At 40.1% G+C, this 576,716-nt stretch overlaps 4 protein-coding genes across 4 annotated transcripts; 1 reads left to right on the forward strand and 3 right to left on the reverse strand.

The window, feature by feature from the left end:
- Positions 1-747: 747 nt before the first annotated feature.
- LOC309589364 (solute carrier organic anion transporter family member 1C1-like) lies at positions 748-20,993 on the forward strand (the record flags this gene model as incomplete). The annotated part of the gene is made up of 14 exons (XM_082309446.1): positions 748-858; positions 1,478-1,619; positions 1,726-1,858; positions 3,311-3,441; positions 3,660-3,806; positions 8,369-8,467; positions 9,267-9,500; positions 10,642-10,806; positions 12,159-12,354; positions 15,263-15,428; positions 17,006-17,187; positions 18,630-18,694; positions 19,877-19,994; positions 20,771-20,993. 14 exons carry the CDS (start codon positions 748-750, stop codon positions 20,991-20,993), a joined length of 2,112 nt encoding a protein of 703 aa, XP_082165572.1.
- A 12,679-nt stretch (positions 20,994-33,672) lies between these two features.
- On the reverse strand, positions 33,673-51,577 carry LOC309589071 (solute carrier organic anion transporter family member 1C1-like; the record flags this gene model as incomplete). Its single annotated transcript, XM_082308924.1, has 14 exons — positions 33,673-33,889; positions 34,793-34,910; positions 36,874-36,938; positions 38,799-38,983; positions 41,005-41,167; positions 42,001-42,196; positions 42,711-42,875; positions 43,751-43,996; positions 45,370-45,468; positions 45,585-45,731; positions 46,567-46,682; positions 48,824-48,956; positions 49,045-49,186; positions 51,446-51,577. 14 exons carry the CDS (start codon positions 51,575-51,577, stop codon positions 33,673-33,675), a joined length of 2,124 nt encoding a protein of 707 aa, XP_082165050.1.
- A 15,311-nt stretch (positions 51,578-66,888) lies between these two features.
- Positions 66,889-93,366, reverse strand: LOC309589906 (solute carrier organic anion transporter family member 1C1-like; the record flags this gene model as incomplete). Its single annotated transcript, XM_082310620.1, has 15 exons — positions 66,889-67,111; positions 68,188-68,305; positions 69,551-69,615; positions 73,825-74,009; positions 74,451-74,616; positions 75,685-75,880; positions 79,238-79,402; positions 80,253-80,498; positions 81,262-81,360; positions 82,457-82,603; positions 83,541-83,662; positions 84,291-84,423; positions 85,246-85,387; positions 88,702-88,847; positions 93,282-93,366. The coding sequence occupies 15 exons, from the start codon at positions 93,364-93,366 to the stop codon at positions 66,889-66,891; spliced, it is 2,238 nt and encodes a 745-aa protein (XP_082166746.1).
- A 15,965-nt stretch (positions 93,367-109,331) lies between these two features.
- Positions 109,332-366,685, reverse strand: PDE3A (phosphodiesterase 3A; the record flags this gene model as incomplete). The annotated part of the gene is made up of 16 exons (XM_082311380.1): positions 109,332-109,696; positions 113,204-113,444; positions 117,356-117,511; positions 120,911-121,114; positions 123,341-123,540; positions 125,012-125,125; positions 128,553-128,664; positions 133,551-133,688; positions 135,024-135,193; positions 135,633-135,718; positions 139,662-139,881; positions 143,670-143,785; positions 148,383-148,537; positions 151,405-151,665; positions 202,578-202,628; positions 365,828-366,685. The coding sequence occupies 16 exons, from the start codon at positions 366,683-366,685 to the stop codon at positions 109,449-109,451; spliced, it is 3,330 nt and encodes a 1,109-aa protein (XP_082167506.1). The 3' UTR covers positions 109,332-109,448.
- Positions 366,686-576,716: the final 210,031 nt, after the last annotated feature.

The raw sequence follows: 576,716 nt of genomic DNA on the forward strand, positions 1-576,716 counted from the left end.
TTGCAGGACCTTGTGGAGACTTGTGGACATAAAGATAATCATTATTAGTTTCTTTTAATCAGTGCCCTCTTCTTCCCTAATACATCTTTACCTACCATATCTCTCTACCTTATTTTCTCCTCAGTCATCATTTGTGGTCTGATTCTACAAACAATTATTCAATAAATAACGTTACTGTTGACAGACGTGAATGTTGACAGAATGGTCCAGAGTAGTGTTCAGTATTTCTACAAATTCATAGATTACGCAGTTAGAGAAAATCCTCATAAATATAATATCAGGAGCCTACTGGATCATACCAAAGGTCCATTCAGCCTGGAACAGTGATCAATAGTGGATATCTGAAAGAGAATATAAGAATTGGTTCAAGCATGGTGAAGATGTTTCTCTGACATACTCTCCTAGCCTCCAGTTGCCTAGGGACTTTCCTTCTCTACAAAGATTTCTAAAAACCGTCAGCAAGTTGCCTCGGAATTTTCCATCTATCCAAGAAGATCCTGAAGTCTTTTAGAAAGCAGATTTCACAAATCAGGTGCACCAATCCTTAAATCATTACAATGACACTTTGAACACTCTTTAACATCCTTCCTGAGAAAAGTTGTCAGTGTGTAGACATCTCAAGTAGTGTCTTACCATCTAGTATGTCTGAAAAACATTGGAACCTTTATTCTTATGCAAATAATAGTTAATCATAGTGATATTTTCCAAACAGGAAGACCTACATATCCGATCTGGAGGAGGAAAACCATGGACAGACCAATAGCTGCTGGCGAACTTAAAGACAAGTCACTTTTCCAGGACAGCAATGGCAGCGCAGTTCCTGCCAAGAGCGTGTACCATAATTGTTCAAAGCTAAAGGTATGGAGAGGAGCCCTTAACACATATTTTCTCTGGAATACTGAAAATGACAATTTTAATTTCTATCAAAATTGACTTCGTTCTGTATGACACTTTGACACTACATGTGTTGGAAACAATGCTCTAGGTTGTGATTCCAAGCACATAGAAGTCAATAAATGTGTTCAGCAGTTAAAAAAGAGGCCATATTTTACTAAAAAGTCATTTAGAGGTGTGCTATAGTCACAGTGGTAGTTGCAGCTATACCTTTTTATCCATGTTTTTTAGAACAGGAGAAGCAGGAGTAATAAGACATGCCATAATAATAGTACCAGTAATGAACAACTGCTGCAAGTTTTCCCTAAGGAAGGAAACAGCTAAACCAGTATGTGGTAGAAAGGTAGAAGGTGCACACAGTCAGTGTCAACTTTCTTTTTCTTTGCAGTAGAAGAGGCTTTGGAGGCCATCCTGAAAGAGAAAGGAAAATCTTCTGTTTTAATGAAAACAATAGGAAGAATCTCTTCACAGAGAATTAGAAAGCAAAGCATTTGATTTTTGTGTTTCTTGAGCAGGTTGCTCAGACATCCAGCCATGAAGAAAAAATTGTTTGTTTGCCAACTCAATTATTTTCTCTCTTCAGATATTTCTTGGAGCTCTAGCTTTTTCCTTTTTTGCCAAAGGATTTTCTGGAAGCTACATGAAGAGCATGTCCACTCAAATTGAAAGGAGGTTTGAAATCTCATCATCAATTGTTGGCATTATTGATGGCAGCTTTGAGATAGGTATGTGTACTTTCTTTGAAAGTGGATAAATACTGCTTCTTAATACATTTTCCCCCTAAAAAAGATCTTTCTGCGATCTTACTGGTTCTCTCTCCTGTTGATGCAGGTAACTTAATGGTAATGGTGTTGGTGAGCTACCTTGGACCAAGAGTTCATCGACCAAAAGTAATTGCTATTGGATGTCTCATCATGTCCTTAGGAGCATTTTTGTCAGTGATGCCTCAGTTCCTAATGGGACGGTAAATATGGAGAATTTTCACATTGTGCACTATTTGAACTTGACCATATGAAGTGATTTTTAATCACACACTTGAGTTAAAAGCTTGACAAGAGTAGTTTCTTCCAGATAACAGGAAGGTTTTAACAGGTGGATTTTTTAATATTGACTTTCTGATTTCCTCTCTGAAAACTTACCTCTTTCTACAGGTAAGTAAGAGAGAAACCTCAGGTTTCTACAGAACTTATACATAACTAAGGATAAAGTGGGTTGAATTTTTCACCTGGGATGGATATATATAGATACGTATTTTTTTTCTACCTGTTCTTTTATTTTATACTTAAATGAACTGTAATGAGATCTTGATGGAAGAGGTTTCTTTCTTCATGGTGGCTATTCATGTTAAACTCTTTAAAATTATGAAGATTTCTATCTATCTCCACTGAACTCAGGGAGAGTTAAATATCTAAATACCCCTTCACATCTAAGCTTTAGTGCTTACATAGTTGTCAGAAGCAGTTCATACCTCTCCAATCCTTCGGCATCCTTACCGAATTGTAGTTGAAAATAAACCCCCTCTGTCCCTCAAAAATTAAAATTTATTTGTGCATCTTCCTTAGTTTCAAGACAAATACCTTTGATGAGGAGGGTATGGAAAAAATTATGTCTGGGGACCATGGTATGGAAAGTGGCCACTGTCACTACTCTGCTTGAGAACCTGCACTGCAGGGGACAGCACAGGCCAGAAGCAGAGCTATGGAAATCCCTGATTTAACCCAAACTCACAGCCAAATTCTGAAGATCACCCATTCTCCACAACATTGAGCAAAAGCCATTGGCCATGGGGACCTCACTGTCATCCATCAGACTATTAAAGGTTGCCACTCGATTGCACAGTCAGAGGGAATATCTGTTCTCCATTTATCCCAATGTGGCATAAATGTACTCAAGCTGGCTTCAATTTACTTAGCAGATTTGCTGTAGTAGCTGGCTGCCTAAATACAAACTGGCACGTGTTTTGCAGCCTGTGTTAATCTCTTTACAGACACAGACAGGTTACTACTAGATCCTTAGCTAGCTAATTTTAAACTAGCACAGAAATCTCGATGTTACACATCTGTCACATAGGTAAGAAACTGGTGCCAGCGTGGAAAAACATCAGCAATGTTGTATGTAGATAGATGTGGATGGACTCTGCCTCTGTCCTTCAGTCTAAAGAATGGTCTCTTAAGCCCTGGAAGCAGCTTTTTTGCTCTTTAGCCTAAGAAAATATTGGGGTTAGAATGGTCAGAGCATTTCGAAAAAGGTATGAAGATACCTATCTTTTTTTAAGTGAGAGCACTGGAGATGGGTTGCCCCTCCGCTTTGCCTCCATGTAACAGGAATGAGCATGTATGAACACAAGGCTCATACACACTTCCTGCAAAGCAGTCTCTTTCATGTGTCAGTTGTATTTTACATAGTTGTTTTCCAGTTATAATTATGAAAAGATAACTGTTACTGTGGACAACTCCTCTACGAGTGTATCAGCTTGCTCCCCAGCATCCACTGAGGGCCATCCAGTCACAGATGCTACAGAAACACCCAGTACAATGAAAAATTTCGGTAAGCAAAAGCTCTGATGCTGGATTCCTTTCTTCTGCTTGTCCCCATTTTATACACCCTCTTTTACTGGAAAGGAGTAAAACCACTGTTAGAAACTATGATATGTACAGACCCACCCTATAATGATTGTAAAAAAACATATTTTATGTTATTTTTCTGTTGCAATAAAGTATTGTCAGAATTATGTTCACAGAAATGTAAACATTTATGACCTGCAGGATGTGAGAAAACAACAAATTCCTATCTGTGGCTCTTTGTGTTGATGGGGAACCTTTTACGTGGAATTGGGGAAGCACCAGTTATGCCACTGGGGGTTTCATATATTGATGATTTTTCTAAAGAAGAAAACTCAGCATTTTACATAGGTAATATACAAATGAGTGATTTTTATGCTAAACATTCTTTTATTTAACATTTCTGTAGCCAAGCAAATACTCATCAAAAAAATCTATCTGCTCTATTCTGTATAATTTTGAGTTGTACAGAGACAAAAAAGCAATGCAAAAGAGATTTCATGTTTATTTTCAAAGAATATTTCCCAGATGGTCCTTTTGCTTTCCCCAAGTGGCTTCTGCTGTATGTGACAGTTTTCTCTGTGATGAAGAGAAGCATAATCAAATACTTGTTTTTCCAAAATGGGAAGTCATATCTGTCTTGTCTGGCATACCATCTTCAGTACCACAGCTTCAGAGGATAAAATTCTTCTTAATCACTGTTTCACAGAGAAGAGAATGACCCTTAATGTAAGGATCAGTAATGTAATGACAGTAATGTGAACGTGTTTCAGAACCTTTTACCTGACTTTTTGAATTTTATAGGCAGCACACTTCCTGATGAAAGCTTTTTAAAGTCACTAGTTACCAAAGGAAAAACCAAACCCTTACCAGGGTGTTGTAACAAATCCCTTCTAATTGGGTTTTGTTGTTGTTGATGTTGTTGTTGTTTTGATGTAAGGTAGCCTATTGCCAAGACTTACACCCAAGCTAATTAATTTATTGCCAAACTGATTTAGTAGCATGGAGTGTTTGTGTGGCTGAGGGAGGTCACAATTGCTGCCTCAAGTAAACTTGGTGAAGTCAAACTGCTCATAAAGATGGTAAGACAGTTTCAGGAAGAGCTCAATATGTAATGCTACAGGGTAAAGCCATTGCCAATGTCTTCATTTGGGGATGAGGAAATCTGCAGGTTGAAGAAAAGGGAAGTATTGTGAAGGCAGCTGAGAAAAACAAAAGTTCCACTCAGCAGTTATCCAAAATATTTGTAATCACCTCTGAGCTTCTAATTAAAGGTATTTTGAAAAGTTCAGCTGAAATTTTTTCTTGTCAGAACTTGATCTGGGAGAGATTGTGACAGGTTGGGGACTACTGGGGAACTGAGATTAAAAATATAAAGTAAACACAGAGAATAGCGCAGATTCAACCAATATGAAAATTTGTTTGGGTCATGCAAGTGAAATAAAGTATTTCATTTACAGAGTATTAAAATATTTCATTTTAACATTCTGACTAGCAATTTTCAGTCTCTTATTCCATTTTGATGGACTGACCCAATTTCCAAAAATAGTTAATGTTGAAATAGTCTTTTCCATGGAGCTGAAATTCCTTTTCTTGACCAACTTTAATTCTTTTCTGTATCTGATCAGCTGACTGAATCAGTTTATCATCAGTGTTTTTGTAAAATACAAAAAAAAATTGTCCTACAATAAAAAAGTCAGTCAAGCCTTGCTGATGAATTTTGACTATTGATCTCATTATTTGACCCTGTGCAAGAAGTTTCACCTTCCTGTCTATCCCTTTTCTCCTGCCCTTAGATGTTTTGTTGAGTAAGAACGTAAGTTATTTTGAGGCAGAGACAGCTTTTTATTGATTTTGAATAGAATACATTATTAAGTGTCAATAGAATGCATTAAAAACTTTTTGGCAGAGTTGTAGTGCAAATGATAATTGACAGCAATACAACCAGAGTTGTCATAGGAAGGAACAGAAAAGGAAAAAAATAGCATTTTTGTTAAGCTGTCTTACAGAGTTTAGTAGAGAATGGTAGCTTTTCTGTAGAACTCTGAGAGACAGGAAATTGATTTTTTTTTTTTTTTTTTTTGGTCAGGAAATTCTATAGTTTTCAGACTGAGTTTTACAGAACCTTTTTAATTTATGTAGTTCTACCAGGCCAACAACGTGGTCGCGAGGTGGTACAATGCACTGTACACTACATACAGCCCTGAAAAGCTCTTCTGCATAGGGTCACTACTCAGTATGACTGTAAGGTATAATGATCTGACCCTCTGTGTCTATGTGCAATTGGCATTTGTCAAGAGACAGGAATATCGGGATCTCAGTGGTTTGCTTTGTCCTGAGAGGGACCTTTGGTGGAGTGACCTTTGAGGCCAATCGCTCTGACTGAGAGGTTATTTCATAAATAATCCCTCATGCTAAGCACCTAATTTATTCAGGTATTTCATGGTCTTCAGATGGTTCACTTCCGTTTAGGTGCCTACAGAAAAGTTGCCAATATACCTATGAGGATTTCATCTATACTAATAACCTTTCAGTAGCCAATTTTTAAAATGAATTTCTGATTTTATTTGAAACTCAATGTTGACATGGTTAATTAATGGCAGTAGCCATCCACTTATCATGTAAGAGGAGTAATAGACAATTAAAGATATTTAATGAGGAGTACTTCACTTCCATGGATTTCTTACCAAAGCAGAGTCTTTGAACGAATGAAATTTCATCACTGAGTTGAGCACTAGCATATAATCCTGTATCTATTGGCTTCAGTAGAAACATATCTGATGCTAATGTATGCTGTAAATTTTAATACCTGTTACATGCTAAATTATTCATCAATACTGAACTATGTCAATATGCAGCATCTGATTAACTGATAAATCTGCATGATTTACTGTTTGTGGTTTAACCTCATTAATTACAAAGAATAAGTATTACAAAGGAAAAATATGCTAAGAAAATATCACAGTGAACTTATTTGGTTTTGTTTTTTCACAATACAAGCATATTATCCTAGTGAAGTTATCTTGAATTTAAAGGATGTGCAAGTGTGAAATTTAATTAAAAAACTATACATATACAAAATTATTGCACATATGCTTCTTAGCTTATCTGATAGCTTATGGTATCTTAAAGAAATATACTGCATACAATATATAAAGCCATTGGTATGGGCATGCTGTTTTTTATCTGTTTATTTTAGAAATTTGCCACTGAGTATTTGAACTTTGGAGATGAACTTGCATAGTTCTGATAGTAAGTTCTGCTTAAGACTCAGTGATAAATAAACAGAAAGAGCTGATTCCTGGCTTCTAGTGTCAAAATCCTGACTGCAGAAATCAGTCATTTTGGAAGCATCAGAATTCAGTCTAAGTGCCAGATCTTCCAATGAAGTAAAATGAGAGAACTAAATGAAACCAATATTCAATTGGAGCAATGAAGCAAAGATGAAAAATCATATGGTTAAATTATGCTGTAAGAATTTATTACAGAAGTCCTTTATCATAAGCTGAGCAATCACTATATTCAGAAGAGAGTTTGCGAAACCAACAGAAGAAAAATCTCTGCAGTGGAACAACACAGTAGGATTTACAGAGCATAGTGCCAAATGTGGGCAAGAACTGACAGGCACTTGGTCAAGAATTCCTTTTTTTCTAATAGAATTAAGCCTTCTGCAACTTCAAACAGCTCCCAGGTGAAAGTTCCATGCTAGAATTTAGAAATCTGAATCACTGAACTTTTTTGGAAACTGTTACCCCCTCACAACTAAACTTCAACAGATCAACACAAGTTACAAGGGAATGTGAGAACCTATGCTTGAATTATTTTGAGGATATTTTTATTTTATGTTGATTGCCAGCAGTGGTCACTAAAAGCAAGTTGCGCTGTATTTACATAGCCGGTCAGCAAAATGCATTCTTAGCTTCCTAGGTTTCTGCTAGCCTTCATAGCTTATTCATTTGCTCCTAGGGGCATCCCCCCTTCTGATCCCATGTTATCTGCTTTGTAAGCAGTGACAGAGTGGGAAATGGAAGCCCCAGTGAGGCCAGTGGCAAAACTGAAAGCTGCTTCTAAAGAGGTCATTACTTGATCCCCAGATTTGATTTTTTTTTTACAGCTGCATAAGTACGTATTAACACAGTTAGCTGATTTTCTCATACTGGTGCTGAATGAATCAACAAAGACTGTCTAATGAACTTTGAACACACGCACAGGGACACTTATATCTCCTTGTTGCCTACTGAAAATATTCTCAGGGTCCTGTACCTAATTCCATGTCCACGCACTCTTATTGTCCCTGCCATTCTAATGTGACTCCAAACTGCAAAGATGTGCCTTCTTGTATGCACGTCATCAGATCAACTACTCTTACTCAAAATTAAACTAGGGACCTGAACACATAGTACAGGGAAAAGTCCTGATTTCTACAATCACAGAACATCAAGCAAGCTGTCAATAGAGTTGCAGGTACACTTATGATACCTCCAATGGGCCTAGAGTTTTATGTTCGTTAGTTAACCACCACAAGCTGAACAACACAACTACAAAAATCTGAGGAGAGAATTAGGGAGGAGGAGGGATAAAAATCATTGCAATGTTATTCTCTTTCTTCTTATTCCTTCCAAGACACCAATCTAGCTAATGAAATGCATGCAGGGGTCCACGTGAGACTGCCCTTGTTTCGGCAAAGCCCTGTGTGGGTGAAAGAGCTTGCTTCCACATCGCAGCTAGTGCGTTGGCAGCTTATGGCTTATTTTCTTGCTGCTCAGAAGCTTCCCGTTAGACAGCCCCTAACGGCCTGTGCCCCTCTTTTTTTCTCCTCCTTCCTCTCTCTTTTCCTTGCCCTCAGAGAAGAAGGCGTGCTTGTCCACACAGTGTTTTGCTCACTTTCCTGTGCCGCTTCCCTTCTCTTACAGGTCTGGTGAGATCCTCAGGCATGTTTGGGCCAACCCTGGGCTTCCTGCTTGGATCTTTCTGTGCCAGCCTCTGGGTTGACATCGGCATTGTGGATATCGGTAACAGACCATGGGGTGGTGCATTAACTGAGAAGATGGCTTTATATAGGAACGTGCATGCCAAGAAGCAGCTTCCCAGCTTACTACTCCAAAAAGGGGGGCTATCTAGAGAGTTTTTCCAATTCAAAAGCTGGTGTTAATTACATTTTAATATCTGCAGTGTTGTAGCGTGACTGGAATAGCCCTTGATGCAAGACCCCTACCCCCACTGCAGAAAAATTTTGCACCTCTTTTTATACTTGCGCACGCACTTGTTACGCCCTTGCTGCGCAGCTGAGAACAAATGAGCAATTGAAAGGCCATTCCCACATTGAGGGAGCAGTGAAAGGCCTTTGGTCATGGACCCTTTCAACACTTGGCAAAAATTATGTTTTCTTAAAAAGCATGCAGCAAAGACTGATATGAAAACCCATTTAATTGTTCAAATAACTTTCAAGCCTCTAATCTCAGGAAAAATTTGAGGAACTTCAAGGAAAAACTGTTGAGTTTGGGGATGGAAGAAGGAGAGGACGGTGGGTAACTGAGAAAGGGAAGTTGTTTTTGGGTGGTGGTGGGCCCTCTCGCTGTCACTGAGAAAGCGTTGGAAGATTGTGGCAAGGAAATGCCACCATGGGGCCAAACGGAGACATGTATTTTTGACTGCATGGGACTGATTTGATACAAGCTGCATTTCAATTCTTCATGTGAAACATAAATCACCTCTGTTCTGGTTTAAATAATATATATAAGGATACTTATAGTAAGTTTAATTGCTCTGCATGGTATTTAGTCTCTTTTCCTGTTTTTCTGTATTTTATAGATGCCATCAGCATAAATCCTAAGGATACCCGTTGGGTTGGTGCCTGGTGGCTTGGATTGCTTATCTGTGGAGCAGTCAACTTCATTGCTTCATTGCCTTTCTGGTTTCTGCCTTACTCCTTGCCAAAAGAAGGAGAGAATGAAAATCTGAAGATTAGTCATTTGCCTGTTCAAGATCACTGTAAAATAGATCCCCCAGCTCAGCCACAGTTAAAATTCTCACAGGCAGTAAAAGGTGAAAGATTATTGCCCAAATGTTTGCATGTGAATTCTCTCTCATGGGTTCATTCTGAGCTGAGCACGGATTTGCACAACCCTCAGCAAAATGCACGTTTCTGCAGTGCAAAGGATGGACAAAAATGCTCTCTTTAGTTTCAAGCATTATAATTACACGCAAGGGTGTGTTTCAGTCCTCTCCTGTCAGACAGTTGGAAAAAGCTCATGCTGTTGCTTTGGGCATGAGGGATTCTCAGTTCAACACGATAGTTGTCATATGATGTATTTACAGCTATAATCCTATGATTATGAAGGAAGAGAGGGGAAAACATCCCATCCCTCATTAATGACCAATCCACAGCTGGCAGGTTACTGGTTCAGAGGCCAACATATGGGAGGGAAACATGGGGCTAAGTACTCCATGAGCTCTTGGAGGGATTTTACTGGATTCGCAGCTCCTGTGTATGAGCTCAGCGATGCTAAGTTAACCTCATATAGGCAATATCAGACCCAACCACCCATTGCTGGACTCCCTCAAGGGTTTTATTTGTATGTACGTATGCATGTGCACCTCTTAGTGGCTATGGCAGATGTGTTTTGAACTCTCATCTTTTAGGCAAGTGCGCCAACAGCCAGACTACAGGCTAAATGCAGGTTTTTGTCTTCACTTTAGTTTCATGGACTTAGATACTCTAATCAAGGGTCTCAGGAAAGGTTCCAGCCTTTTGCTGGGTCAGGTGCTCCCTTTCTTTGAATATCAGCCTCATGTGGGGCTCTTGTGTCGTTTGTGAAGGCTCCTGCTTTAGGCACCAAACTTTTCACTTGGTACATTATGGAGAGTCTTAATGGTCCTCTAGGGACACTCTCCTGCACAGGCATTGAAAATCAGTGTTAATAATCCTGTGTCACACACAAGATAATGTAGGATTTCTTATTCCCAGTTCAACATCCACTGTGCCATTCAGCCTTGCTGCTCCTATAACGCATGTGTTGGCAATAACGAAAACTCTCACTTGAGCAAGCATGTGTTTTGATAGGCAAAGAATTCTAACCTGCAATATAGCCAGTAATTAAATCAAAGTTAGTTTTATTATATAAAGGATGTCAAAACAACTCTTCTCTGTTTATCAGGATGTACAGCATATACCTCTCCATTGCAGAGTTCTTCCCAGCTCTGAAGAAGCTGTTTGGAAATCCAATTTTCCTGGTGTACATCTTCCTCACTATTCTGCAGTACAATTCTCTTGTTGGGTTGATAACCTATGAGACAAAGTTTATGGAGCAGCAATTTAATGTATCAGTGGCAAGAGCCATCTTTCTAATCGGTAGGTACCTGTTCTTCTTTTAAATTCCAGTGTCAAATAGGAAGCTTTTCTTTGTTATTTTGCCTTCATTTTTAGGAGGAGATTCTGTGAACTTTTTTGGTTAAAAAAAAAAGTATATAGTGATTTAATAATTTTCCTACCATATTTTGAAAATGGATGTTAATTTTAGTGTTAATTTTCCTGGTGTTCCTAATTTAGTGAGCTAGAGGATTATTAGAACCGGGTGGATTTTTTTTCCTGAAGTTTTCTTCAGAGTGAGATTTGGGTTATGAATATGTCTGTTTTCATGAAAAAAAAATACGCATAAACTGCAACTAAGTAACAACAAAAAGAAAAAACATTTAATTTAGAAAATGTGTAACGAAATGTGTGATCTTCCTTTTCAGAATAACATCTCTGTATAAATATTCTTCCATTTTGATTACAAACACAAATTTTATAAGCAATAAGAAACAAAAATGTAAACTTTTGAGTAATTTCATTCAGCTCAAAGCTCTTTTTCTATTTGCCAGTTCCCTCAAAAATAAGTTCTTTGTAGTGTTCTAAAAAAAACAATGCTGAAATTATATTCATCTTACAGTGATTAATATGGACTCATAACCTGACAAGAAAACCAGGGTATTTGAGGTCATTGCAGAATTGATATTTCATTACTTTAATCTGAAGGCACCCTGCTTTGCTGCGGGTCAGGTACAAATGTGGGAAGAACTTTCTTTTGCCTATCTTTTTTTTGATGCAGGGAAAGTTTTACAAAAACAACATGACCAAAAAGACCAACCAAACAAAAAAACACACAGAGAAAGGCAAACCCCTCACAATATCTCTATTTAGCATGTAAATATTAGGGCTGGAGTTTGTGAAATGCTGAACGGATTAAATCTAAATGCAAATCTTTCCATGATTCACTCTCAGAGCAGAATGGAATCCAATGCAAAACCAGACGCTGCTTCCTTTCATGTTCTGTTTTTTCTGTTCTTCCTTACAAGTCTTTTTTTGTAATTTTCAGAAAGTTTAATGTTTTCTTTTAGATGAAGAAGTGCCCATGAGCTAAGACATTTGTCTCATTTACTCCAGTTTCTAACAGGAACCTGTGTAGATTTTATTATATCAGTATACATACAAACCGCAGTATAGTAAAAAGGTAGGGAATATCGAGGAACTAAGCTTTTTAAAGTTATGACATGACTTGAAAGAAAATGAGGAAGAAAGCAAAATTACTTAAAGGTAATAAAAAGTCTTAGAACCTTGAAGGATCAGTCCAAAAATAGGTCAGGATCTGATATTTTGGAAACTACTAAATAGGGTCAATGCAAGTGACAGCAATTAACTTTTTTGTTACCTTCTATTTGCAGGTGTGATACTTTTACCTGTCACAATCCTGGGGATGTTTCTAGGAGGCTTTCTGATCAAGAAATTCAAACTTCACATAACTGAAATGGCGAAGTTCGCATGCATCACCTTTATAGTAGCATATTTGTTAAACCTCTTGTACTTTACGTGCAGTTGTGAGGTGCTCCAGGTGGCCGGTTTGACAGTGTCCTACTCTGGGTTTGTATCCCCTTGGGTTTGTGTTGGTTGTGTCATTTGCCCCTGTACTTGGCACTGGTGAGGCCGCACCTCGAGTTGTGTGTTCAGTTTTGGGCCCCTCACTACAAGAAGGACATCGAGGTACTGGAGCGTGTCCAGAGGAGGGCAACAAAGTCGGTGAAGGGTCTAGAGCACAAGTCTTATGAAGAGCGGCTGAGGGAGCTGGGGTTGTTTAGCCTGGAGAAGAGGAGGCTGAGGGGAGACCTTATCACTCTCTACAACTGCCTGAAAGGAGGTTGTAGCGAGGTGGGGGTCGGTCTCTTCTCCCTAGTAACGAGTGATAGGATGAGAGGAAACGGCCTCAAGTTACGCCAGGGGGAGGTTTAGGTTAGATATTAGGAAAAACTTCTTCACCGAAAGGGTGGTCAAGCATTGGAACAGGCTGCCCAGGGAAGTGCTTGAGTCTCCATCCCTGGAGGTATTTAAAGAACGGATAGATACGGTGCTCGAAGACATGGTATAGATGGACTTGGCAGTGCTAGGTTAACGGTTGGACTCAATGATCTCAAGGGTCTTTTCCAACCTTGACGATTCTATGGTTCTATGATTCTATGATTTGTCATGGTTGCTTCCTGCCCCATGCAGAACATGGTGCATGCACCTCTGTTCCTCTACTCTCACAAACTAATCTGGGTTTGTAATCTCATCTGGGCTACGAACCTTCTACTGTAGAAAACATTTTGATTTGAATTTGGATGAGTTCTGAAACGTGGCTCCCCTGCCTGTAGCATAATGCTATATCCTTTTGCATAAAAGAAAATAATATATGTGTCTGTTTAAAGACAATAAATTTTTGTTGAACTTGACCTGTATTAGGTCATCTGCTAGTGTCAATCAGTGGGGTTTCAGCTAGAGTGGAGCTACTGTGATTATATCATTTTACCGCTCCCTTGGTGGTGATACACTTGAGAAAATCCTAGGTTTTGAGATAGACTAGTCAGGCGGAAATGATACCTAGTGTTGGGGATGGGCAGAATATCCTGGTTTTGTTTTTCAAATTTCTTTTTAATGGGACATTTCTTTTTCTAAATTGTTCATTGCTGGATATTGACAATATACCTCTATATTCTGGCAAATTGCTATTTAAGATAAAATTTATCACAGGCAAATTAAATTTTTATATTCTGTATCAAAGCTTTAATTTAAAGTCGGTCTCTTCCTACCATGTAGGGAGTGGGATGTTAAAACAAGTGTTAAAAGTGGCTTCCCCATAGTCTCCCAATGGCTTTGCCTCTAGAAGGGACAATCCTCTAAACCAGTAGTTATCAACCTGCGTGGGGAGTTACCAGCCTCCCTTGGTACCTGAAGCTGGTGACCTGCCTGCAGCCATTTTCTCAGCTGGGAGGTAGAAATTGGCTACGTCAGGAGTGTGTGCTGCCCAAACAGACGTTCCCCCTCCCTTACCAGGACCATGGTCATGTTTTCTTGAGAACATTTTGCTGACTCTAGCAGCCTGCCACAATTGCCTACTGTTTAAATTTAGCTCAGTCTGGTCCAACAAATTTCAAGGGATTTTAAAGGATTAAACTGAATCCTGCAGGGCTTGCTAGATTTTCAATTCAGACAGAAACAGCCCTGTGTTTTTTGAAACTGAGCCTATATTCAAGGAAATATCTAAGTTGTCTTGGCAAACTTGACAGATCAACTTTGAGGTTAGTTACATAAAAGATGTCAGAGATTTGTGCAGTGGAGATAACTCTGGTTGAGTGCAACATCTGATACTGCAGAGTGAATTAAAAATAAGCAGAAACATCAAGACAGCAAATACTGAAAGAGCAATTACAATTTCTCCAGGAGAACTGAGACTGGAGAATTTAGCACGTGCTAGGATTGTTCTGGTTAAGTGTCTCACATACTGTTTTACCTGTCTAACAATTTGTAGTTTGAAGACCGGCAACAGCCTTAACAAGGGCTCAATCCCCCCAGTTATTTTCCCTTCTAAAACACTTAGGAGAAATGCAGGCCCCTTGAGGTGTGTTCCGCATTGAGGTGTAAGGAGGAAGAAAAGGCAAATTTTGAGCACTTTTTCCTTTATATTGTGAGTGACTTTAAAGCAGGGGTGATTTGTACGTGGTGGACTCCTAACACTTTCTGAAAATTGAGCCCTGCTACCATGCCCTCAGAGTCACTTTTAAAATTCTCAATTCTAGCTGTCATCTGCTTAGTTTAACTTCTTGGGGCCTGATTTTGATGTTTCTTACAGAAACGTTGGTAAAAGTGGAAGCTATGAAAGTCCATGATAATATACAACAAGAAATGAGATCTGGTAAGAAATGGGGCTCAAGCCAGTCCCAGGTGCAGGACTGCTGCTGCCGAATACAGTCAGAGCTGAGACAGAAGCAGCACTTCTCACTCAGACTCATGCAACTTTCATTGCTACTAACCGGCTCTGATCCAGTGAAAAAAATGTCAAGGACATCTTACTGCTGTAGTTTTTTGTAGTTTAATATCACCACTTCTAGCACCCAGGTATGGCATGATAACTACTGCTAAGGAAAATCATGGCCAGTCTACAGGTGATAAGAGATTCTAGGTATGGTTTTCTTTTTCTTGGGTTGAGCTTTCAAATGAAAAAGTAATACGAAATATTCCCTCCCAGCCAAGAAGACCTAGTTTGCAAGTTCTGTGCCTTTTCAGCAACAATCCATAAAAATGTTAATGCTTGATGAAAAATCTCAAGAGAGCTTTGGTTTAGCTGAAATGAGTTTAGTCTCCATATGACAACTTCACAGTCAGTTGGATGGTAGCAGATACCTGTCCATGTTGATTGCTTCACTTTCTCCACATTTTTCCTGCCTACTCCCTGATATTTTGTTTGACTATGTAATTCAACTAAATAATTCTTTTATTTCTTTCTGTTTTCCTCCAGATCAAAGTATCTTTCCTCCCCCAAAAACAGCTTCATGGCCAGTTGCAATGCTGACTGCAGCTGCAAGCTGGATCAGTGGGACCCTGTATGTGGGGATAATGGGATCACTTACATGACAGCCTGCTTTGCGGGATGTAAATCATCAACCGGGACGGGAAAGAATATGGTAAATATATAGGTGGATAGATGATTATTTAGTAAGGCCTGTTGCAACAGGTCAAGGGGTAATGATTTTAAACTAAAAGAGGGTAGATTTAGACTAGATATAAGGAAGACATCTTTTACAATGAGGGTGATGAAACACTGGAACAGGTTGCCCAGAGAGGTGGTAGATGCCCCATCCTTGGAAACAGTCAAAGTCAGGTTGGACGGGGCTCTGAGTAACCTGATCTTGTTGAAGATGTCCCTGCTCATTGCACGGAGGTTGGGCTAGATGACTTTTAAAGGTCTCTTCCAGCCCAAACTATTTTATGATTGTATGATGATAGATATAGCTAGATTTCTTCATCTATTAATTTTTTGGCTTTGTGATTAAGAAATCCTGTAGACACAAATGTCCATTCTGTACAGTTTAACCTTGTAGTAGAAACTGAGTGAGTGCAAAGTTGCAGGGAGTGTTTTTAAAACAGTTGGGGTGAGGTAAGTAAGCTATTCAGGAAAGACATGAAAACCTCAGACTCTTGACTTACATTTCTTGAATGCTTTTATTTCAGTTATTTTGTGATTTATTTTCTTCTCAGCAAGATGACCATAAATTTGACATTAAGTTCCTCAGTATATCTCTTCCTGCATAGGTACAACACAGCTAAGAGGGGTTTGCTTTAGAAGACCTTTACTAGTCTGGTTGTTATACTACCAAAATTCCATGGTGTCAACTCATGTGCAGTAGAGTTGTATAAAATTGTAAGCGCTGGTTTCACAAACTGCTACAGACCATGCTGGAACTGCCTGCTTTCCTGAGCTGCCATAGCTCAGGAAAGGAAGTCATAACTCTAAGTTATACAGGCAAGAGGTCCTGTAAATGTACATCTGGCCATTTTGTTCAGTGTATCAGCAGCAAAGCCATTTCCAGGACTTCAAACAATCCTGCCTGCGCAAGACCATTAAAAACAGTAGGTTTGCAGAAGTGTGTGCAAATGGTCATGTCCTCTGGCAGAAGCAGAATTATCTTCATGTAACAATACTGAAAGAGACAGGCAACATTTTCAGGCTTATATCCATATATCCCAGCAATATTCTCTTGCTTCAGTTCAGGGGAATTGGCTTTCAAACCCATGTTTCCTGCTAACTTCAAAAGCTGCGAAACAGCCCTCTCTCAATTCAGCACCAAATGCTGGTTTAGATATATAACGATAGATAAGCATGATTGCATTGTTGGGTCCACATCTATATTTTTATTGTTACTCATCTACTTCATAGGATACCTGAGCAGAATGACTGGATAACAGTTCACATCTGAATTTTATAGCTTTGACCCATTTTAAGCATACACAGAGCACTTTCTGTCCTAGCAACGGCATGGCTGAAACTAGAGTCACAGTTGCTTTGTGTCTCTGGAGCAGCTCAGAGTGGCTGGAGCATACCAATGAACTTGGCCATCAGTCTGCAAAGATGATTAGGGAGGTTCTTTCAGTGTAAACAACAGCCTGCCTGTTATGGGGAGTGAAAAATCTAGCTACTGAAATAGTTTTGTGCCACTGAATTCTGATTAAATAAATTCTTCTTCTCATCTTCTCCTTTCAGGTGTTTCACAATTGCAGCTGTGTCGAAGGACAAGTGCATGGACTTGGCAATTCCTCTGCAGTTCTGGGACAATGCCAAAGAGAAAGCTGTACCAAAGCATTTCCCTATTTTTTAGCATTACAGACTGCATGTGCATTTATTTTAGCCTTAGGAGGCACTCCTACATACATGATTATGTTTAGGTGAAATACTTTACCTTACCTTGACCATAAAGTTTGGGGAAAGAGAAACAGAAGTATCTACTATTTCAGTCCTATTGTGAGGAATGGCATGCTGATGAAATTGGGGCCCTGAGTCTTTGCCTGTACTCTGAAACCCAGCTCTGTTCAGAGGCACAGCAAAATGCCTGTCCACCACTTTAATTCCAATTTAAGGCTGAGTAGATACTTAGGTGATGAAATGGGTCGGCCTTATGCTGATCCTGAACATTAGTTTTCACTTCCAATGACAGGGATGTTTTTAACAGAGCAATGAACTTGAAATAAGATGCGGTGCTAAGCCATATCCAAGGTGACTATGCTCTTCACATTACTCAGGAGAAAAACATTCACCTTTGTTAAGCCTTGTTGCCTCAGAATGTTATCTGTGTTGTGAGAAGTCTGATACTCCCATTTTTTGTCAAGCTGGTATAAACAGAACTATGTCAGCAGCAATATTTTTTTTAATTTTTATACCTTCATTTGTAAAGCAGCACTGCTATTTTATACTCGGAAGAAAAGACAATGTTCTGTGCCTCTCACATGGAAGTTTCTTTCCACTCATCCTCACGGGTGAATTGCAATCTTCAGTAGTTAGTGTGCATGACTAGATAACTCTCTTTGCTAAGCTGCTGATTCTTCTGCAATATTTCTAAGTGCAGCCATTCTTACCGCATGGCTGGACTATGGACAAAGCTAACTTTGCTGGGCAAAGTTTTCAGAATACTAATGTGTATAATGAGAAGCCTTTCATGTTAATGCTGAAAAAATGATATACTGATGTATAAACTCAGTTCAGGAAACGGGCTGGCCATAGCAAGTCTCCCTCCTGCCCCTGTGCCAGCTCAGTACTCCCCTCTTCTTTTTGTGAATTCTTCCAGTTCATCTGATGGACACAAGCTGTTTCTCCACTGGTAGGAATGAGGTACTTTTGTAGCCAGGTAACTCAGGTTTGCTGTCTCTCTCTAAAATGCTAGAAGCAGAGGTGGGTTTTACCTGCACGTATCTAGCAAGGACTGCACACCCTTGTTCCCTCTGTTCACCACTGCACAGTTACAGCCCTTTCTAAAGCAAGGCAGCTTCTTGGAGCTTAACTTATGGACATGAAGTGCCTACTTTTAGTTGGTTCACTTTAATTTTCCCATGCATCCTCTCCCAAAAGTCTTTCCAATCTGTTCTCCTTGGGTTCAAGATCAGTTTCTGTAGATTCTCCCATTCATTTCAATGAGAGTTCACCCACTGAAGTCAACGGAAGGAGGCTCTACATCTGGACTTTAATTTTGGTGAATGTTTTCAGTTAGGGATTGAGTGAGATATGCTAGGTAAGCCACAATACTCTTGCAATGGGGCACGTGCAGATGTTCACAGGATAGCTATAGCGACATTATTGTTCCCCAAAACAATGTACTATTTTTTTTCCTTTTTAGATCTGTTTCACCAGACCTGAAATCCTTTGCTGTTGGAATTGAAACTTTAGGTGGTAGAGTACTAGGTAAAACTTCATTTCTTTGTGGGATTCAAGTAGATAGTCAAAGAGACAGACCAGAGCTAGCCAGTGCAATGTCCTTGCTCCCTTGCTCCAGATGAGAACAGAAGAAATTTTCCAAAATTTTTCTTCGAAGCAGACTATGCATTTCAAAATTTTTGGAGGAGCTCGCTACATGTTTCCTGCTATGCAATTACATATTATGATTATTTCTTCAGAATGTTTTCTATGCAGCAAAGGAATCAGGCAAAGGAAGGAAACCACATTGTACTTTTCTTTTTTTTTTTTTTAATTGTGGACACAGCTACCTGAGCTTGATCAGTCTGGATATCCTTAACACCTATGCTCCCCTTTGCAGACTGTTTTTCACTTAGAGCTACCATGTACTTTGCCTATTATTTTCTTTCGTTTATCTGCAATAAATAATCATGCCAGTCTTCAAACATGTATTCTGCCCTGCCTCTAACAAACCTTGCCTTATCTTTACTTTCTTGCTGATTTTTGAGATCTTCCCCACAGACAAGCCCAAGTAGTCATTTGAATCTCTCTCCTAATCTCCGTATTTTAGCTGAATGCTGCAGAGAATCAATCTTGTTCTTTTACAAAATGGTTTTCTTCACAAAGGTACACATCATCCCTGAAACAGCTTACTGATTATATTAAAGCATTATGACTGCCTAAAAGGAATTCTTTCAGTAATACATAAGTGATACACTTATTACCTGGTTGGTTTTGAGCAAGTGCTTAATTTCAGCCCTTTGCACTCAGCTAACCATTTTTAATGGCAAACTGTTGTGTAATACCTGAATAGATACATTAGTATACATAAATATTAATATTTCATGGTACGCAATTCCACACCAGGGACTGAAAAAGAAATGTTGGTTATATTATTTCTTTAAACAACAGAAGTTATAATTCTAATAAAAATGCCATTAAAGTAGAATTACTAACATTTCCTTCGCTGAATATAAAAATGCTATAACCTTCCATCCTTTCAACTCCGTTTAGGTGCTTGCTTAAATATTGTCACAAATCTTGGAATGTCAAAGCTGGAGCTGGATGTTTAGTCCCATTTTATGCAGCCGTAATTCAGAAACCCTGAGATTCCTGTCCTCATTTCTTTACCATGACATTAAACATTGAGATCTTCATTCTGAGATCATGTAATAAGAATTTTCTTTGCAGGAGGACTCCCAGCCCCTATTTATTTCGGTGCCTTGATAGATGAGACCTGCTTGAAATGGGGGACAAAAACCTGTGGGGGATCTGGATCTTGTCGGGTATATGACACGAAAGCATTCAGGTAAGCTGAAATCTTTGGTAAGGGATTGGGAATTTGGCTTCCGAGGCAACTTTGGGCACCAAGGACCAAAGTATACTTTGCCCATGACAATTGTCAATAGACTGATTAGGATACTAAAAGCACCAGAACTCCTTATTTTGACTAGGCCTTAATAGATCAAATAAGCCAAATAATTTGGTTCAATCTGACATGTGACATTGCAGTACACTGTCTTACATCACCAGAATTAGTTCCTTTATTGAAGCCTTAGTGCACTGAATAACTCTGCATCACTTTGGCTTTGTGGGAGACTGAACAACCATGAAGTAAGTGTAGTACTGAAAACACTCTTCCTCATCCCTCATTTCTCTCCTTCCTAATGTATAAGACAGCTCACAAAATCCACTTGGAGAGGGGACCCAAATGACTGCTGGTGTATGGAGAGCTGCGGCCAGGAGCAGTGAGTGCTGCCAGTGAGGGCTGGGGGGAGGCTGGGACAACAGGCAAAGCCCCAGCTGGTGCAGCTCCTCCAGTCCCAGTCCTAAAATATCGTCTGCTGAACAGGGGCACTCTTCAGACAGGAGACATTTCTGCTAGGACTATAGGACCTGGTTAGAACCTGCCTGGGGCTAAAAACCATTAAATTGTTTGCTTTCTGTTTGTTATTTCTCAAAATGTGGAGCAATACCTGGCTGAGAATAGATGGTTTTGCCAAAGTGTATTTGATATCTTACTTGGTTCTGCTCAGAAGTGGCAAGCTTTATTAATATAAACATATTTTGTCACCTTTTTTCTAGAAATGTCTATCTTGGCCTCATTGCAGCACTACGGGCAGGATGCTGTCTCTTATACATAGTGCTCTCTGTTTTAATAATGAAACGCTTTAAACCAGATGGCAAAGAGATGACAAATATTAAAAATACAGAAATATCGACCAGCAAAGAACCAGCTACTGTCAACAAAAAAGAAATTCTTCCTGGTGCAAGAACCTCAGAGGAGAGTGAGGAAACTTGTATGTAAAAAAAAGAAACAAGGCCTTTTTCTAACTCTGCCTATGCTTCAGTTTTTCTAAGCACAACAAGGGTCTAATTACTGACTTCAACAGCTAGTTTACATTTTAGGGGTTCAAAAACATATCTTTGAAACATCATTGACTTTTAATTTGTTTTACCCTATCATCTTTCTCTCCTCATCTGAAACAATAACGGGAAAACGTTTTCAAAATTTGGGGGAACTCTCCCATCCTTTTGCTCTCTCAGTCCCTTTCTAGACCGACAGTAAGACTAGCCAAAATTCTTCGAGTGTCGTACATTCAATTATGATTGAAAAATTAAAAAAGAAGAAATCCACAATAAGCTGCTTTTCCATTTTTCACCTACTTTATTTCAAGTCCTGCAGCTCTTAAATGGCTAACTGAGTAACACTTGCCCAGTTGCTTTGCCAGCCTTTGCTGCATGGTTCATGACCAGAGCTCTTTGTTCTAGACTGGGTCCCACGGCCCATGCCCACGTGAGAGCCCCAGGGCCGTCAGTGAGCACTCTCTGAATAAGAACTGCACAATAATTCTGGGGTTTGGCTTGAATACAATAAGTAATCAAAATGGATTGCAAACAAAAGAAAGTGGTGTATTAATTTTGCAGCACATCTCAGTATTGTGTCTGAGTAAAATTACTCTGAACGGATGCAATAAAGTGATACGTGTTTAAGTTTCTTTGATTTTTTTTTTTGTGAGCGAGTGTGGGCATTTTTATCCTAATGACCACTGCATTTATACCTCATCTATACAGATTTCCTTCCTTGTTTAAGGAACCTCCAGTAAGCCTTGAAATACAGTACTGAAAACTTGCAAATTTAGAGCTTTCCACAGACAGCCTAGTTCAGAGAGAAACTTTAATAAAGGATGTTTCTAACAGTCATTACCGGGAAAAAAAGTCTCTAAAAATACTTGAAGTGTGATATTTCATTGGCAGCCCTCATGACGTACCTTCACAATGGGAGCAAACATGCCTAGTAAGATCACTGTAGGTTTTGTCTCCATCATCACAGCCATTTTGCTTTCTTTTCTGAAGTGTATCTCTGCTCCCTGTGGTCCTGTACACAAGCCTAAAACTAGGAAACAAGCTTTCTTTCCAAATCTTAAACTTCCTCAGGACATGGAAGAGAGCACTGCACTAATATAAAGAAAATCTACCACCTTTTATCTGAGAAAGCAGCAGAGCAGAGGGCTAAAGAGAGGGACTCTCCATATTAAATGATCTGACTTTTCTTCTACCATCTCCCCTGCGTAAGTGCAAGAACAGGAATGGGAAAAGGATTGATGTGGTACTCACTGAATGCAAGTTCATATCCTGCCCTTGGGGACGGAGTTGTTTGCATTTTCTTGCTTAAAGAGAATGACTGGCACATTTAGATGTTTTCTTTTACAATCACAGCTCTGATTATAAACTCCCAGCAGATATGGGGAAACTGTGTGTTATAAGGGAACAGGAATGAAAGCTTCTCTAGTGCAGATGATATCAATATTTCATCTAGGTCTGGAAATACTTAAAGAAAAATCCAAGTTCCAGAAACCCCAGGAATTTTACACAGAGAAAATCATTGGGTGTCTTTCTTCTTCTGCAAACAGTGTTTTAACATTGAATAAATATATTGGCAGTTCTAGAAAGGCTCCTGATTTGCGCTAGACACAGAGACTCAGGTGACTCATACTAACATCATTTCCTGTTTACCTCTGTTGTTTGGGTATTTATTTCTGTACATTTTTTTTTATATTACAGGTTTTTTGATGAGGGCATCTTTTGATTTTCCCGGGAGGTAATGTTTTATCAAAGGTGTGTTGATAATTGATGTCAGACTAGAAATTAGATTCTGGTCAGATCTGATGATTCATGTCCAGACATTTACCCCAGATGCAACTTGGCAAAGCGATCCTTTTCAAACAAATAAGACTTAACATCATTCTTTGTAACAGTCCCAAATCGCTAATAGCATAAGTACTGCCGCAGGTGCTATTAAATGAGCCTCTGGCTCAGTATACTCCCAACTCCAAGGCTATATCATTTGCCTACATTTTCAACATGCACTGTTTCTTGTGTGCAAGTCTAAGCACTCTCCTGCGAACAGCAGGTAGAAGTTTCTTCAAGGGAATAATTTGTTCTTCAACATGCAAATAGCACAGAATATACAAAAAATTATATAGGTGGTCAACTGAGTGGCATTTTCCAAAAGTTTTTTATCCCCTTGCCTCTCACAATAGAGAAAAAATAAGGACATTGTCCCTTTTAATTTCTCCTGCTCCAAAGGCAAGGTTTCACCAAACAGAGAGGCAGAGAGGCCCCTGGGACTCCGGTTTGATTGCAAAGCCACATTACTGATTCTAGGATCAAAACTGGTGTCTTTGTCCTGTGTGATAGCTGTGTCAGCATGCTCAGGCCTAGCTCTGTCACCTCTGAGCTCCATCACTGGGAAGATCCTCCAGGAAGGAAGAGAAACTTATTATATTGTAAGGTGGTAAGAGAAATTGTTTACCAGGAAAGGTATTTTGGAGGCAAATTTGCAACTACACCAAGTCAGTCATGCTTTTGAATAAAGATGACAAACCAGGTAGTTTAGGAATCATTACAGACAATTTGGTGGACCATAAATCATGGTAATTCCACTGAAACCAATGAAGAGAAAGCCAAACCAGTGAATTTTTATCAGACTGTGGGATGTTTAAGGGCATGGGCCTTGTATTTACTCAACTCTTGTTTGAGGCTATCAAAAAGCCCTTTAATGGCATTATCAAAGTCCTTCTGTCAGAATAACTATGGAAGACAGAGCCTTATCCCAGAAGACAGTGCAGTTATTTGGCATTTCTTTACTTTTAGATATCTAATCAAGCAGACATAATGACCTATGACTACCTTTTTTTATGACATTTTCTAGTTGTTTATCAAAGAGGAGAAAACCCCAGCAGCCCTAAATCCACAGTTTTCTGTACGCATTAGGATCATGTACCCTACAAAAACCAAGACCTCCTATGGGTTTTTTGTCCTCATTATCAACAAGTCCTGTCTATCCTGGCACAAAAATAAATTAGGAATAGAGTACTGCTGTTGCAGAATAAACAGAAAATACTTCAGGCTGTCAAATTAAATTTAAAGCATTTCAAATATTTTAACAATATAGCAGAAAGGTAACATTAGATTTAGTCTACCAATTTTTCACTGTTGAATATATTGTCATTTTGCCTTACCTCTAGTTTTGAATATGGTCAAAGTTCTTTCTAGCTAAAACTATTAATATAGGTCTGAATCATATGTTATTTTCTCCAGTGTTACTTATATATATCTTTCTTACTTTCTAATTAATTCATATTTTTCTTCTAAGCTACTAACGCATAACTTAATCACAGCTCAAGTCAACCAAGAAGAAAATACAAAAAAAATCCTGCTACAAGTGCACCTGAATTTTGAGGCCAAGCAGGTTCCTTCATGAGACCCCTCTGCACTAATATTAAAGTGGTCTGTAAGGGCAGAGACTGCTTTTTAGAGAAGGTAAATTACTTGTTTGTGTATGGCCATGGATGTGGAGGGTGGAGAGTGATCACGGGAAACACGTAAGCATGCTGTATGTGTCCTAAGGTGTTTGTCCATCTCTTTGGCCAGATCTGCATTATGGACAGGGTGGACTCTTGAGACCAAGCCCTGCCTAATGCAACCATTAGCTTAGGTCTGAAAACCCTGTGTTGCAGTCTCAGGTTACGAAAGTCAGGACAGTTTCTCCCTCATGCAGTCAGGACTCTTTCAAGCATCAGACTAAACCTAGGCATGGCATCCATGGCACAACCAAGTGCTTGAGGCAGGGGTTGATTTCCACTGGTGCGGGAGGAACGAAGGAGCCACCCAGAAAGACTGGAATGCCCAAGAGGCTGAAGCTGATGGTTAAGCAAGAACTTCCTATGTAGCTGCCCACCCATGCCCCGTGCTGGGAGAGTTCCTGCCTGGCCCACCCGTTGGACTCAGACTGCTTTTTGGCTGTCTGTGGTACATAGCCTAGTGGTTGTGCTGTGGGACTGTAAGCAGAAAGCCTAGGAGTGTTTTCCAATGGGACAGAAGCACTGGTTTTTTTCCTTAGGTCTTCTAAAGGTGCTGTATGGCAATTACCACATTTAGTGAAAAAAAAAGTAATAAGTCCTGAGTGATCAAGACTATCAGGAAGCAACAGACCAGCAGATTTCGGCAGGTCAGTGGAACAAACTTACAAGAGAGGCTATACAGAAATTGTTATAAGGGAAATACAGGTGGAGACAAAGTATTCTTATGGAATCCTTGAGATTTGGTTAGAATAAGACTTATATGATGCAGGGAAAAAAATCTGAGAAGTACTTCTAAAATTATTATAACAGATCTGCATCTTAAACTAGAGATAGTCTGAGTCAGTGACTGTCATACCTAAATAATTCATCTCCTCAGCTGTGTTACACTATAAGGCATTTATATAAAAATGCAGCATTTTCTTCTCCTCTAAAATCACCAGGTAAGAAATCATCAGAAGAGTTTCATGTTTCTCAGTAGGACATATTGCTGTATAAACAAATGAGTGCTCTTCCTGTTATCTGCAAAAATAGTAAATGACTTAATCTCATTTGAATGTATATTTATTTTATTATCATCTCATCGATGGAACACTGATGCTATGTACTAGCTCATATCTCTAAAATTAGTATTATGTTAGATCTCAGACTTGGATTTTTATACATCTACTAAGTTCTGCCACTTACCTACCACACAGGACGGGTGTTAATGCCCTTTCAGATGAGGCCAGAAGGCATCCTCCAAGAATACCCTGCTTTTAGGTGGCTCAATATACCTTCAGCCATGGTTGGTGAGCTTCCCTGAAGAGGGTCCATATTGCAGCCCTGTGGGAGAGAGCTATGGCTTGACCCCTGCAGCTGCTCGTGGCCCTACTAACTGCATCCCCCAGGATGTGTCTCCCTGATAACAAAGTGGGTTGCTAGTCTGGCTCGCTTACACAGGGACATTGGAGCCTGACGTCCCACTGTGAAGTGGCCCTACATGGGGTGCTGATTCATAATGAATAGTGGGAGAGCACAGCTCTGCCTGAACAAGCCGGTCCTCTTCCCTGCATCCCATGGGCTGCTCCTGCATCACAGCAGCCTCCCTGCCACAGCTGTGAGTTATGGCTTGAGTTGGTTGTATCTGCATGGCCTTTCAGAGCATAGCTTCACAGTGAGCTGACTCCATCTCTGCTGGAGTTTCCTTCACCAGAAAGCCAGACACTCTTGGTCTCTCCTTAGACTAGAGCAAGGGCCAATGTATGTTAGCAATATGTATAATCATAGAGTTTGTGCTTGAGTTCTGACTTCTTAACCTGAAACCAATGAACGAAACCTGAAATATTACTCCAGTACTAATAACAGGTTATTGTAATAACAATGATGATGTGACCTGAAATATCTAAGAGGACCTGCTGGGTTTTATGTGTTGATTGCTTCAACCTTTTTTAAAGGTGCAGGCGCAAGGGTGGGAAAATCACCTCCTAAACATAATAGATAGATAGATTTCTATATAGAATTTTATTCTTCATAGCCAGCAGAAGGTATGAATCATACAAGATTATCATGGTCAATTATAATATTATATCAGTTGGAGAATGGCTCTTTAGGATACCTGGTTTGGAAAGAGGAACACATCGGCACATGAATAAAATTGCAAGCACAGAGAAGGATTAATTAAATACGACTTTAGGATCCTGTGAAGAAGTGTTCTATCAGTGCTTAAAAGTAATGATCTGTGTATTCAAAAGATGATAATGAGTTTAGAGGAAGAGTTCCATTTCTGGTGCCTATTTTAAATAGTTCGGGTAACAATTTTGAGTTTAAAAGCATTAGCACTCAGCATTCTCCAAAAATCTAGTACTGGGCATGCTGAATAATGCATTTCTTAAAAAAAAAAATAAAATCAGGACATCTCAAAAACATTTGAACTTATAATTTTTAGGAATATTTTAAGTGTCATTTCAGAGCCAGCACACAAACAGGTTCAACCCCTCTGAAGATAATGGGTGTTTACCAATCCCTGACTGGCTTTAGCCTGCAAATACGTGACCTTATTTTGATGAGTAAAATGGCTAGGTCATAAAGTTAAAAACCAGCAATATATAAAAAAGGAGTAGATTTACACTCCAGTCAAAGGTATGATCACAGCTGAGTGAACTTAACCTGCTGAATCCAGCTGCCACCCATTACAGTGGTGAAGAAGACACCTTTGCATGGGCTTTACAAACCCACTACAGTTTCTGGGAAAGTGTTTGGACTGAAAGCCAAAAACCTGTGCTGAAACCTGGAAGGCTAAGATGTGTTCATCACTACTGTCATTCAAGGCTAAAAGAATGAAAGCTGAACTCCCGGTGGCAGAGCTGTTACCTCCAGGCAAAAATTACTCTTGGGTCAAGAAATGAAAGGTTGGGGACTTCAGATAAAATCATGTTTACAAAAGAGTTATAAGCTACAATATATTTTCCAGACTTGGAAAACTCATCGAGAATGAGGAAGCAACTCAATAACTATTAACAAAACCCATAACATTCTAGGTTTTGGGGCTATATCTTTTTAGAACATGAAATATCTCCTGAAGCACTGCCTTTCTTTTATGCTTACTGTGGTCAAAGTCATTCAAATGGAATTTTTCAAAGCACTTATACGGTCCTCAGTTTCATTATTGAACGTGAGTTAAGCTTTTTGGAGCTTGCATCCATTGGGATGCCGCTATAAAGTAATCTGAAAGACAAAATTTTGACTTAGAGGTTTGACTTATAAATTTGTCTTATAAGTGCTTTGGAAAATGCTATGATTCCCAAGCTGGCGTTTCTTGACCAAGGAAATAAGACTGTAACAGAGCAAGGAACTGAATGCAGACATCCTAAACCCCAAGGCGGTCTGTTCAGCTTCAATGTGTGAAAAAATGGCTACCTTGAGTTCATGTGTGAGGGTAACAGATCCTCTACTGAAGTTTTGGAAGATAAAGAACACTCCTCATATCAGACCATTCCAGTCTTTATGTGCAATATAATAGTTAGTTATTTCCAGCTCAGTTTTCCTCCATTCTCCTCTGACTAGATAGAGCTGATGGAGACTGATCTGAGATCTGAAGATATTAATGAAAACTGTAGTGGAAATACCATGATTTCCGTTTGTTTCTCTAGATCCCAGAAGACACCATCTGAGAGAAAAACTGAAGAGCAGGAAAGGAACAAAAATAGCTAATGCTGGTCATTGAGTTCTCACTGTACAAGATATGTTACAGTAACTTGGAAAGAGATGATTTCAAGTAGGAGAGTAACTCCTTAACACATGATTTTCTCCTTCAACTTGAAATTGCACAGTGCAGCGTTTCACTCCTGCATCAACACAAACAATCGTAGCTCTGCATGCAGTCCCTACCCAGAAGTTACCTTTTTGGATCAACTGGGCTGGATTATTCGCAGACTTTCTTTGTTAATGCCAGAAATTGGACCAGACAATTTAGTCTGGTTACTGTAATCAATCCTGTTCCCTGTATTCCCATGTCTTTTCTCTTTTCCCTCTTAATTCAGCTTTCAAAATAACACTTAAGAGCTGCTGTCTTGCAAAGACTTCCTATATGTACTCTCTGACTGTATTATGATAACTGTTTTCACCAAAGCAGCTGTTTTAGGAGATAAAATAATTTACATAGTACATTGATTTGATACATTTTTATTCTGAATTTGAATGTTTGCCCATCCATCCTTCTGTAAGTACCTGCTGCTAAGGCAGTTTTGTTCTGCAGTCTTGCACTTGTTGAAAACTTCAGTCCTCTTGAAGCTTTTTAGGAACAACAGGAAACTACTTGTTCAATGCATTGTCTGCTGTTGCTTTCCAATGAATGCCTATGAATGCCAATGTTGGCATTTATTGCAAATCAGAATTGACTGCAAGCTAACAAAGTGCATCCCTTGTTGAGTAGTGTCATTAATGTAGAGATAATGACAGCTCACCCAATGGCAGGTCTTCTAGACCTGCTAATGTTTGGATGACCTTAAGAACTAGCTGTTGAATTTCTCATAGCCCAGAAGGATTTGTCTAACAGGTCTGGAATAAGGGCAGTTATGGGAGCAAAAACATTTCTTACGCTCCATAATGCTTCTTTTCAACCAACTCAGTGCATTCCTAAAGTCAATGAAAACAACAAACAACTTTTTAAATCCCATGTATTAAAATGAGGATTAAAAAAAAGACTAGTGGGCTGAAATTAATGATGATTCAGATATGAGTCAGATATTGAGCTCTCTTTCAAAATCTGTTTTCAAGAAGAAAAAAAAAAGAATAGTATGAATAATTGGAAACTAAGGAGTTTTTGCAAGTAAATACTTGCAGGTACTTAGTGTGTGTGGAAGTAAGGAATTCCAGAAAGCATGCATGAGAAGGTGCACGAAGAAAACTAACTAGTGCTATTACTGACCACTAGCAAGTATCTTTTAAAAATAATGACTAACTGCTAAGATTCCAGATGAATTTTTGGAAGGATTTGAGAGATCTGACTGCCTGAGAGACATCTACCCTTGAAGAACACATCAGTGTTCCATCCCCGGTCAGGTCTGCGACCATAATCCAACAGGGCACACACTGTGGGCTTGCACAGTCCTGTAGAGTGTCCCTTGTGTTTTGACGTTACTCCAGAGTATTTCACACTGGTACCTTGAAATAATGGTATTTTTTAAATTCCAAGAGTTTTATTAGAAAAGAAAATTGATATGTTTAAAACTAAAGTCACAATCTGATATTATGCTGCTGTGGATAAAATGCATGACAGATGGCCATTTTACCAAGAAATCCATTTTACAAATTCTGAAATAAAAAAGCCAATCTTTAACACTGTTTCTGTTGAGCACTAATGAGGCAACTTGCCAGCTTGGACAGGTAAGTGAAGTTATTTACGGTGAATGGATTTGCACCAGCAGGTAACCTGTCACCAAAATAGAGCTAACAGATTAAGGTATTGTCTTTGCATTGTGTCATATGTCTGTCATCTATTTTATTGCATGTAGATCCTGCTTCAAAATAAAACTAGGGTAACATCCATGGGGTAGTATATACTACGTAAAAGCCAAATGAGCCTTTCTCATGCTTTGCATTGACCCAGACATAAAGCTCATGGCACCACACACAGCCTTGGAAAAATTGCTTATTTTTTATGTTTCAGCTTTGTCTTGATATGTAGACACTCATCTAAAAGCACCTTAAGCAAAGCATGCTTAGCTCCAAAAGTATTTCTATATTGGTTTTGGGCATCAGGTACTTTTTAATAAGTGGGAAAGATTCAATACAGATACTTCTCTGTGCACTAACAGAAAAGACAAAAATAATTCCCTGGTCTGCTTTAGGCACAGAAAGTAGCAAATAAGGAAAAGGTTTTTCTTCTTCTTGTGCTTTTTTTCTCTCACCCATGGTGCACAGCACTGGACACAGTAAATTTATGTTGCAGTTCATAGCATGTCAGCTTTGCTGTGGTTTTTTTTTTGGGGGGGGGAAGGTAATTTCTTAAACTTTTAATCAAATTTTTGATTTGCTCCTGCTCTCCCAGAGCTCATCATGCAAATGCTTTCAGCTTTTCTTTTTCTTTGTTTGCATCTATTCTACTCTGAAAGAGCACTATTTATAATTTTCCTCCCTTTTCATGCTCTTTTATGAAGCTCAGAGCTTAATGTTTGCAAGAAACTTACGTTGCTGGTAAGCTCTCAGTTCTGGAAACACAGGGAGGTGTCTGTTCAACAGGTATTTGTACTGCTGCTGAGGCCATCTCTGCAGGGGTCTCACCTGGCCTGGCTTTGGCCAAATCAGCAATACAAAGAGGGGTCAGACTTAGGCATTTTAAATGTGAAAGATAAAACCTTTTTTCTGACACTGTTTCCCAAGAAGCCCCACCTATCCAGGAAAAAAAACCAAAACCAAAACCAAAAACACAAAGAAAACTACTACCCACACACCCCTCCACCAAATTGCTGCAATGGCTTCCAGCTTTGCCAGTTGTAAACTCTGCCTCTCTGGGTTTAGAGGCATCGCTCCTAATGTTCAAAACCTCAGTACCTAAAGGGAGGCACCGGATTAAAACTGGCCTGCCTTTCCAAAGAGTTGAGCAAAGGGAGCTATGGGTGTTTTTACAGCAGTGGATAAAAGCATAGATGTAGGCATTTAATTTTACTTACTCAGCGTGTAAAAATTGAGGCTGCAGTGACAGATCACTGCTGAAACACATTCATGTACATCTCTCCACCGAGTAATTGTTCTCCCCTCAAAAACAACAACGAAAAAAGTGTCTAGGCTTTCCTCCCAGAACTGTAAAGATGCTCAAAATTAGCTCTCTAGTTTTCTTCCAATCTCTCCTGAACATGCTTAGCAGCTGTCATCATTATTTCTTGCTGATTTCCTGCTTGGCAATATACAGCTTGCCCTACCTCAAATGCATGCATCTTGCAGGTGAGATTGCCATTTTGTGCATGTGCATGCACATGTACATGTGTGTGCACACGTGTGCACGGTGTTTCTTATTCAGCAAGGGCTCTTGGGAAACAACAGTAGCACAAACATTAGTTGCAGAATTGCACTGTGAGATAAAATAACTTGTTCTGTTTGCTCTGCTTCCACCATAGATCCATGACCTACAGTTGCAGCTTTTTAATGATGGAGGGAAGGCCACAATTTTTTCAAGGCTGGCAACCAATCAAAGTGTTGTGCTCTCTCTCTGTCTCTCTTGTGCTGAGCTGCTGTGGCATCCAAAGGCAGCTGGGCTTTGCACCCTGACTCTGGCTGGAACCATTTTTTCCACAAGAAAGGGGAAAAAAAACTCAATAAGCAGGTTATGACCTTCTTGTGCCAGCCTCCCTCTCTGTATTCAAAGAGGCTGCCTCCTTGACCTCATGAGCCTGGAGTAATAGCTGCCTAAATCTGCTGCAGGCCATAACACTTTCTTTTGACATCATTGATTCCTCATGCATAATTCTCATAATCTGTTATCTGGAATTAGCTCTTGTTTTCAGTTAAAACTGGTATATTTTATCACATAAAATATGTTTTCAAAGGTTACAGATTTTTGATTAAAAATATCTCACCCAAACCCCTGGCTTTAGAGACGCAGTAAGAAATTGTATATGCACCAAGATGTGTTGAAAAAATATTATCTGGCCAAAGCAGCTGCAAGAGAAGCAGAACTAGACAGTTGCAACTAGTTTCCCTGCCAAAACTCACTCCCAAGTTCAATAGTTAGGTAAGGTGGTTTGTTTCCTTAGGTCCCACAGGTCATTACTATGGCTATATCTGGATATATCAATACATTTGCAAATGCAATTGTAAGAGAAGACCAAGCAGAGCCAAATCAGTTTTGCTAGATGGAGCATCTCCGCCTCCAGTAAATATCACTTCATTTGGAAAAAAAAGTCCTTTTCCTTCAGCTGCTGCAATCGCTACTAAGTGACTGTCAGGACAGACAATACTTATTTCAGAACAACCCAGCATTTTGCTCAATGTACTTTATCTCACATGTCTATTAACATATCCCACTGAGCCTTGAGCATCTATTTTAAAGTATCAACCAGAGAATTCAATCACTGTTGTGAAACGGTATACAAGTACACATCTTTTTATTTAAAGTAACAACAGTTGTCAAGCTCTGAGTGATGCATATATAATGAACACAAACCAACAAATACACAAAAGCAGCTTTGAATATATGAACCAAAGGCTTGAGCTGAGAAAGTTTTAAGGTGCATGAAAACACAGGTAAGTGTTTTGCCTGCCTGATGATGAACTTCTCCCAGAACAATAAAGACTGAACATGACAAATGTATCGAATATTTGCAGTAGTCATAGGGGTAATGTTATTGTTTGAGTGTCCTCTGCTGGACAGCACATGGCATAGCAATAAAGCCACCAGCATATGTTGGATGGACTTTGCTTAGAAAACAACATCACTACAAAATTCAGATTATTTCTTATGTTTCATAGGAACTTAACTAAAAAAATTAGTTTTTAATAAATGCTACAACTTTGAGATTTTTAAAGACCATTATTTCCTTTATGGCAACCTATTTTTAGTTTTAAGTAGGCATAAAATTTTCAACTGAGCTAAGATAAAATACTTCTTGGAAAAATACTTCTCTTGTCAATTTTGCGATGGAAAATTGTTGCAATGAGTCGTTTAGATAAGGTGGAAATGTTTTGGTTTTATTGTGAATTCTGACTGGATTTGATGAAACCAGAACACTGCTGTTGGCCTTGAGCTTGTCATTCCTGTGGCAGTCGTCTACTGCATAGATCTGCGTACAGGATCAGCGTCACATTTTGTGGGCCTTTGGCATGTGGCTATTCTGCCAGCAGTCATCTCTGACCCCATTAAAAATTGCAGACTGGCTCTATAGGAAATGTCAAGGGAGGTTTTCCTTTATCTGTTGATGATTTGGTTCAGTTCCTGTAACTTGTTCTGTCTGTTATTGGTAAGCAGATACAAATAAGGCAGTTTCATACTTGTATATTAGTTTTTCTTGTTGTTGATCGCAGGTTTGCTATTAGTTTTGCTTTCTGAATGGTGTTATTATTTATTTTTTAGTTATTCATAACATTGTGAAAGTTGTTTCTAAAAGAAGCTGTCCTGATTCACGTGATGCTAGTCTAAATGGCTTTCTAAATACATGATTCATTCTCTGCATCAGAAGAACCTGCCAAACGTTCTTTGATCTTGCAATTATCTTCTGTATTCATAGGAGCATCTTCTCTTCCTCCATTCTCTATAGGCCTGCAGTTCTTATTTTGAAAGTTTTTCTTTATCAATATATATAACAAGATCGCAAACGAGTAGGAAGAACCTCTTAACACCGCTGCTAAACCAAGGTAGACATACCTGTGGGATAGAGCATAGAAGATAGTGCCAGGCATTGAAGTTTTCAAGGACACTGAAGAAAATCACTGTGATGGCTTTTAAGGATCACATATATACCAAAACTGCATAGCAGCTTAGGGAAAAACACTAAAAATCGTTCTTTGTGAATGGTACCACAAACTGGACATTTTTGCTTGCAAAAACATCTGTTAAAGAATTGAAAATATTCTTTTTGCTTATGAAGATAGTTGCAAAGTGAAACTTCCATCATCTTCCCTTTGTTTCTAAAGATTTTCAGATCACTTTAAGACCTTAGACTTTTTAAGGCTAGAAATATATTGAGATTGCCAGAGTGGACTATTTTATGTAAAAATAAAAAACACATCAGAAGTGCCCAAGATTCAGGTGAAAAAGAAAATTCTCTGGAATATTCCTCCTGGAGACCAATATTGTTTGTGTTTAACCAATACATTACCAGCTGCTCAGTATGATTTTCTTTCGTTTATTTTTCTCTTAAATGTGGCCAATGCACAAAGTTAAACAGTCTTGCCAGTATGAAGAAACTATCTGCAAATAAGGTAAATTTCAATACCTTTCCTCTTGATGGTAAATCATACAATCCTAGGTCTCTTAAATTGACTCAAAGGATATTAAAAATACATATTTCATTCCAGAAAGTCTCTGTCATTGACATTAAATGATTTTTGCACAACATAAAAACTGAATGAAAAACTAAGAGTTTAAGATGTGATCTTAAGAGTTGTCAGTTTCAGGAATTCTGGACTGACCTACATCTGAGTCCAGAGATAGTATCTGATGATAGTTTTTGATCAGTGGCCTCACACGCTACCATATAACAGAACAAAGCATGTCTATCTGTAGAGAAGAAATGCATGAGGCTTTTTATGCCCTAATTTACCTTACCTGTATGCATTGGAGTCGTATAGCCTGCAAGCCCCTCGCTGCCCACAGCTTGTGCTTCCCCATTTCAAGCATGTCTTGTCAATCAGTGCACCAAAATAAACTGGTGCTGGAATCCCAGCTGCAAGGAAATGAGCAAAAATGTCACAAGATATCATGGGAAAAGACATCTTCTTAGAAATCAGCTTTATATTTTCTTAGTGACAAGTTACATGCTGCAATAGTGGCAATAGGTGGGTTGGACTGTGGGGAGTTTTTCCTTTCCTTTATCAGAGTAAGTGCAAGCCAGGACACCCTCTCTGTGCTGTGGGGACCGTCAGTCCCCAGGAAATGTGATCTGAGGGGTTTTGCCAGGCTCGTCATCATGCACATTGGTTTCTCAAGCATGGTTCTGAGAGCCACGGCTGGCTTCCAGTGCATGCTAAGCTCCAGCGAGGGAGAGCTGGACTGGTTGTGTATTTGGAGCACTGAAGTGATGCGTGGTTCCTTCTTCTATGCATAGCCTAAAATTATCCACACTGACTTCATATCTATCTGATAGCAGCTGATAGTCCCTTCTGCCTGAAGGGACAGCACCAAGTATACATGATTAGAGAAACTGAATGTGCTTTTCAAAAATGTCTGTGAGGGTAGAGCATCTTCAGTTGCATCCTTAGTGTCACTTGGCCAGATATACGAGCTTATGCTTTACTGCAAAACATGGCAGACGTGGGACAAATTCCTAGCCTTGCTGAAGTAAAGGCGAGTATTAACTTCAGACGAATCCAGGTTTCAGCATGTACAGGACCACGTTTCACATAACCTTTGTTCCTACAGGGGCATCCTGCATTCTTACATAGGAAATAATTTATTTTGTAAAAACAGGTATACTCTCAGCCTGTTCTACCCTAGGGCTCTTGTGAGAGTCTGAACTCAGTAACCTATCTATAAAGGCCTGTGTATTACGATCATCAGTGCTGTGGTCAGGATATGATGGGACAAACGCTCATTTTGGATAACATCAGACTTGATCTCCAAGTCACTGAAGAGAAATGCCAGCTTTTGTGAATCAGTGACAGTGGCTCTACTCTTTCTTGCAACAGAAGGAGCATGCTGGCTCAATGTGCTGAAGCAGAAGCCTATAGGAAGAGGCAGTTCTTTTTTTCATAATGCTTTTTTTATTTCCCATGGCTGAAAGAGCTCCAAGAATCCCATTGGCATTGCTTGTCCTGAGAGCTGGGGCAGAAGTTCTGCCCCTCCAGTGTATGATTAGAAAAGTAGAAGAGGACAAAGTGTGGATACACCTTCTTATCTCAAAATGTCCCACCACAATCCTGAGTAGAGACTACAGCCTTAACCTAGCTCTGATCGTAGACATTTGTAAGCTGCTGTTGATTTTTTAGGCTTCATAGCAAACCCGTGTGGCTTGACTTTTCACAGACATTTCTCTACATTTCTGAAATGCAGGTAGGTATTCTTATTCCATTGACCAAGAGAACAAAAGGAAACAGAGGTGCGTTTTCTTGCCTGCCTAGGCTTCTTAATCAACCATGTCATTAGCAACTCTCAAATAAAAAAGGAAAAAAAAGAGCATTGCAGCATGCTTAAAGGGAATTGAAATCTAAGCTGTTGTCTACCAGGAAAGTTAGATTTCAACATGGAGAAAACATTCTGTTATGATCAGAGTTGTATTAATGTTGAATGAAGTCCTACTAGAGCACGTCTTTTTGATCTTACTTGCAACATTGTGTTTCAGTGAGCCATTAGTTGAATCATAAGTTTGAGACCCTATAATGTTGTTTAGAAATTCAAGATAATACTTTAACTTTTTTTAGAAACTCTTCCCATTTTGGAACACCAGGCTCTCAAACTGCAACACCATTTAATAAGCAGGTCAAAGATTTTCAAAATTGTGTTAGCTGGTTTCCCAATGAACTCTTGACTGAATATTGGACCTTCAGGAAAAAAAACCCAGGATCTTCAGGAACAGCGCAGGATCTAACAGCTGTTTCAAGGATACATCTGGTTTACAAATTGTCGTTGCATTGGTGTCATTTAAAGCCATGCGAGCAAGCATCTTAGTTATTCAGAATGATTTCTCTTACCTAGCACTCTCATAATGAGTGTGTATAGACCAACCGCAAGAGATTTCACCTCTGGCTGAACGCATCTGAAAGGAAGAGGGATAAATATGAAGTATTTGCCTATCTAGTGCTTAGACATGCCTATTAAACTGCCATTAATTACCCTGAATTTAATACTCTTAATGACAGAAAGCCAAGCTTTGGAAGGAGAGTGCTTTCTACATCTGCTGAAAATATGTTAAGTGGTATGAAAAAGGTGAATTAATCTATTGTTTTCCATCACATATCTCCTGGGAAGTCCATTCACTAAGCAATAATTAAAGAAGTGAAATTTTAAAGTCATAATCACAGTCAATCCTAGTCTTATTGAAATGGGCTCTCCAACTGCCTTAACCCCCCCGCACACATTTTCCTCACTTGATGGGAAATATCTTACTCACTCGATGGGAAATAGCACAGTGCCCTAAGACAAAAAAGTTGCAAGAAGCTGCATGAGTGCAGCATCTTTCTATTCTCGAATGACATTCCTCTGTACAACACCACATCTTGAACTACGCAAAGCCATCTGGCAATATGCCCATCTGTTTCATGGGGAACCACACTCTAAGTGTCAGAAACAGGCTCTGAGTTTGAATCCATTATATATCCAGCCTCTGCCATCTCCTTGCAAATATTAACATGGTCTGCACTCAGAAAGATGTCTCACAAAGACAAGGAAGGGAGGGAGTTCGCATTCTGTTTTCCATGCTCATTTAGGATGACTTAATGCTCTTAGGACTACCATTAAATTTGCCGCTAATGCATTTTTCTATAGATAGAGCTTTCTTTTCAGGTTACTGAAAAGTATATGCTAATTTGCATACATGGTTCCAAATCACATCCTGGTACACTTGCACCTGTGTACCTCAACAGACATGAGCATAAGAGCCTCAGACTGAGCCCTCAGGTGTCCTGAATTTCCAGACATCTGATAAGCGCAATCTATTGGGGCAACCCCACATCCAGAAATCCTGACAAATGCATGGCATTTTCAAAATCCATACAGCCAAAATATCCAAGCAGAGAAAGAGGACATGTTCTGGAAAACCTGGGCATATAACAGGCATAAGAGAAACCATTATGCAGCAGTTGGAAGCAACACACTGGAACCGACTTACTTACAGACAGCAGCAAAGTAAGGTTTGATGCGAACAGCTACAAACAAATAGGAAATGACAAAACTCATTAAAGAAAGCATGTTATACTCTGCTGGTTTTGGCTGGGATAGAGTTAATTTTCTTCATAGTAGCTAGTATGGGGCTATGTTTTGGATTTGTGCTGAAAACAGTGTTGGCAATATAGAGATGTTTTCGTTATTGCTGAGCAGTGCTTACACAGAGTCAAGGCCTTTTCTGCTTCTCACCCCACCCCACCAGCGAGCAGGCTGGGGGTGCACAAGAAATTGGGAGGGGACACAGCCAGGACAGCTGACCCCAACTGACCAAAGGGATATCCCGTACCATATGACATCATGCTCAGCATATAACATTGGGGGAAGAAGAAGGAAGGGAGGGACATTCAGAGTTATGGCATTTGTCTTCGCAAGTAACCACTACACGTGATGGAGCCCTGCTTTCCTGAAGATGGCTGAACACCTGCCTGATGATGGGAAGTAGTGAATGAATTCCTTATTTTGCTTTGCTTGCATGCATGGCTTTTGCTTTACCTATTAAACTGTCTTTATCTCAACCCATGAGTTTTCTCACTTCTACTCTTCTGATTCTCTCTCCCATCCCACCGAGGGGAAGTGAATGAGCAGCTGTGTGGCGTTTAGTTGCCATCTGGTGTTAAACCATGGCATACTGCAAGAGAGTCTTTTCTCCTAAGGGAAAGAGAGAAACCTAAACACAACTTTGATCCCCTCATTGGAAAGCCTCAACCATTGGTACACAGTTAGTTTTACTTACCTAAACATAATCATGTATCCTGGGGTGCCTCCCAATGCATAACAAAAGCCACTTATGACTTGTATTACTGTATAATAAATAAACTTCATTGAACAATCCTCACTTTTTGGACATTGTCCCAAGGTGGCAGAGTTATTTCCTGTCCATGAACTGCTGGCTTCAAGACAGCTGCAGTTATGGAAGACCTGGAAGACACAAAGCAGATTTAGAATCACAGAATCATAGAACAGTTTGGGTTGGAAGGGACCTTTAAAGGTCATCTAGTCCAACCCCCTTGCAATGAGCAGGGACATCTTCAACTAGATCAGGTTGCTCAGAGCCCCGTCCAACCTGACCTTGAATGTTTCCACGCATGGCGCATCTACCACCTCTCCGGGCAACCTGTTCCAGTGTTTCACCACCCTCATTGCAAAAAGTGTCTTCCTTATGTCTAGTCTAAATCTACCCTCTTTTAGTTTAAAACCATTACGCCCTGTCCTATCGCTACAGGGACTGCTAAAAAGTCTGTCCGCATCTTTCGTACAAACCCGCTAAGTATTGAAAGGCTGCTGTAAGGTCTTCCAGGAGCCTTCTGTTCTCCAGACTGAACAACCCCAATTCTCTCAGCCTTTCCTCATAGGAGAGGTGTTCCATCCCTCTGATCATTTATGTGGCCCTCCTCTGGACCCACTCCAACAGGTCCATGTCTTTCCTGTGCTGAAGACTCCAGAGGTGAGGTCTCACGAGAGTGGAGTAGAGAGGCAGAATCACCTCTTGTGACCTGCTGGCCATGCTTGGCAGGACATTGCTCATGCAATGGGGAATCCTGCCTTCACACACAGATATAGCCCAAAGCCTTCCTAAGCATCCTGTTCCTATCTTATTTGCGTTTCTTGAGGCAATGGGCAGCATTTTCTTCTTTTCTTTCCTTCAAACAGTGCTCAGAGTCAGAAGGGATGTTCTATGCCAGCCTGTTTTTATCAGTGAACACAGCACCTCTTTTTGGAAGATGTTTGGAGCACCCATAGGATCTCTGAGGCTGGCCTCAGCTTTGTGTCCCTGGAGGGCAGTCGAAGGGGAAAAGCGAGGCTCAAGGAGCTGTGCCTTTTGCTGCTAAGTGACACCACCTGTTAGCTGACTTGTCTCTGTGAAAAGCACCCGGATCACAAGTCCCTCTCTCCTAACACTGATCCACCAGAGGTACCTCACAGCTGTAAGCAGCATCTATCTGTCAAGATACAGCTCATGCAGAGCCCTGAGATCAGCAGTAGGGGTACTGATAGCTTAGGAGCAATGGCTTTTAGCCAGGGCTTGAGGGGCTTGAGGGGCTTGAGGATGTGCTGAGGTAAGTGGAACTGTGAGCCACAAATTTTAACCCTCTACAGAGACAGGCTTGTGTGGAAGGCAGTAGTCCCACTGTCATGGATGCTGTTGAGCCCTTCTCCCCTGACTCCTACCTTAAGATTTTAGGAAAGAATGTCTTTTGGAGAAGATGACTGTAGACATGAGAGAGAAACCAGCCACACACAAAAAAATCCCCAAACTGTTGGAGAGAAAATTATGTCGGAATGCAAGAGACAGCTCCAGATTATGTATCTATCTTCTGGAGTGATCATCTGGCATCAGAAAACAGGGGAATGACACAGTCCAATGAAGGCTTATATCCATGGACTGGAACAACTTCTCTGGGACTCCGTGCATTATCCCCAGCACTCTGTGCTGAGCAGAAGTCAGTCAGCCAGAAAAATAAGTGGTATACTGTCATCCCAGAATCTCACACAGAGAAAACAAGCTGCCTCCCCTCAAGTCATTCTTCATACTTACACATTAATGATCAGTATCAGGGAAGATACTACATTATCTTAGAGTACTTCAGTTGTTGGCTGAAAACCTCAGGGCAGCCAGAGTGAGGTTTATGAAAGGCAAGCCATGGACAACCTTCAGACAACGTGTGACCACTTTGAATTGTTTGTTTCCCCCTCTTGTTCAATCTACAAAAAATGAAAGCTAGGATCTATAACAAGGAGCTAGGGTTTTTTTCTTAGTGTGCAGTAACTCAGAGAAATCTCTATGTCTTCTCTGCCATTTGTAGCCAGAAATCATAAATACTTTACTGACTGGTCCCCAGTAACTTTGGTTTCCCTTAAATGCGTTATACTACTAAATCCCTGGTGTTACATGGAAAACAAGCTAGTAAAAAACCTCAGAAACTGAAGCAGGGTCTTACTGTGTTCTTTCCATGTCCCACCGAAGTTGTGCACCCAGCTAGACATGCCGAAACATACGTGAGTCCGTTGTCTCCACACACAGGATCCCATACATTGGAGTCACATTTGCAGTCAGAGTTGCACTCAGAAAATATGGCATTTTCATGGTACGGAATGGTTTTGCTTGGAAGTTAAGTTCAGAGAGGTGTAAGAACTTTTAATTCAGTGCTTATGGCAATGTAGTCCCTTCTGCGTGACAGTGTTGCTGTCCTGAAACCCACCTCATATGCCCAGGACATATGTTTTCATAGCTGAGTCTCTACTGTATTGATCTCTTTGCTTGAGATTCCATCCTACTTGCACTGATACTAAAGCCTTCAGGGAGGTGCAAACACTAGCCATGAGGTACTCTAAGAAGGCTGGACATGAGGCAGTGACAACCCATATGCCAGTGTGTCACTGGGCTCCTTGGACAGCCATATCCTAGCATGCATCCCCTGTACTGGTAGCTTTACTCACTCCAAGAAAAAATAACAGCCTGTAACTTTTAAACCCTGGTTCTCTCTTGAGAGGAAAGAGTATCTTCAGTAGGCATAAAAGCTTCATTTTGGTTTACAGTAGGCTGAGAGTCTAGCATGTTGCAGTCTTTCCATCTCTGTGCAGGATATGCTACCAATGCTCTCTGTTACATATGCTTCACCCTGCTACTGAATATTCTTTGCTGGTGTAGAGATAGCACTGTGTGAAACAGCAATACCACCCTACACAGCCAACCATCTACATTGGTAATGATGCAATTTTGTTAATGTATTTCTAATTAAATTTTAAGCATTGTTGTGCTTTGCCAGGCTGACACTCTGCTGACCAATAAAACTATCACAATGACAAGTGGTAGTGTTCACTTTCTCTTAAGCATTGCAAAAGCATGGTTCTCTTTTAGCCTTGATGTCATAGTACATTTTTTGAACCATTGCTGCCATGGAGAAAAAACATACTCATCTTCATTTTATACTCACCCTTCATAGGACACTGTCATTCCTGCTACCACATGGTTCTCACAGCCAACAAAAAAGTGCAAGAGACTGATGACGTAGGCCAAAAATGACATGGTAAATGCAAACTTGCTTGCTCCAACGATGCTCATTTTGTACTTTTTCATTATGAGCCCTCCTAGGAAAATCCCAATACCTACAGGAGGTAAGGATGTCAATCCTGAAAGAGATTATAGAAGGGGAATGTTAAAATAAAAGAGTCACACTGGATTTAAGAACCAAACTCTGTCCTCAGCTTGATATCCCTGGCAGCTTTATGTTGTATTTTCATGACTTTAGGTGACTTTGTGATCAGCCTAATCCCTGGGTTGTGTATGCTATTTTTGAAGTGCCTAACCCTCAAAACCCACTTCCATTGCAAGGCATTAGTCAGATGTTGCAGCATTTAAAACTCCCACACCACATTCATTTCATATTTGGGGTGCCCTTGCTATAATATAATTAATGTAGTATAATATAACATGAATAATACAATATAATATAGTATAACAATTTATTCTGGTCCCATAGACACCAAAACTGTAGTTTGTATGCTGCCTCTATATAATTCAAGTTCAGGAGAGACCACCATTTACATCAGCCTGTTCTGCAAGGAATTCAGTCCCAGAAAAAGCATGTCAGAACTCCCCATGCGCTGCTTATAGCATAAGCGGTCATTGCACAGTGTAACTCACCTATTAGAAAGTTAGATTTAGATGTAGATTGCCCATACTGCTGTTCCATGTACTTTGGTTTGTAAGTCAAGAAACCGGTAAAGCTACTGAACTGTAACAGTGCGCAACACACAAATGTAAAGTACATTCGATTACCCAATACTTTTTTCAGGGAGGTATAGAAATCTGAAAGAAAGGGATATATGAGTTGGCTTTGAAAGATGCATGGCATAATTACTGGTGAGTAATCTACAAAACTTAGGGCAAAATCCTTCTCTCAGCTGTCCAAGTGCAAGTTGTACTGATCTTCATTTGCATGTGAGTATCTGAAAGCAAAATGAGGTTCTTGAAAAACACCAGAGGTTGAGATATAGCAAGAGAATCCTAAAAGAAGAAGTATGGGTTAAGGCCTGGGTGCTCTAGTGGATCTGCACATGAAGACTGAAGGGCTCCATGCAGCAAAGACTTCTTTCAGCTTACACGAATATCATCACAGTTCAAGGCTAAGTGAGAGGTGGCTTTGTGAAGTTGCCCAATGGCTTCCACTGGGATCTGAACAAATACAGGAGAATTTGACTAACGATGCAAAGCCATCTCTTCCCTACACCTTTCCACCCCTTTCTTAGCCTAACGACTGCACAACCAGAGCTGATATTCAAGCCTGCTGTATTTTCATCAGGCAGCAATGTGCTTCAGTCTCCATGAGCTCTGTGGTCATCAGATAAATAATTTGGCTTTCCATATTGAGAAAGGAACCTTCTTTCTCTTTAGGTCCTGATACAGAAACAATTTTTCCACTGTTCACATTTCTTCTAGCACAAAATTTTAGAGGTAGGTGCCACTCAGGTGATGATGCATTGCAGGAGATGCATGCAGAACCTCAAGTCTTGAAGAAGCTCTTCGACTTCTAACAATCTTTAGCAGACTCCTCTGTTCCTGGGGATAGCTAACTGGTTTAGACTGAAGTGCAGGGGAGGCAAAATATTCTGTAGAACTATTACATTCCCGCAGTACATTGTGCCTGTTTCTTTTCACATTTATACAACTTGAAAAACACTTGCCTTTCAGTATTACTGACCACTTCCTTGGCTTAGATTTTGCAGGAGGAAGTGTCTTTCTCGTGGTGCCCATGTTTTCCAAGAGACCATATGAAGTTTTGTCATTATGGGCTTCCTCTGGCTTTTTCAGACTCTTCGGCAGAAAGAAAAATGGAATAGCAGCTAGGAAACTGGTTACACCACCTATTAAAAAACCAAGCCACCATGCACCCACCCAGCGGGAATCCTGTGGGGTGATGGTGATGCTTCCTAGAATTGAGGGAAACAAATACAAGTTACCTAAATGAAGAAGTTGAACCTTCCCACCCTTACCTGCTAAAATAGCTGCATTTTACGATGTCTGACTTTCAGTGGTAACAGTAATCGTCTAACGAGAGACTGTTCATGCAGTGAAGGCATCAGGAATCATACCCTGAATGGTGTTATGTTTCATCTGCCTTTCCACATGATATGCTGACTGCCATTTTGTGGCATACACAGCAACACAGAGGTCCTTATCCAACACATAGGAAACCAAAACGGCTGGCAGCCAGGTCTCAAGCATGGGGTCTTTTTAGGCCTAATACATTTCTGCTGACACCATTCTCTGCAAAACCAAATTGTTTTGATTACTATTAAGCATATAGGCATTTGCTGTGGCATCAGTGAGATTAGCCACGACTTCAAACTTTGTGTTGCAAGGAAGATGAGAGTAGTTGGTTGTATTTTTATGATTGTTACATGTTGGCATGTTTGGCAGTGGACCAACACTATAAGGCTTTTCACTGTGTGACCAGAATTGGCTCACTGTCCTTATGCTTAAGCAAAATCAAACATTGGCTTAACAAAGAGCAAAGACAAAATAGTTCATCTGTCTAACTACAGGATCCTGAAGATCTGAAAACTTCTCTGTCTTGCTAGTAAAACAGGATCACCCACTGCTGCTGCTACACTAGGCCTTTTTCTGAAAAAGCCATCACCTGTCTGCACTGCCTGACTTCCCATCAGGCTGGTTTGGTGGGTGGGGAGGTGGGCTGGCCAGGCAAAACCACCTCAGAGATGGCTCCTGACTCTTCCACTGAAAGGGAACAGGATGCAGGGGCATGGCCACCACTTAGGGGGATTGCTCTGCTTCCTCTGGCATTTTGCAGATGTGATTACATATACATGTTTTCTTTTCATCTGAATAAGCAAGGGCTGCCAAAAAGTGTATAATGTATTGCAAACACTACATGAATTGTAAATAACGTAAAATGCTCAACTGAAAAGGCAGATAATCCACCAAAACTGTAAAACTGCTATGCTAGCAGAATCCTTTCATTAAGATCCCAGTTTAGTAAAATATCTTGGGTCTGTGAGAGTTCTTGGTAAAAATTTTTTAAGAAGTTAAACATATATTTTAATCCTTTAATCCCAAAACACAATTCTAAAATATGTTCCTTGTCTAATTCTGCCTTTGCCTAAAAGCTTCCAGTAATTTAATAAAATTGTAATAAAGTATATAATAAAATAAATGAAAGCAATATAAATTAAAGATAAATTATATTAATATAATTAATATAATAAAAACTTATCCAAATGTGTAGAGGAACCTGTTACCAACAGGTATTAGCTTAGTTTCATTTTACCTCCATTTTACTTACCTAAATCCACAAATCCAATATCCACGTACAGTTTTGCACAGAAAGATCCCAACAGGAAACCAGCCATTGGACCCAACATGGCTATTGTGTGCAAACATGCTGAAAATATAATGAAGCAGATGCTAGTACATTTTAATGGCTGAGTGTTTTCTTCTGCAGAAGATGATCAATATCTTACACTACAAATCTCTCAGTTTACTTCATGTTGAGATTACCTACATACACAGGAACATCCTCTTCTTTAGCAAAATCATCAAGATAAGAGATGCCCAATGGTGTTATTGGTGTCTCACCAATTCCACGTAACATGTTTCCCAGTAAGATATATATCCACATATATGATGATGGTTCCTTCTCACAGCCTGCAGATAATGAGAGTTTACATCTTTGTAATAGAATAGTTGAATGGGAAACACTGACAAATCACAGGAAATTCAGCACATGAAGTGATTACGGTTTAGTATTTAAGGTATTAACAGCATTATCCTCATGGAATATTAATGAAAGGCCATCAACCTCATTATACCTTTTAATAATTTTTTAATAACACTTTCCTCCACCTCCATTGTATTTGGTTTCTAGAAACACAGATAAGTATCACCCATCAGAAAAGAAGCCTGTGTAAAAAAAATGGCAGATTGGTATTGTCATAAATATATTATCTGACATATAACTTATATCTTTAACTTGAGAAGTTCGAGATGGTTTCTGGGGTACAACTTGGCTCTTTCTCTACCTATGTCACATGCCAAGCAACATGTAAAACAGCTGTATTCCATGTAGTAAGCAAAATCACAGAAATGCCCATTTATTTCCAGTTAACTCTGCAGCTTCACGTCCTTTCACAGTATCTCTTCCACCTCCCCAGCTCCAGGTCCTGGGTAACTGAATCCCTTCAGGAATTTCTTTGCACTGTCTCAGCATCCCCTTTATTGTTAGGGTGATTTTACTGTAATTTGGAAGTGTGAACATAGGAAACTGAGGATCTGGATCCTAGTAATTTGTGTTTGATGGATATTTCTTCTCCAAATGAAATGCACAAAGTACATTTAAGTGTTGGTAATGTTCCCAGACAGGTAAAGACTGAAGTTAGAAATCTAAGTGAGCATCTTTCATGAGGCAGTGATTTACTCCACTTACTTACAACCAAAGATAAAACTAGTTCCTCTATTTGTACTTACACTTACAGTTCCTTACCTGATTGGGAGACTTCCAACAGTGTTTCATTTGCATCTTGATGTAGGGAACAGGGATTTATGCTTGAAGTTAAGTTGTCTGAAGAAGCTGTATGTGATGCTGTCTCAATCTTATAACTGAAAACACACAATAGTAGGTTTAGAAGCAGTGTTCACTAGGGAAATACTAGCGTAGTAGGGCAGGTATCACTTGACTGCTATTTCCCTAAAGAGAAAGGTATCTTTGTTTAAATACCAATCCAAAGATCAAATCCTACTAAAGGAGAAAAAAAGAAGATTATTTAAGCATATTTTGGAAAATGAAAACACTAAAATTAAGAACAAATAAAAGTTAGAATCGTCTGTCTAGAAGACATAACATTTTAAGCTGTAAAATTTAAAAGGACTTTTGAAAATAATTCAGGTAGGATTGAACTGTCAGTATCAAAATTTAGGGTCAGGTCCAAGTGAGCTCCCTGTGCTGACCCCCACAGTCAAGGAGAAAAAGAAGAATTTCTTGAGTGTGAGTGTGAGTCCCCCTTTTCATCATAGATACGTATTTTGGTGTTGGGGGAGGAGTGAGGAAGGAGGAAGTCATCCTCAGGAGGTACCTGTTTGCCTGATAATTGGCATTGGCTTTAGAAAGAGATGTTGTATAGCAGCAGGTGAATAAAGTTAGTGGCTAAAAGACACTCTTTAGCTGTATTTATGTGGAGCAGAGCAATGCTGCGGGGCGGCAGCTGAGCAGCTCAGGTGTTGGAAGCTGTTCGGCTGCTTTAGCATGATCCTTTTCCCAGATATGAGCCCTGCTGAGGTGCAAAGTACAATTAAGCAGGACAACATGGTAAAGCATACATTCTGCTTCTAGGAACTGGGCTGGCTCTGTTAGACCAGACAGGCTTATTTTTCAGGTTCAAACAAAGAGCATTCATCAGAAGAGACAGTGTAGAACAGTTTCACCATAACAATTCAGACACAGGTACATGAGAAACTGTATGAGATTCCCAGTGTAGATGAGCAAGATACATAGTTTGGCTTAAGGAGCGGAAAATACAAGTCTGATGCTAGTGCAAGATACACTGTCATGATAAAAAAAGTATTCCTTAGTTTTCTGTTTATAGTGTTATACCTAAAATTATTCTAATACATTTAAGAGAGCAATAGAAATATGTCTTAGTCTATGCTATCACTGTATCAAAGCTATGGCTAGAAACATTATTACATATAAACAACATGCAGTAAATCTCTGAGCCTCGAGAAGATGAATAAAAATTAGCTTAACCAGCCATGGAACATCAGTTTAACCATCCATGTGCATTTGAAACTGGAAAAACTCTGGTACCAGTTCTACCAGCACTGATCCATCTGCAGGTTCTGCGTGAAGCTGAGCGGCTGCTTTGTGTAAGGAACAGCCGTTTGCCACAGGGGAGCAAAATACACCATCTTACACAGCAAGGCTCTGGTTTCCTCTTTCAAGGAGTGGGATTTCTTCTAATGAGCACCTTTGTAGGTTGGTTTCTTCAACGACTGAGCTCTGAATCCCTGATTTTACATGAGCGTTACCTGTTACTATAAATAAAGTCATATTTCAGGTAGAGATGTTACTCCATATGAAGTTACCTGCCCAGAGCTTTGAGGTTCTGTTCAAAACAGCACAAACTTATTCTAGAAGTCATATAGGTGGATTCTATATCCCTCATCATTTTACTGTGGTTCATAATGGTTTGACTTTCTTGCCTAAATGATCCTGACATCTCTACTAGCAACTGATGATGTCACATTTTTAGGTTAGCACTGATTTTCCCCATAAGGTGTTCTTACAGTTAGCTGTTCAGGAAGAGTATATAATTCATTAAAGCAATAGCACCAGCATAGTAGCATGGTTGAAGATTTTCAAAGAACAATATATTTTGTTTGAAACTTGAATTTTCATAAGATTTTCATAGGTAAGTGTTTTCTCCTGAAAAAAAAAATCTAATGATTTTGTAAAATCATTTCCTTCTCTGCCTCTTTTCTGAAGAAGTCTGACTGAAATCTAAAGTATTTTGATTTTCCTATTTTTTTTGAGAAGCTGAACTTTTACTTCAGAAGAACTATAATTTTTCAACTAGATAAAATGAACAATGATGTGTGTGTCAAATGTGATTCATTGCACATCGAGGTGAAGCTCTATAGGCCTTTGGGAATCTAAAACTTAATATACACCAAGTTTCATTCAAAAACCAGAAAGCAGTATCCAATTCCAATGTTAGACTACCCAAATTAATCTTGGTACTTACTATCCCATGAAGAAATGAGGCATTGCTGTTAAAAGACTTCCCAGAGCCATAGTAAAGCATCCAACAGCTATTACTTTGGGCCTATGAAGTTTAGCTCCAAAGTAGCTTACAAATGCAATCACCAGCAAGTTACCTGGAAGGTAATGAGCCAAAATTAATGCCAGATGCTGTGCCTTGTATTTCTCTGAACAGTTTTCTGCATGTTACAGAATATCAATTACCCATCTCGAAGCTCCCATCGATAAAACCAACAGTAGAGGACGTCAGGTCAAACCTTCGTTCAATCTGAGTGATGGAGCTTTTCATAATCGTACCAGACAATGTTTTACTAAAGTAGCTGAATGATAAAGCAGCAAGAAATGCCTGAGGAAACATTAAGACAGAAAACGGGAGGTAGAGGCAGGGAAACTGGTCACAGAGGAATCAAATACATTTAAAACTGTGTGGAGTAATCATCATCATGGCATACGTTTGGTACTCAAATTGCAGTGACAACGTTGTGTGTGAATTTTCACGTACCCTAATGCTATGTAGTGCCAGGATGGTCTCTCAGCAATGTCTGCTCCAGCTCTGGTTTTCCCTGCTGGAGAGGGCTGGTGCTAGGTGTTGCACTGAGAGCAGCTGCTTGCTTTAGGGTTCAGGTTTGCAATAGCCATCTTAATGACCAGAAAGCCTGATCTTCCCTGCATTGCTGGCCGGAGGTTTTCCAAAGCAGAAATCCTATGGACTGAGGAACTTAAATTTGGCAAACAACTCACTGGCGACTGCTTACCTTACTGACATCCTGAGGTTAAATTTATCAAAAAGCCGAGGCCCAGTGTTGGGTAGCCAAAATGGTTGGATTTCTAAATTTCTAGATGTTGCAGAAATGTAAAATTTGCCAGAGGTAAAATACCTCATCAAGATAGTTTTACAGACACTAGTCCAACCTAAAATTAATCTTAATCCCAATTATTTTCTGCTTGGGCCACATGTCACTTATTTTAGGCCAGTTCATAACTGGTTCTAACTCAAACATATAGATAGCCATGGCATCAAAATACAGGCTTTACGCAAGTTTTTGTGATATCCCGGTATGTGGAAAGTGGTACAGACTGATTGAGTTCATCTCTGTCTCAAATGATATATTTTGAAATGTGTGGATTATGGCTATGTCTCCTGTATACTATATACCTCACAAGGGAAAGCTTAATATTCTTTATAATTTTATAGTTGCTTCCACCAACACATATTGTGGCTTTTGCAAATAAAGGTGTATTTGATGAAAAGTTAAACTAAATTTGTTTAAATATTATCCAACTATTTCAACATAGTCTCAAAAACAAATAGACTTATTGCTCACTGGGTAAAAGTCCCAATACAACACAATGTTGGGTAAGTAAACAAAAGTAAATATAGGTTTAGCCTTTGCAATACTATCTACTGTAAGAAATGAAGCCAAACCTGGAAGTAAAAGCTTGACAATAGATATATTTACACTCTTTTTGTCCGGAAGGAAGAGAAAAATCTCACAAGTGCAGGCTTTATCCTGACATGTTTTATTTTTCCTGAGCATGAAAACACAAACAAAAATGACTTGGGTATTTGGGAAAATACAATCCCCAGGTAAACCACAAAACATTTCATGGGAAGGTGAGGGAGAATAACAATTTGTCTTTTATTTCCTCCAAAATATTGTGTCTATTAAACACTAATTGCCACAAAGTTAGACATAGATCCACAATCATGCAGCATTGCCTGCATACATGATGGCAAAGTTAGTCCTGTGAGTATCCCAGAGAGATCAGATTCTGTTTTTGCAGGTGTATATGGGTAGTGAATGTGAGTCAGATAAAATAATAAATATAACAACCTTTGCCTGATACTTGAGCCAAATTATTTTGGATGGTTGGAAAGTTTGCAATTACCTATCTTTTTCCATTAATCTTTCATTTTACAGGTCTTTTTATAGAAAGAAATGTGTCCCTGATTGCAACTCCACTGAGCCTATGGAATTTAATCTGAGATGAAGCTAGCTGAAGTAGTCATCAAAACATAAACCCAAACACATCACTGTCAACAAGAAATGTTGCCTTTGTAGTATTTGTAGCTCAGCTGGAAGCAATAAATACTAAAGCTTTAACATGAAAGCAAAATTCTCATTAGTTTACTTGCTTTGTTCCGTCAGTTCTTCTTGTGTGCTCCTGAAAGCTTGGATGCTTGTGGGAATCAGTGGACTGTTTGACCTACAGCTGTGGATTAGATAAAAGTCCTGGAATACGATTTGCCTCACCCTATTTTGGCCCTACAAGAATGGGTAGTGATAGCAGCCTCAGACAACAGTATATCATAGCCACCTTTTTTAGGATGTTTCAAGTCTTCCACTGGAGGTTGCTGTCTCTCTTCAATGACCAAAAAGGGGATCTACCTATGAGTAACTTGAGAGTAAATATGTTAAATCAGGAATTTTTATTTTTTTGAAGACAAAGACAAGATCCAACCCTTCGTTGTACCTCCAGTGTGTATCCAGTTCCAGAAAAGATAGGGGGAACAGGAATGAAGTATTCTGTCATTCATGTCTTGAAAAACATTTTTTAACATATGACAACAGTAATTTGTGGTGATATTGATAAGGCACCAAACCTTCAAGCCAGTGCAACAGGAAGTCTTCTTTTCGACTGGTAGATTTTTGTTTCCTTCATCATCCAAAAGCTGGGCAGGTTCTGCTTCCTGATTTGAGTCATCGACATTGCTGGATTCAGTTTCCACTGTCATGGTTGATTTCTTTACTGAGTGATCTGAATGCAAGAGAAAAACAATAATAAATACAAAAGCACATATGCCAAAATAGAGTTGCTTAAGGACCTTTCTGATGAAACAGTAGTTACAGCACAATGCTGAGATGTTGAAACTGAACCTTTTCATTGGAAAGGATTTGGCTCAATGACTTGAGTGTTTCAAAGTGTATATTTGTTTAAATACCAAAGTGTCTTGTGTTGACATCTTTCTTTTCAAGTGAAACGGTCTTCACTCTCCCCACTCCCCCCCTCCCCCTTTTTTTTCAGTCTAGAATGACTTTTAATGCTAAAAAGACAATTTCTACAAAAGAGTGAGAGACAAAATCTCCATCCAAAAACAAACTACAAGAGTCAACAAAGCATCAGTGCTGAAGCACAGGGAGTCCTAGTGAAGCTCTGAATTTGCAGGCCATGCAGCTCAGGACTCAATCATTGTTTTGGTAAGAGCTCTGTAAGCCAAGCCATCTGTAACCTCTGTAACATCTGTAGGCTCTGTAACCAAGCCATCCAACTTATTACGTATTCCTTCACAGGGGCCTGTTGGAAACAAGTCTTAATGACAAAAGAATTGATTATTTTAGCTACTTGACCTCCTATAAGGTGATTATATGTTTTTATTTCGTGCAATAGTCTACAGGGTATGCCTAATCCCCTTCTGTTTGCAGAGTGCTGTCTATATCCCCTGATGCGTGAAATCATCTGCAAGTCAGCAGTTCAGCAGAACTGCTCCAGTTCCCCTGGGAAGACCACACTCTGTAGCCATAGAGGACAAATCTTTACCCTCCTTTGATATAAATAATTTTTTGTTCTTGTTGAAAGCCTTGCTTCATGATTAAGTTGAATTTGGTTTTATTGCAATGAATAGTACAACACTTCACTTTTTCTTTTCTCATTTTTTTAAAACTCTATATCTGAGAGATGGGTAAGCAATTAAAAAGAATACTTCAGTGAAAAGCTGTAAGGGAAGTCTATATATCTATTTGCAAAGTTTACTTAAAGAATGAAAACACTTGCCCGTTTGTGCAACTCCAACTACAAACAGAACAGATTTCTGAAGGAAGATCCAGACGCCACTGCAGAGCCCCTCGGAAAAAATGGGTCACTTGAAACAAACCCTCTTCAGATCTGCCGATCTTGACAGACAGGCAAGATATAGTATTGTAACTAATGACCCCAAGTCAGAACTCGGAAATCATAGCTCACAGGAACTGATTTATTTCACCTTTTGCAGTAGTCTCCTCATTTGAGAAAAGGGTGAAGAAGGGTGGGGAGCAGGAAAGCACACAAAGAGAGGTTTTCCATGCTTGAATGGAGCTGAAAAAAGTTGGATGAACTTTTCAAATGCTGGAAAAAGTCCATCTGCAATTGCAAATTGCTCTGCTACAGGACATATGGCAGAGTAACACTTTTCAGAGCATTTAAAGGGTAGGCATTGCTCTAATGCACGATGGTGAAGAATTTTTTTCTTCACTCAGGTGGAAGAGGGTTAATACCTAAGAATGTTTAAGACAAATATACAAACAGAGATTTAAACAATTTAGGAGTTTCTTGGGCTTAAGTTCATGAGCATGTCCTTAGGTACTAATGCTGGCATGAAAAACTCCTTTCCTTTCCCACTGGCTCATAGCTGTTTCCCAAATTCTTGATTCATGTGAGCACCACTGCTTCTGTGGTTGTGCTGTAAGTCTGGGTCAGAACATATATCTGGACAAAAAAAATAGCTTTTCCTTCCACTTGGCTCTTCGGACAGATAGGAACAAGAAGTAGAGGAAAGGATTTTCTCAAGTCTGCACAACTACCAACAGAAATGCTTGTGAACTGAGATTCTTAGTGCTCAGGAAAAGTTAGTACACACATACTTTTGAGCATCTGGTCCTCTGAAATTTATCTGTCCCTGTGTAATCTGAAGATACTAGCTTCTCCCTGTTGCCATGAGAGATTAAGGACTACAATAAGATGCTGGGGTCATTGCAGGTCACAGGACTAAAGAAGTGGTTTTTTTGAGAGTTTGAAGGTATGACATGACTTAGAATCTCAATATAAGGAGAGAAGGAGTGAAAGCAGAGAAACATGAAGATGGAAATAAGAGGCAAAGCAGAGAAAAGAGAAAGGGAGTCAGGTATCCATACATGTAACTGAAGAAATTTAGGTATTAACAGGCTATCCCACTAAATGTTTCAGAGAAAGACGGTGAAGGTACAAAAAAGGAGGACAGTAAGATTGAAAGTGCGAGCAGTAAATATCAAGGAGCAGGTTAAGCAGTTAGAGGCAAATAGTGAAAAAGGCATCCAGAGGAAGAGGTTAGGGTACCAGGCAAGATAAAGGATAAAAAAAGAGAAGAAAAATAAAGTAAAATACATCTTCATGGGGCAAAAGCTGCTTGATGCACACAGAAAAGTGTGAAGCCAGCTAGAAGGTGGAAGTTAGTTGGCTCAGCACTGTCAGTGCTCAGCTCCTCCAGCCATCCAGGGAAAGCACTCTCAGGCAAGAACAGGAGTGAGTAGCTCCTATCAGTGGTGAATGACACATGTCTTATCATTGTTTTGCAAAGATGGTACTGGAGATGGTTCTGCTTTTGCTGGGGAAGGCTAGGATGGGTGGAAAGAAGCAAAACCACGATGCAACTGTGCTGGAGAAATGTTGGAGTGAGCTACGTGCAAGGATCAACAGTTGGAGCTGCTGGCAGCATCTCCTCCCATCCTCCGTTGACCCTGACCTACACAGAAATATGCTAGAGATAGAAGAGATCAAGGCTGGGGAAATGCCATGCCACAAGAAGATTAGAAAAAAAGATAAAAGGTCGATTCAGAATTGGTGTCAACATACTTTAGCTGTTGAGCCTGGCAATTTCAAGTATTGATAAAGTTGCTATTTTAGATTTATTTCACTAGTGTTTTTTCCATGTTTAATAAACCAAGGATCTGGCTACAAGCAAAGGAAAAGTATGAAGCTTTCAGCACCAAATGTATCCTTTCACTAATATGACTTCTCTAAAACTATTATGCTTTGCCTGCACAAGCCATTCTGCTGTAGTGAGCTGAGGTAGTTGCATTTGCAGAAAGATGAGATCGGTTAAACAATATATTGGCATTGTTTAGGTAGTCAATCAACCTAAACAAAAATCACCCTGACTTCCTTCTTGAGGGAAGAAAACAATCCTCTCCCAAAAGCAAGCATAAAGAAAAAAAACAACCAAAAAACCTCAAGCCATACTGTGAGAACGAAAGTTGACGCTCTTCCAGTTCACTTTTGCATCATACCTAGGGAACATTTGACAAACTCATTTGGTCTTGTGGTCAGTACAGTCTCTTCTGAGAAACACTTTGGGTGAAGGAAGATCAAGGGTCTTAACTAATAATCAGTGTGGATAATTTGTGCTAGTGGGAACTGAGAGCTTTCACAGCATCATGGGAAGCATACGGCACCTTGCGAGATCATTCCAGAATACAGCAGCCAGCCTTACAAAGGACAGCTGCAGACTTCTTCAATGCTTCATGGCTATATGACCTTACAGGGGCCATGGCCTAACTCTGTGTCTGTTAGGTAGATCTATTCCTTAGTGAATATGAAAAAAATCAAGCTTGGTTTTCTACCTGCTAGTTATATGCAAATTATAATGAGTAAGAGCACCAATTTAAACACCTTAGCATGAATAACAGGTAATTAGTTTACAAAGATCAAGGTAATAGTTTGCTACAGGTTTTGTAGATTCTTATGAAAGAAAAATACAATGATGTTTAAGGAATTTTCAGAATCCAGCAAAGACACTGTAAGTCCTTGGGCTGTTTCTCACTCCAGTTGCACTCTCAGGAGCTATGCTACCATCAAGTAGACTAACAAATCACAAATCGAGAACCATATTTCATCCAGTAGTTTATAGAACTGTATTGATTTACACTAGCTGCAGTGCTAATCCAATTGTCTTATTGATTTTTAAATACATTAAGGAATCATAATAAGACCTTTTAAGTTAACCTAATATGAAAAATAAACATCACAGTGCTGTGCAGGCCTCCATGCTGCTTGCATTGTTCAAGATATACTACGCTTACTGTTCAGAGACACACATACAAATGTACGATGCCATCATTAAAGCATTGACATTTACAACAAGAAATGCAACTCATACTACACAGGTAATGTTCATTAGGTGCAAACACTAAATGGTAACATTTTAAGGTTAAGACAAACAAAAAGAATATTAAAGAGGTTCCTACCTAGGTTCTGTATCCACAACAACGGCAGTTATACTACCACACAAATGCTCAAAAGTCAGAGTATTCTATCCTTAAGCAAGGCTGTGCTGGTACTTGGTAGAAGAATCATTAACTTCTAACACAAACTATGGTTTAGGCAATTTTAATCTTGTCTCCTCCCAGTTCTGCCCTCTGTTAAAGGTCCCAAAATACATGTTTATCCACAGTGGTCAAAAATTAATTAGCTAGAAAATGTGCAAGTGTATTCCTTTTGTACTCTTTTATGAAACACCTTTTTTCCTGAGCTTGTCAAGATTATAATAGTTCATACCTTCCTGGCATTTAAAAATGGGCTGTCCCAACTTTAGAAGTGTTCCTGGTTACTGATAGCTAAAAGTATTTTAGTATGAAGTTTTGTTTTCATGGTCTATGGCTAAAGTCCATTCAGCTAAGACCCGCTAGAGACAGCGAAGGACTTGCAGGAAGAGAAAATATAATGCCTTGGGTATATTGAACAAACTGGGTGTTCAAGAAACACTCATGCTTAGAAGACTGTTCAGATTCATAGTTCAGTGCTATTAACAGCACAGGCAAACCCAATGTGGAAGTATATTGGGGCTATGTGTACTTTGCAGCAGCCCTTCACCTACTTACAGCTCTAGTTCAAGGAAACCTGAACTGGTTTCCTGAGAAGTATTTTATTTGATTGCACCCTTGCTGTGCCTTATGCCTGATTTCTGAGAGTGATTGTAGTTAAAAGAGAAGTCATTCTTAAAGCATGTGAACTATGACTACTGTCTGCCTGGATGTTACACCAGAATGTGCCATTCCTTGTAGCTCGTGCGCCCTTCCCTGCCACCACTGTCACTCTCTGTTCTTTTACTTGCTATGAACAATTACAGCCTGTTTCATAATGCTGACCTTTGGATAATCTTAATTAAATTTTGCCTTCAATATTGTTATTGGCGATACGTTGCACTGCTCGTGGCTTTTCCAACTCTCAACCAGACAGCTTCCTAGAACAACAGACATCATCATCAAGAAAATGGTAGTCACTCCAAAGCTGTATGTCAGGGCAATTCAACTGCAAGTATTAGTAAAATTATAAAATAAGAATGCAGGAGGAATCCAGATCACAAATCCAGTCTGCAAACTCAAAAGCACCTTTTGTGAAAAGGCCAAGCCCTGCTTTGAGAACAATAAGAATTACATTCCCTCTCACTTCTAAGGCTACTGCAAAAGATCGGTCTTCTGATGCATAGGAACCTTATTTTAATTTCCAGTCATGATCAAATCATATTCTGGTTTGAACTAACAGGGTCCTTTAGCTTTAAAAACTCTTCCTCTCAATCTCATACTTGGGACTCAACCTTGATCATAAATGAACAGAGCACAGTTTTTCAATCTGTTTTACTAGGTAAACAAGATAATCATGCTTAATAATTTCTTGAAAAATATACTCTCTTGATTCGGCAGCACATCCTTGGAGCCCTCAGCTACAGTGCCTTCTATCTGAATCCATATTTCATCAATGCACATGGCTAAAAATGTATACAATATTCCAGGTGTAATCTCACCAGTGCCACATCTTGAAATATTAACTATTCCTTATCTCTAGCCTTGTCTGCTATGTTCTAAGATCACGTATAGCATTTTTAGAAAAGCATCTTTTTAAGGATGGTTCCTAGTTATCTCCAATTAACAGGTATGCTCAGGGTCTTCTCAAAAATTTTCAGCTAAGGAGCTCCTACCCTGCAGCAGAAATTCCATTTATTGACCATCAATGGTGCAACTTCCTATTTAACTTTGTATTCCACTCCTATTTTGCCATTCTCATGTTCATTCTTCTTTTTTCCCTCTATGATATCTGTTTAGCCATTCTATCCAATTTTGTGCCTTTACTGTTATTTCAAAAAGTGAAGCTGGAATGTCACGCATAATATATTTAGAAATCTAGTAACAGCAAAGCAAACTAAAGACACAGACTGGTGCCTAGCTGAGAAACCTAAAATAGATGGGTCTTAACTGTTGGCTTCATGAAAGTTTGGGATGCCTTCCAAAAGAAAGTGATCTTGAAAAAAATTTCAAGTCTTAGAATCACAGTATAATTTAGACTGGAAGGAAACTCTGGAGATCATCTGGTCCAATCCTCTGCATTAAAAGCAGGACTAACTTCAAAGTTTTTTGATGTTGCTCAGGTCTCATCAAGTTGAACTTTGGATGGAAATCTCCAAGGAAGGAGGTTCCACAGCCTCTCTTGGCACCTGATCCAGTGTCTGAGCACTCTGACAGTAAATAACTTGTATACATAGATGTATATGTATGTATAATTAGAATCTCCTTTGCTGCAACCTGTGTCTATTACCTCTCATCTTTTTGCTGTGCATCACCTGTGCACAGGGGAGAGTCTGATGCTGTCTTCTATATAAGCACCCATTAGGTAGCTGAAGAAAGCAACAAGATCCATCATTCACTCAACTTGATTCAGTTTATCAATGTCTGTCTTGTTCTGGAGAGCCTCAAACTGCACAACATTCCAAATGCAGCCTGACAGGTACTGAACAGAGGGAAAGAAACACTTTTCCAGATCTTCTTGTCTTTAATAACTGTAGCCTAGTATGCAGTTAGCCTTGTAGGTTCAAAGGTGCACTACCAGCTCATGTTTAACTCACTGTCCACCAGGACCCAAAGGTCCTTTTGTGCAAAGCTGTTTTCTGTCTAGCTCACTCCCTTGACATATTCTGTGGATAGATACATTCTGTCGCAGGTGCAGGGCTTTGCATTTTCCTTTGCTGAACTTCATGAGTTCCTGTCAGCCCGTTTCTCCATCCTCATCAAACATCCTCTGCCATTCTGCCCTCCAGCACATGAACTGCTCCTTTCCTCAATTTGAGGAAATCCTCATACATGAGCTTGCTGAGAGCACTTTCAGTCCTATTCTCCAAACCATTAATGAAGTTGTTGACCATTATCAGCCCCAGTAGTGACTGCTGAGGAACATCGCTAGCAACTGGCCACCAGCTGCTAGGCTTTGAACTGCTGATTACAATTTCAGATCTTCTAGTTTTCTACCCACCCTATAGTGGGTAGACTATATCTCACCTGTTTGGCTACCAGGATAATAAGGGAGCTTGTGCTAAAGGTCTTATTAAAGTCCCAGTAAACAACATGTACTGCTCTGACTTTGTCCACCAGACCAGTCACCCCATCATAGAGGGCAACCAGCTTGGTCAGGCCTTGATTTGCCCTTGATAAATCCATGCTGGCTGTTCCCAATCACCAGTCCATTGTGTGCCTAACAATGGATTCAAGAATAACTTGTTCCACAATCTTCTATAAACTTCTCTTGGTATTTTATTGATTCCTATTATTTGTAACTTTTTATGCAGAACTATTTTTAGTTTTCCACGACTAAGTGATAAAGAACATGGTCAAGGGGGACTTCATTCATTGTTGCAGGGAAAAAACATTGTGTTACATTATGATTGCATCCATCAGATTTAGGTCTGGATAAAAAAAAAAAACAAACAAAACAACACTGCTGCCCCCTAAAAGAGTCAAGCATATCCTCAGTCAGATTATCATGTACTTAGCATTAATAACATGCAAGAGGTTGAAATTCATGGTTCTACAACAGATGTGGGCCTCTTCTCTGAGGTGGGGTTTCTTCATGTTTTGTTGTGGCACAAAGCATCAACCATCCACTTCCAGCAGGTTTCTTATGCCATGATTGACATTTTCTAGTCACAAGATAGGCATCTTGGTCCTTGTCTGTTGCTCTTTATTACAGGATGGCATACTGTACTTCTGCTAATCTGTGTGGTTACTGATGTTCCACCAAGAGCACATATGCACAAACACCTGTGCTCTTGTCCTTCTTCAAAGGTGTGTCACAAGCTCCACTATTATGCTCTGACAATGTCAAGATAAGTATTCCCTCTTGTTATACAGTGTTTTTCAATGGCGCCTTGTGTTCCCAAGGATTTATTTTCAGGTTGTCTTCAGACGTATTAGCAGACCTACCCAAGGGGTTTTTTTGCCTTTTGATCCTAAAAATATGAAAAGGCATGGAGCTAAATGTACTCTGTAATCTGGAAGTAGTAGAACCTGTAGAAAAAGTGCCACTTTCTTTTTCATGTAATAAAAGGGGAAACAGTATTCCTTTGATTCCCTCATTCTAACATATGAATACACAGCAATTTTGCCCCATTTTTTTAAATCCTGTATATACCATTAATTTATAATTTTTCAGGGATTAAAATATCTTTTATACTTTGCTTTCCGTATGGCTGAGAAGAAATTTTTTATATTCAGACTGCTGTTGTCCAAGCTGTCTGTGGAAGCATTCACAAAGTTGACTTCTTGAACCAAGAACTGTTGACCAAAAGTACCAGAATGGGAAATGGGAAACTACAGAAGTCAAATCAAAGACTACGGTCTCACACTTGAAAAAAGACATATCTCATCCTTTTTTTTCATCCAAGCCCTCCCATATGACTGTAACTTACACTCATGGGAAAAAAATGGATTATGATAGTAAAAATCCCCTTAATAAGAATACTGAGATATCAGTAATTGCTGATTACTCCTGAGAATAAAAACAATCCTTACAAAAGTCACACTAAGAATCATCTTTACCACAGGAGCTGGTTGCAGACTCCTCCAGGCAGAGGGTAGCAGCAGACTCCCACCAGAAGTGGCTGCCAAGGCACCAATTTGCAAGGGGTGAGCCAGCAGTAGCACAGAGCCATCAGCCAAGCAGAGGCCAACTGCAGTAGGCAGCTTTGATTAGAGCCCTTTTTATTCTCGGGACACTAATCCCTAAATAAAGAAAATCACGGTATTTTAAAATTTAACTCTTAATGAACTAAGTAAAAGGGATGGTGTACAGCTAAGTAAATGTTAAGCTACTACAGGAATCCTGAGAACGTGAAAAACCTTTACAATAGTGGAAAAGGTTTCTTGGTGATCCTGTTTCGGTGCATCTAGTTTCAGCTTGTTGCTGTAGAGCTAACGAGTAAGAAAAGCATGCTGACAAACTGATTTGATGTCGCCATCTTAGCTAGTGTCTGGGACTTGTTCCTTCCAGTGCTCAGTGGAGCTTTTGTCTTTCATAAAAACTCACTGATAATTTTGTCATTGATTTGCATCATGTATCCATCTGGGGAAAAGTAGACCAGGATGTGCTGTTTTAATGGTATTTATTATTTTTCTATTTAAAATACAAAGGGTAGTCTTTAATGCTGATTGTACAGCTTCTCTTTGGATTCAGTTTTAATCAGCAGGTTGGTTTGGAGTTGTTATTACAGACACAGAATTGAAGGTGTGTGAGTCATTGGCAGGTGAGGGTACTTAGACCTTTGTAGGAGCTAGTCCAAATGTGTGCTGCATCATAGCATAACGACAATGAAAAACATGCATACTTAGGTGAAATCCCCAGGGCGAAACCCCCATCACCTTTGCATGGTCTGGGATATTACCTGACATATAAGGCCTGAAAAAAATTTTATGATTCAAGTAACTGAATACCTAGCATTATATACCACACAATTTCAGTAAGCTGTTCATCTGTCTTGTTACACTAGAGCAGATCTTTTACAAGAATGGTCAAGTCTTAATTTAAAGACTACACATGACAGAAAAATCTATAAGATCCCAAAGACAGTTGTTCTAGTGAAAAAAAAAAAATCTTATTTTTAATGCAGTTTTTTCCTGTTTGATTTCCAGGCACTGGAACATAGTTTACCTTTGTTTGCAGAATTAAATAAACAGATTTTTGCTGACTCCATCTCATTTTTGCAGGGTTTTTTTCTAAACCAATCCCCATTTCTCAGCATCTTCTTTTAGAAGTGTCAACATCATGGGATCGAGGAGAGGGTTCTGGTTACCACCATGTGCAACAGTCTTTCAAAGTTACCTTGCTCAACAGCCGTGAGAGAAAGTTTCCTGACCTGGTCACCATCAAGATGTGAGAATGGTTTCTGCTTGCTCTCCACTAAATCCTTTCTTTATTTACTCTCTTCAAAATTCAATGAACTGTATTAATCTGTGATGAGCTGTTGATTAACCAACCTCCTGATGCTATTAACCACATGTTGCTTAAGTAAGGTCATTTTAATGAGCACTATAAATCACCATTAAAGGGCCCCACCTTTAAATTGCTCTCATAATTTTTACGGCAACTATGGACTTTCTTTCTTCCAGAGATTGATTAGCACTGGATGAAGATCTACCTCATGCAGCACTTGCTTAGTGATGCTCCAGGGTACAAGAGGAGACAACCAGCCTGAGTCAGACCTATGATCCCTCTAGCCCAAAGGCTCTTGCTGACAGGGGCTGTTCTAAAAGGGGGGACAAGTTCGTAGCTGAGGGCCAACCCAGTGCAGGCAGTATACCCAACACCTGATCAGGGGCAGCAGAGCCAAGGCAGCAACAGCCACTGGTCCCAGTCTCAGGCCAGTGACCATCAGTCAAAGGCAAGTTAAGAAGTCAGGCCCTAGGACAATCCTGGAAACCCAGACAATAATTCATGAAGAGCAAGGGAGAGGGCTCAGCACATGCAAACCTCCAAAATGGCTCAGATAAGGACTGCATGCACAGGCTGAAGCTGAAATGGGTCTCTGGGGCCCATGGGCAGAGGTGGAGGTAGTTCCCAGGGGGGGCAGGTCAGGACCATCGGTGCCCTCAAAGCCCTGACAGGCAGTAGCCAAAGGAGGATGCTTAGGGAAAGCGAGAGTCAGCAATACGTATGATATGCCTCTCCCAGTAACCAATTAGTTTCAAAATACAAGAGAAGTCTTGAGCAGAACCAGGAAGCAAAGGCAGGTACCTAATGACCCACACGGCGTTTTCTATAACTACCCTTTCTCCCTTTGAACCTATGTATACAAAATTTCTTTGTGAGGATTTCTCAGTTCTCACTTCTGCTGTGTGAAAAGCCAACTCCTTTGCTTTGAACATCCCCTCTACTATCACGGTTTGGTGTTCCCTAGTACTTCTAATGGAAGAGATGGTGAGTAGCTGATCCCTAGCAATGTTTCCAATGCCACCCACAGTTCTCCTTTTTGTTAACTTTTTTCCACACTAACCAGCCCTAATCTCTCTTGTTATTGGTCATCCTTGTAGTCTTATACATAACCATGCTTTTTCATATGCTCTTTCACTCTCCAGGGACTTTTTTTCTTTTTTTTTTTTGGCCTGGAACTTTCTGAGGTGGTCTTTATGCTTTAAAGAGCCTTCAATATATTTTTTCCTCTTCACCTAGTCACTATTTAAGTCTGTGTAAACTTCTATCCCCATAATTCTATTGGTGAGATGAAACATTACCTCTGTTCATTTATGCTGCACTTGCTAGTTTTCAGTATCCTCCTGTGCTCTTCTTCTGTTAAAAACACATGTGCTCATTTTCTTAATATTTCTCACAATTATCAATAATGGTTCTTTAGTTACAAACACCTTTAAAATACCTCTGTAACTTAGCTCCTTGTGAGTCTATGTGCTATATGTCCTTCATAGCTTCTAGGGAGGAGTAACTTTTTTCTTTCTATGTTATGCAGAATTAAGTTGCATGTTTCAAACAATTAAACTGTGTTGTGCTATCAACAGTCAAACCAGCCAAAGTGGTAATGCCAATGTTTTCTCTCCGATGAGACTAATCATGCTGCTACTTAAAAATATTACAATAGTTGTTTCATACATCAGTTTTACTCATTATTTTGAGCACATCAAGGAGCCAACCTATCATTATTCAGCCTATGTATTTTTTGACATATTCACACCATTTGTTCTCTGTCTTTTGGCAATTCCTTCAGAGTACAGGATCATATATAGCAATTTAATAGTGGCACAGGGATGGGGCAGCTGTACTACTGTCTGTGACCTGAAGATACTTCATCCTATACTAATGTTTCTTTCCTCTCAGATGCTGGGAGGGCATGAGCTATAGATCAAATGCATTGTTCCCAAGGTCTACTGACCTCATCTTTTTCCTTCTTCATTTGTTAGACTTCCTTGATGTTTCCCTCCTGACATGATTAGAAATGATGTGCCTAAAAGTAAGGCGTATTATGTCATTTGAGAGTTGTGTTTTTTGCTGGGAGGTAGAAGAGAAAATGTGCACTGGCTCACGTGCTCCAGGCCTGGTTGCACATCCCATCATGTGACATGGCCTGGTACCCTTGCCTTCTCCCGTATGTGCCAGTTAGGGTCTTTGCTATAAGATGAAAATGTATGAATACCATTTTTACATGGTATATAGCCCATGGGTACTTCTTAAGAAGGTCGTGAGTCCCACTCTGGCCTCAAAGGCTGATATGAATGGTTGGGAAATCTCCTCAGCCAATTCTTTTAACAGTCTCACCTTTGAAAATGAAAGGAGTTTGCTTTGAAGTCTCTCAATTGTGGCTTAATATCTTTAATTCTAAAAAGAAAATTAAAAAATCCAAATTTGTTGGCCTTTGTGAGACATTATCAGTTGCAAATTTAGTTTAAGACAAAGAATTATGGTAGGAAGAACCTGACAGGTCCAAATCCCTTAGTGTTGAGACCGTTTGTTCATCTATTATAACAAATCCAGAATATGTATCTCTAGTCAGACACTCATACATGCATCCATGTTACTACTTGAAGTATTAAAATAAAGTAGCAGACTTGAAAATATTTCGAAGTGGGAATGGAGTATATCTGCTTGGTAACTTACAGTATTATCATTGCTGAAGGGTGAGAGGAAAAGAGTGCTCGTTTTTAAACCAGAATGAAAATAAGACTTAGTGAAACAGATTCTTTTATAGTATTCCTCTTCCTTTCATGTGTAAAGAAAATGGGGTATCGAAGGAAAGCCCATGCTGTAAAAGAATTATTCACTAAGTACAGGCTTACATACATAAGCTTAGGTGATAACCCAGCAAGTTGAGGTTTTTTTTCCTGTTTCTTTCTGAATTAGAGTAGGGTATGTTTATTTCTCTTAATTTCTTTCTTTGTCCTGTAAGCCAGTGAATTTTCCTGGCCATCTTGCTGCCAGGCATGTGCAGCCTCTGTGACAGCTTCAGCACTGCTGAACAGCAGTGTCCCTGCCATAAACCCTTTTGGGACTGATTCGCAAATTAGGAATCATCCCTATTTTATTTGACTCACATACAACATCAAGCATTGAGTGAAATGCAGATATGCCTCCTTTTTTTTTCCAGTGTGTACTTAAGTTGGGTTGCCCCATTCTCTCACTGGATCTGACAGCTCATTGCTATGAAGAGTGCCCTCCCAAGGAGGCTATGGAAGGCTCCAAGCATCTCTCTTACTCCTGGATGCTGATGAGGTTTGGCATTTTTTGCTGTTTTTATGATGATGTAGCATGAATGAGACCTGAGACTGGAATGCCAATCTTTCTTTGTGATTCGCCCTAGCCATAATGCTTCAGTTAGTCCCATATTCACTGACCTTCTAATTATTTTAATTTCGTTTGTTTAGTTCAATATCCAGTTATACAAGGCAAAGTGAACAGCCACAGCTCTCCAGTACCCCACTGCCTGTAACCTCCGACACTCACCTGGGAGGACAGAGAGCTGGGGCAGGGGACTGGGTCAGATTCCAGGCCACTGTCTAAACACTCACCCATGTGGTAAATGGTGAGTGGCATTGGTCCTTCCTCTGACAACTGCATTTTCTCAAGTGATGGTTTTAAATCCTTACCTTCTGCAGATATTTGGTGCTTAAGCAACATCCTTCTTCTTGGTATTCCTATAGAACGGAGTAGGTAGTTCCCTAATGACACACTGTGAACAGTTATCATTGATAAAGCTCAGTAAATCCCATTCTTATATATCTGCCCCTCCTCATGCATCCCACAGGGGAGGCTCCACATCTGCCTCTGACCTGCAAGCTCAGCTAAGCAACAGGGTACTTACAGTCACTGCTGAGATGCAAGTGATGTGATATGAGATTGTTTTGCCAATATTATGATGAAGGGTGAAGCCTACTTTTCATCATGTGCTCTAAAATTCTAGTTGCTTTAAAGGACATCATTTGTAGTGGTGCTGTCACTATCTTTTCCAGTGCAAGCATTCTTGAGATTTTGTTCCATGTTAAACAACTGTCCATTGTACTCCTCACCCCAAATTTATTTAATACCAAATATTGTCAAACTGCAGAAATGATATATAAAGGGATACTATGATACATGTCTCAGTTTCAGCTAGCAAATAAATACAATAAATTAAAAGCAAAAGCCCCAAATCACCTGGTCTTTGAATTCATTTTATTGTTCCCAAGCTGTCTTGTCATAACTTTTTAAAAAATAAATCATATGTATCTTGTATCATGGTGTTATTACTTTGCATAAAATGCATGGAATTATTCAGTCCACTGAGTACTAGCAAGTAGCAAGAAACTGCTGGAAACCTAAAAAAGCTCTATTTTTATTCCAGTTTCCTTTGGACTCTTTGCAATGACAACTTTTATTGCTGTTATTGTTTTGCTGTAACAGAGCTACTTGAAAAAGAATCCCTAACCACAACATTTGGTGTCCTAAGTGTTATGGGTTGAATTAATGAGATGCCCAGAGCCTGTAGCTGATTTGTCCTTCCAGCAAACCACCTTCCTCGTGCTGCACTGCTTGCAAGGGTGAGCTATGTGCAGAATATCCCTGCACCTTCCAGACTGCCGAGTCGGGTTTTGTGTGCCTGCTCCTCTCGGGCTGGTACTGTGGCGGAGGGAGCTGCATTGCATTGCAACCTCCCCACTAACCCTCACACACAGAAGGAAGCCAAGGGGCAGCAGCGGCTGTTGCAGCTTGACAAGGACGGATGGAGCTGAGGGGCAGCCGTAAAACTAGCTTCTTGGCAAGGGAGCAAGATGCACCTCCCCAGCCATAACAAATCCCCCGACTTGAGTGGCACTGACTCAGCAGGACAAATGGTGAGCAGTGTTTTCAGAGCTGTACATGTGCTAAAATGGTTGTCCTTGCTTTTGGCGTTTACAGTGAAAATTACATGAAGGTGAACATTTTCAGGGTGCATACTAAGATATCGCTTCACTGATGATGAATTTTTGCCTGGAACGCCACTCACTTGGTAAAGTCACGGTGGAGATCTCAGTCTTCCTAAAGTCTAGTCTCCTTTTCTGGCCAGTAAGTTGTCTGAATTAAATGGTCACTATTGACAAAATTATCTTTCCTGTTCTTTGTCCCACAGGTGCCTCTCTCCCCGTTGGCTGAGAGGGTCTCATCTTGTGGAGAAGACCTTTTCCGGAGAACCCAAAGGACAGCAACACTGAAGAAAATGGACACCGTGCCCAACACCAAAGTCAGCCCCAGGTACACGTACCTGAGAGAGAAATGGTTGATCAGAGCCTATTTCAAAGGCAACATACGACTAGAAGGTATCAAGGACACATTCATATTTTCATGTGGTGAGGCTAAGTAAGAAAGCTCTTTAAGCACGGTGATGACCCTGGAGATGAGAGTTTGCCAGCTCACCCAGGTCAGGTATTGTGTGGTCTGTGGCCAAGAAAGCATCTCAGGCATTGACTGACCTCCTCCACCCCAACGTGCTCCAGTGAGAATAATACTAATATTCTAGGGCAATTAATTTATGTTTTGGTTGCCTCATAGACAGTACCAGTATACCAAGACCATTTGATGGTATTTTTGCTTTACAGGCATAATAACAGTAACAACAACAGCAGCAACAATAACATCATTATGCTTTATTAGTAATGAGTCCCAAATGAGCTTTCATTCTTTTCTTCAAATTTTCAAAACAAGATGCGCCGTCCCCTCAAGTTTTTTCTGGGAGTGGGGGGAAGGGAAACCTGTTCTCTCATTTTCCTTTCACCATTGTTATTCTGTTTTCCATTTCTGGTAATGCCTTTCATGAATGCAGTTCAGATAATTACTCTTCTCTAGCAATAAATTGATAAAGACAACACTGCGCTTAAGCCTCTAGATAATCCAAGCGTGCTTTGTGGCACTCTTCCCTTCCTTTTTGTGGTCCAGCTCCAACATGGAGCAATGATGAGGCTTAAGAGCCCTTTTACTTATTTACTTACTTATTTACTTACACAAACACACGATCTCACAGCAGAGTTGTTAAAAAATGGGGGAAGCTTTAGCATAAAATCGAGGTTTTAACTGAATATTTTTTGGGTGAAAAATCAAGTGGCTCAAATATTTCCAGCTGATACTGAAATAGGATGACCGCCCCCGCCCCCCCTCCTGCAAGAGACTAAACCAAAAGAGAATGCTAAAACCTGAGCATTACTGTTAATATTGCTAGTTAGGCTCTTTCATTTGGCATCAAATCTTTCACTCAAATTTTCTGACAGAAATTCTTCTACCAGTGCCAGGTGTAGATGTACTTAAAGAATAGAAGTTAAAGAATGAATGGAGAAGAGCTGTTACCTGAGAGCGCTGGAGTCATAGAGTCTGCATGCTCCTCTTCCCCCACATCTTTTGCTTCCCCATTTCAGGCAAGTGGTATCTATGGCCACTCCAAAATACACTGGCGCTGGAATTCCCGCTGGGTGTATTTAACAAATAAATAGAGGCAAGAAGGTTACTTTCCAGGGTGATCAGTTCTGATCTAGAGACATGTTCATGTAGAACATTAAATAATACATTCAAACAGCGGTGACACTTCTGCACTGTTTGCTGGTTCAAGAAGTCATGCCTTGTACTGCCCAGGCACACACCGCCCTTTCTTCTCTGTGGGGAATCGGGGTGGGGAGGAAACGCAGCTGAACATCAAAAAGCCCATGGAAGTCAGCAGAAGGAGTGCTGGCTATGGTTTGGTTTCCTGGCCCTGCAGGACCCCTCTGTGAAAAAAATAAAAAGAGATACTTCTCCTTTCTTGAGAACAATGGAGCCTGTTCAGCTTGGGGGTGGAGGGTGTCCTGTGTGTTGGTTGGGGAGGTGAGAAGGCAAGAGACAGCAGGGCTGGGAGCCTGCAGTGGGGCTACAAGTATCCTCCAAGTATCCTGAGATCCTACTGTGGCAGGGGCAAACCTACTGCAGTGCTTGTGGGTGATGGAAAGGAAAAGCCTTTCTTCAGGTGCTAACGGGGACATTGTTGGACTCTGTCCAACCTGGGGAGCCAACCATGGTTGCTGGAGAAGAAGGTAAACCTGGAGGGAAAATCCTGGCCTGCAAAGATGTAAGAAAGCAGTCAACAGCTTGTTTTGATGTCATTTCATCTGCCTTATGCAGCTCACCTAAGTCTGCTCTATTTAAATAAGTGACTTGCTTCTTCCTAATTACCTTTTCTATGAAGACCTAGAGGATTTTAGAGTTTCCAGTTCATTGGCATCTTATGGTACCCTTGATTTTAGAGAAAACTTGTAGGTGGCTCTACCACAAGGCTGCAGTGAACCCTGCCCTCAGGCACAGCTGTACTTAGATTAGTTCCCTTAGAAACTAATGAAAATATGCTTGAAAAATGATCACAAGTTCTGAGCCATAGCTGTTCTATTATGCTTGTTGCTGAATAAGGAGAGACAAGAGGTAATTCTGATGTTAGCTTCATAGTCTGAAGCATCACTTGTCACCTCTATGGACATTAGCAGTGTGTAATTTTATTATACCTAATACGCGGTTATGCAATTTATGAAATAGCGCCTTTTTTTTTTTTCAACTCTTTTCCTAGTTTTTTTTTTAATCATGTAATATTAACTTGTCATTATTCTTTGCAACAATCAAAGTTTAATTCTAGGATAAATGATTAGTGAGGAGTGTATTAAAATAGACCCAAGAGTACAACTGGACTTACCAAGTACTCTTATTGCCAGGGTATAGATACCAAGTGCAAATGATTTCAAGTGTGGTTTAATGCATCTAAAAATAAAAAAAAAAATGGTGTTAAACAGAAATAAAGAATTGACTGTGGATAATTTGAACACAAATAGAAAGTAAGAGGAAGGAGAGAAATGTGAGTTTTTCCTCCTTACTGACCCTGACTTTAACAGAATTACAGAAATATGTAAATAATGTGATAAAATCAGAACAGTGTCTCGGAATTCTGAACATCTATATTCAATATCACATTTTAAGAAGGTGGTGCATTTTCAGATAATACCAGCACTTAGGAATTACTAACACAGAACAAGAAAATTGATTGTGAAATCATGCATCATTGGATAGCCTTATTCAGTTAAACACTCTCTGAAACTGTGGATCATGACCCAGGCTAGTACAAGGTATTTAGGCACTCAATTTTCATTGCACTGTATCTAGGATCAGGATCACACCTCCTGTAAAAGTAAATCCTCCAAGCCATTCTCTGATAGAACAGACCATTTGCATTTGGACTTTTTTGAGCTTGCAGTGGGGGCCCAGCACAGACATCAGTCCTTCTGGCTCCAGATCAGCCCTGCTCCAGCCTTGGGTCATTGTCCTGGCTCTTCTAGGAGGGTGAAGGTGGTGGGCAGGAGAACAGCTGCCTTTCACATCCACACCAGCAGCAGTGTGTGTATGGAGCCACTCAAATTAGTAAGACTCATCTGCTGCTAACTTCACCAGCTGCTCAAGTGTGCTGTTTCATCCAGCAGGTATCAGACTGCCTACTATAATACCTAATCCAGCAAGAACCTGAGTACATGCTTTACTTTTAGCATGTGAGTAGTCCCAGTCACATGATTAAACTAGGACATGGTGATATGTGCAGTGAGTAACACATATGTATCATTATGGTAATTGATAAAACTCCCTGTTGTCACAGTCATTTTATTCAATATAAAAAGAAAAAAAAAATGGTTGAAATTCAGTTGTCACTATGGATAAACATAGCACTTTGGAGGTCTAGTCTATGTTCTCTGAACTAGGATGGACTCAGTTCCTGCAGAAATTGATGTAATCGGGAATACCTTTTAAAAAATAATGAGGACATTGCAGAACAATTTCTTTTGTTCCCCACCAGTGATGTTTTATTGTTTCCCAATGTAGCTGCCAGAACAGCATTAAGAACCCACATTGTAACTGATATTTGGGTCATCTTCCCTTAATTTAGCGAAAGTGGAAAAAGACATATATGGAAAACAACACCGAAGTACCATGGTCAAGAAATTGCTGTGTGCACCTCATTTGTAATCTGAGGACTTTATTCTCTAATGCCCTGAACATGGCATGTTATATTGTGGCTTATACAGGCACTGCCATCTATGCAGGCATGAATATAATATGATTTTGAGCTGGAAGAATAGTGTTTTGCCCTCCTATCAGATACACGCTACACAAACAAGCCTCAGCCTAGAAGTCCTTTTAACCAAATGCAAGGCCATAGAAAGCAAAAAGTGAAAAATAAAATCAATAACCGGATATTTATTATGTGTTCCATAGGATTTATATCCTGCAAAAAAAAAAATCTTCTCTTTCAGATGGAAAAAAAAAATTGTTTGAGCATTTATATAGTCTTTGCACGGAAACAGGATTTCTTTGAGATCTTGAGTGAGAGCCAAACCTCTTAGGGAGATCTGAGACTTCCTTTTCACTGCCTAATCACCTGCTATTAATAGTTTGTGCTTGAACAACAGCTATCTGATTTGCAGGGGCTTTTTCTCCAAAACTTCAGGGCTTTCCCAAGTTCCTTGGCAACTGTAATTAGTCTGATACCACTAAAAAGACATTTCAGCAAAAGACTTGGTCAGTAGCTGTAAGGATATTTCAATGATTTCATTCGTGTAAATCATTGAAATAAATGTCACTAAATTTTATAGGTTTGAAGGGATTTAGCTGTATTTGTGCTCCATGGCAGGTGCAACGATATCTGCTCATCTGAAAACATCAGCTTGCTTAAGTGCTGGAATCTTATCAGAGATGACTGAATACTGAATAATTTTAAAAACAGGTAATTGGAAAAAATACTTAATGAAGTCTGCAACTTGACCTTGGGACTATTTATTTTCAAAGAGCATTTAATTTCTTTCTGAGAACAGAAGCACACTTTCAGTTCAGACAGATTTTCAGGGAAAGCCAGTCAATGATGGATTTCAGAAAAGCAAGTGTGAGCTTAAAGTGGAATTGTGCCCACAGGTCATTTGCAGAGAAAAAAAAAAAAAAAAAAGGATTGAACTTAGTGAAACATGTTTTAATTAGCTGCACATCAGATTCTGATGCCTTCAATCCAGCAGAAAAACACATAACTTCTCAGTTTCAATTAAATGGCTCTCAAAGTAAAATGATTTTCAACAGAAATAAAAGCTCTAGAGCAGAACCAGTAAAGCTGTTTTGCTGATTTCATACAACAAAATGTTTTAGTATCATTATTGAAAACCTCTCTAAACTTTTCTAGATAAATCCATTAAGCATTAAGTCCCCTGAGAGCAAGTTCTTAAGGTTGAGAAGCGCAGGCAACTCTATGTGATTTGAGCTCGTAGGCATTCAACTATGAACGTCTCCTCCCAGACACTTCTGCAGTGGAGACAAGATGGAAAGCAGGAGGTTGAGCATGGCAACAGTGGTTTTGAGGCCCTGTGTGGTACCACATCTGTACATTTTCTACCGTATGTTTTATGGATAGAAAGGGAGCATCATGTGGAGGGAAAGGGGAAGGAAACTTCACCCCTGCATAGCCCTATGCCCATATTTATACAACAAAAAATCCTGTGTCAGAAGCAACCGCAGAGGGCAATCTGGCAGAAATCCTGAAGGCTTTGCTGCAAGCTCTAAACTTGTGAATCATTCTCCTCTTGGTGCATGGACAGTGTCAGTGGTGCATAAGCTTCGGCAAAAATTGTCTAAAATGGATTATAATATGATTGTTCTTCTTGGGGTGACTCTTTGGAAAGAGAGAGAGAGAGACACCATGTGTTTTTGCAGTACTCAACGGTAGCCCTACAAGATGGGTGGGGAATGCTCTGCAGCTTATGTGGTTTAAGGCATATACTTCACTGGCAGTGTTTGTGGAGGGCAGTGGAGAAGGATCCTGACCTCAACCATTTCTGAAAGTCTCTATGTGAATATTACTTCTGGTTCAAGGACTGTGCTGGAACCATAGCTGAAGTTACATTTCTTTATTTAGGTTTTTCCATATAGCCTATATTCAGCCAGTTTTAGCACTAGCTTTTTCCATGTGATATAAAGACACTGGCAATGAGGCAAGGCCTGTTCCAGAAAATTTCATAGAAAACCAAAGAGAATTTTGGGGTAAGAAAGCACAATAATAATAAAGATTAATTAAACTGTCTTTACTGTTGTTTTGTTTGAGAAGTAGAATGTATCCATCTGGAAATAATTTGGAAAGAGGAACTGAGAAAGCAAGCTTTCCAAAACAAAGCGGAGCAGCACTTAGAAATCCAAAAATTGCAAGAAGCTGACAAAAATACAGATTAATCACTGGAAGTATTATATTCTTTTTGCACTTCCTAAAATTAGCTTAAAAGTTTACACTTGGCAATGGACAAATATTTCCTGCAGTCAAATACGTATTGGAACAATCCCTTGGGACAAGCATTTAATAAACCTGTGATTGTTACGAGAGAAAAAAACCCAAACATCTCATGCTAAATCTATCTTTGTTCTGAAGAGAGAAATCTGGGACAGAACAATTATATGGAATAATAATAAAATGAACTAGAGGAGAAGAGTTGAGTGTATATAGGGAGTTTGGGTCAGATCACCTCTGTGTAGCTGTGCATCAGTATCCATAGGAAGTGAGGAAAACTGGCTACCTATAAGCATACATGTGCACACATTGGCACATGCAGAGCTAATTTCCATTTGCATGGAGGCCATTTAACACCGTTCTGGTAATGTAAAAGGCATTAAGGGAAGTGGAATTTGGTATAAATGATAACCAGGCCTCTTATATCATATTTAAAACCAGAGAGGTGTTACTGGTAGAGATAATCATAAGCACATTGTTGCTTCAATGGTAGAAAACTCATTGTTAAATTATGAGGTTGCCTTTCAATAGTAAAAAAAAATAATTTAAAAGCCACCTTGCATAGCTGAAAACATTTCACAATACTAGGGGGGGAGGGAGACTCAGTTATACATGTCAAAACACCTTGAAAACATTTGGCAATGCTAGAAGAAATTATTTCTTACCTTAGAAGCAGTATGTATCCAGGTGTGCCACCTACTGACAAAGTATATGAAGTGATAACTGATATTAGTAGAAAATACAGAAACATTTTTGGACACTCATTTCCTTTTTGACATGGTCCCGCCACAGCTGAGGAGCTTCGTGAAGGAGATCCTAAGGTTTCCACACAGCTGCAGTTAAAAAATACCTGGAAGACAGCAGGCAAAAGTGTATGATAACCTAAACAGCGGAGAAGTGGATGTTCAGCAATTGCACATTATGCTTTTCTGGGTAGCCGACACTTTAAATCCGAACTGGAAAATGTTTTTCAAAAGGAAAAGGCTTGTTCATTGAAGGAGAAATTTATAAAGAAAGGATCTACTGTTGATGAATGTATTTAGTGGGTTTTTTGAAGAGTTTTGGTAGCCAACAGCTCAAAAAAACCACCCTCCTACATTTCTGCTTGGGATTTCTGCTGGAAAGAGCAATTGAGAAAGTTTTAAATGTGAGTGGCAGATTGCTAAAAAAACCTGAGGAATTTAGGGCTGGAGAGGATGTGCCTTTCTCAGTTTTAATCCACTTACTCTGACAGAACTGGTTGTATTAGGAAAACTACCACATCACATATGGAAATGCAAGATTGTCTTACAGTGTTTTTCCCACTGCCGTTGGACGCCTGGCAGCCGGCGAGACAAGCGGAAATGTAGGTAACTCCATTTTCCCCGCAGATGGGGTCCCAGTCGTTCTTGGAACATGCACAGCCCGAGTTGCACTCTGAAAACAGGGCTTGCTCATAATCAGTTGTCCGTTTCGTTCTGGGGAAAAAGAGAAATTGCAATGATGTTTTCTAGCAGATGTGGAAGAAATCATTATCAAATCATGGGTTATGCTCTCTGCCAGGCACACCTGGCCAGACCTTCTGCCTGTAGTCCATTAACGTGTTGTCTCTTCACATCCATGCAGCAGTGTAAATTCTTATTTCTCTGTTATCAAAAGGTTTTCACAATATCACACCACCTACTGTGAGATAGTAGCTACTTCATTAAGGGGGACAGCTAACAACTTCTATTCATGCATTTTTCTCAGATTTTCTAAGTTTTTAATTATCTAAGGCTTGATGCAGTTTTAACAAAACTGGACAAAAAAGTTTGATTACTCCAGTGGCAAAGAGGGGAGTGAGTTACTCATGGGGAAACGGTTGTTGTAGCAGTTAGTGAGGAAATGATCAGAATGGGATTCATTCAAACCCAGGGTCTGATGCCTTGCACGACAGCTATCTGCCAACTTCAGCCAGCTGCTGCTGAAGCCAACAGCAGAGCAGGTCCTGAGGCTGCTGTGGAGTCGGTGCTGGAAACTCCTCTCAAAAAGTGGGCTTTACAGAGTAATAGCACAGGCAAAACTGACAAAAAAGTGCTAGGCTCAGGTATACCTCACAGTTAACATCATGGCTAACTTATGGTTAGTCTATGAATGCTTAAGTTTTGGTTTCAGAGGCTATTAAATGCCACGGGTTTTTCAGCAGTGCACAGAGGCAAGGAACAATTAATTGAATCTCCCCCCCCCCCCAAGCTCCTCACATTTCCAGACATCTCTAGGCTCAAAGGATGGGTCCCATGGCAATAATAATTAAAAAGTATATCAGGAAAATAATCTGCACTTGTGGCATAAACCCCTCTGGGCTGAAGGCAACAATCATGACAGGGTTCTGACACGGTGCCCGCTGGAATAGATGGAGCGGCTTCCACCACTTTGAATCAAATTTTTGGGAAGCATATTTAGGTCAGGCATTCTCTTTTCAACAATATATACTTTGTGGAATAAAATGAGGAAGGATTTTGGTTTGCAATAGAACTTTATGCTGAAGCGTGCCCTTCCCAGCATACCCATGGTACGACACAGTCAGTCCAGCCACATCCGAGTTCTCGCAGCCCATTGCAAATAATGAGAGGAGCAAAAGGTAACCAAAGAAAGATGATCCCAGGGAGAGTTTTGCGGCCCCTAAAACATTGATTCTGAATTTTTTCATGATCAGCCCCCCAGAGAATATGCCAAAGGCCACAGCAGGAATATTGATAAGACCTGAAATAAAACAGAAAAAAACTGCATTAATGAAAACCCCAGCTCAATGGACTATACTCTTCAGACATAAAAAACAGCAGCAGTGATAAGATGAAGCAACAAAATATGAAAAATCTTCACTCGGGGCATTTTATTTGTCCAGATTTGAATTGTTCCTAGAAAGGTGCTGGGACTACTTTTAAAAACTTGCTCCTATGGAAATGTTTCATTGCTAGTTCTTTCAAAGAGAGAGATTATGCATAAGGTTTAGATAGCGATCTTCCAATTTCTTAAGCTAGGTGGTTTTCTCCACTGTTAGTTCTTCAGTGGAGGGATCACTGTAGTGTTAAGGCAAATACTTTTAGTGTCATTTCTCACAAGAGCTGCTGTGGGCACCGAGGAACTTTCTGGGATGTCATGCTGCTTAGGGCAGCCAAGACAGCCACAGTCTCACTGCACAGTTTGGGGCTTTGCTATAGACCCTCCCTGTGTCCTTCACCCATATAGCAAGAGCGGGAGCAACAGGGGCCGCTCTCCGGGGCTGCCCCACTCCGACTCTCCAGGGTAGCTTCTCTCCTTCCCTTTGCCACTGACAGGAGGAGCCTGAACTGCTCACTCCTGGAGGGCAAATACAGTTTTATCGACAGTGTTATGAAATCCAGAGCAAGACCTGCTTTTTCTGTTTTGATTCAACCATGGAATGCATGATCCCCTAGAGAAGTCTCCAAAAGGGAGAGAGACGGTGGTATGTCCTCATCTCTGTGTCCTGGAGAGTTAGGGAATTTCTCTGGTTTTGGTTGTTGAAATGCTCTCTTAGGTGAGTGTTGCAGCAGCAAAAAGATAGGTATACCCCATGGGCTCTCTATTTGCATCAAGCTTCAGGCAATGAAGTGGAAGAGCATTGAAGGAAACGTGTACAACTGGGTGACCATCAATCCTTACCTGGACAGCTTTGCTCAAAGCAGTGTCCATACTGATAGACATGGACAACAAGACCAAAAAAAATCCCATTCAATACATGCAAAAAAGATGTAAATAGAGACCACCATCAAAGATAGTGCATAAGCAAGCAAGGTGCCCTTTGCTGGATTTCATTGTTACTGAAAATGATTATCCCAGTGTTACCAGCCAGTTCCAGCACATTATATTTCCCCTTGCACAGGGCTGTGTGTGCGGTTTGCAGCTTTTAATTCATGCTGACACCCGGCAGTGCTGAGCCCAGCGAGTGGACAAAACACAAGCAAGTACCAAAGCACACGTGCATTCATACAGCAGATGAAGTTTCAGAAGTTTATTCAGAGGACTGGAAGTATTAGAACATGCTTTCAAACGACTTGATATAAAAGCCTAGTTTATGACATCGGAGTCTAATCTCCCTACTAGGAAATGTGCTATGATCCCTTGAATTTCTGGCTTGGGTCAGTGTTTGATCCACACGTGCACATGGGAAAAAAATCAGTGCTTAGAAGAGATGCTAGCAGGTATGTTTGATGTTTATAGCAAAAGCAGAAGTCAGTGTCTTGGCTGAGTACATGAGCCTAGTTCAGTTACTGATGAGCTTCAGGAAGCTTCACTGGGGTGGCATTTTTCACTCTGTACATGCATGAAAATTGTACTTCAGGGGATTTAGAAGCAGCATTCAAAATGCAGCATATGTAAATCAAGAGGCACTACATAATCTCATGTGGGTTCCCCATCCAAACACATTGAAGCTGCAGGTTTTCCTGTTCTCTTTTGCTTGTAAGCAGAGACTGGGATTGAAACTGGGAGCTGTATGATGCACCAGAGTACCCGCACTCTGCCTGCCCATTCCTATGCACCCCTTTTCTTCATGCCTTTGTCTCATGGCCTTACGGGTAACTCTATTGCTTGACACTGGCATTGGGGGGAAGGGGGGAAGTGTGTATATTTAAGGAAAACCATACAAGCACTGCAGGTGCCATTTTACTTTCTTACACATTCCTTGGATTGTGACTACTGAAAAATACCCTCTTATGACCTCGAGCTGATTTTTTTTTTTGTTATAGTGCTTCAAGTCGCTTTAACAATTCTGATATCTATCAGAGAGATTGTGATAGTGATTGGTTTAAAAAAAAAAGAAATAGGAAAAGAGGTAGGGAAAGGGAAATAGCCACTTTTGGTTTCTTAGCAAGGGCAGACTGAGAGAGAGTGGTAAAGGAGGAAGGTGAAACACCTTGTTGCAGGTATGGCCACTCAGCGAGGATCCTTCCCTAGCCAAGCCATAACACATTCTCTGTTGCATGTAGTCCCTATGCTTTGTGAAATCAGATGGATCTTAATCCTCACTCAGTTTGCACATACCTGAAAGCTTAGCTCCAGAAAATCTTTAAATACAATGAAAAGTACTGTACTGAATGTAGGGATTGTTTTCTGGACTTTCTCTGGCCATCGACTATGCTTGAAGATTTCTCCTTGCTTTTAGGAGATTCGTGCCAGGAAATTCCAGCCTCTATCTTTAAGGAATTAACATAGCTCAATGGATCAATACAGCTTTTCTGCATATATATACCTCCGTTGCTGTGCAACTAATGCTGCTCTGAAACAAGGCAGTTGCCTCCGTATTGGATGGATGTAAACCTCTTTGCTGTCTAATGCTATTGAATCCCTGGGCCTCAGGAACTGAACCCAAGCCTGCAGGTTCAGCAACTGGGCAGTGAAGTTCACTGTCCTGAAGGCATCTCCAAAAATGGCCAACTTGATACCTAAAGGCAGAAGCAGCATCTCTCTCTCATGTTGTACAGGAGGGCTTGGGAGACTAACTTCACAACAGAGAAAGGCTCTTAGGTACAATTAGGGCAGAAATACCTATTTTTCCTTCACCAGCATCGCACTGAGATAATGTTAAGTTTTTAATGTGATCACTGATATGACTTTGACTTCCTTTTATTTAACACTACACTCTTCAGAAAGTAAGAAATCACTGGCAATATTACTGCTACTTTATGGTCAGTCCTTTAACACTCACTGAGTTGATCTTCATTTCGTTGAAATAAATGGGAAGCCAGCAAGGGAACAGATCTGTCTGATGACAAATTTATGTAAAGTATTTTAAAATTAATTCTCTTTTCAATTATTCTCTTGTGATGTACATGCATTATTTTTCAAAATTCCAGTAGAATGGGAAATAAAGTATCCAGTTGTGAAATCTTTTGCAGTAACACTTACATAGATAAACTCAGAGCTAACTGGTGCTAAAGTAGAAATGAAATAACTTACCTTCTATGAGCTACTACTTGAAGCCAAACAAGGAAGAAGAAATAAACATATCAAAAAAAAATCCAATTTTGCCTTTATGTATACATATGCCACTCCTAAAATGTCCATTTTTAAGGCATCAAGAAGCAGATATAGCATTACCTATAACAAAATTAGTTTTTGAAGATGTTTGCCCATACTGTTGTTCAATATACTTTGGCTTATATGTCACCATGCCAATTAAAGAATTGAACAGAGTGATACTTGCACACAAATACAGAATGTAAACTGGATTCCCAAAGAGGTTCTTCAGTGATGGCAAGAAGTCTGCAAGACAAAATGACAGAAATGACAACCAGGTCAGAAGGAGAATAGCCTCTGTGAATAATGCTTTGCAACATGTTTGCACCTTCCAAAGAAGGACTGCAGGACATTTCAGAAGGAATCCATGTAGTCCCATGATGCTCCTAAGAGCTCTCCCATTTCTGGATGGGGGAACAGTGGAGCAGAATACTAAGCATCAATATTCCAGAAGAGCCATCTCATTTTAGGTATCTTCTTTTGATCATAAAACAGGACTGATCTGTTTTCTATATGTCCTCAACAACCACAGCATCTTTAGCTTAATTTGGGGGCAGAGGGAACTCAGCACAGCTGACAGTAAGCACAGACATACTGAGTTACAGATTCAAGTACTGAGGAAAAATGCTGTTGGCAAAGTAGGGCCAAGGAAATCTAATTGTGCAAAACAGCTCATGTCTAAATCCAGATAGCCCCTGAAATACTGGATCTAATCTTATTCTGATAAGATATTGTATGAGTTTTTCTAATGAATGACCTTAAAGAAAAAGGTTTAGCAGAAACTGAGATTGTCATATTTTTGACCCCCACTTCTGCAACAGTCAAAATCTGTAAATGAAAAATTTTTGCAGAGTTTCATGATATTTGCTGGGCCACTAGTGTAATTTTACAAATCTCAGCTGGAGAAATTCTGCATGCAAGAGCAGGCCCAGGGAACAATGATAAAACACTTTTTGTGCATATTAATTAGGTGGAGAGTGACACCTGAGGGAAAAATTAATTCTGAGGCCATTAAAACACGGCCTCAGAAAGTATAAAGCATAAAAGCTAGTGAGAGAAAGACTCAACAGTCAGGAAAGAAACTCTAGTGACTTGCCTTTTGCCATTGCGGCAATCTTCACTTGTTGCTGATAAGATTTGTGTTGGTCCTTGTTATCCTCAGTGATGAACTTTGACTGCTCGGAAGAGGTACTGGAGTCCTTTCTGCTCTCTGGTTTTGGGAGGTGCTTCGGCAGGAACCAGAAGGGGATGCCAGCCAGAACGCTAATCACACCTGCTATTAAGTATCCCAGCCACCAGGCTCCCACCCACTGCACATCCTTGTGAGTTATTGTTACACTGTCTGGAGAAAGTAAAAAAAAAAGAAGAAACAAATAAATGCTTTCCAAGAATGTTCGCTGATAACAAGGAATGTGATTTTGCAAGGACTTTCTCCAGAGGAGTCCACCCCCACCACGCCAGGTTTAGCTGTGCTATGTGTCTTTATTGGTGTTGCAGGAGCAATTGTGGGGAGGCAATAAGGACTTGCTGATTCCTGTGACACAGCAGCAGCCTTCCCCTGTCCCCAGCTGTGCTGCTCGCATGTCCCCAGAGAGGCTGCAAGGCCTAGGACATGAGGTAGTCCGGGTGGCCACACACTTGCTCCCAGTCAGTGCCAGGGAAAAACAGGGTGGCAGGTGTTTTCTCAGGAGGAAAGCAATCAGGAGCCATAATACCCGTTGCAAGACCACTTTTCTAGGCAATGACTGTGTACTACAAAATGCATGCACACAGCTCTCGGCAGGATCCTGAGCCTCAGTCCTGCCTCCGCCTGGTGCCTGCTGCCCGCCCCCGAGCCTCCTCACCAGGACATCTCCCCGGGGGGCACCAGCCGCAGATCTGCTGGGGCTGAGGAAGAGGCAGGCCTCCTACTTCCTCCATACCCATCCTTCTTGCTAGCCTTTTCTGCATGGGGCATTGCATTGCTGTCATCATTTTAATTTCATAAAGTGCCTGCTCTACTCCCTCTAGTCCTTTATACCTAGAAGACAACTAGATAGTTCTTGGCCTAAAATAGGCATTTTGGAGCCTGACTGAATTTTTAAAACCTGAATTTTCTGACTTACCCAGATCTACAAAGCCAATGTCAACATAAAGTTTGGCACACAGGGATCCTAGAAGAAAGCCAAATATTGGGCCTATAATTGCAACTGTCTGTACGCAGCCTGCAATAGAAAATGGGATTGTTACACTTCTGAGTTAAAAAGAGCACTGGTTCTTGCTGCACCTAACAGCAAAGTATGACATGTGATAGGTAACAAGTGATACAGTCTTAAAATACTGAGCCGACCTTTGCTCTCTGGCACATTAGTTACACAAGTTAGAACATTTTCAAGAAGAAAAAAGCCAACAATAAAATTTCCCCCACTACATTGACACTTTGACTTTTTTTGTTATCATGAAAGAATGAAATGCAGCCCAAAGGAAAAAAAGTCAGGGAACTTAATGGCCTAAACTCAATAGCAGCACCAATCTATAATTGCTAGAAGCTTTTTATCTGACTAGATGAAAGTAACTGGAAAGCAAATGTCAATTATTCAAGTTAACTGATCACTTTAAGTTGTGGTGGGCCCTGAATAGGCTGAAAAAACACTTTGCTTTGGTACCCAATATTAACATGTTTCAACATACTCTCGGCCAAAATTTCTGAATATTTTGAATTTTCAAATTTGATCTGGAAATCTGGGAAGACTGAATCTTTTACAGAGAGAACTTGACGTTTTGTCTTTTGCCAGGCTGGAAAGTTATCAAGACAAGATGCTGATGGAGAAGGATTTTTTGGTAATATTTCAGGTGAATGTGCAGAGGTCTTCAGACAATAAACTCAAGAAGAAAATAGTAGTACCAACTTTTTAAAGCCTCAGCACTATTGTTTATAATTCTGCCTGAATCTGGAGGGTATGTTTTGAGTGCCTGTTGAAGCTCTATTTTAAGTGCTTAAAAGAATACATGTTTTTTATCACTTTCCAGAGAACTGAATGTGCACAGAGGCTCAGCAGTCCACATCCAGAAGAATTAGGAAGATTAGGGTAACAGCAGGAACCTAAGGTCAAATTCTTTCCTCAAATTAAGATAATGGAACTGTGCTGGTATAATTAAAGGGGAACTTGGTCCCTTGAGTGTACATGACTTTAATATTGGAAATTATGCAAACAAAACAACCATGGCAAGTTAATTCAATAATACTCATTCCATTATTCAGAAAGACTCAGTTTCCTCTGGGGAAAAATGCATTAGAGAAAAAAAAAAAAATTATTTTACCAATGTATAAGGCAGCATCCTCTTCAACAGCATAATCATCAATGTATGTAATTCCCAGAGGCTGGATAGGAGTTTCACCTATTCCACGCAAAAGATTTCCCAGTAAAACATAGATCCACATGGAAGATCCTGCTTCTTTTTCACATCCTGGGTACATCACAAGAGAGACAGCAACAATGTGTTTTTCATAACAATTTGACACTGAATGCACAGGACTTCTAAGATACGTCTAATGGGGGAAAACCAGTATGAAAACTGTGAAAATTGTTTTGTGGGGTGTGGGGATGGCAATTTTAACCCAATCAGCTTGAGGTGGACACAATTTTAGCATGAACTGCTTCAGTCTAAGATATTAGAAGTTGGCCAGTTTTATAAATTCGTCACCACATCCCATTATAGAAACCTTTTTCACTTCCTTCTAACCAAAACTGGGATCTCCCAATGGAAAGATTTGGGAAACATCGATAATAGTGAGCACTACCAGCTACATCTGATCCACAGGTACGAGGATGCAAATATACACATTTTGTGACATATAGAGGGTTTGATTTGCTCATCCACAGCTTATTCATGGCCAGGCATCAAGGAAGAAGGCTCCTTCCCCACAAGGACCTCAATGCACCCAGAGGGGAGACAGCTTTGTGGTGTGCAAAATGGGGTCAGCAGGCAGGGAGAGAAGCAAGAAGGGGGGTCTGCAGGCTGGGAGACCCAAGCCGCTGTTTCCAGTGGGCTGAGGATCTGAAGGCACATTTCCTGGCAGAGGGAAGGCCATGACTTTCCAAGGTTGCCATGGGAGATTGGTGTTTCTGCAAGCCACAGAGCTGCAGAAAGTTGCTGGAGGAGACAGCAAGGCTGGAGGAAAGGATGTAGCCCGAAAAAAAAACCTTGGCAGTGGGCAGTGGCAGTTATATATTTATTTTTAATAAATTTGTCCCAGCCAGTAGATTTGGCTTTTCTGTGGGAAAGATTTGTCTGATTCCATTTATTATTTTTTGTGTTCTAATAAACTATTGCATGAGTGTTTGGGAGCCTTCTGATGTATTTTAGTGTGCTTATCACAACATTTAACAGAGATCATTCTCACCTGCACTTATTTTTGCTTGAGACTTTTCCAAGGCTGAGAGTGGAGTTTGGCTTTTATCCTGCAGACATGGAGAGATGCTAACAGTCGAATTGATGGTGGAAGGGAATCTTTCATACCGATATCTGTTTGTAAACCAAAGTTGTTTTTTTACTGTCCCAACTTATAAGAAAAAGCAAACAGATCTGTTACTACCATGGAAGATCGGTCCATAGCACTTAAATACAAATTTCATCTGCATCCAGTGTTGCCAATGATGGTGTACAGGGTATAAATGGAACTAGGTTTATAGTGCGGTAGTATGTGAAAATTGTCCCTTCAGTTCTCTTTGTGTCACAGTGACGCATTTCAGTTTAACAGGTACTTTGCTTTGCTATGATGCATGAATCTGTACTAAGAGATTATCAGACAGTGGATGTATCCTCTGGCTTGTGTTTGATACTCAGATGGTCTTTCTGAGTTTAGTCATCACTTCATCTCTGAAGCTTCAACTGTTCTTAAACTGTGTCAAAATGTGGCTGATCAAGATCACAGACTAATAAAATGATAAGTTGATTACAACTGAGAATAGCATATATGTTAAATTATTTGCTTTACAGCAATAAGTCTTTTCACAAAAAAATATAAAATTAAGTAATGACATCCACATATGCCTATTTCTACGGGCATCTTCACGATCAATGCCTAAATATTTTAGCGAGCTAACATTCAGTGTGTATAGCCCAGTTGGAAAATACCAATCACTGCACTTACCGTCCCATGAAGAACTGGGGCATCGCAATTAGGAATGTTCCAGCTGACATAATTAAGCAGCCTGCTCCAATTATTCTTGGCCTGTGAAGCTTCGCTCCAAAGTAGCTTACGAGAATTATGATTAGGAGGTTACCTTTGAGAGTACAAAAAGAAAACTGAGTTTTATAGCTTGTTGATGCAAGATCCCCTAACATAATGATTCCTAGTATGTGGTATAGGCAGTGATTTCAGGGGGAGAGGGCTCATTGCATGGGGTTGGTGTTTCTCCCTCTTTCTAGGAATTCGTACAGGAGCCCAATGCCTTCCGTGATAAGAAAACCATAAACTTTTGGATAAGCAACTGGAAAAGGGGAGAACTGTGCCAGCTGAAGAGAACAAAGAACCAGGAAAGCAGATAAAAGGGAATCAAACAGAACTTCATACACACGAGCTAAGATTTCATTCCCATGAATACCACAGTCCACTGAACACCCATGAGATATAAATTCAGTAATCTGAAATTGTAAGAGACAATGTCACACTGGAAAACTTAGCGCAAGAGGGAAGGGGATGGACTGGACAATGAACATCATAGATTACAGTTAGAGGTTTGTACTCTTGCTGCTAAATAAATCACAAAGGGCAAACACTTGTAGGGGAGGTGAATTGCTGACAAAAGGAGAGAGCAAGCAGAAATCTGTGCAGGTAAATTCTCATTCAACAGTCAAAATTTCTATCAGTATTAATTAGCCAGACACTAAGCTTATCAAATTACAAAATATTTGGGGCCATGTTGAATTACTTGTATTAGCAGCCCTGTCCTACCCAACATAATCATACTGACAGTCATGCTGATTTTTACCAGGTGAATCTTGCTCAGTTTTAATGGTTCAAGGAGATTCATACAATCATTTTTCACAACAAATTGCATCACTGTTTTTTTCTGAAAACAAAAATGGGTTTCTACAGCACATACCAATTTCAAAACTGCCATCAATAATGCCAACCAAAGAGGAAGGGATATCAAATCTTCTTTCTATTTGTGTGATAGTACTTTTTAGATAACTTCCTGACAGTGCTTTAGCAAAATAAACAAAAGACAATGCACCAAGAAATATCTGTGAAAGAAATTGACAGTGATTAAAATCAGGCAGTACAGAAGGCTTTACTTTATGAATTATTTTTAAACAATTTTTACATTCCCACTTCTTCTTTTCCAAAATAACAACATCAATATTTGTCCTACTTTTTATGAAATGCTAGATTGCCGATTTGTCCATGTCTTATGATAATATAAACTGAACTTGCTATCAGCCACTGCTAATTTCAGGTAGATGCCAAAGCTACTGACACTTTGAAGGACGGAGACATGTATCACCCTCCTGATATCTCTAAGGAGGGGGTATATCTTACACAATAACAATAAGGGTAAATGTTAAGTGTGGCTTTGTGGGGAGGCGAGTTATTTGGGCGTTTTTTAACATGGGCTTTTGCAATCTGCTGGGTTTGAGAGTCCTATTCTGGTAAGCTGTTCCCACTGAAGTCCAGGGTGACCAGGAGGGAGAAGTCTCTGCCTACTGTTACATGGCTCCATGACTCAAACAGTGACCTGCCAGGCGATTCTGTTCCAAGCTGATCCTTTCCCCACCGGAACTCTTGCAAGCTCTAATACATACATTTTCTTTTGAGTGCACACTGCATTTTGCTGGGGGACAACCTTCTCTCATCCTATTGTTTTGCAGAGGCAGTGATTTTCTCTTAGTTATCACTATATCTGTTTTAGTGTGTTACTCTGCATCAGGAGTGGGCTTTGGAAATGAAACTCCAACCCCCTTCACTGCGCTTTTGTACATACTGCAAATGTGCAGACTGAATCCCCTTTACACGAAATTAAACTGGAAGAGGTGCTCCAGAAGGGCATTACATTCACTTCAACACCAATGGCTCTTCAGTCTCTGGGACAAGACTAGAGCTGGTCTGAAGTATCTCCCCACCCTGAAATGCATACAGTGGGAGTGCAGGGACCTTAGCACCAACTGTTTTATTCCTGCAGAGCTATCGCCTAAATTTGCCTTCACTGAATGCAGCCTTACTGAGTTTATGAGCTCCAAGGATACTCACACACCATACAATTGGTCATGGAAACCACAACATTGCTTTCTACCTTCAGATACAGGTTGTGTTGACTGAATATATAGGGATGCTCTTTGTAAAAGGTGTTAAAAAAACCCCAACCCAAACCCTAAACCAGAAATGAAAAGACATGGTAATGTTTCGTATAAAGAGAGGTCTAGACCCTTGTCCTACTCCTTAGGCCTGCTCTCTAACTAATCACACTTCCAGTAAGCAGGTGCTCTGAAGCGATGTACTCACCTCCAGTGCAATACTCCTTACAACATCTCATTTGACAAGGCACATTGGTAATAACACTGGCATCACTGTTGAATGCAAATTCTTGTGTTAAGGTTCAAATATATCTCTGTGTCACATTCAACACACTTTATCCAGTGCTTGTTATTCCTCCTTCAGAGACACATGTGGGTAAATAAACAGTATCTGGTTCTTTTTTCCCACAGTGAGGGCTCTCATATATTGCCATAACATTTTACTTTTTCAGTGTGTTTATGCCCTTGGATTTTAAATAGCAATGTGAAAGCAAATACGGTTTTTCACAGGAAAATCGTATAGGTCAAACTAGAACTTCAAACGTCTCTGTCTCTCTTTGGCACAAATTTTTCTACTGGGTTTGCAGCTGTCCCAGGAGGGAGATGGAGATTGCATGCAGTGGTGGAAAAATGCTCCCGATTTAGACCTGGGACAGAAAGGTGCACATGATTTCACATTCTTCTGTGGTTTGTCAGTGACTGCAAGTAAATATTTCACCACATCTTTCTGGTTAGTAAAGGCAGTTTTAATACATGGGAAGGCTGATAATTGGTAAAAACAACCTGTTGAATCTGCATATTGTTTTGGTAACTTTAGGCAAATACAGATCTGAAGCAGAATTTTTTGTGACTTAGAAATATCTTTAATAATTTCATACTAACTCATCAAGACATCATCAGAATTGAAAAAGGGTTAGTTCACAAAAAAAGAGTTTTTCTAAGTCCTGCTGGAATATGTTAATCATATTGATTTGGGTTCCCAGAAGACACAAATTTTTTGAACAGAAAGAAACAGCTGAAATATTATTGCTTTTCTATTTTTGGAGCTATTAAGCTGATTCCTGACTGGCTAATCTGTGACTGAAGGTTTATTCAATGAGGGAATCGGATTATTGTTGCAGCAAATGGAAGAACAATGATAGAATTACTATTATGCTACAAATTTAATTAATACACCCCATCTTCTATTTCAAAACAGGACCCCGTTTCTCGGCCTTTACAGGATCAGACAAAATCAAGGAGAATATTCAGGAGTCAAAATATTTTTATAGCAGTCATCAGACTCAATTAATCCCACAATATCTTAACTGCTTTGCATAATTTATAGACTTCAGGCCAACTATTGCTGAAGTCATTGACTGTATTGGGAGCTGGACTAGTATATGAAAGTAGGTAAGTGTGTGTGCGTGTGCGCGCGTGAGAAAAAAACAACAAAAATAAAGACTGTACAAAATGAAAAGAACTGGGCAAGGCCAAGGACTCATTTTCTGTATAACTCAAGTCATCTCATCTCACTATTGTATGGTGATTTATCGAGATGTCACCCAAGAGGGTGTCAGCATCTTACAGCCTGGCTTTGGGAAGCAGGTAGGCACAGTAGGCAAAGCATCATGCTGCCTCCTGTACCCCAGTGTCCCATGCAAGGAGGAATGCTCCTCCAAGGTGCAGCGGTCCTACCGTCAGGTAGGTACAGCTACATTACGAGGCTTAAAGCAGGGAGCTTCCATTGCCTTGAGAAAGTGCTTCTCATGAGTGAGATAAATACAGATACAGCAGTGACACATCTGCAGTTTTGTTTCAAAGTCACCTCATGCAGTGTTCTCTCAAATCAGGAATATTACAGTAATACTTCAATAACATAGCACTCAAAACACGCAGATCATAACACAAATATTATTTTTCAGCGCCTAGAAGAGTTCCATGGCTACAGTCTTAAAAAAACAATCTGTACTAACAGCTGCCTGCAGTACCTGCCGATACTCTGTTCTTAACTTCAGGAAAATAGGGTGGTGCAATAAGGAGGATATCGGACCTTTTAGGATGACCCTTGAAGATCTCATAACACACAAGCCTCAACCAACATGTTTGAACATTGCCAAACATTAGGCAAATACAGATCTGAAGCGGACCTTTTTTGTGACTTAGAAATATCTTTAATAATTTCATACTGACTGAGCAAGACATAATCAGAACTGAAAAAGGGATCGTTCATCAAAAAAAGAGGTTTTCTAAGTCCCTACTGGAATATTCAAAAACTCTTACTCTACCTTTATACCTCCACAACACGACTGTTTTTCCTTGGATGTGGAAGATTCAGATTTGAATGAAGATCGATCAACAGGCAGGATTGTGTTGTTTGAGAAAAACTGGGTATTTTCTTTTGATGAAATCTCCATGATGTTATCCCCTGCCTCTAAACCAGAAAACATGGAGAACATTTTAAAAGGGCATCCTATTAGCTCAGCCTCAAAAGCTTGTCATGTGACAGCAACACCCCGCTGTACTGTTTTCCCTACAACAGCAATTATCAACCTTTACAACAGAATCTGACCAGTGCACTGGATGTTTAATTATGGAAATTTGCAATCCACTTGCCTGTAATAATGAAGATTAAATCATACTCAGCAAACAGTCATCATCTTCATTCTCTAGCTATCATCAATGTGATTTCATTGAACATTTGACCCAAGCATTACTGGCAGACTAAACAAGGCTTGTTAACATTTTCAACAACATTTCTGCAGCCTATATGTAAGTCCATGTTTCTAGATGTGACCATGTCTGCAGAGATTTCTCAGAGCCAATCTCTGAATTTCCCATATATCTGGGACATTAAGTAATTAGATCAAAGGAAATCTAGCCCCATTAATGAGGGACTTGAATTGTTTTAGATTGAAACATTAGCTCAAATCGCCTGATGTTAGCTAATGAGTTACACAAGAATAAAGAGGTTTAGTTCCCTTTACAATTTTTGATAGAGCCTTAGGGCTCAGTGATCAATTGTTACAGGAAAAAAATGTGAATTTTCTTCTTTGCAGGTAAATACAAAGAAGTAAAGAAAAACCTAAATGCTGCACTTTGAGAACAAAAGATATCAGTAATTCTTAAATCTCTACTTACATACTGCAGTACTTTGTTCTTAATTTCAATCTCTAAATCAGATCTGAAAATATTTATGAAATAAGCTTCTGTGTTCACTTTTAAGCAGCACTGTGTTTTATAGACCTGCCAGCTGAAAACATGAATAGGAGAAGTTACTATTCTTTCATGGTGTCTAAAGACACAGATCTTTTACATAAGTAAAAAATATATATGGCTTTATGTATATGTATATATCCATGTACATACATGTTTTTTCATGGTTTCCCAAGGGTCTATGCAGTAGGTACTTGTGTTTCCAGAAATGTAAGTGAAAATAACAAAAGTATATCTAGATGCTAAGATTTGCTCATGCAAATACTTGCCTAGTCTCTGTTCATATATGGACAAGGCAAAAACCACATGTGGCTGTGGCACCAACATTTTCACTGAGATCTCTCCATCACACCAGATGAAATAAGAGCTACTGACTACATACAAGAGAAATATTTGCATTTGACACTGTCCTGACAAGGATTCTAATGTATTGACTTGTCAGCACTAATGAGTATACAGATTTTTTTTTTTAAACAGCAGTAACAAAATAAGAATGGTTTGTGCTTGCTGCAGAAAACTTACAACCTATTCCTGTTCTGCTTCTGACTTTCTTGCGAACTTGGGAAAAGTCATATCATCTCTCTATGCCCCACTTCTGAACTTGTACAATGGGGAATGACAGCACATACCTCACAGCACTCACGTGACGATAAATTCGTTCAAACTCGTGAGCATCAGCATGACAATTACATAAGGCATGCTGCCATGTAAGCACGTCAAATAGCCTTTAGCTTAAGGTTTGAGGTGCTCCACATATTACTACAGCAATCTCAAAATGAAAAAAAAAATTGAAAAAGGAAGACATCTGAAACACAGCTAAGTGAATTGTCCTCATCTCTGAGCAAAGCAATGTCCAACTAGAGAAGGTCCAGCAGAGGAGCAGGGTGCCTGCACAGTCTTCTCCACTGCACTCCAGATGCAGGGTTAAAAAAAACCCAACAAAACGCCATGGAGGTGTGGGACTGGATTATGACACACAGATGCTTGACAGCAACATACAGCTTTGTGCCGCACTGAGTTGGTACAATTCTCAAATGGACAGCGGTACTTAAACAAAACTTATACTCAGCAGTAGAAAAAATTATTACAGTACAAAAATTATTACCATTTATTATGTGAGTCTGGATGTCAAATGGAAGCATGCTAGGAAGGACTGACAGCCATACAAGATTTACAGGCTTTAATGTGTCCCAAATTGTTCCTGTGGCATGGCTTTAAGGAGGTCGGCAGTTTTCTGGCCTGGGGCAACCTGCACATATGTATCTCAGAGCATCAGTTCGGGGCCCTGACAGTGCCTCTGAGGGAAACAAGACAGAGAGCAGAGCAGTGTGCCCAGTGGTACCACAGCCCACTGCAACATTAGCTTTAATCTTTCCTCTTTCATGCAATTAGCATAAATATGAGTGTTTCACTCTAATCACAAACTTGCCCTATGCAACTCAAATACTTTTTGGTGCCATTGGTATTATACTTGGAGTATTTGCAATACACTGCCAACTGCACTGGAAGGTCAGAGATGATAGCTCTGTTTGTATCAAAGCAGATACCTGGCTGGTAAGGATGGTCTGCTACTGACTTGGGTATAGTGACAGCTTTGGGTTTTTGCCATATCTTGGATACCATATTTCTCCAGTGCCATGAAACATGAGGACAGATAGACCGTGTCAGCTCTTCCTTCCCAGACGTGGCAGGAATACCAGCAAAACATAATCCCAAGTAGTGGCACGTTTCACTGAGGTCAGGTTACTGGACCAGTTTGGCCGACAGCAAAGAATCAGTCTGCAGCACTGTGCTCGTTTAAGAAAGGTCAGTTTTGTTCTCTATTTTCTATCTACCTTGTGGTTTAAAAAGACAACATAAATGCAGTCACCTCATCACCACTGAAACACTCCGGGCCAAATTCAACCCTCTCATTGTTACAGTGCTAAATTCAAGCCTTCTGTATGTAGCAGCCTCCATGCATCTCTCCCTGTACATACGTGTGCGTGCACATAATTGGAATGTATATAATCATGCATTCTTTACGTGATCTAACACACGTATGACTGCAGAAGTGTCTATGCTTGGATGCATATGCACACACACACAAATTTCTTAAAGCTAGATCTATTGGAAGACAAACTCTTAACTGAAAGGATATTATTATAGGGGTAAAGTGCATGCTCTCTATTCACCAACAGTTTAAAAATAAGACCTGAGCAACAACCAGTTTGGCACAAGATTTAGATTTAGATTTACTTGTTGTTTTAAGTATGTATCTTTACCACATAGTACTTGCAATGGTAAAAACAGTCATTGGTTTTATCAGTCGTTATTATTAAACCTGCACACAATCTTCCAAAATGCTAGTTTTCTGGCAGTAAAAAGATATTCAGCTCTTACATAAGCAAATAACCAAGAGTACCAAAGCATAAACAGTTAAATGTGTGTACATAGACAATGCATTTTCTCTTTCTTCAACCAAATACCATCTAAGCAGTATTTCCTAATTATAGGTAGCATCTTCTGAAGCTTGCAGAACACTCTGAAATCTTGAAGGATCTCTGAAGACATTTAATCAATGGAGTTTCCATGTATTAGTTCTTCTAAATCCCTTTTGTTACTTTTACCAGAGATTAAGAAAACAAGCCATTGAAGAAAGCACTGTATAAGGCAGTTCTCTGTCCTACAAAAGCTGTGCTACTCCATGATAGTCAAGGAAGAGTAGGTGTATAAGTGAAAACAGAGTCTAATTCTGTTAATGTATTCTGTACTATCTTCCCCAAAATAGATGCACAGAACCAAGGTTCTTTTGGACAGGACTAAAGCAAGAACCATCAAAATCAGAGACATTTAGTCTCTGTGAAGCTAAAGGAGGGAAAAACATGGTGTTTTACCACCACACTTTGGAAGAATCAAATCAAACCAAGCAAGCTCCACTGTAAAATTGCCTTTTGTGGGAGTACTGAAATAAATAGTGGGCAGAATTTGATCACCAGTCGTTCTAGCAGGAAGGAAAGACACTGAAGCGGGTGCCTTGAAGCAAAGGGATCCTTACAAGCTTCATCACACCTATGAAAATTGAGCAAGTCCAGGTGGGTGACGCTCTGCCCAAAGGACAGCTGCTGGGCACACTCACACCTTCTCCTTGCTTGTCACCAGGGCTCGCAGCTGGGGCTCCGACCCCTCCTTGCATTCCTGGCTCCAGCTGGCCAGAGTGCGGGAGCCCTCTCTGGTGGCTCTGCTTTCTATCCCACCAAAAGCATGCCCGATAACTCACCTGTGGCACAGCTCCGGTGGCAGGGGTGCTCACCCTCCCAAGGGCTGAAATGTGGAGCTGTGCCTGCTGGTCAGGTCCAAGGACGAGCCTGTGCCTGAGCATGCATGCAGCGGGCTGAGACACTGCCAGGCATTTCCCAAAGCACCCCTCCACTCATTCAAACTCCAGGGAATAAAAAAACCATCCTTCCCCCATTGGAAACTCCTCTGCTTCACAGTAAGCCTCCTTAGACATGCCTTTATTGTGTGTCAACCCGCAGGCATAGGAACTGCACTTGCTAGAATAGGTGGACACAGGAGACTGGTACAGAGACTGTTTACCCATGAACCCAGATAAAGAACATCCTCTCTGAAAGGCGACTCAACAAAGAGAAGAAGAAAAGCCAAATCTTACCTGGCAGCAGAAATCCCCAGAGATGGTGCCTGCCAGTTTTCATAGGTAAGCTCCCTCTATTGCTTATGGATATCCATATATGCATGCATGGGCACTGGTCCCAGCTTAGAAGTGGGAAAAATTGGAGGGGAAATCCACCTCTTAGAAATAACCCCCTCTAGGGATGGTACATCTTATACTGGAGATAGAGAAAGGAAAAAGCGGGGGGGGGGAATTTGTTTTGTCTCTTGTTTTGCCTGAGCACTTGGTATTCATCTCCCCCCCCATCCTCCTCCCCCAGCTCCTCACTCTTTCCTTTCTTTCTCCCCTCCTATCAACTCCAGGACACTGGGTACATGAGCAAAGCAAAGATGCTGGGTGCCCTAGCTGGAAATCCTGAAGAGCATCTAAACCCTCCTGGGGGTATTTTTCTTTGTAAGTTGCTGTGAGTTTGATGAGGCACGTGACAAAGCTTTGTGGAGAGGGAAAAAAAAAATCCTGATCTTCTTAATTGCTCATTCCCAGGAAACAAAAGACTTCAAGGGGGAATGGACCAGAAAAATAAGGGGGGGGGGGGGGGAGGTGGGGGGGGGGGAGAAGAGAGGATGAAGGGTGAACACGTGATTCACAAAGCTTTCCCATGCAGACCCTGGTCCTTCCCCATATGCCCAGTACGCCCTGCTCCCCAAAAGCCTCAGGGCAAAGTCCCCATCAGCATGATGTAAAACCAAAATGAAAAGACCCATTAAAGGAGAGGACAGAATTGCATGGGAGAGTCAGTCAAATCCTTTGCCACAATGAAAGGAAAATTTTGCAAACTTCATTCCCACCCTGTGTTTTTCCTGTCACAAGGTCATGGCTACTGAAACAGCATTTATGTGTAACTTTGTGTAAAGGTGAAGAACAAGACTAGTTCCCAGTGTAGTTGCTTGAGCTGAGAAAGGCTATAAATCCTGTGTCTTCTGCTAACCTGCGAGCTTTAATTATGCAGACAGAGAAGGCATTAAAACTATAAATTCTTCTTTTTCCCTTCTTGCTCTCTCCCACCTTCTGCAGTAGGGTATGTTCCCATGGCAGCTAAAACCTCACTGGCTCTCAAAATGGTGTCGTGCCAAACGCAGTGCCTTGGAGCAGGCTTCTACTTTCCTAGGTTTAATACAAATTATTATCCGTTCCTTCATTATATCTCCATTTTGGGTTCCTAATACGGTTGGAATTTTATTACACTGCACGTAATTCACATTTTGTACTTTAATGTGTCTTATATCCTTACTTGGCAGGTTTCAAAACTTGGAAATCTCTTCTTCCCTTTTCTAAGAGATATCAGGGTGCCTAATAGTCCACAGGAATTAGTGATTAGGAGAATTAGTTATTATGAGTTCTTTCAGCGTCTTTTAGCGAACAGCTGCCAGCCTGTTTCCTTCAATTACTGAGTTTACACAATACAGGATCTGTACTAGTTTTGCCTGACCTTTAGTCTTCATTGCTGACCTTGTCTCCTTCAATGATTTCTGACACAGACTGCAGTTATGCTGCCACTGGTAGCCTTCACTACACCGTCCCTTAAAACAGGTGAGGCTCGTGCTCAGAGTCATAAATTCTTTATATAAATCCCTTTCACATAATCCTCCAAGACCCCATTATGCTACAAATCGTATCAATGAACACCAGGGCATGGTCCTCTACCCTTACACAAAAACACTTAAAGAATGGTTTTATGCAGTTTAAAATGAAGAAATGCTTTGAAGAATGAGGCCCACAAGATTTAGTGCAATCTTCTCATCTTTCCTGAGATGATTTTCCAGATTTTTGGTTCATTGTAAAACCTCAGCATCAGCTTTCCATCACAGTTGGGCTTTTACTGGAATTTCTTTATAGAGTCTTCTCTGACTTCTTTATAGGTGTAGATAATATCTTAACTGGAACTTTATCAAAACCACCCTGGGGGAGGTATTTTCCATTACGGAAAGTTTTCTTACACCTTCCAGAAGAGCATCACCATTCCTTTATGAGCTAATTATAGCAATTCCTCAGAAATGGTTGTATTTATGTCCTCTACAATACTTTTCCAGATGCTTAGAGTAAATGAATACAAGATCCTCACTAAAACTCAATGAGTTCATCTGGCAGAGAAGAGTGTCTCATCCAAGTAGGGATTTATTAGATTCCCAGGTCCCCCCGGCCATGGATATTGCATGGAAAGGCAATGGCAGTACATCACCTAGCACAATTTACTAACAAGAACCGAGACAAGGGAAACAAATCACTACCAATTCCAGGACATGATACCTCCTGCATGTCACTTTTCAGTGCCTCCCACAGCAGAGTACTTACCAAGCACAACGACGCAAAACTCATTGGAAGCTTGCTAGACAATCAATCAGATAAGAAAGGTTTTGCTTTCCCATAGTCCTAAAAGAAATTGCTTACTTATATATACTTATTCTATAATTGAAACAAAGCCTTTAAAGCAGCTACAGGACAAAGAACCAGACTAAAGCTTGTTCCCTGAGGTCTGCTTCTATTTTCTTCGCATTCCTACTTTGTATTACTTACAGGAAATTAGAAGCCAGACCACCTTCATTTCTAAAGCACAGGGTTAAATTAATTACATATTTACAAAGCCTAGTCTAGCCATCGTGAATAGCTGTGACAAGAGTAATCTTGATTCATAGACCTATCAATACGCTAACAACACAGCAGGTTTGTGGGTCAGTCTTTAAACCATCCAACAACAACAAATCTCTGAGGCATAGCTCCAGGGAACTGGCTGCTTCTTCAAGCACATTTCATGAGCAAATGCTATACCTTGTGAAGTCTCAAAAAAACACCTCAGTGTTCAGAAGCATGAAACTTTTTCCTTTGTAAAAGACATTTTTTTAAAACATATTCCAACAGACTTATTTAAATCATAAGGACTTCTTTGTAAAGATAAACTTTACACTGAAATCTGAGTACACACACAACGGCTGCAAAGAAACTTTTGTTTTTATCTGCTAGAAGGAAGATATTGACTTTTTAATAAAAGAAAACAAAAAATGTTTAAATCGGATTTTGATATACCATATCATCTTAAATTTGAATTTACATAATTCCTATGGTCTGACAGAGAACACATTCCCAAGCCTTAATACTGCATTGCAAAGCAAAGCTATGTAGAAACTCTCAGTAGAATGAGTCCTCAGCTACTCAGATTGACACTTGGCCAAATGCTCCTTTATAATTTTATTTATGCTAGCATGTAAATACTCCAGTCCTGAGCTGTTCTGCTGTGCCTGGAACGACTCAGAGAGGAGAGCCGGTCATGGCAGCAACCGCTTGTGACCCAGAGTTCTCCTGCAGCAATGGTCTGCTAAACCCCTGGAGGGCTCAGCGCGGGAGCTAAGATGCAGCAGACAAGACCGAGAGAGCTGGCTAAACAGCACGTAATATTTGCATTTGAAGGAGAGGCATTGAAAATGTTCATGTTTGCTGAAGGTCATGCAGGAATTCTGTGCAGAGCTCAGGAAAAACTCCAGCAGATCCAGATCGCTTAAATCCTTGTCCAGAGAGCAGGAAGCTCAAGGCATCACGCCACTGTTGAGTCTGGAAATGCATCTGCCAGAGTAAAGGCAACCTAGAAAGCATGACGGCTTGCAAGCAGCTCTTTCTTTCTAAGAAACATCTCTGAGTATTTACATTTTAGTACAATTTAACTTTTGTAATTTATAAAAAACCTGTATTTCTGCTTGCTGTGATTCCTAGGTAAAGATGTAGTTTGGAGCAAATAACAAGCATATACAGTAAAGCTGTTTACAGTTAACTAATAAAGCAATCCAGTTTCACCGCCTATATAATTTTAATTGCTTTAGCTGTACTCCTCTATTGCTATGGGTACATTATTTCTTGACATTAATCTTCCTCTTCTTTTTGTTGCCAGTCCTAAGAACATGCTTGCTAAGAACATAAAGGAGCAGGAAACGCACTGTCAGAAGAAACCTCGCATATCCATTCCACATCAAAGAACCAGAGATAAAAAATACACTTCAGCTGTTGGAAGCACTCGGGGATTACAGTGCAAATTTCAGCCTTGAAGACAGTACTTCTTTGCCCAACTAAGGACTTCCAGGTCTAGCCTCAAAGAACAATTTTCTTACCAAAGAACAGCAAAAGCAATAGAAGACTCGTTAATTTTTGGGCCCGGCTAACTTGTTATTAGGATATCCACAGGTCCTTCTGAGAAGTCTCATTATCCCGAGGTGCTCATCAAATTATTCATGACATTCAGATTTTTCAGCCCCTTTCATGAGACTTCAGGAAGAAGGATTTTCAAAAATAGCAGTTGCAGTAAATTTAGCATTTGATCATAGAACAGTACCACATTTTCTATGCATGATATTCCCCATGCTGGGTGCCTGAGGTAATGTATAGGAGTGTGCATAATGGCTGTAGATCACCTTGAAAGCACCTGCAGAAGGTAACCGATCAGGTAAAAGAGCTAGGAGGTTTTCCTTCCCGAATGACGAGAAAAAAAAACAAACCCAAAATTATGGACCCAGACAGATTTTGACTAGAATTTTCAAGAGAAGAGAAGTAACATGTATACTTATATAGCACCATGCTTTGCAAAGATCCCAATGGGGCCTGTGAAACCCATCTCTGAGGGGGTATAAAAAGAAGTCTGAACGAGAGAGCCAGTGACATGTCTCTTCAGGGCAGGAAGCATTTGTACCCACTGGAGATTTGGGGAGATTTTTAATTTAGAAGAACGTAATAAAAGAAACTGGAATTTGTCCAGCCACTAGCGATTAATACTATTAATCTTAATAAAATCCCATAGCACTTTCTGTAATGCAGCTAAGTTCTTTGAACTAGGTTTAAACCCAAAGATTTTGGCCAGAAATATGGAAAGGGAATGTGTAAAGAATTTAACAGTAGAGTTTATTACACAGAAGGTGGTGAATGTGTAGAATATGATGCCTTTGGCAAGCACAGTAATAAGTAATTGACATGTGCAAAGGATTGTGAGGGGAAGTAATTTACCAGCAACAACAACAAAAGCCACTGTAAAGGGAGCCATCATGCAGATCAAACAGGAACCTTCTGCTTTGTATTTCCTGGCTGCAGACAAGCAGATGTTGCAGCAGACTTTTATCTGTATCAGACTTCCAAACCATTACGACCCCGTCTATCCCAGGTTATTTAGGGATTATAACTAGCAGTCTGGATTGGGTGTGACACAAGTCATCAAAACCTTAGGCAAAACTTTAAACTTGCACGTTTTCTCCCACGGCTCACAAATTAAGGCAATGTTAGTATCACCTTTTGGCTGTGAAGCCAACAAAGTAGTTGACTTTGACAGTTTCCTTCTCAGCATGCCAGGTTTTTGGGATCCCAGTGTGGAGTGGTTAAAAATCTCCCCCAGACTGTGTGAGATGGGTGTCCCGAGCTACAGACCCCATCACTCAGGGCAGCACCTGGAAGTTACGCACCTGACTGTCAAAGTTGTTTGCTGTTCTAACCCTATGTGAATCACCGATGACAAGCAGGGAGTCCATGGTAGCGTGAGGGATAACGTTGATTTCCACAGGATTTTGGTGAGACAATTGAAGAAATGTTAAATTAAGTATTGCTAAAGAGAGTGCCAAGAGTTCTCTGAGATTTCTATTTTCAGTGAAACATTTTAAGTGGTTGTAGGCAAGTGGATTTGCCTGGGCAATTGAGAGTAATTTGAACACCTGGAAAACGCAACATTTAATTGAGCTGCTACTGTGTGCGTCACGGCCTGCTTTATGTTTTACCAGAACCCCAGGAGAGGCATGCTCATGTGTGGTCTCACTAGCAGATTGACTGCTTCTGCTCCGTGTTTTATTGCTCATCTCTTCCCATGGGAACCTCTTGCTGTTTAAAGAGCTCCAGAGAGAGTTTGGTGATTTTCAAAGACAAGTGCCTTCTTTACCTTGGTAGCCCCTACTCTTTGTGATGAGGAGTACTGAAGGAAAAGAGGTTTTCTTTGTTACTCCAGTTGTATGCTTTTCTGTGGGCAGCTGTGAATCTCTGGATCATATAGTTCCATGCTAGGGACCTATTAAGTGTTTCGGACAGACCAGCTGCAGGCTTATGAGCAGTTCCCTTAGAACAGATATAACTATATTTTACTTTCGTACTGGCAATGACCCCAACTAATACCTTCCTGATCACTGCCTGCTGCAAATTTTCTTACATTTTTGCCATTCAGAATTCAAGCCAGAGGACAAATAAACTGGTGGGACTTCAAAACTGACAGCTAGATATGTGGCTGATGCTTTTCGCATTTTGAAATCTGTTAATTTTTAAGCTATAGGAAAAGAGGCTTTAAATACACAGTTGATCTAGATAATTTGTACGCAGCCATTTCAAATGAGTTGGCTGAAGAGCTCTCCAGATCTTTGATGAAAGTAGGTAATAAAACTTAAAAAATGGGAAAATTTTAGACAGCTGTAAGATACTTTTTTTTAAGATTATAAACAGTGAGCCAAGAAAGTAGCTAGATGTCAATCCTAGCCCACATAATGGACTAGCAAAATCTTTCACTGAAGAATGACAGTATACTTACCAATATAATTGCTAGAAAATTGATTTCACTTACTGATGTCCCACTTTAACAGATTACTTCTGTGATTAATAAGGAAAACACTGTTAAGGTGACACATTTCATTTTCTCTGGAAGCATTAGTCACGCTGCATTACTACGGCTGAATAGTGCCATTAATATAGACCACATTCAATCATTATGGTCCATATTAGTTGGATTGAAAAGTACACAGATGACGGATGTTAAAATATTGGTCATCATTAAAGAAGGATGCTTAAAATGAGGCCTTCCATAGATTGGTTGAGTCACACAGCATTTAACATGGGATTTATTAGTGATCTGAAATAAAGTGCAGAATTCTGTTAGTAAAAGTTGCAGATAATAGGATACCAATAAATGTGAGCATGGGTCACTAACACATACCAAGCAGGGCTGGCAGAGAAAACAGTAATTCAATATATACCAGCTTTTCTGGATTTGAATCAGAGTTTGAAGAAGCTACAGGCCACTTGCAGTCTGGCGCTTAAACTGAAAGCTGGGCGCTGAAAGCAAATTTGTTCAATAAAGGAAAAAGAAACACAGCAAACAGGATACCACAGAATTATATTTATGTTGTACATTTGTCTTCACATTGCAACATCCACATTGTTCATTTTGTGACAAGGATTTCTAATAATTTTGAATACATATTTACTGTATAATACATTTTACCGAGAGGCACTTCCAGTAATTCTGGCAAAAAGGAGCTTCATATAGTGTCTAACTTACAAAACAGTAAAAATAAATAATGTTTATCTAAAAGATTTTTTTTCCTGTACAGAATCTATTTTGTACAAAACATTTATCAGCCATTAACTAAATCACTTAACAAATACTTGTGAAGAGAATATATTAAGTATTGCTACATGTATCGAGTGCAAGATACTAGTGAAAGGAAAAGAATTATTCTGTTTATGAAAATCACCTAAAAATACAAGGCCTTGTTCCTGAAGTGTTTAAAAAGGAGAAGCTTGGTTACAACAATATTGACAATATATAAATATAAATTAATGTATGTAGTACTTAGTGAAAACACTGTGTTAAAAACTGGCGTGTACAAATCCTGAACAAGATGGCACTTTTCTGCATTGCCACTTTGGCTGGCAGTTATTTTTTAAAATATTGCTCCAAAAGAATTATAAAGGTACACAAAACCCTTTTCAAATAGAGCTATATAAAATTGTATTTCCCCCCCTTTCTCTCACCTTTTGAAGTGAAAAAAATCAAGGAGGGATTAATTTTGAAGTAGATGGCTGAATTGTGGAAACTTGATACTAGAGCTGAGCCTGAATCATAAATCGTCATAAAATAACTGTGTCTGAGGCGCAGTGCCCTGAGGTCACAAGCCAGGAGTCAAACCTCATAGCATAGGATGTAAGGTGACCAAATTCCTCAGTGTTTTCTGAAGTAAAAAAAAACTTTGGTTGGTCTTTTGTGAATTTGAAAATACAAAATTTGTATGATTTGGCCCCAAAATCTGGTGGGGGATCGAGTGCTTCGCTTATATCAACATACCCGAAATTTTCACTCAGAAAAGGTTTTGACCTTGCTAGATTAATTTCTTGATTACTTTCACCAAAATGGGATTTTTTTTTTTTTAATCATATCTTGTATGTGATGTACATGCTTGCATATTGTTACCCAGATGGCCAAACTGTATTGGAAAACAATTATTTCTGAAAGGTACTACTTCCACAGCTGGAGGCAAAGATTACAAAATGTGTTTCTGTTGGAAAATGTCCTAGATGTTCCTCTATCAAAAGCACTAAAAAGAAAAAAAACTGCCACCCATCAGTGAAAATGTTAATCTGTTAAACAAACATAACCCACAGTAGGAATCACGTCTTTTTAAAAAGTGAACTTAAATTACTTTCCATCATGCAAACATCTTATATCGTTACTCAACAAAAGAAGATTTAACTTTAGAAAAGTAATGACCAAATGTATGCTGACATGATTGAAATATTAAAAATATCATCAACACCACATAGCAGTTATTAACACTGTCTTTGATCTTTTAGGATACCACCTGTAGTATTGTAGTAAGGTTTACAAACACCTAAAAATGAAAATTTTGCATTCAAATACAGATTTTTATCGTGTGTCAGAATCAGGCAGGAATTTTGAAAAGAAAAGATAGCTTTAACAGACAACAGGCTTTCTACCTAAAGTAGTATGTACACACATGGCAAACCCCTAACCATTTTCTCTCTGATCAGATTACAGAGCTTTTTTTTTTCTCCTTTTTATGAAAGCAGGAGGCAAAACGGCTAGGGTCAGGGGAGAAAAAAAAAACCTACAACAAAACCCCCCAAATTCTATCATCTCCTTTAAATAAATATTTAAAAGCAAAGAGCAATTGCTAATTCACATTAATTGTTTGTAAGTGTTCGCTGTGGTAAAGGAAGACGGCGTTGAAAACCAGAGCCCACTGCCTCGGGGCTATCACTGTGAGCAAACCACGGCGAGGTGGGTATAGAGTTGGATTACATTACCCTCAGGTATTTCTCCAGCTGCTTTGACAACAGCCCTCTGAAATCTGGCATTTGTTCTTTACCTCCCACCAGTTCCTCCCCCCGTGCCGTGCCGCCCGGGACCCCATGCCATTTGCAGGCCAACGGTGCAAGCGTAACTCCCTCTGCGAGCCCAAGGAAAAGCAAGCTAACGCATGCCTGCCTTGCTCGGGCCATAGCACATGCTGTTTTGCTTATTTGATCTGATTTCTATGGTTTTTGAATCAGGACAAGAGAATTTAATCATAAAAGGATACATGGTCTGCAGCTGTGGCAAAATCCTTTATTCCTGCTCTTATGCTTCCACACAAACAGAAAACAGAAATATTTGGGTTTCCTAATCTAATTCACTGTTGGGATACACTCCTTTCCACGCCTGCAGATTTCAGTGGTGCTCCTTGGTGCACACAGATCCCATATGCCATCAATACCAGAACAAGTGTCATCTGTTGTCCCACTTCCACACTTCAGACCTACTGCAAGCACGGCCTTGGAAGTAAGAAACCACTGGCACTGACTAGCCACCTGAAAATCTCAACTGAAATAAATATTATCATTTTTTTCCTTCTCTAGCACCGAGTAAAGTTTTCTTTAATGAGGGAGAATTAAACTACTTCAGTCAAAAATCCTTCTTGGTTTATTCCATCCTTCAGCTCGACAGACCATGGCCAAGGCCAGTTGGTTATACCTGAACTCGGCACCTTTCGGAAGGAATAGCTTTACATGTGCAAGCACTTGGGGAAATTTTTGCACACATCTCAAGTGACATTGGCAAGCTTTCAAACTCCACAATGCTTATTGTTGTTTCAGTTTTATCAAAGTAGTATTGTCAGCTAGCTCAAGCTTTTGCCCCCTTTTGTCATTGTGAAAATGGACTCTCCAGAAATGCACCCGCACTCTTCCACCTGCAGGCTCCTGAGGAACTTGTATCGTTCCAAGAATTCAGGCAGGTGCTCACGCGGGCGATGTCTGCATCCTACCGAGGAGGCGTGATGTATTTTTCACCAAGAGAACACCTGCCTGCCAGGAAAATCCCACTACTGGCCTCTGAATAAATCATAATTAGGATGTAAATGGAGGATAACTCTCGCACTGCTGCCTCCAACACTGGGATTCAATAACTACCACAGCAGGGGCTAAAACCCTGCTTTGATTTACCTCCAGGGGAATGTTGTTTTGCCAAATGAAAGTGATGAAATTCAAAGAAAGATTTATCATACCAAGTTGCTCTCAAAAGTATTGGTGCTATTTTGCTCTAATTCAAAGTTTGTCTCCAATAATCAGTATTTTTTGCTAGTTCTTCCAATGCTTAAGACCTAATTTCAATTATTCCACCATCTGTTCAAAAACACTTAACATGCATTTTCTTCAGAAGGCCTGGACACTCTTATTTGTTGATTCACCTAAGAATACGAAGAAAAAAAAAAAAAGATTCCCACACCCTAGTTAATGGGACAATTATCTTGTCTTTAATGCTGCCATCATTTTGAGCAATGCGGCAACATCATACAGTAATTAAAACCCCAGAAACTCCATGGTTACTTCATTCTAGTGGGATTACATTTGATTTTGAAAGAAAAGGAAAATTAAGTGTGTTGCATAAAGTCTGTTTCATACTGGACTACAATTTCCTTTTCTCTTTCCTACGAATGGCCAGTTTGACTTTCTCCCCATCAACTTGAGGACTAATTACACCAGTGCTGTGCTGCCAGTTCAGGAATACCCAAGTTCTCAGGCCAATGTCCAGGCCTGAGACTGGAAAGAGCAAGCAACCCTCCGCGCCTGCCTCCCAGCTGTGGTGCCTGCAGCAGACCTGGGAGAGGCACGTTCTCCACTCAGGGCACGTGCCTCGATCTAATCTTCCGCCCATGAGGCTGTGGGATGCTCAAGAAATTCTCATACTCATCCTTAAATTGAAACCTTTCTTCCTTAAACACATAATGCTGCAACATCTCAACCGTAACAGTACTTGCAAAAGTAATAGCAAATATTATACTTTTTTTATGAATTACAGGTTTTCCAACACTTAAAAGCCTCTTTCAGAGAAAGAAAAGCCATAGACTGTCATTGCTGCCCTCCCAACCTATTGAACACTATGTCTATCAGATGGCTTAGCTCTAGAATGAGCCACAGCACATCTGCATTGCCTCTCCCACCCTTGAATCAGGTGGTGCAGAAATTTAGGAGAACTTTCTAAAGAAAACAAATGAACTTTATGTCCAGCATGGAAAGCATAAAAAGGGAGTTGGGTACAGAATTTGCTTAGATACCAAATGGTACTTTTAGAAGCATCTATCTGAACCTTTACAGACTTAACTCCGTTCCAAATTCAGACCACCAGTATCTTAAGAACTTCTAACAGTAGTACACTAAGGGTAAAAGTCCCAGATGCATCCACTCAAAAGGTCCTGAGCAATCGCAGTCGTGGATTTTAACTTGATGATGATGCAGAGAGACGTTTACACATGATGTCAGGGCACAAACTGATGAACAACTATCCTTGTATTGTTAACAAATGCATTCTCAAATTACATCTGCCCTGGGAACCATTTACTGCCAGAATGTGACCGTCATTTGCTGTGACAGCCAGCACCCTGCACAAGGTCACAGGGGAGGCCATTGGTGACACACAGCCATTTCCCCAGCTTTCTGTAAAGGATTTCACTTACAGAGCAAGGGAGTTCAAAATGCTGCCAAGACCACAGCAGAATCCCTTTTTCCTAGTAGATTCCTGCGACTCACTTCTCATACATGGCTTGCAGCATTGCATCAGACACCATCTTTCTGCTGGAGAAGGCAGCTGATTTTCAGAGATGAATGCCAACATGCTCTGTACATCAGCTCAAAACAAATAAAGAAATGCCAGGTTCCCTCAAGAATTAGAGCATAAATAGTAAACTATGGCCCTTTGAATGTGGTGGAAATTATTACTTCTAGACACAGGTATTTTGGGGTTCTTGGAAACCAAAGTCTCAGACTCCTAAAAGAAAAGGTAATAAAATAAATAGTTTGGGGCTTTCACACTCTCTACTTCCATGTGTTCCTTCTGCAACACAAGCATAACGAGAGAAGTTATATTCCATGGTAAACAGCATGTGACTATCAAGCAAACTGGGAATATGGGGACAGAAGGGTTGTATGCGATTGCTACGTGATGGGCAGAGTGCTCTTCTCACTACACTGAGAGCTGTAAGCACTGCAAAAAGCCTCCTCTTTAAGGCAACAGCAAACTTCTCCTAGACTAGAAGGGAACAGGATCAGCCGCCAAGTGACATTACAGTGGAGAAAACAAAATTCCAGTCTGAAAAAATAGTTCAATCCTTATCTCCCTCTTTTTAAAGATCTGAAAACTAAAATGTGCCTTTTTTTTACTGCAAAACAGTTTAAATGGAGCTTGATTTTTCTAGTATTTAACAAACCTCTTTGCATATTGTACACACCAGAAATCCATATCAACATTGTAAACATCCCACTTTGATGAGCACTGAGCACTTTGCTGACAGAATATAATTCTTTTTCTTTTCTTTATTTTTTTCCAAAAATATCGCACAGGCTGTGGTTTATTTGGGTTTTGCAACACCAAAGGACTGCACAAAGTGGAAAACCATCAAGGTCTAGCTTCCAAAAGGTTGCTGCAACTGCAGGTCAAAAAGTTTTGCCTCCTTTGGACTAGAAACTATTTAAAAAAAACCCTAAAAAGTTACCTGCTTCCTTTTCTACTAAAAAATCCCAAAGCAAAAAAAAATGGTACTCACATGTTTGATATAAAATCTCTCTAGTATTTTATTTTGTGTTATATTTAAACCAACCTGGGAAATTTCCTGATCATTGCCTGCCAGAAATGCACTGCAAAGACTGAAAATCAGATTCATGAGGACTGGACACCTGCAGAAACTGGATTCTATTAGTAACTATTTGGAGTGCAAAAAACCATCACTTCTTACCAAGTTAACCACTCCCAGCTACTTTAGCTTCCTCACTGGTATTCCTTCCAGTTTGGATAAAATCCGTGATCATTCTGATTTTAAGCCTGTCCACAATTCCTTCACTGTAAAAGACCTGAGTTAATCAAACTGTACCCACGAACAGGCTTGTATTGCAGTAACAATTTGTGACAGCTGCATTGGCCATACAGAAAGAAATCTTAACAAATTAGAAGCTGACACTGATTTTACCTTATGGCAACGAAAAATGATGACTAGGAAAAATATAATAATTCCATTTCAGCACATTTTTAGGATAATTTTTCTTAGTTCAACCCTGCATATACCTGCTTAGAGGAGTATTTGAAGTCCACTTGCAGATTTCGCCTCATTCTTGAATGCCTCTTTGTCATTTTACCAACTGGGCACCCACTAACACTTTCTGCAATAACTTCTTTTTTTCTTCTTCTAGCAAAGGCAATATAAAAATCAATATAAAAAATCCAGTCCCAGTGATCATGCACTGAAAATGGAAAAAAAGTGCTTGGAGATGTGACATTTTAAAGCATCTCTAAGTTTAATTTTTAAAGGACAGAATGAGGCATATTAAATTCTTCTCATACTATAAGGTATGCATATCACTTATACAAGAAAAACCCAAATAAAATGATTAATCAAAGTGACTGAAGAGGTGTGAAAACAGTGTAAGCTGGAATTGGTGAAGACTTGCTGAGATCTTGAAGACATGTTTTTTCTTTTGAATGAATTCTGCTATATCTTTTCCCTTTAAAATAAAAGTGCAATTTGGATCGTTGCTTTTATGATTTCATTGAAAAACACTGAATATTTCTGCTGATAAGAGCATTCAGAGCCATACTCTAGAGTCACTGTCGAAAGGCAAATGCCTTCTGTACTCATAAGAATAGGAAGGGATGATAGCAGGCAAATGCAACCTGTAATAAACCAAAATCCTGTTTTCCAGCAAAAGCTTACTCTAACGGAAATGCAAAGCAAAAAGAAACTCCGAAGTGATAACACACATGCTGACTGGCTTTGATAGAGAATGTTTTGCAACATTTCTGGGGAGATATTGATAGGATCATGAAATACGGTGAATGCGTAACAATAGCAAAAAGTGATGGATGCAATGTCAGAAATTTAATACAGAAAAGACTTCTCCTACAAACTCTTCCTTTCACAAGCATTCTTACTCACACAAGCAATCCTCGTCTTGGCAAGGGGCTGCAGGATCAAAATATAAAAAGCATACATAGTCAAATGATTTTTGAGAGATACTGAACTTTATATATATAATTCTTTTTGTGGGAACAAAACCCTAAATTGTGTGGTACTGGTTGGTGCTGCCAGTCCCAAAGAGCATTAACATTTTAAAGCCTTGATCCTGTAGACCACTGGCTTCCCAGAAGGGTCTATACAAATTACTCAAGACTTTATTTGCTGGATTTGGAAATGGCTACACTGTATAAAAATGTTTTTGTATTTATTTTTAAAAAATTAGCTTTACAAAAAAACTTTTCCCTTTTTTTCTTTTTCTTTTTTTTTTCTTAAAGATATCATTATCTACAGGAACCCATAAAAATTTTTCCATATTTACATCTAGATAGCTAATCATTGACAAATATAATATCGTGAAATAAAATATTGAAAGTGAATATCCAACCTTTTAAATAGACATTTGGCTCACAGCATAAACAACAAAGAAAACAAATAAACAGAACAAAAAAAAAAGATCTTCTTACAGGCCCGATCTTCTCCTTTCTCTTAAAAAAAAGAAAAAAGAAAAAAGAAAAAAAGTATATTGGTGGGATCAAACACGCTGCTTCTAAGCAGAATGCCAGCAACAAACTGCTCCCATCCAGCACCTCACACTGAAAAACCAAGTTCTCTGAAGCTCATGTGAGTGGTTGCTGAGACATATGAGTGTCCGGCTGACGCAGGACTGGCACCTGTCCCCCACGCTGCTCCTAATGCATCGTTTGCCTTTTATTCTGAGGAGGGGCATGGCCCCCACATTCCCCTTCTTTTGCTCTCAAGAGACATAGTTTAGCTTCGTTCTTAAATGATATATTTGGCCACTGATGCACGGAGGCATAAGGTTAGGGTAGGAAGATGACGGCTTGCCTCTCGTTTCCGAGCACGTACGCACATTTGCTCTCTGTTCTCTCCTGCCCAAACACACACGCTGCCCCAGGCACCCATTCACGCGCTCAGAAGTATACAGAGGGCCAGGTCCTCTCAAGGGGAACAGACCAGCGTGCCACACGGTCCCTCGTAACCCCCTCTGGAAAATAAACTTCCTGGCACATCCCTTTCGCCAGCAGTCTGGGAAGTGCTGAAGAGGAGGAGGAGGACGAGGAGGAGGTGGAGGAGCCCGCACAGCCAGATGGAGCCAGGCCAGCAGCCCGGGCCACCGCAGTCCCTGCTGAAAGGCTGCTGCCTGCAGCCAGAGTACAAACTGGGACCTGGAGGGCTATGGGGAACGCAAAGCTCCTCAGAATGGTCTTCGGTTCCCTTGTGGGCACAAATTCTCTAAAATTCAGACCTTCTGTTTGTTGTCATGTATTGGGACATGTGCTACAGCTAGTGTAATAAGAACTTAAAGTATGCTATATTACATTACATCCACTCACACTCGCAACCCCCCCCTCACGCACACATATATGTTGGCAGGATATATCAGCATTCATATAGAGTTTTGGAACTTTTATCCCTCAGCATTAAGAGCAAAAGCTACTTAACTGGTACCTTACTGTTAACTACAAATGTGCTTTAGAAGCAGCATTTCCTTAGATAACTTTCTTCTGTAAATATCACAGTGACCATAATATATCATTAAATGTATTTTGCTGAAGTGCGCAGCCAATAACCCTGGCTATATATATATATATATTTATATAATTCCACCCACCCCCAAATCTCTTTAAAGAAAGTCTGTAAAAGCCGGTGTCGCAGTGTGAAAGCTTCCTTGAGCACAGGAGTTTAAACAATGTACCTCACCATAAAAAGGAAAGAGAAACAAATTAAACAGCTGTAGGCGCATTATCCCATACTTCTACAGTGTTGTGTCTAAATGCTGTGCTGGCTTGAGAAAGAGTCTGTGCATGAGTCAATCTGTCTTAAAATACTGCTGTAAATATTGTCATTGGTTCGGTTCTACAGTTGTGTTCTCCTCTTCATCCCTCTTGGGCTTCCCTTTCTCCTCCTCCTCCTCCCTGATGGCCTGGATTTGTTCTGAAGATTGGTGCAGCGCGGATTGGTCCGCGCCTTGCTTCTCTGTCCCGGCTAACCTCTCCTCGTCCTCAATTACTTTCTTCCACATTTTATGGTTCTGAAGCAGGTGCTGAGTGATCTGACAGTAGATTTTCCTCCTCTTGAACTTCTTCTTTCCTGTAAAATACCATGTGACATTAATGTACCGTTTTCTGTGAGAGAAGAAGGAAAAGGGTCTGAAAGTGTAGGAAGCAGACAGGGTTGTACTATGACATATAGGAACTGCACCAACAGATTTTTAAAACCACAAAATTAAACAGTCTTAAAATTCAGAAAGCTATGCCTCTCCAGACCTCCGGAAAGCAAACTGGTTTCCTGCACAGTTTGAGCACCAGCTTCATCCTATCCCAGGCTGCATGCTGCCCCTGACTGTGCAGCTCACAGAGACATCCAGCGCTTGAATGATTATGCATAAAACATGTTCCTGAGTTGTTTCTGCTCATTTTTTTGTATCAAGTACTTAAAGACTCTGATCAACCTACTCCATAACACACATTAAATTCTGTGCCCGCCCCTGCCCTCAATGGATCCCTGCTGATTGCCCTAGAAAAAAAAATCCTAATTTTGTTTTCTCCACGTTTTACTTCGGATCTGAGGTGTAGAAGGATAATGAATGAGCAGGCATTAGTAATCAAAGGAGGGAACCCATTCCTACATTCCCTTTTCAAACTCAGAGATTTATCACTCCACCATTGCAGTGGAGATGACCTTAAAGCCTTTGCACAACACTGTTTCAGCAATGGAGTCTGACCACTGAAGAAGTAGTCATATAGCCAAATACTCTCACGGAGCTCGCTTGTCTTCGGTTTTGAAGCATCACTCCCCTGCTGTTAACCTATAATATGTTTTTGCCACTGGTAGTTCTCATGGCTTCTGACACAGCTGCACTACAAGTGTTTTGCTGTCTGAAGTGTGTTTTTTTCTGTGTCAATATAGTCTGTCCAACGCAGATTGTTAACTCCTTAACAGTACAAAGCTTGAAAAATTTTCCCTGGTCATTAACAGCGGCAATGGCAGTCACAGAACTGAAATAATAACCCCTCTAAAGACAACTTCTGATTTCTTTTTTAAAGAAGGTGACGTAGAGGAATGTTTTGTACCAAATGAATTTGCGTGGATTAGTATTTTCAGGTTGCCTAAAGTATGTCTGTGTCAGGATCCAAAACGTTTAGCCCTTGAAGCTTTTGAACTGGAAACAAAGAGCTTTTCACTGAGCACAGACCAAATCCAACCCAATCCTTCATTAGAAAGTCCTCGGTTCCCTGCAGGAAACCTTCAGGTTTAGCACTAATCAGAAGCCCCTGCCCTGCCAATGCCGCAGCAGGACATTCTCTCCTGGGTTTCCCGGGTGACCCCGCATCTTGCTGTTCTCTGCAGACACCAGCGAGCACTTGCTGTGGTGTTAAAATTTGTCTGAATCACTAAAGACTGAGCCTGTTTAATTCTTATACTTGCATCAGAACTTTGGGGGAATTACATGCTGCTATATAATAACAAAAACTATTTTAAGCTACCTTAAGGTTTTATAACTCTTAAATTTACCTCAGCTGCTTTAGTGAATTATCAGGACCTAGGTGAAGTGTTTTCTGCCACAATTCCACCTGCCTAAAAGGCATTTCCATCAAGAAAAAGATCTTCACCAACATCTACACAACTCCTAGTATCTACGCATCTGACATCTCAACCTTTTATTTTGTTTCACTGAGAAAAAACATCCAAAATTGTGTTGATCATAGGTATAAATTTCTAACGACCTGTAAGAGCCCTATATCGACACAAAAGATGCCGTAGATTCCTGATTCAGATCCACACAGTCACAGAGAACTTAGGGAACTGAAAGAAAACAGTTTATAACACGTTGGTATGATCGAGACGATGAGCACCCCACATTTGGTAAGAAGGAAGTAAGGAAGAATTAGTTTGGATATTTCAAAACTTCTGATACATTCATTTTTAAGGTTTTGAAAAAGACAAAGAGCCTAAAAGCACTGGGTTGAATAGTAAGGTACTGTCATGGAGTAGAATGTGAAAAAGGAAATGAAGACAACTGAAAAACGGTCTGTTTTCAATGTGACAAGGGTTAATAATGGTCTGTGCTTTTAACCAGAAAGCAGCATTGTTGGACTTGACTAGCAATGATACAGAAGATAAGTGAATACAGAAATGAGGTGGAAGGAAGCTAAGGATTTCAAAATAAGGTTAGACACTCCAATGGATAAACAAGAACATCCTTCATCTTTCTTTTTAATACAGCAATATCAGTTTCAGGCTTTGGGATCTATGTTGATTACCAATTGCATACGCTTTCCCCCGGTAGCCAATTCCATAAATGCCAATCTGCCACAGAAACATGTGTCTCTGCCTGCTGTGTGCTATATTACTTAATGGTAACTGTTCTCAACAATATTTTTTGGGCATGTGAACCTGCTAAACTTAAAATATGTGCCAGTGTGCGTGTGTGAACAACAGCAATGATTTCTTAAATACACACCATATACCCCTGGATCTTACTAGAGATAAAAGGTCAATTCTGCACATCAGGAGATGTAGATTTTACTTCCACGTCCTTATGATTTATGGGAATCATCAAATCTTTCTGCTTCTCAGCTTTCCCAACAGAAAATAGGGATGATACTCAGTAGGGCATGGAAGTGTGTGGGAAAGAACAAAAAAAGTGAGGCTGTTAAGAGAAAAAACTATGTATAAGTATTTCACTAACACACTTAAGGCTGATGCTTTCTAGAAGGATTAGATACAGGGGAGGAGAAGAAAGATGCCCCAGAGGAAGGAAATAAAAGAACGGTAGTAGGAAATTCAGAGGGAGGAGGAACACGAAGGAGAGGAAAAGGTAATGCATGAAGGATTAATCTGGTAAAAGAAGCAGGTCTACAATTGCAGCCTTTTCGCTTAAAAATCACTTCCAATGAGTTCCTGAGATCTCCTTTCAAGGTACAAAGTTTTCCTCTCAATATGACAAATGTCAGCATTGTTACCCTTCTGGATGAGAGGCAGGAGACTATCAGCTTTAGTTACTGATTAGCCAGAAGGGCCAAGTGGCGCAGCTCCCAGCACACAACACTGCAATGCTCAGTGCCGATTCTCTCCCCACTCTTCACACATTACCTTGAAGGGCTTTGCATTAAAATACTTCCATTGCTGAAAATTCTTTTACTGCATCAACATCTCAGAGCCTCATTCTATTATTCCTGTACATGATGCTAACTCATGGAAATGATGAGTGTTTTCCTTGAAAAATCTTCTCCCAACCATCCTTTCTTAAACTGAAATTGTTGCAGTCTACTAACATCAGTGCTGAAATACTCTAAACAGCCCTCATGCACAGACGGGTGATCCACCAGCAGAAACCTCAAATGAAGGTAGCAATTACTAGTAGATATGAACAGCAATGCGTATCAGTCCTGAAACGATGGAGCATCTCCATTGCCAATGTAACTGGCTACATGCCAGCTTCACCAAGGACAGCACTGAATCGCTGTAACTCTGGAGAGGCCCACGTTGAACCTGACCAGCTCACGGTCTCTATGCTTTTACAATATGGCTGCTTAGTTTTTGGTCACAATATGGAACTTGCTCTGTTGAAAAATGTAAGTGTGAACAACTTACTGGATTCAGCATTTTCACAAGTTTCCATTTCTGCTGTTTCTTCCTCTTCATGCTCATCAGTGTCTCCTGATTCATCACTATCTTCTATCCATTTTCCTGGCATCAGCCCCGCTGAGTCATAGGAGTTACATAGTGGTCCCACAATGTGAGTGATGAAAGATTCCTGGAGGTGTGCCAGCTGAGGAGCAGAGCGGTCCATAAAAGGACTGATTGGCAAGCCCAGGCTAGCCTCTTCATCACCCTGGAGATGAAAAATAGCGGTAATTTCTCTGAAGTAAATGAAACAAAACCGCGTCACCAAAAGGAGTGATGCACATCAAACTAATTAAAAATGATGAAAGAAAAGTAATTCAACTCTAATGCCACTTCCATAGCATGCCAGCATGACATTACTACAGTGCCATCACGTCAAATGGTTAATCAAAGTTACAGCTCTTTTCTTGTAAGAGGACCCACTACTGATAGTGTGAATTTAACAAGGACGTTAGTTGATGACTGTGCAAAATGATGCCCACCACCCTTGTCCTGTACTTTACACTGTGAGTGTGGAAATTTGAAAATTATTATTTTTTTTTCTTTCTTCACATTATTTTCAAAAAATCCCTTCTGATTTTGTGATTGTTAGCTCGCAACAACCTTGTAGTCAGCCACCTGTTTGCAGGGGACAAGACCGAACTTCTACAAGCAAGGGCTATCTCATTGAACTAGTTTTCTTATTAATTTTGTCCTTACTATACATAACATGGAGAGGTCCTCTTGGGTTTGGGTCATATGTATTTGTTTCCTGGGACTATTAGAATGATCGCTATGAAAGCAGGGGTTACTCAGAAGCAGTAAATCTTTCCCACAAAGCTTTTTGCTAGCTTTTCTTGGGGACAGAGGGTAGAGAGAAGGTATAGGAAGACTTTCTTCTCCCTCCCCTCGTGATGTAAAAGAAGGTAATACTTTCTTGCAGAATCAAGTCTGATATACTCGCTCATCCATATCACAGCCAAGCTTCTGGTAATATCAATCAGTTCTCAGCTGAGTACACATGTCAAGACTGGATGTCACCTCCCCAAGAAAAAATTTGAATCCCTCTAATCAAGCCTGATATGCAAATTAATGTTTTAATACAATACAGAGATCTATATTTGAGAATATAGATTAGAATTTGGAGAGACATTTTCAGTTTCCATTACATTACAGATTGCCCAAATTTATCTCCTTGTAACCTAAATTTTCCAAAAGTCATGGAAAATGTATCTGGTCATCACCCTGTTGATATCTGGGAAGGCCAAAGAATGACAGGTAAATTTCGAAGCATGTATGACAAATGTCTCACTTCCTTGTGTTTTGTTTTCTTACTTTTATGTTCCTGAAATGTTATGATCAATCATTAAACGTAAAATATTAGTGTTAACAAAACACTGAAACATGCCATCCATTCTTGAAATAGCAAGCAAATTAAGAGGAGGTGGCAGCTCGCTCTTCTTTACAGTAACACATCTGAGATTTCCTGGTTGTGAGCTGTCAGTAGTGGGAAGAAAGCTGACTATTGAAATGTTTACAAGTTCTTTTTTCATGTTCCATTAAAACATGATTTATTATGTGAAACATCTTGCAGTGTGTTTTTTGATTCTTTTTCATATGTCTAACCTGTCTTCAAATAAGTATGCTGAGCATGTGAAGAAAAGGAAACATACTGTAACAATATTGCACAGGATTTTGAATGTTTCTATGCAACACATTTTTAATAAGGAGTTTTTATTTATACAGGAGTTAAATTTTTCAAAGGAATGGGCATTTATTAAAGGAAATTCAAGAAAGATATTTCATTATTTTCACCGCATAGGTAGAATGCACATATGTATGCTTTTTGATAACAATTCTAGGGAAATTCAAACTTCCCATAAAATTCTCCTTTTTAGAAATGAGAAAATGAAGACTTTCCCTTTCTCAGAAGAAAATCTGATGATGAAAAGCATGGTGAAGATTGTTTGATACACCTCTCATAGCATATTACATTAAAGAAAATCAGATTTGAACCTAGGTTAAATAAATTGAGAATCTAGCTTATCCTCCTTAATGCCAAAAGTAAGTCCTAGGAAGAAAACGTTCTCTGTTTTCAATCCCATCAGTATCCTGTCAGCATGGCAACTCATGGAATGCAAAAAAAACAAAACAGGAAACCCACTGGGATGGATTTCTCAATACAGTGAATACACATCTTCTATTAAAACAAAAGCAAAACCAGAAAACCCTAATACCTTACTGACTACCTGACCTCTTGGAATTTGCAAGCCAGGAGTTCAAATACATTTGCCCACAATCCCCATGCCAAAAGGAATGCCATTAACAAAGATAACGAACGTGTTATTCTGAATCAAATTTTGCGGAGAGGATAAATCCCAAATGTGCTCTTTTTTCTTAATTACAGGATTATAAGAAAGATAATCTCCAACAGTCCTTTGCAGCAGCTTCCAAGAGCCTGAAAACATTAGCAGCACCACCTTTCTGACAGATGGAAAATAACCCAGTTTCTTACTGTGGAACAGATAACACAGTATCCTCCCACACGTGTTCCTCCCAAGCTTGATTCGGAGCTCACCAGCCAACACTTTGACGATATTAATGCACTGGAGCACTTACTGCCCTCTGACATTAGTTAAATTGGATCAAAGGAGAGTCATATCATATATTTGATTAACAGGTTTTGTCTGCGTGCAGTAGTCACCCACATAAGCTATAATCATCACCAGAATTAAGTGAAGTATAATTTGTTGGGAGAGTTGTAATGAAAACAGACAAATATGAAGAAAAGCATTTCCTGAAAGGAAATTTAGGAGATGAGGGTTGACCACTGTTGTTACAGGACTCACTCTCTTTCTTTAAGAAAAAGTGAAAAGAAAAATGGAACCAACTACATATGTAATATATGTAAGGGTCATTGTTCTTTCTTTTTCTCAGGAGATCTGAAATAAATGAAGGAGCTTCAGGTCACTGTCTGAATTTTATCCCTTTTCCCATTTCTTTACATACTCCAGAAGGCAGCAGCAGTAGAAAATCCTGTTTTTTTCAAACTGTAAGTACAGTAAATATAAGGGAAGATGAAAAGGCTTTAAAAGGAATTAGCCTGTGACTTCAAGTTACTGCACAGCCTCCCCGAGAAGTCTGTGGGGTGTCTGGTTCAGTGATTTAGCCTGCTTGCTTCCTCTCGAAAGGACAGGATGTGGAGTTTAGTCTAATCAGCACATTCAAAATATGTTCCCACTCGGGAAAGAGAGGAATAGTGTGAGAACAGCCCCGTCCCTTGCACTCGGCAGGGCTAAAGAGGTTATAATGAGAAAAGGTTCAATTAAGGGCTCCCTTACACCTGGCAGGAGAGGACCAGTGCCTGGCTGTATTCCCAGGTCTTTATAAATCAATCTGTGGCTGCCCTCCTTCCTCGTGCTACCATCAGCTGAGCCTTGCATAACTAGTGCAGTTGTACTGACAAACCATCTGGAAGCTGAAAGTGTTGTCTTAAAAAATAAAGTATGAGTCAGGATTAGTGTGTAGGGAGCAGATATGGTTAGTCTGTGATAAACTGAAAGTCAATGTTACAGTCGTGCTCAGCACATAAAGATTCTGTGTGTGTGAACAGAGATGTGGCCCACAGGGAAGCTAAGGTAATTCCTCTGTTTAGATCATCTCAACAAGGATGTTGTGTCCGGTTTTGGAGACCACATGTCAATAAAAGTGTGAGCCACCTGGACTGAACTGCAGAGGAGAGCAATGAGAACCAGCTGATGTCTTGAAAAGACATAGAAGGAAGGATGAACAGATAGTTTGCACTGAAGAAGACTGAAAGGCAGACATGACGACTGCCAACAGAAAAAAAAGAGGAAAGGAACACTTGTTTGCCATGTCTACTGTAAAGATAGTGCCAGACTGGAACAGTTAAGCCTGTAGAAACCCCATCATCAGAGGTCTTTGAGGACACATTAGAAGCTTCAGTGACAAATGGACTTCAACTGATCCAGCAAAAGGATGGACTAGTGTTAACTCTAGCCATCCCCTTCACCTCTGTTCTTTGTGACTTTCACTCATCAGCAGCACTAGCATGCTGCAGGACTGTTTAGCACAAGACATGCAACCAGCAGATACCACTTTGAACATGCATTTATTTACCTGTTCATAAAACTCATTGACAATGCCTTCTGTCCACTGCAGATGCAAATCTTTGCATTTTGCAGGCCCATTTATGTCAGCCAGTTTGATGCACATCTGGCAAACCAGCAAGCGATCGTTCTCATTAGTCCAGTCAATTCCAACATCATCATTCACCTAGTAGGCAGAAAAAGGAAAACCATGACAGTAATCCTGGGTAAAAGGATGCATCCACAGAGGAAGTTCTGCCCTGGGATATCTTACAGTATATTTAGCTATTTAACAAAATCACAAGTGTCAAGCAGGCGAGCTAATCCAAGGCTGGAATTTACAATCAGCTGTAGAGCAATATGTAAAATTAAAAAGTAAGTGAAAAACAATGAACATTGAGATAAATCATGAAAAATTAATATTTAGCAAATGATGTGCCTCTTTGAAAGCATTTGCTAGGAATACAAATAAATGCAGTCTTTCCATGACATTTTCCAAGAAGTTACTACCTAGTTGGTGGACAAAGATAAATTACCATCAAATGCCATGCTGATTTAATTGCAGTGTGAAGACGCATGTAACAAGCTTATTTCACTATTTGATCTAAGTATATCTGAAAGTATTCCCTATCTTTTTCCTTTTCTCTATTTTTTCCCATACCTCCCACAATAAAAAGTGATACACGCTATCAACTGGCTCTAAAATAAAACCACCACCTTAAAGAATCACAGAAAGGTTGAGGTTAGAAGGCATCTTTAGAGATCATCTAGTCCAACCCGCCTGCTCAAGGCAGGGCCAGCTACAGCAGGCTGCTCAGGATCGTGTCCAGTTTGGTTTTGAATATCTCCAAGGAGGGAAACTCCACAACCTCTCTGGGCAACCTCTTCCAACGTACAACCCCTGTCACCATAAACACGTCCTTTCTTATTTTTAAATGGGGATTCCTGTATTTCAGCTTGTGCCCATCATCTCTTGTCCTGCCACTGGACACCACAGAGTATGGCTCCATCTGTTTTACTCCCCCCATCAGGTATTTATACACATGGCTGCATCCCATCAGACTCCATGGACTTGTGCATGACCAGTTTGTTTAAGTGTTCCCTAACCTGATGCCATTCACTAAGGACAAGTCTTCACCACTTCAGGCTTTCTCTCACACCTCAGGGGCCTGGGATTCCTGAAGCCAGGTCTTAGCCACAAAGAATCACGCTGAGAAAGCACTGAGCACTTCGGCCTTTTACACCTCCAAACAGTCAGTGATATGAACCTTTACTGCCGTTAGCCACATTTTCCCATCTCAGCCTTTTCTCCTAGAATATCTCCTAGTGTGGGAGGGGCTGTCTTCTACTGTCCCCTTAGTTTTCGAAATTCAAATCCCTCCTTGAAACACAGCTTTAATTGTCAATCTTGCAATAGTTGAAAATGGATAGAAAGTTGTTGTGCTATGACTAGATGAAACTTCCATGTCCTCTGTCAGCAGGTCCCCTGCCTCATACAGCAGGGGGCCCACATGGTGAGTGAGGGCTTTGCTTTTGGTGTTCATGATCCAACATAACTATGTCAGAGAACAGTAAGTGCTCCAATGCATTGATATCATCAAAGTGTCAGACACTGAGCTTCCTTCATTATTTCTTGTTGGTACTTTCCAGACTGCAAGTTTTCTGGCGGGAGGATGCTTACATTACATGTGTTTACACTGACTTCTGTACAGAAGGATCTCTCTGACTGTAGCCTCAATATACTAAACTACAGTTCAGCAACCCAATCAATAACGTGATCATTTGGAGCTAATTTTATCAGTTACAGCACCTCCATCCATATACAAACATGTCAAGTCTGCTCTCTGAGACCACTCTGGTACAAAAGAGTTTTTGCCAACCAAACATAAATAATCTCTTTTTAAAGCAGCGATTACTCTGGGAAAGCCATGCTCAGCCACAAGCACTGGTTAATATGTTCACCTTCTCCTCCACTTTTTATTCCATGCATGACCATTTGACTGTTCAAGCAATAAAGAGAGAGAAGGAGGTTAACAGATGTCCTTACAAATCTATAGCGAGCTGGCAGGATGTGACACATCAGATTGTTCTCCCATTTATCTGCAGTGTCTTAGCTATCACCTTGCTTGGTTACACCAGTGGTTACACCTACCATTGTCCAGCCTGATAGATTTAAGACAAATTTAGTTTTCAATATCCACAATTTACGCCTAGTACTTTGGTCAAGCTTGTCCGCTTCCACAGTTAAGACAGTTAATCTCTGTGATAAAGCCACAGTAATCACTGGTTTAGACTGTCTTTATTCATTCCTTACCTATGTTCACAGAAGTGAAGGTTTTGGTCCAAACTGTCAAAGTCAAGGGGTGTATTCAGACAGCCTAAATTCCCTGTGCATTATTGTCATTGTAGCCCTGACGGATGAGAATCTGCCAATACTCTTCAATACTTTATGAGGAAATTAGGCTGGTGAAAATGATCCCACAGTTTAAAATCAAGACCTAAAGAAATCCCCCTAATATTACTGGAGGTTTTGGGACATGACTAGCAGGGGTGCAGAAGGAGTTCAGACTTTTACGGATTTACAGATCAGTTCTCTGTCTACCCTGGACCATAATTTAGAGGCCTTTCTTTACAGCTTCTTAAAGCCTAACAAAGAGAGAGACGTTACGGGGAAACGGAAAACAAAACCAGTCATACGTCTGGAGGCTTCAAAATTTCAGGACACAGGTCCATCCTAAACAATACCACAAGAAAACATTTTATCTATGTCACCAAAACAGCTAGGAGGTCCTAGTCCTGGACGAGAAACACACTGTGCTTGGTGTGTTTCTCACAAGGAATAAGAAGGTAGTACCAGCTCCAAAGGCAGGCATCATTTAGGTAACATGCCAACAGCTTTGATGGATGATGGAGTTTATTAAAGTAACTTGATAGGCCATGATTTCCAATCAGCTAGGTGGAAACTGTACAATAATTTTTAAGAATGGTTTCCCAGGGTTGCAATTTTATACTCACTGAATGGAAAGTGCAGGAAAGATCTTTAGTGACCTTTCTCTGGGGTTTACCCATTTGAAACAAAGTAGGAAAGAAAGATCATGCTTTCATTGCATTTGAAATTAGAATTTTAAAATTGTTATGATTTCTGTGCTTTGATAATATAACAGTACGATTAAACCAATAAAAATTCAAATTAAGTATTTAGCCATTATGGAAACTTGGTAACACCTCTGATTTTTCTCCCGAGTGCTTTGTTAATAGGTCTAAAGTGCCAGTGAACAAGAAAACAATGTTGAAAAGTAGGATGTAAGTGGGATTTACATTCAAATAGTCCATAACATCCTTAGCCCTAAACTGCTTTCTGAAAAAACTAAACATATATAAGAAAAGAAGCTGTGCCACTAAATTTAAATAAGTAAAAAAGTAACTGAATTGCCAGATTACTATTCATCAGAATGTTTTACAGCAGCCAAAAGGACATTCAGAAGAGCGAGCAACACAGCAGCCTTTCTAGCCTTTTCACTGTGATGCTACCAAACCCCACAATCTTTTCTGGCCATCCACCAGAAACCTGAACCAATCTTCTTACCTTGGCATTAAATTTGGCAACAAAATCGAAGTGTTTCTTCAGGTCAGTAGCCAAAATTGCCTCAATGACGAGGAATCGGAAATGCTTGAACTCCACATGGTCAAGGTTGACCAGGAAGTTGTACTCTGGCCTTGACATGAAAAGGTTCCAGGCAGCAGCGGCGTGGTGGTTCTCCAGGACGGAGCGGTCATTGTACAGCACCGCCTGTGAAAGCAATGCAGGCAGCTGAAAGCTGAGAAACCTCTTAGCAAAAGAAACACTGCAATGCAGAATGTTGGGGGATGTGGGGATGATGTGGGGATGATGCACGAGGAAGGTTCAGGTTCAGTTGATTTGTTTGCATTTTTTTTTTTAAAGAACTGTTCAAGATTTGAAGGTGTGATTTTGTCAGGACTAATAGCAGACACCTGAATTGTTGTGATGGTGAAGATTTATTGGAAGATTGATTTGAAAAATCTGTGTCTTTCATGCTCAAGAGTCTTCGGTTCCTGACTGAACTGCATAATATGACAATAGATTATATTGTTTCAAGCCACAAATAAATCACTAATATAATATAGGTGTGTGCTTCCCTGTTTCTCAGAACTAACCTCACTTAACATTTTGTTGTCTTTGGTGTTTGTACCTGGCAATTCTGTTCATATTGAACTGATTCCAAACACAAAAACAAGTGAAATTCCAGTTTGCAACCTGACAACACACACTCAGCCTGACAGATTTCTCAATGCTAAAATCCAAAATTGGTTAAATCTTTACCAAAACAAGATGCATAACTCTCATAGTGATGGCAATTACATTCAGAAACTAAAGAAAGATCTGGAAAATGGACTTTAGGGGACAACAACCATCCAGGAAATCTCTCCACTTCAGAAGCATTCAGTCTTTTGACAATTTGGTTTATGGAAAGAAAAGCTTTTGGAAATGTGCTTCTATTTAAAACAGATACAAGTTTTGTAACATTTTACACAAATATATACATATATGTTCCAGTGGCTTTTCACTTCAATTATATTTTTCTGTCATCTAAAGATGAAAAAGTTCAATCCTATCCTAAAGTATAGAATCTACTCCTTACCCCAGAGAACAGGTTGCTGAAACAACTCAGCTTTACAACCCATCTTGCCTAACTGCACAGTAAGCATTTGAGATAGACATATTCTGCTCCCTAGGCCCAACTCCTGAGGGCGGATTTTTAATACAACAGCACTTTATCATTACTGGAAGCTGATACTGCTTGTCATGAAAAAGAAGGAAAGAAAACCTAGATGCCAAATACAAGTTCTGCAAATTTCAGGTGACATCAAATTTAAAAAGATAAAACAAAACAAACAACAAACCAAAAGCAAAACCCCCAAAAATAACAAGAAGAATTTTAATTTTTCCTATTAATTTATTTTCTAGGAACAAGGAACAATACATTAAGGCTAATCATCTAGCTTCCCTTGTTGATTTTTACAACCACAAAGTTATAGCACTCATTTCTTAAAAATAGATTTAAGGATAGCATACGTTTTCTATCAATCTATTTACCTGGCCAGAGTATCAAAGTTCTCGATCACAGAAAGATGTTGCAAGGATGAGAAATATTGCTATCAGTTTATAGACAGAAACTGATACCGAGTAAGTTCAGGTGACTTGCTCTTGGCGAGAGAGGAAGTCTGGATCGAAGTTGGGGAGCACATCTAGAATTTCTGCATCCCTACCCAACTTCTCTCCATTAAGCTATCTTTTTTTCTTTCCTTGTCCATAGAAATATTTTTCAGCACAGTATGCTGAAGCCAGGCAGGTCAGCTATGTAAAGTAAGGAAAGATGATCTCATAATTAAGCCAATAAACAGTGACTCAGAATTGCTGAATTCAACTCCCAGCATTGGCAGCAACTTCTGTGTAACCTTAGGTAAGTCTCAATTCTTCATTTATAAAACTGAGATTATTTTCCACACACTCTCCCGCCCCGATAGATGCATAGTGTAATAATACATTCATAAAGATTTCAGCTGCTCATATTCTGTAGGAACAACAGAAAATATGTTATGGTCATGCACAAACTAATACGCACAGTGCACTGTCAGCTATACAGATGGTTTGTTATTTTAATTTAATCTTTCTGTGCCTTACTGGGTAGAATAATTCTTCCCATATTTCACAGTTACAGATTCTCTATCAGTCAGCAGAGCGTTAGCTTCTTCACTGAGACATTTTATCAGCGCCTTTCTTAACAGCTCTACTAAATCGAGGGTGGTGAGGGTGTGTAAGAAGACTCTTACTGGTAATCCCCAAGTGAAGTGACTATTTCAGTCACTTTGATAAACTGTTTCAAAATATTTAGTAGACTTGTGCTTAATGGAAGCCACAGGCACCACTGGCAAGGAGAAGCAGTTACCAAAGATCTTCCAAACTTAATAGCAATGCTGCTTGAGATTTATTTACCTGAGGAGCACTCGTTGCTACCAAAAAGGCATTGGTCCTTCCTGGATGATCATAATCATGCATGGCTGCAGCTACATAAAGAGCCATCAATTCAAGGGCAGGGATGTTGCCAGCTAGGCACCCATAGCTGTCATCTGTAGGTGTGTATGTCTTCGAGAACACATAACCCATATGGCCGTGAGTGATTCCACTGTCAGAATCTGAGCAGAAATAAATAAATTGGGAAAAAAAAATCCTTACCACTTTTTCAGTGACTTACTGAAACAGATAGAAGCAACAAAGCAGGAAGAGAAGAGGCAAATTTACAACACATAACAGAAAAGTAAACACATCCTGACCACAATGCTTTCTGATTCTGTGCACATGATTCAGTGCGATAGGGCACACAATTGGAAAGGAACAAATTCTGATCCCACCTGGGGATCTTCCAGCCATCCAGCAGAGCCTGTTCTCAAACTATGTAAGTTACTATAAGCCATGGATTCACGGCCATGCTGGAGCTCTGTAGGTAACTCAATCTTCCCACTCCTTCCTCTAATTGCTTCACCATATAGATTAGTCTATGAGACACTAACAGTCCTTAAAGCAATGGACCAGCATTTTGTAATTCCATTACAGTGCATGTTTTCCAATTCAAGGGTCTCAACTTTGGATCTTTGCTGATAATCCTCCTAACAGCCTCTTTTTGAAGCAGTTTGAACGTGCCTGTCAGAGGCAGGTACTGAGTGAGATGCTGTGCTAATTTAATCTGCTTGAATGGATCTTACATGCAGCTGAACACTGTCTTTCGAACAACAAACACCAAAAAGCCCCAAAACTCAACCCCTTTCATTCCACCCATTTCACCTTACCTACAAAGCCTCCAACAACCCTTGCTAATAAAATTTTCCAGGAATAAAAACATTTCCAGCCCCACCAAAACATCCCAAAGAGTTTCACAAATGATATGTACGTGCCACACAAACACCACCAAAAAAAAGCAGAAGTGGAAGTGGTTTCTGCAGAACAAACTCCTGCTTTTCCAGTAACTCCCTCAGAACTCCCACAAAATACAGACAGGTCCTCTAGTTGCTACAGCTGAACCTGGAGAAGTTAATATAAAAATGCAATAAGAACAGCTTTCTGTAAGGTGCGATCATAAAACAGAAGATAAGTGGTCTTGAAAACTAGTTGCAAAATGGTAACAAGTCTCTTTGGAGACAGTGAGGAAAGGCAAAGGAACGCTTCATGACAGCCAAGCAGCCGCAGGTACACGGCATTACCTGCATGCCCCAGTGGTTTTGTAATAGCACAACAATGCAGGGTTTGAGGATTTAAAAGTCTACATTGCTTCTGGAGCAGCATTGAAAAACACTACTAATACAGTTTTCCTGGGAAAAAAGCTATTGTAAAAATCAAATGGTAACAGACATCTATTGTTATAGGTGACCACAAAGGCTTGCGTTCACACGTTGTTAAATGTAAAGTATCAGGTTTTGGAGAACCAATTCCATTCTCTGCAAAGTTACACAAACATACCTTTGCACCTTCAACATCCAACATGCTACTGAATTTAAAAGTCTATATAATAACAAGTACTGCACACAATCCTCAATTGTTGGCTTTCTTACTGCAAATTTCATGACAAAAACTTTAAAAATACAACCTATATACTTGCACATTTAAATATACCTGAATCGCTTGCTGACCCATGATCATTAATCACGGTTGGGAGTCCTGGGATGGGCTGAGTAGTAAGGTACCAAACGGCATGTAGAACATCAGTTGCGTGGATTCGGTTGTGATCTGTGATACAAAGCAAATGACCCTGCTATTAAACATGAAGGATATTTCCGACAGAGGGAAATCAGCACCATCTAGTGGGTACCGTGTGGCAGTCAATTGAGCAGAGACAAATCAAACATTATCACAAGCATGAAAAACAGCTGTATTCTGCAAATGCTCAGTTTTTCTTTTACTAAAGTTGAAGCACATTCAATGGTATGTCTCACATCAGTCCAGAAAGAGAAAACAGCAGAGAAGTAGTGAGATCTGCAATGTAGGAAACTTTGCAAAGAAAGTGTTAAGGAGCTGGACCTGTGCTACCAGCTCCAATCCTTTACTCCAGTGGTTGCCTTTAGCTAGTTAATGCCATTGGGTAAATATGCACTGTTAACCTCTGATTCAAATGAAATCAGTGGGAAAATCTCATCCAATTCAGTAGCCAGATTTCACCTAGCTTCTAAATACAAGGCAGGTAACACTTACCTGACTCTACTTGAGCAAATTTGGATGCTGTGCTAGCAGCTGCCCTGCAAAAAAATCAAACTCAGGATACGTGTACACTGCACAGTTAAACCAGGTTCTTTCTGCAGTTTTCTGGCCAGAGATAAGAGTTCTGGCCCTGGATCTTGTAATCTGGCTTACTACAAGCTCTCTTTGCAGAAATGAGAGATAAAAGTCACCCCAAGGCTCATACCATGAAATCCTTCAAGGCCAGATAAACTATCCCACAGTCAACACAACTGGCTGAAAAAGAATCACATGCTAGTTCAGCACAAAGCATCATCTAAACACAGGCTAGCAAAAAGCAACCGTGGTGCTGAAAGAGGGGTAACGCTTTGCTGCACCAGAACCAAAGCTGGGGTTAAACCACTGAAGGACAAGCATTTCAGCTTGTGGTTCAGACTAATTTTGGGCAGAGCACAGGTATCTTCTACAGTGACTAGGTAAACACAAAGAAATCTGCTAATCTAAATGATAAGCTGTGGCTATAATTACTGCTCCTGCAGTTCTGGAAAGATACATTTCAGAGGACAAAGCACAAAAATGTGGGACTCCACTGCTGGGTCACCCCGATCCGTAAAACTCACAGTAACTGGCTACATCTCTAGGTAATCAGTCATCTTAGTTGGAGATACTGTGGTAATGCCAATCAGTCTTGTGTCTCTCATTGGCAAACCAACTGCTGGAACAGGCTTGATAGGAAGAGGTTAAGAACTAGGTTATATTAAGAAGATAATGGTCAAGAATCAGGGTAACACTGGAGATGGTATCTATCCTTTACTAGGAAAAATTACCAACACACAAGTCCAGAAGTCATCTCTAAGTAATGTAAAGTTGACTGGATTCATTAGGGGTGAAAAAACCTCTGTACTCTGGGGAAGTAGAAGGGACGGGCAGCAAAATGTGTAAGCAACCTAGTTTTATACCTCCTGCATCCTAAAGATAGGAGTGTGCAGCTGACAGAGGGTTTCTCAGCACTGAAGTTGAACTTTAACCTAAGGCCTCTCCCATGGGAGAAGATGACCTGGGATGGAGAAAGCACCCTGGAGAGCCTTATTTGCTCTTTTGCCACTGCTAGGGGATGGATAACGCCTGTTCCTGCTGGGAACAGCCACCTGCCCCCTCCAGAGCAGCACTGCTGAGCCCACATTTCTAACTCCTGCCATCGGTGGGGCAGCAGCCCCCAGCCTGCATTTCCCTGGCTCTGGCAGAGGAGGGCTCACCATCCTGCTGACCCCACGCTCCAGTGCTTGAGGCAACTGCCTACTTTGTCTACACCTAAAATCAGCAGTATCCTGCCTGCCAAGGGCACACGGGTGTAACACAGAAAGGTTTATTATATTCACAATTTGCAATCACTTTGCTTACTCCCTAAACATGAGCATGATGTCATGCCACTTGGCCCTTTTATTTACCCCTTGCTTTCCTCTCTTGCTCTCCTTTGTCTTCCCGTGACCTTCCCTTTAAATACTTGCTAGTGACTGCTAGCTGAAAATTTTAACAGCAAAACAGTAAGCAGCATAGGAATGGTTATTTTTTGAAAGAAGAAAGTAAAATAAGGCAGGAGTCTCCTCTCCCCTGCCTTCCTTGAAGTACTAACATCTCTCCCGAGACACTAATCTCCTCATGCAAAACCTAGAGGATGGCCCTGCATAGGGGTCTAACGCTTTTCTCAGGAGCAAAGGCTGGATTAGCCTCTTGTGAAACTTGTACTGATTTAATTGAACTGGGATAGTCAGCATTAGTTTTGTGTGAATAACCCATTTTTCAGTTCAGCAACCAGAAGAAAGAAGTGGTTAAGTCCAAACAAACGGTTTCGGTTTTTACCCCTCCACAGAAATGAAAAACTAGAAGGTAAATATTTTTGTATTAGACAAAATATTCCCCTTTACTAAAATGAAACACACTTAAGAAAAACCAAGGAAATGAAGGGCTAGATTCACAAAAATTCTTGAGACCCTAAGAATAGTTAAATGTTTTAAACAAAGAGGAATGGCTCTAGTAGGACAGACAGACTGCGGGACATCCACCTATAACCCCCTCAGGCTATAATCTGCTGCTTCAAATCCCTGATCAGGTTCAAACACAAGGAAAGACTTGAAATTTGGTCGCTTACTTTCCCAGAAGAGAGTCCAAACCACCTGGCTGGGAGGCATTTTGAGGTAGCTTTTCTTCACTCCCTCCCACTGTAGCTGTTCCAATTCATATTTAATATTTTGAGAGAGAGGCTATATGACTTATTAAACCAATGTTTCAGACATTTTTCTGGGAGGTGGGAGACAACAGGGTGTCCTATATTCCTCAACACTGGGGTTATCTGCCACCTAAAGAGGGTAATAACTCCTTCTCTCCTCCTGGAAAAAAGGAGTCTTTCGCAGTTGAAGCAGTTTGGTAAATTTGATTTGAATTAGTAAATACTTTGGGGATGACTGAAAGCAGGTTTTTCAGTGAATAAATGATTCACACTGAAAAATATCAGCCAAGCTGTAGTTGCAGAAGAACAGGGTGCACTCATCTACTTGGCATATTTTTTCTGCTTTACAAACCTCATCTCCTTTGGTAGCACAGCACTGCTACTGTGTAAAAATCCAAATTGCTTACGGGGGGGAAATGTTTCAATTGACTCCAATTGGGGCACAGGGGTACACTTGCATCATCAGGAAACAGTTCTTTGTACCTATAGTAGCTTTATATGGTTTCAGGCTTGCACAGAATTTGCCATGAGTTATTATGAAACAACATGAAACATAAAAGCAATGAAAAAATGATGAGAGGCTGTGGTTCAACACCATCCTCTGACTAGAGTGCCGACCATTTGGTCATGATGTAGCAGAAAAAAAAAAAAGTAGCTGTTATAATGAGAGAAGAAAGGCTTCAATAACAAAGTGTGTGGAAAATACCCCAAAATTTAAGGAAGCATTATCATCTGCTGGGAGTTTTTACTTACAAGGTATCTCTCGGTATCCACATTCCAAAGCATGAAAGTAGTTCATAAATTCCCTCACTGGTATTTTAAAGGTTTCAAACAGCCCCATGTCTTCAAAAAGCCTGTATGATACCTGAAAAAACAAAACAACCATGCTGCTGTGAGAGGGCGTTCAGGAGACACGAGTGCTCAGAAATGTAGACAGCAGCTGCTGCAAAATGGACACTTCTGAAAACAAGTTTGAACTTGACATACAGAACAATGGGACTTAGCAGAATTACTGCCTGACCTTTTCACTTCTTTCACAAATTTGACCCTGAAGTCTTTCAGCTTTTTTATTTATTTACTGCTGTTAGCTAAATTTTGTCCTTTTGATGCCATCTGTGTAGTAATGATCTGCCTAGAGCTAAGCAATTTAAAGCACATTTGGAATGATGAGTGCTATACTGATAAGAAATTGTTACAAATTATGTTTCATGCTTCACATCTCAGTGTAAATCAAACACCTATCCACAGTAATTTCTTTCTGCATACTGTATATACTGATTGGGACCTGTGAGTCGCACTTGAAATTTAATGAACAGAAACTTCAAATATCCTGCCACTGTGGATTTTTACAGTAAGAATAATAAAAAAGGATATGAACTTGCAGCATTAATGATCTTCCCACCCCCACCTCCCCTCCTAGTCATTCCCTATCAGGAAAAATCTGCATGTGAACTGACTCTGGCACAGCATTGCAACAGGCAGTGAGGATGTGAAAAAAGGTTGAATGTGGTGTCTGACACCATCCGGGATACCCCTCTAATGACACATATCTGACCGTCAGGGATCTGCTGGTGGCCCCAACTCTTACTGTTCCTACCATAATTGTTGAGTGCCACTAGTAATGCAGTTAGAAAAAATCACTGCTGGTGGTAATTTCTCTTTGTGGCCATGGCTGTTGGCCATAAAGTGAAAAGCTCTTTATAGCAAAGGAGCAAAGGAACAACTGAATTACAGTGCTCTGGAAGACACGAGCTTAGAATAAAAGGTAGGGCCTGTAGAAGGCCAAACCTTACTCTCCAAAAGCCCCATGGGATCCTCCTATACTGAGGCAAAGCCAAGAGACTGACTTTATGCGTAATTTGGATTAGAAACTGCATAGAATTCTGTTTGTCTATCTGGAATCATGGCTGAAGTAAATCAGCCAGGATCCAAACTTTCAGCTACAGAGATGAGGTGTTTTACACTCTAGTCTTAGATCACTGAATGGTGAGCTTCATATTTCCAGCAAAATATCCTTGTATAAAAAGAGGAAGTATAAAGAAAGATTATTCTGCAGAAACAAACCTTACTGGTCTACACTACCAATACAGGACAGGTTTGTTAAAGCATGTCATAAAAGCATATTTTTTCCCCCACCTTGGATTTTGGGGGGCAGGAAGTTCGAGAGCAGTTGAAAAGAAGTGAAGCTGACTGTGATGGATATGAATGATAGCTCTTCCCCATGATTTGGAGTAAAATGGTATTATTCTCTGTGGTCATTAGAAAGCATAAACAGCTAAGCAAGTCATTTAAGACATTTTTGTAATGATTTCTTTCTTTCTCTCTGTCTTAGCAAATGGGGAAGGGGTAAGGGCAGGTCAGAAAGAGGAAAAAAGGGCATTGATGTCTTCCAGAAAGTCAACTAACTAAATTCTTTCATTTAAAAAAATAAGAAAAACTGTGCAGTCTCGTTTACTTCCTGCGCTGGATTAACCCTTTTTAAACACTTCTGTCTTTTAAAATCCTTCCTTCCCAAACTGCCTGTTGCTTCATGAGCTCCCTGGGAATTACTGAACCATGGGCTGAGCACAGTGCCCTTGCAGCCGCAGTGTGGTCCCCGCTGCCAGGGGCAAGCCCAGGGAAACTCCGATGGCTGCCAGCCGCTTGGCAGTGGGTGCTCCACACTGCCTCTTCCCTCCCGCCTCCATTTTCTGCTTGTCTCTGCAATGATTGCTAACACTTGAATGAATAATTTATAACTCAGATACTTCTGGTGGTGCTGCCTGAAGAAGGAAAAGTGCTTCTCCCAAATGATTCCTAATGGAAGCTTTTTTGGAAATGGGGATTGTTATTCACACGTAACTCCTCTCCTGGGTGTTGCAGGCACACATAGATGGCTGTTGTTAGAGGACATGTGCAAAGTTTAGGTTAGCAGTTCCCCACTCATTGTTTGCAGGCAACCCTCTTGCACTCCTTTTTTGTCTCTTGTATTTTCTTTCTGCAAACATGTGTTTCTTTTAAGTTACTGGCACCTGGTCTCTGGCTTTGACAAACGTGACTCCTCACAAGGGCCACTGTGACAATCCTGGGAATATCCCATCCCCCAAGGATTGATTTCCCCTCACTCCTTTGTGTAATGGCTGCAGAAGTCATGCATGATGATGAGACGACCAAACATTCCTCTTGGCACTACCCAGGGACCAACTCACATTCATTGCCATGATGCCACCCTGCCTCGACACTGCCCATGTACTGAAAGCATAGGAGCATCACCAGCATTTCACAACTCTATGGGCCCAGTAATAAAAGCTAGAGAGAGACCTTGACTTTAGCCTGTTCTTTGTCACTTTATTTGCTTTCCAAAGAAAAAGAGTTTCTCTTCCACAGGCTTTTGCTTTATAGGAGCTGTAAGAAGAGTGTTAAGTGTGACTGAAGACATTATCTAACTTTATAGCCTGTTGTGAAGCACCAACTCAGTTGGAGAGCTTTGCTGTTCCTTTCTGAAATGAGACTGGTATGTAAATTCCTCTCTAACCCCTATCATGCATATTTGTTAGTGCCACATTTAGAGTGCTTTCCACTGTACATTGCACAGATGCTTTTATGGCCGCTGATTGGCTTGGGGTCCTTTTATATGTCTAAATCAATTTAACATTCCAAAAAGAAGAAACAGACATCTCAAGCAGCTTTAAAGATGCTAAGCCAGCATTTGCTTTCTAAACTGAATGCTTCCCTAGAGGCACGTGTCAACTCTGCTTTGTTCCATCTCATAAATTTAACCTAGCAAGGCAAACATAGTTAATTCAGCTTGTTAATTTACTTCTTTTTAATGGATGAGTCCATTTAATGGCAAAATACAGAGAATAAATCATTAGAGCTTTTGTTTTCCTTTGTTTATAATATCCCAGGATTTAAAAAAATTATACAAGACAAAGACAATACTTTTAGCTGGAGAAAAAGATTTATTTATTTTAGTTCTCTTATTTCTGAAAATAATTTTGTTAGGAACATATGAGTAGGTGGGGAAAAGAACTAAAGGAACTGTATTTTATGAACAAGGTTGAACTTGCTACATTCTGCTCTTATAGAGTGGAAGTTATTACAAACAGCTGTTAAAATGCTGAATTTTGATCACAAATATTACTTATTAAAGCTTCACTATTTTATATCACAGGCCTCATTTTGTGGCACTGCAAATTGGATAAAGTGCTCAGAACCTGTGCAAAAAGCAGATGTTGGGAAACAGTGTGTGGAGCTTTAGTGCAACTTGAGGAAGGCACAGGGGGATTTTCCCGAGAGGTACAGAACTCCACGCAATTTGGTAAGTGCTTAAAACCTGTGGAGGTACCCATGTAAAACCAGAAAAAATTTTGGCTCATCCAAACTGTTGGTTATGCCATTAAAAGAAAGTTCAGGTTTTTCCTTATGTTTCATTTTTCATTCTATAATATGCTTTGCTGATAGAAAAGACCATGACCAATATGATCTAGAAGAGTGTTTTAATCACATGCTCACTGTCTAGTGCAAAAGTGTGTCAATGATCGTCACCGAATTTATATCAATATCGACATCCAGCCATAGTTTGCCTATTTCTCTAAAGTTAACCTAGAGAGCTGGCAGGCTGATTAAACATATATGTTACTTGCCAGCTACAAAACGATAAAAGGCAGACCACAGAATAAATTTGTATTCATGCTGTGGTTTTCCTGGTTGATCACTGGATAATTGAATGTAGCTGAATAATAGTTAACCACCAAGGGACCAAGATTTGATACGGCATTCTCTGGAGCTTGTTGCACTGAGACCTGCCTGGCACACTAACCTCTGTTTGTGGGGGCTGTTAATTGTCCCACATTACAAGGCTTTATGTAGTGATGAGTGCTTGAAAGAAGAGATTATGTTAATTGGTGTAAAGTGATACTAGATCAGATTCTCTTGGGGTTTTTTCCCTTCCATCCCTAAATATAATTACTTGCCTTTCCTGTTTAATAAACCTTAATACTTCTGTAAGAAAAAATGGCTGATTTATCTGTGTGCCAGGAAAAGGGGCATAAGAGAGCAGAAAGTTCAGCCAAGAAAGTGATTATGGAGGTGACATTAATCATGCTGGGTAGAGATGGGTTGTGTCAGTACTTGCATTCAACTTAAGGGAGAGAATGAAAAACCAACAGTTGAAAGAAAGACTAGCAAGCTCTCACATCCTGATTCATAGTAAATTAGTCTTCCCTATGTAATAACGGTATGAATTTACTATCAAAGTGCTGACTCTTTAAAGGTGAGGGAATATAACAAGGACTATTTTTTCCCCCACTTCCTGAGACCATGCTTTCTTGCACAGCCTGACTGAAATCTCCAGTATAGAAAAGGACCAAAGTTCTGTATTTCCTGCATCAACTGAAAATATTTACTGGTTAGCCCTCCCATGCTGAACCTCATGAGAAATCCTTTCACAAAGAACTCAGTAAGGGGTGACAGCACCTCCTGCAGATAGAAGAGAATAAACTATAAATAAATATGAATAAAACTCATTGGCAGAGAGCACCAGGCAAAATAGGTGTGTGTTTTTTTCTTCCACATTGTTAAATTTAAAAATATAGAAATTTAAAAGTAGGGAATGTAATGAGACAGAGTTCATATTGTCAGCTTTGAATTAGGTGGCAGGGATCACAATTCGTTGGACAACCAGCTTGTAAGGACAATGGGTCTTAACACTACTTTGTCTAAATCTGTCAATAATGTAGCCAGTCATCACAGACAAGATATCCTTCTTACCTGACTGAGAATCCGACCACATTTCTTTCCGATTTTTTCCACCAAATCAAAGATTGGGAAGTTCCAACTATTTAGCTGCTCCATCAGGGGATCCAAGTTGTCCATAACCAGAGGCTCAGGAGCAAGTACAGGCTTGTCCTATGCCAGAAATCAGAATAAAGAGAAATTTTAGTTCTGTGAAGCCTCTCATGCAAAAATTTATGCTCTTAAAAACTGAGGTCACATTAGCATCATCTGTAAGCCGATGGTGCTTGAATCAGCTCAGCAGAGATGTCCCCATTTTTACCAGCCCTGCAGCTAGTCACTCTCCTTTGTAATTTGTTTCACTTGAATGAATAGGAAATTCTGTATATGAAACATCAGTCTCTGAACTTATCCATGAGACATGTTCATTCGTTCATTCATGGGAATCATTCATTCATTTCCAAGGGAGTCTGTCTTCTTCATTGTAAAATTTGCTGCAGTACAGAGGGAAAAGCATTCAGTTTCTGCTTCCGCATCAGGACCCATTCATTATAATCTAACATGGCTAATGGAGCTTGGTCCAAGTGAAGACTGTACTTCTTAAACTGAAAACTACGTGTTTTTCAAGGTCTGCAAATAAAAGATGGGGTGTGCCCCTCCTTTCACATTTCTTCCGTTATACTTCCTTGAATTTTGTTACGACTAAGAAACTGTACGTGAGTAAATGCCAAAATATCCCAAGAAAAATGCCTTCTCTCAGCACATCCAACTCCAGTTCAACAGATTACAATAAATTTTTCAAGAGCTCATGCCAACTTAAATTTGTTAATTCAGTTGTACAACGGGCTGTGGAAAATTTAGCTAAACAAAGCTTTCCCTCCACATCTCAACCAAGCTTACAGCTGAATACAGTAGTCATGAGAAGATCAGCACTTGTTCACCATACTGCAATGTTCTTACGTTCAAGACATACACTAACAATAACATCATGCACCCTCAGACAAGTGTTAATTTATTTTAAAATAAGGACCACTGTATATATTAGCAAAGATTTCAAGGCCGTTGAGAAGCTGAAGTGGCTGAACAGGAAGACTATATATCACACTGATAGTCTGAGAAGGTAATTTCCTTCCAATCTATTCCCTTTAAAGGCAACACTAACACAGAAGCCAAACATTTCAGAAATGCCTAATGCCAGATCCATAAACTTATATTTATTAATCAAAATAGATGGTTAGTTTCACAAGTGGCCAGTGCTTAGCTGCCGTCACACATTTCAATGGTTCCTTTCAATTCTTGAAAGTCAATCCTTCTACTGCAAGGTAGGAACCTGCTGCAATTGTTGCTTAAAACCATGGTCACAATCTTTAGACAGCCCTAGGTTTTTTTTTTTTTTTTTTTTTGTGGGGTTTTGGGTCTTTTGGTTGGTTTGGTTTTTTGTCGTTTTTTTTTTCCCCCAGTGTCAGTATATGCTCAGTCTATTGGGCAAATGGAACTTAAACAAGCTACCTCAGGTGGTATTAAGGGATGCAGAATGATGGTCTCAGGTGTGTACGTCCTACAGACGGATCCCTTCCGTGTCTGCTCTTTGGAGCAATCTGTCTCATCATCATTTTGTACGATATCACTGCTGTCACTGTTGTTGGTCTCATAGTCAGAAGTGGCTTGCGCAGGATCATCTACAACACAAATCACAAAGCTTGTTGTATGAACAGCAAGGATTGCATCAAAGTCATCCTGTGACCTTCTGAATAATAGCAACAGGATCTCTGACTCATAATACATATGTGCTGCTTGGCTGGGTCCAAAGTCGGACAATCTGTCCAAAGGCATAAAAGCATATACCCTGCAGAGTGAAAAACGGGATCAGGGATTGAAGAGTGAGAAAAATTTTGAGGGCCGTTATTTGAGCTGACTAGGTTAGATGAGGGAAACCATATTTCCTTTATATTTTAATTCTATTCTTCATTAGCATTTTGCACATGTTGTACATACAAAAAGGAAAGAAGCCTCAAAGACAATTTGTATGGTCTCACCTACGTACGTTCTCCTTTTATGACAGACTGAATGACTATTGAATTTTAAGGGATGAGGTGTTTTTGATGGACAAAGAATTACCTGTTCTGTTCAGGGTGTGTGTGGTACCATCATTTCTATCTAGTGTCCCATCACCAGCTTCTATTTGGTTATAGGGTCTGCCACAGCTGAAATACATCAAGAAACATGCATAATAGAAAGAACGATGTGCATTAGACAGTCTTATGTAAAATGATTTCCTGCTGAAAGTGTAAGATTATGTCACAGAGTATAAGCTATGGTACAGGGTGCATTCTCCACACAAAATTACAAGAGCGAGCTGAAGTTTTATTGGAAGTCAGGAATGTAAAAAGACAAAAACACAAAAAAACCTTGAATTAACTGGCCGCCACCACTACATTTGTGTTGCCAACAGTAAACCTATACCCTGTGATTTTTTTTTTTTTAAATGAATTTTTTATTCTCGAAGTTTATCAGTACAAAAAAAATGCCCTGGTTTTGTACCACAGCTGCCCTATAAACATGAATTAAAATGATGAAAATGTGCCGGAGTGCCGTACAATCTTATATAATTCAATTTGAACACAGTCACGATGTGGCTTTACTCTCCTTTTCTTGCTTAAAACTTGAATATGTTCCTCTTAAGGAGGAAAAAGGTATTTTGGCATTACTTCAGTGACAACATACCAAGTATATCAGAACTAAGGGGGCATTTTGCACATAACATGAGGTGAGTGATCTGGCATCCAGACATTCAGCAATGAAACAAGAAGACAGTTTACTTCATCATTCCCAGAACAGAAAGACATTGCGGGAGGGATCGCAGTATCATGGCCTTTCCAAATGACTGGCTCTTCCCTTCCACTAAAATGCTTTATTCCTTGCGCGTGATTCCCTTTAAGCCCTAAATGTGAATTTAGTACCAGCTGGAACATTTCAAATTACAATGTCCCAATATGATTGAATCTAGGACCTGAAGGAACAAAGATCATGAAAAACATGAAAACATGAGAGAACTTAACAAATCTGTAGCCTCATTTAGCAGCATTATATCAAATCTGTCCATGAAAACCTGACATTTTAACATTTCTTTCTCTGGTTCGAGTCAGTTTTTTGTGGCATATCTTATATATAACAGCCTTTGCAAAGCAACTATTACAAAATTATTTCATTTGGTCAAACTTTGTACTAGAAACTTTGCACCAATGGAAGTTCACCATATAAAAATGGCTGAAATCCTATGCCAGATGGTTTTTGACTAGGTCATCCAAAACATATTCTGGAGCCTGGTATGCCCTGCAAACATAATGAATTCCTGAAAGAATTTTAAATACAAATACAAATCTGTATACAATGATAGTTGTAGTGCATAGCCAAGCAAATAAATCTTGTATCACTCAGGTTTATAAACAAGGTGAAAAAAAATGTATTAATTTCTCTCTCCCACATTCCTTGTCGTTTCCATAAGGTCAAAGCTAACAAGCCAAAATGTAAAAGTAAAAGAGAAAGAGAGCCTTTGATTGGTTGTAATGCTACAAGGCTTTTGCGTCATTATGAGTGCACCTCTTTATTTCCAGATCATATGCAAACTCACACTGATTTAATATGTATGGTCCACATAAAACACTATGTTAAAAAAAAAAAAAAAAAAAAATTACTGAGCTACCTAGTAGAACACTTGGAATCTGCTTTATGTCAGAAGTAAACGTGCCCATGAGACTTTAACTCAATCCCCTTCATGCACAGGCATTATAATATACTTCTTAATCACAGGACTGTTTAACATTTTTCCCATGGGATTCCTGCCTCATCCACTAAGCAGGATTAAAAATGATTACTTACAAGTTATTTTAACAGCATTGCCTGGTGTATGTTCTTGTTTAATGCAGTTTTCAAGCTCTGCTGTCCTACCACATTTCACTTTGTAAGTAAAAGAAAAAGTACAGTAAAACTGCTGTCTTGATGCCACTGCCTGGGTGGATCTGATTTAAAGCCCTGAACCCATCAAGAGTTCATTTCCTCTTCTGTTGTGGTTGTTGGGGGAGGGATTGGTTTGGTGGTGGCAGAGGTTTGCTGACTTGGTATTATTTCCTAGGCAAGGCAGTTTTTTTGGCAGTAAATGTAGGGGATTGCATACCATGAAGACTATCAATCTACAATGTGAAAGCTCAAACATTACAAGATTTATTTCCAGTATTTGTTAATTTAACCCTCTCAGCTTGCCTTAGCCATTTAATTTCTTCGGGGGGTTTTGGGGTTTTGAAGTTTTTTGTTGGGGCTTTTTTTTTTTTTTTAAGTTGCGCTTACATTACTAAAGGGTGCATTATTTATGTGCTGTTGGTTCAGCTTGGATCTGTGGATATGACATCTCTATATACTAATGGCTAGAAATGTGACACTGCTTATGATTTTTCGATGGACGTTAAAGGAACAGTGACTATTAGTAACTGTGGATGCCAATTCTATCAGCAGTCATTACACCATAATATTTTAAATAATGTGTTTGTTTCAAATAATCAACAGCAAAGTCTATGCCAGCAATGTAACTATTCGTAATGCTTACACGGTCTAAGCATTTGAAAACGAGGAAATTAAGAACCTAAATATGCTATGCAACCTATGTAGATCACATAAGACAGTAGCCACATAAAAGCTAATGAGCATTTTACCAATGATTACATTGAAATCTAAGTATACACATATCAAGAAAATATATTTCATTACTATCTACAACGACCTTACATTGAGTTTTTTGACATTTTTTTATGCAATTGTTAACTGTTCTCTTTAATAGAGGGCTTCTAGCGATAATTGTTACTAGTTAAAGTAATAATATTTTGTTGAAGTAGTAATAAAGGCACAGTTTAATAAGACAGTAGCATGTTTATGGTATATTTCTTATATGTAATACAGTTTTCATTTCAAATGAATCAGTGCAAGTCCCAGTTTTGCAATACCTTTGGAAAACTTTTAAAAGCACTTAGTTTCTATTTAGTCACCTAAATACATCTTAAAAGCCTGTCAGGATCCTAGTCTGAACTCCAGCGAGGATGACTCTCCCTTGAGCAAACTCGCAATCTCAATTTTGACTTTCTCATACCCACTTCCGAGCCCTGCACATAGCATACCAAGACATATCCAACATCATGTGACTGAAGCCAGAAACAAAAAACTATTTCCAAAGATAGTTAAACTTGATAACATTTAACCCAGCCTCAGATAACATGCTGCCTACTGGCTAGCCAATAATCACAAATCACTCACTATGATGAGCAAAAGTAACATCTAATGAGTAAGGCAGCCTTGAAACTGCACCAGAACAGGTTTCTAAATACCCGTCTTTCCCACTATTCTGAACTAGACACATATTGCAAACTCCAGTAATCTAACTTAGCAACTGAATCCTTTTCGAGAAGATAAGCAGGACAACTTTCTTTCCAAAATGCTGATTTCGCAGAGCAGGTCTGTGTCATCTAATAATGGGCTACTTTAAAGTGTGAAATTAAACTGTGTTACTGTAACTCTTAGTAGCAGAAAGAACTTGGCTGCAGTTGATTTCTGAAAAAAACCCCAATGCTACATAATCTTACTCTGCCTAGGGAGGACAGGATCCACTCCTTCTGAGAGAGCACTCAAAATTATGTAGTCTTCAGGCATTGTTGGCACACCTTTATCAGAAGGCTACAGGCCAGCAGCTTTTAAACCTTAGCGGTCAGATTTTTCTATCAAACATCAGGTGCCTGCTGTGAAAGACTTGGCCTGTGACCCGAAAACGACTGCTCATGTTAAGGGCATGGTGTGAGAAACACAAGTCGTTAACATGAAATCCAACTTTGGGATCTGCAAGTTATTGACAAAGAATTTATTTATGAATCAGACTGTGCATCAGACATGAGTAAAAGCTATAAATGTAGCTAACTGTCTTGCACTTTAAAAGCACTTTGTAGCATCAATCTACACAATTACTCATATACCAAGAACTGCTTAGATATGGTGAAATATCAATACACAATACCGCATCAAATCACAAAAACTTGTATGTGGGCCAAAAGAGCTTATTCGCGAGAACAATGTGAACAGATTCCAACATGTGTCAAATTACTATCTTACCTGCTGCAGATGACAGAGGGGCTGATAATAGGGTCTGACAGGCTAGGTGCACTCTGAGTAGAAGTTAAGACTTTGTGTGGCTTTAAGCCTTGCTTGGTGTCAGTATCTGTAGAGTCTGGAAATGACACGGAAGATGTTTTTCCGGTAGGACTTGTAGCAGGCGTCCCCTGAATCGGTGAATGGCATGGGGAGGTGAGAGGTGAAATATTTGGTGGGATACCTGGCAAGAGAAAAGAAGAGTCTTGTCAATTAACAGAAGTGGCAGATGGTTGTATGAGTTCACTGTGCAGAAATAATCCTCTTGAGATGCGCAGGTAGCAGCATAGCTTCCAAATGGAAAAATAAGAGAAAACCCTTCTCCACTCTGAGCCAAGCCCATGGCTGTCACAGAGAGATGAAGCTTCATTAATATCAGCCACTTCTACCTGCTGAAGATCTGGCTCAAAATATGAAGCATATTCTCCCTGTGGAGCAGGATGCACTAACTGGCAGGCATGAAATGAAAGGCATGCATTAGTGGTATGACTACTGATATCAACATGTTCTTAGTGACAGAGACACCAAACTCCAAATAGGCAGTTCCCAGACCCATCTACAGTTTCTCTTTGCTTCACTGCCTCCATCTGTAAAGCAGGAACGAGAAAGGCTTACACACATTCCCAGCAAATCTGAATTTCTACGTGTGAAGACTAGCAATAAACCAAAAGAGCAATTTTTAGTAGTCATACATTATATGAATATAAAATATTGCACTTATGGTGCCATTTCCACATTCCTCACAGATTTCGGCCTTGATCTTGTGCAGCTTGAGTTTATTTTTCAATATCCGTTGCTCACTATGGGAGACTTGCGACCATTACCTGTACCACATGATATTGTACTCCTGAGCTAGTGTATCAGAAACTGCCAATATCCACATGTGCGAACACTAGCAAGATGTAGTTCTTTCTGTCCCTCATTCTATCTAAGCACCACTGCCAAGATGAAATGCATCAGCCAGTCCAGTGTTTCGGACGAAGTGCCACCTTCTTTTTGAATCCACTTTACATTTTCTACTCTCAGACAAAAAGGTCCCATTCACAATAAAGCGCAGAGGAGCAAACCTAATCTATCTTAAAAGGAAATGTATGTAAATTGACCTCCTGTTACAAAGTTTGTAGGAACTCAGCCCCAGTTCATTTACCATGTTCATCTTCAAAGCCAGATGATAAAAAGAGCTTAGGAACTTTAACTGGTTTTATGTTTGAATTGTGCCCACTATCTAAATGCATTCCAGACACAAAAATTATCTTAGAATAAGGCAATATGTTGATCTAAGTTTATGAAATACTAACCTTGCAGGATATATGTGTACAGTTCCAGTGTTTTTTCCTGATAACAACTTACTGTGATATGAGGTTAAAATATGCTTTACTGTTGACAATCCAAGAGTTAAAAATAATCTCTGACAGTTACTACACTGTAATTTTGAGACATCTAACATTTGATTAGGGTATTTCTTCAGCAAACATGTGGTATGTATTATTGTCTTAATTCAATGATTGCAACTAGGATATTACACTAGTTTTGAGATCAGAAACCTACAGCCTACAAAGCAATTAAAAAGTTATCAGATGGCCATGACATATGGAAATTGCTTTAAAATACAGAAAGCCTCCGTTTCACATTTACTAATCCTTCGAGATATCTGCTTTCCATCCAACAGAAATATGTCTTTAAAAACATTTCACAGTCTATTAGTTGCACAGAGGATTGAGTTGGATTATTATCTATGAGCTGTATGTTACCAGGTAATCTTCATGACTGTTAGACAATACAATATATATGGTCATCTTTCAACAATTTAAAACAAGTCCTGGGAACTTAAATGGCAATTTTCACAATGTTTCTAATGACAGCTGGCTTTCTACTGCTACTCTGGGCTCCTGTCTCTTGAAATACATTCGGTTGCGTGTTTTTTTTTTTTTTTTTTTTTTTTTAAAAGAGTAATTTGCCAGGGTAGGTAACCAAAAATAAATAAATTTACCAGAAAAATGAAAACCAATTTTCAATAATCCAAAATTTAACCATTTATTGGCAAAAGTGAGAGAAAACGTGTCTTGCTATAGCAAAAAATTTTGAACAATCAAGATAAGAGAAGAATAACAATACAGGGAGAATTTTTTTAAGTACATCCATCTGCTTAGGTCCTCCTGAACTTTTACACATGTGCAGTGTTGAAGAAATAAAACAGTAACTTCAATGTCGTGTGAAATTACATATGAAAACACTTGAGTTTACCTCAGAATTTTGCCAAAATAGGTATAGCTAGCAGTGTTTTAAAGTGCTAATGTTTTCATGCATAATTAAAGACACATTTTGTAAATTAACAGGTTTACAGATTTAGCTAAATCAACTTCTTATTATAAAAGAACTAAATCAACTTATTATATATTGCCAATGCAGCTAATATATAAAAGTCTAATTTGTATTAACTAGTGCAAATTGAAGCAATTCTTTAGCTGGAACATGAAAACAAATCATAATTAAAAATGCATGATTGTAAACAGTCTAAAACATCAAAATATCAATCTTCTGCATAAAATGCTGAGCCAAAATTTTTACTCCTGTCAATCAGTGCCCCTAGGAATTGCTTGTGATGGAATGGAGCTCTCTCTTCATCACAGTGGAGCTCATGTATTTGGGCAACAGAGATGACTATTAACAATTTCTAGAAGCAGAAGAGACTAAATGTAAAACTGACTGATGGGGTTGATAAGTCTTGTTTTCCAAGTATAAAATATCACACACACATACCTCCCCCGTTCAAGTTAACAGGTTAATCTCTGAAAATCACAACTCTAAGCTGAATTTGTTTTCTTCTAAAACAAATTCCTGGATTCTTGGTACTATATCTCCATTATTTTCCAGGTTCAATTTTATTCATTTGCCTATATGCCTATTACCTTTTTAGATAATATTGTGTTACTTAAACTTCACTGTGCCATAACAAAGCAGATTTTGTATAAGAGGAGATAAAATAAACTCTTCAGTTTGAAAAGAAGATGTGATGTGACAGTGCTAGATATGCAGAAGAATTGTGCAGCCATATCTTCAAATCCCTCTGTAAGCTGGGATTCTCTGACATTTCCGATGTCAGACCTCAGGCATGTATCAATTTCCATCTGATGTCTGGGTGGCCAGTATCTCTGAGTAACATCATCTCAACATTATTCCATGTTTAGAAAAAAAAAAAAGGGCTGATTTAAAAAAGGAAGGCCTTGTGATCATTTTGAATTGCAAGTTAAAGCATGGGTAAACATTACTTTATCCTGCATTTGAACAGGGAAGAGAACCACATTACCGTGGATTAAGACTGCTTCATGGCTGTCATATTGCACATTTCATTATTAATTGAGAAGTCACCTTCTCAATTTCTTTCCCTCAGTTAAACCAGGAGTCAGTTTTTAAAGGCCCAAAAAGCTGAGTAAAATGCTCTGTATTTCTCATCTCTAAAAAATCAGTAAGAACTACCTGGACTTTCTCAATAATGAATATACAGGGACAGACCTCTGAGTTATAATGGCTTTGTCTTAGATATGTTTGCATTAGATGGGTCAGTTGCTGCCTACAGCTCCGAATGGCATTATGTAGGTTGTGCTTCAGAAAATCTCAGGCAATATACACAGACAGCTAATCTAACAAATGTTATAGAAAACACTCTGTTCTCAGCCCTGTTGTAGTCAAGGGAATTACATGGATACAAATCACAACATGATTTAGTATCGCATTTGCCACATCATGTGATGACTGACCTCTATAAATCATAAAAGTCAAAACACAATTGCATCACTATGAGCTACAGTATTTTAAGCCACTGTTTTTTTTTTAAATAAAGGAAATAACTATATTTATATTGATGAAAAAATTAGAAAAGACACAGATTGGACAGAGATCAAAAGCAGTTGCACATGCTAGTCACAGGGAAGCAGCTAAACAAGCCTGACAGAGCCACCGATGCCCACTCACCTTGCCGGCTCTGCCTTTTGGCATTCAGGTGGTTGGTAGAAGACATGGCGTAGGAGGTGGAGAATGACCTGCTCTTCGTGATTGTCATCAGAATTGAGCTGTTCCAGGAGTCAGTGCTGCAAAACCAGAGCGCAAACAAGCATCGTCCGACACAGTAAAAAGCCTCAATGGCAGATCTTAAGAAGTTAGGAGCCACAGCAAGAAGTACATGATACTGAGATAGCACAAAATCTGACGAGGAAAACAGCATCTATCTGCTGGCTGAACTGCTATTTGTGAGGCGCTCAGTATTGTATTCAGCAAAAGTATTTATAATGCAGACACTCCAAAGCTGGACTTCCTTCAGTGCTGAGGCCTATTAGCTTTATTTATACAAAGATGTCTTCATTATATTGTTCTGACAGTACAAAGAGGCTTAAAAGTTGACTTGAAATAAGTTAAATTTATATTCTCGTTTAACACCTCCTTACAAGAGCCAGAAGTGCCGGAAGTTCTCAGTGTAAATGAAAAATCAGTCTCCTCGACTGCTCCAACCACCAAGGCAGATACCCAGTAACCGTTTGGGCACTGGAGGAGCTCCTCCAGAGGTTGGAAGAGACTTGGAAGAACCCTGCATTGCTGTTGCTAGTGGTGTGATTCTTCTCTGGGTGAAGCACTTCATGCTCTAGCCAACTGAAATGCGTGCTGTATCTCAAAAAAAAAAAATCCTATTGACAGGCCCTGAAGACATTGGTCACTGATCCAAGAGAAACTCACTGAAGGAAAATAGGGTGCATGTGTCTGAGTGTGTGGGGAACAAATGCTGGTCCCCTGGAACAGGATGGGCACATGCTTTCAGCCTTCAGGCTATAACTGTGGACCAGAAGAGGCCAAATACTTCTGCAAAGCAAGAGAATTGTATTTATCATTGTTTTCCCGAATGACGCTCATAAAATGTCAGCTGCTTGCAGGGATGTAGCACTGGCTGTTATCATGAAGCCTATGACTTCTCTGGACAGATCTGCTAGGCCTCTCAGGCTCCACATTTCTCCTCACAGCCTCACATCCAAGTGATGAGATGACATGCAAGGCAGAAGACAGCCTTTTGAAGCAGCCTAGTCCCACCTGAACTTGAAAAAAACTTGAAAAAAAAATGGTCTGGGAAAAAAAAGCATGTAACATTGTCTTAACTCTACAAACACCTTATTGTTTTGGAAGAGCAAGCACTACTTACAAAAATATTTGCTGGTTGTCTTCATTGGCCCAAATTCCTATAATCTGTGATGAAGTAAGATGAAGAAAGAATCCAGCTCTTTTTAAAATTTTGTTTGTTTTGTTTTGTGGTTTTGGTTTTTAATTGACAGGAAGAATATAACACACTGGCCCACTGTGAAGAAAAACCAAACCAAACCAAAAAACCCCAAACCACGTTCTTTGGCTTCTTAAGGGAGAACCACTGGATATGGAAGTGACTGAGGGAAGGAATGCGGAAGCTCTATTATTTTTCCCAAATTATTTGAAGCTATAAGAGGACCACGTCTTACCGGTTTACTGACGTGGGGTTGGAAGAATACAGGATTGCTAATCTTAGAGATTTAAGGGGGATTTTTGCACATATGTGACCATAAAAATCTAGAGGTGATGTCCCAGACTGCGAGGAACAAGTTGCAGATTTTGTAAATGCAGAATCTGCCACAGGCAATTCCAGTGCCATTTCTCCTCTCCTACTCTTCAAGCCATGAAATGTTTCTTTCTCTGTGACCTGTGGCGTGCTTGAATTTGGTACAGGGGAAGTGGCAGATAATCAAGATTTTTTTTCCTTTCAGTTCAAAATTCTTTTCCTTGAAAGCAAATCTGTATTGGTCTGCCAAAATTTTTAAAGCTAGACTTATAGGATTCATTTTTCCCCTTTCTGGAATACACATTGTTTCCCTACTGTAAAAGAAGAACTGCAAACAGTAGGCTGGGAGGCTTGACAGAGCTATAATTATACAATTGGCGACATTAAACGTAGGAAGAATTGATAGCCTGCTTAGTTGGCTCATCATGCAGAGTTATATAACACTGGGAGAAAAGGACCAACAATAATATTTAATTGCTCTCCTTCTCCCTCCGATTCCCATCTTAGGATGCTTACATACTACGTGAGAGTCTGGAATCAACAGTATAAATCAAATGCACCCTGGGAAACACAAGCTGGTGACTGAAGAACATTTCCATTTGGTTATAGCTTTTTTATATTTACTTTTACTGAGATACATGGGAGTCCTCACAAAGGGTTTTGGCTAACCATGTATTTTTCTTGCACCAGACATTCAGTGTACTCTGCAGGCTGCCTTGAGCACCTAGGCGCCCTGCGTGAGAGCCTCCTCTGTGGGAAAGGTTTACATATCTGGAAGACTGACAAAAGCAGCTCTCTGGGGCTGCATTCATCCAAGCTATCCAACAGCAAACACTGGTAATACCGAGCCTTCTCAGGTCCTATCTTTTTCTCCACTACCAGCACCAAACTTTGAATTGCAGAAAAACATGTGAGTCTTCTGGTATCACGGCTCTGAATTATCTTCTTGAATTTGGTGCTCTTGCTCTGCTCTTCCTTTCCCCATAGCAAAGCACGTCTCCACACTCTCTCCTCATCTACCAGCCCCAAGATGATAGCCCTTGCTGAGGTGGGGAGGGGACCTGAATTTCATTCTCACAGGGTGGCACCATAGCTACCAGGCTGCATGACTGACTGGCCTCTGTCCTTCCTTTGAAGGCTCTGCTCCTTTCTGACTAGAATAGAAAAATATTAATGGAGCCAGAAAGGAGGAAATCCTGTTAAAATAGCTATGCAACGTATCACAGTTAACAGCGTCTGGGGCTCAAGCCTCTATTCTCACAGACGAGCGCCCTTCCCACAAGACTAACATCCATTCAACTCCTTCCTTCACTGGCTGCTACTGGATTATCTGCCACAGCCCTTGTGGAGGGTTAAATGCAGCTCACTTCAGGCTATCTGCTAGCATACAAGTCCCAAAATGGGAGGTACCTAGGTCTGAACACTGTCAGGAAGAGAAGCAACTTTATTAGGGTAGTTCTCTGCAAATGCCCTAAACCAGTCAGCTGCTGGCTGTAAGCAGCTGAGTGGACACAACTTCTCTCTCTCCATTTCATGGGATGACTATGTGTTTTACAATGCTGGCTCAGGGATCAGGCTCTGAAAAAAAGAGAATGGGGAAGAGCGAGCAGGGAATACCTAACTGATATAGTCAGTAATGAGGGACTATAGCAATAAGATAAAACCCCATCACTTCACACTAGCGAGAACCAGTGTGCTTCTGGGTAACTCTGAAAGACTTTCAGGGATGTGCTTTAGGAAACTGGAACTAAATTTTGGGTTGGGCAGAAAATGGAGTAGGTAGTACCTCAGCCTGTGCAAACCTCTTTGCAGATCTAGTGCTCTGTTTCTATGATGCGCTATCTGAACATAACCTTAAAGTGTATGTGTCGTGACTGAATCCAGAACTTTTTCCAGGCAAGACAAACAACTAATGTACAATTCCTCCAGTGATTTTGCTGAAATTCATTTCAAGGTTTCATTAATTATTGTTTTGTAGTTGTGACTCTTCCCGTACCAGCACCTGCTTACAGAATCCTTGAAAATACGAGGCATCTTAAACGAATAAGTAAATAAATAAATCTTAAACAGAAGCAGGCACTCAGTCTGCGCCCCAACAAAACAGCTATGTGTATTTGCTTCTTATGGCAAATTAGGAAAAGCCTTTTATCTAGATGAGACAGTTGGGATTAAGGATGGGACAGTTGGGATTGTGAATCCCAGAAGCTAAACTCTGTGGTCAACAGGAAAGAAGTGTTCCATTGCAGTGCTTAAAGTTAGGGAAAGTACAGCAATCATCCTGCAAGAAAACTTTACACTGCCCATTTCATCTTCAGCTTTGCTTTCAACTGCTACTAGCAAATCTTCCTTTGTAATTTTACTCCTAGATTATACCTTTTTCTTTCCCAATGGTAACAAATCTACTTTCTTGTCTCCACTAAAACACTTCTTGACTTATCTAACTCAATGGTTTTTCTTTACCATCTATTGCTGGTATTGCGTTTGCATGACTTCATTCAGGGAGCCCTAAGCACTTATATTGTGGAATTAACTGCGTACATGGGATGCAGGGCATGCACAGTGCTGTATGGTCTGATAATATTCCATTTCAATGACAGAAAACCACAAAATTGTGTGTTTTACGAGGGTCCACTTAAAATCAGGGTTTGTGTTCTGGAAGGTAGTATCTAGAGGATGAAGAAGTGCTTTATGAACTGGTTTAATGACAGGACCACATCACTAGGTGTGTTCTTAGAAGTGATGTTCAGCAGCCGGATTACTTGTTAGAATTTTTATTTTGGCTGTGCAATACCCATGGAGGAAACTGCTGCATATCAAGAAGACTTTAACCAGATACTCTGCCTTGTTTCCAATTTTATTGTGCAATTCTGTACTTTTCTAGCTTTTTTTGTTGCTATTTTTTTTTATTTTGCTTCCCAAAAATAGGAATAGTTTTGGCATAATCTGACTAAAATTGGGAATGCCACTTCTTTGGCAACCCAGTTTAGAAAAACATGAAGAATTAGTTCTAACACACTTTGGAGTCAGCATTTTTAAATGAGGGACATCATCACACAGAACCAAAGCAATTTTCCCAGAGAGAGACACAAGAGAGAGAGGAGGTAATCTGTAACCTGGATGAAGATGATTCATGAGGTTTGATGCTGGCACTGCGATCCCTTCTCACTGGAGCTGGCTCCAGTGTAGGTAATCCTGTGGCTGATGTTGTTGTGGTCCAAGTTGAGGACACTCGTCTCAGCAGTCCTGGAGGCAAACTCCTCCGTAAGCGCTAGAGAGAAATCAGTTGCTTAGAGTTTATATAGACTTACAAAAAGTTTAAACATGCAGAAGAAAAACATTTCCATTTGATTAATTCTGCCTGACAACACCTAGTGAGGTACCTTAAATCTGGATTCTCCCAGGTATTATGGTGCCCACTTCTATTCAAATCAACACAGCCAGTGCTTTAAATGCTTGGAGGGTCTGGACTACCCTCCCTATTTCAAGTTTAAAAAAAGGTATATATCCACAGCCCCATGGCCACAGATGTTCAACCCTTGGAGCTCTCACTAGAGTCAGCCAGTGTTGGTTGTGCTCTTTTAAAATTTTGGTCTTACATGATGTGGCCAAAGGCACTTAAACAAGTCATCAGGGCCACAAAGCTGACTGAAGGATTGGAGCATCTGTCATAAAAGGAAAGGCTGAGAGAGCTGGGATTGCTCAGCCTGAAAAAGAGAAGGCTCAGGTGAGATCTTACCAATGTATATATAAATACCTGAAGGGAGAGTATAAAGAAGATGGAGCCAGGCTCTTTCCAGTGGTGTCCAGTGACAGGACAATAGGCAATGGCACAAATTGAAATACAAGAGATTCCGTTTAAATGTAAGAACATATTTTTTACTGTGAGGATGATTGAACACTGACAGCGGTTGCCCAGAGAGGTTGTGGAGTCTACATCCATGGAGATACTCAAAACTCAACTGGACATCCTTCTGAGCAACCTTCTCTAGGTTGAGCCTAGAGAAACCTGCTCCAGGCTCAACTTGCTTGAGCTGAGGGACTGGATTAGATGATCTCCAGACTGGACTAGACGATCTCTAGATGTACCTTCAACCTCAACTATTTTTGTGATTTAAACTGTCATGAACGCTCAGAATCAGAGATTCAAGGCAAGAAAGGCTGTAAGAAAAATAACGGAGAGGAGCTCCAACTTTTTTCCTGCTATATCTACCCAAACCAAAGATCACTCGCTGAAACAAAACTTTCATGCTCTGGGATATGATGTCTCCTGAAAAGCTTAGAGAAAGCATCACTGTTTACTGCAGATTTTTCTTGACCACCCTGCATTTTTCTTTCACCTGACTCTTCCTTTTCTCCACTAACAGGACTCACATTGTTTTTCCAGATTTTTGAAGGCAGAGATAATAAAGGATGATGATAGAGAGTCTTTGTGGATCTAGATTTGCTGTTGCAGATGCTATAATTTTGTAAGATATTTCTCTTGTAGTTCTCGTGAAGTGTTTATAGTTAAGAACTAAAATAAATATGTCTCTGTGATGAAGAGCTTTGACTTTGCCAGAGGGTTAAGACATATGAGATGGAAGATACTTGTGGTTCTGAAGCTCAAACTTACAGATAAATATGTTAGCATACTATCTCCTTACCCAAATGCTCAGTGTCAGATGCTTAAGGTAAAGACCCTAAATCTCTATTTAGACACTTAAATAAAGGACTGCAAACTATTAGTTTTATGAACTGTAATACATTTAGGTCAATGAATTCTTCAGTCAAATTAGTTCTCTGTAGCATTAACTCATTTCTTCATCCTTCATTTCTCTTCTCCTCACCAGGTATTATGCAACAGCAAACTGGTATCTGTTTGCTGTGTTTGCTCACGTGATGGCAGTGTTCTTCCACGTAACTTTTCCCCTCAGAGCCTAGAGTACAGCCATTATAGACATGTACACTAAAATAAACTGGAAAATGTGCTTAAAAACCTGTGAACATCCATTTCATATATACAGCTGTTACATAGGCAAATAGGGTAATAATTATCATCACACTAAAATATATTACAAAAAAGAATCACAAGTGTTGCAATTCAGATGCTGGGAAATGCTGCAACGAATGCTGGCTGTGCCATTTGTACTGTTAAAAGCATTCGCCTGTGCAATGTACTCTGCCTGTATTTAATTTTACAAGGAAGATTGTAGCACAGAAGTATTTTGGTTTAGTTTCAAAAGTTAAATGTAAGCCTTGCAGGACAGCTAATTAGCAACGAAACTACAATTCAAACTACTTAAAAGCTGATGTGTTCTTTCTAGTTGTGCACTTACTAAATGTGGGTGGTTAACACTGGTTATTTCTTGTCAGATTCCTGAGCCTTCATAAAGCCATCTGTCAAGGCAGTAATATATACTTTTTTTTGGTTCAGTCTTCTTTTTCTTCTCAAGACTACTTCTCATGAGCTCACAATATTTGTCATACTAAGTATTGTGGTGATCTTTGTTGTTGTTTGTTTGTTATACAACATTTTAAACTTGATCCAAAGCACCTGGAGGTCATCAATAGAGACTTTTTCATTGACTTCTATAGGTTTCACACCTCTAGCTAAGGGAAGGAAGAAGAGACTGAATTGCATATTCCAGTCTTCAAAGTGGGCAAAAAGGTCCTTCATATTATTACTTAATTCCCCACTGCTCATTGACTAGGATAGTCACCCCACATGCAGTGGCTCAAATCTTTTGAGTGGAAGGGGAATTTCTGTGTGAGAAGTAATGGGGCAGACTTGTGAATCTGGATGCTGAAAGGCTTTTGCTTGCTCTGCTCCCTATCATTTCTTCTCTCTTAAGCTCCAGCCAACACCTGCAAGGAAATATGCACACCATCTATGTGAGCTATCCTGTGTCAAACATCATCTTCTAAAGATGCCTGAACCAAAGTTAACCTGGCCATGAGTTGAAGGGTACACAGGAATTGTCTTACTATGAAACCAACAGACTAATTAGCTGCCCTTTTATAGTAGAGTACGATTAGTGCATAAGATGTTAATCTGAAGCAAACAAGCAAAAAACCCAGTGACATCTCCCACTATTCCAGTGCTGTCCCTTTAGGGAGAGCCAAGTTACAAGATGATAGACAGGGTCCAGTACTCACCTTGGGAATAGCTAGTTTCTCTCCTTTCTCCGGACATTCCTCTGAGTCGGAGCAGGTGTAGTTCTCACTGAAGGACACCAAAGGGTTCACCCTTGGCTTGTGGATGGCCTGGAAAGTTAACTGCGTATTAAGCAGGTTGCTCACTGTTCTCAGCGAAGTACACACATTGGGAGGCAGCGAAGGATCTGCCAGAAGGTCTGTAATGAGCCCATGTGCTTCTCCCATGACAGCGATATCCACTGTGATGCTGGTACCAGAAGACTAAAGAAGGCAAAAATAATACATGTAAGACAATAGAAGTGAACAACCTGCTGAGCAGTATCTAAAGCTGTGGTGAACTCTCTCCACAACTTTTGTTAAAGCAGTTACCCACGGAGTGGAAAAATAATAACATGAAATAATTCTTTAAATAAGGAGAATCATGCTGAATAGATTGATGATCAGGCATAATGCTCACAGTCCGCAAAGAGCTTGGAATTTCATCGTATCTGATTTCACAGCTTTCACCATCTGCAGCTGACTTAACCCATCTGAATGAATTGTTCAGGCTCCCTACAGAGACATAGTCAATGGCCAGGGGCTATTTGCACAAATAATTTTGGAGACATAGCATAGGATGGGAGGAGTCTTGCTTGAGAGATGCCTTTCTACTAACTACAGAGGCACCTAGAACAACTAATGTTCAATACTTATGCTTAGATGAACGAAATGAATCCCAAGCATATACTGAGATTTTTAAAATAGCTCCATGCTATTAAAATACAGCATTCTGGTACGGTGGCAACAACATTCTTCTCAAAGCAACTGCGTATCGGGCAGCTCTACCAAAATTGAAATGGAGTAAAAAGTGGATTTTCCAGTCCTTATTTTATTCAGACAGAAGTGATGAGAATAGTTACTCTACAGACTTGTATGACCAGTTCAGATGGTCCTTACTTCCTCTTGGGTTTGAAATATATACCTACTTTACATATATCATTTAGGAAGAATTATTAACTAAAGTGATGTGTAAGCAGAAATAATACCAAGGAGCAGCTCATATCCTGGCAAATCTTACACACCCTACCCAGTACATGTATATAATTGATCTGTAAATGACGCACTGCAAACCAACTGTGGCGCAGGCAAACTGTCTTCATACGTGTAGTCCATCCATCCTTTACCACACAGGTAATCTAACACAGCTGTAGCACTAGGCTTCCAGTGCATGAACAAGAGGGTTGATCCACAAATGCATCTCTGAGTTTCTCCAGAACCTCCCGGCATTCAGCAGCTCCAACTACTATCTGTCCTGAAATGCAGTAGGGCAATGTATCAGCACTAAGAGAAACAGTCTATTGCCAAAAGCAAGAAAGTTGTCAAGTCTGTGAATTGACAGCTTTATGATACAATTGTAAAAGACTGAGGATCTTTAAAATCTATTAGAAGAACAGTGAGCATGGATGCACACAGAAGTAGAACAACCAGAAAGGCAGGAGGCATATGAACTTTCAGTGCAGCAGTGACATTTCAGCCTCACTAGCTGGTGCACTATAAATCACCATAAATTCTGTGTAGAATCGCTAATTCAAGACACTCCAAGACTGACCATTTTTCCTTTGCTGTGTTTCTGACACACAAGCTCAATCCTGCTGCTACTGTTTGGGACTTTTCAGCAGGTGTACGTGCAGCTTGCCAGAGAGACCATTCCAGGAGATTTTGTACTGATTTGTTTTCATGTATTTCTTAGAAAAATCTAAGATACACAGTTTTCCAAATGGGGAAGTTATGCCTGTGAAAAGAGCATATGGGTTTCTTGGAGTGGCAAATACATAGCACGGAGAATTGGGCAGACTGCTTAGCAAGAAAGCGATCAGAGCCCTGGCCAGGAGTGACTCACCAGTGACAGCATTTATGGACCTCACAATACAGCAAAGAACAGTGTAACAGAGCTTGACACTGCTTCGTTCTCACAAAAGGCTTTACAGGCAGTAGCAAAGTATTTCTGAGGAAAGTGATATGTTAGCTAAGTATAGCTAAACCTCTCCCCACTATCTTCCCACTTGCGTAGTGTGGACATCAGGCCCTTGGCAATAGCTCTTTCACTCCACTGATCCACTCCTCGTGTCCTACTTCTTGCTAACACAGAGGTAAGCTGGAGGACCAGAAGACAGGCCTCCTCACGCACCATACCTTCACGCGACCAGAAAACCAGCCTCTTCTTCCCACATTTCTTTTCTTTGTCATGATACCAAATAAAATAAACCAGAAACTATCTGAGATAATGAAGTGCTATTTCATCCTACTGAAAAAAAATAATGGCTGAAGCTAATTTAATGGCTCTTTCATTGCTTAACCTCTCAGGAGTGCACGCAGAAGATTCTGGCAGATGCTAAAGAAAATTCCTAAATTAAAAGACAAGGCTTGGGATGGGAGGAATTAATTATCTATCTTAACCTCTGGTCTGTTTTTCAGGGCTAAGGGGAGTGAGGGAGAATACATCACTGAGTGCGATAGAAGCCTCATATTTTCAGCAAAACTGCATAATCTACAGTTCGAAATTCTATTAAGACTGGAGCCTGGAGTTGTTGACTGCCAATCAGAGACAGAGATTAATACTTCAATGAAGTAAACAAGTCTGACTCAGCGGGCCATAAGCAGAGGCCCAGATTTTGTACAGCAGTACTAATATTTTGCAAAGCAGCCAGCATTGTTCTCCATGATTAGTACCAAGTGGGGAGAGGGAGAGCCCTTTTCTTCTCAACGGTGAATTTCTGCCACATGGCCTCCGACATGTGGGGAGGCCTCATCACGTCTCGGTGACCCCTGCCTTGACTCTGGGACCCAGCAGATTTGACTGACTCAAACGCCAGGCTGTGCCGAGTTATGCGAGGAGCTGGTGCTGAAGCCATATGGCCCAGGAAGAGAGACGCCACACACCAGGTCTGCATCCTCCCTCCTGAGCTGTGCCTCCACCTCACTGCAAAGGAGAGCCTGCACTCAAATCAAGTTAGGTACACGTAACACACAGTAACACTGCTGCAGCCCCTGCCCCGCCAGAACAAATTAGTAGAAACGAAGCAAGTCTCTCTTTGGAAGCGTGCCTTGCACCTGGGACAGGCTTCAGAGCTTGACAACGGCACATACGATACCGCCTCACCCTCTGCACAACGTGCTCTTCCTACAGCAAGGTGGCGAGACCTTTTGCATTTTTGGCCAAAAGGGCACTACGTGCAGATCTGACACTTTCAACCGACATCTCACATGAAACCCATCCACCCTGCCCACATGAAACACACCAAGAGAGGTCAGCTCCATGCCTGTAAGGAGGTGCATGCTGAGTGCCCCTCACCAGGGCTGAAACGAGATGTACACCCTGCCAGCATAGCCCAGCCAGGGTCACCATAAAACATCAACAGTTACCAATTTGTGCAGCATGACATACTGCATTGCACAAATCTTCAAAGTGAAAACACAGTATTTCAAAGACGTCACTGTATTGTAGCGAGCTGCCTTAAGTGGCACTTACATATATCAGTTACAGTACTGTTTGAACTACTCATAGTGCTTAGAATCCTTAGAATGAGAGCATATGTAAAGGAGAACAGACCAAACTTAAATTCCTCTTGATTAAAGAAGCAGAAGAGGGTAAACACTGCTATAATCCACCGATTTTAGTACATTAACACCACAGCCTAAATTGGTATGGTTTATATGTTGTAATTTAACTGCACAGAATTTGTATACAGGCAAACAGTTTCTTTTTTGAGCCGCTTGAATATTTCATCTATCTCAGGATGAATTTAGAGTACTATCAAGACTAGTCTGACTAGATAAAATTACAGGTATTTAAATTATTATTTTCTAAAAACAGTTACAAATCGACTGCATGAAAACATTTTAAAATATTTTATTTTTTAAATTCTCTACTACAAAACAGTAGAGAGCTGTGTATGCTTTGCAAACAATTACTCAGAAAGTAAACTAAAATGTGTTTCCCTAAAGGGCAAGGAAACCTGGAATTTTTTATAAAATACATATGATGATGTGAAACAATATAAAGATTTATGCAAGACAGTAAATTGCTGAAAATTTTAGATTGATGTAATTCCATATATGCATATACACAGACGTGCACACACACAGAGTCTTTTTTTTTAGGGTAAAAGTGCATACAAAATCCAGGCTCAGGCTTTGTAAATAGTTTTCTACTAATGTGCATAGCCTCTGCATGAACTGATCTGGATTCTTTCCAAACCACTTTACTCATCAAAACTCAAAGGCCGGATACTTGGGAATAGGAGCATGAATAATATGTTTGCAATCAACACTAACAAACAACTAACTTGATAAAACAAAACAAACCAAATAAAAAAAAAAAAATGAAGAGCTAAACTAAGGTGAATTTAATTTCAGTATTTATTTATCAATCTAAGCTAATAATCGTGAATGCAGTTTCCTCCCACGAGTTTTGGAGAAGATTGGCTTACTGTTCACTTTGTGACTTCGTTCCAACTCTGATTTAAGCGATGTCATGCAGTGACTAAAACTGAAATGCTCTAGGGCACGAGAATGAGAAAGCAAACAGGCTAGAAACAAAAGCAAAACCAGATCAACTAAACATGTTCATTGATAACTAAGGTAAGGAGCAAAATAAATTCCTTATAATGCTGAAAAACAGCTGGTTTTGTGCTTCCCCTGCCCTTCTTTCTTTAAATTGGCATCCAGGTGGGTGTTTTAGGCTGTGGTAGTGCCTGGAACTCCTAACTGGGCCCAAATGCACTTGCTGTATGTTTTGGGAGTTCTTTTTATGTACAGAAATAAAAGAAAGGATTTTCCCCTAAAGAAAATCCTTATGGATTATTTCCTTATGGAAAATAAGATAACCAGATGACAGTAGGATGCATTAGAGACTGGGGACAGACATGCACAGTTCACAGCACCAACTGCGCACACAGCACCATCTCAGTTTGCACGGGTGGGGGCTTACTGGGAATCTGTAAGAAAACTTTCATGTACGAAGAAGAGCACATACTGCTGCAACTGCAGGACCAAGTCACAAGTAACATGTCCCACTGCCACACAGACAACTTTTGTCAGGGCAGGAAATTTATCTTCAAGGAACACTCTTAAATGCAATATGAAAACAATTTTCTGGTAAATTTTAATGATCACTTAGAATTTTTAGGTTTGAATAGTTTCTTTTGGATTCTGTAACATGGCTAAAAAAAACCCTTTCGAAATTAGCATAACCTTCTGTAGGCTTTTATATTACATTTCACAAAATCCCATTTGTTTTCTTCTACTAAATTATATTATGTATAAAAATCTGAGAATAGCTTTTCACTCACTAGAGGAAAAAGCAGATAAAATTGTGTAGGAAAAATGAATTTAGGAAAATAGGAATAACATATTCCTTTATCCATAAGACCTGATTGATAAATTTAGTTTACAAATTGTTCCTGGTTAAGAAACAGTTGACCCACCTGTGAAGCAGATTTGACATCCTTATACTTAACATATGCCTTCTTACTGCAAATAAAGGTCTTACTCCCCTGCATTGGTGTTTTGCGTATGATTCTCATCAAACTGAACTCATCCAGCTTAACTAAAAATACTGCTCTTTCTCCACCCTACAAGAAAGGACGATTAACATGACAACATAAAACCAGTCAAAACTTAAGCATAATAAAAAAAAAATAGAAGAAAGAAAAAAAATAAAACGGTTATCAAACAGAAACCACAATTCATTTCACACAGCCTCATGTTAGGGAAAAAATAAAATCTTCATTTGCTGTGGCTTGTACAAAGAAAAGCACTGAAGGCAGAGATGCTGGCCTTTCACCACGTAACACTCAAGAACACTCTGTAAGTGAAAGAATGGGGGAGGCGAAGAGGAAAAAAAGGAAAAAAAGCAGCATCCAGCATATCTTCAATCTTCACACAATTATGAGCAACAATAAATCACAATTTGATATAGTTTCCAAGTCACATCATGAATGCTCAGGCCAAGCTGTCTGGAAAGAAAATTAAAAGCAAATATAATTCTCCATTATTTTAATGTCCACAGAGCGATTTGAAGGATAAACATGAATTGGCTTCTATGGAAATAATGAATCATTTTAAAGGCGCCACAGACTTAACTACTCCACCTTTCACTGAATGACTAAGGAGAAAAGAAAAGTGTGCGTACAATTCTTTGACATTTCACTTTTCTGTATTCGAAGCCGCAGAACTAGAGTTGTACCCAGACTTCTTATTTTTATTTTACTCTTACTTTGTACTAACACGAGATTTTGGGTTTTCTCTTCTTCGGCAAGCAAACAGGACATTTATGAAAATCTTTTCTCCACCTTAATGAAGCACAGCAATTTCACTTCCTGGCAGTGGACCAGCCACAAGCTCTGTAAGGCATATTCTTTCGTAGGACTGGATATAGCACCTTCCCTTTGACTAATCCAATTGATCAAAGAAAACCTTTCCTAATCACCAATGTAATCACTGATTTTGCTGCTGATCCTTTAAAGCATCCAGAGCCAGATAACCATAAACCAGACACTGAAGCACAAAAGATGCATCCAGCTCTGGAGTCCTCAGCACAGGAAAGACATGGACCTGTTGGAGTGGGTCCAGAGAAGGGCCACAAAAATGACCAGAGGGAAGGAACACCTCTCCTATGAGGAAAGGCTGAAAGAGCTGGGGTTGCTCAGCCTGAAGAAGAGACGGCTATAGGGAGACCTTATTGCAGCCTTTCAGTACTTAAAGGGGGCTTATAAGAAAGATGGGGACAGACTTTTTAGCAGGGCCAGTAGCGATAGGACAAGGGGTAACAGTTCTAAATTAAAAGAGGGTAGATTCAGACTAGATATAAGGAAGAAATTTTTTACGATGAGCATGGTGAAACACTGGAACAGGTTGCCCGGAGAGGTGGTAGATGCCTCATGCGTGGAAACAGTCAAGGTCAGGTTGGACGGGGCTCTGAGTAACCTGATCTAGTTGAAGATGTCCCTGCTCATTGGAGGGGGGTTGGACTAGATGACCTTTAAAGGTCCCTTCCAACCCAAACTATTCTATGATTCTGTGATAATGAGGGAAGACTCTGGATCTTTCATGAGCCGTAACGATTACGGTTTTCACCCTGGTTATATGGTGTTTGGGATGGCACAACCATAACAAAGCAGACTTTCCTGGTAACAATTACACTGAACTCTGATCTGCAGAGCAGAAAATGTCATGACTGCCACACACTGTGTCTGTAAGCCGGAGCACTTGCCAGCATGATGCCAGAGTCCAAGAAACATAGCGCAGCCAGAGGAAATTTTTGAAAGTAGTTTTGCAAACAGAGGATCTAATGAAATGGAGCTCACTGAAGAGTTATATTTTTTTTCCCCTCAGCACTCGCTGTATTGCAATGACCCCTTTCCTCAGCAACAGCCCTCTGGCCACACAGCCAGCAGGACGCAGCTGTGCTTGGGGCTATGCGCATGCTGATGGGCAGGCTTATATGTCTCTCTCTTCATCATCTCTCACTGTGTTAAATGGCCAGTCATCTACTACCAAGCAAGGCCACTGGTATCCCATAGGTTGCCATAAAATTTCTATGAAGATAGTAATCTCTGATGCTTCCTGCCACCTGCCAAATTTGCTTGAAACTGTCAGACAGCAGGATCACATAAGCCTACCAGGATGAAAGCAAACCCACTCTTAAATGGCTCTACCATCTAATCTATTCAGAGTCATCCCAAACTTCGCAAATAATGAATTTGAAGCCTTTCAGAAAGAGGCACTGGTTTGCGGAAATGCTTCTTTTTTTTTCCTTTCTTATAAGATCAGGGGAATGTATCACCATTTATAGCAAACTTTGTCTGGGGCTGCAGTCACCATTGCCACATCCTGCACCTCTATCTTAGACCACACCATTCACAAAGCTCACAGCTAGAACTGACTAAACTTCTTCCAATACAGGGCCATTCAGTTCGTGACAGCTTTGTCAGCCAAAGAGCTCAGACTGAAACGGTCTGTGCCAGGTATTTGTCTGTGGTGAATGATTTCAGCATTTGAGAAAAATTGTTCAGACATTTACAAGAACACTGTTGGAGTGTTTTATCCACGCTAAAAATTCTTAGTACACTGATACCATTTCATCTGCAGCAGGCACTGAAGGTGCAGTAAGGTCTTTTGCTTTCTCTGTCCTGATATGTCCAGACTTAGTTATATAGCCCCTGGGAAAAACAAAACCAAAGCTAGCCTTGCATGACCACTGTCGGTTGTCAGAAAGCAGCCACCAAACTGCCTGAGGATGCTGCCTGCCCTAAGCACGCACACCTCCACACGCTGCCCACGTGGCCTTTTGCTCTGTGCTCAGCGTCCCAAGGGGCAAAGGATCACATTTGACCCAAGCTGCACTGTCAGTCTGCAACTAAGTCTTACACCTCAATTACTCTTCCCTCCTGTTGAGTGACGATGTCAGGGTAATCGTTAGCACTGATAACAGCACGAAGATTGCTCCTCTCTTCAATACCCAGGCTTGGTGAGCATCTCCCTGGATGGGCCACAGCTGTTTAGAGAGAAGTCTGCCTCACAGCTTTAGCAGACATCTACATTTAAAAAAAAAAATATGTAGGAGATTCTTTTGCATATCATACACAATAGACAAACCAACATGCCCTCAGGAAAGCATGGCTTCAAGGTTTTCACAGATAAACATTATGAATTTTTTAAAAAAAGAGAGAGAGAAATAGAGAATACGTTTGAGTCCTAAGCAGTTTTGGTACCATTTGTAACTTTCAAGGGAAACTATCAGTTCTTGCTTTCAGGTCACCTAGCAAGCTTTCCCAGATTTGTAACCAAAAGAAAATCTCTTCGTGCTTGTCGGCAACCAAGCAACAACAACAAAAAGGTAGATGCAGAAATCATCTCAAGGAGCAGGATGATTAGATTTGGTAAGATTCAAGACCTACAGACTAGGAAAGTCTGCACCCGTCTAGATGCAAGTACTGGATATAACCCAAAGCAACAGAATTCCCCAGCATTTATATCTGACAGAAAGGACCTCAAATTAAGTAACTCCACTGGTACTAACATAAAGTAGTACCTAATTTTCCACATTACCTCCTGCCACAGTAGAGCACAAGTATCTTGGCTGTTGCTGGAAAACCCCAGAAAGTGTTGGGGATGGGGGCAGGGGGTTGTCGCCCAGATGGTGTGGCGTGGTTAGCACCACCATCACTCTGCAGTACACAAGAATGACGAAGGGGCAAGCTGGACTCAGCCGTACATGCGCTCTGCCTTGGGCTCCTAGGGAAATCCCAGTTCAAATGAAGATACTCAGAGTTTTGGTGACCTTCTGCATAGGGCAGCCCGCAAGAAGGATCCAGGGAAAGCAGCTCCTGGAAACAGGTGAGACCACGGGGTGAACTTTCTGGCTAGGAGCTGCCGGTCACAGCTTGGAAACCTTGTGGAAACTCTGACACTGATGTCTGATGTTCTCGGCAAAGCCTCGGGGACTCAGTCACCCAATTCCAAGGGACTTTCCTTTTGATTTGGCTGCCTAAAAACCTTAAACTATCATGACCATCCCAGACTGAAGAACTACTTGACGACATAGAGCAGATCACAGAGTCAGTCACAAACAGTCAGGGTTTATTATTTAAAAAGTAGACACTGCTCCAACTAAACTCAGAACTTTAAAAATTATTACTTTTCTTTAAAACACAGCAGATGGGAAAAATTAAATTCTAAATGGGGCTCAAATCTGCTTTGAATAACACAGACTGAGGAAAACAATTCTGTACTTCAGAGACTGTCCTCAATTGTCGTACATTATTGTTCTTCAATTTGTACATCAGATGGTCACAAATTGGTAGCTTGAAGCTGATAGTTTGCGTTTGTGCGAAGAAAACAGCGACGACTGTCTTCAATCTCAACTTGAGATGCAGTAACACCAGCTGAGACCCAGCAGGAGCGGGATGCTGGGTGCACACACAGCCGAGGATATGCCATCTATTAGTACCTGGTGATCGTACCCATTTGAGTTTACAGCTCCAATATCCCAACTGCCTGCTTAGCATGGGAAGCTATTTTAATTCTATGGTGAACTAAAACAGAGCAGCCAAATACACAGCATGAGTTAAAAAAAGATCCATTGAAAGCAATAATCACCATTCTGCCTCCTGCGTACTAACTAATCCTCCCACATTTTCAACTTGACAGTCTCAGTTACACTAGAACGAAGCCAAAGGAGCCATATACTGCTGTATTTTCTCCTTTTCAAAATAGACTCTTTTGGGATGCAACTTGAGAAGCAACATCACAATTAGCAGCAAGTTGCAGAAATACATATGAAAATGATCCCATCTAAAGGTTCACATCCACCTCAGTCCTTCACTAAGGACTGTTTAACAGTATTAAGCAGAAGAGCATTACTAAATATCATTAAAAACAAAATGCAAATAAATGCAGCCCCTAAATTAACACAAAAGATTCGGGGTGCAGGAGATAAAGAATTGCTACAGAGAGTGTCAAACATATTTTAAGATTTGTTTTAAAGGAGTTTAAATGGAGTTGCCATCAGGGGAATAAACTGAAAAAAAGCAAACTCGGTAAGGTTTTAAGAACTGTTCACTGAGTGTTGAAAACCAGAATAAAAAGAAAATTAGAAACTAGGAAATAATCATCAGTGAAGCTGCAGATACAGTGTCTTTAAAGTTCAGTTTGTTCTTATTGAAATCATGACAGGGATTTGGAAATGACAGCAGGAGCCAGATGTATATCTTGGGCTATGTTTTGCATATGCCGTAGCAACAGGAGCAGGAAGATCTCATGAAACTCACCAGGCGACCAAGAACACTACTGATATTTAGTGGCCTATTTTTTAGAACATGCTTTCACTGAAGCCAAAGGCAGGCAGAGATATTCTGCACCTTTTGAAAAGGATAAATCCTGTGCTCATGAAAGTCAAGCGATTGCCTCACTGCAGTCAAATTGGTCAAATTTTAACATTTTTTTTTTCCTCCATCAGACCTTGTGGTTTGCATTATTTTAGTTCTCCTGATTTAAAGCCCTCACACTAATACCCCTTAATAACCATCCAGTGTTACAGATGCCTCTTCCTCTTTCTCATGACTTTATGTCACTAATGAACTCCTCTGTGAAAAGAATTAATCATTTTTCTTTAAGACTTGGCTTTGGATTCTTGTATTATGACTCATTCAAGAAAAGCAACTGTAGCCTTAGGGACGTGCAGCCCCCAAATCCTTCATCATCGGTGCTGCAGAGCTGTAATTTCTCTGAAGTACAAGCTACTTCAACATCTAAAGCCAGAACCTGCAAAAGGCACACTAAGCATGCGCTATATGTAAAAATCCCCCACCCCTCCTAGGTTACTTGTAGGCAGACGCTTCAATGAAGATCAGAACAGAGAGAAACAGTAATTCATATAAAAGAAAAATAAAACACTATCCTCTACATGTCTTCTATGATATTAAAATGATTTTTTTCACTTAGCACAGATATAAGCTGACAGACCGGCAAGCCCTGAGGACTGCTTCCAACCTACTTCACCCTTGACCTGCAAGGATCAACTTAAAGACACACTAGGTTAGTTTATACTATAGGCTTATTTTTCCTTTGTGGTCATAGATGAGAAAAAATATTTGCCTGCTGAGATATAAGGTATACAGCTGATCACAACAATAGGTCAATGCCTGCGTTAGATGGCCATTTTCAGCCACTACTGTTCTGGCCTATAATCTACAAACTGGATGCTAAAGGCTCTAGGACCATCTAAGCAACCTCGGCAATCACTAATTTCTTTCATGAAGCTGGTGACCGATTTGTCCTGTCCACAGTTTTAATCTAAGAAAAGCCCTACTTTCAACTTGTGGCTTTCAGGCTGTGAGCAGTTCTTGACTTGCATTTTAGAAAAAGAAAAAAAGAAAATGCATACAGTATCCCCAATTATGATATGCTGGCTGCTTCTCAATTCTAATTAGAGCTTGACCCAGTCTGTACTTCTGCATCACAAATATCTCACCATACTGAACTTTGACCATCTGGCTCAGGGTCTGCACTTTTTGATGAGGGCCAAACACTTCTGTGTTTTTGGAAAGCTTGGATTCAAATTCACATCTAAATTTAACAGCATTGGCTTCTCATTTGCAAAAGGCAACAGAACCATAGAGACCAAAAAACAGACACAGATCGTGAAGCATTGGTGCTTATGCTGGCAACTCAACTAGACAATGATTTCTGTTTCTACAGTGACTTATGTTTTCTGCTTGGATGTAAGTATTAAGAAAAGAAAAAAATCAACTGTGAGTTACACATATTTTTTTTAAATGTTAAATCCCCTTCTAAAGCTGAACTTCAGCAGTTCATCTCAATCTACTCCAGTAAGAAATGAGTGATGATGTACCAGTGAGTGCAATAGAAGCCCTTATTACTACTGAGTGGAGTAGGTAGGCTGAATTTGGAGGGACAAGATGACCCAGTGAAACTCTATCACTAGGACTGTTACTGAACTGTCACAAGAGAAACACTGAAATCACATGTAGAAGAGAACAAGTGAATGCAGCCCACTTAAATCATCACTTCTTTCTTAGCACAAAAACCATCTGACACAGCATTGGTACTGACACTCTGGCCTTTTAAAGCTAAAGGCCCAAGGTGTTACTGCCTCTGCTGACAATTAAGAAACACATGCTGTAACAGTGCTGCTTTAAAATAACTATAAAGTCCTACATGACCACAGGATCAACGCAAAATAAGCACCACTGTACAATGGGTAAGTCACCTGCAGCACTGACAGTTATTACTTTTCAGACAAGTAATAAGGTACCTCTGCCTGGATGCATGCACATGCATGTATATAAGTAACTAAACATTTCATTTCTTCAGCAACAAAATGATTGATTACAGACCGGGCGAGCTCTGCCAAGAGGGTCAACAATGCACAGAGCGCCCTACGCCGCCCGGCCAGCTGGCACGCCACGTACAGCCCTGGCACCAGGTCCCGAGGGGCAAAGCCCGCCAGCGTCAGGAGAGAGGTCCAGTGCACAACCCAGCCACCAGCCACCACCAGGCGTTATCAGTATCAGCACAGGGTTTGAGCTGTCCTTGAAGGCAAGAAAAGCACAGAGGAGAATGTAGATGCATGGAAATGTATGGAAGCACAGAGGAGTAGGGGAATATATGGAGAATGTGGAAAGGCAGGAGCAGAGTTTGGAGAAGAAGAGGAAGACGTGCTGACAAGCTGAAATCAAGGAGGAGGACACAATGAGGGCCAGCTTCAAAACAGCTGGAAATGGTGTATTAAAACCATACAGAAGTTCACATTTCATGGCAGACGGGTTAAAAGGCTGCTCTGAACTTTTAAAAGGAGGTATAGAAAAGCAGTATCAACATACAAATCTCTCTTTTAACACTGAAAATCAACTGCTTTAAAAGATACATCAGTACAAAGCCTTGGTATTTTAACTCAGGAGGAATCCTCTTAATCAGTGGACATAGTATTGAGCTATTTGCTGATGACACTTCACTTTAATCACACGAATTTGCCACAGAGTTCTCTTACACAGAGAACAGCAGTGTCCTCACAAACAAGAAACAGTGATTCAAACTAGGCAGCTCAAGGATTCTCACTGTATTGACAACTGTAGACAAATACCAAAAATATTTTGTACACTGACAGAAAAACTATTGAGTTTGGAATTTCTGGCAACTGAAAGGGCTTGTTTTGGCTTTGCTTCAGAAATTTTAAAGCATTTTTATTAAAAGACAGGAACAAGAAGTCATGTCAACTTTGCAAAAATTAAATCTTCACTTTGAAAATGCTGAAACAAAGTTGCTCAGTTTTTTCAAAAAGGTTGTGACTTCTTGTCCTGCAGAACAGCCTGGTGCCCACATTTGCATTTTTTTGCTGCATCAGACTTCTGCAGAGGCTTAGTGTCTCTCTCACAGTCAGAGGTTCGTTGTTGACTTAAATGGGACTGATCCACAATGGGCTAGACCCTGAAGATGACTTCAATATCCAGGTTTGCTAACACTGGTGACCTAATGCAGGGTATTGAAGTTAAAGGTCTCCCCCCGTGGTCAGTTTAACTTTGGGAGGTTAAATTCCGAACAAAAAAGATAAAAGACCACTTTAATCACAAGAAAACGGTTGACTTCATTCCACTGACCTTGTTGAAGAGTGACGCACATCTCTCATTGCAATGTTTCATGTAAGCGTATTTGTTAACAAATTGAAACAGACCACAAGCAAAATTGTTTGCCATACGGTGCTCTGACAAATCAGCTGATGAAGCATATGGATTCAGTCTTCCTACTTCTGTATTATCTCCCTGACTGCTTCAATCTGAGTGTTACGAGTGGCCCCAGATACCCCATTTATCCTATTAAAGCAAAAAATAATAATAAAAAAATTACTAATCAACTCTCTCTGTACACCCCACTTCTGCTCCTAATGTATTTGGTGAGATTTTTGGCAATGACATTAGGAAGCAACCTTCTCTAGAAAGAAGAATTACTTCAGTTAAATTATTTCTTCTTTTAATTACTGTCATTGCCAGCAAAATGCTAACACAGAGCAGAAAATGTATATCAGTAATGCTCACTCTGTGCAACACGCTGGCATCTTGCCAGTAATGTGAAGACTGCCCTTAATCTGAGTACAAATTTATTTGTATCCATTTCCTCTTTTGATGCAAGCTACAATTGCTGTAGAGAGTAAAGCTGAAACATTCTATATGATATCACAGCAAATGAAATACCTGACCAAATTAAACATGCACAACACTTTATTCATTTGCCCTTTTTATCTTCACTGACAGATCAAAGAAATGTGTTTGATTTCCTGTCAATAAAATCAAGGTGGCACAAGAAGGCAGCGTGATGAGGTCCCACTTTGTTCTGCTTTTTAGGAAAGATGCATTCAATTAGGATGGGATTTCTCCAACATGATACAAATATGCCTTTAAGCCATAACTAACTATATAATGATCCAGTTCTATACACAGCCGTAGTAATATACCTTGCGCTTAAACATGTTAATAGCTCAGTTTCAATGGGGGGGAGGGGAATTAATTGGAAAGAAAGGAATTAACATTTAGTTGGCCTTTTTTTAAACAGAGAAGAAAATGCAAATCAAAAGCTGTCTCTAAAGACTAGCTAATCCTTTGTGTATAGAGAACCATATGAGCCCGTGCCAGCTAAAAACAAACAGACAAGTTACAAATAGGACTTCATATTTAACTCTGGAGCCTGATTTGTGTGGATTTGGGTGTACTTAGTAACCAGTCAAAAAAGATAAAATCGTGTTCTGACTCTAAATATAATTTAGGGATTTCTACTCTGTTTTAAGGGCTTGCTTATGTGATCAGCCTAAATGAGAACCAGTTAAAGGACATTTCACCAAGTGCACAGAATAAATTATTTTAAACAAAACCTGTCCATTGGCAGACTTCTAACCACACACAGTAACTATTTTAGCTAGTAAAATGATGTTTGTTTAGCTTTGTATAAACAATTTATGGATCCACCTTTAACATAACACAACCTTTTCTCCCTGCACCAAGCTGACAGCCACGTGAAACCCCACAGGGCTCCAGAGCAGCAGGCTGAACTCTGCTTCCCCTCGGGCAGCGGCAGCATCGGCGATGATCTGGACGCCAGCCCTTCATTACTGATGAGAACGTCATGAGAAAGGAGATCAGAGCGCAGGTCTTCTGCTGGAATGGAGCCACTGCCTCGCTTATAAACCAAGCGATGCAGACCGGGAGTTCCCAGCGGGACGGAGCAAGGAAGCCCAAACTACTACTTGTCTTTCTAAGGGTTACTGCCTCCTGGATGGTCCGCTAGTATCGCACGGGGTCAACGGCACAGCAAAAGGGGAGAGGGCAGAAGAGGGGGGTACGCAGCACAGCTATGAGGACATCCAGCTGCAAAAGTGAAAATCACAACAGGAAAAGGGGATGAGAGCTTCATAGTGGGGATGCCAGTGAGAAAATTACAGAACAGCTGGTTTGAATACATATTCAAGGCTAGAGCACAAATACTTCCATAAATGAGCACACTACCTAGGATATCAAATGCTAGGTAACTGCTTAAAGTGAGTCAGTGCTTCAGGAAAGGGTATAATATAACAGCAATGGTACAACTGAGCAGAACTTTTAATACAGCGCATTACGATTACGCAGCTTTAGGTGCAGAAAAGCCTTTCCCAGGGATCACCAGATGGCACTATTCTTCCTTCAAATCGAGACTGTAACCCTGCTGTGCACATGAAATGCTACCATCAATTTGGGAGGAAAAAGATCTTCATCCATGTTTTTTATATATTAGCCCAGTAGTCTCTTGCTGTTCGCATTCTTTCCAATGATCTTGAAAATCTTGTACAAACAACAAAGAAATTACTGTATCTGGGGGAGGTGGAGGGAATCTCGTAACATTTTGAACTGACTCTCATGCTAAAACATTCTATAGCAGAAGGATTACAGACATTTCTGTAGGAACAGAAAACTCCCCAGCAATATATGCAATGCTTGACAACAGCATTAAGAAAGCAGAATTTCTTTCAGAGAAGTCAGTCAAACATATAAGGATAACATATACATGCCCCTCTTCTCCCCATTTTTTATTTCTCTCTGCTACCAGAGCTGTTGAAGATGCTAAACTCCATCTACAATTGTGCAGTGCTTAGTATGAAAGTATTCCCTAAATTTGGTTGAAGATTATCATACTTTTTTTTTTAATAAAGCTGCTGAGAGTATCCACATACAAATAATAATGGAAGAGAGAAAATGAAAGAATATTGCAAAAAATGCTAATAATGAAACATCAGCGTGCACACACACACGCGCGCACACACACACACAAAGACGGTGTTTACATGTGCATGTTGGTGTAAATGTGCTTTCTTTCAGTTTGTTGATGGGATTTGCAAAAGGATGCAAAGTATTCAGCAACACATTCGCAATTAGGTACAAGCTACAGAGGCTGCGGAAGCAAATCCAGAATACAGCTAATTTGGGATGGAAGTACAGAAGGGGCACATTCAAACTGAATTCTCAAAACCCTCTCACCCTAGATAGGAAAGAGCATTATTTCTTTTTTTCTGTTGTTTTTGTTTAATCTACCAAAGGACTCATCTGCACGCAAGACTCTACAAATTGATAAACTGAGGGGCAAATTAATCTGCAGAGTGACTCCTCTAACTTCAGCAGGAGTCACAGCAGAACTGAAGTCTGCCTGCTGTGCTCACGAGCCAAATTCCCGCACAAAACAGATTTTTGTTTTTCTCTCAGCAACTCTCCCCCCTTGCAGCTCCCTAGAAGTTGACAGGCTGCTTCCTGTTCCATGATCTGTGAATCACGATGTGAACGCCAATCGCTACTCCCCTGTGAAATTAAATTAGGTATCGGAGCACAGCGTGAGCAGTAAGTTTCCCTAGGACACCAGCCTTAAAGAAATTGTACTCTTTCTTCCCCCAGCTGAAGAATGGAGTTATGAAAGCAAGGTCAAGTTGGTTATTACTCTTCGTACTCCACAACATCAAACAGTCTGCTCTGAGACAGCTTAAAATAATTTCTCAACTTCCTAGTCATGAATATAATGGTACCAAATTTAAAGAGTCCAATAATTCATTGTATTTATTTGTGTGTTCTTCTGTAACCACTTAACACCATGTGAATTGCAGCAATGCTTAACGTACACAGAATACCATGATAAATTACCAGAACTTAGTGCATATCATACAGCTGGAAAATTGGTAAGACAAGAGTAAGCAATATTAACACATGGCTTATCAAGCAGGAAAGGGGAGTATGTGATGCTGCTTGTTTCATGCCTTTCAATACCACTTTGTTAAGCCATAAAATATTCACACTTGGAAAGATCACAGGGTTATGTTGCCCCATATTTTTTTTCAGACAGATGGCCCTTGGTAACTTATGCACATCTTTGCCACTGCAGTGTACTCTGAGCAAGGAGGCACTACGGGGGCCCATTTGAAAGCTGAAATCGGTAGAAAATAAAATAGTAATGTATTAAAAGCTGGTTTGTGAGCAAAGATTATTGCTCATTCTGGAGCCTGTGGTAATCTCATATAGGTTTAGGGGAGTTTTAGTTTTAAATTGTGATGTAGGACCCAAAACCAGACTACTTTGCCTCCTTTCTGCAATACCACAGAGCCCATGTGCTCCAGCCAAGGTACCTTGCATTCACTTCAGGGAAAAATAAAAAGTGCTCCCACCCTTTATTCTCAGACAGAAATGCATTTCTCCTCCCTTTGACCTGAGAAACTAGTCCAAGGACCAGCTTCATAATCTGCAAGAAGCAGAAGGCTTCCACTGCCTCATGCTCCCCAAAATTAAGTCTGGCTTTTCCTTCTCCAGCATCCACGTGTTCCCCTGCAGGCTTTGCAGGTTCATCCAGGAGCACTTCTCCAAGGTCTCAGTCCACTGCAAATCTTAATCACAAGCTCTTTCTCTTGTGGGTTAGCTGCCAGACAAAGGCTACTGTTGAGTTACCACGTCAGTAAGAGATTGTTCTGGCCTTCAAGTATTGCTATGTCCCCTGCCCAGCTGCTGTGGGGATGGCTCAAGCACAGCAAAGTAAATTGGTTTAATCTTGTGCATCTGGTACTGAGTTCCCAGTCATCTGTTCAGGGGTATAAAGGGACTACGTTTCATTTCAATGCATCGATCACGTCACAGTCCAGCTCTCATGTTAGAGCCTGAAAGCATCAAAATCTAAACCCAGATAGCTCCTCTTCTCTGCCAATATTTATCACAGTGTTGGACTTGCATGTTTGTTCTGCAAGCTACTGAGTCACCTGGATCTGAGAGGCTATAAGTAACCTTCTCGGAGCTAAGCCGTAGGTCTGTTTATTACCCTAAGTTCGCAAGAGTATTCCTTTGTCATTTTATAAAGAAACCCACAAAACCTCCGCAAAGCACAACCATCTGGAGGCTTTCAATATTTGGTAGCCAAACGACTGTGAAGCAAAACCTTCATCTATGCATACCTCTTAGAGGATTCACTTAAGGTACCAATATCTCACAGAAGGCCCTCTGGGTCTCTGGAAGGTGCAGAGTACTCTTTGCCTATACAGTGAGCAAAAGCTTCAGACCACTTCTGGGAATGCAAATAAATGGGAGCCACGTGACCCCGGTAATAAAAGGCTCCTGTCTCTTTGCAAAGCATTGAAATGCCATCTGGCAATTCTGTTGACGTCAGCAGGCGCAGAAAAACAACCACCACCTCCCCCAAAAAAGCAAAAGCCTTGGGCGGGAGGGGGAGGAATGCAGACTTCCACGGTGCATGTGCACTTCAGGCTGGTGTTACTAAAAACCTGCAGCAGCGCTGTCAGCCCAGAGACCCGTAATTCTGTGGGAAGCAGCGCAGGCAAACACATCGTCTTCTACCGCTCTTGCCTACGCACACCTCCTTGAAAAAAAGGGTCTCTCTTGCTCTCCTTAAGCTATTGAAGGTTTCCAAAATAAACGCTAAGTCTCTTTCAGAAGAAGTTTTCAGTTCTCTTAGGGAAGGGGAACAGTTGTGAGTGCACGGGGTAAGGAAGAACACTGTGCATCTAATCCCTGATCTGGCAGAAAGCAGGAGTCCCAAAGCACACAGAAAGGGCAACTGTAACTTCTTGCTTGTATTTTATGCCGCTGAGCAGCCATGGGTTCCCTTGCACCCCACTTTCAGAGACTGCTACCAACCATCAAACAACAGGCACTATATCCTCTGCATTATCTTGCCTTGTCACTCTGTTGGGTTGCTGAAAGTTTGTATGCAAGGAACAAATCTCAGTGTAGACTAGAAGGAAAGACAGAAAACTTCCAGCAACACACTGGTAACTTTGCAGAGTACAGAAGATGCATCGCTCATTTGGGCTACTTTGACTAGGTCTCTTGCATATTGATCTGGAACACGATGGAAGAAGTTCTGTACTATTTTAAGTAAAATCTCACACACATATTTCATAATAACAAGAGATAAATGACCTGTACAAATAATGTTCAAATCCTGCAGGGATAATATTATAAGCTGCAGCTACTAATTTTATATTATATTTAATAGAAGGCACAATATTACTGCTATGTATTACATGCCACTGCACAGAGAAAAAAAAACCCAAACAAATATTCATGTAAAATGCCAACATTTCAAGTCCATAATGTAAGTTACCTTTTCCATGATGAGCTAAAATAGTACTATCAACACACATGCATGCAGACTAAGCAGGCATCTTTTTGTATTAAAGTACATTTGGCTGTTAGCAAAGACTCCTTCAGTTATTTCTGATCTCTGTTAACAATTCACATCAAAATGTAGAAAAGGGCAACAGTACACCACCCTGAAACAAACATTAAAATGATGGATGTGTCCTCCATGCACCACATTTAAATCCTGAAGTGAGGAGCTTCTGAGTTACTTTTAATAAGGGATGAGTAGCTTTGAGAAAGAAACTCAATCCCCTCAATACTATTTCTCAATAGATGAGGACCTAGAACCATGCAAGACGAACCACGAAGGGAGGAGGCTCACCCGCCATCTAGGGCCACATACATTACATACTCTAAGTTGCCTCACTGAGGTGGTGTAACATAAAGCATATTCCTAAGGCTCGACAGGATCAAGGTCTCACTGACTGACATATGCAAACCTGCCTGAAGTAAGAGTCCTTTTTCTTTCCATTGCTCCCTCCCCCCCGCCTTCTCCCTCCTTCACCACATCTCCTCTTACTGAATGAAACCGAGGCATTTTTGCTTACAAAACCACTCTTTGAATTCCTAATCTCTGCCTCAGTGTAATTTTTTAACAGCAAGTCAAAGCAGCACTGTGTAAATAACTGCAATGAGACAGCTGTGCCTGGAAACTGGAAAGTTTTCCTTGCTCACATCTTAAGCTGGAAAGCTTATGCTCAATTCAATTAAGAAAATTTATGGGTAATTCCACAGTTTCTCCCCAAATCCTTATGTTTTCAGGCAGCCAACCCAGAAATGAACAAACCCCCCGACAACTGACTACTTTCTGCTAGCACATGGGCAATTACAAGGAAAGTGTGTGTTTAATTGAGTTAGTCGTAAATCCTGACATAGGAATGAATCAGAGGATGGAGAAGAGAGACAGCTATTTCCCTGCTGCCATTTCAGGTATAATCACTTCTGCTTAACATTTCTTTATAGACTTCATAAAATACATAAACAACAAAACCATCCTTCCATAATTTTATGGCTATTAAGCCTTGACTTGAAGCTGCAGGAGAATAAACTTAAAGCTACAAAGGTGACAGACAACACAGAGATTTTTCGAATCCTCCTCCTATCTCTCAGGTCTGCATCACGTCATGTCTGTTTTAATTATAAACAACTTTCAGACTTCACAACTAAATCCCACTCAGTGATTCTGCTTAGAGCAATCTCCAGTAGAGCTTACATTCAGCAATAAATAAGAAATTTTCATGCCTTCTTGCACTGGTCTCAGGCTAATACTTCAATGAACTCATGAGAAATACAACCCCTGTACCTAAATGATCATCCAGAGGATTGTATTATCTTCAAAAGCAGCAAGATGCTTCTCCATCCATTCCATTTTCACTCAAAAGAAAGCCACCCTGCCCGTATCCATATGAGAAGTGCATGAATTTCACCTTCTGAAGCTGTTGCAGTTCCTGGAGCTCCTCAGCTAAGACAAGAAATGGCTGTTGCAACACTTCCCAGGGAGACCCTCAGAAGCTCTGCTCTAATGAACATTCAGCTCCTAATTAACACGAAGTCCAGATGGAGAGCCAAAATTCTGGATTCTTAAATGAATCTCATTTTCAAGGTTTGTGAGGATTATTCAGACACTGACATTCATTGTACTATGCATACATTAAATGTAACTTATTCAAAGGGAGCCCGTCACTTTGACAACAGTAAGTAGTGTGGGAGGAAACCAGTGCCACTTGCAGATTTTCCTCTACAAGTATTTACTTATTCTTGTACGGATAGCATCTCCTATTGATATTTCCTGTTTTCCAGTTGCACTTTTCTGCTTTTCAAGCAAGTCATCTCTCTCTCTCATCAATGTTATACCTTCCCCTGCCAGGCACACCTGAAACTTTATTTGGGCCAATGCATCTACTGTTCCAACTACTGCAATACGCAAAACTAGGGGCTTCCCCACCTGAAGTAAATACTCAGGCCTCCAGGACATCACTTGCCCCTTCATTGCCCTCCCCGAGAGGTTGCTCTCTCTTGGAGATCCTTCCATATTTCAGTTTGGAGACTAGAGCTGAGCAAGCTAAAACCCACGGAGGCCCAACCTGGGCCGGGAAGTTTCAGTCCGGCCATCACTGGAATAAATGCAGCACAGCAGGTTGACAGGTGACCGGCTACCCTGAAGGACCTCTGTAAGCTAGGAGGCCTTACAGGTAGTAATTCAGTTAATCTTCTGATAACATACAAATACAGACCCAATTTTACATTAACTGCTTTCATTTCTTACGCAGCCTCTGTGCGTGTGAGGTGGTGGGGAGTGAGGCCTTGTTTAACCTGCGTTAGTCTGATCCCTGCAAACTCTGACTCATACCTTAACTGGAGTTAAGGTAAACTGAAAAGCTTTTAAAATTGTTTTTAGACTCCTGAATTTAACACCAAGGTGTTCATCAAAAAATTAATATAACAAGGACATCCATACGGTCATGCTATTTGAGATGATTTCTCTCTCCCTGTTTGTGTGCCAACCCCTTGCTGAGAGCTCTGCATTTCCCAATTCACAGCTGATAGCGCCATAAACACCTCTGGCAGTGGAAAGAATGTGGCCTTGACACAATCCGGGCAGCCACTGCAGACCCAGCCAGGGAAGGTAAAATATGGAAATCCTGGCCTCATGCACTGAGGGCTAAAATGCTTGCAAGGTCCCCTTTTATCACACTCGTGAAGCAGAGAGCACCATGCTTATCGAGTGCACGTAAGGGTCTCGCGGAGCCCTTGCCGGCTTCCTCCGAAGGCTGGGCATCCTCATGCAAGGACAGTTTCACAGAGTTTTATGACACTGCTATAAAGCACAGTCAGAAACTCAACCAAAGGTTTACAATGCAGGTGCTATGCTCACGTTTTTAAAGGGCATTAGCAAACAAGCGAACTAAACCTTTCCGCTAGATCAGAAGTGCAAAAATGTTAACATCCTGGGAAGAATAAAAATGACAAAGGCTCTGAATAAAATCTTTGTATTGGTATGAGCGACAGTAAGAAATTACAGGTCATTTGATTACATTACTGACGTTAATAGCCATGCAAAGTTGTAGATCACTGAGGGACTATGACCTTACCTTCTCCAAAAAGATGCCAAGAGGAAAAAATGAGTAATACAGGTTCCAATCCTGTAAGTTTTTTAAAGCAGGTGTTTACTTCATTAGTGAGTTAATTCATAATGGTATTACCAAATTTAGTTCTCATGCTAAGCTCCTTTAACACTTTTATAGCAGCCTTCAGAGACCTAAGCACAGGTGTGTACAATTATAATTTTTTCAAAGGAACATGCTTTTGACTGCTGGCAGCATACCTCAATAAGATAAGTAACTAAAACCTCGCTTTAGCCACATTTTCACTATCACCACAGCAAGAGAGAAAGGATTTCAAGGTAAATCGGAAACCACTGAGAAGCCACGTGCAGACCTCAAACTATAACTGCTTACAGTCAAGTATCTCACCAAATCAGGGCCACTGCAAGTAAGGGCTCTGTCAGCACGTCCAGTGCTACCTTATGTAGAAACACTCTGTACTTGTAGCTGAGCTCTGCCATCACCACTTTGACTTTCCAATTTTATCAAGACAAAATTATTTCTGACAAAGGGTAGCTAATTCACATTTGTGAATTTGCCTTTTTGCTAACCCCTGTGTTCTCTGCTGTGCTAGCCAATCTAGCACATATATCATTGTGAAGAGTTTTAAATTTAACTTACCACTGTGTTGAAGTCTTTAGCGTGGAGCAACGTGACAAATTTTACCAACACTTATTAAAAATAAAAAAAGAAGGGAGCAAGCCATAAATAAAATAAAGCTCTGGCAAAGCCTGGAATGCAATGAATACATCTGCGCTTACAGCAGTGGCCAAACCATAGTGCTTTATCATAGAAAAGTAGCTTGAAATAACTTTTCAGTGTATTTGATATATGATATTGCTTTTTTAAAACCAAGACTAGAGCAAGTTTGGGAACTTCAAAGAGAAGCTCTTTCCGGTGGGAGGTTTATTTTGTTACGAGCTTGACATACTGAAGCTGTGACACTGAGCAGAGTTGTAATGTCAGGGTTCGGGAAGTTCACCTGCACTATAATGACAGATGATCATATGAGCCTGACTGCAAAAAATGTCATGGGTGGGGGGGTTCTTCCAAAGTTTAATTTCCCAAGCAGTTTATCTTGCACAGATTGCAGCCCCCACACTCAAATCTCAACACAGAACGAGGGCTGAAGTGAATGTTTGAATTTCTTTCTGTCTGGTGTGTAATAAATCTAATTCATGTAAGGCAGTTTTGGCACTAAGCTATGTATTGGCACATTTCTGTTGGCTTAAGTCACACTTTCTGTTAGCAAAGCTGTTCAGAAAAGGTTTATTTCCTCCACTCATAAATTGTTGGCATAAACAACCATTCAAAAATTTAACCTCAGTTATTTGGCATTCTAATGATTTACATCGAAGCCCACAAACTCGGGTTTCCTGTTAAAATCAGTGCGTGAATTTAAGTGTATTAACCTTCAAAATATTTAAATTCCAGCTAAGAGAATAAGAAGGGGGTGGAAGACATCTAACAGCTACGCTGCTGACTTTCACTGCTGTCTCACTGGAAGGTGGCACAGGATAACTCACACAGATGAATCCCAAACTGGCAGGAAGATGAGGTGGAGAGACACCGCTGTTCTTTTCCCTCTTCCATTTCTATCCAGGCTCCTCTGCAAAACAGTGTTTCCTGTCTCAGCATTACCTCCTTCTTGGTCTTGGTTGCTTTCCACTTCAGCCATTACTTTTTTAAAATTTTTGGGGGGAGAGTGGGGGGAAGCTCCATAAATGATATAAGCATTTTAAAAAATAAGCTACACAGTGACTTCAGACAGGAAGATGGGGCAAAGGGTTTGGTATGAAATACCAGAGTACTTCAACAGTGCCGCAGATTCACCTGAGTCATGCCTGCTGGGTGCTGCAATATCTCCAGTCTGAAAACGAGGAGATGAATAAAACATGCATTCAGTCACTGACTCATACACATGCAAGCACACAAACTCTTTGGTAGTTCTCCTCCTCTGAAATAATGCAGAAAAAAAAAATCTAAACAAACAACATAAGGAAAATTATTTTGTGCTTCACAAATTCTGTTATGGTAAAGAAGATTTATATACAAGAAAAATATTTGTCCATGCAGCTGGAACTGAGCTTTTGGAGAAAAGTACTGAAGCACTGACTAAGTCTTTTGTGTCTTCGTTTACCTAAAACTTGATTAGCACATTGACATGCAAAACACAGACACTTTGCAAAAAGGGTTACAACACATCTACCACGGGAAAAGGAGCGGTGCCAAAACGACATCATACCATTCCTAGTTTGCTACAAACTCAATAACTCTGGTCAGTGAAGAGGTCCTTAAATGATTTTCCTGACATCTATGCTACGTCATCTGAGACTGGTAAATCAAAGGCAGCTTTCTTTCTGCTCCCACAGCTTCATCGGTGATAAACACTCTGCAGCTGGCTATGGAGGCAGCGTTGGTAATAGTTTACAGGCAGAATTAAATCTGGTTCACTTGTCCAGAGGACTTTTTTGTGTCCATGCAAGACAAAGCAGAAGAAGAAAGCAGGCCAGTTGGGTCAGGAGCACTTTTCAAGGAGCCATCACTCCTCTGACGTGAGCTGCACATTTAGCTAGTCCTGAGGCAGTAGCTGACATTGCAGGAGAGCACAAAAGCAAACCGCCCGGTGCAGTTTTCTGCACAGGGTGTTTAGAGATGGGGAATTTCCACATCGTACAGTATCGAACTATTTCATTACAGCACAAAGACAAGACACTTTGATCTCAAGCAAGGGGGAAAGTGTTTATGTCAATCAGCACGAGGATGGAGTTTCCACCATGCCTGGACCCTGGGCTTGAGGCGCTGGGGCAGGTTTACTCGCCTGAGCGGACTTGCCGCCGACTCCCCTCATCTCCCTGCTACCCCACCTGCTCAGGAGCTCACACAAGCGCTTTGTTCTCAGTGTGGCATGACAGAAACAGCCTCATCTCTCTGTAACTTGAGGCCTCTGCACTTACCCTGCCAAACTGTGCTGCTTTTTTGATTTTAGCTGTGTTGGGGGATTTTTTTGTTTGTTTTTTTTTTTTGAGATGGAATTTGCTCTATCTTCACTGAACTATATCACTGCACCTGGTGTCTCCCTCACATGAAAATAGTTGAATTTTAATCATCTTTTTCCAACTGTCTCAGAGACGAGGGGGAAAAAAAACCCAAACACAAAAGGCAAGTAAATAGTTGAGCAAGTACAGATAGTCAAGGCCACTGACACTTGCCATAAAACACAGATGCTGAGTGGTTTAACTGCAAGGCTTATGAAGCGATGTAGTGTGGTACAGGGATACCAAAGCTAACCAGGAAAGATCTCTCAGTTACTAGAAGATGACAAGCCAGGTGAGCTGAGAAACAGGATATGTTATTGAAGATATCTGCCTGCTTCAGTATAAACTGAACTGTTCCCAATACCAAAGCTAATTTGCTTATATCTACACATCAGTGTACTGCCAAAATCAACAGTCTTCCCAAAACAGGTTGACTTTGATAAGTTAGGAAAGAAACAAAGACACCACACTAAAAGAACCCTTTAATCTTACAATTACTAGTGTGCCGGCTTAATTCAAAGACATTTGTTTTGCACCTCCTCCCCTATATTCTTTAATTATATTCACCATGAAATTTTACACTGTTTTGAAGTCTTTAACAACAAAAAAAACCCCAAACCCCCACCCAAAATGCAAGTAGTGACTAGGCACATCACTGGATGGTTGCATCCAGAGGGTAGTCATCAACGGCTCAATGTCCAGATGGAGATCGGTGACAAGTGCTGTCCCTCAGGGGACTGTGCTGGGACAAGTACTGTTTAATATCTTCATCAATGACATAGATGGTGAGATCGAGTGCACCCTCAGCCAGTTTGTAGATGACACCAAGCTGAGTGGTGCAGTTGACATGCCTGAGGGATGGGATGCCATCCAGAGGGACTTGGACAAACTCAAGAAGTGGGCCCATGTGAATCTCATGATGTTCAACAAGGACAAGCGCAAGGTCCTGCACTTGGGTCGGGGCAAGCCCTGGTATCAATGCAGGCTGGGGGATGAAGGGATTGAGAGCAGCCCTGTGGAGAAGGACTTGGGGGTACTGGTGGATGAAAAGCTGGACATGAGCCGGCAAGGTGCTCTCGCAGCCCAGAAAGACAACTGTATCTTGGGCTGCATCAAAAGAAGAGCGGCCAGCAGGTCAAGAGAGGTGATTCTCCCCCTCTACTCTGCTCTGGTGAGACCCCACCTGGGGTACTGCATCCAGCTCTGGAGTCCTCAGCAAAGGAAAGACATGGACCTATTGGAGCGGGTCCACAGGAGGGCCACAAAAATGACCAGAGGGATGGAACACCTCTCCTACGAGGAAAGGCTGAGAGAGTTGGGGTTGTTCAGCCTGAAGAGAGGGCTCCAGGAAGGCCTTTCAATACTTAAAAGGGGGCTTATAAGAAAGATGGGGACAAACTTTTAGCAGGGCCTGTAGCAATAGGACAAGGGGTAATGGTGTTAAACTAAAAGAGGGTAGATTCAGATTAGATATAAGGAAGAAATTTTTTACAATGAGGGTGGTGAAACACTGGAACAGGTTGCCCAGAGAGGTGGTAGATGCCTCATGCGTGGAAACATTCAAGGTCAGGTTGGACAGGGCTCTGAGCAACCTGATCTAGTTGAAGATATCCCTACTCATTGCAGGGGGGTTGGACTGGATGACCTTTAAAGGTTCCTTCCAACCCAACCCTATGATTCTATTCTATGATTTGTAGGTAGGCTAAGCAAATCAGAGGTGGGAGAGATCAAAATTGAGGCAGAGGAACAGATTCTTCTTCATCTGTTCTATGCAGGAAACCTTTCCAATGCCCTCCGCCGCCTCCCCCCAAAAACCCCACACCCCACAATGACAATGGATGTCTAAGCATTCAGAACCTCTGTCAGATCACAAACTCTCCTTGAAAACAGTTAAAAATATATTTCACTCCAATTTCTAATAAAATAATCCAGATATGTAGACTTATAGTTTTAGCTTATGATTCCACACCCAATTCTGGTCTCACATGGAGTCCAGCAGCACTTAAGCAGCACAAAAGATGGTATCTGCTTTGAAATCTGTTTTGCCTCTTGCTGTGGTCACGTGTTCCTTTTGTTCTTTGTAATGTTAATGTAATTGTATTAATTTTATCAGAAAACAGAGGGAGGGAAGGTGATCTAATTTCAGTGGAAATGTCAAAGGAAATTTGTATCTGCTGTAGCAGCAACTAATGATGTGTCTGCATCAAAGAAAAGAAATTTATTCTTTCAGTTGTCCTCCTGCTGGGAAGTGCAAAACTTCTTCTGAAAGACCTATGATCCTGTTCTTTAATTTGTGTATTTTACATGAATGCTACCAAGTATATTATTCATTTCACACTCAATCAGGGAAGTAATCAGGACAATAATTACAGATACGTGCTAATGCACAATTAATGAGCACTCTTGGAAGTACTGTATGCTCCTACTTATGTCAACAAACTCTAACACACAGCAACCAAAAAAATTACCCAAACAGGCTAAGAAATGCTCTAGTCTCAACGAAGTATCCTTGGCTGGAAATATCATCAATTATTTATAACAGTCCAATAGATACAAAATGTCTGGCATATCACCTTCTCTTTTTATAGATTGGCAGTGTTTTACCGAAATAAAGCTAATAATGTGGTACCTCTCTTCCTGTCCATCCCTCAGAAGCATTCTACTGAAACAACTGAAACCTCTTGGCTGCTCTCAACCAAGTCTGACAGCAAAATAAAAGCCAGATGTATTTCAGTTCTGGCAAGACTCCTTTACATGACCATCAGTTTTCATGAGAGGTAATGCTTGGTGTGACTTCCAAAGTGGAGAGGGAAAGGCTTCAATATGAGGTCAGTAGTTACCTGGCCTGGCCATCCCGCCCCTACCCTCTGTTGTCCAGCTGATTCTTAGCGAATTTACAGTAGTGATAGGGATTAGGGAATTGGGGTGTATATGGGATGTGAAACATAAATTACTGACTAATAAGGTTTAATTAGATTTTCTGCCTGCAGAGCAACCCATTTAGGTTAAGCTGTAATTGCAAGCCATCTAAACCAAAATGATTACATTTACACTAGGAGTGCTGCCTAGCTGCTCTCCTTCATCAGCACTCACTCCGTGCTCCACAAGGAAACAGTTGTTCTTTCCTAAGATTAGTACATTCTGCTTTGCCTACTAAAAGATAATAAAATGTTTCAATCAACAGAAAATTAATAACTTAATAAAAATTTAAGAAAGCATTACTCCTCAGAAAACTCCTCAAACTTAGAAAGGAGTCATACTGGAGCGCCAGAAGACTTGGAGCTGCAGACCTGTCTGCACTTCTCCGTAGGACTGATTATCAGGGAGAAAACAACAAAAGAATTTGTTTTAAAATCTTGCAGTGCAGACATGTTTCATAGTCAGGACGTAATTTCCAGAGCTGCACAGGGCCTGAACAGATGCTGCTTCTGCCTTCTCCATGGCCAGTCCTGGAACCAAATAACCCAGCACAACATGCACCAAAGCTGTAACTGGTTCTCCAGAGCAGATTTATCTGATATATCAGATCCAAATAATAAACAAAAATTATTTTTGTAACAAAGACATGACACATTTTCTCATGTTTTAATTTTTTTTTTTTTCTGTTATATAAGATGGCTTTTTAAATGCAGCATACACCCACATCCCTCCCACATGCCTACATATATGGTCTATCCATATACCTATTGAAAATATATTATTTAAACATTATTCACAAAAACTGCAAATCTGAAGAAACTCCAGCTTGACAGCAGAGCAGAAGAAAAGCTGCACCAAACTGTTAGATTTTCCCACAATATCTGATAACCCACACATCTGAGAAAGGGATGGGTTCTAACACCCTTTCTTACATACATAAAGTATATGTTACGTGCTGTTGTGATATGAGGTCATCTAACATCACAGGCATAAAGTGCTGTCACTCTCGTGCTGAGCCTCTGCCAGAAATGCCTTGGGGAACGTCTGCCAAAGGAAGGACTTTGCATCTGACATCACCAGTTCCCAAATCAGCAACACAGCTTGGTGGGAAACACTTTCTAACGCAGGTTCCCAACTTGGTTTGGGTTACAAGGCACTACAGTTATTTGACTGCAGTCATCATCTGTGCCATTCACCAACTGAGACTTGAAAGCATCACCTGCCTTTCCTTTAAACACTAGAGAAAAGAAAGCACATCTTAGCAAAGCATCAGGGTAAGTTCCTGATTATAAGACTGACACCAAAGTTGTAATAAGAAAAATAAACCAATAAAATACAATTCTTGATTGCATTTAAGCAGTAGATTCCTGTTTAACGGCTCCAATATATCAGGTAATCTAGGGGAGAGAGACAGATGACTGGCAATTTGCTCCACCTCCTATGGCTATTTGCCCTGGAGAAGGCTTCTGTTTTTCTGTCCCTTTGTGCAAGATGGAATATTCCTCCTGCCTTTTTCTTCAACTATCTTTTCATATAACTAAATGAAATACAACTTCAGGGAGGGAAAAGGCCATGAAAACTCCGTTCCTGCTCTCTAGGACTGGGATTCTTCCTCCTCCCTTTTTCTTTGGAATCAAATTACAAAACATCAACGTGGCAAGCACAATACTACCTTCTTTTGCAGTTTTACCAACTTTATATCCTTTTCCTATTTGCTAGTTATCATACATACATATTTATCTCTCATAATTTAAGACTTCTTGTTCTTAAAATGTCCAAGAACACTATCACTCTTCACTGAATAATTTCATAGAAATTATTCACTAAATAAGTTTTGCTCAACCTCTACCTTGCTCTTCGCTCATCAGACACACCACAAATGGCAGGTTAACCTGGACTGTACATTTCTATTACTTGTCCCTGAAGAACTTAACCTGCATGCAGTTGCATGACATTTGCTTCTACCACTACAGTCCTCCAGACAGCAGAGACAGACTCAGCATTAGAGTCCCCTCGTCCTCTTCCCCACTGACATCACACACGCTGTTTTTTCGCAGTTGTGGTGCTCCTGTTACCTACATCAGATGGCAAACTGTTAGTCTGGCTGCTGCTGCTGAGGAAATTAGTGATAAAAATTCTGAGGAATCACCTGTGAGGATGCATCAGTGTGGACTGCAAAGAGATTTTTTTTTTTTTAAATTTCTCAAAGGCCAGGTCAGTCTTAGGAAAGATCATAATTAATATTCTTACCAGTGAGACTTCAGAAGAAGTGCAGGCAGCAACTGACACGTGCTGATGACAGCATTCAAGGACACTGCCCACACAACAGAGAACAGGGACTTCAGAACAAAAAACTAGATGAGGGGTGAAGTGACAGAAATGCACACAATTCAGTAGTGCAGCTAAAGGCTATACTCTGGGGGAAGAGCTTTCCATCAGCCCAAATTCAAAGATTCTCCATTTCAGATGGTCAAGATCATGTTCACTATTCAATTCAAGAACAAATACAAGGCAATGATGCAATGCAGTCGCACCAAGAAAACATAATACTTAGATAAAGCAGAAAAAGCCATTTTGCTAGGTGCAGGGAAGCTTTATGCCGTTGAACAAGGCACAGATTAGACGTCTCTTGGAATACCACGTAGAGGAAAAACTTTATGCTCTGAAGTTGAACTAAATGGCTTATGCTTTACAAGAGGATTAAAAAATAAGATTTTATTTGATTTACGTTCTTCAATCAGATACCTATGTGGACTCTAATTTCTATCCAATTTATGCAGAAAGTTGAATTCTACCTAACTGGAACAAATGCAGAAAAGAGCCTCTAGAGGAAGGAAGAAAATAACCTATGGGCAGACTAGAAAAAACAAACCCTATCTACTGTAACCCTATCTGATGGCTGAGAGGGGATATGATTGCTCTTCAAAATACCCTAGAGAGGGAGGCTGGTTTATACTGCAGGATGACGTTGGACTGTAACAAACGGGATGGACATAAATATAAGCAGGTAATTAGAAGACTGTTCCTTACCACTAGAGGAGAATTTGAGGCGGAAAAAAAAAAACCAACAACCAAACAAGTGAAATAACAGTAAGGTAGTGCTTGGATAAGGTTGATGAAAGGACTACATAGTGCTCTCTTGCCAGCAGGAGGCAGCATCGGAAGAATTGCCCTTGCTTATTATCTCAAACGTAAATACTGCCACTTCCCTCCTATTTCTTCCTTCTACAGTGCATCAAACATGGAGCATGGAAAAAAATCTTGTCTCTTGCAGCAGGAAAGCTAGTACAGGAGAAAACCAGCAAGAGTTTTGCATGTAGCCTCAAAACATAAACCACAGAGTCGTGAAGTGGACAACATGAGGCAAATGGTGACGTCAAGGTCTCACAACATGCTAATCCACATTAAATAATTGAGAAGTCTTCTGACAGTTACTGAGCCCAGAAGGCAAACCTGCGTGCAGCAATAGCAGCTGAAGAGATGAATTCACTGACACAGGGCAGGGCAGTTTTCTGCCAAGTTTCATTTTGAAAACTGAGTACACAGCAAGTGCTCCGGCATCCCGGCGGCAGCAGAAACCCACAAACTGGGCCACTATCCCCCCAATACCCTTCCCACCCCCACAGCATACTCAGTGCACAGACGAAATCTGGATACATTGGTACCGACCATTTTCTAGATGCTGGCAAAACGGAGAAGCCAGTGAGTCATTTTCTTGCACTTATGCAAAAATCTCGCTTGATGTTAATATAATATCCTCACACAGACATAACAAATTAAGGCATCACCTGGATGGCAATTCTCACTGAGCAATATTTCCGACTGCCAGGAATTGAGAAATCAGGTTACACCCCACTAAAGCATCCAGAGCACACTGTACACAGGGCAGCCTATTCCATCCCCCTCAACACAGTGGCAATCCTACCTCAGATTTTCACAGTTTTCACCACCTACTCCTATTTACAACTGCATCCCCCCAGTACTGTTAAATTGTTCATCCTCATTAATGAATCATGGTATAATAAACCAAAATATTCACTGATTAGTGACTTTTTAATGGAAAGAAGGCAAATAAAATAAAGTCAAATTACATGAAATAGACAAAGCATGTATTTTTATAAATTGAAACAGCAATGCCAAATTCACTTTGTTCTCCGGGTGGCAAGCCAAAAAAATGGAGAAAACAGTAAAAACATGGTCACATCATTTGTTATGATGTGTCTGTGAAAGTACTGTTGCAGAGATGGGTGTTTTCTGCCACCTGAGCAAAAAAAAAAAAAAATTTACAGTACTATGAGAGCCAATTTTTGGTCTGTAAATTACCAGTATTCTCATGTAAGATAACAGGTGTTGTAGTATAATAAAGGCCATAGGATTTGCTTATAAAACGTAATAGCAACAAAAATGAAAAAATGTTCTGAATAGAAAAAAACCCCAACAAATACTAAAGATCAGCAGAAACAAAATGAAGTTATAAAGAAGTTTGAGAGAGTCATCTTTTATTTTCATGGTTTACAGAGAGTCACTAGGTTATGATACTACCAAACGTCACAGTGAAAGAGTTAAGTTTAGATATAGGATAAAAACTGAAAGGTATAAATAGGCTCTGATGAGAGCAGATCAAATCATTAGAAGTAGTAACGGATGGACAGGAATAACGAGAACAATTTGAAGATTTTGTCCTTAACTGAAAAGGACATTTTTTAAAGATCAAAGCAATGGACATTGCAGGGATTAAGGTTTAAATACTGAGAACCAAGACTGCATTTTGTGCATGGGAAAAGTTCCATATTAGAAACGTTGCAAAAGGAAAAAAAAGGTTGGCAAGGCTAAGGCAACTTTGCTTGAATTGAAGGGCCTACACAGAGCCAAAGATGATACAAAGGAGGCCTGAGAGGAATCTAGAAAGGAATCAGGAGGAAGCATAAGTCTGAGGTCTCTATACCAGGCTTCTGATGAGGCAAAAAGTAAAGTTAAGAGGCATTTGAACCTTTCTGAAGGGAAAAAAAAAAAAAGGGATACAGGCCCTAATACAGTAAATTAAGCATACAGAAGAATATCATCAAATGTGGAGGTGAAGAAAAGTTAGTAAGTGCTAACATGCACTCTGTTCAGCTGAAAGCATGTGTCTGGGATGCCAGCAGTACACAGCAATTTTCATAAAGGACTGGGCTGGCCTTACAGTTGAATGGGAGAAGTAGTCAGGCTGGGGCCCTGAAGTAGTATCTGGAAAAATAACAATCACGTATTACTGAGCTAAAAAATTGCATTTAAACCAGACCCAGGATCGATATACATAAAAGATTTTATGGCAGAGTGAGAAACTTACAGACAAGACTAAGTTAAATTCCAATTTCATGGTAATGGCCAAAAAGGTCCTTTGATGTTATCAGTGTTCCTCCAGCATGGCAGGGGATATGAGTGGGATGGGTTCTAACCAGTTAGCTTCATACTGGGAGGGATGATCAGGCAAGTGAGAAGAAAACAGAGAAAAGTACTCCAAATGAGATCAAGTGCCATAATGGGAAGAACCATACCAGTTAAAATAGTATTGCTTATTTCTCTCCCTAGCAAGGGCAGCTTAGCTCAAGAGACACCAATTTCTAATTAAAGAGAAATAGGAGGTACACTTCCAAATATCACCAGAAGAAAAGTCTGATCCAGAAATTGTGCTGTGCCTTTATGTGATTGTCACCTCAAGGGATTCCCTCTAGAGCACACAAAAGGGATGTTGACAAAGGAAGGTTCATCTACCCTACTACAAGGACTCTGAAAAGCCCAGCTTGAAGAAACAAGCAGAGTGCAGGTTACATATCCATTACATGATAAATGCTTCCCAAGCATTGAAAAACAGTGGTAGAGTTTTCACTGAAAAGACAGTTGACCATTAGAAAATGGACTAGGATCAACAGATCATTTCTCTCAAGTCAGCTGTTGCTAACATTGTCTTGACATTTAAGTAGAGCACTTCCCTTTGGCAACAACAGAACTATGTGTGCCATGTTAAAATATCTTGGATTTGTTTCTTTCTGCTCCCATGGTGAGGACTTGCTAAAAATTCCTGGACTTCAGAACTCCAGCAATAATTCCAAAACAAAATGTTGGAAGTACATTTTTTTAAATGCCTGCAGCAACAAAAATAGCACATCCCTAGGACCTCGAGCATCTCAGGAATCCACCGCTCAGTTGCATAACTTTTCCAGTTTCTTCTTCCCAACTCTAAGACTCAGCATTGGCAGGGTGGAGAAGGAACATCACAATCCTGAAAGAAAGGTGCTGCCTATGCAGTCCCAAAGCCAACAGGATACCCCATGTCAAGAGATTATGAGATTTACTCCATAAAATGTGTCTGGTACAGGACCAGATAGTGTGCCTTACTGATTCACACCCCTCTTAAGGCTCTTCCATTTCAGTTTCTACTTTTCCTCCTCTTCCATGCTCTGCTTGCTCTTCAGCAAAAAACATACACTGCACAGCATGCCCTTTTCTGCTACAGCCTAAGCATACTGGGGGGTATCACAACTGAGATGCTAACATACCACTGTCTATCTACACCGTGTCATTTGATGAACGAGACACTTTGCCTTGTGTTGCTCCTCCACCAACATCAAGCTGTACCCATCATCGATGCTAATAATAGCTCAAAAAAGAACGCTAGTCTCTGTTTCTAAGACAGGAGGTGGTAGCTACACACAGAAACCACACGTACTTTTGAACAACTCCAATCTGGACAGAAATGAGTCAAAATCTACAGTGTGATTTTGTCCAGGGGCTGTTTCTGTGATGAGACTGCAACCACATCAAAATCCCAGCAACAATCGCCATTCTGAGACTGCACTGTCTCAAAGGCAACGTTGATCCTTTAAGATCCTAATCATGGACTTCAGCTATTCATCACTTTCACATCCCACAGAGTTGTAAGGAATAGAAAGTACTACTGCAGCTTCTCTTGTCAGCTACCCCCTTTCTTTTTCTGCATCTTCATGAAGAACTTAATATAAAATAATTATTTGCAGATTGTTCACTCAACTCCAACTGTTAATTTAAAAGAAGCAAGAACATAAACCCCTCCAGGAGTCCTAAAACAGAATCTCTATATGCAGAGTTTTATTATTTTTAGACACCTATAAAAATTGGTCCGTGATAATATGACACACAAAAAGCTTATTGCCATTCCACATTTCTATCATATCTGTCACCTAACTTTGAAGATTCAGGTCCCCCTATCCCAGATGTGAAAACTGAAAATGCCATGTGTGAGGTTTACTCTGAAGCTGAGGGCACGTATGTGAGAACAGCATATGAACTTTCAAAATCATATACGACAGAAAATTTCAAATTGTTGGTCTGTCAGATACCAGAAGAATAATAGACAGTATTAACAAATGACATTTGCTCATTTTTAGAGAAGTGACCTGTTGTGCTTCAGAAGCAAAGTTACTGGAAACAGAAAGAAAGATTATCTGGGTTTCTACCAAAATACTATCCATGTAGACTGAAAAGGGATTACATGTTTTAAATCATTACCTTGGTAGCTGGTTTTTAATAAAGCTCCAGCTCTGTTTGGAAAGATTTTTCCCTGGCTCCCCTTCTCCATTTACGGCTTTTTTTGCCTCCTCCCAATTTTTGTGTGCGTGTGTGGGGACGTGTAGGGAAAACAAAAAGGCAAACATCTGCTGCTGCCACGTGCCTTCCAGCTACTCGATGGGGCTGAGATGTAGAGAGGATGAGTCTTTACCACGTTACAAACCCACCTTCTGCTTCTGCACCTCAACAAGCAGGACAGGATCACTAACACTGTATCACTCACTCTCTCTGTGAGCTGCAAAGAATTAGTAGAAAAAGACTCCCTTCCCCTTCTCTCAGGACTTTTTCCATCCCTTTTACCAGGATCATCCAGAAACAGGAAGGACACCAGTTAATGCATTACGATTTGCAAGTGCCACAGAATGGTATGCCGCAGCACCACACTCTCAGCAGGACCTTCTTGGCAATTCTGCTTACCAGCAAATACATGAATATTAGTAGAGGCAAGTATCTGGCAGCACTAATGCACTTCATCACAGCTTTGAGCTGCTAAATTTAGTGAAAAAAAAAAACCCTTCCTGTTGTTTAGGGGAAATAACAGTGCCCCATGGAAACCTATCATTCACAACGATGCGGGTGGCAGAACCACAGAAGGGTTGAGGGTGGGAAGGGACCTCTGGAGATCATCCAGTCCAACTCCTCTGATGAAAGCACTGTCAGCTGAAGCAGGTTTCTTAGGACTGTATCCAGTTGGGTTTTGAGTATCTCCGAGGATGAAGGCTCCACAACCTCTCTGGGTAACCTGTTCCACTGCTTGGTTGGCTTCACAATAAACAAGTTGTTTCTTATTTTTAAATGGGAATTCCTGTATTTCAGTTTGTACCCATTGCCTCTTGTCCAGTCACTAGGCAGAGAAGAGTCTCGCTCCATGTCCTTTACTCCCTCCCGTCAGGTATTTGTACACATTGATAAGATCCCCCTGAGCCTTCTCTTTTCCAGGCTGAACAGTCCCAGCTCTCTCAGCCTCTCCTCATATGACAGATGCTCCAGTCCCTTAATCACCTTTGTGGTCCTTTGTTGGACACACTCCAGTATTTCTGTGTGTCTCTTGTACTGGGGAGCACATACCTGCACCCAGCACTCCAGATGTTTCACTAGTGCTGAGCTGAGGAGAAGAATCACCTCCCTCAACCTGTTGGCAATGCTCTGCCCAGTGTAGTCCAGGATGATGTTGGCTTTCTTTGCCATAAGGACACATCGCTGGCTCACGTTCAACTTGGCGCCCACCAGGACCCCTAAGGTCCTTCTCTGCCAAGCTGCTCCCCAGCTAGTCAGTCCCTAGTCTGCACTGGTGCCTGCAGTTATGTCTCCCCATGTGTGGGAGGACTTTGTATTTCCCTCTGTTGAACTTCACAAGATTCCTCTTGGGCCATTTCTCCAGATTGTTGAGGTCCCTCTGAATGGCAGCACAAACATCTGGTATAGCAGCCACTCCTCCCAGTTCTATATCATCTGCAAATTTGCTGAGGGTGCACTCTGTCCATCATCCAGGTCATTAATAAAGATACCTTTTCTGTGCTAAACTTTTTTTAAAAATGTTTTTTTCAGTTCCACAACTGGTGCCTCTACCTCTCCTCTAGGGGCTTGTCTATTCACCGTAACAAGTAGCTTTTTTAGTCCTGCATAAAGCCCAATAACTCAATAATTATGAACTCTAGATTCTGGTCTGATAATCTCCAGACTTCCTTTATGGACTGCAAGAATTTATACTGCTCTTGTAACATTCAAGGTTATTCAGGAATTGAAAATTGAGCAATGCAGACCCATTACACAATGAACCTTTGATCTGTAAAATCCAACCCAACATGAAATTTTCTTTTTTATGACTTGACTTTAAGATTTACTCCAGCTCTGGCTTTTTCAAAAATCTCAGGAGGCTGCTCCAATAATTCATTTTGAAATTTTGAACACTGATCCATCAGACACAGAACAAAATTATGGCTCACTACTAAAGTCAAGCAGAAAAAGAACATCTGCTGTTGAGAACAGAGCTGATCAGCTGTGAGCTTTTCCACTGGGAAACTCATAAAATGAACTACTAGAGAGTGCAGCATGTGTTCTTGTAAGGAAGGAACAATAGGAAATACTTTCACTTGTTTATTCTTTAAAACTATCCCAGAGAGCAGCAATTACAGCATACATGTCTTCCCCAGTATGGACACAAAGCACGGGGGGTGGGGTGGGGGTGGAATATGAAAGCAGTATTAATAAAAATGCTTTTAAACCAAAGTTTCCGTTATAGAGTGAAATCAGTCAGTTCATTTTGTCCTCATTACTAAAGACATCTTCCAACACTAACGGCATTGTAGAGACTCTGTAAGGAAGGTTAAGAGTAGCCCACATCCTCTAGCAATGTTACCATTAACATACCAGTGGAAGCATCCTGGCTGAAGACTAACCATAATCACTGCTGAGCAAAAAATAAGACCATTAACCATGTTCATTCCATAATTGGATTCATCTCTGAAAACAGGAAGCCAAAAATTTATAATGATTGTGTTCAACAATTTGCTTGGGAAGGCAACAAATACCTCAAACACACATACGCAATCAGTGAAATTTAAGATACTCAAAATGAAAACAACACCTTGTGGCACAACTCTCAGCTTTTAATAGTTGCGAGGAGGTGAAATTTAGCTTTTTATCATCACAAAAGCCACTGTGCTACATAATTTTAATGTGTTTTTCTTTTTCATTAGGAGGAAGCTAGCTGTATTGCCCATTATTACGCTGGCCATCACTTCCTTTCATAAGACCCTGTTTTCAGTTGCTTATACTTTTGCGAAACTTGAAACATTTGCGCCGACGTTTCCCCTTGCAACTGTTAGCCTGTATTTGGAAAATTTTATCCAGCATAGCCGTTTCCAGAAGACTAAGGGACACTGTTTTACTCATCACTAACTACTAACCTCTTTGAGGTGCACCGCTCTGGACTCAGAACATTCTCAGTGTAGTTTTTGTTTCAGGGATTGGCACAAGGATGTCCAAATTTTGGCAATTTGAAGAATTTGAAATCTGAAAACCTGCAGATAGCTTTAGCTCGTGCTAAAGCAGAGTACTTGAATGTGCAACTTTAATTGTCAGATGACAATACATTTCAAATCCCCCTAAACCCAACAAACAAGTATAACTGATGCCCTAAGCATTTGTCCTAACAGTTTGCAACTGGAAAACTAAAAAAAGTGCACATGAACAAAAACTCTTAACTAATGTTTTTTAAGCTGAAGACCATAAGTCCCTGAACTACTTCAAAGGAATTTATAAAGAAGCAATTGAGAAAGACAAGCTGTAGCCAGTAAACTTACATTGTATAAAAAACAGGGATCTGAAAACAAACAAATGAAAAAAATTATGAAAACTGCTGGCCCAGAAAGATACACTGTGGTGATGAGAGAAATGCAGGGAGATTAAGGGGTATTTCAGGAGTCTGATCTCCCCAGACAGAAAAAGATCCACTTCCTCTGCTCCAAATGATGACAGTCCACAATCTCGTCCTCTCAATTCAATTGCCATAATCAATCTATATCTGCATCACAGAAGTGGATATGTACTCTCCAGTCTAAGGCAATGCTTGGGAAAAAAAAAGACAGGATATCAGTTTCTTCCACTATCTCTTTTTTTCAAAATAGTAAGTCAAATGTCATAGTGCCTAACTGCTTATTCTCTTAACATGCTGCTTCAAGGAATCGTTTCACCAGGATATGATTTCATACTGCTGTTTGCATTTCAATGCTGATTCGTTTTCCAAACTGCACTGAACTGCAGCATGGCTACGATCCTACAAATTGCAACCTTCCTGAACTGGAACTTACTCACTGAATAAAGTAAAATACAATTTACATTGAGTACCATCAGCAAGCTTCTGTTCTATTTCACACAACTGGACTGCCTGACTAGGAGCAAGACTTGCACTACATACCTGGGAAGATTAACAGTAGAGAAAGGTTTTCAAGAAAAAAGGCAGTACTTCTGGGAATCTGTGCTGATCTCCTGCTTAGCTATGAAGAATATTGACATGACAGAGTGACTGAGTCTTAAGAAGGCGGCTGTCATTATCAAGCTTCTGATCCACTTCTGTCCCACTGCCAATCATTTTGAGATAGAGTAGTTGACAGAGAAGGTGATTCACAGAGTGGCTGACACCATTTAAAAGGTTTTTCTCCATCCTACAAGTGATGGATATGGGAGGTTGCAGGTTTGCGTGCATCATCTGTGTTACAACCGCCGGTACAACATCTACAGTCTTTTGTCTTGCCAGCTTCTAGCCTCTTACAGCTCTACAACAGCACTAGTTGCAATTTCTGTATCACACTTCAGGCTCTTGTGAATCACTATGGACATTTTATTGCCATTTGCCAGCATGGAAGGAGGTACAGTGCTGAGATTCCCTGCCCCAGCTCTTGCCTGGCCAAAGCCACACAAGACTACAAGTATACTTCTGGTGCTGATCCTTCTGAAAGGAACTGGTCTCTGTTGTACTTTGGAAACATTTGCTCCCTGACCTAAATGCACATCCTGACAATCCTGACTACCCGCAGAACCTCTCCGGTCATCTCCTGAGCAGTGTTGGTGGTACTTCAGCAAGCAAGAGCAGTCTCTCTCAGGTGCCAAGCTCATTACCACGCTGTTCCCTTCCCATACATTCGTTAGAGGAGCAGGGTAGAAAGCCTGGGAGACAAACAGAAACGGTCCTACAGTTGCACCTAGTGCCTGTGGCTCAACTCCTCACTTCTAAGAGAAGCAAGGCCAAATCTGAGGCATATTACTTTGAGACTGCTTTCTGCATTACATCATTCATTTGCTGCATTAGAAAGCAAAGAAGTATTTCGTAGATAATTTCTTAATCCCAATCTCAGCTTTCTGCACCTTACCTGCTGTGCAAAAGCAACTTTCCTCCCCCAGCTCCAGCTCCATATTCCAACCAACCCACAACCCTCCCATGAGGCCTCTTTCTCCTAACATCCCAAACTCCACAAATCTCTGCTCTGCCACTAAGGCTTTGAAAACTTGTCTGCTGAATGAAAGGATAATGTAAGGTTTTATTAACAATGAATAACTGTGGAAAACCACAAAAACATACTTAACAGGAAACACCTTTTTTAAAACTGTTTTCAGGTATAGTAAGAGGGACTAGGTTAGATACAAGGATAACTGTTGTGACATGTCTCAGAAGGAGCTCCGCTTCAGGCATGTATTCCCCACAGGCCTTTCCAATGTGAAGATGGGGGGAGAGATGAGCTATGAATGAAAAGGCTGTAACACCTGGGTGCATGGATTTGAATAAGCTGGAGATACCAGGGGAGCTGGGGGCTTCTGCTGAGCTCCTGTGATGACTTGCACTGCTGCTCCTGCAGCCCGTCTGACTGACTGCTGGCACACACTTCTAAGTAAGTGCAATGATACAAAGTAGTGCATTACCTCTTCTTGGCTTGCATTGCCTCTCCACGATTGTGTGTGTTTATTATTCTGCTGCCACTGAAACCTCCTAAAGAGACCATGTGCTGTGGTGGTGGTGGTGCCATGGTGAGCATAGCTTCCACCACATGCCGTAGACTGGCTGGGAGACAGGTTGTGCAAAAGGAATAACCAGGCACAACCCACCGGGCATGGGCACTTGAAAGGAAAAGGAGCTTCTTGGTTCCAGCTGACCCTGGCTCTATTGCATATTTTTCTAATCCTTAGGCAATCTGTGAGCCAGGGAGACCTACACAATCCCACGCCAACTGCTCTGAGGCCTCCTCGCCCATAACCATTGCTTCATTCCCTTCTCTACAAAGAGCTTCACAACCTTTGCACAGAAAGGAGGCACGTATGAAGAATCCTTGCTGCGCTGAAGGTTTTCATCCAGGTCCCTGATACCGTCCTGCTTGTAAGCCAGCCTCCACCACGGCTCTCCCCTATATAAACACCCGTACCGATGCATTCACGCCTGCTGGTGAGATGCCAAGAACTGCTGCCTTACAGAGGCTTGTGCTTCCTCAGCATGAAGTTCCCAGCGAAGCTGGCTCTGGCCAAAAACAATCGGCAGTGCCATACTGCTGTCAGGCTGCCGGATGCAGGGGCACCTGGACAGCAGCAAAGAAAAGCCTGAATTTAATGGACATCTGAGAAAAAAATAAAGCACAGGAGCTCCAGCCTTCTCATAAAGATATCAGATATGATGTATCCATCTTCATGGATGTGTATGGTTTATGAGTGAGGACCATTCCAACCAGAAAGGCAAGATGCAAGTAGCAAAAAGGTCTGTGGCTGAGTGAGCCACTAATTAAAAAAAAAAAAAAAAAAAAAAAAAAAGTGAAAAAACAGTTCCCAATCCTGACAAGGTGAACCTCTTCCATTTCTTTACAGCAGCTTTAATCCATCAGAATTACTTCATACATGAACACACTGAAAATATGGTGGTTGTATGATGTAATGTTATATCAAGCTCTCTCTCGGAAAATCCCTGGATTTATCATTTCACAGTTATGCCTCAAGTCATATTGGGATTAGTTTATTTGCTGTTTAGCACCCTGCATAGGTTGTAGGCTATGGGAGTTTCTCCTGTCTACCAGACCAGTGGCAAGGAACACGATATTGCACTGTACGTGCAAACTGCCTTAGGCAGAGCCGTGCTGTAAATCACAGGCAGGTAAGAGAGGCATCACTTCATGGGATTTACACAAATCCATCAAAATGTCAACTGGTGACTTAATGGTACAGAAAGCATTACCATTGTTTATACTGCTATAAGCATGCATTTCTAGCTAAAGAAATGTTACTGATGAGTTAGTTTGCCTGCACAGTACGTTCCTTTGAACAATTTATAGCTATAAAAATCTGTATAGCAATTATTGGGTTATTTGGCTTTTATATTGTTGTGTAAATCTAGTTCCTGTTTTTAAATTCAGTGTCATCAATGAAACAATTAGAAGTTTACATCACAGGCTAATGTGTGAAGATTTTTCCTGTCTTAGGACTGGTATCAAATACAACTTCTGCTCAAAGACTATGGCTCATGAAATCTACAGGGAATTTCAGGAAGAGGGAAATACTCAACATCCTTACAGCAAACATTTAACACCTCATCACCTTTGGCTTATTTGGTTACCACAGCATTTTAAATGCATATCCATTCAGTGAAATCATTCTCAGTTGTAGCTATCAGGGATAAAAAATTAGCATGAGTCCAAGAAACAAGATCCTCAGGCACATACACCAAATAAAACCAACAGAGAATTCCCCCCCAAACCTGTACTGAAACTTCAAGACTTTCAGCAATCACAACTGCTACATGGACAAGAAAGAAAAGCATTCATAAATTCTTTCCTTACATCTGTAGAGGTAGTTCCTTCTGAAATTATTGAGAGATATAAAAACATTCAAGATTCAAGCACTAAGAGATACTCCAGTTTGTTGAATAGAGGCTAATAATATATAATTCATCACCATTTTGCTTAAATTTACCTATGCAAAACACCCACAGGATCAGGCTCTCCCACATACAAAAATGTATAGCTAGGTAACACGTTTCTCAGCCATCAAAACCAAAAGGATCTAATTCAGGGTTCACACTCAAACCCACTTTCCTCACTCTTTCACACACACAAAAAGCCAATAACCAACCAAAAAACTCCCTTGTCACACCAGACCCCAGAAACCATGGAGACTTCTGTGCTGTAGCATAAATGATGCTCAAAAGATCAAAAATAAAATTATACACCCCTCCTCCCAAAACACCTAAACCAAGCCCCCCCAACAATATTGTCTGTAGCCATCGTAACTACTCTTGTTTTTGAAATATCTGTGTGTTTGAAGCTGAACATCATCTTCCCTCCTTTAGTTTACCTTCAAACAAGCCTTACAGATTCACACTATGCTCAAGTCAACTCCACCTACATGCATCACTTACTGAGTCTCACTTCTCCCAAATTGGTAGATGGGTCAGGGAAATTTCTTTTTCTCTTTTAAAACCCTCCGGAGGCATTGAGGGGCTGATGATGGAAAGGATAGACAGCTCAGTGCTGTCAAGCACATCTCACACCTAGGTAAGGAATACTTAATTTTCTCAGATACATCATGCTGTAACACAGTATGATGCAATGCAGCATCAGGGTTAGAGTGATTAAAAGGAAAGGGCAATGCTGGAAAAGTGAACTGGTTAGCAATCTAAATGCAACAACAGGGATCCCTTACTGGTCAAAAATTTGTTCATAATAAGCCAAGGATCTGCATTTATGTCAGAGGAAGAAGGAAGCCAAGAGGCTGAAATACAGCTTTCCTGTGAAACGACACTAGTCTCCCTACATCTTCTTAATAGAAACAAGATGACAAATGACTCACTTCATAACAGAGCATTCCTTTACCCCTCTTTTACCAGTAGAATTAAGAATGTCTGATTGAACTGGATCAATTAAATTTCAATACAATGAAATTGTGTGCATCAACAATGCCTTATTTTTATTGCAGATTTTTTACTGTGAATTACTTTGATTCCTTTGAAATTTAGTATTTCAGCTAGTTTAAATGATAGCAAACCAAAGTAGAAGAATAATCTAGGTATCTGTTCAGGAAAAAAAATATTTCTGAAAGAGGGCTTTTTAAATTTGGCATTCAAAGGTGTAGCAAATTGGTATGGTGGGAGATTTAAAAAAGAAAAAGTCAAACGAGTAGGCATTATGTTAAAAAAGACAACATTTAAAAAACAGAAAAACTTTGTCAGAGAATATGGTGGATTATTATTCACTTGAAGCCTTTAAATTAAGCCCGGATATATTTAAAAGGCATATTCTTACTTAACCAGAAAACATAGGCCTGATTTGACAGGATGTGACAGCATATTTTTTGACTAGTAATATGTCTGAGATCTCTAGATGTTCACAGCGGTCCAATTTGGCTTTAAAAACCTACAGCTCTAGAAAATATGGCATGTAATCTGCCCTTCCCTTCCCCCTCTCAATGAAAAGGGCACAGGAGGATCCTTCTCAAGAACTGGGATGTATTTCTGTAGTCCACCCTTTTTTCTGTTGAAGAATTTTCTCCCAAATTGCCTCTTTCCCATTGATAAAGGCATCCCTTCATAGTCAACCGCTTTATAAACAGAAAACTGAGTTGGAACATGTAATAAGCTACTACCTCCACTTTCCTTTCAATATTATTTCTAGAATTATTTCTTTCAGTGTCTTTACATCTCAAGTAAGATATTGAAAAAAATTTCACAGAACCCTGGAGTGCCTGAAGCAAGAAGCAGGAAATGTACTCATCGTACTCCCATTCATCATATCTTAGTCCTACTTATGGTGACGATCCTTGCTCCAAACAGCATCCCACAATTTTTATGTTACATCTGGTCTGTATCATTTACATCTGCTTTACTCTCATCCTTGTTAACATATTTGAAATGAGGCATCAACCAAGATGATGCTGAAAAAGCCAAGGTTCTGCCAGTGTATTACATCTACTTGTAACCAGTGATTTCATACATACATACATACATACATACATGTAAGATATGAAATGCAACAAAGACATGCATCGAAGAACCCATCAGCAGTAGACTACACGTTTCCTTAGCCACTCAAGTTTAAAATACTCCAAAAATCTTTAGAAAAGTCTCATTTTTGAGACAGGGAGATTCTGTCGGTTACTTAAGTCTGCATTAGTGGGCTGTCATGGCACCTCCACATTCACAAGCACATGCTCTTGCAAAATCGGCTTTACCAACATTTTGCTCTATTCATCATTGAAACGACAAGTAATGATCAGCTGGTTCTCACTGTATGCAGAGGACCCCAACCACCACCGTTAAATCACTGTAAATCTCTTTACAGTGGCATTGCAAAGGAAGACAGTGACACAACAGATTCACCAGAGCACAGTACCTGGTCAGTAGCGGGAATCGACTCCCATCTACGCTTCAGCAAGTACAGAGATTTCCGGCTCATGATTTTGAATCTGCTCTAGAGGTTTTTCCACACTCGAGAAAAAGGCTTCTCCCAAACCAGTGTCAAGAACCTTATTTCTGACTCCTGTGCTTCATTGCTGTAGATGGCAGAGCTCCCCGATGTACACAAGTTTTTGCAAGCTGCGAGGTTGAGACCAGTTACACCCAAGCTTCTCCCATTTCTCTAAAGCATCCGTCTCCTTACAGCGCCGCGACAAAGGGAATCGGGCGAGACAGTGAAAAGCCCAGCTTTCACTGACGAATTACCTCGCAAAAGCATGAAGTAGGTAGACAACACCAGACGCACTCAAACTGAAAATAGCTGTTGCTTAGGAACTGGAGGGGTAAAATGCAGCACCTCAGATATATAATTGAGAGCTTTTATATTTAAAGAGAATTAAAAACACTGGACCTCTGTGTTTCTCTCCCGATTATCATCCTTTTATAATGTTGGAGGAATGATCGCTCAATGCCACTGACTCCTGGGGCTACGCCTACATCTTCAGCAAGCCAAACAAGTCTTGATGACAGAGCAACAAATAACTCCCACACATTCAAGGTCCCTCGTAAAAACGTGTGCACAAAGCGTGCCGTGGGTCCCACCTGAAATATCTTAGAAGTATCGAGTATTATGTTTTAGTAGAATAATTAAAATACAGCTTGCATATTTCTTCTGCAGAGGGATAATATGCCAAGGATGAATTCTGCTAGTCACATTTTCTTGTAGCATGTACTGATATTAGAAATGAGTATGAATATTTTCCCCTCATTTGAGTGAGATGATGTGGTTTTACAAACTGCATGTGTATATTTGAGAGAGAGGGATTTCTTTAGGTGGGTTAAACATTCCTGAACATTTAGGAATTTCTTTAACTTGGAACTCAATTTTGAAGTTTTGTGCCTAAATCCTAACCTGTATTAATTTTAAAAATTAAGCATGGAACATAATGAAATTCACTTTGCACTTCCTGCATGATTTCAAATCCAGAGAGTAAGTTCTCTGCATGAAGCATTTACAGCAGGAAGCGTTATCTTCAGAGATCAGAAAAAGAAGGGGAAAAAAAAAAGTAGGTAGCCATCGCTCTTTGTAAGGCAACCTATAATTCACTCTAATTACAGCAGCCTTAATAGTACAATTATACTAAAAGAAAAGGACTCCTACAACATACACACATACATATACATATATATCTGTGTAATCTATAAAAAAGTGAGTGCGGTGTTGGTGTGGAAGTCAGGAACAGGTTAAATATTGTAAAGACAGCTTTTTACTTGTCCCATTTACATTCTATTGAATTGCAGATGCTTATCAGGAGACAAACTCCTGCAAACAGAAATTCCCGTAAGCCTCAGTGTATTTCATTTGACATCTATCACTACCTGTAACTACATCACTTTGCATTTAACTCCCACATGCAGAAAAGGAACATATTTTCCAAGTAGGTCATTAAGAAGTATGACATGCACTGTAGTAGTTTCCTCTCATGTTTCAACACATACCATAGAAAACCTACTAGTTCTTAAAAAATAATCTTAACAGAACTAGAGTTTTGTTCAATGAGTCTTGGTAGAATAATTTTATGAGTTTATATGTGGATTTTAGTTTTATATTATGGTAAACCAGTGGTTCCACTTCCTTTTCTCACAAGTGACATTGCTAACATTCACACACATAAGTGGATTCCTAAGATCTGTCTTCCCACTTTCTTCACTTTACTCCATAAGAATTAAAAGATCATAGAAGACTAATAAATTGGCTCCCAGTAACATAAGCCTAAACCTCTTCCTTCCCTCTCGCTGCTTGCCCGAGCAGCGCAGGCTACCACTGGCCAGGAGAGACCTTTCCTCCCAAGTCCCATTTCTCTGCTGGAAGAAAGCCCCACAGACCTAGGGAAACACCATAAGCAACCCTGTGGCAGATCCTGCAGGCAATTGCCAGTCCATCTTTAAACACCTGACGCACTAGATTTGAGGGAGAAGTATACCTAACAGATTACTCAATTTATAAGCAAGATCTTTTTTAAATTCTCCTCACACACACACCCCCCTTTTTTTTTAAATACAAAATGGTGGTGAAGTATCTAAAACATTACACAAGGAAGGAACAAAACCGTTCTCGGAAAGATAAGAGAAAATTTTTATATTTATATAGAATTATCTTCTCACAATTACCGCCTTCTCAGCCTCTACAGAAACCCAGAGAACTTCATCTATATGTTTAGTAACCAGGTATCTCATTTTGCCCAAGTACAACCTTCCCTAACAGTACCCAACAAATGATTTTACTTGCACTCCCTATAGATGGGCATTTGCAGCAACTGAGTTAATGCCCACGAGACCTTTTCCTTTGAAATTAGGCCATACCATGCAAGCGCTCCTTATTCTAAGGAAGGGGTGAAACAGAGAAACCAGGCAATATATTAATTTCTCTGGAACCCTCTTTGGAAGAAACCGTAGCTTCATGAGAACAAATAATTAAAAAATTCTTTGGCAACTATTTCATCCTGTGAGTTCACTTTTTCAGAAAACTGAAAAGGGATCTATTAAACAGCCCAAGTCCAATTTCCTGCAGCAAGATACATTTTTGATAGTCAACCTGATCTGTCTCACCTTTTAATTTAAAATCTATTTGGACCAGATTGATACCACTTAGCTTCCACCTAAATCCCTTTCTCTAACGTTTCTTATTGGCTAGCTGTAAACCTTCAAAAATGTCTAGCCAACAACAAAAAATCCTTCAAGCTTGGAGGCACATAGCCAACAGGACGTATCAGGCATGAGGACTTAGACAGGACTTAGGCCTCCATCTCTGACAAAACACCAGCGCAGACTTCATATGCACTCCAGCCAGCAGTCTCTAAGTATTTTGCTGCCATAAGCAAAGCATTAGGACTCCAGGGCATGGTTCAGAGCATACAAAAGAGTACCCATATTTTCATATGCATACAAAAATTAGATGATTTGCAATAATGCTAGAAAAGTTTAAGAAGTCTAAGTCACCTTAAGAGTCCTTTAAGTGACTGCCTTTCTCTCAGTGGTAGTTTAGAGGAGTCCAATTTACCTTCCACTCTTCCTTCCACTCTTTGGACCAGAAGAACACAACATGATCAACTAGCACATCAGATGAGGCAGGAGAGACTACGTACTGAACAGGTCTCACCTTACTGGATAGGATTTCCCTGATTTCTGAAATTCCTCAGTTTCCACTGAAAACTAGCTTGCTTTCTGTTTGGTTTTTTTTGTTTGTTTGTTTGTTTTGTTTTTTTTTTAATCTTTCTGAAATGACAGACTGTCACCTGGAAAAAATCAGATCTGCAACCCATCTTAAACTGTTTAATGAAATACTGAGTTTCCTGCAAATTTCAAGATGGTTTTGAAATGAGATGCAAGACAGAAGCTTAGAAAACTTCAGAAAATAATGTAGAATCCTGCAACAAGAAGGGCAAAAAAGCAAAACTTAGTAAACGAGTTTTGCATTAAAAATAGTAAATCCTGTCTATTAAAAAAAGTAGCAGCTTCCTGATGAACTTATGAAATTTTCTCATTAAAAAGGCAGGTACTCCAGTGCTTTTTGCAAGGGGCATTACAAAGGTTAGGCTAGGAACAACCCTACTGAGATTAAGGTTGCAAACATATAGCTCCACAGCAGCAGAGCCTGTTTATTATAGATTTAGACATAGATGTTCATATTCATATAGAAATCCTTCACCTGAAGGAAAAGCAGTTCCAAAATACTGAAGCCCTAATAATGTATTTATATAATTTCAACACCAGATGGGAAAGATGCTTTACCCAAGCAGGAAAATTCCTGAACATCAGTATTGGTAGCAATGACTCCTTTGCAGCAACTTTAATTCTATAGATAATTTAAAAATATATCAGCATGATGCCATTAACACTACCAGCATAACTTCCTTTCAATGATGTGTTAAGAGCAAACCAGTAGCTACACATGGCTTTCCTGCACCTCCTCACCCGGTTCTACCACCATTAATCCCTTTATTATTGAACAAGGTGAGAGGGCCATCCAAATTTTACAAGTTTGTCAGGTTTAAAAAAAAAAAAAAACAGCACAAAACATACACACATTATTTGAAATTGTGTTCCTTTGATATCCTGATGGAGACAGCTTTCTCGATACATCTAATCCATCTTCCTGCTACTGAAAGACACTTTCTGTTGCATGACTCAGCTCTGTCTGGATCAACTGTTTGGATTACAGCTCAAAAATTATATTAATGAAAGCTGTCATGATTTTATGCTTTTTTCCATTGATTTAATCCTGCAAATATTAACAAAATTAACAACTTTGCCAATCTCAGATGGAAAACTTGCTTGAATACCTCAAACTTACAAAAAGCCAAAACCAAACAGAAAATACTGAGCAACTGACCTGTGAGCCTCTGGGTCCCCGTTTGTGATCCCATTCAGAATGCCCCATGAGCTGAAAAACAAAGAAAAGCACAGGTAAGTGAGAAATTGCGCTCATTAGCTTTAATTGAAACATTCACGCTTTTATATCCATTACACATTTTCTTTGAAAAAACAGGTTTGCTTTTATGATTTATTTCACACAGCTTTTAGCTTCATTATGAAGGTGAGAATACCTGGGAGTTGTTACTATAACTTTGTACCTTTACATTCAGAGCCAAAACACATCTAGCATCACAACACTGCTCGTGCCAATAAAATTCCCACTGCCATAGATTCAGCTTTAGCGAAATGTTTAATACTGATCTGGCAAAAGGAGAGCTGATATATCAACAAGGAGATTACCAAAACCAGGGGACATTTGATTAAATAGCAATGCACATTTTATACCAGGCATAAAAGTTAGCGACAGCCTTAATTTTGTCTCACCACTGAATTATTCTCAATGTAATAAAAAAGCAGAGGTACACCCTCTAAAGGAAAACAGGTTAGGGTCATTACATGGCAGAGGAAAGCAAAGAGAGAGAGAGTTTAGAGATGATGGGTTCTTGTGGAAACTAAGATTTGTGATGGTATAGAGCTCGTCGAGTTAAAGAGAAGGCAAATGTTAATTATAGCCCAAATTCAGCTCTCAAATCCTCTGTGCAACCCTACAGGAGATTGTGTTGTGAGGCAAGTGGTCAGACATGGGATGGTACAGATGGACTCCAGAAAAACTCATTTGTCTTCTCCCATCTTTTTTCTACTGTATTTCATAACTGTATGCTAACACAGGCACTCACGTTCTTTAAGCAACATACAATTTGCACGCAGCAGCTCTTTCCATGTATGTCATGGTGGGGGACAAAAAAAGAGAATACCCAGCAGGCTTTAATACTACTTTATGTCTCCAAAGATTATGGGCAAATGTGAACTGTTGACAATAAAGCTATCCTCACACCTAAAAAACCCTGGAAAGCACCAGGGAGGGCCCAGGCACGGCTCCGGTGGAGCCCAGGCTGTGCAGCACACAAGGCGGCTGCTGCTGCTAATCGTGCCCCTGGGCCCTCGGCCGGCGTGCATTCCAGCCTGGGAGGTGGCTTTTTTTTACAGCTACTCAGGGATCTCTTCTGGGTAATGCTCTTTCTTACTCATAAGAGCATAGCTTAATGCAAATATAAAAATATGTGAATGAAAGATAGGAGGGTTAATGTGACATGTAATGACTTACAGTCACGGACATTTTCTTGCTCTTTTTTTCCCAACATTCTTTCCCAAAGGAAATGCCTTCTCCCAGGTCAGAGGTAGGCAATGAGATTTACAACCTATGCTTATTGCAGAACATGTTTTCGAAACACTCATCCCAGGACAAGAGATTAAAATTACTTTGAAAAATAAGGAAAGTCACATACATCTCATATTAAATATTCATCTTCATCAACCGTTCCTACTTATCCTTTCCTTCTCCACAGGCCCCTTCATTTCTTTATTACTTACGATTAGCTACCCCCATAACTGGAGACAAACCACACATGCAGATGGGCATCGAAGAATCAGAAATGTCACACCATTTTTTTACCTCATACAGCCTCACGACTGACCCCCTCGTTTTACTGTAATTATTTCCTTTTTCCATATACTGCTGGTGGAAACACTGGTGGTGCCAGGTTTCCCTGTTTGTTTCTCCATACTGTTATGTTTGCTCATTACTGTATGAAACTGAGCTTTGATGTTTATGAAAGCTGGCCTCTCAGTAAATAACTGGCATGCAAAAGCTACCAAGAGATGCATCTAGCAAAGGTTATGTGCTTCACAGAACCTCTGCCAAAACCCTCATACCTGTGCTTCCTCCCTGTCTCCTGCCACCCTGGACCAAGAAAACCTCTTCGGTTTTAACTCCTCAGCCCCTATGGCTTGTGGGGAAGTGGTGCCTGCTTTCTTAATTTACTTCGCTAAAGAGAAAATAATTTAGCATGGGTCTGACCACCTGTGATTCCCAGCATGATAAGGGATATCTTTACCTACAACTTCCTACCAGTGGAATTAGCACAAAAAATATGCCTGTTATTTCACAGTTAAGAAAAAAAGACTGATGTTACAGGCCTGGCTATGGTTACTGCAGTTCTCCAGGCTCTATAGACATTTGGCAGCACATACCACACCCTCAAAATCAAGGGATCCCACTGCCAGGTTTTTCATGCTCCTACCCTCACTGAATCCATAGTTTACTGACAACTGAAGGGTTGCTTTACTATTGCCACCAAAAATAAGCAACGCAGTTAAGAGTCAAACTTGGAGTTATTGTTTGCATTAGAGGAGGTACACCAAATGTAGGGATGCTCCCATCCAGATAGTCCCAGGAAACCAGACTGACGTGTGCCAGGGGTAGTTACTTGTGATCACCACCAATCCTCAAGTCCAAATCAAGTCCTCTTAAACATTCATTCTTCTTCAGGCATGGTTTGCCCGCCCTGTTCCCCAGTTACTGCCTGGCGCTTCACATCTCTACACAGAGTTTTTCAGCCTCCGGAGCGCTCTCCTGTGCTTCCCCAGCCCCACAGCCAGCCCCTGCTCTGCTCCGCTTGTTCCTCCTCCTCCACAGCTTGCAGGTGCCTTTTGGCCCAGGTCCCCCATCTCTGGCCCTGCTCCTCTACCAGGTGTGCGCAATTCTGGGGTGCTCCACAGACTGGATGTTGCAGCAGCAGCTAACGTTACAGTGAAAAATGAGTCCGAAGGCTATTACAACTTGTCCTTTCTCCATTTCTCAGCATCTAACTATCAAAATCACTTATGGAAGAGAGGCCAAAGTCACCAATGAAGCAACCAGTCATAAACACATTGGAACCAACAGAGTGACTTCCTTGCTTACTCTGGCACAGTTTTATTAGCAAACTGCTAACTCCTCGTAGCAAATTACACAACCTGCATTTCATTTAATTTCTCTACAAACGTGCCTTTGTGGAATCAGCTGTGTTTGTATTTTTGCGTATAGATCCATTGCCCCTACTGTCAAAGAATTTCAACACCATTGTTCTCTCTTTGGATGCCATGTACTATGCCAGGATGCTCTACTGAGTTAACCCTGTGGTTATCATCTGGTAAAATGGTGAGCACGAGGAAGCAAAGGAAGAGTTCTAGGATGGTAAGAGATCTTGCCAATTCTAGGCAGTTTTCAAGCATGGTAGTAAAATTCATGACCCTATGAAGTCAAAGTTTTCCTCCCATTTTTATAACCTACCAAATCTTACTTGGCTTTAAAATGTATTTCTTCCTCACAATCTAGAAAACAGTTTTCATCTCATGCTAGAATGTTCTTGGCATATCTGCAATGGTCCATAGTAACAAAGGAGTGAAGGAGGAAAAAATGAAATAAAAAGTATATCACACTTATGAAAGGGCCTCAAGCTTTAAGACAGAAGACAGAAAAAAACTCAAAAAAACAGGTAGAGCAGTTGTAACAAAATCTCTGCCAGGCCAACATCCTACAGAGGGATGATTACCTCGGTATGACACCTTTTAGCTCGACAAGCCACGCTCTGCTAGATTACTTCTGAACCTGGGAAAGATCTTCTTTGAATAGACAAACAGCAAGCACTGGAGTACGATATGCAGAAAAGGAGGAAAGCAAGTATGCTTGACCTATCGGGCTACTTGGAAATCACATTTTCCACAAACTTTATAGAAATCAAAAGATGAAGAAAACTGTATTTAAAAGAAAAGAAAACAAACCAACCACACTCAGAAACATAGAGAGTGTGCATAAATCCACTTGAGTTTGAGTCAACCTTCTAAAATCAGGAAAAAAAGAAAAAAATAGGTTGTTTAATTGGTGGATGCATGAAAACAGAGATACAGAAACAAAAATGCATTTGGAAGTAGTGTGATCTATGTTTATCACTAACAGAAGGGTTTGTTCCAGACCCCACCACCTCCTCTAAAAATTACTATGAATCGATTTGGTCCAGAGTGATGGTAAACAGCCTCACACCATCCAATTACTTTTCTTTATCCTTCTTACTGACCAGGCTGCTGAGGCTGAGCATACCAGCAGCAGAAAAGGAGGGATAAAACCCAAATCAAACTCCCACACAGCTTATATGCATGCAGTCTTCTCCCAGAAGGAAAGTATCTAGTTTACATTTCATCTAAAACTGTCCTGGAAACCCAGCTCTGACAGTTTTAACACTTAAAGATGAAGGCAGCTTTCAGCAACAAGAACAACTCTTGCATGTTCAAGAATTCACAAAAGCACGGGCTTCACTAAAACCAATTGGCTCGCTCTACCCTACTAAGTGACTAACAGGTCTCCGGGGAAAACAGCCTCCCCCAGCCCAGCTGAGTGTGAGCACTGTGAACGGAAGAGGAGGCAGGAATGGAGAAGACCCTAATACCACAATCATGTTAACAGAGAGAAGAACAGAAGTGAAACGGGGCTAGCTCACTCTGAACATGTAGGTTGGTAGCCTGTGCTCTAAAACTCAGGCTTTTGCTACAAACACTATGAAGTCTCCAGGCCTCATGGCTGTAAAACCAAATTTTAGATGTAAACCAGATGTTCACTAATGCAATGATACCTGCAAAGGAGTAAGGAATGGTATAAGGGACTGTTTGCATTAGATATCTGAGATACCCATGCCAAAGCAGAACAAAGACATTTAAAAATTAGCATCTTCAGCTTTCACCTCTCTAAATGCAATTCTTCTCCTATTTGGTGGTTTAATTAAAGCCCCAGCATATGATTACATAATAATCTCAACTTTCATTAAAATTCATAAACCATAATTCTAAGCCTCCTTAGTATTAGAGAACTGCAGGAAAATGTGACCCACACATACTGTAAAAGATCTAAATAAATAAAAAGACAGAAAGTAAAGAATGACAATTCAAACCTTTTTAGCTGTTTCTAGGTTTTATTTTTCCCTTAAATCATCTTTTCTGGCCTAGGTTTTTGATTTTGGCACTCTTGAACCAGCAATACTGCTAACTATGCCATGGCTGGGGGGAAAAAAAAAACAAACAAACAAAACAAAACCAATCCAAAAAACAACTCACAGAAATAGAAAAGCCATAATCTTATTATAAGGACCTCCACAATTGGGCACAAGTGGGGAAAAAACCCAACATTTAGAACATGAGCAATCCTATGTATATTCTTCGAGAGTCCTCAGTAGCAGAATGCAGCAGCATTTTGAAACCACAGGGGTTTTTTTATTTAAGCAAATATAAGAGCACAGTTTCATTAGAGGGAATGAGGAGATCTTTTCATGGTAAGTACTTAAGGGGACCAACGAAGCAGTTATACTTCGTGTTTAATAAATGACTTTAAATCAATTCAGAGCCCATTCTAATTCTATTCAGATTATAGGCTACTACTCTGGAATTTTATTTAGATATATATTTACACATACATAACACTTTTATAGTTATAAAAATAATTAGATGGTGATGACAAAGGTGAGCTAAATCAGCCATAACTCACCAAAGCTAGTAAATGGGATTCAAATAGACTGAAGCAGGATCACATAGTCCAAATGCATGTGTTGGGAACTTGCCCCAACTCACTGGCTTCTTCCCTTTGACTTTAAAGATTTCAGACTGTGGCTGGACACTGCGTTTCCATTACAGTGAGCATAAGAGAGCCCTATGCTCCTCTAGTGAATAAATGAAAGATGAGCACAAAGCAAAGCACAGGAATGCTAGAGGAATTGCTCCTCTGCCCCATCTGTGATTGGGAGCCAGACACTTAGCATCCAATATTCTCTGTTGAACTGGCTGTGATACATGAATAGGATGCCCTGAGCTCCCCCCAACAGCTGAGAACCTGTAAAAATGCCTTTTTGCCACTCCTGCAAGGATTTAGAGCATTTAGTAGCAGCAAAAATTAATTACCAATGAGATTCTGAGAAGTTTTGGTTGGGTGGTAGCCAGCAGTTTTAAGAGTTGCTTATATTTGGGAATCAGTGTCCAGTAGAGCTAGATAGGAGCATCCAATCTGGCTGGCACCTGGTTTCAACCTTTGCCAAAATAGCAGAGCCTGTATTTAAACATGAGCATAACATCTTCCCTCTTTGGAAGAGATTTTGTTGAATGGGCACGTTGAGGATGTGGAACAGTGTCTCACTGTTGAGTTCTTTGACACTGCCTCCTTACAGCTTGCGCTGAATGGGGCACAGTATGATACATATTCTCTGACTGAATGGGTATTAGCTATGCTTCAGTCAGGATCATATTTCCACTGGCAAAAAGAAACTGTTTGTTACCAGCATGTAGGCACAAAATGTTCCCGATAAATTTCTTTTTCAGTAACAAAAAAGCACAAATTATTCCTTGATTACATATTAAAAGAAATATTTAGTTTTACAAATATGCAAGAGTCAGGTCATACAGAAACTAACAGGGTTTTTTTGCACATGCTATTTTGAGTAGGATTCCTTCTATGCAATAGATTGTTCCCTCCACTTTCCTGGTAACCAATATAAAAGAGGTGATTTACTGACTTGACTGACTTAGGGAGTGCAGTTTTGGTGTAGACACCATCAGCAGGGGAAGCTAAGCTGGCTGTAGCTGCTGAGATTCAGCACTGCCAGATCCTGATAACGTAACAGAGGAGCAACTGCATGGCTGCACTGACCACCTTCTCCATCAAATGGCACAGCTGCAGCTCATCCTGCAGGCATCCAAAGCAGCAGAGATGTCTCCTTTTTCCGTGTGGTGAGCATGATCATACACAGGCACGTGTAGGCTATGACACACAGATAGCAAAGTGCTCCAATATTTGGAAAAACAATCCCTTTTCCTCAACCACTCGCCAATTCCCAGGGTCAGCTTAAAGCATGAGATGTCAGAGCTGCGCTGCTCAGCCAGCTATGTGAGCTGCATGCTCGCCCCACCGCAGCCTCTGGCTGTGCAATTAGTGGGGAGGAAACTCTCCACCCAAATGCTCCCAATGTGTTGGAGCCCTGCAAATCATCAGACTGGTTAAAAAACCAAAACAAAACCCCACCACCACAATAAACTAACTAAGTAAATTGGGGGGAAGGTGGGGAAGTCAGAGCCTTTCAGCTGCTTCCTAATCAAATAAGTTGTTTCAAAGGTTTATGGGATGCTGGACAACAGCTGGAAGCAGAGATAAGATTTTTAAACCGAGGCACAGGCAGAAGTGCTTTGAAACTTGGCATTGCTTTGAACCAGAGGCAGGGGCAGCGAGGTAGAATGACGGGTCTGGAGACGAGCTGCAGTGAATGGCTTCCCTGCAGGACGAGCTCCGTGCGGGGATGGAGTTCAGCCCTCTGAAGCTGGTACCCTGGTGAAGCTGGAAGCCCTGGAGGAAGCTGCCTCCTCAACCCCTACAGCCCTCTCACAGCCTCGCTGGCAGGTCAAGCAATGAACCACAGCACTGCCAGAGGCTACACAAAACAGGGGGAAAACATATATATCAAGCAGATACTCTGTTGAGACAGTGAGCATGATACTGAGCCGCTGTGGCAGAAGGGAACGGAGAAGATAGGGCACTTGGTGAGGTAAGGCTGAGGGGAGGCAAACGGGCGCTGCAGCACAGGAGGACAACCCAAAAGGCACCAGCATTGACTGTCCTGCAGGCACGGCGAAGAAACCGTCCTGAGCACTTAGCCAGGGACTCAGCTCCAAAGGAATAAAAGGAATGAGATCATATCTGGCGCTGGGCGAGACAGCAAGAGAGAGACTACATTTTTGAGGACTTTTCTCATGGCAGCATATGACCTTTTAGAATATTTCCAGACAATAAACTGCATCTGACTTCTTCAGGGATCCTGGCTCCCTTGCACGGGGCAGGAGGCACGAAGATATATGGCACGGCAAACTAGCAGCGGTGGGTAGGTGAACAACTGTTGTGTCCCTTGCTCCACGCTACTTCTTGAAATGAGCAGGTTTAACTTTAGATAGCGTGAAGGTACTGTGAAAAAAAAAAAAACGTAGGTGGGAAGAAGAAAAGGCAGGGGAATATCCTCCTCCACACCCTGTATCTGGATTTATATAAATTTTTGTCACAACTACTTAAACAGATGACAGTAGTAAAACAAATCCCTACAGCTTTCTATTATTTTCAGTCCTACCATTGAATTTCTCAGGTCCCTATTAATCTTTCACACATCAAACGGGATTTTAAACAATGGATTTTGGAAGCAGAGCTGTAGTAAAATACAGAAAAGGACTGCAACTCTTACTCTTCAGTGATTCCCAAGGATGGATGCCACATAAAGAGCTACTTGCAGATGTGGAGCCGATTTCTTTTAGCAAAGGCTTCCTAAGTTAATAGTCTTATCTTAATCTGGATATTTAAAGGATTTCCAGAATAAATTAATAAAACAATTAAACTGATCATAAATAGATTTCTTATCCCCTTAAACTGATCTGGTGGGTTAATAATAGGCATGTTGATCTGGTGGACTAGTATTCAACAAGCAAAAGTGTTCACCAAATTTTCCATGCACTCACTTTCCCGTTCTGGGGGAACGTGATCATCACGTGATCATCATTTATCTCACCATACTGGTGAGATAAAAAATGTGGGCACAGATATTCTAATATCCTCCCACCTTAGCCATGGCCACAATTTACAGACAGTAACCTACAGAAGAAGATTCCTTGGTATGGGGATGCCAGGGCAACACAGCAATATCAAGACTCCTAAATGTAACAGCAAGCTGACAAAAGAACAAAAATAGATTGTTAAAAAGAAGAAAATTACTATTTAAACCTTGTTTGCTATTCAAAGTAGACACATTAAGTTCCTGGATTTCAAGGCTACACAGTCAAGTCCATTCTGGTGTAATTAAGTTCCTAGAAAAAGTCAGAAAGCTTATTTACTTTTTTTCCATTGGGAATCATTAACTATGCATTAAGAATCCCAGTCACAATACCAAGCCTGGCACAGGCTTGATAAACTAGCTAGCTACTGCAGCAAAGTCAGCGTAGTCTGAAAGCACATTTAGGTGTCTGAAAGCACATTTAGGTATTGAAAGCCTATTATTTAAAGGAGTCTAAAGACTTCTACAAAAAAAATCTGCTCTGCAATGTATGTTAACAATATCTTTCACTCTTTAGGGCATGGTTTTTCTCTCACTTTCCATCTTTTCAGAGATTCTAGTTTCAAATATGGTATTTGCAACTTTCTGTTGTTACTCAATACAAGCCTTGAAGACGACGCACGCTCTTTTTGGCTGGTTATTAGTGCACAGGAGGGTTTCTGCTTCCAAAGAAATTAATTCCTTGAAGATACAGGGGATGTCTTTTCACATAGCAATTAAAAACCCCACTTAAAGAGCAGGAAAACTTTTAAGGGATTTTTCAGTCAAGCTCTGATTTTAGTTGAATCACCCACAATACTAACACAAAACATGAAAGGTCATATGGAAGGCAACTTAGTCCAGTTAGTTTAGTAAGTGCATTAATCTAACAGCTGACCACTCTCTAATAGTCTGCATAAAACCAGGAATTTCCCAGTTCAGTTCCCAGTGGATAAGTATCTATCTCACAGGAAAAAAAACCCAAAACCAAAAAACAAAACCTTGTCAAATTGACATCCTTACTGGCAGTCTCAGCAGAAAAAAAACCCTTAGGACTGAGTAAGCGTGGAGGTTTCACCAGACATTTAACCTTCAGAAGTGGTTCCTCTGCAAGGGAACTCAGCCACAGCGGTGGGGGTAGGGACAAGCGTGACTTGCTTGTGTCCCCGCTGTACTTCCCTCATGTGTGCAGGATGGAGTTTTGTCATAGCTGTCAACTCAAAACCTCTCACCAGAGCAAAGAGCCACTTAGAAAAAGGAAGGGGGCAGAGGGTGAGAGAGCGAACACCCAAATCCCAACTGCTTGGTCAGAGAAGTCAAATAAAGGTTGCAGTGCCATTGTCCCCCAAAATTGGAAATTCTGTAAGCAACAGAATCCAGTAGTTTGAACAAATCGGATCTCTTCTGGTACCATATGCACTTACTGAAAAGGAAAAAATAAACTTTGCTTTTTTTTAATATGGCAACTTAATGTCCACCTGGTATGAAACGCAAAACACAGTGATTACAGGAATCGGCCCCTGGTGAGGCTAAAATACAGTGAGGCAGAAAGCCAGAAACATAATTTCTTACAGTTTCAGCAGCTCATTTTCCTGACACACATTAACTTTAGTGGTAGCACACTGAGGGATAGCTGAGATTTAGTAATGAAAATTTTAAGATACTGAGAATTTGGCCTCCCTCAAGCTAGCGCCCAGAGCAGACTGACCCACAGTGCCTTCTCCCACTGCGAGAGCAGCACTGCGTCTGGTCAGGTGAAGCCTCAGCTTCCAGGGTTGGCCTGGAAAAGAAAAGAGCATCGCTCTGCCAAAGCTCGTTCCAGCCTGACACCCACACAAACCAGCTACTTCTTTCATTAACACCCCATTTTCCCCGGTTTTGAGGTTTCACAATGCAGAAGAATAGCATTGACATTTCAACAGCTAGATCCCAGCTAGCAAATGTCCTAAAATTACACTGTAGAGCCTGGTATCTTACTAAAAAACCTCAATGTCAAAACTCAAAGTACATTCAGTTTAAACATACCCTTGGGGGGATTTTATACCAGCTACTTTCTATTTCAGACTATTCACTTTAAGCTCAACCAGCAACGCTTCATCACTCATCCAGGAAAACTCCCCTCTCTGCCACCCAATCTCAATCAACCTGCCAAATTAATTATCACCCTGCATTTGTCTATTGCTAAAAGGGGGGGAAAAAGCAAATAGATGAATGTAGCAGTGACCTGAGCAAAAATGAATCCTCTGAAACAGAACTAATTAAATCAGTTCAGTGATCTTCTTCCAGCACGACACATTTCACCCACCCCTTCCCCAAGCAGCCCAGTTCCCGCATCTCCTCCAACTGTCCTCGGCAGGGCACTCACATGGGGCTCAGACGTCTATCCAGCAGCAAACTAGGAATCTTTTCTGCTCATCCTTGTAACCGCACGGTTTAAAATAAAGAAAAAACGAACTGTCACAGAAAATTCACCATGATAATTTCACACTGACATTTACATGCAAATTCCTGGCCACAGAATACATGTTTCAGACAGATAGCAGTAGGATTTGATTACCTACCTCAAATTTATGGGACCACAGGCACCAAACTTTGGTGCTTCACTGGCTCTATGAAACGAGCAGAGCTCAGAGCGCTGGCAGAGCACAGCTTCCCCTTTGGTACCCCAGTCAGGCCTTACAGCAGAGCTGGCAGGACTAACATGTAGAGAAATTACAGAATTTGTGGATTTCAAATCACTGCCATGAGTCAGACACCAAACCTTGCGCTAACTGCATTCCTAACCTAGCAAGTACATGTGCAGCATCGGTGACCCTGCTGACTCGAAAGGGACTAGTTCAAGGAAGCAAGCTACACAAGCGTTTTAGACTTCCCTGTCCTACAATTTTAAGTGACAGTCCAGCTGGAATGCATGCAAAAATACATTTGGGCCATAAATTTCCCTGCCTCTGGAAATGACATCATTTTCATTGCAGTCATGCTGTCAGACAATGCGTGAAATTCCGTACCAGCTGATAATGGTGTGCCCGTGCAGTGAGAATATTGAAAGCTATAGGTGTAGGACTGCAACAGAAACACCGACCTCTCCTCTCTCAGTGCCCTTCACTTTCCATCACTTTTCTCTTTGTGCAGAACACATTCCCTTTTCTGCTCTTGCTCTGAAAGGCAACTCAAATAAGGCAAGAAATACAGGGTGACAGGCCCACTTGGGAAACAAAAAGATACTGAAGCCGGATCTCTTTTTAGTAGGGAGTTTGGATACAAAGTCAATCCCACCTTGCTTTTTTCCCTATATGATTTTTAATACGGTCAGTGCTTCCTTAGACGGAAGGCACATCACGAACGGACATCAGTACTGAAAGGCACTGAAATCTGGATGCCTGTACAGGATCCCTGTCAAATTAGGTAAAGCTTCAGATGCGGGAGCCGTGACAGTGCCCTCTTCGATAACAGTGCATAGGAACAGAACACCACCACACAGAGGCAGGACTCTGAGTAATCTCTAGGTAGGTGCCTACACAGGCAACAGTTTGTCATTCGCACCCATCTGCTGCTCCAAAGCACACACACACGCTGTCACACGTGCTTGTCCCCATCTGGATTGCAAAGATGCTGGATATAAACAGGCAAAAGCCAGGAAGATGAATACTGGGCTTGTGCTATACAGGGAGGAATCAGCAGTCAGCTTCATCCCTTCTAATGGGAGTAATTTCAGTGGAGATTTCTAGAAGTCAAAGTAAAAACATATTTTTCACAATGGCTGCAGGTTTTTCCATGATTTGAAATCCTGTCTTTCAAACCAGTATGACTCTTTAAAAGCTTTGCTTCTGAGATTTTATTTTTAAAGTAATAAAACCACGCATGTTCTCTTAGAGGGATATCATAAAATACTTTCCCCTGCAATGTTGCCTGCCAATATTTAATTCCACGTGGTCACCCAAGCCATATTTCCGTAACGTCACGGTGCTGCTAACAGCAAAACCAGAGCCCACAAAAGGTGCAGTTCCTATCATGGTGTAAAGGATGCACAGAATATATGCTATTCAGGGGTGTCATGGTGCAAATGGACATACCAGGTGGCGTTTTAGAGCGAGGAGGAGAAAGGCAGAGCAGGGCAGAGGGGAAGAGGAGCCCGTTCTGGAAGGGCTGACCTAGAAGGAGTGGGCTTGAGAAACGTGCAGCTGCTGTGTCCCCTCTGTTTTAGGACCCCAGTTTTGGTTCAGTTAAACTGAGTCACATAAAAGCTGCTGAAATATTCTTTGGCAGAAGAATCTTCCATTGAAAATACGTCATTTTGACTAATCTGCCTTTCAGAAATGGGCTTCAACAAAATTAAGTAGCATTTCTGTGGTTAAAAAAAAAAAGTTGCATGTCAAAAAGGTCCTGAAATTTGCTTTCTTTTATATGAGCAATTACTTCCCCCTCCACCATTGGTTCTTTTTTCCCCAGTATTTTATTCCTTGCATAATCTAACTTTGCATGTTGCTGAAATATACTTCTAAAACAAACTTTATCAAAAAAAGCAATATTTCCTCTTTTTATGACAAGCTGTTCAGCACTCCCTCAGAAATAAGAGCTTTCCTTTCTATTAATGGAATTACGATGTGTTCAGCCCCTTCCTTTTTTGCTGAAAAAGTAATTTAAGTTCCTTTTTCCTATGTCCCAAATATTTTTCTTTCATCTTCTTATGTCAACTTGTGTAAAAATGCTATTTTGAATCAGAGGAAATGTTATTTTAGTAGACACTAGTACACATCACTTTACCCTAACCAGGGGAGTCCAGACAGAAAGGTATTTATATTTCTAGCTACCAAAACAAAAAAAAAGGCAAAAAAAAAAAGCACTGTGAAGTGCTAAACAGCTGTGCAGATCTGGTCTATGACTATGAAAAAGAGATCTCCAGATCTGTATTGATTACAGACACAATCCTGATCCCTTAATGCTAACAACAACATTTTCATCAATTCAGCGTGGTCTGGATGTTGTCCTTTGCTTTTCCTCTTACGCCTGGGAACCAACCTGGTCTTCTGGGAGACACAGTTGAACACAATTAGTCTGACTCTCTGTAAGATGGCTTTGACTCTCTCCCTGGTATTATATATCAGCTGCAAATCAGAGATATCTTAGTAGCAACCACTTCTAAAGCACTTGTTTCCAGACCACCATACAAACTTGTTAACTCAGACAGGACCTTTGTGAGAAAAAAATTTATCTCCGTTTCACAGATGGAGAACCGAGGCATTTACCCAGCACAGTACTGCAAAACTGGGAATAGAAACTAAGTATCTTCAGTTCATGGGATCAGACCATAGGCTTCATTTTGATCAACTATTTATGTCCAAGTTCTTTTTTGGGGGAGTCGAGGGCATACACCAGGGAACAGAATTATTCTCGTTTTCAGCTGCCAGGAGATCTTATCGCTCCTTCTGAAAACAAACTGTTCAGCCCTCTAAATATCAGAAAGAGGACAGGCTTCAAATATCAACAGCCTTCCCTTTTAAGAAAGCACTAAAGTGAAACAGGAAAGATAGGAAACCTCAAAGGATCAAAAATAGTGAAAGTTTTTCCCTATGTCTGTGGCTGAACATCCAGGCATCCTGCAGTCCTCTTTACTCAATTAGAAGGACTTTGGCTAGAGAAGATGACCTGAACAAAGTAAAAAGACAACAGCTGTGCCCCAGACCTGAACTGAACCTTCCCCAAGCTTTAAAGACATTGAGTCCATTTCAACTCCACACGTGGATGCAGAGATGAACAGCGAGAGGAAGGGATGAAGAGCCAAAATGCCAGGAGGAAAAAAGTGTTCTCATGAAGCTTTCTGATTTATTCATCAGGATCAAGTGATTGAGACACATGAGGCATCTCTGGCATGAAAGCGTTCACCACAAGAGCTCCATGAATTGGAGAGTATTTTCTCTCTTCTGCTTTCCACTTCTCTGTGCAATTCTTTTCAGACAGAGAAATCATAGATAATTGCAGTTTACCTAGTTTATTAGTATCGAGACCTGTATTTCCACAAATAGGTTGTCAGGAGATAAGCAGTTGCATGTTGAATGTTGGGTGCCTGTGCCTGCATGCCTTTGGCCCTCTCAATGGGTCCCTTTATCAGGACAAAGCCTCCTTGAAGGGGAACCAGGGCCACCAGCAACTTCAGTTCAGGCAAGAGCGACAGAGGCTGAGAAACAGATGCTTTATGAGCTTAAGAGAACTGCAAAAGAAAAAAAATAACTTCCCTTCTCATACCTAAATATAGAACATAAATAAAAATGTATATGTCCTAAATATTTTTCCTAACCTAATACTTTTCTTCCCACACATCCGCCCCACTCCCCCCATTACATGCAGTGTGGTCCTGGAACCGGTGTTTTCATTTGTTTTCAGGGAAGGACAGTTCATGTTAAAACACCCGTGCTGGTTAACGAGGAAGTCAGAAAGTTCAAGGTGGACTGAGGAGCTGCCTATGTGCAGCCAGCCTGACGAGAGGAAATTCAGTTCTTACCAAGGAGCCACACAAAAGCGAGTATTTGCAGCGGAGAGAAAATGCCCTTCTCAGTGGCAGTCTGGAGTGCGACCCTGAGGAAGGGATGGTCACAGAGGAGAAGAGGGGCTCCCAGGCAACACCCCACTAAAAGCTTGTAATGCCACACTTTGTTGGCCCTATGACTAAAAAGTGGGGTTCAGCCTCCATATGTGTAACGCTACCAACATCTTCCATAATATTAAATACACAGGATCAAGAAATAAGGGGATGGAAATACAGGTAGTGCCCACGGATAGAACTAACAATAAGCTGAAAACATTTGGAACCTCTTAAGATGACAGTACTAAATACTCTTATTACAGAAGACACACATGCTGATTTTCTGCAGTTGTACAGATTACATCTGAAGTGACAATATTTCTCACAGCATTTCAACTTTCCTTAGAAATTTCAGTTCCTGGAATCTGAACTGTAGGAAAAGAAAAGAAAAAAAGAAAAAAAAAAAGAAAAAAAAAAAGAAAATAAATTCCCTCTAAGAGAGAAAGGAGGCTTCTAACTATGAGGACTACAAAGGAGGAGGGGACATTAAATACAAGGATTGAAAACTGAGGATTCATGGCTGATCCGTGATCTGCAGAACGCAGAAGGCTGCTCCTGCATTGGTGGGAAAGCTGCCGAAGGGCAAACCTCAGCTCTGCCTGGTATCAAAAGCCAGCACAGTAGATATGGTAAGACATAATAAACAAGCTGCATCCTTCCACTCTGTGAGGAGGATGGGCAGGACAGAACAAAATGCCAGAACTAAAGCAAGCGATTGCTAAAAATAACTATCTCTCCTTCTTTATCTCAAGGGCCAAATTATCTCAGTTGCTACTTGAGAAGACTAGGCAATGCCAGCATCAGAAAGGTCAGAAAGCATGTGAAAATTTACCCAGTAGCTTATCCACTGCCTAAATATCTGCTATTGCAACAGTACAGATTAGCATGAAAATTCCTACTGTCTTGCTTCACAAATACATGCTAAGTCTTTATTTCAAGAGCATCAGAGTTAAAAATGCACTACGTGGATACCATGGCTCTAATGTCCTCACATACTAATAGACGAGGTTTTTGGTTTACTTTATTTATTTTATTCAATGAAAGAGACTTCAGATTATTTATTAAAAAAGTGCTTTCACACTGATATGAAGCATCTTGTAGAGGTACAGACTAATTCCTCGTCCCCAGAATGCAAAGAGCACGTACATATAAGCAAATAACACAACCAGCTGACCTGACTGCAAGAATTAAAACCAGGTTTCTTCAAAACTGAAATGCTTCACAAACTGAATTTGCTAAAAGATTTTGTTTTGGATGCAAGTAGTGGAAGGGAGAAGGAGGATATTTGTAAGACACCAGAACCTCCTGTTTCAATATCTAGGGACAACAGCATTTCAGTTTTGTTTTACTACAGAGTGTTGAAATTAAAATTTGAAAAGGAAAAAAAAAAAAAAAAAACAAAACCCAAAGAAAAAATTCCCACTATTGCTTCAAGCTCTAAAGGGTTTACTGACCCAAATCAGCTTTTCTGCTGTTGTGGTAGTGAAACTTCATTCACAGAGTTTCTCAAAATATTCAGGCTGCTTCTGCTGGGAAAAAAAGAAGCTGCATTTGGACATCTTTCCTCAAATGCCTCCACAGTCCTCCTTGCAAATCTGGTCATTGGGTGGCTCTCAATTTAGAAAGAGTGGCCAAATTTTCTGACCTTACAGGCCAGTCAGTCTTTCTAAGGTCAACAAGCACAAGATGCACACATGGGAGAACGTAGGGGAGAGGGGGCCAGGAGAGGTTCACTAGCAGGAGCCGAGAGCAGCTCACCAGGCAGCCTGATGCCGCGCTGGGGGCTGCCCCACAAGGCTGCGAGCACTCAGGCTCTAGGAAAACTCACGACACTGAAGCCTGGTTTCCTTTCTCCCCATGCTTTTAGGTCTGGATCACCCCAGAGTAGCCCAGACGTACCGGGGACCTGGTACACAGGAGCAAGTCAAGCTCCTTGTGAGCTGCTTGAGAGCCATGCTTATGCCACTGCTCATGCCCCTGTTCATGCCCAGCAAAACAGCTCCCTGGGTGCAGAACAGTAAAGAAAACACTTATAAAGAGCAAAGCCGTAAGGATGAAGGACCCAGCAGATTTCACAGGATGTAGACGTCAGAGAGCAAAGACAGAATGAGGTCAGAGTCTGATCTACAACCTGGGGAGCACAGCAAGCTCTATCTAGGCCAACAATTTGCTGTAATCTTGTTACTTAATGGGAGGCAGAGGGAGAAGAGGGAATATCCTTGGAGCTCATACAACCACCAAGTAATGTGTGCTTAAAAGCAGGCTAGAACAGGGGTACAAACTTAAACCACTCTAAACCGTAGCACAGGCACTTCAGCTCACTAGCTGGCACTGCCTGTCACATAGCAACAACATGGTGCAAAACGACTTTGCAATTACAGCTGCGTGTTCTCCTATTTGTGATTCCCACCTTGCCAGCCATCTTCTGCCAGGACAGCATCAGCTGCATGTCCTCTCGTGCGCAGACTCACCTCTGCTTGGGGACCCAGGTCTAAAATAGATTCCTTCCCTTTCGTCTTCACAGCTGGGATGGGACAGAATATAGCTTTGTTTATTCCTGGAGGAGCCTTTAATTTTCATTACCATCTAAGTTAATTTCCTAGTAGGAGGAGGTTGGAAGCAGTATGTCAACTTTCTTGGAAGAAAGAAGGAAAAAATCCCAACCAAACAACAAACCCAAACCAGAAATGTGCTAAGAACATGGCAAGCAGATGGCTGTTTTTGTTTTGCTGCATGCGGGGGAGTCATAGGTCCAGGATTTCATACCAGGGAGGAATTTCACTTTTCCAGATATTAGCAGAAAGCCTTTCTAATGCTGCTTATGTATCAGCTTTGAGCCAAACACATCCTGTGTACATCACACACTTTTGATACCCTGGCTACTCTGCTCAGTGCCAGCCCACCCTGTGCAGCTCTGCATGCTTCGCCTGGCTGGACACAGCAATGGCTCTAACACAAACATGCAGACGAGTGCTGCGTTGTAAAGAAGACAAGTCCACCATAAAAGCACCCACTGTAAAAGAATCCCTCTCTGATTAAGGTGGGGCAAGGGGATGAAGCATTTGGGCAGGGAGGTAGACTCACCAGGGAGGAAACACATTTCCTCTCCAGCTCTTAATAAGAGAGTCGGGAGTCTTCCGACTCCCAAACTATTGATTAATATTTATCTTATAGATACCAATCTTCATTTAACCACAATGGAGGGCATCTCTGCAGAAAGAGCCCTTTAAGGAATAATACTTATGGAAAACCTCAGGCTCACCCAAATCTCCACAATCCAACAGGGACAACACTGGGCATGCCAGGCTATGGTGAGCCTTTTGCTTTTGCTCCAAAGAAGTCAAGAAAAGCTGAGGAGGGACAGGGCATACAGCTCACCCTTTTGTCTAGCTAATACACTTAACTGCTCAGTGAACACAAAAGTGTTCACTGTGGGTTTTGTTGGTTTTTTTTTAAAAAGGCCACACTGCCACCAAAGGATGCAAAATCCATCCCTACATTAAGCAAGCGAGCAAGAGACAGTGATTAATTGGCCAATTTAGCTGCTCCATTCTTCTTCACTAGTCTTCTCTAATTGTTCCCAAGTCCCCATGGGAACAACATTAAGCAGTAGCTTCACTTCAGAGGAGAACAGACGCACGGGACTAGCTGTGCCAAGGTGGAGTTAATTGATTATTTTTGTCAGATCCTGGCCGAGACCAGAAGAAAAAGCCTGTCCCACTGACAGGACAGAAACTAGTTTGAAGACAGTAATGGCTCCTTAACTCAACTAGATGAAAATGACTCTGTTAAGAAAATTTCCAAGAAACAATTGCGCAGTGACTCAGTTGTACTCAGTCGTCTGCTTGGTTCATGGGGTGCGTAAGGCATCGCCCACGCTCTGCACACCCAGGTGTTCTGCCTTTCGCTCTGGGTTCTCCATTGCTTGCACAGGGTATCCCACGTGTTGTAAGAGAACGAAGATAAAAAGTGCCCTGCATGTCACTTGTGATGCACCAGGATTTGAAATAATATCCACAATATCTCAGCAATTTCATTAGCAAGCACGGAGGAACAAAGTAGTTTTAATGCAACTTGAAAACTATTAAGTCCTTTATCATTATGCAGGCTCTTTCTACCACAGGACGGATAAAGCTAAGGAAACTAAAATACCATAATTAAAAAAAAAAAAAGCTATTTTAATGCCAAGGATTTTTCTGAACACAGGTATTTTATGCGTGTATTTCAGACAGTCGTAGATTTAACTAGGGGATCTTGAGATATGGAGGAGGTATGACACAAGAGGTTACTTTGCATCTTGAGGAGTCAGGAAAAAGTGAAAAGAGCCCAGACTTCTTTTTAGCTCTTGCTGGTTTTTTCTTTTATTAGCATCTATCCTAAGCTATAACTATTTATTTTCATTTTTTTCTTCACGCAGTGCATTGCCCAACAAACTCTTGACTGCTAAAAAGTTGCACCAAGGTGAATATGTACTCCTGGAGAATTTTTAGAGCCCTAAGAGGACGCAGTCAGTACAGCACCAACAGCTCAAGCCTTCAGCAGCCAGAGTCGCTTTGTCACTGAATGCAGTTGCAAAAAGCCAGAAAAACAACTCATTGCATTTTAGAATACGAATTTCCCAATGCGAGGGCTATGCTCTTATACTCTACATATCATATGGGGGCCGGGTGGTATTGAAACAGTTCAAGATAAAACTTTCCTCAAGCCAAAACTCAGTCTGACTGCAAGTTCTCTGGGGCAGAAGAAAGCATCTTTCTGTCATGCTTTTAGGCAGCTTCTAGAACAACGGGGCCAGATCCCCAGCTGGAAATCCTAAGGGCTACTGTCCTGTAAATAACAAAACCCCAAAACAGCAGTTACAATCGACCAAAAATCTCTCCGACTACCACTGTAAACATGGATTTAACTAATCAATCAGCCTGAAAGACTAATAAAGGTCAAGGATGAACATTTAAAGCACCAGTTATCACAGTAACTGATAGAGGAACAGCATGATTGTGCAGCTCTTAAACCACGGACTAGATGCCTAGATGTAGAAAAAGCTTATTATTGAGATTGTTAGGCTGCAAGAGAAAGAGGTTTTAAAAACACGCTCAAAAAGCAACCCTCCTTGAAAACACCCATGCTTATTCTATCCTGTAATAATAAACTAACACAGGGAAAAGCAAGCAAGCAAACAAGCTTGAATATCTATATTAAAAAAACAAACAAGCAAAAAACCGAACAGGCAGTATTGAGTCTATTCTGAGAATGTGCTCAAAAATAAAACTTCCTTCTCATAACAGAAACAATTGGTCCTGACAAACTTAATTCACTTTATATGTGAAACAGATTCGAGTCTAGGCAGTTACAGGGTAACTCCAGTCAGAGAAATCTAAGGAAAAAATAATATCAATATCGAGTTTCTGCTTCTCAGACTCCTCTAACTAAGAGCTGATTAGGTTTAAAAAAAAAAAAAAAAGTTAAACAACAATATGATGAAAAAAGAGGCCATGCCCCTGGCATATGGTATTATAAACACAGGAAAGTGCCAGTATAAACCTTTATCGGGAGACTGGGTTCTTTGTCAAGCCGTGCTTTTCTTCCAAAACATCCTTGCTGCCATATGTCTGCATCTCGCCAGCTGCAGACCTAATAAGAGACTTCTTATTCATGCCGTATAATGTTTTACAGGTTTGCCACGGGGGTCACTCGCTGTGAGTCATTTACGTCACAACCCCAACAGCCTCGGAGCTGACGGGAGCCAAGAAATGTAGGTTGGCGGAGGGGAGAGGAGGGGGGCGAGAGGAAACGACGCATCAGGCTCAGAGCTCTGTGATTTCGTCTCCTCACCGGCGCACTGAAAGCCAGGCTTTCTAACTTGCTCTTCTGCTCCGAGGGGCTCTGGGGCCTTCCTGCTGTTTTTACACTTAGGAGAAGAGGGGAAATTAAATACACATATTTAGATGAAGACCACTGAAAGATTTTTTACTCCCTACTCTTGTTCTGTGCCTCATTATTTGCAATGACTCTGCAGTTCTAACAGGCCAACCATCAGTTTTTGCAACCTATTTCCAATACTTTGTGCATTTATAAAGTGCAAATGAAAGACACACCACGCATGCCATGCAGCAGGTGTAGGCATTTATCTGAGCAAAAATGGAGCTACCTGCCTGATGAAGTCAGTTTTTTAAAAGAAAAACTGCTACCCTACCCTCACAATTTATCACCCCGTTCTGGCTCTCTGCAGTGTTTTTGGTTTTGTTTTGTTTTTGAATTGGTATCCACTAATTGTGGAGAAAATGGCTTTTCAAATCTGCATGTTATTATGGTGCTGGAACCACGGAGAAGAGACACTCACTACAGTGAAATCTAAAAAGGCAAAGGACCAGATCTGGAGCTGTGACCAGAGTGACCAGCACGTCTCTTCCATCTGCCTGCAATCCTGGAGGCAGGGAAATATTTGCCTTTCCTCCTCACTCCCTTTCCCATAAACAGAGAATGACAGAGATGGGTGGAAAAATGAGGGCAAGGTAGAAATTTGCTCTTTTTGCTGCTGGAATAATTTGTTCATTTAATGGCCAGTGAACTGAGCGTTGAACAATACGGTCCTGCACACCCAATTCAGAGCCATGCCAACAAATTCATGCACTGTAGGCAGCAAAGGTGCCATGTAATCGCCCAGTAAGTGATGAACAACAAAGGCTGGATCTTTTAATTGTTCATTTCTAGTCAAGTCAACATTTCAAGGACTTTTGGCTTTAAGTGCAGGTATTCTGTAGGTGTACGACTGAAAGGGGAGTGGGCACTCTTGAAACATTTTCAATTCTTGCTCCACTTCATTAAGTCGGGGCTTTTGCTTTCCTTTCTGTCTGACTCGGGGGGATAGGAAACTTTTAACGTCAGTATCACCCCATCTTTTTAAAGGTTTCAAACTCTGTACAAGTGTGAAGTCCACAGGAAGGCAAGCCTTGTTCAGATGCTCGCCTTTTTTTTTTTTTTTTTTTTTAAATGCTAGCAAGTCACTAACAAAGCAGGACATTTTATTTAGTAAGGAAACAGCTGCAATGGAAAGTGACTTGGCAAATACGAGGCAGGTATTTCCATGTAAAGTTTAATTGCTACAACAGTTAGCTTGCTAAAATTTTCAACATTTAAATGTTTTTGGTTTGGGGCTTTTTTCAGACAAAAGACAGCAGGTTTCTATGTCCCTGTCTCTCACCTGATCCCTATACAGCCATGATTTGAAAATGCACATCAGAATATAGTGTGCTTTACGAGCTCCAAATCTTGGAGCCACATAGCCATACGAGAACTGCAATTTACACTTCTAAAATACTAGCCTTCTGGACTGAACACCAAACAAAGCTTAGGAAAATCAGCAAGGACAGCAGAAGGTGAAAGCAATAACCAAAGAAGCGAAAGATACCAAAAGACTCTTTTAAATCATTTTCTTTGTTCAAAATGATGTACGTCTAAAAGATGCAGCACTGGTATTTGCAGGCTATAAATGCACCATCTGCATAAGTACAACAAAACCCTGCGCATCTCCCCCATCCTCAGCTTCTGTAGGAGGGGAGAGAGATGGAGGAGCAAAGCACTCTGGGCAAATCCAGAGACACGTTTATGAATTCAAGAAAGCATCTCACTGGAGAAATACAGATCTTTCAGGTCAGTAATCCCTAATCAAGGCTGCAAATAGCACTTCAGAGCTATGACGCATTTTATAGCGGCATGTTAAAATTAGTATTATGAGCACTGAAACTACAGTAGCTCTGCCGGGAGTCCTGTTAATGAATGTACAGGAAGCGTAGTACTAAAGTCCTGTGGCACATACGCACGCACACGCTTCTGTCAACTAACCTATAAATGTTATGTGCACTAAATCCAAAGTCACGGTCCTAGTCTATTTTTTGCCGTTCTTCCCATAAGAGAAACTAAAAATAGGCCCATGAGAACTGTGCATGGGACTCTACTCTTCAAATGTTTAACTCTTGCAGCAAAAACTGCCTAGCACTGTTTTTGAAGAGATTCTTCAAGGAGTTTGCATTATATAGATGAAGGATATATTTTTATATATACACACACACACACACACACACACTCTGAGCTAATGATAACCCTAAGAAATTGTGAGTGCACACTATTGCCTACTTACATATATCTCCAAAATGTGGGCATGACCTCATGCAGCTGTGAAGTCCTACTCACATGCACAGGGGAGGAAAAACAAAAAGCAAACCAAAAAAACCTAACTCTTTTGAAGAACCGCTGCTATGTAATCAAGCAAGGTTTCATAGCCGGGTGTCAAAGAATCTTGCTGCTACGCTGGAAAAAGGATGAGCTGTTAAATTAATAAAAGATACGCCAGTAAGAAAAAACAAAAATCACCTTGCATATGCAGCACTTGCTGTCCCTGCTACAAGGCCTTTTCCATGCAGTATGCAAGGCAGCCAAATTGCAGGAAGACTACCCTCAAACGCTACAAGTGCCAAACAGTCATAGAAGTATGCTAAAACCAGCGAACCTCCACCTTCCCCCCTGCTCCTCCAGAAAAATGCTACCCTGGTATTAGGAAAGATAATCTTCCTGTTGCTACGCCTCAGCCATCGGAAAGGGCATGTACAGTCTCTGGCTGCAGCAAGCTCAGGGGAGCAGATGGCAGCACAGGCAGATGGCAGCACGCACAGGTTCTGCGGGGCTGGGAACGCACAGTACTGCATCTTCCAGTGTGGAAAACAAATGTTGGGAGACACCAAACTGAGGCTGAATTGACTTCCTCAAAGCCTATGATGTTTATTTTCAGGGGCCAACACTTCAAAGAAAAGACCTGCTAGATTTCTGCAGTGATGCTCAGCACTAAAATGGCTTGAAAGACTCCCTGCACCTTGCCGGAAAGTTGCCTGAGTGTTTGCCTCAGCCTACCATCACAGACTCCACTTCAGTTTTATCTCATTTCATTCATTAACAGTCGTGCTTTGTGCTTACAGACTGCTGAACTGCTTCTTCACAGATTTTTAAATACCTTTGAGAAGGAGACTAAACAGCCTTGTGTCCTTGGTAAGACAAGGAAACAGAAGGGTAAAAATTCGCGTTGTCTTCTGCTGTGAAAGCTGAGAGTCACCACCAGGGAAAAAGCCTGAGTGTCTCAGCTCGAGTCATGCTATGTCCACTGCAAGTGACTGCAAAGTGATAAGGTCATGGGGGAATTGGAGGGGAGGAGGAACGATCCTGGGAAGAAATCTGCAGTATCAATGACTAGGGGCATGGAGGAGTTAAAGATCCATGGTGGGACTTGGCAAGGAGTTGAGATTAGCCAGGTCACGGTGGGAACTGATGGACTGAAAGAGATGCGGAGCCACAGTGGTACAGAGGGAGACAACAGGGTGGAGCAAGGACGTGTAGACTGGGATCCTCAACAAAACATGCCACTGGTGAACCCCCTAACAGTAAGAACAGGTCGGGGACCATGAACAAAGATCAGAAATCCGAGCCAGGGAAAAGACTTGTAAGATGCGTCAAGAGCAGTGAGACTTGGGAGAAATGTGCCAAAGCATCCACCCAACAGAGCACACGCTCATTTGAAACTTGGGTTTAGGACACACAACCCTCTTATGGCCAGAAGGCAGCCAGAAATCCAATCCGTCTGAATTACTGGTTCACCTGAATAATGAAAACCTTAAGAATGAAAAAAAATAAAAGTCTGCAAACACATAAAAATCCACAGGGAGATCTTTAACTCAAAAGTCCAATTTACTTCACTCTTTCTTCTATTGCACAGCATAGAGCTTAATGAAGTGGCCGCAAAGTATTTCACTGCAGGGTCCTATCTCATTTGGCACACAGAATGGGTGCTGCCTACAAATGCTTTTGAATGAGCAGCTGCATTTTCTTCAGTATATATAGCACTAAAATTTCTTAACTACAAGCTATGGAAATTCTCCTATCTTTTCTTTTTTTCTGGGAGCTTTTAACATTCATCACCACTGTATCTGAAAGCTTCAGAAATAGTTATTTAAATAAAATTTCCTTAAGGAAGAGAGAGCTAAGACAAAGAGTGTCAGGTTGAATACATCAACTAATTTGAAAGGTACAGTATGAGAAAACTTGAGGTCTATTTCTGAAAATTTTTCATATTATACAATACTTTCCATATTCAAAACAGTTCCCATTGATTTCTGGAAGCATTCAGTAAATAAGATAAGGAGTCAAACAGTCATAAAAACAGGGACTCACTTATAAGAATCTGGATTTTAAACAAATTGCCTAGTACTGCACAAAAAGTCGGCACTCTAGGGCATCATTCACCTATCGCAACCCTGTTATTTTTCCTTCTGCAATCTCCTGACTCATTCTCTAAACACATTCTGGCATCCTCAAAAATGTGATCTAAAAAAATACTGCTTCCCTCAGTAGAGAGCACAGATTTACACCCAGCACAGGTTTGTTCTGTGAAATGACTGGATCGAGGAACCTATAGGAAAGGAAATATGCCGAGATGTGTAGGAGATGTGTATTAGTTTAAAGGCTTAGGACACAAGGCAAACATGAAGGGGATAATGGGATGTAGACTAGTTAAGCTCATGCAGGCTACCGTAATTTTAGCATTCTCCTTATTTCTGAAAGCTCAATAAATCCTTTTACAATGTTTTTCAGTGGAGTTCTATGAGGTATACAGTCGGAAAAGTGAGACCTGTCTTCATTTCTGCTTCAAGTTTCATGAATATTTAAAAGATGCAGCAAGTGAAATCATCCAGTGTGAATGGGCTCAGAAATTGTGTCTCGTTAAAGTATAATCAAAATCATTTTAGGCTCAGATGTATTTTTTTTTTCAGTTACGCAAGACAGCTTCCCTTTACCTGATTCAGTAGAAACGTTAGTCTCTATCTGAAAGAAGAAACCAACCCTTCAATCATAAGCTTGGGTAACCACATGCTGTCTTTAAGAAGAGACAAAAAAGAAGGTTAAACACCTGTCCTAGCTTCTAAATGTATTCTTCATTTAAGACCAATATTGCTTTGCTAACAATCTATTTTCCTGGGACCTTGTTCTTTAACCTAATAATTTGTAAACTTGAGCTTTCAATAGTGTTCTTCCAGATGGGTTTTTTGACATGCACTGTTATTTAGTTATTTGTGCTTCTATGTAATTTACTTCATTTTGAAGGAAAGAAAAAAAAGTGAGAAACAACGTTACAATGAAGCCTGGCTAAGGACGAATGGGCACTTGCATTTGAGACTGCTGCTTTATCAGATGTCCAATTTAATGGAGGATGTTGATGTTTGTGCTCAGGTCAGGGGAAGGATGGAGGGAATGAACATTTGAAGTCCAACTGGTACAGCAGCAGTTAGCTGCGTTCGTAGGGACTGTAAAAACAAAGAGAGGTCTCAAAGTCAGTTTGCTTTTTAAGCCCTCAGACAAGACTTTCCCCCCCTCATTCACAGAGTTATTTTTGAAAATTTTTTTTTTCCTCTAGCAAACAAGTCTGTAAGGCTGAATATTTACATATTCTGAGTTCCAAGAAGCAAAGCTGCAAAGAATCAAAATAACTAATTACAAAGAGGATCTTTATATTCAAATATAAAACCTTCCTACAACAGCCCTACTGCTTACGGTAGCTCTAGTGACCTGGTCAACATGAAGAAATCTGCTTTATTAAAATAGTAACATTTTAATATTCCCTATAAGACATTTTATTCTCTTTTTTTTTTTTTTTCCTTCACCTTACCATAAAAAGCTCATGGACTTGAGTTTGAATCAGCTTTTACTTTGTATTGGGTTTCAAAAACTAGTTGTATATACCTATGCATACATTCAGCATGAAACATATGCTTAGTATAAGCATGTTTCAAAAAATCCTAGGCTTCTTCAGAAACGTACAGATTTTTGGCTACATATGCTCTAGTGCCCAGAATTACCTATGTCTAAAAATTTAAAGTCTATTAAAAAATTAAGATTAAAAAAAAAAACCCAAAACCAAACCAAACCTCGCTCTCTCTAAAACAAAATAGTTAAAATTAAACTCCATATTATTTTGCTGGCTCACTCAAGACTGTAAATTCAGAAACATCAGTGCTCCATGCTCAATCTCTTCCTCAGCAAATGGGACTCAGGTACCCCATGGGTGCTGGCTCTAGCCTACCACTCCCTCTGGTCACATGTCACCATCCCTCCTGAGCTGCTCAGCACACAGCCCCCCCTTGACATCACAGGCATGACAACTCTACGGCATGGCCACGGTTCCTCTGATGCAGAGGGTGCTAGAGCCATTGCGTTCAGGTCCACCGAAGTTGGCAGGTCTGAAAAACTCAGGGGTGGACAAAACTTCAGGTAGCATCAATAAATAAAGAGGTCAGATTTAAAAATCAGAAAATGCATACGAGAAAGACAAGTGTCACAATGAGAGGAATAATTGCTTTTTGGACCAGAAGGGGACATATCAAACATGGTTACGACAGTAACAACCATGCATATGATCACCTTGTAATCAGAAACATCCGACTAAGGAAGACTTATAAAGTCCAAAACATGATTGCTTTCTCCTTTTCTATGCATAAAGGGCACCCATGTTCAAATTCCAGTTGTGTCCCCACTTCTTTCTCCCAAAGGAATAAGGAAACAAGGAGCAATGCTAGAGCTAGACAAAGGAAGAGAGCTCCACGTGAGGAGCCTGGGGAACAGGCAGCACCTCTTCCTGATTTCAGGAGGTCCTTTGGTGGCTCTTTGACGCATCCCCCTGATGAGCCGACAACCAGGAGGAGGAAGGCCACTCACCTCATCTGAACTGTGGCTCTTCATGGTGGACAAAGAAAAATGACCATGAGGAGAGGGAGCAAGGTCTGCTTTTGAGCCAAGGAGCTGAGGAATGGCTGGCCAAGCCAATTGCTCAGTCCTCACTACTGTCTCCAACTCCCCTCTCACAGCTGAAGCCAGGGCAGAAGCCCCCTCACCGTCTTGAAAGGTGAGGAAAGGCAGTGGAGAGATTGGGCAAAAATCCGTCCTGCCTGTCCCTCCTCCATGCTCACCTGGGCCAAGTTCTAGCCAGCAGCAGAGAATGGGAACAGTGAATGAATATCTCGCCTTTTGCTACAATGTTATTTAAAGCTCTAGCTTTCTTTCCACTCTGCTTTGGACAGCTTGAAGTAGTAAAAGTAAACTAAGCAGTATCTTTTGACTACCACCATGGGCAGGGTGATGCCACAGAAGTCACATCTGGGTTTCCATAGTCAGCTTGCACATTTTAACATAAGTTGCAGTAAGTTCTACAATGTGAAAAACCTGCAAACTTGCTCAGGAGAGGCCACACAGAATTATTTCCTTATGTGGGGCAATGACAACACTGTGTAAAAGATACAAAAGGTCTTGACTCCTGATAATTACGAATTCACTGGAGAAACATGAAAATTCTTAAAGGTAGCAAAATCTCTCTGTGCCGAAGACACACAGCATTTTATTTTCCTGCATCAGACCCACAGGAGAGACTGCAGTATGTAGGTGGGTACTGCAGGGCTGCCACTGCAGTAATCTTCTAAAGACTGTTTTAAGGTTTTCCCAGTGAACTGCCTTGTGCTGGAGGCGGGGGGGGGGGGGGGGGGGGGGGGAGAACCCAACCTAAAAACCAGAAAAGAATCCAAAGCAGCCAACCGCACATCAGTACCTCTCCTGTGAGGAGAGGTCATACTTTCCAAAGTCAACATTTTTCTTCCCTCCCTGGTTTGGGGGGCAAAAGAGAATTTATCAAGAGTTTACAAACCAAACCAAGATAAAGCTGAATGTTTTTCACTTTCATCTACACAATGACAAATATGGGCTATAAAAAGTCCTTCATTTCTTTTGTCCAGGCCAGAAGATGGTTGAGAGCGAGATTTGAAAGACACCACTTCCACATTTTTTTTCATTACATCACTAAATGACTCTACAAGCAAAGGAGCCTACATGATGCAAGTTAAACCTCTTTGGAGAGGAAGACTGTTTCTTTTGGACTTCCTTACAAGTTTCTGAGGCCAACGGCAAAGTTGAAATTCAAGTATTTGAAAATCCAAACATGGCATTTTCTTCCTCAAATGCTCTATCTAGCACCAGTCCCCCGAGGAGCAGGAAAAAGGCAGATTCTTCCCATCCCTCTCTCATTTTCCATTTTTCATTCCTTTCTCTTCCCCCCCCTGCTCCACAAAAGAACAGGAGAAACCTCCTCCCTTCTCTCTTTTTCGTGGGCAGGGCTTGGGAAATAGGAACCTGAAGCAGCCTCCGAGACCGTTCTAAACATGTGGGCAGCCTGTTCGCTTCTCCAGCTCTCTCGCTGGCTCCTTTCCATAATGAGCTCAGAAAACACAGAGCCATCCCCAAATATTACAAGCACCAGACTGTTCTGCTTCTGCAGACTCCATCAGTGAAAATGATGAGGCAAGACAGGAAAATATCCCTCCTTCCCCTACCTTTCGTTTATAATTGACCTCTTTGATCCTCTCCCTGGAAGGGTCTGAACTTTTCCTTGAGGTAGGCCAGCCTAATGACAGGAAAAACAAAACCTCAATATTCACTTCAAGAAATGTCAGGGGTAAAAGAATGAAGTCCCTGAGAGAAAAGTGACGGGGAAACTTGGGAGCCCTTCAGCTGGGGCTGCACGGCTAGAAGGCGCGTCCCCTGGGTGGTGGATAGGGGATCCCTCTCTGGAGGGTGCACCGGATAAAATTGAAGAAGGTGCCGCGAACCAACGCAGCCTAAGGGAAGGCCACCCTGACAGAAAAACCACTGGCCCTCCAAGTCATGGGGGTTGGGCAGGAGGCCAACTACCTCCTCCCAGGAAAAAAAAAAAAAAAAAAAAAGTTGCAGAAACGACGAGCATCAACTTTCAGAAAAAACAAAATGGCGGAGATGGAGAAAATCAGTAATGAAGTGAGGAGGAGGAGATGGAACTGGATCGGTCATGTCCCGAGGAAAAAAACAACAGAAGACTGCACTGTGGCCCTTGGACTCCAGAGCACGCAGCCGCAGACCGATCGAAGTGGAAGAACGATGTTCGCGCCTTGTGTGCCTCCTGGCACTGAGAGAATTCAGATTCAGATTCAGAAACTTGGGAGCGGCAAGACTACCAGCCTCCTGAAAGAGGATAAACCCATGACAATGTTGTCTTTCTTGCAAGCAAGCAAATATGTCTGCGAATTTCTAGATGACTCAAGCAGTGCTTTCAAATACTACTTGATAGGGAAACAAGTAACAAAAAAGAAAAAAGAACCCCAAAAGTAGTACACTTTTAAAAATTATTATGAAATGTAGGTTGTCATTTTTGTCAGGAGGAACATCATCAGGGATCCACAAGAAAAAAGCCTGGGAGTACATAATGGCACCTGAGATATAAGGCACTAGAAAAAAAATAGAGAGGTATTCTTCCTAGTTTCACAGAGCCTGAGAAACTCGATACATTTGTCTAATACATTTTATCATCTGTGTTATTGCAATAACAAACATCGTGGAGAGATATAGAGCTATTCCCTTGCCATGCTGGCCTTTCAGAGAGTACATCACCACCACTGCAAAAAAACATGCAGCCACAAAGGCCCACGGGGCTAGCTACAAATTTGAGGTTACCATGCATGACAAAGGCTAGAAGAGAAACTGGTACATCACTGCCACAGATCAACACTGAGGATGCGCACTCCCAAAGGAACAAGCCTTGCAACGTTTGGTCACAGCCTGAAGCCAAAGCCCAAACCTGCATCATTCACGCTTCTACAGCCTCACTTCCTGCAAATTTAGTTTTTATTTTCCATGAATGCAAAGAAAAATCTTGATCTCCAAATCTAGCGAAGAAGCCATCAAGCTTAGAATGCCCAGAGTTCTTTAAGAAACCAGTACGATTAAAACATTATGGGTAAATCTCAGTTTGGATTAATTACGAGGTTACTAAACTGCGACTGAGAAGCCACTTGAACATATAATTTTTTGAATCATGAATAATTTAGGTTGAAAAGGACCTCTCGAGGTCATCTAGTCCAAGTGCCTGCTCAAAGCAGGGCTCACATCAATGTTAGATTTACGCAGGGTGTTGGTTCAGGTGAGCTTTTCATCCCCAGCGTAGATGTAGCACAGCCTCTCTGGACACCGTTCTAGTGTTTAACTACCCTCGCTGTGAAAATTTCTTCTATTTAATCTGACTTTGTCTTGCTCTACCAATTGCCTCTGGACCTTACAATATGCATCTTTGAGAGAAACCTGGCTCCACTTTCCCTATAACCCCCTTTTAGGTAGTCTGAAGAGAGCAAAGAGATCTCAGCCAGCTCCTCAGCCTCTCTTCCCAGCCTTAGTGGCCCCTCCACTTGACTTACTCCTGCTTGGCACAGGAGTAAAGCACAGACAGCACATCACAGGATGCCTTAGGATCCCTGGAGGGAAGGGAAGGATCACTTCCATCAGCTGGCCAGCTACACTCTCACAAGGGCAGGCGGCTCATGGTGAGCCCCCATGGCTGGGCCAGTGCAGTGCTGACTCAGGGTCTGGCCTGACTTGTTGCTGACTCATTTTCCTGGAACTATGGTTGCCTTTTAAGCTAATCAGTCAAGAGTGCTAATGGACTGCTGAAAAGGGTAAGTTACTACTTTTGTCCTCATTAATGTATCATGATTCACAGTATTCTGCCTACTGCTAACACCAGAGTGCTTTGACTGAGTGCACTAGAACTGACTGATACCATATTTATGACAACTGTCAAAGAATTAATTTCCTTGAAAAGACAAAAAAAAAGTGCCAGTATCTGACTTAACAATGTCACCTATACAACAAAAAAGACTGCGTGGAAGAACAGGTTGCTGTAAGGCTGACAGCTGTTTAATGGATATTGGACTAAGGCCATAGTCCTATGAAAATCTATCCTTTCAAATTAAAGAGTTTCTTAGTGCTACAAAGCAAAAGACAACCAACACCCCAAAATAAATCTCTTTCCCTCCTACTCCCTGCAACAAAACAAGAAAACCACAGCAACCCTTCATCAAACAAAACACCTGGTTTCTGGCATACAGCCCTCAACTCTGCACTCAATCACAGTTTTGGACTTGTCATACCATGAATCAGGAGGAAATACTTTAATTTGAAAATCAAATGCAATTATAGTAAAGAAAGAAGGCAAGTGTTCGATCTGCTGGCATCATAGCTCCATCTACCTTCCTAGCTTCCAAGAGCACGCCCAGCTTGTACAGCAAACTGTAATGCATTTATGCTCCCAGGTGTTTCTTCCAAGAATCAAGCCATGCTGCTTTAATAGCACCCAAGCAAGCACCTGTTTGTGCTATGTAGAGAACATGCATCCAAGGCTTCTGCATCCCCCCAAAGAATGCCCCTCTTATAGCAGGTTTAAGTCCTTCGCTCCAGCATGCCAAAAATCTTTTGAGGTTCTGCCAAGAATATTTAACTAAGTGTTCCCTTAGAAAGGCACTAAAGGGGAAAAAAAAAAAAAAATCTACTGAGGTTAAAGAGGTCTTTCCTTTTTCCCTTCTGATAATTACGCAGAAAACATCTGTCTGACACAGGAAAAAAGGTCACCATATAAGAAGAGAAGTGGTCTTCGTGTTTTTTTTTTTCATGGCAAAGGCTTGAGCTACAGCCTATTGCTGTTGCCTTTTTCCATACAGTGTTACATGCAGAGAGACCTGTAGGATGAAAATGGCCCACCGTTTCCATATTGATAGAATACAGGTGAAGTTTTCTTTGTGTATGTCAAGTTATTACTAGAGGCTTTTTCCACTGATGAAATCTACTCCAGCTCCTTTTCATCCCATCTTTTACTCCCACAGTATCTGAGATCAACTACAAGCGATACATGTTTCAAATCCTACCTACCAACAGAAAAAAAACCCTATCTGGATCTCTCCCTTGCAAAGTCCAAGCCAAATGACTATCTGTGGCTTTCTTGGTATGGACTACTTTTGAAGCCTCAGTGAGATATAGACCATTTAACAGCCAATAAAATCATGGGCCAGTCATCAAGTAGAAGACTATAAGAAGTTAAAATGATATTTTGCAGACAGATACAAGCCACTTTGCTCATGCCTCAAGGCAAAGGAAAGACAAATGCAGTTTCTTTTAGTGTAATGTCAAAACCAGGTAAAAAGGTGGCTTAAATTAATCTGGTTTTCTTCATACTAAAATGAAATGCAAGCTCTCTGACACTTTGTGTCTCAGTTGAGGGAGAAATGAGGAACAGCTCAGTGGTGGTAACTTTTTAAACTGATATCACTGAACAGCGAGCAAACATCACACTATGTCCCAATCTCAAAAAACTCCTGAACACCTTTGGTACCTGGTTAGTGTTTGGTCTTCTGGATTGGCTAGTAAACAGAAGCGCATGGTAGATACCACTGAGCTGCATGTCTGTCATGTAAAGCAACTCCTCAAAATGGTGGAATCCATAAGGGCAAGGTCAACTCATTTAACTTTTAGTCAGGCACAGTCTGATGGTTGGATGGATTCCTTCTGCAGAAGACAGATGAAGGTGGGCACCTGCAAACATGTTAACATTCTTCATCTTATGTAGCAAAATACCTGGCAATCTTAAAGGAAAGAACTGATGATCTATTTAAAGTAAGCAATGGCAACATGCCTATCTCCCGAGCCTACCATGCCCTCAGACCATGTCACATGGATGTTTATTTCCTTCATACTTTATCCCTAAACTCAAATTCCACTTACCGGATATTTTTTCCCCCTGAGCCTTCTGCATAAAAGAGTGCTTTCTTATACATGGTGTAGCAATAGGACCTGATAAATAATTTCTTTCTCCACAGGGAACAAAATAAACAGAGCTTCTGAAATCATTCATTGAAACCTATACGTGAAGAACCTCAAATAATTCTTAAAGCTTTTTTTGTGATGCCACTGTAGTTTTTAAATACAATGCATGACACCACAGGTAAGGGTTGCCCCAGAACTGGAGCTATTGGGAGACACTTAAGATGCAGTGACAGACAGATGTATCTGACAGGCAGCAATAAGGACTCAGCATCCTTGATTTCCAGTACTGACATGTCCGCAAGTACAGCAACTCTTCTAAATGAAATAAGGCCAAGAGAAGCCAACTTTTCTAGAAGTCTAGCCTATAAGGGAAAAAGAAAAGCTAGAAAAGGAGTAATTTTTTAATCTGACTGGGTGACACTTTAATACTGACCTGTGGTGCCAACAAACTGGAGTATTGAAGATTTATTGGATGAATAAGTTGTATTACATCACAAAGAAAATAAAGAAGTGCTTTAATAGAACAGTCCATCAGGATTTTACTGATCTTACTGCACACAGCTAGACAATCAGAGGGCTTGGACTGTGTGTGCACATTCACGGACAAGCGCATACAGACTAGCAGAGGCTTAGGAACAGAAAAGCACTCACACCTATATATGGCTCTGTTATATGGCACTGCAAATAAGTGCAAAAACAAATACAGTAAAATATATGGAAGGACTCATATGGTGAGCAAAATAAAAGCACAGACATATTGGAACATTTCCCACTAAGCCAGAATTCATTCCTGAGGTATTCATTTCAATGGAAATATGCTTTTTCTCATATTGAATTTAATAAGGAGATCTGCCAGTTATTACAAATGCAGAAGAAACAGCTACCCTGAAAGATCAAGCCAGTCAAGAACATTAAATCCTACAAGTCTCAAAAGGTTTGTCACTTTTAATAAAAGGCTCAGCCACTGTATTAGTAATCAAATCAATTCATAATAACTATTACACCGTATATCAAAGAATGCAAACCTTCTGGAAATGGGATATGGAACTTGTCAGCTCACACGTACCAGGCCAAATCTACCCCAGGTCAAGAGCAGCCAAAACTATTACCTGTCTGATAACCATTTGGCAGCTTCTGCAAAACAAGTTAGGTAAGTCTATACCACAGAATTACAACACTGTGCAAGGCTACGGGAGCCAGCTCAGGTACGGGAAGCTGCCTAACCACGTCAGTGTGATACAGTGTCCAGGCTAATTAGTGGCTACTTGGGGCACAGCTATGCTGCTTCCAAGACCACAGCTGTACTCCCGCACAGCACTTTGCTGTCTAGACACACCAGCTCATTCAAAGCCAGCGCTCCCTGCCAGCCCTGCGCAGCTGAGAACAGAAAGGTCTCCAGATCAGTAAAAGCCATCGCTACACTCATGCTGGCTCTAATCAGGAACCCTGACCTGAGCAGAGGTGCTGAGAATGGAGCGGACAGGAACCCAACACATGATACTATCCGAAAATGCCCTCTGCCCAAGAGGCATAGGACAAAGTGATGAAAACGCAGCTGTACAAACTTGCTCCAACTTCCCCAGTCTCGTTGCAAGCAGGTCTGTGCCGCTGTCCATCCAGCTCTCGTGATGGGTAGACCTCCTAAGGAACAGTTACAAGAGGCCTGCTAACTTTCATGCTAAAAATTTTAAAGAACTTTACTGTTGCACTCTACATTGTAGAAGATACAAAATAGTTGATGATACTGTGGGTATATAGGAGTGCCTCAGGCACTTTCAATTAACCTATGTATTGTGATACCCAGATGAGAAAAATAACAACTCTGTCAACCATTAAATTGGTAAGAAAGTGAACACTGTGGTACGTAACTGGTAACAGAGCCTTGGTCACCCTTTGCTCTGGCTGATTTATTATATGCTGGATTTCAAAGCAAAAAACAATTTTCTTTCTCCTCTCTGTTGGTAAAGCAAATGTGGTAGTAAATACAGCACTGACCATTTCAACTAACAAGCCCTAGAAACTGCAGAAGTGCAGAACATTTGCTTGCTCTACTGAGCTGTGAAGTAAAGCAACAGATGACAACCTTATGCCTCAGTGTCTCGTGGCACTTTTCTTAATAACAAGGATCAAGAAGACACTCAAAGAAAAAGCACATATTTATGTCATTAAAAAAATCTCACATCTGATGCTCTCTAAAAACAGTAAAAAACCCAACATCATTCCAAATGATGAGTACAGCAAGTCAGACAGTAATGATGTCTCCTGCCTTAATAATAGAAAGGCATTTCTAAATTAAAGCCTAAAAATCAATACATATTGTAGCCATATTTTAATGATTGCTTTCGATAAGGAATTTAAAATCATAGCACACTTTTAAATTTTTGCAAGGTATTGAGCTATCATTTTAAACACATATTTATGGCTCCTAGTCACAATGAAATTACTCACCTTTGCATTCACAGTTTCAGAATTCTAGCTAAATAAAAATGTATATGTAGCCAATGGTCAATGCGATAGAAATAAAGTAGCAAATAAAGTGCAGGAAAAAAAGAGAGAGAAAGAGAGAGAAAGAAGTAAGGATCCAATGGAAGCTTGAGAAGGACTAGTGTTTCAGAAGTTTTAATCAGAAATTCTAGTTATATTCTCATCTCCCAGTATTCCTACAGTATTTTCCTCCCTTTGTTTCTTGAAGCTGAACAGCTGCTTCTAACACTTCACCTGGTTGGGTTTTTTTTGGTTGGTTGGTTTGTTTTGAATGTTTTGCATCCCTCTTCCCAATTTTTAGCGCCACTGCAGAGAGTGGATCCTCCTTCTTCTGTCAAGTTCTAATTAAAATGAAAACATTCATCTCTGCATTTCTTAACACAACTGTTATGGCAAACTTCACCCTAAAGCAAACTTCAAAATGGTTGAACTACAAATCATTTGCATTGATGCAATCAAAAAGAGAGACAAAATAAAGTACACTTATGAATTTGATGAGTTGCATGTGTACATACGAGCATGTTCTTCCCAAATTAGCTTTGCTCTGGAGAGAGAAATCCCAATATAAAGAATTTTAGACTTTGGTCATCAAAACATCTATGCGCATTAACTATTGCAAGAGACCAAAGTAAGTTACAAATTGCCAGTCAATGTAGAAGGAGAAAGCAGCAGGTTCATTCCAAGCGCAATGCTGTCATCATTCTTCTCTCAACCACCCTTCCCTGCCCTGTATATTTCTCTAGCAAAACTTAAGATCCATTTATGAATTGAAAAGAGAAAAAGCAAGCTACAAACTATCATCTGGAATCAGATTCAGTGGTCATGATTACCAAAAGTTATGCTATTATGTTAGGGGTCAAAGTATGGTCACTGCTGAATCAAACGAAGACTGGAAGGGATCTCTAAGTTACCTAAGGTCATACCTCTGCTTATGGTGGTGGCATTCCTGACAGACACCCAGCTATCCTTGTTTCACAGCACTGGTTCCAGTGCCAGTGCAAGTAATCCTATTCTCTAATTTACGCAATACATGATTATTTCCTCTTTGCGAGAGCCTTTTAAAGACTCATGTTACTCCTCCAGCTTTTTTTGTCTCAGCTCAAAATCTGTCAATCTTTCTTCAGAGGTCATGTTTTTTTTTTTATCTCCAGTCATTTTAAGCACTCTCTTCTGGACTTGTATTCGTATCTTTCCTGGAGCATGGGGCCCAAAATTAGAAATAGCCCAATCTGAAGCCAAAGAATTTCAGAGCAAAGCAGAAAGGTTATGTGATTCGTCTTGCTGACACAATAGTTTAGTTTAGGTATTCATTATGGCACTAACCTTTTTCACAACCACGTAACCTTATTTTTCCAAGTGCGGGCTGTGATCCACAACAAACCCAGATCTTTTTCTAAATAGCTGCTCCAAGCAAGTTGTTCCCCGTCCTCCTTAGAATTGTCTAGCTACAGTAATCTGCATTTATCAAACTGAGCTGCCGTTCATTTCCCACACTGCAACCACAACTTGGCCAGATAAATTTTGAAATTTAATCCTGTTCTGCCAGGTAGTGACAGTCTCTCTTAGCTCCATGAGGTCTTCATATTTAACAAACATTCCCTGAAGTCCGTCATTCAGCCAGCTAGTGAAAATACTAAACACCAACATCAGCTGTTATTTTCTTCCTTTTGTTTTTCTAGGTGCTTAAATGTAATTTGAGTACTTTGCTTCAGTGTTTTTTTGAGAACTGAATGCCTAAAATTTCCTACCTCCCCTTCCTACTTTCCCCTTCTTCAAAAATAGATTCTAACGCTAATCTCCAGGTCTGTCTGACACGTGCTCTCAAATATGGCTACTAACAGCTTCAAGATGTTAGCCACCAACTCTTTACATGTCCTAGCATGAAATTCATTAAGTCAAGATTACCCCAAAACATCTGAATGTGCTCTAACCTTCCTCATATAATGCTGTCACCTGTGGTCTCATCACATTAATTGTGTCAGCCATCTTCCATGCAACTGACCTTTTTCATAAAGACAGCTGCTAGACAGTCAAGAGCAAATTTCAAAAATATTGGTGTCTATGAAACACTCTCCCATGCCATGAAGAAGTGGATTGACTCTTTAGTCTTCCTCTGAACACTTACATATGATGAGTCCTTGTTATTTTGGGTGTATCTTGCTAGTTTCCTCTTACTTTTTGGCTTAGCTTTTCTGTTTTTGTCCATGGATTCTTCTAGTACATTTCCCTACTTGTCCTTAGCTACTTGACTCAGTTTCCATGTCCTGTGTATGTGCATATAAATATACATACATACTCACACACATAAAATCCAACATTTTTACTTTGCTATCATTCCTTTTCACTCATATTGCTTTCCCACCTGGACATACTCAACCCATTTCTTCCTATTGGTTGGAGTCAAATTTGAGAAGTTTCTCTTCTAGTTGTGTTCTCCATCTCCTGAAATAGAAGCCACTTTAACCGCTTGTGTGTCCCCTCATGCACCTAGGTAAAACAGAGCTGGCATTCATCATAATATAGTCTACATTCTTTTCTTCTTTAGCTGTTGCATAAAGACTTTGGGTAAAGACCCTCTCCCTACACACAGGATCTCAGAACAAGTACATAAAGGGTATATAAGGACATAGCCCTACTCTCTGCTTGCTCTTCTTGAGCCAAATAACCACTTCAATATTAATCTTCTGTTAAAATTACTTACTAGGTCAGATGCCTGTCCCAGGCAACATTGCTTACACTCATCCATGGTTTCTTTTATGGAACCCCCTCTCATTATATTAATATGCTTATGTGCAAAGCAGCTTTTCCAGTTTTTCTTGCTCCCTCCCCCTTTTTTTCCCCTGTGTTTTCTCTTTTTTTCCTTAAGATCAAAATACGCACTTAACTTTTGTCCAACAGATCAGAGCTCATCTGGCAGTTTTTGCTTAAACTAATACCCTTTCCTTATCTTCATGAGAAAAATAATACTTTATCAAGATCAGTGTGAGCCACTTACACAGTTATCATAACGATTATTTCAAAGTTAGAAATTAATTGATAAGTAAGTGCTAAAGACAGTGTGGTACAGAAAAGAAATCGAGAAGCTACAGAAGAGAAGGAAGACGACGAGAGAAGAATGTGCCAGGAGGGAAGTCGGACATGCAGACTAACGCTCATCATAACACTGACGGTCTTGTTCTATTCTCTATAGCAATGACGAGCGCTGCCTATATCATCAATAGGATTACAAGCCAAATGTATAATTTGTTAACTGCAGCAGTTTGGAATGGGTTGACATAATGCCTTTGAGATTTCAATGTAACATTCTGCTTTTGATAAAGCAAAGTTAAGTTGGGAAAGATTGAAGCTTCTGAATTATCCATGTTCCCATTGTTCTCAATATATCAATAATGGTGGTTCTTCTCATAGTATCTAGATTATATTACATCGTGCTACATCACAGCTTTCAAGAAACAGCAGGTAAAATGGCATGCAATTTTAAATTACCACGTAGGTATGAGTGCAGTGTCTATGACCTGAAAAACAGTTAGCCAGTAATTCTAGACCAGGAAGGCATCATCATTTGCCATTAACTCCACAACGTGGATGCAATACACAGCTCTGCTCCTTCATCATGAGTCACTCAGCAGTCCCACACCGTAAGAATAATTAGCCACAGCTTTTTGTTCTTCTATGAAGATGTACAGGCTAATAGCTTGATTTTAATTCCCCACTGGAACAAGTAACTAATTATGACCTGCATTAAAAGTTAGCTGCAATAATTTAATAGGGTAATTTTAGAGATCTGACAGTCCTCTAAATTATGGGTAAATAGATTGTTATGAATACTTGAGAAATTAGATTATAAATTTAAAAGCCTCCTACAGAGCAAGACAAAGACCAACTATGCACATGAGTCCCTTACCACAGCAATTTCAGAGATCCCCATCACTGAGATTAATAATGCTAACAGTTCTCTATAGCTTCTGGACCAAATAAATCATTAGCTATCCAGACACAAATCCAACTTTCCTGAATGGAAACGGGTAACTCACGGGGGGGGGGAAGTATGAAATAAAATGAAGCTCTTAAAGTCTCAGACAAGAAAATGGTAACTCCACATCAACATCTTTTAAAAGTATAGACCTTTATCATCATGGGAGGGATGAGATAAAGAATCTATAGATTTTGTCCACAAAAGCTGATGGCCAGCTAAAATAATAAATATCCAACAAACTGGACTGATTGCATTTGAAGTTCATTAGTACTATTGCTTAAAAGCAATAAAGGTGCCAACAGTGCCTGTCTGTTCTTTGGTGACCAACGTATGGTCCCTCCCTGGTCTTGCAGTGTTAAAGCCTGATTTCCCAGAGGGCAGGTTAAAGCGTGTTTCCCAGAACAATGAGATTGGTGGGGGGAAAGGAGAGGCAGATTCTCTTACTTAATATTATTTTAAGAAGTGAAAATGGGAGGGCACTATCTAGAGAATCGTTGAGCGTAAATACATCACCTGCAAATTTCCTGGTTCAGCAGAAACTGTCTTATTTCAGATAACAATTATACTACCACACATTGTGATCTTAACAAATTTAATGGCAAGATTAAAATCACTCCAGAATTCAACCTGAAGATGTAACAAGTCTTTATGCTCGTGCAGTCTATGTGCAGAAGATGAGAAAAGTGAGTTTCAGATCAATTTTGCGTTCCTAAGAGTCTTAAACACCTCTCCTTTCACTTACGTGGCTATGTGACAAAAGCATGACCAAGGCAATATTGCTGTATTTCACCACTAAATTCAATGGAAACCTTGTTATCTTCTCAACAGAAATGCACAGCATGTCACATTTCCTGAAATTTATCACAGGAATATTTTTATTTCTTTTTCACGCTTCTCTCTTGCACCTGTTCAGACCTAGTTTCTCCTTCCTCAGTATTTCAAAGAAATTGTGTGTGCCATGGGAAACGCATTTGAGAACTCTTGGGTCCAAAAGGCACAACCACTACAACCTATCCTTTTAAAGAGCTAAGCAAGGAGCATCCCCTGAGCTCTGGGGGGGTCCCCAGTTGCCCTGCTTGTAGCACTGACGATTCTAATGCCAGTGAAAACCAGAACAGGATTCCCCAGTTGTCAGCAAAAGGCAAAGGCAAATTAATAAGGTTAAACAACTTAATCCAAGAATTCAAAATGAACTGCATGGTACAAAAAAAAAAAAAAAAGTATTATAAAGGGCACTGACATAGCTACTTTATCAATGAATAAGACTGCTACATTTTAGATACTTCTTACATAGCACTTTGACATTATTAGCTATTCAGACATTCAATACTTCCCTTTCAAAACAGAACATGCTCTGAAATACCAGACTACTACGTTTGCTTTCACAACATGATGAGGTGAAGCTTTTTTCCTGTATTATTGTGGACTTCGACATTTTCTAATATGAATCCTGCTAATGTCTGCTCAAAGTATACTCTGTAACTAGAACATATCTCATTTTTACAAAATTCCTACCCCCTTAAGCCCCCAGCTTTCAATTTGAAACTTCAATGATATATGTTTTACGGAGTTGGATAACATATCTGCTAAACAGCATAACTGCTGATGTGAACAAAAGAAAAAAAGAAAGAAAAATCACTACCAGTTCCACACAGTTCTTTTTATTAAACATCAGCAGTTCAGGAATTAATCATTTCCTTAAAATTTCCCCCATACTGTAATCCTTTCATGCTCACATGCACTGGGGTAAGGATATCTAAAGTTTCTTTTGTGAAGAGCTATATGGATTTGGTGGATATGGTTTAAAAAGGCAAAACAAACACTTGGTCAAGCACCTTACAGAGGTTTTTTTGCTCTATATAGCACTTGAAAAGTGAGACAGAAAAGTGTTTGAAAATATTTAACTTCATGGAACATAATTCTCTTGCAAGGTTGATTAAGGTAACTCATGCCTAAACCAAACCGAATTGGCATCAAAGGGGACTGAACCATCCATTCACTGACAGGTAAAGAATACAGTTGAGTTTCAGCCATCCTTCAGAGGCTTCGTCTGGGCTGCAGGTCAGTAGTGCCTCAGATGGTGGGACGCTAGAGATAGCTCTTCATGAAGCCATTTCCTGAATAATACAAGAGAATTATTTTCCAGGTAGACCCAGAGCTACTTTTCAGGGTCCGCATTTGAGCAACAGGCAGCACAGCCCTCCATAAGGTGAAGACTGAGTTAGTAAATACTACAGATTTGAGCTGAGTTCATCTGCAGCTGCTCCTGCACCCAGCACGGGGCACCAGCACCTCCAGAGCCATCAAGATGTGGGAGCTCATCTGATGGGTGCACAGGAGTGGGCTGCAGACACTGTTCTGCCCACACCTCCTGTGCTGCGTCTACCTGACCCTCACCACCTCCCTGGACAACCTAACAGGCATGTCTGGGTCAGGCTTTTGCTACCAGCCCCATTTCCCCAGCCTCCCACTCCTCAGGCTACAGCACCCCACATCACGCTCAGCAATGAAGAATTGGCCGTCCCCTTCAACCAACATTGGGTACTGGGATGTCTACTGCATGAACTGCATTGGGCAGTTGAAAAAAATAAAATAAAAAAGAAGAAGGAACAAAGGCTCTGGATGAGACATCCCTGTTCTCTCCTGCCCTGTTGCTAGGGGCTGTCACGAGGCACTGAGACAGCAGTGTACTCCTGGAAAGCAGTTAAAAAACCTCCAGGTATGCACAAAATGGCTTTAGACAGCATGAGTCAGGGAAACTGCAACTTAAAAGGATTCCCAACCAAGTACAAAGCTAAAAAAATCTAGAGAGAAAAGCAAGTTGTTACTGATAAGCAGCCTTTTATCTCCTGTACACATGAACTCTCGATTTTACTAGGGAAAGTTCTTGCATAAGCTTATGTAAGCAGGATGAGCTTCAAGTAGTATATATGTCTAAATAAGATCTTCTGCTTTCAGACTTTTTTTCCAGATGTTAAATAAAGACACTTTGCTACTAGAAGCCAGTCTAGTTGCCATATTTATCACTGGTCACAGACTTCCTAGAAGGCTACAGCTAGACTTACTAAATTCCATTGGACCTACTGGCTACTCTTACACACGCCGACACATGGTACTCCTACCCGCAGTTCTGATACTGCTGCGGAAAAGGAAGAACACAGCACCTGATACATGGCAAATATGCTCACGACACCACAGAAGTCTCAGAAATGCAGTTTCTTTTGTAACTGTTAAAAAGTTGCATTCTTGAAGCTAGGTATAAACAATTATTCTCATTCATCAAAATTATAGTCCCTAGAAACTGTTCAACCTGTTATGTGTAGCTCAAGGCCAATTACTATACATACAATTGAAAATAGATTTAGGTGTCCTTCAGCCTCTTGAAAGGATTTTTAAAAGGTCCCTAGCTTATTTAGATAAAATGGATTTCTAAAAAATTCACCCCAAAGCACCACTCGGAAATCATAGTTTTATCAAAAACTGTATGATTAGATTGGCTCAGATTACTTTCTTGAAAAAATATCCATATTTAATTAAGCATATAAATCAGACCCATGAAAAAGAAATTTTTTTCCCTGAAGATACAGCCTACCCTATCAAGTTTTTGCCAGGAGTTAGCCATACACTATTTCGTTTCACTTCATTCAGCTTTCTCAGTCTGTGGTAGTTGCTGAATTATCAAAACATAGACACTACGTATCACGACTTCCTGTATCTCTCTAAGTCAACTCCTTCACTCTTTCTGGGACACATGCAGATGCAGATGCCCATATACGTAAAAATCATCCAGACTGTTCCCATCTTCACTCTTTACACATCAGAGCATCTTTCTGTGACATGGTCTTGTGTGTTCTGGTTTTAGGATCAGTCCCAGACTCTCCAGGTAACTCCCTTTCTGCATGGTTTCACCTCATACACACAACAGCCAGAGGTGGTAGAGGTTACACCCTTTAGGGTTTATCACTCAAGTTAGGGTTTGTAACTCAAGTAATCCCAGCACAACGTGGGGCAGACAGATGTATCTGCCACCACAGCGTTCTCAGTAGGGCTGGGAAATCAGTGCTTGCCATGTCAGTCATTTTCTCTCAACAAAAGAGCCCAAGGAAAATCATACAGCTCATGAATTTGTCACTAGTTTTGCTTTTCCATGCTGAAAAGCCATCTTTGTCCCGTTTTGCTGGAATGCAGTTATTCCAGGCTACCTTGGCTCACCCGTATGTGGGCCAATTTATCCACTTTCATCCTGGACTCAGGTAGCAAACCCCAAACAAATTCCATCTAATCAACTTCCCGAGCTTAGGTTACTTTTGTGTTCTTTTTAGTTATTTGATTTAACTTGTAAAAATACCCCGTGGAATGTTTTTAATACTGGTCTCTAGAGACACAGCTTCCCCTTTGCTGCCTCTTTCTATTTGCACGAAGCAAACCTCAACACTCAGACTCTGCCCTCCCACGTGCTGACCTTGGCATGCTTAAGTGACCCAGGTGAAAGGAGAAAGCTTTCCCTTCAGACATGTGAGAAGCCGCTGCATAAAGGATGAAAAAAGGTACTTGCCCTGCAACCGGTAGTACTAGAGAGATAAGGGCATGGTCAGACAGAATCTGTAATAGTGCAATCTACTATAGTTACCAGATAATACATGAATCCGGTCTTTCAGCCTGTCAGAAAAATACGCAAGCTCTGCTTGTTGAATTTAACACACTCCAGAAATCATTCAGTCTTCTGTTTGTTTACAGATGCTTGAATACTCACCAAGCTTTGGACGACGATTTGCTGCCATTAGGTTATCAGCAAGCACTCCACCCCTGGCCTTTTCTCAAGATGACTGTAAGATCTCTGTAGCCCAGTAATCTTGAACAAGTTATACGAGGAATGGAGATTCTCTTCAAGGACCAAACCCACCAAATTAATATTTCCACAACAGTATTGCTTGACTGAGATCATCACAGAAAAACTCCCTGGAGTGAACCACTGCTAAGCAATATAATCTTTTATTTTACCAAACTGGAAATTGTCCTATGCAACATCTAATGAAAATACTGTTCGCAAGAAAGACTTGGGGCATAATCCTATGATGGGAAATTGTCTTCACTGAATTAAGATACCTTATCAAGCTTTTGAAGTACTTCAGGAAAATAAATTTTATTTCATCATTGTCTGGATGGCCATTAATATTGATATGCGAGGAAATGGTTTTTAAATGAGTTTCATTTTGCCTTCTAGAATATCCCTACAAGGAATATTCTTGAAAAAGTAACCAAAATAGACAAGCCCCTTAAACTAATCCTCTGTCCCCTCAAACTGACCCTCTAGCTACCTCACAAATCCACTCCTCTCACGTGCCCAAGAAAGGAACTCACCCAGTCAACTGCAAAAATCATAAAGAAAAAACTCTCAATCCATAGAAAAATAACCATTAAGCCCGTTTGGTCAGGGCTAAATTGTGACTTAAATCACAACCTTATCAACAAGGTAAGGCAAAAAGCTTCGTGCAGAGAGACACTGCACAAGTGTCTCAAAAACAAGACAGACATCCCCAGCTCAAGCGTGTTTCTCTCTCTTTCTCAAGACTACAGGAAATGGCTTTAATTTACACTGAAGAAGGAGCCTCCACACTCTACTCAGAAGCTTCAGTAATGGATGTGATGCCCACCCCCATGCCCCCCCCATTCCCAATTCCCTGCTCACTTGCTTGAAGGCAAACCAAAGGGGAAGATGACCAGTTCAGCAATTTGTTAAGCATGAGCCTCAGGACTTAGAAGATTTCCTACAGAACATTAAGGGAAAGTTTCCACATTCTCAAGCAAGTCTGTGGCCAATTCACAGCTCAGCCTTTACAGCGAGGGTCACGTGTTAATGGACAAGCAGGAAGCAAAAAGCATACCATTGAAACAGGCTGAGACCTACGAGTATCTCACCAGTAAAGGTGATGGTATTTTCCTGCGTTTCCTGAACTCGTTCCAGGTATCTCACAACATTACCTACCTCAAAATTACACTCAGGCTTCAGTGTCTTGTGATGCTGCATCTTCAGCCTCTGCTGCAGGCCAATGGCACCGTTAATGTCATGGCTTCTAACTTGTCTCAGAAATAAGTTGGGGGGAAAAAAAAATGGAAAAAGGACTGTCTAGCTCACAAAGCTCCCACTGCTGCTATCAACAAGCTGAGCCATAGCAATGACAAGTAGCAGGAGGTCTGGTGAAAGACCGCTGTGTGTAGAAAGCTGAAGAACAGAAATAGTATCATGGGAATCCAAGCTCAGGTTGTTTCAAAAGACAGTGAAAGAAAGTGATTCATAGAGCGAGGTTTCAAGCATTTGCACATTTCAAGCCAAGCACGTAACCACTTACTGGTGCAAGTCTCTTCATTAACATAAACAAAACCATACATCATACACACACGTATGGAATAGCTTGTGTGTTTAAGATAATTTTTGGTTTCTCTTTAAGGGAATTCAATTATAGTTGACACTTCAGAGCTGCTAGTAGGTGACCTTACATAGCATCTGTGTTGCAATGCCTAGATGTGTTGCTAGGGTGAGCTAAGGATAGGAGTTAAGCCTTGGCTCTAAATTTCCTGGCTTTTTTCAGCTCGTGTCAGCCCTTATTGTTATTTCCACATAGGGAGAGGAAGGTGCGATTAAGAGAAATAATACTGTTGCTCTGCTTGACTGTTTCTTGGCAGTTGGTGGATCTTGCTAAAAACCTTATCAGAATAAACCTCTCTCTCGCTTCTGTGGCATGCAGTGGAAGCATTTTCATCTACAGAAAAAGATACGCTGTAACTGAACCGTTCCCCACCCCAACATTATAGGCAACCTCCCTGTCAGCACGGACTTTATCCCTCTGACCTGCACACAGGAAAGGAAAGGAAAGGAAGACCGAAGTTGAATCCCTTTGAAGTAGCCCTTTACCTCAAGTTCAAGTACTTAGTGGGAAACAAAACAAACTAGCACACTCAGGCTGACAGATGATTCACTCCCAGCTCTACCACTACCTCGTTTTACCTTTCCTGGAAACACAACCCACCCAATATTTTTTCTTCTTTCCCTCCTGCCCAAAGCCCAGCTAATACTTATTCAATTGCAGATGCCTGCATCCCCCAACAACAAGAAGTGCAAGGTGTATTATGAACAATTTCAAAGTGTATAGACGATGTTTGTTATCCCTGGTAGACAATAAAGAAGGTTAGCAATTAATCACTGTCTGCTATCTGCACTTAAAAAGTGGCAATTATTGATAAATGTTTTCCCACTTCAAGCACATTACTGGGAACTGTGGCTGGTGAGAAGTCTGGATTACTACAAAACCTGAAAACATTAACTGGTCAAATAGCTTTTGAGGCCAGAGCACAAATACCGACTTCACTAATTGAAAAGATGACGTCATTGGACTGATTTATGAAAGGCACTGCTGATGTTTAGATTAGGAAAATGTACTTGAGATGGCCAAAGTAAACTTCATGGCCTTTGTTTTGGATACTTCAGTTTATGAAGCTGTCATTTAAAAGAGCCATTAGAAATAAACAGATACATGGTGATATAATCTATTGAAGAGGTCGGAGTGCGGGTGGGGGTGGTGGTGCTGGGATTGTTTTGTTTTTAAACCCACATACAACTGGCACAGCAGTATTTCCACCAGGCTCCCACTCTCGTCCCCTCTCTAAAGTGAAAAGTTTCCAATACAGCTTTCTGCCTAAAATACCATTAATGATAGCAGCATATGTTGTTTACAATATTGTTGTTTACCACTGGAACAGGCTGCCCAAGGAAGTGGCTGAGTCCCCATCCCTGGAGGTATTTAAAAGACGGGTAGATGTGGAGCTTAGGGACATGGTTTAGTGGTGGACTTGGCAGTGTTAGGTTAACGGCTGGACTTGATGATCTTAAAGGTCTTTGCCAACCTAAACGATTCTATGATATGGGTCCACTTGGTGATCCAACCACTATAAAGTACGGAATATTCTATATTCTCAAGAGAAACAGGCTGAAAAGGTTCTCACCAAGTCACAAATATTCCCTAGGCCACAATTCAGGTAGTTTCCACAGACTTCAAGCTGTGGCTGAAATGATTTATAGTCTAGTCAGACCAGTGAATTAAAACATTTGCGATGCTTGGAATTATTATTGGTTTATGGAATTTAATTACAAGTTGTTTTCTTTCCTTAGCAATTTTATTTTTTGACTATTTAATGTATTTGACATTTACTACTTTATCCCATCTGGAGACTAGACAGCAAGCATGTTTTAAGGGATCCTACCTCAAAAGCTTGGAGCCTTCCTTGTTTCCTTGTGCTACAACAAAACACATGCCCTCCCATACACTGCAAAACAGACTGCATTGAAACAGGGCCAGGAACAGAAGCAACCAAGTGGCATCCATCCCCACAAGAAAGAGCAGAAACTAATCCAACATCTGAATGCCAGACACTGGTGTGCATATACAAAGAGAGAGAACAATACAGTGAACTCAATTTTTTCTGCATTTACACAGGCTTACCTGTTTAACACAAACACATGGCATTACTGTGCAAAAGCTGCTGTCCAGCTGAATGGGGGCTGCTATAATCCATTAGTCATGTCAGTGGATCCAAAAAAATTTGTTGTAAGGGACAGACAAGGTATCAGGCTCAGCTGCTCATCACAAAGCAAGAACAAAAATCATTTTAAAAAATACCTGACTGCTCACACAGAAAGTGGGCTTCAGATACAGTCACCTCTAAAGAGCATCTACAGGGACTTGAATTATACAAAGTTTTGGGTGAGATTGCAGTAGAAGGATAAATATTCAGAAGAATACATGACTAAACAAAAAAGTAGTAAAGTCCATAGATGCTTCGTAATAAGGGAAAGAAAAAAAAAGGCTTAAGGGAATAGGGGAAGCATTTGAAGGAGGACATCTGTTTCAATCATTTCATAGGACAGCAGAAAGAGAAATTATCTAAATGCTGGTTTGGGACCCAGAAGCTCTTGCATATGGTGGGACCCAAGCCCCTGTTAGTCATGGCCAGAGTAAAAACGAGATGAACTAGATGGCTGGTAAGGATCACATGATTAGATTTAACCTGGAATAATCTATAAATACTGCAATGATAAAACCGAAGCAGTGCTCTGAAAATGAAGAGTTTTAATTATGTTATGTACCACTCCACTGGCTTCAGGAAAAGTTTCAGGTCTACCAAACTCCCTCCCTGCCTAAAATAATTAGATACATATTAATTTTAAATGATTCCTAACAGCCAAGCAACTAGAAAATAGTAAATATGGTACAGCTTTGTATTTTCTACAATGAGCCTCCAACAGCAGCATGCACAATCTCCCTTTATACTACTGAAATATCTGTGTCCCCAGTCTATAGGCTTACCTATGGATCTCTGTAGTAGCTTATGGAGGAAGTATACATATACCAACCTCACTGTGTATTGCTTACATTCTCAGTATGCACTCAATATACTGCATTCAAAGGTAGGTATCATCCTAGTTTACATAATGCTAGAAAAAAGGAACCAATGAAACAATCAAAGTCATACCGGGATGCTCATGAACATATTAAAACAGTACATTCTCTTGATAGGCATATCAAATGAATTTAAAGCCTCTGCCTTCCAGGTGTTGCATTCTTTGAAGTATGAGGTACCCTAAGATAGTGTCGCTTATAAGGCATGCTCATGAATACACTGTTGGTCACAAAAACATTAAATGTTTTTTGAAATTATTAAAAAAGTGTTGCTATTTTGAATTTCCAAAGACATTCACCTGTCCTTGGTGGGAGTTCTTTTCAGGCAAAAGGTAAAAGGGATATTTGAGTAAGGGAAAGTTTCCATCTTACTATAAATGCAATCAAAAAGCAAGCAGACCTCAAAATTTCCAGCTTTTATAATCCTTACTAGAATTTAGATCACCACACAAGTAATTCCTGGGAATTTTAGGGAAGTTAAGCATTAACTGCTGAGGGGAAAACAGACTTGTACAGAGAGGATTGCTGTGTATTCTACCCATTGAATCACAGTAGTGCAGACACTGCCCTGTAACAAGTAAAAGTAACTCCAGTTGGCTTCAGTGGTTTACACTGAATTTTTAATCAACATATCTATATTAATCAATCAGTAAGCAGATTCCCAAGCCCTAGTACAGTAGAAGAAATTTCGTATGTGTTATTCCAAATAGGAATTAAATAAAAGTGAGAAAATTTAAACAAAACCAGACAAAAGCAACCAAAATCCCCCCCCAACTTCCCAAAAGTGAGGTCTAAGGAAGTACAAAAAGCAATTTCAAATATTAAAAAAAAAAAAAAAAACCAAAATACAAAAAAAACCAGGAAGAGCCCTCAGCTGGAAAGAGACCCCAAGTGTCTGAACAGGTTTTTTCAGGATTAAAATCTGTGTGGCTATGACAGTAAACGTTACCAGACACAATATGATTTCTCAGCTACCGAAAGCATTGGCAATGTTACGCCACTGGCAGTTGCTATGCAGTGACATCTCAAAAGCCTCTCTCAGGGCCACAATAAACTAAAAGGTTTGTCAGTTCCAGTGCCCATGAATAAGCAACAGCCCAGACAACAAATCGGGGTGTAGTTAAATGTTCTCCTTTAAAAAAAAATATATCTATCAATGAAAATCCCTGTGAGAATGGCCACAGTGAAGAAGTCTAGCATTTGGTTGACACTTTCATTTAACACAACTCTTTAAAGGAGAGTCAAAAACCTAAATCTAATCTAACTTAAACTTTAGTTGGACACAAGTGTGATAAAAAGAAACAAAAAACAACAACAAAAAAAAACCCCAAACTGAAACCAACAAAAAAAAAAAAAGGCATCACAAAACCACCGTGCAGCTGTAGCATTTCCTGAGCTCAAATGAATAAAGGCACATCTCAAAGCACCTGAGCAATGCAGCAAGTTGCTTCCATTAGAAAATTATAAGCTTAAACATTTTTTAAAGAAGCACTGGAGCCAGAAAGCCTGATGTATCATGACGTGCAATCACAGGTCAAAGCTGGCAGGGTCCCACTGAAGGAGGAAGACGGGTTCCCCTTGTGTTTGGCTCACAAGAGCCTGGTGCCTTTGCTGCTGAGGGTAAACAAATCACTTACTGAAGTTTGTGCCATGGGGCCATTGAAAACACCACTCGCCTGTGGATTCTCTGCTGTCTGATAAGTAGTGCACTCCCAATGCTCCTTCTTCTCCCCTGTCTCCGAACTCCAAACATAAGGAGTATTTCCCTCCACTACCTGGCCACCTGGATTTAAGAAACTGATAGAAATTTAAGACCTTTACCATTCTCTCCAGGGCAACTAAAACTGCCTAACAGATTAAAAGACAGGCTTTTGTTTGCTTTCTGGATAAGGAAAGGGAAAATAATTGGGCATCTTCGTTCAAGGAAAAGGTCAAGGAAAAGAGTGCAATGGTATGGCTTTATTTGGAGTGACATTATCTGTATTATTTACACAGGAAATTAGATATTTAAGAATAGTACACAAAATAATTGACGTGCATAATTAGAGGAGTTACTTATGTTCTAGAAATTGTAGTTATTTATATAAAAAAGCAACCTTCCTCAACAAACTCCACCTCCTGATATTTCACCTCAGTTTTGACAGAAGTTGAGTAGCAGCAATGTCTTCCCAATTTTTACTTTTGCAAAAAGTCCTTAAGATGAGGGTTTAAAGCTCCAGTATTACCTATAAAAGATTATGCTGAAATACCTTAGCATATACCTACAAAACTTTTTTGTAGACATTTAATAACTTATCCCTACAACAGGAAGACAGAAGGCCTTTTCCAAGCCTACTCAGCAAATCCTCAGCAGAGCCAAGATTAAAACTTTCACTCTCCTAATGCTGTGAATTCAGGAAATTCACTGTTAGAATGGGATGGTTAAAAAAAAAAAAAAAATCTCCTTCAAAACAGACATGCACACTCACTTCCATCAAAAAATGCCAAACAGCATTCCGTTAAACTTTCCAAAAAAACCTTCTGGAGTGAGAATAAGGAAAAATTTCAGCTCTGAATTGCCTGCAAGTTCACAGCTCCTGTTTTCACATACTTCTAACAAAAAAACTTCATTACATAACTGCAGTGTTGTTCTTGCCATAGGAAATCTTTCAAATGACTTCCATGTTGCATGTGGCAGGTCATGCCCTCGCTGGAACAAACAGAGGCAGCTCCAGCAAAGCTGTGCTTCGGCTAGCAGCAAACGATAATCGACTTCCATATCCCTCAAAAAGCTTTTGCAGTAACGTCACAGGTACGCTGCAGTTGCGCCTGCTCCAGTCTAACAAACTTCAGCTATCTCACAAGATTTTCCTCATTTCCCAGTAAAAAAACCCAACCAAACAAACAAACAAAAAAAACCCCACCAAAATCAACTCTGTACTTGATTGACTACACTTACCCACTACAACCAATACACTAAATCACAAAGCAATTGGTGTCAATGGACACTGTGGTACAGCTGCACCCATTTAAAAGCACAGCTGCTCAAGAAATAAAAGCACATTCTTTTCATCCAGCCACAAAACTTTCAGAAACGTGAGTGACAAATCTGCCTAAGTAGATATTTATTAGCAACACTAAGGGCTCCTCCTTAGATCCCCAGTGTTTTGTTCCAGGCCCAAATCTTCTCTCAGCATAAAATTACTCATTTTTTGTGACTGTGACGGCTTATATGAGCAGCTGCTTTTGCCAAACATTAATAATAATTATTTGTATTCAAATTCATCGTATACTAAGTGTTGACCATACATGTGAGCACGCTGTATAAGGCACCCAAATGCCAGCTGCTCTTTATAGCTGTTCTTAAGCCTACGTGGAGCCCACCTCACCAAGGCCTACGATGCTACAGTCTGAAAGCCCGGCTTTAGCATAAGCATCTGGGTTTGTGGCAAAGGAAGAGATTTTACTTTTTCCCATGGCCTCTGTGTCATATCCTGTTTCTCAGAGTCCTCCCATTCCCCTAAACATGACTTATCTCTCCAGCACTTCTCTTTCTCAGACTCCAGGCTGAGTATCCTGCTGATGGTGGAGCAGTGTGAATGCCAGCTTTGCATATAATTAGATAAAGATTTCAAACCATGCTCCACCATTTCCTGGCTTTCGAGTATGGTAATTCTAAGAAATAAAAACTTGAGAATTTGAGGTTTGTAAAGTGTTTTGCTATCGTAAGATAAAAAGTATTATAGAGAAGTACTGTTTATATTTATTTGTTGTAATAGAATTTAGTTCAAATAAATCTTGTAAGTGATGGAAATAAAAAAGTATTTGTTTGCAAGACTACACTCTAAAATGACAAAAATATGTTTCCAGATTAAAAGTTACAGATGCACAAGCGCAAGCCAAGACCAAATTCTGCTGTCCTTAATCAAGCAAGCTGACCCTAAGCTACTGCAAGTCTAAGTTTACAAGAGGAAGAAACTGGAGCTTTGACATGTCCGTATATGAAACTGTATGGCAATCGCCCCATATAAAGGTACTTACATATGAGTCTGAGAACAGATGCTGCAACAGTACCGAAGCTGGGGTGAGATTTGGTGGGTTTGGTTCGGTGGGAATTTTTTTGGTGGTTTCTTTTCTTCCCTGGAAATAATCCAGGGACAGCATATGGAAAATAGAACAGAGATTACAAAAAGGAAGGACTGTTCCTGAGAAAAAACAGTATTCTCAACAGAGCTATGCATGGCTCAGGAAATGGACAACTGACCCCTGCTCAGGAAAGATTTTATCAATGAATAGCTTTTTGGTTTTAAAATCAACATTATTGCAGAAGGGTGGAGGAAGGCAACACAGATTATGATATCTGCTGTATTATTTCTCAACTTTACACAGGAGATTTAAAATACCGCTATGTAAATGCTGGCCATTAGTATGCAAAAACCTTTCAACAAGGAACACAGAGCAGGGGTGAGTATCTGTTAAGCAGTTCCATCTGCTGAAGCCAGTGGTCCAAGCAGCCTCTGTGTAATCTGAAGCCTTTTACAAACACACACTTTGCCCTCCTAGCCAAAAAATAAATACAAGATGTGCTCACATTTGGCCCCAAATTAAAGCCTAGAAATTATTAAGGATTATAGTGAATATCAGTAAAAACAACCCTTTTTCGTTTGTTTGTTTGTTTGTTTGTTTTTTTAAACAATCCTCCCCCAAACACTTCTCAGGAACAAAGGCTACAGCTAAGATTGTCTCAGCGTTTACTCAGAACCATACAAAAAATTGTGCATAAGCCAGCCGAAACCAGGTGATCAAGTAGTCCCAGAACAGGGGAACCCAAAAGCACCACTGTCCTGGAAGTCGTGGAAGAGGGAAGAGAAGGTGGGGAGGGGGGGCAAGGAGCACAAGTGACTAAAATCAGGGCTCAATGCCAAGCCCGAGCTCAATTCTGTTCTCTAGTGTGTAGGCACACATCATTACTTTGTAAAATGGACTACTGCGTTTACAACCAGAGCAGCAGTAGCCAGCTTCAGAAGATTCACTAATAAATACTCCAGAAGATACACGCAAATTTGATGTTATACAGAGCCCTTTCCGGACTCAAGGGTGAAGTGAACACTTGCTTCCCACTAAAACAGCTATATCAGAATTGCACAGACAGCACACAGAATAATGGTTCCATGTTCTCCTATTCTGAACTGATGGAAGAAGGTGTTGGCTACAAACTTAAGGCTCACATTATTGGGCTCAGTTCAAATATTCCTTAAGTGCAGCCCACAGACCTCAGAAATGGGTCTCCTCATTTTTCTTTTCCTCCTTTTTGAAAACACGAGGCAGTAAGCGAGACGTGCAAATGTAAGAACTAGTTAACTTTTTAAAGTATTCTTCATACCACAAGGTACCACAAGAGGTTTCGAAACTGCTTTTCCAACACACATCATTATCAACTTTCAGAAGCGTACCATTTCCACAGCGCTCCAGATACAAAGATAGGAGATGACACACACTTTTTTAATTGGATGATCTGATGCAGTGCAGGCGTTGACTAAAGAAACAAGCAAGCCTACAAACTGGGCTCTCTCTAGGACACACAAGTCCTTTTACATACTTAGATCACCGTAGCTACTTCTCCAACCACTTCAGGACCTCTTTCAAACACACAGATCCACTCTAAATGCATTTGCTACCTTTGCAAATTAAATGAACTCCATTTGCCAAATAAAAACCCAACAACTTACAACTGAAATTGCTAAGAACAGAGAGTGCATAGATGGATAGCACACATACACAGAAACAACTGCTTATCTAATCAATAACTTGATTCTTCAAAAGGGAATGTGGTTTATCCTAGGCCAAAAATCAGCGTGTCAGTTCAATAGCAATTTTACACATACTGCAAAAAACTTGTATTTCAATAGGACTGTGAGGAATGAGCTAGAGTCTAGAGTTCTCGAACAAAGACAAAATTCTTTTTATGACAACAAGTACTAAGAAATAGTCTTTGCCTTGAAAAGGGATCTAGGTAGAATCTAAAAACAGGCAGAACAAGGCAGTTAAGAAGTAAACAGTAAAATGTATATTATATTCAACCTCATCTAACTCTTTGAGTCAGTGAACACACAGAAACCTTTACTGTCACATTATATATGAAATTTTTTATCATCTTTGTCTATCAACTCTAGGATAAAATACTCTCTTAAGGTCATTCCACATCTAAAAATAAATTTTTCTACACCACAGCTCCACATAGGTAGAGCTGGGTTCAGGCATCCCTAGCAGCATGAAAAGGTGGTGGACCTTCATCATCAGCCCACTTTATCCAACATGCATGCTTTACAAGCAGTGGTAGCGATCCCCCAAAGGTTTAAAATTCCCAGTTCCAATAAAATTGCATCAACAGTACAATTGGACCAGTACACAAGCCATTTGAAAACTCTTAGGGAAGATTTTCAAGCTCTCTTTGTTACTTATTTACTTGGGTTGTTGTTGTTTAAATTCAGTCTTCAAGGCTTTGGCACTCCGGGGACTCGTCAGAGTCTGGCATGGGGTCACTCCTGCTGCAGGCGGCTGCCAGAGGCTCGGCTGGAGAGCCGGCAGGGAGAGCACTCTTGCCGTCCAGAGAGAGGCAAACAGCCGAAACCCTCAGCAGCCCATTCATGCGTTTCAAGGACAACCCGGTCAGCTGCCATTTTTTGGTGTCGTTTTAGAACAGGACTGACTTTTTGATGGTTTTACCAAAATAAAAGCAAAAAGCTGTTAGTCACGTTTGAGACCACCAGTGTCACAATCTGAGACTGCATACTGCATTATTCCTGCTATTTGACATGTTTTCCCTTTGCCCTGAGACATTCTTTCCATTGAATTTGCAACAGAATGAACATAAAACAGACCTTAAAAAAAAAAAAAAAAAAGCAACTGCTCTGAAATAATAACAAACAGACAAAGCCATAGTAATTTCTGTTGGCATAAGACAGATTAGTGGAATTTAACACATAGCCTGATGAGTACCTCCCACCAAGGAATTAACCATACACAGATGAAAAGATAACAACTAACCATTGCCAGATAAAAATTCTTATTGAAGCTAAAAGAAATCAAGTTTCAAGGAAAGTTTCAAGCAAACACTAGAAGCGTTGCAATGCTTGCAGATTTCCACGCTTTTTCAGTAAGTCAGGAATTAGAAACTTGTTTGGTTTATGAAGAGGAATGCATAACATGCTTGACCATGATAGGGAAGAATTGGAACAGATCACACCATATGTCCTTTCCAGGCCTAAGATTTTAAGATGACTGGATACTGAAAGCAAGATGATCCAGATGGTTATTTGTCAGCCTGCTATCCTGCCCTTGTGATTCCTCCTCTCCTTCCCAGTTCAGTGTATTTTCTTCCAGCTTCTATTGTTCTTTCAATTTCAAATGAAACGTGGTCTCAGGAAACAGTACATTACTTCAGAGTTCTAAGTTTGATGTAATTTGTTGGTGAAACAGAGTAATATTTTCAGTGATCAATTAATCTGCTTAGCATTCTGAAATGCCCAATTATATGGTTAACATAAGTACATTAAGAGCTTGAAAGCAGAGCTAAATGAGTAATGAAATTCTCTGGCTTCGTGGTTCAGTTAAAATAAAGAAGGGAAAGGGGGGGAGCAGAAATCACCTTAGGCCAAGAAACACCAACATTTCGAATTAACCCCATGAGTAGGTTCATCTCAAAATAAAGTTCTTTATGTCATTTTTGGTTAGTATGTTTTTTTATTAATCTTTAAAAAGTGAAACATAATTTAACACCTAAGCACAAACACAAATTCTGTTCTGAAATAACTGTCTGGTCTGACAAATTCTTTAACTAGCTTAGTTTGATATTTCTAGAATTCCTCCTATTGCCATGTTTAATTCTTTGGCTGAAACTATTTGAATCATGTTAGTCCTCTTACTTTTCTTGAATCTTTGCTACCCATTAAGGGGGTGCTTTCATAATGAATGTGCCAGTTGGTGGTAACGAGCATTTCTGTGTCACAGAATATAATATGAAATATTGAACTTAGAAGTACAGAAGCAGAATTTAGGAAGCTTCTGAGAATTTGCTACTTCAAGCTACAGATCCATTTTACAGAACAAAGAAATGGGTTTGTTTGACAGGGTGACAGAAGGGACGTGCTACTCCACTGATCACACTTTACTTTGCACAAGTCAGCAAACGCTACTAAGGTGACACGGGAGCCTTAAAGACTTCACTCCTAGAACTATGCACACACAGGTGAGGACGCCAATGTACAAAAAACAGGGGAACACAAAAAGACAGCTCATCTTGTGTTCCAAAATGGCTTCACACAAAAGTGCTGCACAGGGAAACTACAGAGAGTGAAGCTCAAAAGAAAGCATGACTCTTTAATTAAAATATTTTATACTCGAAGAGTAACTTAGGTTGGAAGGACCTTTGGAGGTCAGCTGGTCCAACTCCACCCAAAGCTTAGTAACGTCATGTTTTTCTCATACTTTTCTTTCAAAGAGAAAACAAGAATAAGCACGACCATAATCGCTTACAAAGGGATATCAAAAGTCTTTGTGACTTACATAAAAACATAGCACACAATTCAACCAAATTAAACAAAAAAGGAATAAAACATAAACCCTCTGAAGCGCCTTCTAGGCTACCTGCTGTTGATTTAATACTCTCCCTTTACAAAACACCTTTAAAGTCAAAGAGGAGATATGATATAGAACCTAGACAGGAATATAAGATGGTGGCAGATGAATGAAGATGCCTCAAAATTACTATTTTCTCTTAATGTATTTTTTTCACTCTACTGAGGTCCAAAATGCAGACAGTTCACACCATTCTTTGGCAACTGATAAAATAAACCAAAAAAGGGAATATCTTTAAATGCTAAGTTCCTCCTTGTTGGGAGCCTCTGGAAGCCACGCTTCTGGCACGGGCAAGACACTGAACGGTTCATTAGTGTTTCAGTTCAGTGTCCCTCACCCAGCTGGTATCAGACATCCAAGAGGATGGTGCAAGAGCTCCCTGACAGGCAGATATAGCACACTCTAGCCTCTGGGAAGGTCTTTTCCTAAGCTCTGGGAGTTTGGATGCAGTTCTCAAGAATGCTGTTTGTATTCCTTTCCAAGACTCTTTTGCCTTTTTTTCCTCTCTCTTTTTTTTTTAAACTAAACATTACTTTTTCTTGTTAAACTCAGACCACCGTAGTTGAGAGAGATCAAGAAGCTCACACATAACATGATAAATTTATCTGTACATCATAAGGTCAACAAAGGTACAAATAGGCTGAAGTCTGAGATGCATGCACCTGGGCTTTTGTCAGTGCACTGTGCCTGCGAGTGACCCACAGGAAAATCACAGTCCTCTTTTGTGACCTTTACCAGTAATCTCAAGTGGGACCCTTTCATACAAGTTTAGCTGACTAAGCATCAAGATTAGAATACGTCAGACAGCCAAGACTCTTCTAATCAATAGAGAGAGACAGGAAAATCCAGAAAGTAATTCACATTAGTGTAAAACAAGGAGAGAATTGAAAGGAAAAGAAAGTGGAGGAGTCTAATAGAAGTTTTCCAAATAGGATTTAGGAAAATATCACACCTAATTTTCCCCACAGACTTCTAAAATCTTTAAAAGCAACATGACTAAAACACACACATATTGAAGGAACCCTGAGAACAAAGATAATACAGCCCTGAGGAAATGGTAAGGCTAGATCTCAAGAACTGTTGTTTCTGAAAAATTCTCTCTGCCATGAGAGATATGTATATATTTTACTGAAAACAAACAAACAATACTCACTGTGTAATTTCATATTCTGTACAACTTGAGACTGTATTGTTAAATACTTATTTCCAGCATAATTAATTTTAGACACTGGAGAACAAAAAACCATCTTGGAACATGAATGGCAGCAGGGTGCACTTTACACTATTTCTCCTTTTCAAACATATCTTTACACTTCACTTAAGAATGCAGAATGGGAGCATAATACCTCATTCATTCCTAACAGCACTATGAATGAAAGGCTCTCTGAACATCTGTTCAATGATATTTAATGCATGGTCTAATAAGCATCAGCATTTCCCGCTCACAGGTTTGTAGGAATTACATTCGGGCCACAATTCTGTTGACAGATCCTTGCTCTTCTGGAAAGACTCTTTGCCCAGTCCTCAAGGCTTTAGTTTAATTCCTTACGGACATTACCATACGCTTGCAACTCTGGCTAGTTATGCTAAGCCAGGTTCGATCATGGCATTGGATACACATTGCCTAAATACCATACAGCATCAAAAGCCACTTCCCAAATCAGCTGTTGCTAGGAGAGAAAGGAATGACAGAGAAACACAGGAAGAGAACATGAACCAAAATGAACCACTGTTTTTCAGAGGAAACAGAAACATTGGGGTTTCTTCACAGAGCTCACATTGATGAGGAATTATCACAGAGTTCATACAGTCATGTCCACAGCCTCTTCCCAGCCACAGTCCCTTTAACTCATAGCAGAGTTAAAGCAGCTATCACAGACAAACAGCAAGGAAGCTCAGAAATCACTTTCCTTATTCTTATCATACAATTAAAACCCACCTTGATCTTTTACAGTTCTGTACTTGGAACTGCAAAGCATGTAAGTTAGTTTTGATTTGTAAATGGAAGTATGCTTTCCAGTATATTATCCACCCAAGGGTACTGAGGGAGCTGGCACAAGCACTCACCAAGCCACTTTCAATCATCTACCAGCAGTCCTGGCTAACCGGGGAGGTCCCAGTTGACTGGAGGTTAGCAAATGTGACACCCACCTATAAGAAGGGTCGGAAGGAGGATCTGGCGAACTACAGGCCTGTCAGCCTGACCTCGGTGCCAGCAAAGGTCATGGAGCAGATCATCTTGAGTTCCATCATGCGGCATTTACAGGACAACCGGGGGATCAGGCCCAGTCAGCATGGGTTTATGAAAGGGAGGTCCTGCTTGACTAACCTGATCTCCTTCTATGACAAGGTGACCCGCTTAGTGGATGAGGGAGAGACTGTGGATGTTGTCTACCTGGAGTTTAGTAAAGCCTTTGACACCGTTTCCCACAGCATTCTCCTGCAGAAACTGGCTGCTCATGGCTTGGACGGGCATACTCTTTGCTGGGTAAAAATCTGGCTGGATGGCCAGGCCCAAAGAGCTGTGGTGAATGGAGTTAAATCCAGTTGGTGACCAGTCATAAGTGGTGTTCCCCAGGGCTCAGTGTTGGGGCCAGTTCTGTTTAATATCTTTATCAATGCTCTGGACAAGGGGATCAAGTGCACCCTCAGTAAGTTTGCAGACGACACCAAGTTGGGTGGAAGTGTTGATCTGCTGGAGGGTAGGAAGGGTCTACAGAGGGACTTGGACAGGCTGGATCGATTGGCCTAGGCCAGTTGTATGAGGTTCGACAAGGCTAAGTGCCAGGTCCTGCACTTGGGTCACAACAACCCCATGCAACGCTACAGGCTGGGGGAGGAGTGGCTGGAAAGCTGCCTGGTGGAAAAGGACCTGTGGGTGTTGGTCGACAGCTGGCTGAACATGAGCCAGCAGTGTGCTCAGGTGGCCAAGAGGGCCAATAGCATCCTGGGCTGTATCAGAAATAGTGTGGCCAGCAGGACCAGGGAGGTGACAGTGCCCCTGTACTCGGCACTGGTGAGCCCGCACCTCGAGTACTGCGTTCAGTTTTGGGCCCCTCACTACAAGAAGGACATTGAGGTGCTGGAGCGTGTCCAGAGAAGGGCAACAAAGCTGGTGAAGGGTCTAGAGCACAAGTCTTATGGGGAGTGGCTGAGGGAGCTGGGGTTGTTTAGCCTGGAGAAGAGGAGGCTGAGGGGAGACCTTATTGCTCTCTACAACTACCTGAAAGGAGGTCGTACCGAGGTGGGTGTTGGTCTCTTCTCTCAAGTAACAAGCGATAGGATGAGAGGAAACGGCCTCGAGTTGCACCAGAGGAAGTTTTGGTTGGATATTAGGAAAAGCTTCTTCACTGAAAGGGTAGTCAGGCACTGGAACAGGCTGCCCAGGGCAGTGGTTAAGTCCCCATCCCTGGAGGTATTTAAAAGATGGGTAGAGGTGGTGCTTAGGGACATGGTTTAGTGGTGGACTTGGCAGTGCTAGGTTAACGGTTGGACTTGATGATCTTAAACGTCTTTGCCAACCTAAATGATTCTATGACTCCATGATTCTATACTCACTTCCTATTTAATCTTTTAAAATTCGGTAGGGGAAGTTATTTCAAAGTTTTACTTCAGGGTAGTGGAACGACAAGCAATAGAGAAAGCTTTTCAAGGTTTATTCCTTGCATTTGAGCATGCACAGAGATGAAAAGATGATCTGAAATTTGTGCAATATTAGTCACACTGAAGAGGTCCAAGATAATGACAATGCAAGAGCTAACACAACATTTGCGTGGAAAGAAACCTGACCCAGCATAAGTAATATCTTTCTTGGTTTGTAAAGCTCCCTATGGACTTCATCCAACATACTTTGTAGATCTGCTCTCTTTCTATTCCCCTGCTACAAACTTACACTCATCTCGAGCTGGCTGCCTTCTCTGCTCTCCACATAACCTCAGCACTTCTGCTATGCAAGCCAACTCCTCTGCAGTTCTTGCTATCTATCTGGAGTAATCTCCCTGTATATCTACACCTGTACAGCTCTTCTCCTCCCCCGTCCTCCCCCTCTCCAATTATTCAACTTCATGAATGCTATTATACAGCCTTGCAGTTTTGAAACACAATTCAAACCAAGAAAAAAAAAAAAAAATTCAGTGAAAATAAAGCCATTGGAAACAATGTGGTATTATCCAGCATACACAGCTGTATGTAGAAATGACTGAACAGGAAAAATACGAGGATGAAAGCATGAGTGCATGCAACTTTCAGAATGAGGAAAAGCTGAGAAATGAGCCAGCTGAAAGTCCTTACCAGACGCAGAGGCTGCTGCATTAATCCACACTGCTCAATGCTTGTTATCCTGCTGGGCCCTGCATATCATTTCCAGAAAAGACTCTTAGAAACTTTCACTAGATAAACACACTGTTTAAATATCAGCAAACTATTCTGTATACTTAATACAGGAGATTTTTTTTGAAGGTGACTGGCTGCCTGAACAGCCTGGTACAAGTCCATCCTGCTTCTTGCTCAGATTTGCAAATGATATGGCTGTCACCCTACACATGTGCCACCCACATTTACTGTTCACTGACCAAATCTGGTTAGACACTCAAATGCAGGTAAGTCATTGAGGACTACATGGGCAATGGAGAGCACACTACCTTTTGAGCAACAGTCACACTATACTTAGGTCAAGCTTGAAGCACAAGGAGCAAGCTTTGCACTTCCCCTCATCTGTGTGTGAGATTACCCCTCTCTGTTAATATCTCTCCCTGCTAACAATTTCTTGTGAGGGACGACAATGTATTTTAGCACTGCCTAGCAAAGCCACTCCCAGACCACATACTTTCTAAAGGGCAATGATAATTCTTTGTACTTTCAGGAAAATAATGATGGTATCTTTGGTTCTTTCTTCTTTTTTTTTTTTTTTTTTTTTTTTCCGGGTGTGTGTGTGTGTGTGTAATTAAAGCAGTGCCAGTTACTTTTTAGGTAAATATATACGGAGAATGCTGAAGTTTCACAATTAAGCAAATCAGAAAGTGACAGCCTGAATTACACTCCTCAGAACCGGGTTTGTGTAAATATCACATACCATTCCTCAAATAATACAGTATTGTTCATTTTTCCTACAGCATCTTGTAGTCCTGTGCATTTGTTAAACAAAGAGATCCCACAGAAATTATCCATAGGGAAGTGCATGACAACCACTACTTACACTTAGTCTTCCATATACAGTACAGAGCAACAGTGAAACTGAATGAAATAAATTCTCTTGCATAGACACCTAATTAGCCACTTCAGACCTCTCGCCTCTGTTCATCAAAACACTGTAAGTGGAAAAAAAAAAATCTAGTTCTTCTTAAGTCCTTCCTAAGGGAGCCAATATTACTGGAGAACATGAAATAATGCGCCAAATAATGATGATCTGACAGTGGGGAACAAGCTGCAAAAGTGAGGGGCACACAATAAATTCAGCAAAGACCTGCAGAACCCAGTTGAGGTACCAGACCGCGTATACATACAGATCTTGAACATGGCAAAGCGAAAAATAATGCAAAACGTTGACAAACGTGCTCCCAGTTGTGCCTCCTCTGAACAAATCTGTATTTCCCTGTTGTTGAGGTGCTTTTTACTAGACAGCAATATAGATTAATAGAAACGTGCCTTCCAGAAAACATTTAGATTATGAAACACTTTAGACAACCAACTTCGGTAAGAACAGTGGATTTTTACAAATTAGCTTTGAATTCACAAAACCCACGTCAATGAATTCAGTTGTAGCCTCTGGTTTATTCCAAGCCACCAGCTATGAAAAGAATGGTAGAAACCTTAAATATTTGGTCACTGGGCCCTGCATATTTTGTAAGCAGTAGGCATTTCCATAAGCCTATTAACCTCTTGACACAAGGGATCATGTATGGCATGTAGGAAGCCTTTGCAATCCATGTTTTTTCTTTCAAATTAAATAACAACTAGCAAAATGAAAGAAAGTGATACAGCAGTCTTTTTCCTTTACCCTTGATAATCATGTGGTGATCAGGATACATTAAACAATGTTTTGCTTCACAGAGGTTGAGCAACTGGATGCCTTACAAGGACCGGTAAAACATCAAGCCATTCATATCTAAAAGACCAAAATAAACTCCACAGCTGCAACAGTAAAATCTGAGAAATGGAAAAATACAAACACTTGCTGAATATTTCAAACAAAGGGGGTGGAAAAAAATCAAATTAAAATAGACTCTGGAAAGCGAATGGTAGTGTACAACAACCAAAATACTTGATGAAACATTTTAATATTATTCAGCCTATTTCAATTGCTATTACTATATTGAAATATGTTTTTTAGACAATCTACAACTTCACCACAGCTAAAATGAAGTGAAACAAATTCCCTCAGTCAGCACCACAACAGACACCTCACCAGAGTCTCATCCGCCTTGCAGCATGAATGCTCCACCAAGACCTTGCTCTTGCAAGAACCTATAAACATCCTGAAGCCATTAGATTAAGCAAATGTTCTCACGACAGCCTGGAGAACTGAAGCTAGCTCAACAAAGCAAATACACTGTTCTTGCTAGTTGGGTAGTGGGGAACTGCTTGTGTCATTCCAGTTCATGTGACTTTCCTCTCCAAAAAATGGTCTTGCTTCTGCCAAGATCCAAAGTTTCTGACAAAAGAGAGAGAAGTCATAATCTTCCTAAAGCCAAAGTCTCGATGCTGTTAAAAAGCCAAGAGGAATTAAAGGCAAATATACCAGTTCAATGCAGAATGAGAATATGAACAGAACTGAATATGCATCAGTCATGTTTAAACACTATTTAAATCATTAGAAAATTGTAGAAAGGAGTGGCATGCAAGGAAGTTGTGTTCTCAAATAAAGAAGATTGAAAATCTCTCTCAGTGTTCGTATTAGAGACATGAATGTTAACCCCCAAACATGTAGCACCTCACAGAAGCAGAATGGCTCCTGGCAAACAGGATGACTAAAACAGCGCATGACACTGCTACTGTGTGCCTGGTATTTGCTAAGGCACGTCTACATGATCACCATTGGCTCTTTCTGCAGATACTGCCACAAGGGAAAGAGGAAAAGCAGGCAGCAGGACATATAGTCATGGCTACTATTAAAAATGTGAACAGAATGAAAATTGTATGTAAAATGGAACAAAAAAGTAAAACCAACAGTATTTTTAATTAGAAAGCATTTAAAAAAAAAAAAAAAAAAAAGAAACACCCCCACACCAAAACCTTCGACATGAACAGCAAAGAGATTCAGCGTTCATTTAAAGGTTTTCTCTTCAACCATCTGTGACTTAACTGTCATTATTTTATACTCATATATCACTTATTGCTACATACTGTGAGGAGTAGGGGAGGAGGGCTGGGGGAAAGACATTTAATGACAGTAAGCAGAGTACTTACTAATTTAAATAACTCCCAGAAATGTTCTTATCTACTGAACAAACATTCCAGTGTTTTAATTAAGTCAAGCAGACAGAGATCAAATGAGCATGTAAATAGCAATTTAGGAGTAACTCACAGCAGTGTAAGATGCAGTTTTGTTCCTGAGGCCAAGCTGAGCCTTTCGAGTATTTTTTCCCCCCTTTAAGTTAGGGTACATGGGGAAAAACATTCTAGAAAATATGTTGCATGGAGGCTTTTAAAGCTACTTTGTTATTTTAAAATTAAATGTTTTCAGCATTTAGTTGAGTAGATAAATCACTAGTAACACTATTATTTAAAAACAAATCTGCTGCTAGGGAGGTAGAGCATTCAGTAGTACACATTTCAAAGATTTAGCCAGAATTTCCAACAACTGATCAAAAGGAAGGGTTAACATCACAGGAATCAATGTCTACTTACATTGCTTCTGTCCATTAGTGCAAGAAGCTGGAGACCAGACTGAGCTGCAGTGGCCTCCCTGACACGGATCTACACAACCACAAATTTCACAATGCCTTTGAACGTGCATCATCAGGCTTTTGTAGGAAGGAGCCGCGCTGATTTGTTTGCTCAGCATCTGTCACTGCTACACATCCAACACTAGAACTATGTATGGGTGCAAAATGCAAGGCTCAGAAGGGCCATCAAATGGCTCTACCAGTCTGCCTATACAGGAGGTGAGGAAGCAAGGAGACCGTGCCAAAGTTCAGATCATCTTCCTTGCTATGCTTTTGTGCTTAACTGAAGAAAAAGCAGTTTGGATATGAGGATAACGTGAGTTTAAGAACAAGTAAGATCGACAGGCATGCCTATGCAGTTGCCGGATGGTGGGTCACTTGATTAGAATAGGGCAGAGTGGGAAGGAATATCTGTTTCTGAGATGTGAGGAACACGAACATGATTTGGGCCTCTTGGACTTCATCCCCAACTATACTTCTGCCTTATGTGCAAGGCACTTTAACTCTACTAAAGGTAATCCACAAGTAAATGCAGCAGCCCTTGATTGCTTGAGTATTCCTGAACACTTTTGATCTTCTACATGAATTTGCTGTCTTCAAAAATATTATTTCTATTGATTTTTTTAAGATAAAAGATTTATCTTTAGAAAGCACAAGTGAAGCAACACATGATTGGTCACAACCTCTCATGACACTTAGAGTGTCAAGTCAAACTGAGCCAAGAAGGAATGCATTACAGAAGATAAAGGTGGGTGGATTTTACAGCAACTATTTCTCCATGTTATGGTAAAACAAATTAACAGGCATTCTGAAACATGAGCAAAGAGCTGAAGGTGCAAAGAGGTTGCAGCAAGACCATAGTCACGCAAGAATGGAGCTATGCCCTTGAATGACAGAATAAGGAAATGATAGAAGAAGTCTAGGTACAGAAATATTTTTTTTAAAGTAGCCTTCCAAGTGATCTGTTCCTCATAATGTAGAAGAATGGAAGAATTTTCCATCCCAAAAGAATATACTTCAGAAATTGACTTCAGCGAGAAAACAGGATAGGATAGTGTATTTCTTCCATTATTTGACAGCATAGTTCTTTCCCCTTCAGAGCAGCAAAGACAGTTTTGCCAAATTACTCCATTACATCACAAAACTGTTATGGAATACTCCACTTCTTAGATATATGTCTGCTTTCCCACATCAGCATAATAATTTCAGTTGAAACCAATGCAGACAACCCATAACCAGCAAATTTATGTCTTACAGCTGTCTTTACCTTATCATCAATCGTATAAATATCCGGGGCCTTTATTTCAAAACAGATTTTAAATACTTCAACTAGTCAAAAATTCATAGGAAAATGCTCACTATATATAGACCAATTTAAAACCCACAGCTTTAGACAAATTTTGCTGTGATTACTCAGAAAGCATCAAAATGCTATAGAATCGGTTGGCTGTATACATCCAAAGAATAGGATAAAAACAAGCCCAACAGCATGCATCTGGAAAATGAAGACTGGTGACTCATGTGAAGATACTTCATGTTTATGTTTAAGATTCAGGAGTCAAGAATGAGGACCCAAACTCTTTGCATTTAAGTCTAGGCTTAGGTAAAGAATTTGGAAGAGGGAGACAGGACCCCAGCAACAAAGAAAACACACATTGATGCCAAACAGTTTTCCCTGAGTCCGTGAACTCAGGTTAACATCAGCAGGAGCTGCTAAGCACTCACTCCCTTAGATGTTGACTCATTTTATACTCGCCCTTCATTTAAGTTCACCTACCCTTTTTTTAAGCTCCTAAATTCATCTGTTCACATATTCCCCATTCTCAAGAAATCAAGATAAAAAGCAAGTATGAATATAATTATTTAAATCCCCCAAAGTTATACATAAAATTTCTTTTCAAGCAAGAGACCCAAGTGATCATCTTCTAAAGTTTGAAACCAAAAAGATTGTATCACTCTGATTCCTAATATGTATTTAGAAGTCTAAAATTAGCATTATTTTTTAAATAATGTTTAACTAAAAAGATGTTGGGCAAATTAAATGGGCGAAAAAGAGTATTTTAAATCTTCGCTTTTAGAAACTTTACATACATTATCTTCATGATGGCTTTTGCCTTTTGACTAGATAACTTGTCTCATTTCTCTGCAATTCTAACCCTTCATCTCTCAAGATGAAGGGTTAGAATTACAAGACAGGTTGCTATGGGGAAAAGAGCCTAATAGATTATATTGATATACCTCAACAGCAATCCCTGCAGTGGAAAGGTCAAATCAGCAGGCATGTAAGGTAAGCATGTAAGCAAGCATGGAGATAACCTTGTGCAGGAAGATTTTCAGACAGTCAGCAAGAGGCAGTAGGAAAAAGGTAGAAACATCTCTTGGTAGAAAAAGGGAAAGGAAGCAGAGCTTTTATTGGGTAAGGAAAAGAGAAGAGGTGGAAAATGAGGATTTCAAAGATCAAGGGTTAAAACAGACAGCTTAAAAGCAGCATACAGAAAGTCAGGAAATAGCTACATGACAAAACAGTAGTAGGTAATGACACAGCTCCTTCTATCTAACCACCCGAAAGAGCAAGCTACGTACTGAAGTGTAAGTCACAAAACTACTTCAGGGAGTTCCGCAGGTTCTAGTCTCACATGCAAAGCAGGCATTTATAATGGGAAACAGATTTAACTGTGGGGACTCATGAGAAAGCCACAAAAATCATGATGGTGCTCAATATTTTAAGGCTGAAGATACAGAGATCACTGAAGGAAAAGGGAGCTCCTGGGAAGCCACCTGGAGCACAGCAAGAAGATAGCACTTTAAGGGAAACAGGTCCTTCAGACAAAAACATAACATCTTCAGACAACAGAAACACCCAAGGCACACTAAGAGCAAGCCCTTTGTGGAGAGCCCAGTAATGACTAATAGAGCTATCTACACAGGATTTCAGCACACTTGCGTATCTCATCCTGAACATCTTGCCCACTGTCACACCAAAGTCTTTCCAGGGCTGAAAACAAATTAGATTTCCCCAGTCTCAGTTGTGTTCACCAGAACTGGAAGTCAAGACACATGCATGTTCTCCTTAAAAAACCTCCAAGGAAAAAAGCAGGTCATTAGTTTCTGGAGTAGTATTCATGCCTCTCTCCTTCTCCATTCTACGCCTAGGAGGCTTTTTTAATATTTTTCTCCATGAAAATAAAAGAACTACCGCTTGTATGAGACAGACGCGTGAGGAAAAAAGGAAGTAAAGGCTTTGCTGTTTTTGTAAAGGTAATGTATTGCATGAAAACAAATACAAATGTTAAATTGCACTGCAAGCTTGCAATCCTGCCATAACATTCACCAATTACCTCAGCCTTGATATGGAGGAAGCATGGTCTCTCTAGGGGACAGAATGATCCAGTCCCAGCCAAATCAAACCTTCATGAGCCACATGCTCCCAATTCATATGCTAAATTATATGTAAAGATTTTATAACGTGAACTCCCAGGGTCAGAGCTGAAACTGAAACACTTCATTTTAGAGTCCCAAAGAGGAGATAACAGTGTATTTCCCCCGCCACCTCCAACACACACCTACTTCTGATTGCTTCTATAAATTTTCTTTTCCAAACACGCCCCCCAGAACAATCCTAAGCAGAAGTGTATCCTGCTGCTACAGGTTTTGCTCACAGTATCTAAAGGCCATCATCTATTCAAATTCCACTAGCTGGTAATTTCCTTTATCATTTGTTAAATCAGTCCTAAATCTACAGAGTATTGAAATAAGTGCACTGCAGCACCACACAAGCTATGGTCCACCGATCTTATTCAGACCCCCTATCCTCACCATTTTTTTTCCAAGGAGTCAGAAATGCAATGTAACTGGCTACCCCAACATCAATTCAATTATGATACCTGCAACATTTAACCCAAAGGATGAAAACAATAACAGTCGAGAATAAGAATTAATGACTAGGAAGGGTTGATAGCTTTACGTTTTGGTAACATTAATTTCAAACTCATTTATTTCTAGAGACTTGCTTTATGATCTCAATTTCACTGTTCTAATGATTACAATTGCATGCTCTTCCATATGCCTATAGCAAATCCAGGGCAGAACCCAAAAGCAAACAAGTCTTGGTACACAATCTTTCCCATCCTGTCCTGTTTTTTAATGCATACATATTCATTGCAAATCTTAGTATGCATGTGTAGGGAAGTAACTAGTGTATTAGAGAATACAAAAAAAGGACAATTTACTAATTTGAAAGGCATATTTCCAATCCACTCTGCCTTTTTCTCTGTTGTGCTTATGAAAGCTTGGGGTTCAGTTTCTTTCCGATTCCCTGAAGGCAGGGCTAACTCTCTTGTCATTAGGGAAAACTGGCAGGACTGATATCTCTTTACCCATCACCTGAAGGCAATTATGGAGGGCACTATCAAGTTTGCAGATGACACCAATTTGGGGAGGGTTGGGAGGGGAGAAGATGGTTCAATACACTTGAGGGCAAGGGCTGCCATCCAGAGGGACCCAGACAGGCCGAGGGAAGGGGCCACCTGGAGCCCAGTGACATTCAGCAGGGCCGAAGGCAAAGCCCTGCCCCGGGGAGGACGAGCCCCGGCAGCCACACAGGCTGGGCCTGCCCGCCTGGGGAGCGGCTCTGCCGAAAGGCCCCAGGGCCTGGTGGGCAGCGAGCTGGGCAGGAGCCAGCAGTGCCCCGGCTGCAGAGATGGCCAGCGGCCTCCTGGGCCGTACCAACGGGGACACGGCCAGTAGCTCACGGGAAGGGAGGGATCGTCTCCTCTGCTCAGCACTTGTAAGACTGTATCTGGAAGACTGTGTCTAGTTTTGTTGCCCCCCAATAGAAGAAAGAGATTGATAAACTGTCACAAGTTCAGCAGAGGGCCACCAAGACAGAAAGGGGCTTGAGCACCTGCCCTGTGAGGAGACGCTGAGGGAGCTGGGATGGTTCAGCCTGGAGAAGAGATGGCTCTGGGGGTCCTAACAGCAGCCTGCCCGTACCTACAAGGAGGGTTATCAAGAGAGTGAAGCCAAACTCCTCACAGTGAAGCATGGCCACTGTGAAGAGAGACAACAGACATGAGTGGAAACCAGAGAGGTTCAGACCAGACATCTCCTCCATCTCAGATGGAATTTGGTTCTTCAATATGGAGAGGGAAGGAGAGGAAACAGCATCTGTTTCTGTGAGGAGGGGTCACTAACAAACTCTAGTCTCTAGAGAAGAGAGGTGTACAGGACCTAAATAAACTGCCTGCTCACTACAAACAGTTTTGAAAAGAGCTGAAAATGCAATATAACTTCTGTGACAGCTTTTAAGATCACCACCTTAGCTTTGGACCTGACTTTGGACTTCCTCCTAAAGTTCCAGTCAACTAAATTAATTCCTGATTGCCAGGAGGAGAGAGCACTGAAGTTCATTTGTTTTTACGGAGCAGGAGTGTTTTGGTCTTTGTTTTTACTAAGCTAACTACGTACATCATTAGCTAGTAACTAGGCTTTCCAAATTTAATTCCTCTGTTAGCACGTGTTACCATCAATATGATATGAGATGGATCACTCAATGTATCTAGTACATCACTCATTTTTCCTCTAATGAACAAATCAGTTAGCATCAGCCTATTTAGCAAAGGCATCCCTTATTAAGACTACCACATTACAACTACCAGTTCTCATGAAATCCTGAATCAAAAAGGACAGCTTACTGATTGGTTCTGATCAGAGGGAAGAAAAAAAAAAAAAGGAGGAAAAAAAAAAAGCAAGCCAGCAACAACAACAACAAAGAATCCTTCATATCAATCCCCCGTAATACACAATTTTCAGAGGTATTTGCTCACAAACAGCTACAAGGACGGGAAAAGCAACACTGCCCTGGCCCTCTGACATCCAGGTTGATGTCTGCTAGGAATGGCGTGCAGGCAGTTTTCACAAGCCGCATTGCATAACTGCATAGGGCTCAGCACCGGACAAAAGGGTGGGACTGGGAGCTCACAGGGAGTATTTGGACATAATTTGAGAAAACAGATTTTCAAACAGGCCTTATTAAAGAGGCCTCCAAACTTTATCAGCCCCAGGAGCAGCCATTGTTTTATCCAGTCTAAACCAGAACAACTACTGATTGCTTTTTTTTTTTTCCTGGGAAGTGAAGGAATCAGTCTGGCACACTGATTCGTGGTGTTACTACACTGGCTTTCCTCAGCTGGAACATTCCTTCAGCATCCCATGAAGGGCTATTAAAAATAAGTAAATCACAAGAACCATCTGTCCTCTGCAGAGAGGAGGGAAAGGGGAACTACAGTGGGTTTCCTTCTTGCTGCACAGTGTTGACCCCTTCCTGTTTGTGAGACCAGCCCACGTTATCCTGAGAACTGAACACCTACATTAATATACAACATTTTATCTGTTTAGCTAAACTTTAAGTTGCATAGGAAGAAAGCATAAATCTGATGCCACATGGGACAAAAGACAGCATAGTGGTATGGTGGGAGAAAGGATATCATCTGTCTCTTCCCTTCCCAACAAAACCTTCATCAATTGTTTGTTTTGTTGTTGCTGTTTTTTAATGTTATACCATCTTCTTCCATTTAGTTGCCATCCTTCCTTTAGGCTAAAAGCCACTATATGCTAGTGAATATATATTAAAAAAAAAAAAAAAAAAAAAAATCTTTGTAACCCTTCTTATAGGAGAAAAATTGGGTTTTCCATGAAAATTCACTCTTTACAACAGTCTCTGCTTTCAATTTTTCATTAAAACAACATTGCACTGAATTTTCATTCACACCAGCAGAATATTTTTCTGCCCTCTGAGCAAACATCTTTACTCTTCTGCTAACACGAAAGCAGAGGAAGAGTAGGATGCAATTAAGCAAACAGAAAGGTGATGTGATACCCGTAAATGAACGTGAATAAAAAAGGAAAAAAATAGGCACTTTTAAAAATATCTTTTAAGAACAGTATGTTTTTGCTTTCAGATAGGCATCTAATCCTCTGTGCCTCATCAGGAGGAAACGCTACTTGTCATCAAAGGAAGTTATTGTTCCCAGTTAATTAATGACTGTAACACGCCTTGGGATCTTGGAATGTAACATATCATTGCTATTACACAATGCGGAGGTCTTTTCAACCAGTTAAGTATTTCTATTAATGTGTATAACCCAAGTGTGTTGTGCTGTTTACTTTGAGTGTATCCTTTCTAAGCAATTTCACAATCTTCCCCCAATCCTGCAAAATATGATTTGCAAAATCTGCAAATGGCTATAAAAATATCAATCCTTACTGAACCTCAAATAAGATCCACATCCTACAAATCTTTTAAAAATGACACTGCTTACTCCAGCCATTCCTGCTAAAGGTGGGATCATCCAACAGGACAAAAGTACACAGCGTTACAGCACTCTGCAGACAGAAAATGCTTTTGTGATTCCCTGTCCTGAACACTGCTCTGGTGAACTTGCAGAGATGCATACAGAAATTTCCTTTCCAAGTGCTTCTCCTGCAGCAACCACTGCACATCTCTCCTTCCTGCAAACAACGCCTCCTGACTCAATGGAGCAACATGCTGCACGCGAGTGTAACAGTCTTTGCAGATTGGGGACCTAAAGGGGTCCCAGTCATTAAGCCAGAAAACATTAATTCCTTTCTATATCAAAAGACATGCAGTGAAGATCCACATTTTTTACTTAAGATCAAAGGACATCATGGAAGATACCATCTTTTCTGATTTAGACTGTGGACCTCACAGAAAAAGAGTATTATATGCTGCAATACTTTCCTAATACACATATACCTTCACCTCACCAATTTCTTTACAATTTCACATTGCCTCTTATAATCATCATTCTCTACCTCAGGGTTTGAAAGTGGGTTTTATAACTTCTCCTTTAAGAACAAAAGGAGCTTAAACCAAAACAAAACGATGTTTGTCATTGCTAAGTGTGCTAGACACACAGAGATATTATTTATGGCAACCAAAAAGATAAAATGAATCAACACGTACACACAGAGTGCATATTTGAACCACGGAAGTTTGGAGATATGGAAAATCATCCCAAAGGTTTATGAAATAAAGGAAAACAACATATTTCTATTCACAGATACAGAAAATTTCTGTTGTGCCTTAAGCATTTGCCAACAGAACAAATTGAAATTTGATTGCTAGAACCACACAGCAATAAAGAGCACCCCAGTCAGAACCAGCATAAAACCACAAATAAAAAGCAGTCCACTGTGCCAAAGGCTGCCTGAAACCAGGAGGAGTCTAAAGCTTTTTATTCAGAAAGTTGAAAAAGGAAAAGTTCTGATGTGATTGTCAGAGGAGCATGTTTCACATCCACGGAGCTGTGGAAGCACAGAACTGCCCTCCCAGAGCATCCCAGCCCTACGCAAACAGCCTTGGCTCCTCGGCGCAGCACAGCAGCACTGGCTTCTGACTTTAAGGTCAGAACAAAAACGCTGATGCCAAAGAAACATCACAAGCAAAAGCTCTGGCAGGAAGAACATAAAGGAGTGGTGCTGAGAAGTTGCTCTCCCCTCTGCATCTCATGGTTGCAGAATACCAAATAGTTAACAAGTTGGATGCACACTAAAAGTTAAGCCTAGAAATGAACTTAACTGTTGGAAGTGGCAAGATGATGCATCTCTTTGGGCCCTACAGATGCAGCCACGTAGAGCCCAACACTAGTGGGTTTTCAGATTGTAAATCTTAACTCTGCCAGATCAAGAAAACCAATGGCTAAACAGGTGCTGCTGAGCACCAAGACTCACTTTTTGGTTCATGTACAAAGAGATCTGTATCTGGTCAACTTGCCTCTTAGCTTAATTTGCAAAGCACAACCTCACAAAAACTGCCTTGCCTACACATGTCATCGCGGATCTGTTGGGATCTCTTCATTCAAGCTAGGAAAGCATTCACCAAACTGCACTTGCACTTCTCATCAGGGCCTGAGAAGGCAAACTGCCAGAAAAGAGCAGCATTTAACGTTGTAAGATGATACATTGCTTCTTCAACTATTTCCTTCTAGGAGAAAGAGTGTACAAACAGCAGTATTAGGACAACAAAAGGGCCTCTGCAGCCCTGCTGCAATCCCACTGGGAAAGAGCACAAAATGGTGAGAGGTATCACCAAGCACCACCTACGCTGCCTGGTTCAGCGAGTCATTCCCTTGGAGGTCACTAAGGTTTATGTATTGTTCTGAACAACCACATATAACAAAAGCACGTTTACACAAACTAATTAAAAAGTCAGTAACAGGGTAACCAGGATAACAATGTCAAAAAGCAGTGTAAGAGACATGTAACATGGTGCTAAATGTTACCAAACCCTTCTGTCACTATATAAGAAAGCATATTTTAAATAGATAATCTAAACATGTTTAACCTTCTTGCAATTCAACATTTAGGTTTGTCTTTATCTATGCCATTCAATTGCTTATGTTTCTTAAGGGGCTTTAACTACCAGAAATACAATATGCTGACAGTTACATATGCCTGTGTTTTACAGATGTGGTGTCAATATTCTGTCTGTATTGTAATATATATACATAGTAACAGAGTACTCACGAATCAGCATTGAAAAAGCCATCCTATTCACTTTAATGAAGAAAACTGTGGTAAAGCTTACATGAACTAACTCATTTACTGCCTACTGGCATGAAAATTGATTCTTTTAAATACCTGCCCTAAGACAAAAATTACTGCCAAAATACAAGAAAGCTGAAACAACTTTAATATACACTTCAAAAAAATCTAGTTGAATTAACCTCTCCTTCTAGCTATACAATGGAAAATTCTTATGTACAGGTTTTCCCTAAGGTGCAATGTTACTCACAAGCTTCCTTAGTCATCAGGTATTGGTTTAGGAGGAGTCCCATTGTTTATAATAAAGACATAAAATGAGTACAGCACTTTCGACCATTAGGAAGTTGTATTTTAACCAGGCTAGTAAGTCAGAAGATAAAACAAAGCTGTGTTGATGTCTGCTTCCATAAAAAGTGGGTTTTTGGAATCTGTTTTAATACTAAATTCTTAAAAATATCCTCACATGCCCAAAAGAACATAAGAGTGTAATGTGATATTATCTTCTCATATAACACTGGCTGTAGGACACATGACCTGAGAACATAAGCGTGTCACTTAACGGCTACAGATCTGGATTCTCCCGAAAAACAGACCCACTCACTTACCTAAATGTTTTCCTAACCTGATTTCCACACAATAATGTTTAAGAGCATAAACCAATTTTTTTAATATATTTTTGATGCATTGGGATTATTTTCCATTCCTCAGGACAGGAAAAAAAAAAGACGAAAACATAAAGTAGGCATAGAATATTGAAATCTAGTAACTCTCAGCCTACCAAAAAAAATAGAGCAGGTTCTAGCAGAAACCTGCATTTCTTGGCCTTTTTTTATTATAACAAAGAACAACATTCTAGTTGATTTAGGATACACTACGTAGCAGAATTTTGAGTATTTCTTTTAAACAAACACATCCATCAAGTCACAGCTTAAAACAATTACAGACCCTTGTTCACTGGTAAACTTAAAGCTGGCAGAGTCAGATAAAAAATTCAGCTGCAGTAAATGTCTAGTCAACCCCAAGCCAAAATAAGCTCAGTTTTGTTTTACTGTGTGCTTTTGTTGGTTTTATTGTTGCTACTACACCAAATATCCTGAATAAAATAAAAACACAGGCACTGAGTCAGATTATGGTAGCTCCCCGTTATCAAGGTTCTTCCAGGCAAACCAGAACTTGCCTCAAACTTTCAAGCTTGTTTCCCTTGACCAAATAAAATCCTACTTTTATTTCTGTTCATAAAGAAAGATAAGAGAATTAGCATAATTTTAGAAATCCATAAACTAACAGACAGGGTCTATTTAACAGCTGTTAATGCAGCTGACAGTGTCTCCCAACAGCCTAATATAAATACCTATAGTAGTTTCTAACTAAATTAGTTGGGTCTCCTGGATCTCTTCACCTGTAACAGTCAAGCCATCATGCAAGTAGTAGCTATGAAAAGGAGACTACATTCACACTCAGAATATTTGCTATTCAGCTACCATAAAAAGAGCACAAGTCGAACTGGGGTTGTTTAGCCTGGAGAAAAGGAGGCTGAGGGGAGACCTTATCGCTCTCTACAACTACCTGAAAGGAGGATGTAGTGAGGTGGGCGTTGCTCTCTTCTCCCAAGTAACAAGAGATAGGATGAGAGGAAATGGCCTCGAGTTGCACCAGGGGAGGTTTAGGTTGGATATTAGGAAAAACTTCTTCACTGAAAGGGTAGTCAGGCATTGAAACAGGCTGCCCAGGGAAGTGGTTGAGTCCCCATCCCTGGAGGTATTTCAAAGACGGGTAGAGGTGGTGCTTGAGAACATGGTTTAGTGGTGGACTTGGCAATGATAGGTTAATGGTTGGACCTGATGATCTTAAAGGTCTTTGCCAACCTAAACGATTCTATGATTCTATGATTCTATTTTTTTTTCTTTAAGATGTATCTTCCAGAACAGAGTAGAAAGTAAATCTGCTCATGACTGAGGAAATTTAGTAATGAATCTGGATGTATTGACCTAATTTTAGAGAATAAAAATATTGAAATTAAGAAGCAGGAAGTTCTTCCATATTTGGCCCAAGTTACTGAAGACAAACTATCAAGTTTCATTGTTTTGAGCAAAATATTCCATAAACGATATCCATTAATTCTGTAAAGATTTATTGATACATTTTATTGTTTTTCCTTAATACAGTATTCGATCATCAAAGTTCTGTTACAATAACAAGCAGCTGAAGATTACACATATGCAACTGTAGTATCTTGAGAAGGCATGAAATACCGAAAGGCTATGAACACCTGAAAGGCTATGGACATCTTCCATACTTTTATGTAACCCATGTTATCCCTTGGAGCAAGATACGGAAAAGAATCTGGGTAATATGGATCAGAGTAACAGAAAGCCACCTTCTTCCTTCATCTACAACAAAAATATTTCTTGTTTCATTGTTATTAAGTTAGTCAAGGCAACCAGAGTCAAAGTGAGGTGGCACATGGCAGTTGTGGCTTTTTCTGAATGCAGAAAGCTGCTCTATTCAAGAGCGGAAAAGGGGGGACTCAAGTCTACATCTTGTTTTGTATCTGCCTTTTTCTTCAGGATTCAACCGCACTTGGGTTACATTTCAGTATCACAGAAGTTGGAAAGATTTCAAGTGAAGCATCATTGTTTGTGGGTTCTACCTGAAAGGCAGACAAAATCTTCTGCCCCACCGAAAAGGGATGAGCACGCAGCACAAGCTGAGGGACAGCCACTCAAGCCCTACCCTTTGTTTAGTTATGAAGCCTCTCTTTATATTTTCAGGGGGAAATAAAAAACATTTTCTTCCAGTAAGATAGCTGGTTCAGGGGAGGAGATGCCTGGAGAAACAAAAACAGGCTTGTTTTCCTGGAGAAAAAGAAACGAGTCTGTTTTCCTTGTCCCGTATGGTTCTCTGTATGCAGACACTGTGGTGGGAGCCCCGTAAGAGCCGAGTGACTGGCAGAAGTGGCTGACAGGACAGGGCTTCACAGCTGCTTCCACTTACTTTTTTGGCTTGGCAGAGGTCTCTCTCTCACCAGACTGCCGCCTGGGAGCGCACAGCTCTCCCCGGGAGCCTGGCTGAAGCCAGCGCTCCCTGGGAAGGGTCACACTGGCTGCAGCAGGAGTATGGGTTCCCACCTTTTGCACCAGATTATAAATACTCTGTACTATTAGTGAACTGGACCAACAAAAGTTCATCTTCCATTGGCCACCCACTTCTAAATACAGTAGTGACATCTAGACAACTCGTTGGGTCTTGCTAAAATAGAAATAAACAGAACCGTTTCCTGCAACCACTGAGCCAAGTTCCAGTGCCATAACTGAGTCATGACATGGCAAATCAGTCTTGAATACATCAACGCTCAAGTGCTCTCTTTAGGACAGTAAACAGGGAGACAAAAAACTATCTCATCTCGTATTGCTTAATTCACACTTTCTCATGCACTTTCTTAGGATGTCTCTTGACTGTCTAGATTTCTTTCGGAGTTTCCAAGACTAAGTTTTTGCAAATCCCCTATAAAATACCATGATTACAAGCGGTGTATACAACAGCCAAATGGAAAAAAAGAGTATCAGGCTTGATTCAGCAACAAGTTAGACCAGTGATTCTAACCATGGTTTTCCACACTGTTCATGGTGCTGTCCTCATGTTGCTACTTTGATTTCAAACACGCCACAGAGCAGCATTTTTACCCTTAATAGCCTGAAATTCCAGGTTCATGAAAGATTAAAAGAATCATGCCAAATACGATGGTGCGGAAGCAGTAGGCATGAAAATCTAAACATAAGCCTTTATGTGATGCTGCTTCAACAGGAAAGCAGTACCAGCAGGATATAGGATTTTACATTTGTTGTTTTTTCCATTTCAGTCATAAACAAGAGACTTCAGCCAAAGGAAAAAAAAAATAAATAATGGGCAGAGATAAAAATGGGACCCCCTGAGGTCCAAACGTGAAAGCTACAGGCGCTAAACCCACTATCTATACAGGTTTTCTGAATGCCCATGGTCTTTGGTTAGAGGAACAGAGTGCACCTCATGATACCCAAAATTTGACCTGCAGCATATTGAATTTAAGTATCATTAGAGTATAAGCAAGCCAGTTCTCATGAATGCTGAGCACCCAATAGTACCCATTAGCCTCCTTGAAAGCCAGTGGGAGGCAGACTGGGAAGGGTGAAGAAACAAAGATGAACACAGCCACTAGCTCCCCATTAGCACCATGTGCACCAACAGCATGGCGTGTATTTTCTTCCATGAAAAAAAACTCATTTAGGGGATTCCTAACCCTCAGTCCAGTCCTCTCACTGCAGTCTATCAGCTCTCCTTTTTGCTCTGCCAACATACAACTCTTTGCAGAGTCACGATGAAAAATGAACTGTTAAGATGATCTAGATGAAAAACACCTTCTTGAAAGAATGTCAGATTCATCTCAACTTCAAGGAATTACATAAAAAACAAGGCAGAACCAAGCTTTGAATATAAGGGCCATGGGGGAAAATCAGTGGTCTATCACTAAACACTTTGATGTTGCCTGTGTATCAACAGGCAGAGCCTGCTGACATACTGTAACAATAAAATGTGCGCGAATGAATACATGTGCTGCCTTGTGAGTATATAAATCCAATTCAATTTCAGGCTGGTGACAAAGATTAAACCAATCAAGGGAGAAAAAAAAAACAAACAAAAACAAACAAACAACCTACGTTTTCAGCAGAATCAGTTCCTGACAGCTTACTGTGCAACTAAAGTAGTATTCCTCCATCAACAGCCACTTGAATTTAACAAGATTAATGTAAAATAACTAAGAAACCACAGCCATTTAAGCAGTTTGAAATCATGGTTTCAGAAACTCAGTTTCTAGGTATTTTGTCCAAGAGACTTGCACTGTGATTGGAGAGGGGGTGGAAATAAAGCCCAAAACAAAAAAAACCACCAACCACCACTACAAAGCAGGAAGGGAACGAGGCAGCAAGTTATCTTCATTTGGGAAAGAAAGATATTTATCTCTATTTTATTACAAACAAAGCCTCACATTGCTGTAAAAACGCAGTATCAGCTGCAAAGTCAATTGCACTTCCCTTCACTGCAGTGTTTTATCTAATAATCCATGCAGCTTTCAAAACTATTTTCACTCTCAAAAATAAAAGGAAGTCATGCAGCTTCTCCATTAACTCGAAAAATTAGAACTTGATTAAGTAACAAACAAATTCCTTTTTACAAGAAAAACTGGCTTGCTTGTATTACAATGCAGACATAATAATTTACAGATGAGCTAAGGTGAATCTCTTTATAACATGCTCTCCAAACTGCACCGCTTTTTTGTTAATGCACTCGAAGCATTAGGAAAGCATATACTCAAACATCTGGAAAATGGATTCTATGATTGTGAAATCCAGTTTGTAAGCAGAAAAATCCCTCTTCTGGGAGAGAAAAGAAAATGGACAGCCAAAGCACTTCCAAAGGAGGAAGATGATGGGATTTTTGCCTGCCTTCAAACTCAGTATGGGTGAGTAAGAACAGTTAAATAATCCATCCTTCCAGTGTACTTCAGAAGAAAAACAGTCGGAACCAGGACTGCCACTCAGTGAAAGCCAAGCCCCTTGTGTGTTCCTGACAACAAGGGTTTTTCTAGATGGAGAGAGGTGCATGGAAAGATTGAGAATAAGTCCCCAGATTGAACATGCTACCCTTGGTGCTGGCACTCAAGAGGAAGAACAAAACATCAGCAATCATTTCTACAAGTCAAGAGCTGCTTTTTTTAGTTTCACAGGAGTGGCTGAATCTCCCAAGTGTTCCAATTCCGGCTGGCACGGAGCTGCTCCATCAACAAAACGCGTAGCTCATCTTTTACCGCAGCTAGAATTGCCTGCACACAAAAACTCTCCAGAATGCAGTTCAAAGCATCCCTTAATGTGCAAATTGCTCAGTCCATCAAAGCCATCTGGAAAACATCTCATATTAGGCAATAAGGTCCAGCCATCTACATTGGTCATACATTTGGATGTCTGTATTAAACAAGACGGTATCATACCACTGTAATACAAAGCCTAAGAAGCTTTGTATTAAATAGCTTAAGTGTTGCTAGAAGAAATAATATTAAAAACTGTCAAGATAAGATTAAAAAAAAAATAATGGAAGCCGCAGCTTCAGAATCTTTGTAAATGCCACCAGTCTTCAAGTCTATGCAATTACAGTAAAAAAAGGAACAAATTTGACCTGCAGATACACCGAGGAAGATGGAAAGTCAAGGATCAGATAACTTTCCAAAACACCAAAAAGTATCCGCAGAAACTGGCTTCTCACATAAGCCAACATGAATGCTTGGTTTGCAGGCACGAAGCTGTCTAAGTGAAGTAGCTGTAGCATCACAGGAAGAGGGGAAAAAAAGGCATCAGCTGTTGGTATGAGAAAAATCACAGGAACTACCCAAGACAGACTGGCTTGTGGTTTCCTTTGGGTTAGCAGAAATCATAAGAGTACTTTGCCGATTGCCTTAGAATAAGTATTTGCCAGCAAATTACCACAATGGTTTCCTCTTAAGAATAAAGCGTGCGCTCAGATTATGATCCTACATCACTAAAATAGAGAAGTTCTGTTATTGATTTTGATGGTTGTTAGAAAAAATACAACCCAAATCCTTCATATCTGATCTCTTTTGGAGGAAAACCTTAACAGAAGTTAAAAGGTAGAGAGGGCTTTGCAGCATCAAGCTAAAGGAAGAGCAGCGTGGTAACTTTTGGCAAGTGCTATCGTTATAAACAGTGACCATGGTAACGAACGGGATTTTTTTCTTCTAGACCCTGGGGGGGTAAAGAAAATACATGGACATTTCTCTGTGTGTACATATATTAGTCTTCGTACGTCATTACAATGTTTGTGTGTCAAGACCTTGCTTTAGAACAGCTGCTCATTTACTTAGGCTAATATATATTCACATTGATTTCCTGCTAAAAAAGGAAACGAGACACGCACAACTTTTCTCTCTTTTTCTCCACTGGTTGCCCAAAATGGCACACCTCTAAAAGGAGACCTGAAGAAGTTCTCAGCCGACCAATGAGGGGCAGGAAAGGGAAGATGATGCTACCTAATAAACACATAACAAAACAGCAACTGCCTTTTGATCTCTTATTTCTGGCTAGTTTTTTTTTCCAGGTATACCTGTTTAGAAACCACAATTAAATTACTTTCCCCTGCAGCTAGTGGGGGGGCGTGGTGTGTAAAAAAAAAAAAATCAACTACTAAAAATGCTGATAGCTAAAAATGGCTTCTTTGGGAGAGTGACAGTCAATTTTTAAAAAAAAAAAATATGAAGCTACAGGTACTCACCAAGTTATAAATCACTTTTCAAATATAATGTGGCACAGGCAAATATTCTGTGCTGAAAAGTAGTGTCTACATCATGTACCAAAGCAGCACCACACTACTCAAAGCAACACTTGTCACGTAAAACTGATGCCTTTGAAATTCCACCATTACTTCATCTCCTTTCAGCAGATGCAGCAGAACAGCCTTGCCCACAGCCGGCTCTAACCCACTGGTTAAAACTAACTCCTGTTTACCTTCCTGAAAGATGTGGGCCACATGATGGAATAAGATTTTCAGCTTTTAGTCTTGGAGCATAGACTTCTGCATCACTGTGCTTTGTACATAAGTGCTTTAAGGTACACATACTGCTCACACCCTATTTGGGCATCACTAGCTTGCCTATACAAAAGTGTCACAGAATAATTTTCATTGGAAGTGACCTCTGGAGGTCATCCAGTCCAACCCCCTGCTCTAAGAAGAGTCAGATGTCAACGTGAAATACAGAAGAAAGCATTCATAGTGAAACAACTTTATTACAAAGTACTCACAAAAAGAGGTCTTGGAGTGATTTAATCTCTCACTTGGAGAAATGCCAACAGACTGCTAGAAACCTGACTATTTCTGCAGGACATGGAGCAGCCAATGCACAGGAAGGGCCAGGAAACCACAGACCTGTTTCTTTGGTCAATAGGGAGACCCATTAGGATACAACTGGTAGATACCATACATCAGCGAACCCAGTTCTCAGCTACCAAAATCCCATCAACTGCACTGGAATCATATGAGCATATTTGCGTTCTGATTGCATGAAATGAAAGTTAATATCATGATTTCCTCATGAAAATTCACTTTGAAGACAACTCTACCATATATTCATTGCTCTTGTGTAATATCTACCACACCCTTCAGTAGAACTTCCCAAGAATAACCACAGGAAAAACAAAATTGAATAGCCCCCTCAAACTCACCACCATCTATCTATGAGTCATTCCTAAGAGTAAGCATATTTTTATTGAAATTAGGATATCTTACAATTCTGAATCAAATTTATATTTTAATTATTTTGTACCCTGCTGCCATCCTGCAATGAGGCACTGCTTTCAGCTGCAAAAAATGTTGTGTTTTTGAGCACTGTCACAGTGTTTAACAAAAAAGTGTGGCAGGAGGAAGCTTTGTGACCTAGAAAGGAGATGTACAGTATGAATGATGCACAGAGCCCAGAGAGTAAGACGTCATTAGTCTATTTATATCTATAGGCAGAGGAAAAATGAGTCCCGTATAAAGATGATATACCTCATGTACTGCAAGAAATATTATTTATATGAACAGATTAAAAAAAAAAAATCATGAAGATAAGCATCCTTGTGGTATAAAGAATAAATTATCAAAAGTTGATCAAATCTCATAGTCTTGGCCAATGTGTTCCCTTGGGCATTTAGTCTGCCAGATCTCCAGTTGTCCAACATGACGCAATAATACTTCAAATCCGTGGTTTACAAGTATGCTATCAAGCCAATTTAAAAAAATGCGTTAAACTGTTTCTAGTAATCTCACCAGATACTTTGAAATACAGCTTTTTTTCAAGGAACATATATTTTCTTTCCTCTCTTGTGGCTGCATACTGAAATGGGCACGTGAGCCAGAGACACCAGTATGTCTGAGAGGTGTCAGACCAAAACACCACCTGGACAGTTTATGGAATAGCTTTCAGAGTTTACAGAAAACAATGCAAATTTCACACCTCTGATTTTATTTCAATTCAGATTAGATAAAGCACAAGGAGGAACGACAGGAGAAACCATCACTCCCAGGAAATCATGACGCAGGACATCTTCAGTGTCCACAAATCCTACTGTAATCTGCTAGGTGCTTTTCCTGTTATGTTCCCCTTATGTTGTCTACTCATCAAAACAGCATCAACACTAAGTGGATGAAAAGCCCCCAGAATTTATTACTTGACATCACTGGAGTCCATTTGCAAGAAGTAATTGTCATGATAATAAGAATCTCTCACTTATCTCTGCTCCTCATTTAAGCTTTAATTTACACAACTGCCTCTCCCATTTTCATAATGCTCTGCAAAATCAATGGCAAGCACAAAAGAGCTCAGGGACCCACCCAAACACATTTAACCTACGTACAAAGCACTAAGGGAGCTATTTCAGCCCTGCCTTCCAAAAAAAATAGAAACACATGCAAAATCAATTACCAGTTCTGCCTTTTTGAGCCTCTGGATCTAACAGATGTAGCTTACAGACTCCCTCATATCACATGTTTATACGACAGCCCTAAGAGTATGTATTTTAGTCATGGAAAAAACAAAACCATTGATTGCCATTTCAGTTGTCATCAAAACAACTAGAACACTGTCTGCTTTCATTCTACATTTCCTTCTTTGTATTCTCCACTGACCTACAGCACACTCTAGAAGATACACTCTCAAATTACCTTTTCTAGAGAATTTCCAGTTTGCGATAAAATGAGAAGCTGCAGTGGTTTTCACAAGCAAGTTTTCTGACATAGACGCCTGCAACACGTTCTCCCTGTATTACTCTTCTAAGCAAGAGTAGCACGTTCTCTTGGCAGGCTAATGCTGACACTAACTAGCAAGTACGTCTAAGCTCTGGAGAGAAGAGATCCCCTAGTGGCCTACTGAAACATAACTAACCAGTCACAAGGTAGTAACACTTGCAGTATAGAGGTACTAACAGAGAAGTTTCAAGTGTTTCACTGTAATGAAAATGCCAGTAAATAATCCTATTTACCTTTCTTAGCAACCATCAAAAGACCTTCTTAACGCTTGCAAAGGTTCTGTAGCTTCAAATACAAGCAGTTAATAGCTCTTATGATCACAGAATAATTCAGGTTGGAAGGGACCTCAGGAGGACATCTTGTCCAACCTCCTAATATGTAGTTATTATAAACACCAGACTGATTCTACAGCAGCTGACTCTAATCCAAAATCCATTCATATAATCAACATTAACTCCCTACAATCAAATGAAGGAACACAAGCCTGACCAAAGGAGTTAAACACCCCATTTCATAAGCTTCCAACAGCAACAAAGTCTGTTCTTCATCTATTTTTCTCACCTTTGGTTTGCCCACATTTTTCAGTGGAAACTATTGTTTGCCTCTCACGCCGGCAGAATCCCAGCTAGAGGCTGCCAGCTCTGCACCCAGCCATGTGTTGTGTTCAGCATGTTGAAAAATGTTTGGTATAGTCAGACCTAAGAGTGCCAACTCATGGCTATGGAAAAATATCAAATGGTTACTGACTAGAAAACTTAGATAAATTACCGGTTGTTCACTAAGTGATTGTGTCTTCCCTCCTCTTTTTCATTGAGTGCCTCTGTCTTTTCTTAGAAAATTGTAGCTTTAGAGTTAGGACACTTCATACTTTCCCCCCATATTACTAATTACTGTCACTAAGCCATGAAGAACTACCCTGAACTAAGTAATTTTTCATTTTTTTAAGTCATCAAACTATTTGGTTGGCTAAAGTACTTCATTGAAAAAGAGGTAACTAAGTTATAATTGTTTCTTATATCTGGTTTATATACATATAAAAGTAAACCAGACAGCATGCTGTTCATGATAGGTTTACTTTATTCAAGCAATGAAGTTAGGAAGTCCAACTTTATTTCTTTTTTCCAATTCATCAGGTTTTAAAGCCAGATAACTTCTTTTACTGAGAAGAAACTTAGGACTACACGTAAACAGCAGTGTGAAAATAGGTCAGATTTTGACAAGTCTATGAGTTACCTCACAGAAAGTCTATGAGGAAATTGGAGATTTTCTGGGCAACTTACCCACATCGTGTTTCCATTACTGAAAAAATAATAAAATTATGAAAACAGGAAGGAGGTTTTTCACTGTAGCCTACTGTATTTGCTTCTTTGTCTCCCATTAAATTTCCAATCCTTGGGATACTTCTGAGTCCATTTCTTCCTAGAATAAGAAACTCCCTACTTAATTTTTATTTATTTATATGCACAGTGATATAAATCATATGCTATTATATCAAACTAACACACAACTCCACCATGGAAATCTAAGATATTTCTTTTCAATGAGCCAACTAGTACACATTATGGCAAAATAATTTCTTTTTCAAGACAGAATAAGTGGCAAAATCTAAATGTTCAACCTCTCCTGTTTTTAAACTGAGAAAGCAAATATAGGTAGGTATGAGGTCACAAATGATGGGAATGCTATTAAGAAAGCATCTGGGAACAAGTAACCAGTACAGATTGAACACACAGGAAGATCCCCTGACCTACCAGAAGGACATGTTAGAAAACATCTGGCGCAACTTCACCCTTTGTGGAACTCCACTGAAGCATAACCAGGAATGAGTCCCCTGTCTGCAAACACCAGACTGTTTCACCACTTCCAGGACTGATTCACTCAAGTTAGGACATGGGGACAAAGCAAGAAGTCCATTTAGGATATGCAAAACAGGGGATAGTCAAATGTCAGAAAGGCAAACAGAGCGAAGAGCTGAGGAGGGGCTTTCAATTTCTCATCCTACACCTCCATGGGCTCTACCCAAGAAGGGCCACATTCCACAAAGCCACGCAAGCAGGTGCTTAAATGTCAGCAAGGAAACAAACCTCACTGAAATCACTGCAGGTCTTCACATTTTACTTTTGGGCTCGACACTCACAGTTAAGAGCTCTTCTGGTTCAAGGCCAAAGTATCCAGTGTTTTACTCAATCGTGCCCATAAAAAGGATTATCAATGACCTACTTAAAACATTCTTTTGCAGTGTTTCCATCCTTCTGACCGCTCACCTATCTGTGTTGACGATAACCTTTTTTACAATGTTTGCAAGTTAATGATTCTCACTAGTGTACAAGGTGTACACCATGTGCTTGGCAGAGATAAAGACTTGGTGTGCCCCATAAAAGCTTACCATCAAAGCAGTCAAAAAAAAAAAAAAAAAAAACAACCAAAAAAACCACCACACACCCGAAATATGGGAAGTAAAATTAGCAAATTTTTGAGCCCTGCCTTAACACAAGACTTTAAGACCTCAGCAGAAATATAAGGAGAAGCAAAAGAACCTGTTATAATTCTTCTCTACTGGCAATATTAACAAAATCCAAAATAAAAGCAAGCAAGACCAGAACCACAGTATTCCAAGCCAACCTCATTAGAGCAGATTGGGAAGGGAACTCTGCCAGCTGAACATGCCATGATCTCCAGAAGCACAGAGTACTCACATTTTTGTGTGACCCTCACAGAGACTGCCATAGGCTCTACACCTTCAAAAATTCAACCAGTGCCTAAAGACAGAGATGCCAGTGTTCACACTCCTTTTGTGGTTGTTTCATAGTGGAAAATCTTTAATTTACTTCAGATTTTTTAGGCTTCCCTCACATTTATGAACCTTGTTCAGTTTGAATGAAGCAGGATGCAATTTGTTTTAAAACACTCGATTTCTTGATCTGCTGCCATTTGAAATGAGGGACTTTCCATTTTTTTATGGGTGCAGACAGGTCTCATTAAGATGTGCTCCATTCTTCGAACAACCACCACTTCAATGGAACTCAGGTCTCCAACTCCTTGGTCCCAAAATGCAACCTGAGATCAAGCTGAAAATTTCTTATTTTGTTCAACTTTCAGTGCTTGCAAGTCTACAAGTCTTACAATAGCTGAGGTTCTCTCTTAAAAATACCCATCAGCAGCAATCTCAGAGCTACATCAAGATCTTCCCTTTCACCTGGAGGAGAAAAAAAACAAACCAAACAAAAAACACTAGCCCCTAGCCTTGTGAGGGGCAAGTGTGAAGAAAGCTTGAAACACACAAACCCTGAAGGTTTTTCGTTTTTTTGTTGTTTTGTGTTTGTTTTTTTTTTTTTAAATAGGCACATTTACTTAAATGAAATAAATAACCTCAGAACATTTATTATCACATGATTTTCAAATTCCTCTCCTGAGCTTTAAGATGTGCATTGGCTTAGAGTTTTTTGGCTTTTACCACTATAGTTTTGTAGCAGCAGATTTGAGGTCTGATACATGCAGGTTGTATATGACTATTCATGCAATAAAAGTGAAATTAATCTAAGCTCCTCCAGTTAGAAGCTGTAATACCGGTAGAGGGAGCAGTCATTAAGTCCCAGATTCAAGGGCATCCCTTTGAGGAACTTCCATAAACTTTAACTGCAGGGGCAATAAACACAGACTGCCAGCTCACATTAACTGGAATAATAAAACAGTGAAGTGATTTCTCCATAATGCTTATCAAAATTTTATCTCAAGTAAATGATTTGTAGTACCAGATTTTGTCAGGGCTGCTCCTCTTTCTGCCCTATGTAGTCAGACTATCCTTCTCTTAAGGAGAGGTATCTTTCAAAAAGAGGAAGAGACAATCTTCCCTCAATTTGTCAATTGACATTCTTCAATAGGATATGATAAGATAATGTTGCAAACAGACATTGACTTTTAAAAGGTCTGTTTTCTCTCCTGAATCTAGACACAAAATAAATGAAGTGCCCGTTGATACTTCCCTATCTGTGCCGATTCCCACAATAGTGTAAATATGCCTTTTCAGTGCTGTGCAGGTGCCAGGGCTTATTGGGTAACGGATCCCCTTCATTTGCACTTGAAAAGAAATGAGCCTTTGGAGTGTAATAATCTCCGTGTTTAGTTGTCACTCCCCCCTCTCTTCTCTATTTTGAGGGTTGTAAAGGATGCAATGTGCTCCTCTTTTGCTCTATGGGCCAACAGACTTCTCACTGCTCTCCAGAAGAGGAGTGACAAAGACAGGGGACAAGAGAGAAAACTAAAAGACCTCTCATTGCCCACGGGATTTGGTTTCCTGCCAGAAGAGACCAAACTGAACTTCAGCTCCCCTCCACCACTACCTTTCTGCTTCCAACAGGATACAATGGCAGCTCCACCTTCATGCACTACTGATCTGAAAACATGTAAGCCATGCGAGACGCTAATTCTGCATTTATGAGCAAGTAGCAGAGGTACCATTTTCTCTCTTAGGGATTCAACGCACGTGCACATCTACATGAAAAGCCCATGTTTGTTTTTTCACCTTTGCCAGTGGTCTGGCCATACTGAGATCAGAAGCCACAGCCTGCTCGTCCTGTCCTGCGTGCCTCCAGCACTGCTACACGCTCTTGGAGAACTGTTTCATTCAACACAGATGGTGGCTTTTCAGGCAGAGAAGGGGAAATTAAGCACAAACAGTCTGTAAAATACTGCACAAATTTAATCCCTGATTCTGAAAAACCCTAAGGTATTTGTCTTGACATTCAAATGAACTGGGCCCCACTGACTCCAACCGCAACACTGAACTGGAGATCACAGAGCAAAGGACTGCATTTCCTCAATTTGTGCAACGCTCAAAACTCCAGATTATTTTGACAGGAACAAGGGGTGACCCAGCAATGCTCGCCCTCAGTAGCAGTTACGTAAATTTACCAAGCGTTAATCTTTTCTTGTCTAGGATGAAGCCTGTCATATGATATTGCCACCAAAGCCACTTCTCCAAAGTAAACTGTGTAATTTGCACAAGCTGTCTAACAGCTTAACCTGTTTATTTTCATTTTTCTTTAATGAATTCTTCATCTAAGATTCTATAGGCAAAGGAATAAAAAAAACCCAAACAACAAAAAAACCCTGAATTGCACATTGCGCTTCCCTATCCTCTTCTCCCCTGCCCGCTGCCCTTTACCACGAGGAGAAAGGAAAGCTCTATTTCAAAGCAGGAGAAAGATGAACAGAGAGCTTAGGAGATATACCCATGGTCATGCAGATAGTCATTGCAGAAAGTAGCGTGAGAACCTGGTTCTGAATACTGCCGCCCCCACTAATTAAAACATTCAAATGCCCACACTTTTTTTTCCTCTCTAATGTTCTTCATCATTGACACTATATGCAAAGCTGCATTTAATAGCCCTTGTGGGTGAGCATAGGTCATTTTCTGCTTCTGCATATTGTATTTTCCCCAAGAGAGCCTTATGCAATATCCTGATGTTCAAACAATAATGGAGTCACGGAAAATGTGCTCTTGCATGAAAACTTAAGGAATGGGATGGGAGGAGATGAAGAGTTGTCCCATTATCCTCAAAAGTTTCAATTTAAACCAGCTGTACAATAAATAACTTCCTGCACTTTGCCACAATCCCACTGAAAGGATACTCTCTGAAAACAAATATTTTTGGGTCAAGTGTGTGTATATACACTATAATGATAACACCGTGAGTACTTCCTGCTAACTCAGCAACAGCCACATGGGATTCTGCACAACTTCACTGTTCATGAACGTTGTTCTGCTTCAGAACCAGGACCCAGTTTTCTACCTCTCATCATACCATTTCAGCCCGGGCACACAGTTTCCCCCAACGCTAAGAGAGTGAGCTTCCCTAGGGAAACCTGTCTGCAACCTCTTCCATCTGTTCTGTGCCTGCTATAAAACCCAAGCTTTTCTCCATGACCACAGTACACGTACATCCTTGCCCCACGCGGATGTTCTCATGTGAAATTCAAGCTGAGGTCATCTTAGGTTTTTCCCTTCAGTTGTGAAAGGGAAGGAACTGAATCAAGTCTCTCTCTCTCTCTCTCTCTCTCCCCTCCCCCTCCCCCCTTCACCCAGCCACCTTTTTCACATAACTTGTAGGAAACAAGTTCCTTTCACTTGTCCTCTGAGAAATTTGGCTGCAAATAGCCAACGGGCTCAAAAGCTCTCAGAGGACACGGCAAAACACACGTTTATACAAACAGCAGGAAAATGGGATTTGTGTGACTGGAAGAAACTCAGCTAAAAATAAATACTTTGTGATACTTTGTCATAAAATTAATGTGTTTTGCCATACAAAGAAGGCCACCACCAAAATTCACTTGCAAAGTACCACAATGCACACAAATTATGCAGAATTTTTATCTATTTTCCAATCATTTAAATAGTTAAGAATAAATACTACACATTTCTATTTTATTAGATAATGCAAAGCATGGTTTGGGTTCTGTGTTTCTGCATGGAACCACTCAAAATATGGCCAGCTGTCACAGTCCTACTTCAAATCTCTTGATATTTGCTGTTTTCCCCTAGAAGTTTCGATGCCTACTGCAAGGTAACCATGGGGAAATATCCGCTTTCATTTTAAAGGAAAGTTTCCAGTGACAATAGGCTAGGAAAAGCTTAAGAAATGTACCAGAAAACACAAAACCAAAACTCCCCCAAAAGGGAAATAAAACCAATATAGACACACATTTAATATTAACAGATATATACACCCTAACATAAAGGTTTGTTTCTGTGTTTTTATAACTTGGGGATGACATGGCTCATTCAGGTGACTATCACAATAATTCATAACATATTTGGTTGGAAAAGTGGAGCTGTATTTCTTTTCTATCAAAACTTTTTGTATTTGTTTTGAGATTTGCTGTCCAATTTTTCCAGCTGAGGCAGCTGGGAAATGTGCCTGATCAAACAACCATGCAAAATATATGTTGCATATCTAACCTGAATCTATCTGTCAAGTCTTTGAGGTTTCAACAGCTTTACCTATGAGAGACTTGTTCTCCTCAAAATCTTTTGTTACCATTGAAGGCTTCTATAACACCCTTACATAAAGCATCAGTGCAAAAGACCAGTCATGCTGGGGCAGATCAAACGTCTTCTAGCTCCTGTGGATGGCAGGATGATGCTCTGCTAGAAGACATCAGGCATGTATGACCTCTAATGACCTAAAATAGCTGTGCAAGCCCTGCACCTCAGAGGCCACATTCCCTTTGGACTTCTTACCTTGATCCACAAAGCACAGCAATTTGCTGCTGATCCAGGCAGCTCAGCTGTTCAAGACATCACAGTGAAGAAATGTACCATTAAATTACTTTTCCATGCGCGGATTATAGGTGCAGGTAGCCCATGTTGGGCTGGAAAAAACAGGGAGGGGGTTGTTCCTTATAAGCTTTGTGCAGACAGTTTGTGTGAGTGTCAGGCAAACACCATACAAGCTACAGTAAGAGAGCAAGGATGTTAAAATAAAAGCATCACTCCTTGCTTGCTGTCACCCACTCTGTGGCCATGGAACTTTATAACAGTCTCTAAATGGAGAGGTTTTTAAACCCATTGCTCTACTATTTTTATGTTATAGAATTATTGGGGGGGGGGGAGATATCTAGATTCTCTTCCCCTTCATACCAAATGTACCCATTACCACTTTACCCTCCTCTGAAATTCAGCATTTAGATTATCTTCTTACAGGAGCAGGTCACTAGCCTCCCTGCTATGATCCTGCTATACAAGTCAGACGCCTTTTTGTTTTTATTAGATAGCCGCCACAAGTAGAAAGTGCAACCAATGGCATCAACAGAACTTGTTAGCATGAAGACTAAACTATCTGAATGGTACACGGCTTTCAGTAACCTCACAAATGTCAACCTCTGCCCTCTTGCTCAGCTCCTGTTCTCCAAAGCCACCCCTGACATCCTCTGCAACCTGTCGCTCCATTAATTTTTCAACATTCAACCTCTCTCAACACTATCATAATGAGAATAGCTATTGGAGACTTTCCTGCTAATTCATTAATAATCATAAACCATCAGTTGTTAAGACAATTTGAAACAGCGAATTAAAAAAACTCCGTTTCTTTTTAGCAATTATCTCAGCATCACAGTTTGGCGTTTTTCTCTTGTACACAGACCACTTATCTTTTCTGTTCAGTCAGGGACAAAAAGTAGAAACAGAATAAGGCTCACATCAGCATTGCCAAAGACACAGGGAACAAATCCACAGAAATCCTGGGGTCTGACTGCTTCAGTGCAATGAGATCCAGGCTCCCGAAGCCCTCTGAACTGATTCCTCTCAGATATGATGGAGCGTGCTGGCACTTACAGTCCCCTAACACAGGTCTAGCGTGGTTATTGGGAATAAACCACAGCCACCTCTGGGCAATCGCTAAGGCTTGCCCCTGCCTTAGCCCCAGCTGCCCAGCCCCTCCTGGCCTCTCCCAGCACCTGAGCCTCTCTGGCCGTGGGTCCCTGCACATCTGCGCTGTCTGCACACGTACCAGTCTGCTGGCTTCCCCCTGCAGTCTGCTTTTCCCATCTGAGGGGAATTTCCTACCAGTGGGGCCATTAAAACGTTAACATTGACTTAGCCTGATGAAATCCTGATGGCAAAGCAGACCAGTTTTGCTGGAAAAGCATAAGAAGATAAACAGACATAAAATAATCAGTGTAAAAATGGTGCTTTTCGTTCCTGTTTGATAAAGTCTGCAAAATCAACATATCAAATGCTCAGCACAGCAAACATCTGCACACAACTAGGAGGAGGAACACACATGGCTTTTTGCAGAATTTACCTTAGAGAGTTCAACAGAACTCACAAATACGACAGAAATCACTTCAAGACTGGATATAAAAGATGATACATCCAACATGTTGGAAATAAAACCACAATAAAAAGTTAATCTGACAAGTTTAGTATTCCCTTTACTTTTTTTTTCTCCATAGAATCTCCCCAAATTCTTCCTCATTCATGCTTATGAACATCACCTTTAAAAGCACTACGGTCTCAATGTATTTTATATCTCCTCCCTTGCTGAAACTGAAGGCTGAGGTAAAGCGGAAAGAAGTGGTGATTACTAATTCACTGCCCCCCACATAGTAGGATCAATCATCATCTTTGGGTAAGAAGACATATTAGAGACAGACAGTGTGTGTGTGCATGTGTATATATATACGCACGCGCATGCATATATATGGTAACAACTGGGTTTTCACTGTTAAAGCTATTTGCTTTGAGACTGGAACATTCTGATCCTGGCAAAATGACGCAACTTATTAGTGGCAAGAAGTGACTCAGTGCCTTGCACTATTTTAGAAAGCCAGATGAGACGATCATTAACTCTGCTACTTCAAATTCGCACACACTTCCAAATTCAAACTTTATTATGGGAAAAAGGAAAAAAAAATAGAAGTACAATGGAAAAAACCTTCAAAATAAACCCATAAGAAAGTACAAAGAGCACTACAGAGCTTTCAACTTGTTCTTCATGAAGTGATCAGGAATGAGAAAATACAAGTACCTGATCAACTATATATTCTAATTAGCTCTTCATTAAAAAACAGATTCCTGGATGTCAAAAAGAAAAAGCAGAGTTTACCAAAAATCTCAAGGTCTTCTCCATCCATAGCTCTTCTAATAAGCAAGAAAGAGATCAATTTAACCTAACTGTATCCGTATTTCATACATACAGTTATTTCCCTCTGCCAGACACCCCATCTCAACACTAACGCTAGTGCACCAGTAAGAGTGAAGAGACATCCTCAGAGGCCTCTCCTCCAGGATGCAGTTGCATCTGAAATCCACGCTGCATCACTGGCAGAGCACATGCTGTATCAGGCCAAAAAGAACATCCCAATGGCTACCACAGATTTGCAAAAATAAAGATGGGAAGCTTTGCCCAGTCTTCAGTTCACTTTATTGTCAATCATATTTCTCTCTACTCAAAAACAGCAATAGTTTTGTCTGGTTAAGCAAATCTCCAGAGAAAGCATTTTACATATTTTATGTATATATGTAAAATACAGATAAATTTATATATGAAGGCTGTGTGATATAGTGGTCACAGCATTAGACAGAGCTAGAAGACGCAGCTTCCATTTTGAGCAACATCATTTACATACACTGAAATGTGACTGAGATATCTCCTCTCTCAGTTCGTGCATCCCCGAAGTGGAAGTCCCCATACCTACCCGCTTTGAAAATAAGACTTGCGAAGTGCTAAGAAAGACCAGGTGGGATCTGATGCTCCAGCTGTAAGAGCCAAGCCTTCTAGTGCAGCTCCCAGGCACCAGAAGGTGGTTTTGTTCACACAGTTTATGACCGGTTTGTGCAGTGAATCAGGCTATGTTAAATAAAAGCAGTTTTAGCTGTAACAGCTATATGTATACAGAGGCTTGTAGGCATTAATAAAGAAGAAAATAAAGTTCCATCCCTAAATTCTGAAAGTTTGTAGCACAGATTTAGCCTAAGAGCTATTAAAACATTTTGTGTCTTGTTTATTAAAAAAAAAAAAAGAAAAAAAAGGGGAAGGGCTTAACATTTGATATTTATTAGAGAATACAATAATGTCGTACTAAGGCTGTGTCATACTGCATCTTTCTTCCCTTATGCACACATTTGACACAGAGATGCAGGCATAACGCCCAGAGAGATAGGACACTCCTTCCCACATGAGCCTTTCTAACAATAATTGAAAAATTCAGCTAAGCATTTCTTTGACAGCTATTTCCGAAATTGCCATTTCTATGTGGATTTTAGAATACAGTAGAGATGGTTTGTGTTTTGAAGCCAGAGTAGACTACATAATCCTATAATTGCATGTAGTGAAGCTTTTGAGTTCATAATCGTGTCAACGTTATGTGCAAACTGTACTACACCAAGGTTGCTAGTAATCATGTTTGATAACTGTTTATGGAGAGCGAAAAATCAAAGTGTACCTAGAAAGCAGGAAAAATTAGAGTAGGGGGATGAAGACAGAGACGGAAAAAAACAAAACCCAAGGTTTGGAAAAAAAAAATAGAGAGAGGATTATTGTGTTGCTTAAGTCATCTTCTGTATTGAAAGGAGATTGCAATCAGAAATCTGCCACTTACCCAACAAATTAGCGTGACTTTCAAAGGCATCCTTTAGCAGATGCATGCCATGGAGTAATCAGTGCACCCATTACATGAAAAGCCATTTATCACAGGAAGCAGGATTAGACTGAATCAAGGAAACAAAACCGACTCTCCGTCAAAAAAAATTTAATTAATATCAGGCAATGTATTATTTTAGAGAATAATATTTTCAACCTGAAGCATCATCAGGTATGAAATGTTGAGATTAACTGGAAGACTAGAATTCAGGGATCTTTACATCAATTTTTTCCCAGTTTAAGCCAGAAGGTTTGGGAGTAAATTGACACACTTCCTAGAAGAGACAAGGAGTGCGCTTTATGCCATCTTCAGTGTCAGCCTCCCACTTCAAGGCTTCTGCGTAAACACACAAATTCATTACACACTGTAAAAACTTGGTTTCTCAGCAACCAGGGAGGATGAGGGGTTTACTCTCCAGCTCTGCAATCAGCTTTTGCACATCACGCCCCCTTCTGCTCCTCACATCTCCCCAGGGAAGGTCACGGGCTGAGGGCTGCCTGGGCCCTTCAAATGTGCTCGGTGAGCCACACATTCATGTACACACCCCAGAGCGAAATCGAACAGCAGCAGGGAAAAGGACTGAAATGTGGCCACAGGCTCTGTATGTTGTGGACCATATCCTGCCCATCAACCATAAATTCTTCACTCCAGCTTTGCTGGACTGCAACCACCAACAAAGCCTTCCAGCACATACCACTTACAAGATTACTAGCTCAAATACAAGATCACACATATGAAGGAAAACATTACTATTGCCTAGTATTAAAACAGGAAAGCTTTTCGCCTCATGCTCTTAAGTTCCCACCCTGGACCCACGCTGTAGGGGAGATGGTTAGCCTTCTGCAACCTTCCTTCCTTTCATTATCCACCTCTACTGCCCAGCCCAGCAGCACAGCTTGTCTTTAGCTCCCTAAAGCTGATCTGGGGACTAAGAAGCCACAGACTAGGAATGACAAAGCACCCATCATTACAGGTAGAGAGGAAAAACAAAAACAAAACAAAAATACCAGTGACACGCTTTTGATTGTAGCATCTCATTCCACAGCTCATCAGCATCAGCCTAATGGTTAAAACAAATTTATGGGAAATGCCCCTCTTTCCCAATTGCAGCACTGATTCGCTGCATAACCCTGACCAGGTCATTTAACCTCTCCCTTTGTTTCAATCAGCTGTAATGGGAGGATGAAGATCTACATCACTTGAGGTCTGAATAAGCTTATTTAAACTTAGAAGATGCTTTGAAGATTAAGAAGGCAACAGAAACAATACAAAGCATAAATGCATGGTAGTGAATCAGCTGCTATATAATAAAATATTTCTCTTTAAGAACAAAACAAAGATAAGACTTCAAAGTCAGCTTTCTAAGAGGCAGCAAAAGAAGTGGACTCAGATTCTACCACATCACCTTACGTTGCTGGGATGCTCTGAAAATTAAGTTCACTAAACAGTGAGTTTACATCCCAAGGAAAACATTGGTCCAAAAATGCAAAGTTTTATAACAAATGTACCTTTATAACAGTGTTCAAATCTTCCAGATTCATTAAGGTTTTAATTCTAGCTTCTCTAATATACATGCATTTTTGGCCATTCCTACTAATTTCTTTGTGTTTATTTGCTCAAGCATTCAGCAAATGCAGGTACTGAATATGGGAACCCCTTTCCTGCATGCCAAATATGCCCTAAAAATCCTTAATAGTTTATCACAGACAAGCAAATACATAAGACTATGTAACATGAGCTTTTGTACATTTGACCTGGTTTGGAAACGAACACCTCTTTTTCCAGCTGGTTTCCATTCTTTCCATTTACACGGACAATGCCCTGCCCTCCCAGCTTTTAGCTTCTCTGGTTAAAGAACAAATACCAGTCTTTCTCTGCTCCAGAAACCTACACATACCTCCTTTTATTTAGTAATACATTTGAATGGAAGGATGAGCATCAATGGATGAACGTCTCATCTATGCCACAGTGTCATTTTGGCACTTTTAAAAATATTAAAGAAGAGAGCCATGGTCTTAGCAGTTACTGTATGGATAGCCTTTTCATGACTCTCACAAAAAGACAGATGGAATGCATCTGTAACCAATACGTTTTATTCTTTTCCTTGCTGCCATTTTCTTGTGATTTACAAAGCTGGTCACTCAACCATTGGCCACAGGCGCTCCCAGAACATCCAGCGTCTGAAATAAAGTATGGAACAGCTCCGTTTACCTCCATTAAATCTATTACACTAAACGAGAAAAGAAAAAAAAAAACGGGAAAGCCTGTAGAAACACAGGTAACAGCACTTAACTTTATTGTCAATTCAGAGATTAATTCATTCCAAAACTCACTAAATCTTGAGTGTATCCCTGTAATCAACTCCACCCTGCGTCTGTGATGACACAGTGCTCTCCCCAAAGCCTTGCTTTGGAACATTTTGCTTACTCGTACGCGTATTGCACCAGGACTCCTCATCTTTGAAGTATACACATTGCAACCTGACCTCTGGCCAAGAGTGGATTTTGCACACTATGCTGGCTGATTTTACATTTTCAACAATTCAGTTTCTCAGTCCCAGTTAAGAGGGAAATTTCATTGTCTCAAGTGTTTTCTTGCACTGGCCTCTGCAAACAAGTGTCTAAAGTATCATCTAGTACTCTTAAAAATTATGACACTCCAACCTCTGTCCCTAACCTATACCTCTCTCCTAACAGCGAAACAGCAAACAGTCTGGAGAAGAGCCCATCTAATTTGCTAGGACCAAGCCCGGTGTCAGGAAAAAAAAAAGATTTTATTTTTTTGCTGTTCACTCCCTTAATGGCTCTCATTAATTGCCTGGGTCCACCTTTCAAGTAAGCAGCTCTGGTGTTTAACAACATACACAATTAGCTGGCCCTGTTACTGTTTATCTCGGAGGCAGGCACGGAAATTTTCAAGCGCCCGGTGTCTGCCGTGCCCATTAGAAGGAAGAGCGAGGACATTAGTCTTTGTGACATATGGTATTCAGATGCACCCCACTGACACAGAACATAAACGGCCTCGGGGCGCTGATGGTGAACACGTAACTCCTGAAGCCATCATGGTCCAACTGTCCACCAATTTATCATTATATTACAAAAGCAATGTGTATTCACTCACTTCTGTTAACTATCAATTCAAAGGGGGCCGGCATGTCACTACGAAAGGGACAGTCAATAAAACTGTCAGTGCACTCCAAAGCTTTTTCCATGCTGAGCGCTTTGCTGCACACCGAGTTTTCTTGTTAGGTGGAAATCACCAGAAGAGATTCTGCGTGCCCACCTCTCCCTCCCCACCCGCAAACGTGTATCTGGGAGGAAACATCAAAAGAACTTTATTGGAGGCAATGAAAAATGAAAGCCAAACAGAATTCTCACCTCTCATTTTGCTTTCATGCTTTGCGAGTCCCCTCAAATTTCTTGTAATACTGCAAATGAAAATAGATGCAAATGCAAGCAGAAGAACTACTAAATAATTGACTCTCTGATTACCGTTGTCTGCTCCTATGCAGAGCTCATTTTATAATTACGAGGAACTGCAAATAAGCTATGTAGCACTATGAATGAATTGAAAATCAACACATTTAGGGGGAAAAAAAAATAATACACTGGATCACATTTTCTACACCATTGTCCCTTTTGACCGCCTCTCTTATTTTGAGCTTAATATATCTACTGCTTCACTTATTTTAAGCTTAATAGAGACACCCAAGTCAGGGATGAATTTTTCGGCTGCTGCATTTAAGAAACACAAAAATCTTGCAGTAATATCCTAGCATGGCTCATAAAATACAGGTCTTGTATTTCTTCTTTATCTTAATCTACACCTTTACAAGACCAATTTCCTTCCAGCTACATACAAATACAAGTAGCGTGGTTGACACGGGAAAATAGCATAAGTCCAGCTGCAAAATTACTTAAAAGATGCATTTAACATTGCCCCTAAACCAAAACAATCTCCCTTGTTACTGACAACAACAGACAGTGGAAAAGAGAAATCAAATAATGGAGGAGGAAAAGATTACAAGGTGAAAGCTGAAGATGTTATGCTTACCAAAACATACAAATATTCTTTCTCTCTGTAGAGATGTGCATTCCCATTGGAAGGCCCTCTGCATCTGCTCTCCTAAGTACCTTTCATTGAAGTCAACAGAAATTAAACATGGGGCTAACTAAGGCCCCTCATGCAGGTGGCTGATTGTAACACCAAGACAAGGCGTGCCTGTATCCCTAGATCCATGGGCCTGGGTCTTCTAAAGTCACCAAACCTGTGCAAAGCAATTGAAGAATGGTTCCCAAGAGCTACTTTCTGAATACAGTTGGGTATTTTAGTACTAGTTTGTAAGGACAAGAGAGAACTACATTAATACAAATACAGAATAGAATAACAATATTTTTAAAATCCCCGTAGGCCAATAAAGGGCTGTCACTAGGAGGGGAAAAAAAAACATTTCAGTTGAAACATCTTCCCTCCCATGCTAAGTGTTTATGCAAGATGTAATACATTAATAATTAAAAAACTAGAGTAGTTATGATTCCTGCCTGTTTCTAACTTTCCTTTCTGGCCACCCCAAAAACCAGTCTCACACAGGCAAGTAAGAATTCACAAATGATTCCATAACCAGTCCACCAAGCCATTTTGTTAGAGAGGCTGAAGGGCCAAGAATCCTAAGTTTTAAGTGGTCAAACAGCAAGTACAGGAAAAAAAAAAAACAATGCTGATTACTTCTATGACAGTATTTTAACATTTTACATTAGGTAAAAAGAATGGAGTGGAACCCTAAGTTCTTGCCCATGAGTTTATCCAAGAGCAAAAAGCAAACAAACAAACAAAAATCAGAAAGTTAAATACCAAACATTGAAAGTAATGGAAAAAACAAGTTTAACTGCAGTTCACATAAACACAGAGAAAAAGAAAAGCAAAGTTATTTTGAAAACATACACAAACAGATTTAGATTCAGAAAATGGGGCATTTTAGCATTCAATCCCCCCTGCTTCTATTAGATTGAACCTGAAGAGATGCTGAGTGTTTAAAGGCCTGAATTTGGAAAAATACTATGCAAATGCCCAAAATACAAGCACACAAGTAATCATTTGTGCTGGCTAATGCAACCGCTTCAGTTTCCAACTAGAGGATATCACAGCCAGGATTAAGACCAATTGCTTTTGCTGCAAGGTGCAAAGACTGTCTCAAATCCCCATTACAATCAGCAATGGCATGCACAACTACGCCCTTGGTGATGAAAACGTATCAATGCAACAGAGGTAACATTACTTATAGTATGTAAGATGTACATTGTGCTCAGTTATCACATATAAACCTGAACAAAAAAGTATCCAACACCTAAATAAAATATCTTTGCAGACTGATTTGGGTATTTCCAGTACTTCACTGCTAACTCTCCTCCACTCGGCACCCCAACCTACAACTGAACTCAACAGAAACGCCAACATTTTACAACCACTAAGAACAGGACTGAACTATTCTCTTCTTTCCTAGATTTCTTTTTAGGAGGTAGATCAGCGAGGCAGTCTCTTCCCTCTCCCACACCCTCTTCTTCGGTACCAAATGTATAAACCTGAAAGTGATTCTCATGGCATCCCATGAAAATCAAATCTGGGTATCAGTGCTATTTTCTAAATGTGAGATTACAGGGGCGCAATCACAGAGAACTGGAATGCCTTAAGCCAGGTCTCCTCACAGGCTAACAGCAAAGCTGAAATCAGACTTTAAGAAGATAACTGCCAGGTAACTCGGAGGCTGCAATGACATCTTCTATAGCATTTCTTTTCAACTGTTGTCACCTCTGCTAGAGGATGGCATCTTACAAGCAGCTTATATTGTTTAGTGATGTTTCGACACAGCTGTCTAATTGCCATGTCATAAAGCTATACCTGACCACGACTCTACTGCCAAAAGGTAACATTGATGAAAATCATCCCTACATTCGACAGTCTAATGAATACACATTCCGGTCACGTTGAAAGCCAGAAGAGGACTCCCCATCTTCTTTGGCAGTTACACGAGCAATTTTACTGTAGTTCCTATTTACAGGCATCCTTCAGACAGAATGGAAAACCTGTCAGAGGAGGAGGAAGCAGCAGGGGGTGGAGGGGTGGGGTGGGGGGGTGTAAGAAACTTTTCCCTTCAGTAGGCTACTTAAATTTATTTAAAACCCCATAAAATTAACACAATTTCATTATACATTTAAAACTCATAATGTCTTGGAAAATAAAATTAAAATATCTTTTTATATTTGTTTAAACCAAGTCTGAGCTGCAAGCATGGGAACATTTCTTCTACAAATCTAAGACCTCACCTTCTCCAATAAGTGACCCAGGGGACCAGATTACAGTATTATCATCTGGATGTAGATCAACCATTTTCACAACCGGTGGACAAATCTTGATTTGTTCAAGGCTTTACTCACGCATCAGAAAAGGCTTTGGAGCAGCATTTCAAAGTTATTTAGAAGACAGGGTCTTATCTTCAAAAAATGGGTAAATCACTTACAAACTGAAAATGTAATTGCATAGGTTTGCAGAACAAGGATATCTACCCTAAATATTGTTGCACGACCAGGTAAAAAAGTATTTATTTTTTTAATATTAACAAAATGGAGAGAGCTTTACATAAAGCTGAATACAAAGTGGGAGGACTACAAATGCCTTTGGCAAGACAACTTATGAAACCACTGACATTTCCTGAGCTTCAGTATACCCTATTTTTTCCCTTAAACATTTCTCAAGGTCTTGAATGAATTTAATCTATTCATTTTACTGAGCTGGACTGAGTAGTTTTACCAAGGTTTGCTAATTTTCCATAGAGCAGCTTCACAGAGGACAAATGTGCCACAGCCCAGCTCCAGCAGCCCAGCCAGGTGCTGATGTACATGGTGCCTGCACAGCTAGAAACCATGGCTCTGCACTTCAGCAGCACTCCAGACACACTGGAAATAGTTTTTAAAAAGTAATAATAATAAATACTGAGATCTCCCACAGGACAAGGTGCAGATCCTGATAGCAGTCTATTATTTGCACAGCCCTAGAATATCACAGAGATGAAGTTGAAAGCTGTGCATGGACAGCACTACCAGAGGAAAGTGGGATTGTGACTGACACAGCGACAACCTAGTCTTCACGAAAAAATGGAAGGCACATGTGTCCTTTCAGAACTCCACATTCAATCGCATTTAACAATGCCAACTGCAAAAAATACAACCGCAATCAGTTTGCCCACTGACGAATCGGTACCAAAGCCCTGGAAAATCCTACAAATAGTGGCAAATTCTTTTCATGCTAAATAATATGTCTGTGGCGGAGATGAATCCTGTTCAAGGGTGATTAGAAGCAGGAAGCAGTAAAGAAGGAAAGTCAGCATCAGACCCAGTAGAAAGTCTTTAACACCCAATTATCGTAACTATAAACAGCAGGAAAAAGTTTTAAAATTTATTGAAATCAGGCTAGCAGTGCATGCATCCCATCTAGGTATTTTTTTCTGTGAAACTCCCTAGCATATCAATTAGCTTTAAGGAACAACTAATAAATTTTAATATTCCTTTTGAAGTTCATATTAAAGCATTTTACAGCAGGAACTATTAGGCTTGATATTGATTTGCCATAATAAGGTTAATGAGTATTCATTACTTTTTATTAATTTTAAGACAGCAGAACTGATGGGAAACAAATATTAGAAAACATCATTAACAAATACTCAGTATACACCAGATTTTGAAGATCCACCTTCTCCTTGCAAAGGGAGGGAGTCCTAAAAATGCCTGAACTCCAATCCTAACTTCACTTGCCATTATAGTTACAAGTGAATCAAGCAGAAAGGAATGTTCCCTTATCACCCTAAACTACACGAGTATAAAAATTACATTAAAAGATGAGACTTGTGAAAATATGCTCGTATCGCACACATTAAGCTGAACTGCCACCTATCAAAATGAGAGACTGCAGAATTCAGAAAGCCATTTTGCATCAGCCTGCGGAAATCGCATTTGCAGAGAAGGGATCCCATAGGTAAAAACTTCTGATGCTTTAGGACTGAAGAATAACTACAAGGGTGGGTAGGTCATTTGTGGGCTACCCAATAACATTCAGATGACTGAAAAGCTCTCAAGTACTTTTGTGGATCTTGCCCAAAAGGTACCGTTACAAACACATGTACTCCCCTAGCCTCCAGCCATGAAAACCAAGACATAAATCCAATTTCCAGCAAAGGAGTCAACAAGCCTCTTTATTACCAATAAAATTGTTAGTAGCAAACATATAAACATATTTCTAAACTATTTCCTTATTTTAAGTCAATCACTGTAAACTAGTTAAATTGATGCTAATTATTTGATCCTAAAATCTATTTTTGTCTTGGCTGAAAAAAAAAGCTGGAGCTAAAAAAAAAACATCTTAAATCCCAGCCTTGCAATAAACGTGGATTTGTTTTCTATTATAGCGTGTGGGTTTTGCTGATGCAAGTACCACCGGAAGAAAAAGCCTTGACTCAATTCTGTAGTTGACTCACAGGCAACTGAAGTACAGGCAGGGCTAGGAGCATCAGCTTTAAAGTGGCCCAACACTTTCCATGATACAGCTCATTTTAAGTTGCATCTGCAACATTTGATTCTTCATTATTTGGCCTGAGATTATGTATATGGGTGGCTGAATGCTCACTGTGCGGGATGACAGAGAAGCACATTATTTTCCCACGTGAAAAACAGAACCTACTTTCTTGTAAGTCTTGTTTCAGATCATGAATTTGAGAGTTTGGAGGGGGCTACAGTATCAGACACATCATTTGCTGTCCCTCTCACAAGTTCCCTCAAATTGGCCAAGTTATAAGATAATGAAAGGATCACTTCATTATAAGATAATGAAAGGATACTTCAAAACTACTACTAAAGACACCCATTACAACATTCAACACTGCTGCTATGATCTCACCCATGCCTGACTTGCTCCAGAGCATGGAATTAAATTACATGAGATGCCCCAAAAGATCAAAGCTTTGGGGGGCAAGGTGAAATTTGGACTACGCATTAAAACAGAGTTTGCTTCCCTTTCCGTCCTGAGCACTTGCCACAGTCAGTTATGGAAAGCACATAAAGGGACAACTGTTTTCTTTATCTGGGAGAAAACGGTAGGGAAAGCTTAAAGAGAAGGAGCCAAAAACAAAGACAGGAGAATCACTGCAAGGCAAAAGAGGGATGGATACTGGCATTACAAGATATGATAGAGGAGGAGGAACAGGACTGACAACACAGGACATAAGAAACAAAAGAAATGAGGAGGGAACACAGACGTGGTTGGGAGCTGTGGCATCATTCAGAAGGAGTACGATGGCCAGGGACAGAAAACCAGACTTCTGTCCCCACTTGGTCAGGGTGAGGGAGCAGAAATGAGAGGCAGTGGAGGCTAGCAATGAAGTAAGGATGGACAGAGTTCATGTGAGACACGAGAGCAGAGCAGATCCTGGGCAGAGCCTTGGATGCCTTAATCCTGCAACTCCTCCCCTCCCACAAAGCTGCCTGCTGCCAGGGCTGGGGCACACGGAAAGCAACAACCAGCAGAAAGGACTTCACTAGCTCACCTGGCAGAAGCTTGCATTCACTGTTTCGGCACCTTTGATGCCTGAACGAAGCTCTAGCCTCATTTTAGCTTCATATCAAATCTGCGAAATTTATCTTTAATAAAACACCTATGAAGTTCAGTTTAGACATCACAAGCAAACAAATCCAGAAACTTGGGATGGCCAGACAAATCAATTTAGAAGTTAGCAGAGAAAGCAATAGATAGGTTGTGATTCAAGACATCAGGACATCTGAACTCTCTCCTCTGCTTGCTGCGTGACCTCAGACAAGTAACACCACTCGTGCTCTCAGTACCTTTGTTGCCTTATGATTTCCTCCCGCGGAGGACGTTTTGAGAGCTATGCATGAAAGAAGAGCACAAGGATACTGAATAGGATCTCATTGTTCAGGCTGATATCGAAACGCATGTGAAAAAGGGATTCATGTGAGAAAGGGAGAGAATCAAGGTTCTTAAGGTTGAAGTCACTAGGTAAAAATGTACATGTCAGAATTCCTTTGAGTGACAGAAAATTTACAGCCCTACCTATTTTCCTTTGGGTAGCTGATTATTTCTTCTGACATTCACACAGTTTTATTTCCCTTTTGCACTGAAGAAGAGGCACCTGCATTTCTTCAGTCACTTATAATATCCAGATTCTGCTTTTGAACTTTCCTTTGCCCCAGTTTCTTGTCATCACCGCTTAGTTATCAGCATGGGGAAGCAAGCAAGTAGCTTTGTCTCTTCCCTCAGGCAATACCATTGCTGCACTTTGATTTGCGTCACAGAGACAAAAAAAGTAGAACAGCTGCAGCCCTTAATTGCAGAAACCACGTATGCGAAGCTGCAGCTCGGTTTCACTGTTGCTCTTCCAGCTAGAAAAAATATTAAAGGCCCAGTCCAGCTTGCCCAAAAAACATTCTTACTGGGCCATACACTAGAACAGTATACAACTTCCAGAGACAGTGAAATACGTTAAAAAAATGAAAAATATCAGTAGTTTTAAGTAGAATAAAGGAAAGTTTAAGAAACGCAGACTCCTATACCAGGTTCATCACCTGAATGCTTCCCACATGTGTGTTAAGGCAGCAAAACCACCACTGCTTGTTCCTGTTCTCCAGCCCTCTCCTCAGAGAGGATGAATGGGCATAGGCAATTTATTCTGTTTGCTAAAGTGGGTTACTGTAGTGGGAAGGGTCAAGTGCCTTAGTTGTTGATTAGGTGTAGGTAGCACATTTACGTTAATAAATACAAGGTCAAAGAGTCACACTTGGCACTTGCAGTGAGGGGAAGACCAGCAGGTTTGGTAATACATCCCAAGTTTCTGGGGACATCTTCCCCCAGATTTGAGGCATAACTCTCTTTCACACATACATAGTCATCTTTACACATCCATAGGTGCATTCCCACAACAAAACCAAGACTGGTTTCCACTACGCAGGCATGGGACTGAGAAGCTTGTCTTGTTGGGAATTCCCAAACAGTGAAAGCTGTCGCTGTGATCCAGCCCTGGCCAGGAAAACAATGACTATGGCCAGATCAATACTGATTTGGACTGGAAAACACACACACAAGTTTATCACCTTAAGCTTCAGCACATAATACTTTTTTTCCTAATGAAACATTTTCTTTCAGATATATAGCCCCACTCGTTTTCAATGGCTGGTTTTGAGGTTTTCATGAAGATGTTCAACTGTTTACATGCTGTCCAAGTTATCAGATGGTCCCACAGAGTATTTTAAGATGTAGTTTGTTTATTATGTAGCTCATTATAAAGATATTGAGAAGCATCATCATCTAATAATGATAATATTTTCTTCTAAAGAAAAGAAAAAAGCAATTCTGAAATGGATAATGCACTACTACATTAATATTTGAGAAAAAAGAGTGAGGATAAGGTGGTGGTGAGGGTTTCTTTAAGCAATACCGAATGTTTATTTGATCAAACCTAAAAGCATGTTTAAAAATATTTTTCCATATAGAAGCAAAATTGAAGTATAGAAAGCACCCAATACACTAAGAAAGAGAGGACCATCAATGAGAATCATGAACAACATATTGAGTTATTACATTAGGAAGAAAGCTTGCAGTACCTCAAGCCCTCAGCAAATCACTAGACAAATTCAGACGCAAAACGCGTTCAGAGTGTGTACTCAAGGGTAAGTTACACCTGCACTGCCCATGTGCTGGTGATGCAACAGCTGGATAAATCTACTCCCCCATCCAGCCTCCACAAGCTGACTCAAGAACAGCAAGGAGCATGAGAAAATTTTCATTACACTGTAATCGTATGCCTGTTACTGATGCTTACACAGCACTGCTTTCATGAGGAAAAAAACCTAAAATAAAAATGTCCTAACTCAAAAGAGTACCCTGTTCTAGTTGTATTTACACTGCTGCAGAAGTGTAAAGTTTGGATTACTAGCATGGATTATTCACCACCAAATTCCCAGGAAAATGCAAGCTGTAAAAGGTTTTGCTTGCTTCGACTTCTTGAGCAAAAGGTAAATCTCTTCTAGACAACTTTGCAGTGTTGTTTAAAAGTGTTTTGATGCTGCTGACATTTGCATTTTACAAAAACCACACTTATACCTTTTAAAAAAAAAAAAAGACCTTTGAAGCACTGTTTCATTAGTTCAAATAACAAATATCCAGTAATATAAAAATAAGTCGTTAAGATATGTTTTTGCTGGAATTTCCATAATTATTTTCTCTACATTACTTGTTTGTAGTGGGTGAATATGCTGCAGGTTCTCGTCTTTACTGTCTTGGTTTCAGCAAGTCCAGCCCTCTTTTGGGGAGAGCTTAATTCTGCCATTAGTGCATGACAGTCAGTCAGAAATACAGTTTTTTCCATATTCAAGGGCATTGTTTAAACATACCAAATAGCTTTGGCTTAAAGCATTGATCTGCCCATTTTTATGAGTACTCATTTTTGTGCCTCACAATCAAGCTATTTGCTCTAAGGGGTTACTATGACTTCTGCCCATGAACATGCTTTGTTCCTGAATCTCCTTCCAGAAAATAGGAAGCAACAGCCCGACAGCAGAAAGGGAACGACAATGGCAGAAGCCTCTGTATCAGAGCTATTCTCACACATTTGCTGCCAGGTCTAGAATGTACTTTTGGGCTCACAGTTGCTGACTTATTCTAATCAAGTTTGTCATGGGAAATTTTGACAGACATGGAGGATAACAATGTTTTCCACCTACAGTGAAATGTTCCAAAAGGCAAGATGCCTGGTGGTTAATTTTCTCTTTTTGGTAAATATGCATATAGCCTGTCTTTTGTTTTTGACTTGGATAATATTTAAAGTATTTTTAGAGGCAACCACCGGCTAGACCAAACATTCTCCCTTTCCTGAAATAGTAGCTCTATTTTATGGTCTCTGAAGCATCCTTACTTTCCCTGTGTACCCTCCAAATACAACTCAGTTCTGCTGATCTGCTTGATCAGACCTCTTCCCCACACCTTCAGGGACGCTTGCAATTCCACACAGCCCACCTCAGCCTTTGACTACCAAAGCAGTATTTCAGTGAGTAGTATCACCTAGACACTCCACCTTCTGGTCCTACCTCGACAGAAGAGAAAACAGTATGACGGTATCTCTACTCATCACAGATTTATGGACAAGAGAGATGGTCCCGGACCAATGGGACCACATGTGGAAAAACGGGCCTGTTCTCAAACACAACTAGCACGAAGAGATATGTAACAGGAGAAGTCCATTCCTCCATGGGCAGCGAAAATCTTACACCAGGGATGAACCTGACTATGAAGAGCGCTGGCTGAATTCCATGTCTGTCTTTCAGATGAGTACCTAATGTACCTTGATTTCATTCAAGTTTAGCAAAAGCATCACAGAAGAACAAGGCGTGCATGCTGGAAAGGCACCAAATGGCGACATGTTTGTACTGCTGTTTGGCTAGAACAATACAGCATTTATCAAAAGTTAAACATTTACTCAAAACAGGGCTTCTGAACACTTTCTGTCACAACGTAAATTGCTGTAATACAGCATGAGGTTCCATACAGAGGAGCATACACAATGGAAGAGGTAAAACAATCCTGCTAACTTGACCCAACCCTTTTCTTTCTGTTTTCTTTTTTCTTTTTTTGTGAGCATGGGGAGTGTGGGATAGGACTATTCCATGTTTGTCTTCAAGAAGACAATAAATTACAACAGCATCTTTTCCTCTTTGATTTCACCTTGATCTAACTTAGCTAAGGAGGAAGAAAATAACAAAGATGGTAGTACAACAAAGAAAGTAATTGACTTAGGCTTTGTTAACCCTGTGGCCTTGTTCCAGTTTCAGCTTTTGTGTCTAGCTGCCTAAACAGAAAGGAAGAGCCAGAAAAAAAATTACACAGTCAAAACAATTGTTTATACAGCATGTATCAGTACAGCTTCAACCAAATTATCCTGCTCCTGGATGACAAGAAATTTGCCCTAGGGCAGCATACTGTGACTTGGGCACCAACAGCTTAAGGTCCTGGGATAAAAATCCCTCTACTCCCACTTGTCAGTATAGAAGGGCAATGGCCTGTCCCAAGGGCAGTCATCAGGCAGCTCTGCCACACAAAATCTTACTGGCTGTTTTCTAGTATGCATTTTAAGACTGGCATTGCTTTCATGCTGTATTGTCAGTTGAGTGATGCTCATTTTCAAGAGTGCAAGCTCTCAAGGAATTTAGTCTTAGCTTTACTTGAGACAATTCTTGAGACACATATGCTCCCAGCTTCCAAAGGCAAGGGGTTGGCCTGAAGTCTCTGAAAAAAAAAAAGGCTGTAACTTGCATACTCCTCCTTACCACCACTGCTCTAATGTTTATGTATTTATATACAAAAACAATATATATGGACAAGTCATCTTAGACTTTTCCAGTGAGAAAAATGACACACAAGCCTCTCCCACTCCCCAAACGGTACAACTTGGCAGAGGGATAACTGTAACCGAGATGAGCATACAGCTGAAGAGTTTTACCAAATGTACTGGCTGTCCTGCCCTACTGCCAATGGTGTGTTTCTCCCTTTGAATTGTCATCTGATGAAGACTAGAATGAATTAGTCCATCCACAGAACTCAAACAGCACAGAAATGCATTTAAACAGGCGCCACAGAGGCATTTACATAATTACCTAACGTGCAAGGTCACAACGTGCTGTACTAAATCTTCCATGTATTGTAAACATGCAATTTCTGCAGGACAAAAGCACGGGCAACACTGTTTTGCTCACCTATTACAGTGGTCTCATCAAGAGCATCATTACAAGAACAGGGTATGTGATTAGAGAGGAATATAATATAAATTTCATCCTCCCCTAGCATAACTGGAGGCATGGTGGTAGCCCTGCTTTTCATTACATTCAACAGATCTGTGATGGTTTTGGTCAAAGTTTCTGTCACAATTAGCTGCTTTCAGAAAATGTTAAAAATTTTACCCCCCCATCCTTTGCGGTACACTGCAGGACGCCAGGCTTTCACTGCCCTTCAGCAAGTCATTCCTCCTCACAGGCCATCGGCTCTCCATCCCTCAACCCTTCTCACAGCAAGCACCGTGGTTTCATTTACACAGGGCTCGTGTTTCTGCCATCTGCCCACCATATTGGTGGTAAGGTTTGAAAAAGCACAGAACAAAGCCGAGCTTGTCTCTCTCCACCAGCCAATATGAAGCCTGTACTGGCACCCAGCAGGCAGTCTCTACATCAACAACTAGTCAGTAGTCTGTGAAGGCTAAAAACAGCAAAAGATCTTCTCGTTTCTAAGAAAGAATTTAAACACAGTTGAGACTATATCAAGAGCTGGAAAAGGGCCTATTGAAAAAGAAGGGAAAAAAAAAAAAAGACCCCATCAACTACATGTATGATAAAACTAAGGCAGCACAAAAATCCAACTGACATACAGGAACCAAAGATTTATTCATGCCTCTTCTGCGAAGCTCCTTGACTTACAGCTACTCTAAAAGCCTCTCCTAATTCCAGGTATTGACTGGCTGTGCTGGCACCACACCTTGAAGCAGACAATAAATTTACTGGTGCCCATATTTCTGGGTTGGTTGCTGCGCCTATTACTACAGCCAGCCCCAATGTTCAGATAGCAACTCCCAGTTCCCGACCGTGCCGCTGCAGCTGCTGGAGCAGTGGAGCTGTTCAGCCTGCCCTTGGGAGGGCGTGGAGCCATGCAGCCTCTGGGTCCAGGTTTGCAGTGCTTTAATAAATGTGCTGTCTGATCGACTCTTTGTTCTTCACTGGTGCAGTTGCATCATAGACCTGCTAATGGCATCACAGTTGAAGTTTTGTCACAGTCATACTTTCCTGTTACAGCAGTCAGGAAGAAAAGACAGCTACTGGGAAGAAACCATAATTAAAAAGCAAATATGTTTGTTTGAAATGAGTTAACGCAGGCAAAAACTACGTAAGAGGAGGATGCAGAACTTCAATATGGTCAAAAGCTTTTCCAGAAATGGAAATTCTTTATTGGGAGCTCAGGGAAGGCACTCAGACAATTATTATCTCCCATTCGCTTTGAGACTGTGCAAGCGGCTAGGATTGAAGACACCAGTTTCGGTCAGTAAAGTCAGTTGCTCCACGCTAGAAGTAGATACTGCAGTGATAATAGCTGATGTCTATGGCATTAGTATAAAATAAAAATCTTTGAACAGACTAAAAGGAAATTTCCAAAACTAGACCTTATGTCAATGAAAAACAAAAATACCACAGGGTGCTCTGTCACTCCCTCAGCTTGAAGTCTACCTTCTTTTTCCAGTGAGGATGGCCATAAAACAGTAAAAAACCCAAAATCGGATCCCACAGAATGGAGCATTTCTGAATAGGTGCTAACAATCTGAAGATGAGCCCCAGTTGGGTGTTTAGTAAACAGCTGCTGGAATAAAAATCATGCGTGACACAAACCAACCAGAATACTCCCATTGATCTTGCCATCTCAAGGGGATTCACAGTCTACTGCATCACACAGCTCCTTTATCAGTTATCAAAGATAGAAAAAGGAGGTATGACTGCAGACTGGAAAGAGTTAATTGTTCAAAAAAAAGAAGCGAAGAAGTATTAAAAGCAGCAATAAATTGGAGAACTGAAATGAATCTTGTAATTTTCAGATTAAAATAAATTAACATGGTCTGAAAATTAAAAACATCCCAGATTAAAACTCAGTCAGCCACACCATTAGTACATTCCTCCCAGACCGAGTGGTCTGAGGAATTTATACATTTGGCATCGTATAAAATGTGCTATTCCTGGCAGGACTTCGAAACAGGGGAAGTGAAAGGGCCAGCAAGACAGGCAGAGCAACAGGGCCAGCCTCATAGGAGGTGGGGGAAGGAGCCGTAGGGCTGCCCTGCCAGATTTTAATCACAGGCTGGCCGTTGTCTTTCATCACTAAGACTAAATAAAAGCACGTTGCGCTTAAACACAGTATTCACCTCCCCAAGTAAGCCCCCTTGCTGCTCACTCACTCTTTTCTCCTACATAAATAGCTAATCGGCTTTCAGTTATTTTTAATGTGTTCATTAAGGACCCCACGACATGATCCTCAAGATTACAGGTGCTAATAAACTACCTGCACCACGCAGCCCTCTACTACATGTCCTGGCTGCAATTGCCATTTCAGCCATCTGCTCTTGGGCTAACTGGGTCGGCAGTTGGTTAAGATTTCTGAGCACCGCTATGGGCTATTTGCTGATGTTAAGTATTTTATGTCCCAAACCCAGAGCATCAAAGAGGGTTAACAAGATGTGCTAATCAGCCTGCCCTTTGATTAACCTACAGCTGTGATACATGTTGCAATTTGTAGGAAATCCACAGCAAGTTTAGTCATGTAATATTTCCAGGTGACAAAATATAGACCTTTTTTTGTTAATTTAATTAAAAAGTACAAAAGCCATGAGTAGGCAGAGATATCCCTTTTACAAGGTTTAACACAGAGCAGTTCTGAACTACAAAATATTAAAACTTTTCCTTTTTCTATGCTAAGGCAACACTTCTGGAGAAAAAAAAACAAACGAAACCACCAAAAACAATAGAAAATTCTTTTCCCACAAGGAAAAGCAGCTTTATGCACAAGATTAACTTCCACCAACTAAACAGCTTATCCTCCTCAGGGGTATGGAAATACTTCGGAGGTGTCTGTCACACACACCAGCAAAAAGGTAGAGGGCAAAGAGAAACTGAAAGACACACACAAAAAAATAGAAACTCCCGGACTACCAGGACTCTTGCAAATGACCATGTTTTCCCATAGCAACAGCATCTATGTAGGAAACACAAAGCATTTCTTGGTTGGGCTTGACTTTTTGATGTTCTGAGCATTCATTGCAACCATACTGCTCCTTCCAATTTTTAGGAAGGACTCCCACACCTTAGAAAACAAGGCAACTCACATGAAGTATATAAAAGAAGTCCTTTACTGAATTCCTGGGTGAAAGGAAAAGAAATACTACAAAGTTACTGGCATCTGTTCAAACAAGCTACATGGCAGGGGATATTTAAATGTACCAACTCCATCAGACAACATCCAATAACTCAGTTCATTGTCAAAGATCAGTCTCCATCAACCCAAGTGCTTAAGTCAGCTTTCATGAGTTACCACTAGACATTGATCTGTGCCTCTGCAACAGAAGGTCATTACACCTGTCACTCATTAAGGATTGGAGAAGTGAGCATGTGACTGCATAGCAATCATTCACTCCAGCAAAAGAGGGAGAAATGCTATACTGTGCTTGGAAACAGGTTTGTTCTGCTTCTCTACAGTTAACCAAATTGTTGGCCAAGATAACATAGGCCTAAAGACTGTTTCTTACTGAAAAGCATGTTATGCCTAAGGTGCTTGCATCTATTCCAAAATGTGGTCAAGAGAGCTAAGCCACCCCATGGCAGTGGCTTGTGGCAGTCCTGGATGCCAGGAGGGAGGGAGAAGAGCCGTGGGTTATGAACTGAATGGAAACTAAGCTGCAGAATTGTGGTCATCAGGAGATAATTTGGAACCAGTTCTCCAGCTGCTCCTGACATAGACCAAAAGAACCAAATAGAAAAAACCAAAACAAAATACCTGCCTCAGAAGACAAACAAGGGAACCAGCACCACTGCAGCAAGAAACTATTCTCATTTTCCTTCTACATCCCAACCACATTAGCTCTGCAGACCCTTTGGCATCATGTCTCACCCCACTCCCTCAGTTCCCTGAAGATCACAAGAACAAGCTTGATTTGCAGAAGACAGAACAGATGTAGAAAGATAAGATCCTTTAGGTTTAGAGGCTAGGGAATCTATGCACTTTTCTATTCCTAAAAGCAAGGAAAGGCAAATGCAGCATGATGAATCAGAGGTGCAACACTGGTGTAAAAGCACAGACACTAAGAAGAAAGAAAGGGAATGATAACAACCAGAGAAAGAATTTCTCCAAACTTCACACATCCTAATGTTGCCCACTTCCTTTGCACTCCCTTAATTGAATTTTTGTCCGTCTGAATAAGCATGTGTAATGGGAACTCAGCTCAAGACCTTGCTCCCATTACTGTATCTTGCATTTAATTGAAATGTGTAATCCCATGGAAGTCCAGACATTAACCCATTTGGGTGGGGTGACTATTATTACAAGCTTCCTATTTTTCCTAAAGCTCCAGCTGCTGGAACCATAAGACTCCGTGAGAATCCAAGGGTCTCAGTTGCAGGATTTTTGTTTTGTTTATTTTGAAAGATATCTCAAGTTCTCATGCTTGTGGAGAAAAAAAATAAAATAAATTTAAAAAAAGCTTGAAAACATGACTAGCAAGTTCCTTAAAGGCTCAGAAACCAGAAGAGGAGAAAAAAATACTTTCCATTTAAAAAAAAGGCTCATGATTCTTTTAAGCTGGTTTCCTAACTGCTAAGTCCTTGGTGGTTTTTATTCTGCAATATTTTCTCTCCAACAGCAATTTTTTTGCAGAATTGAACTATTCCTGATGAAAGTGATAGATTATAGGGCCCATTCTTTCTGTAGCTTTATTGAAGGTGATCACCCATTGGATGAGTCCAAAGTCATTTCTCTTCCATGCATATAAAGAGACATAAAACTATTTCACGGGTTAGTTTAGACCATGGTACAGGAGATGAGGGGGAGAGACATGGATCTGCTATCCCAAGACTTTTTAGATAAAATTTAAAAAAGGTAACAAAACATTTACATAGCCTCAGAACACAGGAACCAGGCCACAGTTCATCTTCAGGTTTGTATCTATCACCTAAACAACACCAACAATAAACAAATGCCTGGGTGGGCACAGAATTAAGCTACTTCACTCTCCATGGGCACCTCTGTGGGAATTCACTAGAATGCCTTATCTGCAATACCGACACCATTAATTTCAAGAAAAAAAAAAAAAAAAAACAAAACCACCACATTGCCTTAAAAATTGCTTCATTACTTTTTAAATGGTGATTTCAAATTATTTTCTGACTATGCTTTAAGTCTCATCACCTAGTTCATGGGGTTTATTTGGTTCTGAAAATGCCCTTTAGAACTAGAATAGTAGCTTAATGATGCAATGTGTTTTATGTGGTAGCGCTAGATGACAATACAAGCACCGCACCAAGCAGCGTGCTACCAAGACAGCCGGCTGTATCCCCTCCACCAGAAGAGTAAAATTACTTGTCAAAATTCATTTTCTTCCTAGTTGTTATGAAAGAAGTTGAGCTATACTTTGTCCAGCTCTAACGTATTTATGTTTTCATTGAGAAAAAGAAAACAACATCTTTTTCTAAACAGTTTCCAGCTTCAGGAGTCTCAAGCTACAGAACTGGAGCCCAATAAGCAACACAGGATCATCAGTAATAAAGATAAGCGAGAGAGAGAGACAGAACGAAGTGCAAGCAAGAGAGCGTGTGTGTCCGTATATGTATTATTATATTAAGCTATGCATAAGCACAGCTTGGCCAAATTAATTTGTCAGTTAAACTCCCATTACTGAAACACAGATCACGTGCAGTTAATTAAAAAACACCTTCTAATGATGCTTGCTGAGTAAAGCATACTAGAGCTATATAACAGTAATGGAAACTTTTACCAAAATTCACTCAGACCACTGTGCTAGCTAAACAGGTTAACTATTAGAGAAGAGAGCAGAGGGGTGCACTGCCATCTCACCGTTATGCTGCAATCCCAGGAAGCCTGACTGGCTGAAGTGGATCTACGCAGTTCACAGAGCTGCTTCAAAAAAAGATCCAGCCATTTTCACATGTGCTGCTAGGTTTCCTCTCCCTTCTCTGCGGCATCAAATGCTACTGACCACAGTTGGAAAAGCAATACAAAATGGGATGGAGCACCGGCTTCTAACAGTACAAACCCTCTTATGCGAAGTTATTAAAAAATATATTCTCCATTTCGGCAGCAAAAAACACTTAATGACTCCCCCCAAAAATTTATTATCAACGTAGATCTTAGCCTGAATGCTAAAGCCAGTGATTAAGCCCAGCCTTTTCTACACAGATTGCAATATCACAGCATAATGCAAGAAACAGTACAGAAAAAAACCGAAGCACCTACTCTTGAAGCATCTTCAATTTTTTGCTATTTTTTTAACATGTCTAAGGAATTAACAATCAATTGCTTTCATCTTCAGGGCAGTGACTTCTCAGACCAAAAGGCAGGAAGGAATTGTTTCATTTGGCATTCTCTTGTATCAGAACATTTACCAAACAGCTCTTACGTAGAGCTTGTCATGGTGATTCATTTTATTGCATCCAAGCCCCTCATACTGCCCCAGTAGGTATTCCAACTACAAATGAGTCACAAAACCCCTGAATGTGGTGTTGCGTAGGGAAGGCTGAACTCTCCACCAAAGGAGGTTCAGGGAAAGAAAGAAAGAAAGACAAAAAAAAAAAAAAAAAGTATGCCACCATTACTTGGGGGGGGCTGGAAAACAAAAAAGAATACATGAATAAATAATGTGGAAGTAAACAAAGTCCTTGCCGTGTTGAGCACAGCTGCTTTACAGCATTTATAAAGTCTCTAGTTACATAGTTAGGGCCATTTCCCCAAGGAAAGAAATGCACTGTATTGCACAATATGGGAATATGCACACATAGGGAATATGCATTGACTTATTAGTAGTGAGGACAAAAACAAAACAAAACAAAACACAGCAATCTACAACAATTCTAAGCAAACAACCAACCTGACGCTGTCAGAGGGTTTGCACAGAGATGACTACACTGGAGTCAGGATTCTTACAATGTCAACATTCAACTTACTGTGCCAGACATCTACCTATGCACAACAAATTTTACCTCTTTGAAGCAGTTATGTGGATTAGAGAACAGACTATTATAAACTGCAAACACTGAGTAAATCATTGCCTTTGCTCAATTCTAAAATAGAGAACAAGCTGTTCCGCTTTGCTGTGGACTTCTCATCCATGTTCAGCATGTGCATTGACTTTGTGTATGTGTAATCGGTTGACCTATCTGTTCCTGCACAGAGATGTGAAGACAAGAAGTTAAATAACAATTATGCTGGCATTAAAGATGTCCAACAAAGCAAATATGTAGGAAATGGATGAGGTACAGCATACTGATGGAGCAGAGCCATAACATGGCCATACGGTTGTTCAGTTTAAACTACATTAAGTCAGAAAGCACAATTCTATATTGAACTCAGAGCAGTGCATAGGCAGTGCAGCTCTCCGTTTTCTCAGGGCAACAATAAACAACCAAAACAGCAGCAAACTAAGTGGGAAGTCATCTTTTCCAGCAAGCCTGACAGCATGAGCATCCAATTGGCATCCATTTTCCACCTCTGAAGATGGCCGTGTACAAACATGTAGCTAAAGGCACAATCTTTTAAGACCAAAGACTACGTCTTCTCAATTTGATGCAGTTCAGTACAGAGCTAGTTCAAATACCTAAAACAATATAGCTGAAGACTGAGCCAGGGTTCATTTGCTCAGTCAGAGAAAAGTCATACTGCTACTGGTAAGGAAACCAGCTTAGATTTACCCATGTCTCAGTGTGTACATGTATTTCTTTGGCACTATATAAGCACTATAACCAACTATCTTACTCCTGTGTTTAGTTCCTTCAGATCTATTCACATGAGTCATCCTATCTGTTGCAACACCAGGTTTTCTGCCTAATATTTACAGCTGATCCCGGTGTGACAACTTCATTCTGAAAACAAAAAAATCCCTGCTTTCCAGTTCAAGAAAGCAAACCATTAGTCAGAGCAATCTCCTGGCGGTAAGAAACCACTGATTGAGTTTTTACTCCACCCAATTCAAAGGTCAGAGAGTAGTTTTCCATCCTACATTACTCTGTACCATGCAGACCAGGAAGCTGAACCAAGTCTTCCACATCGCAAGCCAGTCCCTTAACTGCCTACCACACATCTGCACGCTCACGTGCACACACTTCCTCTCTGAATTTCTTCAGAACTCTCTCTTCCAAGCATATTCCCCCCCAAAAAACATTACCAAAACTGATGAGTCTTGCAAGAGACTCTGGCTCCAAAAAGAAAAAACATTTCAACAAAATTTCAAATCCAAGTTTTCTGAGTAACGCTAGTATTGTCAGCAATTGCCAAGATAACAAAACCAAAGTGCACTGGCAGAGTAGAACTAGTAATACAAGACCATGAGCTAATTAGGATGAGAAACAGACTTCTGTGGTATTAAGTTTGTATTGCTCAATGCTTGTGAGGTTTCAGGTGGTGTTAGATAGATCTGTTGTCTTCACTGTTACACTGACATACACCTAGAGCAAATGCTACGCACGCAATAAAGTTGCTCTAATATTTTCAGGAGCGCAAAGACAAGTTAATCAAAATCAGACATAAGATAAATTTTAACATAGCCTATTTTTTAAACTGTCAGGAGAAAAAGCATTCTGTTTAGAAAGCCTTTTACTCCCATTGACTGCAGGGAGGGAAAAAGGAAAGGGGGGGGGGGGGGGGGGGGAAGAATCAGAAGGCACATTCCTACTCCTTTGCCTTCTTGAATGAATCCATTATGAGGCTGAAAAGGAGATTTAATTAAATCAGTTCCACTTACCAACCAAACCCTACCTGTTTCTTTGCCAGAGACACCATTCCTTCTTGTTCCCAAAGGGGTCTTGGGAGGAGGGAAAGAAGAAGAGCAAAACTGGATTTTAAGAGCAGGAAAGCAGAGGTTTTTGGTTTTTTTTTTTGTTTTGTTTTGTTTTTGTTTTTGTTTTTGTTTTTTTACTTTCTGTTGCCCAATGAAAAAAGAGTGGGAAAAAAAAAAAAACAGCAATATCAAGGCATTCATTAGTGCCAAGGCACCACTGCTACGACTCTTCTCATGAGGATGCAGGATACCACATGCAGAATTCTTGGATACTAAAAATAAATAAATATTCTAAAAGGGCTTCTGCTGAATTGTACTTTCACAGCAAAAGCTGGACCAGGTCCAAGAAGAACCATGAAACTGAGGCTTTCTGTATATTGCAGCCATTAAAATATGCAGTAACTTAAATGACTGCAAGGAAACCCTGTACTGTGGTAGCCCCTGCTAAACCTCATAACCATTTCTTTCTCCTCAACTGTTGTATGAGGGGAGAAAACTTATTACCCACTGAAAATTAAGAATCAACTTCTTTAAACAGATGAGTCAGCAGATGTACACTTCAGCAAAGCTAATTCCCCAAGCTGCTGACATCACCACACACATACAGAGACCACCTAGGAATTACTGCAAGCATGTTACCCTCCTGAAAAACAGGAAAAAAAGCAGAACGATCTCCGTGATGGTAGGTGGTGTTTCACTGGGACTACCCAGGGTTAATAGAGCCTCTGGTTACCTCAAATATCCTGAGTACTATGGATTTTGTTCCTCAAAAGTTTTCACGTAGCATCAGCTCACACCTAGTTGCTTTTGACACCGTGCTTGGCCTTGCTGCTGTACCCTGAGCAGACAAAATGGGTCCTAGCACTGCCTGGAGCTCTGCAGTAGCTGCTGAGAGCAAAGGGGAATCCACTGCTGCAGAGGCGTAAGTCACCGCAACCCAGCAGGCCGCTGCTGCTCAGAGGCACGCAGTCGGCAACAAGCCTTCACCGACTGCTTTGAGGTGGCTCGTGTATTGCCAGCAATCGGCAGCTGGGGAACCTTAACTGTGAAATTATATCGCCCTCAATTGGGATTTTTGCACTGAACTAAAACAGCACTGTAGTCAACCGGTTGCATTAGGAAAAGAAATAAAACACAATGCTCTCAATATGCTCGCTGCAGATAATATTAAAAACACGCAACTGCGTCATTCCCCACACCATAAAAGAAAAATGCCATCCTTAAAATAATTTGCTGATAAAACACCTATGGTGTAAGTTGGGCGTGACCAGAGCTGCCCGCGTAGGCCCACTGCCAGGCCCGGACAGAGCTGCAAGGCCACGCGCACGCCGCGCCATGCTGGACCCCGGAGTGGCCCAGAGCAGCACCAGGCCGTGACACAGCCCCCCACAACCTGGCTCTGCCCCAAGTTTCACTTCTGCAGGAGGAGAGGGAAATCCAAGGTCACCCATCCCTGAACCTCCGTGGGCTGCCTGAGCTTCACAAAGCTCAACAGTTGCCCAGTCCAATAATAAATCACGCTGCCGTCTCTGCCCTGACATTACAATGTAGGTTCACATTCACTACTGGATACATACCATGCCACAGCAGGATGCCAATTCTCACGAACAAAAGATCCAGCTAGTTAAAGAGAAAAATAAATCTCAGCTGCTAATAGGAGAGAAGTGAATTTTCAGTCTCAATAGCTGCAATATTTCTTAGGACTTTTTTTTTTTTTTTTTTTTTTTTAAGGTTGGAATAATTCAGACCTAGAAGAGTCCTGTTATGCCAAGCACAGCAAGTTAAATCCACAGCCACATATGAAATAGGCAGCTGGCTTACTAATGAAAGACTCTGCATTTTGCATTCTACCTAAACGTCAGTATAGAGGAAAATCTCACCATGGCAATGCCTACAGCCTTAATAAATTCCTTTGATGGTAAAAACTTAATACCACCTTATAGACACAGAAAATAACTTTTGTAATACAGACAATACGGATAAACTCAGAATCTCAGCAGACTGTTCTTTACTTTTTCTTTTATTTCTTTAAACAAGGAAGAGAAAAAGTAGATGAAGGAGCTGCTCACTATCTGTTTTGTAGATTAAGGTGACACTGACAAATGAACAGTCAATTTGCCAAAAATTCAAAGAATTAACTTTGTAAAAGGAAACACAGATACTGAAGGTATTACAGCTTGCCTCTGACTTTATACTGCAAAGCACTGTGCTTAACCATGAAAATCAGAAAGCCAATATGACTTGAAAACAGATCAGTCTGCATTTTACTGTAAGCAGTAAACAGCAGAAAGGGTTTTTTGGTTTTGTTTTGTTTTTTAAAGTATAATATAACAGACAAAAAGCAGTTTTTCCCACCTGCCATCAGACTATCTGCCTTTTGATATTTGTGCCTTTTACAGCAAATACACTATTAATCACTTTCCTAATAAGCACTCCGTGCCTCCCCAGTAATTGTGTAGCCACTTTATATTTGAAGTGCCTGTGCAACAAGTGCATCACCTGCCTGAGATAAAAGCTCATTCCTAGTGAAACAGAGCGCAAATTAGAGTTTGACTATGTAACTTTGTAGGCAAAAGAAATTGTCAGAAGATTCAGCATAGATGTTTATACATTCTTAACAAAGGTTTAAAAAAATTTCAAGCCCCATGGTGTTTTAGGTTAGGACACTGAGCTTCATGGTTATATGGGAATCTGCAAACGGAATAAAAACAAACAAGATGACAGTACTCAGCTACTCCGGTAGGGCTGTGTCAAAAGTCCTATGCTGTATTTACCCCCAGGTCACATTAACAGATGCTGTTGGTCCTTTCAACTCTTCAAATAAAAATGTATGAGCTTTCACAAGATCTCCAGTAAACCAATGTGGTCAAAATTAAGAACACTATTTTCAATTTTTACTAATATATAAAAACCCTAGTCCCCTCTTCCTGATGCACTTTTGCATACTGCCCTGCCAGGGGATGAAAAAGGGTAAGGAAACACAAAGTTACCCAACGTGACTTCGAACAGAGAGCCTCTGTTCAGATGTAAAAACCAGGGAGTGTTTTTAAAATGTTGCAGGCTACCAGGACAGCTGATGGGAGGAACAGCGAGAATCACACTGAATGTCGGTGTCACTTCTGAGCTGTCACACAACATACCATGGAGATAAACATTGCACATGTGAAATAACTGTCAGTTACTTCAGGCTGTCAAACATTTCAATGGAACATTGTCATCTCAGCGGCAGACAAACAAAATAACTGTTTATGCAAGTCTACGTTAATCCAAAACACACCTCATGAAATCCCAGGCTCTAATGAGGGGGTGGAGGGAGGACAGATAGAAAGCACCCTTCATTTGCCCTTACCACACGCTGAAAGTTCATGACAAAGCCCTTAATGCCACCTTTTGTGCCCATTTGTGCAGCGTACCTGCCTAACACTACTAAAGCAATACAAATCCCTAAATCACAGTAGCGCAACACGACTGTGTCTTAAAGGTCTTGTTATTCCAGCTGGCAAAGACAAAATGAAACTGAAAAAGAAGTACACTGGTGCATAGAGAGCCTCAGCTCCGCAGGCAGGCTAGGCTAGGCCCATGTTTTGGTTATGGGATGGAGAAGATTCAAAGCCTACCACGGAAACAGAGCTGGTGCTCTGGTGTCACTACTCTGTTCCGTTTGCAACATGGACATCTTGGGCACTTAAGTGGGTCTACATCCACTCTGGGGATGCCAGCCAATTTTATTCCCCAGGGCAACAGCACAGGTGTACCTGTGTGCTTGAAGCTGACACAGGGACCTCTGCTATCCCTGCTGAGGAACATAAGTGGCCCCTTCATGACACCTCCCTTGCTCTCCTCACCACAGAAAGGAGCATGTGTGCAGAGGCTTCATTAACTCTGCTTAAGGCCGCAGGGAAGCGAGCTCTGGGGATCCATCAGGTCCACCAGGAACAGGTGTCCTGTGACTGTGCAATGCCCCCAATAAGGAGAAGAGACATCAGTGAGCCCTTCTCCTGATACCTGGAGAAAGAAACAGCTCAAATTTCACCATGCTACACCAGCCACTGCAACCCAGCACATGATGTTCCTTCACCACCGCCATCCATCTAAGTAGCTGCTTTATCTGTAGGAAATAGACGATGTATCCTTAGAGAGAAAAATATACATGGACCTTACATGTTTCTCCCAGCGGTACAATTCTTCTCTTCAAATAGTTAAATCATGACAAACCTCATACAGATGCAGTTCCCCCAGTGTCAAAGATGCTTACCACAAATACACTTACCTTGCACAAGAGCAGCTTAATCACCACTGATATTATTACATCTACATTACGCAAACGCGTTGGTAAGAGGGGAGTGAGTTATCTATAAAGGGAGAACTAAAGTATTAAGACACACATGCGTAGTCATTAGCTAAGCCCCTTCTCTTCTTCCAAGCCTCCTCCCTGTTCATTTTCTTTCAACCCTTCTAGTTCACCTTTACATCTCCCCCCAAAATACTCATTTTTCTTTAAAAGATTTAAGAGACAAGACAGAAAGATGTTCACATTTTACATTATGTGCCCCAGCCTGGTCATTGCTCTGCTTCCATCCGCATGCAGCGTTCAATATAAAAATTGAGGTAACTGAAGCTCTGGCCATCAGGAGATTCAGTTTTTCAAAGAGCAGGTGTCCAGATAAGTACCACCTGTCTGGATCATTTCACACAAAGGAATGTTAAGTATTGGCCAGTCTTGCACGGATGCTAAATTGCCAAAAAAAAAGCAATCTGATTTTAACTAGCTGTTCTCCTGAAAAAAAACTTGTAACTTGGTAAGATGGTATAACTAATTTTCTTTGGGCGGCAATTGAACTGTGAAGCTAATAAACTATGACTTGGATATTTCTGGAGTAATTTCAATTCCTTAAGCTTAAGCCAAATCCTCCAGGCCTTTTATAAGGCTCTAACTTTGAATAGGACTCACCACGCTGTCAGAGACCATATAAATAATGAGAAAGCTGTTTCCCCACACACACCCTAAGTACAGTTCAAAAATCAGGATGGCGCACACTAGTCACAGAACTGCAGCCCAGAAACCCTTCTTGCTTATCATCTTCTGCTACTGTGAAGTGCAGTCAAGGCCACACCAGTATCTAAGGCTGTGCCAAAAAACAATGAAATGGCCTACGCTTATGTAGTACTACCCTGCAAGCAACTTTCCCAAGACTTTGCGAACTCTAAGAACCAATTGCGTAAGTCTAGAAAACTGTGAAAGCTGGAAGAACCTATTAAGGAAAGAGAAGACCAAGGAGAGACATGGCAACAGCCTTCACATACATTGAAAAGGTGGAACAAACAGCCCTGCATGCCCACTGGAAGCTTGCAGGCTGGGAGACTTTGGCTGACCATGCAGAGAGCCTTGGTGGAAGAGGAGTGCTGCAGTGCTAGAACAGGTTCTCCAAACGAGGCCCATTGCTGGAGCTTCCCCAGCGTAACTGAGACAGCCATCGGCTAGGAACGTGCTGGGTAGAATCAGTCCTACCACTGGGAAGAGAAAAGACTAAACAAGCTTTCAGAAGTTCCTTCCAGGCCGATTTTCTATGATGAGGAAAATAGTCTGTTCTACTAAAGACTGCAAGATAAGGTTTTATCTTGTCATGCCTCATAGAAGTGCTAACTAATGCTAACAGGGGAGGCAAAGCGTTCTGTGACTCCCTTGGTAAGTCCATGCCTGGATTTCCTGATATAAGTAGAGGGAAGTCACCTACCAAGTCTATGCCAGAATTTATCCACCTCTAAAAGGACAACGTTACTTCTTCTCTCCACCATCTGCTTCCAGTACGCTGCACAGTCCTCAAGGCAGGGACTATTGACCACTACAGGGACTGCAAACCCTGACAGATGTTGTCTTGACCTGAGATGGTACCTCCGGAGTTTTTCTGGTTATAGCGGTACCTTGTGAGCACCATGATTGAGTAGGTTAAGAAAGAGCTGATAAACATGGTGTGCCACAAAAACCGAGGGGAAAATCTGAGGTTGAGAGCAATGAAATCAGTTAAATGAAGACTTTTGGAAGGGCTCTCCAGCTCTGGAAAAGCTAAGAGATTTGCAACATGTCCGCAAATGGCCAAGAGCTGCCTACTCCCAATACTTAACATCTCAACCACTAGCACTATTAAAAAGGAAATATTTTTGTGAACTAGAACATAGAAAACAAAATTATTTATTTAAAAAAAATAAGCTAGTCTCTGTTTCTGGAGGTCTGATTTTCAGTAATGTAATATTTCTGTTAACAGCCTTGCCTACGTAAGGCATCTGTAGAAAGTTTTTATTGTTAACTTAATAGTGAAAATCTAATACAGGTTCTATTTGAATTTTCCTATTAAACTGACGTCAATGGCAGTCCGAGAATCAGATTGTTACAACCCAGACTATGAAACAAACATTCAAGTCAGATGCTATAAATGTAGCCATTGCACACTGGTAAGTGTGTTTTAACATTTTTAATCAGGTCTCTGAGTAGAGCCAAGATACACTTGGCATAGAGATGAGGGGAAAAATTATAAAAATGTAGACATTTTTACTTGGAAAGTCAATTATAATTTATTTCCAGGAAGACTGAAAAAAAATTTGGAATACACATACAGAATTGCACTTGTATGTACAAATACTGGAGCATGGTCAAGTTAGTAGAGCTTGGTGTCTTAATCAGCACTTGCCACACAACAGACTAAAGGCGAGACATTATCTTCCCTGTAAGGTTACCTCCCCAGGAATGTATGTGTGGCACAGGGAACCCAAAAAGGAAGGGGGAATAAGGGGATCCAATGGCAGTGTTGGAACAGCAGAAGAGACTGCATAGTGGTACAGAAGTAAGAAAAGGAAGGAGTGTGTGTAGGAAGAGGAGATTTTGGCTGGAAATCAGAAGAGCTTCCCGAGAACAAGATTACAGGAAATTTGAAAATTCCACCTGGGATTTCTATTCAAAGGGACAACGGGGTCCTACACCTCATCAAAACCCTTACGTGCTTGGGAAGAAACTGGCCCTCCTCAAAGTTTCAGATTTTTATAAAGAGACTAGCAGAAAAACAAATAAAATAAATCATGAAGTGGTACGAAAGAGCTGTGCTGGAAGAGAGATGGCTGGGACGGCCTTCTTGGCCTCTCCCATGTCAGTGTCCAGAAATCTGCCGGTATTGGCACGGTGTCCCTGCAGGAGTCCCTGCAGCAAGCATGCTGCGGAGCCTCCCGCCAAAGCAGGCATGCCAGGGTGCACCAAAAACAACAGCACTCTAGTACATGCTGATCACTTCTCTTGCCAGAAGCCTTGATAAGATCACAGAGAGCTTAGAAGAGTAAACAAAAAGTCAACACATGTACACATGGCTGTATTATTTGCAATTGTTTACTGCTACCAAAGAGGGCTTGAACCCTTATCAGATTTCACAACCTTTTAGGCATGTGTGAAAGAAGGATGAATCAGAGTAGGAAACCAGCAGTTTTATGTCATTTTTCCTGTAGAGGTGGATTACAGGGTCGGATTTTCAACTCAAACAGAAAGGAAAAGCACTGGATCTTTGTGCTAATTATGAAATTACTTTCAATTTTATCCAAATCACAGATTCTTTTATTAACTAAAAAAGCAGTTGGGCAGAAGTTTTCTCCTCTTCCAACTCACAAGATATTTCTAGGGCCTGCAATAATGAGGTTTGAAATCAAACAAGCTTTTAGATTAAAAACAAACAAAACTAAACTGCTTTTAAAAAAGAAGATAAATTACTGTTCAGAGAACTTCAGGCTGTTTCTTATTTGATGCTAAAGAGGCTGTATGTTACACACGGATGTTAGAAAACTGAATTCTGTTCTCAGAAATATTTTTCAAGACTCTTGGCAATACTAACCAGCTTGGGCTTGGACGTTAGATTACGGAGAGATGCAGCACTGAAGGGAAAGGAGCCCTGTGACCCATATTGTATGTTAGAGCAAGATCAAGGAATGGCAATGGCAGTGCAGGCACAGGCTACCTGCTGCAGGCCTGATCTCTGTCTGGAAATTAGGGACATGCTGTAACACTGCGCTGGAAAATGGAGTGATGCCAATACTGCAGTAGAGGATGAAGGTGCTGAAGTCCCCAACCCATCCCTCTCCCTTATAAATCCACATCTGTAAAATGCAAAGTCCCAACATTCAGAAATAAGTTATTTAGTTGATGCAAAAGTAAAAATATTCAACTTCCTTCCAAGCAATAACCTGCTGAGATGCTCTAGGTGCTGAACTCGTTACCCATCACAGCACAGAGGAACGCAGCCTTGTTGTGATTATGCCTACGGACATTTGCTTTGCACAGAGCACCAGGTTTCCTGTGCAAGTCTGGAAAGATCCCGAGCATGATTTATGGTATATTGTTACACCACAGTCTAGACGTGACTAGCTAGCGCAGGAACCGATAACAGCAAGCCCACGACAATACAAGCTCAACAGAGGCTAACATATCCTGCCAACGCTGTGGAGTCGGCATACCTCTCTGGGACAAAACTTCTCTTGCATACAACCTCCTCAGCAGACTGATCTCCTATTCCCAACCTGCTCAGGGCGAGGGAAATGCAAACTGAACTTTCGGAAGCTGTGATGCAGCTTCCACAATCTTCCCTAGATCAGCTATGGGGATTTTACAACCCCTTCATGACACTTTGCCCAGCTGCAATGGGGAAGGGCTGTTCAAGTTATGGCTCCAGCTAACAAACTCAATCCAGGCTGGAGCTCACTCTGCAGTCATCTCATCCATACACCGGAAAAGCGCTGGGTGCCTGCTTCAGGGTCTTGGAAAGGATTTGATGGCTTACTTTTGCCATACCAGTAAACGCCATTGCATAGCCAAGATGCAGCTTACTTTGGCAGAAGACGCTGCAGGAGGATTAGCAACAGCACCAAGAGGACTTTCGTGCTTGGAATAAGTGCAGCTACACCTGGGCTTCTGTTGACAGAATTATGCTGGTAAGAGTGGAGGGGGGGAAATGGTTTCCTGACCAACCCAAATACGCCAGCAAAATCAGTAAGCATAGGGTCAGGCTTCAGAAGAAACCACACTGCAATTCCTGGCACCCGTTGTTATAGTGGAAATTTCAATCACAATAACCTGCAGTAATTAAACGGACCACGGAAGGACTTTTGCCCTCAGGGAAGGGATAAAAAGAATATTTCCTTCAATGAGCTGGAGTACATCCAGCACCAGCACAACTGTGCAGGACTGGGTGTAGCGGTATCAACATCTCACGCGACAGCCACTGGCAAGGAAACCAGATACAGAAGTGTGGGAAATCTGAGTGCTTTTTATTTTCTCTTCAGTCACGTACCTTCTCCTTGATATCTGAAGTTCCTAGACCAAGGCAAAGAACACGAGTCAGCACAGCTGACTTGGAAAGTCAGCCGGTGTGCATTGCTGCATGGAGAGATAGGTGTGAAGCCCAATGGCAAATCTGGAGTGTTCCTGGAGGAGCACTTGTTCATTCTTTCTTCCTTCCTTCCTTCCTGCAGCAAGCTCATTTAAAACTTCACTGCTTCAACGGCAGGTCCTGGAGCAAGTCTGCCCAGCCAGGACAGCCCTCAGAGGAAATAAAGGATGGAAAATGGAAGGCCTAAATAAGGAGAACAAGCTAGGTAGGCTCCCCAGAAGGTTCCCATCAACTGTTGCAATCCACACTTACAAGCAGCAAGCATACAACGGCTAAGAAAACAAAATCTCCCACGCTTTAAGGTCCTAGCGCTTAAGGCTTTCTTCTCTGCCATTATTATTTCTTCATTTTGCAGACAGCAAAGATGCTGACAGCTAGATCTCCAGAGCATACCAAAGATGCTCCGATGGGACCAAATGAGCCCCCTCAAAGTGAAGCCTCAATAGCCCAGCTGAGTGTGGGAGCAGCTGGCTCAGAGAGCTGCTGGCGTGCAGCACCGGAGCTGGAGCCCAGAGCCTGGCTCAATGGCTGGATGTGTGGGGAGGAGAGCACGGGAACGCTGGGGCAAACGATGAGGCATCTTCCTTTTCATACACTCGCCTTCTCAAGTACAGACGGAGAATAGAGCAATTTCAGGAACAATGCACAGACACGTAAAAGCACAGTATTTTAAAATCCATTTTCATCTTGGGAAGCTGAAAAGGGCTTCATCATTCAGTCTAGCACAGCATTCGTTTTTCAGCCAGACCCACTTATTATTCAACGTGCAAGCTCCTAAAGCTGACAGGATACATCCTTTTCCTATTCCACCATTATACAAGCTTTTATGGAAACTATGTATCTAAAAAGACAAACAGTTACCAAGCCTCCTTACAATAACATCCATCCTATTTTCTGTCATTCACTTGCAGCCTTGTTTAAAGACACGTGCGATTATAAATTTGATTTACTTTTTTCTGGTTGACTTAGCAAATCTTCCCCAAATCAAATGTTAGCCACACATACATTCTCTAAAATTTAATGCTTAGTAACACACAATATAATAAACTCTACAGTATTTTTATGAGACAATTTGTCTACACTTCTGCCTACTATATATCAAATTCCTTCCTTTGATCAGTTGGCACTAACATGGCTAACTCTGGCTGCACTCATGTATTAAGCAGATCTACTTCTACTTTAATTTCTTATCTAATGCATTTGCAAGTTTTTAAGGGAGGGGAAAAAAAAATCCCTGCATTGGTAAACTTTTTTTTTTTTGTCAGCAATGGTTCTTTCTTCTGGACAGTAAAATCATTAATTACTTAAAGTCTTGACCCATGTTAGACTGAAAAAAAAAAAAGTAAATAAATATGGAGCCAGTTACATTTCACAGATGGAAACCAAAATAGAGGATTACAAATGGAGTCACATCAGGATTCAGAGTTAAAACACACACCTCCTGATTGGCCAAAACATGCATGAACACATTATAGCCTTCTACTCAAAACCAAAAAAACATCAAAACAAAACAAAAAACGCGGGCCTGCTACAGAGCCAGCACCTCCAGCATTGCCACTGTGGGTTTGCAAAGACACTCTACAATTTGCTACCCAGAAATTCCTTAATATAGATTACTGGGCATTAGGGAATCCTGGACAGATTAATGAACCAGCCTGAATGTGTAGTCAGCAAAAGAGGGATGCCCTACAGCCCAGCAAGCAACAAAATGTATCTGCTCATACTTCACAGAAGACACAAAATAGAGCAGATCTGCATGGAGGAACATGCTTTAGGAAGGGGAGAGCATTCTGCCCAGCATGATTCTTGCCTGTGAGCTCACAGGCACAGAGACCACTAGCCACCCTGAACTAACATCCACGTCCTCTCTGTTAATAAAAGGTGAGAACAGAATGTTTTTAAACTAGTAAGAATTACGAGAGCTAATGAAATCTTCCACACATTGCAGTGCACATAAAATTGGTGTCTTGTCAAATACATAAGATACGGAAAAATAAAGCAGTCTGTATCAGCAGAAGCATAGCTGGAAACCTGCATGTTTTCTTTGCTATTATACTTTTTCTACCACTATGATTTCAATACCTCAACGGCATCTTATTTCTCAAGCACACAACAAGTCAGAATTTACAGGTCAGACAATAAAGGAAGAAGGGTAAAAACAGAAAGACATTTATTTACAACTTTGCATTTTACAAACCCTATTCATTCCTAACACAGCTATTCACATTTGGTCAGCTACTGTACGCGTGTGAGAAACTGTTCTGAAAACACTAATTTGGCGAAGGCAGTAAAAATGCACAGCCAGGACATTTTCTGAACAGAAATATATGTAAGCTCCACGAGGGGGGTTAACACAAAGTCAGGAGGGGCAATGTTCTAAATAGTTGTAGTAGCAGCAGCAGCATAAAACTGAAGCAAGCAATCCAGGCAATCAATAGCTCATTCTCTCTCCTCTCTAGGAGCTTGCAAGGTTCCTTTCCTCTATAGAGGAGAGATGAAAACAATGGCAGATCTCTAAGGAGCAAAAAGCTATTCTGTTGCTATTCTCTTATTCTTCCCATTTGTCAAAAGCATTGAAGTACATTCAACAGCCAGAGAGTGCAGGACCTTTCACAGCGCTAAGCTCACAGATAGATATGAACAACAGGATTTAGTGTATCTGAAGTGTGCTAAGCAACAGCTGAAATTCAGAATGGAGGTAAGGACCTGCAACATCATTGACATCAAGGGAACAGGACCACGACAGGTGACTTGCCTCTGACCAAGAGCTTTTCTTCATGTGGGACAACCTGTAGCAGCACCAGGCAGGGGGACAAGAGAAAAAGGAGAGAAACACCCACAAAGCAACCTAGTAGAGCAGGTTGGCTCCAAGGGGCTTTTGCCACTGTTTCCTTGGGAAAAGCTGCTCAGGGGCTCAGTCTGAGAGCTCACAGATGTCACAGCCACTGGTGATGTGTGTATACACAAGCTGGGATCTTCGAAAACCTCCTCCCGTGCTAGCGCATATTTTCTTCCTCCTTCTGCTTATAGTCTTCTGGGACAGTTCCTGAAACCAACCAACTACTCTTCCAAGTTCACTTGCAAATATCACTATGCTTTCAATCTTTGTTTCAGAAGCACAACAACAATAAATATAAGTTTCTTTCCCAGCTTAAAAGCTGATTGTGACACACAAGTCAAAGTTTCAGGAGTGGCCTTAGTTCCTATGGCCTCAGGACAGGCTTGGTGGCACATACAAGCCTCCCCTGCCTACCTCCTCCAGGAGAAAAGCAGCAAGCAACAGTTTCCATCTGGAAAGGGAACATCACTGTGCCAACAGCATCACTAACCTCCAGAAACCCAAACCTTCAGCACCAAAGGGTACATTAAAAGCAACCTGAAAAAAGTATCAGTGAGAACAAGTCCTACTGAACTACACAACTAAACATAACCAACCGCAAATATATGTTTGACAGGGACATAAACACCATTCACTTTTACAATACCTCTGTCTCGTCAGCTGCTAGAATTGCAGAAAGGTCTTGCAGGTGCAAGAATTGTAGAGAATGAGAACCTCACATTATGAAGTTGGGACTAGAAATAAACACTTAGGGCTTTTTACTGAAAACCTGTATCCCATGAATCAAAATATCAGCAGGAAGAGCAGAAGAAAAGAACATGTGGCATCCCGTGATTTCAAATCCATCTACACATCCCAATTTATACAAATTGAAAAGATCCTAGATTTTCAGGCAGTGCTCAGTTCCCATCCTATGGCATTCAAGGTTCTTTGAATAGGACAATAAAAGAATTAAGGTGTCCAACCACCACTGCAGAAAAAAAGATTTAGGAACACAGCATAATTAAATTGACTCACTGTTTTTCAAAAGACTTTTTCCTTTAATTGAAAACTGACTTCAGAAATCACACACAGAGAGAGGTCAAAACATTCACAAAAAAAACCCAAAATCTCAAGTCTGCATTGACATACAGGTGGCTAGTATGATAAAAATGAAATACTGCAACAAACAAATGCTTACAGTAGGTTAACCACTATACTGATACAGGAGGACATCCTTTGGCAGGGCAGCACAAAGCAAACGCCCATGGGCTGGCTGGTGTGAACGGCTTCAGCTCTGGCAGCACGTGAGCACGGCACCGGGGCACTACACCAAAGTCCGCTCCAGCTGCCTCTGCAGGAGCAGAGAGGATGGGACACAGGTAAACAGTACCACAAACAGAGAGAGTTTCTAAGACAAATAATATGAAAAACAGCTCATCTGACCTTAGAGAAGGAGGAAATTGAACACACCTATGAAGTTAAAGCTGAATCAGTTTAACCATCTACAACTCCTGTTGAGCAGGAGGGCTCCCACTGTTTTTCTCAGCGAGGGGAAGGGGAAAGGAAGCACACCAGAAAGGGCACCAACGGCAGGGACTGCCGTCAGCGGGCACTGCTGCCACCCCCCACCCAGCACTGCTGGCTGGAGTCACCCACAGAGAGACAACGCCGCTGGGAGAGGAGCAGCCACAGAAGAGGGGTAGATTCCCTTTCACAATACATGGGACCTGATTTCCCAGCTGCTGGTATTGCACACGTGCATATCTCTAGGCTGGAGACCAGAGGCAATAATCACATTAGGAAGTTTGACTTTGCCCCATTATATCACTGTTTATTTACACTATATTAAAAAAAAAAAAAAAATCAGATTAGGATACCATCTCTTAAACACGTGTATATATATACATCACCAGGTGCAAGGTGATCTTGATCTGCTTAGGACCTCTAAATATCACTGTAACACCATGAACAATTAAGAGGAATGTTTGACTCCTGATCTGAATAGTTTCTTCACCAGAGAACAAAGTAGTCATTCAAATCAAGTATAAAAAAAATACCATATCCTTAATTGCAAGCATACACTTCTAAGCTTCACAACCAAAATGAACGCACAAATCCTCCTCCTATCCAAGTACATTTACATACTAGCATCTTCCAGTTACAGAATGAAGTCTGCTACTTACAACAGACAAACCACCAACCTGCTTCAAAATCCATGCTACTGAATGCTTTAATGTAAGGACCTACAAACTTCCTGTGAGGAGGTAACAAAAATGAATATATTTGATTCACAGTCAATGCTGTCAAACACCCAGTCAAAGGAGTAAAAAAAAAATTCCACAGGGATAACAAGCTAGTGGTATAACTTGGAGATGCCGAAGGAATTGTTCTGGGGTCACCATTTCATGTTTCCCACTGGACAAATCCATCCTCTCATTATAGCATAGCTTGTGCGAAGGATCCAACTTCTGTCTGTTCTGCCTCTCAAAGTCCCTGACCAACTGTCACCATACAAAGAATTATGTTGTAACTTGCAATCAAACTCAAGGAAAAAGACGGCACACAAATATCAAGGTACCCAAGTATGAAAGAGCCTTATGTCTGGATGCACATCAACGCAATTGAATATTATTACATGTAAAGTATAAAATGTACGTCCACACATTGTGTATACATGTATATCTAAAACCAAAAGTACTTCCAGCTTCATGTGTTTCTACACGTTGCCTAAATTCTCTACACTGAAAAAAGTACCACCACAAAACCTCTCTCCACAAAGAAGAAAAAGCAAACGAGAACAGAAACCCCGGCAAAGAGGAGTTCCAGCAAACGTTTAGAAGGAGAAAAACTGTTTAAGAAATGGGCAATCAGAAACTAGTAAGCAGGGCAGCATACACACTTGTGCTTTCTGCAGAAAGGCTAACCATCCTGAATATGGCTTTTGCAAAGACCAAAATCAGTTTGCAGTCAGATACCACTTTTGGATAGATGTTTGAGATGTCAAGGGAGTTATGCACAGCAAACCTCATGAGGAAAAACGAACCTGAAGGCTACAGGATTATTTCGATGCCAATGCATGCATAGCTTCCAGAAAGCTGTAGACAGGAAAGGCAGAAACAGTCCTGCACTCATGATCCCTTAAAGCAATTTGCTGTTGCAATCAAACTTAAAACATGCAATCGATAAATAAAACCTACCAAAGGATTCAAAAGCTTTCACATATGCATTTAATTCAGAACTTTTTTCATTGAGAATCATTAAGGATACACATCCCATTTCTGTTAACACTGATAGTATTTCATTACGCTTAATGCTATGGAAACATCATAAACCAGGACATCTTAGTTTTGATTAGCAGACCATCACAATTTAAGCTCTTCTTATTACTGATGAGGTTTCTTAAGATAAAAAGATCCTAAGTCCCTTAAAGCCAGTTAATGCCTGTTTTAATGGAAAAAGTGACTTTTTCCAGCTGTGAAGCAACCCTAAACTCCTAGAGGCCTAAACTCCCACAGCCAGATTTGACTTGAGAGCATTTTCAGGATTAAAAAATTGGTTTGAGCTCAGGGTGTACTGTCAGACCACAATAAAAGGAAAATGAATACAATATGCTGGAAACACAACACTAGTCACATTAAAAAAACACTTTCTGACAGTGTTAATTATGACACTGTGCCTCCCACTCTTATCACACACAGCCCTTTCACAGCAACTCTACAGACCTCCACCCTCAGCCATCCCAGGCATGAAACAACACAACAACAACAAGCTTTCTGGAGGACAGAAAAAGAGAGTTACTGCTAGTCCAAGTTCTCAGAAAGCCCTTGCTTTCACAGGTTTTTTTCATCTGTTCTTCAGTTCCCTCTGTTTCATGGAAACGTCTGCATCTGTCTTTGTGGAAAAAAGTGAAGGCAAGCAGGAAGCAAGGGACAAACACTTGGAAACCAAGGATATGTCACTGTTTTTGTGCTTAGAAAAAAAGAGCATGATTTAACATATTTCCATTGAAAAAGTTTTTCCAATCGGGGGAAAAAAAAGAAAGAAAAAAAAGTGTTTCAAAAAAATTCTTGGGATGCTGTATCAGCCCCCCAAGGCTCCAACATGACCCCTGCCAGAGCATCCTTAGGCTCGTGACCTGAACAGCCAAGTCATCTTTTCTTTTGTGCTGCAAACCCACAAATGAGAAACTGGTACCAAGTCACACTATTTACATGACAATCTTCTGGACCACAGTTGAAAAGCAGCCAGTGAGCAATGTGCCAGCCTAACCCACGCACCCCCAGCCCGAGTATGCAGCCGCGGGGTCCGAGTGCCAGGAGGAGCTGGGCTGCCTGGCGAGCAGAGTCACACAGGGCTCCGTCATCCGCACTGGGGAGCAGTGGCAACCAAGGTGGGCAGAGGTGGAAAAGCCACTGTGACAAATAAAAAGGCAGTACTGCACACTGGGATAAACTGGTGCAGGCTGGGAATAAGGTTACAGTCAAAGTCCCCTCTACCTGGAGCTCTCTACCAATATAACCCTACACAACCCCCTGCCTTAGCGAGACTCTGCTGTAACCTATTCATCTTTGGACAGACTGGACCTACCACTTTCGGACCTGCCCACATGGATTGGTCTGCACAAGAGAAAACACAGAATAAACACAAACAGCACAATGCACACCCGTAAGGCAGAGCTGCCCTGCAGGACGCAGCAGCAAAGGTCTCCCCAGCAACAAGTTAAGTGTGAACAACTGGGATCCTGTTTTTTGCCCTAATTTAGGCAGTGGTAAAACCAGCATTTACTTCCATGGCAGCAAGACCAAGCAAAACAACAACAGCCACATGCTCAAAGACAGAACGAACAGACTTACTGCCCTCGTGCAGAGGGCAACGCGTATGACTGCTCCTTATCACAAAGCAGTTTGAGAAACAAGTGTCCTATACGTAGGTATTCCTGCCTGGGAGAAACAAAGTACAGGGAAATGCAAAGCTGCAGGATCAATGACCAGTAAAAGCTGGGCAGCAGCTGCCTGTACACTGCTGTTTTGGCATTTGGGGTGAGGACACAAACTATTATTTATGGCTTCTGTCATTTTCCTTGGGGCTGTCAAACAACAATGGCACAGTAACCATCTTTAAAATGTGGAGGATTTAAGTCCCACATACAGCCATTACAAGAACAAGTTTTGAGACACAGAGATGGAATTTCTTTATTCCTACAAAATTTTGACCAAATTGTCTGCTCGATCAAGGCCAATTATTTTTCCTTGAAAGTAAACAAGATCCTAATTGCACAACAAATCACTGTCCTACACAGTAACACTCCCCATTAACAGAATCCACATATGTGGCAGTCCTTTAAAAACACTCGTTTTAAAGAAAGAGCCCCCAGGCACATGCACACCCCCCAAACAAAACACCCAAGTTACAAAATCAATAAGTAAAGTTAAGAATTAGCCTTGCTCAAGGAAACAATATATGTACCAGCTTCTCTATTGCAACCACGCTAATCTGAGATCATTGCAGTTTTGTTATAAAAATATCCAGTGCACCTGAGTACCTAGAAACAACCTGCCACCCTGGGAACGATGCAGATGATGTTGCCGATTCATTTTCTGGCAGTCATAATGTCTACCCCTGTTCAAATGTCCATTTTCTGGACTCTGCATGACCATCTTGCAATGCCTAGTCTCAATAAAGTGTCTGGGTTTTTTTCCTTTTCGATTTTAAAAATACAGTTGATCTCCTATTGTCAGTAAATGTGTCAATTACGTTCATTCCTTAGACCTTTTCCCATTTCGTTGTAGCAATTGGTCCAGTTTGTGATTACAGTTTGACATATTTAGTGTGTTACTCAGTAGTCAAGACAGTCTTTCAGAAGGTGCAGACACTGAAATTATACAAGAGTCCCTTTTTAGATTAGTAAATTAATCTCTTGTTTTTAAATTTTAAATACAAGATGGAAAGACCAGCGGTCATGAATCTCTGATGGGAGTTAAGGAAGCAGTTAGCAATCTCTTGCTGTCTCCCAGCAGGAAAAAAAAAGAAACTGCTTGATTTTTGCATCTCAAAGAAACTGAATTAAATAAGTACTGTCCAAATTGCTATACCCACGCACTACAAATCACTTGTTATTTGAGCAACATGATATCAGGAAATTGCTTGAAAAGCCTAGAAATTTATCACATAATGAACAGCTGGGGCAGGGGGGGTGAGTTGCTTAGGCTCTAAGTATTCATGAAAATTTTAGTCTATATAAAATTGGTAAAGGTCCTAAATGCTTCTGTTGTCATTATTTGCAAAGGAAACACGGTATCTACCATAAACTGAAATATTACCAAAAATAAGGTTGAAAGAGTAAAACGTGAATAAACCTTAAGAGAAGGTGTAGCTGTGCTTGATTTCAGGCCTATTAACGCACAAGTCATTGCGGTCATTTCACTGGTTTCTTGCACTTTGATTTTATACCACTACACAGAAGAGAAAGCAGAAGGCTGAATCAAACATGCTATAGTGAAGAACTGAAAAAACAACCTCTGTCTCTGATACTCAGCTCTGCTCTGCACCTCGCTTCACCAAGGAGTGACAGCAGAATTACCAGCATGGCAGATAATATATTCATTAACAGCTTACAGAATTATAAGGCTTACAGAATAGCCTTCCTTATGGAGTTAAACCCTTTCACTGACCTACCAACATTACTACTTACTCCTTCCCATTCCTGGGCAAGGCAGCCAAAGACTAACTCTGCACCTCTTTACCAGGCAGACGAGCTGATCTCACCTCCCTCAACTGCTTCTCACTGTGAAGGATGTCAGTCAAGTCCAGACTCTGTAGAGATAGTTGGTGCCTATCTGTCACTGATTTAAAGGCGAGAGACCTAGAGCACTTAAAAACCAGATTGCCATTCCCAAGTAAACTCATCACTCTATTTTTATTGCTCACGTCTAGAGCAAAACATACAAAGAATTTCTTAACCTTCAATAAGATAGGATTATTTTTTTTTGTAGCTTGACTGCACAAACTCCTTTTTACTTTGAAGGAAAGCCACCAGGAACCTCAGCATCACCGCACGGTTTCCAAATGAGGCCCTTTAAATGCTTGTCAGGTATATGTCTCCCACCTGAGCTAACAGCACAACTCCCCATGTAAGCGAAAACAGTTATTCTCCACATAGACAACCTTCTTTCCCCCACCATGGCTACTCCTAGATATCTCCTCTCCCTTTTCCCACATTTCAACTCTGTAAAAAAATCAAGCAACGTGCTTGTAAAGCGTTCTTGAAATAAATCATTTGTCTCAAGCGGAATAAAGTTTTACTAGCATTTTCCCCAACACAAACATTCCAAACAAATTTCAGTTTTGGTCAGAAAGCTATTCAGAGTTACTTTGATTAAGTATCACTTTTATAAATACAGAGGCAATTTAAAACATCTGGAACATAAAATACTTCTTTGTAGGCAATGTTTTGAGTACAAGTCCATTAATTTCATGAAATTTACCATGTGCTTCAAAGTTAACTGAGGTGACTGAACTAGGTGTTACCTCTGAACAGCTGAGCCACAGTTAACCGCTTGTGTGCAGAGCCCTGCTTCTACCCACACCAGCAGACCAGAGCACCCACATGCCAGGCTGCTAATGCCTTTGGGAGCAACCCGAATCCCACCAGCTCGGGCACACAGTTCAGGAAACAGCAATGTGAGCTGCACCATAACAGCCCCGAGCACAACTGCAGCACCACTGCCTTAAGCAGCCACACAAGCATTTCCTTCATGTAGGAAAATGCAAGAGTGTCAGCAGATAATCCACTATCATAAAAAAAAAAAAGTTACATGCCTGACCTGATAAGGTGAGACAAGTGATAGGGCACTGTAAGGTTTTAAATCTAAAGCAGAAAATGAAACATCATGGAACAGACATTTATGCATCAGCAGTGAAATAAAGAGCTTGATGCTCAGAAAGTAGTTGCACCTCATTTCCAACAGGCTGCTCCTGCAAGAAAGCCACTAGCATCAAGTAGCTCATAGGTGACCCTTAAGAATTACTCCATATCTCCACCAAAGCATTCAGCAGCATCAGTGGAGGCAGGAGAAAGGATGAGTGTTCACTAGTCAAACATAATTCAGACCTCTATGCTAGTAAAAAGAAAAAATGGGTTTGGAGGAAAAAAAAGGGACAGATTTAAATGTCAACTGCAAGGTGGCTTTGCTGCTGTTTAACAACAAGCAGAGAAAGTTTTAGCCACAATGTGAGCAAAGTAAGATAAAGCAAAGAGGCATCACACCAACAGTATCCTCAGGAAAGATGCTGCCTGCAGGTGGCACATGAAGCAGGGAAAGCTCCCTCCTGCCGAGGATGCACTGGGTATGTGTGCCAGCCACAACTGCCGATACGCTTGAGGTGCCGATGCAGGCTGGTTTCCCTCCAGTGAGCCTGTCCAACAGAATTTGCATTTCCTACAGGTTACAAATATTTGAGTGCAAGAGGAGCGAAGAGCCAGGATTCTGACTGTTCTTTGCAACAATGTGTGGCACTGCAGAAGGAAAAAAGACTTCTTTCAATCTTCCTGTAAAAAACGCATCCTGAAATCCCCTTGGTCTTATAGCCAGTTTCTTGAAGATGTGTATTCAGCACACATCTTCCTAGTACGGGTGGTAACCTACCAAGGGAGGTAATAGTACTTTATATCTATCCGTATAAACAGCTGTATATTGAGACACTTAATTCTAGGACAAACCAGTCCCTCACTCAATAAAATATTCTTCTGTGCTTTAACTGCAGTTTGCTCAGTTACAGCCCAGAAAAAGTAACAAGCAGGAGTTACTGACGTCATGCTAAAAACCTCATCTGGCTGAAGTTTCCCTATCCCTTTTAGAAGCATCAGTACTTTTGGGGTTGATGGCTTCACTCCAGCATCCAGCACATAATCAGGAATGGATTTAACCGTCTCAAGTGAGGCTGGCACAAGGTGGGGTTTCCAGGTCTCTCTAGGGCTGTGCACCATGCAAGGCAGCACTATGTTAGAGATCCCTATACTTTGCCCTGAGTGAGCTGGCCCACCGACTAACATATTGCAGCATTACGCAATGATAATGAATCAGGCCCTGGAAACCTGGTGGTCTGTTCAGACTGCACCATGCCTGGGCTAAATCTCTTCCCCTGCTTTTAGCTCGCTAAAGTTCTGTAAAGCAATGGCACTCCCCAGAGGTATTTTCTTATGTAATTTCCAGCAATTACAAACTCCCTGTGAGACCAGAGGCCCACATGTCAGGTATTAGCACGTGCACATCCCCTCTGACATCCTCCCTCAAACAGTCTCTTACACCAGGGTTGACTTAAGATCGAAATGGATAAAGAAAAGGATGGGTAAAATGACACATTAGTTCAATTTATAATGGAAGTCACAGAAACTTCAATGTAAACTGCCGAAAGTAATTGAGCAATAGGCAAGAACTGATGTTAAATCTAAGTCCCAAACTGAAGTTTAATCCGAAGACCATGCAGGATGCCGAATAAAAGTGCCCTACTGATGCAGTTCGCCAAAGCTATTCCATCCCTGCCTGCAATTTCCTGACCTGTTCCCACATCAAGAATGATTTCCTTTACCTTCATGCTGACTACCACTCTTACAAAGGAAAATGACTGAGCTCTTTTCCCTCCCTGTCCTCCTTCTACCCGACCTCAGTAACCAACATGCTCCAAAAAGACGGCTTTCACAGTGCTTTCACTAGGACTCTGCCCGCATCGCAATACACGCAGCTCAACAGCCACGCAAAGCAGTGTGCTGGCATATGCAGGGTCTGCTGTATCCAGGGAATAAGGGTTAGGGGCCCAATAGCCCCATGCCTCCTTACAGTGTGCTTTTAATTATCAGGGAAGAACCCAAAGAAATGTCTTGGGCTCCCCATGAGATCAGATCACCTGTGACACAGTAGAAAATGCCCCTTAAACATAGACTCTTGCAAAAACCTCCGACTCCTTTAAATGCTGGAGCCAAAGCTGCACTTCAACGCTACAGAAACAGCTGTCCCTCATTCTTTCCCCTCTCTCCACAACTTAGCCTTTTACGATATATTTAGAAGATAAATTGATATTTGAAAACATCAATCTCATCATTAAATGTTAAGAAGATGAGAGGAGAAAAACATAAAGCCCCAACATGAAGTCTTTCAACTAGTCCTCACCTATCATTCTTTTCCAATCTACGTGTTCACTACAGGCTAGAAAGAAACTCAAGGTTACGCTCCTTGCAAATGCTTTTCTGTCTTGCATTATCAGCCACTATTATTACCTACAGTTCCATTCAGAAACAGCAATTAAGTAGTTTTTTGAGGGGGAAATTCTTTTCAATCAAGTCAGGTCATGGATGATGTTAACCAGATTTGTTTTTATTTCTAGTCACTCTTCAAACTATTAATCTCATTCCCTGCAGATAAATGGTGTGTTTGTGGTCTGTGATACACATTGAGAGAGAAGGCTTCTTAGCACAAAGCATTCATAGTCTTTTTGCCAACAAGAAATGGGAAGCTTCTCTGGGCAGCAGAAAGTAGAGCATCCACTTTTGAAGTATTTTCCCTCCCCCCCCCCCCTTTTTTTTTCCTTTTTCACCTAATAAAGGCCTTTGGCTGCATTTCCTTAATTCCTATTTTTGACAGACAAATGAAGCAGGAATGTTATTAAACTGAGTTAGGAAAATCCTTTCTAAGAACAAAGATAAAAATAATTGAATGCAAGAGAGGTTTAAGTCCTAAGCAAAGTGTCACCCTCAGGCAGCTGGAGTTCAACAGATGAACTTGCAATGTTTTAAGACCCAGATTCAACCCCTTGGACTACCAGGCGTTTTCCAGGTGACTTTACTTAAACCACTTATCTCCATTTCTCTGGTTACATATGGTGCCTGACCATTGTTCTCCCATACCATTGTTAGGAATTCAGATGCTTAAGAATGTGGAACAGTTACAACGTAGAGAGGGTAAAGGTAGTCTTTTCACCTCCCATACAAAAGTCTCTACCCAAACAGCCATGGCAAACTCAGCAGTGACTGACCAAAACAGACGGACACGCACCGCCTCCTCCACCACTAAATGGAGCACACCAGGCAAGCGTACCAAGTTTGCCCAGCCTGACAGCCCTCCGTGGGGGCAATATCTGGGAAATATCAGGGAAAGGCTGGCAGAGCACACTGAAAAAGCAACTGCACACCATGCCAGGCAGGCACACAACGCCCAAAGCAGCACGCACATGTCTCTCTCCTTCAGCTTCAATACATCTTACAGTTAAACGCCAAACCAAATCCTTTCCTCACCCCCCAGCTGCACTTTTTAGATGCAGTTTTATACACCAGGTCAAAAATCAGTTAAGAAGCATTTGACAAGAGAAAAGAAAAACATCCAAAGCAAACAAAACCCCCAACATCAACAGAAATGGAGGAGGGGAGAAATAGTTATTTAAAAGTGACCCTTGGTGAGGGGCGGGGGGAGAAGTCTGTCTGATTTTCTTCGGATATAGTTGGGCAGGAAATCGTTGAGGTGGGTTAAAATACCTTTCTTGTACATGCTTTGCAAAGAATTTCCTCTGATTACTAGAATAATATTTGTTTTCATGTCAACCTTGATAAATCACAGCTGTGGTGCTTTATTTCCTCTCTCCTCTCTCCTTATTTTCATCTATTAATAGGCCTGCATGTACCCACACATCAATTAAAAATATTCATATATACTTATTCTATATATAAACACTTCCATTTTGCAATCAAATTCGCTACGTAACATCATCCTGGTCCTGAACCGTGTCGTTTACACTTGTACTACTGATCTCACAGCACAACCCTGCTCTCCCCCTTGCGAGCCCAGGATCCCAAGGACATCCTAGACCGCACAGACCTCCACCATGCATGAGGGGAGAGCCAGAGGTGTCAAGGAGGTAATTCAATTAACAGCCCTGCAGCCACTGCAGTCTCACAAGTGGAAGTGCCAGAACGAGAGAAGCATAAGCCGGAGCAATATTGCCTGTCTGGTGGTTGGTTTTTTTCTTCTGCTTCCCCAGCTCAGGGGGAGGAAGGTGAGACATCTGAAGAAGCTGTAGTATAATTCAGAGCTATTGAATTTTGCAATTTCAAAGCTATACAAGTCTCTGGAAATAGTTTTAGCCAGGTATTTTAAGCCACCAATATGGTCAGCATTACATCCAAATTACATTCTCCAGTATTTCCACTCTTGAATTTTGGAGTCCAGCATAGGAAGAAAGGAAGGGGGTTATTCTTCAAGTTCAATACACCAAAACTCACCACACTTTTTTATCATTTGACATGCAGGAGAATTATGAAAATCTTTGTTCTTGTCACAGCTTATCTCCCCCCAGGGTGACACCTACCCACTTAAAATACAACTATCAACTAGTTCTCAGGCCTTAACTCAACATACTTTCCAGACTCCAAGGAGAAGTTGGAGACCACCAGATTGCACTGCCAAAAGCCCACTGAGTTTGATCAACTGACTAAGTTGAGAAACTCTTTCTGATTTGAGGTTTTTTCTTAAATCCTCTGACCGCCACAACAGCTGCTTTATTTTCGTGCTGAGCAGCATTAACGAGAGAGTTACTTGCTTTCTTTAAGCTGATCTTGCAGAAATTTAAAAGAGGATTTTTATTACAGCTCCCACTAACCCGTTACTTATTTCTTAACAAAGCAGGTAGATAGAGCTTTGAAAACAAGACTCCTTTCCTAGAAAGTTACCTGGAGGCATCTGACCTATTCGTACCAGCAGTACAATGCATTCAAAGGTCTCCCCCGGGAAATATTATCTGCTGGAGCTGATTAGACAATTTTACAGCTGGCATGCTGAGATTTTAACAGCCTTTAAGAACCATCCAGTTAGTTCAGACTGAAGTGACTTCAAAAAGAAAAAAAAACCTAACAACAAAAAAAAGAAAACAAACAAAAAAACCCAACACGAACTGACAACAAGCATATTAAAAAAAACAAACAGACAAGAACTACTGGGCTGCTCGGTGGGGTACAATGTACAGAATGTGCTGCACCCTACACACACCCATCCCCAGGCCCTCCTCCTGTGGGAGCTCTCTCCCAAGTCCAATGCTGCTAACTCACATGAGGAAGGATCGAGAGGTCTGGCCCTCCGGTGCTCTGTCATGTCCTTCAAACTGCTGTCTCTTATCTGGCTGCTAAGAAACCAGCCTACACGCAAAGCCTAAGAACTCCCCGCCACTTCATCTCACTTACACCACCTAGCACCCTTTTGGCAGCCATAAAAGCATTAAGCTAACAAGCAGACTTGATAAATCAACTTGTAGCTTGGCCAAAACTAAGAGCAATTAGGAGCCTACCTGGGACTTAACACTATCATTCAAGGGGAAGAAACAAAAAAAGAGACTGTCACCAATCACAACTTGATAACACAAACCAAACAGCATAGCAACTCCTGAAACAGCAAAGAGTAACAGCAGAAGAGATGCGAGAAACCTGATCTGCTCTTCAGTAATCCTGCTTAAGGGCAGGGACCTGCAATGTAGACTCCTGGCTCCAGAGTAACATTAACATTGACATTGGGCAATATGAGTGGAATATAAACAGGGCTTATTGGTTGGGCTCTGCATCCCAACAGCAAGAGGAACCGACACTGCACAAGGATGGTGGCCAGCAGCTGGGGCAGACAGCCCGCCAGCAGATGTAGCCAGCGGAGATGCAGGCTGGGGGGAAACACTGGCAGCAACAACTACACTTGCCTAAGAAAAAGCAGGTATCTAGACCCACTTGGAAAAAAATTTAAAAAGCTATTCTAAAAGAACCTGTCGTGTACACACATGAAATTTCCCTAGGCAGCTTGTTGCGGTGCTTTACTACCATTATTGTTAGAAAAGTTTTCCCTACTATCCAACCAAGCCTTCTTTTCCTACAAAATAAATAGGATGAAAAGAAATCAGCTACCAGCAGACACGGAGCACACTATTCTTTTCTGGTATCTTCTGACATATCAGAAAAGATATGGTTTCTGTTCATAGCCATTTCCGCCCTCTAGTCCTGTCAAAGAATGTTGTTTGTATATACAAAGCAGGGAGGAGCTGTAAAGTACGAAAAGAATTCGGGGGGAACTCTGGACTTCCAGGCTTCATCCAGCAGAGACCGGATGCGACGCATTTGGCCTCCATGGCAAACAAGGGGAGACTGAGAACCACGCTTCCCTTCATACTGAATTTTATCCAAATACCTCTGCACACTCATTTTGCACCAGCTGAAGCTAGCTGGTCTCAGGTAAATCACACAGCTGAAGCAAGGAAGTTAGATAGGACAGAAGAAGAACACGGCACTAATTCACCTCACTTGATTTAGTATTTCAACTGCCTCAAGTATGGCCAACAAGATATAGTCCACCCAAGAGGAAGAGCTCTCCAGCTTTCTCTCGCTCTCAGCTTCCTAGAAACCTACAGAGATATATGGCAACCCTTTAACTCAGAAGACAGCAGCTCAGAGAAGCTCACCGTTAAAACACAGCTAACAATTTCAGTACCCACCTTCTAACCATGTCTCTGGCCCAGCAAGGAACTAACAACAGCTTCTACAGCTTTTCCGCAACATTTAATATGAAAGCTAACACAGGATTAATCTGTCAGCATATTCATTCTTGTGAGATGCCAAATGCCCTTATTGCCTGCCCAGTTCAGCAGAAGTTGAATACATGATACACCTCATGAGGTCAGGCCAGAAGTCTACAGGGTTTTCTAAAAGTAAGGAGAACGATGCAAATGGTAGGCAAGATTAGCAGAGGGGACACCAATTTGCCATTTGATATTCAAACACCAAAGGAATAAAAGATTTCAATACTTGCAGCTCTGTTTGGAAGCATCTGACAAAGCCACTTAATAAAATCTACTGGTCTGAGGAAATGTGTTTTCTTGCAGTATTACTGCTCTCCAAAATGACAGAAAAATGCAGGAACAGAGGTAGAGGATGTGTGGAGACAATAGTCCTGAAATCTTACCAAGAGTTAATAAAAAGAACTATGCCATCTCAGGAACTTGAGGACCACAGTAAGTGCTACCATCCCAGGAGCACAGCCCTGGGACTTCAAATCCGAGGTAACAACTCCACTTCCTGGCCAGCGAGCCATTTGCAGGGTATCAGTCCCACCTACAACTGCTCAATGCAGGACGCTCCCCACTGCCACCAAATGAGGGAAAGGGGCCAAAGACCAGTGCGTGGGAGCTGTCACTCCAGGTCCATAAGCAACAGTTCACAGTGAAGATGTTTACCTTGGCAAACATTAGAAGATACAAAAGATCTTCTCACCCAGACAGGGATTCTTTCCTATTTTCTTCTTCATTTTGTTGTTGCTTTGTTCTTCTGAAATGATTACAATTTCAGTGGCAGTGCTAACAGCAGGCCTAAAAACTACACATGTTCAAGAAGCATTAGTAAACAAATAAAGAATAAGATCTTGCTCATAAGCCAGCCCTAAAAGCTAATTCATTGCTTCCTATTTCAAATCAGTATGTGCTCACATCAGGAGTGAGCTTGGCATATCATACTTGCTGGGAAAAATAATACACACATGGAAAAATTATAAGACACTCACTGGTACGTAGATCAGTTAAAGATCTAAAACACAATGTCTCAACTAACTACACGCCTAGGTCATTACAGTAACAGTTTAAAGGAAAACAAAAATTGTTTCAATTACACATTCAACAGGAACAGGGAAGAAACAGTGTTCAGAACATTAGAAATCATTTCCAGGACAAAAAGCTCTACCCACATGCAAAGAACACATGAAGGTATTTTATTTATAAAAGATTTTTGTACATACTACGTATTGCAGCAAAAATGAAGATGAGCTTTCTAAGCAGAAAACCTTACTGCAGCTGCACAGACAAGAGCATGCACCTTAGCATGCACCAAGCACCACAGGCACCTCTCCCAAGGCCAGTATCAAAACTGCCACGAAGAACCTTTCATCTGCCTGCTGGCAAGTCCTTCCCAACAGGCGCTGAGCTCGCTCTACTGTTGCTGCACATGCATTTCAATATTCACCACCCCCTGGGCTGAACTGAATTAAGACTGAAGGAGGTTTTCCTTCCAGCAGTATGATAGAGGGACTTCTGCTGCCAACAGCAAATGTGAAGTAAGAGTGCTGGGTGTGCCAAGCAGGGCACTCCTCTCGGGAGGCTTCACAGCAATGGCAGGGCATCCCGTGAGACACTCGGAGCTACAGGCTGGGTAAAATGAATACATACTCATGCTCAATTAGTTGCTAACTTTCTGTTTCCAGAAAGCTGAATCAGAAAGGGACTTCACCAGAACAACCTACCATAAAGCCCATGATGAACAGCTGGACCTCTGCTATGAAGTTCGGACCCTGCTCTTTAGAAGTCTGGGTAAATTTTAGATCAAAGTACTAAAAAACTGACCTACGATTTCACATTCCTGATACAATTCCTTTCCACCATCACACACTGTAGCTGAAAAATATTTCCCCTTCTTTGTAAACGGCTTTGATTGTGAGCACCATATTAACATCTAGGGACATTTGGTGGCAGTGAAAGATCTCACAGCAAGGCTACCGTTAAATCTTTGCTGAGAAACAAGGCAAGACATCTGGTTTACATTGTCTTTGAAATAATTAACTGATTTGTGCGTTACCAAAGTGAAAATTAATTTTATTCTACTGTGAGAAAGTTTGGGAAAAGTGGAAGTCTTTAGTAATCTTTAAAAAGAAAAAAAAAAAAAAAAAAAAGAAGTCAAGATTAGGCCAGACAAAGAGCCAGTTCCCACAAAAGGCATGATGGAGCTGTGCCAAATGCTTCTAAGAACAGAGCATTTTTTGGTTGTTTATTCGGAGCCAAATTTCTTATGCCTTCATTCTCTCTTTTATGGGTATTAATAAGATTTCCACATAAATCTGTCTCTACTTAGTCATCTTCACCACTGTCAGACTTCAGAATCCTTCACGAGGAAGGACTGCCAACACAAATGTTTATGATGTCACACAAGCCACACTATCGCTCCAGCCATCGCTCAGAACAAACAGTCCCAAAAGGTGAAAGGCCACTACAGTCTATGGAAAGCAAAGGATCAAAAAAAAAAAAAAATACATATATACACCATTTAGAATTAAGAGACTCTGAAAAGAGGGGGAGAGGGGAAATAACAGTGGTAATCAACTAAATGTATTTCTTGATTTGGTGTTAACAAATAAAAAACCAGCGAGCATCTTTCTCCAGTTAATATACACTCTTAAGACAGACTTCACACACTAAAGGGAAATTTTACCTGTGCTTATCTGAAACTGCTTTCTTTGATTCTTCTTCTACTTATTTTACAAGTCCTTCATGTTCATATCACATATTGTGACCAGAGCATATCTGTCATTGATGTATGGAAATTTCCTCCAAGGCACCAACAAATTTTTGCATTCAAAATTTTGCATTTAGAGCCAGGTAACTCTACCATCCTTTAAAAGCTGAGATAGCATCTCTGTAGATTCAAACTCATGGATGGGTGTCTCTGGCTCAGCAGATAAATATCCACCCCCCCCAAAACAAACAAACAAAACCAAAACCAACCAACCAAACAAATCACCAGATGCTATTGAATCTGGTTCAAGGGAAAGAACTGCGATGAACTAAGAAAAAAAATACATCACCAGACAAAACTGTAGTGTTTTTTGGGTGTCAGTCACAGTCTGACACAAATCAAACCCACCTTTCTTACATGTAGCAGCAGAATCAAGGGTCCAAAGCCCACCCTTAACTTCTTTGGCCTGTCTTTCATGAGAGAGGAAAAGGAGTTCAGATTTGCAGGGTTAGAAGATAGGGAATGACGCGGGAATAATCAGCTCGTTGATGTAAACATTCCTAGATCAAAAAGGAACATTTGACCATTCAGAAGAGTGGCACTAAGGAAGCTGCTAACTCGAAGCATGTGAGCATCAATGACATTTCTCTTAAGCTTGCTTTTTATTAAATAAACACTTGGACACCCACCCACCCCCCCCCATACATCTAAGAAGTTAGATATATAAAATTTCATTAAAAACATCTGAGATTGCAAATTCAAGCACTCAAAAGATAGCATACAACATAATTATGCTTACAAACACCGATTCACTGTTTTAGATATCAATCCATTAAGATCACAAGGAAGACAGAAAGCAACTTTCTGGGCTATCAAGTTTCTGCCTGAAGTTCTCATCTCCTTAACCTGCTATTACAAATGATTAAGACAATCTGATCGTTACTTTTATCTCAGTTCTAAAAATCTTAACCAAATAAAAGACCCAGAGGCCCCTAGGCCAAGTTCTCATGAATTGAGATGACTGTAAAGAAAGCTGTTTTGTCACCGCTCCCACTACCTGAGGATTTTTTGGGCTGGGTTTTCAAGTGCGTATCAGTAAATTCTGCAACACACTGACTTCAGTTTAAAAAATCAACATTTTCCTCAGCATCATGTTTCCACTTTCATTTGAGAAGAGACAATATATAAAGCAAATCAGAACATGAAATAAGCACATATATTTGCAGCCACAAATTCCCTTCCATTAAGGAGTTGTACTAATTCATGGCTAAGAATTTTATCAGTTTTGATCACAGACAAGTTGCAGTTTCCAAAAGAATAATAAAATCCAAAGATCTAAACACGACACCATGTCCAGGCATGAACACAGAATTTAAAATTCTAGGTTTCCAAAAAGTCTGCTCGAGTGGCAGATCACAGCCCAAGTCAGGCAATCTTAAGGTTAATCTTAAGGATCTTCTCTCTTGTCTATGTATACTACAAAAGGAGAAGAAAATTCTAGATCCAAGGATGATGGCAGCTAAAATATTGGAATAAGAAACATCGAATCTATGCCTCCGTCACTGCTATCCACTGCTATCCACAAGTATACCATCCATCAACCCCAAATAAGAACATCACACATTTTAGGACTAGATTTATACACCACACACAGCAGAAGAAAAAGCTGAAATAACGATTGGATAGATTTAAGAGGAAGGAGATAGACAGTCTATCTTTACTACTGCACTTAAAAATGTTCAAGAACTCTCCAAGAAACATTTGGGTTTGCCATCTCTCTGTCTTACCACATCACATGTATCCAGAAAGCTAGGTTTAGATGTCCTAAATTTCAGTTAAGCCCCAGTGCCTAGTATTTCCTATTAGCTGGCTCTGACTCCAAAGGTGCCTTGCCAAGAGGAAACAACAGGCTTGGATCCTCAAGCGGAATTTAAGCTGGAATATGTGCTTTAGTGCTGGCATCCCAGTTCATCTAATTGTTGCACTGTTATCCCATGCTCCTCTATTACACCGCTTGACACAAACACGGCAAGCTTAGTAAGAACTAGCATTTTGTATTCTGCAACCCAGAAGTCAGTTTTCAATATCAATATGGCACAGACAATACTTCTCTTTGCCACTGAACAGATATCTCAGTACAGTCTCTGTAATGAGGCATGTACAGAGCCAGTGCTGCCTAAAATAATCAAATTGTACACACCTATTGGTATACCTGCCTGCTTCTGGGCAGTACTAAATGTGTTTGCTTCTCCACAAGTCAGAGGAAAGACGAATGCTCTGCAACTCTGAGCAGAAGGTTTTTTTACCAGAAAGGGTAGAGCTCCCCTTCCACCCTTACCCCCCTTTTAACTTCTGAATCTCCAGCGGAGTCTTCCTCACAGCTCCGTTCCTCACAAGCACACGGGAAGTACAGCATTAAATCCTTTAATAGAAAATGTTTATTCATTTGCAGCTTTGTGTAATCAGTAGACAATTAGGACTGCATTTAAGAATGGCACTTGCATATGAATTAAGCTGGTCTTAAAAAAAAAAAAAAAACAACAACTCAGTAATGGCATATGAATTACGTTGCAACATTTCACCTTGTATAGAATTCAGAATCAACAGAAATGCAGAAAATTTCAGGGAACTATCTTAATAAATAGCACATACTAACTAGTCCACAGATTCCCTGAGAATAGGTACATAGCAGCAATAACATAACCATTACACATAACAGAGTACGTTTTACCAGCTAAAGCTTATCATTCTCATCTGTAAAAATTCGAGTTGTGTATTTATTTCAACTGGTCTTATAAAACTTCTCACCAGCCAGAGCTCCACGCTGAACAAATCCCCATTTATGCCCACGAGAACGACGCCAGCTCAGGCTGTACAGGGACCTTATCAGCTCCTCCTGCCCAGCCAGCCCCAAGCTCCACGCCACAGCTAAAGCTAGCTGTGAGTCGGTCTAGGCACCAGAGATACCACGTAAAGCACCTATATGGCTTTGCACCTCTATAACACAGTTGTAGCACCAAGTTCCAGTTTGAATATTGGAACGCATGCGTTTGTAAGACAAGTATTTATCTGTTGATCAAAATCCCTACTCAAGTATTTACAAATAAAAGAAGAAAATTCTTGCAAAACGGCATATATTTGCAAGTGAAGAAAGAAACAGAAAGATTAAAACTATAACAACTCAAAAGTCAAGCAATGGTTACAGAGGCTGGCATATTAAGAAACATGCCTGCCTGTGGAGACATCAGAAAATATTATTAAATATCCACAAAGAACACTATCATATGTAACTCAGGCTGCAGTCTGTGCTGTCAAACGAAAAATTACATCCCTCTAGGCTACACAATACTAATTTGAGCGTGTATATACATACACGCACACATGGATATCTACATATATAGACATATACACGTGTGTGCTCACACATCTATAAAAACATGCTACAAGGTCTCAGGTCACATTTCGAGCAGCACAACCAACATTAGATTTTAATTACTTTCTTTAAAATAAGAAAGAGAATGGTTAGCTGTTAGAAAAAAAAAAAAAAGCTCTCTGCAAATTTGTATATGGAAACACACCCTCCTCCCACACTAATGATTGAACTGAAAGGATCAGCCTGTCACCCTGGGAGGACTGAGCACTCTCAATTCCCATTGAAGTCAGTGGAGGCAGGGAGGAGATTATCAGTAATCGCTACAAAAAGAACGTAAGAAAAATAGCATTTTTAACAAACCTTGACTTGTACAATATAAATTTTAAAATATCACTGAACGACCTCCAGGAGAAGTTAAAGGTATTCATCATCTCACAAGAGTAAGCTGCAGAGCTACATCTCAGCACAGGTATTCCTGTAACAATCCCACTGACAGACTCGAACTAAAACTCCAGCCACATGTAAAATATCTTATTAGTTATCTTGCAATTATAAATGCACACTTAAGTTCCTTATCAACACAAAATACAGCGATCAGACCTTGTCAAGAGTAACCTGTGGTTAGCATCACCAGTAAAACTGAAGAGAAATGCACCTGAGAACTCTACCAGCATCCAACACTTTTTTGCCACTCACCAAGCAAGTATCAGGGGAAGGATTTCAGTATTACCAATATAGAAATAGCTCTGTCTGCATTGGGGGGGTGCGGGTATATGGTGGAAATGAAGCAGCATAGTCTACGCTGCAAGGAAACCCAAGTTAGATCTGTCAGCTGGTGAGCTCTAACAGGCTACAATAAGAAAGGTATTTTATTGGGGGGGACGGGACAGGGGGAGAATCTCATAATAAAAGAACTTGAAACTGTATTAATGGAGGCAAGGGTGGACAGCACGTAAGACAAGGTTGTACAGCCCTTTTTAACCTACACTTTTGCACAGAGGTCTGCACCTTTCTACAGCTGTCATTTCAACTGAGCTTTAATACATGAACATAGACAAGGTTTCACAAGTTTTACTCTGCAGGCAACAAAAAGCTTGGGCGAACATATCTAGATTACTGCTCACAGAAGTGGAGAAAAAATTGCTTGGATGTAGCTTCTCAACCCATGCATCACCCTTTCCAAGTGCCTTCATCCACTGCTGGTCAGACAGCAAACATAAATGCTCCTGAGGGTGCCTTTGCAGACTGCCACCTGAGCGGCTTCATTGCCACCACAGGGCAGACAGCTCACCACTCCGGCCTCTTCAGCAGCCCCGCATTCTCATTTTAAGGTCAATTGGGGTGTACATTTTTGCTAAGGATCAATATTTTTATGTAACATAGGTAACAAAACATATTAATGTTCTGCCTATCCTCCATGACATGAAACACAAACATACATGGGTTTATTTAAAACTGTATAGCAAAAGTAAGTGCAAGAGACTAGCGGAAGTATCACTACTCCAGGGTGAGGAACAACTTCGGTTATGGCTGGTGTTGTGGCTGCAACTCCAGCATACAGAGATGCTAGCAAGGTATCATCAACCTGCTGGGAGTGCAATACTTCAAAAAACATTTAACCTTCAGCATTCAAAATCTCAATTCTTTCCCCTTCTAGAATTCATTTCACCAACATGCTTTTGGACAAATTTACTCAAACATCAGTCAGAAGGATGCTGCTCAGAATAAGTCATGTTCAGTTTTCAGGTTTAGTAATAATTGTTCCCCTACGTTATTATCATTTACACCAAGAAAACCATCCTGCAAGCTTATTCAAAGAAACAAGAAGCTTCTTTAAAACAAAAGATAAATCCAACAACCATCAGTGACTTGATCCTCAAAACACAGCAAGTGACACAGTTTCCAGCAGACATTATCATATTCATACTTCACACAGCTTTTAATAAAGCTGAGCTATCTCTAAGAGGACCAATCAGTCTAAGAGGAATGGTTATTTTTTAAACCGTCACCAGGGTCTGTCTCAGGAGTTCAGAAACCATCAGAAAAGCATCCTGAGTATATCTGAAATGCATCACTCCTACAGAGTTACACAGACAGAAATCCCATTAAAAAAATTTAATGATGCAGAATATATTTTTACTTTATTTTAAAATTCAAACCAAAGCATAAATTCTTACTACAAAACAAAGCCAACTTATGCAACCCACAAAATACAAAATGCAAGTAAGTCACTTTAACCCCGCATATTTCACTGGCAAGTTAGGGGCATTAGACAAGGAGGCCTCAGCTATGCTCCGAGCTATTTCTGATATGTGGAGGTTTTGTATTTTTCGGCCTTGTGCAGGGGGAAAGGTAGAGTTTTTGCTGTATTGATGCTCATAAATATCATCATCTTAATTGTTTTCAGTAGCTAATTGTAGTAAAAATACAAACACAGTCAGGCAGCGATAGGTCCTGGTCAGTGGACACTTCAGATAAAACAGTAAGGTCACTAAAGCATACCACAACAGAGTAACCAACTGGGAAATTTCTTCCTCACTAGTAACAGACTAAAAAAAAAAAAAAAAGCCAGTTTTTTCTAATCCTCAACCTGCTTGGCATAAGAAACCTCTAAACTTCAATAAATAATAAACATAAATGTCTAAGGATTTTAAAAATAGCTTCACTCATACCTTGTGACATACATGTTCCACAGTCAGCATGTATTTCTGTCTCTGACACTCAGACTTCTTCCTAGCAGTTTAAAACTAAAGGGTTGGGTTTGGTTTTTTTTTTGGGGGGGGGGGGGTGTTTTGGGCTTTGTTGCAGGGGGGTGGGGTTTTATCTTTTTTCCAAATTCCCTTCTATTCTTCCATTTTTAGGAAAATACCTATTCAGGACTCCTCTGCCAGATCTATTTTTACATATCTTTGCAGTTTCTTCTTGGATGACGATCAGAGGTTTGGGCTATCTGTAGACCCCAACCATTCATTTTGGCTGACAAAAACTCAATACAGCACTCCGCACCAGGATTTCGCTAATCTAATTTCACTGTAATACTTCACACCCACACAAGACTTTTTTGGTGACCAGCACTGCCAGCTGTCACAAAGACTTTTTCCTGACAGGTTCCAAAATTAAAAATGTCATTTCACCAACCAAACTCTTATAACCAGTATCTTTTTTGCACTGTATATTTTACCTTTCATTCAGCTACCCTCAAGGTGGCATTAGGAAACCACCCAACAGCAACGAAGGGCCATTTGTTTCACTGGCACGTTCTCCTATTGCACTCTTCATGTGGTGTTTCCCGTTTTATTTATAAACAGTTATAGGTGTGAACAGAGTCATGAGGTGCCACAATACATAAAGCAATGGTGATTTAGCCTGTTTTTCTGGATTCTTGACAGATCTGGAGGCAGCTTCTTCTCTGTACCCACATCTCCAACTACGCTCGTAATTAGCTTTTCGAAGGCCAAAACCCACTACGGCCCTTCTTCCAGTTATTTGTTAGCACACCCAGAGAGCTCGGATTAGAGAAGCAGGGTCTGCTTTTACGCCAGGTTTGCCCATCTGCCCCTGCCTCGCCGCGCTCACCCAGGTGCGCAGCTGAAGGCAGAACGTTGCAGCCGCCCCGCCCGCAGACCGATGCCCAGGGGGGTGAGAAGCGAGAAACGCAACTGCAATCGCAGCGGACAGATAGGACAAATGTTAAAAATAAATAAATAAATAAATAAAATAAATGAAAAATAAAGGCTCGGTTAAGTACCACGGACAGATTTTGTTTATGACGCTTTCCACCGCTTTGGCAGGCGGGAGGGGGAGGCGCGGGCCGGCGCGCGCAGGGGCTCTCGTGCCCTCTAGGGGTCCGGCCCCGCCAGCGCCGGCCCCGCCGCCCGCCCCGGCCCAGCTGCGCGGGGCGGGGGGGGGGGGGTTGTGGGGGGGAGACGACAACCAAAAACCACTCAAAACCTCAAAACCTCCGTGGCCCAAAGGAGAGGCACTGATTTCTGAGCGACGCTCTGAGCAACGCAGAAGAGACTCTGAGGACAGGGTTTGGTCATTCATCAAGAAACTTTTTCAAAACAAGCAGAGAAGAAAAAACCGCGCACGAAGCAAAACCCGACTTCCACGTTGTTATCCGAATCTTTCCATTTATCGCCTTATCCGTCGAGCGGTATCCTACAAGCTGTACATCTCCCATTAGATTATCTAAGGAAATCACAGCTACAAGCGCAAAACTTTCATTGCAGCAGTGTTCTTTTTATTCTCAAACCATGTAGGATGCAGTCAGCTCACCCCCATTTCAAGCCCTGTGGTTTGCCGGCACCGGAATCCGGCAACCTTTCCAGTTCCAGGGCGGGATATGTTTTTATATATATATATTACTTTTTAAAGAAAAAAGCCCAAGCAATATTCCTTCAATTTGCAAAATACGGCTATGTCTCCGTCTCTTGCAAAAAAGAGCTGGAACGCAAGCACAGTAACAGCAGATCAGGACAAATTCATACAAATGTCACAGTTAACATCCAAAACATCATGTGTCACTGTTTTTCCCCCCCAACCCCCAACAAGCTTCTCAAAACACATTTCATACACAGGGTCACTGTTCTGGCTGTTTATTTAATTAACGTGACAACCCAGCGTACACAGGATTTCTTTCAGTTCCCCAGCTTTTCATTTTCACACTTCAGGCAGAAAGAGCAGAAAGTCACTACTGTATTTTACTTTTTTTGCCAATATGCCATAATATACATTTCTTGATTTAACCGATTGACAAAAATAGATTCTAAACCAATCATGAGAGTTTCAGCAGCAGTTTTTACATTTTTGTGAGGTTGACGGGAAAAAAAAAAAAAAAGAAAAAAATCTAGGTAGAGCGGGTTTGCGTAAATGAAGCCATGCAAAAGAAAATAAAGCATTACGTCTGGAATCCCTGGGTGATTTTTCCTGGAGCCTTACTTAAATATTTTACACGGTTGTGTTTCAGCGAGTCACCGGATGACATAACTCCTCACTATTCCTTAGTTTCTAGTGACCTAAATGGTAATGCCAGCAAATCTTATCAGAGTAATTACAGCTCAATAATGCTTATTAGCAGAAGGAAGTACAGTACGTAACACTGCATGTCTAATGGGAGACTCTAACTTTGACACACATGAAGTTCAATATCTAGTTTTAATCCGCCTTCTCCTCTCCAAAATTTTAAATCTCGGTATGTTGCACTCGGATCTCTCCTACTTTCAGGCCAGAGGGCAGGATACGTAACATTAAAAACTGATAGGTAAGGGCACATCTGTCCTTTTTTTAGGACAGAATGATAGAGACACAGGGAGGGGGGGGGGGGGGGGGGGGGGAGCAACATATTCCTGGCACTTACAAAGCTCTCGCTGTCAAACAATGAGAAGAACAAATAAAGCCTTAATTTTCCCTTGAAAAAAAACCAACAAATACATTTATTTTTCTCCTCCGTTTCTTAGATCTTATCGCTGAAGAGATAATCTTTGACTATGTGAACTGTTACAGTATTGTCTTCTCAACTCTGCAGACAAGCAGCGATAACGACGGTCTCAGCTCACAACTTTCCCAGCCTGTAGCCTGGGAACAGGCAGAGTCACCCTCCAGAAGCCCATGAAAAATGGTCAAATCGAGCAAAAATCCCTCTGCTGCCGCCGGAGGAACACAGAGGAGTCTGGCACCAAAGTTGCTTATCTGAAAAAATAACTTTTTAAAAGGAGGAACAGGCAGGGAAAGATGTGGCAGCACGAAAGAGTCACCAAGTCTCAAACCAATTAAAAATAAATGACAGACCCTCAGGTGTCCCTCACTGAGGCAAACAGCTTTCTACTTCTCCAACCTCCCCGAAGCAGGAAAAGAGCAAAGAGAAAGAAGGAAGGAAAATGGGTAGAAACCCTCTCTGCCTCAGGAGACAGAGGACACGGATGGGAGTTTGCACATGGAGCTGCTGGCCTCGCAGCTGGAGACATCAGAGCCCCAGGAGAAACTCCTCCGTCCTGCTGCTACCCACCACCAACGCTGAGGATGGGGGCTTTCCAGCAGGGCAAGACTCAGCACCTCATCAGTCCCTTCTCATACGGGGTTGTGTCACCCACTGGTTTGGGAACTAGGGAGTACTTCAAACTCTGATGTATGCTGTACCTGTGATAGTCTTCTGACTGAAAAAAAAAAAAAAATCTAAAAAGGCTAAGCAAATTGAACTACTTGCAGCAGCTACTCTAGCTCGTTTAACACACACTTGTAATAAATCCAAGTTAGCTGAAAGCTTCCCATTCCACCCAAAGAAAACAAACAACAAGCAAGGCTTAAAAGCAAAATTGGGAGCCTTCAGTACGGTTTAAAATCGTCCAGCTACTATCTCCTGTGGAGTATTTTACCCATCAAGGTGAAATCATCCCTTTGGACTGTCGTATGTCAAGATTAACACACACAGATCAGAGGCACAACTTCCGAACACACAGGCCATATAATATTTTAATGGGAAACACCAAGACATAGAACACATTTCTGCCCTCCCCACCCCGCAGAAAAAGTAAAATGTTTGCAAAACCGTGAAGAAACTCCAAAAGCCATCATCCTGGAGGTACTACAAGTACCTGGAGGTACTTGTGCATTTACTGGAGAGAGAGAGAGAGGGGGAAAAAAAAAAAAAAGGCGCATTTGTTCATTCATTCACTGTCTTATCCATCCATTCACAATTTCTCTCTGCAGCCTCTTTCAAATCTGGGTGAGCGAGCCCTCAAGGAGCTGAGCATCCTCAGCCGGCATTGATGAAATCACAAGCAGACAACACTCGGCTGGGAGCAGGATCAGGCTGTTACGAAGCACACATTTCTTAATGAGACCTACATGCATGCCAAACTGGAAGCTTTTAATCCAAAGAATTCGCCGAAGTTGAGAAAGAACGTATACAAAAATCAATCACAAAAAAATAGAATTAAACAAAAAATTAGTAAAGAGCACTTTTAGCACCAAAAGAAGGTTATGTCTTGGTGTGGTTTGATTTTGGATGGTAGCTTTTTTTTAATGAAACAGTTTTTCTTTTTAAATTCTTTTTGGAACTGATAAGCAACTAAGATGAGACATTTCTACAGAAGGAATAATTCATGCCACATGCATTTCCAGCTACTCTTACTAGCAGCTTAAACAGAAGTATACTTTTAATTTTAAATACATTAATACCTCTGCCCGTGACGTTAGTTTGCCATTGCTAGTACTGTCCTTTATATCACAAGGCCACATAGATTCAATTCTGTATTCTAGCAGGGAAAAATTCAGATTATAATTGAGATGTGTGTGACTAAAAAAAAAAATAAATTCAGAAGTGCCAACTTCCATAGAATCTCATATTAATACAAACAGTCAGATAGGGAGGGAATCACACTCTGGAAAAATAAAAGCTCAATTAAATGCTCAGCAATAGGAAAGATTACACAAGAGGCAATGGAAAACATGTCTAAAACTTCACCTAATGTTATTCACCAAGTGAAAGCATGTATTTCAAAGCAATAAAGTAGATCAATTTCCTGATGAAAGTTATTGGCAGCTCCCAGATGTATTAACAAGCTATCTTTCGGACCAGAAACATTCAGGGCATGTTTTTTAAAAACAGGGGGTAAAGGAAGGCCTAGTTTTGTTTATAAAGCCCTCATCTCTATTTTTAACGTGTTATATTTAAAAACTGTCCAAAAGAGAAACATTTACCTATGGCTTCTTTAAATCTATGGAGAGCTGATTTTTGCTATAAACACAAACTTTGTTTGCTGTAAGAGTCCCGCTTCTCCCAGCATTTCTTCAAGGTCCTTACAGGGCTTTGTTTCAGCTTCTCCATTTTTCTATCTTGCTAACATTTATTTAAGAGGACAGCATTTAGGGAGGGAAGTTCACATACACACAGCCACATTGTGCTTAAAAAAAAAAAAAAGACAAAAAGTCTCCCCAAACCCGAAAGTAGTCATCCATTTCTAATCACACAGTGACGCAAGCAATACCAGATCTCGCTATTGATTAATAGTGAGTGAGAACAAAAGAAACAGAAATTTGCCAAAATCCTGCAGCGGGTAAACTGAACAGTTGCCAGCTAACTCCAGTCCAGCTCCGCAGCTTGGAAGCGGGAATTGCTTGGGGCAAAGCTGACCACTGTCCCCAGGTAACGCACCATTGCGGGGAGGAAAAGGAATCTACCTTGTTAGCCATCACCAGTTTAACACTCTGGTATACAGAGACGATTTGAATTCCCCCCATAAGAAAAGAGAAGGACGTGATCACAAACTAGTGAGCCCTAGCTCCGACTGATTACATTTAGACGTTTCGATGCTAACTGAAAAGCCGCTTTTATTTGAAGTGGGAGAGTGAGTGGAAATATGTTTAAAACCTTACAAATGATTATTGTAAGAAACCACCAGAAACCCCTAGCATCATCAAGTAAGTATAGACAGTTTTAATTTCTTGCCTTTGTTGTATTTACAAGTTATTCTTATACCCTTCTCTCTCTCTCTCAGTTCCTATTGAAGTCAGAACTGAGTCAGCTTTCTACTTTTTCACACTGTATTTGCCTGGACGCTGTGGTAAATATTTATTTTACCTAAACAAAAATGTTAAATAAATAAGTACATTTGTTATAAGCCTCCGGTATATAAGGTTGTCAGGCCCTCTTCTAGAAAATGTCATAACCAACCACAAAGGGATGTAATCAAACCATTTCCAGAAACAAACTAGCCACCCACACCATATGGTTAGATGCCATCACTTGGAAAATACTTAGCTGCTTATCCAGCAAGCAACCTGAAAGAAAACCTTTGGTGTACAGCAATACGCTTCAGTTGACCACAGTTCACTGACTCATTTTCAACACTAATTGAAAAAGAAAGTTTAACACCATTTGCCACTTATTTTCCCCCCAGTTTCCCTTTCCACCACTCAGCGAGGGTTGCACTGATTTTCAATACGCTCAGTTACACTCGACCCATCGAACAATTCTTTTGTGGGGCAATCTTAAATCTAAAAAAAATCAAGAAAACGCTTCAAGCACAGAACTAAACCAACCTTGTGTCCGTGGCAGGACTCTATACAGCTGTGCAGTAAAGATAATGGTGTTTGCATGTTTCTTCCCCCCCCCCCCCCTTTTTTTTTTTGTTGTAAGATGGGCATTTAAAAGAACGCATCACTGGTAACAGAGTAAGTTTTCACTCATCCTTTCAAATCACGACCTCTTAAAGGAAACAAAGCTGAGATAAATCGCGTGTGCCTCGTACCGGTTCCCGCAACCCCAGCAGAGCGGGAGTTATTGATCACACGCACAGGAACAGCCTCGGGGAGGCAAAGTGCAAAGATGAGCACCGCGCCGTGCGGGCCAGCCTCAGAGGACACGCTATCGCCCTGATAAGGGACTTCTCCCACCGAGGACAAGCTGCTTGGCACACACACACACACCCACACCCCTTTAAAGCTTAAAGCAAGTTTAATAGGGCTAAGCTACCTTTCCGGGAAACTACAGTTTGAAAAAGCGAGGCTCGTAAGTGATGCTGGGAAACCTGAGGGCTGCGCTGACGGCAGGTTCCCACCAGCTCCGAGAGCCCGGCGGGTACCATCCGCCTCAACTTTTTGCCAGGCTTAAGAAAAGCAAACGTCGGTGACGGGTGTAAAAGAAAAGAAAACCCCAGCTCTCTTCCCATCGCCGGCAGCCGGGGCAAGTCAGGCCGGCTCCCGAGAGCCCCGCTTCCCCCGGCCCCAGCCCCGTCCCGGGGCGGCCGCCCGGGGCTCTCCGCGCCGCAAGGCGCCGGGGAAAGCCCGCACCGCGCTCGGCCCCTCCGGCGGGGAGCGGCCCGGAGGGCACAGCTCCCCGCGCCTCCGCCGCCGGCAGGACCCCCGCCCGCCACCAGCAAAGTTTGGGGCCCGTCCCCCCCAGCCCCTGCCCTACCTGCTCCCGGGGGATGCAGGGCAGCGAGGTCCGCCGGTGGGTCTTGCTGCTGCCGCCGCCGCCCGACATCTCGGGGGAGATCATGGAGCTGGACCGCCGCCGCCGCCTGAGCACCGGGGCTTCGTCCGCGGCCGGGGGGGCGGCGGGAGGCTCCGCCAGCGGGGCGGCCCGCCGCGGGGGCCAGAGCCGGTCGGCGTAGCCGGCCAGGAGGATGCCCAGCAGCCCCAGCAGGTAGGCCAGGTAGGGCCGCCAGGACGCCGGGACCCTCTCCAAGGCGACGAGGGACGTGGTCCTGGCCGCGCTAGTCACGGCGAGCATGAGGACGCCCTGCCTCAGCTTCAGCACCAGCCATGTCACGGCGGCCAGGCAGCTCAGCACCACCCCCGTGGCGGCGAGGGAGAGCAAGTGATCCTCCCCCGCCGCCAGCGCCGTCTGCGCCACCGCTTCCCCCCCGCAGCAGGCGGCCAGCAGCAGCGCCGCCGTCCGCGGCCGCACGCCGCCGCGCAGCAGGTAGCGGCCGGCGAGGAAGAAGGCGCCGGCCAGGCCCAGGGGCACGGCGCCGGGGGGCAGCCAGCCCCAGCCCCGCGGCCCCGCGCCGCCCTCCGCCGCCAGCTCCCGGCCGCGCTCCCCCCGCACCAGCCTCACCACCAGGGCCAGCAGCACGGAGAGGGAGCCGGCGCACAGCGCCGAGGAAAGTTTCCGGCGGCGCCAGGTCTCCCGCGGCGGCGGCAGCGCGGCCCGGGAGGCCGGCCCCCCCTCCGCCGCCGCCCCGCCGCCGCCCGGCGGGGTGCCGGGCTGCCGCCCCGCCGGCGGGAAGCGCCCGCTGCAGCCCGGGCTCCGCGCCTCGCCGCCGGCCATAGCCTCGACGGGCCTCCCTGCGCACCCCCGGCAGCGCGGGCCCCCGCCCCGGGGCTTATTCCCAGCCGGGCAGGGGCCGGGAGCGACCCCCCCGGCGGCGGTCAGCGGCGGGCGGCCGGGGGGCAGCGGCGGGGGCGGCGGGCCGGGGGCGCTCCCCGCCGCAGCGCCGGCATTTCCTGAGGGGCGCGGAGCTCGCCCCCCGCTCGCCTCCTCCCCGAGCGCCCAGCGCCGCGCATGAAGGGCCGGGGGGCGCCGCGCCTCCTCCGCGACCACCTCGGGCTCGGAGCGGGGGTAGTAAATTAAAAATTCTTCTAAAAGTGTAAGAGAGGGGGAGACGCGGAGGAATCCTAAACAGTGTAGGAAGAGGCGGGGGGGCAGCGGGGGAGAGGCAGATGTACCACCTCAGCAGTGCTGCTTAATTTCTAGGCCATCGCTTCCCTCACAGGCGCTCCCGGCGGAGGCAGGGAGGGAGGGGGCGGTGCTGCCCGCCGGAGGGTCCGCGCCCGGCCCGCGGTTGTCCCGGCCCTCAGGCTCCGGGCCGTGCCCCGTGGTCGCGGGGATGGAGGAATGACCAAAAAAAAGGCCCAGAAAAAAAAATCGCAAATAAAAGGCCAGCGGAGCCGGGGGCAGAAGTTGCGAAGTCCTGCCGGGAGGGCGAGAGAGAGAGATCCGCGGGAGGGACTTGAGGGGAGGCTGCTGGGGAAGAGGGGAAGCGAAAAAGAGGAAGAGAGAGAAGGAAAGCGTTTCCCTCCTGAACGCTGCCGGGATAGTCCTTGAGTTTTGCACGGAAAAATCAAGAGATAGGAGCTTCCCTCCGCCGGGAGGGGAGGCTACCGAAAGCCCAGAACCCGAACCGGAGCAGAACAGCACACCAAAAGGCAGCAGCGGAGGGGGGGCGGCGGAGGTGGTAGCGAAGCAGGAGGCTGCCGGGGAAGGGTGGGGGGTGCCGCTTTCACAACGGCCGGAGCAGCTCCTGGGGAAGGGCCGCGCCAGCCCTGCCCGCCCCCGGCTGCCCCGGGGGCCGGGGCGCGCCCCGTGTCCCCCCCCGCCCCGCAGGAGCCGGCGGTGCCACCCGGGCGGCGCAGCTCCCTGCCACCGGGCGCTGGCGGCCGAGGCATAAATCCGCCTGTCAGGGCGGGGGGCAATTACGAGGTCGTAAAAAAGTCAGAAAGATGGATGTTTATGAATGATTATTACTATTTTTGTTGTTGTTTTAATGGGAAGCCCGAATTAGAATCCCAAAGCCAGCGGGCTACGCACGGCCCTCCAAAGCGGTATCAATCTCTAGGCTGCGGCTCCATCCAAAACCCACCGTTTCCTTCCTCTGAACCTGCCTCTCCCTCACGGCGGAGGGCTCCCCGCCGGGGACCCGCAGTGGGCTGCTGGGGGCTGGCTCCGGCCCGGAGCCCTGGGCTGCCGAAACCTGCTGTTTGCAGGAGGGGAATCAGGTGCAGGCTAAAAGCCCCTGCAAGATCAGGGCCTTATTGTTAAAGCCCTGGGTCCCACCGAAGGGCATGGAGTAATGTATTTAGCACATAATAATACAAACCACAGAAAAATAAAATCACCAGCTGTGAAGTTACAGAACATTAAGAGTCAGGAAACGAACAGATTAGAAAACAGAATTTCCCAGCCCGCTTTCCCCTCGCACATCCACAAATCACTAATTTGAGACAGATTTATAGCCTTTATGTATTTATTGGTGTATCTATCTGGATATTGTGCCCATCATCCAGGGTCTGAGTATCTGAAATGGTAGCATTAGTGAAGCATGTTTTGGATTTTTACTAGAAATGGGTCATAAAAACTGAGTATGTTTTTAAATAATAGTTTTTCAAGCCTAACTATTATGGAATATGGATTTATTAGTCATTTTTATGTTTGAAGCTTGGTTTGAAAACAACCTAGATATCGTTAGCAAAGTTTGGCTCTGAGGAGTGGAAAGCCTCTCGTTTTTTTAAAGGTTAAGGGTCCAGATTAGGAACAGCTGGAAAGGTTTACAGTTTATTCTGGTGAGACAGCAATCAGTAGGTTGCCATATACACCTAGAAAAACATAGCTGGATTCCACCTACCCCAAGCATCAACATCCCAGAGGCAGAATCAGGGCCCAGATAGTAAAAATTGTATGACCCCTAACTCCTTTTCAGCTTTTTATAAGTAAGATGCATCTCTTGGATATTTTTAAGTCTAGATGCATCAAAACATCTGATCTGATCTGAATTCTCTCAGTGCCAGGAGGCACACAAGGCGCGAACATCGTTCTTCCACTTCGATCGGTCTGCGGCTGCGTGCTCTGGAGTCACCCAAGGGCCACAGCGCAGTCTTCTGTTGGTTTTTTCCTCAAGACATGACCGATCCAGTTCCATCTCCTCCTCCTCACTTCATTACTGATTTACTCCATCTCTGAGTTGATGCTCGTCATTTCTGCAACTTTTTTTTTTTTTTTCCGGGAGGAGGTAGTTGGCCTCCTGCCCAACCCCCATGACTTGGAGGGCCAGTGGTTTTTCTGTCAGGGTGGCCTTCCCTTAGGCTGCGTTGGTTCGCGGCACCTTCTTCAATTTTATCCGGTGCACCCTCCAGAGAGGGATCGCCTATCCACCACCCAGGGGACGCGCCTTCTAGCCGTGCAGCCCCAGCCGAAGGTGCATCAAAACATAGTGCAAATAAATTGATACTGCAATACTGGATGACAACACATGCAGCAGTAGCAGTTCAGATAGATCAGACCTTTGACCTAATCCTTCCTACCAAGTAGCATTCACTTACATCTTAATTTATCTCCACTTTGTTACTTTACACTTCAATTTACTGATATCAGAAATGTTGATGCTTTAAACAGAGTCATAAAAATAAAAAAAAAACAGAACTGGAGGAATAAACACTCCCTACCTTTATGTTTTGCTGCACACCCCCTTTAAATATATATTACTTACATAGATCAAAGCAGATCATGGTCCGTATTCTTTTAATTCCTTAAGCTAAAACATGAATTATTCACTTTAGATTAAAAGCGGCAGCATTTTTTTGGTTGGACAGATTCTAGGTTAGCATAAAGAACTTGTATTCTTTGTAATAGCTGTTATGAAAATGGTTTGAGCCTCATAGCAAATTTTTTTTTTTTTTTTATTTTTTTTTTTTTTTTTCAAGAGTGTCTCAAACTTACTAAAAGATTGAAACACATTTCTGAGCTCTGCCTGCCTGGATCTCTGAGGTTACTGTGAGCCCAGCTGGCAAAGTGGGGTTTACGGATGTTAGGCTTCACTGAGGATCAGAGCTCAAGCCATTAGGGGCTGAGCTTGCCTGAAGCTGGCAACGCTAAGCCAGAGACAGCATCTTTCCAGTCTCACATGAAATGGACTAGACCTCCTCAAGCTATCTGCTACTTTCTGCACCGAAGTTTACAGAAGAAAGTCAAATTTTGATTATTTTTTCCTGGTGTCTTGATTTCCATATCAGGGAATAACTTTTAGATAACATGATGAAAGTCAAGGCTTGCAAAAACAACTTCAACAACTAGCACAAATGTGATAATCTCTAGATTTCCTAGAAACACGACTCAGACTCTTATCAACGCATTCTTCTGAGCACTGAGGTTGTATATTGAGCAGTACATGGGAAGGTGAACTTTGCTGTGCTCTTTACCACGTGGGAGTTGATAAAATTACTTCTTCATGTTTCTGAATTAAGCAATGTAATTGTCTCTTATTCATCTACTGATTAACTAAGGGTGTTTTAAGCATTTCAGTTGTAAAGATCTTTAACAAAAAGGCATCAGTCAGGTAATTTTGGCATCTCCATCAAAATCAGTACCAGGTGGGAGAATGTGGTAGGTGATGAGCCGAACAGAAAGTGAGTTTCACAGGAGATGAGAAATATTGGTCATTTAGGAGACTTCCCATGCAGAGACACACAAAAAGAAGGGAGGGCATGAGGGGAGGGTGTTAGTGTTAGTTCATTCTTCAGGATATGATTCCACCAGACTGGGCTGTCTACAGATGACAGGTACCTCTTAAACAGTATGTTGAACATATAGTTACAGTCATTTGAAAGTCCTATATTCCTTCTCTAGTAAAGAAAAATTCTGGGAAGGCAGAATCTACCCCTGCAAATAGTGAACAGCTCAAGACTTCATAGAACTTCTGGGGAAGTAGGCTTTTCGGCACTTGCAGAATCAGGTTCCTTTTGATGAATAGACATCTATAATAACCCAAAGAAAATGGGAACCATTACATACAATAAGGTCATTGTATAAATGTGCTGGAGCAATATCAGCCATTCACCAAAGAAACTGCTACTTGCAGAAGATCGTGCTGTAGTGAAAACCTAGCAATACCCTTTTATTTTCCATTTGGAGAGCAATCTTCCATGGTAATGGTAGAGATTTCTTAGAGACTTCAAAGGAGACAAACCCAAGAAGTTTCATGGTTACAATCACAGAAAGGTCTGGAAGAAAATAAAGGTGAATGTCCAATTGGATAAGAAAGTCAAAACAGATTTACCTGAAAGAAAGCAGTTTGCTCTGGACAACGAACAGCAGGAGATGGAAAACGAAGAGCAGGAGATGTTTTGGACAGCTGGCTGTTCCCCAACACGTAATTGTCTGTCTCAGAATCACTTTGTCCTTAGTAGTCATGGGCTGTGCTGTCATTTCTTGATAAAGCAACCTATCTTTTCTCCAAAGTTAAATGGTAAGTTAGTGGAGAAGATGAAATGCCTTTTATTCATTACTATGTCCAGCAGGTCGTGCTCTTATCTAATCCACTCAAGGGACTTTTCACCAAGCATCCATGCAGAACATGTGATTCTCCACCTAAATGTGGAAACAATGGCTTCCCTGACCATTAAGGAAAGGAGGCAAGATTTCATAATGGAACTGCTTAGCCCGGCTATACAGATCAGACAACCACCATTTGTTTGGTTTGTTCACACTTCCCCACAGTCTTTTCACATACCACTGCTGGTTTGCGGTCACAGTAAGTGGGCCGCAGCTGGTCTGGGAAACCACAATAAACACGTACAGGGCTGTATCCCATAACAGGTTACATGGACTGTCCTCCCAAAAGTAATATAACAAAATGAAAGTCCCAAATCATGCAGAAATGCTGTGATCAAGCTGAAGTGAGAAGAGGTTCTTCCGGGGGTAAAGCAGCAATAGAGAAAACCAAGTCAATTCCACACCATGTCATACTGGAGAGTGCCGTGGGGGGAAAGAAAAATAGAAATGGTCTGTATGACTTGTTCATCCAGTTTCACATGTATCACCCTTGGTCTATACTGGAGGTGATTATTCATTCATTTTGATAATTTTTCTCTCTTCTTTCTTCCTTGCAATTAAACTTTTCTCATCTTCTTATGACCTTGCACAACGTGTGTGGATAATTCTGTATGAATTTTTATAATTCCACTGAATATTAGTTTACTGCATACAGTTAAGTTTGCCTAATTTGTGAAATACACTGTGATTAAAACCTATACATGATGGTAATGTTCTGGACTTTATTGATGCTTTTCTCTGTTTTTTCTCAAATTATTTTACAAACACTAAAAAATAATTCACACCAGCTCTGTTTAAGTCATCTAAATCCTCAGAAGTTTAGGTGATGACCAGTAGGTTGCATGACAAATTTATAGATGTCTGTCTACTGGAGCACTTAAAATTATGATTACTTTAAAACATGAGCATTTTTCTGACTTCAGTGGCATTTCACAAAAAATATCACATGAAATTCAATTTAAAGTTTTGAGAATTATGAATTTGTCATGTAACTCAGTAGGCATCCAGATTATTAAGTAGTGAAAGATTTTATCATGTGAGTTGTCTCACTGATTCAATGATTTTGGTAGTGAATTTGGTATTGAAACATATTTACCATATGAATTAGATTAATTTTTAATACCCTTTTTCAGGAGGGAAATAGTAAATAACGTTATTTTGGGGTTGAGTGCAGGCATACTCAGAACACCCACACTGCATCTGTTTCATATAATTCACATTTTCAAGGTTCCTTCATGATGGGATGACTGAGGTACGTAATGAACAAAAATGAAGTCCTATACTGTGGAGAGCATCCATTTGATGACAAATACCTTAATCAAATTTATTTATTCACGAAAATTTCCATTGCCTTTCATCGTGGTGTGCATAGAAAGAATTACGATTACTGTATTAGGAAAACAATTACAATATTCATGCACTGTAAAGAGTGGGCTGTGATTCAGATTTTGCTGAAGTATAGAAGTGAGCTTTTCAGTCTCTGAAAGTCTATTATACTTTCATTAGAGGCATTTAAGAAAGTACAGACTTTATATTTCAGAATAAGTATTATTCAGAAATGAATAGATTACTTTTAGCTTACTAGAATGGTCATGCTATAATGAAAGAGTAAAATTCTGATTTCGGGAAGGAAAGGGTGTGACTGGAGCCTTTTGTAGGGTGTCTTTTGTAGCTTTTGTATATTATTTTTTGTCTATGTACCTTCTGTCAATACACGTGTATGGAATATTGTGCTCAGGTGGATTCCAAGTGAAGGTAACACAAGCTGCTTACAAGGTTGAGGTAATGTATTCAGGGATTTCTTTCCTATTTTAGATGCAAACCTCCACCTAGTTTTAACTGCAGGGAAGTCACAGGATGTTCGTCACTGACACATAATTTTAACAGCTATTAAAAATACAATGTATTCAATGATGCCCAGGAAGGGAAACTAGTTTTCAAAGAGCGATACCATTTTATCACAACTGAGAGTTCACATTTTGTGTAGGCTTTTACTGCAATATTGAACATGATGCTAGTCTACAGAAAATTAATCACCTGTGCTTTTGCCTATGCATATAAGCAATATTTTAACAACATACTCTCCTGGAACAAGGCGTGTTTACCTTTGATATACAAACAAGTCATAGAGCAAGTAGACCTGTGGGAAAATGAGGTATACCGAGGCAGGCAGAAATCCTTCAAAAAAACCCCCTTCCTTGCAAGGGCCCTGAGCGCAGCCCCTGCCTCCCCCTCAGGGTTTGGCAGAAAGAGGTCCATTCCCACTGACATGCACTGAACCTTGTCCACACGGGCTGGCTCTCTAAGACACTGCTGCTGAGTATTGCCTGTTTCTGTAGATAGAACACAAGTATTTTTAGCAGTGTCTTGTTATTTTTGAAAGAAATATTATGTAGTGACATGATCACAAACAGTCTTTTTTTTTTTTTTAGATGGTAATCGGAAATAATAATATTAGAATGATTGTCCCAGAAATTTGGTTTGCTAATTTTTTCTAATATTAGATAATTACGCCATAAATTTCTCTCTCTTATACATGTAGGTTCAGGAAAAAATAACTGAAGAAATGCTGTATGTTATAGTTTTAAAGCTGCCTGAAGTACTGGTTTTGAAGGCAAATATTCAACTACTTTTAAAAGTAATACTTAAAAGTATTTTGGCTTTTTGGTTCAAATCTGAACATGACCATCTGCTTATTTTATGCTTCAAATAGCGTTTAGTTTCCTGATAGCTAGGTTAAGGTTAACTCTTCCACTATTCCTTTTTTTTTTTTTCAATTAACACACAGGTACTCCTAGATATGCATGATTTTAAGTTCACAAACTGTTCATTCAACAAATTTAAGTTGATACATAAATGTTTGTAGGATGGAACCCTACTTCCCATAGGCTTTCATGTCACCGTAGTATTCAGCTACTTGGCCCGTAAAGACCAAGTATTCTCTTGGACTTTCTCTTAACCTATTTTTTTTCTGATGCTTAAAAATACTCTGCATAAGGTACAAGAAGGTCACAAGTTCATCAAACAGGAATTTCAATGCTGATGCTGAGCTTGCCTCTTTAACATAACCTGTTTTGTGACAGTCCTGGGAGATGACTGAAAAATCGTGTGATATTTACTAACATGCAGTACTGTCTTTGGTGCCAGTTCCATTTTATCTTGTGTCCCAGAGCTCACACTACTAAAAATCTTAGCAAACAACTATTATTTTTAAATAGTTCTGTATGTACACTAGGTTTTATGTTGTGGGTTTGTTTTCTTTTTTTTTTTTTTTTTTTTTCTGGTTTTGTGATTTACAAGTGAGTACACAATCTCTTAACAAGGCACCCTAGGAAATGGGACAGAATTTTTCAAAGCATCTTTTCCTAGTAAGACAAACAAAATGCATTTCTGCTTAGATAGCTGAGAAACAGAAATGTAGGCTGAAAGTAAGTTTTAACTAGTGCGTTCCAAGCAAAATGACCAAATCTCTCAGAGTAAAGGGATGCTCAGAATGAATACTTGTCCTACTGATTAGCCAAAAAAGTAACTCATTTCACTGAAATAATTCTCACTTCACATGTAATGCACACAAAGTTACAGGCTCATTAGTGACTTACTAACAACAGTCTCCCTCTGAGTCATGTTAGGAAGCTGCTTTTAGAGTGGAAAAAATTGTAAGAGCAAAGTCATAAAATAACATGCAAGAAGCACAAGAGCTTAAATTGATCGAGGATCAAATTGTTGCAGTTAGATAGGTATCTAAAGATGCAAATAAGTAGGATTTTAAAAAACATAGTTGATCTTAAGGTGCCTGCATTCAAAAATTCTTCAGCTACCCCTACAGTCCTCTGCTTCCAATGCTAAACCAGGAGCCTAATGTTTCACTTCTGGGCATGTCTAGGAGTCTTTCAGTGTCAGCAGAGCTGAATTCTCTATGTCTAATTCATGCCTGGCAGGATCCACAAGCACAGTTCCTCCACCTGTATCGCCTGAGGAACTGTATCCCAGAGGCATGTGGTAGGCATATGTAGCAGGTTCCCAAAATCACTAGTCACAAAATGTGGAGTGCTGGGTAGCAAATTCTTCTCATTCTTCAACAGAGAGTGTCTTAAATTCCTGGCTATGGAATATTTTGTTAATCTTACAAACTTTTCTGATGAATCTGTTTCACTTTACATAAATAAATAAAAAATATCTGTGGTAAAAAAGAGAGAAGCATTGAGTACGATTCTGCAGTCTTGTAGCAGGAACATTCACTGAGGGGCAGAGACACCTGGATCCCAGCCCCTGTTGCAGAGGCTGGTTTATATAAGATTTATAATGTAAATGTTGAATATAAGATAAAAATGTATTTAAAATACATAAAGCAACCACTGGAGCAGGGACAGGTGTCTCTGCTAGGGAGTATCCCTACTTTTTATGGTTGCCAGCTTCTTCTCTTATGTGAGCTGCACACCCAAACCTTCACATGGGTGGAAGCCACAATATACATCCATGCCCCGTATGCTGGGAAGTGGAGGGAAGCAGGAGCTCTCAGCAGGTGTTGATGGTGGCTCTTTAGGAATTCCACCAGCCCATTACTGGGTCAGACTGCATTAGCTATACAGTTGCGTCCTAAATCAGTCTAATAATATCACTTTCAGTAGCCTGCGCTGCCAGACTCCATTCCACAGACAGAAACTCAGATTACTCCATAACCCGCTGTACCAACTCACAGCACCGGAGCTAATCACACAACCAAGATGCCCCTAGAAACCATCCTTGACCTGCTCAAGAACTGTACATGGTTCAGGGCTGTGTGAGCCTCTTCTCAAGAGGGAGAGATCTCTATTATTTTCTCTTGCATTAGAAAAGAACTTCTAGCCACACATCAATGATTATGGCAACAATTTTTTTCAATAGTATATAGTATACATGTCTGTTTTATAAGTAATCATGCTGTCTTTCAAAACAAAGAATCCTTAATTATTTCTTGTAAGTTGGCCCCATCTCATGTCAGAGTGGGAGGGGGGTGAGTGGCCTCCTCCACAGCTTTTACTACAGACTAGTGATTAAGGCAGGATACGTGAAGGTGCGAGAGAGGTCTGGGGTCAGGAAAGGAAATTAAACCCAGTTGATTGTGCCTTTTGTTCTGTGACTTTTCAATGTAAAATCCGTGAGCCAACCCCAAAGAAGGTACGAGAAGCCAAGACTTGTTTTCCCCCTTTTCCTTACTCGCAGGTGTATTCATTCTTTTGTGGACTGCTGGAGGATCATACTTTCTTGCTCGCTGCCTCTCAGGCTTTGTGCATCCCTCATGTTGTAGCTCCCTCTTGGGGATTTGGTCCCAAGTGACTAAATGAGAAACACATATGTCAAAAATATCTATAAAATAATTCTCACCTTTGAGGTTAAGTGTCACGAAAAGCTATATTACAAGACTGACAGTTAGACTCATGAGCCTTTACAGGCACCTTTTGAGAATGTTATCCTAAATCCTGAAATCTTGACATTTTAAAGCAGTTCCTTTTAAGCACAAAGAGGATATACCTAAATCTAAGATGATCTAAACACATCCATTTTAATATCAGGTTGTTTCATATGTTTAAATACTATCTCCCCTACCACCGCCAAAAGGAGCAAGTGACGTTATCCATTTCTAAGACTGTGTACTCCTGTGTAGCGCCAGAACATTTACAGATATTATGTAATGTACGTATATTAATGCTGCAAGATCTCACACCTGTCATGAGATTATTTTAATGGGAAACTGAGAAACTCACATGTGTGCTCAAGTGGGTTGCAGGCTCATGTACCACAGAGTAAGATTTAGGCATGGTACAGGTGGGTTTAACCCCAATAAAATCAATGGAACTGCACATTCCCATCTCAAATCTGAACTGACTCACACAGCCGTTTGTATCGGTACAAGAACACGAGAATTTTTAACAGCAACTTTGTGGAGCTTAATGAAATTCATTTCCTAGTCACACTAACTCCTTCAATTTGTTTCCAGGTCTAATACAGGAACCATATGGAGAGAGACACAGAAAGATAAGTAGGCGTCGTATGCCATTACTCACCATCTGTTTAGGCAAGCCGTGCTGAGCCAAACAAGGAACGGGTCATAGCTCCGACGACATTCACAGGTCAGAGCCCGTCTAAGAGCCAGTGTGGACTATAACAGTATCTGGCTGCCAGGGAATGCATGGGAAGATTTTCCTGGGGTTACCGTGTGAGATGAGGACAGCACGTGGTCAACTGGTGAGGGAGGAGCAGCGGATGAACATAAGTAAGTGCCTGAGAAGCGAAAGCCTGTGTTGAGAGAAGGGATAAAAAGTAAATGAGTGATACAGGGGTAGATGGTAAAGGCATATGTGATACAGCAGTGTAAGATGCTGACATGCAGATTTTTATTGCAATACAAAGCCCTGCATTTACTAAGAGTTGGAGATTTTGCCCTAGGTTTCATAACCTTATAATGTAATGTTATTCCAACTGGCATTTTATCAGTGAGAGCCTTTCTCAGCATAAATTATAAAAATATAAACGTATGTTAAGTCATATGGCATGCGTTTACTGAAGATTTATAGATGAACTTATCCACTGTAGAGCTGTGTTCTCAGAGAACCTGCCCTGCACTTTCCTGCACCTGCAGAGAGCTGGGAACGGGAGGATAATTATGAGCATTGAGAGTCTAAGCCAGATGTTCCAGGAATGGAGAAATTTCATCTTTGGTTGGCTGGCCTCTAAAGGCAGGAAAACAGAGAAAGGAAGTGTCCGTGTTTGAGCTGGCATGTGCCACGCAAATCCTTGCCTAGTCAGCGCTAGGCCTCTGCTGCTGGCGGCCGGCCGCCATTGTGCTCTTTGCCTGGGGTTATTACCACAGACCAGGCGAGTGCAAAGCCAAATACAGAATGTACGGGGATGGCTGAAGCGTTAAAGGAAATATGGTTGTGAAATAGGAGCACATGCAAATGAAGGGAGTACAAGCCTTATATGATATATTAACTTAACACCTTGCATAGTGCATTGCTTCAGAAAGATGCGATGTCACTTCTGTGCTTGGATCACTTAAACTTGTGCATTTTAGCTTTCTGTAGAAGTAGTATATAAGAAAATATTCAACAGGTATGTTTACATCTTGTATCTTTGTGTTTTGTTACCAAGATGATTCATATTTTTCTTTTTAAGCAAAAGGAATTAAATAAAAGTTAGTCCCTATGTATTAAATGACCAACTTTGGACTTATGTTTTTCCCAGCGTTAGAAACATCCATTTTCACTTCCTCTCAGCGTATTAAGCAATACTAGTATGGCAGACTTGCTTATAACTTAGAGCAAGAATTTCCACCACAAGACGGCTGCCTTGATTCTTAAAATTATATATTTTAGATTGAGGAACAGAATATATTCTAAATCATACATTTCAAACACTTTTTTCAGTTCCTTTTTCTCTTAATTTTCTTTTCAGAAGAGCAACTTGGATACACAATCAGTTTAATAATAATAAATAAATCTTTGTCAGCCATTTCCAACTCCTTTTTCATTAATTCATGCACAACTGTCAAGATGTCAGCGGACTGCAGTGCTTGATTTCAGAGAGGTCTAAAGGAGGAAGGAAAGCATTATGGCAAATGTATTACTGAAAACAAAAATATCTCAACTGAATTGCACAGACATTTTAAAATTAAAATAACAACACTCAGAATGAAGATGCCCAGATGACACTGCAGTGACAGGCACAGAAATCAGACTGTTATGAAGTTAATGTCTGGTTGGTATGTGTTCTGACAGAGTTCACGCTTTTTCACTCTAATGTAAAAGATGAGGACTTCTTTATTTTCTATTCCTCACTGATGAAACATCACGAAGCGATCACAGTGCAAATTTTGTGACATGTGGGTGGAGAAAGACCCTTCTATCCCAATTCGGACAACCTCTTGGATCTTGACTGTGGAATACCTGATGCTGGAGCCATGTCTAGAGTCTCCACAATACCACATCCCTATCCATATATCCTTTCACTTCTCAGACATATCCTCCACTCCACACATTTGAAGGAAGGCTTAGAGGTGATATCACTCTTGTCTCTACCAGATTCTTCCTCTGCTCACGGAAGAGGTTGGTGAGCCACTTTGCAGAACTTGAGCCATTTACTGAGGGCAGCTGCTGTGGTCAACAGCTGAACTGCAGATCCTCCAGCAAGGCTGCAATGCCCAGAAGGGCAGCTGAAGGAACACCGAGATGTCAATGAGAGAGGCAATCCTTTAAACACCTTGGTTTTCATTGTTTACAGGCTTAATTTAACCAAATGAACAAAGGGGTATCTATCAGTACTGTTGTTAGTAGTTGTGGTGGGCTAGTGTTTTTGGAGAGGTCTTTGTTGTTGTTTTCTTCAGTGAAAACGAGCAAAATCAAAAGTTTCAGGGAGGCAGAAAAGACCAACAAAGGCCATTTCTTTGCTTCAGGATTAAGGGGGAAAAAAGCCTGAATGACTGATAAAGAGAAAGCTTCTGTGAAATAAGGGAACAACAAAGATGCACCATGGACTGAAGTCAGGATCATGCTTCATTAATTAGCACTGCTTGAATAACTATTTAAAAAAAAAAATTAGGGGATATTCTAACCTTACTTAAAAATTTGAAAATTATTTAGATAGCCTTCCTTAAGCTTGCTTTATTGTAAGTTCATCACCTCTATAGAAGTTCTCAGTAAGACACAGATAACTGGCACTACTTAGTTTCATCTTTTTTTCAGTTGCACGCACATAGACTCTTGCAGGTAGACAGTTTGTACCTCAGTGGTAGCTGGTTCTCAACAGCCCAGGATTTGGTTAATTTCCCATTTCTGAACAATGAATATTGTGAACAGTTAATTAGAAGATGAAACATATTTTATCTCCTAACCTGGTGCCTGTTTGTGCAGCAGATTAGTTGTCCAGCTGAAGTTCTCATACAGTAACTGAAGATGGGACTTGAGTTGTAACTGTGATTCCTGTGCCTATGTAGCAGCCTGGTGGGGCAGAAGTGACAGTAGCAGCAGGCAGGCAGAAGCAATGCCCCCATGCTAAATAAAACATTGGTTTGCTCACCAATGTTTGGTGGCCATCACATGGATGATGCATGGTTTATTTAAAGTATTCCAGTGATTTAGTTAATTTCTGTCTTTACCAAATAGTACTAATATTGTTAATATTACTAGTGGAGAATGGGTGGGTTTTCTTTTGTCATGTTAGATATTCTTTTGATAGAAAAGTCATTTTCTGATAAAGCTGTAGTCAATGTCTGACCGTTTGCTGGTTTTAAAACTCTTGTAAGTCTTTTTGATTGGTTATAAAGTATATATTCCCATGTCAGAGCAGTTAAATGCTGTATAACTAATATCTGCATTGGTATGGTATTCTCTGTAATTTTATTTTTTCACTTCTATTTTCTCCATTTATAGTTTGAGTTTGTAAAATATGTTGAGAACCTTCAGTCTGAGGGGGACTGTAAGTTTAAGTTATCACTGCTGTATAAATCCCATTCACAGCAGCATTTAAAGATTGCTACTTTAAATTAAACCTGGGTGAAATGCAGTCTATTCGACAACTTATGTGCATTTTCAGAACCATGTACAACAGAAAAAAACTAAAGTTGTCTATTTCAAACAACCAGACTTAACTCAATGGTGGGCAAATGTGTACAAGATCCACGTAAGGGGAATGCAGCAAATATCAGAAGGCTGAGACTAGCGGACCCACTACTCCACAAATTTCTTCTCCTTTCCATAACCATAATGCAAGTACATGAAGACATTTCAGGCAGTTTCTTAGCTCTATAGCTTCAGTATCTAGACCAAGTACCCAAGCTGGGCACTGACTATGGATATATTCCAGAGATCTGAAATGCAAATCAGAAAATTTTAATTTTTAAAAGTGTCAAAGATTCACTCACAATGTGTTTTACTAATATAGTTAGAGCTTAAGCTTTCATCTTTGCGTCTTATTTTCCTCTGGCTAATCATGAAACTTTTCACTAACGAAAATATAGCAATGAAACTTTCCAAGAACCTATACATCTAAAAACGTAAGAGAGACACCTTGCTTTTGCCTATCAGATTTTACAAATAAAAATTCTTTCTGAGAAAGAAACAGATTCTGGAAAGAAAACAAAGCACATCTTAAATTTGCATACCTTTTGAACATAGCTGTGCTCGTGCAAGACACAAGAACATCAATGCTACTAGAGCTTGTGGAATTTTTCACATAGTATATGTTTTTAGAAAGTGAAAATGATACATATCATGGAAAAAAATAATGTTTTATCTATTACTTAAAAAGAAAAAAATAAGGTTGCATTTTGTTTGAGACAAAGAATAAATTAGACACAATTTATTTTTGAATGAAATCTGCTTTACACAACTTATACATTACACATGGAATCAAATTTAGGTTGCTCTTAGGCAAAGTGAAAGAACTGTGAATTTGCTCAACAAAGGCTGATACCATAAAGAATATCTGGGCTTACAAAGGAACAAAACCTAGGCATTTTAGTTCCACTTTTTCCTTTTCTCTGCATTTATAGTTGTTTTAGGCTGTCATGTCTTTATGATGGTAGCATATTAGATAGGTATTCCTCCTAGAGGACTAACTGCAATATCATTCATTTTTTAATAAAGTATTTTAGCAATAGAACAATACTGCCTTAATTACAGAAGAACTTATTATTTAAAACAGGACCTCGTGTAACATTTTCAGTGATATTGCTAAAAATAACTGCACTCCAGTATTCTACAGGTCCGAAAGAGATGAGTCAATCTTGGAGTGGAGAGTTCAGCCCTTCCTGTCCGTGCACTGGATCTAAGCCTAAAGCCAAACAAAACTGTGAATTGTGAGGTGGTTTTGATTTAATCCTGTCACCAGCAGCTGGGTCTGAAGCATAATAAAAAATTGCCCAAGTCTACCAGAGATGTTTTAACACAATCTCTTCAATGAATCTGGGCCATTTCAAATTCATAATGAAATCTTAATCCAAACAAGTTTTATATACAGCTGACACTGATCTAAATACAACTCATAAAGAAAAAAAAAAGATATTTCAGTTTCAAAAGTGACAGAATAGTTACCTGCAAAACAAGAAACGTGGCAGTGATGGATCAGGAAGCTATTAACTAGTCACGGTAGGTACGGTTTAGCAAGCTGAATTTGGCATCTACTACCATATAGCATTGCTTTTATTTTGAGCATAAGGTACAAAGGAAAACTTTGAAGAGATTACTGTGGATTGAAGGCCAGCTTAGGTGCAATGTGGTACTTGAGCAAACAAAATGTAAACGTACGCCCATACTCTGGATATCATTGTTATATTGTCTTACGGAACAACTGAGGAGGCTTTGCTAGAGCATTGTGAAATTAGACACTGTTTCCCACTTAGTGAATATGTTTTACTGAATAATAGTAGTTAAAATATCCCTCTAGTAACAGTAATTTATTTGCATTCCTAAGCATGCTTGCAGGTATGTGTAATGGGACACAGGCTGTTAAGACAGATATTGCAGTAGGTGTTAATTTGAAGTTTAAATCACAAAAAACTATAATACAAAGACAAAAATCTTTTAAAGAATCCCATTTGTAAAGCTAGTGAATTAATATGCTGACAGAGACTTGCTTCTGACAGGTCCAGCACATTACATTCAGATACACTGGCACGACTGAGCCCGTCGGGAGTCTAAAAGTCTCTGAGAATGTTCAGAGTGACATTTGGGATAACACAGATGAATTTCGGCCAGGTCTTTCATATGCCCATTTGCTGCTCTATATTTTTGGCTCCAAGCGCATGCCAAGATCAAATTCCCAGACTTTCTCAGTGCCTGAGCAAATATTGTGAAACCCAGATTTGGAACATTCATAAAACACAGACGCAGCACGTTACTGTACAGGTCTGCTGTCACGCAAACGTGGTCAGACAGCGGGTCGCGAACCAAGGGTGGCGTGTGGACCCTTATGCAGCTTTGAAGCATCCTGTGTCATGAACAGCAAGATTGCATCTCATCGATGACGTGTCATGATATATTCACAAAGCATAACTCTATCCTGGTGAGATTAATCTCCTGCAAATCCTTCAACCAGCTTCAGGAGGGAGAGACAGAGGTTCCTCTAGGTGGCAATTTAGTGACTAGATCAGACTCCTGCTCTGAATGGCCCTTTAGGGGAACCTCTCTCCCTCCTTTACTGTGGAGAAAGCCTACAATGCTGAGTTTGGCTCAGTTAACAAAAACTAGCAAGAAGCTAGGCTACAATTTGCATTTCAAATCGCTATTTCCCTCTCCCTCCCCTCCCTACTTGAAGCTGATGTAGCTCATGTTATTTTAGCTGATAGATGATATCAGATAAAACTGCCAGGGAGCAGAGCACACAGGAGTTATGATAGGCCGCCCTTACAGTACAGTTTCTGAAAGCAAGGCTAAAAATTATGTTTGCTTCAACAGGGGCTCTAAGGGCAGGGACAATCCCCCACTACTACCTTTTCTGAAGGAGATTCAGCCAAGAAGATGTACAAATGTCTAAGATGCTGTCTACCATCTAAGTCTCACTACCTTTCATGAGAAAGATACTGGTGCCTTCCTTTATGATGAGCACCTGTCTGTAATTTTAAATATCCAGAGAAATTAACTTCTTTCAAAGATGGATTTTCAGTTCAGTTACATAGGCTTTCTTTTTTCCATAGAATATATGCTAATACCTTCACTCTGTTCTTCAGAATGTAAACTTTGGAAAGATAAAGCTAATAGAATAGATGATTATTGTTGCAAGAAAAAATAAATAAATAGAGAGTCAAAGGTTTTTAGTTAAAAAAGATAGAATGAGTTCTACCTCAGAAAGTGCTTTATGGTGCTCTAACAGTACCTCCGTGGCTGATGCCAGCATAAGGAGAGAAAGCGCAGAACTTCTCAAGGTTGGTTTTTTTTTTTTTCTATTTCCTTCTCTTTCTTTGTTACAGGCTTGGTTCATCTTATCAAAATTATTTGCCTGGCTTAGTGCCTTAAAACACAAAGTGGGATTTACAGCACTTCTTCAACTTAAGCTAAAGTCCCAGAAAGTGAAAAAAGGGGGGAACCAAACAAACAAAACACCACCAAAAAAAAAAAAGAAAAAAAACCCCAAAATCTTAGTATTCACATGATGGAGTATAGTGATGAGGACACACCCATATGTGTTCCCAGCCAATGCTTCTTAGGTATCATCATTTAGGGACTGAAATATAGCTGTTCCTGGAGACCAGTTACAGCTGTGACGGTATCCAAAGTCTTTATTTTCTTTCAAATGCAAAATCAAAAAAAGAAAACTCTGTGAAAATGAAAATGAACAAATAGAGTTCCAGGCTCCAAAGTAGTACTAGTTTCAGAAAATACTGAAATATCACTCCCAAAGGGAAAAAAACCCAACCAACCAACCAAAACCCCCAAACAACCAAAAACAAACAAACAAAAACCCCAACAAGCTCTGTCTTGGCTGGTAGAAGAATTTACCCTCACTAAACCACCAAACTGGAATTTACTGTCAGAGTGAAAGTTGCCTTTCAAGATTAAAAAAGAAACAAACAAACAAACAAAACCAAACCAGCCATGTATTTAATGCCAACACTAATGAAGTCATGCTCAGCCCACTTCAAAACAAGTAAGACTATCTAAAACAGTTTAGAAAACAAGTCCACTTCTAAGTTGAAATACTGATCAGGATGGAGAAGGATGGTATAATAATCCTATGTAGCCTCCTTTGCTTTTTTGAGTTGTCGGTAACACATCTTCATTAAATATTCAGAAGGATCTGAATATGTTTATCTATCTTATTCTGATAACATACAGAATGTGTGTGTACACGCGCGAGAGAGAGCAGTTTTCTTCCAAAGACATTAAAATCCATTCAGGATATAAAAATAATTCTTACATCACAGCACACCATGAAATATTTCTGAGTTTCCTTAGACTATAATAACACAAAAGAAAAACAAGACATTGCTGCATCCTACATATGTGGTCACGTAGGTAGTTACTTTTTGCGTATGAATTTCTACTCTTGGGCTACGTCTACAAAGGAATCTTCAAAGTTAAGATAAATCAACTGAAGATATGAAGTCAATTACTCTCTTTCAGACAAACCTTTAGATAATGTAATTATAGTTGAACAAAACCATTTGTTTCTCCTGCACTTTTCAGGAAGAAAAGGTTTCTAAGCACAATATTTGGAGCATACATCCCCAACAGGTTATTTCATCAGACTACCTACAAACCTTACTTTATTAAAGAAAGGGAAGGAATTTTCATCCAGTGTCTAAATTTTTTTTTCCCTAAATTAAGATAAGAGTTATGATTCTGAAAATGTTTGACACAGAGGAAGAACTGCCTTATTCGGGACAAATACATCCCTTAGGAGAATAATTAAGAAAAAAACTGCTGCATCTTGCTTTCATCAAGCTGATACGGACTGTGGCACCAAATCATGTATGGTCTGTCTGCTTTTAAAACCTGCTGTTATCATTCACTGACAATGAATAACAGAAATATATTGCCATTTAAATACAATGTTGTAGCATTATTTATTTTTCATATTTGATAAGTAACTGATTAAAAATATACACATACAAATTCATGTTAATGATCATAATAAAAATGAGCTCACACACACCAGTGAGATAAAACTGTATCTTCACATTAGAACACTTTGGATACTGACAGTAATTATTTTTAGAACCAGTTTTAAAAATAAAATGATGGGGAGAAGAGGGAGGGAAGATATTGCTCCTGGCTACTTGAAATAAAACAAGCTTTTCAGACACGTGGCCACTGTTGCCATTTTGACTCTTAATATTTTATATAAAACAGATGCTTTTTCAGATACTGGCCAAAATCCAATCTAGCATAAAACAAAAATCATATAGGCCACTCAGTTTTTAACATATTCTTTCAATACTTAGTTCCCTGTCTTGCAAATACATGTACGGAACTTCTGCATATAGGCAGGCTTACTGAACTGCATACTTGACTGGATCAGGATAAAAATATTTACAAACCTATACATACATAGATGTATGTATGTATATGTGTATACACACATATATACATGTATATGTATGCCTTGGTAGAGTACATATGGAAACTCATTCCAGCTACAATTTCGGTAAGCGTAAACTGGGCCCTTAGTGAAAATGGAGCAGCAAGGATATTTAGACTCACAAAACAAAACAAACCACACTGATGGTTTGCATTATCCATATTTCTGATTTAAAACCCAGCTTTTTTAGGATGAACAAGCTAATGAATTTATCACTTCTGTGATGAGGTTTGGCTATACCATATCTTTCACATTATTAAGGCTTGCTTTCACAGTTGGTGCTATTTGTTTGACTTATTGATTAGCATAGCTTTCATTAACATTTCTGAGTATTTGGAGGATGTGAATAGATTTAGAATTTTATTGCTCCTTCAAGAAGATGAAGAAGTTGGACTGTTGTGTTCTTCTAAATTAGAACAGAATTATCCTGCTAAGTTATCAAATTCTGTGTCACTTGACATGCATTTTAAATTCACAAGTTCCTTTAATGGTTCCTTTAAGGGGAAATCAAATTTGAATCCTGACTATGAAAATTTAATTTCTGGGAAGTTCTCAAAGACCGTTCTGAGGTTCATGTCTCAGATTAAGAAAGAATATTTTAATTAAACTCTTTTCCCATGCCCACCATTTATAATAACTCCATATGACACTAAGGGATCTTCCTAGGAAGAACCAGAAGTTCATTTTGAAATGGTTTACCATTAATGTTTAGGCTTACAATATAGAAGGGTGGGGCTTTTTTAATTATAAAAATCTTGTAAAATTATGGTGTTTGTGATTATTCCCAGAGAGTGAACAAATGTTGACATTAAAAGCAAGTAAGCACAGAATAATAGGCAGAGCTAGGAAAGTTATTTCTGGTATGTTTTAGAAAGATAAAATGCATACAATTAGAATGTTGATAGAGAACTATGCTAAAATGAAGACTCCACCAAAGTGCTCAGGCCTACTGAATTTACTTAAGTCTTCTCTCTTCTAGACAGGCATGTACAGAATAAGAAAATACTTAGTTAATATGAGAATTAAGCACATGCAAAATTGATTTTTCTGGGCAGAGACAGCATTACTAGTGTCCTTAAACTGACACGTGTTCTGAAGTCTTACATATAATTGGGGCCTTAGAAAGGAATATTAGGAAGTACAGGGAAAAAAACTCAGCAAAAGAACTAAACAAAGTGAAAGAGGAACTGTGAACCAAATTTACATATAGTTAGTGAAATAATGAGGATACTTCACATTTTTAGAACATTGTTTCTGCTACTCTCTCTAGAGAGAGTACAGATTTTTCAGTTAGGAGTCAAAGTCTATTTGAAGCTATCTCTTGCAATATACTTTATTGAAAAACTCTAATAAACAGTTAAAGATCATTAAAGGAGAACATATATACTGAATAGAACAAATGGCATAAGAAGAAACATTTTTTTGACCCATGTATAATATAATCTTAAAACCACCAGAGGCAGAGCTAGCTATTGTCTGTGTAACGTCCCAGCACTTTATGGAAATATATCCTACAGATTTCAGAGAGACTTATTTGATACAATCATAGAATCATTTAGGTTGGAAAAGACCTTTAAGATCATAGAGTCCAACCGTAAACCTAACACTGCCAAGTCCACCACTAAACCATATCCCTAAGCACCACATCTACATGTATAGAATCATATATCCTTTATGTATAAAGATACAATAAGGATCATCTTCTAAAAATAGCTTTCAGTTTCTATTTCTTCTGTTATTCCTCAGATTCTAGTTCACACTTACAAAATATCATTTGTTGAGAAGTTTCAGAAGCTTTCCAAACTTCCAGAATTTAGGCATCTCCAAGGAGGAAGACGGTTTGGAAAAGTTTTCCTGATTTTCATTAGGATTTCTCCATTAAGCATGTGATATTCTTAATAAAGCCAGTGAAAGTGTCATTCATCTGCCCTGTGGCCCAGTTTTTTCATTCTGCTCCCAGTTAGCAGCATAGAATTATGAAAACATGTATCTCCAATGGTGAACAAAGCCATCCTATCATTACTATTAAACAAACCAACAAAACAATTCAAAATATGGGAGTCAAAGGCCAAATTCACTGCTGCCTGTAAATATTAGACTACTATTTAAAATGTTAGCCCTAGTCTAAATAAAGCTCTAATTTTACTCTTCCTTGGACAGCCATGTCATGGGCATACGCCCTGAAAGCCATCTGCTTTGAGAAATAAAGTCAATTTCTAACCTCTTTACATGTTTCCCACCACCCTCCAAATGATAAAGTCATTATTAATTATTGTTTTCAAGGAGAATAGCTTTTAATAGATGTATAAAGAGTTACTCTAATCTTGTTTACTGGCAATAGAGATAAGTAGCACAAATTTTGCTCCAAGTTACACTCTTGTATTTGTTGTGCTTAGTCTCCTGTTAAGCAATCACAGAATGCATTATTAGAGAACTGGGCAGAAGATATCTAAAATGAGATAATAAATTTTAGCCATTAATATATTCATATTATTTATTACCTTTTTGGTCAAATTAGTAGTTAAGAGAGTTTTGAAATTTAAATTATTTTGGAGCAGGTCAGGAAATTACATCTTCCCCACGGAAATGTTAATGAAAAATTGGTATTCCAGGTTTCTGTCATTCCTCTGCTAATACTGGAGGGAAGAGGAAAAGAAGAAGAAGTTGTCAATGAGGGAAGGCAATTAACATAAAATGAGGTTTAGTTGAAATCTAATTTTCACCAGAAAGACTATTCTTCTGTTGAGCAAACAATCAGCTCTGGTGCTAAGAAAACAGCACAAATTTTACACAAACTATCAAAAGAGAATGAAGACTAAGCTAATTACTACAAATCAACTATAAAGTGCCAAGAAGTTTCCAAACATTTAGAAACAGTTCTTACTCACTCACACTTTGGGGTTAGCATATCCCAGCTGTAATTTACCACTGAAATGATATACAGATGCCAGTTATTCCAGGATTAGGCATGGTCCCTGAACAAGAACAACAGGGAATACAATTTATTATTGCATTTAATAGCCAAAGTTAGAAAGGTTTAAGAAAAAAAAATATATACTGGCAGTTATAGCTTCTTTAAATTAGGAATATTCCCTGTGGTAGGATTGTCTCCAGGAAACGTAGTAATTGCTCGCCTTACATGACTATTATTATCTTCTTGCTGATGGAAAACCATTGGGCCACCTAATTCAACAAAACTGTAACAACAATTAAGAAAACTTACCAGATGTGGTGATGAATATGGTATATGGCTCTTTTGCGATCTCATGAAGCCCCCACTGTTGGTCAACAAATTATGCATATTTGATAACACAATTTCCTTGGTAAGAAAGTGCAAGCATGATAGCATTCTCCAAGTGACTACACAAAAGTGAACCAACGATAGGGAAGGATGGGACTGTGATATGATTTTGATTTCAAAATCTCCATGGAATGAACAATAATAAACATGGTTTGCCCCCTGTAAGATAAGGAAAATTACGTACGTAACATGACCATATTTGATTAGGAAATGATCTAGAATACCAGAACTCTTTCAGGAATTTGGTCCAATCAACTAGATGATAGATAACCTAAGAAATAACAGCAGAAGACAGCAACATTATTATGTTATTAAACTCCTTTCAGCGAATATATCTAAGCACAGAAAAAGCCGTTAGGCCTCTAGCTCTAGTGCAGTCAAAGAATTAGGGTCGATTCTTCATTTAGTAATAACAGTATCAGTCCTACAAAATTATTGTAAGGAAAATATACTTTTCATATATATATATATGTATATATGAACGTCTTACTTTACAACAACCCTTATAAGATAACCCAGTGTAATGAAGGTGAGTTATATCACACAAAAAGCAGAAGAGAAAGAAGGGATTGTCATGGTTTTTGTTGTCAAACACTTTTGTTTCATTATTTTATTTCCCTCCTGGCTGAGAAGTCACAAGTTTGTTTTTCCTTGGCTTCTCTTTAAAATATTCTTACTTTCTACAGCTATGTATTTCCTTTACCTTTCATATAGCTATAAAATACTTATTTCAACAGGTGAGACACATTCCAGCTCACAGGTGTCCCGACACAGATCCCACCAGTGCTGGCTGTGGAGGCCGTAATTATACATGGGTCACATGTGAGCTTCCCAGAACAGGATCAAAGGCTAGAAGTAGTTTTCACAATTCCTGGAAGGAAAATATGCGTGAAAAGTGACTTTACATAGCTCTATCAGAAGGTATTTCATGTGTTAGCAGCACAGGCTGGATACATCACTTCTACAGAATACAATTTTTTTAAAAATACAAATAATTTTGTTGGAGCCATCAATGACACAAGGAGAAAGCTGTAGAGCAAAACAGGTGAACAACTCTCCTTCCAAAAGGAAACAGTATCAAAGGCACAGGGGAGAAGGAGACAGAGCCGGAGAGGTGCAGCACAGGGAGGAGAGAAGAGGCAGAAGAGGAGCAGCAGGCAGCAGCAGTCTCTAGGGGGGATTAGACCACAGGAAAGTCGAGACCACTGCTAGAAAGCTCCCCTGTGAACTTTAAGAATAAGCAATTGTCGTTGGGAGATGTTATTTCTCTTATAATTTGCTTCGAGAAACAGTATCCAAATCCATATGTCCAGACAGATAGATAGGTTTTTTGTCCAGACACATTATTATATTTCGGGTACTTGGGCCAGGGCTTCCCAAATATACATAATTTTCAAATGTGGAGTTTTATTTCAAGCATAACTTCATTATATTTAAAATTTGGTTTAACCAGTTGGAAATTGAAACTCCTATAACCTATATTTTTCATAACAACCTTTGTTACTTGGATTCTAAGATGAGCAGTTAAAAGAATGATTTCCTCAGGAAAAAGTTGCCATATCGTATTGCTGCCAATTGCCGAACAGACTGCACCTGTCTCCGATACCCACTGAGTTTTGGCCATCATGAAAGTAAACAGGCAACGGGTCTGATTTGATAGAGCAGTTCAGTTCCCATGCCTGTAAAATCTCACCAGATTTCAGTTCAACTCAGCAACCCTTTCCCTCTCCGCCCGCCCCCCCAGCAATCAAATCCCCATGTTTTAGCTTTCTGCAATGAATCCAGTGCAAATACTCACAAATACCTAATTACTGGAATTACATAGTTCTGATGCCTATTGCAATTCACTTCTGTCATTATTCAGCAGGAAGATTCGTGCTTTTTTGTAGTTTTGGTAATAATTACTTAGTCCTGCGGAAAGGCAGCTGCGTGCTGGCACTCAGACCCCATGTCAGTCCAGCTCCTTGCTGGTGTTAGCACACAATGTGTCAGGGTCATGGTACAAAGTGAAGTTGCCTCATTAGCATCTCTTGACTGAAAAGGGATAAAACTTAAAATGAATCCATCTGTTTTCAGTACTGCTTTGTTTATACTTTCTAATGCTGGGTTTTGGCAGGCCCAGGCACTATTTATTCATCACTGTTGTCACTTATCCATTCATCTAGCCACAGAATTTTGAACAGGAGTGTTCACTTACTCAGGCAAGATTTTCTCTGCATATTTGTTTGTCTTTTTGGATACAAGTGCCAAACACTTATTTGAAAGTGAAATCCTGAACAGCAGTCATGTGAAAAAGAAGAGACTGGGAGGGAAAGGGAATAAGGTATGTTTGATGGCACTCAAGCTGTCGTTTCTGTCAACAGATCCCACTTTTTTTTTTTTCTGTATAATGTTGGCTGTACTGGGAACCTCTCCCTTATGCTGGGAAAGACCAAGACGTCTTGGCACCTGTTTGCAATTTGCATGTTTGGCAGTGGTTTTTATTCTTAGACGTATGCAAACCTCTCCTATGATTTGCAGAAAGGAATCCCTTTGAGACCCAAATCAAGGAAGAAGAGAATTACAAGGTGGATGGACACACATAAAGTAGTGGAAAAACCACTGGCAGCTGCTTAGAAAGGAGCTGTGTGTTATGAAAGGGCAAGCAAAGGGGTAGTAAATGCAATATGTACGTTGCATAATCTCTCCACAAAGGCAGAGAATAGTAGTGGTGGGGAGCACTTATTGAAAAAAGGATTTCCAGAGGTTACAGAGAAATGGTTGTGCCCATTGAGGGCTTCAGTGACTTCTCAGTTAGGGTGCAGATGATGGTTTCAGTCATAATCATTAGTGTGTACAGAAAACATGGCCTAATTATCTAATTTAAAATGTCTAAACAGATAATGGGATTGCTGAAATGACAGCTAAAAGTTCTTCATTCACCAATTGCATGATGAACTATTTTTTTTCCCTGAAAATCCTCATCATACAAAGGTCAGAAGGGACAAACTAATGAGAAACAATTAGAATAAAGAAAAATTCTCTAGCCTTTAGAAGTCACAAAGTCCTCATGAGATGTTGTTTGATTTAAAGTCTCAGGTGTCTGAGCCTAAATATTTGTTTATTTAGATATACCTGACACTTCTCTTCAACTTGCAGAAATTTACCTATTTCTGTGAATATTTTAATAACTGTAGTCCAAGACTTCACTAGAGCTGTAGTCCAAGGTTCTTTCATGCCATTAACCCCCTTAAAACTGAATCTCTGCTCACTGCAGTAAATCTATTGTTCTTATATGCAATGTAGTTGGGCAAGAATCACTCAGAGAGGAATAGCATTAGTAATAAGTTATATCATGCTCAGCAGAAGAAGTGTTGTATGTATGATATTTTATGTCATACGTAATTTGGGGACTGGGAGATTTTGGCTGGCAAGAAAGAACACTCCTTATTTTTAATTAAACTTTTGTCTATATAACCTCTACCCAAATCAGAGATGATTTCAATGCATCTGCGAAACTACATAGCACTGATGTAGTTGCACAGATTCAGAAACAGTCTTTTATTATGCCTTACTAAATAGTTTTAGCTAGATCATCTGGTAACTAATCAGGACATAATGAATGTATTCATGTTTGAAAAATCACAAGAAGTGGAAGTTAGTTACTGCAAAAGTGAGGTACTGTGAATAGAAATCAACTTGAAAATAACAGGATAAGGGGTAGAATGAGTTCATTTAAATAAATAAAATAGCATGGTGAAAAATCTTTCAGTTGCAGAAGGATGCATATAGGCATTTTTCAATTTTAGTTATATTCAAATGAGAAGTTGCAGAGTCAAAACATTTTTTTTTAAAGAATTGTAAGTAAAAATCACATCTACATAAGAAACTCCAGCTATCTTATCCATTGCAACTTAATTCCGGGGACAGTATTTTCAGTGTCATCACAGCACTTCAGAGATTACAAGCATGTTATCTGAGTTATTGGAATCCTCATCTTTAAATGAAGGTTCTCCAGTGTCTCGGAAGCCACAGCATTTGGGCAAGAAGAAAGTTGCATTACATTTATGCTAACTTTGACTTTGTTGGGACATTACAGTATTTGGACCGATAGGTCTTCTCCATTGTGTGGGATAACCCCCTGGAAGCCTTCCCATCAGCTAAACAGAAAGGGCTGGCGGGAAGGAGAATAAAGAACTGATCTTGATCATATTTCCTCAAACATTTGAAGATTAGTCCTTCTGATAGCTGACAAATGTTTCCCTCTTTGCCGGAGAGACTCCAACTCTCCCACTTATTCTTCAAAGCCTGTGATAATTTCTAGTTTTGTCTTTTTAGAAAAAAGTTTACATAACGAAAAAAAAATCACTTCCCCTAAGCTCCCTCAATCCTTTTCTCAGTGTAAAATTTTTGATTTATTTAACTAGGAGTCCTAGAGAGCCATTCAATTCCATATTACAAAGCATTGTGCCTGTTTTCAAAGTAGCATTTCTCTATAGTTGCCTCTAGCATTCTAGCTGTGTTGAACAATAATGAAATATTAAGACTGCAAGATGAAGAACTCAGACAAAAATATAAAAAGAAAAAAAAAAAAAGCAAACCAAAGGAAATAAAATGCTGCTCCTCAGATTTCATCTAAGCCAGTTGAGAAGTCTCACATATTCCATTGTAAACCTTAGGAATTAAAAACACGTAGAGAATAGTCTCTCTGGCTTGAGACGCTAGTCAAAATTCACAGCTTTGAGAGATTCTTTATATCAAAGGGAGAATTTGAGGGTTACGATACACTTAGCAAAATGCATCCAACTTTTTCTCCTGTCTTTCTACTTTCAACACAGAGTTAGCAGGTGATAACCGGGCTCTTTGTTTACAGCAAGGCAGTCCATAAAGCTCTGGAGTGACCTAGATGCAGACTGATGCTTTTGGCAGTAGATGCATCCTGTCAGCACTTTCTGTTACATTAAGGGCACTTGGTCATCCCTCCAGTTGAGCTTCTAAATGTACTTTGCCCATTAGTTGGCTTTAATGAATACTCCAGTTCTCTTTGCATCTGGCTTGCCTGTTGTCAACCATTTCTCCCTTCAGTATAGCACTGCTGCATGTAAGCAGTCTGGCTCAGTTCAGTTACTGTTCTTTTAACAGGCATTTAAAAATCCATATTATTACAGTGGTACATAGTAAAATAGTATATGAAATGGATGGGTTTAGGGCTCAGCAGTATTTTATTAATGAGCACATTCATTAATTTTGATATTCTACTGTTAAACTAATAAAAAAGAGCTATTTAAAATTGACTCAATAAAGCGCTATAATGAACAATTAGACTTAGAAATTACCTGGCTTTCCATTCACTACCCCTTTAAAGTACCAAATTTTCACATTGAAAAAGGTAACCCATGTGTTCACTAGATCCGTGCAATTGTTATAGAGACTTTCAAACATTTAGATTCTCAATCACTAGTAGATAGCATAGGTGGAACGTATTATAAGATTTAAATCTAATCATTGTTGATTTTTTTTTGTTATGCAGATGAGTGTAACTTGAGCACAGTACGTGGAAATCATTAATCTGATTTAGCTTCTCTCTATAGTCTCAGCACTTAATACGTGGTCTACCCCATTTTCCTACCTGTTAGACAAAGATAGTTTCACTCAGTGCACAGGAGATTGTGAAGAGGTGTCATTTCATATTTCAACGTCTTTGGAGATATCTGTAGATTGGTATTTTCAGTTGACGAGTCATCGTATTCATGTTTCCCTGTTAATGGAGAACCTGGGATCAGCCTTGAAGAGATACAGTGATATTAAAGATTACAATTTCCATCATTCAGCTGACATTGGCTCTCCCCACAGCAAATCCTTTCATTAGCTTAGAACCATGGTAGTTCTGATGTTTGAAGCTCTGCCTGTTTTACTTAAAACCTAACTAGAAACTTTGTGGGTCAATCACAGCGTTTTTTTGTTGTTGTTTTGTGAGAGAACGAACTTTTTTCTTTCAATCTCTTAGAAACTTTAAGGGAAACCTAATTTCTGGCTACAACACTTCTCAAATTTAAATTACATTTCAAATCTTACTGACTGCCACCTCTGTGCTCTGAAACTTCTCTTCACAGCCACTGCCTTTCTTAACTCATTTTATTAAGTCTTTCAAATTTAAATCAAGGAAAAACATGGTTTCTGTGCCTTGGATACTGACATTTGTTTCTGACACAGATGGAGGGAAATTTCCCTTTTAGACTTATATCTATAGATAATCTTGTAAAGAAGCACTGGCTCTTTCTTCCTGCCAATAGAAGCATCATTTTGACCGTACACAAACAAAACTGGAAGATCACTGGTTCAGACAGACAGACCAAGCAGGCCCTGCTTTCAAACATGTCTTTTTATTTTGAAGGAAGGGAGTAGTGCATTGGAGTTATATTAAATTTCTCCATACTAATATGCCCTCACTTTCACTCTCCCACATACTTTTTGCACAGTCAGTTCATATTTCAGCATACCTCCTAAAGAATCACAGATATGTCTGTGTAAACTGATTTTTAAATGGAATGGGATAAAAGGGTTGAGAAGTTGTGTCAGAAAAGCAGTCTTCGTATCATGCTGGATTTCTAGCTCTGCTTCAAGCCTCAGGAGGTCTCCCTGAGGGAGAGGAACAGGAGCCAGTGTTGATGTCGTTGCTTGGCAGATACAAGACTGATAATGTTAAGGATTAAGTTGAAGTTACGCATAATACCCACAAGGTTTTCTGTGTTAAGAGAGACTTAGTAAGCGTTTGCTGAAAACACGGGTAAGAAGGGTGTGTTTGAAGGGGTCCTTCTACTGAAGAGACAGGTCAGTAGGCTTTAAGCTTTCCCTCCTATGGAGAATGACAGAGAATGATAATTCCAAAACGATAAAACCAAAGTCTTGGACAATTTTTGGTACAACATAGATCAGGTGATCCCTTGCATAAAGGCCTACGTATCAGGGAGCTGCAGGAGTGGGGTTGCCCCATGAGGAAGGACAAGAGGAAAGCCAAGGGCCACCCATGCCAATGGGTGCAGTTCAACAGGGCCAGGGTGGTGGCACAGGCAGGTCCCATTAACAGCCCCAGACAAGGCAAGGTAACAAGTCAGGTCTGGGGTCCACCCAGGAGACAGAAATACCTGTCACATAAGTCTGAGGTGCACTCCTGAGTCAGGGCCAGAGGCAAGCTGCCTGCAGCATGGTCTCAGGGTCCATCCAGGGAGGCTGAGCAGTAAATCAGAGCAGCAAGAGGCATGGCCAGGCCCAGGCACCCCCGCAACATAGCACAGCCCCAGCTGAAATAGGGCTTCTGGGACCATGGGCAGGGTGTTGGTCCCAAGTGAGGCTGATCAGGGCCATTATCATAGGATCATAGAATAGTTTGGGTTGGAAAGGAACTTTAAAGTTCATATAGTCCATCCCTCCTGCCATGAGCAGTGACATCTTTCACTAGATCAGGTTGCTCAGAGCTCCTTCCAACCTGACCTTGAACACTTCCAATGATGGGGCATCTACAACTTCTCTGGGCAACCTGTTCCAGTGTCTCACCACCCTCATAGTAAAGAATTTCTTTCTTAAATCTAGTCTGAATCTTTTAGTTTAAAACCATTCCCCCTTGTCCTATCACTACAGGCCCTACTAAAAAGTCCCCATCTTTCTTATAAACCCCCTTTAAGTATTGAAAGGCCACAATAAGTTCTCCCCAGAGGCTTCTCTTCTCTGAGCTGAACAATCCCAACTCTCTCAGCCTTTCTTCACAGGAGAGGCATTTCAGCCCTCTGATCATTTTCATGGACCTCCTCTGGACCATGTCTTTCTTGCACTGGGGACCCCAGAGCTGGATGCAGTACTCCAGGTGGGGTCTCACAAGAACAGAGCAGCCCAGGACAGGATTGGCTTTTTGGGCTGCAAGCACACATTGCTAGCTCGTATCTAACTGTTCATCTGCCAGTATCCCCAAGTGCTTCTCTGCAGGGCTGCTCTCAATCTATCCATGACCCACTCTGTACTGATACTGGTGATTGTGCTGACTCAGGTGCAGGACTTTGCACTTGGCCTTGTTGAACTTCATAAGGTTCACATTGGCTCACTTCTCAAGCCTATCAAGGTCCCTCTGGATGGTATCCTTTCCCTCAAGCATATCAACTGCACCACTCATTAAGGTCTAATTATGCCCTCAGGTCTTGATACTGTGTAAAACATTATATATGCATCACTTATAGCATTGCTTTGTTGACTGTAGTATTTTATAGACGGGGATCTGAGAGCCAGAGCATAAGGCTTATATCCAAATAAGGGCTCTAGCAACTAAACAGGACTTAGGCATACTTTGGGCACCAATTGCAGGACTGATGTTTTCACACTGCCTGCTGTAACCTTCAAGGTAGTGTCAAACATTTTATATCAAGTAGCTATTACCAACCTCCAAATCCTCTCACTTAACCACTCTACTTGCTGAGCTCTCTATTTACGCATCTTATCAACATTAAAAGGGACTCAAGAGGTATCCTTTCCTTAGCAGCCTCTATTTTCAGCTCAGGCAACACCTGTTCTCAAGGTACTGGTCTCTGTGGTGTACGAACTAACTCCCCATGTGTAGTGTAAGGAGCTAAGTAACCTAACTCAAAGCTCTACGATCTTCTCTGGAGCTGAGCTCCTTTGTAGGTCTAGCCAGGAGTGATTTACCTGGACCATGCACACACAGCCTCTGAGAGGGCAAAGCCCAACAACTCAAACACCCTACCTTATGGAATAGAAATAATCAGTCTGCATAGGATATACTTACAGATCCATTACTTCTGGAGAAGGGCTCCTGCAAATACTGTCCTCAAAATGCCATTGGAACACTAAAAATTCATTTATCCATTAATACATTAAGAAAAAAAAATGCATTTAAGAAAAAAATTTCTCCATCATGCTGTGTCCTTTCGCACCCTTTGCCAACACTGAAATGATCTCATCCTTATGCTTACCTTAAAGGCACACAAACTTCACAGGGATTGCACAGTTATTCTGAGATCAAATTTAGCTGCTCAGGCCTAGAATTTTAATCTGTGTAACCTGCTCTAGCATGATTGATTTACTCTGGTTTTCTCATCTGATTTGATCTCTAGACTAAGTGGCAGTGACATTTTTGTTTTTTTTCATATGAGCTCAACCATTTATAGGTGTTCTCCAGATTCTTTTCTTGATGGGAGTGTATTCTGACCCTGTTTTATATGGTACTACAGCTTTATCGTGTGGGATAAATCTTCCTCAGTTAGCTCATGTGGGAAGTCCCACTTTGAAGTCACTGGAACTAATTGTGTGTGTAAAGTAAGCATGATACAATACACATAATCCAAAGGTACTTAATGTGCAGTAAGCTGTCCTACTTTTGGTAGGATTGTCCTACTTTTCAGTAAGGCATTTTGCTTTCTTCTTCTATAATAAATTGGCCAAATATCCTACTTTTTTGACATTACATCTTACTTTTCTTTCCTTTGGGGAAAATAAGGAAGATTAAGCATACAGGGAATGTGCAGAACATTTTTCCAGGCTATTGTGTAGTGTTCCTTCTGTATTTCTCAGGTTTTTTTGTTCTATCAACATTCATCTCAGCACTAGAAAATATAACATTAAGAGCAGACTTTTCTTCAGTCATGCCTTATATTTAAATAAACTGATCAAAGCACTTTATAGAAACTTATTAAGCCAAATTAAGCTCAGGACATACAGATAAATGTGAGCTTGACTTGTCACTGCAGCAAGAAAGGTTAAAGGATTTTCTTGTGGTCATACTAGTCAGTAATAGAAACAAAAAGCACAGAACAAAATTACTGTGTCGTTCCCTTTCTTTATTGCCCCTATTTCATTATTTTTTTGTTTTAGTAGCTAGAATGACATGGTGCAATGTTTACTATGATGTCCATTGGGGTTTTGTACATATATTTTAAGGGGAGACTTTTGTAACTAATACAGTAAAAAGAAATGAATCAGACCATAAATAAGAAAAAAATATTGGCTATTCACAGTTAACCACAAACATAGTTAAACCATCAAGAATGTTTTTCTATTCCAAAGTATGCACATATCATGGCCTAATTATATAAATGACTCAAATTTCTGGTAGTTGTGATGAAAACAAGGTGTTGACAAAGTCAACCTGATCATATGACAAGGGCTGAACATTTCTATAACTTCTTCCTGGTACTCCACCTCTATTCCTTTAATTCTGGATTCCTAAAGTTTAGCTTTGTTTCCAAAAACAACCTTCTTCTTTAACACATCCTCTAGGTTGATTTTAAAATCTGTTGAGCCTGGGTTTTTCTTTCAAAATGCCCCCAAACAGTGGCCCCAAATGACCCTTTAGCTGGTCAAGACAGACCTTTCATCATTCCTTGCACTTACACACATGCACATTCCTCCTTCACACTCCCTCACACCAGGAAATGGTCCTCACTAGGGTTCTTCTTCCACTCCTGCCTGAGAGACATACTGGTACCCCTCTTACTGTTCAGCTGTACATAGTATCTGAACTATTGTATGTGATGACACCTTCTGTGCAGACAGAGGACATACCTTTGTGTTGAATTTGCTAGAATGTGTGGTAAAATTAACACAAAATTTTTGGCAATGTTCACAGCAAGCGTTTTTCCTGAAATTGTATCAGTCATAAATCTGACCTGCCAAATTCAAAGGATTTGAATGAAACTAAGGGTCAGTTTGGTCTTTCTTGGTTGCAGTGTGACAGAAAATTCCTTGTATCATTTCTCATCTATATCTGGATCATGAATTTTCATCATTCCTCTTTTACTCTGAATTATGAGAGAGTTCTCTTTGCTGACTATTATGGAGAAAAGAAGAACATATATGTGAGGACACACACACTGATGTAGGAAACTCAAATATGTCTTTAGAGTGTAGAATTGTGGACGCTGAAGCTAAGGGCTTAATCATCACTCCCTGAAGCAATGACCTCTCCTCCCAGAATTTAAGCTAGTATCTCTTCACATGATAAAAAGTTGCTACAAATGGGAAGGAAGGACTCTGGGATATTATAACATGATGCAGAGAAGCAAAATGAACAATGTTTGCCCAATTCTGACACTAATCTCTGCCAAAACCACACTGCTGCAACTATAATTGTCTTCAACGTATATAACAGATTTATGAAGACAGACAAATGAAGATATTGAAATGTTCAATAAACAAAGCAACAAAAAAACAATGAGAGCTTGGAAAAATCCAGCTGGGAGGATGTCCCCTTTCTAATTTCTTTGCATATAAATTTACAAAGTGCCAACCTTAATTTTCTCCCCCAGTTTTACTAAGTTACTTCCAATGCCTGAGAAAGGTGCCAGCTTGATATCTGTTGTATTTAAAGTTTTTTTATTGTCCATTTCTTAGAAATTAACAATAGCCAGGGACAGAGTTTTCCCATCCTAGATCAGCACTGTATTACAATTGTGGGCAAGAAGGATTTGTTTAAGAGATAAGTGTCTGAATTCTTTTGAATGCTGTCCTTACAGAGGCTTATAATGAGCAGGAACTTTAATTAGCTTATTTGCTCATTGGCTTTTTTGTAGGAAATGCTGCTTATTACAGAATTGTTGATAGCTGGGCATATTTACAACAAAACAGGCTAGCAAACCTATTTCACAAAGATGCAGAGCCATCACGAGCAAATGAAAGGTCCAGCTACCAAAGAATTGGGCTGGATGTGAACCGCTGACCTGTATCACACTCTTCATGTCTTTGTATCATATTCCCAATTCCCTTAGACAGCCAACTTTCTGACATAATTTCCAAGCAACCTGACTGAAGTATATGCTGGATCAGAGACTTCTGTTGAGATGCTTCATTAAAAGTATATCAAGCAAGCTGCGAATTCTCATCCGTGAGCTACATCCTTTATCCTTGATACCTACTAAATTTTACACACTTACTGAAAGAATAGAGTAGCCTTTTGCCCTTTGTTTTGCTCTCCAGGGCCATAGTAAAATTACATGCAGGAACATTCTTCCTGGCAGAATCTTGCCCTCAGCTGTCTTAATTAAATTGTACCCACACCAGTTCCTGAGAGCTCATCGACCATTTTGGTGTGGCAGCTGGCTGAAGTGTTCATACCAGCTTGCTGAAATCCCCATTTCTCAGCAGAGCTTTATGTAGAAATTCAGCCCAAAGTTCAGAATAAGGTTGCACACACAGATGACAATCAATTATTCACTTGTGAGTAATCAACCTATTTCTCTAACAAAGACTAACATATATTCTAATAATACACAATTACTATTAATTAGCCTTTAACCTCGCTATATTATTGGTGAATCCCATTAAAGACATACAGTGTGTGACCAGATACGAATTAACATACTAGTGCCCTCTACTGCGCATATTCACAGAAAAGGACTACTGCAGTCAGCAACAGGGGAGCTCAAGACCAGCTTTTTCATTTATGTCTCCAGGCAGGACTTTGTTCACCAACCTGAATCCCTCTAAATCAACCCAAGCCACCTCTATTATGAGTTCAGCCTCATGTTTCACAGGCCCACCTCAGCCAGAAATAATTGTGCCTGCAAAATGAGTGATAGGAGCCATCTGCAGCAAACACACATGGGGACCTGATCTGTGACATGCAGCTGTTGAACTGTCTTTCACTCTAAAAGTATTCTTCTCCAAAAAAATCCCTGCATTTAAGGGTGCTTGGCATAAAAGGGCACCTCTCAGCTCTTTCAATGACCAGTCAGAGGAACAGCTCCACAATCCCCTTCACAACGCTATTCACATCCCACAGAAACAATGTGCCTTCCCTACATTGACTGGGAATCCCCAATGGTTGTTGCTCTGAAGCCGGGGGGTGGTACAGTGCGTGCTCCAGGGTTGCTGGGTGCATTAATAGACCCTATTGTACCCTGGTCCATTGGGGCTTCCCAGTGGATCCATCAGCCTCTGATACTCCATGCTCGTATTCTCTGCGATTCTTTCTTGAATCCTATCATGTTAGGGGACACACCACAGCCTTAGCCAGAAACTCCAAAATGGTTGCAGACCTTATCTCCTGTGCTGTCTGTATATCTGGCAGAGTCACCACAGTATTATCACCAGGAAAGCATCTGCAGCAACACTACCTCCCTGACACAGTAGGCCTAACTGCTGTTACACCCCTTTGCACTTAGCAGAGCCCTGCCATACATTTATCTTGACAGCCACTATCAAAAAATTGCTACACAACGAGACAGACACCGTAAATGAACCATTCTGATTCACAAAAGTGACAGTACAGGCTTGCCAAATGCTTTCAATCCCACCAGGCTTTTTTTTTTTTTTTTTTTTCCTGTTTTGTCAGTAATCTGAGAAATGAGGTGAGTCATTCGGGCAGCTTGCAAAAATTGACCAGCACCTTGCAGTTTTGGCACCACGTTTGAAAGAATTTATCTAGGAATGGATATCTGAAAGGAGCCAGAATAAATGTAGGTGGAAGTAGTTGCTTTTACAGACAGACTCCCTTCCCTAGTCTCACAGAAGAGGTGCACGTTCAGGCCGCCAAACAGAAATCCAGCTGCAGTGTCTGCTCCCTTCCCACAGATGTAGGGGTGCCCCAAATGTTCCTCATCTAAAGCCCAGAATTGAGCAGTATAGATGATAACCACAAAACTAGCAGTTTTGTGGCAGCTGTTGTTTTTCCTTACACCTCCCAAACTTGGCTTCTTGCTCAGCAGTTAAGCTCCCGCTTCTCTACTAGGAGCATTTTGATGGCTGAACAGGAACTCTGTAGCTGATCGCTGACATCCCACTTACTCAGGCCGTACCTGATCTGGGCTTCATTTTGGGTTCGACTAAGTTCTAATTCAAACTCTCTTGTAATCATCATAGAATCATAGAATACCAGGTTGGAAGGGACCTCAAGGATCATCTGGTCCAACCTTTCTAGCATAATCTAGATGAGATGGCCCAGCACCATGTCCAGCTGAGTCTTAAACGTGTTCAGCGTAGTGGAGTCAACCCCTTCCGTGGGGAGATTATTCCAATGATTGACTGTTCTCATTGTGAAAAATGTACCTCTCGTGTCCAATCGGAATCTCCCTGGGAGTAACTTGCACCCGTTACCCCTTGTCCTCACCATGTGACTCCTTGTAAAAAGGGAGTCTCCACCTTCTTTGTAGCTCCCCTTTAAGTACTGGTACATGGTGAATGAGATCACCTCTAAGCCTCCTTTTCTCAAGGCTGAACAAACTCAGCTCTCTCAGCCTATCCTCATATGTCAGGCTTCCCAGATCCTTGATCATTAGACCTGTGACATATGTGGCAACATTAGGATTGTTCCTGATCTTTTTCCCCCTAGTTTTATCTTTGCTGCTGGCTTCCTGTACTCCTGACAATTTCAGTTGTTTCTTCTTCTTTGCTTACTAGCAAAGGTTCCTGCATAGCTTATGTGCAGTTAAGCTACAGAGGTGTACTGTGTGATCATTGCATACTACAAATTTGAAGGACCTCCTGAGGGTGTCAAAGATAATTGCTACTGCAGAATTTATCAGAAAGTACTGTTATAGAGGTACACATCTCTTGCTATTCACTGTTAAACCAGAAGAAATACTTCGGAAGTCCATTATCAAAAAGCAAAGGAATGTACAGTGCTGCATCTCTCCAGGCACACAAGGCTCTTGGAGCAGAGTTGCTTCCAGAGAGTGGGCTACCATTTTCACTGAAATTTGCAAAAGGGTGAGGGGAATCTATCTGCATATTGTCTGATTTTCCCTAACCACCTGTCAGTAGCCTAGCCAACATAGTATATACTCAGACTTGGTAATTTTTTCTTCTCCTTCAGCAGGAAAACAGCTTTTAAAACCTATCCCTATCTTTCAGAGGAGACTTCAGATTTATAAAACACTCTGAAATCCTCAGATGAAAAAATGAAGCACCTTATAAAGGCCTCAGTGAATCTTGGAGCCTTGTATCATTCACTTAGCAGGGTTGTGCCTTTTGTGATCATGAAGTGACAAAAGATCATTGCAAGCTCCATTTTTCCAGAAGGCCTAGAGCCAGATACCACAGCCCACAAAGTGGTCAGGCTTAGTGGGGGAGATGTTCTGGTGCAGCACATCTCTTGGAGAGCCCCTATCTAGAAGGGCTCCAAGGGAGGCCTGGCAGCAGTTCTCAAACTTCTCCCCCAGTGAGACCTCGAGAAAAATTGTACTTCTGCTTAGAAGTACTTAGAAGTACTTAGAAGTACTTAGAAGTACTTAGAAGTACAATGGTACTTCTGCTTAGAATTTCCCTGTTAGTGCAATGGGGACCAGTTTGCATCCTTTGTGCAAGCTCTCTCTGAACCCAAACTGGCTAAGGTGAACAAGTCCTCTATTTTATTTTTCATTCCCCTATCAAATGGTAATATTAAGCATTGACCTGCATGTCACACATTTGTCAGCTAGGTCTTCAGGGACAGAACCTGCTATTTTTTACATTTCTATTCATCAGTAGGCAATACAGTTCTCTTACTTCAGTGAGACTACTTGTGAATGAAAAACAAGGTCCATCACTGCATTTAAGCATCTAACTCCCCTTAATGGTACTATCTAACTGCCCTTCAAGACTTGGTCCCTGGGAATACTGCCATGTAAAAGCATCAGGACACTGACCAAGGATTCCTTTCTGCCATAGTTACTCCTGTTTTACTCCTGCCTCTCTAATTTTCTCATGCCCTAAGTTTCTACTTGATGTGGACCGGGCTTGTAGACCATGTACAATCACAGTAAGCTATGTGGGCTAGATCTATTACTATGTATCTCTACAGATCCAGCTAACTAGTGATGCAAACAATAAAAAGACTGCAATTAAAGGGTTGGCATGTGCAAATGTTATCAATCATGCAGTGACTGATAATTGCAGTGATTGTTAACACAATCTTTCCTCTACACCAAAATGACTGTAGTATGTCTCCACAGACACCACATTTCCAATAATAATCACTTTATAGAGGCTTTTAGCTATTTTTTACCTGATTTTCCTGCATAAGATTCATTAAAAGCTGTGCTCATTTCTTGAGAGTATTTTATCTCGCTGACAAAAATAAAGTAAAATATAATAAAAATAAACCAAGAATACATTCATGCAACACTCTGTGTAAACTATACTTCTTTTGAAAGTCTGACTAGTGCAAAGAGAGAAAAGAGATCATGATTGTTTGGCACATAAAGAGTACATGTTTATAACTTTGAAAACAGTTGCATAAGTTAAATGAGACTCAAGATAACACAGTAAAAATGCACCCAAAATAGCCACTAATCCATCATTTTGAACATGTGTTTAAGTAGACAAGGTAGATAATATGATACTTCTTATTGGAACAAGAGTGGTTTAGAACGTTCAAGCTTGAGGGCCCAGAAGTTCCTCTTCTGGATGTGTTATTATATAAAGATTAGCTTAATTATTCTTAGTTCAATAAAAGATAACATATCTGTGCTGTCTTAAATTGATGATTCTTGCTCTTGGACCAATACAGCTACAAATATCCTTTGCATACTGACAGATATTAAAATTTTCCATTATTTTGACTAAGCCTCACAGTGTTAAAACACCTCTTTGAAAAAACAGTGGTGAAGTATACCTAAAAGGCAGTTTTACACAAAGATTCAAGGCTGACTCTGAGTCAGTGAGTTCCACAGCTAGCAAAACACCCCACTAAAATCCAAGAGAAATTAAGGTCTAATTTTTCTTTGTCAGAACTGCAGAATACAACTCAACCCACTTTCTAAAACTTTGTCCCTTGTTTTTCTGTGTAAAATTGAACTCCATCTTTATTAACCAATAAATCCAGAAAAAGGCCAGGATGGGCGCATGGAAGAAGTGCAACAAAAGTTTTGGCTTGTTATGAGCGTGTCTTTTGCCAAACTATGATTTTGGTTATGATACACAAAACCCTGGAATTTGGAGACTGCTGATCTACTAATTAGACTACTTAGTAGACTACCATCTCCTACTACTGTCTTCTTAATGAGCAGGTCTAAACCTGCGAATGCAGGAGCTTTGATACTCCTCTGCAGCTTCACTGTGGATTTCACTTCCTCCCCAGGCCCAGGAGTTTGGGCTCAAAGATGTATTTGAACTCCCATACGCTGAAGATTTAACTGACTAATGAGGTCAGCTCACAGGTTTTATTCTACACAATAGAAAACGGCCTTAAAAGTTCAGTCCAGCTAATTACAAATCTGCTAATGTTACCAGTGGATAAAGTAGGCCATAAGAACTTGGCAAGCACATTGATTTCAATAATAATCAGGCTGGATAATCCATGAGTTAAATCATCAGTAAGAATTATAGGATTGAACTTTATGGCTTTTGCTTGAAGATGGCATTGAAAGAAGAAGCTTTAGTGCTGCAAGTTATCAGCGTATTTTAACTCAGCTTTGCTCATGCTAGGTTGACCTGTACTATGTAGTTCTATGCTTGTATAAACAGCTGTATAGGCTTATATTAAATATTTAAATTAAATCATTCTATGAGGCTGCATTCAATTCTTCAAGACAACAAAAAGCTTCAGCTCCAACTCTGTTAAGGTGCCTGCTCTTGTAAAGAGTTACCTAAAGTCTAGCCACGTGGCAACACAGGATTTTTCTTTCCAAGTGTGCTCTTATGAGAAACATACAGTATGGTGTTGAAAAGTTTGACAGTACAAACACATCAGGACTTTTTCCTCACCACTCAAACCACAGAGTAATTTCACTGTGTAAAAAGGCCAGATACATTATGATAATGGAGTCCTAAAAGGAACGTGGCCAAACCACACTTGATTTTGATTCAGCTAAGCTAATCAAGGACTTCCTCGGTATCTTTTGTGCCATGGTATAAAAGACAGCAAAACCTGAATAGAGGAACAAAAAAGAAAAGTTGTTACATAAAACTAGTCTGGAGATGCTTGGAGCAATGTTTAGATGACATGTAAGAAGAAAGTAATTTCTTCTATAATTTCTTTAAATTGACCTTATAAATTTGGTTTTCAGTTGACGTAACAGACAAAGGGAACTCAAGAGGGACTTTTATGTATACAGATATTCATGCCATGTTTACCCCTTTCTTGGGTAGATGGGGCACTTTTAGCGGCACTGGATGGATTTTGATGAAGGATTGGCAGTGAGTTCAAATGCAGTAACTACTATAACCATGCCAAGGAGGAGGAGGAGGATGGTGTTTCCCCAAGCTGTGAATGGCAATAATTCTTTAGTGTCATGACAAATAAGATGTTTTTACAGAATCTTTGTACTCTCAAAATCAGAACAATGGCAGCAACCAAGCCAATAGGGAAGACATGTGAATGGAAAGTTTTAACTGTAATCTTCATTCATTTCAAAATATTCTGACAACAATTGTGTTCTGTAAGGAGTGGGAAAGTTTTATCATTGTCTTGTTTTAGCTCCAGGGGATGGATTAGATCCTTAACCTTTGGGCTGGGAGAACATCAAGCCTCCTTCCTGGAACTGGGAGTCCATCTCTCGGCAAAGTCAACTCAAATTCTCATTCTTAAAGAGTAAGTGGGAGAGGTAACATGCCTGCAGGCATAAGGAAACCAGTTAGCGTTACTGTGCAAGGATCACTGCAACTGTGGCTGAAGAGGGTTGGGAATTAAGTTTATTTGGTTTTCCTATGCTTTATTTCCTTGTTTATGTCCTTTTGACATGTAACACTCTAGGGTAAAAAAGAACAAATTCGCCCATGGCCATTAGCTAGGTTGGACCTGTTGAAGCCACTACATCAGGCTTCTGCCATACAGGGTTGTAGGGTAATCCTATCAGTTGTCATTTACGTGGACCAACACACTGGGGGCATTGGGCCACACTGCCATTAAAATTAATGCGTATTTGCTAACAAAAGGTGAACAGCACCATTCAGGAGGTTGACTGCAGTGCTTTTGCAGGAGAGGAGTGTCTCTGGGAGGAACACACCCCTCCCATGCTCCTAAGCTGAGGGAGCTCCACTGCTGTGTGTGTCCCAGGCCTGGCTAGGCCTGCCACCCTCTTTTTTGTAGTTGCAGTCTCTTCAGCTATCTGAACAGTCACTACTAGTCAAATTTCCCCCCCCCAGCCCCATTTTTAGCAGCCAGTAGGAAAGCAGCAAGCATCCAGCAACTAGAGGAACAGCAGTGCTGCCAGGGACTTTTACTTATATAAATGAGAGCATAAATCACAGAGTTTCAGGTTGCACATGAAAGCACGATATGGCCACCATCTTTTGTAGAGCTAGGTAAGTAGCAAAATCTCTACTTGTTTTAGGGAATTGAAAAGGAGAGAACAAGCAGACTTACAGTTTTTCCTTCCTCTTGGAATCTAATGAAATGATCAAATACGACGAGTCATTCAGTAAGAACTTCATACTAAAGTTCTTTTAACTTCACTGAAGTTTCCACTAATATGGAAAAGTCTTCAGTCCATTGGACCATTGTTTTACTGGAGCTAAAAGCTCTTAAAAAATGGCTGAAAGAACATATGAAATTTGTGGACAGGATGTAGCCTCTGGCTTGCTTTTATTTCTTTTCTTTTTCCAATTGCAAGTCCACTGTCCTGCTTTTATCATTCTGTATCTTCACCAAAAAAAGCAGGTGATTTTTTAACTTACTTCTACTCTATTCTTTGCTTCCAGCAGTTTCACTGACAGTGCATTCCTGTGTTTCTGTGCTTATGGGAAGTAGCTCTTTCTCTCAAGTCCACGCTTCTTATCTTCTCGGTCTTTATCACTTTCACGTTCATCACTAGTGTTGAGAAAAGACACCAACACACTGGAAAAGGGAATTGCCTCTCCCTCCCTTTCATTAATCCTTTGGGCTTCAGCTGGACTTCCTCAGCTGCTACCATCACTGAGGTGAAGTGCACAAATAAAAAGGCACAGGAATGAGAATTTCATAATGTTAAAAAAAAACGAAAAACCAAAACACTTTTAAATTTCCTTCAGATTTCATAACCCTTTCTTAGAGAATGACTTCAAACGCAGTGTTAATTTTATTGCACAGCTCTATGCTTCCCTATAATGATTGAGCTGTACTGAGTTTGGACTTTTACTGCCAAGAGCACATTGTTTTGCAATCCAATATTTCAGTAGTTTGTACTGACCTTGTACGTCATGATCAGTAGGAACACCCGTTCATTTTACTTTTGCATATATTTCAAGTCACAGGCTCTTATCAGACATATAATGCTAACTGACACAGAGCCTTTTATTACAAGCTGTCCAAGTGAACCAGCTTTCAAAGGTTGCTTCACTGCTCCTCAGTCCTGATCACACGAAAGTGGAGGATTGTAAAGCAGATAACTGAAGTGCCCTGTCATTTAGAAAGTATTCTTTTAAAATACATCTCTGCAAGTTTAATAAAATGCAGATCTATTCATTTCAAGCCACAGCTTCTTTGAGAAGACAAATAATCAGGAAATATGTGATGCCTACTATTAATAAATTATGAAGGTTAAGTCTAATTTATTCATTAATTGCACCTACAATATTGCAGAGATAATACTCTTCAACATAAAATTCCATGAAACAATGACATTGAATGCTCAGTGGTGCTGAAATGTAAATTAGTGCAGTCAATGGAACTACTTCATGGGAAAAGGGTGCAGGATTTCCATATCAAGTTTCTTGGGTACAAATACAGGATGCCTCATCTGCTCTCTCCAGCCTGGAGCACAAGAAATATCTCAATAAAACTTCACGTTGCTGTGATCGTACACACCATGGAGAGCTGAGAGTTTAACTCGCCAGTCTACCGAGTTAACTAATTTATGGTATCCCTAAATCCAGTGTCTGAAAGTGCCCTCCAGGATTTCCACATGCCATCACCTGGGAGTGCCCAAGATGCTGACCATCGTCCTTCATTCAGCCTCATGACTCCCATCTCCTTTATTTGCGTTTCTGATGATAACATGAATCTTTAGGTGGACTTCAACCTTTTGACTTCGCTCTTGAGCGAGAGTACAGGACCCAGTTCTTCCACTAGTTACATCCAAACAATCCGGCTGATATCAGAAAGGCTTACTCTAGAGTTTATGGGATGAGACTGCTAAATTTGACCCTTAATCTAGTCGGCATTGTAGAATAGTTCAAACAAAAAAAGCACAACATCAAACAGATTTGATAGTAAGTTGCTAACAGTTACCATCAGCAGGAAAAGATGGCTTTATCCTGGAAGGCAGATGAAACCACCTGACATCAGACAAAGAACAGTTCACAGGTCCTCATCACCATGACACTGAAAAGCGTATCAGAGTACCAGCTTGGGATTCTCTGTAGGAAGAGTTGGCAGTGGTAAGTGGTAGCAGATCTACATTATAATCAATAGCTCAGGCTGGCATGATCATCTTTTGCTAAGTATGTTTGCAAAGCGCAGTAGAAGTTAATATTCAGTGAAAGTTCAATAGCCAACGTTGATTCAGCATAGTAGTCCACAGCAGGAGATTTTCCTGTTATTTTGCAAATGTGCACGTTGACAAAACACAAGATAGCTAATGTCAGCTGTGTGCTATTGCACATTTTAATCTAGGCCATCATTGTACAGCGGAGACTGAACTTGTGCTGCTTCCTTCATGTAATTCACTATTAACAACAATTATCAATCCCATAAAAGCATTATAGTGAGAGTACTGAAGTGTCTCTGCACAGGCATCAATGTGCTGATGCATGAGCCCAGTTTGCAGCTTCACAGTGCCATGCTGTGAATCCAGTGATGTCCACAAGTGCAGATGCATGGAAGAGCAGCACACAGCTGGCACAGCGTATCCACCAGTCCAAGCAAGTATCACTGCAAGAGGTATCCTCAGGTTCTGAGCACCAAATGGATTCTCTGAATTTCCAAAGCTGGAAACAATGAGAGCTGCGGGTTACACTACTTCAGCTGAATGAGCCCAACTTCAGCTAGAATTACAACTACATTCATTCATTCTGTGCAAAGCTATGCTAGCAATGAAAAGCTCCAAAATATATAAAATGTGTTCATTGGCATTTTAATGGCATGTCAGATGTGCAAATAGCTGTCTCCAGCAGACAAGAGGCTAGTGCAGCTCCCACAGACTCAGCTAGAGGGAGGCTCCTTCCTTAATATGTACCATCAGGGAGCTCTTACTGCAGCTCTGCTAAACTTAATCTATAAAGGGAGTAAAAGTATTCTTAATCTGGAGAGTACTACCACTTCTTGCTACGAGCAATTATGCAGTTTTCTGCACCCTGGAAAAGAATTTGTCCAATCTTGGGAAAAAAAGTGAGAAATCGTGGCCTTTAGCACTCTTTCCAACTGAACTCAATTTTTCAAAGCACCTCCATAGAGCTCCCCACAATCAACAAAGGAACACAGCCAGGATGCAGTGCCAAGATCCAAAAAAGATCCACAAAAGAGCCACGGTGGGATCTGTTAAAAGTTACAGGTGAGCCACAGGTTTGCTCTTTGGTTATAGACTTCAATGAAACCATCGGGGGGGATACAGTTTTGAAATTTGGCAAGGCTTCTAATTCAATTGCAAGGGCACCAGATTGTTCAATATGATTAACCCTAAGTGGCAGGAGACACTCGAGGTCATAATTTTCGTTAAATTTTTGCTCTCTCTCAACAGCTCCAGTTTGTGGCTGGCTGTATGTTTTTTCTGCTTAAAGACTGAAGCAATTCTAGAGGTCCTTCACTTGTGCCTTGCTTACCTGAATTCCCAGCAGTCCTTCCTTTCAGACTTAAACAGTTGGTCTCTGTGCAGAAGTTAATTCAATTCTAGGAAAAATATCAAGCTGCTTAAAAGATTACTAAAAAAACCCCTCAAACCCAAGACCTTAAAAATGTTTTTGACAGTTCTGTCATCAAATAACATATGACCCTTTAGTACACAAATACCTTTCCTCCAGCTGTTTTTTTGAAAGGATAGATAATCTTATTTCCCCTCACTGAATTGATTTTCCATTATTTTAACTTAACTCTCAAATTACTCATGCAAGAAAGATTATATCTAATTACGTACAAACTAAAAAATATTTTACTTTCTAATGTAGACTGTAAACTCTTTGAATTGCCACGTACATCAGTGTTACCTATAAAGAAACAGTGATGAGTTCAGCTGACTCTTCTAGTGGTTTTCTAAAGCTTCCATGGCGGTATAGCTCAGCAGCAGTAATATATGCAGAGCATTTGTCCGAGGTATGAAAAATAAATCTATGCAGAACTTGCTTGATTTTACCTGCTTCTAAAAAGTCCAAAACTTAGACCAGATTTAAACAAAATAAAGAGGGTATTATATAACATATGTGGAACCCAGGTATGCTATACTCTAGGTGAAGTCCGACTCTGGAGTTAAAAACTTTGCAACTCAGACTCCAATTCTGGAAAGGATCAAGTCAAGCCTTTGGATATGAAATAATACTAACTCTTGGTAAACCAAACTGTCTCGAATGACAATAGCTTGCTACCCATTACCATAAGGTCTCATTTTATCAGCACTTCACAGCTAATTTCTCACAATACTCTACACAGAGTGGGATGTAAGAAAACATCTTAACATAAAAAGTTTCTTCCCTTCTGCAGAGATTCACCCAGAAGAATCACAAATGAGAAAGGACTCAATTCAGGCCTAATGCAATAAACTGCATCTGCTTGTGTCAATTCTGAAAACACCCAGAAATAGAATAAAACTTAGTCATTGCTATTCTACCCTATTGTATAGACAGTGATTGGTGGTACAGCTACTTAACAGAGAAATCTGCATTAAATGAAAAGTCATAAAAATGGTTCAAAATATCTTAATTAGAATAAAACGAAATGCATAGACCAACTCATCATACTTGCTGTTGTAATTTATAATTAATCCATGACTACATCACAAAGCTTTGTCCTGTAGATGTGTAGTTCAGAGAGGTAATGAGCAAGCACAACTCTGATTTCCTTGTAAGCAGTGGATATTCAGCACCACTCAGAAATAGGCCTAGAAGCTTAAAATGAAAAGAGTAATCAGCCTATTATAATGGGAGGAATTGCAAGACTGGAAATGGAATTATACAACTTGTATTTACTTTTAATCCCTGAAATCTTTCATCACCTAGAAGGAAGTGATTTTACGAAATATGATTGTACATTGGTTGAGAATCTCATCAATCTATGATATAAATGCTGTTCTTTATTTTTTGCGACAGTAGCTTCATTTCTTTATTTTGATTCACAAACAGTGGATTTCAGGGCCTAACTATAAAAGAGACATGCCTCAACTGTCTTCCAACACATGGGAGATGTCAGCAAAACTCATAGCAAAATATGTCCTGCATCAAAAAGAAAAAGCCCAGAATAAGCATGTAGTAATAATAGATTCCCAGTACTACAAACAGGACCTTGCAGAGATTTCAGAATTGTTTATAAACCATAAATCATTGCAACACATACTTCTTTGCTACGCAGTAAGGGACATTTTATCATGAGTGTGATACTTTGCGTCTAGATTTCCCGGTACTTTAACACAGCTGGGTAAAAAATAGTGTTATCCACATTTTACAAGTGAGACAACTGAGACAGAAGATGCCTGGCTCAAAGTCTCACAGCAGATCAGTGGCAGAGCCTGAAACTTGTTTCGTATCTCTTGATTTTCAGAGATGTCTCACTGAATTTGACACGTTAGGAAAACAAGATAAGTTCCTGAAAATGAATTTAGAGACCTCATCATTTGTTGCCATAATTAATTAATTGAAAAATGGCCACATCAAAGTTTCCCAAAGTTGCCTTGAATGCTTTTCTTACAGCAGGTACGTTCAAGGAAAATCCCAGAATGTCTCTACTAAACAGAAGATGAAGAAAAAAGAAAGACTGTGATAGTCCCTAGGAACGGTAGGAAACAAGAAAATAAAATACAGCAGCTGAGACAAATCAACAGCCTAGAGTGTTCGGGGCTGAAACCATATTTTTCTGATAGCTTCTGAGGAGACTGTGAGTCATGGCAACTTCTTTCATCAATTCTCCAAATTAACAGTTTTCCAAGACTTAATCATACTGTACGGGAATATGCTTCATATCCTGTCTTTGCTGGAGGAACGCCTGTCTTTGTGGGTGCTTAACCTGGGTTGGCTACCTCAATTTTAAACAGCAATGAAATCTGTCTTCTAAACTAAGCTCTCGGTAGAAATTCAAGCCTGTAGGAGAATCTGAACTTGAATTCATCTATCGTCTACTTTGTTTAAATCCAATAAACTTGTTTCACTGCTGTTTTCATCCCGATTAACTATGCTTTCATTTATCTGTAGGACAAATACACCGCTGATATCAAGGTAAGTAAACAGTCATTGGGTGCCACAGTATATATCCACGAGATCAACTCAGTACCATTTTGAGTTACATGCTAATAATATCAAGATAAACCCAGCCCTATTACTGTTGGCACAGCCATTATTTCAGTTTTTCAGTTTGCTTTTAATATCTGTGCCTGAGGCCTGTTTTGCCTAATTCATAAGCTTGTTTCAGAAGACAAGCTTCATCTCAATGGCTGCATTATTTGGGAATTCCATCTACACCTCAGGAAAAAAAAAGAAAAAAGTACTAGATACTCATGCCTCTAGATAGTAAAATCTATAGATTATATCCCTGAATTATTCACAGTAGTCACTAGGGCCATTTTCCCAGACTTCTTACACAACCAGAACAAAGTTGTCTCATCTGGGTGAAAAATCTGATAGTACCATCTTTGCTAATGTCAAGTTTACAGAAACCATCATTTAAAAGAAAGGGATCATTCATAGGGGTGGAGTAAGAAGCCAAGTACAACTAAAACTTGTTTCGCAGTACATGATCCACTATGGTATGGGAAAAGTTGCAGAAAATCAGGTTAAGTTTAAAGACCAAAAGCGTGGTTTTTTTTGTTTTTTTTTTTTAATGTATTTATGATGTGCTGGAAAGCGAGCAGTAAGTCACAGAAAATTCATTTTTATAACCACAGTTTACCTAGAAATTTCAGTTATGCTGACTGGTTTGTTGTGAGCAGACTGGTAACATAGCCTGTTATTAAGGTTGCATAATACATCCAATTTATACAATCTTGCTTGAAGTCCAGGAAAGTCATAAAGAACTGAAGCCACTGAGACTAAATTTCCCCATGCTCAGGGTACGCCTGAGGCTGAATTTGTTTGGACATTTTTAGCCAAAATGGTTTGGTCATCTCTAGGCACAAAGTCAGAGAAATACCTGTAGTTACTTGACTCCCTCCACTCCCTATCTGTTTTAAAAAAAAAATAAATTAAAAAAAAAAAATCAGGTGATACTTTCTCAGGTCATTTTAGTGTTTTGAAGCATTCATAAAATTTTGAAACACTGAGATTAACATTTGGAAGGAAGTGGTCTTATGTCAGGAAGGGACACTGTTTCATCCCCTTGAACTGAGCTCTAATTCAACCACGTTAAAAGCACTTGAAAGAACAGTTTGCACATGCTCAGCAGAATTTCCTTCAATTTTGCAGTGAAAAATCCCCCAAAGATGTCGGTGCTGAGCACACAACCAGCATTTCCAGCTGCTGGAGGATGGGCACCTGAATAGCAAGTATGAAGGTTGTCCCCCGTGCTCTCCATTTCCCCACCTTCCAGCTCTGTGAGCAAGTAGCCATTCCACCGAATGCAACACAGAAAAGAGATTTCAGGACACGAAAAGAAAGTATTGGGCAAGGACCAGAGACAGCTAGGACAAAGGGGAGAAAAGACATCAGGGCTGGCCGGGGAGACCATGATTTCCATGTGATTGAGTAGACCACTGAGGATAAAGAATTTCTGGTGTTTCAATAATCCCTCAGTCTGAGAGCCAGGGAAAGAGCAGAATATAATTTGCTTCTGAAACACTGTACTGTTTGTGCTGTGGAAACAGTCTCTGCTTTCTGAAATGAAATATTGCTGAGTTTTGGATGGGCAAAAAATGCAGTTTTTGGGTGCTAGGGGAAAAGGTGGAGGGAAGATATGTCAGCTTGGATTTGAATGAAAAAATTCCTGAAGCTCAAGAAAATATTCATATATTTGGAACATTTTTTCTTGGCTGGGTCTGGTATTGAAAGAGATTTCTACAGGAAGAAAAGGAAAAGCCTTTTTCTTGTGGCAGGTGAAAGCTGACCAAAACCTGGATTTTAAGCCTGTGTCTGTCAAAGGCTGAGTAATCATTAAAAATATAAATTTTAGCAGCAGTCATTAATACTGTGCTTTGGTTTTATGGACGTCAAACGTACAGTTCTACAGACATCATAGCTGCAACTCATATGAGAAGCTAGGCACTGGAATGATAAAATCCTGATACAACAGCCAGGAACCTGAAAAAATGCAGCCTTCCCATATTAAAAACTAGTGTGTAATTTCAACTCAAGTCTGCCTTGAGCTTCATTTTTTCTGGGTGTAAAATGTGAACCATATCAGCCCCTCACTTCATGGCTTTGGTGTGAAGCCAGAAGAAAGCCTATGCAGTGCTCAGATATTCAGCGATGGGCACTGCCAAAAAAGCAAAAGGAGAAATAATTAATTCTCTCTTCAGACAAGGTTTTAGTAATGGGGTACAAAATGCCTTGTGCCAAACAATGAAATTAATACAAGATTATTAAATGAGCACCATCTATCTTGTACACCAAATGAAGCAGCAGTCCTGTCAGAAAAATAGTATAGGATCATAATTAAAACTGGCATTATATATGGCAAAAAGACTGAATTAAAACTGCGTAGGCAGGAGTGTGCAGGCAGGGAATTACTTCATGGATTCTTCATTTCACAGGCTTAATAAGGTTGGTTTTTTAAAACCTCACTTACTGTTAGTATTTTAAAATCCACAATGAAGGAATGGATAGTTTCTCCATGCACACTTGACTTAGCTCTTCTTTTAATTGATTATGCAGAGTCAAAGCTAGGTCATGCTGTAATAATGAGCACAGACTTGCATAGAATGCATATTCCCAATTGTATACAACCTACTTACATCTATTACAGATTGCTCCAAAATGCCTGACTCTACACTGGTACTTTAACAAGGTCCATAGTCACCTCCTCCCATTTCAGTAAGGCACAGCATACAGCAGCAAACTCTTAACTTCCATAGTTTTCTTAACAAAGGGCGTTGAAGTAATTTCTGTTTATTAAATGAGCCTTTCCATCTCTTTTGAAGGTCATTTTTTTCAGAGGTTAAAAGCATGACTGACTGAAGGATGTTTACATCTTTCCCAAAAGGATGTTGAATTTTGTCACAAATGCTTCTGGACTACTTTAAGGTTCTCTGGGTTAAAAAAAAAAACAAACACAAAACCAAAAAAAACCCCACAACAAAAAAAACCACAAAAACAAACCAAAAAAACCCCCAACCCTTCTAAAGTACAGAGCATTCACAGGAATTACTTTACCTGTATTGTAAATATATCCACCTCTGGATCTTAAGAAAGCAGCTGTTTAAAATCTCATATAAACATCACAGTGAGAAACAGGGCTGGAAAAAAAGGAAATGACTGGGTCTAACTGCAGACAATTGGAAAGACAGAACATAATTAACCAAGATGGAATTTTCCCTGTACCATAAGACAGCCACACCTAAACTAAAACAACAACAACAAAAAAAATGCAATGAGATGCTTACATTTCCAGAAACAGACAGGACTTTAGGTTTTTCCTATCACCCTAAACACTGCAACTCTAGCAAGAAAGTTTTCTGAGGCACAAATTCAGTAATGAGCTTTCGAACAGGCTCTATTACAAATGCAAGAAGGAAATAACTTGTATTTTTGCTTTGACAGATTTGTTAGATCTAATCCAAGAAAGTGAGTAATAGAACACATTCCCCACTGTTAGAGAAAGCCAGAATTTTAACCAGGTCCTTAACCAGACTTCAATGAATCCATTTTTCATTGTTCATCTCTCTCTAAACTAGATGTAGGGAGGGCTTCTGACTTCTCCTGTTTTAAAAGCAAACTTCCTCCACCAAAAAATCCTCTACAAAATAGGAAAATAAACAGAAACCCAAACAAATAAATCTGATGATACTCGCTTTCTTCTTACAGTGAAAAACCCAGCTTTTTTTACATTGTCTCATTTCAATCAGATTATTAGAGACTAAATTAAACTAAATAAATGTCTCAAGATTTGGAAGACATTCATAACCCAAACAAAGACAGAACTCATAAACTGTTCAGTATCGAAGGGGCATGAAGTCAACACATAACCATAGAAAGAGTCAGGTTTACAGTTTCTGAGCTTACCATGGGTGCTATGAACCCACTAATTTCTAAAAGAGTATTTTGGCATTGTGCAGTTGGTAATTTGATAGTACTTTCACAAAACATAGCTATTTATTTTATCTGCATAATGGAAGGTAACACATCTGTTCAGCTTATTCATTCTGGCCAATTTCCTTCCAGCCTTATACATGAAGAACATAGTTTTCACCATTTTTTCTTAACCTGAGAGGAAGAAAGGCAGAATATTGGCCCTCAGTCTTTGTGGCAGATCAGAGCAGCAGGAGGTAGAACTTGTTTATAAGTTTTTCAAATCTTTGGCTTTCAAATACTTTCCAGCTTTTGGGCATTTTGTTGAAATACTCACAGAAGGCTCTCATTCATGTCTGAGTTTAAAAAAAAACAACCACAAAACAAAACAAAAAAAACCCAAATCCAAAACATACAAAAAAAGAGACAATACTCCACACCTGATGGAAAACTGAACCTTGGATTTTTCTCAGTTTGCCCTTCTGTGCAAAACAAATCAAGCTAAAGTAATAAGCAACTTTTAAAATGATACCTTCTATATAGTCAGAGTTGAATACAATAGGTTTGAATATTGCTACATCAAATTAAGTGAAGGACTGACCTGTTTCAAAATATATCTTCCAGCTTAGGCCAGTTAGACAACTCAGAGACTGCTACATGAAAGACAGTAAAGAAAACATGACTTTACAGAATAACTGTCCTGTAAATTACAATATTTCTTCATCTTGGATTTCATAACTGGTTTCAGTTCTGGTAATCTGGTTTCAATAGCACATTATGGAGCAGTACGTCATTGCTCACTTTTTTGTTCTGCAGAAATAACCTGCCATTTACCAAAATTTTAAATTCTTTCACCTTCCATGAACCTGATCCTAATAATAAAAGAAAGGGTAAATGGGAGCTGCAGGTTATCAGCTCCTGAGTAGCAATCATTTCATGTATGTCATCTTCAGGCCTGGGCAATTCTGTTTGCTATATCTTAAAGTATCTCTGGAGTAGTATATGACAAAGGCACAGCACAGACATTCACTGAAACTGCCCAGGATGCAAATTGCAACAATGAAGTCTACAGAGTAAGAGACTACGGGACAAGAAACCTCCTACTACTGATTTATACGTGTTGAATCCTTACTATTTGTTTCCTTATTTACACTTAAATATTGACATCTGAGCTGAGATAGTGTAAATCAGTTCCAAAATAATGAAAAAAACAAATCAAGAAAAGGCCTCTAGTGCAAGAACTTAAGACAGTCCTGGTCAGACATATTGGCAGACAGAGTATCGGTGTTTTTTTAGAGTTCAAGAAGTTGCTCAGAAATATTTAATATAACTTTCTTTCAGTGTGATAACCTGTTTCATAAGCAATGAATAGAAATTTTTCTAAGGTCAGCTGCAATTAATGCACCACCTTTTGTTTTACATAAACTTGTCAATCTATTTCTTTCAACATGCACTGCATACCTGAGATTTCATTAAACAGGGTCAAAGATGAGATCCGTGATGTTTTCAATTTACAAATTTTGTTCTAATAGTATTCTAACACATAAATGTAACTGTGTAGATTCCATGCATAGTAAGAAAGAAAATTATATATATTCATTAATCTGCTCTGATTGATTTTAATCTCTTCAGTCTCTACTTCTTAAGTCTAAATCATTAAAAAAACAAAATAGAAAAATATCCATAATATAGAATGGACTGTGGAGAAGGCCATTTCTGAAATATTTGAAATTATCTAGTCAGCTGAAAAGAATTTTGAACTTATATCTCTTCTGATTTTTCTTGCCATTATCGTAGTCTGGCATGCTTTCTGTACGGAGCAAATCTGGAGAGAAAATAAGTCGTGTTTTGGAGCTTGGTTTCAACAGAATAGGGTACATTTTATAAACGTGAGGAAGATTGTATACTATACAGGAAGCTAAAGAACACAGCTTCAGATACCTTCAGGGTATTCTATCTTAATAGTAAAGCAATAACTGTATTATTAACCTCACTTCAAGAGCTTGTTCCTTTCTAAGCTATAGTTCTTCAAAGGGTAATAGACATATCTGTGTGAAAGAAATTTACAAGGCTGAAACTTTAGCCCCCCAAACCTGATAACACTTACAACTACTGAATGACTTTGCATACGGAATTAGTCCTCTTGATCTCATCTGGGCACTCTCAACAGACTGCACAGGAAAAAGTTCAATGGAGTCATCCTTGAAGTTATTCAAACACGCAAGTCTATTCAAGATCAATGCATTGGTTTGCAATTTGGGAAATGCCATGAGTTGACCTTCCATATAAACTCCTAAGGAGCTTCAATATTCCTTTGTTTATTCAATTAATCTAGTAAAGTATAGAATCTCCATTTTTTTATGCAAGAATAATTCCCACTCCATAGTCCCAGATGTTTTCCTGGATGTAATTTCAACATTGTGTATCTTATTTGATGCCTTTGATTAAATTTGTAATGCATTTAAAATATCAGTGTGTCCAATCAAGTGTAAAGAGACATGTGAAAATGAAGTGACTCATGCGATGGGAATTAAATTTAACATTGCCTTGTCACCTATACTTTTAGGGATGGATTTAATTTACAACTTAAGCAAATCTATGCTTCTGTCACACATCACCAGCAACGCAAACAGACTAGAAAACACATATGGTACACTCATTAAACATAGATTTGGATTGCAGAAATCTTATATATTTTTAAATAAATATCTTAGTTCTGTGGTTGAGCCATAACTGCTCCTTCCTTCTTGAAAGATAATAAAATGCATATAACTAGTACTTCAAGGATTTTGTAGAAATACCATAATTAAAACTTGCCAAGCTCCCTTAAAAAGAGAACTAATTTGGCAGGAGACTAAACAAGGTCTGTCAGAAGCCTTTCTTTCCAAAGCATCTTCATACCAGCACTCAAGTGAATTTTAAAAGAGGAAAAGCCTTTGTTAAATTGAGGGCTGGACAAATACAGTGGGCTGAATCTTAAGCCTCTGTAAGTTAACAGCAACAGAACAAGGCTGATGTCAGTGAAGCAGAGTTTCTGTATACTGGCTGAAGATGTAATTCAGTATCTAAGGAAAACAAGCTCGAATGACGTGGACAGGAATAGTCAGAACAGTTTCCCACTGCATGTCTGTGCTTTATTTCCATTTGCCTTCTTTCTCCATCAGTGTCTCTGATTCAATTAAAAGAAGTTCCTGCATTTAATTTTGTTTCTTAACGTGGAGTGCTTGCCGTATATACACAAAAGAATTACAAGAGTCAGGGCCAGATAAAACCCACGTACAGCAAAATCTAGCTCTTGTACAACGACAGGCCAAAACAAAGGTTGCATCCAAAATTCAGGCTAAGGATGGCAGGGGTGCATGTCTGCGTGCTTTAGGTGGTAGCGCAATGTTGTGTGTGTCCCTGCATCAGCTGTGTACACCGTTGGAGTTATTCAGGTCCTTTATACTGATATATCAGGAACATTGGAGAAGCCGCCACTTACTAGAGGTGTCAGATGAATAGCACGCTCTATAAAGTAAGTGCTGGCTGCAAAGTTTCAGGTCAGCTTCTGAAAATGCCTGTAGCACTGTGCTTCCTCACTGGCCATGAAGGGACAGTCCTGAGGCCAGGAGCTTCCCTTCTGAGACTGTTAAGGCTGACATAGTGGATTTTGTGGTCAGGCCCTCTGGCCACTGGAATGACATAATCTACTGTCTTCATGTGGGCAGTCAGGAAGCATGAATCTCTCTCTTGCTCTGGGGAGAAGAGAGGGAAGAATAAGGAACTGGGATGAAAGACCAGCTAGTTGATCAACTTAAAGGAACACTGACATATACAAACTGTCCCCGGCTCCATCTCTTCTCAGGTTTATTTACATATGCTGTCTTCATCACAGGTAGTATAATGGAAAGTAACACAATGCTGATAATAACAAAAGGCCAGAAAACAAATAATCAAACATTCACACATCATGTATTTGAAATGCCGTGTTAGAGAGGTGGAGCCACTAAATGACTTTTGCAGCGATCTTTGCTGCTGCTTGTAGGGTTAATTAGTAACGGGAACAATGCTGAATTACTAAAACCTCGTCACACATTTTATGTATCTTTCTAGGCTGATGGGAACTGAGTTACACAAATAATCTTCATATCTCTGATACTTTAAGGAACAGACATTTTGATAATACTCAGAAGTGCTTCCACTGACTTCCATTTCATAACAATTCTGGATTGCAAAATTAATTTTGTGCACTTTTGTTCCTTTGAATAATATAGTAAGTAAAAATTTACGTACTAAAATTATGACACTTTTAGATTTCAATTCAGATGAACTATGTATTCTGTCCTGAAATAAAGGGCATCACAAAGAGGCAGCATTGGGCAGGACAGAGAAGTGAGACTCCCAAAATAATTATGCTAACAGTAATTTTCTGTTTTCCTTTGTTATTATTGTGACTGTATTTGTTCACAAGCTTTTCCTCTTCTCATCAGATGAAAATTCTCTTCATCTTAATAAGGTCACAAGTATGTGTTTACAACCTCAGAGTCTATTGTCTTGGAAATACTTATGTGGACCGTTGACTTTTTTTTTTTTTTTAAGTCTTTATGCAACAAACCTGTTATGAAAAAGTACAGGGGTAGCAGAGCCCAAATAGCTGTATTTACTAAAAATACACAGCACGTGGAAGATCTCCTGCTTTGGCAGACTTAAATCCAGAACACAGACCATCACTACAAGATTTATGAGAAATTTTAGGAGTTACTGCCCCATTCTTGAAAATCGGCATGCTTAAGTAACAATTTTACAGATGGCTGTACACTAGCATCTAGTATATACTCATATACTAATTAGTGCTTTTCTCCCCCAACTTATCTCTGGAGACCTAAAAGCAGAGGACGAGAGAGGTCAGGTAAGTACACAGGCCCCAACTGCTGTAAACTGAATGTGCTGCTCCCTGCTCTCTGCACCCAATCCTGGTAGATGTCACATGACAGGCACCAGAAGAAAAGTCAGCAAAAACTGTATCAGCCCTCAAACTGGTCTTCCCATCTGTGCATTTCTGCACAGCTTCTGATCACGTTTTTTCCATTGTGTTACTAGCTTTCAGGATTTATTGCGATATGTATGACATTTGTTTTATCTTAAGGCCTGAACAGCTGGAATTAAGAGGACCAGCATTTCACATTTTCATTTTTTAAGAAGGACCCATTACTCCTCATCGTAACTCAGAGCCATCAGAATGACTCAGAAACAGGAAAGAAAAAAAAAATTATTATTTTTTTCAGGCCAATTTCACAATTTGAACAGGAAGGGAGAGAGAAAGTCAGTTTTCGGCATGAGATTTTTTTTTTAATCTAGGGGCAAGCAACACATTTCTGCTACTGTTAAGAAACACAGTTGCTCTTGCTATGAGTAAACCTTTGCAGAGAAAGATGCTGTTTTCAAGTAGATGAAATTCTTCCTCCAGAACTACTGGAAATTTGAGAAGTGAAGATATAGATAGGTGATATTTATTTGCATCACAAAAGTAAGTTTCAATCTGAATGTTGGAACACTTTATGAAACTTTAAGAAAATTCCTGTTTATGAAAGTCAGATTTACATGGGCAATTTTGCACATTTCATTGGATTAATCATCACTTCAGATACATGTAAGTGAAAATTAAGGAAGCATTAGAAACCACAGTTGCTGTCAAAAAGAATCTGCAGTTTTTCTTTGACTGCAATACATTTTCATTATTCATCCAGATGTAATTTCTTCAATGGCTTCTGGGTTAGAGAAGCAGCAAATTCATTTCTGAGGGTTATGGCTCGCATCCTCAGAAAACATGTGGTATATACTTCTGCTATTTCGCATATCAAAAGGACGTATTCAGAGCTAGATGATAATGGAAGAACCATGTAGGAAAAAATCCTAACCTGGGGAATTTAGAGGTCAAAAGGGAATAATCCATGAAATTCTCTTGGGCCAATCTCTTTGTTGGTGTAAGAAATGGAAAGCATGTCCACTGATTACAGCAGATTTGCAACAAGTTATACTGGGGAAAAAAATAGCCTAACCAAAACAACCCACTAATAAATAAATAGTTAGCACACTGGCCTCTGAGAACAGCTGCTGAAACAGAGAGCACTGTGCCCTTTCTCATGTCCTAAGCAGACAAAAATATATACCTCTGTTTTACACTACAGCTACTCATATCTAAATGTGAAAACAGGGGGGAAAGGTGAAGAAATAGATTTAAAAGTATATGTCTAGAGAGGTCTGGGGCATTTATGTGTAGAGATTTATTTACAATCTTTTTTGTTTTCTACTAGGTGTGGTAATGCCCTCTTGGTCCATCCTCAAAAGAGTCCAAAAGACACCAACATTTGCAAGAAGGCAGCAAAGGAGAGCCGTATTGATTACAGACTATTAAGTGTAAACAAAGACCAATTTACTCCATTTCCTTTCAAAAGACTTGAACAAGAAATCCTCAGTCAGGGAGAGAGACATTCTCTCCGTCTTCTCACTGCAGGTAATTCAAAGGAGACCAGGGTAACCAAAATCTCATCCAGTTTTTACTTCCAGACTGAGCCCCATGTTTTAAGCTTGGCACAGGGACTTCACTGCCTGAGGCTTTGAGCTCTGGCAGCAGATTTCAAGGGTAGGACCCAGCAGTCTCAGAAGACCATCCAACTTCCCCACCATGCTGCATATCCTACTGAAAGTGCACAGAGGTCAACCTCATGCCTTCTTCTCTCCGCTAGTCTCTATGGTACCCACTTTTTAGTCCTTTTATTTTTGCCTCTTAAAAAAACAGAGCTTCTATGTTAAAAAGTTATTCATGTGCCCCATATTCATGTGTCCCTTCAGGCAAATCTTTTTCTGGCTTGTTCAGAAAAAGCACTCTGGAAAATTTGCGACACAACCAGCAGAGTCCATGCCCTTTCATTTATCCTAGCTAGACTCTAAAGGAGTTATGCTGATTTAAACAGCAAAGCCTCAGGGTCATGACCCCTTTCCTTGTCCTAAAATAAGTTTTCAGAAGCCAGCCTTGTGCCTGACTTTTTTGATAAAACAAAAAGAGGTTCAAAAACCTCCTGCAAATAGCTCCATTCATTGAAAATGGAAAATCTACCTTGAGGCAAGCACTCTTCAGTCACTAATAACAGATTAAACTGGAGAGCAAGGGAGCCACAGGAAATAGCTGTGACTTCTGGCTGTGACTCTACAATGAAAACTCAGACTCCTCAAAAAAGACAGGCCCCTGTCTCAGTACTGAGAACTTTGTAAACCTCTGCCTCAACTAAACAAAATTTGGAATAACCTTTCCAAAGTAGTCTAGGGAAAAAGAGTGGTCCTTCTTACCTTTTGTTATATACCAAGAGATATTAAGCTAATATTTAACAGATAGCAACATCACAACCTGAGACTTTTTGGAGCACAACAGTGGAAGGCTAAGCAATTATTTCTAATGCTACTTATTCTCTTGAAGCAGCTAGTTTAACTGCTGATATTAATTACCTCTGGCCCACAGCAGCTTCTTCCTTGTGCTGAGGGATGTATAAACATAGCTTCTTGTCCGACTTGAAAGACTCCAGGCAACCTGAAGCTTAAAGAGATCTTCTGGGGTGTGCTGAACATTCCTCCCACTAGACCTATGGCCATTTATACCCTATACTTCCCTAGTGCACAGGGGTCATTCATTCATTCTTGAAACACAGGTCATGAACATGGCTAGAAGTAGACTAGGTTCAAGAGGGGGATCAGGAGTTAATTTTGACAGATGTATTTATCAGTGTACAAAGCTGAACAGCTGAAAGATGATTTTCAAATATGTAGAGCTAAAGCATATAAATTCACATTTTTCTCCTTAAGGAAAGAACTCATTTAACAAAGCTCAGCAAATTTAGAGAAAACTAATTATACTCCTGTTCCAGATAGCACTGGATATTTTGGACTAGGAAAGTTTAACAGAGTTGAACATAAAATGTACCAAGCAGGTGGTTTTTATTAAGATTGCTGATGTCATGCATTACTTGGAAGCTACACAAAGCATGCAGGGAACATTGTGAAACAAAGTTAATGAGAGGGTCACACACTGTAGCTTCTGTAAGCTGAGCTTGCAGCATGCCATAGAGGTTTCTTGCTTTCCTCCTGAGTCTCTCCTCCACAGTCCACATCTGTCCAAATCAGCCTTTGTTAGAAAGCCTCCTTCCCCCTTCCCAGAAGTAATCTGTATTCTACATCTTTGTCTCCTCTACTGTCCCAGTTAATGTGCAAAATTTCTGCCCACTTGCTTGCTCTGTCCCATTCCACAGCAGTGAGTCCTCCCCCATGCAGCACAGCACCTCCTCATCTCTGGCATAGCAGGATCCTCCAGGTGTACCTCACAGAAACTCCTGACATTGCAGACCCCCCCCTCCAGTCCCCACCCCACCTTTTACTGCCTCTTTACTGGCCTTGAAGTTGCCCCAGTATTCCTTCGTTCTTGGCAGCTGAATCTCCATTTTTTTCTGGTCCACAAGGGCCAGAGAAATTTGCTTTTGTGCAACCCATTTGTCTCCAATAACTGCAGTCTCTTTCCTTGGCTCTACATACTCCTATTCGCTCTTTCTGTCCCTGCTGGTATTTGAGCTGTTGTCTGTCTTTACTAGGATATTCTAACTCCACAAACTGCTCTTCCACACTTCCTGGCATCTCCCATTTTCCCCTCCATCTCCCACCACCGACACTTTCGTAGGAGGCAGTCCATCAGAATAATAACACGTTAAACAACTGTGAGAAGGAGATGACATTTCTACTCTGCTGTACAGGAACCATTAACCAGGTCTTTGACTTAAAAAGATTGAAATTGTGGCTGTACTTGAGAGAAAGCAGAAGCTCCATGTGTCTCCCATTTTCTCTTACTGCTTTTCTGTGAAATCAACAAGGTTTTGGCTATCAAAACCTCTAACTTTCCCTGAAGTTTTGAAAGTGATCAGATGTGATGTTCAGAAGTTACTATTTTACAGACATACAGAGAAATGCCATTGGGTTGAGTCTGCGGCCTCTTGAGCTAAGCCAAAAACCAGAACAGAGGTCCTCCTGAAATAATTCCACTCCAGCTGCAAAGTAAAATAAGACCCAACTCAATTCCAAAACACAGACAGTGAGGTTTCTGAAAGTGCACTTATGTAAGACTGGAAGAAAATGAAAAAAAAAAAACAAAAAAACCTGTCCTCTATCGCATGATCAAAGCTGACAATTAAGCCCCACTGAATTTTGCATGGAACTGGTTTCCTGGTTTTTTGCAAGTCTTCATATTTACTAGGCTTTATATTTACAGTTCTGTGTAAGTCAGAGCCAGATCCAATCATCTACAAAGCCTGGGAGTGAGAGTTACATTTAGGGTTCTTTACCATCCCACTTTGTAGGTGGAGACCAACTGCAAACTTGAAATCGGACAATAATTCAGAAGTTCTGGGGTTTCAATCTGAGACCATATTTGCTTATTTTAATTAACAGCAAAAGGTTTATTACCATGATTTCTTTTTCTATGTAACAGAAAAGGAAATTATGGCATGATTTAGAATTTTGCTTTTAACTGGCAAACAAAAATTAAAAAAAAATAAACTGGAGCTGTGCACTTCAAAGACACTTTGTTCCACACAGACTTTTTCAGTCTGTTCTTTATAAAGCAAAGACTGTCTGTCAAAATTGACAAAGAGCTGTTCTTTGAAAAGCAAAGGCCACTCATGGGATCCCTCATTCTGTACTACTGAACTCACTGACACCTATGTATGTACTTTGCATTGGCTATATTGACTATGCTTCATAACGAAGAAGAGACTGCTGCATAGCTGAATGTTAAGCATAGTTCCAATTTTAAAGCTGTAGTCCAAGAAGGATTTTAAAGCATAATTTCATTTGTACATTTTCATTTACAATTATTTCTCTTCTTCAGGTTCAAGAGAAGACATGCAAACATTTATCCTGTGCTCTGGGCACATTTGATATTCCTGTAAACTGACAGCAGCAAATATCCCCCTCAAATATTGTTGATGATATCTTAAGTGAAAAAAAGCCCAAAAGACCAGAAGAAATTTTCCAAAGTCCACAGATGCTCATAGGTCCTCTCAAATAAAAAAATTCCAACTTTAGCATTTCTGTCTAGAACTGGTATGCAGGTTAGTCAATTCAATTATCAAATTCTATAGGAGCTTTGAGAGCAAGACCAACATCTCAGAATCCACTGAAAATCTCAAAGTTAGCAAATTTAATGACATAATGATCAAGAAAGACTTCAGCTAATAACTAACTATCTGCTTCCAAATATATTTAAGACAGTCCCAAGCAGAAAGGCCTGCAACAGTCAGATTCTCAGATGAGAGGCATGATTAGGGGGTGGGGATCTGGCAGCCAAAAGTAAAGACCACATGCCAACTGCAGCCAAATTGAAATAAAAGAAAACTGTCCTGGCCACTGATTGATCATTGTCACCCAGGGACAGCTGCAGATGTGGTTGTATTCCCAAGCTACAAATGCATGCAAGGAAACACTCCTGATCAGACAGACAAAAATTCAATTTTGTTCTAATTTTCAGCCCATCAAGAGCAGGCAGATGTTCCCTGACAGACTGGGATGTAACCATCCAAGAGAGAAAGCAAACGATGAATGCAACCATAGATGAAAGATATCTCAACCACTTACTCTTCAGTAACATTCTTACTGGCCTTGGAGCCATCCCAATGTGTAAATGCGAAGGAAGACAAAATGAACCCTCTATTAAGGACCTGATTAGAGCACACAGAAGGAATAAGACTTCAAACAAACAAACAAAAAAACCCCCAAACCTCTTGAACACTATTCTCTAGAATCCCCATTACAAGGCATAAAGAATGAAAGCCTGAGAGAGAAATTAATGTCCTCCTGAAGTCAGAGGTAAGACAAATGACAGCTCTAATAATACCATCAGGATTTTAAAAGCATATATTAAAAGATCAAACTCACCATCTGTATGGCACCTGAACTACTATCCAGATTACCTGGGCTGAGAATTGCAACTCAAATAAAATATGCTCACGAGCTTGAACAGCAAGGAAATACTGGCATAAAATGGCAGCTGACTTGACTGTCAACATCCTGGAACAATTTTGTGAACAAAAGCCATACCCGTGTTCCCTGAAGAAAAGCTGAGTTTCCCAAAAGGAAGAGGAAGAAATGGCTGCTGATCAGTATATCAGGTTTCTCCTTTTCTGCTGTTATCAGAGAGTGTGCACCTGTGGAGCCAGAGCTTGGATCAAGCTCAATGGCTCATAATTTAGCCAAAGCCACCTTTGTCTATCTTGTACTAAGCACTGCTTCTTGGTCAAAATTAACTTTAAAAAAATCAGTATGCCTTCTGCTATCTTCCTAAAAAAGAATAAAGCATTAAAGAATTGGAAGGGAAGGGGTGAAAGAGAAAGCAAAACCACTTTTCCGCAGAAAGCACATCAGACAATCACACATGCAGTTATTTCAGTTTTCCCTCTTGTACTTGATTTAATTCCCTTCCACACGACCTGTGTTTCTTCATCTTTCCCAATTAACTGCTGAAGTTACATCAGCATAAAAAAGTAGTTGCTCTTTAGACATGTGAAAGTCAACACAATGGAATGAGAGATGGCAATGCCTAAAACTATTTTATAAATCCAGTTATTTATTGTGTTCTGAAATTGTTCACCTTACAATATATCTCTTTGAAGATGTTTAGCTTTCAGGCAGCACAGCTTACTTAACTGTCTATGTGTTTTATCTTTGGTATGCATGTTTTATCTTTTATATGTTTATATTCTGATAAACACTACATACATATTATAAATGACTCTGATGATGCATCTTACAACTGGGCTTCAGCAACATCTTCTGCTGAAACCTTTCAGACAGTCACTGGAAGATGAGTTACTGTCTACAGCAGATACATACTTGGGCTTCACAAATATAACTAAGGTGTTCCTTATGACACAGGCATATTCATTTCTGTCTACCTCATGGCTGAAAGTCTCATTTAATATTAACCCTTGTTTGGGTCCTACTAGTTAGATCTAGAGAGCAAGTATGTTTTGGTGTTTGTTTTTTTTGTTTGTTTGTTTTTTCTCAAAGACAGAGGTAGTTATTCTCACTGAAATTAAGCTTAGCCAGCCAAGGCTTGTAGTTTATATTAAAAAAAACAATATAAATCCACACTTATCGTACAAAAGAAAGAAAAGTAGTAGAACACCTAACCACTTCCCATTCCATTGAAATTTGCCAGCAGATTGTTAGGTTTGTCATGCATGAAGTTCATGTCAGCTGAAATTCATAAAAGCCATCTTTCTTCTGCTACAGGAACGGTACCAACTAGCTATGCTACCTAAGACATGTTACTGGACCTCTCATTTACCAGAAACAGAATTATTTTTTGAGATAAATACCATTTTAAGAGCCAGATGGAAATGTTCTGCTGAGTAACCCCTGTAACAAAAAATGTCATATCCCCAAACATGAAATTTTCTGCAGTGAAAGTAATTTTTTAAAAATAAGTTTTCAGGAAAACCAAAAAGAAACTTATTTTTTTAGCCAAAAAATGAACAGTGTTGTTTTTTTCACTTGACCTGAAATGTTTTCTTCACTTACATTTCCTCTCTGATGCAGGACAGCTTTTTCAAAGTTGGCATTTGTATCTGGCTGCCTTCTGCTATGGTACTGAGAGCTGACATCTACCAGAATTGAATCTAGATGCAGGGGACCAAGCTGCAAGGCACATTAACCAAACTCATGGCATGGAGTATATCTTGGGAGATGAAGTCCAGACAACAACTATGATAAATCCCCATTGTTATTTTATTTATTCTCCCACTGTTCATATAGGGTTGCTCATCCGTTCGGATGACTGAGTGAGTTTCATCCATACCTTGCTTCTGTTTTACTATAGGAACAACAAAAAATGCATTTTCATTATATAAGTCTTACTGTGGTATCTTTATTGTTAGAAGGGATGGGGAGACTTATGCATCTATAAGCAAAGGATGCCCGAGGATTTTTTGAGTTATTTCAGGAAGTATTTATTTTCCCCAAACAGCATTTGAATATCTTAAAAATGCTAGCTATGTAATTAATTTAGTTACATGGTATGTTACATAAGTGTGTGAGCTTCTTGAAAACTAGGTTCTACTGAGGGAAACACATTTTTATGAAGAAAGTGTTAATTTGCTGTTTTAATACACAAGCATTCAAAAAATCCATAGTTTTAAATAAATGCGGTATAAAAAGCATCTGTCCTTAAACAGAAACAATTCCATCTGTCAGTAATACCATTTCTATTTCTCAAAATTTTGCCATCACTGTGCAAATAATAAAGTGTGGCAGCAGACAAACAGCACAAGAGTCCAGTTTATCAACACTTTAGCAGGGTCTCTACTTCTCTTAGAATCTGAGCCCTGTATTTCCACTAGTAACAGTCTTGGGGTGTGCTCTCAAAAAAACCCTAAAAACAAACCCACAAACCAAAACACACACACACACACACACACACACACACACACAGCAAAAAGAGCACAGCAAGTTCCTTTTTCAAGCTGAGCTGAAGCATAAAAAAGTCACTTTTAATATTCCTCATTTCTTCTGGAAACACCGGTTAGTATCCTTTGCCTTAGGAACTCTGCTTTTATGTTTTCCAAGGCTGGGTGGAAAAACATCATATTTTCTAGGTCACATATCATGTGGTTTCTTATCCAGTAATGTCCTGCTCAACAATTAGTTAGTTCTCCTTTTGAGATCAGGATGCTGGTGTCCTGAATCTGTACCAGCAAACTCAGATTAAGTCAGCAGCCATTCCTTATTCTTAATGGTTTTACTATGTCAGTATCTATGTTTGATTTGGATTGCTTAATATGCACAAGGCTCATAAAAGTGGTAGTACATATCAGGATTATTGCATATGCTATTTCATGGCACTGTTGCCACCTTACTTTCAATTTATTTAAGCTACTTAGCAACAATAATAACATTCTTTCCAGTAGATGATAACTTCAATAGGCAATACATACTCAACTGACCTGGCTGACAGCTGTACCAGACTCATTGTAGTACTCTACTTCTGTCTTCTCCATCAAGCAGATACTTTGAGCAGCCTTTTTTAAAAAGTCACAGGACTTAAAGAGCTTGTTGTTGTGTTTCAAAAAGCCTGCCCTTTAACGTACTTAGTATAGTTCTGCAGTGGCATTTTGGGGTGCATCTTACCACTGTTTCATTTATGTCTGAACTGTAAACCATGTCCTTTCCCATAGTCTGTCCTACTGCCTTCATTTTCATGCCTCTATTTACTTCCCATTATGCCTAATAACTCCACAAGATGGATTCTAATTGAATAATCAAGCTTTATTGCAGAAAACAAACAAAAGAATAGAGAAACTCATCCCAATGAACAACCCTCCTCTCCACTTTCCCTGAGGTTAGGCAATAGTACCTTTCAATTCAGTTTAGAAGGAAAACCTCCAGCTACAGACAACTTATTTGAATCCAGCTCTTACCCAAAAATCTCTTTCTAAGAGTTATACCATTAGTCTTTTTCTACTCATTTGGAGCCAGAGCACAATACAAAGTTCTGTTTAAGACTGAAAGCTGGGAAACAGGACTCTATATTTGTCCTCAGCAATGTGTGCTGTTTCATTCCCAAGAGGGCTTGGATGATTGGACACATCTTTAAAAGAAGCTATTTACCCTGTTACAGGCATCAAACAAACTACTCTCAGTGGTACCTCTTTGGGTACCAGGCTCCTGGTAAGTTTACAGCCACTCAAATGCTATGATTTTGATAGTAGAAGGATTATCCTGCTGGAATAGTTTGCAGAAAAAAAATGATTAAGAACCACCAGCCAAAAAAAGCCACAAAATAACTCTGCTACAAAAGCAGTCAAACTGCCAAGGAGTTCTTTCACTCTCCTGTAGATTTGGCACATGTGTATGTACGTGTGCCAGCTATTCTTGACCAAGTCTTGGAAATTCAACCAAAGCAAACCTTCCAACTGCCTAGACATGGTATCTGCTCAGTATTGGCATCAGTGCCACTGAGAGCACCACCATGCGATGCAGTCCCAAGAGCTGACACTTTGGGAGGAAGGATCAGTAAAATCCCATTAAATTAAGTTTCCATGTTATATCTTTCTAAATAGGAAAAAAAAAAAAAAAAATCATAAAAATTTGCTTCCTTTTGGAGCACTCTGGAAGGCAGGACTTCCATCCCAGTATCTTCAGGCCTTAAAAACAGAAAACTAAACTGTATTCTCAAGTCCTGAAACAAATAGACCTTTCAGCACAAGAGAAAGCCGTATATTTCTAAATGTTCCACTTTGCATAACATCTCTAAGCATTCAGTTCGCCACACATCAGTTCCAGGTAGTTAATACTGTCCAGTGCCTTGTATACCTTGCTCAGTACCTTTGCTGCTGCTAAAGCTGTAAAGTGCTATCATATTTTGCTTGATTATTTTTTTTTGTAATGAATTATTTTAGGATTCTAGGTACTAGCGTAGTACAGTAACTACTATCGTAATCTTCACTGGATTTCACTTTGAGTATATCTTCTTATATACAATTACACATCTTTGAACACATAGCCAGAGCCCTTTGTAATATGTCCTGATTTAGCAGCTCAGCTCTGAACTTGAATTCCTTTGTTGGGATTTTGGGCCCCACTGATCTTTCATATTCCAGGTTATTCCTGGATTTGTGGAATTTGAGTTTGATTGTTTGTTTTAATAACAAATAACACAGAATCATCTGAAGCTCTCACAAAAGCACAGCTGTTACCAAGAGCATCCTGCAGAGCACCTCAGTCTACCCATGAGCTCTGCAGGCCTTCAGCAGAGCTGAGGCCAATGGTGTGAGCAGAGACGTTTGACTTGCCCAGGGTGGTAATTATTCACATTAACAGACACTAGGTCTTACCTCTACCTGGTGTTTCAGACGTATTCTATCGGTCTGTTACAATTTAATTATAATAGATGCCATGTAGCTTTATGGTATCAGTAGTCCAAACCATGTGACAGAACAACTAAGTGGCTAAGGATTAAGCTTCAACAGGCAAGAACTGAACTGCAGTGTCCTGTGTTTAATCACTTTGGTAACAAGTCCCACAGGAAAAAACCCACAGGCAGATTTGTTGTTATTCCGTGAAATTTGAAATAAGAAAATAAAACCAGAGAGAACGTAAAATAAAAATACTACTCATAAAAAGAGCAAACTTACAAGAATTCTGACTTTTTTTCTGTCCAAACAGGATGCATTTTTCTGTGAAACATCATTATCTGAAAATAATACTAATTTAGCAAGCTAACAATTCAACACACTGTAGTCAAGTATCTCTCAGTGGAAATCTTACTAGAAATAGTCCATCACATTGTTTCTCACCAACTATGATACCTTCAGATATTTTTTTCTGGCTTCCTTCCCTCTCTAGGTGATCACTTCATTTTCTTGAGCATGAACTGGTTATTCCTTTTTATTATTTTCCCAGTAAGCTAGGCAGATAGATATCCATATTCTGCACTGTACACTATACTATGCTGCAGTGCCACAAAGCTGATCTGGAAGCCTTCCATTTGCAGAGAAATTACTCACCTGCTAAACAAGTGAGAACACCCATCTGTTCCACACCATGCCTCTGTTGCTATTTACCAACATCTCGAGATAGTAACAAAACACTTTGGTCTCATATTTACTTGGTCCAATCACCATGAAAAATAAATGGCCAGATATATTATCCTAAACAAAAAAACCCTGAAATCTAACTATTTCAAGTGATAGTATAGCTGAAATTTGTCTGAGACTTCCAAGTCCTGGCACACACCTAACTGTTACACTGTAATTGCTGTCACCATTAGAGAAAACCTTTGTTAAAGATGGAATATTTTACTGGCGGTAGTTGTTACCTAGTCATTTTTACCTCTAAGCTGTAATACACACAGGAAACATTTGTTTTTAAGAATTCTTAGTGATGTAAGAATATAAACACCTTGGGTTTAAAATTCAGGTATGTAAAATACATTCTTTTAAGATCAAAAAACCAAAAGGACAGATGTTATATAAAAACGGAAAGACCTTTTCAATTAATAAACTAAAGGCACACTGTGCCCTATACATGTCAGATGGTAGGAAAGATGCACAATTCCTGGAATACAGAGTTTTAAATCACCTTATGCTATCAGCTTGAACAAAAGGCTGTTTAACATGTCCTCTTTGACTCAAGTGAGGAAAAAAAAAAATATAAGTAAACTGTAGCAAATGCTACTGTGAAACAAACTTCTTACATCTATCTGTGAAACACTGCTCTTCCCTGGAAAGCAACTATGCGGGGATTCATTTTTAAAGGAACTGTAAAACCGGAAGGCTAACCAAAAGATAACCATACTTGGCACTCCACTAGGAATTACTGCTGCCCCCAAGTTGATGCTGACCATGTCCCACAGTAAATGTACGAAACCAGAATGTATTTCAAACCTCCAAACAAATTTCTCAGTAGTAACTTTTCTGCCGTATTTTGAAAAGTTACTGTAATTCCCCACCCTGGAAAAACAACTCTTGGTTGCAAATTATACTCTTAGAGTTTGACAATCATGTCTAAGTGAAATGAAATCAGAGTCCATTAGAATAACTTACTTACCAATTAGTCATTTGGATTTGAAATATATGTAACCTACTAGTGAGTGGTGACGAGTGATAATCAAATGAAACTCATATAAGAAGTACCTTCAATACACAAAAGTGTGACTGGCCACCCTATTTCACTGCCTAGCATTCTTCCTCATCAATGAGCTTGAGGGAAACATTGAAGCGCTCTGATACTTAGCTAAGCAAGATTATAAACTGGTGCAATCAACAAGAAACATTTACTAAGATGTTTCCTTAATAAGGATGGAGATAAAACTACTGATGGCTCTGTCAGAAACTTTTGGTCACACAAGAGGTTCATTCCTCTTCAGCCTCACACAGTCATTCACAACACTGTAACAAAAGACGTGCTATGTAATTCTGGTAAGTTTCCAGTACTATCAGTAGTTCTGTGGTATTGCCTCCGTTCTCCAGTAAAGAGCAGGTCTGCATAGTGTTGAGCACTACAGATATATGGAATAAGGTGCTGCTGGCTGAAAGTTTACAATTTAAAGGAGTGTTATATCTTGGTAGTTCATACTTGGCTGAACTTTGCAAGCCACATTCCTTAGGCCTGAAGTAAGGGCCCTGTGATCCAGGCCTTGGTTCCTCCCTCGCCAATGGGGATGGGCAAAGGAAACCAGAGGAACATAAAGAGGGATGGAAGGACTATAAATCCCTCCTGGTGTTGTTCTTTACTGACACAGCAGGCCTCTAGCCTTTAAAGTGTTGAAAGTTTAGTTTCCACAGTCTGCTAAGTGGCTGATGTACAGGAAAGAAGGGATATATGACAAGACAGAAGCAATATTTTACAGCAGGCTCTACTTTCACTTGAAGGGGTGATCAAAATTTGACCTCCATGATTCCAATTCCAAATTTGCTCTTAAGTCCAAGGAGAGAGCTATGTGCAAAAGGAGGGAAACCAACAAGGGTCAGGCTGATTAAATGAGTGACCAATACTAAAATATGCCTCTTTTCTGTCAGCATATATGGACTTCATAAGTTTTTGAAGGTTTGCCCACTGTCATACACATGACTACCCATGAAAGACACGATGATTTTTAGCCTAGCATTTTTAAAGGAAGTAAAAAAAGAAAAAAAAAAAGACTATTTAAGAAAATAGTTGATAACATGTTTTTACAGTTTATGTCAATGTGTACATATTTTCCTTTAGTGAACAGGTTTGTTGGTTTTGGCTGCACTCTTTGACCATTAAGAAGGTAGTTATTACACTGATTTTTGGCAATGATTTAGTAAGAGGTGGTTACTTTAAAATTTTAACTTTAAGCAGTTGAAGCACTGAGGCAGGCAGAGAAACAAATTTATTACAACTTGAAGAACATTATGGGAGTAGTGAGTATTGTTTACAGCTGCTACAGCAGTTGTTAGTGCATGTAACTTTGTTTACAACTCCTGCAATTTCTGACAAATTCACAGGAATCTGATTCTAAATAAAGGCTGAAAAGCAATAATTACAAATTTTAAATAAGCCTAATTAAGGTCATTAGAAGTAATTTGGAACAGGTGCCCACATAGACAATAATGAGATAATTCTGGTATATGGAATGAGCAAAGACATTAAATGGAATAACAGCTTATCAGGCTAAGTGCTGCATGAATATATAGGAAGACAAGACACGATATATGTTTCAGCAAGCGCATACATGAGAACTATACATCCCATCTTTAAAAACAACTCTAAAACCACCTTTTGTTTTGAAAACACCTTATATTTCATATTGTTTGAATGCACACATTGAAATGTATAGTTACAAACAACTTCCTTCTGGAAGGCATCAAAGAGTTTTTCCACAAGCAGAATTTGGATTGTGGCTCTGGAGTAGGTGCACTATAAGAAAACGTTTGCAGTATAAACACTTCTATGACATTTTTGGCCAAAGCTCTGAAATCCCTTTAAATCAATCCAGAATGCTGCTGTGAGATAGCATAGCAATTTTTTTACATACAGACATGTAAATGTAGTTTAAAGGAATTGTTGAGATTCAAAAAAAAAAAAAGGCACTCAAAAAGACTCTGAAAATAAAGATATTGAGACTTCACTGGCTGAAATTAGAGGGACAATCTAGCTCAAAGCCCCTGAGCTTCCTTGAGAAAGCTCTAGGGAATGCAGTTGCCAAAATCAAAGGCTGAACAAGGAAAATAAGGGCCCATTACTGAAAGAAGATTCAGTGACAGTGGACAGATAAGAGGTACTCATTGCTTTTTCTGTCTCAGTCTCTACCAGCAAGGTCTTCCAGGTCTCTACAGGCAAGGTTCGAGGAGGAAAGGAAATACCAGCAGTGGGTGCAGGCTGTGTCAGGGGTTAATTGCAAGAACTCAACCCATATCGGTCTTCATCTGAGGGTGTTGAGGAAGCTGGCCACTGTCATAGTGAGGCCCATCTCTATTGTCTTTGGAAGGTCATGGAGATCAGGGGAGGTCCAGGTGACTAGAGAGAAGAAAACTTTTGTACTTCAAAAAAAGAATGGTCCTTTGGGGACTCCTCTTAGGGGTCCTTCAAAAGAGTGATTCAGTGAACTATAGGCTCGTCAGCTTCACTTCAGTCCCTGGAAAAATCATGGAGCAGGTCCTCTTGGAAACCACTTTTGAACAGATAAAACAGGAAAGCAACTGGGAACAGTCAACATGAATTTACCAAGGGTAAGTCATACTTGACCACCCTGACTGACCTTTGATAATAAAAACAGTGGATTTGTGGATGAGGGAATTGCAGTGGATGTCTCTGGTCTGCGCTCAGGTGAAGGACTTTCCTACCCACCTGCATTCATGGTGGCTAATTCACCAGTGCCAAAAAGGTGGCCCAGGCCAGCATAGGCTGGCAGCTCCCTGGGGGCTGGGAGCTATGGGGGGTCCCCCCAGGCTGGCTGGGCAAGGACTGGCACAGCCAGGGCCCATCCTACTGCCCCAGCCAGGGGCAGGGCAGCTGGGGGCACCGGGGCAGCTCCAGCCCTGGGCATGGGGCACATCCCTGGGGATGGGCCGAGGCTAGGCCTGGATGTAGGCCAGGGGGTGGGCCTGGCTGGGCAGGGCAGGGCAGGGCTGTGGGGAGCTGGAGACTGGCCCTGCTGCAGCGTCGCTGGGGCAGGGGCTAACAGCCCCAGGGGGCTGACATGGGGTCCTGGGCCACGGGCAGGGTGAGGGGAGCCCCGGGGGGTGGGCAGGGGCAGTCAGACCCCCTCAAGGCCCTGGGACAATTGTCCTTCCAAAATCAAACTCAACTCAAAAGGATCAAGTCTTGCTCCCCCTCACAACCCTCAGATAACATTGCGGCCTCTCAGAGCATTTTCCTCCTCCTTTTCTCAAGGGGAGCATAGCCCCCACAAGAACTCAGCCACAGAAGGGATGCTGTGTGGAAGCCTCCCCTTCAGCCAGGACTGACTGACTCTTTCCCGCTGAACCTCCTCAAATAGCAGGCAATGCATATACACACGTCCCAGCTATCAGAAACACAAAGAGCATGTAAGAGCGATAAAAGAAACCAGAGGTGGAAAAGCTAAACAGGGTATAGAAATCTCTGGTACTGATTGTTCCCGTCAAGGAGGGTGGTGAAGCTGCAGTGCTGGTACTGGGGTGGTGACGGATGCTCCTCTGTTTGAACCAGCTGCTTACTAGAGCGATACGCAGCACCTATTGGGCTTTTACCCTGGCTCCAGAAGTAACAAAAGCTCAACTACTTCACGTTTTTACATTTCTGTCAAAACACCATAAAATCACCACTCTGCTTTTGACAAAATGTAAATTGTTGCTTGCACCTAACCTCAGCTGGCGAGAACGCCTCAGGGAGGCTGAGACCTCTTACTTGTCAGCCAGCTACGTTGCCTCAGGAGACGAGAAAGGAGTGGGAGCTTAAAGGAGTTTGGAGAATTAAAAAGAAGTGGCTCATTCACTCACTGGCCAGGAAATGGTGTGTGGGAGCTACTCAACAAGCACTCAGACTGTCAGCAGGATGTATATTACATGCAGAACTGACATTACATAATGTTAAGGATGCAAAGTCAAACGCTAAAGAGTTAGAAAACACCCTGGAGTTAGTATGATTGCCTTGAAGCAAATTTGTCCTGGTGTAATCCTAGAAACACACATATAAAGGAAGTAGCATTAGGAAAAAAAGAAAAACCAACCCCATGCTATTTTTCAATAGCTTCTCGTCTTTGGTATCTAAGGTATGTGAGGGGAAAAGTACTGTTTTCTAGGTGGAAGTATAAATTAGCATTGATGAAGAATATGAATGGGTACATCTATGGGAGGCTGCACTTAAAAATTTCTATCGCTTCAACAAGTTAGAGTGGTTTTAAGTGGTTCTCTGCTATGCGAGTGGACAGTATTTTTCAGATAATTTTAAAATAAAAAAAGAAACAGAAAACACATTTCAGTTATATCCATATTGTGTTTACCTATAACACAGGTGTGGAACACACACAGCGTTCTAACATCTGTATTATACACTTTCTAAGCTCTCTATTGCCTTATTTCTTGCTAATAGAGTTGTAGAAGAATCTTTGTTAAAAGCTACTTGTTTAAACTAAACAAGAAACATTCCCTTTCTAGAATATCCATTAAAGCAACGCATTTTGTGAAGGCATAATTTTAATTTGATTTTTAGAGAGCTGTTCAAATAGATTTTGATTTGCTTTTCTTTCCCAGTGATTTTATAGGCAATTTTCTATTTCATAGTCAACGTTCAAAAAACAACTCTCCAGCTGAAAGAGGGGCAGAGAAAGTTCTGTCCAAAAGGCTAACCTGTGGAAAAACATTACAGAAAATCCGTATCAATCACAATCTGCAGTGGGCACATCTGTACAAATATATATGTCTGTATTTGAGACACTCAGACTTCTCAGTGGAAATGTTTCTAAGGTGTGATTCATTTCATCCTTAAAGAAGTATCTAAGATGGATCAAATGAGGCAGTCCTAGTATTAAGTGCCTTCCTCTCTCCTTCTCCCTTTATTGAAAAAAGACTCAGAATACAAGCTCAAAAGTGAATACTTCCCATAACATCTAGTCCTGAGCTACTCTGGCCATAGGATTTCTATGATGTTAGTTCTAACCAAAATTGTTTAGGTTTAAAAACAAGAATTAATTGGATTGACCTCCAAACTTTGGAAACACTTCTGCCAGAGATTTATCCATCTTGTTTGATGAAACCAAATGCTTTGTCTCTGCATCACTATCTTCTGGAACTGATTCAGTTTCCTTCCTTAGGACTATGGTAATTCCTTCCCATGTCTTCCAGCTCTGGGATCTCAGCTTGCTAATGAAGATCTTATTTGTGGGAGCTTTGCACTTTTGTCCACAATGTAGGAAAACAGCAAAGCAGAAAAATCTAGGAAGAGTTTAATGCTTACTTAGGCAGGTAGATGTTGCTTCAGAAACAGACCTGAGCCACGGATTTAGGATCTAAATTTTGGCAGAGCTTCTGGGCACTCAGACTGGGGATTTTAGTCTATGATCTTTGCAAGATCCTCACTCAGAAACAATGCTTTTGTTGCTGTGCCTCAGCCCTGAGGCTGCAGGAGTCAATGAATACTTTCTCTTCATTCTGTGCCAGTGGGAAACTCCTGACATTCAAGCTTGCTCATGCTGTAGGCTGAATGCTTGCCCACATTCCCCTTCTTATCTCACTGCAAATGGACAGGGTACCAAAAATTTCTCGTCATCTTTCTTGGTCCTTCTGAACATTCCCTGGGCACTGTTGGAGAGACTTGTCTGAGTCTCCAGGTCTTGAGCTATCAGGTATAACCACCCTCTGCTAGACAGCAGACAGCAAACTAGTGCTACCTCTTTACTTGCCCAAGTGAACATCCCTGTCAGCATCTTTTAAAAACTGCAGCAATCTTAGAAGGATCCACTTGGTCCTTGGTCCCATATCTGAGGACAAGTTTTCCATGTAGCTTACAAGGCCAAGGACAGAAATGAGTACAGGCACATCCAACGCAGAGAAGACACAGACTTACCATCCCACTCTTTTTCAGCAAGTAACAATGTCTATCTCCACTTACCCACCCTTAAAATTATCAAGAGCACAAGATGTTCAGCCCAGCACTTGAAGAGCACAACAGATTTATTGTGTCACCTCTGAACCAGCTCAAAAATGTAGGAGCAACAGTCCAAAGTCCCAAGACACCTCTCAGATTTTTTTAATAGATTGAGCTCCATTAGCATTGCTAAATTTTGGTCATAATTAATGCACTTTCCCTACAGTGCGATCCAAAGTCCTGTATTATAATAAACCCACAGTGTACTTACAGAAATTCCATTTGGAAGCTATCAAAGCACTTTACACTGAAAGAATATTGTTCTTATTCAGCAGTTCAAAAAATGAAAATAAGGAAAAACTAAGTAATTCTCAAAGTAGTACTGCAAGTAAGGGCTATAATGGACCTAACATCTACTGACTTGAGTATCTTAGTTTACTGTTGAGTACGTACTTGGAGTCACATTCCAGTCCTGAAAAAAATAACATCAGCCCCAGCTTACCAGTACTCAACCTGATTCTGCTGTCACACCATAAGATGCTGGGTGGAAACCAAACATTCATATAGATGCAGTCTGTCACACATGGACGTAAACACTCTAACTCTGGAGATCAGACACTACTGTGTGATGAAGATCTCCATTTCAGGCCCTGTGGGAATGGGGCGACACTTGCCATTTCTAAGGGGCCACCAGCACACTAGAGGACCAGACCCAAAGCCCATAATCTCTCTTTATTTATGTTTATTAAGGCAGTAGTGTGGCATAAGCACAGAGTAGATAGCCCTGCCTCCCTGGGTCCCAAATATCTTATGGAAAAGGGAAAAAACATCATTGTTTCTGTATTCAGTTCCTAATGCACTATGTGAAAGTGCCCTACATTTCTAAGTGCTCACCGCACATTTTATTCCTGAAGATGGGGCCAAAAATCCTCCAAAAAATAGCATAACAAAAAATCAATTTGAATTGGGCTGGTCGTCTTCAGTTTTTTGTTAAAACTCTGTATTTTTTATGTTTTTAAAAACAAAGCTGAGCTACCCAACAGAGCATGCTCACTTTGCAGTGCATTACATTGAGACTCCATGATCTGCCTGTCATGTTCACACTTCATGTGATCTCACTCTTAGTGTCAGGATAGGGAAGACTTCAAATGACAAAAATTCACAGGAGGCAGATCATTGCAGGCAGGAAGGCAAAGACAGAAGAGTGGTATGAGGCAGGGTGTTAGATAGGAAAGTGTAATGCAAGGCTGTGTCAAATTAAAAAGACATTGCTTATTTTGAGATTTTACTCAGAAGCATCTTGTTACAGTCGTGGGAAGAGAATGTTCCCTTGGGAACAGCGATGCTCTCTTCTTCCACTGCAATAGCAGAGTTGTTTTGGGTTAAGTATCAGGCAAAATGTTCTAGTAAGAGATAAACAGAAAGATCTGCTCAGGAAACACAGTGAAAACAGTGAAGATATCCAGGTGAGAAATGGAGACAACCTAAGCAGAGATAGGAAGCCTAAAATGAGACATCTAGACCCATGGTAAGAAACCTGAGTAAGTACCAGGATTTTCAGAGGTCCTGACTGCCTGTGCCTCCCTGCTGTTCATGGACTTAACAGGATTTCCAATTCTCTCTCTTGTGGGCCGATCATTCTTGTTGGTGTGAGACATTCATATATTTGTTGCACTGACTGCACCTGCTGGAGGCAAGCCAGCCCTTTGCCGAAGTAGGGCAGCAACGTTAATGCAATCATGGGCACCAGCTAACGAGTATTCTGGCCTACACAGTAACCAGCTTAACTAAATGCCTCCTGAGCCAGATTGTGACTGGATAGCTCAAAATGTGAGTAAAAAAGATGCATGGCTGCTTGCATGCATCCAGGTAAATATGCCTCCAAGTACATTGTTATTATGGAGACCTCATGCCTGGCACCTTTTACAACAGGGGCAGTCCTGTGGAGCATATACCTTAAATCCCCAAACGAGTGGATCCAATCCTCCTCCTCAGCCTTCTAGCTGCTTAGGTATATTCCCTTGGATACAACCATACCTAGTACCAGGACTGTAAATCTTTGGTTTCTAGTTAGATTTTTAAGGGGCAAGATGACAGATAAACAAAGAGCACAAGCCTTCCCAAGGAATTTCTTAGCCACAGACAGTTCACACTCAAAAATGACAAGAGATCTGCAGGTCCAAGAGAGCTGCCTAAGTCCTGAACTTGTTCTTTGCCAGCCATGGCATTGTCTACGATCACTGAGTTTGATTAGCAAACCTTCTTTTTTTCCTCACAGAGTTCTTTTTCCCCTATTGCATTTAACAAGACTGGAGCTCCCCAAAGAAGCTCTCAAAATGTAACGAGTGACACAAAAACTTATAAAACAGTCATCACATGCCAGAAACCCTTAGGCTGGATCACTGTACAAAAGCTGCAGTATGTGCGGGCAACTGCACCCCCCCCAGGAATTCAGGGAAGACACCTTTCTGTCCTCCTTCAGAGAGACAGCGTGACCTGTGCCTTGGAGCTACCAGGGAAGCTATCCGTCACAGCCAAAGTTTAATCAGACTTTGAGAGCTCTTATGGGTATGTAATGGGGCCTTTTATTTCCTTTCCCTTTCAAAGGAAGCATGAAATCAGCAGGTGCTTGCTGTGTATGTGTCGGGCGATCATTACAAGGAATTGGAAAGGGTCAACACACTTGGAAGCACTGTCATCACCCTCTGTACATTTTGCTTAACAGGAGATATGCAAGGGTCTGAACTTGAACAGGTATTCTAAAATTCAGTATTGCTCAACACCAGCAACAGGTCTATAGATGAATATTTTTACTAACCACAAAACTTCATTCCTGGTAGCAAAAGTATGCAATACCCTCTATAAAGCATGACACTTTTACATTATGTAAAATTCCAGTATTTACAGGGTTCCTATGCAGCATGGGGCTGTATAAACGATTCCTTGTTTTGCTAAGGATATTATTACACTGTGTACACAGCACAGTAGGGCTGAAGCTAGTTCAAAACTACTGTGTGTGCGTTTCTTTTTTTCCTTCCTGACTTAAAAATCTATATAAATTGTACTTTTGTTGATGCCTGCAAAAAATGCCTGCAAATTATTATCTATCCTTCTTAGAAGTATAATTAATTACCTATTTTTTTTTTCCCTTGAGAAAAAAAATTGTTGTCTATTGTTTCTTTGCTTATTTTGGAATTTGCTCTCTTGAAATGATCTAAGGCATAATATTTGTTCAGGTTAGTTGTGGAGTAAGGGAGTCCAAGCTGCTAACCAAAATAAAAAGCAAAAGGGTTGTCTAGTTTGTAGCCTGAAATGGGCAGAGGAAAGTATTTTCTTTTTGATTTGCCCAGAGGGCTTTTTGTGAAGGAGAGAGCGAGAGGCAGAATGTTCGGTGGTGTATTTTTTTTTTTTAAGACAGTACATTTCTCAGAGAATTTTTTCAAGTTACAGCAGTATTCTTTTCAATATCTTATTATTTAGAGTTTCAAGATCAAATCCCAGAGAAAAAGCAACTTGAAATCTATCCTTGTGGACCATTTTCATATTGTAAACTTCTCTCATAGCGAAGATATATTAACACCTCTTCCATTGTGTCCATCCATGACAAAAATCGCTGGGTTTTTTTCAGAAAAATAGCTACCATGCCAAAACACATTGGATTCAGGACTTTGTTTTATTTGGTGGTGAACAAGGACAGTTTTGCTGATTTCATCTAGATATTTAGTGGACATTGAGTGCTGTGCCTGCACACTTATGGTTTTACAGTAAGATGTCTGCTACAGGTCAACAATCTGACAGCCAGCTTGAAGTGCTAAATGATGGAACAGGGGTTTAGGGACATGTTCTTTTCCATGCAAACATGGGTCTTGGACATACTGGCCTCCAGGTTTACGCACCACTTTTTCCTGTGTCCTGGTGTTGATACTTACAGTATGGTGGACACCGCTCATACCAAATTTGAAAAAAAAAAAAAAAAAAAAAAAAAAAAAAAAAGGTTATTCATTATCCAAGTGAGCTCAGAAGGGCAAAAAAAGGGCAACAAACAGGTGAAAAGAGGACTTCTGACAGGAACTGGCTTTCAGGAATGACTTGGCACTCTTCTAAAATATTTTATGAAAAATATATTCTTCCAGTTACTGTGGGATAACTGCACAAGGCAGCACTGTGTGAAGCAATTTTCTTTTTATTTTTCTTCTAAGAGAAGCAAGTTGTAGAAGGGGAGGCAATATATCTTTACACACCTCAGTTTCCTTAAATCTCCATACCATCACTGTTACAAAAACACTAGATATATTGTTTTAAGTGAAACACTGGTGTGTTAAAATATTAAAGTTATTATGAAGTTTTGGAATGGAACACTGCAACTTTTACATGACAGCCGGACAGTTCTTCCTCAAAAATTGAATGAGAAATATTGTGGCATTCCAGACTCTTGGAATAGAAAACAAAGAACCAGCTCAGAATCGCCAGGAAATAATGAGGCAAGAAAGAGATTTTAGAGAGAAACTGCTGGCTTCTGAAAAATCATTGGTGGGGGGGTGTGGGGGGGAAGAGAGATTATAAAACTTGGATCAGTTTTTCTGAAGGACTAATGGGCTGTAAGGTAGCTACCATAAAAGTTTGGAAAAGCTGGGTTAGGGACAGATTGTACTGAAGTAAAGGAAATGCTTCTGAAAGACTTCACTCTTCAGTATTTCAACTGCACATAATCTCAAAAAATCCAATGGATTAGATGGATTTGGTACTGGTATAAACAAAGTCTGGTAAATAACACTCAAATAAACACCCTGAGGATTTTTTCTTATTAAGCTGTGGTGCATGAAACACCTTAAATCTGTTAGGCTGTGAATCAAATCCACCACATCATCACTGCAGAGGAGTTGAGCCTCCCATTTGCAACAAGTCAGAAGGGATTCAGTGTAACAGCAAAATTCTGGAGTAGTGTAGAACGAGGTGATGTTCAACCTATGTGTGTATGTGTGTGCATCTATAGCTATCTAACTTCAACTGCTGAAAAAGGTGTTTTTTTCATTTACTTTTTAAATGTGCAAATTTTATCTTATTTTCCATTCCAGTGAGATTTAGGGCAGTAGAAAATTCCATTCAGTACAGCAAGTACAAACCTTTGGCTTCTAATAAAGCAGACTAATTTAAGTTCACAGCTTTTGTTTAAGCAGGTCTTTGAAAGTATTCGTAGTCAGTAAACCATCGCCTCTAAAAAACATTTTGGAAAACAAATACAGTGACCTTATATCCCATCAAATGGCTCTATTTCAGACAAGGCAGCTCATCCATCCATGCCATGCATAAATTTCCCACTGCTTTCATTCATGCTGCAGGTTCAAAGCAGATTGAGCAAGGAGAAAGTCTCTGCACCTACAAGGATGAGCACAGAAGGCAGCAAGTCATCAGTCATGCCTCCAGAGAAGAGCAGAAAAAGCTCACTTTGCTCTGGGTTGCCTCCGCCTCCAGTCCCAGGGAACAGAGGCCACCAGCTCTGTGCCTGTTGGTTCCTGGCCCTCATCTCTACATCTCCTCCATCACCTGCACCCGGCATTCATTACCCTTTGAATTTTCAGTGCTCTTGGGTGGGTTCATTGCCCATTACCATCCCTCCCCTTTTCACACAGAGTAATATGGTAGGAATTTTGCCATCCAATGGTTCTGCACATCATAACTCATGGGGTCATGTTTGGCTCCAGGTTGTCAAGGCAGTAGGTAGTATGTGCATCCTTTCATTTAATATCCCCCTGCCCCTTTTCTTTTTTTGCCTGGGCAAATTAAGTAAATCTACCCAGGTAATACCATGAATTATCAACTGACATCTCAGTTAAGCTATACATGATCTGCAAGGTACTTGGTCTCAGGTAACATTGAGTATGTGCAAAGAAAAAGAATAACAAAAACCTAGCTTCCTAGACACATCAAGGTACAGTTAATTGGCAGCAGTGCTTTGGAAATTACAATATAGCTTGGACAGCTATGTCCACGTCATTGTGTGTGGAAAGCCCTCCCTTTAGATTCTTTCACATCTACTAAAATGGTCTTTCATCATATTCTTGAACATCAGTTCACTGTTCATTTTATCAATGACTTTTTTTATTTTGATCCTTTCTTATTACTCACGACAATGCTAAAATCAGATGTTTTAGACTAAACCCCCTAATTTCACCACAAACCAGGTATGGCAGACACAACCATAGTAAAAGATACACTTCTATTACGGTGTTTTCACCTACCCTAAACCTGCTTGAGAGGATATTAGAGTAGACAGCATACATTTAAGGTTTTGTACCTCTAACTGAGTTTGGGAAAAAAAAAACAAACAAAAAACCAAAAAAAACCCCAACACAACAAAAAACCAAAAATAACTGATGGCCCCATCTCATCTTACTCAGGCAGCCTAATGCAGCTTGATGATACACTCATGTTTCAGCTAGTGTTATGAATTCCTTAATTCTGACAATTTTGCTACGTTATTCTATTTCCCTTTCTCCTCTTGGATGGAAATTCACCATATCTTGAGGGCAAATGAATGAAGAGTTCTCTTCTTCCTGGATCAACATCTCTAAGTGTAGAGGCCTCAGCCCCAGCCATCTTCCTCAATTAACTCGGACATCAGATACATTTCTACGCTACGTATTTCTAGAAGTTTACGGAGAGGGGGACATGATTCCCTTTTAAACATTACCTATACACCTTCTGTACTTTCTTCTGCTCTTCAATGAGCATTGAGCAGTATAGGCCGATGTCAAACATTTACTATTTCCTGCAACTTGCATCCCAAAAACATAAGAAGGGGCAATATAAAGCATTTAGAGATCACTACCCATTACCACATATAGTGGCTCTTCCACAGGACCTTCATGCTTAGCCTATTAGAAAGGCTAACAATGTTCAGTTGAGCAGCTGTTCAACACTCTTTTACTCTTCTATATGACACATATTGAACAATGCTCTCTACAAATGCATTTTCATTAATTTGGTATGCCTAATGACATCTTCCCCCTCCACACAGCCTCCTTCAACTTCATCTAAGTCCCTTTTAATTTTCACCTTTTATGTTGCAACTACAATATAGTTGATGACCGTAACAGTAGGTGTCTGATCCAAAGTCCATTACAGTCTATTGAGTTTTTCCACTAACTAGACTTTGGACTGTATGCTTCAATTCTCTGTACTATTACAATTAAGAAGTTAATTAAATAGTCCTAAACACAAATAAAAGCTGTATCCAGGCAACATATGAATTGACATTAGTTAGTATGTCCCACACATTACTTGTAAAATGTGCTCTTTATTTGTCTACTACAGGATAATTAGTTAGCATGTCTGAGAATTCCAGATGATAGTTTAGTAATCTGAGACTGAGAGCATGAGAAAGGAAATTGGTGGCTAACCAAATAACCGTCATCATGTTTTTTAACACACTATGATAAAGTTGTATTTAGGTCTCACAACAGAAATTGTCTTGTTGAGCTTTACAACACATGTAAAACCGGAAATTAGAACAAGGGACAATAAGAATATGGCCTGACATAATGATTTCAGTTTAGTCTTAAAAGTGAGATCTGGAGCTAATGCCACATTATGGTATGTTCTACAGAAAAAGTCAACACAGAGAAGAAAAGAATTTAACCTTATAGGACATCTGTCTTCCTGCCTCTCTAGGGTTTCTGATGCTCATCACTCTGGTATGTGACTTCAGCTGGAACAAAAAGCATTCCCTGTTTTGAAGATCATAAAAGCCGTGATGGACTACACACAAGTAATTCCAGGTTCTTATTAAAAACAGCTTTTTTTTTTTTTTTAAAGAAAGAAGAAAAATTATGACAACCCCTTACTATCCTCTATCATTGCTTATGAGGAGACATCTTTCTATACTCTTTCCTGCAAAAGAAAGTATATTTCTTGTTCTTAGTATCATCAAACAATTATAGAGTTATGACAATGAAAACAGTAAGGCATCCAGTTTGAAATGCAAGGATGGAAACCTTTCTGTCATATCAGAAAAAAACTTAAGTAATTAAATTCTGAAGAACTATGGCTCCAAACTAAATAACCTTATTCCTTCATCACTGCCACATAGTTGCAACACAGTGAGAGCCATCCTCACAGTTATTCACAAAAAATTTGAATGCTCCTTACTAGTACAATAGTGGGACATAGTACGAAGAAAAAAAGTCATTAACAAAAGCAGGCAGCATACAAAGACAATCTAAAGCACTATAAATCGTCTCCCAAAGAAGTCCAACAAGTCAGAAGGTGCAGAGGAGTAGCTGAAAAGTGGACAACAGCCAGCAAAGAGATGAAAGATAAGAAGTGGTATTTCAGCAAATAATGCTAGCCAGCCAAAACAGAACAGTCATGTACAGAGCTGATGTGAAAGAGCTCTTTTAAAAATGCTGCCAGTTTGTATAAAAGAAAAAGATGAAATAAAGTAGTTTCCCTGTACCTCTGCTCTAAGGAAATGTTGCACAGAATACTAAGATTTTTTTTTTTTTTACCATCTTCACATATATATTTAATACTTAACACATCTGTAAGAGTAAGGAATTAGCTGTTAACTTTTTAATATTTCTGTATTTAATATTTTTCACATTCATTCAAAACACTTCAATCTCTGTTACACAAAGGATGAGTTAGTAATAGCTCCTAGGAATTAAATTAATCTTGTGTCTTAAACTTCTCAGCTGATACCCGATGCAGATAGTGAAAGCAGCCTCTTAGTACAGTTACCTCCAGGTGCCATACAAACTGAACATTTAAATTTTGCTACTCAGCATTTTAGGCACAGTTGTCAAGATCTGAAATTCTTAACAAAAACATTGCTGCCGGTACTTAAAAAATAATCATAATTCTCACACATGCTTGCATATTGCAGTAAACCCATTTTAGCATACACATTAAATTGAGGGCAAAGAAACCACATTAAAAGTAATAAATGTGATGATTAATCCATAACTTAGCTACCAAAGTAGTAAAACTACTGGAATATTTGAAATCTATGAACATGAGAAAAACATAGCAGAAACTGAAAGGATGATGAACTGTTCACTACAAGTCTACCAGAACCGCCTCTAAATAAGAGATTGTGGTTGCCAGAATTTTCTTCTCTCTCTCTTTTCTTTTTTTTTTTTTTTTTTTTTTTCACCTGGTTGGTGGAAGAGAAAGAGATGGAGAATCACTGTTGGGAGGTTTTAGCTGACATTATTCCGTAAGTTGACCTATGAAGCATGTCAAGTAATCTGATACATCTAAAGTTACAGCTTACTTATTCCACCAGGAACACAAATATATTGCTTTGTAGGGTCCCTCAGCAGCTCCTTTTTTGCAGGCCTATAAGAGTCCTGAGATACATCTGCAGTAAACATTAACTGGCTCCAAACCAGAAATCTGTACGGTCAACTTATGGCAGTGCTGAACCCAATTAAATGCACTTTGCTGAGATGAATACAAAACCATGCTATATACTTTCTGGGGGGAAAAAAAAAAAAAAATATATATATATATATGTGTGTATATATATATATAGTGCTTACATAGGGTCACCTCAAAGCATAAAAAAAAAAAAATCTGTTCTTAGCCTGATAAATATGTTCTTCTTTGCCTTATCTGGCTTAGCCAATAGTGAATAAGCAAGACTCTTTCTTTTATTTAGCCAAATAAAGATTTAAGTCATGACTGGTACACGTCCAAGGTGGTCCTGCTGTAGCACTCTAGTTTAGCGTGGTATGTTCCTGCCAGCTCCAATGTTAGACATGAAACCAAGCTGCAATCTTACTATTTAAGCTCTGTACCACATTATTTCCATCAACAAAGGTTACTTTGGCTATAGAATTTTCTTGCAAAGTCATTTTAATTCCTGAATTCATGTCTGTTCATATTACCATTTCTTTTCCATCTCTCTAGTTATGCCTGGGGAGGTGGAATTAAGTGCACTGCATTAACCTTAAAGTTAACATCAAGTTCTTACTTTCTTAAAAAGCTCTGCCACGCGTTCCTAGTATCAATCACTCCTTTACATTTTGAGTGTTGTAGAAAATTTGAAGGAATCTCTCTGTGAGCCAAGCTACACTAAAATCAGTTTTCAAAATGGCTTAAAGTTCTTCCTATATCAACAGGCATTTAAGTGACAGGGAGGTTAGGTAGGAAATATAGCACATTACACATATAGGAAGCCAATCGGCCCAAGTATTAAGACATCGAGAACTGGCTAGTTTGTTCACATTGTATTCATACACTGGATCAAAATTGATGTTCCATGTTACTTTGTTGCTGTTTCTGTTAATGAAGCTACAAATGTATTTCTAGTTTTAGGTTGGTTTGTTGGCTTTTCTTTAAAAACTAATTGAAAAAAAGCCCTTAGCATGATTTTTCATAGTAAGTTGCATTTTTTTCCCCACACTGAAACAATGAATCAGATTCTGTGTTTGTTTTATAAACATAAGCCTTACATAGAAAATAGCTTATTTATCCATTGAGAATCCAAACACAGCTTACTGTAAATATTTAAAACAGTTTCAGTCCCTAAACAGGAAAGTAATAACAAGGGGTTTTGTTTGTTTGCATGTTTAAGGGAGGCTTAGGTAATGCCCCAATAGGTACAACCAGAGCTTCTGATCAGGCAAATAAAAAGGATTTCATTTGTCCCTGGTCAACACACAAGGTGTCCCTTCTGCCCCAGCCTTCCCACAGTGCAGCACAGAACTGGTCAAGAGCTTATGTAAGGCGTGATCTCGATCATTTTCGTACTGTGATTTGATGTTACAGTAATAAATTGATGGGAGACTTCCATCTGCCCTCTAGCACTACCACAAAAGAGCGAGTTTGCAATCCCTTTTTCTCTGCCCACAACTCAGGTAGGGAACTTGGGAGCTACAGTCACCCAGAGTTCCAGCCTATGACATTTCTCAAGTCTGTAGCCACTCATGTCCATGGTGTCATAACTCATCATAGAGGAATTAATGACAATTTGCACTGGCCTAGCTTTTTCTGTATAGTTTTCATCTACCTCTGTTTTCTGAGGTAGTCACTTGTTCTCCAGTAAGCATTTAGTTACAGGATACTTTCTTATTATATTTTTGCTTTTTTGGGTATTAATAGATTTTGTATTTTGCGCCTTTTTTCTTTGTTGCATTGAATGTTAAAACTACAATTGTTCAAACGTCAGCCACTTCAGGAAAGGGTTGCTTTTCCTGGTTTATTTTGGCAGTTTAGTTTCACCACAGAGCAAAGTCACGGACACAGAAAGAGTGGCTCAGTCTCCACAGCACACTAAATGTTAACCTCACAACCTTAGCTTCACACTAATAGAAAACAAAAATAAATCTGTTAAACCTGTCAGGTTTACAATCTTGAAATGTTAATGTTTGATATGGAACATAGAGCATTTCATTGGAAATTAATTGCACTTGAGGAATGTAAGATATCTCTGATCCTGGAAAAAAAACCTTCTTAGAATAGAGGAAATAGACTTTCAAATGAGCAAAATAATAAACACTTAAAAAAAAAAAAAAAGAGGCAAATAGAAAGGAAATTTTCCTATTATCTTAATTTTGAACCAGTTCTTCGTTCAAAGCCAGTAGACAGTTTGTCCTTGATCTCAGTGTGAGCAGGATCAGCTCTCCTGTGTTGGAGTTTGTGAAGTTGCATGCCTCCTCACCCTTGCATAATTTTATATCCATGTTTCTGTGTTTGTGTTCTAGTTTTGCAGATTCCTGTTCTGGATTTTGACTGGTGAAAACAACTCATCACTGCATTCTGTTTAGAAGACAACTTCTCTTTGGTTAATTGCTCTGTAAACTATAAAAAGAACTAAAATAACCTCCAAGCACACACACCCCTTTACTGACGGTTCCTCTAAATGATGCTTGTGGGTTGCATGTCTTAACCAATCTGTGCCCAAATTGGATTGCTGTCCAAAATCAAGCTGCACTCTCAGCTTTTAAGATCTGGCCCAGGACACTCTGAAAGCAATTCTTACCACTCCACCAGGTTTCCACCATCACAGACAGACAAATTTAGTGTTGGAAAAGGTTTCAAACATTTTGGTGATTTTAGATCCTATACAGTATTATGAAAAATGCTTCAGGCACTAGGGAGCTCTTGTCTCGCTGGAACGCAGCAGGGCATGAACTCATAGATCACTGGGAGAGTATTTTATTCACTCTGTGAATTCACCTACACAAACCAGACAGAATTCACCTTAGTCACCCATATAGTAAATCCATCCTTTCTACCACTGCCTTTTCTGTGATGGCATTACTACCCACACTACTGCCACATTAACAGGAGAAAATACTCACTTCCAGTATTATTACTTGTGATAACTGTTATTCCACTCTAACAAGGTTCTCTCTACTTTTGCCCACAGCTTGTGTTTGTACCCCAGAGACATACACTGTCCATCAGTGGGAAAGTCACTGGTGTGTAACACAGGGTGTCCTGGGTTAGAGCTCTGTATTCCCTTGGAATCAAACCAAGTCAAAAATTAAACTATGTGATTTCTGCAATAGTGTGTGTACTCCTGTGAACTTCTGCAGGCTCCTTGGCAGGGGAGCAGGCCGCCTTCTGCAGTCCTGTACATTCCTGGGAACATTATTTTTTTTTAAAGGGTGGTAGAGTCTCAGTCCCTCATTCCAAGTCTGTGACTGGGGCTCCCGGACCAGATGTGCCTGGCCTTCACATGGCTGTGCAGATTAAAATTCAAGAAATGTTTCCAGTCATTAGAAGACACGATCAGGACAAAGTATACTTGCAGGCTTTTTGCTCGAACCATGTCTCTCAGACGTGCATGAAGAGGTAGGGTGCAAGCATAGAAGCAAGGAGGGCAAGGAAATGAACGTATGCACAGAAGTGGTGCATGGGAAAACACTGCCAAGGCCAGCAGGGCAAATGTCCCTAGTGTACTCAAAACATTCAGTGCTGTGCTCTCATCCTGACCCCTTTGGCTATGTGCTCTGTCTATTCCAGTAAACAGAACAAGGCCAGGACACAGACTGAGTGCTGGGCCACAATCATCTGTACCTCCTCGCTCTTGGCATGTTCCCTGGCACAGTTATGGCTCATTCGAAGGCTTAATTTGAAGGCTCAGTTTGAAGGCTCCCAGTCAGTGCTTAGCCTTAGTTCAGGGGATAGCTCACGTGAGGCACTGCTCATGGTTAGCAGCCTGGATGTAGCCACCTTATTCGGGGGAGGCAGAGGGCAGGAGGAAAGATGAGAGTTTAAGTGCACAGACACAAACCACACTATGCTGTGCCACTTGGCCACTTTATGAAATAGTACAGATATAGCCATTACTAAAGTTAGTAGACACACCAGATCTCATACATTGTTCTGGCTAAGTATATGCAATTAAAACAAGCAAATAATAATAAAAAATGTATACCCATACACGTCATGAATAGAGAAATATCACTGGGTCTTCTGTCTTTACACTAAAATAGCCTGCCAACAAGCACTGCATGATGTGTCCACCTTCTGCCTCTATTGGCTTCAAGGTAGCTCAGTTGCTCCTAAGATATAGTGAACCTCCATCCCCAACACCAGAATTTAATACTAAAGGGTGGGAAAGCCTTTTCAGAAAGGACTTTCCTTTTTTGTGGTGTCTAAGTTAAGGCCTGCCCTCCAGTGCCTGCGATGCCCAGGGTATTATGTATTATGGGGTAGTATGGCATCTCAGCAAAGGCACAAGAAAAGAAACTGGTTCTTTTATGTAAGTATGTGCAAGTAGCCTGTGTGACAAGAAAGCGACAGAGGGATTATCTTCTAGCCTTCCTTTTTTTCCCCATAGATCATATTGAATTGCGCACTGTATATTTTCTTGTTAACGTGCAGGGCTTTGAAAGCCTTGCAGAAGGATTTACTGTGAAATTTATACCTTTGAGAGGATTATTCACAGGTGGTGAATTGACTGAAATCTCACCATGCTGCTGTACACTGCTATTCAGAACAGCAATCTTGGCATAAGTTTTGCTTTGGATTTTGCAGAGATATTTTTCTTTTACATGTTTGTTTTCACAAGGTGCCTTATTCTGACTTGCCAACTTAAAACATACTTCTTACTCATTGCTTTCCTTGCAAAAGTATTGTTCAGCTGGCAAATTAATAAGGCTGTGCTGAAAAACAATATCCCACCAAAGCTGCCTATAGGCTCTTTTAAGGAGAATTCAAGCTTCGAAATATGTTTTATTTATAGAATGTCCCTTGGAAATCAGGCCAGGAAGTTGCAGCTGCTGAAAAGTTAGATGTTCTGTTTAATTTTTAAACAAAATTCTAAACAATGTGTTCTAGTATAAAGAAGGCTTTTATGAATCATGAATCATTTTCTGTTGATGGAAATATGATTGGTATCTCATATAACTTATATTACTTCCCTGTCCTATCCCCACTCTTTCCTATTGAAAGTATCTAACAATCTATCTTTGCTATTCATAACACACCTAGGTAGACTGATAACCAAAGAGCAAAGAGACTGTGTTTGCAGATACCACTCAAGAGGTCTTTCTAACGCTGCCCACTTCCTCATAACCTGTGACATTCCACAGTCTTATACTACTAATAAAAGTTAAGTGGGATTGAGTAGAAGCATGCATACCATTTCCCAAATTTTGGATCCTTTGCCTATAGGTTAGATTTTCAAAACAAAGTACATTATTATTTCAATCCTATAAATGACTTTTTACACTGAAATATTTCAGTAGAGCCATCTTTTTCTGTTGAGTCATAGCACCAAATTTACAGACAGGTATCTGTTCTTCATTCCTTCACACAATTGCCTCTCTGTTAGTTGCCTTTTACCTCAATACTACATTCCTCAGGCTGATAAATATATCCTGATATATCTATCCTGATAAATATATTTCAAAAGAAGAATCATTCCACACAGATAGGGCATTCTTAGCCTACTCTTAGTCCAAAGTAGCTGCATAAATGCAGCAGACTAGGAAAACTGTGTGAAGTGCAATAAGCCAGGTGATACTGCTACTCTCCAGGTTGCAATCATTACAACAGTATCTAGATTAAAAGTCAAATTTTAATACATTAAAAATAAACTAGGTAGCAACATGGTAAAAAATTCACTTTTACAATTGCAAGGCACAATGCCTTGGGCTGGCGAGCCCAACACAACACCACCTTAACACCACTGCTTGATTTATGAATTAGATCTTGCTTGTATACAGTGAGTGTAGTGGTTGAGCTAAGTGGAAAAAAAGGGCCATATGCATGTGTTTATTGATACAGCCTGTCTTTTTGGGTGTTTGCATAAATAACAGAATCATAGAATCGTTAAGCTTGGAAAAGACCCTTAAGATCATTGAGTCCAACCGTTAACCTAGCACTGCCAAGTCCACCACTAAACCATGTCCCTAAGCACCACCTCTACCCATCTTTTAAATACCTCCAGGGATGGAGACTCAACCACTTCCCTGGGCAGCCTGTTCCAATGCCTGACCACCCTTTTGGTGAAGAAGTTTTTCCTAATATCTAACCTAAACCTCCCCTGGCGTAACTTGAGGCTGTTTCCTCTCATCCTATCACTCATTACTAGGGAGAAGAGACCGACACCCACCTCACTACAACCTCCATTCAGGTAGTTGTAGAGAGCAATAAGGTCTCCCCTCAGCCTCCTCTTCTCCAGGCTAAACAACCCCAGCTCCCTCAGCCACTCCCCATAAGACTTGTGCTCCAGACCCTTCACCAGCTTCGTTGCCCTTCTTTGGACATGCTCCAGCACCTTGATGTCCTTCTGGTAGTGAGGCACCCCAAACTGAACACAGTACTCGAGATGCGCCCTCACCAGTGCCAAGTACAGGGGCACTATCACCTCCCTGGTCCTGCTGGCCACACTATTCCTGATACAAGCCAGGATGCCATTGGCCTTCTTGGCCACCTGGGCACACTGCTGGCTCACGTTCAGGCAACTGTCAGCCAACACCCCCAGGCCCTTTTCCACCAGGCATCTCTCCAGCCACTCCTCCCCCAGCCTGTAGCGTTGCATGGGGTTGTTGTGACCCACGTGCAGGACTCGGCACTTAGCCTTGTTGAACCTCATACAGTTGACCCCAGCCCAACAATACAGCCTGTCAAAGTAGGGCCTTCCTGCCCTCCAGCAGATCGACACTTCCACCCAACTTGGTGTCGTCTGCAAACTTACTGAGGGTGCACTCAATCCCCTCATCCAGGTCATCAATGAAGATGTTGAACAGGACCAGCCCCAATATTGAGCCCTAGGGAACACGACTCGTGACCGGCCACCAACTGGATTTGACTCCATTCCCCACCACTCTCTGGGCTCGGCCGTCCAGCCAGTTTTTAACCCAGCGCAGAGTGCACTTATCCAAGCCATGAGCAGCCAGCTTCTCCAGGAGAATGCTGTGGGAGACAGTGTCAAAGGCCTTACTAAAGTCCAGGTAGACACCATCCACAGCCTTCCCCTCATCCACTAAGCCAGTCACCTTGTCATAGAAGGAGATCAGGTTAGTGAAACAGGACCTCCCTTTCGTAAACCCATGCTGGCTGAGCCTGATCCCCCAGTTGTCCCGCATGTGCCGCATAACGGCACTCAAGATGATCTGCTCCATGACTTTCCCCAGCACCGAGGTCAGGCTGACAGGCCTGTAGTTCCCCCGATCCTCCTTCCTACCTTTCTTGTAGATGGCTGCCACATTTGCTAACTTCCAGTCATCTGGGACCTCCCCGGTTGACCAGGGCTGCTGATAAATGATGGAGAGTGGCTTGGCAAGCTCCTCTGCCAGCTCCCTCAGTATCCTCAGATGGATCCCGTCTGGCCCCAATAATTATTCATTTATTAATTAATCATTTATTTATTAATAATTATTTCACCAGCGAGAAACTAGCACTGTATCCTAAGGAAAATAATGCTCATCTATTACCTGCAACATGGAAAGCAGGAACTAGTTTTAAATAGGTATCTTCTTAAAAGAGGTTTTTCCTTAAGAAGCTTACATCAAGAAGTGTGGCAATTTTGACAGCTACAGTTACTGGTATGCTTTGTCAGCAGCTTCTTTCTCTGGCTGTCCCAAACCTACAGTCTGTTCCAAATATTTCCTTTGCAAACCCTTAGGAATCCAGAAGAATCCACTTTGAAGTCCACTGTCCTAATAGGAAGCACTTAATAGCTAGAAAAGCAACACAAAAAGACTTTGGAAATAACAGCATCAGACAAAAAGAAAAGAAGAAAGAAAAAAAGATCGCGAGAGAAAATAAAGGATGCCTCACTTTCAGATCTCCATGCAGAAGGGAGGGATAAGGTATTACTTCACAGATACCACTTGTCTTGGGCATCCCCTTTACCTTCATCTCTCCCTGCAAGCACACCCAAACACACGCTATATTAAAATGGTATGGCCATACGCTATTATACCAAAATGAAATGGTCTCCCCTCAGAGTACTAGTCCTCCTAGATGAAAATACAGAGAAAAAAGCCTCTGATCCTTTGGCTAAAATGATCCTGAATCAGCTACAGCAGGCAACATACCCACAACCAGGAGGAAAAGTCTCAAACACGGAGCAGAGGAAGGAGAGCTGAGGCCCAGGGACGTTGGTGACAGACCAGCTGCCCTCCATGGAGGCAGAGACCCCTCATCCTCTACAACGGGCCATGTGCAGCAGCAGGTATAACTGACACCACCCTTGCTGACAGCTGGGGCGGGTTTGGGTACCACAAAGAGAAACACTGAAGAAGTTGTGCCAGTGGAGGTGCTTAAACAACTAAAGCCTTGTAGACCAGTAGATATGGTCACAGCCTTGCTGCTAACAGGTAGCAGGTTTTGCATCACATGGACAACCCAGGCCTCAGGGTGCCTCAGGGATTCTCAGGCTTTGTCTGGACTTGTCTTGACTTACCTAGAGCTTTGCTTTTGCTTGTTTGCTTGTAACAGAAATTATCTAATAATCCAGTGACTGTTAACCTAGCTTGTTTCATTTGCTTAGCATTGTACAGTTGTGTGAACATAACTCTCATTACTATATGTATTTTTGTAACTACATGTATTCTTGTAGCAAGAAACAGTTATTTGTGAATAATGAAGTATCAATCACCCCAGCACAAAGATTTTTGCTGGAGGAACACAGTCACAGCATGATAGCAGAGGAGGAGCAGCGTGGAGGAGTTACAGGCACAGGGTGATAGGAGCAAGGGTACAGGCTGATTTCAGGGCTATAAACCACTCTGCCACAGTCAGTTAAAGAACTAGGCAAACATTATTTTAGGGGTAAAAAAAAAAAAAAAAAAACAAATACTCAATATATAAAACAGTTATGGTAAATTTGGATGCAACATGGAACTGCAGATCAATGAAGAAGCAGCAGGGTGTAGAGCACGTTCACAAACATAAAAATGACCACACATGGAAAATGAAAAAAAGGAGGAAGAAACAACGTACATCCTTCTCCGCCTCTTTCTCCTGGTAAAGGACTTGGGATACTGATCACTTGTCAAGCCCCATGCCCTTGTCATACTGAAGCCTTTAACCCTAGGACCCAGAGGGGCAGTGGAAGGGCAAGTATAGCATCAGAGAAAAGGATAGATACTACAGAGTTTCTTTGTACGTTAACTGCATATAATTGCAACCATAAGTATTAGTAATATTGTAAGTTGACTAATAATAAGTATTGTAACAGTCTAATCAAAATTTAATTAGATTAACAGTGAACTTTGCATATAAGGTGCATTTCCTCTGCCCTTAGCAAGACGTTGAAATGAACCAATAGGAATTCAAGTAGCTATTCTGTAATTTGGGTGCAACAAACATATATCCCATGCAAGACAAGGGAAGAGGCCTGAGCATGTAGATCTACAAACAACTTCCAGCAAGAAACCCTGTTGCCTTACCTTTTCCTATTTTTTAAAAATGGTGTGTTAAGGAAAAGAGGTTGTTTCCTATAAGGTATAAGCTCAACTACATTGATATAGAGAAACAAAACTGCAGAAACTGAAATTTGCTGTTGCTAGCATCATTAACAGCCATATTACTTGGCCCAGCATTCTGTGATTTTAAGAAGCTGCAATAATAAACAGTTTTAGAAGTCATGACTGAATGCACCTCTTAGAGAAGGTCTGGAGAAGATCACTAGTCTCAATTCTGTTACCCTCATAGCATTTTTGCAAGTGTGCAAAATACCAGGGATGCTCAGTGAGTGCACGCAGCATCAGAGAGAGGAGAGAAGGCTGTGCTCCACAGGAGACGAGAGCACAGCTTCAACAGATCTCGCATTCCTAGATACAGGAAGTATATCAAGAAGAGTGTGTAGGAAACCACAAAAAATAAGAGAGTGGAAGGAAGACTCGAGTTATTATAGCTTTCCAGAAGGAGCAAATGCATAGCTCTTTAAACATAGCTCTCAGGTCTGGAACCTGGAGCACAAGCTTGCTGCAGTCAACCCAGACTAGTTTGTCCTGATCACTGTGTTAGGCTTTTTCTATTCTGGAAAATGAAATGCACAGAACTGTAACAGTTCAGCAGCATAGCTCCTCAGCTACAGCAAAACGTCTTAGCAACAAAGGAAGCAAGCGAGTATCTTAAAAACAAATAGGTTTTTTTCTTGCTTTATTATGGAAGAGACAGAAGCAGAAGAAATGGGCTTGACACTTTTACTTATGTTTAATGGATTTTAAAGTGGCTTTTGGCAATGAAATATATCCCTTTTGAAGGATCAGTGAGATAGAAGGCAACTAAAACCTTGCAAATGCCTGCAAACTAAGTATGACTTGAGAACACACGACATTTTGGCACACAGACTTTCTTCTTTCTCTACCTGAAGTTAAAGTAAACTTTCCTTTACTTTTCCTCCAAGCTCCTAGCAGTTCTTCAGTTAATTTTTTTTGAAAGAACTGGCCAGGGTGAGGTATATCTATTTGGCATCCTTCTTAGAAGAACACCCAAAGCACACTCTTAGTCTGCTCTTGCTCTTTTACCTCTATACTCTTACTAGCAACGAGTCTCAATTTTGTTGATTTGCCTTTCACTGTTGTCCTGCCTTTAATAACACTGCACTGATGTGCCCAAATGTTATGCAAGTCCATATAGGTATTGGCCTCTCTTTCTAGGCAAACAGAATGTCGTGGTTTAACCCCAGCCAGCAACCAAGCACCACGCAGCCGCTCGCTCACTCCCCCCCAGTGGGATGGGGGAGAGAATCAGAAGGGCAAAAGGGAGAAAACTCGTGGGTTGAGATAAGAACAGTTTAATAATTGAAGTAAAATAAATTAGAACACTTAAATAGGCAAAAGCAAAAACCGTGCACGCAAACAAAACAGAACAAGGAATTCATTCACTACTTCCCATCGGCAGGCAGGTGTGCAGCCATCCCCAGGAAAGCAGGGCTCCATCACGCGTAAAGGTTACTTGGGAAGACAAACGCCATCACGCCCAATGTCCCCCCTTCCTTCTTCTTCCCCCAGCTTATATATACTGAGCATGATGTCATATGGTATGGAATAGCCCCTTGGACAGTCTGGGTCAGCTGTCCTGGCTGTGCCCCCTCCCAGCTTCTTGTGCACCCGGCAGAGCATGGGCAGTTGAAAAGTCCTTTACCACTGTGAGCGCCACTTAGCACCTATTCAGAGACAGCTTAGCACTACTTAGCAAGAACCAAAGCATCAGTGTATCATCGACATTGTTCTCATCCTAAACCCAAAACACAGCCCCATACCGGCTACCAAGACGAAAATTAACTCTATCCCAGCTGAAACCAGGACACAGAAAAAAAAAAAATTGAGTCACACAAAATGGAAACCATCACACCACATAAAGTGTCTGTTGTTATTCGAAAATTTTGGATTAAAGAAAGGTACAAGTGACTTAAGATTGATTTTTCAAAGGATTGTGAAATAAACGATAGATAGATGTTTTTATTCTTTCCTTGGTTTTTGAAAGGAGTGTGACTGCTACAGAAAGTTTAAAAAAAAAACCACAAAAAACCACAAAACCAAACCACCCTGAAAAGAACTTAAAGTTCTTGATTAATTTCACTATTTAATGGAAAGACTGGATTTTTTCCACAGGTGCTGCATTATTACCTACATTAGATTGTCACCTTGTTGCAGTCTGCTTACTAACAAAAATAATGTGGTTGAAAGGGAATTAAATGCCCAGTTTTCTTGCTATATCTTTTCTATTGCCCCAAACCTCCCCAACACAAAGTTTGTGAACAGTTCAGCAATAAAATAATCCACCTCCTGCCAGCAGAAATATCACTACTTAATTAACAAGCCAGTGGAAAAAACTCTTTTATTTCATAATTTTGTATAATCAAAGTGAAATATCTAAAAGCTGACATAAAAGTTAGACACACTTGAGCCTTTGCAGTCTCCAGGCAAAAGCCTTTTAGTATCATGTAGAGACTGCAAATATCCTCCAAAAGTCTAAGTAAAAACATTCAAAATATTTACATAATACAAACAGAAACAGCCAAAAGTAGTCAGAATATGAGTTACAGACTCTCCAAATATTTTTTCCATTGTTGAGATACAAAAAAATATTGTGATTACTAACCTGTTGCTAGAAAGTTAAAATAATAATATACTGAATAAAGATGGTGCTTTATCAAATAGCAATTTCCATGAAGAAGGTGAGAGTCTAGTGAATTAAACCCCAAATGTATATCTTTCTTTTCCTAAATGGACCGCCCAGTGTACATCTGTAGGTACTGAACTAAAACCAGGGCATGTCAGTTAGATGTATGGAGGGCACTGACAATATGCAAAGGAGCAGAAAAGACGTCAATCGTTTCCTTCCGTCACCTTTGCTAAAAGTAATTTAATAGGTAAATGCAACACACCATATCTTGTGGTTATTTTCTCCATTGTGTGCGATAATGAACCTTTCACAAGGTAAAACTGAATACATTTTAAGGCATCTGCTTTGGCATTTCTGAGACAAGGGTATATCCTGATTTATCACTACCATGCTCCTAATTCCTTGGTTTCTCTTACATACCAGCATCTAACAACTGTGTGCATTTTCTGAACATGACTCTCCAAATACAGGCCAGATTCTGCCCTTATTTTTGTACCTCTGCTGAAGACAAAGCCCCATTAAAACCAGATTCAGCACAATACTGGACCCATTATGTCAGTGTTTCCATTTATTTCATTTCTAAGAAGTACTTTAATTAGACACTTGCAATTTTGATATTAGAAAGCCAGGGCAGGAAATTGCCACTGCAGTTTATTTGTTTTAGACTTGCTGCTGCTTGTCAGAGATGCTGATGAGTGTAGCACTCCTACTGCAAAAAAAAGGCAACTACCATGCTTTTGGTCAAGGGGCTATTTCCTTTCTCAGAAGTGCGCAAAGTACACTGGCATTTAGCTGCACTCGCCTGCTTCCTTATCTTCTCTTAATGCTGATAACCGTTTCTACATGACAATCAAGTACATAGAATTTTGACTTCAAATAGTAGGTAATTTTCAGTTCTTATTCGGGTAAAACTCCCAAGCTGCTTCTTTTTTACTCATAGTAGTGTAAATCTGGAACAACCACCCCAGAAATAGTGTAAATTCCTCTGCTGTTCAGGCAGATGTGAGAGTCCATAGATCCCTGAAGCTCAGTTGGCTTAAAGTCCATGACACCTCCCCTACATGCAGGATATATTTTTTTTTAATCCAGGATTTGTACCTTTTGTGTAGCAATGAAGTGTACTGGCAAAAGAGGAATCAAGGTAATAAAAAGGAGTACCACCTCCATTGTAAGTTGTAGCAATGGGAAACCACACAATCTTTGAAAGATATCTTTAATATATCGGGTAGAAGGCACACATGCATGTAGACAGTCATTACTGAATTACTTATCAGTGTCTGTTTTGCACAATTAAATTGCTTCAAAATCTCAGCAATGTTCTTGAATTCCTGCACAAGGCAGGAACTATATAAAATAGCAGCTACACAATACTAACAATGATTAAACTGTGCATATGAAAAATTAAGAATATGAAAAAATACTTTAAGTACCTTAAGATTCTCTGTCTTAGTAGACAGACTCTTATAACTTAGTAGAAATCAAGATCCTGCTGGATTTCAGCTTTTTAAATGATTTATAGACTATAGGATAGTATTTTTCCAAAGACCTTAACTACCATTTTTGGATTCTGTATACTGGGAAACCTAATGGAAATTAATTTTTAAAACTTTGTGATGTATTAGCTTTACACACGTAAGGCAGGTTAAGCTTAACTGAAATATTTTTATTTTCTGAACAGATAAAAACATTACCTCAGGTGCAGACTGACCTTTGAATGCTATTGGATATAATCAAACTCCTTTCAATCACTCTAAGATATTGCCAGCAAACTCAAGTACAATTTCAGGAGTGCAGATTTGGTGCTGTAATTAAAATGGAAACTCATCTGACAGCTCTCCAGTTCATATCTAATTGCTAAAGAAATTTGTGCTATTAGATCTCATGAACATCTCATTAAATGTTTGAATACAAAAAACCCCCAACCTGTGCAAGTAAAAACTAATTTAATTGTCTTTTCAAGGATTTGCCTTGATAAGGTTGCAGAATAAGTATTCAGTCACTAGAAACATGGGAAGAACTTTGGTACTGAAGGCTTGATAAGTACCTCTGCAAGCTTTGTTTTCAGTGAAAACCAATACAGCCCACAGCAACTGTAATGATCTGGACTCAGATTTACCCTTGTAATAATTTTGTCTGAAGAGCTTCATTGTTATTTCTTGGAGTTTTGTCCTTTTTTTTTTTTTAAATCAAGAAAGGAACTTGCACTTCAGCCTCCCCTATCCCTTGGACTATACCTTCCACTGCACTATCCCCTGAGGTCTGTTCCTTCCCCCTCCACCCACTCTTCTCTGTCACTAGCTGTTCATTTTGACTGGACAAAAGGGAATAATTCATTGCTCGTTATCAGTTTAAAGGCTCGATATTAATCCAATGAAGAGTCAAAAATCAAGTTTTCTAAAGGAAACCAATGGGATAACGATAGATTAAGCCATTGCTGGACCTGATCAACAGTTACATCATGCAGAATCAGTTAACCAACATACTTAAACTCTAGTTCTTCAGAATAATAAAAGTTAATCCAGTGTCTTTATAGCAATTAAAGATAATTCACATACTTAATTTGGAATGGAAAATAATTTAGTCCACTATGTTGATCTCTATTACAGTACAGTTTAATGTTTCAGTGAAAGTGTCTGTTGCACCTCTGCAGAAGGCAGTCTAGGAGATATGGTCATCATATTTATATGGTTTCAAGTGTGTCTTCACATTGACTTTTTGTCAGGGTTTTATGATACTAAGTTTACTAGAATAACTTCGTATTTTTCACCAACAAGTAAGCAAGAGCAAAAACCCATTATTGATCACAGTATTTAAAATCTGCAAGGTGCTTTCATCCGCATGATTACTGTTGTGCCTTCTGGGTTTCAATAATAATTTTTGCTACTGTTCCCCGTCACTAGGTCTACTCTTGCTAAATTCCAGCTCTAACTTAGCCTAACATCTACTTCCCCTTCTCCAACTTCACCAAGCTTCCATAATCAGGCTAGTATTCTCCATTCTCTGCATGTTCTTACCTTCCCACTTCTTTCCTTCTTCCTAGTTTAGCCAGACAAATCCTCCCTCCAGGGGAACAGAATTCTATACCTGCACTTCCAGCTGTTCCACCTTCACCCCCTCCAGCTGTCTGGTTCAATGCCTCAAGCAATCCCTTACTTCCTCAGTCTCATCACTTTCCTTCAAGAAAGTGTTGAAGGAATGCATTATTTCACCATTCTCATCTTTCTTCTCTCTCCTTGTATATTTTTATTCATCTGTATTTTAAGTTCATCCATTATTATAAAGGACAGAAGATTCTGAAATGAATGAAAACGTAATCTTCATGTAAATCACAAGGCTCTTGGAGGGGACTTTGAAAATACAGTTGAACCAATGGTAAATATTGGAAGTAGTAACATTAGGAAGACAAAGTATGCTTTAGAGTCCTGCAATACATTGGATTACATTCAGGAAGTCATTAGAGGCATCCTGGAGACTATAGTATTGGAAGATTCCCATTTGTCAGTATATTTTGGGAGAGATGATACATGGGTCTCCTTATAAATCATTTTGACAGTCTTAAAAAGTTTGAGTCTAGTGCAAATTTTTTGCATAAAATAGTGTGCCTAGAGCCTACAACTTTATAAAAAGGATGTGACAGGTCTGCAAAGAGATGAATAAAGTTGAAAGTACAAAGGAACTTGAGAAGTTGGGAGAAACATCTACAGTAAAGCAAAAATATTTTAACTGATGGCTTGTGAGGGAAATATACTTCATGAATTAATAATTCTATGCATTAGGAACATGCTCCATTGTACAGTAGTTGTGAGAGACACCCTAGACAAGAGCTATCTCACCATAGCACTAACTCAGTTTTTGGGAAGCATACTATTCAGTGAAAATACAGAAATACATGGATGTTAAAAGTGTTCGAATGTTGTGTGCTAATTGGTCTACATAGATTTCACGATCTTAGAGTTAGTATTGCTTTTTGTTTTTCTTTCCCCACTTGCTGAGAACCACGAAATCATGCAGGTGGGAAGAGATGCCTGGAGGCCACCTAATCCAACCTGCGGCTCAAAGTTGCAGCAGGTTCATCAGGGCCTTGTTCAGTCAAGTTTGGACTATCTCTAAGGATGGAGAGTCCATAACCTCCCCAGGTCCCTGTTTCAGTGTCTAACCACCCCCAAGGTTGAAAGTTTTTTCTTATATCAAATTGGAACTTTCCATGTTCTCACTTTTTTGTGCCCATTACCTCTCACCCTTCCACCACACACCTCTGAAAAGAGCCTGGCTCACTTTTCTCTATTACCCCATTAGGTGGCTGTAGACACTGATAAAATCTCCCTTAGCCTACCCTTCTTACGGCTGAACATCTCACCAGTTTGGGTATAAGGATACAACTGTAGGAGACCATGCTGGATAAACCCATTTGCCATACTTGGTCTCCTATATTTACTGCTCCAGGCAAGCCTTTGGAATATCAACCATGGCAGAGCTCTGATCTCAGGACAAGCTTCTGTTACCTCTTCAAACTATAGTAAAAGTCATGAAAAAAATTCTATGTCAAGTATTTTGGTTATCTTGCAGTGATGCAGCTCCAAAAAGCCTTAGACAGAAATCCTTCTGAGCTTTTGTAGCTGCAAAAATGACATGTTGAAATATCACTGGCCAAAGATGAGCAGTATACCAATACTGTCTTAAAATTCAGTAGTAACTACCCTCTCATTCTCCTTCTCTCACAAAATCCCCTAATAAATGGTGAAGGGAAGCTAATTTGCATTCACTCCCCAGATCAACTTGTGTAGACCCCACAGGTTTGTTTCTTTAGAGGACTAAGAATTTGCTGTCGATTTCAACAGACCACTATTTTGACCTCTCCCTCTATCAATATACAAATTCTCAAAAACATAAGTATTTAGAGTCCTTGAATAATGTAAATTTCATAAACTTTGTTTTCACTGTGTTCTACTCAGATGAACATCGTGCCAAAGTTTTGTGTAAACTATGTGTTCCTATCTTTGAAATTTATAATTAAATCCAAATGTCAATATGATTTATTTTTACAACATCTCTCAAACACCATATTAGGAAAGAATACAATTCTGCAATATACGGTGGAGAAAAAAACAAATAGATCCTTAAAAGGTGTAGACTACAGGCACGCTTTTTTACATGAAAAATAGCACTATATTCAATAAACTTTTCTAAGTCAAGAGTATCAAAGTGATTTATAAACATGAAAATGACATCATCTGCACCTATTCTTTGTACGTGACCTCCAAAAAGTACCCAGAACTTCATCTCTTTCCAACAAGTTCACAGGCACTCATAAGAGCACAGAAATGAAAAAAAAAAAAAAAAAGATTCTTTCATTTTACGTCAGTAGCATTCACAAAGCTTGAAAAAATTGGCTCTGACAGCATTCCCATTTTATGTATACACTCCATTAATTTCTGCACTGTCTTTGCTCTACCAGCTAACCTTAACATTTAAAAGTAGGATAAAGTAAACCGTCCTTGCACCCCTTTAAATACCTAGCTAACCTTTAGCTTATATTAAAATCAAGTTTTCAAAAACCTTGTCTTAAGTTTATATAAAGTAAACATACTCTTTACAAAGAAACATTTAGGCCTTGACCACTCAGAGGGTTGCAGGCAGACTGTTATGTTTGCCCTGAGCCAAGTGTGAGCAGCTTGCCCTGCAGAACCCAGCCTCAGCAGGCAGACCCTTCCACAAGAGATTTTTTCCTAAGAAAATGCAAAGCTGGTCCCTAGTCCCTTCTCAAATCCCATACACCGGTTAGTGGCTGTGCACTCACGTTGACAGTTGTATGAAGGCTATCCAGAGCCAAAAAGCAGAAAGACCATAGGCAGGGAGGCCATTTATGGCACTGGAAAAGGTGGCACATGACATCAATATGGGGAAGCCTAGGGAAAGTGCCTGATGGAAGTCTACAAGGAGGTGGGATAAAGGAGGCTGGGATGCCAGGAGGCTCTTTAGGGTACAAAGCAGACAATTTCTCCAGAGAAGTTGGAAGAGGATTTGGAAGAGTTGGGATATACAATGCTGAGTGCGCAGGCACTGGAATTGTTTCAGACAGCCCAGCGTTTGCCTCTTCTCACAGATGCTTTGGGTACTGTGCTGGACCTTGGTATCTTAGTATTAAATTGATGGAAGATATATAGAACCCACTCTATCAAAACCAAGTCCTTGTTCACACCCTTTCCCCATTTCTACCTACTGTGCAAGAACAGCACCTTTATAGGCAGAAAGTCTCATGGAGCGCTTTAGAACCTCTATGTCCGCTACATTGCCACTTGCTTTGCTGATGGAGTGGCTTCATACATGCATCTTTGTTTTAGGTCTGCTTTAAAATTCCTAATCATGCAGTCCTGATGAGGACAGGCCAGATGCATCTGCCTGTCTCCCCCCACATCTGCTGTCATTTTCCCCAGTGAGTGCTGCTGCTGCCTTTGCCCCACTTGACATCTACCTGTTCCTAAAAACAAGTGCAAGTGCTGAATGAAGATTATCAATGTCCATTCCCATAATTTAAAGTGTAGACACTAGATGGAAGGTCTGTGGTGTTTCAGACTGGGAGCAGCCATTGGCAACATAGTATAGGAAAGTGAAACTCCTGGCTATCTGGTTATGGCTCTGCCATTGTTCACACACAATGCAAAGTTTTCTTTGGGAAATGAGAGGTGGGCTCAAAGCACAAAACGCAGATAAAGTATTTTAAAACCCATAGAAGAGATCATGTTTGAAGCTGCCCATTTATGAAGTAGAAATAATTGTGGCTTTCTGTATCCCACATCTGGCTGTAAGCTCATCTTTAAACAACACAGAAAATCCATCTGACATAAAATTAAGGCTGAGAGATCAAACAGTGGAAATCAATGACTCTCATAGTTAGTTTGGGCATATTGCACATAAATGATAGATGTTCCTATTTTGTTTGTCACATGCTCATTTAGGCAAATTACATTATGTTCTTCAGATAAGCATGTGAACAATGATTATATTAATAAACTACTACTTTGGCATGCTTAAAAATCTTTGCCCTCACTGTAAACGTTTTTAAAGCAATTAACAAAACTAAGGATAGTACTATTGGCACAATTTTCTTTTGGGAAGGCTCTGATAATCTGGACAATAATTCAGTAGTTGTGTTTGTTTCTTCACTAGCTTTTGTGCCAATTAAGGCTACATGACTGCAGAGCAAGCCTTTGCTTAATTAACAAGAAGTAGCTTAGTTAATCCAGCATCTTTTATTAGACAAACAATCTAGAAGAGATTTACACGAGTGTGAAGCTTGAAGCATAGATTGTTTGCCTAAAGGCGTCTGCTGTTGTAAACTATGTGTAAGGCCATATGAAGCACACCCAATTGTCACTGTTGGATATCAGCAAGCTTTTTTAAGATTTATACCAGCATATCTTATTAAATAACCTGGTCCTGTAGTTACTAGCACAGGAATTTTTCTGCAGCCAAGCCGGAAAATCTCTGTCACCTAACAAAAAACTTTTTAGAAAAATGGGCACAAATATTGATCAATTGTCCCCTTTACTGGCTCTCAGTATAAGTAACTTCTGATATGAGCCAGAAGCTGCTCATAACTTTATTAGCATGACTCTAAAAAGCCTTTTTATAAACAGATTAGTGGCATATTTTTTATCCTGTATCCCACCCCTAAGGCTCAAGAAGAGACCTGAAATAGAGAACAGAAGGTTTCCTAACTGGAGGGGGTGGTGGGGGATGTTGGAAATCAAGGATACACTAAAGAACAGCTCTTCATCTGCTGGCTTGCTTGTACTTCCATTCCTTTAGGAAAAAAAAACAAAAAACAAAAAAACCCCAACACACCCCAAAACAAACAAAAAAACCCAAACCAAAACAAACAAAAAACCCAACAAAAACCACACATCCCCCCAAACACCAAACCAACACAAACCCAAAAAGCCATGGCCAAAAAACCCCCAACCCCCTCAATCAACAACAAAAGAAAAAAACCAACCAACCAACCAAAAAACTCACACCAACAAAAGACGAATCCACACAACACCCACTCAAACAAAACCTTCTGGCAGCTTAGAAGCACACTGCAATAACATTCAATTTGCCAAGAATTGGCTAAATTTCTGTTATTAAAGCTTCATTCAAAGACCTTTATCAATATAATCTTCTACTTTAAAACTCTTAAAACACTCCACAGACTTTTAAGCACAGATCACTCACCACCAGTATGCTGCTCCTCCTGGACGGGAGCATAAGCAGCTACTCTAAAATTCAAAGGTGCAGAGAAATTTACCAAAAAAAAAAAAAAAAAAAAATTGGGTAGACCCAATTGTTCTAGTTTCTAACCAAGAAAAGACAATGCTTAGTACTAACACTCTGGTACCATAAGAAAAACTAAGAAAGTGCTAAGAAAAATCTAATCCATTGCAGTAAGTTGGATGTCCCTTGAGGCATGAATTAGTAGCTTTTACTGGAGACTACAGAAACGCACTGTACCCAGACTCCACATACTGTGGGCTGGGTAACTCACTCCATTATCACCTCCTGCCTTTCATTAAAGAACTGTGGTTGTAGGTGCAACTTCATTACACTGACAGTAGATGCTCCCAACACTGTAACAGATACAGGTCTCTAATCCATGGGAAACAGAAAACTGTTTTACTGCACAGAAGGAAACTAGAATAGTTACGCCCCCTCACCCCCCAAAAAAAACCCAACAAAACCTTTTAGAATATAATAGCAGCCACCCCAAATGGCAACAACTCAGAGAAATTGGTACAGCCATGCCAGGAGGCAAAAGCCAGAAAGGTTTGACAAAGTCAAAAAGGTTTGGAAGCTACTTCAGAAACAAAAAAGATTTCAACTTTGTGGTTTTTGATATAAAATAAGTATCTAGATAAGCAGGAAAATGTGCCTCAAAGACCTAAAGTACTGCCCTCAAAGAATGCAGATTAGTTTTTGACACATGATAAAACCTGAGTAAGAATGTAACTGAACATAGCTCCCTTCCTCTACCCTCCACCTCTGAAAGCAAAACAGCACATTGACAATTGCAACTCTGCTACTTCCAGGGCATGCAGGCTACTTCTCTTCTTGAGGTGTTAACAAGCCTCTACTGATGGTACTTAACGTCTAATGCAGAAGCTAACCTTAGCTTTACACAAGACAACACCAATTTATTTCACACATCTCTATCATGCACTCTCGGAATCATCCATGGATGATTTTGAATATATTATGTTTTCTTTTGCTAGTTCTGCAAAGTCAAACCTTAGTGAAAGTAAGCTAAGCTTTGCTTTTCTGTTGATACCTTTTTTTTTTTTTAAAGGTAAGTGCAATCACTTGATACCTATTTAAAAGCCATGAAGTAGCACAGGTATAACCAAGAGCAAATCTGGTAGCGAGGGCAAGGCATCAAAACTGATAAACACATGAAAGAGCATTACTGAAGAGTACTAGCTGAATATGCAGGCCTGGGAAGAAGAAGGTTGTCTTGTTTTTAAGCTTGTAAATTGAATGGTTTTAATGCTTTAAAGACTATTTAAATACAGCTGATAGATCTCTAGACTGCCTTCTTGTTTTCTCCTCTGAAGATGCTATTGCAACATAGGTTTGGTAACAAACAGGTGTTTGCTGTTTTGGAAGTGCTTTTTACTGAATCTTTTGCTCTACTCTTACTTTGAGCTTCCCTTGCATTTGCCACATTTCCTGCTGTTCCTTCTCTCTCCTTTGGACTGTAAGGACCATCATCTCACATGCAAACACTCCCAGTGGCCACTAAAAATCAGTCTCTATGCAGACCTGTGCAAAAAATAGGTTTTTTTCAGCACACAAAGCCAGAAGTCTTCTGACTTGATACAAATAATCCCAATAACAAAAAACCTGCCCTCCACCCTAATAAACTATTGATTTACAGAGTTTTAGTGCCTCCAGTTCATCAAAGAAAATACAGATGTGCTTGGGAAGTCTGCAGCCTACACCCGGTGCTACAGATTCTTTGCTCTGACTGTTATCTACTAATGTTTGCTTCTCTCCTGAAGAATGACAGAGCACCGAATTACACATTGTAAAGCAAACTGGTAAAAGGGAGAACACTGAATATGGTTTTTTTAATTGTTAGTGTTTTAGACCTGACTCCTCAGACCTTACTCAGACAAAGCTGAGATTCTTTGAGGTCTTTGGCTGAGTGAAAAAAAGCATTACTTTCCTCTATCTATGCCTGAATAAACTAAAGCCAAAACATAAAGCCTTTGTAATACACTCGTTGATGCCAGTTCATTTATCAGGGAAGACAGGCAGGGACCCGACTCAGGAGTAATATTTACTTCAGCCACAAAGACTCTGTGCTTATAATGAATTCATCATCCAGTTTTCTGCATCCCTGTGGTGAGATCTGAAGAAGCTTGCTTGCTTTTTTCGCCTACTGTTTGGCGCAGAATCTGTTTGAACTAAGCTGGACTGTAAACGCTGTGATCCCAAATCTAGCATCTAGCTGGCACTAGGGAGAGAAAAGGTTCTGTTTATAGCTGCTCTGGGCAGCATTAGCCAGTGGACATGCTGCTGCTCTGACCATCCTTGGGACGCCCTTCACAGGAGTATACCTTGTCATAGTTTATCACAAAGTAAAAGGCCTTAAGGTTTGTCAGGATGTTCCTCTCGTCCTCTCCCTTCTCCTCTATAGTATATTGGAATTGCTTGAATGTATAAGTGAACAAAAGGCATTAGAAGCAGCTGCATCTTCTGAATGGAAATAGGACAGTTTCAAGCAAAGAGGAAGACACATGAAGTTGGTAAGCACTGCGAAAGACTGAAACCTAGCAAATTCTCTTGGACACTATAAGCCTTTAAAATACCCTTTATAGTTTTTGTTTATTTAACAATTTTTTTGTTCTCTCTAACCCCTGTCCAGCTGTATTAAAAGAGAACTTTTTTGTCTTCTCAAGTAATGAAGTAAAAAGCAGCTTAAGTAGCTTACAGGTGAGCTCCAATGAACTTGTAGGCATTTAAGCAGAAATTTCTAGGTGTCAGTTCTGACAGAGAGCAGAAAGGTATGTCGAGTTCTTATTCCCAACAAAACTATTGCACAGATCTTGAATAAATACAGTGAGCAACAATTCATAGTGTGAGACAGAATAAAGAGATGGATGTGCACGTGTGTACATGATATTCATGTCATTGAAAGTGTACCTGTGTCACCTGCTGAATTTTATTACCTTAAATATCTCCTTTAAAATATGAAGTGCATGAATTGCATCCACAATGATACTTGGAGCACTGAGAACCACAAGAAATATTGGTATGGTTCTTTAGATAAGAACTCCTCAACCAAAGAATTTCTAACTTGACTACTGTCAGGTGATGTGTGCCATATAGCCTGTCCCTGGGGTGATCAAATACCAACAGCGATTAGGAAGTAGACACTCAGTTACCGCAAAACAGCAAAACTCCTCAGAAACCCAAGAACTGCTAATTTAAGCCGGAGAGAGTTTCATCCAGTGTGTACCACAGTGTATATGAATACGTCAAACTTACAGAGGTTGGCTCTTAAGTATGCATTTTCTTTGGAGAACCTAAAGAAACTTTTGAATTTTACCCTAACATGTTAATTCTGTGTTGATGGTTGAATAAATGATGACTACTTGCCAAAACACCCTTGTAAAAGCAGCCATTGAAATCAAGTGGTTCTTTCCTGCCTATTTTTAAGGTTTAAGTAAACAGTTTTATCAACAAAGTAGCCTCATTTAAGAGTTTTAGACTGAGCTGCTACAAACTGAAGACAGATCTCAAACATTTTAAGACGAGTTTCAGCGCAAGTAAAAAAGCAGCATGTAGTGAAGTGGGGCACCTGGCCCTTGCTCTATGTTAACCCTAGGTTAAACACCATTTACACAGGCAGTATGCTAATCATAAATCCTTGTTAAACATTGGCTAATAATTATACTTTGTACTTATTTAGAGCCTTTCATCTGATCATCTCGGAGCCCTCTGCAAACACAAATTCATTTTCACAACATCGTAGGAGTAGCAAAACAATTACTGAACATACCAGATCTTTGGGGTAGAAGTGGACCCTCTGTTCTATATAGCGGGCCAATACTCAACATCCTTCTAGAGGTAAGGGAGGATTCTATAACACTGCTGTGGACTGGAAGAATCTGGTAGTTTCAGCTGTATTGGAGGTTTTTATGTTAAAGGTAGCATGATGAAAATGAAGATATACTTTCCTTGCGTTCTATTTATAACAAAAAAAAAAAAAAAAATTTCTCATAACTAAAGGTCAGACTCAAACCAGTGACACAAAAGCATCCCACACAGCAAACCACAGACCAGAAAAAGTTTGAAGCACAAACATTAGGAAGGCCAGTCAGCTATCTTAATCTGATAAACTGTTTTTGGCAACAAATTAAAACAGTTGTTTCATGTTTGTGGAGAGTTTTTAATGGCTTGTTCTTGCATTTTAAGGTACTGGCTCAAGATTTCAGGTTTATGACAGGAAATGTATTTAACTTTTTTTTTTCCTTTAAGTTTTTGCTTAAAAAAAAAATCATAACAATGATGCAGTGACTACAGCAAAAGACAACTTATGCTTTCAGTGGACTCAGTGAAGAAATGCTTCAAAGTGATTATCTCGCATAAAACGTAAATTATGTATCAACTATTATGTGAATAGCAACATGAAAGTTCTCCAAGTAACCGGTATGGCTAGCAGATGGCACAGGCTCAACTCCATTAAAAAGCAGCAATGTGAGAGACCAGATTCCAGATTAAGATTTCCTCTCTAAAAACAGTATATGGAAACAACTAACTTCTCCAAATATTCATATGCATATTAATGTAGGCACCAACTAAGTACTAATTGAACCATTATCGATGCCAAAGGACACATCTAATTTTCATGTTGTCATGGCCAGAGTTTTAATAAAAGAGGCTTTGAAAGCAACCACTGAAATATGAGACACAATAGAAGACAGGTCTATTCTCTAACAGTCAAATAAGCACAGCTTCCTTTGTTTTCCTTTACCAGACCAAGCTGCAGATACCAAGATCCTCAGTTGCAATGAGCACTACAGAAGTGAATTTAAGCTCCTTTTGTGTTCCTGATATTAAGATCAGTTTATTCCTGTCTGGTCCCTCATATTTAACAGAAAAACCCACAGTCATCTTTAAACTTGTGGAGACTGCCAAGAGCCTAGAAGCACTTGTCCAGCAGAGAAGGACTATTCGAGCAGTACAAGAATGGCCCCAACCCTCTACCAGCATTTGCATGGGCAAATGAAGCAAGTTGGTGTTAGAAACACCAACAGGCCTTTCTAAACAAAATACACATCTAAACTGGAGACTGAGCAGTACAATAGCAACTGACAATACCATATGTTCATGATGTCTTCAGGAATTTTGCTATAGTTTTCAATCCATATATTATTTTCTTCCAACTTTCTCTTTGACACTTCACTTTAGCCTTTAGTGTATCTACTTGCCTTATTTCCTTTTCTCTTATTCCCTGCTGGGTTCACTTCAGTGCTTCCCTTCCCACATCTTCTCTAGTGTTTGTTTTCCTAATCAAATGATCTCCTTCCATTTTTACTGAGCACCACCTACTTAAAATTTAGACAAATGAAATAAACCAAATCAGATTAAATAAACCAAATAAAAAAACCCTGCTGTCCCTATGTAATGTTTATTCTGCTTGTTTATTATAATCCATTGCTCTGCTCTCTGGCATACTTAAACTGTGAAGTCTTCAGCCATTGACTGTCTTACTCTGTTTATACAGCATCTAGCGAAACAAAATCATATTCCTAAATGGCATTAGGGTCTTACCATAATAAAGATAACCACCAGCAATAAGACTAATTAGTAGCACCAACAGTTCAACTATGAGCAAGAGGTCTAGGCACACAGACAGAAACAAAACAAAACAAAAGTAACACAATCAGTGACAGCAATTAATGCAAAGTATATTCTAAACACCAACAAACCTAAAAAAAAAAAAGATAAGAAAACCAACAACCCCCCCTGTTATTAAAGTAAGTTCCTTTCTCAGAAACTTCCCATCCAAAGCATTATAAATTATGCCTGTTTTGAGCTGAAGTTCCAAGAAGTTTGAATCAGTTTTACATCTTCCAGCAGTTAAGAAAGACTGGATACGTGTAGACAAAACATTCTGCTGTTATCTCAGTAGACAGAAAAAACAAACAGAATATTTTATAGCTTAAAATAAATTCCTCCACAAAACATTTTTTAATACCATGTGACCGTGCTAGGAAAATATGCCAAGTTATTTTGTCAGTTTGGTTTGAAATATATAGATGACTCTTCTGCCATTTATCAAAATACTAACTCATTTTTCATTGGGCATACAAGCAGACAGGTATATACATGTTTAAATGTCGCTGAATATGCAATGTTTTTAGAAAAGACACCATAATGGATAAGAAAGTACTCCTTTTGTGTGTCATCAGCCTTTTAACTGAACATGAGCAAAGTGTTCAAAGAACAGGTCTAATCATAAAGGTGGAGATAAAGGCTTTACACTTAAGCTGTGGATTCTGGCCAGGTAAAGTAATAATTCTGCATTCTGGGAGAAATGTTTGTTACAGCTGTCCAGCCAAGGCAGGGCTCACGGGCATTGCGGTACTGATGGCAGTGCACAGGCTCCCACCAGGCATCCTGCCCTGCAGCACACACCACACCTGGGCTGCAGTGCCTCTGCATCCCCTACATCCAGGTCAGTAGCACATCAGATCTCAGCCTTAGTCCCCCTTTACAATGTTGTTTTCTTGTGTGCATACATTTACTCCTATAGAAAGTCACCGATATTACCCAAAACAGATGAAACATGCAGGCACAGCAGCATTTGCAAGACAGAACTTACTAGTGCAGATGTCTACCGCACTACTGTGGAAAACTGCGCAGGAAAACTGCAGCCAGTTTTCCTGCTCGGTACAGCAAAACAGACAGCACTGGTTCTGGAATCTCCTCACTGAGCTTTGTTGCATAGTATGTGTTGATATTTCAGCTTGCTGAGCGCAGCGTTAAGGTGCTAAATATTCTGATTATCCAGTGAGGATACGGGTACTTTACTTTATTCTGCAAATTACAGAATGCAACCAGCCAATACTTTTCTTTCCAAGTCAACATCACATTCTCTATTAATTTATCACTTAGAGCCATAGCAAAGCAAATAAGAAATAAGGGCTGGTAAGCCTACAGTAAGACATTAATACCAAGCCAGTAAACAGCTGAATTGGAAAGAAAAAATTTCCAGAGAATCAAGAGGAATCAAAGGGGGGGGGGGGGGGGGGGGATCTCTGTTTTGTCTTTAAACATCAGATAATTTCCTTTGCAGACTTTTACAATTGCATTTACTTTCTAAGATACAATGTTTTTCTCCCTCTCCAGGCGTATCCATTCTCCATTATGTCCAGCATATTTTCTTCTATCCCCTACTACTGCTGGAGCAGATCCTCCCACGCTTTAATTTATTTAAGTCCATGCAGAGATAATGCAGAGGCTTTTATCTGTATACTATAGATAGGGAAGTGAGAAACAGGGATGTTAGATGGTTTGCTTGTTGTCACAGAAAGAATTTGCATGAAACAGGGAACTGGACACAGGTTTATAAGTCCTAACCCCAATCAACATGACAGCCTTAGTTGTGACCCCAGGACACCACCCTTTACTTTTCCCATCCAAGAGCAGGCACGTAAGCCCTGCTGAAAGATCTCCAAATGGGTTGATCTTTCACAAACATGTGCCTGCACTATCTGCGGTGGCCACCTCCTGCCACTTTCTCCACTGTCTCCTTGGGGTCCTCCACGGCAGGATCTCACTTCCTGAAGGCACAGACCTCACTGGCTTCACGCTCATTGCTTTTCCTATGAGTCCATAGCACATGTTGCTCAACTTTGTTTCATGTGGCCTCTGATCTTTCCTCTGTAGCTCCAGTTCTGCTGTGTGTTGGATTAGTTTTTCTCAGGGTATAAAATGAGACTTATGTGGTTGCTCTGTCGAGATATCTGGATAACCCAGTAAGCTGATTAACCATTAGGAGTAACCATGGCTGAGGTACAAACAGAATAGCAGTTCTTATAAGTAAATATGAGGATATCGCCCATCCCCCTTTCCACCAAGTACTTTGGATCAGCTGCTATGGAACAAGGTCTGTAAACACTCCATGTCTCAATTTTTATTCGCACTGAAGCCTTTATACAATTTACTTCCAGAGGAGACTTGGTAGCCTTAGACAACTATTCAAGCTGACATTTTGAGCAGCAGAGGCCTCTGGTATTTTTGGCCTCAATATTTTAAAGCATAGGATATAAAAAGGCAGCCAAAATGGCCTGTGGATTTAATAATTTTGAAATGTTATCTTCTGCTGCAAATATGATTCAATTGTCTTGGTGATTTCATCTATCCCTTGATGTCACAAGTGCTTTCAAATTTTTTAATCTACTTGTTCAGCTCTGCCTGCAATGTATCGTACAGCCAGCTAATAAGATCATTGTCAGTGCCAGCCAGAGGTAGAAACCTTTCTGGTAACTCTGTGCAAGGCAAAATCATGGCTTTTGGGGTATAGTTGTGCTAGTCTAGTCCAACCTCTCTCTCTCAGAGCACAGGATGCATTTTGCAAAATACCTATAGCTGGCTTTGCAGTTTTACAATAGGTGAATATCTATGACTGTATGCTAAATCAAGTGCAGAGCATACTGTTCCCAGGGAAGGATACATACCTGGTTGGGGAACAGAGCTGTAATTTTTCCATCTCCAGTGGCTGATGGTTGAGGAAGGTTACTTCATGCCACATGGCATGTATGAAGCAGATGCAATGAAGATTGCATTGAACAATGGGGAGAAGCATACCCAGTAATAACATCCAGTATTGTTTTTATAATTAAGAAACATCTGCTTTCCTCAGCACCATCTGCTGGACACCAGCAGGTGCTGGAGACCATCACAGAAAAGCTCTACTTTTCTGCAAGATTTTTAAGCCATCCTTTAAAATGAAAGGGGATATTTTTCCTCTAACAAATCTCTCTCAGAAGGGAGAGTCGTTATTAAATCTTGGTTTGTTTGGGGTTTTTTGTTTGTTTGTTTTTAACTTTAAAAAAAACAAAAAAACAAAAAAAAACCAAAACCCACCAACAACTGTAGCACCTTAGCAATACCTAACCAGCTTTCTTTACCATTCCTATAGGTCTTTTCTCCAAAAGAGTTGAGTACAGTGAACTTAGACCTGTTGTAGCTGAGCATACTCTCCTGGGACAGTAGACCTCCACTACACATATTGTTATCCCAGAGGGTTTCTGGGAAGTAGTAGCTGAAAATATACACAAAAAAAGGAGGACAACAAAGAGATGCTCCACAAAGACCTCTTGCACAGTGTCAAGCCTGCATTTCATGCTTTGAAAGGGGTAAAGGAAAAGGGTAAGGGTAAGGGTTAAATAGGGCCTATGACCAAAAGGCAGCACTGTGATCTTCTAATCAGACTTCCTGAATAACACAGACCAGTAATCCAGACATTTCAGAAATGGCCATGCCCAAAAAGTGGTTGCACCAAGGATTTTATTCCCACATTTTCTGGAGATAACAGAGCAAGCATTAAAGGAATATTTAGGCTAGAAATTATTATACTGTAACTGGACTTGCCTTCACATTTCTTGCTGCAACTGTTTCACAGATGGCAAGGCATCTTTAATTAGAGTTGAGGATCATAAGGAGTAGAGCATAGCAATGTGCATTCTCTCTTTTTGTACAGAAGCACTTTGGGATGCAGTGTGTGAATTACAGATGGATCAGGGGTTTTCTGATGAAATTATTTCTTTTGTCAGAAACTGTTGACATATGAAGAGCAAAACTTTTCATGGAACAGTACCAGGGACAAAGCAAGTTGCATCAAGAAAAATGGAATTTCTAGTTAAAAAAAAAAGTCACAGAGACAGGATGAGAGGCACAGAGAAGAAAAATAATAGCAGAAAAGTCCAGTGCTAAGGCACTTCCATAACATGAGCAAGTTTCAGGTTCCCCTTTTCCTGGTCAAAAGTAAATGTACCCACAGAAGTCACTTTAATGCTAGTGTACCAGGTGGCTGAGCTTACTAGCAGGCTTACTGGTGGGCTGCTCTGTTTCTCCTACTGCAGATCTTTTATTGCCTGTGCACAGCTAACGCCCACTGGGCCTCAGTGCGAAATGTTCCCACAGTCCAGTTGCCACAGAGTACTCATTTACCTTGGACATTGGATCCAATAAGGAATAAACCCTCTTCTCCAATGTATATTTCTTTATATGAAATGGAACTATTTTTAAAAGTTTTTTAAAAAAAGATGCCAGAGAAGTCAACAGTACTGTTTATCTTGGCACTCACCCTGGACAAGGCAGACTCAGGTTTAAGTCTTTATTCTTGACCTCTTGTTCTTCCTTCTCCCACCTTTTCTGCCCTCCACACTTTTTAAGGAAAAAAACCAACAAAAAAACTAACTGAAAATAAATACATAAAGGTAATAGGCTTGGGTTTATCCCAGTATGCAGCTAGATTCCCACCCTCCACTACCTCCCCCCACTTCAATCAAGCAGTAAACTGTTTTTGTGCCAAGCCCTGCTTCCTGTAGTTTTGTTTGGCTAGAGCAATACTGCACTTGCTCCACTTGCTCCAAGTTCCTAAGTAACAGCCACAGGAAAAACTTTTGACAGAAATTCTAATACGGAACCCAAAAATCTCTGAGGGCAGAAAGTTTTACACTTAGAGTTTCAGCAGCAAACTGAAAACTCAGGCTTGAATTTTGCACATCCCCTCTGAGCCCAGGTCTGTGCTCACTCAATCCTATACCTAATTGATTTTGGAAGTCTGAAAAACCTTCTTTTCCAATAATCTCTGTTGGGTCAGGCAGGACAGGGAGCTTTGCAAGTATGATTTAAACCAAACCAAACCCCAAAAACCCACCACAAACAAAAACCAACCAAAAAAGCCCAACAAAAACCCCACAAAAACCAAAACAGAACACCCCACCCATTCTCATCTCTAATTCATGTTTTGAATAAAGCAAATTAGATTCTTTAGAGCTGGGATTTCAAGGCAACCACCTCTGTATTGGTAATTGTGTGCATTCAAGCAAAAGGCATTTGTTTTTTCTTGGATGCTTATCTTTTTCCAAATGATGGATTTGCAAAAAGGGGAGCTGCAATGGCTGCTAGATTAGTTTCGTGCCTTGATGCTGATTCCTGTCTAACTTCCGCAGGTTTAATTATGATTAACTACGTGATAGTTCCACAATCAACTGCAGGGTCAAGGAGGAACCTCATCTGTCGGCTTATTGTGAATAAGATAAACCCCAAATGGTCTAAAGGTCTCATTTTAAATAGAGAAGCCACCTTCTGGAAGGCAGCAATTGGGGGGGGGGGGGGGGGGGGAAGTCACATGGTTTCCTAAAGCTGTTGAATATTTCAACATAAGATTTTATGGGAAAAGGACTTTGATAAGAAAAATTATGCAGCAGCAGACTTGCGCATGGTTTTGTTTTGTTACCTGTGGAAGTAGAAAGTGATTCTTGAAGTGTACTGATTTGGAAAGCAAGGATGAAATATATCATATGTTATTGTACAGTACATTGAGTTAGATAGGGAGCACATGAACATTAACTGAATTACCTGGCTCTGAAAAGACAGTCCCCATAGGATCCAGAACACAATGCTGCATAAGAAAAGATGCAAAAAGGAACCACCATCTTGTGAGTAGGGTGCTATATTGAAAATTGAGATGTGGCCTCAGCTGCTTTTTTGGTCACGTTTCCTATGAAGGGTAAGTCAGTTGAACCCAAATTCAACAAAGCATGAGTGTCTATGCCTAAAGTTCAAACAACATGCAAGGCATCCAAGTTGGTATAGGGATGCAGTGTCTGTTGTGCTTATGCCAAAACATGGCACTTCAGTAGCAGTTAAACAGAGCTGGTTTGGCATACAGAAATTTGCTGGTATCCAAAAACATAAAGATGTGCATGTGTCCCTTTCTCTCAAGCTGCTGCTTTTATTGTTCCTGAACTTACCTAGCTTCACTTTAAAGACCTGTCTCAGTTGTGAGCTCCAAAAACATTGACAAACTAGGAAGAAATGAACCCATAAAAGCAGCATGTTTTAAGGATACAAAACAGTGGGGAGAAACACATTTGAAACAACACTTCCAGTGATGCAGGTGTGCTGGGATAGGCAGAAGAGGGTGACGCCCTGCCTAGTAGTACAACAGCACATGGGAATGGCATTGAGAACACCAGTCACGCAGAGGTGTGGTGAAGGAGGAAGCCTAACCCACTGCAGCACTCTACTGAGGGGGTGGTAAGGATGAGATTTAATGATCTGGCTGAGATGAATAACGATCAGATTCCTCCAAGACCAGTGATACACAGTGACTTCAGTGAATTTAAGTCTGGGCTGCTGCCTTGCCTTGGCCCCATGCCAGCCCCTATTTATTCCTTATTCCTCCAATAGTGCTTATGCCATCCCACACAGCAAAACAGAGAAAATGTTGTGCAGAAAATTCATTGTTAGTTTTGTTGTTGAATTCATTTTCAGCCAGATCAGTCCAGTGATCTTGTTCACAATGCAGATGATATAGTCAACACAAAGGAGGATCTGTGGCTAGGGATGGGGGAAACCCTTCCCTTTTATTGATAGGCCCCAGGGATGCAGGTTTAAAGTGAATGTAAAAGTGCACACTCTAAGGGGAGAAGAAAAAAAAAAAAAAAAAAAGCTAGCTCTGATGAACTAGGTGGTCAGGAAAACCCTTCCTGCACAGCTTTTGTTTTCAAGGGCTAAGCTAGCTACCTTGTGCAAGATGATCACAGGTTCTCAGCCACACAAGATCAGGGCAGACGTGAAGACACCAGAGAACATTCAGAAGGTGGCAACAACTGGACTGCATGCTCAGTTGTCTCATGCCAGAAAGAATGAGCCTCACACCACCTTGAAGGAGTGCAAGGAAATGCATCCAACAGCATTTCTGGCAAGGAAATAAGACATGCTTTGAGCACAGTTATTTCATCTGCTTACTTGAGGAAAGAGTCAAGTCTGAACACGTACGACTAGCTAGAGGCTGAGCAAGCTGTGTGGGTCTGTTGAGGCACTACTGTATTTTAGGAAGGATTATGCAGCACTGAAAAACCAACTGATTCTACTCCCACAGCTTTTATAGACTTGTTCTGTTTTCTCCAGGTTATAAGGTTGTTTTGCAGTCTGGGTTATTGACGTCAGCACATCACATACATTGAGTCTTGAATCTTTCCTGACCATGTTTTTATGCACCTGCAAGCTAGTAGCATATACAAGCACTAAGAAACAATGGTGAAAGAGGCTTTCATTGCCACCATGAGAACAGCTGAAAGCATGGCCCCTGAGGAAAGGTTGAGTAACCAAAGCACTTGAATCTGAGAGATGTTTGAGATGAGCTGCAGTCTCCAAATATATAAAAAGTAACTGCAAAAAAAAGTAGCGTGTTTTTCTTTTGTAACAGGGCAAGAAGTAATGAGCTTAAATTGCTGGGAAGGGCAGTTAAGCATTGACACAAGGATAAAATGTGCTAACAGCAAGGACAGTGAAGCATGGGACCAGTTTACCAAAAGAGACTGAGGACTATTCTTTAAAAACAGGTTTGACCATTCTGTTATGGATGATTTAGACTATCTGGAAGGAAAAGCAAGGAGGAGGATGTCTAAGATTCTGAGGTAGTTATCAATGTTTGAATAGGGGTCTTTAAAACTGAAGCATGGACAGCGTTACACTGCAGCTGATACACTAGCAGAAAGAACAGTCAACTTCCCTTGTGATGAGGACTTTTTTCATTGCGACTTCAGGCACTCCATAGCTCTGCCTCATTTCTGCCATAGTGAAGCAGAGTTCACTATCTTACCTCAAAATGTAGGAAAGATTGATTAACTGTGGGCAAGAGCTACAAGGTTCAATTTCACTAGACATATTGGTAAGTGATGTTCTGTGCCCAGGAAGAGAATCTAGTTGATTGTGTTTACTTGTCTCCTCTAGCTTACAGTCTATAAATTGTTACTCAAAAACCTTATTCCTAGACATATGAACGCAGCAAATACATGGAATTAAAAATGGAACTAGTCTCGCACTAATTACTCTGTGTATCAAACAGTAGTTAATACTACACACTCATAACTGCTTTGGTCCAGATTTGGTACTTCTTAAAAAAACAACCAACCAACTTTATTGTTACTTGTGGCAGCTGGTCCTATGTATGTTTACCTTGTGTTTCTTAAATACAAACAAACAAAAAAAACACACACCCAACAACAAACCCCCACTCTTCAGCATCCTAAGATTTATATTGCTTTTCCCTGCATCATACCAGATTAACCTTTTGAAGCCCAATGGGACAACAAGTAACTACAGTTGTTTGGGCTAAAAACTGTGAAGTACAACTTTTATTCCAAAAATGTATTTTTGGAGCATTTTGTATACTATTACCTGCTGTGTAAGATTCTTGTTATTAGAAAAGTGACCCAATAGCCACAGACATAAAGTGGATATATTTTCTTTGAATAGTGCGTAAGTTTATCTGAGCACAGGAGCCTAAAGAGGTTCAAAGGCAGCTATGGAAAACTATTTCCCTTTTATTTGCATACAACAAAATATTTTTGCTTCTTTAATCCTGCGCAATTCACACACAGCTGTCTTCCACAAGCTGTACAGTAACTGCTCCTAATAGTTAAAAATAAATAAAATAACACAGAGTCTATGGACAGATGGGGTCTACTCAGAGCCCTTCCCCCCCTCCTCCCCCAAAAGTGGAGATTACCTTTGGTCCATCCCTAAGAGGTCCAAATTTACATTCAAATGTAACAATAAAGTTACTTGGTACAAGATGTAATTAATGCCAACAGTTAAGTATGATTCATAAAAGGATCAAAAGTTTATGGATAATGAAACTACACCTACACTACATGAGATGTACATGTTACAAGGAATTTTAAATTACATATTACAGAGCTTCTTGCTTCTTTCTCTTGATCAGCTGATATAGCTGCTTTCAAAAAAAAAAAAAAATCAGGCTACAGTGAGCAACTGAATTTCACTGGAGTGACAGGCCCTATGTTTAGTATGATTATTTTTGGTTGGTTTTGCATCATGATGTTGTCTCACACACTTGTGATCAACTCCTTGATAAATAGCTTTGCCAAAGCAAATAATTTTCATGTACGATTCATTAATTTAAAACTGGTTTTCAGTCAGGTATAAGGCTGTATGATAAGTTAGTGAAACTGGCTTTTCCAGCTACTTAGGTGCACATTTCACTCATTTTGGAGAAAGAGAAGTTCAACCCTTCAGACTGAAAGTGCAGACAAGTTTCCCAATACCCCAAACAATTTCTAAGATAGAACTCATTCAATTTTCTGTAAACTACTGTAAAATGATGCTATATTACTATAAGCAAATCTCAACCAGACAGTAAAGAAATTTGATAAACTTAACAGCTTCTAAACTAAAGTAGCACCACATTTTCATTTCCCTCTTAAGAAACAGCCGCATTTGTTTTAGGATTGGATGCTACGTATTGCACCAAGTGTGATAGTTGGAGGATGAATCTATTAGGCTGTGAAGCTGTCAGTTTTTGCAAGCTTCCTTGATGTACTTGCATTAGACTGCATCCACTTGTGAAGTCCACCATCCTCTGCCCTGAGGCTGAGGAAAAACCTAGAAGAGGATGAATAACCCTGTACCAAGTCCTTAAACTTTAGTAATAGTCCAGTCAACAGGAGGCATTTCAGACACAGAGCCCAAAGGCTGCAAACCAGGGCAAACCAGTTTCAATAACTGGAACTCACTGGAAGCAGGACTCCCTGTGGATGATACTGGGATTTGTTCTGCTGAGCAACCTAGTCAGGGTCACTTGGCCATTTAAAAAAAAAAAAAAATTACATCAGAAGCAGAAAGTTGACAGGAGGAATTAGAGAATCAAGAAAAAAGAAAATCCAGTAGAGAAATACATACTCTGACCTTATTGCTTCATGTAGATCTTGTCTAGTCCTAATTAAATGTCATCATATTAGAAACTTGCAAAAACCTGTGTTACATATCTCAGCTGTATCGTGTCTGTGACAGAAAACCATAATGCTCAAAAGGTGGAAAAATCTTCAGGAACATGCACATAAGGTGAGGGAAAGGCTTGAATCACAAAGTTCATCATCTTTACAATAGCAAAAAGGCTAGTCATAATTGTTTAATAGACACTACTGGAGCTGGTCTAGCATGAGGGAAGCTTAAGAGTAAATAGGTCAAAGAACAAGTGTGCTGACAAATGTCCTACAGGTGAGACAAAGAATGAGAGTGGCTTTACTTTAGTCAAGATACTAATTATTGGTAACATAACATGAAGTTTTAGACATATTTAAGTCTGAAAGGAATAGTTTCCTCAATTCCTTGACTATAAAGAAGCACTTAGACCAAAAAAAAAAAATACAAGATATCCAGCAGATAAGCTCATTTAACAAAGCAGCCCCTCCTGAAGCATGTGACCACTGCGGGGGTGGGGGGGTGGGGGGGCAAACTATTTACAAGTCCTATGTTTTCTTTAATTGTTGATGAATGCCTGATTTCAAGCAAACCCTCACTGTTGCACATTATTTCTCATCTCATTCACCTGCTGCAGTTTTCACAAAACAAAAAAACAAACCAAAACAAAGAACCCACAAAACACCCACAGGTTATGCTGATGAGAACAAATTATTGCCATTTTTTCTACTATATTAATATCCCCTCCAAAACCAAACAAGATGCTATTTTGATGTTTGTTATGGGAGTGGTGCTGCTACAAGGATTTCCATGCATATTCCTTCTGGCTCCAAAACAACTTTCCTAGAATCAGCACAATACAGACACAACGCTACTGATAACTGTTATTTCACAGGAATCAACTGCCACATCTAAAACCAGATGATTAAATACTTGGACATAGATAAAGAAAAATCTGAGAGAAATCTTTCCATTCTTTTAATGAATGCATGTTTTAAAAATAAAAAGTAACAATATTGAGAGCCCACATTCACCTCAAAGTAGATGGGGTATTATTGTGAGTTAAGCAAAAAATACTGATACAGATAATGTTTTCCAGATGTTGAAGCAAATGCAAAAGACTATCTTCTAAAGAATTCACAGTGCTATAGACAGGCTGAATAACTTCTGTACATTTTTGAAAACAAGGTGTAACATGACTGAGATTAAAATACATGCAAAGAAATATTTTGGGGAGTGAATCTCTGTTCTGTCAGGGCAAAGCAATGGATATTTGTTTTCAACAACTAGAGTTTAGAAACTGTAACTCATACGTGATGTCAAAATGCCAATGAGTGTCTATGATTATCTGAAAAGCCAGGGAAAAAAGTCTAACTCTACAGAGCAAAAAGTGTACCAAAAATAGAATTATTTGAAAAAGTGAGCAGCAGCCATTAATTAAATTGCATAGGCTAGTGATAGATGAGCTCTCAGTGCCTAAAACATTCCCAAATATTCCAAATTACATGAGAAGTTCAATAATTAAGACAAATTAGCTTTCTTGCAACTATCTTGACAGATGACTATTCTTTGCTGGAAGCAGAGACATTGCAGGCAGCCAGGTAAATCAGAAACAATGCTGCCATGGTCAGGCGCTGTCAGGAGCCCAAATATTCTGATAAAAAGCAGGTGAGCCACAAACAATATTATTCCCTCTCTGCAAACATTTAGCTTTTTACCACTTCTTTTTAAAAATAATTATCCAAGTTAAAATGAAGTCTTTGCTGTTTTATGTAAGTTCTGGGGACTCAAAATCCGTGGTTATTGTGGTCAGCATTTCTTGGTGCAGAAGTATTTGTAAATGAAGTGTTTAAAAATATATTTGGCTATATTGAAATTATTTTAATTGTGAAAATAATTACATATCTAATAGTTCAGGTTGCATATGGTTCTTTTTACATTTATTTTGGTTACACTGACTCACAAATGGGTTAATTCATGTTGTTTGTTAAAATATTTAATTATCAAAAGTTATAATTGGTGATATACAGTGTAAATAACCAAAAAATGAGGATCTTAATTTGGTTATTTCTGCTGGGGAAAAAAAAAAAAGAAAAAAAAACAACACACAACCCAACACTTAACGATGTAAAAATCCTTCCTGACAATTTGCTCTCCAGATTAGATCAATCGCAATGTCAGCCTTACAGTTGTTTATTTACACGAGGTTCAAATACACTCCACTCAGACTGAGTAATATCTTGGTTCTCCAATATTTCAATTAATTTGCAAAACTTGAAAATGTGTGTTTAGCTACCATAAGATGAACTCTTAAACTAGATGCCTATAATAATATGCATACAGGTAAAGCGGTGAAGGCAAAAACTGAAAATCCATAAGAAATAATATACTGCTTTGATTCATCTTAACTGGGTTTATAGATGACATAATAAAACTGTGCTCTGAAAGACCCCTTGAGGTACTATTAATAGTAATCCTAAAGCACACAATAAAATGTTACCAAAGAGAAAAAAAAAAAAAAAAGGTCTTTTTTTGTCAACTCCATTTTCTGCTTACATTACAGTAGACCAGAAGCAATCCCCACTTTAAAACACAGAACCAAATCCTGATGAATTTCGGGAATACCTGGGTTTATTTTTTTCCATCCTTTTTCCATAATATGCCAAATTAAAAGCTTGTAGCCACTACCACTAGACTGTGGAACCTATTCAATTCTGATCTGAACTAATGTTTAACTCGCCATTATGAAGACCATACCTTCCAAAAATGTGTAATCATCTTGATATTAAGAAAAGAAATAAAATCATGTCTCCATTTTTAAGCTAAATAACAGGAAATTGCTGGGGGCTTGTCCACCATTAGTTTGATTTTCCCTTCATCCAGGAACACTCTTGATTGCCCTAGTGCATGGACCGTGTTTAATCACACCTTTTCACACAAGCACATTTACAAACTAATCATTTTCGCAAGTGCGCCACTGGTGAGATTCATGATATCAAGTCAGTGATGAGCGCTGAACTTCCAAGAAGGGCTATGGCACATTGTCTGACTGTCAGTAGCCTGAAGTTTCTTTATTCTTTGTTCAGAAAGTATTTGCAAAATCACAATTTAAAACCTCAGTCCTAGTTCCTATTCTATCCAAAGAATGTCACTCTTCCCTAGCTAAAAAATACATCCTGCTCGTTCCAGTGGCTTGGTGCTCTCACCTCCAGCAGAGAAGCAAGAGCAGGATGTAACAGGCATAGCCACTGCTTTGCAGGTCCCAGACCAGGGCACTTCAAATTACAGTATTAGCATAAACTGGAAATCAGGTACCCTGGAAGCAACTTGTCTCATTACTGCACAGTGAAAATTAGAGCTGCTTCAAAGCTACAGGTAGGGCTTGAAGTTGCCTGCTGCTGTCAGTAAATGGCTGGGTCATTGCCACCCTCCAGCAATCATCGTCCCTGTGCACCAGCCAGCTTCACACAGGCTGACAGTAAACATGGTATTAATGCATAGGTACTGAAAGAGCAATATACAAAAATAACAACAGCTGACTAGAGAAAAGGAAGTGAAATCCTTTATTGGGGGCAGAAGAAAGGAAACTTATTTCTGAAATGCTCAAAACAGGTGCATTTTACAAAGCTTTAAATGTTTTCACTTTTTCCTATGTGCAACTGCAGCTGAAGATGCTTCGAAGATGGTTTTTCTATTAAATATCCTGAAAGTCATTTTCAAAGAAAGGCATAATGATCATTCTTAATGTTTACAATGCACATGCACATATTAAGACATAAGCAGAATCTCCTAAAAATGCCGATATCAATGTACTTTCACAGGAAATTCTGCTTAAAAATTTATATTTCTGTACAATTTTATTAAAACTAATGCAGTGTTTTACACTCTGAATGAGCAATCACTTCATATTTGACTCATTTTCAGTTGTCTGTCTGTAGTGTATTGTTATTTATTCAACCTGGATGGCTTAATTTAAAACTTATTTTCAATTAAGCACAATTTAAAACTACTTATTCATGCTGCTAATCAAAAGAAAAAGATATGACAAAGACAACTAGCCTAACAGCCCTATAAAATGGATACAATTTACAAACACAGCAACAATCTTTAATTCAGCAATTTCAAGAAGGTTAAGAAACTTGGAACCCTAGTTTTCTTCTAATAAGCATGAAACTTTGGCTTTCAAACAACTGTTTTTGGAGTCCACCATTATTGACAACTCTTATCAACTGCAGAGTGTTATGGCTTAAGGAACATGCAACAGCACTTGCTTAGTCTTTCATTCGTGTATAGTATGTTCTTTTTTCTATATATATATATAAATAGAAATAGAAACCTTCAGAGACATTTGTATAAGAGGCAATTTTCTCGCACCCAGCGTTCAGATGAATAAATTGAGAAAAAGGAGGAATGTATTTACTTAAGGAGTAGCAGTAGCAGAACACTGAGTTCCGACTCTTCCACTCAACCCATCTTGAGAGGTTGGGTGTATTGCCACTGATGTTTGGTTAGCATATATTTGTAGAAGCACCAAGTTAGTGTTGCATTATTGGAAATATATGCAAATTCCCAAAGACTGTTTATGTACTTGATCTGTATATTTTAGTAGCCAGAAGTATTTTTAAAAACCTTCTTGTACTTATTTGTATAAATGACATAATTTTTCATTTCTGTTGACACAGTAGGACATGCAGCAGGTAACCTATTTACAGTGTAGTCCAATTACAATAAATTCAATATTTTAGTTTAACCTATGGAAAGTTCATTGTATAGTCTGCATATCCAAATTATGAGTATGAGAACACCAAAATACTAATTTTATAGGTCTAGGTCTATCCAGCTGAAATTTAAATATTTATTTGAAACAAACAAAAAAGGACACCACCACCAATAATAATGGTAAGACAGCTGTAATCTTCCTTATCATCATAACTGGTAGAAAGTGGTTTACAGTTTGACAGGTATCTGCCAAGAATAAAGTCTGATTTGTCATTTTAAAAACAGACACACTAAAGACTCTTCCCAGTACATGGAGCCTGAGAAAGTAAATCATAATTTATATTGGTCAAATGGATATACTGATTTTTTTAATTGGAAAAGAACAACAATTTTTATTAGTGGCATAAATACTTCAAGATTTCTTTATTAAGAAAAAATTAATGTCACAGAAAAGCGAATAAGATCAGGATGCACCTGAGTGATGTTTTATAATCTAAGAGTATCCCTCTTCTGATTACTAAACTTCTCTTGCTTTTTGCTATGCTAAGCTTTGTTCCATCTAAAAGTTCTGGTGTACCAGCTCCAAGCTTGCCTCACTACCTTCTGTATCTTTCTGCAGCTTTCTATGTCCAGAGCCTCAGCAGCACATTGTCCATCAGTGTTCCTCGCTCCCTTCCTGCTTTGCTGGAGAGGGCACACCCAACCCACACAACCAGAGCTCTTAGAGCCCGTTCAAATCTCAAAGTATAATAAAGTTAAATGAGAAACGGACTAGAAATTTGGATCCATAAGGGGTTTTGAATGCTCCCTAGATTCAAGGGCTTTAAGGCTAAGATCAATATAGATGCAAGAGTTGCCTTAGAATCGGGAAACAAGCAAACAAATGAATGAAAACTGACACACAACCCACAAGTTCTTTTTTAGAAAAAACAATGCCCTGAGCCAGTTTAGTTAAAACCAAATCCCCTCTCTGTCTCTTAGAGGCAAAATTGCTGTGGGATGTAGTATACGCAAAGTTTCTCTAGATAGAAATAAATTTTTTTTATATTAAAAATTTACCCAAACTTGCAGTCTCACTTGGCTGAAATAACTGGGGGTTCACTTTAAATTTGGATTATTTTAATTTGAACTTTTAGCAAAAATTAAGTAAAAATTTATGTTCAAAAAAATTTGGAAGCAGAAATATCAAATAAAAAAATTAATTGCATCAGGTGCAAGATCCCAGTCTTGATTTCTAACATACTTCATGGCATATCTGTACCTTATTGATCATTACAAATTATGTAAACTTGTTAGCTCCTATCTTTGTCTCACTAGTAGATAAACCATAACTGGTCAAACTCACCCACTTACATTACTGGACAATCTCCTGTGGCATCTGTATGTCATGTGAGCTATCCTCACTCAGAAGAGATCTTCAGCCACACATAAATCAGGTTACCTACCAGGCACTTGACATGAACTGAAGCAAGTGTCATACTGTAGGGTATTCTCACTTTGCCATATACTTGTCACATCCACCTTTTATCTTTTGTCCTACATTTAGCTTATGAGGTCTTCTAGGCTGGGAGCATTTTTTTTTTTTTTTTTTTGCCTGCATGAGAACTCGCCTAATGGGGCTTCAGCTTGTAGATTTTGCTTTAGTTCATATTAGAAGCAACTTTAGATGAAACTAATACAACTGTAGCAAACTCATAAAGCAAGCTCACCTCAGAACATGGAATAGATTCCAAGAAAACAGATAACATAAAAGCAACTTTCCTGGAAACCACTTTGTCTCTAGAATGTCTGCCTCAAAATGAAGAGGTATTTCAACAGGTCAGCAATAAGGGGAAAAGCATATGGAAACTTTCATCGACATGTATCAAAACGGCATGCATAAGGACACAGCCTCATGGCTTCCCTGAAGAAATACCTAAAGAAGATATATGAAGCAAAGCATGAGAAGAAAGGAGGACCAAGACGACTGACCACAAATTAACCTTTTCTTCTTCCTTCTGAAGAATAGCAACAGGACTGAAGTGTGACCAGAAATCTCGATGTAGCATTGCTTTCTTGAGATTACTTTGAACAAGAAACACCTTTGTTAGCTTGGCACAGCAAATGCAAGTCAACTCTGATGTCTCCAAAGGACACATTCTTAATGACTAGATTTAGCTAAAGCCACATGACTCATTGCAAAGACTTCAATAATTCTTAGTTTGTTCACCTGCTTGAGACTGACAGTCTTCTCCTGCTTACTCTACTTCACTCACCCAGGGATTTCCACCCACCATGTACATATCAACAATATGCAATTGTGGACATATTACAGCAACTACTGCGTACTCTTAAAGCTGCAGAAACCAAAATACTTGGGCTATTTCAACCTGAGTTTATAGTTGTTAAATGACAATGCCAAGATTACACTGAAAATAACCCAAAGCTTTCAAAGCCTAATCAGAGACTTTAGGAGTTCCCTGTGGCTGTTTTCTCAAGCTTTCTTTTTATGTGGCTTGCAACACCTCCTGACCAATTATCAAGTTATATTATCAACTGCTAATCTGTAAAACCTCTTGAGACTTCTATGTAACTCCAAGTTACATCCAGGCAGCACATTTTGATCCATCTTCCCCCAGGCCAAGTGAAGGTTCAGTCCTGTACTTAGAGAATTAACTTTTTGTCTACCAAACATTTGGGTTAGTAAGGTAATACTAAAAATGTGCTTCCATTTACACTTAACACACAAAACAGAAGACCCCTTCTAATTGTTGAGGGTTTTTTTTTTTGTTGTTTGTTTGTTTTTGTTTTGTTTTGTTTTTAAAGAAGAGAGGGACCAGAATGCCTTCCAAGAATGCTTTTTGTCCAAGCTGTCCTCTGCCAAGGTCTCTGCTGACACAACAGTTCTGTTGCTATCATCAAGATAACATTGTTGTCATTAAGTATGAAAAAGACCATCATTTCTGATATAAAAGAAGTATTCTCAATACTGCACTTAGAAAAAAATAGAGCAAATGTAATAGCAGCCATATTAGTTCAGGCTAAAGGTCCATTTAAACTTGGATCCTACAGCAAACAGCAGCCATAAGCAGCTGAAGAAAGAACAAGGAAAGTCTATATGATACTTTCACTGAGTATCTTCCTATCTCTGACTGTTTCACCTCGGGTTATTCCCTGAACCTGATGTGATTTAAGTCTTCTAGATACTTATGCATGCTTCCCTTGACACAAAAATGTCTCACACCCGCATCCTTTGTCAAGGAGTTCCACAGGTCTGCTCTCAGTTTCCTGAGGAACCACCCCATTTTGTTTTAAGCTGATCTCCTATTAGGTCCACTCAATTGGAAGGGATGGTAAACAACCCATATCTATCAACTGTCTTGATACCACTGTCAACCTCTAGGCTATGTCTTAGAAAGTGTGCCTTTTTCAGGGTGGAGAAACTCAGATTACTCAGTTATTCTTCATGCAGTTGCTGTGTAATCAATCATCCCTGCTGCCCTTTTTGAACCCACTCCAGTTCTATGATGCCCCTTTTGCTATGAAGGAAAAGAAATGTACTCATTACTCAAAAGTGTGGATGAACCATGCATTTACATGTCGGCACAGTGATGTCTTCCATTTTGGTCAACAACAAGAAGTGAGAGGAAAAGCAGAAGCTTGAAGAATTAAAAGAGCATACGAAGCAGGATAGCGGTAGAAATAGAGCCACAGATCCCAGCTTCCAGTCTAGTACTATAAGCACTACAGTAAACCGAGCAAGCCCCTCCTTGGTTTCTAGTGTTTTCATAATTCTTGAAAACACTCATGCATTAGTTCCTGAGTTTTTCTTGAAAAGAGAAAGAGAAGGAAAGCTCTTTTGCAAGAGAAGCTTAAATGCTTGGATTACCCCAGATGAAACATTCAGATAAATGTGACACTTTTTTTTTTTATTGAAGCGCATTGCTTTGGAGCAAGGTGTTTTTGCTAAACAGGACTCTGAGCCCATGGGAAATTCATCCATCTACTGAAAAATCAAATCATATGCTGTGGCACCTCGGTCAACACGTCTCTGTTTCAACAAGCCATGAATTTTGCTTTCCTAATGAGATTCTTCGCTGCCTGAAGGAAGTCTCATCAGTAAGGAAAGCGCACACACAGACAACAAAAGGTCCAAGCAGTCAGGTGTAACAAGTCAAAATGGAAAAAAATACCATCCACCATCTTCCCTTTTACTGCTAGTTTCTAAATCTACTCCAGACTACTGCAGGTAATTTACTCCAGTTTACTATAAAAGCACAGCTTGTCAAAGACATTTAATCATATACACATGGACTAGAGACTTTCTGGTTGAGCTAAATCAACAAGCAGATACTTACAAAAGGACCACAGAAAGGAGTTTCTTGTGACCTCAGATTCCTGCGGCATCTGTTTGAATCTATTGGGCTGAATAACTTGTATATAAGTGTATTGAACAACTTGTATCTAAAGACTGGTGAAACAGTTGGACAAAGCCCTTTCATCCAGTTCATTAGGTCCTGGCTCACACTGAACAGGAGCATGCACCTCAGAATGAGTAACTCACATGTATTTATGGGATCAGCAATCAGATGAGTGTTCCAGGAACGTATGCCATGTTAATAAACATTATTATGTCAACTCAATTTGAAGTTTCACAGAGGCTGTAAAGAATTAACAAAATATCTGTCTGTTGTCTGGAAGCAAGGAACAAACTAATACTAGTCATTAACACTATGCAAGTACAAAATACACACTGCCCCAGTCAGGCTAGTGAAGGAGCCCAGAATCAATATAGTATCACTGCTGTGATGCCCAAACAATGGATTATGTTTATTTCCAAAGGACAACTTTAAACCAAAATTCAAGCCAAGCACACTGTCATATGGAGTTGGAATAAGTTTGGAAAAAACTAGCTGTCAGCAGTAATTAAAATTCTGCCTATAGTCAAGAGAAAAAGTAGGACCAGCAAGCATGCAAGTTACTACAGGCCCATTTAAAGAACAACCCTAGCTCTAGAAGTATTTTTAAGAAACAGAGGAGGAAAAAGTATTATGAGTAGAGAAGTGTTTAAAGATAAGGCAAATGAAAACAGAAGGCTTAAATTATTGTCCTCATTCACAGGAAATCCATGGTAGACCCAAGAATGGAAGCCAAAATTCTTTTTCCTCCAGGTTTTTCCTCTAATGAGATATCATTTTTAGAAATATACATTGTTTTATGAATTGCACCAAATTACTATCCAGTATGTCCTACAGAAGTGGACTATTAATCTGAAACACCTTGAGAGGTAGCATGCTCTTATGATTTCCAGTAAGTTTCAGTACATTTCTTGCATTTAAATATACAACAATCACTACATAGTAAAATGGTAGGGACTTCAGCTTACCATATTTAATGAAACACACACACACATTCCACACTAAAATTCTTGTTATAAGTAAAATAGGAACTACCTATATTATTAAAGTTCACTGAACACTGTTTCCCATTACTTACAGCATTACTAAACTAACTATTCTGGTTGAAAGTTTCCAGGCTCATTTTCTGCCTCAGACTAATTTTTTTGTTTCAGTTAAATAGAAGGGAAGATGTAAGGTTTCAGCCAAAACAGTCCAATCATTGCTAAAAACTAGAGCAGAAGAAATTGAGACTATTTATTCCTTATAAAAACAGTTTACTTACCTTTTTCCAAGAAAGAGAGAATGTTCTTATGCTTGAGAGCAGCAATTCTGACACTGAAAGAGAACAGCTATTTACATTGGTCTTTTATTCATCCTCTGAAAATTCACCAAATGTGGCCAGGTTATAGCAATTTAAAAATTCACGGTTAACACAAGTTCAAAAGGCATTTGTTTCATTTTACCAAATCAGCTTCTTGAAGACTCACTCTCCCCTAGGTATTTTCCAGGTGCAGGCACACAAATGCACTGCTGATGGACTAAGCTTTATTCACCTCACCTGAAAGCTCTGGATCTTTGGCAACCACTTTGTTGCACCTCAGAGCCTGATTTGATTGCTGAGTCAAACCTGCTATAAGTAGAGAGGAATGAAAATGGAGACAAAGAGATGAAGGCAGGGATTGAGGCTAAAGAGAAAAACAACACCTGGATATCAGGATGTAATTTTAGAAACTAATCAGACCAGGAATGGCTCAGCAGAGAGACTCTGAGACAGAGAAGACTGGGAGTAGTAGTTGCGGGAGAAAATGAAATGAGTTGAAGATGGATGAAGGGAAGTTGGAATATACTAGATAAATAAACTAAGGCATAGTAGTAATTCCCATGTATGGTCATTCATATTTAGTAAATATTAATTTAAGCTGTAACAGGTACAGATAAAGTCCTTCAGAATGAGCAAGGAAATACAAAGTCTATTTTAAAAGAAAACAGCAAAATCTTGAATTGCTTAGGTTAGCAAAAAGTTATGTTAAGGGATATGTCTGTAAATACTTTGCTATTAAGAGCTATTAAAGCTATAGGACAAATTGAAATGTGAGTGTATATACCAGCTACAAATAAATGTGGGCTATAAATTATTCACTACTAACTGTTAGAAAGAAGAAATTCTGGAACAGCCTTTCAAGTGGAGTAGACATGATAAATAACAACTATTTTCTACGAGAAAAAAAAAATGTAAGGAGTATCAGAATAATACTGAAAAGCAGCAGAAGAGAGGACAGGTAGAGGTGGAGTGGTTAGTGACTTTGTCTAACTGGCATGACGAAGAGTCAGTTATATGCTACTAATTGCAGTTTGAAAAAGTGTATTTACTTTATGAAGCCAGAGAACGGAGACAGAAATCAGTGAAGAGCAAGGTGGATGCTCATAGCCTCTGGAGAAAGGACTGTGGCATGCAGAGATGGAAAGTTTTTTAAGCAGGTACTCTGACGAGAGAAAGTCTAGATTTCTCTGCTGGATTATGCTGGCTGTAGAGCTGGGCATCCTCCAGAATTAAGACATGAAGGCAAAGTAGAAGGAAAAATAAGACAGTAATTGCATATGATGCTAGAGAGGCATGCAACACCTTCAGAATTTTTCTGGGAGATTTCTAGGGGAAAGGCAAGAAAGTGACATTAAGTCAGACACAGGACAACTCTGCTGAAGAGCAAAGCAGCAACAGCAGTTGCTGAAACACTCAACTGAAACTGGATCTGACCCCTGCTCTTAAAATCCCAACTCTACCACTGAATTAGTCCAGTGAAAATAAAAATGTAAAGTAGTATAAGTATACATCAAAATGTAAATCTTCCAAATGTCTCAGAAGTCAAGCATTCCTTTGTTGAGATAAAGGTTCATTTTTTAATTGTTCTGTGAAAAAATAGCGTCCTCTAGAAAGGTTAATACTTTTTGTTGACATTAAAATTCATTAATAAATGTAGCTTAATCTTTCTAGTTCTGTTTTTCACATTATACATCTAGTCTTACTCCACTGCATGAGCGACTCTTATCATGTATTTTTGTGTACGTGTGCATATAGATAGACATGTATGTATATATATTTGTTTTACCACTGAGAACTGGGAATGACTCCAATTTGAAACAAATGAAGTTGTTTTTGTTCCAGAACTATGATAGGAAATATCTTAAACCTAGCAGCTATTGATTTAGATAGCAGCTTTATCTGCTGAATGAATGGAGGAAATGGGAGTGGTTAATAAGTGAGTAAACGTGAACTCTGTCCTTAAATCCACAAAAGAATACTCTTCCAGCTTTCCATTATCACAAAGCCCTAGAGCATCTCTCAGCTTAACTCTTTTTGTCTTTCAGAGTATTCACATTCAGACAGTTCAATGAAATCAAGGGCACGCAGCACCATATCATGTTTTACCCTAGTCCTTTGTGCTATGTGTCATTTATTAATGCCGAAGAGCTCAACATGGAGTTGGTATTTTACAATACATAAAACCACAAAATTGCCTCCTCTGTCAAGCACTTAAAATCTATTCTGGGCAAACAGGATCATCATTTCACTTACAGAAGGACCCCAGCGATCAAGACACTGGCAATGGAGAACAGGACAGACTTTTGATTCAAACTTTGAAGAGGGGGCCAGGGTTGTTGCACAAGCAGTGGGACAAAACATGAAACTGTGAAACAGTGTGGGAAAAACAGACAATGAGAAATGAACTGAAGGAGTAGAGGAGCCTAAGGAATGGAGGACAGGAGGTAGGAGGCAGGAGGCAGGGGCAGCAGAGATGCAGGCAAAGAGATAACTGTGAAGAGCCTTCAGGATGGGGACAAGGAATTCCTGTTTAGTGAAAGAACATAGATGCAACCAGCGAAGGACTACAAGAGAGCTGTGGCAAAGTGTCAATGGGAATAGACCAGTGAAATGTAATCCTTCTGCCAAGGGCACTTGGCAGGAAAAAGAGTCAGATTTGCATACCTATGTTTCTTTTTCAAATTACCAGCACTGTTAGTTCAAAACCCCGCCCAGCCTACAGGAAACACTTAAACACCTTTCCTTGAGTGTTCCTCAGAAGCTCTGCATGTATACCTACAATTTTATTACAGGGAAAGGATCACAGCATTGATTTGGGAAAATACATCTACAGATCAACTGTATATTTCTACAAACATTAAGTAAAACTTTCCCTCTTTTCAGCTGTCATCTGTTATCCAAGAACTTTTGCTAGCTAGCCTGGTGGGCTTGTCCACAGTTGATCATTCTTTCCATGGCCCTTGATGCTGCCTTCCTTCTCTGCTGCACTTCCTTCATGGTTTGAAGACAGGTGCTAGCGGAGCCCCTCATTTGGGCATAAATGCGCATCTGCAACTCCCAACGACATTGCGCTCTGATCCAGATTTGAGCTGCTAGATGGCACTCACTCTTGATGTCATTTGTCATGCAGTGTGTCACCCGTCTGCTACCCCTGTGCTCCCCTGGTTCAGCCCTAGTGCAATGACACCTGCCCCAGCTATTGTCTCAGCTGGATGATGGGTATTGCCAGTGCAAAAGTGTAGTGCACACAGTTGCTTTTTCCAGCACACCAAGAGGCAATAGACAGGTTTATTGCATGACTAAAGTGCAGTCAGACCAACACATCCTGCCTATGGTGTATGGTAGTGGCTGCTTTTTGGGTCCAGGTGACTATCAGGAGGCAATGACCTAGAATGCCTCAAATGATGCTTCTCCTTCTGTTCTTGGTTTTTACTACACAGGAGAACCCTAGCTGGTTTCTCTGGTCCTAAAAAAAGAGACAAGTAGCTTCTTGGGTATTCTCTCTGAGGGAACTTGCTCTGAGTCTTTCTCAGCACAGGTTCTGGAAAGAATCATTTGTTCCTCCTTTGTTTCATTTTTTGGAAGCCTTTCTCAGGAGGAATTTCTGTATCAAAGACTCTTTCTCTTCTGGTAGAGGCAAGCCGTCTTGTAACAGAAATTGAAGTCTACGCTGCAAAATATTTTTTAAAAACACTCAAAATTAAAAACAAACAAACAAAATGCCATGCATCTCGCTGTCAGCCTGAGTAAAAGTCCTGCAGTCTCACAGTTACAATTTGGCCATCAGATTCATATGTAGTATGAGATCCAGAAGGAAAAAAAAAAAAAAAGACAAAACCCAAAAAATACCTTTCTTAATTGCCACAAATCCTAAAGGACTGTACTATTCCTGTACCAGGGGTTGGCCGCCCAAATGATTGGGGAGTTGGAAATGAAGGGAAAGGCCATCGCCATGGTTCGTAGATGCCTGTACTCTGAGAAGAGCTGTTTTGTGTCTTTGCTGCATACACTTTTTATATTTACTTTTAGGCAGGCAGGGAGAACTGTGATCATTTACATCCTATCTAATCAGGAGCCTCTTCCTGCAGGTACAGCGAGTACTTAGACCATGTAGGGCCTGAAAGCCTTCTTTCTTTCTTATCCTTACATTTTTAGTCGTTAGCAATCCAGTCAATATTCATATTCATTTTGCCAAGTGTTTGGTTGGGATTAGGTGGTATCTTGAGCTTTTTTGTATACAGATTTTTTTGATTCAGATGATTGTGTCCCATGACCCAGCCTAGCTCTTCAGCAGTATTACTGATGCACAGGGGGCTGCTCTGAATAGTGTATTCAATGGATCTTCATGGATCCTGCATGAAAATTGGTTGAAGACCCATGCAGCAGGCAGAAGAATTTGGATCTGATTACAACTCATGGGTGGCCAGTTTTCTAGGGAAAGCCAAGTCTAAATCCCAGAACTGAACGAGTTTGGGCTTTAAGGAATTTCAGATTTGGCCATTGCACAGTCTTCTAGAATCCATCGGAAAGGATGTTGACCTTTGCCTGAGTTCTTGCCTTTCACTCTAGAAAGATTTCTCAGCGTTTAAATACCAGGTATAAATTTAACCAGAAGAAGCACAGGCAAAGAGAACCCGCAAGTGTAGCTACAGAGACCTCCAGTGTGAAAGCTGAATTTACAATCTGTAATAATGAATGGTTGCTTAATAAACAGCTTATGGAAGGCATCAGACAGAGGCAGCCCAGAACTACTCTGACTATTGGCAAGTTCACAGCACACTAAATGTTAAGTCAAAGGAAACACAATGTTATCTAAAACACACAAAGGGCATGAACTGATATGGATAATGGCAAATAGAATATATAAATAATCCTAAGAAGATGTTATTAAAAGCCAACACTTCTACACAGCCAATGAAAAGTGAGATACGGTGTTGTTTGCCATTCCCTTTCAATTGGACTATAATGGAAACTACTTATTTCCCCACTCCTTCCCTCAACATCGATAGCAGAGGTTTCACCAGGGCAAAGTAGCTTACAAATGATGCTAGTTGTCACAGTGTAGTCCTCATTGCTTAGCTGAACCCTGAGTGCTAACAAGCACTACCTGCCCTACAACGCAACACGTATGGCAAGAGAAAATGAGGAGCAAGTTACCCACTCCAGGCTGCTGGAAGGAGCAGCAGTTCCCATTTTGTGGTGAGGTTTTCTTGGGTGCTCTACCTTTCCTAAGCATTTTGAAAAGCAGTATTCTGATACTAACATCTTATTTCTCCTCACTCTTGTCTTCTTGTTATTAGAGAAAATTCTTAGCATCTCCCCCCATCATTTCTCCCCAAGGAGAAATGTATGCATTGTAGGAGCCAGGTGGAGTTTGGACCCCACTATGTTGGATGCTGTAAAAGAGAGAGAGATATTTTTGTCCCAAAGACCTTGCAGAATTTTGTAACGTTTTCTCCAACAGCCATAGCAAGAGAAGAGATTCAATCCTTTGCTACTGTTTCTGGAAAACACCAATGAAGCAAGACAAATTGTTCCCCAATTTTCCTTGTCTTTTATGACCTTTCTATGAAACTTGGCTCTCCAGGGTTCAGGTCACATTCACATAAGATATAAAACCCTGGCATTAGTTACCATTTCATAAGTAACTCTCAGTACCATTGACTGGACAAAAATGGATGTACAAGTCCCAAGGGAAAAGGTTTCCAGGAATTTAAACAGTCCTTATTCAAAGTCTAATATAGAAGCCTAGGTCTGTTCATTGTCATTCATCCTCTAGAGCAAATATAATGAGCATTACTCTTCTGTTACAGTGACACCAACAAGTATGAATTGACTGACATTAGTAGAGCTACTTCTGATATAAGATTTAAATCAAAGCCAGTCTAAGCTCTTGAAGTATAACAAAGTTCTTATTTTAGGCTAGGACATAGCTACAGTATATCAATTAACATCTGTGAAATGTGTGAATTTTAACAATGAATATTTACATAAATGCAGTTCTCTCTCCCATTTTGTGACTGGCACATGGCAACAGTACAGATAACAGCAAGAGATTAATTTCCTCTTCTCTCACCCAGAAGTCAATTGGTATAGGAAAAAGAAATGCTACATCTACGAGGGCTGTGCGGAGAAGAAAAAGGGCATTTTTTGCTGTTGGTTTGGTGTGTTTTTTTTAAAAAAAAACAGCTAAAACAAAATGCAATTGCTGTTCTGTTCACAAATTTTTATTAATAAACTGCTGCTGATGCTGCTGGCACCTTGCTTCTGTTATTGAGATGAGTCCTTCCAGCTTCCAACTGTGCTGGTGTTTTCTCTTGGGAAGGGATATGGTCTACAAGAGTTCCATTAGCCTAAAAGAGAAACATCTGCTTGGAGTATGGAGCAATCTATTGGCCGAGCTTAGCAGTAGGTTAACTGCAGCTGGTCAACTCTGCCCTATCTTGTGTGCATCATGGAGACCAAAATGAATTAACATGTACTGTTTTCTAGTGGATTCTTAAAAGGAGATATGATTCAGATTAAAAAGATGATTATGTTGGCCATTTTCCTTTAATATAGCATTGAGTTACAAGAGTATGTTTTCCAGAAAGACAATACTGGTGAACTATGAAGAAGGAACAGAAAAGTTGTTATTGCTTTTTTTTTACTAGACGTGGAATTCTAAGTGACTGCATCCAAAACCAGGCTAGAAAATTACCAGGGTGGGACTACTTGAACGTTGTTTTGGCTCTAAAGCATGCCAGTGGCCACTAGTTGTAGCACTGAAAAATAACATTGCCAGTAAATCAAGAAAATTCTGTTCATGTAATTTGGAATTGCGTCCACATCATGAGGTGCTTAATAGGTTCTGTTCCATATAAAAAACCCTATGGCACACTCTCTGCTTCCTATGAAACATTAGTCAGACTTAAACGTGTTTTTTCAAGGCGATTCTTTCTAACTTAACAGTAGAGGTAGCCCTTAAAGTACTAGCTACATAGATCCACAATCTTTAATTCCATAATTCATAATTCACAAATGTCTTATTCAATTTTATAACAGTGAAACTCACTAAAAAAACAGCTCTATAAAAAAATTCATTTCTCTGTTACATTGCTTTAATTCCACCAGTTACAGCAGTGTGTACAACCCAGACTGGCAAATCTGATGTTACCTGCTTAACTTAGGTTGTTTTAACATAACTAATTGGCAAACCTTAACAATTCTGGTTATGTTTGTGATACATTGATAATGTAGGTTGTTTTAATACGGTTAAAAAAGGGTGAAGAGACAAAAAAAAATCTGCAAGTTTGCTCTGCACTGGTTATCTGTGTGGCTTATGCTGCACCCCATACAGAGGCATATTTGTTTTGCTACATACGTATGCTTTTATAAGGTGTTTTGGGATCCACTGGTATGGAAAAAAATATTACTACCTGCATGGCTTTTTTCCAAAACTTACAGCAGAAAGAAATTACTTCTGGAGAGCAAATGTGAATTTCCATATACTGCCATCAAAATCCTGATTTTGTTTATATAGAGCTCCAAGGATTTTCTCACTGCTTCCTCCCTGTGGATATAATAGCAGCATGTTATCTCAGGCCTGTCATGCACAACTTTCACACCCAAATCAGTCTTCCCTAATTCTGTGTCAAATGACACAAAGAATATAGTACTAAAAACAAGTTCCCTCTTCTTTTCACCTTGTAAATATTACAGGCCCACTAAGAACAGCAACAGGAGTATAATAAACTAGGAATGCAAATACACACACATTTTACAGAAGAAAGTTTTATATGCAGAAAATTAAATCAAAATAACCTGTTCTAAAAAGACATTTTGTGAGTCAATTCAGTAGAGACAAGAAAAGCTCTCTGATCAGTGGTGGAAGGAAAGACCAGCACTTGCATTCATATTTTTCTCGTTGCTAGTGGTGTCAGAAAGAAAAAGTATCACTATAACATTGGTTTTAAGATTAATTAGTCTATTGCAATTGTCTTAAATGTTACTTCTAGTAGATTGAGAGTCGTAACACCCTCACCATCTGCTCTAAACTCAATATTTGGATGGCTTAGTGCCAGACCCTCAAACAGCTATCAGTTTGCTTGTCAGACTACAAGATATGTTTTATAGTCTTCAATTTCAGAACCTCAGTTAAAGCTGTTTTGGATTATATTTCAGGTTCCAGTGCATTTGCTCAGGCTTGTCAGCATCATATTATATACATTCTAGACCCAATTTTCTTATTTGATTCTATCTCTCCTTAAAACATTTTTTTCTTTCTTTTATTTTGTCAAGGATACAGATGGTTCCAATTAATATCTGATTTAGTTTATCTTAATAAAGCCAGTATACTGCTCTTGAGGAGCTTGCTAACAAACCTATCCTATCACTGTGAGGACTTAGTCCATGTCTTGCCACTCTTGAAGTTTCAAACTATGCCATAGCTGTGTTGGATGATAACCACACCTGTATTTTCCCTGAATTTGTGAATGACTCAAGGCATAAACTTCAGGAGACAGGACATAACTCTGTTCTTTTACCTGTATCAGGAGACTGATATTAATTCTGAAAAGGATAACTGTAAGCTAAGAGGGAAAAAAAAAAAAAAAAGAACCACAGTAGAAGCAGTGTATTTTAGTAAAGAAATATGATTTTCCCAGCATTATCTTGGTTAAAGGAGACATTTTGTACTGTCCAGCTGGAAGAAGCAACTGCTGTTCTGTAACAAGGGTAACCCTGAAAACACTGAAAACATTTGGAACCAAATTTCCATTGAGTAATGTGGTATTTGAGGTTGGGTTTTGGTTGCCTTTTTTCTTGTCTTCTTCTACAACTCAATCCAACCCATCCAATTCAGTGGATGTCAGATAGGACACTCTCACAGACTACAATAAAAAATGTTTTACCCCTCTAGGGACTCTAGCAATAATGGCCTAATAGCTTTTGCTCAGAATGCACGTAAGCAAACACTGGCTGACAATTTAGATGTTGTCCAAGTGAAAAGTGAGTGAAGGATTCTGTCAAATTCTGTTTGGCTTTATTCTTTTAATATTTTTTTTTAAACTCCTGAGAATCATGAACAGGACATCAAAAGCTACTTTGTAAAACCTCAACAAGGCTCCAAGATTTGGCCCAGATAGAACAGCTTTCATTTCTATCACCAGGCTTTCTATTTATACTTTCAACTGTGTTTTTCTAGGCCGGATAAAGCATTATTATCCCCATTTTACACAGAAGAAAACTGAGGTGAAGGGCTGTGAAGAGATTTGCCCAAGCCCTCACAGAAAACTGTCTTCAGGACTGAGAACACAGGTGGTAAAACTCAACTTTTCTCCAACAAACATTTCTCTGCTGTTAATAAAATTTTGAAAATTGGCATCATGCACCATTCTTGATCTCATTTCCTGTTGGAAAAACACAGGCAAACCATGCTACTACCAAAAGTTCTTGGAAAATTAATAAAACCATAAATCAAATAAACTCCTGAAAAATAAACTGAGAAAAATCCTAGGAAGATTAAAGAAACATGAATTTGCGGGGAAAAAAAGGTCTGAGAACAGTAGGTGCTTTTCGGTTTTGCAGCAAATTGTTTATAACCAGAAATCGAACTGCTGTTGAACATCATAGAATATTATTATTGGATGCTGGATGTTGTGCTCACACTCATTGGATGGCATGGTCTGGCAGGCAGGTCTACACAGCAGCCAGACAGTGTCAGTGCAGCATGGATGACAGCAAACTTGAGCATGAGTAGAGCGCAGAGTTGTTCAAGTACTCCCAGAGACATGTGCCACCCACACTGGGGTGCAAATCATACTAGTCTTGTGTGAAGCACCTGGACCCAAGCAAGCATGGGAACACTGTTGCATGCTGGAGTCACCTTGACTGCAGAGTAGGCATACAGGGTAAGAGAGCCACAGGAGTCAGCTTGATGACAATGACTTGGAGAACTTGAGAAGCAGGATTATTGGGTCTATCTAGGAGGCCATTCTGAAGTGGTCTGTGAAAACATGAGGCACACTTCACTTGGGATAATGTTAGGAGTGTGGGTGGCATTCCCCACTGAATTTTTTCATAGCTTGTGTTGCATTAAGCTGTTCGTTTATAAACATCACAGTTAGACAATAAAAATTTTGAAAAAGAGGTTTAGATGTAGATGAGTACTTGTATTGCTAGCACCAAAGAGAATAAGCTTTAATTTCTGTAAGAGTAGGGTCTGGCACCTAGAAATCCTGCACACAAATGGAACACAAAATCCATGGCCTGTCAAGTCCAAAACTATTTCTTGCCAAGATGCTTAAGCTTCATGAAAAAAACCACCATTTTTAAAAGGTGCATTCAAACACAAATATTTCAATGATTATCCTAGTATCCAACTGACTGAATGTTTTTGAAACTCAGACCACTTACTTCAATGCTATGTTTGTCATTCTAGTGCCTTAAATTTTATACATTTTTGCAATATCATAGGATTTCTGCACTCAGACTGCTTAAAATTTAAAGAGATATACCTTTTCATCTTCAACTAAATATCACAGATCCCATTGGTGCATAAATATTATAAAAACGCACACTGTATAAACACAAGTAGGCAGGATACACCCAAAATAAAACTGTTACTTCCTGATCATAAAATATCACAAAAGGCAAAAGATGAATGTAAAATGTGGACTATGTAGTGGTAATGACAACATTTATTGCAGATTCCTCACTCTCATATTGATTACTGTTTTGATCTCATGAGTAGTCTCAGGAATTCAATGCATTTTAATTAATTGTGAGGCAAAATATATTCATGTGACTCACAGTATTTTGCCCCAAGGATGTGAGGCAAAATACAGCTAAGTCAGTGGAAAGATTGCAGTTGACTTTAATGGGCTTTGGACTGGGTCCATAGTGTGTGATGCATATTCACCGACGTCAGCCAACTTCAGTCAACTTTGTAAACACTCTTTGTCTTTGGAGGAGTTGTAGACCTAGATCTAAAAAATGCTTCTGATTAATATAAAAGATGAAGACCTTCCTGAATTACATGCCAACAAAAGACACATGCACAAAAAAACTGAAAGAGGTTTTGAGCCTTCAGCTACCCAATGTCTGAGGAGACCTGCAAGGTTCCCAAGTGATAGCTGCCATCAAGCAACAAAATAAAAATGTTTTACTCTAGCAATTCTGTGTGATGCATGAACCCTCTCTTTTAACAGGTGTCCCCTGAAGACGAAGTAGTTCTTTTGCTGTTTATTCACAGTCAGTCCAGCTTCCAAATGAAAATATGATTGTTAGGATTAATAAGTTTACTGTGCCATAAATGTCCAGATTATAGGTGGGAGAATGAAATGGCAAACAAATACTGAAAAGGTCAAAAGCCCAAATGGTCGAAACATGTCAACATTTTAGAGTAACAGTAACTATGTTGCTGCTGTTAATGTTTAGCATGAAAATGGAGTTTCAGTTTTCCAACATTGCAGAAATAGTTCTGTGAGAATTCACCTCCAGAATTGGCATTCCAGGTATTTTTGGTTTCTTTAGTTTTGTTACCACTTACTTTTTAAAAAGTGCAATGACTGTGGCAGAAGCATGATTATGTATTGCTCTGAAGTCCAGCGATTTTTTTTCTGGAGAACAGTAACACCTACAAAGTATTTAATTAAACAAATCAGATGCTGGCGTATGACAAAAAATACAAAAATACAGTAGGAACTCAGTCAAGACAGTAGACTTCCTTGAAAGGAAAATGATACTAGGATCAGTTCTAGTTCAATGCAAGTCTTTCTTTGTAAGCAGGCAAGCAAAAGTTGGCTCAGATACTTTAGGAGGAAATTAATATGTTACTATATTGCATTATGAATTTTATTTGGGAGAGGGATCACATCCCAGAAAGGTACTCTTGGCAGAATTCTTTAGTTTTCTTCCTATTTTGCCTCTGCACAATATTGTTCAAATCTTCCTGTAACCAACACTCATTCTGTTGTGTAAAGAAAGGTAATAGAGCAGAAAAGTGAGGCTTCTCTTTGTCATTCAGTTATATCATGGCTCTGTCATAGACAAACCTATGTTTTACAGTCACATGCTTAATGGCTAAAACATGTATCTTGGTGTCTTCCCACATAACAGGTCACAAAGCAACCCAAAAACCCGAGCTGAAAGAAAGCAATTAATAAGTTGCCTAGTGTTGGCTGGCAGCCATTTATCCAGATGCTTAGTGTGCCATGTCTGAGCGCCCACAAATATTAATGTAGTCTTTCGACATCTCTGTTCAGGAGTAGGCTCATTTTCTAAGTGCAGAAGCAATCCAAGGAAAAGCAAATCGCTCACACTGAATCAAGAAAGCTTGTCAGAGGTGAAAATTGAGCACACGTCTCCCAGCCCCACATGTGGTGCCTTGATGATCCTCTCTTGATGGCTCTTTCTCTCAAACACACCCGTTTCCTCATCACAACATGAAGGGTTCTGCAACATTCAACAAAAAGTAAAGTAAACCCAAACAGCTACCCTAAACAAACTGGGGAAGTCTTTCTGTCTTGTCCCTACCCAGTAAGTTCTGCAGTAGGATTAATGTTGCCATATACTAATGCATGGTTGTGGTGTCTTTTTTCTTCTCAGTGCTGAGTGCTACCAGCGTTGGTTGTGTGACTGGTAAACCACCTTTTCTATTTAGGGATGCCTCCCCCTTCCCTACCCCCACACCCCCTTCAAAAGTACAAAAAATCCAAAATGAATTATCTATTTCAAGTGCTATTGAAATAGGCATTAGTTCAATTAAAACCAAGCGGTAACTGAGGAAAGTTAGAGAGTCCTAAGCAAACAAGATTATTAGTGAACCCATACCTTCACCCATCTTTGAGCATTCTCAGAAATGCCAATTTAAGTCTTGGACTTCACAGAGAGCTAACAGGCAGAAAGAATTCAAATTGGTCATGTAACGGGACACATGAAGCAACAGCCATGATGGTCAGACTTGGCTCTCATTAAAGCCAATATCCATTTCGATATTAGGAATAGTAGAGAAACAGCCCTCTGAAAGAGCTGTAATTCTGCACAGGGTGATTATGTTTCTCCTAAAAGACACAAGAAGACAGCCTGAACAACCAAAAGCTAGGCTGCAGTTAGAAAAAAATGGCAATGATGAGAAAAGAACAATACTCAGAGCGACTCAATCTCGTCACACATTTTCCAGAGCTGGACTTTTCAGGTAAACATGAAGACTGCGGTTACTGTGCTAGCTCTGCACTACCAGATGGTGTCTCTTGGATTTCAGTTATCAGTAGCATAGCTTTGGGAGCAGCACATTTCTCCCATGTGAAGCCCTACAACTAATCTAGGCTCCTTGTGTGACTAATAGAGAGAGAGGGAGAAATGAAGCCCATCCCTAAAATACATCTCTGAAATAATATGGGCGAATTGCCCTCTGATACTTTTGTTGGGGTTTGTTTTTTTTTTTTCCTCTGGTCTCTTGACAAAGTTGGAAGCATGGACAACCAGCTTCAACTGAGGACTAACTTTCAGATGGCCAAAGTTAGGAACGGTAGAGCCAGTTCATACCCTCCATATTTTGGAACTGCAGAAGAGAAATTAGAAAACTTTTAGAAAAATTACCATCAAATTCAAACTTCCAAGGCTTAGCAGCAATTGCGTCAGGGCTTTAGTGCAGGATTTGGGCTGGTTGAGAGCTCTGTGAAGGAGGGAGGAATGAATAACATGGCCGTGTTCATGGCACTGAATATTTTCTGGACATAACTAAGTTAAATTAAGACTTGGTAAAATCTTACATTTTTCTTCTGTCAGATAAAAATGATACAACTAGGACACATTACTAGAACTGACCTCCTATAAATCATGGAAGAAGGAATGGGCTCTTTTGTATCCTGTCAGAATAATATCACCATGTATTCAAAGGTGAAGGGAAAAATGAGAGTTCATTAATAGATACTTTATTTTGTTAAAGACCTCAATTCACCTTATCCAGTACCCATTTCTATAAATGTTTGTTGGTACATCTTCTCAGATAACATTTCTTTCTATTAACATTTTAGGTGCTAAAACTGTTTAGTTTTACAGAATATGAATGACAAACCACTTAGCAGATAAGATGTACTTGTAGTGATTTTAGATTAATTAATTGAAAATCTTTGTGTTTTCCTGCATTAATTTGAAAACAAGTACTCCATATAATACATTGCTATCAGAATAGGCTGTCTAGTTCTCACATTCCTCTTTTCTCAGGAGATTTTTGCTTTTTGAAAATACAGAACAAACCATCCGCCATTTTCTATTACACTTTTAAAATTCAAATGAACTGATGTTCTCTTAGAAGCCTAAAATTGATAGACCTGAAATTTAATTTTAGAGTCAGTTTTGGCCTGGTGATGACAATTATGTTCACTGGGACCCACTGGGCCATAACTTTTTTCAAAGATGATTTTTATGTTTTTAACAACACTGAGTTGTTTTTTATTAAGTTCTAAAATTGCACAATACATAAATAAGAAGTTCTTAATTCTGTCATTTCAAAGGAACAGAGAGAATATAATGTTCCTTACTGCACTTGTAATCATGCCTTTCAAGGTTTTCACAGATTTTCCTGCTGAAAGTATGATGCATTCCTTTTTAAAATTCTGCAGAATTAACAGAAATAAGCAGACAGAAAAGAGAAGCTGAAGAATTTTTATGCTAATGAAGAGCATTCTAAGCATTTTAGGATTCTTATGTTGATAATTTCTGTCTCTCACATCAGCTCTTTGTCACATCTTCCCTGTACCTGGGCTTTGGTACTTTGAGAAGTGCAAGTATAATTACGAATGCGGCTGCATGAAAATGCACAAAAGTTAGATGTTATGACTTAGCTGCCATTTGGACAACTAATTCAATGCTTGTATAAAGCCTGAGTTTACAACTCTTTATATGATAGACTTATGAAGGGAACAGTTTTATTGTTCCATCTCACCTTAAGCTCAAAAACTGTCCCCTTATGGCAGCAAGATGAAGACAAGAATTTAGGAGGCTTTTTAAAAATATGAGATTGGAATGGGCCTGCTGGTGTATCTCATTCCCCCTCTGCAATTATAGGCAAATGCATACATAATCCCTTTCACAAACAGAAGTTTATGAAGTCCTATGTTAACTAAGTCAGGATTTGTGCCTTATCAGATTAGTATTTTTGCTGTTCCTATTGGAAAGCTGTACCATTACATTAATCTTCTCTTTGCTACACATTGTCTCTCAATTTCTAGTGAAATCATTATTACGGGCCATGTACATTCATTTTGTTCTGTTTACATCGGTGAAAGCAAGAGAGAAATGAATGCCTATAACAGACTAGCTAACACACTGGTAGTTAGGACATTCATGCTTGATCAGGCCAGGAATATGAGTATAAGTTGTCAGATTTTATGCAAACACTGCAGCCTTTGGGCTAGTAGCTTTCCTAGGGCAGGCATCCCCAGCTACCAGCCCATTTTAGTCCCACCAAATTCTGCCTTAGACTCAAAGAAAATGTGTTGTTGAAAGTTTTATCGAAGCTGGAATATTTCAGAAAAAAAAGTTGTGTTTCTGATGAAGTGTCACTTTCCAACACACATATAAACCATTTCAACGAATAATTCCTGACCACATCTATTACATAACTAAATTTTTAAAGGTACCTCAGAGAATAAGTGAAATAGAGTCCAGTTATGTTTTCTGAGAGATGTCCTACCTTCCTGATTTTACTGTGGTTATATTCCCAAGTAGTTTGCAGCATTCTATGGGCTATGATTTGTGGAGCAACTGAAAGAGTTTGTGTTTACACTGTTATTTTTAGCCAAGTCCATATGAGCAAGTTCAAACACTACTGCCATCTTTTGATTGAAGTAGACTTAGCTCCGCAAGGGGCAGGAAAACATTGGGACCATAACTGGCAAATACACGTATTACGTAAATGAAGATTATTTATGCAAAGAAGAGAACACATCTCTTTTTAATACAGAAGAGCCAGAAGATGGTAAAGACCCTATTAACTTTACATACTAGCTTTAATCAGATACTGGGTTGGGTCTAGTGCTGAATTTTCGTCACATCATTTTCAGTCATCAGGTAAAAAGCTGAGACTATCATGGAGATACTCCCACCTGGGAGACTAGATTGGGTACCTGGAGAGAAAAAAATCTGTCCTTTTTCCAGAAATGCTCAGTTACTTTTCTTAAGAGCAAGAGTGGCGCGTGGGAAGAACTGTGACCCTGTGAGGTTAGGACTAGGTCCTGAAAGCATAATCCAACCCCAAAAGGCCTGGTGAGCTACTAGAGAAGTGATGATTAATTTTTACTGAAGTTTCTAAGTCTTCAAGGGCTAAAGATTATTTCCTCTTTGCTAAAGGTCAGCTTTTACACAACCTATTCACAATGAGCTTCATTTAGTTCTGTGAACAGCTCAAGTGTGTTACAAGAGCAAACAGAAGTAGATACTCAGTGTGAACACTTCATTGAGACAACAAGCAACTTTCAACTAAACAGTTACAAAGGTCTTATGCAGTAATTGCCCTTTAAACAAGCTTGCACCATGATTACGGAACGTCAAATACGGGAGGAAGTTTATTTTTGCAAGATGTTGAATGTGATAGGGTGTTTTCCTTTAAATCATAAATCTGCTGACTTTTGTGGAAGCTTTTGGAAACTATGAAACATCCAATTGTTTCAGTGAGGGTTTTGCTGAAAAATGCCTGATGGTTATCTTTAAATTATTAGTTTAACTAAAAAAGAGAGGTTGAATAGCTGTTGGAAAGATATTTTGCAGGGAAATACCTGCTTGTGTCTGCATCATCCATCTACACTTCCCAGGTCTCCTCAAAGCCCCCCCAGAAAAGCTGCTCTGGGCCTCAGTGAGCTACTTGGATAACAGTAAGGGATTTAAATGCAGTGAAAAAGATACTGTGAGGAATCTCTGCAAGTACAAAGTTAAAATAAGCCCCTTCCCTGGTCCAAAACCCATGCAGTGAATGATAGCTTTGGCTCATCACTAGACAAGCAATTTAATGCTTCTCTCTGACTCCCAGCATCCCTTAAATGGTGACTGCAAGACCATAAGTGTCTTGAGCTTTTTGTACTTTAATGGCAGTCTCATATAATGGAAAAGTGGATTGATAGACTTGAGGACAAAGAGACAGAGGATCTAAATGGCATATAGGACTTCTTTTCCCCCTGCATATTACAGGATTTCTCTTCAGTGTTACTGCTGGAATTTTTTTTTTTCCTCAGGGATAAAATTCACCTCAGTGGAATGAGTCAGTGGATGAAAATAATACAGCCCCTCAGATCTACATAAGTCCAAAGGGTTAAATTTTATCTTCACCTTCAATTATTTCTATTATCAATTAATCGAAAGAAATAACAATCACTAACCTACCCTTACCTGACATCAGCATGCACTGAGCTTAATGTGCTTTCTAAGCATGAGCTTTGACTCACAGCTGTTGTGGAACAGGCAAGCTGTTTTTATGCTCCTTTTACTGACAGAGAAGCTAAAGCAAAAGGGAAATTGTACACCTGCTGATAATCACCTAAAACTCCAAAGAAACATTATCAGAGATCTCAGAAGGGAAGGACAGCTGGAAAGGGGAAGGACAGTAAAGGTAAGAGAGTGTTTTTTTGATCCATGTCCCCAAAAGTGTGCTAAGGACTCTGGGATAAGCAGAGGAAAAGATGTGTCAAAATGGATTCTTTCTAATTTTTGTCAGAGAGCAGTCAGGTTGGGAAATCACGCTCTGTTCTTCTCAGAAAAAAAAAAAAAAATCATCGTGCATGGTTCTGATTAAAAAATGAGTAGAAACTTGAATTTCATTTCAGATTTTCCCCTTTTCTATACCGATGAAGTTGATGCTTAGCTGTATTGTAAATTCATCATAACACATGAGAAAACTCATTAGGCTAAGCATGCCGATGGCAGTTTCTATAGGAAACAGCATGCAAGGGACCATATAACTATTATCATGTCTGATCACCTTCAAGCCTCCCACCCACCCACGGCAGGGTCATATGAGGAGGCTAGCAGTATCAGCCCAGGACAAGAACTGAATGGATGCCTCAGGATTCGTAGAGAAAGGCTTTTGCCGGTTTTGTCATCACACCTACAGCATTTAGTTACATCTAAATCAGGATGGAAAAGACCCTTCTCAAGACAAATAATCTGTTATTTCTTGGACAACTCTTATTGTCATTTATAAACCAAAATAAACAATTATTTCTAGTATCTCCTAATGCTGTTCCTAAATGGCTTTTTCTGAACTTTGGTATAAACTCTATTATTATCAGTGTACGCCAGCAATGAATTCAAATTAAATGCATATTCAATAAATCATTTTATAATGTGGCCAAAACAATATACTGAAGTTAGTCAAACCAGTTCCTATGAAGTGACCTAAAACTTCGTCCTGGATTTATAACTTCTATAAATTGGCAGGAGTAAGCTGAAAAATATGAAACAATTGAATGCTTTTGTTGAAAACATTTAACACTGTATTTTTCATTTCTTTTAAACAATCATGGCTATAAATTTCCTGCAGGAGACATTATTTCCCACACACTGCAGAAATTACCTCTGGGACTTCATTTTGCTCCAGACAAAGCATGAATTCTTTTGCAGTGTATGTGAATATCTGTGTGTGTGAGTGCTGTTTATAATGCAACAGATTATTTAGCCTCCTGGAGTTTATGAATAATAGATGGAAGTTCTCATTGCTTCACTACAATGGTAGCTTTCTGAAGTAGAGGAGTAAACCTATTTATAATGTGAAGTAGGGGCCAGTGTTTCATTAATTACTTTTCTCAGACCAGGATGAGAAATATTTGGGGGAGCGGAGGAAGGTACTATCGTAAAATCATAGAATCGTCTAGGTTGGAAAAGACCCTTAAGATCATCAAGTCCAACCGTTAACCTAGCACTGCCAAGTCCACCACTAAACCATGTCCCTAAGAACCACATCTACACACCTTTTAAATACCTCCAGGGATGGGGACTCAATCACCTCTCTGGGCAGCCAGTTCCAGTGCCTGACCACCCTTTCAGTGAAGAAATACTATATCATATAGGTGTCTTAATAATGAAATAAAATGATCCTAAATGGTAAAGAGATTATGGCTGACACAATGGCTTTATTCAATATAAAGGTTATAAGTGTATTTCAGTATTAATGCTGCAGATGTAAACCATCATAAAGAAATAAACAGCAAGTTGTTCAGTTGTTACTGCCTCTCACTCACTGCCACCTATGGCAATGCTCTTTATTAAAAGATGGTATTATTTTGCTAAATCCAGGGACTGGGTCGCAAGGTTCGGTTTCTGGCTCTATCACAGGGTTAATAGGTGACTTCAGTGTATTTATCATAACTCCATTAGTGAAATGGTGATATTAGCATTTCTTCCTTTCTCTTTTTTGTTTAGATTGCCAGCTCTTCCCAGAAGAGTCTCCCATAGGAATGACCTTCTGTCAGCATATCTAGAATTTAAGTGGCTGAGAGAAGTGGGGAAGAACAAACTACAGAGTTAGGATGAAACTCCCTGTAAATATAGATAATTTCTCCTACCTTTTCTTCCTCACCAATCAGAACAGAGAAAAATCATGCAAAACCCTGTGCAAATGCTGCTATTGATAAAAAAATAATGATAATTAAAAGGATCGGTTTCCCAGGGAGAAATTACTAAAATTAAAATAATGTGCCAATTTTAATATATTTTCAACAGAAAAAAAAATGTTTAAATGAAACATTACAGTTTCTTATGGTTTAGTATCCCTATTTGGCTTTTCTAAAGAAAGCACGTAGTTTAAACTTTGTAATTTTATGCATAGTGCATAGACGACAATTTCCTAAGCAAGCCAGGTAATAGATAGCCCGGAGGGGTCTAGAGGGGACGCGGTACTGGATCTGGTGGTCACCAATGTAAGTGAGCTCATTGGTGATGTCAAGATTGGAGGCAGCCTCAGCTGTAGTGATCACGCACTGGTAGAGTTCACAGTCCGGAGAGGTAAGGGTTGGGTGAAGAGTATAGTCAGGACCCTGAATTTAAGGAAAGCAAACTTCTAGCTCTTCAAGGAGTTAATCAACAGGACTCCCTGGGAAATGGCCCTCAGGGACAAGAAAGAAGAACATAGCGGACAGGTCTTCAAGGATGCTTTCCATAGGGTACAAGAGCTCTCGATCCCCAGGAGCAGGAAATCAGGCAAGGAAGGGAAGAGGCCGTCATGGCTGAGCCATGACCTGTGGGTCAAACTAAAGGCCAAGAAGAGATTGCACAGGCACTGGAAGAAGGGACTGGTATCTTGGGAAGAGTACAGGGACGCTGCCCGGTTGTGTAAGGATGGGATCAGGAAGGCCCAGGCTTGGCTGGAGCTGAGCCTGGCGAGGGATGCAAAGAATAATAAGGGCTTCTATAGGTACATTAACCAGAAAAGGAAGGTTAAGGAAAGCATACCCCCTCTGATGAGCAGTAGTGGCGAGCTGATAACAACAGACGAGGAGAAGGCTGAGGTACTCAACAACTTTTTTGCCTGTCTTCACTGGCAATCTCTCTCCTCACACCTCCCGAGTCAATGGGCCATTTGACGGGGATCAGGAGGGCAGAGGTCCTCCCACTGTAAGAGAAGATCAGGTTCATGACCACCTGAGGAACCTGAATGTACATAAGTGTATGGGTCCCAATGAGATACATCCCAAAGTCCTAAGGGAATTGGCTGAGGTAGTTGCTAAGCCACTCACCATGATACTTGAAAAGTCATGGCAGTCAGGTGAAGTCCCTGGGGACTGGGAAAAGGGAAATATTGCAGCCATTTTTAAAAAGGGTAAAAAGGAGCACCCCGGGAACTACCGACCTATCAGCTTCACCTCTGTGCCTAGGAAGATCATGGAACAGATCCTCCTGGAATCTATGCTAAGGCACGTGGAGGACAGGGAGGTGATTCGGGAAAGTCAGCACGGCTTCACCAAGGGCAAGTCCTGCTGGGGCCAGTGCTGTTCAATATCTTCATCAATGACAGCGGGATTGAGTGCACCCTCAGCAAGTTTGCAGATGACACCAAACTGAGTGGTGCAGTCGACATGCCTGAGGGATGGGATGCCATCCAGAGGGATCTGGACAAGCTGGAGAGGTGGGCCTGTGTGAACCTCATGAGGTTCAACAAGGCCAAGTGCAAGGTCCTGCACTTGGGTCAGGGCAATCCCCAATATCAATACAGGCTGGGGGATGAAGGGATTGAGTGCAGCCCTGCCGAGAAGGACTTGGGGGTACTGATAGATGAAAAGCTGGACATGAGCCAGCAATGTGCTCTCACAGCCCAGAAGGCCAACCGTATCCTGGGCTGCATCAAAAGAAGCATGGCCAGCAGGTTGAGGGAGGTGATTCTCCCCCTCTACTCCGCTCTGGTGAGACCCCACCTGGAGTACTGCATCCAGCTCTGGGGTCCTCAGTACAAGAAGGACATAGACCTGTTGGAAAGCGTCCAGACAAGGGCCACAAAAATGATCAGAGGGATGGAGCACCTCTTTTATGAGGAAAGGCTGAAAGAGCTGGGGTTCAGCCTGGGGAAGAGAAGGCTCTGGGAAGACCTTATTGCAGCCTTTCAGTACTTAAAGGGGGCTTATAAGAAAGATGGGGACAGACTTTTTAGCAGGCCCTGTAGCAATAGGACAAGGGGTAATGGTTTTAAACTAAAAGAAGGTAGATTCAGACTGGATATAAGGAAGAAATTTTTTACAGTGAGGGTAGTGAAACACTGGAACAGGTTGCCCAGAGAGGTGGTAGATGGTCCATCCTTGGAAACGTTCAAGGCCAGGCTGGATGAGGCTCTGAGCAACCTGATCTAGTTGAAGATGTCCCTGCCAGCTGCAGGGGGGATGGACTAGATGACCTTTAATGGTCCCTTCCATTCCAAAGCATTCTATGATTCTATGAATTTTGATTCCTTTTGCACCACCGCTATTTTGAATAATATTATATTACATAAAATACTATGTTTAAACAATAAATCACAATGAAATGTGAAAATTTTCAGATTTTTTGTCATTTTGGGAATTTCTAAAATTTTGCATTTCCCAACAGAAATTCTATTTACTAACTTTTTGGTCCATGGGGACCATGCAACAGGAAACTCCAGGAAGTCATAATGAACTGGCTGAAACATGAGAGAAGATTAACAAAAGACACAAAAAGATCACAAACAAAAACTGCAATATAAATATATTGAGACATATACAAATTGCCTGGACAACTGACACTAATTCTTTCTGTTAAAGGCCTAGCATGGAAACTTTAGAATAGTGTAAGAATATCCTTCAGTGTGAAGGTTCTTGGTAAAGAACACAAATATGGGGCAGAGGGAAAACGACAGCTTGCAAACCCTGCTAACTGTACATTAACATTACTATTTTTTCACATTGGTGTGACCACTGTGTTATCACCTACCCTAGTCAGATAAAAACTTTCCCAGGACATTGCTGCAATAAAGAATTACAGAAATGATGAAGGCACAGTCATAAATCCAGGCAGGGAACAACACTATGCTCCTTTCCTGTTGGCTATCAGAACCAACTGTTGAAACAGATGTAATATAAACTGCAGCTCTGTCACACATACTTTCAAGATGTGATGTCCTCGTCAAAGAAGGATATAGATTTGTTTATCCTAAAAAAGAGACAAGAACACTGACCTTGAAAATCAGATCAAGTACAAAGTGGCCTAAAATAACAAACAAAATGTATGTCATATTTACAAGATTAATTTCTCAGGTTTATATATGAAATTCATGAGCAATTTTGGAGAGACTGATCCTACAAAATGGTCTTGAGAATCCAGATGCCAAGAAACTGCCAGATGAATTTTGGATGCTCAGCACCTTCCAGGATTGTTCTGATGGAAAAAAAAATTCAGAATGCCCCATTAGATTAAATCAGAGGGCTTAATACTAATGGCTGTATGCTGCTCTGTCTTGATTTTAATGGACTTATTTCTGGAGCAAGAAAGACTTACCCTCAGTTGAGGAGGGTGAGGTTAGGAAACACTTAAACATATACAAGGGCATACACAAGGCTGTGGGACCTGATGGGATGCAGCCATGATGGCTGAGGCAGCTGGCTGATGTTGTTGCTTGATTATCTTTGAAAAGTTATGGTGATTGGAAGAGGTTCCTGAGGAATGGAAGAAATCAAATGTCATCTCTATCTTCAATAAGGGCAAGGAGGAGGATCCAAGGAACTACAAGCTGGTCAGCCTCATCTCCATCCCTGTGAAGGCAATGGAGCAAATAATCTTGGAAACCATTTTCAGACACATGAAGGACATAAATGTTATCAGGAGGAGTCAGCATGGATTTACAAAGGGGAAATCATGCATGACCAACCTGATAGACTAGTACAATGAGGTCACTAGCTTGGTGGATGACAGGAGAGCAATGGATGGTGTTTACTTCAACTTTAGTAAGGCTTTTGACACTCTTTCCCATAACATACCCATAGACAAACTGATGAAGTACAGGTCAGATAAGTGGCAGGGAGGTGGATTGAAAACTGGCTGAACAGCTATGCCCAGAAGAGTGTAATCAGCCACAGAAAGTCCAGATGGAAACCAATCACTAGTGGTGTATCTCAGGGGTTGATACTGTGTCCTTACCATTTAACCTCTTCTTTAATGACCTGGACAATGGGACAGAGTACACCCACAGTGAGTTTTCAGATGATATGAAAAGTAGAGGAGTGAATGATACACGAGATGGTTGTGTTGCTGTTCAGAGGGACCTGGACGGGCTGGAGAAACAGGCCAACAGGAATCTCATTAAGTTCAAAATAGGGAAGTGCCAAGTCCTGCACCTGGGGAGGAATAACCCCAGGCGCCCATACATGGCATGAAGAAGATTAAGCCAGACTGCTTCTCAGTAGTGTCCAGTGACAGGACAAGAGGCAATGGGCACAAACTCAAACACACAAAATTCCATCTTAATACAAGAAAACACTTTTTTACTGTGAGGGTGATCAAATACTAGAGTATGTTGTCCAAGAGTGGCAGTGGAGTCTCCATCCTTGGAGATACTGAAAACCTGACTGAGCATGGTCGTGGGCAACCTGCTCTAGGAGACCCTGCTTGAGTAGGGGGTTTGGGCAAGATGATCTGAAGAGGTCCTTTCCTATCTTAATGATTCTGTGGCTCTATGATCCCAGATTAGTTTGAATGTAAACAAATCCAGCCTCAAAAAACAAACAAGCAAGCAACAACAAAAAACCCAGATGACAGGGGAGAGTAATAAACCCCATGACAACACTTTTTGCTTCTGAATTGTCTGTTAGACCCAGGTAAGTAATGTCTAATTATTTCCTGTAAATATTTGCCTAATTTTTTTTTTTCCCAGCCAGCTTGGTGATCCTCCCATATTCGGCTTCTATGTAAAACTGTGCATCTGAACTTTGTTAGTGGAAATTTTAATCTCAAGCTTAAATATTAGTGGAAAACAAATTTTAAATCTTGCTTCCACAAGCAGTTTCTGTAGAAACATAGGGTCAGAATAAGGTTTGCATAGTCAGGGATATTCAAATCTTACAGACTGTGACCAGTTGCAAGCAATAAACACAGCCTGAATTCCAGCCCTTTAAGATTAAAAAAGCTGACATGGAGAAAATAAAATTCATCCAAAGTAGACATGGCTTTCTATGCCTTTAGGAAAGAACTCCATAGGAGCTGCTTTTGTGTATTACTTATACCTTATAAAGCTGCAGACACATTAACTAACTAATATCTGCTGCCATGCTAGGCACAAAGAAAATATTCTTATGCATACTATTGTACATTTTTCATACCTACAAAAGTTAAGTGACTCACCCTGGCTATGCACAAAACAATGGCAATCCTGCACTAAGCACTCAGGAACACCTAGTGTCTGGTCTAATAAGACGCACCTATATCTTTGAACTTCATGAATAAATCCAGGTTGTGATCACTGATTAATAAAGACTGGATTGCAATATCCATGTCTGCATTCTTCTCAACTTCTTAACTATAGTCAAAGTTCAAAGACCTTTCCAAATATCTACATTCACTACAAGGTATATTTTGAGTTAGGCAAAATTTATCCCCATAAAGAGAAAATTGCAGTTTTCAAGATTTATGAGGCACTTACATGTGATAAGATTTGTGCTAACCCACTGCACAGGAGTGTATTTGACCCTTTGTGAACTCAGGGGTGTGTGTTATATATCAGAAGTCCCAAGTCTGTGGTGGATTCAATAAAAGGCCTTATCTTTTTTGAAATCAATGGCAACATAGAGAGAGATATACGTATTTTTTAAGCAACGTGTTACTTGGAGAAAAATCACATTTGATCACATTGCAGAAAAATTGGAGAGAAGATAAATGATGCTTTTTTTCATTGCAAATACTTTGGTATGAATATGAATGCCGTGACATAGAGACAGGCATATGAAAAGAAGCAGTGCATGGCAAGTTATTGAGACTTTTAGATCAAGGAGTGCAAGCTCTGTGTCAGTCAACTCCATAGCCTCTGCTTCAAGTGATACTGAAACCCACTGTATGTTGCATATCTGCTTCACATTTCACACGCTATAAAAATTCAGGGCACAGGAAACGTCACAATGAGAGAAGAGAACAGTGTTCAGGGATTCCACATTAGTTTCATGTTGATTTGATTTACGTAATATAAATCCAAATGTACTGCTCATCAGTTCACAAAGGAAATAAGCACTAAGCTTGAACCACTGCTTGTCAAAGAAAGAAGAAAAAAATGATACAAGGGCACAGTAGTTTCCCAGTATAAAATGTTTAGAATGGAACTAGTAGTTTTTCAAAGATCTTGTTTGTTTGCATTAGGTAATTCATTAGGTAATATCAGCAATCCCGAAGTGTTGGATCACATGCTTCAAAATCAGCAATACTGCCATTCCAAACAGTGACTATGCAGAAAGATACACACCTTCCATCTTCATAGAAGATTTTCTATGATGAGAGGAAAGCAACAGACTATAACACTCTATAGATTTCTCGGTAGAAAAAGTGAACTTGTAGCACTGGGTCAGAATAATTAGCACAGAAATTCCTACTAAGACCACTCTGACAACCTGGGTTGTTGTCGATACACTTGTCCCATTCTTTCGCAAAGAGCACAGAATCTGCTTAATGAAATAACACTCTAAAAAGACCAAGTTTTAAAATGTAGCCTCTAATTGACTTACTACATTTTTCATTTTAAAAAAAAAAAAAAAGGAAAATGGGAAAGTGGACATGATTGCTTGCTCTATTTTATGTAACTGAATATTCAGGCTGATGTATTACACAGCACAAAGAATCAGGAATTTGTTATAGTGATTTATCTTTACACAGAAAGAAATAGTTAATCAGTACTGCTTATCTTGTTGCAGAGAACAGTTAATTGTACACTTAATTCTAAACCAACACAAACCTCTATTGTGTTCAGCTGTAACAAAGTGTATAAAAAACTCATCACAAAGTTCAGGCAAAGACGTCAGTAGAACCGCAGAGGTATTATGTGCAATAGATCTGAAAATCAGGGAGACTGGGAGCAGAAAGCAGGACCTCACACCGCAGGCATAAGCATGTACTGAAGGCATGCTGTTTCCTGGGACCTTATTATAGTCCAGCTTTTAGTGGGTGTAGCAGTACAGTTCATCAGAACTGATATAAAGCTCAAGAAAATTTGAAATATATTATAGAAATGTGATTTATATATTTCCCACAGTCAGGTCAATATTTTGAATACATCTGTTGCTTCGAAAAGGGAACAGATGATACTTCAGGAAGCATCTTATGATGTTTTGCTGGTAAGCATCTAAAAAGGCACTATAAAAATCCTTTACTTAGAGCACCACTTGCAGAATTGCAAGTGTTAGAACTATGTGGGTCAGATATAGTTTGTCCCACCACTAAATTTTTTCAAACCTTGAGTTCAGTTTTATTAAGTAGATCACTTTTGCTTAATTTTTAATGTACTTAGCCTTTTACTCTGAAAGATGTCAGTGTTTCTCTAATGACAATGCTTAGCAACATCTCTTAGAAGGGGGTAGCTAAGTTTCCAGGTTCTACAGATCTGTAAGCTTAAACAAAGTAAAGACAGGGCCGTATAACTAAGAAGAAGCAGGGGCCAACTCCTGCAGAGGTCAAAATAGACCCCAAGAACCAGACCTCTCAGTCTGAGTTCTAACACAAGGATATTCAACTCTGGCAGTGTGCAGACTATTTCTAAGGAATACAAAATAGTCACAATTAATTAAAAAATACACTGCCAGTTCATCTAAATTCTCCACCATCAACCTAAATTTTAAAAGTTGACAGGGTGAAGAAGATTAGCTCCTTTTTGACCTTGAAACTTATCTTTTTTTTTTATTTCAGATCATTGATATTCCTCTTCACAGAAAAGCTGAAGCCACTCTGTTGAACCATTTGAGTTTAATTTCCAGGTTTTGCAAAAAAAGTTTTCTTTTTAGGAGCAGACATGAAGCCACAGATCAGACTGAGATAGCTAAAGACCTTTGATGCACATAAAGATACATCCTTGAGAATGACTAAGGTTATTGACCAGAAGAGAGATGAACACGCTTTCAGACTGAATCCTGGTCAGCTGGTGAAAAACACACTCATTATACAACGTAATTTGTGATTAGAGGGACCTGGTCTGAAGGATGCCCTACGTTTTTTTTCTCAGATGAGCAGAGACAAGATCGACAGCTTACTGAGAAAGAGGGAGGGAGAAAGAGTTGCAGTTCATTAGTGACTGTGACTACCATTCTTGAAGACTTGTGCCTATTTAAGCTTACGGTTATACAAGCTGCACAAGAGTACTCATAAGCAGGGAATACTTTTACAATATTAAGCTAAGAAGCCTTAAACTTTGATCGTTTACTCCTGCTTCGGTATTGCATAGGTCCATACAAATGTAACATGCGTCTCATTTAAGGTCCCTTTAACCCACCAAGATAGGACCGAGAAGACTAGAGGAAGAATCAGGCTCCAAATGTTAACTTGGATTTCAATAAACATTTAACTTGTTAAGAGTATATTATCCTGTAATGAAAGGTGTGAATAGTTCATGGGAACATTCCCAAACTGGGTTTAAACCAACTACTTCCAGTATCGATAACAATGTAGCCCTGGGAGTGTAAAGCCAAGTTTCTTCAGCAGGTTATATAGGCTGTGCAGAGCTCTAGATTTTCAGTCCCAAGGTATCTGGTTTAAAGCCAGGTAAGTCTAAATGAGGAGCCTTTACATCTAATTACAGTGCAGACACACTTAACAGTATAGAGGAGAAACATAACCTGTACAATTCAGCATGTTCAAAGAAACACAAAATCCCAAGGAACTGTACAATGGGGTCTTTCACAGTGGAAGTGCCGATTCCCTTAAAATGTAGAAGCTTGTAAAAGAAAGCATGCAGGTCAATGATCAGAAAAAAATCTCTACACGTTAGCCTCAATGATAAATCCTCTAGCTCAAAGTCCCACTGAAATAATGGATAAATTAGATTGTTAAATTGAAATTACCATTGAACATGGTAGTCAATTATTCCCCAGATTCCCAGTGGGTTAAAGTTTCCCAGTGAAATTACTATTTCTATAAAAGAGATGTTAGAAATGTGCATTATGCTGTTTAAATGCTATTGAAATGGATGCCAAGAAAAACAGTTATGCCTGGCTGACTTTGGAGATAATTTGGCAAGTTACCGAAAAGTTTTACTGTACACCCCAATTTATTGCTGTGTATATGAAACTGTCCCTTAAGTCAAAAGCTATGTTAAACTACAACAAGTTTATATTTTATGCAGAAGAAGAAAAGGTGACAAGGAAACAGAACATTTTTCAGTATTAAAGCATATGATGAGAAACTATTTTCTACCAGAGCACAACCATTGGAATGCTTTTGTGGTAGAGAACTTTTTGGTTTGGTAAGTTTTAAAGCCTGTAGGTCATCTGGAGACTGTTTCCAGCTCAGGAAGTTTTTGAGCGTGTGGTTAGACCACAAAGTGATCTAAAATGCTTTAAGAAAATGTGGTTTCTTTTTCCTCCTAAATTTCTTTATGTCACATTTGTCAACAAACACATCACTGCACAAATGCCATGTGATCTCACAGCAAACTGCCTTTAGGAGTTGAGATTCTGCCTGCCAAGCTCATCTAAGACTCTCCTGAACCACGTACTCTTCTTGATGGCCAACACATGCCTTATCATGAAGCTACATAAGCTTCATTTCCACAGTGCTCTGAAACAATGTTATTAACCTGATGGTTCATGACGCAAAGAAGGTAGGGCATTGTTTCATGAAGCTCAAATCAATGAAAGACTCCTTAACTCTTCCACCAGCAGTGAGACAACCAGAATTGTCTCATGAATACAAGGACAAGTAGAGTATTTGGTACTGCAGTCAGTGAGAGAGGAATTTTTTATCCCTTGACCAAAACATCTGAATTGCTCTAGGAAAGACTGTCAGTGCATAAAGCATTACAAAGAGCAGAAAGTAAGAAAGTCTTAGCTATGTTCTCAAAATAACTTGAACTTCAGACACCTACTATAGTCACTACCCCTGGTGAAAATCCATTTTGCTAACCTCAGCTATCTGAAAATTATGAGCAGGTCTTCAAAGAATGATGAGATTGAAAAAATGGTAAGACTGTAAGAAAAACATAATTGAATACTGAGGTCATGGAAGTTGGCATTACTAGTGTTGATGTATTGCTTTCAGTTTGAGGGAGGGCAGGCGAAGTGAAGGAGTACATGTCCCCATTGGCCTGATTACCATTTGGTTCAGCTTCTGAGACGAATTCTTCTCTCCAATCAGCTCCTCTGATTTGAAAAAAACATTCAAAACAAGTCATAGTTGAACCATAACATTAAAACTAGTGATGCTGTACTTCTAAGCATAAATAAAAATTATTTCCAATAACAGATAAACAGAATAATGTTAATTTGTGTTTGCATATCTATTTATACCTATGAGGGGTTACATTATCTGTTGTTTCTCATAATGATTCAAATTAATGATAGACTCACATTATAAAATGTCACCTAATTCTCTCCATAATAGTAATTTGGTGAGGTTGATATAAGTTACCAAACTAAGCTGCCCATACAATCCAAATATAGTTTACTATAATTTTGCTTATTTGAAACAAAGAGATAATAAATCACCAACAATTCACAGAAACAGAAAATACAGGCAATGAGTACACAAATGTATTTTACATCTAACCATCTGTATAATAATTTGATGGATCCCAGATGCTGCAGAAAACTAAGGCAAGAGCATAACTATGCAATTTATTTGAAACAGATATATATTATTTAAATTTATGCCTGTAATAACAATGTGATGGACAGGGTATGACTTTCAGACTGAGTTTACTACATACACCAGAAACCGTAGTCCTGTCAGTAAGCTGCCTGTCTGGTCAAAAATGAAAGGTACTCTAATATTTACTGTGAGAAAGTAAGACTTTCCCAGATAGCCTACAAGAAAAAAAACCCACCTTTTTTCTTCCAAAATATATCAAGTATAAAGAGTCCTGAAGGAGGAGCTGAACTCCTGTCTTCACTCAGGATACTCTGAGAACTTTCACAGAGTAATCTTCACGTTGGAGCTATGTAAACAAATAAAATCCATAAACCACTTCAGACCTGACAGAACTATATGCCACAGCAAAAGGTATAAGGAAGGTCGGTCAAAGATTCATTCACATTGAAAGCCTAAGCTAGCAGCGATAAGGCAGGGCACAGTAAACAGGGGCACACGGAGAGTGGGAATGGGCAAGAACAAACATCAGACCTGTGAGAAGGGAAAGGTTCCAGATTTTCTCAAGGTGACAAAACTTGGAGAGACACACCTTTTCTCTGCCATCTTCTCTGGTTACAGCATGAGAGGAAGTTACAGAAAGGCAAGGCTTTTCTAATATTCTGTGTTTACATGAAGTCATTTGTGATGCAATCTCTTTGCCTGTAGAATGTCCTGCTACTTGCAATGTCCAGCAGCTTTATCAGGAAGCAGGAAAGGAAAGGGAAAGAGAAAAAGAGATTTTGTGCTACATCTCTGTACAGAGTCCATTGCTTTATTTTTTAAAGAGTTCAGAAGAAAAGCATACAGCTGGGGGAAATCTTGTTAAGTCTGTCTTACCTTTTGTTTCATGTAGCTATAAAAATGAGAGGTCTTTTCTCCTTTAGCCTATCTTATTAAATTAAATAATGTCATATGACAATAAATCTAATACTATGTCTCATTTAGGATTCCCCCAGTGGAACAACATGCTTTTAGCTGTGTTTCCAAGCAGATACCTGCAGAGTTGTCATTTCCTCAAGTGCAGCTCACAGATGTTCTCAAACTAGCTTCAATCCATTGCATCACATTTGGCATTGGGACAGTGGAAGAAGTCATCACTCCCAGCCTCCCACTTGCTCCTCTGCCAGAGGTTACCATAATCCTCCCAACCAGGATGAGACTGAATGGGACACGCATTGAACCACTGGAGTCCAGGGCTTATTAACTGAAAATCACAAATTACATTGACAAGTCAAAAAGCAAATTGCAGACACAGGAGTTGCTACACGTCACATTCAGATTTCCTGTCTGAAGGAGTATCTGGGAGAAATTCCCGGGGCACCTACTGCTGGAAACCAGTGCAACCACCACTGCAAAGCTACCACCTTGAAAACCAGCAGCTCAGGTAGAGTGCTCTTCATGTGGCTGAAGAGAAGAAGAACTCAAACGCAGCCCTCAGGCCTCCCTGAGATGCTGGATAAGTACCCAAGCAGCTGGCACACACCAAGCTCTGCTCCATCACCACTGTATTGCTTGCACTGCTACGGGGTTTGACTAGTTTAAAGAAGCACTGAAATACAGGAATATTACAGCATGACAGACAGAAAACTTAAAAACACCAAGGACATACACAGTGTAGGTCTCATTAAAAAAGGAGGGTAGAGGTTACCTATGTCACACAGGAAGCACCAGAAATTCAAGTGACCCATAAACACACAGTCACTTGTCATCATGGTTCTCTGGGGATGGAAAGAGTAAAGGTGATCCTTGGCAATTTTCCACTCATTGTCCAAGCATCAACTGTTACTTCTGTGCAAAACAATGCAAATCTCCCCTTGCAGTGATGCCCAGAGATCGAAATCCCTCATTAACCAATGCGTACCTTCCCAAGAGCTGTTCAAACTGTGAGTGACCAATAAAAAAGAAAAAAGAAGTAGGAAATGTAGGAGTGAAAATGTAGAGAACTTTAAAAGATAAATTCAATTGACATATAAAAATTAAAAACATATGGAAATGCCAGTGATTACTTATCATTGCTGCATTTTCTAGTTTACAGGATTTGTTACAAAGTCTCTAGGTAGTTGCAGAATTCACCTTCAAAACCTATAATTTATAGCCTGCACATATAAGCTAAAGTATATACATGTATGTTTATGTATGTATTTATAAGGTAATCTGGGTTGAGAATTTAAGTCAAATTTGATACAAAAAAATATAGGAATTCTTCCATAATCCAGGACTCAATGATTCTTCCATTTTTTATGATTGTCATTTTAACTGGGAAACTCATATCATTGATTCTTGTCTTAATTAATGAGACAAGTTCATTAGTTATTTCACTTTGTTCCAATAAGTACTCTACATAATTTCAAAAAACAAACCATTTTAAAAGCAAAGCCTTTCTAGACCTAAACCCACCTGCAGACTCACTCTGAAGCTGTCACAGGTGATTCTGTGCCACAAGGTCCGAAACCTCATTCACAGTGGTTATCACATCAGCAGGATTACACATATTTGTTATGTTATATACACGGTTAAGTTTTCTGTAGAATGTACAAATCCAACATTAAACCTTCCATGAGAAGTGAAGAAAAAAGACCTCTTCTCAGGTGAGAAAGATAAAATAGATGGATTAGCTAAAAGGATTAGTGGCAGTCTATGATATATCCTACTAGCCTAGTTTAAACACTTATTCATGCTACCTTTCTTCAAAAAAAAACTCTTTCCAGAAATGATTAATTTTGAGGCTATGTATAAAGTCTTCAATGGAGAAGAAAATATTTGCATATCATGCTCCACTTTTACTGGAATTCTAGCCATGAAATATAAGACCTGCTTTAATTCAGCTGGTGCACAGACACTAACCTTACAGAGAGTGATTAAGCTGGCAGTTTAAGAATACAGTGTGGGGCTTTGACAGTTTTCTTTATATTGTGGCATTTAGTTTAGTTCCGTATATATGTAATTTTAAGGAGCTTTATTGTTGCAGAGTTGGATCTAGAATATAAAGCAGTGGTGGCTTTTATGAGCCTGTCTGGGCTATCTAAACAAAAAAATCCTTGTAGTAGGCAAGTTTAAGGCACTACTACTCATGAATTTTAATGAATAGGCCAGCATGCCTATGTAACAGTCCTGTGCTGAATGGACTCATAAGTGTTTTAATGTGTTACCACTGGCTAAATTCCGAGGAAAGATGGAGTGGTTGAGACATGTGCTTTAGATCAGGATGATGTGCATTTTCTTCTCAGATCTACCGTAGCTTGTTCTGGCCACAGTATTTGTGTGTAGAATACAGAAGACCGGGAAACCAAGATGACCAAAAATCTAACTATAGCTAGAGACTGTACTTCACAGTCATTTTTGCCTTTTTTTTCCGTACTCTTAAATTCTAACCAAGCAATAACCAATGAAGATGTTCTTTTTCGGTGCTGCAGCCAAATGATCTCAAATGAAAACTAATGTCTGTACACTATGTCCCATTCATCTATCTCTTTCAAATGCCAGGTGGTCTCTTGGTCTTTAGGGTTCTTTCAACAGTAAAGCTCCAGCAAATCAAATAAGTTAAAATCCCATTATTGTTTGTTTCACAGGGTTTTTAAAAGTACATAAGGACATATTTCTAGCATCTACAAAAACACTGTTTGAGATAAATCCATGAAATTAGATACCTATCAAATACTGACCCCCAACTTAAACATCTACTATTTTGTAACAGAAAAACTGTTTTACTCCTTCCTGAGCACCTCATTGTTTCCTTCCTTCCCCTGCTCTCTCTCCCCCTTCCCTAAAACGCTATCTCACCTATCACACATCTGGTTCTGGACTACTAAACCTGTGTGCATGCACACACATTTTCATTATTCATAAAAGAATGATTTTCTTTATATGAACAGGCCTGAGAATAATATGTGTCTCTCACAATTGACCTCATGTCCTAACTGTTGTGGCTTTTAGAGCATGGTCACCAGCCAAACTCAGAGATCATTTTGTCATTTTATGAGTCTAATGTTTTTTTCTTCTTGTCTGCAGCTGATATATTCTCCCAAGCTATGGAAAATGCTGTATGTAGGTAAACCTGAGAAGAAAATAGGTCAAGTGCCAATGTTTTTTAAAGGAATAGGAAAGAAGCACTCTGTCAGGATTTCCATGAAAAAAATAAAAATCCAAACATATAAAAAAAATCTTGGTCTGTTTTTGTTCAGATTTCTCTGATTCTAATCCTATACCAAAATATGTAAACTCTGCTTTATTTCCCTTTGATCTGGGCCAAACCTATTTCAAGAACACACTTAACTCAGACCATGTAGTCTCCAGGCTCACAGTTGGATTAATCTGAATGGTCTGTCCTGGTTCCAGCCCACGACAGCCGTCTTTGGAGATGAATGAGTGATCAAGAAACAGGCTGCTGACTGAGGGCTGGAATTCAGGAGCCCTGCACAGTGGTACCACTTGCTGGATATGGCTAGGCTATGAGCTCACCTGCCTGGGACAGATACAACCTCTGCAGAAAAGAATTCCCTCTTCATTCACTTCTCCATTCACTGGGACATCTCTTTTCTCTAGGAGGGCCAGCTACTTCTGCCAAACCAGATGCTGTCTGCGAGCAGTCTAAGCATGGCTTTTCCATGACCAAGAGCAGCACAGTTTTGACAATCCACATCCCCAGCTACAAGGGGAAGTGGGCCAGAAGGAGCTACCAAGGCAGACATTGCCAGCCTGCTGTCTGGCAGCACACCAGACACTGCCCTAGGGTGCAGTGATGGGACCTCTCAGGAGTTAGCATCATCTTGTGCTTGTGGAAGTCTCCTCCGGATCACTCTCCTCATAGCTCAAGAAATACATGCTTGTGGCCTTGATGATAAGAAGATTTGGGCATGCAGCTCAGAGGATGTGGAAAGCTGGCCACTCCTGTGCACATCCTATGAAGGTGTGTAAAAAGCCGGCTGTCCCAGAAATGGGCAAGGAGTTTCCTGAACTGGCTGCTAATGAACTAGCTTGGGTGCAGTTAGTAGGCCAGTTGCAGCATTACTCAACTCAACGTGAGTTCATTTATCTTTTTAAGTCTATTCTTCTTATGCAGTTTCATCTCATCATTAACTGTTTTTGATTGCAAATCTCCTCATTTTCCTCTGAAAGCAAAGTCAGATACACATCTGACAAGTAGCTTATGCTTGCACAACCATAGAAGTAAGCTGTCCTGGTAGGGATCTAAGTCAGTCAGGCTCAGTATTCTGGGTGAGGGGGTAGGAGAGCGAATACATATCTTAGTAAGCTATCCATTGAACCCTAAGCACTGTGTAAATTAGTCTACACAGGCCATTCTATCTCTCTGTGCCACTACCTGTCATGTTAATTGTTGGGGGAAGACAAGATAATGTATAGGAAAGATGTCAGCAAAACATATTTTTTGCCTGCTATCAAGTGGGAGTAGAGTCTGAGAAAAACTTCAGGCGATACAGACACAGCTCCCTGGACAGACCACTCAAGGTTACTAGGGAAATTAACTGAAAACAACACAGACGTAGGCTCACTAAACTTGTCTTCATTTGGTAATTAGGTTATTTTCTCTCTATAGGAATCTCTCAGGAGATTCCATTCCACTTAAATGTAGTGCGATAAGACATGTTCAATGATACTCTGAGAGCAGTCACGTCTGGAATAGCAAGTAACATACACTTCTCTTTCCTTCCCTTCCCTTCCCGGTTTGAGATTTGAGGTGTCTGTGACCTTCACTACAGAGCCATGCTCTGTAGGCAACAAAGGGGAGGAACAAGGCTGAGACACAGTGCGTTTCCCTGAACAACAGAAGGAGATGAGCTCTGGCACCGCTGAGAGTTACACAGGTGATTTTGCTGAAAGCCAGGTATGAAGAAAAGTAACTTTATAGGCGGTTATGACAGAGGAAAAAGAAACATTAATGGCAATCACTAGTCCTTCCTCACATGAACTTTCTAACAGCTCAACTGGCTCTGATTATAAATGACAGAGTCCAAACAGCTGCAGAGGGATTGACCCTGCTCTTCTGGAAAAGACACTTAGCTTACAAGCTGTGGAGTAATGCCCCGTAATGCCCCACCACTGCCACCACTTCTGATGCTTACAAACTATTTCCCTGTGATTGATTTTCTGGAGCTCAGACTGGCTCTGTTCATGTTCCTCGAAACTGCGTCACTGGAAGCTGACCTCTAGATCCATTACAGACTGCAGCTTCTGTCACTGGTGGCAATCAATACCCGGGAAAAGCTGGTTTAGGGGAAAACTTTATTCATTATCGTTTATAAATGAATACATTGAATGCAGAGTACAGCAGCTCTAGTCAGTCAGGTAATACAGCTACCTTCCTTCTTCCTCCTCCTTCCCTTCCAAATCAGACTTTTGTTTGCAATGGACGTTTCCACAACTGTAACATAGAGGAAGGGTAGTGAAATGGCACATGTAATTACTGTTATCTGGATACACAACTCTGTTGCAGAAGACAGAATAGACCCAGACTTAGGAAGAGGAGGAATGAAAAGTGGTTTTATTTCCCTTTGTCTCTGTGAAAGCGCATATCAGACCCAACCTATGCCAGAAGAGGAATTTCAGGTGCATAACAGGGTTTCTGACACTGAATCTGACACTGAAAGGTACTCCAGGGCATTATAAAGCTACTCGAGAAGATGATGTTAAGAAGAGGAGATAACCATGGTACAAACTGATTCTTAGTCAATAAGAAGTGAAAGCATGCCCACTAGATACCTTGCCCAAGACATTACTAAGTGGGGAGAAAGAGGTTGATGGTGAAGGCAAAACAAAGTGGAGAAGACATCTGCCTAATAATTCTGGCCCTCCTGGAAACAGAAATTAATTGAATTTAGTTAAGCGAATCATACCTCTGCTGAGGGGACGTCTGCTGACAGGTCAGTTGCAGACAGAGTGAAAAGCACACCAAGTTTAAACAGGAAACTTGACCAGAATAAGGAATCCAAAAGCCAACACCACTGCATTCAGGTCATTGGCTAAAATCAGCCACAAAAGGAATCACAACAGCAGTGGTTTATGTATACCTTGCAGGGGTGAGCTACAGGACAGCAGTGGAGAAAATCAAAAACAAGTACAAAGCAGTGACAGACAGCCAATGTAACCCAGTCTGAGCCACTACCAGGATGAACCAGAAAAAGCCTCAGCCATCTGCTGATGTATCACAAGAAAATCATGAGAGAGGTTAAATGCCTAAATACCCAACAAAATGGAGGTAGCAGCTACAAGATAAAAACAAGATGTCACTCTTACCATATCCCAGGCAAATTTACTCATATTGCAAGTTAATTTGTTTAAAAGAAACCTGTATCAATTAATCCTATATCCCTCAGTATGCTTAGTTATAGAGGATACTTCCAGCAGGCAGTATCTGGTAGCCTAGGTTAACTACAAGCTCTTCCAAACAGAGGCCATGGTAGACAATCCAATCCATATGCACCCTTAACTAACTCAAATTTTCTTTCCACCCGGCTGAACATTCAACATGTACTGAATTTAAGTTCTGCAATAAATCAAGGCAATTAAAAATAGTTAACAGTTGCGTTTACATGAGAACAAGAATTTTGAGATAATTATGCTGAAAGTTGGAAGTGGAACCAAGCAATCTGTCTAATTAACTTTAAACTTACTCCTGCTTTTTGGAGTCAGATTGGAAAGGATTTGAAGGATTCGAATTTCAGAAAGTGTTGCTCAAATACTTAAGGTTTAACACCAGTCTGAAAGTTCAATATGTGTCACAAACCACTATAATAATAATGACGGCGATAATAAAACTTTGATAGCAGCCATCTGCCCATTCCAGACAGTTGAATCATTTCCAGTGCTCCCCAAGAGCCAGCACTGACATAGATTTTTATACACTCTATCACAGACAGTATATGCAGGGTCTGCAGTCGAGACCTTTCTGTAATGACGTCAAAGAGGTTGTACAGCCAGCTTTTAAAATTGCTGCAGGCTTGTCCTAATGACACTAGGATATAACAAATGAGGAAAGGAAGATATGTATATCAATGTTACAATAACAAGCAAAGACAGCACACTTAGCTCTGGAGGCAGCACTTAGGTTATCCTCTGTAGAGCTGCTTTCCAAAGTTTGCGTCAGTGGAGGGGGCGGGGTGTGAATTCCATGATGAAGGGGCATAACTCAGCTGGAGGACTTTTTAGTGTGAAGTCTGGAAAAAAGTAAAGAAAATGGCATTGGAGTTGTTAAGATAGAACTTAAACAAGAAACTGTAAAGAGAAGAGACTTTAGCAAGATGTTTCAGTTGTCAGCTTGCAGAGATAAGAGTCAAGTATACTGTTAAGAACAGTCTATAAGACACAGCTAAGGAGATTTTGCAAAAGCAAACTAAAAATCTCAAAATAAAATAATTGAACAAAATATTCAAAGAGCACTCATAGGCTGCTGGCAGAGATGCACGAGTCGGTTTGTTTCAGCCCTGGTAATAACCTACATACCGCCACATCTGCGGGTGACCACATCTGAGCTGGAGCTTTGCTGGTACATAAAAGAGGGGTGCAATAGCCAGCTTTTTCCCTAGCATCCCCTAGAAGCCTAAAAGCTGCATCTCTCCTCTGATGCACCTGGATCTGTCAGCCCTCTGGATAAGCTGGGAAACTCACTTTAGGTATTTATAAAAAGGGATGTAAGAAGGCCCGTTTCTTAGCAGAGGGCAGAGAAACAGCTGAGTGTGAGTCCAGTTGCAGGTTTTATAGGAGTTAATTTAAACCAGGACAGTCTTTAGGAGGCTTTGACGGACAATTCTGTGTTTTTAAAGTCCAAACTAATAAGTGGTTGACAGAATTCTGACAATAAGCATGCCTGTATGCTATGATGAGTGAAAAAAAACAGGCAAACATACTGGATCTTTACCAGTACTTGTAAAATAAAGTGTAGATGAGTTCCTAGTGCAAGTGGGTGCTCTGTTCATCGCATGAAATATAATTCATGGAACGTTGCCATTTACACTCAGTAAATACTCATATTCATGCAAATGAGACTACTACTATTTGTACGAAATATGTTAATAAATCTGTGTTATTTTCTTTACCTCTAAAATATCCTGTGATTTAGCTATTCATGTTAATAGCATAATGTGAACATTCATAGTTTCTTTATGCCCTTATTTAATTTTCCCTTTATATTTTCACTCTGCTTGTACTTGCAGTACTCCAGATGTGTCTCTCAGAATAGGTACACAGTTCAGCATAATTAAACCTATCCATAATTATCAAAATTAAAAAGCTGAAGTTTTATTCCCTGTACCTTTACTTTTGCCTTATTTTCTGGAAACCATTCAAAAGACCAGCAATGAAAAACACCATTTAAGAGTTAAGTTTGGTAATGTTTTCAATCCTTGCTTGTAACTGTATCTAACTGTATCATAAAAACACACTTTTAAAAGTATTTTTACTTATTGTGGATTGTTAGTCTTGAAAGGAGCATTCTGGAGATATTTAAAGCTTCTGAGTCCTTAGCTCTGAGGAGTGAAGAACAGAGGCATTACCATATTTGAAGGTATCAAGTGTCCCCAGGTACTATATTTCAGTGTACAATGCATAAAGACAGAAGTTTCAGAGAGACAGGAAACTGTGAATACTTCCCTGAGATTAATTTAAGGGGAAAAAAAAAAAATCTGTCTTTTGGGGAAATCGTAACAGTGCAGATTGGCAGGGTGCAGTGTGGGCTGGCAGGGCCCCCATCCCCTGGGGGCCATGGGCTGCAGGGGATCCCTGGGCCAGCAGGGCAGCCAGGGGCACCAGGGCAGATGGTGCTGAAATGGGGTCCTGGGCTGTGGGCAGGGCGGAGGGACCCCTGGCGGGTCTGCGGGGGCAGTCAGGCCCCCCAGGGCCCTGATACAAATACTTAAATTCTCTTTCACTTTGATTTTAGGGAAGCCAGATTTGATACCAGTTACGCAGCAGAGATATTATTCTACCAAAGGATACAACCTGAGCTAAATAAAGCATGCATCCTCACAGCACTGTGCAAGCATTAACAAATACCTAAGCCAAGTCAGATTGCAGCGTGGTATACTTTGTGAAACTTAGACAGATTGCTCACCTGCCTTTTCTGTGGTTTGATCTGCATTCTTCCCTGCTGGTGTCTCTACAGCACTCTTGCATGATCCCCCTGTAGACTTTTCAATTTTACTTCTTTATCATCCAAAATAATCATGGTTAGATTTGTTACCTTTAATCAAGTGTTGTGATCACCTCTGATTTGCTGCAGCATAACAACTACATTACCTGATGGAAAGGTAATGTAAAAAGACCTGCAAAAATCAGAAAAGAAAGAAACAAACCCAAAGGCACAAATTTCGCAGGATCAAACTTCTGCAGGTGTTTTCCTGTCTCCCTCTGGTTTAGTTATTACCAGCTGTTCTTCATCTATAAACTTATCTCATTTGAACACTTAGCCATGCTGGTGGCAGTGTTGCATGGCAGAAGACAAAGAGCAAAATGTCTTCCTTGCCTTGTGCTTTTTCTCTGTTTTGCCTGGTTTTAGACATATGATGTGCTAAAATAATTAACTCAGGAAAGCCGTAAGCCCCCAGAGTCTGTGATTTTTTGTAAGGCAGTAAACTTAGATTGATTTCTGAGATAAACTAGAGCAATGGCAATTTTTATGTTAAGCAATGATTCTGATGGAAAATAATTTTAAAAATCAAAGAAAGATATAGAAGGAGACAAACACATACTAAAAATATCAGACTTCAGGGTGAAGATTTGAATTGGTTTTAGTTCTGGTGAAATTTTATGCCAACATAAGAACTATTCCCGCAGCTGTGTGGGGAAACGAAGAACAGCTGAGGATCGACAAACATAGTGTGTGCTTGGTGCCACCGCTATATCAGGCCTGGGGACAGAATCACAGCCGGGCATAACATGGACCAGAAAGTCTCCTGTTACAGCGTTTGTTTTGAACCTCTTGCAGCCCTTCGCTGAACTTGTTAAAGTGTCAGAAAGGATGAGCAAACGCTTCCATGATGATACTTCTACCAGTTCTCTGAAAAAAAGACTCACTTGATACTGGTCTCCAAGGACAGAGATAACCCAGCAACTGCAGTGCAAAGGACTTAGCCAACTGCTTGGCTGCTGGACTCAACGCTTTACTCTCAAGTTTCCCAGATGTTCACACAGTGTGTCTGAAGCTTTTGCTATCCCAACTGCCAGACTTTTTTTCGCAAAGAAAAGAGAGAAAGGAACTGAAGGGATTAGGAATTCTGAACGGAGGAAACATCAGAGCAGGAATATAAATACAGAAAGTGAATGGTGCCTTTGCTGACCTAAGAAACATCAAAAAAACAGTATCACAGGTTTCAACTATTTATTGTAACCTAATGTATTGATGTTGCATTCCTACTCCCAATTTGTTCACATGAAATACCCTAGATTCATTGCATAGAAGCCAAAGACTGTCCCGTGGGATGTAACAGGCTGGAAAGAGAGGGTATATATGAATTTCAAAATTTCGGGGGGTCGGGGCCAGGAAGGAAAAAAAAAAAAAAGAAAAATCTGGTCTTTGGGATACCCCAAACTAAGACTTGTAAGGTTTATGCATTACTCAAAGGTCAATTTTTCCATGTTAGAGAGCATGATTTGGATATTTGACTACTCAGATCTTTGAACACTCAGTGTCCATATGGACACAGACTGTTCATATGGATCAGGGGTTGACTTAACCCTTGAATCCAAAGCCTACTACAAAAGAAAGTGGAAAAGCAGCTACAAGACTTTCAACTTTACAGCAGTGAACTGGCCTATGCAAGTGTTAGCTCAGGGATACCTTGAGAAATATCTATAAATTTTTAGTGAATTTGAATCAAGATGTAATTTTTGTACCTAAAAGCTCTCTCTAATCATAATTTTCATAAATATTCATGCGATCAGTGTTCTTTTCTTTTTCTGCCCATTTAAGATTCTGATTTCTCTGCTAGGATCCTGCCTGCTAGGATGAATTCCATAAAAAAAAAAAAGAATTCTAAAAACATGGGTAATGTATAGGGATGGGATTGCTCAGATGACCTTATTCAGCACATGTCAATATGAGATAAGCAAATATTTTTATGTTCAAATTTTTACTATGTCCAGAAAAGCATATTTTCATAAATAATACCTGATGAAAAGTGTAGCTTATTTCCCAATTTCAGAAACTTATTTATCATCTTCCACTATCCAGAAAAGTAATAAATAAGAAAAAATAAATTCCTATCAGATGGAGTAATGACAGTTTAAAGACAATCATTTACTTAGGAACTTATATAGCTCTTTTTACATGTTGCAGCATTTTTCCACTTAAAACAACAGTCAAACCTCTCTTTTTGTTCACAGATTTTTCAATAAACAACTTTTTTTTCAGTTCAGTATCAACACCACATAACTGGCACAACTTAGTTTTCATGCTGAACCCATAATAGCAGGAATGATTCTAGTCTCATAATTTCTGTTTTTTTCATGTCCCGCTTTCTTCTCACTCCCCTGATCATCCATAAATTACTGCTGCTTTATTTTACTATTTTCCCTGAAAGTCATTGATTTAAAAGATATTAAATCAGATTTTAAAAAAATAAATTTCAGATGAAAGAATCTTCTGACATACAAAATGCAAGACAGAATTCAACTCATGCAAACAAAAATAAGCTACTTAAAACTTAATTGCACTAAAGTAACCTTGTTTCAGTGGGCTGAAGAATCCCACAAAGGGAAAAGACAACAAAGGTCACCTAATATACTTTTGCAAAACTTGCTCCAGCCTGTAGAGCCATATCATATTGTTCTATTAATTGAACACAAATTTTTGCACAGTAGAATGCATGAGCTATTCGTTTTACCAGGAGGCTCTTCTGTTCATTGCCATTTCATGGACCATTTCCAAAAGCAAGACAAAAAGTCTTTGTGTGCCTAAAGGTACAAGATTCATACCTTCCTTCTTTTATGATTTACCTTCACACTTCTAAAATACATTATCAACTGAGTCCATTCAGTAGCACCATTTAGGCTTTAAAAGTCCTCATGAAGTATAATTATCTAGCTTTACATATGAATAACTTGAAATGTAAGCCTATGTTAATCCTACCTAATGTTAACAGTTTAAATCTTAGTCCTCTAGGCCCCTTCAATGCCCAAGAAAATATAATAAGCTTGTCCAGGGAAGAATTCATTCAAAAGTGAGATCAATGGCTGAGAAAGGACGAATGAGCCTCTGGAGAGTCCCCTTGCTACAGTGTCATCTTAGACATCTAGCTTAAACTAGACACCTTTAGCTCCTAGACAGCTGAATCTAGATGAAATGAACTACATCCACAGTATGGCTGGGGCACAGAAGGAAAAATACTACAGAATCTAATTTTAGGCACCTGACCTGAGGTAGTCATAGTGTCAGTGGAGCCTCCCACGAGCTTAGTTCTCAGTAGTAGCACTGGAGGCTTCACTGTCTATGTAGATGTCACTAAATTCAGACAGTATCTTACACAACTATGACAATACGATGTCTCTTAATTAAGAGTTTTCTCTACATTACCAAAACCCAGAGCAGATCATATGCTGACACCTTCCAGAGGACGCTTCTTGCAAAGATATAGTGCTTTGCAATAACAGCTCCCAAAAGGCTCATCTGAACACCTATCTGACTCCTAGGATGTACAGGGATATTTTCAGTTGCAGTGTTAAAAAGAAAATGAGTGAATTCCAAAAAAGGGTTCCATTCCCAGTTTCAAAATTTTTAACAAAGCTCCAGAAAAGGGACATCGTCGATCAACACCATCGTCATCATCACCATAAGCTGCTGTAGGATAATGGAGAAAAAAATATTACCAGAACAGGTTATCCTGAGAACTTCTGCCAATATGCTGGATATATATGCCAATATTTCACAGAGATAACTACATGACTCTCATCTTGTGTTGAAAAAACAAACAGGAAGGAGGAAACACTGGCTGAGTTCTGCAGAGAAGACACAGAGGCTGTCCTTGCCATTCAAACTGCATGTCAACAGGGCCACACTGCTTTGAAAAAGGCATGCAATCTAACAAGATGTGCAATCAGAGCAAAAGCACAATGACAATGACAATCTGTCTTTCCAGACTATATAGGTCCAGCAGCAGTTGTCCGGTGCTGGGCACCACACTTCAAGAAAGAAGTGGGCCAAGTGAAGAGGCTCTGGACAAAACACCAAACATGAACATAAGCAAAGAAAACATAACACGTGAGAGAAAGCTGAAGAAAATGGGGTTGCTCCACCTAAAATGAAAAAAAAAAAAAAACCAAAAACAACTCAGAGAAGACATGACAAAAATCTTCAGTTATAGAAAAAGCTGTAAAAAGAAAGAGGATTACTTTTTTAATGGCTCTGGTTGATAGGTTTGAATGACAGTGAAAAAAGAAAAAAAATATTGGTAAATATCATGAAGCAGCATATAACGCTATTTGGGGAGTTCCTATCTTTGGAGGTCTTTTAAAAACAAGTTAGACAATCTTCACAAGAGATGAGAAAAACAGATTGATGAGAAAACTTTCTGTCCACCAGGTCATCCGGGGAACTACAGGCCTGTCAGCCTGACCTCGGTGCCAGCAAAGGTCATGGAGCAGATCATCTTGAGTGCCTTTATGTGGCATGTGTGGGACAACCGGGGGATCGGGCCCAGCCAGCATGGGTTTATGAAAGAGAAATCCTGTTTCACTAACTGGTCTCCTTCTATGACAAGGTGACCCGCTTAGTCGATGAGGGGAAGGCTGTGGATGTGGTCTACTTGGACTTTTGTAAGGCCTTTGACACTGTCTCCCACAGCATTCTCCTGGAGAAGCTGGCTGCTCACGGCTTGGATAAGTGCACTCTGCGCTGGGTTAAAAACTGGCTGGATGGCCGAGCCCAGAGAGTGGTGGTGAATGGAGTCAAATCCAGTTGGCAGCTGGTCACGAGTGGTGTTCCTCCAGGCTCAGTATTGGGGCCAGTTCTGTTCAATATCTTTCTCAACGATCTGGATGAGGGGATTGAGTGCACCCTCAGTAAGTTTGCAGATGACACCAAGCTGGGTGAAAGTGTCGATCTGCTGGAGGGCAGGAAGGCCCTGCAGAGGGACCTGGACAGGCTGCATTGATGGGCTGGGGTCAACTGTATGAGATTCAACAAGGCTAAGTGCCGAGTCCTGCACGTGGGTCACAACAACCCCATGCAACGCTACAGGCTGGGGGAGGAGTGGCTGGAGAGCTGGCTGGTGGAAAAGGACCTGGGGGTGTTGGTTGACAGCCACCTGAACGTGAGCCAGCAGTGTGCCCAGGTGGCCAAGAAGGCCAATGGCATCCTGGCTTGTATCAGGAATAGTGTGGCCAGCAGGACCAGGGAGGTGATAGTGCCCCTGTACTCGGCACTGGTGAGGGCGCATCTCGAGTACTGTGTTCAGTTTTGGGCCCCTCACTACCAGAAGGACATCGAGGTACTGGAGCGTGTCCAAAGAAGGGCAAAGAAGCTGGTGAAGGGTCTGGAGCACAAGTCTTATGGGGAGTGGCTGAGGGAGCTGGGGTTGTTTAGCCTGGAGAAGAGGAGGCTGAGGGGAGACCTTATTGCTCTCTACAACTACCTGAATGGAGGTTGTAGTGAGGTGGGTGTTGGTCTCTTCTCCCTAGTAATGAGTGATAGGACGAGAGGAAACGTCCTCAAGCTGCGCCAGGGGAGGTTTAGGGTTGACATTAGGAAAAACTTCTTCACCGAAAGAGTGGTCAAGCATTGGAACTGGCTGCCCAGGGAAGTGGTTAAGTCTCCATCCCTGGAGGTATTTAAAGAATGGATAGATGTGGTGCTTGAGGACATGGTATAAATGGACTTGGCAGTGCTAGGTTAACGGTTGGACTCGATGATCTTAAGGGTCTTTTCCAACCTTGATGATTCTATGATTCTATGACTCATTTAGATCCATCTGCTTTTATGATTTTATAATATCTAATAGGAGTATCTGAACTATGAGTAGCACGGGTGGTGGGGTAAGGTCAGCAAAAGATTTTTCCCCACCACCTCTGATGCTACTCACTAAACCGGGCAATGTGACAAAACAGTTTTCTTACATAACCTCCTTTAGGCATTAGTTTGGAGCTGGCAGCATTGGGCTGACTGAATGAAACTGCAGCTCCCAGGGCTCATTGGTTAGGGCTATTTTCCAGCATTACGGTACTGGAATATATCATATACCATGAGAATAATTCATTTTATCTTATCTTATCAAAGTCAATCTGTAACTCATCTTTATCTCTTCACTAGCTATATATAAATAGTTGGTTCTGGAAGTGCTTCAAAAAAACCTTTGAACATATTGCCCCATATTATGATAAAACCCAGATGCATACCAGCTCCTTCTCAACACCTTTACTCTTGGGGAAAGAAGAGAGGACCAGAATGGATATACAGCATGCTCCAGACAGCTCTGAGTGATCACTGCATCAGGATCCCAGGGCATGCCATGAAGCACTCCTGAGCTTTGGTGAGGATATATGTCCAGCTTGGTGTAATACATCATATAGGTGGCAGCTTTGACATTTAGAGTGATGTTTCTGAACTCCTACTCTTCTTATCACCTCCAGTGAGTCAATGGCAAAAATGTGCATGCATTCTTTGAATCTTTCTTATGCAAAACTCACTGAGGTACACATGGACTTACCTGTTTTGCAGGATTATTTTTATGTTTTCTTTGCTTCATGATTTTTCATATCATTTTGTTTACACGTTAATGCAAGTATTTACTGGAAATTAAACAAAGAGGAGAAAAAATATGGTATTATACAGTATTAGCAAGACAGTTGTAGCATACATGTTTTACTGTGCACAAAAAAATGTTTACACAGAAATATCCTTCACTGTAGGAAACCCTATATCACATGCATCAAAATGAAAAAGGGTAAAAAGCTAGTTGTAAATCTAATTCCATTTTCTCCTATAAAGATAAAAAGGTTTCAGGGGGGTTCTCTCTCAGTGAACTTTCTACTTTATTATTCCTTTCTTGCTTTCGTATGGTCTAAATTCTATAGTCTTTAAAGAAGAAAAACTACTAATTTAGAATTAGAGGCAAAAACATTAATAACTTGCCCCATGTTTGCAAAGGAAACAGGGATCTTCTAATGTTTCATGAGAACTCATAGGCACGTTATGGTGAGGCTACATAAAACAGACTTCCACTATGGCATTACTCAGATGAACAGATTATGTATTAATTGTCAAAACACTTCATAGATGAAGTTTTGTGAGAAGAAAAATAAGATTAAGAGATTTGTTATTTATATACTCTGTCTTGTGAAAGGCTACAGAGTGATTTTTTTTCTCCCATCATAAGAAATCACTAATATGAAATATCTTTTTTTAAAAGCACATAATTAAATCAGAAAACATTTTAAGTAGTTGCATTCTCTGTTTTTGATTAAGGTGCACTGATGCAATAAAGATAAATTACCGATTTCTGGGGCAGAATTGTCAAGAATGAAACTGAGGGGACTTTCATTCTACAGAGGTAATATTAATTGTTGGCAGTTAATGGCAGAATTATAGGTTAATTTTCTTTTTATATAAAACTTTTTTGAATAAATTGAACCATATGCACTGTGTCATAATGGGAAAAATCAATAAACTCTTAGAGAAATTTCATTTCATTTATGCGCTGAAGTTTGTTGTAAGACCTCATGTTATTCAGCTTAGATACAGCTGCACAGCGTTTCATCATTTTGCCTGGGTTTGTTAATCTTATGTCAGGGAAAAGAGACCATTTTTCATTAACATTTTATAGGCTGTTTGTACTTTACATATTCTATGTTAAAACTAATTTAGCAAGCCAAGTTCATTCAGAGGAAGAAGGTTAGTTCATGCTAAGAACTGAGGTTAACACTTAGGAAGCCTCAGAAGTCAGTACAGGGCTGGTGACAATTGACCAAAATCTTCTCAGTAGCCCAGACCCCAGAAGTATTACAGTTCACCCTTCCTCCCTCCCCGAACTTCTAGTAGGAGCCTGAACCTAAGGGCTCAAGTAGGTCTGGCAAACAAACATACACACACCAGCAAAGGAGCTGGTATCAGTCCCAGCAAAGCAGCAATATGTCTATACAGCTAATTGGATCCTAGAAGGCCTGTGTAATTCCATCTTTTTTTTTTTGGCAAGTGTTAGCTCAACAGCAAAAGACAAAATGTCTGTCATCTTAGTCTCATGTTGCATGCTTTTCATACCTCCTTGCCATGCAGATTCTGAGTGCCCTGACAACCTCATATTTCTTCTTCCAGATATCTTTCTCAATCCCTTTCTCTTTCTGTTGATCCCACCATCTCTAAACCCTACTGAAGGCATTTAATGATAAATTAAATAATAATTGAATTAATGCAATGTTTTCACATCATTACTCTGCTTGTTATATATTCTCTCTCTTTCCCTGTTGTTATTGAGAAGCATGACACAAAATGAGGCAGTCAACAGCTAGTGAATATGACCTTTGGAGTACCACCAACATAATACAAAAAAAACCCCCATGAATGAGGCCCTCCTGTATCGCAGGTTGCTGCTGTAGCAATAGAGAGAAGAAAGAAAAACATTCATTAGTTCATTAACTTTTTCTGCATCAAGAGAAAACACTCCTGTGCATACCAACAGAGCATCACAAATGACCTTTTGTCCTATGATCTCCCTTTGTGCACATACTAACTAGCTTTCCCCCATAGATAATATAGTCATCTGTCAGGGTGCACTCACTTCTGCTGTGATCTTTCTATGTATTGCTTGACACTTTGGAAGTATTCCTTCCATCTAAGTAAAGACTCCAGTGAGCTTGAACAAGGTCATATCAATAAGTGTTAAAGAAACTTAATTTGGTCCAGCTTCACAGATTCCTGCAATTCTGAGTTGGTTTACTCTGCAAATACTAATGAAGAAAAATGATAGAGACAACTTCACAGCTTATTTTTACCTGTATCACAATTTTCAGACACAGCAGGGTTGATAGGACTGTTGTTTGGCTTGACCTGTCCCAAGTTTAGCTCATCTGGGCTGAATCCAGTAGTTGGACAAGAGTAACTGTGCTGACTAATGAGGAGTGAGCGTATTCTAATCCTCTTTAAACATCTCTGACTGAGTCAGTTGATCAGACTGTTTCCCTGGAAAAGGCATGATGCAGTAGTAACAGTTTAAATCAGGTTGCATTTGGGAAAGCCCTTGAATTTACCAGAATTGAAGGCAGTCCTGATGTCAAATGCAGCATATTCAGTAGTTGTGATGTGCAATAGTTGAGAAACAGCAGAGGCTATTGAAATGAATGTTCATGGTGACAATAAAAATCAGTTCAAGCTATTTTGTATAGAAACCTATAGTAGTTGGGAAATTCTTTCAAAGGAAGAGGCCAGTGAATTTGGTTCTTGACCATATCCCAGGTGGGATAACCCACTGTGGTTATTTTATTGGTGGCTGACACATTCAACTGTCACCATCATAGCACTGATTCCAGAGCATCATATGCAACTTCTGGTCAATGTTTTTATGTGCACTATATCTGAATTTGCTACAGATATGTAGCTAAAACCAAAATAATCTGTTGATTTCCTGTAGGAACAGCAAAATAAAAGGTTTTCTTCATAAGCAGACAGATCGATTGCTGGGTTAAAAATTATTTCAACTCCATTCAGTTACTCTGTTGGCCAACCTCTTCCTCCCCACCCAGTCAAGGACTCATGCCAAGCTCTGGATAGATCATTGGCAGCCATTTTCATGACATGGTTGGCTTGAAAAGGCATGGGAGGAATTCCAGCACTGAGAATTCAGCTGCAGGTGGAAGAGCACAATCTGGCATATGCAATGGCAGTCATCTCCATACATTGGCATTTATAATCTATTTTCCTGGCTCACAAAAAGTTGTGTGATCATAAGCACTTAATGTAACACTCAATTACTGCATACAAGCAACTCTGTCACTGGATGCACAGCAATATGACTGAAGCTGTTGGCTTGTCTTTGAAGTAAATCCTTAGAAGTGGCAATCAATTTGTATTTTGTTCAGTTGGTGTCAGCATTCCTCAATAGAAAGAAAAAGGTACTTCAATTCCATCTCTTAATGCATGGCTGAGAATGGCTCCAAACCCACAAAAAGATGCATAGCTAGTGATCAGCAACAGCCTCTGTTCATTGTAATAGATGAGTGTGGAGTTGGACAGCAGTAGCTTGATATTTTTGAATGCCTCTATATGCTGGCAAATCCCGCTCCAAGGGTCTTCCTTGCTAACAGGCAGTAAGGTATTTTAATGATTGCTGACTTTTATGAAACAAAGTTGTTGTAGTAATGATTAGAGCAATAGAGGGGAAGGCTCACTTCCCTCAACCTGCTTCCACTCTCACCAATACAACCCGGTATATATTTGACCTTCTTTCTTGTAAGAGCCCACTGCTAATTCATGTGCAGTTTATCATCCACTAGGACCCACAAGTCTTTTTTTTTTTTTGCAAAGCTGCATTCCAGCCACTTGGCCTCTAACCTGTACAGTTGCATGGAGTTTTTCCATCTAGATGAAGGACTTGTATTTGCCTTTGTTGAATTTATCTTCAGATGCATTGTTGCCATTTATTTTGTTGCCACAGCACAAGAAAGCAACATTGATTCATCTAGTTGCGTATTATTCCTTCTTAGCTCAGAACACCTGATTTCTCAAATTCACCTAGAGCTTTTTGAGTCACACTGCTGAAGGATGCTATGATGCTTGTAATTCTGGCAAGCACTCCCTGAAGCTCTTGGTACAGTGCAAATTCCAATTTAGAGATACCTGATTTGGGAACCTCTTAAAAAATGAGTAATCTTTTGGCATCACTGATGTCAATTATCACCCACTAGTACACTAGGCAAGGTGCAGCAGTACTGGAAAGATTCTTCCTTCAGCAAATAGTGGATACAGGAACGGTTTTGGTCACACAGCACTTGTGATCCCCAGAAATCCCCATTATGCCATTAAGCTCATTAAATGTTGCAGTCAATGTAGAGTTCTTGGTGTATGACCAGTTAAAGAACTCCCTGTTCAGCAAGAGTCTCAAGGACTTCGCCATTCTTCAGGTATAGAGATGGGATGTTGCTGGCCTTTACAGTGATCATATGCAGGTAAAATAATGCGGGCAGTCCCTGATAGTCTCACAGTTGTCCAGAAAATGTTTCGGAGATTTGATAACATGGAAAACTGGAAAGATTGCTGATGAATGCCTTGGACTTTGATTCCTGAGAGCATGCACAAATTCATACCCATAGGCTTTTTTGCATTAAATGACTGAAATAACAAAAGACAACTTTTCATAGAAGGTACTGTCAAAACTTTCCTTTCGTAACTGGTTACAATGTCAATAGCCTAACTACTGTAGTGTCCAAGGCTGTGTAACCAACTTGATGCCATAGGAGAGTAGTGATGGAATGCATCTTTACTGACAACAATCATCCCAGACCACCATCTTCTGTTTGCACCCATGTAAAAACACCCACCAGTTCAAACATTTCAGAGCCTCCAAACCTTTGTTCTGGGTATTCTGAACATTCTAAAGATTCTTCATTGTCAAGGGAAATAGCTGTTGATTTGACACCTGCAGACAAGTATTTTTGCCATGGTCCTTTTGCTTCTATCTGTTGGCATTTGCTTGGGAGTCTGACTGACAGACTTGTCTTACGGGTTTCTTTTTGGGTTTTTTTTTGTCAGATATAGAAGTCAGCATCTTTAAACCTATATAAGGAATTATGGTGATTGTCTTGTCTTGTGTATCCACGATGTTGATAAGCTCATAATGTTCTGGTATGTTGGCAGATGAAGATCATGCTTCCCATTTTGAAAGGCAGGATTCATATTTATTCAGCACAAATCATCTCAGTACATATTCAGGCTGACTCAGTGGTTAGGCTCTTTTGTCTGCAATCATAAACATCAGAGACTGATTTAGCAAAGACATGACACTGGAATGCTTTGTTTTGATCTTAGCCTCAAAATACATAAGTTAAAATGCTTAGCAGCAAAGCACAGCTCAGCAATAAAGGCAATGATGCTTCTTAATTTTCATTTGTGAAATTGAAATCTCTGGACAATGAAAAATGGCGTAGGCAATAAAGGAGCCTTCAGCAAGATTATGATTTTTGTCTTAAGCACAGCAGGCCCACAGTGACAGTATAATGGCAAAAATCTTGGCTATACAGCTATTTTTATCTGGTATTGCCTGTCTTGTTTGCTCCAAAATAACACAAGTGGACCCTTGAGTAAGATTCCCACAATACTGGCTGACTTAAATCACACTCCTCAGTATGTCCCAACCAATGCCATATCAAGTTCTAGATGAACTGTCATTCAGATCCCCTATAAAGGCTTTTTCCCTGAAACCTTACCAGCTGTACTCAAGGCAACAGCCTCCTATTTCTAGAGCTCATCCACACACTTCCCACGACCTGGAAACCCAGTATTGAGTGTGTGCAGCAAGCAGCAAATGAGCCTAACTGTCTTATCACCAGCAATGTGACCAACAGCACAGAGACAGGGCTCTCTTGTAACTCCATGACTGCTGTCATGCAAAGAGAGAGTGGAAGGACCTGGGTCTGGTCTGCTCTCTCCGCAGATTGAGGTACAGTATCCTGGGGGCACAGGGATGCAAGCCCACCCGGTGCACAGGCCAGGGTGCCCTCTTCTGTACACTGAAGGCTCCCCAAGCCTTTGGCTCCTCTTTATTGAGGCTACAAGTTAGCTGGGCTTCTCGCAGGAACAGCAGTACTTGTTTCATGCCTATATCACTGGAGTGAAACCCAACAAAAATAAATAATTGTTCTGCAAAGCAGAAAAAAAATATTTCCAGAAGAGCAAAGTGCTACTTTGAGTCAAACCTTAATGACCCTGGGTTTGTGGCAACTCACGAACAAAGCCCAGAAACCCAGCTGACGTAGGAGTTGGTGGCACACTTAGGGCCACACAGCCTAGAAACTAAAGCCACTTTGTAGACAAAGGTCTAAAACCAGAAATCATCCTTCCTCATGAAGTTTTGTCAAAACAGGAGACTACAGTGAGGAAATTACTTGACAGGTTGCTTTCCACCATCTCTAACAGTATGATTGTTGAGGCAGAAATCATCTCTGGGGCTCTGTCCTTGATTAGTCTCTAAATGCTAGCGTAATAGTAACAGCAGATGTTTTTAGTGTAGAAGAAAAAATACTTGGGTTTATGCCTAGACAAATAGAAATACCTAAAAGTTTTTGTTTCTTTTTTTTTTTTTTTTTTTTTTTTAGAACTTTAGAGGAGTAGGATGGACTGTTTTCACTTCATTTTGGAAGTAACAAGAAGGTAAAGCTGGATCTTATCTGGACTGCTGGCAATTGACCATAATGCTTACTCTGCTTAATGTTTAACTTAAAAAACTTAAGAACTTAAAAAGGGATATAAGTGTTTGAAAACTAATGCTAATCTATTCCTGAAGTAAAATTCAGTTAACAATGAACAATCTTCAAGTCTTACTAGCATCTCAGTCCTTAAAAAGTCTTTCAGGTGAAAAGAACTTTAATTGCACTATGAAACAAAATGTACAGGAATTTGCTGCCACAATAAGAAGAATAATTTTTACCTTTAAATGAAAACACTGAAATCTAGAAATGATCCAGCAAAGAAATTATGTTATCTCTGTTATGAAGTGCAATCCAAGAGAAGACCCTTAGAAGAAGAATTAGAACCATAATTAAAATAAGCAAAATAAATTGGGCATGAGAGACATCACAGTGATTTTCATTGATATGCACCCTGCTCTGACACAAAATTGCAATGGCAGACTAAAGTACAACTCGTAAGAACTAATTCCTGACTCCTAAATAGTTACCAGTTTTACAGCACCTAAAATTTTATTTCACACGTTTGCCATGGACTGTGAACTTAGCTCTTACATTACAATCTCTTATCCTTCTCTGCATTAGTGATAATCATCTCCCCTCCCATGAAACACGGACTCTGTCTTCCTAGGATCGTGAACCAGGGGCCAAGGGATAGGTAGCAGTCAGAGGATAAAGCAAAACCCCATGTTCTTTGCCCCAGGTTGGGTTATATATTTCTTGATTCATTGTGAATTATACTGCTCAAACACCTCATCAATATATAAGAAATAAAAACAAGAAAGTAGTTACAATAGGCCAAAACCAGAACTCCAAATACAAATTCCTCCAGCTTATTCAGACTCCAGTCCCTTAATCATAAACCACATTCATGGTTTTGGCCCTCGCCCCTATGCAAACAATGCGGAGGCCCCTCTTCCAGTGAGGTTCAGCTATTGCCAAAATCTTTAAGGAACAGTCTGTCACTTTCCTGAGACAGAGATGAGTGATGAAACTTTCACAAAAGAGCAGCTGACCCACATTGCTCAAGATGAGGACTGTCCCAGAAGATGAGCATAAGGGATGGCATTCCCATTCTGATGAGAAATCTCATCAAGAAGTTTTCCAAGTTCTTTGACTCATTTAAATCAGAACCTGAGCCTTGGCCCTGACTTGGCCATGAAACCCAAATTCTGACCTACGTCTGATCCAGATCTCAGCGCTGCCCCCTGAATCTACATTTAACAAAACATTCATCATTTCTGGTTAAGACTGTAGGAACACAAGCTGTGCTATTTCTTTCTCTTGTACATAAGGTAACAAATAAGGAGGATGGGAAGAAGAGTAAGAAATGTGTTCTGGCTATAAATAGAATTCCTTAATTGCTTAACCTGCTTCAATTAATCCATTGCACAATTACAGTTGTCAGTTCTTCACTATGAAGAATCCTTCTTAACTGCTACTCCAGAACCATGATTTAAACAACGCAGCATTAAGAATTTCCATGTGCAGCAAAACACAACCAATTATAATCACACTGGCAAATTCTAATTTGACATTAGACATAATTAACTACATGAGAAATTACCCATATAATAATATTTAACAGGAAGCAATGGCATCTTCAGTAACTCATGCTCAGCTTTATGTGCAGTCACAAAGTTCCTGTTGGCTCAATGATTAAGTACCTGACACAAAGGTCGAAAGTCCAGCACCCAGACCACAGAGGCCTAGGATGTTTTGGGTAGCCCAGGTGTCTGTGGTACTAAATTCTTGCAAGTGAAGACTCTTCTATCATCTCCTACTGCTGCAGAGTATGAGACGATTCAGAAGAGGGAGCTGAATCCTAGGGGCAGACTGAGGACAGCCTATGGCACAAAATAGATCTTTCATTCTGGTCTCATAAGTGCCTCATATGGGAGAGAAATATTAATTCAAGTATGCTCTTGAAGTGTTGACAGCCTTTCAGCTTAACATCAGGAACTGATTTTTCTTTTTAATTTTGAAAATTCTTCTCTAATTTTAAGGCTGTCTTCTATCCTGCTTTACTTCTGACAGAATGGTTTAATCTTGTGTCTCTCTGCCTGAGGACATGGTCACTGAAAGGTAGCTTGTTATAGCAGCTTTCTGAATGACAGTTTCTCAGCCTAGCTTGATAAATGATGAAATTGATTTTGTAGGGCAAACAGTCTCTCCTGTATCCAGGTCTTCTCCTTGTTGTAATCTTAGCTGTCCTTGCTATATCAACAGTGGGTCTCATTTTAGTTGAAAAATGTAACATGAAATAGGAACTGTTAAATCAGCTTGCTAAGCTTTGAAAACCTAGATAACCCTAATCAAAGCTAATGGATATTTTTGTAGTTTGCAGGATATCCTGGGCAAAAACAGAACAAGATGAACAATCAGATTAGACTAGGCAACAAAGAGTGAAGGAGAAGGGATATAAGTGACAGTACTAAAATCCGATATGCCAAATTTTGCAATTGTGATTGCTTCAAAGAATTGAGTGTGACAGAGAAAATCAGTCCCATGTGGGAAGTCTGGTGACAGTGCAAAGACACAGAGAAAGCTTTCTGAATTTCATAAAATACATTGTAGGTCTTGGCGTGCTCCACTTTTGTGTATCATTGGTAACAGTATTTCTTCACACTTGCATTCTGTGGCTTGAAAAACATTGTCAGAAACCTTCAGAATGAAATCCTGGCCCCGATGAGGTTAATTAAAGTTTAGCCATTCAGTTTAAAGAGAGCCAGAGTTCATATTTATAATCTTCTCATTTTCTGTTATTGTGCATTCTTTTTCAAACTTTCTTTTTTCCATTTAGAAAGTGCTCTTAGGATAACAAAGCAAATATCCAGTGGATATAGAAACCTGACAAGGAATAAGCCTCTTTTTCTAAAAGCAATCCAGACCACTAAATTTTTCATTAATTAGTATTTCTCAGAAAGTTACTGATTAGCCTCCCAGCTGTTTCCAACACTTCAGTCTGAAACAGCCCAATAACTACAAAATCAACTTTTCACATTTTTAAAAGCTAATGGCTCACGGCTTCTAGCTTTTATGCAGGCAAAGCTGAGACAAAAAATAAACAGGACAAAAATTGAGTAAGGAAAGCAAAGACTAGTTGCATGAGGAACCACTTCAGAAATCACAGTCGAGAAAAAATAAGATAAAAATTTAAACTTCTGTAAAACTGTGCCCAACAGTTCTTGATGAAAGCCTGCTTTTTTAGGCATTTCTAATCCTTCTAAGGTTAAAATACTGTCAGATAGTGCCATACATATATGTGCTTATGATATCTTCAGTGTTACTACTGCAGACAAAAGATAATGTATAATCCAAAAAGCATTTTTAACTCGGGATAATTCACTGGTAAGTAGACATACATGTCTGTAAGAACAAATGAAGTAAAACAAAACACGGACAGAACCTTTAAAAAGAACTGGTGACATCACAACACTCCTATAAAATGAAACCTCTACATTAATTTTACTCACAATATTATTATTTTACATCAGGGCTGAGGAAAAAATGCATCACAAACCTGCACATTTTCTGGTCTAAATGTAAGGCCCATTTCCATGACCTTGCCTTCATTAATAAATACATAGCAACATGCATATTTAAAATAATAAATTAACAGGACACTTCACAGCACACACTTATGTCCCTGGGGAGAAGATGAGAGAACAAACAACATGTGACAGATGTTAATCACATAGCTTAATGCACTATTGGAAGCGAGTCAGCGATAGCAAAGAAGAGCACCCTATTGGAACCATAACAGGATGGAATAGAATTAGAATAAATTATAAAGACCTATAATAGAATTTCAATATGAATAATGAATTTGTTTTGCTTCTATTATATGAGAAAGTTAGTTTTGAACATGGATATTCTGTGAAAGGTAGCCTCTTGGCTAGCCAGCTAACGTCAGAATCAATATTTAGCTTTGGAGATGGCAATTAACTAGACATACTGTACATGGAGATGTGGTTAAGATCAATCAGATAGGGAAAGTGAATAAGAGCTTAATTGATCTTCTTAATTGCATTTTTCATACAAATGCCCTTTGTATGGTCATTTTCATAAAAACATAGACCAAAACCAGGCAGTATCTTTTCACAGGGTAAGGGAGACCTTAACAAAGAGACATTTAACTTTTTTATATGATGATTTACATTTAGTTTGTTTCTCACCTCTGTTCAGTATCTGTACCAACCACAATAGTATGAAATGAAGTTGCAAGAGCTCAAAACTTACCCTAATGACTTTTTTTTTTTTTTTAATTAATAAAGAGGGGTGATCTAGTTAGTAAATCATTGAATTAAGATTCCAGAGACAGAGATTCATTCTTACTCACTACAAAAGACCTCATAAGCAACACTGAAACCCATAGCAAAGGTATTAACAACAATGGATGATACAGAGGATTAGAAGGATGATGTTTTTACGTCAAGTAATTTTGGTTGAAGTAGAATTCTAGGCAGCACGTTTTGTGCTCACCAATCTCATCTCTACCATTGCAGCTACATCCTTTGAGATAACTATGACTCTTGTTCCTTCAATTCACTAGAATTTTAATTTCAGTTAGCAATCTTGATTCAGGAACACTTTTTGTGTTGCCTTTTTGCAGTGAAGACAGAGTTCAAGTTGCTTATAAAATTGTAGCTAATACATTTTCTTTCCTTTTATCCATTTTTATTGTCTCTTAAATGTAAGTTAACTGAGCAAGAACTGCTTCTATGTATTAAACTAATGCCTAGAATAGCATGGTCCTGATTTTGACTGGGGCCTCAGATGACTGTAACAGAAATAAGAAACAACAATAAGCCCTTCGGAAGAGCCCTTCCTTTTGTAACCTGTCCTGAAGGGAAGAGATTGTGCAATTTAGAATGACATTTTATCCTACATTTCTGTAGAAACAGAAAAAAAAATATATAATATTGACAGAAACACTGGCCTTCTAAACTAATTTTGGTTTGGCTGCAATTTCTCACAGTGTCTACAGCACTAACATTACAAGATAAAAGTAAGTAAATTCATGCAAAATTTGACCAAAACAAATCACAACAGTTCCAAACTTTTTTAAATAAACAGCAAAAAAGTGATAACCAGGTCTAATTGCAAGGTGACAGTAGAAAATAGCAATCTAAACATCTCAATTCGATAATAAAATATAGAAAGACAAGTGCATAACTTTGGAAATTAGGACTGCATTTTAGAAATCCTTTTATTTGGATAATCCATCAACTGGAGACTTAAAAAAGAAACCATTTTTCCATCATATGGTGTCCCTTTAGTTTGTATGTGTGTATTCAAACATCTGTGATTGATGCAGAAGATAAAGAATGCAGGTAATAGTAGAGCTTATTCTACTGCTGAATCTTGTTTCAGTGAAAAGTATAACTATTCGCAATCACATGCCTAAATCTTTTTTCAGGCACTAATATCTGCAGCAATAAACCGTGTGCTCTTGTTTTTCTCTATACACTTAAAGTACCATAATTTAGGAATAATCTGACACTGATATTGAAAATATCAGTAACATAAAATTGAGAGGATCAACTCATCATAGGGACATTTAAGGCCAAGAGACCTATGGAGGTCATCTGGTCCAACATTCAGCTCAAAACACAGTTGATATCACTGTTAAGTCAGGTTCCTGAAGGCCTTGCCCACAACCTCTCTAGGAAACCTGTATCAAAGCTCAACCACCTTAATTGCAAATTCCTTCTTTTTTCTTTTAAGTCAGAATTTCCCTTGCTACAACTTGTGACAGTTGCCACTTGTCCTTCTCCTGTACACCTCTGAGAAGATTCTGGCCCCATCTTCTCTGTCACCATGTTATGTTTACGTTGATGAAGCGGGCAACTAGATTCCCCTAATCTTCTCTTCTCCAGACTGAATAAACTCCGTTACCTGAGCCATCCTTTATGTGCCAGCCCCCTAACCATCCAAGTGGCCTTCTGGTTGACTTGCTCCTGTTTATCAATGTCTTTTACATGGCAGGGTTCTAAGCAGGACATGATGACTCAGATGTAACTGCACAAGTTCCAATCAGAGAGCTGTAAGCACTCCCCAACATAATGTACAAGCAGTCTTCCTAAGAAGACTTCAAATCTGAAGACATTTACACAGGTGTTTAATTTTGCACAAGGCTAAAATACATTTAAGTAGGACTGTCCACAAGTGTCAATTCAGCCTTGCCCCTGAAACAATTTCAAAATCTGTCCGTCAGGACAACTGGGTACAGGTCCATGTCTTCCCTCAAGAAAAGATCTCCAAGAGGATGAGACAACTCAGAGATTTTATCCCAGAATTGTTTGTACAATTGAATGTTTTTAGTCTACATGGTGCAGACCTCACTGAAGTGCAATACTGCAAAGTATGCACAGATCTGAGACCTTGTGGAAGGTATACTAGGCGTTCACTGATCGGAGGAGGTAAAGAGTCAAAAACCAAGAGTTTTCCAACAGCCACTTTAAGGTAGCAGCTGCTTCACTCTGCCATATTTGAAGTGCCAGCCCCGCAAAGGCAGGGAACATGGTAAGTAATGAACAGGAAACAGTGTTGCTTGTGTTGACTACGTAGCAAGTGAGTCTATGTTTTGCTGGAATGGTTTTGAAAGACAGAGCAACAAAAGAAGGGGCGAAGTGAGGGGCAGGAGGAAAAAAAAGTACTGGTTCATCTTGCAAAATTACCAAGTTGTTTCAGACAACTTTTCACTAACGGAGCAGTTGTTGGTCTTCCCCAGTCTAAACATGGTGAAACTGATTTCAGTTTTAAGCCTGAACAGAGATGAGTGTGGCAGGATCTTCTACACAGGCTGCCATGGGGAGAGAGGAAAGGGGCTGTGCCACAAAGGCTCTTGCTCTGCTAGGAGAGCTCCTCCAGGAGGGTGGCCTATCAAAAAAGCCCCAATCATTTGTTATATGTCTCTTAATTGTTAAATAAAACCTTTAAGGATGTCTTGTACATTCAGAACTTTGTGCTTCATGGTTTGACTTCATGCATTATAACAGATATTGAAGAAGAAGAAACCTTCATTTTGAAACTGAGCCCCTGAGCTCTCCTGTCATGACTTGGTTAAGTATTCACTACAGAGCTGTTTTTATCATTTAAATCTTTGTGTATTTTATTTTGTATCGGAGTTTTGGAGTAGATTGAAACTGCTCATATTTGTCTCGGTAACTTTTGAGAAAAACGTCAAAACAAAATGTGCTGGAATTCAAAAGGGATTATAAATACACAGAGGGATGAGATAGGGACTATCTTGAGCTTTAACTATCATACGTCAAAAGTTATTTTATAGTGTGTTTGAAATATGCTACTTCTCCATTTTTTTAGTCCGGGGCTGACATTAAGAAGGTGTTAGAGCATCAGAACAGCTCAGGTTGTTTAATTGCAGTGCTGTATGGGGTTCATAAAAGGAGAGAATGCATCCACTAGCAATAAGCCTGAACCCCAAACCTCAGATGCTAACAGGCCAAATTCTGGAGGGCAGGTATGAAATTTAAAACAAGTTTTGTATCCAAGCATAGCACTGACACTGTGGACTTCAAAGAGAAGGATTTTTAATTTTTCACATGCCAAGTCCCTCATCTGTCAGTATCAGAGTCGATGCAAGCTCTCAAGTGCCAGTGGTTGGTTATTAATCCATGCAGTAGTGGGTTATTAAATTACTATAGTTCAAAACTTAAAATATTATTTGCTTCTCTTGAGGTTGTGTCAGAAGGTGCTTAGAATGTTTGAGCTGGCACTCGCTTATTCTGCTTGTATTCACACACCTACATGAATACTAGGCAGAACACAGCTCCCATGCAAACTTCACTGAATAAAAATCCCTAAACAGATTGTCACTGGCTCCAACACTTTGAGTTAGATTATGAGAGAAGCTGAACCCTGTCTGTCTTGCAATATAGTACATTTTCATGACTTTATCAGGGTAATCCCATAAATCGCTTTCTTTAAAAAGACATTCAAAAGAAAAGCCCTGTGGGAGACTAATTGTGATTATAAACACAGTAGCTGAGCAATTTGGAGGAAGGAGATGTAATGATGAGAGAAACATTCCAAGATGAGATAATAGCCCTGATCCCCACCTAAATTAAGTGCAAAAAAGAATCACCAAGAAGAAATAACTTCTATGGTTATTTCACTCAATGCTAAACAAGAAATTTAGGATGAAATTGAGTGGCTCTAGAAGACAATGAATATTTTTACTGATTTAAATATTTCAACCAATCAAGACAGTATCCTCTGTCTTTTTTACTCTGGCATTCTTATGGGTGGTGTTGGTAGAGGTCTTCAGTAAGTGGTTTTCTGTCAACAGTCTCAAGCAGTTCAAGAAACAATGCTCAGAAAAGCAATAATATTAGAGGCTGGAGAGATAAACGTGACTGTAAGACTTCAATGTGGAAATAAGCTAGAAAACAACCGCAAAATAATATGTCTGAGGTGACAGCAGGTGATTTATTCGTAGATCTTGACTACCTGTTTGCGACAAGAAATCATGGTGGGAGGTAACTGATAAAGTAAGGGGCAAACTGAGCTGGGAATCATGAACTCAGTTGTAAAAGCACAGTGGTTTTGCTTGAGCACATTCAAATCTCTTCTGTTCTCAAAACAGCAAAATTTGTGGAAACAGTGAAAATATGTTTTTATTGAACTTGCCAATTCGTAAGAACTCGTGAGAACCACATCTTCTCATTTTACATATTAACAGGCAATATTTCTGCCATATCTTAAGCATTTCCCTTTTGCCTCAAAAAATCATGTAAATTTACCTACCACCTAATGATTAATCCCCTCTGAGCTAACTTTGTTAAGCGTTGTGAGCGATTCTCCTGCCATTCCTTTATCACATGATCCTCTTTCTTATTACATATGAAAATATTTGTTCTTAAGAATTGTTTTCCAATTCCCCCTCAAAAAAGAAAAGATCAAGAGAATTTTCTGCAGCTCAAGCAGATAAAACTGCTGTAGCTTTAAACAAACTAGGTCAAGTATTGAAAATGTAAATAATTGGTAGAAAAAAAATCATCAGTAGTGCCTGCATATTGATGGTTATCCAGAGTTTTCAAAAGGAGGAACTATTAAATAAAAATAATATGCTTTATAAATATGCTTTCAAATTAAAAGAAAAAAAGTTATCACAATATGTGGCTGGAGTACCATGACATCAATGAATGCAATACAAACTTAGTACAGGTGAAAGCACTAGTCCAGGTTTATGAAAGTGGCTGTTAGCCATCTAACCTGTCATAAGCCTGTCTGTATAGCCACTAGGCTTTCATCTTTCTTCTTAGTACCTCTGTAGCTTAGTAGCTCCGGTAGCCTAAGACAACAGGATTTTGTAAAGAGAGATATGAGCACAGGACTTCTCTACCATTCTTTCTATCTGTCTGACATTAAAAAAAACCCAATAGATCAGCTGTATTCTGAGGTTGTCTAGTTTCCATTGCCAGAAAATGAAGCTTCCACAAGTGTTCTTCATAAATCAAAACACCATGGAAACACAGAGAAGTATTCAGGAAAAACAGACAATTGGATTCCAGCAGACTTATGATCGGTACCAGCCCCATCAGACTGCTTGCTTTCTCTCGATCTTGCTCTCTCCAAAAAGATTGAGTATTTTTGCTCTTTTGTCCACTATATGCTCTTAGGAGCTCCTCTACAGCATCGAAAGCACTCCACAACATACCACTTTAGACTTGTAAAATCCAATTAGGAGTCCAAATTCTCCTAACCTCACCTATGTGACAACACCCGGTGGCTTCTGTAGGACTGCTAATGTAAGCAAATTGAACATGCTCTCAAGCCACAGCATACTTTTAACTCTATATAAGATTACTTCTTGAGCATTCTTTTCTGTACCTGTAGGTACTCTTTGCCTACTCACATTATGTGTTAATTCATACAAAGCCCTTCATTCAAGTCACTGATCCAAATTCTGCAGAAGAAATTAAAGGCTACCAGCAACAGTCTGCAAAGACATGCAGCATACTCACAGGAGAAGCTCTTCAAAAGAAGATGTAAATTTTGTATGACCTTTCTCCATCCAACTCCTCATATGTCCTTTCTGGGAATATAACAGTAATTCTACGTCCTGAAACTGCACATTGGTGAAACGTCTGGAAGTCTCTGGAAATCCTGAAGAGAGCAGTCCCTGCCAAAGGATGGTGTGGCATCAACTGGAGAGCATGGATTTGCCTGTGGTACCCTGAAACTTCACTGAAATCCCAACCTGCAGAGTAGAGCTCTCATTCAGTTTCCATAGCTGAGTCTAACCTTTGCTCAGCTGGAAACTAGCATCATTTTACTGTTTTCTAAAAGGCATTGGATCCAGACTGGGCTCTCTGGACTTCAGAAGAGCTACTAGTGAAATATACAGAAGGCTTATCAAAGAAAATAATGCATAATTTGGCTTTACATTTTTAATGAACATTTTTAAGGAAAAAAAGATACAATACCATTTTAAACTGTACTGTTTGGCCAACCCTGCTGCTGACCTTTTACCATTTCTTCTGTGGGGAGACTTTACTGACAATCTCCATGGAGAAACTGAATGACAGAGATAAGAATCACATAACTGAAAGGCAAATGTCTAGACTTTGGCCCCAATTAGTTTTATTTTAATATAGTTATTGCATAACTGCTTGCAAGTATCTTTGGAGTTCTCACAGATCTAATATTTATATCACCCTAGTTAGCTAGCATTCACAAGGTAGATACATAATGCTCATAAAAAATGATAACAATAAGAAAAAAAATAATTCTGAGGGAAAAAAAGTTGATGATTTGCAGGCACTATCTGATACTGTTGATCAATATCACTGTGTTGATACACTAGTACTCAGCAAATGTGAAAATATTGCACAGTGAGGAAATGGCAGGTTTATTTTTATAGCAATGATTGATAGCTTCTGTAAGGGGATCCAAAGCTCTTCTCTCTCACGACTCACAGGTGAGCTCCATTACATGAATCCCAAGTGGAGAGAAGTATTATCTAGTGGGGCTGAGCAAAGCGTCCTTCCCCTCCTTTTCAGATATAAGATACTTGCTGCCTTCCACCTTCTCTACCTGCTGGTATGAAATGTGCTGGATGCTTTTCAATTCATCCAGAAGTACTGAGTGTTCCTTTGGATGTTAGAGATGGAGCCTGTGCACCTTGAACTCTCTTGGAAGAGTTGGATGGCTGAGGCTTTTTGAGTAAATCCCTCTGTGGACTTGTGCCTGGGTGCCAAATAAACTGTACTGAAGATAAGACTGCAAATAAACAACTTGAACCTTTTGGCATCAGCAATGGCCATGTCTGTTTAGTATGGCCTTTTGAAGACGAGAGCTTCTCCACATTGGGCTTTTGATCAAATTCTGTAATGATTACGTGCAAAGTAAAACCATTAAACCTGTTATTTTAGACTAACGTTAGAAGATTCCAGCTTTCACCTATGTCCCTTTATGACGTAATTTATTGGAGTGGAAGCCATCAAGGGTGAAAGGGGTGTAATTAATTTTAGAAAAAGTTTAATAAAGTTACAACCACATGTTTAGCCAAGCTCAGATAGCTTAATGCTAATAAAATAAAATAAAAATGTTCTGTGATTGAAAAGCTCTGCTATAATTTTAAGAACACCAAAGTGGGGAAATCCGAGATATATCTCCCACAGCTGCAGGAACTCAGTTATATTATACACGTGATTACCCTGTGCCTTGGACAGGGGAGCACAACTCCCACTGAAGCCAACTGCACTACATTTTCCGTCTCTTTGTGTGATAGGTCAGATTCTTGACTGCCATAAATCAACTACTTCCATTAAAGTCAGTGACAAGTTGGACTGATTTACATCAACTGAATATTTGGTCTGATCTCTTTCCTGTCTTGCAGTAATTGCATGGCCGACTTATAATGGCTCTTGGGAACCAATTGCCTTTGTGTCTTAAGCTTCTAGGCATACTGCAATAATGGGGTCACATTGTCCCTCTACCCATGCAGGTAATGGGGCAACATGTCTTCTTGAAAGGGAAATAGACATTATTTGTGGCCCAGGTGTCTGTCTCAGAGCCAACACAAGGCCCTGTTCACCCATGGTAGTGGTAGAGGCTGTGCTAAGGCTCTCTAGATCTAAAGAAACAGGACTAGAAACCACATCTCACCCTCTGCCTGATACTCCTAGACTTACGGGACTAATTCCAGACTGTACATCCAGTCTGCAAGCCCTGCCTACATTCCTACCAGCACTTTGTAAAGGAAAATAAAGATAACCCAGATCTGGTAGTTCCTACAGTGGTAAACTTTATAGGTTAGGAGCTCCTCATCAAAGAGCAAAGGCACTAGAGGACTAATACACAAATATATGACATACTACACGCTCTCTACAACTCTCTTTTCTGGGATTCAGATGAACAAATGGTTGCAAGAAAAGTGAAGCCATCTTTGCCTTTTACAGTTTGCAGCTCCATAAATACAGTGCAGAGCCATTTGTAGTGCACAAGCTGTTTTGGGTAATGAATCATTAATTGACAAAGTAAACACAGCATTATTATAAGAATGCTGGAAATGTTTTTGTTCTTGTTCAGCATCCTTTGGGAACTTCTTGTACTTTGCTTAAGATTGCATCTCAGGAGGATATTTTTCCCCTTCAAAAAAACTGGAAAAAAGCAGTCATTTATTTTGAAAGCTACAAATACTTTATAACATAGCTGCCAAAAAGGAGAATGCTGTCCCTTTTCCTTCTTCCCCATTTCTTTTATATAAAGAGCCAACAGCAGTATCAGCATCAAAAATGCAACCGTAATTGACTACATATGCCTCAGCATGAGTCATTGCCATTTACGATGTTTGATGGGAGCTAACGTCCATTGACATCATACTGGGATGAAGGTGATGCTGAGAGGATTGCACTGTTAATGTAAACACCCAAAGACTGCTACCATGGCACTGACTACACTTTCAAGGCAGTCGTTTCTTGTTGCTTGAATCAGTTTTACACAGAAGAGGCAGACTTGTTCATCACCAGTCTTCTTTGTGTGGTCTATTACTACAAAAGTAACTTTACATTTGTAAAAAATTATTTGTAAGAAAAAATATTCACGATGTAAGCAAGATCTGCACCATCACGAGCATGACGACATTCTACAGAGGCAGTTTCATTGTCCAGGTTCATCCTGTTCTTTCTCCCCAGCAGTCCTCAATGTTTCTTCACCTGCTACTCAAGGTATGTGTTTGCATACATATTCTGATATACTAAAGCATATCACTAGCTATCTCTGTTCTTGACACAGCCCTCACCTCTTGCCAAAAAAAGTTTCTGAACTATGACATTAAAGGTTATATAGGGAGGTAAAGAAAAACAGAATGGAAATTAAGTCCAGCAATCTTCCTCAGAACTTGTCACACATTTTTAAGTAGTACTTTTTATCTTTTCATAGGGGGTTATTTGAAGGGAAGGGCTAGAAGAAGAGAGAGGGGAGAGAAAGGGAAGGATTGTTTTGGTTTTGTGTACATTGCCTAATCAATCTTCCTCTTTCAGCTTGCAGAGCAACATTCTTTACAGCTTTGATGCAGCATCCAGTTCAAAGTCTCAGTTAAGACCTAGGGAAAAGTCTTAACCATTTCAGTAGGGCTGCAACCTCCCTTTCCAGTGAGGACCAACTCTAACCTTGTCTTCTCTTTCCTAGGCTGGGAAGAGCCAGCCAATTTTACTGCTGAACTGAAGTTGTCGGCAAGACAATTAAATCTGTGAGAGCCTTCTGAATGTACAAAGATAGGGCTCTGAGTGCACATTCAGATCAGTTTGCAGATCTGCAAAACTCCACCATGAGATTGAGCTGCATTTGCACAGCAACCTTTTTTTCACACTAACCATAGGTGACAATCAAAAGTCAGAATGACCTACATATGATTGAACTGTCAAAATTTTCCAGTGCACGGAAGCCAGAGAGAAGGATGCAACATGCTGTAGAGGAGGGCAGGGGATGGATGATGTAGGTCATTTGCTTCAGTGGTGCATAGGGCTGGTGGGGAAGCTTGTACCAGTAAGAGCACTGCAACAGAAGCACGGTGGTCATCCTGGAGATTTACCTGAAATTATCCAGTGCCTCTGAACTGAAATTTCTGTGTAAAAGATATCGTGACTGCCTGTGCCAAGCAAAAATCTATTTTGAAATGCTGTAGTTTCTGACAATGAAAATTCTGGGGTTTAATCTATATTGAGCAGCATGCAAAGCATGTTTTAAAAAGAACAAGATAGAAGAATTTCAGGAGCTGTCATAAAGTCTTGCCAAGAAATTAAGGTGTATTGAAACTGTGGGTTAGCAGTTTTTCTTTGTGTTTAACTTTTTCATGTCTCTGAACTCTGTCTTTACAGGTAAACATATTGTTTCGTATTTAATAGAAGATGATTTCTCCTACCAAAGAATATCACAACAAACACTGTCCTCTTCTGGAAATATTAGACTTACATTTTTTCTTAAATCCACAGACAGTTAAGATAACTCAGATAAATCAAAATTAATATTGCTACTAATTCCAAGGTAGGGGTAGTGCCTTTGCTTGCAAGAAGTATTTTATTCTGAATAGAAGTGACCAAAAACTAGAATCTTGTTGATTTTTTAAAAACTGCAGTATTTGGGATTATATTCTGTAAAAATTGGAGGAATATACCGTGTTGCATAAGCATAGGTGTCATTTTACAGAAAGTTTCCTGAAATCTGGTAGTTGTGCAGACTTTCAAAACATCTTTAGTAAAATTGCAGGGAACAGCCTTGAGAGCACAGGGTAACTATATACAACTTACTGTATACCCTCCCAAATTTTCACGTTGTATGTCATCAGCCAAAGTGTGTATACTATACCATCTTATTTAAATAAACAGAGTATTTTTTGTAAACAAAGGACATGCTACTTTACAGTTTTCCACTCTGAAGAGACCTCTTGAACAAAATTCCTCTTAGACTTTTTTAATTTTATTGATCTTTTCTTTTCTTACAAATACTTGCATGTTGTGGGTAAACATTCATGCAATCAGCTGTATTACTATAGTCTGTCTTTTATCATAGGCCAAAATCTATAGGCCTACTTCATTGCTTAAAATTTGCATAGCTGCTTAGGTTTTAAAGAGATTGTATCTAAACTAGTATCTGAAACCATACTAATTTTAACATTACAGTGAAGGCAAACCAGACACTAATGTGTGATGTTGTATTTCTAGGTTTTGGAAAGAGCTGAGTACGTGGTGTCTGACGAGAAAAGCAGAACTAACATGATTTTTCCACATAAGCACTAGTAACTGAAACACTTTAAAAATGCAGGTATCCCTTCCCTGTGTTTTTCCTGCTGTACAGATATGACATGTTTGTCTCGTCCTCTAGTGATATCTGGTTCATCAGCAGATAAAAGAATACTAGCAGATAATGTTTGTTCAATTTTAATAGAGTAAACCTTGCAACCAGGAATAAAATGACAAATTCACATCTTTAACACATCATTGAAAGAGGCAAAAGATATGGAAATAACAGTTGTGTATCACTATATCTGTTAAAACATATTTAGCCCAAACTACTGCTGTCACTCTCTCTCATAACCTCCTTCTCAAATACCACAGATTCTTTTCTGTGATGTTTCTGATAGACACAACAGAAGGGTTGCACGGAAGTTTAAAAGCAGTCTATAGAGTAAAAGTATAACCTGAAAAACATATTAGAGTTGCTACTTCAGCGCTAGCAAGGGACAAATTTCATTTGTACCCACATGGAGTTTGTAAACAGCACTATCTGCTCCTCTGTGTAAACAACTAACACACAGCAATGTTAGCATGAGATCTGCACAAGCAACAGATGCAGGAAGCTTCTTTAATGATAACAAAAGTTGAAAATTGTGCATTATTGGTTCTTCGCATTCAGTATCACCATAGCAGGAACGAAATAGCTAATGCTCGTAATTTTTGAGCAGTTTTTAGACTTCAGAGCTAACTTCAGAAAATGATTAAAGGGCAGTTCACAGTTCATGGACATGCACTGGCAGTATTTGTTCTTTGCTGAAAGGTTAATGTATGTTTGCCTTTCTCTTTGTTTTTGTTTTGTTTTGTTTTGTGAGTGGTTTTCTTTGCAAGAGAATCTAAATTTTCCATAAAAAAGGTACCTAAACAGGATTGGCAGCTATACCACTTATATATGGAAAGCAATTACAGAAGGACGTTCATTATTTCTTCTTGTGTAAAAAAATGGGAAGTTCACATTTTTGCAAGAATCTTTCAAGAAGAATTTCTTTAACAGGGATTACCACCCATCTCTTGCTTAAGGATGGTTTAACACACACTCCAAAGAAAAATCTTGTACATTGAATCTCTGCAGTGAACAACGGCCATCTACTCAGACACCATCTGGAGCCCAGGTTTGAGTGGCTCTGTTTACTAGGATATACCACTGCCGTGGAGCCATGTTATCAAAAAGTCTCAACTGACTTACCTTTCACAGGTATATTCCTTGAGATCGTTAAAGGAGGAATTATTTACTTCCCTTCAAATCCATCACAAGCCCAGAAAGAGTTAATGGAATGTTTTCTTTCCCTGGAAAAAATTGATTTGGGGTTACTTTGAGTTCAGAAACATATAGTTCCAGTAGAGTGGACTCCAAAAATAGGAGGTAGCTACAGCTGGCCTGCTTCTTCCTCTCGGTTTGTCACTGAACCAGAAAACCTATAACCAGTAACAGTAATATGGCACGCACCTTTTTTGAACAGGCACTGAGCGCAGCACAACTATGCTGTGTTAAGGACTCACCAAAAAATTGCCTTCAAAACACGGAGTGAACAATGTGGAAGATCCATCACTAGGACCTACCAGCTCAGAAGCACCTGTAATCTTCCAGGTGTTTGAGCAGACTAGTAGCGTTGGGCAAGGTGAATTTTACAGAAACACAGAAGCTTCTCTAAATCCAATGAGACTGCGAAGACTGAGTCTACTCTCTCCTGAGCTTTAAAGAAAGCCTGGGCTAAGAAAATGCTCTCCCACTGCCATGTCATAAGAAAACTTTTAGGCCCCGATATGCAGAGTTGCCTAGAAGCTATAATTTTTTATCAGAGCACCTCACTGATAGAAAGTGCTCTTCATGCACTAAGCAAGCAGTACACCAACTCACTAAAATATAGGAGACATTACTTTGCTCCTTGTATGAAAATTGGAAGAACTGGGAAGAAAGATGTGCAGACTCTATTGCTCACTCAGCTAACAGTAAATAGAATTTCTGCACTGGAATCAGCATTCAACACTTACAGGAACATAACAATACAAAACAATGACAAAGACATTTGAATTATTTTACGACAGTAAAAATAATTATGGAAAGTACCAGATTGGTTAGCATTTGGCGGCATTAAATTAATGGTATTGTTTTAATTAGTTTCCTTTTCAGCTCATGAGTTGACTTCAGAAAGCTGTTACTCTGTTTTGATAGACAAAAATGCTTGCTTTCTGCAAGAGCAGCGTAACATAAAAAAAAAAAAAAATCTTTCTCCTTTTTTTTTTTTTCCTTAAAAAAAAGATGGTTTTGTTCATCTAGCTATAAACCAGCATATTAGTTTAAAAATAACTTAGGAAACTATGTCTTTCTGAATTGTGATTTTGCCAACACAAAGAAATAGCTCATATATTTATCTATCATTACAGCCCGGTTATGGGAACTAGAAAAAGGAATGCAATGATAGGAACATTAACCTTTAACAATGGTTGAGCTATAATCCATTCTTGTTCCAAGACTCGAGTTGCACAATGAGTCTTTTTACGATAGTTTAAAATGTCTTTTCTGATAGCAGTGATTATAGAATTAGCTTGAGATGACATCTTCTTCTTTTCGATTTCTCAGGGCCCTAGTAAGGCAGGGGAAAGAATGCCTCTGCATAGGGAAAACTAGACAGGAGCAATCTCTTTGACTATCAGGAAAATGAGTCGACCAGACATTTTGTCAAGATTTCCATTGAGCAAGTCAGTATTCCCTGCCATGTCCTCTCTAAACCCAAACACTCGCTGCAAGAGCACTTGGATCTGCACTGTTGGACTCCTTGGGGCAGATAGGAGCTTAGATGTTTTTCCATCCCACTTCCCACTACACTTTCCCCATTTGGTTCTTCATGGACCTTGCCCTTAACACTTTTTGCAGATATCTCACTTCCTTTCCATACTCTACTAAGAATCAATAGCAAGCTCTGATTAGCCACCTTCATACTACATACATACTGCCTACATACTACATACATGTTGCCACACATCACACATGGCAACATGAAGAACTCTGTAAAAATTATCTTTTGGAAGCATGCAAGAGAGCTTACATTAAGAGATACACAAACATTTTACTTTGACCTTCAAAAGAGAATAAAAACCAATCTACTGTTTGTGAGTTTAATTTTCTAAAGTATTGAAGTGCTCAGTAGTGTGTTCAGTTTTTGGAACTATGTTCAAACCATTTGAACACTAAAAAGTTACTTGTGTAAAATTTAAACCTGAAATAATTCAGAAGATTTTCCTGAGTGAAACAGTTCACCATGATAAATACGAATTTATAAAAATTCTTTTGATCTCTTTGAACCAGATATTGCGGGGGGGGGAGGGAAGGGGAGGGGAAGGGGAAGGAATTTTATAGGAATAGCTAAGGTTTGGGAAAGTAACTTTAAGAAGGTAATAAATGAAAAAGATATGTCTGTTTTGAGATCTATTTTTTTCAGGTTATGTCTCAGTATTGATACATGCCAGTCCATTTTTATGTATAAAAATATGTGAGAATCAGGCTGTGAGTCACTAAAGATTTTTCTTCCCCTCCAAGACTATTGGGCAGCAGCAAAACTTTCTGTAAATTGCGACACTCATTGTTGTAGTAGCGGTAGGTCATTTCCAAAAGGCTGAGTTGTACTCACGTCAGGAGAAAAAAGCCCTACTTATTGCAATGTGAAACGAAGTAAGTTATATGAAATTAAACAGAAGAAATTATAGCGGTTATGCCAATTAAAATAATTCTTTGCATGTATGATGATTTGCATTCAAGAAAAATAAAGGAAACACATTTGAATACATATAAGGTTTCACATTTAGACAGGTCTTGTGACTATATTTACATATGAATGCACATTTGAGATTAATTGCAAAACTTCTCCTCAGTCATAGGCTTTAGCTGGGAAAGCCTGACTTACTTGTGTTCAAAGTTAGATAGGATTCAGCTGTCTAACATTTGAGTCAACAAAATTAAATGCTGGTTTTCAAATCAGCCTTGCAACATTGCCTGCAAAAGCCTCCTTATTTTTATTCCTAGTTTTATCTGGATAGTGAAGACAGACCTTCTTCTTTACCAAGTTACCAATGCAAAGTTCAACAAAGGAGAAAAGATATGACAGCTACAGTAATGTTTAGTTCAGAGCAGTGGTGCAGTTTTTAATTAAATTCCCCAGTCACCCCACTTGCTGGGTATTAATTTGATTCACAGAGTGATTTCACTACACATGGACTAAATTCCTTCAGGAGGAAACTGAGATGGATACTTTGTTCCAGATGTGCACCAAATGTACTCCAACACCTACCAGGGACACAGGGCCTGGAGGATCACTGTGGACAGCTTCAAACCACATGGATCCTGGGGACTTTCATTACAGGGGACCAGACTAAATCCAGACCAAAGCAATCCTTCCTCAAAGCACAGCTAGTGCTGATAGTGCAGCGTCAGCACCATCTGCTTCGGTTTGCTCTCTGCTTCTATTGCATCTAACAGCTTTCCAGTGTCAGCAGGCAGGCTGGACAGTCTGACAGATAATAGGACTCAGATACAGCTACCACAAGAGCTAAACCAATATGTACTGTAGAGGTGCGTTCTCAGTCTCATGCATAGAGAGAAAGATAATAATGTTCACAGCTTCTAATAATGTCTGCACCCAATATTAAGTACAAGTTCCAATTTTGCATTTTAAAGATTTATTATGAAGGTGGTCTTTTTCTTTGGTGTAATTACTGGTTATTTTCACCATATGTGATCTTAGTTCAGTTACATGGCTTCTCTTCAAGCAATTAGTTTTGTATTAGGTAGGAAAGAGTATTTGCTTAGTGCCGCTTCAGAAAGAGCATTTGTATATTGCCCCATGTTCTCTAGTTTTTTTGAGACCCTCTAAAGATGTCTTCTCTAGCCCATCAGCTCTTGCTTGTCCATTCCAACGGTTTTGCACAAGAGGGGCATCATCCACTGATTGATTTGGCAGAGGAAAGACCATCACCAACTGACTTACCCACTCAGAAAGCTGACCTGCTTTCTGTAGAAAATTTTAAGATGTTATTCTTTCTTACAAATAAGAACTTTTATACAACACAGCACCAACATGCTGGAAACTTTACAACTTAGGATCAAGTCTCTAACAGAAGGGGATTAATTGCCTTGATTAGAGTCAGTCATTGCGTTCTATGGACATGTTACTGATAATCATAGACTCCTGTCCTGGTTTACAAAATGGTGTTATTATAAAAAACAAAATGTGGTTTCCACATATAATGCAGTACCTAATAGTCTAGGACTAATTTACTGTACTCAAGGTTCCTAATTTGGAGTAGGGATAGATGTTTGCAAATCCAGAGAAAAGTACATGATATCTTGGATTTGGTCATTAATTTTGTGAATTTTGTGCTATGTAAGCTACTCAAGAAATGTCAAGATGAAACACAAATTCCCTTTAAATGTCACCATGCTTTCACTGGTAATATCTCAAATAAGTTGCATTTAGAACCATAAATTATAAAATCATGTTCTACTTCTACACACCCCAAGGTCTCTGGTCCTCTTCTTGGATTCAACTGGCATGGCTTGGAATTTCTCATAGAAAGTCAGTCTTTGAAATAAATCATGTCTCAAGTATTTCTTGATTTTTTTGTCATCAAGGGCCATCTCTTTTGGAACTGTATCAAATTTTACCAGGGGATATCTGGTTACCTACTGGTATTTTACCTAATATTTGTATATTAGGACGCGTGTTTGATCAGGTTTTAAAGTGTGTCTACACTCCTAATACGACTCTAAAAATAATTTCACATAGTTCCATATTTATAACCTGTCAAGGAATTCAAGATGAAATTTGCTCAGTGACCAAGATGATCTCTGTCTGTCAGCCTTTTAAACACATCCTAAGATAAAAATAGACTATAATTATTGGACATTATAGCAATACTTATTAACAGCGAGTAAAACATTACTAATTCTGAAGTTTCTCCTCCATGTGAATTTGTTTGAACAAATTTTAAAAAGAAGAACCTCACCGCTTTAATATCATGCATGTTCCTTCTTGGGGACATGCTGATATAGAACAACCACCTAAGACACATGTTAATCATTTGGTTTATGCATGCTGGAAGGTACTGTGGTATTAGCATGAAACTATAAAAAACAAAGCAGACTGCACATCAGAATCTTTCCTGCTGGTTGGTTTTGGCCATAGCCATGCTTTAAGTCTTATGAAAGAGAAGAAAATCTGCTATACTCTTCAACTGGGGCTATTTACTGTGGCAGTAATCTAAATCTATTTTATAGCAATTTATGGTTTTAATTCTCAGTGGTTTCCTATCTCATTAATGAAATAATATGGGATCTCTCTATTATAGATGTAATTCATATGTGTAGATATTAAATCCAACTGATTAGAGAGTTAAACTGTTTAAGAAAATGTTAGTTTTAAGGGTCAAGGCCTTTGGGTATATCATTGTATTTTAACCTTAACAAACTCAGTCCTTAAGCAGTACAGTTCCAGTGGTCAACAGCACTATGAAAGTTTATACAAGCTGAAGATCTTGCATCAATTTATTTTTTTTCACTGTCAGCAGCATTCCAGTCTACATTTTAAGGTATACATTTTGGCCCTGGGACATACCAGTTGACTCACAAGGCAAAATACGGCTGTTAAATACATAATGAAAAATTAAGTAACTCAAGAGCCCCTTTTCTCTTGGTTCCTATATTCACTTTTTTCTTGATGGCTGGACTTTTTCAGTGGAATGTGTGCTATTGTCAAATACAAACTACCTAATGATCCCTAGTTGTCCCTGCATTCTTCATAGGTGCAAAACTTAACATATCCATAACTGTATTCAGGTCTGTTGTAGTAGCAAAACTGGAAATTCATTTGGTGGTATGTAATTCTTTTCTAACTAGGCAGGATGAAAATAACTTTGCAGTTGTTTGAAATCTGCATTTAAATATTTCAAACAAATAGTACTGTGTTGATTTTAAGGCTAGAAGGAACAGTTGCAACCAGCTAAAAATGTTCTTAATAGATCACAAAGCATATTTTGTCAAACCATAACATAGGTTTGACAAAGTGTTTAGCAGTATCTTGGACTTAATCACACTGTATTTCATTATGCAGTATAGCTGTATTCAAAGACATTGAAGACCATACTGTAACTTGTTGTCCAGCACTTCACCTTGACAATATTTGTGTTAGTAAACTTCCATGGGATTACTCATAAAGACTTTGCAAAGATGAGTGAATAAGTAAGAGGGGTTGAGATGTCATAATTCAGTCCAAACAGTTTGCTTAATGGCCGGGGATAAAACATGCCTTTAGAGCTTGATCCCTCACTGCCACTGGAAATGCTCCCTCTGTTGTCAAGGGGAGCTGGCTCAGGCCTGCAAGGCACAATCTGGTGATTAGCACTGTATGGAGCAGTACATCTGCAGGGTTTTACCAGGAGGAACATCCTGGATCTTTCAAAGCAGTTCTGGGAACAAAGCAATTTGCTACTCCTCCTCAAAGAGTTACAGCATACTCTTTGCTGGGACTTTTAACTTTGGGGGAGGGAGGCTTACAATTTTTTAAAATATAGATACTTTTTAGAAAGTGAAAAAAAGTAAATAGATTTATCTTAAAAACTAAGAGTTAAAAAGAAACAACAAAACAAACCACGTATGAGACAACATCAGGAAAAAGCCTGTGCAGATCAGTTTTCTCTTTGAAAAAGCTGTTAATTTAATCCACCATCTAGTTTGGGTGCAGTGAATTAGCAGTCTCAGTCGAGTTCTTGAAAACAAATCCACAAGCACAATGGGCTGGATTCTGCCCAGTTAAGCCAACTGGAGATGCGTCTGTGATTAAATGGCAGCAGGACGAGACCCAGCTGGCATGGTTTCAGATGCTTTCTGGTGACTACCACAAAAAAAGGCAAAGAGCGAATAGAATCATAGAATGGTTTGCGTTGGAAAGGACCTTAAAGATCATCTAGTTTCAACTCCCCTGCCATGGGCAGGGACATCTTCCACTAGACCAGGTTGCTCAAAGGCCCGTCCAGCCTGGCCTTGAACACTTCCAGAGATGGGGCATCCACAACTTCTCCAGGCAACCTGTTCCTGTACCTCATTATTCTCATAGTGGAGAATTTCTTCCTTATATCTAATCTAAATCTACCCTCTTTCAGTTTAAAGCCATTAGCTCTTGTCCTATCACTACTGGACCTGCTAAAAAGTCCCTCTACATCTTTCTTGTAGGCCCCCTTCAGGTACTGGAAAGCTGCTATAAGGTCATCCTGGAGCCTTCCCTTCTCCAGGCTGAACAACCCAAACTCTCTCAGCCTGTCTTTATAAGAGAGGCGCTCCAGCCCTCTGATCATTTTTGTGGCCCTCCTCTGGACTCACTGCAACAGGTCCATGTCCTTCTTATGCTGGGGGCCCCAGAGCTGGACGCACTACTCCAGATGGGGTCTCACGAGAGCAGAGTAGAGGGGGAGAATCACTTCCCTCAACCTGCTGGTCACGCTTCTTTTGATGCAGCCCAGGATACGGTTGGCTCTCTGGGCTGCAAGCACACATTGCTAGGTCATGTTGGGCTTCTTATCAGCCAACACCCCCAAGTCCTCATCCTCAGGGCTGCCCTCAATCTATTCTCCATCCAGCCTGTATTTGTGCTTGAGATTGCCCTGACCCACATGCAGCGCCTTGCACTTGGCCTTGTTGAACTTCATGAGGTTCGCACAGGCCTACCTCTCAAGCTTGTCAAGGTCACTCTAGATAGCATTCCTTCCCTCCAGTGCGTCGACTGCGCCACACAGCTTGGTGTCGTCGGCAAACTTGCTGAGGGTGCACTCAATTTCACTGTCCACGTTGCTGACAAAGATGTCAAACAGCACTGGTCCCAACACCAACCCCAGGTTACAGACACTTCTGTGTCTGCCTGACAACTCAACAGCTTTGAGCAGCAAGGCAGACCCTTCCCACCACTGTCATGAGCACTGTTCTACTGGCAGAAATGAGGCCTTAAAGGTGACATCAGCTTGCTCACAACAGATGCATTCCACTGCTGTCCCCACCATGCCCAGGAAGAAACCAAATGGCAGCCAAAGCTAGAGCCGAGGAAGAAAAATGAGCTTGGCTCTACCATCAGGTTCCAGAGTGGCAGCTTCATATTGCCAGATGGCCTTCTACAAAGTTCAAAGAACAAGCACCAAACTGATGAGATCCTTGTGGGTCAGTGAAGATGAACATCTTAAGTTACAAACAGAAGTGTCAACCATGTTATGCACTAATTGTGTTTAC

The sequence above is a fragment of the Platalea leucorodia genome (assembly GCF_965183815.1).
Source record: "Platalea leucorodia genome assembly, chromosome: 4".
Classification (NCBI taxonomy): Eukaryota; Metazoa; Chordata; class Aves; order Pelecaniformes; family Threskiornithidae; genus Platalea; species Platalea leucorodia.